This window comes from Dromaius novaehollandiae, chromosome 9 (assembly GCF_036370855.1).
Source record: "Dromaius novaehollandiae isolate bDroNov1 chromosome 9, bDroNov1.hap1, whole genome shotgun sequence".
Lineage (NCBI taxonomy): Eukaryota > Metazoa > Chordata > Aves > Casuariiformes > Dromaiidae > Dromaius > Dromaius novaehollandiae.
In genome coordinates, this window is record NC_088106.1 from 30,941,608 (window position 1) to 31,450,880 (window position 509,273).

At 49.4% G+C, this 509,273-nt stretch overlaps 15 protein-coding genes and 1 long non-coding RNA gene across 68 annotated transcripts; 8 read left to right on the forward strand and 8 right to left on the reverse strand.

The window, feature by feature from the left end:
* Positions 1–977: 977 nt before the first annotated feature.
* On the reverse strand, positions 978–13,623 carry ILKAP (ILK associated serine/threonine phosphatase). 4 transcript variants are annotated; one of them, XM_026109356.2, is made up of 12 exons: positions 13,449–13,622; positions 11,933–11,998; positions 11,481–11,537; positions 10,248–10,364; positions 9,202–9,328; positions 8,052–8,158; positions 7,461–7,554; positions 5,470–5,557; positions 4,894–5,015; positions 2,855–2,974; positions 1,698–1,779; positions 978–1,397 (listed from the first exon to the last, which is right to left on the reverse strand). In XM_026109356.2, exons 1-12 carry the CDS (start codon positions 13,492–13,494, stop codon positions 1,257–1,259), a joined length of 1,167 nt encoding a protein of 388 aa, XP_025965141.1. In that variant the 5' UTR covers positions 13,495–13,622; the 3' UTR covers positions 978–1,256. The 4 variants fall into 4 exon arrangements, with proteins under 4 accessions (XP_025965141.1, XP_025965142.1, XP_025965143.1 ...); XM_026109357.2 differs by lacking the exon at positions 11,933–11,998; XM_026109358.2 differs by lacking the exons at positions 7,461–7,554; positions 8,052–8,158 and having other exon boundaries at positions 13,449–13,623.
* A 483-nt stretch (positions 13,624–14,106) lies between these two features.
* Positions 14,107–86,748, reverse strand: KIF1A (kinesin family member 1A). 22 transcript variants are annotated; one of them, XM_064517088.1, is made up of 50 exons: positions 86,580–86,748; positions 76,136–76,297; positions 66,678–66,754; positions 65,135–65,314; positions 64,640–64,705; positions 63,757–63,935; positions 62,943–63,054; positions 62,585–62,662; positions 62,188–62,253; positions 61,717–61,734; positions 61,178–61,253; positions 60,977–61,055; positions 60,365–60,507; positions 59,835–59,861; positions 56,694–56,827; positions 55,627–55,706; positions 54,701–54,776; positions 51,479–51,558; positions 50,988–51,094; positions 50,152–50,235; positions 49,771–49,951; positions 49,578–49,650; positions 49,179–49,272; positions 48,140–48,288; positions 47,028–47,206; positions 46,791–46,928; positions 45,470–45,724; positions 40,360–40,478; positions 40,179–40,264; positions 39,467–39,605; positions 39,090–39,258; positions 38,505–38,595; positions 37,339–37,457; positions 37,000–37,055; positions 35,318–35,426; positions 34,817–34,883; positions 34,627–34,711; positions 33,748–33,853; positions 30,849–30,875; positions 24,870–24,984; positions 23,583–23,716; positions 22,709–22,770; positions 22,440–22,585; positions 21,856–22,068; positions 21,539–21,616; positions 20,957–21,081; positions 20,666–20,812; positions 20,303–20,495; positions 20,089–20,207; positions 14,107–19,049 (listed from the first exon to the last, which is right to left on the reverse strand). In XM_064517088.1, exons 2-50 carry the CDS (start codon positions 76,239–76,241, stop codon positions 19,007–19,009), a joined length of 5,385 nt encoding a protein of 1,794 aa, XP_064373158.1. In that variant the 5' UTR covers positions 76,242–76,297; positions 86,580–86,748; the 3' UTR covers positions 14,107–19,006. The 22 variants fall into 22 exon arrangements, with proteins under 22 accessions (XP_064373158.1, XP_064373155.1, XP_064373154.1 ...); XM_064517085.1 differs by having other exon boundaries at positions 45,470–45,700; positions 56,694–56,905; XM_064517084.1 differs by lacking the exon at positions 30,849–30,875 and adding an exon at positions 26,752–26,775 and having other exon boundaries at positions 56,694–56,905.
* A 5,737-nt stretch (positions 86,749–92,485) lies between these two features.
* Positions 92,486–97,547, forward strand: AGXT (alanine--glyoxylate aminotransferase). 3 transcript variants are annotated; one of them, XR_010390554.1, is made up of 13 exons: positions 92,486–92,777; positions 92,953–93,145; positions 93,476–93,540; positions 93,628–93,728; positions 93,934–94,004; positions 94,393–94,477; positions 94,845–94,940; positions 95,347–95,416; positions 95,588–95,683; positions 95,927–96,055; positions 96,562–96,707; positions 97,257–97,313; positions 97,408–97,547. XR_010390554.1 is itself a non-coding variant. In XM_026109387.2 (12 exons), exons 1-11 carry the CDS (start codon positions 92,523–92,525, stop codon positions 96,667–96,669), a joined length of 1,269 nt encoding a protein of 422 aa, XP_025965172.2. In that variant the 5' UTR covers positions 92,486–92,522; the 3' UTR covers positions 96,670–96,707; positions 97,408–97,547. The 3 variants fall into 3 exon arrangements, 2 of the variants coding, with proteins under 2 accessions (XP_025965172.2, XP_025965171.2); XM_026109387.2 differs by lacking the exon at positions 97,257–97,313; XM_026109386.2 differs by lacking the exon at positions 97,257–97,313 and having other exon boundaries at positions 92,487–92,777; positions 97,405–97,547.
* MAB21L4 (mab-21 like 4) lies at positions 96,314–103,766 on the reverse strand. Its single transcript, XM_026109390.2, has 5 exons — positions 103,180–103,766; positions 102,136–102,358; positions 100,204–100,357; positions 98,255–98,611; positions 96,314–97,968 (listed from the first exon to the last, which is right to left on the reverse strand). Exons 1-5 carry the CDS (start codon positions 103,682–103,684, stop codon positions 97,876–97,878), a joined length of 1,332 nt encoding a protein of 443 aa, XP_025965175.2. The 5' UTR covers positions 103,685–103,766; the 3' UTR covers positions 96,314–97,875.
* Positions 103,767–104,313: 547 nt separating this feature from the next.
* Positions 104,314–125,286, forward strand: CROCC2 (ciliary rootlet coiled-coil, rootletin family member 2). The gene is made up of 32 exons (XM_064517183.1): positions 104,314–104,370; positions 104,544–104,877; positions 105,259–105,404; positions 106,860–107,033; positions 107,198–107,281; positions 107,890–107,987; positions 108,737–108,887; positions 109,129–109,235; positions 109,584–109,811; positions 110,283–110,379; positions 110,489–110,569; positions 110,772–110,921; positions 111,100–111,299; positions 111,392–111,574; positions 111,805–111,949; positions 112,378–112,524; positions 112,653–112,883; positions 112,960–113,153; positions 113,410–113,537; positions 113,627–113,796; positions 114,062–114,241; positions 114,507–114,641; positions 117,264–117,407; positions 119,227–119,465; positions 119,610–119,769; positions 120,162–120,329; positions 120,551–120,902; positions 121,008–121,144; positions 123,230–123,350; positions 123,634–123,797; positions 124,498–124,938; positions 125,010–125,286. The coding sequence occupies exons 1-32, from the start codon at positions 104,314–104,316 to the stop codon at positions 125,172–125,174; spliced, it is 5,511 nt and encodes a 1,836-aa protein (XP_064373253.1). The 3' UTR covers positions 125,175–125,286.
* Positions 125,287–136,084: 10,798 nt separating this feature from the next.
* On the forward strand, positions 136,085–176,021 carry SNED1 (sushi, nidogen and EGF like domains 1). Of its 5 annotated transcripts, none has more exons than XM_026109342.2 (33): positions 136,085–136,390; positions 151,220–151,507; positions 153,556–153,696; positions 155,344–155,506; positions 157,153–157,278; positions 157,541–157,654; positions 159,523–159,636; positions 160,459–160,572; positions 160,720–160,836; positions 161,172–161,297; positions 161,625–161,729; positions 162,242–162,355; positions 162,741–162,857; positions 163,553–163,669; positions 163,777–163,893; positions 164,114–164,227; positions 164,310–164,483; positions 164,695–164,808; positions 165,727–165,840; positions 166,466–166,579; positions 166,702–166,815; positions 167,709–168,005; positions 169,736–169,919; positions 170,040–170,152; positions 171,203–171,481; positions 171,990–172,134; positions 172,454–172,536; positions 173,092–173,178; positions 173,506–173,622; positions 174,083–174,173; positions 174,549–174,632; positions 174,770–174,807; positions 175,253–176,021. In XM_026109342.2, the coding sequence occupies exons 1-32, from the start codon at positions 136,184–136,186 to the stop codon at positions 174,804–174,806; spliced, it is 4,341 nt and encodes a 1,446-aa protein (XP_025965127.1). In that variant the 5' UTR covers positions 136,085–136,183; the 3' UTR covers position 174,807; positions 175,253–176,021. The 5 variants fall into 5 exon arrangements, with proteins under 5 accessions (XP_025965127.1, XP_025965128.1, XP_025965131.1 ...); XM_026109343.2 differs by having other exon boundaries at positions 136,086–136,390; positions 174,086–174,173; XM_026109346.2 differs by having other exon boundaries at positions 136,086–136,390; positions 167,943–168,005.
* A 1,152-nt stretch (positions 176,022–177,173) lies between these two features.
* On the reverse strand, positions 177,174–178,725 carry MTERF4 (mitochondrial transcription termination factor 4). The gene is made up of 3 exons (XM_064517107.1): positions 178,250–178,725; positions 177,974–178,158; positions 177,174–177,775 (listed from the first exon to the last, which is right to left on the reverse strand). The coding sequence occupies exons 1-3, from the start codon at positions 178,671–178,673 to the stop codon at positions 177,368–177,370; spliced, it is 1,017 nt and encodes a 338-aa protein (XP_064373177.1). The 5' UTR covers positions 178,674–178,725; the 3' UTR covers positions 177,174–177,367.
* Positions 178,726–179,800: 1,075 nt separating this feature from the next.
* PASK (PAS domain containing serine/threonine kinase) lies at positions 179,801–201,170 on the reverse strand. 3 transcript variants are annotated; one of them, XM_026109382.2, is made up of 18 exons: positions 201,077–201,170; positions 200,356–200,569; positions 199,024–199,259; positions 197,836–198,006; positions 196,295–196,435; positions 195,593–195,727; positions 194,611–194,904; positions 194,101–194,263; positions 192,990–193,164; positions 190,500–191,809; positions 189,655–189,836; positions 187,510–187,677; positions 186,573–186,698; positions 185,874–186,008; positions 184,165–184,364; positions 182,645–182,778; positions 181,485–181,631; positions 179,801–180,992 (listed from the first exon to the last, which is right to left on the reverse strand). In XM_026109382.2, exons 2-18 carry the CDS (start codon positions 200,525–200,527, stop codon positions 180,796–180,798), a joined length of 4,086 nt encoding a protein of 1,361 aa, XP_025965167.2. In that variant the 5' UTR covers positions 200,528–200,569; positions 201,077–201,170; the 3' UTR covers positions 179,801–180,795. The 3 variants fall into 3 exon arrangements, with proteins under 3 accessions (XP_025965167.2, XP_025965168.2, XP_064373178.1); XM_026109383.2 differs by lacking the exon at positions 201,077–201,170 and adding an exon at positions 200,978–201,030; XM_064517108.1 differs by lacking the exon at positions 201,077–201,170 and adding an exon at positions 200,660–200,966.
* A 64-nt stretch (positions 201,171–201,234) lies between these two features.
* PPP1R7 (protein phosphatase 1 regulatory subunit 7) lies at positions 201,235–220,077 on the forward strand. 4 transcript variants are annotated; one of them, XM_026109355.2, is made up of 11 exons: positions 201,912–202,007; positions 202,664–202,741; positions 202,904–203,026; positions 208,164–208,219; positions 209,178–209,243; positions 209,868–209,998; positions 210,922–211,084; positions 214,833–214,949; positions 215,968–216,072; positions 217,054–217,140; positions 219,695–220,077. In XM_026109355.2, the coding sequence occupies exons 4-11, from the start codon at positions 208,187–208,189 to the stop codon at positions 219,869–219,871; spliced, it is 879 nt and encodes a 292-aa protein (XP_025965140.1). In that variant the 5' UTR covers positions 201,912–202,007; positions 202,664–202,741; positions 202,904–203,026; positions 208,164–208,186; the 3' UTR covers positions 219,872–220,077. The 4 variants fall into 4 exon arrangements, with proteins under 4 accessions (XP_025965139.1, XP_025965137.1, XP_025965138.1 ...); XM_026109354.2 differs by lacking the exons at positions 201,912–202,007; positions 202,664–202,741 and adding an exon at positions 201,235–201,459 and having other exon boundaries at positions 218,512–219,719; XM_026109352.2 differs by lacking the exons at positions 201,912–202,007; positions 202,664–202,741 and adding an exon at positions 201,240–201,459.
* A 1,741-nt stretch (positions 220,078–221,818) lies between these two features.
* On the forward strand, positions 221,819–243,019 carry ANO7 (anoctamin 7). Its single transcript, XM_026109314.2, has 26 exons — positions 221,819–221,969; positions 223,822–223,958; positions 224,525–224,691; positions 228,879–229,025; positions 229,973–230,039; positions 230,557–230,714; positions 231,060–231,167; positions 231,597–231,733; positions 232,325–232,382; positions 232,759–232,869; positions 233,111–233,276; positions 234,485–234,575; positions 235,189–235,285; positions 236,028–236,171; positions 236,260–236,397; positions 236,778–236,876; positions 236,977–237,079; positions 238,215–238,326; positions 238,936–238,990; positions 239,294–239,391; positions 239,628–239,779; positions 240,575–240,780; positions 241,251–241,393; positions 242,066–242,156; positions 242,269–242,388; positions 242,641–243,019. Exons 4-26 carry the CDS (start codon positions 228,912–228,914, stop codon positions 242,731–242,733), a joined length of 2,661 nt encoding a protein of 886 aa, XP_025965099.2. The 5' UTR covers positions 221,819–221,969; positions 223,822–223,958; positions 224,525–224,691; positions 228,879–228,911; the 3' UTR covers positions 242,734–243,019.
* Positions 243,020–243,740: 721 nt separating this feature from the next.
* On the reverse strand, positions 243,741–284,332 carry HDLBP (high density lipoprotein binding protein). 2 transcript variants are annotated; one of them, XM_026109323.2, is made up of 28 exons: positions 284,180–284,332; positions 265,855–265,922; positions 265,190–265,302; positions 264,087–264,241; positions 263,327–263,542; positions 261,472–261,678; positions 260,790–261,005; positions 259,753–259,959; positions 259,427–259,534; positions 258,786–258,890; positions 258,279–258,357; positions 257,449–257,588; positions 257,035–257,139; positions 256,659–256,772; positions 256,233–256,319; positions 255,945–256,076; positions 254,853–255,071; positions 253,792–254,013; positions 253,339–253,557; positions 252,532–252,670; positions 251,617–251,771; positions 250,881–250,985; positions 250,129–250,263; positions 249,546–249,689; positions 249,176–249,361; positions 247,546–247,662; positions 246,963–247,091; positions 243,741–246,235 (listed from the first exon to the last, which is right to left on the reverse strand). In XM_026109323.2, exons 3-28 carry the CDS (start codon positions 265,263–265,265, stop codon positions 246,149–246,151), a joined length of 3,804 nt encoding a protein of 1,267 aa, XP_025965108.1. In that variant the 5' UTR covers positions 265,266–265,302; positions 265,855–265,922; positions 284,180–284,332; the 3' UTR covers positions 243,741–246,148. The 2 variants fall into 2 exon arrangements, with proteins under 2 accessions (XP_025965108.1, XP_025965109.1); XM_026109324.2 differs by lacking the exon at positions 284,180–284,332 and adding an exon at positions 270,077–270,210.
* A 13-nt stretch (positions 284,333–284,345) lies between these two features.
* Positions 284,346–307,254, forward strand: SEPTIN2 (septin 2). Of its 4 annotated transcripts, XM_064517110.1 has the most exons (14): positions 284,357–284,459; positions 286,003–286,111; positions 287,025–287,058; positions 288,420–288,540; positions 291,814–291,900; positions 292,746–292,869; positions 294,437–294,571; positions 294,893–295,010; positions 297,210–297,311; positions 297,628–297,773; positions 299,066–299,149; positions 301,784–301,841; positions 303,693–303,805; positions 304,220–307,254. In XM_064517110.1, the coding sequence occupies exons 3-13, from the start codon at positions 287,050–287,052 to the stop codon at positions 303,795–303,797; spliced, it is 1,089 nt and encodes a 362-aa protein (XP_064373180.1). In that variant the 5' UTR covers positions 284,357–284,459; positions 286,003–286,111; positions 287,025–287,049; the 3' UTR covers positions 303,798–303,805; positions 304,220–307,254. The 4 variants fall into 4 exon arrangements, with proteins under 4 accessions (XP_025965135.1, XP_064373180.1, XP_064373181.1 ...); XM_026109350.2 differs by lacking the exon at positions 286,003–286,111 and having other exon boundaries at positions 284,346–284,459; XM_064517111.1 differs by lacking the exons at positions 284,357–284,459; positions 286,003–286,111 and adding an exon at positions 285,525–285,698.
* Positions 307,255–320,044: 12,790 nt separating this feature from the next.
* Positions 320,045–416,093, forward strand: FARP2 (FERM, ARH/RhoGEF and pleckstrin domain protein 2). 7 transcript variants are annotated; one of them, XM_064517116.1, is made up of 27 exons: positions 320,045–320,147; positions 326,391–326,614; positions 347,880–347,984; positions 349,373–349,415; positions 356,276–356,354; positions 358,338–358,435; positions 360,927–361,041; positions 369,003–369,150; positions 370,542–370,637; positions 372,347–372,510; positions 372,717–372,785; positions 374,629–374,686; positions 375,441–375,690; positions 389,911–390,089; positions 398,563–398,652; positions 399,917–400,050; positions 401,174–401,255; positions 402,288–402,525; positions 403,571–403,701; positions 404,249–404,317; positions 404,655–404,744; positions 405,473–405,555; positions 408,756–408,874; positions 409,603–409,766; positions 412,125–412,232; positions 412,884–413,035; positions 414,931–416,093. In XM_064517116.1, exons 2-27 carry the CDS (start codon positions 326,411–326,413, stop codon positions 415,016–415,018), a joined length of 3,156 nt encoding a protein of 1,051 aa, XP_064373186.1. In that variant the 5' UTR covers positions 320,045–320,147; positions 326,391–326,410; the 3' UTR covers positions 415,019–416,093. The 7 variants fall into 7 exon arrangements, with proteins under 7 accessions (XP_064373186.1, XP_064373188.1, XP_064373183.1 ...); XM_064517113.1 differs by lacking the exon at positions 320,045–320,147 and adding an exon at positions 320,748–320,896; XM_064517117.1 differs by lacking the exon at positions 320,045–320,147 and adding an exon at positions 320,748–320,896 and having other exon boundaries at positions 370,542–370,631.
* Positions 406,654–420,026, reverse strand: LOC135329197 (uncharacterized). The gene is made up of 2 exons (XR_010390556.1): positions 419,536–420,026; positions 406,654–410,570 (listed from the first exon to the last, which is right to left on the reverse strand). It is a non-coding gene; the product is annotated as an uncharacterized LOC135329197 (long non-coding RNA).
* Positions 420,027–420,258: 232 nt separating this feature from the next.
* STK25 (serine/threonine kinase 25) lies at positions 420,259–441,917 on the reverse strand. Of its 2 annotated transcripts, none has more exons than XM_064517121.1 (12): positions 441,727–441,917; positions 439,826–439,951; positions 434,258–434,488; positions 432,500–432,556; positions 431,233–431,341; positions 429,840–429,997; positions 429,386–429,571; positions 429,025–429,170; positions 428,003–428,117; positions 427,638–427,709; positions 424,117–424,253; positions 420,259–422,555 (listed from the first exon to the last, which is right to left on the reverse strand). In XM_064517121.1, the coding sequence occupies exons 2-12, from the start codon at positions 439,874–439,876 to the stop codon at positions 422,516–422,518; spliced, it is 1,302 nt and encodes a 433-aa protein (XP_064373191.1). In that variant the 5' UTR covers positions 439,877–439,951; positions 441,727–441,917; the 3' UTR covers positions 420,259–422,515. The 2 variants fall into 2 exon arrangements, with proteins under 2 accessions (XP_064373191.1, XP_064373192.1); XM_064517122.1 differs by having other exon boundaries at positions 441,723–441,917.
* A 247-nt stretch (positions 441,918–442,164) lies between these two features.
* BOK (BCL2 family apoptosis regulator BOK) lies at positions 442,165–478,890 on the forward strand. Of its 7 annotated transcripts, none has more exons than XM_064517123.1 (7): positions 442,165–442,207; positions 442,469–445,199; positions 457,326–458,626; positions 459,511–459,885; positions 464,372–464,500; positions 472,457–472,620; positions 477,720–478,890. In XM_064517123.1, the coding sequence occupies exons 4-7, from the start codon at positions 459,663–459,665 to the stop codon at positions 477,843–477,845; spliced, it is 642 nt and encodes a 213-aa protein (XP_064373193.1). In that variant the 5' UTR covers positions 442,165–442,207; positions 442,469–445,199; positions 457,326–458,626; positions 459,511–459,662; the 3' UTR covers positions 477,846–478,890. The 7 variants fall into 7 exon arrangements, with proteins under 7 accessions (XP_064373193.1, XP_064373194.1, XP_064373197.1 ...); XM_064517124.1 differs by having other exon boundaries at positions 442,198–442,676; positions 444,248–445,199; XM_064517127.1 differs by having other exon boundaries at positions 442,198–442,676; positions 445,061–445,199.
* The last annotated feature ends 30,383 nt before the right edge of the window (positions 478,891–509,273 follow it).

Sequence of the window (509,273 nt, forward strand, 5' to 3'; positions counted from 1 at the left end):
ATCTTTCCAACCTCCAGGGATTGCAGAGAGCAGAAAAAAGCCCAGGGAAACTTCACAGTCCCACACCAGGATTACACACACACGGTAGGAACCACCACACCAGTCCAACCAATCTCTCTCTGAGACTATGCCATCTCTCCTGCGGAGCAAGGAGGTTGTGTAAGAAACCACTACGCTAACCCACCCAGCTTATCTCCCGCACTGCACCATCTTGCCCGCAGGTCAGGCAAGTCATGTAATTTGTAAAATGGTACATATCTGATTCAAGTGCTTTGGTATCCAAATACATTTAGCCTCCTTGCTGTCATGCAAATCTTAAACCACCACAAGGCATTAAGGAATGTGAGATATAGTTCTTTCTGAATGGCTGTCTGGAAAAAGCATCACGTGCTCTCTGCACCAACAGCTGGTAGAGGAATGAGTAAAGGTTAAGAAAAATATCAAACAGCAACTAGTACCTAAAACAAGATGCCTGTTCCTTGGACAGCACAAAGACCAGAACTAGAGACAAGTGCCAAGCCTGCCCTTATCTTAACTTTGTGGCAGGTCCATTTGGTGAATCTTTTTGAAAATGCTTTCTTGGTTACAAATGTATGAAGTATCAGGAATAAACTCCAGGCACTTTTGCTGTGTCAATAACTGGGATGAAAACAGTGTTTTCTACAAGCAGACAGAAGGCACGCTGCTGCTCTGCAAGCTGTGTTTTTATCACTTGGCTACATGCAACCTCAAGAACCAGTTCCAGAACTGAACAATTTATTTCCCAGCACTAAGAACATAGCTAACACTGGGTTCCAGACAGAGGGCCTAGGGTACTGCACAACCCACACGGTACAGCCAGACCTGGAGCTCCCACCAGGTGCTGAATGCTCAAAACACTCCCAGGGCCTCATACAAAGCATAAGGAAACAAACAACAAAACTGCCACCATTTTGAACGGGTGGTAGTTCAAACGCAAAGATGCCTGCTCTTGCCAGCACCTTTACCAAAAGGATTTATTTGGTTTGTCATGACATTCACAGCGGGGATGGACAAGACAAGAGATTTCCCCACAGGCTGACCCACTGTGGCAGCCTTTGCCATTTATAAAACACTGCTGGCCAAATGAACTAAAACTATTAGAAAAGACCTTTATTTACACTGAAGAGCATCCAAGAGGACCCTCCCTCCCCCAGCCACACACGCACGCACACTGACTTCTCCCTTCCTTACATCCGCCAGAAACAGCTTGGGATCCCGCAGCTGCACCTCATCGCTCAGTGCTCTATCCGGACCACCATGACTGTAACGTTGTCTGCCGACCCTCGCTGCACTGCCTTGTTGGCCAGTCTGTTACACGCAGCTTCGTATCTAGCGTCTGCTTCTAGTTTCCCTTCTCTCGTCTGGATGTTCTTATCCTGTTGGAACGAGGAAAGATGACACTGATTGCTCCCAGCAAAGTATGTAGGCACAAGCACTTGAGAATTTCCGAGCACGGAGAAGCAAAACAATTAAGGACAACCCCAGATATATGAAACAGCCCTGCAGAGCTTCACATAGCTCTCATCAGCCCCAGCAGAAGTGCATTTCTGTGCCACACGCTCATTGCTCAGCTTGTTTTTAGCCTGGAGGAAGCAAGTCACATCCTATTTCATGCCTCCTGCACTGATGAAAGAGTACACAAGTAAACCAACACCCTCAAGTTGCCTTCTCCTCACCTCCAGGCAGGACACAATGAAGTTCACAGCTTCTTCCGGTGTAAAGACCTTGAAGAGGCCATCACATGCTATCAGGATGAACCTGGAAATGAAACAGAGCCAGGTTGTAAGGCTGAATCTTTGACTCCCTAGCTGCAGCAAAATCCCTCCAGCCTATTTTATGAGCAGCCACACTCCAATCCAAAGGGAAGAGGCCATTAAGCTCATCTGAAAAATCCCTTGGGGCACCAGGAAGTCCCCTGATATTCCAGAACTTACTATTCATAGAGCTGAGGCAGTTCAAAATACATGAAGTTAGACAAGCAACGTCAGACCTATATCAGGATATCCTGAGGGACCTACTGACAGCGCACAGTCATCCAAGACCATATACAATGTCCCTGGGCCCTGCTGGAAAGCTCCGTTATTCCTTTAGAAACTGCTTCTTCCCTCTGAGTCCTTTTCAATTGCATATTTTACCTGCAAAGTAGCTAGCGCAAGGAAACAGAGGCATACAGCAGGCTTAACGCATTAAGTGCATCCCTTTAAAGAGAGTAGCAGGTGTCCCTGAGGATCCTTTCAGGGCCTGACATGCAGAGTATCTTTACAAATATTTTAGTGCATCTCTTGATATGGAAACACTAATGAAGTGCAAAAAGTGGCAGTAGTGGGTTACATTCTCACTTCAGCAGAGAACCTTCAGGGCCGCATTGACCTGAAAGCTCACAGCAATTTATCATTGCCAATCACTTATTAGGAAAGCATCTCAAATCTTCAAAATCAAAGCTGAATGCAGTGGTGTATGCACGCATCAAGGTTGCTAGAAATGGCACATGGACAAGATAGGGAACCAAGGATTCAAGCCTTACCAACTGTTTGAACACCAGCACGTGAAGTTATCCAGAGCAAGCAGGAAGTCTAAGGCTTATGTATGTCATCGTTACTGTGAGGCCCGTTTATTCAACACAAGCCTTCACAGTAACTTGGCAGAGTGAGGCAGCAGCACTATCCACACTACACTGATAAGGAATTAGAGCAAAGAGACCGAATCAAGAGCATCTTTTAATTCTGTGTAATTAGTCTGAAATGCCTCAGCCCTAACAGCAAGGCACATGGGGTCGCGCAGCTTGTGCTGCTTCTGAGCAAGAGCAACCCCCTTTTGTTTGGGCACGCTTTACCTGTCATTGTGTGTGAGTTGGCAGCGTTTGATATCTGGCACAGAGATAACACCACAGCGTTTGTACTGGCCATCTCCAATGGAGCGGGAAACCTCCAGCACTCCCAGGACTCTTCCATCCCTGGATAAGGAAAGAAAATATCGAGAGCCCCCCATGCGTGTGCAGAGCTCCTTGCTGCACCGCCTGATAGGGTGCTCTTCTCCAGGGTGTTTAGCTGCCTTGTACCAATCCTGCCACACTTCCCAGGCAAGTTCAAATCTTCCCTTCCAAGTCTCCACCACTTTCTGCATGTTTCCCAATGCTTCACACAAACAAATGGAGGAGGGGAGGAAGAAAAGAAGACAAGAGAATTCAAGGTTGTTTTCTTTCTCCCTGCCCTAACTCAAGTCCTGCCCAGCCTAGCAAGCCAGGGAAGTAAGATTTACATGCTGAGCTGGAAGCAGAGGCTTGAATCTACAGATTAGCTTTTAGTAAGATATTTAGTAAGTACATTTCAACAGAAGCTTTAAATGACAAAAAGTAACACCAGGACTGAGCTAGTAGCCCCTCCTGCGCTTGCCTGTCAGAACACCAACACCTGTAGATTGGTTCAACAGCCAAACATTGAGGAGTGAAAGCCATGGCACTTTCTCCTGATCACTTGATCTTTACTACACACTGATCACAACAACCGCTCCTGAGAAACCCAAGTACCAAAACATCCTGGGGAGCGATTTTGTTTGTTAAACTTTTTTAATTAAGCCAGTGCTGCCCCCTCCCCGCACAGACAGCTTCCCGCACTCCACCTTCCCAACAATCAAGCATCTTCTCCCCTCACAAGGCTACTGTGCGCAGTCTGGAAGGACGGAGTCTTGTCCATCTCCTAGTCCAACCACCCCTGTGAGCGTAGAAGCAAGGCACTTCCCAGAGAGCAGATCTGATGCTCACACACTGCCTTTCTTCACTCCTTATCTCTTGGGTCCAAAATATTGAACTACTACCAGTGGGAGAGGCTCCCAGGCAGCTGGGGAGATGTTCCCTCAGTTCTGAAAAGAGCTAATAGACTAGCCCATCTTTCTTGTGTGCAAAGATAGATCAGTGCTAAACATTAGAAGTGGCATGTGCTGTCTGGAGATAAAGGAACACGGCTCTCCAGGCATGGCAACACGACAGGACTCAGCCCACCCCTTCTCAGCCCAGGGGGCATTCTACCTCTGCAGCAGAGAGCAGGCTATAAAAACAGAAGACACTTCACCTGCACTGAGCCCCTCCTTGAGAAGATGCCACTAACCAGAGTATGTATCGAGTCCAGAAATGGCCTTCAAAGAAGGGAGAAAACCTAACCAGGGAAATCAGATACAGCTGCTGCATTTAGCACCTGCTGCCCAAACAGCCATACACACACACCTACGCACACAGCAACATTAAGATGACCCCACTCCAGCTCCAGAAACCTCCCTTCTACTTCTAACAGCCTCAGCACAGCAGCTAACCCCCAGAGGAACTGCACCAACTGCAGACTGCTCCCTGCTGAGGAAGGCGACAGAACAGGGAAAGCACTGCCATGGGGACAGACACGTGGGGCCACTCATGTTCTCTGAAATGCTCCCCCTCTTTCAGGACAAGGGGGGAAAACATGCTGCAAGTAGGAAATGAACTGTGTTCAATATCACAATGCACAGCAAACAATATTTTCTGAAAAATAAAATAAAAAACCCACCAAGACAAGTATTTAGCTCAAGTTTAAGCATGCCCGTGCTTGTATTACAATGTCAGGCTTTCATGCGGGTAGAGCACTAGGTTCAGCTTCCTGCCTTTGCAGTACAGCACCCTGTTGCCATTGTAAATTCCTGGGAAATGAGCCTCCCGCTGACCCACTCAGTCACTGAATCCTTAGACATATCAGGGATCACTGTGCCTCCAGCAGGCAGCAAGCGATTCCTTTTGGGCTCTCACTAGCAAGCGTGTGGGCTCACCTAACACTCCAGAAACTCAGTGTTCAGGCACCCAAAGCTGGGCCTGGGTTTAGATTTGCTCACTCATCACCTTTGAGCACTTACCTGACATTTCCTCCAGCTTTCTGTATCCTCATACGCTCCTCATACTGTGTGGGGTTGTGCTCCTTACTAAGGCTTAAGGCTGCGTATTTTTGACTCTCTTCATTGTAACGACACAGAATCGCCTGTGCTGACAAAAGACCTTTGTGAGTAAACAACAGCAAAAATGCAGCAAAAAAATGGCTTGAGAGAGCTTTAAGTTCCCAGGTCAGGCTCTCCGCACATATAAAATGAAAACTAGCTTAAACATGTAATGGTAACTTTGATCTCGCTGGTATGGAGTACATAGGGATTGCAACGGCTTCCCTGAATTAATTGCCTGTAAACATGACAGAAGGCAACAGTAGTGGATACTGTGAGATATTTAGCACCACCCACAGAGAGCTAACACACAGTTGTTTTGCACTAGAGGAGACAACACAGAGGAGTTTCCCCCTCCAAAGAAGCTGCTTTGTAGGAACCATCGGGGAGCTAACAGGAACTGGGAACATCTCATGAGACCACCACCTTGCCCTTCAGAGTTAATAAGGCTCTCGGAAGAATCAAGGTGCCAGCTGTGAACTTCTCTGTTCCACTTACCCGGCTGTCCCCAAGGTTGGCTATGTAGAGAGTATTGTCAACAGCCAGGACACAAGTAGCTGTGGAGCCATCTTTCCACGCTGGCTTCCTGAAGGCAGCAAAAATAAGATTACTAAGGGGGAAAACAGTTTTTAAGAAATTAGTTACAGAGTGCTCCTGAAGACTCAGAGAGGCACACACTGACGTTCAGCAGTCGGCTAGCACAAGCTCCCAGCCACAACCTGGAAGTTAATGCTGTGAGTGAGCAGCTAGGGAAACTGTTGGCCATAAATACCAAGCTGGATAAACATGGAGGAGCTACATAAAGCACCAGCTTCTAAATGTGCTGACGCTCTGTTCTGCTTCTCAAAGGGCCAGGGCCCAAATTGCTCCAACTATTGCCAGCCATGCTCCCCACATCACTCTTCCTCTCTCCACACTTCGCTCCAGGGAAAGCTCATTTGTAGATGGAAGAGGTTCAGCCCCCAAACAAGCAACCCAAATCCCTCCTCGGGAGGCTCCTTCTTTGCAGAAAAAGGAAGGAACAGTCAGGACTTGAGCAGAGTTTTATTCTTCATTCTCTTCCTTTGTCCCTCAGTACATCTGCTTACATGCTTCAGTCCTCAACACCCCACCTTACTAGCAATACCACTAGTTTAGTCACTCTCCTGATATTTCACTTACTGTAGTTAAGCTTGTACCTGTAGAGCTCTGGGTAAAATGAGAAGTGTTTCTCAGATTACAGCTGCCAAACTGGTCCTTCCCATAATTAAGCCCAGCTATGATGCCATTCTTTACTGAAACTAGCTTTGAGAGACTGAAGTCTAGAAATTTTTTGTCCTTTCTTTCCTATTTTGAAGGTGCAGCTGAATGAATACCATTCACTTCTTTTGATGCCATCAATACAGCTATCACTAGCAATCCTGTAATAGCAGTTTTGTCGTAAGTCATGTTTCTGACCAAATGGAGACTAGTTTGGGAATGATACTGCTTTAATAGATTCAAGGAACCCTTTTCCCTTTGCCTAGTCAATCTTGTTTAACTCATTAGGTTTAAGAGATTAAGACAGTTTTTAATTTACTTAAAGTTGAAAGTCTGCAGGGAATCTCAGAACTAGGTGTATCAATAGTCTCTCCAGCTGTGTTAGAGGTGACACTGTGAAATAGGGGGGAAAAAATGTAAAAGGCCAGTAATAAAGTGATAGTACTCTAACCCAATCTGCATCTTCCTTAGTCCTAAACCATAGTTAGTACATCAGTTCAGCAGAGACTGAGAAAAGGTAAGCGTGTTTGCACTCAAACCCCAGCTGGGAGATCAGCTGGCATTACTCCCACAGAAAGTAGTTCTTTCTTTTAAAACAAAGCAGAAAAGTTAATCAGAAACAACTTTAAGATGAGAGATACTTTTCACCAACACACCTATTTTCAAAAGTAGTGAAGAAAGAAAGATTAAGCTTAATTTGGGAGGCTATCTTTCAAAAGGTGGCATTGAAAACGCCACTTCAGGGATGTGCTCCAGCCTGGTGTGCACATAATTGCTCACACAAAAGCAACTCTGAGGAAGGCCACGCGCAATAGCCTGCAAAGTACTGCTCTACAAATACCCTCCGTCACACTTTGATGTCATCAACAGAGACAGACACCCTGTTTCATGCAGTATGGGAAGTGTCATTTCAGCAATGTGTTAAGTCTTTAAAAAGAAGGAATAAAAGATGTTTTGGTAAGATTCTTGGTCATGTTTTGGTCCCTTCTTTTACCATGCAACATGTATTAGGCATGCAATAGTCCTAAAGACCCTGTAGCACAGAATAAGATTAGAGCACATGGTAATCAAACTCTAGCAGACACCCAGCCAGCGGGCAGAGTTACAGGCTGGCACAGCTATGCTGTATGTGACCAACTGAGGTCTCACCAAAGCATAGATACCACTCCAAGTTCCCTTTGCCCCACTCGAAACAGGCCTGTGAGATGCAGGCTACGAAATACAAACGCATGTGAAGCATTTACACTTACTGGCTGGATGCCTGCTTTAGAAATTCTTCATCTGTATGTTTAAAGGTGTCCAAAAGGCATCTCTTCACAGTTTTCTCCACGCTGACTACCTCACCTGTCAGACAAGGAAAACAGCAACTATGGTCCTGCTAAAACATCTCTGACCTATGCTAATCCCATCCTTCCCTCATCCAATGTTAAATATGGTAGTATCTCTCTCAAACCCTGCGCAGAGCTGCCAGTGTACATCCTGGGCTCACACTACAGAAGACCTGCATGCTAACAAGCGCAGAGTTTATGACACCACATCCCTCTTCCCTAGGGGACTACTTTTATTCTTCCTCTCATGAAGTGGCACTCCTGAGACTGGTAGAGCACATCTCAACACTTGCATAGCGTTTCACACCTGGCTACTTATACCCTCGTGCCAAAAGGCTTCCAACCCTCTTCCACAGGACAAAGCATGGTCTCTAGGCACACAAGCCTCTTTGTGACAAGCAGTGGGAACTTTAGAACTGTGTTCAAACAAATTAATTTCCCCAAGTGACAGCCACAAAGTCAAGGCATAAAAGATGATGATTGTCCCACACTCCCCTATTCCACTCCTCTCACCTTTAGGAAATTTCTTAATCAGGTTTTGGTGCAGATTCTGTGCTGCAAATTTTGAGGCTCGGACTCCCCCGTGGCCATCAAAAACAGCGAAGTATGAGACACGTGTGCTGTGAAGGAGCAAATAGTAATAAAAAGTGGCTAAGAAAGCCTGTTAGCCGGAAGATAAGATTGAGAATGTTTGTTTCCCTAATACCCTGTCCTGCTTGAGCTAAAGGGAAAGAGACACTGCACTGCAAGTCATAAACAAAAGTTGTAGGTGCCTAGGCTCGCACATTTAAGCATTTACCTGATTTACATGTACAAGTACTAAAAACTTTCTCCTAACTTCCCCACCTGGAAGTGAAGGACAGAAGACAGAAGGACAGACCACAGCTTGGCATAGGAGCAGCTAAAGACTTCACATCGAGGGCACTGCAACTCCCCAGTACTATGCAGACATCAGTCTAATGGATCCTACAGCTTTGCATGTCTGAAACTTGTTGCAACGATGCTGCAGACAAGAAACTCAGATCCCTCAGCAAACAAAGCTCTCAGGAGCTTTAATTTAGAAGCTAAATACAGCATCAGGATGATGCTTCAGAGTGTTCCTTTAAAACATATATTATTTGCTAAGAGATTTAAACTCATTAAATGAGAAAGTTTTGACATTCATGTTTCTCTTCTTCAAGTATCCATGTTCTCCATTGCCACAATTAGCATTTTACCCACTATGAAACCCCAAAGGCAAGGACCCATTAGCTATAATTAAACTGAGGGTCTCTAAATGTCCATGCTTAAGTTCAGACAACAGAGGCTCAATATTCAGAGTTATCAGGCCATCACAATCCTTGTGAGGTCAGTGGTGCTCAGTAATTCAGTAACTCAAAGGGAGATACAGAATGAGATTATAAATGAGTAATTAGCTCAGGAACACAGAGACAGGCTAAGGATTCAATTCAGGTCTCCCAGACAAGAAGCCTGACATACACACACACCACAAAGCAGGTTAGAGTCAAGAGTATCAGCTGCAAAGAGTATCAAAGCAAAAAGGATCAGTATCGCAGCTTAGCTGTGACAGCTTAGCTCCAGCAAACTGGAACTCTTTCACCTCCTTGTGATGGCTGCAATCCACAGCTTGATTCTCCGGCTTTGAAAGTCTGGACCCACTTACATTTGGGCGGGCAGAGGCTGGCATTCCTCAGTGATATCATTTAAGATGACGTGTGCATCCTGCATGTCTTCTCGTTCACCTTTCCTCTCTGCCACATAGCCCTTCAGTCCAAGAAGGCCCACTGACCCTAATGGGGAACAAAGCAGACACATGCACACAAAATCAAACTCCTTCATCAGCTCAGGCTAAGAAGCAACAAATCAGCAATCACTTTTTAGCTTTCAGAATAACTCCCAGCATTGCAGCAAAGTGTACCCCTTGCCTTGTAACAGCACACCTGGCACCTTCTGCCAAACACGGTATACTTCGTAACATGAGTTTTTAAGTGCCTGCAAGGTCAGCAGCTATAAAAGCAGTTTGCCCCTATTGTGACAGGCAGCTGTGTCCACGCAATACTGCAAGGCATCAGACTGGGCTCTTGTCAAAAGGGAGATGCAGGGCACCAAAAAGGAATGCATGGCACTGAAACTGCAGATTAAACAAGCACAGCCTTAAAGAGAAGGCTTAGAATAAGAAAGCAAAGTTCACTGTTTCTAAAAAACTTAGTTTCATTTGCACCACTGAACACATCCTATTCCCAAAGCCGAGCATAACACACGGGCATGTGCACTGATGTCAAACGCGCTACATGCGAAAGCGAGTCTCTCTGGCTTTCTTAGCAGCCCCTCAATGGAGAGATTTGTGGATCTCGCAGAAGAAATTGGTCTGGATTGATCCTTCCAGTAGTTTCATAACCAATCCCTCTACGGGCTGCACAGGAACTTACACTCTGAACGCCAGCACGCCCGCTACTCAACTTCTGTGACTCTGGGCCACTTCGGCAGGACAAGTTAACTTTAGCAGGACGGGTAAGAACCCTCAGATAAGAGAGGCAGAGAGTGCCAGAGAACTCAAGGGGCTTTCACAGACCACCACAGCAGTTTGTTCCCTGAGAGGCTGAAACTGCAAGCATACTGAAGAACCAAAGCTTAGCTTTGATCTGGACTTACTCAGCCCAATGTCAAAAGTACAAATTGAGTACATTTGTTTTCAAACTGTCTGAAAACCTTTACAAACTTTCTTTTCCACAAGCTCTTCCCTGCCATTCTTCTCTTCCTCCAAGGACTTCCTCTTCTCCCCTTTTCCAGGGCTCTCTATTGAGACCTGCTCAGTAGCACAGGAAGCTGAAAGGGAACAGAAGTGCAGACAGCTGAAGACTTCTAGTTTTGTTTTATTTGCAGGAATTCAGCAGCTATTGCTTTGATATCAAAGCACTCTCCCAGGCATGCAGATTCACAAGCTTGCACAATATTAGATGACCGAGTTATTACTTTTCAACCGAAACATAGTAACTGACCACAAATGCACGAAAAACTTCCTGCAGGCACAAAACAAAATACACCAGGCTGGAGAGACTTAAGCTAAAGCATTTTCCTTGCCCCATACATTACTGTCTAATCTCCCAAGCACTGATCTGATCACTTAAAATTGTGCAACCACACATGAGCAACAGTAGGGACAAGTCTGACTGGCAGGTGGTCGATTTTCCCCACCAACCTGTCATTCATTTCTTAGCTACCAGCTCTTATTATGGTTAACTACTAAGGATGTTAACACTTCGTTCATATTGGAAAATTTCTAAGTTTTTATGATTATTATTTGCTCCAAAAAATCGTGGCCGCAATGCAAGGAACGATATTTTATTGCTCTGAAGTACATAATGTAGTTAGGGATTTCAGAAGACAGGTTATAAATTAAAGCTAGGAAGTAAAATATGATTCCCATGACATCAGAACCCAAGGTTTTTCCATCAGGAGACTTGCTCCCACATGATACACTGAATTATCTGGTCTCCTCCCAGTTGCTAACAAACATTTGTTCAAACATGGAAAGCCTTGCCAGACCAACAGTCGGGGTTTTTGAAGAAATTCACGGCTAGTAACTGGAGGCAATTTGCACCCATGGGAGAAAAGCAGTAAGAGTCAAGGCAGTGCTAACATTCAGCCAGCACTGTCTTCACTCTTAGCAAGCATACATTTACTTTCACTTCCACAGCAGGTAGCTCTCAGGCACAGATATCAGGGGATCACTTGGAAGACATCTGATGGATGTACTTCTGAGACCAGATCTAAATAATCAGGGCACATACAGATGACCACTACCAGCAGAGAAGAGGTGAAAAACTGCCAACCCTGCCCTGAATTAACTCACCACCTTCCCAATACAACAAGCTCTATCAGCGCATTTTATTGAGAAGGGCAGGTCAGCAGAGATTTGGGCAGGCTGACAAAGGTCCTTACCTGCGTCACCACTGCTGGCTGGTGGGAGATCATCAAAAAGTAAAGATCCTCCTTTTCCTGGGGCACAATAAAAAGGTGAGAAGAACTAAAAACCTCTGTTATGTTAAAAGAACAGTTCTCTGTATGCCCCTCGCCAGGTGCAGCAACTATACAATGCCAGTCTAGCAAATCTAGCCAAATTTCAACTTCTGTTACTAGGCAGTGAGGGCAGTCTCAGTCCTTACACCAACATTTGTTTCGGGGAATACTTATGTGGAATGCCTGTAAGGTTCTGGTTATCTGAAAAACACAAGATGAGGAAAGCAAACATTCTGCACACAAGCACTGATAACCTGAATGTCCTTATCCTATTTAACAAAGAAAAGAGTTTATACAAGTTTCAGCTAAGAGATGCTGATGCAAAACACAGGAAGCCAAACTAAATGCAGAAACCAGGAACAGAGCACCCATACCTGAGTCAGCACTGCTAGCTGGCGGGAGATCGTCAAAAAGCAGAGGCCCTTTCTGGGCTTCTTTCCCTGTAAAATATCAGGGCAGAGTCAAAAACCTGCTGCAGGTACTCAGGGGATAGGTTTCTGGAAGGACTATCCCAAGGGAGCACAGGTGAGAGAACAGAAAAAAGCTGTGTCTATCCTTCTTCCATCTCTAATCTAAGCAGTTCCCACACAAGCAAAACCACTTGCCTGGCAATGATTTGAACTTTAATCTCAAAAAACAGTGATTTTTTGCTAGGAATCCACTCAACTTCTGTTAACTACTATCAGAAGCCCAATCAACGCGTTATAGGACAGGAGGGGCCCAAACCATCAAACTATTTCAGATAACACTGTTACAAATCTCCACAGATCCACGATCCACAGCAGCACAGGGGCGGTGAGGGGCAATGGGCTCAGTGTAGCCTAAACTGCACTGATAACACTCCACATCTAAGCACATCTGAGAAGGAAAGAGTAATTGCAATTTCTCCAGTGGTTTTGGCACTTCTACAGATGCTCGTTCAACTACCCTTCTCAGCTCTTCCTGTCTATCTTCCAAAGTCTGCAAGACCTTAGCCCTCACCACTGCCAAGTGGATGCACTCCCTTCTGCAACAATTCAGTGTTATGCAGTTAAGAGCCGAGATTTACCATTATATTCAAAGTGTTACTGGAAACATCAACTTAAAGCTTTGCCATGGACATACATGAACTTCCTGGCCTGTCAGAATTCATTCCTGAAAATAAGCTGTTCAAAGTCAGGACCAGCTATCTAGTTAAAAAAAAAAGGGCTTCTCCTGCTCTTTACAGCTGCTGTGCTGCCTTTCAGCAAGTTAATTACTAATTACATAAAGTGCTGTCATAGCTCAGGCCACAAAGCAAGAAATCACCCTAATGCCTAGTTATTTCTGCAGCAACTAAAAAAAAAGCGCTTCAGCCTCAAGCTTTCAGTTTAGTAACATCCCTCAAAACGACTCGGTTTAAATCGGCATATCGGAACCTTTCAAAGAAGAGAGATCCATTACCTAAGACTACTTTTTAGCTACACAATAAAGTGGAGTAGTTTGAGACTCGCGTCAGCAATTAAGCCTCTCCGCCTGCAAGAAACACAGTTCTGCTGGTCCCCTGGCCCTGCCCGGTCCCGCCGCCTCCGGGGGCTGCCCGGCACGGGGCTCCAGGCCCACCCCCGCGGCCGAAGGGAGGGGGCCCCGGAGGCGCTGCCCCGCCGCTGCCGCCCCCGCCCTCCCACCACCGCGGCCGGACGCCCCCGGCTGAGGCCCCCGCCGGGCGCTGCCCCCCCCCCCCCTCCGGCACGTGACCAGGCAGCGCCGAGGGGCGCGCGGGGAGGACGGGCGGTTGGCGAGGCCCCGCCCCCAGCGGCGCGCGGGGAAAGGGGGGGAAGGGCAGGGCGCGCGCCGCGGCCGTTGGCCCGCCGGCGCGCGCGCTTCCCCCCTCCCCCCGCCGGCAGCGGCGGGCGCCGCGGCCCCGTTCACCTGCCGCCGAGGACCCCGGCTCCGGGAGGTCCCCGAACAGATCCATCCCGCCGGGCACGGGCAGTAACGGCAGCGACGACGACGCCGAGGCCGCTTCCTCCTGCAGAGGCGCCGCTCCGCCTCCCCGCCCCCCGCCTGCCAATCACTCCTTGGGGCGGGACGAACGCCGCCGTGTTGGCCAGTCAGCGGCCGCGGTGCGGCCGGAAGTGAGCGCCCCGCCCGGCTGCCGCGGGGCGGGAGCGGAACTCCACCCGCGGTCCCCGCCCCGCGAGAGCCCTGTCAATCACCGAGCGGGGCTTGTCACCCGTCAAGCGCCCCCGTGGGCGGGAGCGCAGCGCCCTCTCCCCCAATTAGGATGCGGGGCCGCCCTGCCAATCAGCCCGACTGCCGCACGCCTTTCCCCCCAGCTGGCCAATCCCGCGGCAGGGGCGTGCCCAAGGCCTCCCGGTGCCAGCCAATCGCTGGCAGGGGCGGGAGGAAGTCTCCGCTGTGCGCGCGGCGGGCTCTCGCTCCCGCTCCCACAGCGGCGTCGCCACGTTGCCCCCCGCGCAGTGCCGCCTCCCCGCGCGCAGCCCGGCGTCCTCCGGGCTGGTGCCCGGCCCGGCCCGTCGAGGCCCGCTCGCTTCCCAGGGGAAAGGAGAGGGCGGGGGAGCCGCGGTGCAGTATTTGCATAAATGCCACATTTATTTCTTAACTGAACAATGCCTCAAGTGTACACAGACAGTTTAAGACCCTAAGCTCCAACACTCATAGTTTTAAGACATCAAGAAAACTAGACTCGTTACTTCAGTGTTTCTGCGGCCGTACGGCGGCAGGGTGCGCGCACAGCAATCACGTATGTACAAGCAAGAGAAACGGTCTCCCGCACGCGGGGGTGGCAGCGCAGGAAGAACCGACTGGACGAACCCGGTCATGGAAGCACAGGCAAAGAAAAAGAAACGAAATTAAATTAACCGCAACCTCCTTCGTTCACAGTAGGATCTTATACAAGTCGCATCTCGTGAACAGCGAGGAATTCCTTCGTACGGCTCGTCGAGCACGAGACGGAGGCGCAAGAGCGTACCAGGCTGCGAGACCGACGGGCCGGTGCTGTTTGGGGGTGCTGACGTGCCTCTGCCTTACCAGGAGGGGCCAGGACCGCCATGCGGGTGTCTTCCACCGCAGCCAACCTCTTCTGTTCACTTCTGTGCAGCTGCCCAGACGAGCGGCCCATCTGCAGCAGCAGCCTGGGCAGCCCCCTGCGCCTTGCGTTTGTCCCAACAGTCGTCTCAGGCAGAGGCCCCACCTTGGGCCTTTGGGTGACAAAAACCAGTCAGAGAATTGGCTGCACTGGCCGAGGAGCAGCCAGTGACGCTTGTGCCATGAAGCTGCCTCTCACCCTCGCTTCCTACACATCACGGCTAACCCGAGTGACACCATTGCGTCTCACAGGCCTGAGTTTCCCCAGGCTGGCTCTGTCAAGCTCAGCAGTGATCATCCTTCCAAGTGGCCAGCTCAGCCCTCAGCTGTTAGCAGCTTTTCCAATCCCTCTCCCTGAGATCACCTACAACGGGATTGCTGGGTCAGTTCCCCTTGCTCTTCTCATGAAATTTCCATGCCTTTGTTCTGATGGGGGCTAAAAGTTGTGCCTAAATGTGGACTTCCTGTTTCATAAAGGAGATGAACGGTGTTAATTCTGCACTTCTCTGTGGGCAGGGGTGTGAATTGGACCTTGAGTTTCTGGGGGTGGAGAGTGGGCTCCACAGCAGGGCTGAGAAATTTAGGAAAGCATGTGGTGACAGCAAGAGAGAAGCCACATAACTGGTAATATGATAAAAATAGCCCTTGTGAGCTGCGCTTTGCAGGTGTTGGGGCATTTTACAGTGAAGCCAAAGGCATCCTGTGAGTAGGCATTTCTTCTTAACTCCTCAACAGCAGATCTTTTCAGCTAGGGCCCACTCCAGAGCCAAGTATGGTCAATGGAAAAAATTCCTCTTGACCTCAGCAGGTCTTGGATTGGGCCCTGGTTCCCTCATCTAGCTGAGTTGTGTGCTCTGCAGGTTTGCTGGCCTCAGGCACACTTCAGCTCTGACTGGGTGAAACCAGGCTTTTCTCCACACCCAGGTCATGTGCCTCAGGATCACAGACCTGAGGCACGATCCCACCCACGATCCCTCCCAAGGACTGCTGACAGCCCCTTTCTCCAGGCAGCTGCCCTAGAGAACGCAGCACTGGCACTGGTACTCCTGACATCTCCAGTGAATCCATGTCTGGTCCCTGGCAGACACAGATCCTGTCTCCATAGGAAGGCACAGTCTCCACTAGAAGCTGCCTTCACCCTAGAAGAGCCTTCTCCTCTCCGCTGGGGAACCTGGTGTCTCAATTAACCAGCCTGTGGCTGTAAGTGATGTTAAAATTTGGGCTTATACCAACTGGTCTTTGCCAAGGGCCTGATGCAAAGCCCCGTGAAGGCAGGAGGACTGTTGTGGGGGGAATTGGTAGGTGTTAAAGAAGCCCACAACAGAAACTACCATGTGCTGCTATGGTCACGGCTGCCTGGAGGCAGATCAGCTCTTTAAGAGCAGTTTTGGCTAGTGAGCAGGAGAGGACAGGACATGGAGAAGGAAAGCCTTGCTACCCTCCCCTGAGGATTTAAGGCCAATTATGTTTCTAAGGGGAGGGATGCTTTATCTGAAATCTGAATTTAGCAGCCGAGCCCTGTTCAGCAAAGACTGTGCCTATGCTTAGCTCGCAGTCTGAGCTCTGCTCCAGTCAGGGTGGCTTAAGCCCTTTCGTCACCCACAGGGCCACAGGCAGGCATTTCTCCTTCGTTAAAGGACACAAATCGACCTCCAGGTATCTAAAACTGACTATAAGGGAAAAGGCTAAATTGAGAGCTTTTCCTGGATGATGAAGCTGCTGCCTGCCTGGGAGAGCAGGAATGGCACAGAAAAGGGGAACACAGAGGGAGCGTGGGGTTGAGCCCCGTGGTGACTTCAGATCTGTGAGAGGGAATGAAATGTCTGAGGTGCCAGAGTGAGGCTGGGCACAACCAAAAAGGGCTCAGGAAGAAAACCAAAAAGCTTTGCATGACAAGAGCCAAGCTAAACGGTGCCTGGACACACATGGTCCCTTTGAGTGGAGAGGAGGCTGGGGCCAGGGCAGCTGCATGGGGTTGCCACAGAGCCCCAGCTCACACCACAGCACAGCAACAAGGAGGGCTTTGCAAGCCTCTGTATGCATGTGATGTCTTCAGTCCCCTGCCACCCCTGTCCTACATGTCCTTGCCTCCACAACACAAGCTTAAAAAGGAGAAAACAGCATGGAGAGACCACCTCCACTCAGAACCACACACAGCATTCAACACACAACAGACAGCGTGGAGACGTGCCACAGAGAACCAAGGCGCAGCCGTGCTGTGCAAATTAAGGTCAGCTGTGAATGCGTGACAGCAAAGCGGGGCCCTGCAAAGGACCCAGGAGACGTGCGGAGAAAGATGCCCGTGTTCCTGCCTGGAGTTGCACGGGACACAACCAGCTGCTCGGGGAGCCCTGAAGGAAAGCGTCCCCCAATTGGTGAAACAACTGACAAACAAGACAAAGAGAGCTGCTGCTGCAGGGACGTGAGAAATGTGACAGCCAGGTCATCGGGTGGGTGAGGTCTTTGCTAGGGAGGAGAAGACCTTATTAGTGAAGCCATCTCTGCTGTGGGAAGGTCTCCCACGCTAGCACAGCTATTCTACAGCAGCAGATTAAGTCATCTACAGAGACGGGGTGGGGAAGAAGGTGGGAGTTCACTTTTGGAACAGGGGAAGAGAATTAAGAAAATGTCGGCTACAAAAGTAAAAAGAAGCCACAATCTCTCTCTCCTCCCCACCGTCCTCACCCCAAAGCCCCACACCATTCTCTCTGCTGCCCATTCAATCTGCTTCAAGCCTATTCTTCCTGCAAGAAAGAGAAGGGACATAAAAACCCTTTCAGAAAAGGGCAGTGAGGAACCACCTGGGTTGAGATGGCTGTTCTGAAGCCCAGCTCCCAGGGAACTTTCCCATCTAGCTTTGAAAACAGCCACCCAAACCTATGTGCTCCCTGTCATTGTCTGCAGAGATGGGACTGTCCCAGCCTCTCCCTCAGCATCCCCAGCCAACTGGCAGGAGGCCATGGCCTGAGGACCCCAGGCAGCCCTGATGGACAGGTATGCGTCCTGCGGTAAAGGGGGGGAAGCGCTCCAGGGTTCCCAGGCCCAGCCCAGGACAAGATGGCAAGGATGGCTCACTCACTTTTGGTTCTTTGCCAGAAACAGTGAGAGCCCGCATGCAGCTGCCTCTCCTCAGGACCGGAACAACACCCCTTTGCGAGCTGACCAGCAGAGCTGTCCCCAGAGCCAGCATTTCAGAGCCCTCCTTTTCCCAAAGCAGGGAGAAGCGGGGTCAGGGCCCTGCCCTGTCTCCCAGCCATAGCTCTGCGAGAGCCAACCTGGGCCCTGGCCCTCCAGCACTCATCTGGCTGCAGTCACCAAGCACAGCGGGACTGGATTTCAGGCACTGGGCAGAAAAGAAGCCAAACCACACTCACCCTCAGCACACACACGCGCACGTACATGCCGCACACCCGCACCGACGTGCAACTCTCCCACAGGGCAGGGTGCCCCATGGGGGTTGACTTGTCTGTGCGAGTGTGGGTGCCCTGGCCATCCTAAATGGCATAGATCCCCCCTCCAGAGGTAGATGGGGCAGGTAGGAATTGCCTCGTTTGGGAAGACAGTGCAGTGTCCCGTCACGGCTCAAGGGAAAAGTAGTTTAAGTTCTGGAGGGCAAAGCAGAGGGTTGGGGGAAAGGATGGGGGGCAGGAGGCGATAGCTCTGCAGCCACTAGGCACATCTGCACCATGGGGGTACGAGCCTTCCAGTTTGCCACCTCTCCCAGGGAAGGTGTCTCTGAGAGAGGTCCCAGGATGGCCTTCACACCAGCCTACCGCCAAGGCTCTCCCCTGCCCAGGGGAGGCGTTGTTCAGGGGCAAGGACCCAATTTATGGGATTCTATGAAGTAAATAGAAATAAATACTTTATAAATATAATCTTAAACTACTGGCACCTGATTTCACCCTGCCATCTTTTGTAGAAACGTGAATAAGTTAGGAAATCCCCATAACTAAACTATCACTTTCCCTTCACGTGGAAGCAATTCCTCCTGATTTCCCACCTCTGAACCTTCCAACACTCCTACCTCTGTAGATCAAAGACCAGCTTTTAACCAAAACTATCCTCTTTGCTCCCTCCCCTCCAAAAGGAACGTTTCCGGAGCGTTATAGATTGTGTGACATGAAGGTCACCCATGAGGGGATGGGCAGAAGATCACATGCACCCAAGAAATCCTGCCCAGGCGGGACCAGGCTTTTGCAGCTACAAACAGAAATGAGTTTCCCCCGTGAAGGTGTAAATCGAGACGGATCCTTCCATGGAGCAGACAGCTGGGGCAGCAGATGGTGTGAGAGATCGGACGTTAACATGGGGACTCTTGGGACAGAATCAGCAATCTTGATCCTGTTGGCAGATGGATGAGGTGGAGGGTGTTTTTCAGGTTAGATTCTCATCTGGGCTGTTCTCCTTCTGGACAGCTTGGATCTGGTTTGGAAACCGAGAGACAAAGGGAGTCAGAGATGCAGAAAGGGAGCTCTGAGGTCCCCCAGAGATTAGTTTCCTGGATGCAGGCTTATGCTTGAATCCAGACAGAGCTAGAGGGATGGTGGATTAATGGGTTTCTTTACCCAAGGCCTAAAAGTTTCTATGCATTTATTCCTCTGCCCCTAGTCCTGCTGTTGCAGAGAAGATGATCCACAAAAAGAATCACAGATCAATGTCCCTGCTGGTATGCATGGACGTCTCTTTGAGCTCAGCACAGCACGTCTTCATATCAGCCATGATCTGGCTCTAGATTCAAGTGTTTAAGCAGGGAGGAATGATCCCCTGTAACTGTAAGGAGGTAGAACTAAAATCAAAATTAAAGTAGTCCAAATTTTGCGTGCTGAGAGCCTATCTAGGCACAGCTCGGCTTGGGGGTGCTTTCCCCCTGCCTGGCTGTGAAGGATAGCAGCTCACAAGGGGACTGCACCAGGGAACAAGGGCAGGGAGAACGCTAGGTCACCATTTTCCTGGGCTCCTTTTGAACGCTCCAGCAGCACAGATACTTCCTATAGACAACACATTCAACTCAAGGGGTGATTCCAACTCTCTCCAGCCCAGTGCTGCCAAACCCGGGCTCGACACCCCCCTGAGGGCTCGAGGATGGGCCTTCCTCTCTCCAGTGCTGCTCAAGGCTTGACCAAAGACACCAACACACAGGTGAGCGAACACAGCCTTGAGCCTCGAGGCTGGGAAAGGGACTGAGAACAGGACATCTTGTTACAATAAATGCTAAGTTGAGAGCCTTAACATCAGGAGACACTGTGGTATGGACAGCCAGGGCACATATATTTCCTGCCCTGTGTCCAGTCTCCGTTTTCACCCACTGAAGAGCCCAGTACGCGAGAAGGATCCCTCAAGGGGCAAGAGCTGGTCTGCAGAGCCCTGGCTACAGCAGCTGCAAACACCTCTGCCCCAAGGCCACCCTAGCTCTCATGTAAGTGACTGCCGTGCACCCCCTTCCTCCCCCCATCCTCGTTACCTTATGGATCCAGCCAGGAGAGGGTTGAACGCATAGAGCCAGTCGTGCATGTCCTTGTCGCTGCTTGCCTGCAGCAGGATGCCCCGGTGCTCCGTGCACACTGCAAACGTGTTCGGGGTCTGCAGGGGGAAAGCCTGGGATGAGCCCCTTGCCCAGGGAGGGGATGGGGCAAGGTTTGCTCCCTGCGCTCAGAGCAGGCACCCTATGCCTCTACCTTGAGCATGGCCTGCTGGTCCTCGCTGTATTCCACTTGTGCCTTGGACAGGTTGAGGATGGCCCTCTCAACAGAGTCCTTGTCCGAGTTGTAGATGTAGACGTAAGGGCGCCTCACCACCACGAAACGCTTCACCCACCCATTGGTGTGGGGCTCCAGGAAGTGCAAGTAGCCCTTCTTGGAGACGATGGGACTGCACAGGGGGAGAGAGGCCGAGGTCAGGGTGGGACACAGATGGTCCAGCTGGAGTGAGTACCGCAAGGATGTGGCAATGGTAGGGCACTGTCCCCCGTCCCCTGCCAGATGCTGCTGCCTTGCCCCTCCTCAGCCAGCACTCAAGCTGGCTGCTCCGGCAACTCCTACCTGACCCGGATCTCCTGAATGTCGGGCACCAACAGACGCTGGGGCTCCTTCTCTTCCTCAGGTCGGCGGGCTGGGGATTTCTTCTGCTCTCCTTCCACTGCAGGCTCTAGTTCAGGACTCGCTGCCCTGGAGGAGACCTGTGGAGTTCTGGGAAGAGAGGAGAGGCTGGGGGTTGTAGGAAGAGTGAAGGCCGGGGCGGACATCCATCAGCCAGGACCATGTCCAAGCCATACAGCTGCCCTGCTCAGTGGATTTTCGAGAGTCAACCCAACCTCCTGGCCACCTTCTTACCTGACCTCCATGGCATTGTAGCGTCCTTCCACCAGTGACGGGCAGGTAGAGGAGGGGGTGAGGGTGGTGACACCAAGGGCTGGCATGGAAGGGTCTCTCATCAGGGTCACAGACATTTCGGACAGCTGTGGAGGAGCAGACATGCAGACTGGAGCCTTTCTGCCCTAAGCCAGGCACTGCTCGGGCCAGGGCAGGAGAATGAACAAGCACCTGCTTATACTGGGAGGGATGAGACCTCCATCTAGCCTATGATCTGGAGAGCTGTGCAGTCCTCTCCTGGCACAGTCCTGAGAGCCACCAGCTCTGGGAATATCAGGGCAAGTGGAGGGTGGCAGCAGTGCCACCCACAGTGCCACCACACAGGAGCAGAGACAGCTCCCATCCCACATGCTGGCTGTGGAGTACGGCCCCACACTCTGCCCTCTGCCCACGCTTGTGCTGCAGTGCCCTCCCAGCCTACGCACAAGCCGTATCCCCCGGCGGGCCCATGCATCCCTCCCAGCCCCTGCAGATCCCCAAAGAACAGCACTCTCACAGCCCGTATTGCGCCCAGGGAGGGTGGCCATGGCAGGCCAGCTGTACCTTGCTTTCGCTGGCGCTGATGCAGACGTGGCTGTGGCTGTACTCTCTGTTGAAAGTGTGCGTGAGCAGACGCAAGCACTGCAGAGAGAAGAGGAGGTCAGAGGGTCAGGCACACACCTCCTCCTGTCCCTCAGCCTTCCCTGCCACGTCGCTGATCCGTTCAGGCAGTGCTCAGCCAGCCCACCCCCCACTTGCCCTGGGCTTTCTCCTTCCACAACCCCCTGCTGCTTCCCAGCCTCCTGGGAACCTCTGCTTGGCTTTGCCCTGCACACCCAAAGGCTGCCAGCCTCTTTGTGGGCTCTGCTGTGAGACATTACCTTCACGGCCAGTTCCTTCTGCCTCTCGCTGGGGGTCTCGGGGGGAGAGGTCCTGCTCTCCGGGGCCCCATCGGCTGAGAGCGGTGAGGAGACGCAGGAGGTGCTTCGGGACTCAGAGTCCTCGCTAGAGCATGGGGACAGGCTCTCCAGGCCCAACCGCTGGGTTGTCTCGAGCTTCTCTCGCAGGAGCAGGTAGTGCCTTGTCTTCTCCACCTGGATGCAGACAGCCTCGCTCAGTGACGGCCCCATCCTCCCACAGGCTCCCCCAGCCCAGTGTCAGGGCATCCTTTTGTGGAACATGCTTCTCCAGCTCCATTAACTTGGCTGCTCATTAACTTTGAGCCTGTTGGGGCCCAGCTAACACTACTGCGCAGGAGAGCAAGAGGGACAGAGCCAAATGGCTTCAGCATAGCCCTGCTCTTGCCTCCTGCTACAATCCTACAACAGGGAGGGCTGAGACACCCAGGTGGGGAATCTCATATTCTCATTGGCATCCACAGGGCAAGGGGTGAGCTGTGGATTACACTCTCAGCCTAAGGATTGCACTGCCCCAGAGCAGGGACATTTCTAGGCCAGACTCTTACTTCTTGCAGGAGGCTGAGTTTCTCCAGTTCCCACTGATGGTCAAGGATGAGGCTGTCACTGCGTGGCCGCCAGCCAGCCAGGTTCTCCTCTCCCCGCACGTAGGCCACAGAGGTGTCCAGCACACGCCGGCGCCGTCTCTGCATGCCTGACGGGACAGAAGCACAGCTGGAGAGAGAGCCTTCAGCTCAGGCACTGCTCCTCGGGGAGCACCTCCCACCTGAGCCTCCGGTCCCCACGGCAAACACGAGGGCAGAGACACAGCACCCACCTGGACTGCCTGCATCTGCCACACGGCAGAGGCTCAGCTCGTAGACTCCCGTCACACGGTTACTGCAAGCGAAAGGGGACAAGATGTTACATATGCAGGGGAATGGCTCTGCAGAGGCTTGGAGCTAGACTGGAGAAAGATGCCTTTCCTTTCCCAGACGTACAAGGAAGGAAGCCAGTCCTGTGCTGGGACCCAGCCTGGCTTCCCAGGAGGCAGGAACAGCATCCTTGAACCCCGCCCCGTAAGCAAGAGAAAACCCCCTTGAAATGGACCTCTGTTCCTCCTCCTTCTTTGGGTCTTGGAGGCAAACACTTGTTTTTGCCAAAAGAGAAGAGCATCTTTTTGTTGCAAATCTCCAGAGTTTTGCATACATTCCCATGCCTTTTTGAGTTTAAAAGGAAACATTTCACTTTCCTTTTTGAAGAAATTACAAAAAGAAATCATCAAAAGAGAGAAAAGATCCACACCCTTTTTACCAGAAGGCACCCTTTGGCCTCTTTTTTTGAAGGGAGGCTTTCCCAGCCAGCTCTGGCTGTTACACAGCAACTCTTGTGCTGGGGACCAGTCCAGCTCCCTTTTCTAAGTGACAAGGTCCAGACCCCCAGAGGGATGCTAGCACCTAAACTGAGCATGCAGGGAAATTCTGGACAGTGCAAACAGCTGAATACCTCAGCTGGCCTTCGGCCTTCAGGAGAAAGCATGTGTCCAGCTGGTCACAGCAGCAGGAGCAGCGAGACCAGCTTGGCCCCTTCCCCAAGCCCTGGTCTATTTTGCCCACACTGCTGAGAAGCCTTAGGACAGCTCTGGTCCCCCGGATGCTCACAGCATCTCTTTTTCCCTCTCCCTCCACAAAAAGGCAGGATGATCACAGTACCTCTCCGAGGCCCGTAGGCTCCCGCTGCCAAAGAGGTTGCGGATGGAGCGGGATGCAGGGAGCTTGGCATCTCGGGAGTAGAAAACCATGCAGAAATCTTTGGTGATCACCGCAGGCTGGGTGCAGTTCTCCATCTGCAGCAGGGTGGAGAGAAAGGAGAATGGCAGCGACAGTTCAAAGAAGGCTATGGCCACATCCTCCCCTACCCACATCCCCACGTGCTGTCCACTGCACCCAAACATCCGTGGGAAGAGCTGCACCTTGGTCCCAGAGCCCAGGTGCAGACTGTGGGCAGGTAACATGAGAAAGGACTGCAGAAGCCTTTCTTTCCTCCTTAACAAGTAGAATCAGCAAAAGGCAAGCCAGGCACTGTACAAGAGCGTTCACTTAATGTTTCCCTGGGCTGTGCCAAGCCGTCGTTCTGCCCATGGAACTGGCCCAGAGGAAGCCTCCCTCCTCACCATGTTAACGGCCGAGAGCAGAATTAGGACAAAAACAACCTGCAGTGACATTTTCTCAAATGCACACTGACTCTTTGAGATGATGCTCGCTGAATACTAAACAATGCCGCTGGCTCTCCTCTGCCATGGACTACAACTCTTTCTCCTCATTTTAGGCATGGGCTTGGAAACCCAGCCATTCTCCCCTCTTTCTTCTGGCTCCCCTTACCCACTTCCCAGCAGTTTCCACTCCCGAGGCTGCCTGGAGCAGAACTTTCCAGCAGTCCATAAGCCTCAACCAGATGTGATACAACATAAAACCTCAGTTCCTGTTTCTGTCTTGGTGCTGGGCTCAGTGCACAGCGCATCCCGCTAGCCTGGAAGGATCTGCTCCAAGCCAGACCAGACCCACTGCTAGGGGAGTAAGGGCAGCTTGGCCTTCCCTGGCGACTACTGCACCGCAGCGTATCATCTGGGTCCATTCAAAAGCCTTGCAGGGATCACTGCCATGCTGCAGAACAAGCTGGGGCCTCATGGAGAGGGGAGCTGCCAGAAAAACACCTTTTCGAGACAGCTGTTCAGAGCTCTGTGGCTCCAGGGCTGGAATCGGAAACGGCCTCTTGGGTTCGGATTACAAGACGTGCCTTCAGACCTGCACTGGAGTTCAGGCCCTGCATTTCCCCCCAAGGGCTGCTTGACACGCATCAGCCAGGAGCAGGCACTCCAAGCACCAGGGTTGGCAGGTCTAATCCTGCATCCCACTGACATCAGTGCCCGTCCTGGCTGCACCCCTGATGGTGGGGGTGATACCAGATCCTGTTTGACTTATAATCACAGAAGTCCTTGCCTCAATGTATGCGGAAAGAGTGATGTAGATTTTCTCTCGGTACGGGGTGACGCGATTGAGCAGCAAGGAGTTGTGCATGGAGCTGTCCCACGCCGTTTCAAACTGGTAAAAAGTCCTGCAAAGAAAAAGCAGAAAGCCAGTAAAACAACCCCCCAAACCCAAGCAAACGAACAAGGAGATGCCATCCCCCCCGCAGCACTGCGGCAGGCCTGCAGGGACACATGGACATGCACACGCATGGGGACAGATGGGGACAGCCACTCCCGAGGACTCAGGCTCAAGGCAAAGCCAACCCGGGACAGACGCAGCAGGGCAGGGACGCAGCGTCCTCGAGGATCGAAACCCGGCATCGAGACGGCCAACTGGGGATTCGGCTCGGGGGATTAAGGAGGAGGGACTGCACGAGGAGCAGAGGAGTCGGGAAGATTTGGCAGAAGGGTGCTCAGCTGGAGTGCAGGGCAAGACGGGGGAGAGCCAGGAGAGAGGGAGTGAGAGCCCGTGGGGCAGAGGAAGGAGCGTGTTCCCGGTGCTCGCGGCGGGGGTGTTGCTAGCTGCCACCCTCCCAGCACTTCCAGACCAGGTCTCTGCCCTCCAGCCCGCAACACAACGTGCCTTCTGGCCCCCAAGGAGTGGCTGTCGCCATTCGGATGACGATGGCCAGAACAGAAAGGAGGGAGGATGCTCAGCACGGGCGGTTGCTGTCAGCCCAGCCCTGGGAGAGCAGCACGGGGGACCCTTCCTCGCAGCCGGCTCGGGGCAGCTCAGCCGGGGGACAGCCCCCAGCGAGCGAGGCATCATTCCCCTTGGCTCACCCCCTTCGACACCTTCATGTAGGAGCCCCAGTAGGTGTGTGCAGGGCCTGGGGACCACCCCAAGCTGAATGATTTGGTGGCCAGGCCTAAGATGTCTTCCTAGGCACTAAGAGAAACCACCCGAGCCTACTTGCTCTGCCCTGACTGCCCTAGCTACCACGGTCCCAACCAAGGGTGCCTTGTTCTTCTGACTGCCCTTTCCATCTCTCCCAGGCCTGGCGAAGGAGGGCAGCACCTCTGCACCCACTTCCGGAGGGGCGATGGGGTGAGGAGACCTGGCCCCACTCGGCCAGCGAAAGGGAGGTGAGCTGGGCGTGAGCCAGCTCTGCGGGGTCCCATAAAGGACGGCACAGCCATGCAGAGGAGTGCGGCAACTGTGCTTTTGGGGGGCAAGAAATTTAGGCTGGAGGAGGCAGGAGGCAGCTCCAGTTCCAGCACATGGGAGACCTCCTTGAGCCCCAGCTTTGCTCCCCTTCCCACTGCCACGGTCTCTCCCAAACCAGTCTGGGGAAGTTTTCCTGTGGTCTCAGCTAGGGACTATGGAAAACCATGCTCAAAAAGCAACCAGAGCCACCCTCCTCAGGCCTCCCCCCACTCCCGTGTGAGCATCCTCAAAAAGCCATGGCTCAGCGACATCTCAACACAGACACGTCACCACAGCTCGCCGATACGCAGCATCAACAAGGTCAAACAGCTCTTTAGCGAGAGCCTGGACTGCTCCAGAGTTGGGTGATGCCAGGGAGCAGGGTGAGGCTCTTGGTAAAGGAGGTTCGACTGCACTTGTTGATGAGCTGCGATCGTCCCTACTCGAGACACCACGTTTGAAGAACAGAGAGTCACAGGTTCAGAACATGTTGCATACACAAAACCGCATGAGAAGGAGTAGAGAGAGAGGATCACTTGTAAGACACAGACCACTAGAGAAGAAAGAGCTCCAAAGGGAATATATAAGAGAAGGAAAAGAGGAGCATAAGGGGTAGGAGGGAAAAGAGCAAAAAGCAAAGGAACGAGGCACAGGAGAAAGAGAGAAAAGCAGGAGGGACCAGACCGAGCAAGTGCGCGAGAAATACCTAGTGTCATTTCCGAATGAAATGCTATAAGTGGAAGGCAACCCAGGACAAACACACACACGTACACACACAGAAAAATTAAACGTCAGAAAGCGTTGTCCATCCGGGGCCTTGCTGCAACGCTCCCTACAGCGCTATGAGGGCAGTGGGGCCATGGAGACGGTGCCGAGCTGCGAGGAAGAGGAGCCCGTCTCCCCTCAGTCCCCAGCTTCATCCTCCCCACGGCAGCAGGGCACCCGGCACCAGCCTGCAGCCTGCTCTGCCCTGCCCGGCTGCAGGCCCTGCCGAGGGAGGGCAGCCGCACGGGGTGTGCACGCCGTGGGGGCATGCACGCACCTCCAAATAGCAGGAGGTGAATGAATAGCACCTTGGAAGCCAAACGGCATAGAAAAAGCCATAAAACCCGAGGAGCTAGCCAGGCTAAAGGAGGCGGCAGCGAGGGTAGGGTTTGGCGGTCGGAGAGCTTTGCAGCGTGAATGAGGAGCTCCCGGCACAACGTGCAGGAGGTCAGAGCTGCCACCAGAGTAACTCCTGGGATCAGAAAGGCACATCCCCGGCAAACCGCACAGCCGCGGTGACCCTGTGATTCTCCACTGGGCTTACACTTTGGAAACAAAAGGAAATACCCCCATGCCCAGATATGCCAAGTGAATTATGGAGATCTGCATAATACTAGCACTGCTGTTTTTTCAGAGCAGCAAGAAAACCGAAGCCTGAATCTAAATCTGAGAAGGCAGAAATAATCTTCTTCACAACCCACATCTTCCCTTCCCCTTAGGGCCGAATTCATCAGGGATGCAAACCCAACCTCAGACACCAGCTTACTGCACCATCATAGCAGGGCTGCTTAAAGGGACCAAGAGAGGGGAGATGCTCAATGGACAACAGTGATTTCACAGCTCAATTCAACATACCGTGGGTGACTTCATGGAAGGAGATATTAATGAAGGAAATTCCTCAGCAGTGCCAGGCAGGTGGGTATTTCTCATGCCACCAAGGACTTTGCTATCAAGCTCTACAACACCACTTGTGTTCTCCTCCCCAGGCTGTTCCTGCCTAAATGGGCGCTTTGGACCCCCGAGCCAGAGACCAGAAAAATCGGCAAAGAAATACTAAGATATACCCATTTTCCACTTCACAGCTGTCTGAAAATCCTCTGCAACCCTCTGCCTCAGACCGTTCCTCACAGTACACCTGACAGCTAGGAGGGGAGCAAACTTAACGCTAATGCTAGAGAAGCTGAGAGAAAGCCTCATTTTATATCACATCCTTATGGCCTAAAACTGCTGCCCAAAGCAGCAGGGACTCAATTTCCTCCTGAACACAAACTGCACCTACGCTCCAACGTGGGAAAAGCGGAAAACACATTCAGGTGCTCCATAACCTTAACTCTGCCCTTTCTACAGGCCCCCCTCCAGCAGTGACAACTATCAGAGCAGACTTCTTCCTTTTCCAGGGCAATGAAATCCCCATGGCACAGCCCCCAAAAGGATGGCTGTCTTTAGGATAGGCTTGGTGAGAATCAGCTGGCCCAACTCAGCCCTCCACTGACGTAGCCCCCAAGCTACCTGTATAACCAGCCCTCCATGGGGCTGGTAGCTCTCCAACACAAGCCCCGTGGGCCAGTGCCACAGCTCGCAGTGAGGCCAGACCCCAGTGGCCAGTGGCTCTGCCAGCCTGGCTCGCTGGCCCCACTGTGGTGAGCAGCTTGGCACAGCCCTCACTTCGGGCACGTCGAAGCATTTTGCTGAACTCCGAATCTCGGCGGCGTTCCCTGGGGAGGTCAGGCAGCCCGGCCAGCCAGCGAAGGGAGGCTGGCTGGCAGTCGCAGCGTGGCTGGCTTTGTGTGCTGTCCCTCAGCTGGAGGGCCCACAGGCAATGCCAGGGCGAGCCCCCGTGCTCCTGCCTCCATCCGAGCCAAGTGCATCTGAGCTGCCACTGCAGTGGGGCTGCAGGGACCTGGTCTATGCCGAATCTGCCCTCCTGCACCCCAGCAGGACACAGTGCCCCGCTGGAGGCTCAGCCCTGCCCTCAGGCATCTCCTCCCATCGGAAAAGAGGCCTGAAGGTGGATAAAGGTGCCTGAGACATCCACATTGCCCAAGAACCCCTGGCGGCAGCCCTGCCTCACAAGGAGATGGCACATGCCACATTGCCCCGCTGGGGTGCTGAGCATCTTAAGCCCAGCTCAGGATGGGGACACTGCCATGAGCTTCCCCAGTCACTCCATTGGGAATTGCAAGGCCTCCTGGTGCAGCCAGGAGCATGAAAGTCCCCAGATGCTGCAGGGAGGATGGTCTCCCGCCTCAAAAAGCTATGGAGCCTGGTGGGACTTGTGAGACCCCCATCTCCACCACCAGTCCTTGCTGGATACACTGTGAAACCACATTCCTGGGAGCTGGGAACCGCAGTGCAGCTCCTTCCCATGCTGTTTCACCCAGCTCACCAGCAGTCCTCCTTGGCACCAACTGGCAGCAGCCTTACTTGTCCGCTTGGATTCCCACCACCATAACATGCCCACAGCCATCTTCCCCGCTTCAGTTTCTCTGCCCTTCTCCTGCATTTGGTTCCTAGCAGTGCAGCAACCGAGGGGAAAGATGTCCTGCCACCTCCTTCCCCCCACGGGATACATGAGAGGGGGGGATGGCTGTGGGAGCCCCCTCTTCCCTGGGGCCCCAGTGATGCTCCCATTTGGAGGCTGGGAGCAGCATTTGGGTCTGGTGGCTCTTGCCCACAAGCCCCACACCAGGCTCACCACTGTGGTCCCAGCTAAACCCACACATCCGCTTCCCCAGACATCTACCGCCCTATTCTGCCATGGTACCACTATGTACCCAAATACAGGTGTAGCCTTTACACATACTTGTGTACACACACACACACATCATGTATATATTGCACCTACAAACATAAAATCATTTATATGCAGCAATGTGCACACACAACCCCTATACCTGTTATGGGGTGTGCACACAACATAGGCACACACACACACACACACGCCTCAGAACAGTTTCTACACAGAGCAGTACACACACAGCCTCCCCTCCAGCCCTCTCCTGCAAGCTGCTGGCCACCATCTCTTCTAAGAGCCACCAGCTGACCATAACTGGGAGGAAACTGCCCCTACCAGAGCAGGGGATGGCACAGACGCCCAGCAAAGCCTTCAAGGAGCAAGGGGCACCCAGGCGAGGGTTGGACATGCCCTGCGGATGATGCACACACATCCACACGGCCAGTCCCGGCGGCGGTGGTGAACTTATTCAACTCTGAAAAGCCTCTGATTGAGGGTGACCTCCAGGAAGACCTCAGCAGCCTGGAGACCTTCAGGGCATGCTGTGGTCCAGCTCTGAGTTCGGAAGCCCCCCTGCAAATCATCCCAGCTGGGGAACGATGCATGAGTGAGAGCCAGCCCTCCTGCCTGCGCAGCAGTGCCCAGCAGTCCTCCGTGCCCCACGGGCAGAGCCCAGAGCCTGCAGCGAGCGGCACGGGTGCACTGGGGCACAGGAAAGCAATGGCAGCCAAGCCCCCAGCTGCAGCCTGGTGACCTGACATGGCACCAGCTCATTGCTTAAAGCAGGGGCAACAGGAGAGGAATGCAGGAAGGCCAGGACGTCCCCAGGTCCTTTCTGCAGCTCCCAGACCACAGCCATCCCTCCCCACGCACCCCGGCCCCTGCCAGCCACCCCCGTGGTCCACACCAGCCTGTAGCTACTCAAAGCGCTCCTGGGCCAGAGCTGGGGAAGGGGCAGGAGGCAATGGGGGCAGCATGTTCTTTGCCGGATGTCAGAAAGATAGAAGAGCAGCAAAGTCGAAATGAAAGAACAAAACCAAAACCAGGCAATGGGACACAGGCCGACGAGAGAGAGAGCAAGAAAGAGAGCGCGCGATCCAGTCAAACAGCAAAACCCAAGGAAAAGGGACAGAGTGAAAGAGAGGTGCCCGGGATGTGGGAGGGAGAAGGGAAGAGGTGAATGGAGAGTCAGAAGAGCCGGAAATCAAAGTGCTGTCTTTGGAGGGAGTGAAAGTGCTGAGGTGAGGGGAAGAGAGAGGGGAAAGAGGAGGGGTGGAAAAAAAATCAATGGAAACAAATAATACCTAGGCATATCCGAATCAAGAAACTGCCTGCAAAAACACAAAACAATCACATGGTTAGTGTGGGCTTGAATGGGCAGCAGCAGCGGCAGCAGCGGTTTCAGAGAGAAGCAAGGAAGCCAGGGCCTAGGGCACTTGCCCCTTGCACCCCTTCAGCTCCTCCCCAGATGCTCGGCCATGCCGCGACAGCAAAGCCTCGTGGATGCAGAGAGGTCCCGCATGGATGCACAGTGCGGCCAGTGTGCTGAGTTTCAGAGGAGAAGACGAGGGGGATTCTTGGACTTGGAAGTTTGTCTTCAGCTTGTTTCTTAGGGGCAAAATAAGGGAGCTGAGCCCACCTGGCAGCTTGCCTTTGGGGTTGAGACCTGCTCAACTGCCTCCAGTAAGCGTGCAGGGTGCTGATCCTGCCTGGGAGTAGGTCAGGAGGTGGTGCGGGAAAGCAGAGCCACAGCCTGGGCTGCATCACGCACCAGGCTTAACACACACAGCAATACTTCTCCTTCAGCAATGGTGGGGTCTTTCCCAGATCTCCAGGTCCTCCAGAGCTGCTCTGGAGGATCTAAGAGGCTTCGCAGACTCAGGAGAAGGGTAGAGCCGGGGCTGCTCTTGGCAATGGAGGCTGAATAATGTAGGGTAGCAAAGCAGGGAGCACAAGCAGCCCAGGAAGAGGGTGAGATGGGCCCTGCTCCGCTAGCTCCCTCCCTCTGTCCAGGATCTCACATCGTTAGAGGCTGCTGGGAACAAAGCGTGCAAGAGTCCAAGCAGGGTCGAAGCACAGGGCTTTTGGAATTGCCCTTCATGGCCCTGCTGGAAACCTCCCACCCTCCTCCCTGTCCTATGCCCCTGCCCAGCCTGCTGCAGTGTCTACAGTACCACAGGTGGGATGGAGGGAGATGGCATATACCGGCCCCTCAGCTTAGTTTTGGGGTTGCCCTGAGACACAGACCTCCTGAGCATACAGGTGATACAAGCCCTTGCAAAAACAGCACTCATCTTCCCACTTCTCTCTCTTCCCTTTCCCCTGAATATCCTCACCACCCCAAAGCTGTGCCTACCACCCTGACAGTCTTACATGGGGGGGGAAGAGCAAGAGGCACATTTCCCCATGCCAGGTTGCTCTAGAGATGATGAAGGTCAGGTCTGACTGCACCCAGGACCAAAAGGCCAAATCACCAGCTGATGTAAATCAATGCGGTCCCAGGAGCCAGCATGCCCACGTATCTCAACCATTTAACTCGCAGCACCCGCACTTCTCAGCAAAACGCACAGCAGCTCTGCTGGTCTGAGCTCTCCTCACCTCACCATCCCTGCTCCCAGGCCATCAGCCTCTCGTTCGGCCTCATTTTTTTGTCCCCATGGCTGTGACACAATCTCCTGGTCTGACATTCACATGCGTATACTATCCTGGCTACACTGCCCAGATACTCACAGCCCTGCTACTCCGCTGAGACAGTGGGCTGCACCTCGCCTAGTAGCTGCCCCGGGAGCATTGCAGGGTGCCCTTGCACAGTCAGAGCTTTGTAATCCTCCAGTGAAATACCCAGCCTTGGGACAGGTCACCTTAGTGTAGGAGCGGCCCAGTGGTCCCAAAGAAAATTAGGGGAAAGATGGTCCAACTCCCATCCCACTATGCTCCCACAGTGCTCACAGTGCCCAGAACCAGTCCTGGTGTTCCCAGTGCCGACAACAACTGGTCCCATTCTCATTCATGCACGTCACAGCAACCAGCACCCTCCCCAGCCTGCGGCTCCCCAGACACACGCACTCAGACCGTTCCCCCAACAGCTCAGTGTGGACCCACCACCAATCCTGGAAGGTTCACTCGGCCTGGGGGGTGCCCCCCACACCCTGGGCCAGCAGCTTTGTGCTAGAGGAGAGCTCTGCTCTCTGGGCCTACCACTCTCCCATCAGTGGTTGGACCCAGCCACAGGTCTTCAGAGCTTGCTGCTGCCTGGGGCCTCAGCCAAAGGGACTTCAAACCACACTAGAGAAGGGCCTCGAGACTGCCAGAGACCTGACTTGCAGCTGCCGTCGAGGTCTTGCAGGGCTCTGACGTGGGTACCAGGAACTCAAGGCAGGGCACTTCCCTGGCGTTCTCCTTTCAATCTAGTGCACTGGGGCTTCAGGGCCAAGGCCAAGGGGACACTAAGCCAGAGCCATCCCCTGGCAATCAAGGAGATCTTGATGATGTAAAGCCTCCAACCCTGCTGCTTCAAAACCCAAGACAAAGCCACCACAGGAGGAGAGCCCCCTTGGCACATGCCCTTGGACAGGCTGGGTCCAAGCACAAAGAGTCGGACGCAGGAGTCCCCAGAGTAATCTGTCAGTGCCTGCAGTGATCAGGGATGGTTATCCTGGATCACTCAGGACACACAAGGATCACCCATGGGCATAAAATGACACTTCTGATGAGTTAGCCAGGACACCAGATGAATATGAGTTCATGCCAGCTTTGCCCTGGCTGCAGGAGCCAGCTGGTCAGTACGAACCCCTCCGTCGCTGCTTAGGGAACAGCTCTGGAGGAACAGAGTACATTTAACCCAAACAGTTCTTTGTGTCAGGTGGCCATGTTTGCCACCAGTAGCAGGAGCTCTGTCCCAGATTCACTGTATTGTTAAACCCCAGCCTGGAGATGCTTTGAACACCAGCAGTGGGGAGGAAGCAGGAATGAGCTGGCATCCCCGGGGCTTTGGGGCTCTCACAGTGACTCCTGTCCTGTATCCTGAGACTCTCTGTGGTGCCGCTCCAAAAGAACACCCGCCTGAAGCAGGAAAAGTCTGCAGGACCCTGCTAAGGAGCAAAGAGCATCCAAGGGAGAGAGGCTCCCCACATCTCCCCTGTCTCTGGCCAGCCCCAATGGCACTGTGCTTGAAAAAGGAACACAACAAGAAGCCACACGCACCGGTCATCCTGCGAGGGGTGGATGTATCCAGATGAGAGGATGTTCAGGGACAGGATGTTAGGGTCAATAAGAGACTCATCCGCTTCTGGGGTGTTCCGGATCCGACCTGCAAACACAACACAGGGATGCTCTGCTCAGGCAAGAGGCAGCCCTGCAAGGTCCTTCATGACATGTAGGATGAGGGAAGAACACAAGCCCATATTTCTCAGCAGGGTTATTTCCCAATAGCAACGGAGGCTTAAAAGCAGCAAGAATAGCTTCCCAGTGTATCTGCTCTTGGCAGCATGGGCCTGTTCCTGGATCCTTCCTTCCTTTAGCAGAGAAGCATATAAAGCCCAGCACCTCCCCAGTCTCCTGCCTGCCCTGACGACATGGTGCCAGGCAAACTGTCCCTCCCTTTCTAGGCTCTCTGCGTCCCTCAGGGTACTAATGGACAGAGCAACTCCTGGGATTTCTTAGTAGAGCATGTCCTGGGCAGCTCAGCCCAGGGATGATCTTGCCGCTCCTCTGTGTGGACCAGCAGCCTCCCTGCACTGGGAGGCACAGGAGCCCAGTGCTGTATCAACAGGACTGTTCAGAGCCCAAGCCTTGGCAGGAATACACTGGCCCAGAAGTTGCTAAGCTACACTGCCATGCTGGCTCTGCCTGTTGTTTCTGACATGATGTCCAGGATCAAGTTGCCCCACCACGTGGCACCCTTCTCCATGGTCTCACCCACAGAGCAATCACCTCTATTCCGCTGCAGGTAGGATAGCAGGAGAAAAGTGGAAGACAACATAAAGCCCTAGGAATAGGGGAGAGCAACAGGGCCTGGGAGGAAGGGTTTAGGGGAGCTAGACAGGCTGGATTCAGGTCCCACCCAAGCCCAGCTCTGCTTACCCACAACTAGCTCTCGCACTTCCTTCCAGCGGATAAGGCTGCCTGTTTCATGCACCAAGGTGACAGTGATTCTCCTCTGAATACCCTGGGACCCACGAGGCCAGAGACAAAAAGGCAGTGGTTAATATGGCTCCTTGACAGAAGGACAGGAGACAGGTAGAGCATGGACTGGATTTCAGACAGGGAGTACCTGGTGGAGGAGGAAGGTCCCATGGCATGGCATGCCTCCACGGTGGTCCACAACAGCAGGGATGTAGCTAGAAGAGAGCACTGTGGTGTGAGACCTAGTTCTGACCATGCTGTGAAGCCCACCAGACTTCCCATAGGCACCAACCACTGGACAAGTCACCAAGCAAATTTACAGCTAAACTGCACTGCCTCCCTCTCCCTCTTTTCTCTCCTCTTTGCCAAACAGCTGAAAACAGGCTGTGACTTTTAGCAAGGGATAGTGCCAAGGGCCTCACTGCCACCTCATGTCCCCAAAGGTTCAGTGTGCCATTTCTTCTCCAACAGATCCCAAGGGGGAATTCTCATTGATCTTGGATCATGGTGGACCTCATTCTGCAAGGACCGTTCCACATGTGGATGCTACAGTGTGGCACAAGCAAGCACAGGTGAAATCCCAGCACCAACAGTCCCCTTCTACAGCTCCCCTCACCCCAACCAGGCCTTGCTAAGGAACAGGACTTACTCGCCGTTGGCCTCCAGCTCGCAGATCTCAAAGAAGACCATCAGATCATACTTGCACTGGCAAGGCCCAGCACTGGGACGGGTCAGAGTGCTCAGTTTCGTTGCAGGCACTGCAGTGGGTTGAAAAGACAACTTAAAAATGAGGCGGAAAAGGGCAAGGTTGCTGCTGAAGTATGGAGTAAGGCACATGACAGCACACAGGGTAAGGCAGAGCAGGCAGTGACCTCGGGGGTAGGGGAAGACATACAGAGCCACCAACCAGGGGTGGCAGCAAGACCGCAACAGGAGGGAGTATGTATGTGTAACAGATGGACACAGCCCCATCCTGGGGACCTTTCTTCCCACCGTGGGACCAAAGCAAAGGAGCAAGGATTTCAGGATGGGGCCTGACTCATCCTGGAGAAACACACACACACCAAACCCACAGCTCCAGTATGGACAGATCTCAAACCACTCATTGCAGTGGGGTGCTCCAGCACCAGCTGGGCAGCTGAGGAGCAGCTAGAGGGAGCTGCAGCTCTCTGGTGCTGGAGTGGGAGGTAGGTAGACACATCACAGCCCACCTGAGTGAGGAGCTAGGAAATACGGAGTTCACAGCAAACCAAGGCACTCAGCTGAATGGAAAACCAGAATGACTCGGGTCTCAAAGGGCTGAAATGCAGCATGGATTTGTACGGCCTGTACAAAGACTGTTTGTCTACAAAGACAGGTGGCAAAGCCACGCTGTGCTCTCTGCGTCCCCCAAGCATGTCCACTCAGGGAAGGCTGTGGCAGGAAACCCGAGGAGCAGCTGGTTCTCCCACAGCTCTGTGCAGGAACGAACCGGGCTTCTGAGCCTTCCTCACAGCACCGTTCATGACAGGCAGGGGAGGCAGGCGAGCAGCCTCCTCCCCGTCGCTCAGCAGGAACGAGGTGGCTGCGCTGGCTGCAGACAGTGCGTGCCCAGAGAGTGTGTCCAGGAGCGAGCCAGCCAGCACGGTGGGCACCAAGTGTCTAATGAGCTGGAGGGGTTTCGCTTGCTCTTCCGAGGAGGAAGGGAAACAAATAGAAAACCCAACACAAAGCAAAGTAGTTACACACAGATACTTAGCAATAGTGAGGGACAGCATAGCGAATGTGGGCTGCTTTGGGCACACAGTACAGAGGAAAAAGGCTGTTGCCAATGGGTAGTAAGGACTGAGAAGGGCTGGTCTGCATTAGCCAAGGGAAGGGATGCTGAAGGACCCTCGTGCCTTCGTGGTTGCTCTGGTGTACAACACATTTTGTGATGTCCATGAGATGCTGTTCTCTGCTGCGGTGTGGCAGTGAGAAAGAGACTTCAGCGGCCAGCACCTGCTGAACCCTTGCCACCATCTTGCCTGTCCTGCAAATGCATGGCAGAGGCCACTGCAAATGGGAAGGGCCTTGCAACCAGAAACCATGCCTGGTCGGATGACTTGGTGTGCAGCTCTGAGGAGAGGGCTTGTTTATCAGCACAGGAATTTCTGAGTGACCAGAATAAATACCCCTGACACAGTGCTTGGCCACACCAGTGATCTGTAGTACTTGCAACCTGCCCCCTGCACAGAAATGCACAGGCAGGTACTGCTGAGTACTGGGACCTCTTCTATCCCAGCCCCAGCAGTTTCCAAGCTTTAGCCCAAGCCCTGGACACTGTAGAAAGGGCAGGAAGCAAACCCCTACCTGGTTTGGACAGCGGCATGACACGGGGGAAATGGCGCCGGGATGGCCTCAGCGGGCTGCAGAGAGAACAGACTCGGATAAGATGATCCACACACAAAAAAGACAAAGGAGGCCCAAATTCAGCCAGCTGCACCTACATCTTGGGGCCACCCAGTCCCTCAAGCTGCACCCATTTTCTCAGCCCCAGGAACCCAGGTGCCCTCAGGTTGGTGTCTCACCCACGGCCCACAGAGCCCTCAGACTGTGACAGGTCCCAGCCCCAGGCCCCCACACAGGACTCCTGACGCGCTACCTAGAAAGAGGAAAAGGCGGCCCACGCACACCCCAGGACACACTCACCTCAGGACGTCCTTGCAGAGAGGTGGGAAGGGATGCTGCTGATAGTGCCCAAAGACTTCAAATACAATTGGTTGGCTCTTGATGTATTCAATGAAAGACTTGGTCACCTCTACGGCAATCTGAGAGAGAAAAAAAGTGTGCAACAGTGCTGTTTAGTCTGGAAAGAGATGCAGGTAGAAGCAGCAGCCATGCATTAATACGAAGGCAGGAGGATCAAAGCCTGCTCTGTTCCTTGCACTGTCCACTGATCTCCTTCCCCCATGGCCCCTGGGTTGTGAAGCTCTCTCCACCAAGACCACTGCCATGAAACCCTAGCTGCAGGGTCCTGTTGTAAGGCTGTGTGTCCACGAAGCCTCACAACTACGGCCCATGGGAGGGCTTTTTTCCCCTCAAGGCTCTGAGGCTTTTTTGGTTGGAGGATGAAGTATTTGCATGCTTGGGTACAAGGCCAGGAGGTCTCCGGAGCAGAATAGTCTGGGCTAGCAGCTCCTTCCTGAGGAGTACCTACCGAAGTAGGTACCTACCGAAGCAAGGAACCATTTTGTGAGGCATCCCTAGAAGAAAGCCTGAGGGAGCCAGACACTAAGAAAGCAAAGCCTAGAGCCTTCACCTTGAAAAAGGGGATTTTCCACACAGAAATCAACAGGAACACTTCAGGAATTGGAGTCAACTGCTCTTCATCTTGGGGACAAAGCAGTGACTTCTGATCTTTCGCATTGCAGCTGCCTTGTTTAAGGTTGGGATTTCTGAGCTGACTGGGACAAAATGGTTGCTGCATGCAGAAAGCAGGCATCGAGGAGACAAGCTGGAAGGAAATTTTTCCTCTGGGGAAAAGATCCCAGGAGACTCTGTCTGTGCAAGGCAGATTGGGCTGTGACAGGCAGGAAGAACAGCCTGTCCTGCCACCCCTGCTAAAATCACCAGACTAGTTGTTGTTGGTAATTTGTTCAAGTGTGACAGAAGTGATGACCCATCAAACCACATGCTGGATATCACCTGGCACATTCCCCAACACATCTTTCTTGATAGCACGGCAGGGACAACATCTCCCGTACAGCTGAGAAGGGGACCTTCCAAGCTAGCAGCTCCAGAGCTGGATTCAACGCTCTGAGAAGACCCCAACTATCATGGAGTAGAGGAAATGCCAAGCAGGGAGCGATACTAACATTCTGCACGTGGTAGAAACCCAGAGGCGGCCCCCGCCCTGTGTTTTTCAAAGGTTCTGTTGAAAAGGCCTCGTCATGGCGATGGATGAAGCTGCAAAGGAAAGGAAAGTTGTTAAGTGGTAGTAGAACAGAGGTTGGATGTAATGAAACAAGGAGTGGAGAGAGAAGACAGGAACCAGGAGAATGGGCCATTCCCTCTTGGGGGCTGGATTTTGTAACCTGGGCTAGATTGCTACGGAAAACCACCACACACTGATCTGTAGCCCACCAAAGTCTGTGAAAGACATTCACTGGCTTTCACCAGTGACTGAACGAGGTCCCACACAGACAAAAAGGCCTGTCTCACACCTCTCAGTTTTGTGTCCCCTCCTTGAAAGCCTTGGACCAGAATTAAGGGTGGGAGCACAGACAATGGGATGTGTGCTTTCAACCCTGTCCTGGCTCAGCCTGCCCAGGGATTCACAAATAGGGCCAGGAACAGAGTGGCTGGGACTCCCTGACATCTGTCTGTGCCTCTTCCTGGTGCAACCAGATGACCTGAGCATGGAGGAAGAGCAAGGGCCGGGGCAGGTACTGCAGTCTCACTTGAACTGGCAGAAGATATCTGCGTATTCTGCTGAGATGCTGGAGGCTTGGAGGACAGTGACTCTGAAAGTGAAAATGCTGCCCAGCTTCAGGTGATCCAGAGCTGCTTCCAGAGGCCCATCCACTGTAGACTTCTCTGGGCTATCCAAGAGAAGGTCCTCTGGAGTCACTGTAGGGAGAAGAGAGTCATCAGTGGAAGAGATTGTCCTCCTGGTGTATCCATAGCTGCTGGATATGGGCTGGTGAAGACCCCAGGCTTTTAGCACTTAGATGACAAAGATCTGGTGAGCACCACAGGCTTGCTGCTGGGTCCAGCGCTGCTCGCTGTGTGCTCAGCACCACCCCATCTTCCCTCCTGGCTGGTGATGCCTGCTCACCTGCACACGTGTTGTTGTTGACTTCGTCTGCAGACGGGCCCATGTCACTGATCTGCCCCTGTCCTTCGACAATTCGCAGCTCCTCCTGGGAGGTTCCCGAGCGAGACATTCCTACTGGGGGGCAGGACTCGGACTGAAACTGCAAGATGTCCAGAGAAAAATGAGATTTAGAGACACCAGGGGTCCCAACGGTGGCCCTGCTGGGTCTGTGGTCACTGGGGGCTCCCTGCCACAAGTACTCGAGCAGAGACACAGCCTGCAGTAACAGCTCCGCTCTTCTCTCCTGACACAGAGCAACCCCCAAGAGAAAAGGCGCCTTGGTCAATGCTGTGTCACAACCAGGCCTGTACTTGATGGAAGTCACCAGAAAGCAGGGTGAACTGAGCAGCAGCCTACATCCTTCTCCAAAGGGAGGAACGCCCCTACACGAGCAGGGAACAGGGCCATGAACTTCAGCATGGATGATGGGTGCTGGAGACAGAGTGGGAGCTGCGTGGGACGGATAGTAGCAGGAAAAGGTGGATCGGGAGCACAATCCCTTCAAACCACAGCTGATGCAGTGTGATACATACACCTCTCCAGGTGGATCACATCCACTGGTTGAGAGCATCATGATCAGCTGGGGAACTGCAGGGGCCTGCAATCAAAGTCCCCCATCCTTTCTGGACATGCACAGAAAGCCATATTCCCTGGACAGGCATCTCAACTGTACCTTCTCAAAGTGCTGGTCATCAAAGGATATTTTCGCTGTCCCTGACTGCCGCACTCCTGAACCATAATCTGGGGCTTCTTCATCCGCTGGAGGAAGACAGACAACGAGGCATTACCAGGAAGGCTGGAACACCCCTCTCACTGGGGCCGTGAGCCAAGGCAGTGCGCACGCCTGCTCCTACCTGAAATGGCCTGGACTGCCACGCGCAGGAAGCCTTTCACTTCGCCCTTCTCGCTGACGATGGCAACGCGGTGGACCAGGGGCACAGGGTAGAGCAGGTTGCTGAGGTACACGAAGGCCCTGCCGGATGGAAGCAACACAAGAGAGCGGTCACTGCTCCCCACTCTGGGGTTCCCAGACACACGTGGCAGGCCACCGGCAGCCGGGATCACAGGTCACCGCTCACATCACAACATGGTGCTGCAAAGCAAAACTAAAGAGAGGCAGCCAGGGCCAGCCGGAGAGGGGCAGGGAGCGGGGAGACTCAGCGTGCCGAGAGCGGGCTGATGGGAAAGCAGCACTACAACAAAGTCAGGCTTCTGTGCTTTTCACGATGAAGCAAACGTGGCAGCGCGGCATGAGGGCTAGCATACCTCTTAGTCTGTCATCTCTCCCGTGGGTGGGACAGCGTCGTGGGGAGGGGAGGGGGACGGGGACTGTGCTGGTGCCACATGGAAGCTAGGAAGAGGACCTTCTTTGCAGTGAAGAGCTGGAGGACTAGTACAGAAGGTGCTGTGAAACAACTTGGGGTCTGCTGCGGAGTCAAAGTGTGGGGGGAGAAAGGGGATGGGCAACGCAAGACCAAGGTGGGTGGAGGCAGGGAAGGAGGGCGATGGAAGAAGGGAGAGGCCAGCGGGAGCGAAGGAGAGAAGGAGAGAACAGAAGGGAGAGGAAAGGGAAGGTCCTGGCTGGAGCCTGGAAGGGCCCGACTTCCCAGCTGTCCGCTGCGGCATGCAGGGACCTGCCTCTGGGGAGAAACCCTGCTGGGGCTCCCACACTCCGAGCTCCAGGTCTGCCTGCAGCCAGGCTCCGGGCACCAGCCAACTACAACCCTAACAAGCCTCCAAGAGGAGGAACCAGGTTTGGGCTGACCACATGCCACTCTGCCCCCTCATGTCTGGGGCCCCACTGGGCTGCACAGAGGCCATGGCACAGCCTGATGTCGCTCAGCAAGGGCTGCGCCACCAGCAGGTTTATGGAGCTCAGGCCTGGCCCTCTCCAGTCTCCAGCAGCACCACAGCTCCCTGCAAGGTCCTCATGTCTGCCCCAGTTCTCACAAGGGGCATTCCCTAGGCTTGAGTGGTCCCTGGGGCAAATAAAATTTCCCCATCACTGTTAGTGGCACAGGACCTGCCCAAGACACGGCTCCTGAGAGACGACAGGGGTGGAGGAGCAGGCTGCTGTCCTGCCGGCTCTGCAGAGCACTGCCGTGCCATACAACTGTTGTGGAGCAGCACTGACTAGAGGTAACTCTAACCCTGCACAGAGGAGATGCTGGATCATGTGGCTAGTGGAATTGGAAGCGTGCCTATGTCCCCCTTGTTCCTCCATGCGTGTCACTTCGGGGCTTCACGTTGCCTGATGGGGCATCATCAGACCAGCATGCTGGTTCCTCTGCTTGGGCAGTGCAGACTCCGCACTCAGCGACTGCCGCTGGCAGCTCAGGGCCTCCCCGCAGCCTGCCAGCAGCTCCAGCCTTCACTATAGCACAAGGGGGCTGTGTCCAGATCACTCTCAGGAGCATGGGATGGTCGCCGCAAAGGGGAATCGAACTGCAAACCGTGCATCTACTGGACAGGGCCAGTGGGTCTGGAGTGGGCTGCAGCTCTCTGGGATCTTGCCAAGGAGTCCAGATTGCAGTCAGATATGCAGCCATGGGATGCTGAAACCACAGCTACTGCCCACAAAGCTAACTAAAGCTGGATGGTGACAAGTGCGGCCACAGCTGCTGTTCTGCCTGTACTGGCACATTCAGAAAGGTGCAGATGGGCTCACAAGGTCACAGCGTGCATTTCTCAGGCATGTTGCCTCCTCTTGCTGCCTTCCTCAAACTCGCAACAAGCCTGGGTCAGCAGGTCTCCCTCCCACTGCCAGGCTCACTCTGGAAGTTGGGGAACGTTTTTGTCCTCTCTGGCTGAGAAGCAGCATTCAAAGGTCCTTTCCGTGCTGTGGCGATCGCAATGTGCCATGGCCTCAGCAGTGACCGGTCACCACCCAATGTCTTCAGCAGCGAACTCCATGCAGAGATGTGGAAAGCACCCTTGTCTGCAGCTCTGTACTGCCCAGCAAGCCAGCTGGGGAGCCGTTCTCTCCCAGTTCTTCTGCCCAAACAAGAGGATGCAGGGCGCCCGGTGTGCAGGACAGCAGCACACATCTGCAGGTGTCCAGAACTGTCTTGACACACAGTGCCCTTGTACTTTATGAGTTGGGATCATGCTGGGAACTGCTGGGATGTGCCTGCTTTGGGAGGCTTCCAAGAGGGCAATGAGCATCTCTAAGTGGCTGGCTTCATTGCTTCCAACTTCCTAACCTTGCAGACATCCTTGGAGATATCCAAATGGCAGAGCTTGGCAGCACTGCAATGAAAGAGCATGCAAAAGCCCAGGAGGCTCTTGCAGGAAGGACATAACCCTGCACGCTCCGAAGCAGATTCAAGTGTGACCACTGACCTCAGCCTTGAAATCCAAAGGCTCTCCCTACTCTTATAACTTAGATTGATCTCAAACAGCAGTTTGGGGCTTTTTCCACCCAAAGCAATTTCAGAGGAATCAAGTCATTGAAGCAAATGCAACCCCCCAATAATCATCTCATGCAGGACAGTCCTGCCAGGATTGTTCTGGGAGGCCGAGGGCAGCCTCCCCTTCGGGCAGGGAACGCACTCCCACGGCGGCCCCAAGGCAGCCCAACATTTGCCAGTGCTGGTGGTCAAATGAATGCTTCCCATTTCCCCATGGGCAAAAAGCAAGGCACGGGCCTCAGGTCTGGCCCTGCTCAGGAGGAGGCAGCTGGAGCTTTCAGGCATCCTACATTGCCTCGTCTCTGCTCAAAGGCCACCAGTGACAAATGGCTGGACCATCCCATGGGGCGCCTGGCTGAGAAGGGCGGTGTGCATGTACATAGGCCTGCAAGAACCCAGTAGGGGATTTCTCACAAGTGAGAGGATTTGGGAACACCTGCCTGTGAAAAGTTTCCTTTGTCGCTGCGTGAAATCACGGTGCAGCTCATCCTGAAGCAAACTGAAACCAGGCAGGTCAAGGAGGGAGGAAAAGGGGATAAGGAGAGAGGGAGGAGGGAAGGGAGGAGAGGGACAAGTGTGTCACTGAAGGAAGGAGGGCAGGGACACTAACCACAAGATTGGTGAGGTGCAAAGATGGCATGCTCAGACCAAAGAAAAGCCTTTCCAAAGGAAGACAAAAGTGAAATAACCCCAATTTTCGCTAAAGCTTTGGAGAGAGAGAGCCAGCAGCTAAAAAAACTAAAAAAATAAAAAAGAAAGAAAGAAATAAAGAAAAAAAATCAAAGACAAGGATCCAATCATAAACCAATCAAAGCACACTTCACGAGAAATGTGATCGGCACAGCTGCTGCGTGGGGAGCCAAATCCAGGTCAGACTCAAAAGAATTCGGAAGACTCCAAAGGGAAGACCTCCTGGGAACATCTCCCCAGCATGGAGGGGGGTCCACTGCGTCAGAGGCTTGTTTGGCAGTTTGGTTTGTTTGTTTTTAAGATGCCCCCAAGAGGAAAAAAAAAGAAAAAAGAAAAAGAAAAAAAGGTGGAAGAACCCAGCTCTTTCGGTCTGAGGCTGCAAGACTCTTATCCCATCTCCCTCTCTCCCTACGTTGTTCCCTTCCGCTCCCCATCTCGCTCCCACTACCCAGCTCCTAGTTGTCAGAGGAGGAGGGAAGAGCCTGGGATTAACACACTGAAGAAGAGCCTCAGCTTCACCATGTCGGGGGACACAGTGCTTTTCACCTTGGTGCGGAGGGGCTGCTTGGCAGCAGCCCTTACGTGAACCTCTTTGGCTTCTGGGGCAGAGGCTCTCGGACCTGCCCTGGACACAGGTCCCATCTTCTGTCAGGAAAACATCTGAAGCAAAGCTAAGGGAGCCAGCATCACCCCTGGCCATTTCAGGAGGGCCTTTTTGGGGAGGGCAGATTGTGACTGACATTTTCAAGGTGCAGCTGGTGTTGTGCTGTCTGGAGGGTTTCTCCAAGCCAAGACAGAACAAGTCTGGCAGTTTCCTAACAAAATGAAAGAGAAATAAAATCTCTTTTCCTTCTCTGGTGGTGAGGAGAAGCTGGAGTCCTGCAGCTTGGGTCTCCCCGTATGAATTCCCTGAATGGCTCTTGTGCTGGCAGCTGCAAGACCATAGGGAAATGGTTCCTGTCCGAAAGCTGGACACCAGCAGCAAGAGAAAATACACCTTTATAAGGAGTCCTCCTCTCCCTCCAGAACCCTAGATTTTCATTTGCATCCCATGGCTTTTCCCTGAGCCACCTGGAGAAAACCTCACCCTTCTCATCCCGGGATGCTCACGCTGGCTGACTGATGGAGCCCAGTTTCAGAACCTCCCCTTGCCCAGAACAGGGATCTCCCTTCCTTGCACACCACTGCTTTCCGCACTGCCTAACCCTGCTCCTCACTGCACTCAGATAACCTCCCCGTGCCAACCACCGTGTCAGCGGGATGCGCTCTCTCCAAGTGCCCCACAGCAGGAAGTCCCTCACCTGGAAGCGTGTGCGTCCCCCCATCTCGTGACACTACCACCGCGACGAATGTGTGAATGCCTGTACTCCCAGCCCATACAAGGGCTGTCAGGAGGCCGCTCTTACTCAGACGGATATTTCTTCAGACGTCTCCCGAACCGAGATCCTAACGCAGGCCCTGAAGCCAGGGCACTTCTCCAGCTCTTTGGGTGCCAAGGCCATGGGAGGCCTCTTGTCTTTGAAGGGCCACCTGCCCGCTACGGGCCGCTCTCCCGATGCCCTGGAGGCTGTGGGATCTGCCTAAAGGGCCTTCTGCAGACCCTGCTGGGTTTGCATGGCCTCCCTTCCTTCGTGGTCCCCCTACGGCCACTTCCCTCGCCACCAAGCTTGTCACAGCCCTACCTCGCTGGCCATCTCCTCGCAGCCCCTCATGTCGCCCTGGTCTCCGAGGCTCTCCCGGCTGGCCGGCCACCCCCTGCGCCTACGGGACGCACGCCCTCGACGTGGGAGTCGTGTCAGAAAGCAGTTCCCTCATGCGAAAGAGCTAGTTCCTTCCCAGCATGCTCTCCTAAAACCTCACCAACCTTCCTACTAAACTGAACAGGGGGGAGCGGTCGTAAAATGGATCCCGGCCATCACACAGCGGGCACTCCGGAAAGATGTCTTCCTCCAGGTCCTCCGCCTCCTCCTCCTCCTCCTGCCCCTCGTGCTGCTCGTCAGCAGGCTCGGTGATGTCGGAGTCGGGGTTCGAGAAGGTGGGGGAGGGGGTGAGATCAGCCATGCGCTCGCTCATGCATGTGTTGAAAAGAGGAGAGCTGTTGCAGCCAGAGATATCTGAACTAAGGTTAGTACAACAAGATAGAAGACAGGTTAACACCAGCTGTTCCAAACAGAGAGAGCAAGAATAGGAATTTCGCTTTGCTTTTTTTCTCTTTCTTTTTTTTTCCTTTTTCTTTTTCTCCGCTTAAACCAAGGGACGTCGGGAAATAAAGACCTGCCCGTCCAGTGAGTCTTAAAAGGAAGCCACCAACGGCTGTCGGCTATAAAGCGTGGAAAAAAGAACAACCAAACAAACTGGTGCGAACGGTGGGGATTCCCAACGCTGGCTTTGCAGGGAACACAGCAAAGCGGGGACGGAGCGTTAGACACAAGGCTCGGTGACGCCCCCGGCATCGAAGGGAATCTCTCCACTGGTGCTGCGTGGCACGGGGTGACACCTCCACGACACACACGTTTGGTCGGGTTCTGCGGGTCAGTGCCCTGCTCCCCCTGCCCGCCTGGGTAGACCCCTCTTTGGGCTTGCCTTCCCTAGCCGCTGGCACCGCACCCTTCCAACCGGTGTGTGGGAAGCACATGGAGACGCATGGCATGTACCGTACAGTGTACAAACAGATGCTCAGACAAGAACGCCTACGTGTGCGCACACACAAACACACGTCCGCGGATGTGGAGGTCACGACAGCAAGGGTTCTCAACCTGCCCCCCACCGGCAGCCCCTCCGCAGCCACCCTGGGGCCATGCCCCCAGCAGCAGTCCTTCCCCTCTGCTGTGTCGCAGATAGGGGAAGGGTAGGACAGCCAGGGCCCCCCACCTCCCGCCAGCGGCAGGTTGAGAGCCCGTGCCTTGTGGCACAGTTTTACAGAAGGCAACAGGAAGATTACCAGTGGCTCGTGGTCCCATCAGGGTCCCAGCAGTGGATGCAGAGGAGAGTCATTGCTGGCAAGAGGGGCTCTGCACCATGGACTCACTGGTGCAGGGGGTTAATGCTTTCTCCCTTAGCAGCTGCTGCCTCACAGTGCCGCCCCGGGGAGAAAAACATCCTCTGCACCGTGAAGCCAGTTGCGTTTCCTCCTGCACAGGTGTGTTTGGATCCAAGATGCATTTAGAAGGAGCCAAAGCGCTCACCTGCCAACCAGCCTGAACCACGGGAAGCGGTCGTAGAAAGGGTCTCCGCCAGTCACCACATTGTCACAGTCCTCGATGACGCTAGAAGGCACTTCTGCTGCACGGTCATACATTTCACGCATCAGGTCCAGGCGCTGCCTGCAGGCAAGAGAGGAACATGGCAGGCAGTGGTAAGAAAACAGCCAGCCTCAGACCTCCTGGAGCAAGCTGGCCCAGTATAGGCATCTCTCACCCTACCTGAGCTTTTCCAGGGTCCAGTAATGTGTTGCTCCATTCTTCTGGTCCTGCACCTCTACGGCCACAATGGTACGGGGGAATGGCCGCTTCTCCCGGTCCTTGGCAGCATCAGGAGGCAGGAGGTCAGGAGGGAGAGGTGAATACAGTGTGTCTGTGAGGAGCACAAACTGGAACTGGACCTAGAAAGGGGCACAGAGGGACAGCAATCCACTCATGAGAGACCTGAGGACAACGGGCTCCACGCAGTACCTTCAGTGGGGATATGAGTCTTGTGCACTCTGAATCTCCTGGACTGTGAACACAGGGAGCAATCCCCTCCTCAGCAAGAAGGGGCACTCATTTCCCCAAGCAACACCTGACCACACACACTCGGTCTGTCTTGTGTCCTTTGCTGCAGGTGATATATGTCATACAGAAGCTCTAATAACTGTCTTACAGCTAATAGGGAAAGATTATGCACTATTTCTTGTAATAGCAGAACTAAAAATGACCCTTACATGATTGTAAACAAGCACAAGGAGATGTTTTGCAGTCCACTGAGGAGGTAATCTTGCCCAGCTATATAACATATACAAAAACCTTGCACACTTTCAAAAGGTAGGTGCATAAATTCATGCAAAAACAGTTCACCAAAGGTTAAACACAAAAACAGTGCGCCTGGATGAGGAATTCCCTGAGCCTCAAGTTACTGGAGGCTGGGGAAGTTTACCACAGAAGCATCAAAGTCTGCCTGTGCTATTCTCATCTCTCCCCCAGGCAACTCTCTGGGCCTCTGTCTGGTTCAACTACTGGGTCAAACAGACTTGTATTCTCATCCAGGCTGGTCATTCTTGTCCTGTGTTTTCCAGTCTTTGAGAATGATCCAGCACTCTTGATTTCCCTCAAAGATTCGCTGGTGTGGGGATACACACACACTCATGATGGGGACACGCTATGACCTGCTACAGATTCTGTCCCATTAGCTCTCTGCAAATGCATGCTTAGGCCTGCTTGCTCAGTCCACATAGGAAATTGGAGGTGCTAGATTTCCTCCAAAAAAGGGGAACGAACACACAGTGCAACACCTTGGTGGTGAAATCCAGGATCTCTGGCCTGTGACACCAGGTACTTACTTTTTTCTTTAGCTCCACACTGATGGCATTGGCTTCTTTTAAGAAAATGGCATTGCCCCAGAGCAGGTCACGGAGCGAGGTGAACTGGTACCACTTCCATTTCCTGAAGGCCCAGAGGGCCAGCTCAAACTCCCGCTCAGTCCACTGCACTGTAGAGACACAGGAGACAGGCACTTGCTGCATGGCACCAGATGCACACCCAGCCCCACCTGCTATGGCAAGAAGGGGTGACAGTGCAGAAGCACCTAAGGGATTACAGTTTGCTCTTCTCGCCTCTTTAGTTCCTACAAAAGTGTCAAGACCTACTACAGTGAAAGGTGCCACGGGAATACCACAAAAGCACCTTTTCCCATATACCACTGCAATCCACAACTCTGTCAGAAGACAAAGGATGCAGGAAACAGGATGGGTTATTCTGTGTGAAACAACACTGCCAGTTCTTAGATGTCTTCTGAACAGAGTGTGGTAACTGAACACAATACTACTACAGATATTTTAAATTTCTGGGGCCATCCTGTCACTTTGTTCAATATGTAAGTGGAATTTTTGTCAGCTTCATGGTCCCTCAGCAATTCCAGTGAGGTTTAACAGGGCTTCCGAATGAAACAGAATCAAACTGTGGGCTACTATAAAAAATATTGCCGTGTTCATCCTCAAGGGTGAATTTCTAATCTGCTGCCCTTTGAGAAACAGAACAAAGAGTTCACAGAGTTGCAAAAATGGTTCACAAAAAATCCTCCCAGCTATTTTCTGTCAACCCTCAGAGGGTTTCTGCTGTCATACCTTGCACTGTTGATTTTTTTTGTCTTTATTCTAAAATCCTTCCTCTTATCCATTCTTAAGCTGTTTTTTATTAATACTTCCTCAGAAGGGTTGAGAGGATTGAGGTAAAGTTAAGACTGGTGAAACCACAACAGCTCTCCTCTCCCTCCAAATACATCTACATGTAATAGCATTTCTCAAAACACAACACACCTGGACTTGCCCTCTCCCACCTATCCCACCATATTTGAGCTCTCCTCTCTCACTCAGCACTCACCTTCATCTTCAGGTTCTTCTTCTTCCTCATTGGCCTCAGGATAATACCTAGAGTCCATTTGCTTTTGTAAAGCTTCCAGTTTACTCTCATAGTCCTGGGGGAAGCAGGAAGAAGAATGATGCCACCCACAAAGCATGGTTTTCCTTGATGCTGACCACCCTTCTTTCCACATCACATCTTGCTTCCTTCCCTCCCTAAAGAAATCCAGCCTTCTCCCTCCCCCAGATTCGTGATTATGGACAGCTCCAAGAATTACAGATTTGCACATCAGGTTTCCAGACCACTTTTGCTTTCTGGGAAACACAGAGCCACCCCACACAAACATTTCTGGTGACCCCAGTCCAGCCAGGACCTGGCAGTGCTCGGGCACCTGAGAAAGAGCCAGGTCTGGCCACCTACCAGCCTCTGCTGCTCAAGAAGGTAATTCGCCTCTTCTCTCTCCCTCCGGTATTGGTCCTCCAGTTCCTGAAGCCTGGGAGGAATGGGGAAGAATAGCATGATAAAGCTGGATATAGATATCTCACTCCTGCTGGCTGTCTCCTCTCTTGTCCTCCTCCTACCGCTGTCCCCCATCTCCTCCACAGCTCCTCACCTCTGCTCCATCTCCTGCTTCATGTCGATGCCCTGTTTCTCCAGCAGTTCTCTTTGCGCAAAGGCCCAGTCCACGGGCTCTGCGGGGGTCTCTGCACATGGGGTCCGCTCCCGCTCTTGTCGGGCCTGTTCAGGGTGATTGAACCGGAACACATGGCTCTTCCCCATGATGATGCGGTTTCCTGAGGGGGTGCACAGGGAGGGGAAAAAAGGGCTTAGAGTTAACCAAGGAGGAGTCCAGAATGCATGGGAAGACCCACGGAACTGCGGGGGCCTAACAGAGGGATGTAGGTTACAGCAGCTGCTCTCTCATGCCAGCCCCTTGTTAGTCAGGCCCCAGGTACCCATGCCCAAGTCAACCATCTTCAGGTGCGGGTCCTACCTGATCGCAGGATGCTGGGCTCCGTCACTTTTTTGCCATTCACATAGGTGTCAGCGCCTTCACAAGGCTCTAAGGTCACTATTACTGCAGGGACAGCAAGAAGGGGAGAGAAAGGGAGTGTAAATGAGGCACAAGCAGAAGGGCATCCTGGGTCTCCTGGAGCACAGGGAAGGCCAATGTTTCTGTGGCCTAGGAAAGGAAGGGTTGCCCCGGACAGTACCCCAGGAATGGAGTGTGGGGACACTGGAGTACCCACAGGGAGCACCCAAACCCGGGCAATGAACAGGGATCGCAACGGAGCTCAGCCAGTCTCATTTTAGTCAGAACAGCCCAAGGACTAAGAGCAGGTGGAGATTAGACATGAAAGTGGATCAGAGTCCACATCCTGCATCTCCAGCCTTCCCAGATTTGTCTCACAAGGGATTTTCTCCCCCAGGTTCCTGCCAGCACCCAGCTTTGGGGGCAGGGGGTTGGGGTTCTGCACAGTGTTTTGGGCAGGGCAACTGTGTACAATCTACTCTTTCTTCCTGCCCTGACCTCCCTCCAGTCATCTTCCCTCCTCCCTCACCAAGCAGCACATGCCACTTTTCTTGTGCCTTGCACAAGTTTCCCTCCCAGCTAGGCAACGGTCATAGTTTGCCCAGGAGGGAAGCAGGCCTGGAGAGACCATGGCCCATGCAGGAAAGCTACGCTAGTCTGAGGATGGCAAGACCCCCGCCAGCCCAGGCTGGGACCAGCATGGCCCACGGCAGGTACTAGCACACACTGGGGACACTCAGAGGGACTAGGGTGTGGAAGAAACCCAGGGAAGTGGAGCCTCTTTGAACAGGGGGTACCTTCACCGCTGGTCCTTGTATCGCTGCGGAAAAGGCAGTGCTCTTCTTTAATGAAGTGTCCGCTGAGAACAATGTCCTGTCTCTTCTCTGCATCTTCCCGGCCAACCCTGCAAGAGGAAATACAGCTCAAGCCAGCTCTCTCCTTCCTTAAATCAGCCCTTTTTGGGGGCTCCACTCAAAAATACTCTTTGGACTGACCTGAACAGTCCTCCGTGCACAGCGAGACCAATGTCTTTAATGAGATTGCCATGGAAATGCACATTTTTTCCCATGCAGCTCTGCCATTTTGGTGATGCCTAGACAACTCTGTGCCCAGCCCAGAGGCAAGAGGGCAGGCTGTCTGCCTGACACCCATGCACATATCCTTGCAGCCTATCTAGAGCACAGGGATGGTGACAGAACAGCCTAGTAATCCCCGCATACAGAATGGGAATGCACTGCTGCTCCTGGAAGGCGAGCCAGGGCCTGAGATTTGGTCTATTGGTCCTCACCTTGTTATCCCATCCTTGATATAGTAGAGAAGGCACTCAGACATGAGCGGGTCCTCATTCAGGTTGACCAAGTGGGGCGTCTGGGAGAAACAAAGAAAGAGTCACCCCGTCTGCTCCGACTACCCTAGGCACTGAGGGACGCTCCTGAGGGACGTGTAACTCAGCTGCACCTCAGGCTGCCTCCCTGCGAGGGAAAAGGCTCTCCCAGTCCTCTGTAGCTCAACAACAAAATGCCCCAGGCAGGTACTTTTCTAGGTGATTGAAGAGAATCAGGCACCGGCCCCAACAGGGCTGAGCTTTCCACAGGGAGCTGCCTGAGCGAGTGTGGAGCTGCATCCTGTGGCGAGGGAGGACCGCCAGGACCGCCAGCCGCGGGCAGCCAGCAGCGCCCTGCTGGGAGAGCCTGGCTGCCGAATGCCCTGCCCCAGAGCTCCTGCACCTGGCCTAGATGATCAGCAGGCAGGGAGAGGCTCCACATGCTCTTCCATGCAGAGATTAAGGGTTACCCCCCCACCCCAAAAGAGCCAAGGCTTGGACAGTACAAACCAGAGATCCCCAGCCTCCCGGCAGTTCAGAGTGACACAATCCTCAGTTGGGTTTGTAACTCCTTGGTCCCTGCCTCTAAGCACAAGGGCTCTACAAGCACGAGAAGACCAACCCCAAAGCCTCTCTGATGAGCACCACAGGACAGGCTCTGCAGCGATTCTCTGCCGCTTCACCCCTCCACAGAGCAGGACTCCCTCTGCTCACTGCCACTGATAAACTAACCCTGCGGCCGCTGCTTCTGGCCTAGCCCAACAAGAGCAAGTGGAGTGCTGTTGCTTTGGACACCAGGTCTCTGGACAAGTGCTCTTAAAGCTCCTAAAAGGGCTTTAGTTAAAGCTCCACATCTTCACATGCCTCCTTGTTTTTCTCCTCAAAGAGCTATGCTCTGGGCAACTTTCCCCAGGCGCTGCTGCCTACCACCAGCTGCTTTGGAAAACTAGCATGCATGCATATTCAGGTTGTAAAAAGGCCCAATACAGAGCTAAACACTTCAAAAGAGGAGTCCTTGAACAGATACAGCTTAGTGTCTCTTGGGCCTCCTGTCAAGGATCAGGTGGGACCCTGTTAGCCCATGGTGTGTGTCTGCAGCCCCTTACATTATCATACCTCCCCAGCCCTATTTCAGAGGATGCAGCTGAGACGGACACACTTCCCATGCAGGAAGAATTTTTAGGATGAAAGGAACTGTGACCTAAAAGTGCCTGTTTTTCCTCCACTGATGATACAAGGACAGATGAAACACCCAGAAGGACAGGTCCCAGTCTGGATGTTCATCCAAAGCCTATGGCAGAGTGGAGATCTGAACTTGTTTCCCAAGGCTGTGTTTCTTCCTGGCCTCTTTCTTATCAGTTGCCTCCCAATGATTTCTTATCCATAAACCGCAAACCACTCTGTTCTTGATGACAGGAGCATTTGTCCCCTGACCACAGACCTCTGCAGCTGGAGCTAGCTTATCTAAGCCCATTGCAAAATGTTGTGATTGCAGCTTCAGTCAGTAGACAAAGTCAAGGGGGCACTAGTAGGTGAAGCTCTGAGTTTCCCAGAAATAAGAAGTGATACTGTAAGAAATGTCTTATCAGCCTGTTGACACAAAGCATGCAGAGATTTCCCCTTCAGAAAAGTGCGTTGAGCCCTGACTGATCCAAGAGATTCACTTCAAACAGTAGAGGAGAGCTGGAGATCGGGGGAAGCACAGGCTCTTCTCCACAGTAGCTGGAAGGAAGAAGCTGGCCGTAATATTCAAGATCAAGCCTCTCGGAGCAAACGTAGCCCCTGGGCCTGAGAGAGAAGCTCTGAAACTCTTCTAGCTTGCAATTTTTCTCTAGATTTGCAAGGTTTGCTAGTAGAAGGCAAATGTTTTAACTTCCACTGAGCTCCTTCGGGAAATAATTATACCAGCAATGACACATAGCAGGGCAACAATGTCCCTGTGTTTTGCTCTCAATCAACATGGGTTTTGCAAGCTTTCAACACAGAGCTTCTTTGCCAGCATCTGGAGAATTTAGAGCAGTTTCCACCCAGCAGATAGTTGAAGAGTAAGTAGGCACCAAGATCACCACAGCAACAGCATCTTCCAAGACCAACCTGCTTAGGGGAATAAACCCCCACGCTTTCTACATAAACATCTGGGGACCTAAGGGGCAGTGGCTGAGACAGAAATGAAAAATAAAGAAGACAGGGTGTAAAAATTTTTGTAATACCCATGCCGAGACATGCATGGGGAAGACCCCAAAAGGTTCACCACCGGCTGTCCATGGGGAGGCTGGGAGCAGACCCTGCTCTCCTTGACTCCGCATGCTCTCAGCAAGGCTGCAAAGGCATGTGTCTATGAAGATGTCTGGCCAGGCCAAGCACCAGCCAGGCCAACCAGCATCAGGAGGCAGAGGCCTATGGGGCAGCTCTCCACCTTGCCTTCAGTGTGCAGGGTGCTCCATCACAACAAGGTGGGAGAGCCATGCAAGCGTACCCTGGCCCTGCCAACACATGCCAACACTTCTGCAGGCTGCGCAGCACACGAGGTGAACCTACAGGGTTCATAGGATTGGAGCTGTAAACTGGAAGTCGTTACTGCAGTGATTGCACAGCTGAATGACCAACAATAATGGGCTGTAACTAGCACTTGGCAGAGTTCACTGGCACAGAAGCTATCTGGGGCATGGCCAGTGTTTGCTTAGAAAATACGCTCTGGGACACTACAAGCCATAACAGCATTTATTATTCCTGCACCTACATTTATTAGCAAGGATCCCTGGTTTCTGGGGCAGCCTGGGTGACGGACAGAAATTTCAAATACACAAAAGTACAGGGTTTTAATAGCTGACGTTGAAATACCAACACAACAACCATAAGTGGAGCCCACTAGGGTCATCTGAATTGAGACAGTGTCTACTGTGGTAGGTGATGTTGGATCGGGACAGAAAATTTAGCCATCTGTTCCTATCAAAATGACCAGTGATGAAAATACCAAACTGGTTCAATATTGAAAGTGTCTCTTATACATTTCAGAGCGAACAGCCCATTGCAACAAAAGGTCAGTTCACGCTTCTGAGAGCTAATCCAAAATCATCGGGGCTGGCCAGCAGGGACAGGGCAGGTTTGAAGGGTTACACACTGAGCCATGGGGATGGAAAGCAGTCCCTGATTTGCTGTGAAGAAGAGATTAAGAGGTTATCCTACCTTTTTAGGAGAGAAAACACCCAAGGTGCCTCCGTCCTCCCTCATGGCCACCCCCATTTCGGCCAGCAATGCTTCCCTGAAGGAGCAATGGAAAGAAGAGCCTGTCAAAGCCACATGAGCCCCAAAAACCAGCCACGTGACCATAATCCAGAGGAGACTGAACCTTTGTCTCAGAGAACAGCCCAGCTGGAGCACATGTAACACACCAATGGGCACAGAGGAGGGTATCCCAGGCTAAAGGCAATGGAAGCACATGACCCTGCAACGGTTTGAACGCACTGAGTACGACAGGCCTCTGCAGCACAGAGCAGTGAGCTCTCAGTGCAGGGGAACGGCCAAGACAAGGCTTGAACCCACAGGTACTAATTCCAGACACAGTGTCCCCCACACAATCCTGGATCCAGGCTGCACTCTTCCCTGTCCGATTCATTTCCAACTGCCCCCAACCCACAGCTTCCCATTGCTATGGAAGCTGGCCTCGGATTAGACTATGTCTCTACTGGTAGAGGTCCATTTTCTAGTTCTGACTCAACTTGCAGCCATTTGGCTGTGCTCTCTTACACCCCAAAGCAGGGTGTCCTCATTCAAACCACCTGGCCTAGGCTAAGTCCTGAACCATACCTGGGGCAGTGCTAGTTAACCTGGGACAGCACTGTGCCAGAGTGAGTGCTGGATGAGCATGAGACAGGATGCAGGCCCATGCTTTGGCCTGGGTTATTTTGCTCACGGGGACATAGTCTTAAGGCCTGTTTCAGCTCTGTATGTGCCTCAAGAGGATTTCTCAGAGCAGACTGTGTCCCTAAAGGCTAATATGGCTGGTGTTGGGGTGCCTGGGAGGCACCCAGCCCCATCTTGCTAACTGAACTGCTCCAAGCAAGCCGCAGAAGAGGGGAGACCCCAGGGAAACCCAGTCCTGTCTCACCCACCTCTCCATCCGGATGGCTTCTGTCCTCCGCAGCTTCTCCTCCCAAGTCTCATTCAGCTCAGCAATGATCTTCTCCGTTTCCTGGTGAGCACAGGACATGGGTTAGCATTTTGCAGAGGCCATGGACAGTCAGCCTGCACCCACTCTGCTAGGCTTTGCCCAGCAAACCCTCGTGGGAACTGTGGCCTCCTGCACCCACAACAGACTGCAGCTCCTAGCTGAAGACTGAGGGTCCCAGTTTCAGACTGGATTAAACAGACTGCAGCAGTATTTCAGCCAGTTCTGGCATTCATCCCCGTTTTCAAAGAGCAAGGCACAAATGCCAGCCTCTCCAAACCTTCTTGCCAGCCTGCTCCTGTGCTTTGCTGAGCTGGGAGCGTTCATCCTGCAGAGGATCAGCAGTCACCCTGCAGGGAGGCCCACAGACTGGGCAGGACTCTAACATGCCGAACCCTCTCCCTGTCCATGAGTCCGGAGCGGCAGCGATGTCCGCAGCTCCATGCGGCTGCTGTTTGTCCACTCTAGAGCACCAGAGAGCGCCAAAGGTCCGAGCATCACTTCCCATGAGTACCCTTTAGAACAGGATCTTTTTAGCTTCACAGTACTGAAGTGGTGAATAGAATAAGCAAAGACGGGATTTTCCAAGGGCTTTGTCTCTGGACAGCTCCAATTTTAAGCTGCAGTGGCTTAAAGGGGATAGATTTTCTGAAAAAAGCCCCCAACCCTGAAGCCCCCAAGCCCCCAACCTCTGAAAATCTCAGTGCATGAGAGTCAGAGGACTCAGTGCTGAGCCTGGGAAAGCATCCTGCAAAACTTTGGCCTAGGATTATAATTGCTGCTGAGCTTTGTAACAGCAAGAAGAAGTCCAGAGGAAGATGTCTGGAGGCTCAGGATTTAAAGAGGTCCCTTTCCAGAGAGAGGTTTCCCCTTCAAACTGGGAAGGGAACTCACTGCCACCCTGATGTGCAATGTGCTGTGGAAGAGTGTATGCAACCCATCTCTGAAGTTTTGCTCTCCCTCTCCCCAACCCTCTGCCCTGCAGGGCACCATGTCTCCCCAGGCTCTTACCTTGAGCCTTTCGATAGCCTCTTCGCTGCCTGGAGCAAACATGATGCGCTCGTGGAGGCTGGCGACAGAGGCAGCTCGGCTGGACAGGGCTGACAGGGAGGAAGAGGGGCTGATCCCGGCAATGGCATTGGTCACTGTGGAGAGATTGTCATGGCGTTGACTCAGTTCAGCCACTCTAGGGTTACCGTTATTGTTCTCAAAGTCGGACACATCTACGGGCAGGGAAGGAGAGGAATGGAGTGGGGGAAAGACACATGGATAGGAAGAGAGAGAGAAAGAAAAAGATAGAGAAAAGAGAAGCTGTTGGGAAAAAAAGTGCCCAGGTTTGGCAAGAAGAAAGCCAGGAATTTAAAGAAAAATGCATACACATTGGCACAGCAGCACAGGCCAGCAGCAGGGTGAGGGGCACTCACACCTTCCCCACCCCAGCCAGGCTGCCTACACTGAATCCCGGGCAACCGGCCCAAGCATTCAGCCCGGCGGGCAGCACCTGCAGCGTCCGGAGGGTCACACGTTCACACCCACCATGCTCGCGGCTGGCTGCTCAGGGCAGAGAGCAGGGCAGCAGCCTGAGGAACACGTGGGCTGTTTTCAGAAGCAGCCACGGGAACAGCCTTGGAGCGGCTTCGGAGCTCTTGGGGATCTTTTTCAAAAGTGGATCTCGCAGCAGTTGGATCTGTTCAGAGCCACGTGAGGGAAGCACGGCAGCCTGCCTGCTGCAGGCAGCAACGCTTGTCCGCCAGCGCTTCCAGCCTGGGCTGGGGCCCTGAGCAGGGACAGGGGCAGCTGCAACCGAAACACGTGGCAAAGGGACACAGCTGGGTCGCCAGTGTGTCCTGGCCCAGGCGAACACCAAGGGCTCGTTCCAGCTGTGTAAAGAGCTCCAGACCGGAGACCAGAGCCTGTGAGATTTGCCTTCTGGTGCTGCCACAGCCTAGCGTGGCAGGGGAGCAGGCACCAAAATAGAGGGAGAGTCATGGAGACGGGCTCTCCCAGCTGCAGCATGGGCTGGCCCTGTCGTTCGCCCCGGTATCAGAGATGCTCTTCTGGCCCAGGGAAGTTGCAGCACCAAAAAGAAGCCCGTCCCCAACTCCGCGTGTCATGCTGGAGGCAGGCAGGGTTCGGGTTAGTCGGCATAGGAGTGGGCAGAGTTAGTCAAAGCTCCCATTTCCAGAGGACCTGAGCCCAGTGGTGCTCTGTGCCTCCAAAAAGTGGGTCATGGCAGGCTGCAGGGTGGGCTGAGGGGGTTCTCACAGGGCTCTGGCACGTGGAGGGACCGTGGCTCCTACCAATGCCCAGCACAAAGGCCTGGAGGCTCTTCCCTGGAGCCCCTGGCACAGAACCACTCGCTCTCACACCCCGCTTACATTCCCGATGTCACAGGGAGACCCCAGCACACTCATGATGGGGTTTGCTCCTTTTTTCCCAGTTCCTGCTTTACTCAGGCTGCCTGAATGACCAAGGGATTGAGCAGAATGAGGCCCTCAACCTCACCTCTGTGCCTGCCCTGGCTCCCCACACACCAAGTCCTGCTGTCCTGACCCCAGCACGGCACACGGGGCAGGGGGAGCTTTTGCACAGCCACAGCTCAGCCCGTGGCAGTGGGGAACCAACTCCTCTGCCTTCACACTGCTCCCTGCAGGCGGTTTGCCTAGCAGTAAATCCAACAGGCCCAGAGATGAGCCTGAACATCTCTCTGCTGGTAGCCCCAAAGCCTGCAGATTCCTGGCTTTGCCTTCTCCTCCCACAACGCTGTCTGCTTTCTGCATTGCAAAGCAACTCCTTCTTGCTTACCCTCAGTCCCATTTTCAGTCCTGTCTTTCCCTCCTGTTCCCACCTTGATTTCCCGGACAGCCTGTCGACATGCTGGTTATCTGCCCTCGTCCCTCCAGAGCTGTGCCCTCTCCTGCACTGCCCCTGGAGCAGCACAGGGCGCTCTAGCCTGGATCGGATGGGCCAGGTCCCCTGTGTCCCTACCGGGATCATCACAGCCTGGCTTCACACTGCCTGACTCCTGTGGGGGCATCTCAGAATTCCTTATCGACGGGCCATGGCCAAACCTTACCACTTCTGGTGGGTCATCACACACCTCTGCATCAGCCAGCTTTTAGTGGAGAGCACCATCCCAGCCTACAGGGCACGAGGCTGCAGTATTAGTCTCTGCAGACCACCTGCAGCCCACTCCATGGCCCTGCCTGTGGGAGCTGCTATGGATCCCCACACAGTTGCACCATTCCCTCTCTGCTTCACAAACAAGCATGGAAACCTGAACCCAATCACTTTGTCAAGTCTCCCCACAAACAGGTTTGCCCTGTTCCTCTGCTGATCGCAGGGTAACCCCTGGCAGGATTGGTGCTGGGTCACTGAGATGTCTAATGCCACCTGCACTGTCTTGCATGCCTGGCTGTTTTCACCCAGAAGCAAGGCCAGTGCCTTCACAAGCAGAACCAGCAGCAGAGACCAGTCCCAGTGCCAGCAGAAGCAGCAAGAGCAGCAGAAGCAAGAGGAAACATAGTTACAGCATGGAGGAAAGAATCCTTTTGTGGATCAGGTCTGGTCCCCAGCAAGTTGGAGGGCGGTGAGTACACCGTTAACTGCTTACCTGCATCGGCTGCAAACCCCGGCTAAGGCCTGAGCACAGGACCCTTTTCCCTGGGCTTCCCCAGCATGGGACTGCCAGCCAGGGCTGCGTTCCCTCTGGGGCAGAGCCGGCAGGAAAGGGAGAGGCATGCGTGCCCCCCACATGCAACTCAGACCCTGAGAGATGCTGGACAGCCCTCTCACACCCCAGCACACTGACTTGCAGATTTAAGGCACCGATGCAGGGCCTTGCCCTTGAGAAAGGGTGCCGCTGGGCAGTGGGGGGACACTGGCCAATGTAGAAACATTCCTGTGCTGGCCTGTCCCTCCGAATGTCCCTCTGAGCCCAGGCGCAAGGCACTAATGGAGGCTCTGCTGATGACCCTTTCCCTGCTCTCCGAGGGAGGCCAGCCTCATGTCTCCCTGAGGGCAAGCACATTTCCAATAGCCAGGGCTGGCTATTGGAGCCCTTTCCCATGCTGCACTTATGTTCCTTGGCTATGCCTATGTCTCTCAAAAGCAATGAAGCAACACAGAATACCAGTGATGGGGAATACACACATTTGGATCCTCCTGCAGCAGGGTTGGCTAAGAGAGAGAGGGGGCAGGGAGCAAGGAGAAAGACAAAGAAAACAGAACAAGAGTAGGTTCATCTCAGTAGGATTTAAGACAATCTGAAAAGCACATGGAGGAGAGGCCATGGGGTGAACTCCACCCCAGGGATGAATTCCTGGCACCTTTGTGGGGCACATTCAAGGGGAAACTGAAGGTGGGACATGAGGGTGGAGGTGGAGGGGAGGAAGCCTGCTGGGTGTAAAGCAGGTCTCCTGGCTTATGGGAGTGGCAGAGGAGTTGCAAACACGTGTGTGGGGTTAGCTGGGGGGGTCCCAGCTGGTGCAGTGACAGTGGAGAGAAATGGCTACACCTCAGTGATGTGACATTACTTCATGGCAGGGTGGGCAGTGAGATGGTTGAACCGCAGAGCAGGATGTGGGACAGCTCCAGGCATGGCCCCTTGGGGCTGGTGGGCAGGGAGACAACAGCCCACCTTTGCCAAGAGCTGCTCCCAGAGAGCACGGAGCGGTACGTACTGTCAATGATGTCCCCGAGACCCTGGGCATACAGCAGGTCACGCAGGCGTGCCACCTCATCCTTCAGCTCCCGGATGAGCTTGTTGTTCGGGTCCTCATTGATGACAGCATTGCATCGGATCTGCTTGGCACGGTCAGCGTACCTAGAGACAGGGCAAACCAGGGGTAACTGAGGGGAGGCTTCCCGTGAGCCACGCGTGGCTGTGTGCAGGAGTGAGGCAGCAGGGCTGGCCAGTGGGGCATGCAAACCCTCGGCTGCTGGGCGTGCAGGGGTAATTCAGAGCCCACTTCAGTGAGGGGATCCTTCAGAGGCACAGCCGACCAGTCAGGAGACTCCTACATGTAGCCAGGACCAGCAGGGTTCAAAGCCGTGGCTACTGTATGGACAAGCATTGCTAACAAACTACCTGGACAGTTCTTTGGCCCTCTTATATAAGGTTCCAATTGCACTGCACAAGGCGGTGTGACCTCCTCACTCCCTCCCCACTGAGGGGAAGGGATGCTGGGGGGATAAAGCAGTGAAGAGAGTGAATGGGAGCACCTGGGTTTCAAACACATCCCCTGCTCTCACCCATTCAGGGCATGAGAGCAGATCTGCATCCCAGAGCCTACCTTAAAGTGCTGAGGGTCTCATCATAGTTGATATCGGCAGGACTGAGAGCAGCGACCATCGCAGTCCTGGAGTTGCCCCCTGCCCAGAGAGATACAATTGCTTCAGAGAAACGCTGGTCCCTGAGTCAGCCATCACTCTCCCTTTCCCAGCCAGGCTCTCCGCCAAGCCCCGGAGCCCCAGACCACCCATCCCTTCCTCACCCAGGTTCTCCCGGAGCAGCCAGGTCAGCACAGAGTCCCGGTACGGGATGAAATCTGTCTTCTTCTTCTTTTTGTTCTGGAGAGAACAGAGTGAAGGGAGGAGTTGTAAGGCTCCCTGCTCTCTTCAATGGGAAGATCACAACCAGTGCGAGCCAAGCCCAGAGGCAGGGTTGCCTCCAGCCACACCAGGCTGACAGCAAATGGCTCTGTTTGTCAGGAGAGATTACCCTCAAAGGAGGACTGCCCTGCTCTGCCACAGCGACCTTGGGCAACTCATTTTGGCTCTGTAATGCACTGCTGGGGCTGGGAGGTTTTTGATGCCGGGGTAATGGGGTAGGGTGGACAGACATGCAGAGTGGGCCAGGACAGCCACAAAGCGGTGAGGGCATGAACTGGATCTGTCCAACCCTGAGAAGAAAGTGTGACTTGGATCCAGCTGGAGTTTCATCTGTAAAGGGGTCTTTGCAAACCTCCTTGCTCTCCACCCCCACCCATCTCTGCTAAAAGCCAAACCCACTGAGCCCTGTCTCAGCACGTACCTTATTTGGCCCCGAATCCTGCAAAGAAAGCAGAGAGACTGTTTACACAGTGTTGGAAGCACAGGGCACCAGGGGGAGGTAGGTGACAGTGAGCTGCTCCCCTCCCTGTCATTCAGCACAGCTCCCCTTTCCTAAAGCAGAGTGGAGGACCCTAGGGACAGCAGTCTGATCAGAGGGGCTCACTCCAGCCCATGACACTGGCAGTGTGGGACAGGATGGGACATATCTGCCCATCCTTCAGAGCCAGGTGCTGAGTACAGGGCACCCATGCGAACACAAGGTAAACAGACACACATGCAAGTAGGAGGAAGGGTATAACAACACATACTTCTCCACCTGCGCTTTATCGAGCAGTGTGTGTGTGTGGAGGCCTAGCTGAGAGCAGAGCCAAGGGGTTGTGCTCACTACCTGAGCAGACTCATGCAAGGCAATTCTCACCCTGCGCCAACCACCCTTGCTCAGAGAACGTACCATTTCAGCCAGAGCAGAGATGACTTTCCCCAGCGTGGTCAAGGACTTGTTGATGTTTGCTCCTTCCTGATGAAAAGAAGAAACACCCAGATCCTCAGGCTCTTTTTCAGAGCAGCACAAAAGCCCAGTAGACCAGGAGGATGGGGAAGCCCTGGTACAAGGTGGGGGAATGGTGACTGGACATCCAGCACTTCCTAACTGGGGCTTATGGACCCTGGTGGAACCAGCACTAGCCAGCTCTCAAACAAAACCCCAGTGAGGATTTTTACAGTCAGCACTGAGGTATGCAGGGAATTAGGTAAGAAAAGGACATGATCTCTCTGGGAGCAGGGGGACAGGATGCACTGTCCCCACCCCCAGAAAGGGGCCTTGCACCAGCTCTGAGCTGCTTTCTCACCTTTAGTCTTGTGCCCTTTGCACCAGTGGAGTCAGCTCGCTCACTCCCCGCCAGATCCACCAGGCTGATTTTGCTGACCTGTAACCAGGGACGAGGCTGTCAGCCATGGTGGGCAAAGCAAGCACCCCGCCAGCTCTGAGCCCTTGGCAAACCCATCCCCAACAAAGTGCACCTCCAGCGCACAGTGCAGCAGGCGTTTCACTGCCTGCAGTGTCACGGACGCAAAGGAGGGAACAAACACATCACGCAGCATAAAGCTACTCAGAAAGCAAAGGTGGACTTTGCAAGGTTATTGCTGCCACAATTTGGCCACAATTGGGGCTAATGTTCTGGCAAGCAGGAATGGCTCTGCTCTCACCTTCTCGGTGGTGATGTCCGTTTCAGCGTCATGCCGTTTCTGAGTGAAGATTATGTTGAACACGGCATGGGAGCGGCTGCTGGTTTCATTCATGTTGGTGGCAGCCACTGTGCTGTGGGGAGATGATGGCAAGAAGGCATGACACTCTGCAGTGTGCCGGGAGGCAGAACAGCTGATAGTGGGGCCTGGACTAATTTCAGGACAGGCTGCTTCACAGAAGGCAAATCTAGTGGTCACTGCAGGCATAAGAGTACTCTGGTATCCAGGAGTGATCAGTCAAGGTAGCTCACATCCTGCCTCTCATGTGGGGCAGAGGGGAACTGACCCTCTCCTGGTCCCAACTTCCTATAGAGACCACGTATCAAGCTCCCCAACACCAGGGAAAGCTCTCCACTGACTTCAGCAGGCTTTGGCCCATGCGCATATGCCCAGACTTTCACCATCTGGTTCCAGGGTGCTTTGATAGCACTAAGGAGACAATATGAAAATAAGCCAGAGTCCCCATCTCTTGTACATGTTAGACACAAGTGAATTGCCATCTCTAGAGCAGCCAGACTGGGAGGTAAGGCAAGAGGCAATGGTATGGCCTGGGCGTGGGGGAACCAAGTCCTTCTAGACCTTTCCAGCTTGAAGGCCAGCCCATGGAAATGGGGAATGTTTTGCTGCCTGATGTGAGATAGAAGAGAGACAGAAAGTATGTTTCTCAGAGAGCCAGGACAGGCAACCTGAGAAAGGAGGTTAAGCAGGGCTCTCTGGAGATGTCTGTTTGAAATCCGGTTCTCCTGAAGAACTGCTATACTGCTTCCCCACTCACCGGGCCTTATTGCCAGAGTCCATGAGGTCCTGGATGTCATTGTAGGAGGTCACAGCCAGCTTGGAGAGGTCTTCAACATATGGGCCCATAAGGGGGTGCTCCCTCACCCGCAGGTTGCCTTTGTTCTTGGGGTTCAGGAGGTCCCTCACACGCTCACAGTATATCTCCATGTAGCTCACCTAGGAGACAGACACGGCTTGCAGCAAGTGGGACTCGAGCACTACCTGGGATGTGGTCAGCCTTAGCCAACCTCACTGTCAGTGCTCGCTTTGCTTCCAGCACAACACACGAGCGCAGGCAGCAGAATGAGGCCTCAGAGCAGGTCACCTCCCTGCTCACGCTGCCCAGCACCCCCAGCCAGGGAAGGGGATACCCAGAGACGGCCACACATCAGCGAGGGGGCCGGTCTGCACACCAACACGGCTCCCGTCAGCTCAGCGGGTGTCCACAGCAACCCATCCTCGAGTTACATGGAGCTGACAGAGGGCACTATCTAAGCAGGTCATTCGCCCAGCTGGTGGCAGTGATGTAGCCAAATAAACGGGGTCCATTTTGTCCATGCATATGCACGGGAGAGGGAGGGGAAGGAAGAAAGAGAAAGGAGGGAAAGACTTCTCCTGTGCACATGTGATACAGTGATGGGATGTGCTGTGGACAAGCTTACACGAAAGCTTGCTGGGACAGGGCAGGAAACCAAGCAGGGTTTCAGTGAGAATTAACAAGGTTTGCTCTTCTCTTAGACACAAGAGAGTAATTCCAGACTCCCTTGGTGCACATATCTCTTGTGGAGCTGAATGGGAGCAGCCGGAAGGTCAGGTTTGGTCTCTAGCAGCCATGCTCCTGGGAGGTTTGTGCTAGCCTACGCAGGGGATGCGGTGCATACCTCCACGGAATAGGACATGTTGTCATTCGTCGTGTCATTGATTCGGGAGAAGAGGTCCTCGCAGAGCTGCAGAGAGAAAGAGGCCGGGCTGCTCAGTTCCCGGTCAGAGGGCTGTTCCTGTCTGGGGGGGCCCAGACCACAGGGATTTCTGATGTTGCCTACCTTTGTGCCCCAAAAACCAGAACAGCAGAGCGAGAGAGACAGCTCTTGCAGAAGCTGGCAGAAACGCCCCTGCTAATGTCAGGGGGCCCCTGCACTCAGACACAAAGCCTCTTCTATGTGGTACAATCTATGCATACAGCAGCTCTCAGCAAGCAGAACCATGGAGGCCCTGAGTATAAATCGTTTCTTCTTCCACAGCCATCCTGACACCTCCGCAGCTCACTTCCCTCAGCTCAGTTCCTGTTTTCCACTCCCTCCTCACTGTGCTTTCTCTGGGCACTGCACATGGCTTAGGCAAACTAGCAGCTTTTCACCAGCCCAGCCAAGCAGTACCTGTGGAATAATGCCTTGCTGGTCCTTCTCTTGCTTCCCCATCATGGTGTAGGATTTTCCAGCACCTGTCTGCCCATAGGCAAAGATGCAGACATTATAGCCTTCAAAGGCATGTTGCAACATCTCCTCGCCAATGTCGCGGTACACCTGCTTCTGAGATGCATAATTGATGTCTGCGGGCTGCGGAGAGGAGAGGGAGGTTGGAAGGAGTGAGAGAAGAAAAGAGAAATGAAATCTAAGATCAGAGAGGGAAAACAACAGGGACCCGATTCCTCTCCCACACTCAGTGGGGGATTCCTGTCACCTCACTGAAGTTACACAGATTGGAAGAGAGTCACAGCCCAAATCATTGCCATATGAAGCCACCTGTATCTCAGGAAAACACACACACAGGGTGTCCTGATGCTGCTGCAGGCCTGGGAAGGAGACCTTAGATTTGGGTGCTACCAGGCTGTGTCCCATCGCCCAGCTCTGGTTCCTGTTACAAGTCTCCAGGATAGGGAAGGCAACAGGCCAGAGGTGCTCCAAGACACCTGGAGAACAGCAGAAGCTAGGCTCTGCCCCACTAAACCTGTGAGGGCCCTGAGCTGAGAGATCTATGGAGGGGAGCTGCTGACTTGCGAATTCAGTCCCTTCCTGGGGCTTTGCTGGTGGGTACCTGAGCACACATCACATCAGAGGCGACACAAGCACAGGTTCAAATGCAGGACTGATTTTGGCAACCACTGAAGACATTCCTGCTCCACAGGCTGGTCTCCCTCACATGGAGGAAGGCTGCCAGATTGCTCATGGCAGATGTACCTGGTCAGGGACCACCAGCAGGTACCTTGGTGGCCCTTACAGACTGTTACTGTCTGTGCATTGCTGCTGAAAAAAACTGCTATAGATCTTGGTTGCCAGCTGACATGACTTGATACAGGCTTTTTCACTCCAACGCCCTCCCTGCTCACCTACCAGCCCTGCCCGGGCTCCCGACGCTGAGTGGGGAAGCTCAGCAAAGTCACAGGAGTTTAAAACTGCTCTCGCCCATGAGTGGGTCGCAGGCGGCTGAGCACTGGCTGCGGTGACTCCCGTGGGCCACTGCTCCGCACACAGCTCGCCTCCCGCAAGCTCACCCTCAGGCTTCCACAATCAGCCCAAATTCAGGCTGTTTGGGGAATATCCCTGCCTGGAGACCCCTTTGCTAAAATCTCTGTACAGAATAAGGGCCAGAAGGGCACAGATACGATGGGAGCACCATTATGCCCAGTGGGGCATTTCTCACCCAGTGCTCCTGCCAGTGACAGCAGGAACCACCTGTGAAAGCCACAGGGATTTCCCATAGCTCTGCTATGCAAATCTCCCTCTTCGGCACCCAGCGGTCCTGCACAGAGGCAAGCTGCCATGGTCCAGCCGGGACCAAGCCAGTTCACTTGTCAGGGCCGTCCCCTCGGAAGAGCTCTGTCACACCTGGGCCGTTATCTCCCCTGGCTTAGGGGCCCTCCCACCTCACCTAACCCCCAGCTGAGAGCTCCAGGGAGGGCTCAGGCATCGTTCCACTTACCGTGGTATGGGACCAGTAGGAATAGTCAAAGCTGAAGCTTTTTGGTGTCTCTTTGGGCTGCTTTGGATTCAGGATAGCTGGGGGCAAACAGATAGGCACATGATGAAAACAGTAAGGCCTTGGCCTTTCCTTAGCAACCAAACCCTCACCAAGACAGCAACAAACGGCAGAGCAGGCACTTGCTGCTCGCAGGCTGCTGCTTTAACCTGGACACATTTTCTACAGCCATTGCAGCTTGCATGCGATGCTCGACCAGCTCCCCCTTCACAAAAGACAACCCACCACGACCTCCCTGGCCAGACATCTCAGCAAAGACGCCGGTCCCTTCCCTACACATGCTTTCCCCCCTAGGCAGAACCGCTTTCACAAGGAGGTTTGCTGAAGAGCCACCCATAGAGGACCATAGCTAAGAGCAGAACCGCAGCTCCCAGCAGCTATGTGATATTTCCTTGAAGACAGGGCTGATGCCAGGCAAGGATTGTGCTGCCATTGGACACTAGTTGGTACCCGGCCACTGCGGCTGGCTGGTCACAGCCGCTAGGGAGGACTCCAGCCTCTCCCGTCCTAGCTGTGCCTCCCCCAGCTTGGAAACGGGCACCATCATTGCTTACGGGGGGGGCCTGCGGGCTGAAGGACAGGAGCTGGCCACAACCAAATCCCAAGGGAGAGGATTTTCCCTGTGCTGTCCCGGCCCTGCAGTCGACCATCAGGCGGCCCTGGTGATCTCTGGGCACTCTGGGCTGCCCACACCACCCTTGCCACAGTGGCTGCTGTGCCCGTGGCCAGCCACCCCAGCTCTCTGCTGGGAGGGATGAGGACAGGGACACGTATGATATACCCTTCTTCAGCCCCAAAGGGCAAAGCTGTCCCTCCTGAATGGAGGAAGAAACAGACTGGGATATGTCAAAGCCCATGGCTCCAGCAGGCTGGGCACAGCTGTGCTGAGAAGTGGGCACAGGAGGGGCCAAGGAGGCCTTTGGCAGGTAGGAACCAAGCTGCTGGCTGAGACAGTAAAGTACGGCATGAATAACCCCAGCATGGGCTCTCAGCACAAAGCCTTACGGCGCTTGCCACCTCCCGGACTCTGCCAGGGCCAGGCAGGCCCTCTGCTAAACCGGGCACATCCCTTCAACTCAGTCCAAAAGATCTTCTGGGGAGCTCCCAAACGTGTGTTAGAGCTGCTGGATGGTGAGCAGAGCCTGCAGCCTCCTCAGACCTCCTCAGGCTCCCTCCAGCTCGTGCCTCTCCTTTCCCTGCTTGCATCCGGCTCTGCGCTTTATTTTCGGTACCTGCTTTTCTCCCAGCACCAGCAGGGTGATTAATGCGTTATGTTAAACTGCCAATGAAAACAAGAGTCTGCTTTTTCCCATCCCCTGGTGAAAAGGATGTTGCCATGGAAATGGGAGACTGCATCACTTCTCTTCCTCGCTCGCTCTCTTCTTTTTTTCCTCCCAAAGAGTGTTTATGATGTTTTTTCTAAAATAACAGGCGCTCAGAGAGATGCGTCAGAAGAAACCCAAAACTGCAGGATAATCACAAGACCCAGCAATCACCCATTTTAGGCGACATTCACACGACCTTCCAGGACGAGTGGCCAACCTAGAACAGGGACGGGAAAAGCTCACGTGCCGAGAGACTTGGACGGGGGCTACGAATCAACTCCCAGTGCCAAAGGAAAACAGTGAAACAGAGGGCTGAGGGACACGGGACTGTGCGGGAGAGGGCAGCCAGTCCTCCAGGGAAGAGCCAGACAGCATTACAGCGGCGAGGCTGAAACAACAGCGTCGGCCAGGGCTGCTCCCCGCCACGGCTGCTGCCACGTGCGGGAAACCGCCCGTCTGCACCAGGCGTTGGTGGGTCTGGAGAGAGGGGGAATGGGGAAGACCTCGCATGAAGGAGGTTTACGGGCCCCTCTCCCTCGCAGACGCAAGCCAGCCGTGCCACGGGGCTGGCTCTCGTCGAGCGCTCACACATGGAGGATTCAAGGCGGGGACTTTTCAACCCTGTGACAATACGCTCCTGCTCTGCAAGACGGGGGTGGAAAAAAACCACAAACCAAAACAGGAGGCCGTAAAGACTCTTTCGCATGCAGTTTGTACAACCTGGGTCCTAAATTAATGATGAAGATTGCCCACAAGCACCGGGGTTGCTAGGGAACAGGCTTGGGAATATCAAATTGGCAAATGTGTCCTTGAAAGCAAAGGTGACAAAGAGCGAGGCGGTAAGGAGATGGGCAGAGGGAGAGCCAAGGGTTTGGAGACGAGGGATGAGCTGCCACATGCCTCCAGATGAGCGTCCTGGCTGCTCTCATCTTCCCGACTCCATAAGGATGAATGGCTGGGGAAGGATTAGGAAACAGTATCTCCATGCTAAGGATCCCTAAACATGTTTCTCCAGGGGCTGTGGCCACCAAAGCCTTCCCCCTCATGCAGCAGCAGAACAAAGGCAGCTCTGCAGAGAAACAGGAGCCTCTCACATTAAGTACCCACCCTGGATCCCACACTCCTCTAAGGAATACTTTTTCCCAACTACTTTTTATTCCTCCTTTCCTCAATGCTCAGCCCTCGTCTCCAGGCTCTGCCCTGTTGGGAGGTGTCTCCCTCTGCCTCCCACAGGCAATGAGTCTAGTGCGGCCTCAGCCTGCAAACCCAAGCGGGGAGACCAGGGGAAAAGCACCGGGCCTCAGCAGTCCCCATGCCCTGTGAACCCACGGTCCAGCACAGATCTGATGTGTCGTGCCAGGCCTTCACCACGCCGGCTTTCGGTGCCTCAGCCCTACTGCACAACTTGCCTCTGCGTAGGCTGCAGCATCGGCCCCACGTGTCTGTACAACGGGACACGGCCAGTGCAACGGGACAAGGACATCAGCCAGGGGCTCTGTCCTTTAGTGAGCCCCAGCGCCAGGCGGCAGTGCATGTCCTCCCTTTGCTCTCTCGCAAACCAGCTTCATTGTCCACTTGCTTTGAAAGATGATTTCACCACTGTCTTGACAGAGGAACGAAGCCATTGAGATGGGGCAGGGCACGTCCCCAGCTCACACTCCTGGAAATCCATCTCGTGCGTGTGTGGGCACTGATGGTCGCTGCCAGCAGCTCAATGAGGAAGAGCGCTGGCTCTGACAGATCAAATTAGGCCATCTCCAGCGTCCATCACTCTCTGCTCGCTGAGTCAGAGAGCCCCAGCAGCCAGCTGGGCAGGCTGAAGCGTCCTTCACTCTGTCAGTGATTTCAGGGGATGCAGGGCCTTTTCGGCAGGCTTTGCTGCATTCCCCAAGTGCTTTCCAACTCCTGGGCTTGCCAGGAGACACAGAAAGGCAAAGAAGAGCCCTCAAGGTGACGTCTGGTTGTACTGATGTAGCCAGCAACCATTTAGTGAGGAAAGGCCAAACTGATGGGGAGGAGGGTCAGGAGACAGGAGCGTTGCATAGGCCCTAACCGCAAAACCGCAGGCGCAGACCGTCTCTTGGACTGTCTCCCCCAACCCGCTGACTCTCACGCTGCTTTCTGGAGCGCTGCTTGAGCGGGAGGGTCTGAACCCCCCTGTGCCCGGCCTTGGCAGCCATCCCACTACAACTGCACCAGCCACCCTCTGCAAAACTAAGGAATCAGAAAGATAGGTGGGATGGAGAGAGGGCTATGGACAGAGGGAGACGAGCTCAGACGAACCCTCTCCAGAAACGCCCTGCCTTCTCTGGGAGCTCAGCCCCAGCAAGAGCTCGGCGGGAAGCGGAGGGGAGGCTGTGCGTGCTCCTGCCCAGGGCCACGCATGCAGGGTGGCAGGGAGCAGTTGCTGGGCGTACAGGGAGCCTTAGCTCCCCTCCCGGAGCCGAGGAAAGGCAGTGCCGTGCTGTTCACATCCGCCTCCCCGCAGGGGCCACGGTGGCAAAGAGGGGCAGGGGCCAGGCACTGGCTCCCCCGCTCCTGCCAAGGGCACCCTCCTGCCCGCTGGAGGCAGCCTGACTCATGCTCCGGATACCTCCTGCATCCCAGGAAGATCGGAGCTAATTACCGAAGGCAGAGCTGCTCTCCCAGGAGAAAGGGGTCAGAAATAACATCTCCATAGCAACTACCCATCTTCCAGCCACCCATGAGCCGAGCTGGCCTCACAAACAATGAACACGTAAATCCCCGGTGAGATCCACGCTGACAAGTCATCGCGCATGCCTGGGCCTTTGCTCCGCGCCAAGACCCGGGGGGCTGCCCAGCCGTGCTGGTGCATAGTTGAAGCAGACAGTGCGTGTTCAAGCCCTGGTTGCTTCAGCAGGTCCCTCCTCATGCTGGACCGCCATTGCAAACAAAAGCGTCTGCGACGGCCATGCAATGGGTGGTCAGGCAGAGCAGCTCCGACGGCTCCTGACCAGGAGATGCAAAGACTTAGGGGAACGGCACATCTCCAGCACATCTTCAGCCCGGGTCTGCCCCGAAGCAGGCGCTGCCCATGCGTGGTTGGGACATTGGCCAGGCAGCACAGCATCTCGTGTCCCTGCTTCCTCCTGACCCGTCCAACCGACCTTCCAGGTCAGTCCTCTGCCACCAGCCCCACGGCCACCATTCACATCGTCCTTGTGCTCCCAGCTGCCCTTTCTAACACTGCTGCAATTCAAGTGTTTTATCTGTCATGTGTTTGGTAGGTTATCTCCCGGGGGTAAAAAGAGAAAGGGAACATTATCTGTTCTCCCGACTCCCCCCAGGATGCCTGCTGTTTCTAGCAGTTTCCAAAGCCACCTGCCTGGGTAACTCCTTATCCTGTTTATCCACGCTGAAAATGCCTCATAACTACCTCTCCTGCTGATTTCAGACAGTGCCCTGACAAAGCAGATGCTGAAGAAATCTAGACAGCCTGCAAACGCCTTGACGGTGACCCTCCCCGAAGTCAGAAGATGCGGAAGGCAAACCATCCTCGCTGAGGGACGCAGGAGAGGCAGGGCTGACGGTAAGGGCTGGCCAGTTCAGGGTGGCAGGGCTCATCCCGCAGAGTACTGACATGCAACATAACCCCATGAAGTCAAACCAGGTGTCCTAGCGGTCCCGTCCCAGGATGCCTGGGTTCAGGACTAGGGCAGCATTTCTGCACACCCCAGCACAGCCTGCGGTTTGGGTCCCTGTGCCGGCTAGGTGCAAGCAGTGCAGCAGGGGTGGATCTGGGTGCAGTCTTCAGCCCTCGGAGCCTCCCTGCCTGGCTTGAGCAACCCCACAGCCACAGAGATGAAGCTGGGAAAACTGGGGCTCCACCAGAGCCCCTGCAAAAACAAGACAAAGGAGGCAAAATGGGCATGTGCCAAAGGAGGACAGGAAGGCGCCTGCATAACAAGGCTATTCTGCACGCTGGTGCAATCCTGTGCTGGCACGGGGCGGATGAGGAGCCGGGGACGGCACCGAGCGGCGCTGGGCACCCAGTGGCTCCAGCTGCAGCCACCCAGCTGGCCTGGCCTGCCTAGGGAGGAGCTGGCCCCGGGGCCACTGAGCCGGCACACAAGACAGCAGGGAAGACGGAGGGGTCCCGCTGTTTTGGCTTGCACACTGCCAGCCTCAATGGTGGGCTCGTAAATGGGGAAGAAAACCTGCACCGAAACCTGGAAGATCTCCCCTCAATGCTGCCCTTGGGTTTTCCTCGCTCCCTTTTCCATTACTGCTTTCTCGTTCTCCTCTCTTCCCCTCTTTTTGCTTTTAGCCACAGCAGAAACTCTCACCCAGCCTGAGAAGCTATCAAGGGGCAGCTGTGAAGTCCGTCTGTCTTTAGTTGCCCCAAAGCTTTTCCAAAATTGTGAAAAGTTTGTGCTCTGGCCAAAGGCAAGAAAAATAGGAGAGGGGAGAAGAGAGAAAAATGGACAAAAGAGCGAGGAGGAAAATATCTAGAGACGTCAGTTTTCATTACCATAAAGAGCCATCAACACTGCAAGAATGTGGAGAACAAGCAACTATTAAGCAAAATAAAAACAAAAACCAACATGTCCTGGGTTTTACCATGAGATACAATTTTCTGAAGAATATCACAAGGCTTCAGGATGGAAAAAAACACTGGAGGTGCTCTGCCAGGCTGGCGGGAAGAGAGTAAACTTTGGGGGAAGCTTGGAAACACATCTCGGCTTGCTTTGCTGGTGGCCTGGTGGAGCTTTCTCAGCACGGCTGGGGCAATAGCGGCCGGAGGCAGCCAGCTCCCAGGAGGAAGACGCAAAAGTGCGAGCCAGCGGGTTCCCAAGGCTCTGCCATTCAGCACTGCGCTTGCCCTCAGAGACACGGCTTTGGCCGGAGAATATTAATGGCCTGGCGGGAAGAAAGCCGGGATCTTTTCCTCCCTGTTCCTGCAGGGGAGGGTGAAGGGTGAGAGCTCGGCTGCCACTGCCGCGCTCGCCCAAGCGGGCCGGGCACAGCGTGAAGCTGCCAAGAAAGCGGATGGGGGCTGTTGCTGCAAGGGCACATCGCAGCGACAATGGAAAGGCCGGCGTCAGCGGGAGCCCGCGGGGGGAACGGTCCCGCGAACAAAGCGGCAGTGTTGGCAGGCTGGCCGGCCGCGGCGAGGCGAGCCAAGGGGGCGGCGACACAGGCTGGAAATCTGGGGACAAAATGACTGCAGAGAAGAGCCGGTTCCTTCCCTCCCTGCCCCGCTTCCCCTGCCAGCCCCTCCACGCAGTGGTGTTTAATCAATTATGCACAGAAAAGACTCTCCCTAGGGCATGTGGTGATCTCTGTAAATAAACCTGGAAAGGGGGAACTTTCACCCCAAGAAATGATTTTTTTTTTTTTTTTTTTTTTGCCCATCCTTCAGCCTTCCCCCATCTGGCAGGAGAAAGGGACACCAGAGTTTTGCTGCTATTAAAAAAGAAGGAAACTTTGTGGGTGGCAGGGCTCAAGGTGGAGAGAAGGCACCCAAGAGAAAGACTTCATGTTTGCAAGCTCTCTCCACTGGCACAGAGAGGTTTGGATTTGCCGGGTAACCCGGGTGGGATGGAGAGCGGAAGAGGAGCAAAGCTCTGCTCACAGGATACTGCAGACGGGCGTTGGGGAGGAATGATACCCCAGCATGCACCAAGCCATCCCAGCCTCTCACACCTGAACTCACTGAAACCAAAGACAAGACCACCAACTTGATGCCCTTTACATGGGCAAGGAGAAAACGCAAGCCCAATGCCTCTTCAGCAAATCATACAGGGAGACGAGTCCTTGCAGACCCCCAGCTGTGCCTCAGGTGATGCCACCCATGGAGGGGGCTGCTCCAGCACAGGCAGAGGTGGGATGCGCAGCCCACAGTGCCCGCAGGACTTGTCCTGGCCCCATGCAGGCCCCAGGCACGCGCACTGCAAAAAACTCCCAGCACCATCCCCTCACTGCCAGCATGCACACAGCCCAGCAAGGCTTCTTCTCCAGGGAGACCCTGGAGGCCTCTCACCCCCATGTTTCTTTCTCATCCAGCTCCCAAAACCCCTTTCCCTTCCTCTCCTCCTGAGCAGGGTAACTTTGCATGCCGCTTCTATTCTGCTCCCAGCTCTTCCTCCCTTTTCCGGGCCAGACAAACCCCTTGGCTGGCTGCTCCTGCCACAAGTGCTGAGCTGGTGTAGCCCATGGAGCTGCAAACAAACCCCTTTCATTCCCAGCAGAAGGGATTAGCCGATGATTTGTTGATTCACGTTTCAGTGGCTGCTGTGTTGTGCAGGCGAGAAAACTTTGCTGTCAGCAAAGGGCTTGCTGGGAACTGCAGCTGCCCACAGAGAAAACTGTCCCTGCCAGCCCCGCTGCCCAGAGCTGTGGCCTGCCATTCCTGAGCCTCAGCTCAGCCTGGGCAGGAGGGAGAGGGAACCAGCTCACGGTGCCCACGCAAGGGCTGGATGCACCTGTCTGAATGCCTGCCCCACTCCAAACATGCCCTGCCACCATGCCTGGTGGCTGTCCCCTCTTGCACCAGGCAAAAGGACCTCATGGACCTCTCTAGCTCCGAGCAAACTTGACCACGCTGGAGCTGGGGGAAAGCCTGATGCACCTAACCAGGCCTGGGTGGGGGGAGCCAGGCCCCCTCCCAGCAGTGCCAAAAGCGGTGTCCAGTCCAAATCCTGTCCTGCCTCCTGAGCAGCGGAGCTGGCCCAGAAAAGCTTCCTCAAGGAGAGGGAGAGCAGCTCTGGGATGGAGCAGGTGGAGCATCTCCACAAAGAGGCCAGGCAGAGACTCGTCAGGGATGATGCAGTCCTGCAGACCCTGCTCCAAGGCTCTGTGCAGCCTCGGAGACCTTCCAACTGTTTGTCCCCTGCTCCCCAGCCCGTACCTGCTCCCTGGCAGGTGGGGGCTGCAGAGCCGCCTTGACACCCTTGGGTGGACTCCTCTCCCCAAGCCAGCAGCCTGCCTCCAGGGTTGTCATGGCAGCCCGGCAGCATGCGCCGTGGAGGTGGCTCTTGCCAGCGTTTCACCCACAGCCGGTGACGTAGGAAGCTCCAGCCAGGAAGGAAGGAGGGAGCTATTTTAAACGCTGCCCCATCTGGAGGTTTTCAAAGTCAAAGGGGAGGGATTCAGCTGCCTTTTCCACCCAGAGGAGAAGGCTCTTCGCCAGGGTGGCAAGGCTGAGCAGAGGAAGCAGGCTGCACAGCAGAGCTAGCTCCACTGGGTCCCGAGCTCTTCCATACTGGTCCTGCTCTCCCCACTGCAGCTGCTGGGCCCAAGGAAACATGGGCTTGAGCGACTTGTCCCCCTGGGGCAGCCACGCCATGTCCAAGGCTCACGAGGCAGCTCCAACAGCGAGTGAGGTAGCACACCACGCAGCACTGTCTCAGATCAGCACTGCGCTCTGGAAAATACCACGCTTCCCTTCTCCGGCCCCTTCATCGCATTGCTACCGCGACTCTAAGTCTTGCAGAAGTGGTGAAGTGCATCGCAATACTCCCCCGCGGTTCGCAGCGCCCAGCCAGACATCGCGGTGGTGGCACACACCCACGGCCTCGCCCATCGGGGCCGCTCTTTCCAACCGCGCTCAGGCACGCGGCCTTGGCACGGTCACACTCAGTGCCCACGACCAGAGCTGCACACGAGCGTTTTCAGGCGTTTCTAAATATTCCTCTCGCCCACGTTTGCCATGGGACGCTGTCTAGGGCTGCCCCGTTTGGTACCGCCACAAACCGATGGCTCAACGCTGCCTCACGAATACTGGCACTTAACCAGCGAGACTGTATTTGCCCGTGGAAAAGCCGATACCCCACCACCTCCATCCCCATCCTCTCCTCCGGACAACACCGTGCATGATGAATGTCTGTGCTGAAGGTCCCAGTCGCCCGCTGCTTGCTGTCGCAGCTGCAGCACGCAGCCATTTCACGAGCAAATGAACCACACATGCTCCTTTGCTCTTCCACAGCGTTGTTCGCTGCCAAGACCCAGAGCGTTTCAGATCCCCTCAGCCTGCCAGCCCTGCTTTACAGTCAGCATAACCGAGTCCCCTCCCCTTCCGCCGGGCTGCGGTGGTCCCCAAAGGCCGGTACTCACTTGTGGTGCTTCCTGACATCTGGATAATGCATTTGGATTCCCGGCTCATTTCCCGGGAGTTGAACGGCCGCACTCTCACCGCCACCTTCACGGACGCTCCCGCCATCTTGCCGGCCGGAGGTGGGTGCTGCTAACGGGGAGTGGAGCCACAGGAGGAGTGTCCTGGAAAGGATGAGAAAGGAGGTTAGGAAGGCTGTCCCCTAGTCCTGCCCCCACCACACAGAGAGGTGAGCGAAGAACCAAACCACCGTCTTGTAGCTGTGCCAGAAAAACGAATGAAAAAATGAGCCTGCGTCAAGCCTAGACAATAATTTCCTAGGGTTTTCAGTGAAACAAAATGTGGAAATGTCCGTTCATCTCTGCACAAAATGTTTCCTCTGACCTGAAACAAAACATGTCACTCCATCCCTCCATTTGCCTTTATTTTGCCTCCTCTGCCCCCCCTTTTATCCTAGGTCAGACATCCCAATGGAAAATGCTGCATCCCATAATAAAGACCAAAAATTTTCATTCTGAAAACATAAAACAGTGCTACGTGTTTAGCAGTTCAGAAACGAATTGGTTCTTTCAAAAAACAGAGGTGCGTCACACTCCCACCTTCTGAAAACTGCTTCCCCTTGCTTTTGCCAGTTGAAAATATTTGACCCCCAGCCCCCGGATCGGTTCAGGCCCCCGGCACACCGCTCCGCGGCACCTTCCCCGCCCACGGAGACCATTTTGTCTCGCTCTGGGCAAACACCCTCTCCGGCGGCAGGGAGCCAGCCGCAGAGCCGACCAGCTCCAAGTGATTCGCCAGGAGCCGCCCAGTTTGATGAATCCCCTGGGGTCACAGGACACGGCCGCGGGGCGCCGTGGGGTGTGCAGGGCAGCCGCCCAACCCGTGCCAGGAGCACCCAAAAAAATGTGCCGTCAAAAGCCAGGCTGTCACGTATCTCAGGAAAAGGGTAGGAGAGACTAAGAGTCATCGCCTGGCTCTTTGCATTCGCAGGGGTGTAGGAAGGCAGAAAGCCCAGTCTGACCCATAGAGAAAATTCCCTCTGGCCCCAAATCTGATCAATGCACATGAACCTCACCAGCTCCCCGGAGAGTCTCACCCCGCCAGCCACATCAGCATGGCGTGCCCGCACCTTTTCTGGGGCCATGGACATCTCCAGGGCTTTGGAAAGAGGTAAAAACCACCACCCAAAACCTAGGTATGAACAAGGGTAGAGGGAAGGGTAATCATTCCCAGCTCCCATCCCTGTGTCCCACACACCATCTCAAAGACAATTAAAGTTTCACCCTCGAAGGTTTAACAACTCCCATCTCCTGTGGGCAAACCCACCAGGGCACACAACACTGTGCCCATCACCCGGGCCTCCCGCCTCCATCTGCACCCCAGCGCAGCAGAGATGGAAGCATGGGACCATGCGGATGGGGGGGAGGCGGCGAAAGGAGAAGGCCTCCTGCATAAAAACTGCCATTTGCCTCTCATTCATCTCCTAGGAAAAATAAAAGCGCCGCACCAGCACGAGCAGTTCAGCTGGCAGCCCAGGTGCTGCAGGTGTGCAGCTCTGAGACAAACCGCCCTGGTGAGCACCAAGATTTTGCGGCTCACCCCGCACCTTCCTCCCTTTTCTCCTGCTGACCACGCAGTTGCCATCCCCAGCATGAAGCGCGTGCTGTGAAAGCGGGGCTCCCCTGCCGCGCTGGGTTGGGTGCCGCTAACACCGGGCCGGGGCTCTCGGTGGGCCTTGGCAGGGCTCCTCAAGGCTTCCTCTGAAAACCTAACTCAATGAGGAGATGGGACAGGGGCCCAGCTGCGTGGCTCCAGTAGGACCAAAGCTGTGGGAGATGGGGCTCCTCTTCATTCAGCCACCATCGACCTTCCCACTGGGGTCCCGTTCCCAAGCCAGCACTCGTAGGATCTCCACCGTGTCCCCCATCGCTCATCTAAACCGACAGCCCCAGGCCCTTCTGCCCTTCGCGGGAGAGCATGGAGGGCTGTCAGTCAATAACTATTTTCCACTTAATCTAGCTAATCCAACAATCAATTTTCTCTCAAAGCGAGGGGGCATCGCCACAAGACGAGCCGAAAAAGCGTCCTGGGAGGGGAGTGGGCAGGAGAAATTGTGAGGGTAGCTAAGGAAGAGAGACTCCATCTCCCATCCATGCCAGCCTCCCTCCATGTTCAGGGCTGTCCCCAGGACAGTCCCAACCGCCACCCCGCAGTTTCCCGAGAGGAACAAAGCCAGGAAGCCCGTGGTGGGGACTGGGTTGGGATGCAAGCAGGAGGAAAAGGGCACGGTACACCAGCAAGCAGGCCACAGCAGAGCGTGGGAGCGGCCGGGCAGGCCCTCAGCAAGGAGGTGCTGCAGGTGGTCATCATGCAGTCAGCTAGAGCTCCAAGCTCATGACCATTTTCTCACTGCTTTTTCTGTTCAATTATTAACTGCAGAAATCACAAGCCAAAATGAAAAGCCCTAGAACATCTTTTAGAGCACCCACTCTTCCCATTGCTGTCTTCCAGGCTCTTGGCAATTGGTCCCCACCTTTCCCCAATCCAAAATTAAGACTTGCTAGTGTTAACCAGAGAAGGATGCCCAAAGTCCTTTCATCTTGTCCCAGGTTCTCTAGCCCCTTTTCCATTCCCTGCATGCTTCCTTCCTTCTCCATGAAGAGCTGATGATTTTGCAAAGAATAGATACTTTCTATCTTTCCTTAGCGCTTCCATTTTACCACATTTCCTTAAAATTCAGCCCACTCTTTGACACCTTCCTCTCTCCACAGCCACCAGTTTCTGGTGCTTACTCAAACGGGCTTACTAAAATACATTCTTCTCATCTCATCTTGCAGTTCACCCTCCATCATGGTCTAGGAACTGTGAAAGTAAGAACGCACACTTGCTCATACAAGGTAGAAAAAATTAAACCAAGACACCAAAAGAGCAGCCTGAGACAGGCCAGACACGGAGCAAATAGTCTGGCCTCTAGACCAAAAAGGGGCGAGTGATGACACAGCTCTAATTACTCTAGCTGTGCTTACAAGTAACCAGGATGGATCACCCTCAACACAAGACATTTCTCCGGTGGAAATAAGAATACAACTGAATTTGTGGTAGATGAGGAATAAACAAATAAATAAATAAATAAAGAGCAAAGTGTCCCAAGAGAAGGGAGTAATTTGAAATAAACTGAGTTTTGATAGCTGAGTTTTCAGTTCCAAAGGAAAAAGATATATTTTGCCCAAAGGCAGGCATAGTCATGGCACAATGGAAAATTTGCCGCCACAAAACATTATAAGCTTGGTGCTTTCTTTCAAAAACGCTTTGCTCATTTTGAAAGCATGCCTGCCTTCCCACTGCATAATGCCTGCACTAGGAAGAAGACAAATATTCATGCTAGGTAGGAGTCACCAGACCCTACTCCCACTACCCAGCTTTGGCCAAGGCTCATGATGGCTCCTGAGCTCACACTGCTCTCAGTCAGCAATCGCACCTCTAAATCCCATTGACTTCAAAGTTCAAGCATGTGCGCTCAGGATTTCTTGAACGCAGACTATTTTAGAGATGTGTTTAATAACCTTGCTGAGCCCAGACCTGGTAAACACAATGCAGTATATAAACATGCTTCTGCCTTCTCCGTTCTGCTGCTTTCTTGGATAGCAAAAAAAAAAATAAAAATAAATTTGACTCTGTGCCAAAGGGGAAAGAAAAAGTTGTTTTTCTGTAAAATGACAAAATATATTCCTGGGTGGAATGGGTGCATTCACAGGAGGCCATCTGCTCTAGCTGCTGTGTCCTGAAACAGAGACCGGCAGCACAGCCCCGTCTCACACAACCGGTGCTCAGGGACAATTGAATTGCTCCTCAGCTAAACTCCAAATGGCATTTGACAACTGCCCATGTCAAATGCTTTTCTCCCCTCCTCGTGTAACTCGCAGATCCCTTTTCTCCCAACAGCAGATGCCTTTTCTCGGTCTCAGGAAATCCCTGAATTCGGGAGGTGGAAGGGTCCAGGCAAGGGAAGGAGCTCTCAGTATATGCCCCACTCATGCTCTGTCCGCAGGCATGCAGAGCCAGGCTCCGGACAGGGCGAGGGGCTCGCTGAGCCTTGGTGCCACCACAGCAGCCACGTTCTGGATCAGGGCTTTGCCAGCACTGCCTCCCCAGGCCCCAGAGGGAGGGCTGGCTGCTGACGGGATGGGGAGGAACTGGGCCAGGTCCCCTGGGCTCCAGCCCGGCGTCACAGACCACCCCGCCATCCCCCTCGGCCACGTTGCAAGAGTCACTGTCACCTGAATAGCACACGTGGTACCAACGCTGGCCCAGGGCCCATGCAGAGCAGCTAGGAAGGGCCACAGAAGAGACTCCCGGGGAACGAGGCCCCGGGGGGACGCGTGAGCACAGACCTGCTTCATCGACCAAGCACAGACCCACCTTCCCAGGGCAGCAGGGTGCCAGGGACTCCCCTGCCACCTCACGCTGGGGGACCTGGTCAGGATCTGTGCCCACCCCATCCAGCGGCCCTGCCTGCCCAGGGACTGATCGCTCCCCAGCATGGGTGACTTCAGACCCCGCTCTTGTCCCCTCCTGCTCCCACACAGTTTCCTATCAGAGCCCACCAGGACCTCGGCAATTCCTCCAGCCCTACCACTGTCGGCACGCGCAAGCTCTGGTTTCTCCTCCTCCCCTGTCCCACTTTCCTGGCACCGCTCCTTGCTGCGTGGCCTCAATCCGTGGCTGTCCGTAGTCCTCCGCAGGGCCTGTCTGCATCACGTGGGGCTGGCGGGGACTGCTCACTCCCCCCTAAACCAGCGACCCCTCCTTTTAACTCCTGCTGCCTCCAGCTCAGGGTTAGCCTTGCCGCTCCTCCTGGGAAGCTGCTCCATACCTCATTGCTCTGAGAGCTAGAAACCACCTGCATTTCCACCAGGAATTTTCTCCTGGCTGGTACATCCCCGAACAGCCTGATACTAGTGTTGTCCTCAAGCTAAAATGGCTCTTTCTGCTCTCCCTGGTGTCTACACTGGCATATTTCTAGACAGCTATCTGTTTTATTAGGCTCGCTGAGCTCGGCAGCGCAGACTTCTCTCCCTGCCGTTATTCCCAGCCCCATGTCTGCTGCAGAGCCGCAAGAAGTAACCCAGGCTCCATTTTCTGTGTTGGAGCAGCTCCATCCGTTTCCTCAGGATTCATCAGCCAGCAAAACACACCTTCCTCCTTGCTCCTCTGCAGCTTTCCAGCCCCATCTCGTTTGCCATTTTCCTACCCAGGTCCATGTTCTCGCCCCGGGTACCAGCACTAAAACAAAGGCTGTACATGCCCCCAGCCAGGGTGGAGCAGCTGAGGACCTGCTTGGGAAACGGATGCCACCGGGCTTCAGCAGGCTCCAGATCAGCGCCTGCTTGAATCGCTGCAGTTCCTCCTGCGCCGAAGCTGGCGACGGCACACGGCTCAGCTCACACGCTGCTTGGCGGCTCCCCACCACGGTGGGGTCTCGTTCCACCAATCTCGTTCCATGTCCTCTTTCTGTTTGCTGGGGACAGTAGGGATTCCCACCTCAGCTCCAGCCCCCCTCCATCCAGCCCTTCAACCTTAGGGTGGCAGCATCCTCTTGGGAAGCCCTCTGCACCAAAAATCTTATTTCCCCCACGGGGGACACAACAGTGCAGGCAGGCTGCACACACAGAGAATTCGCACACCAGTCTGACCCAGTGGGGTGAATTACTCAGGCTGTCTGGTTCAAAGGACCAAACCTGGCCCCCCTGGGACTGCCTGCAAGAGCCAGGGACTGCATGTCCCATGCTGGGAAAAGGCAGGCGAGGCACAGAGCAGAGGGAAACCGCTGGGGGAAGAAGCCTCATCCAGGGCAGGAGGGGAGGAAGGCCCGGCTGGCCCAGGGAGGGCTGAGCCGAGCCGACAGGCTGCCTTTTCTCAGGGACAGGCAGACACTGCCTGCTTAATCTGCCGTCGAGAGAAATTCAATAACCTGGTATCAGTCTTTCACTGGGAACAGTCCAGCAACACGCCTGGCTCCTGCACAGGGACCTCTGTGAACCAGGCAAACGAGGCTGATCTCACACATCCACCGGAAAAACGGAGATGAAACGAAGGACGTACTCGCATTTCAAGTCACAGGTGGCTGAAACGATTTAACGTGACTGCACCAGGTCCCAAATCCCTACTCATTTCCCACCTAAACTCCCAGCAAACCTCCATCTCCTGCCAGGGACGTTACACTCAGGAGGGACTACAGACATGCAGAGAGGGGACAGCAGAGTCCCTGGGCGTTGGGGCCATGGCTGAACCTGCCCCCCTTGCTCCCTCCATGCACAAGAGCCCTGCTTAGCTCTTCTGATCCAACCGGCACACCCATGAGCACTTGATGGCCCGGAGACAAGCCTAAGGCCTAAAGGGTTATGATTAACTGGATCAGCTAAGATTAATTGGGCAGGGATAAGCTGAAGAGATCTCCCTTAAGCCAGAGGACTACCCACCCACAGCCCTACCCCTCTCTTCTGTCCCACCAGGGCCAAGAAGCGACCAGCAGGACAGGGTCTCCCTCCAGCATCACAGAGCCTCCTCCACAGCCTACGCTTCACGTAGGTGAAAGTGTCACTGGAAATCTGGAAGCCTGTCCCCTCACGCCAACCTGGGGGCTTAAAAAGCACGCCGTGGTTCACGTGACATCAGGCTCCCGCTAATTTGCTGCTGGTGGGTCTGCCACACTCTCCAGTTCCTGAGCCCGGCACGGGGCAATGGCTGCGTGCTCAACGGCGTGCCCAGCAAACTGCCTTCCAGAGGCAGAAGGCAGCTCTGGGAGATCAAAAGCTATCCGTGGCAAGGGAAACCCAGACAAAATTTCTCCTTTTGTCTAAGTCCCCTCTGCACCGAGAGCCAACATCGTGCCTGGTTGTGCCCCGCAGGGGAAGCAGGCGCAAGGTGCCCTCAGCCAGGAAAGGGCTTCATTTGAATAACTAACCGTTTCCCTGTATCCCTCACCAGGAGCCAGACGCCAGGGGAAGGACCACCGACACAGCTATAGCCCCCGGCCTTTCCTCCGAGCACCCAGGTTGCCCACAGCAGTGCTCGGCAGAGGGCTGGGGGCTCACTGGCCCCCTCGGGACGGAGCCTGACCCAGTCGCTGCCGCCCGAATGACACGACGGCATTGGCGTCCTGCAGCCGAGCGCCACCGCTCCTCTCCGCTGGCTTTCTGCGGCTGCCCGGGCCCCTCCCCTCCGCAGCCTGGTGCGATATTAAACCCTGCTAGATCCCTATCACCGATCCATCTCAGGCACCCGGAAATTGCTATTTTGCAGGCATCAGCCTCCAGCCCAGAGGGCTGAAGAAAGCACGGAGAAGCATTTCCCCTCCCTCCGCCTACTCTGGAGCTGTCCAGAAATCAGCAGTTGTTGCTCTCGCACTCTCTGGAGCCCGGGATTTCCGCGGGCCGGCCAGGGAAGGGCCCCAGCCCCAGAAATCCCACGCAGCCCTCTTGGCAGCAAGGGCCTCTGCGCTGGGAGTGTCTCTGCCCTGCTCTGCTCCCCCAGACCGAGGCACTCGGCTTCCCGCAAGGGAAAATGCCCGAGAGTGCAGCCAGGGAGCTCCCCGCAGCCCCGCGCAGCAAACGGCGCTGTGACACTGCAGTTTTTGAAAGAGCAGCACACGCAGGCAGGGAAGGAGCTTGGAGGGCGGCACAGGGCAGATCAACAGCAAAGGCCGGGCTCGCCGGGCTCCCCGGCGGTCGGGGGAACGTGCCCATCGGCCCCAGCCGAAATCCACCCCCGCTTCTTCGGCCCCATGCTGATCCCCCCCAGCCTGACCGGCACAGCACCCCGGGGGGAGCCCGAACGCCCGCGCGCAGGACTCGTCCTGTCGGCCCCCAGGGACCCGGCGCAAATAACAACGGGCTGATGTCATGATCCGCCGGCGCTCGTGCCCGCTCCGGCCGGCATCTGTCATGGACGACCTGCCCCGCGCCACCACTCCTCACCCCCCGCTCGCCAGCACAAAGCCCCGAGCTGATGCGGGAGCACATGTCAGGGCTGCTTTCAGCTCTTTGCAGCTCCCCAAGAATTGCAGTGCGGTTTTGGATGGCAAATTTCAGCCTGCCAGCAAAAAGCTTTTCTCTTCCTAGCCCTCGGCCAGGCCCCTTGGAAGGCAGCGGGTTTGTCATCACTGCTGGATGGGTGAATCACCTTTTCTCCATCGCCTGGTCCCTCGATTGCCTGTTTAGCACACAAAAACCCACGTCACTGAAAAAACGCGCAATAAAACGCAGTATGTGCTGCGTGGAAGCCACCTCCTGAGTGCTACAGGCAACGGCTAGGGTGGGCGAGGAGGGCTCGGCAGCCCGGCAGGCACGCCGGCTGCTTGCACAGGTCCTACCACCCTGTGACGGCGGGCTGCGGGCAACAGCGCTGGAAGCAAGCGCCAAGCAGACGGAGGAACCGCACGGCTCGGGGGCTACAGCTCTGGCCACGCACGGCGGGGGGAATCGCATCCGGCTCCGCGCGAGCCGCCCGCCGCCTCCCTCGGCCCTGCGCAGCCAGCTGCCACCTCCGAAACAAAATGGAGGTCAGCAGCATCATGCCGGGCCAGGGCTCAGCCCAATCCTGTGCAGCCTGGGCTGGGGCCGAGACCTGCCTCGGGGAAGAAGAAACAAAAACAGCAGGGAAATATATATTAAAAATTGCTGCTGCTTTCTCATCCCTCAGAGCCTGGCCACCCAGGCAAAATGAAGGGGGGAGGTCTTGCAGAGACGACGGTCTTTCCTCGCCCTGCAGAAATCCACCCAGAGGCAGGTGGGTGCAGGGGCTTGCCCCCACCCCAGCCCAGCCTCCTGCCCCACTGCCCCCTTACCGGGGCGTTGTGCCGCTCCCCCAGCAGAAACACCACAGAGAGCAGGAGGTGGGGGGGAAACGGGCTACACGGGATCCCCTTAAGGGGTAAATCCCAAAACAACTGCTCGTTTGCAACGCAGCCCTCAGTCCCGGCCACTCAGCGGGCCAGGCGTGCGCAGGAGAGCCTCCGTGGGCACGCTCAGCGGGGGGCACGCCAGCATCAATGGGGCCCAGCCCACGCGGGGCAGCGGCCGCCCCACCAAGGGCCTGCTCCAGCGGCTTCGCGAGTCAAAGACGGCCTTGCCGTGAGGTCGCGCAAAGGCATCGGAGAGGCTCAGCTCTATTCTGGGCAGGCACCGCGCTCGGGGTCCTCCTCCGGCATCGTGGGGCCCTGCAGCCGAGGCGCGGGGATGCCGCAAGGTGAACCCCAGCCCTCTAACACCCCTGGGGGTGGAGGGGCTCGTAGGAGACGCCCCCGCTCCCCTCTGCCCACCCGAGCAGGACTCCAGCGGGAGCAGGTCAGGGCACCGGCCCTTTCTGTTCCTGCAGCCACGGGGGACAGAGCCGTGCCGAAGGAGGCCTCTGACGCACAGCGACTCTGCGTGCCGGAGGGTCATTTTTGACGTGAACAGGCAGTTTCCAGCTCACCTCTGCAAGAGATCCCAGAGCTCAAGGGCAGCACAGACACACCTGACTTTCCATGGCAGAAACTAGAGGCCTGGGCTCTCCACATGGTCTGGGTGAAGCTGCCACGGAGGGAAGAAGAGGGAAGACAAAGGCGGCAGGCGCAGGGCTGCCCTCCCGGAGCCGGGGGAACCAGCAGTGATGGGTGTGAGACTCTACCAGCATCTCCAGCCAGGGACCACCCTCTTCTCAAGCCAAAAATGACCAACGCTGACCCGCAATGACATGGCAGCCATTACCGGGCTGCCCCTGAGCCCAAGGTCAATAAAGGCAGCCTGTCCTTGTGCAGCCCCCCGACAAGCAACAGCCCCAGCATCCCGCTGCTCCCTCCGCCGCTGCCATTCACTCTGAAGCACACTGATGACATCTCAAGACAACTCAGCTTCACAGCGAGAGCCAGCTGCGCCCAGGGGAGCTGGCGCGGGTCGGGATGCAGCATCTGCAGGGCAGCGGCAGCTGCCCCGGGGCGAGAGGGGGAGCACAAACCCCCTCCCGCCGCGGAGCCGGGCCGCAGGGATGGCGGCCCCGGCCTCGGCTGCCGCAGGGCCCGCAGAGGCGTCACCGCGGGCTGCCCGCGGGCGAGGCCGCCCCAGGCGGGATCCTTCTGGAAGCCGGGCCGCCGCCTCGGCACCGCCCGCGCTGGCGGTGCGGCGCCCCGGGGCAGCCTCGGCCCGGCCCGCCTCGGGGTCCCGCAAAATGGCCGCCGCCCCCCGGGACCTGCCGCTGCCCCCCGCGACGCTCGCTCAGCGCCGGGACCCCCGGGGGCGGCCCGACACGGGGCGGCAGCCGCGCCGCTCGCCGAGGGCCGCGGCGGCAGCGCCCCCGCCGCGCCCGCCCAGCCCCGCCCCGCCCGCCGCATCCCGGGCGGCTCCGCAGCGGCGCGGCCGCCGCCCCCCCGGGCGCTGCGCGGAGCTGTCCGCCGCGGCGCGCCCTTACCTGTGCCCGGCTCAGCGGGTGGCCGCGCTCAGCCGCGGGCGGGGGACGCCGGCATGGGGCCGCGCCGCGCCGAGCCGAGCCGCGCCGAGCCGAACCGCGGTACCCGGCGGCTGCGGGCTGGCGGCGGCTGCGTCCCTGCGGGTCCCCGCCCCCCGCGCGCTGGTTGGCTGCTGCCGCCGGCGGCGGGGGGGGGAGATGGAGGGGGGCGGGGGGGGGCGCGAGCCGGTGATGGAGCGGTGACGTCAGCGCCCCCCGCCCGGCCCGCGCTGCGGAACCGCCGCAAGGGCGAGGGAGCGGAGCGGGGCGGGGCGGGGCCCCCTGCGGCGCGCGCTCCCCCCCCTCCCCCGCCCCGCGGCGTCACCTGGCAACCGCCCCCCGGCCGGCAGCCGCCCCCCCGGGCTGGGCCCACCCGGGGCCGCCGGGGCCTCAGCGGGGCGGCGGGGCCGCACCCTCGGCCCCTCCCGCAGCCGTGGCACAGCCCGGCTCCGCCGGCTGCTTTGGGGGTCCTGCCGGGGGCGGGGGGGCAGCTTCACCTCCCCCCCCCCCGCCCGGGGCCGCACCCGGCCCGCCGGTCCGCGCGGGGTGCAAGAGCATCACGGCCGTGCCCCAGCGGCCAGCGCCGCCACCGCTGCCCGCCGCCCTCCCGCGTGCAGGAGCGCCCCAGCGGCTAAAAATAGCCGAAAGCTCCGGCTTTTGCACCGCTTTCCCGGGGATGAGCTGTGCCACAGCCGCTCCGCACCAGCCTCCTCCGGCCGAAGCAAAGGCCGCCGCGGGGCCAGCGCTGTGACGCCCCGCAGCCGCGGGCGGGGGGCCGCCCGTGTGTGCTCCGCTGGGGCCTGGCCGCAGACCCGCTCCCGGCGACAGCGCGGCCGGCCGAGGGGTTGCCCGGCTCCTTTAGGGCGCACAGGGCCAGGGCCGCCCGGCATGGGGAGAGCGGGGCAGGGCTTTGCACCTGCCTCCCCCCGCGGAGGGGACGCCCCATCACCCGCCGTGGGGATGGAGACTTGGCACCCCCGTCCGCATCGCCGCGGTCATCCTGCTCCCTCAGCTGTTCACCTGGAGCTGCCCCCCACCCTCGCCAGCGCCAGTGTCCTCCCAACCTGGCAGCTCGCCAGCGCTTGCTGCTTTTAGCATCTGTTAAAGATTTCCTTCCACTGAAATAACTGATTAAACCTGATAAAACCACCCTGTCCGCCCTCTCCCGTGGAGCTGTCCCCGATTTGCACGGGCAGCTGTGAGCCGGGTGCGTGCACTGTCCCCCCAGCCGAAGGGCCGCCCGCTTGCGTTTGGAAGTGAAAATGCCAGCGCCCCGGCCATCTGGATGGAGGTATTTAGCCCAAACAAGGAAAGAAGATTATATCTTCACTGCCAGCTGTTTTCAGTAGCACATCACAGCTTCTCTGTTTGCAAGAACAGTGCCGCTGCTCCTGCTCAACCCGTAATGGTGGTCAGGGAAGAAAGTGCCCCACTTTCCTGCCTCTTCACAGTGCATAGTGGTGGGAAGGGGCTTTGCAGCACAAGCCACGCATCTCCTCCCCTGTCTTTTCTGGAAGACTCTCTGGAGGACAGGCGGGAGGAAGGTCCTTCGGCTGCCAGCCTATGTATCAGTCTCTCCCCTGAGCAGAGGGAGCCAGTCCTGGCTGGAAGGGGCAAATAGCCTGGGCACGGCACTGGAGCCACATCCTGCACCGGGCAACCCTCCAGCCAGCGAGGCTTTTTGCTGGGCGGATGGAAAGGAATGATAGGAGACAAACAGCGTTATTGGACTAGAGTCTTTGAGATCCCAGCACGCTCCCAAGAAATCATCCATCAGACAGCTGTTGCGGGATTGTCCGTATCAGAGCGGTCTGACCCACTGGTCCCCAGTGGAGGCCGGAGAGGGGACTGATTATTACTCACTTGGCAAAGAGCAGCCCCTCAGCAATAGGAGAAAGGGAGGGAGGAAGAAAGAGGCTTGAATGGACCACTCTGAAATCACACCAGCTTGGCTCTTGCCTCACCTTGACTGCCTGCTTCGTATGTGAGCTGCTGCTGAGCCTCCCCTGCCCGAGGCGGAGAGGCATTTACAGGAGGTGATGATTTAACAAACCTGGAAAGCACCCTCTTGCCTGCACCCCCTGCCTAGAAATCAATGGCAGAAGTTGCCCCTCTCCTGACGTTTCTCATTAAGCATTTATCGAGATGGTATTGCTTCTCTTTTTCAGGTTTTCCATTCTCCAAGTCGAGTCCCCATGGGATCCTCACAGCTCCTGGGTCTGGCTTTATTCCTGAAACCTTGGCTCCTTCCCCTTTTTTTTTGCACTATGGGGTGACCCAGGACAGGGGGAGTTAGTGAGCACTCCTGAACCAGGCTGGGGATGGATCTGCTCTGCTTTGACACCACAGCTTCTGCTGCACCCCCACAGCATGGATCCAGAAGCCACAACACGCGTGTGGACCTGCGTGTGCACACGTGCCAGTGATAACCCATCTGATGGCAGTCCTGACATGGCCAGCCCACAGTCCTGGCACAGGACATGGGGCTGGTACCTCACCTGGGGATTTGTTGTAATAAAGGACTTCAAACTAATCCTCTTTTCCTGGAGTACAAGGTGAGGTTCACATTTGCACAGATGCTCCTGATACAGGCACAGCAAGCAAGAGCTTGACAGTCAGCAAACAGATTCAGGGCCCCCAGCGCACAAGCCCTTCCCAGCAACATTTCCTTCCAGAAACCACCAGCTCATTTGTTTTTTAAATCACGATATTGTCCCAGAGTATGAAGGCCAGGAAAGCCGGTGGCGAGGAGAAGCCTCCCTCCCCTGGTGAGTGAGGCCCTGTCCACCCCGAACTCCCTCCTTGCTGCAGCCCAAGGCTGAGGGCACAGCAGGGAGGTGAGTGTTACTCAGGTGCCAGCTGTGTTTTTTTCTCCACTGATGATTGCTTTAGCCACACGGCCCTGTCACACCCCATTGCCAGCCATGTACTTGGCCAAGCTGGGTCCCGTTGCCCCACAACAAGTTCACATAGCAGAGGGCACCAGAGCACCACTCTGTCTTTCATCACTGGCCAAGGGACAGATCTTCTCTCTCTGCCCTGCCTTCCCACCTCCATGCTTGCTTCCTGCCTTGCAGGAGCTGCAGCAAGGTGGGGGACACTGGGACTTCTCCTGGCAGCCAGAGCTGTGGAGAAGGCAGAGCAATATGAAGAAGGGGGTGGGACAGTGTTCCCTACATGACTCCCGCCATCCATTTTTGACAAGCGTGGCGGAGCCTCAGGCTAGGTCTCTCCAGCCTGGGTGCCGGGGGACATTGCGCATGCTCTGTACTCTTCTGTTGGCCTTTGGGATGGGACAAGGTGGTGTTCCTCAACAACCCTTCTCATCCTCACTTCTGTAAATGAGGAGCCAGCAACTGCCAGGCTAAGAGCTGTTTCCACCATCTGTGCAGCAACACAAGCTCTCTGCTGCGACCTGCTCCAAGCTCCTCTTGGAGAAGAGCAGCCAGCCGGTCACAGCACGCCTCAGGCAGCAGCACTCCCGCCGTTCAAAGAGGTGCAGTCACCTGGCCCATTAGAGGCCCCACAGTGCAGCTGCCTGATGGGGTTTGGGCTGAAGTCTGTGCCCCCAAGCCCCAGTGCAGGAGCACCTAAGCACATACCAAAGTCTTGCACCTAAACAGGTCTGAAACGTATGCCAGCATGCTCTGCTGAGCAGGTAAAGCCATGCAAAGTGACAGATGCTGTGCAGACCTCATCTCTTAACCAAGGGGAAATCTAGCTGGTGAATCTGGAAGCAGAACTGAGCAGAGCTTGTTCTCCACAGCTTACAGTGCCCACCCCAATGCAAGGGGCAGAGGCAGTCTTCAAGGCCAACAGAGCTAGTCAGCTATAGGCAGATCGTTTCTAGACACACTTTGGTTTGAGCTGAAGCAGAGTTTAGTACCTCCCGCTAAGGCAAAGCTTGCACTTTTTTGTTCATCTTCATTAATCTCAGCAGAGCAGGGCAATAGTCTGCAGGGAAAGGCCTGGCCGACACTGCATTTGCAGAGGATAATAAACAGGCTCGTGTGTTTGCATGGGGAGGGCAATGTGCCAGCAGCAATCCCAGCGTCGCAGCTGATCCCACCCTGGACACGTCCTTTGGCACCAGCAGCCCCAGCCATCACCCCCTGCACTGCAGGCCCAGAGAAGGGGCCAGCTGGGCTGCCCTTGCTGGGACACACGGACACATGAGGGGAAGGGACTCCCTGCTCCCACTGCAGATCAAAATGCCAGCCCCAGGCCCGTGCCAGTGAGCCATGCTGCCACAGGGAGCCCTGACCAAGCAGTGTGACTGCTTATGGCTGCACTCACAATCCAGGGCGACGAGCTCCTCACGTGTCATCGTAGACAGCCACCCATGGCAGGGAGGTGGCCAGCCCCAGCAGCAGCCAGGGCCATGGCAGCCTGGTGACACTGGGTGACAAGTCATCTCTCCTGCACCAAACCAGCAAGCTTTTGGGGACTTTCCACCTGGTAAGCATCATCTCCAGCCCTGAGTCATTGGCTGACACCTCTCCAGGGAAGCACCTGCAGAGGCTGGGGCAGAGGGGAGGGATGGGCAGAGGTTCATGGAGAGATGCAGTCAGTTGCTGCAAAAAGCAGGTCTCTTGGCATCTTTTTACAAGACGACAACCAGGTCCGCACTGCTCTGGGTCATTCCCGCCCACTGCCAACTGAGCAGGGACAGTACTGGTCCCAGAAGAGATCAGATCAGGAAGCTGGAAGGTGGCCAGGGAGTGAGCACCTGGCTCTGAGCCACAGTCCATTCATCCGCCGGAACCGCGGGAGCCTTGCCAGCTCCTCGCAGCCGGGGAGCCGCTCCCAGACCTGCTGAGAGCCTGCAATGGGCAGCTCTCAGGGTCACAGCATTTGCATTTCAGAGTTGATACCTGACCTGTGGTTCTCATTTCGGGGAGGAACACTGCAGGCTTTAGCAGAGTAGTAGCCCTTCACCCAGCTTTGGACTCATGTCCACATCAATGAGCAGAGGTTCTCGGCCTGCGAGGGCTACACCCCTGCAATGCTGAAGGTGTCCAGCCAGTGGCGGCTGTGCCAGGGCCAGTCCCAGGGTGCACTTCTCCTGGCATGGGGGCAGCAGGGACCCTGTGAGCAGGGGAGCCCCTCTCTGCCTCTCCTCGCAGCAGGGCTCCCACCAAGAAGGAGCCCATCAACCATCTTCTGCTGCCCCCTGAATCTGCTTCCCCATCGCAGTGAGACATCCCCTCTATGGACACTTGGTGCCCAGATCCCACTGGAGGACCCCAATACCTTCCCTCCCTCTTCCTCTTGCAGGCGAAGAAAAATGGGTTTGCCCATCCAAGTAAGGTGCGAGAGCAGCTCAGCTCCCCCCGGCTCGAGGAGCACATGAGCAGCTCGCACCATGCCTTGCTGGGACACATCACAGGGAGGCACAACCGGCCCTTGGCCCTGGGGTGGACAACATGCCCAGTGCACACGCTGTGTCTGGCAGCATGGAGACAACGAGGTGGACTGCAGCCCAGGGCATTCATCAACCTGGGGCCAGAGAGAGCCACCTCGACCTGTGATGAGCGGTGGTTTACGCCACGGCTGTTGCAAGGGGCAGGCGGGGGACTGGCTGTGTTGCCATGCTGGCTGGAAGAGGTGGGGGATGTTTGTCTGCGGCAGCCAGCCCTGCGGGCAAGTGTTTCGTGGAGTGTCTGCCAACAGTGCCACTACGTGCAGGGAGGATACACGGAGTCAACGAGGGGCAGATGTGTCCCCAGAGAGACCGTGGCAGGGGGGATCCCCTGCAATGAGAGGGCTGGGGCGGCGCGGCTGGTGTTAGTGGCACATTAACTGGGCGAGGAGGCGGCCGGGGGCAGAGTCCGGGCTGGTGGCAGGGGGAGCGTCCTGCCCCGGGGTCGGGGTCCGCCGGGGCATCGGACTCTCCTGGCTGCGGTGATGCACAGCGCAGCGGTGCGGGGTGCCGCCTGGGCCGCCTCTGCCGCTCCTCTCCTCCCGGCTCGGCTCCCGGGGCCACCGCGGCACGCCATGGCTGCCGGCCTGCTGCGCGTCGCCCCCCCGGAGAGGCTGCTCCAGCCTCTGGCTGTGTCGCAGAGGCTGCTGCTGGGGCCGGGGCCCAGCAATGTGCCCCCTCGCATCCGGGCCGCGGGGGGCCAGCAGCTCCTGGGCCCCATGCACCCTGAGATGCTGCAGGTGAGTCACCTCCTGGCCCTGCCTGCCTCCCCTCCCCTCCTCATCCTCAGCGTAACCCCACCACACAGCCCCTCACCCGTGCTAGAGAGCCGGATCTGCGGTGGCAACTTGCCCGCAGGGCTCAGCTGGGACGAGGGCTGCGGTAACGGCAGTGGTCTCTTGCTGCCCACTGCAGATCATGGACGAGATCAAGGCAGGCATCCAGTACGCCTTCCAGACACACAACCCGCTGACCCTGGCCATCAGCGGCACCGGCCACTGCGCCATGGAGGCTACTCTCCTCAACCTGGTTGAGCAGGGTGACACCGTGCTGGTGGCCGTCAACGGCATCTGGGGCGAGCGCGCGGCCGACATCGCCGGGAGATTGGGTATGCCGGGGGGGCAGCCGGGCTCCAAACCGCACCCGCGCTGCTCAGGGTTTAACCGGCTGCTCACGGGGTGGGACACCTTCGCCCAGGAGATCCTGCCCACTGTCCCCGTCCTGGGCTGCCACGGCTGGAGACACGGCTTGGGGGTCAGGAAAAAGCCCCAAATGATACCCCTCTGCTTATGGTAGTTTATGGGTTTTCCGCTGGGCAAATCCCCAGGGAGCCAGACCCTGGCCAGTGGCTCCACTCCTGGTTAATACATGACTTATTCCCCTGTGGAGCAGGAGGAAGGGCTGAGCCTCACTCTCGCTCTGCCCAAATCCCTTCCAGGGGCCAACGTCCATAAGCTGCTGAAGCCCCTGGGCGAGTACTTCACCCTGCGGGACATTGAGGAGGTGAGTGCCGGTTGCAGGCAGTGGACTCCATCCCGGCCCACAAGCCCCGGAGCTGAGCGGTTCCTCTCCATCTCTCTTCCCGCGCAGGGCCTGGTGAGGCACAAGCCCTTAATGCTCTTCATCACCCACGGCGAGTCCTCCACGGGTGTGCTGCAGCCGCTGGAGGGGCTGGGCGAGCTGTGCCACCGGTCAGTGGGCGGCGGGTGCCTGCGGGACCCCAAGGTGGCAGCCCATGCCCAGCTGGGCATCTGGGACTGGGGCGCAGGGACTGATTCCTGACTCATGGCCTTGTGGGGCTGGGACACCCGCAGCTGGAGGAAGAGGGGAGGGAGGAAGGGTGCGAAAGCAGGAGGAGGTGGCGGGAGGCCAGGGCTGAGCTCTGTCTTCCCTCAGGCATGGCTGCCTGCTGCTCGTGGACTCGGTGGCATCGCTCGGGGGAGCGCCCATCCTCATGGACCAGCAGGGTAAGAACTGTGGATGCTGTTGGGGACACCCAGGTGGACAAGAGGGTCCCGCACACTGGGAGTTCAAGCTGGGGTGCAGGGGGGGAGATCGAAGCAGGATCAGCTCCGCTGCCTGTCACTGCATGCCAGTGACACTAGAAGCTGCTCCAGCTGTGGCCAGACACCTTGTGGCCACCTCCATCTCCTGGTGGGGATGGTCAGAGGTGCCAAGGCACTCCTCAAAGTGGGCCAAACACAACCAGGACCCCACAGCATCTGTGACCCACCCCATGCTCCCCGCACACCATTCACGGCAGGGCAAAATGCAAGTGAGACCTGGGGGGCTCAACACACCTCTCCCGCCAGGGAGTCCCTGGGTCTCTGAGGAGCTTTCTCTCCTTTTGTGCAGAGATTGACGTCTTGTACTCAGGGTCTCAGAAAGTCCTCAGTGCCCCCCCTGGCAGTGCCCCCATCTCGTTCAGCGAGCGAGCCAGGTAGGTACAGCCCTGTCCCCTCCGTGGGCACTGGCTGCGCGGGGCAGGAATGGGGCAGGCCATAATCCCCTCTCCCTTGCCACCCATCTGGTCCAGCCCTGCTAAGGAAAGCACTCCCAGCACTGGGTCTGCTGGGCTCAGAGCCAGGCCCTGTGCCGGCTACATCTCCTCGCAGCAATGCCGGCCCTGGGGCTGGCACCGAGAGCTCCGCAAGAGCCGCTCCCTGCTCCATGCTGGCCCCAGTACTCACTTTGAGGAGGCCCTGGCACAGGGCAGACCTCCAGCCTGGAGCTGGCACGGGGAGATGGGGTGGTCCTTGCTGGGGGTCCCCAGGGGCCAGCTCAGGCCCTGTGCTCTGCTTCTCCAGGGAGAAGATGCTGAGGAGGAAGACGAAGCCTCGCTCCTTCTACCTAGACATGGGCTGGCTGGCAAACTACTGGGGCTGCGACGGCAAGCCACGAATGTGAGGGGAGGCTGTCCCGGGACAGACGGCCACAGACATCCCAAAGCATGTTGCTTCCCTTTGCCCAAAGCTCCCCTCAGCTCGCACCCACCCCTGCCGAAAGAGCCCTTTCCACCCCACCCTGGTGCCCAGCATTGGTCCCCTCCCCAGCCCAGCCTTCGCCCAGCTGGCAGGTCACCTGCCCTGCAGAGATGGATCACACCAGCTCCTCCATGCAGGGCTCTGCCCCCTCTCCCCGTCACCCCTCCCTCCTCGCGGGCTGCCCTGGGCACTTCGCTCCCCTCCGTGCCGGCTGCAGTGCAGGTGGCAGAGCCTGGCGGCACCTCGGCCCCCCGCCACGAGCTGGAAGTGCGGCTCTGCGGCGTGCGGGGGATGAGCCCGCCGGGGTGCCGTTTGGGTTTTGCAGGTACCACCATACGGCGCCCATCAACAGCTTCTTCAGCCTGCGGGAGGGCTTGGCGATGCTGGCTGAGCTGGTGAGCAGCACCAGGGCTTGGCGTAGGGAGAGGGAGAGGGCAGAGCCCCAGGGGACAGCAGAGCCCGGCGCTGCTTTCATTACTGGTAGAGTTTAGGTGAAAGAAAGGGCACCAGGAGGTCTTCGGCAGCGGTGGTGACCTTGTCTCTCTTTTATGGCCGCCACGGCACAGGGTCTGGAAAGCTTGTGGGAGCGCCACCGGGCCAACTGCACCTACCTGTGCGAGGGGCTGCAGGACCTGGGGCTTGAGCTCTTTGTGAAGGAGGAGGTAGGCCTGGGGCGAGCCCGTCCCACCGGGTCTGGGTGGCGTGAGGACACAGCGGCGTTCCTCTACCAGAGACTTGGCCTGGGCGGGTTTTGATGCAAACTCCCCCAGTGGTTTCACAGATGGAGAAGAATATCCCGAATTTCCCCTGCTCTGAGATTCTTTCTCCTCCCAGGCTGCAGGGCTCCTGGGGGACTGGCAAGTGGCCAGAGGCTGCAGATTTGACCCTGTTTCTCTCTTCTCCAGAAGGCAAGACTTCCCACCGTCACCACCGTCAAAGTGCCCACGGGCTACGACTGGAAGGAGATCACGGCCTTTGTCATGAACAAACACGCCATCGAGATCGCTGGGGGCCTGGGCCCCTCGGCAGGCAAGGTGAGAAGGGTGCTCCTCTCCCTGCTGCACTGCTCCAAATTCACCCTGTGGTCCCCCGGCAGGCACTGAACCCAGACGCTGCACTGCCAGAAACAGGCTGCATCCATCGGCAGGGCCTCCGAGATGAGCTGAGGCTCCTGGGATGCCAGGCACAGACATCTAATATACGGTCACATCCAACTGCCTGCAGCAATGCATATCAGTTCTTAACCATACAGAACTGCTGCAACACGATTGAATAACTGCACACATAATTAGTGGGGTGACATGTCTTTATCATCACTGAGAGGAAATGCATATTAAATACGAATGAACAGGAGGTGCACACACATGCACACACGCACGCATGCACAGCTGCTCCCTTGCATACCCCTCGCTCCGCACCATGGCTGGAGGGAGCCTTTGCTCTGCTGCCAGCAATTCTGCTCTGCAGAGGGGAGACGGGGGGCCAGGGCACAGTCCTGAAGGTCTATGCTGCAGTGAGAAACCTGTCTGTCTCCTCCCAGGTTCTTCGAATTGGCCTCATGGGCTACAACTCAACCAGAGCCAATGCGGACAAGGTGCTCTGCGCCCTGAGAGACGCCCTCCAGCACTGTCACCAGAGCAAGCTGTGAGCGCCCTGTGCCGTGGCTGCAGACGGGGTCCAGCCAAGGTGTTGCTCCCTCTGCTCCTGTCCTAGGCCGGTGGGTGGGCAGAGGGGGTCCTCTGGCTCCCCGGGGACCTGGCAGCAAATGCTGCAGCACCCAGCAGCCAAAGCAGAATGGCACAGACCAAAGGGGAAGGAGAAGTTGGTAGCAACGGCAGGATCTGCCGGAGGGGGCGAGGGCTGTGGCTTGACAGCCGGACAGCCAGGGCTGTGTGGGACCTGTAGGGCTGGGAGGGAAGAAGGGTGATATGGCCAGTCCCGGGCCCCAGTGCCGTTGGCTGCACTGGCTGGCAATGTCTCCTGGCCTTGCAGCGCAGGACACTGGGCCTGCATGCATGGGCGGAGGGGTGGGCAGCAAAGGGGTCCCCGAGCCTGCACCCGCACTGCCCCTGGAGCCATCCTGTGGGGTGAGGCCCAGGAGAGCAGCATGTCGGTAGGACACTGCGCAGGCATGTGGGATGTGGTTACATATCCCTCTCCCTGTCCCTCTCATAGGGTTGCTTCTCACACGCAATGCCCTGGCCCCCTCACCTCCTCCATTCCCTCTTGCCACAGGGCATGACAGCCCTTCTGCAAGCTGACGATCAGGCCGGAGGCAGGACCCACCTCCAGGTCCCTTCCCCTCCTGTCCTTTCCATCACCATCACCCTCAGCTGGTCCTTTCCTAAAGCCCAGCAGTGCAGAACAGCCATGTCCTCAACAGCAGGTATCCAGAGATGTGAAACACCCATTCCAGGGCCCAGCTCTACCTGGGGGAACTGACAGGCCGTGCACCCACATCCAGCTGCGATGAACACGCGCTCATTCCCTGGTACCACCTTTCCTGAATAAAGTGACATAGCACCATGCGGCTCCCTGGCCCCTGTAGCTTGCTTGGGCTCTCCGAGCTTTGAGACAAATGGTACAGTCAAAAGAAGCACCACAAAGGCACATCCTTGCCCAGCACGGTGGAGAGTGCAGCTTGAGGCAGGCAGAGCGCTGGGTCGGTCTTTCCGGTTGTTAGAGGAGAAGAAGGTTTCTTGCCTCTTCCCTCTTCTGGTGACAATGTATTAAGGTCAGCCACAGCTGGATTTCCCTTCTCCCTGCAGGGAGCTCAGGCTGCTGGCAGAGAAGGGCCTATGTGGTGAGGAAGGCAATGGGGAGACACTTGGATGGGCTGGCAGTGGGGCCCCACTCAGCTCTGCACCAGCGCTTCTCTCCGGGCCTTGGACAGGAGCTGGGACATAGCCAAGCGGCGCGTGTGGTCCTGAATCCGGTATACCTGGAACTGAGCAGACACACGCAGGGAGTGAGGGGAGGGGGTTTCCTGCTCTGCTCGAGCCCAGCGCACTCTGGGTGAGCCCTTCTTCAGCCTCCCTCAGCCGCCAAACGCCACAGCGGGCTGGGCAGCACATGCCAGTGACGGCCAAGGGCAGGGGAGCTCTTCGAAGCAAATTCCAGCACACCCCAAACTGCCCAACCAAGCAGGTTTCTGGCACTGCCACGCACTGCCTCATGTTGGCAAGACCAGCCAAGCAAAGCCCCTGGGGTCTCTGGTATCCCCTCCCAGTTACCTGGCTGAGCAGGATGTCGAAATAGGCTGTGTCCCAGTAGGCCTTGTCCTTGGCCGGGAGCTGCAGGAGGGCTCTGATGCCGGGATCTGCCTGCAGGCCATCAATGTGCACAGGGAAGCCAAAGTGGAAGCGGAGGAAGCGATGGGGGTCCCGGGCGAAGCCCTCCACCTTGCAGTACAGTGAGTTGAAGTCCAGCGGCTCTCCTTGGAACAGGTTCTCCTCTGGGTGCAGGAAGTGGGGTAAGCGCTGGGTGGCCAAGCAGCAGAGGAGGATCACCAAAAGCATGTAGACCGAGCCCTCCAGGTCCTGCCAGTCCTCTGGTGAGGGAAACAGCTCTGTGCTCCACAGCAGCACCATCTGTGGGGAGCGAGAGTGGCAAGGGGAAGCTGTGGGGTGCCGGCAGGGTTGGGCTGCAGTGCCAAGGGGACTTAGACACTCCCTACAAAGAGTGCACCTTCCAGTCCCTTGAGTCACCATGCAACCATCTCCACATGCATGGAGCTGAGCTCTCAGCACCAATCTCACATCTGGCTGTGCTCAGCATCCCAGTGACATGACAGGACTGTACAGTCTCTCTGAGCTGTTGCTTCAGCTGCCTGCAGACGCAGGCTGATGTCCCTGCATCCCCCTACTCTCTGTTCACCTTCTGAAGCTTTTCTTCATCCCCCAGAGAGCCTCTGTTTTGGCTCTGAGACAGACAAGACTCTACATCTCAGCCATGCAGCAGCTCTGAAATGATATGCACAAGCTTTCCACAGACAAGAGACAACATTAAAGCACAGGGACTGTTCACAGTTTCCATGTCACGTCAGCCATCCACAGTGTATGTGAACACCCTGCGATTACCACATCAGCTACCTTGGCACTGTGCTGAGAAGTGGCCCAGTGATTGCTACTTTCTGGTGCCAGACTGTAATGGGAAGCACATATGGGGACAGAGGCCAGCATGGTCTGGACCAGGTGCATCCCTGCTAGCCCAGGGAGGTCTGTTTGTCCAGTCAGGTTTGTCAGGAGTTGCATCCTCCATGTTATTGTCCCAGGGCTGTACCATATCCACATGACAACAGGGATGTCTTAGTGCTGCTGCCTTTACTTCCCGGCTCAGTTCAAGTGAACTTTCAAGGCTCTGGCCAAGTAGAAAAACTACGGTGAAACCCCGCACACGGTGGTGGGTCAGTCTGTATTTGATCAGAAATCTAAAGAAGATGCTTTTTGAAGGAAAAAGGCATATTGTATCTTTTCTTAATTGCAAAAAAACGACAATCTAAAAATAAAACCCAAGGGATTTGGGTTACTTTCAGCTGAAGCCATTCTCCTGGCAGAAGACATCTTTGCCTGCTTCTCCACCTCCACCCCGCCGAGATGCCACACGACAGAGCACACCTCGATTGTGACACCAGGTGCTGTCCCCGGCACAGCCCTTCATGACCTGGCACTGGCCCAGAGCGCTGTGAACAGGTTCAGCGGGGAGAGAGGGTTTGGTCAGAGAAAGAAATGCCACCCTCAGCCACTCATAGGCACCTCCTGGCATGCCGGGACACAGGACAGCATGTGGCATGGCAGACACAGCAATGCCATCCCCAGCACTGTCCCTGAAGACTTAGCTGCTCCAAGGGAGCTCTTAACAGTCAGGGTCTTTTGTACCGGAGGTTGCTGGTTCAGTCCCCCAAGTGCTTGCCATCTCCAGAGAGGGTAGCATGTGCTGGAGAAGGATCAACGCACTCTGTGACAGCAATGTGCATCCTTTCTGGACATAGCCACGGGCTGATATGTTCCAATATACTTAAATTGCTCTGGCTTTTTGCTTGGGCTCCTTTTCCAGCGGTAATTCAGTGAGCCTCAGTGAGGTCCAAGCCTCACCTCTGGCTAGGGAGCAGCTCTGGCTCTGCCCATGCCTTGCGTTCAGCCGGGAGAGCTGCACTCCCACAAGCTCTGGAGGAAGAACCTACCTTCAGGTGGTTGAACGTGAGGCCGCCTTTCTTGCCGTCCTCCCTCCAGTCCTCACAGTTGACCTGGTCGAGCAGGCGCAGGCTGTCTAGACGGGGACCCTTCAGAGTGCCCACTGCACGGAGCAGCTTCAGGACTGGAAGGTGAGTGGAGGATCTGTGGAGAGCGAGTGGCCTGGTGAGGGCTGTGCAGGGCGACCCAGACTAGAGACCTGGATCTTCGCAGCCAGTGGACAGGGAAAGGATATCTACAGTGACCTGGAACGCTTGGAGATGGACAGCTGGAGGAGCTAGGGAAAGGCCCAGGAGTAAGCAGGAAGGCAGAAGGCTGCTTTTTGGCACCAGCGAATGCAGCACCCCATCTGGGTGCCCTGGGAGTCAAGATATCCCAGAGCAAAGACCAAGTGTTGAGATATTGGCCTGGATGCAACCAAACAGCCAGCAGCTCTGGGGACGGAGGTTTGAGGCGGGAGCTTCCTGGGGGCTGGCTCCCCCCCACATCACAGGAGCCGAGGGCAGTTTGCCCCCAGCAGCCATCCAGCCCTGCAAGTCACATGTGGCTTTGTGGCAGCCCGGGCTCTGTCCCAAATCTCCCAGGAGAACGGACCGTGGCCTTGAGCCATATGAGGTGCAGGGACAGGCTCACCACAGGCACTGAAGGACCCAAGACCCCAGCCAGCCCCAGCAGCTCAGCACCACCAAGCCTTGCAGACTCACCCAGCCACCCAGTGTGGTCCCAACTGCATAGGGTCCCCAGTCTACCTCCTGCAGCCACCTCTGGTGAGAAAGGAGGGTGGAAGGGAGGACCCAGGAGATCTGCAGCGTAACAAGGTGCTGCTGAGCAGCTCCTGCGCTCCCAGGAGGGACCGAGCGTAAGCTGAAGCAGGGCTGTGTTTCCTTATATACCAGCCTTGTGTGTTTTGGGGAGTGCTGCAGGCTGTCCCAGAGGCGAGGCTGACCGTGCAGGGTTGGGCTGGACACCCAGCTTGTGCCCAAAAGAATTTGGGCTGGTACAGGCAGATGCTCAGCCCCTCCTCGGGGCTGGGTAACTGTGCTCGCAGGCGAGGTGTGTGTCACCCCAGCCCTTTTCCCTCCCACAGCCCACACTGGGACGCACCTCCACCCGCTGCTATGAGATGCCTGGACTTGCTCACAAAGCCCTAGCTAGAGAGCTACCACCCTCTGCACTGCTCCTTCTGAGGCTCAGCTTCTGGGAGCAATTTGGGGGCCTCGCCAGATGTCTAAACACCCTGTGTGGCATGTCCTGACTGGGAGGGTTCGGCGTGTGAGCCCAGCCTCTTGGGAATGCATCACACACCCCATGTCCCCCAAGGCCAGCACAGCCTCCAGCGAGGGCTTGGGGGGAGCTCTGCACACCAAGAGCTCATCTTCCTTCCCAGGCCACCAAGCAGGAAAATTACCCTGCACTAGGCTGAGACCATCAAACCTACCCTGGAAAGAGGGGTGTGCTACAGAGGCACTCCACAAGGAAGGGTTCCCCCATGCACTCCCCCACCTCGGGGGATTTACCAGGACCCTGGAATAGCTCCCAAACTCACAGAGGGCCTGGTCTTACCCTGAGCTGCACCTGAGCTTGGGTGCTTGAGCTCAGCCAAAGATCTCGGCATGTTCCTGGTACCGAGCCCTCCAGTGGGGATTGCATTATTGCCCTCTTTCCTGGTCTTGCCTGAAATTTGGCTAATGTTTTTCCACTGTCTCCCCCAAAACAGGACAGTGGTTTTGATCATAATTTTAATGATGAGGGGGTGAATTCACCCCAGCTGGCCACAGCAAACTTCTCCCTGTACTATCCCACCCACTTCTGCATGCTCCCAGCAGTGCTGCCAGCCAGGGGCCCCCAGGATAGGTGGGACACAGGCGTGATCACCGTGTGCTGTGTGTGTGGCCCCGTACAACCTGCTGTGTGCACCTCACCTCCAGCAGTAGGGAGAGGCAGGGACGAAGTGGGCCTCTTGCGTGGCCTTCCGGAGGCTGCCTTCAGGGAAGCCCCTGTCACTCCGCTGCCCGCTGAGCTCAAGAGGCTCCTGCTGCCTCCTCACCACAGGGACGATGTTGAAGCGTATGGTTTTCCACCCGCCCCGGACCAGCAGGGACAGCTCCATGGCATCTTCCTTTAAATTTTCAGCATTGAGGTCACCTAGACATGGAGAGTTCAGCCACATCAGAGGAGAAGGCCAGGAGGCTACCACAGCCAGTCCTTCAGGCTGAACCGGGTACATGCCACAGCACCCACAGGCTCGTCCCACCCCACTCGAGTCACTCCTTTCCAGCGCTGTGGTTTGGCTGCAGTTCCCAGGAGAAGGCCGTTCCTCAAACCCCCATGTGGCCCTTGCTCGGGAAGGATGAGCCTTGCTGCAGCGAGGCTCAGGGTCAGGCACGGCAGGAGCCCAGGCAAGCCCCGGTCAGCAGAACAGTTTGGTGGCAGAACAGTGCGGAGAAAGATGGTACGATCCAAGGAAAACTGATCAGGAAAAGGTCTCAGGCTGTGGGGGTGGAGGAAAATCATGAAGGGCTCTGACTTGGCCCAGGAGACAGGAGGGGATGGTGGACTGGTTGGTGGGGTTGGGTTAGGAGTTTCTGAGACCCCCTGGTCCTCTAACATCACCTCCCCTTCATCAAAGCCAAGACTTGAAAAAGAGCATTCAGAGATGGAAAATGTGTAAAGATGCCAATACGATCCCCACGGGCATTCCCGGTGGGGCCTTTCCCCACCACATCCTTCCCAGAGACAGTGCTCCCAGCTGGGGCCCACTCGTGTGCAGGATCGGACCCGCGCCCCAGCCCTGGTCCAGCTCTGACACCCTTCCGGCTCGCCCCCCGAGCAGCCTCCTCCAGGGACTGGAGCGATGTCCTGCCGAGGAGCTTGGGGTAACGCACAGGGACCACTGCGGAGCCCGGACCCCTCCGTCCCAGCCGGAGGCGGCTCCCGGCTGGGGAGGCCCCCGCTAGCTTACCCACCTGGCTGGAGGAGGAAGCGGCGCTGGCAGTGCACGATGGCCGAAACAAGGAGCTCTTTCAGGCGCCAGAGGACTTTGCCCGGTACCAGGCACGCTGTGCCACCCGCCTGCTCCAGCACACCCGAAGCATCTGCACTGGTCCAGTCCTTCAAACCGGTCTCCTCGGAGGGCACTTCGAGGTAACAGGCGCCCGACGCTGGAGGGTGCCCGGGAACCACGCTCTCGGCCGGGCTGTCCCCTGGCCAGCATGCCCGCGCCCGCAGGGCGTCACCGTCAATCCGCAGGGGCACCTCCAGGATGACGGCACCCTCGGAGGCACGGAGGGCGAACTCGAAGGCTTCCAGGTTCCGGCAGTAATCCACAAGGAAGCGGGGCTCCTGCTCGTGCACGTGCTCCAGCAGGGTCAGCAGCACGTCCTCAGCCTGCTGGAAACCTTCCACCCGCTGCCCCTCGCGCGACAGGATGCCGCCGAGGTAGCTGCGCCAGCGGGGCACCCGCGCCGCCATGGCCGGGCGCCGGCAGGGCTCCGCAACGCTCCTGCTCCGAGCAGGAGCGGAAATATGTGGGCAGGGCGGGGAGCAGGCGCCGGGCGGGCGGAGGGAAGCTCCGGCGGGCGTTCGCCCGCGCCAGGGCGAGCCCAGGGGCGCGCGGCCTCCCCGGTGGCAGACCCGGGACGGCAGAGGGGTCACAGCGTGGCCTCCCCCCCACCCCCCCAGCAGCCGGGGGTCGGCGGGTCGTGCCAGGGGGACGTGGTGGTGTGTTGGCCACGCTCAGCAGAGCATCCAGGGAGGCCCGCAGCCCCCAGTGCCCCGCGCTCGCCCCGACCCCCAAGCACCGGCAGCCCCCAGCACGTGCGGCCCCATTCTCCCCCCCACCATGGGGGCCTCGGCCCTCCCCTGCCGCCCCCCTCTCTGCCGCGGGGAAGGGGCGAGGGGCCGGCGCCACGCGTGGGCTCGGCCGCGGGCGGGCGGGGGGCGCTGGCGGCCCCGCGTGTAGGCCCCGCCGTCCCCATGGCAACGCGGCGGCCCCGCCGTCGCCACGGCAACGCCGCGCGCCCGCCGTCCCCATGGCAACGCGGCGGCCCCGCGGTCGCCCCGGCAACGCGGCGGCGCCGGCAGCAGCGGCGCGGCGGGCGATGGGCGAGCGGGACGGCGGCGGGGCCGCGGCGCTGCGGCTGGAGGCGGCGGTGCAGGTCGGTGGGGCGGCCCGCGGCGAGCCCCGCGGGGCCGCGCCGGGCCGCCAGGGAGCGCTGGGCCCCTCCGAGCGGCCGGGCGGGCGGCGGCAACCGGGGAGGCCGCGGCCCGGTCTGTGCGAGGGGCCATCGCGCACGCTGGGAAACGTGTCCTGAGCGGGGGGGGGGGGAAGCTTTGCTCTGTCCCCCCGGTTCCCTCCTCGTGCCCGGGACAGCAGCCGCAGCAGAGATTCGGCTGCGACATACCGGCACGTCCAGACCCCCAGCGCGTGGCTGGAAAACTCGGGGTGGCGGTGCAGGCACCCCGCGGCGGCGCGAGGGCCGGGGCTCCCGCCAGCCGGGCTCTGCTCTTCCAGAAGCTGGAGGACACGGTGCTGAGTCCCGCGGCCAGCAAGGACGACAGGGTGCTGCTGGTGCGGGGAGAGGGAGGCCGCGCTGCCCCCACGCCCGTCCCTGCGAGGATTCGCCAGATCCTCACGGAGAGCCTGGCCGAGGAGGCTGCGCCGGGTACGGGCCCGGGGGAGGCTTGGGCAGGAGTTTTGGGCAGGTGTCCAGCCGGGGGACACCCTGCAGGCGGCTGGTCCTGGGGTCTCTTCTCCCCCCCGCCGTGCCCATCCTCCCTCCCTGTGCGCTGCTGAGAGCATCACCTGCACTGTTGACACCTGGCAGATCAGCTCCGAGGCTCGCCGGCTGTACAGGAGACTGGGCTCCAGGGTCTCCTGGGCCACTCCCTTGACAGTGGCATGTGCGCAGAGGCTGGGAAAGGCCCTTAACCCCGGGGAAAAGCTGTGCTGCCTCTCCAGGACATCAGCTGTGCAGCTGATGCTCTGTGCGCCCCGTGGGAGCTGGAGCATCCTTCCTTTCACATCCCTTTCCCTCCCTCCTCAGTGATGGGGGAAACCCCTTCTGCAGCCACCATGCAAGAGGAGAACCAGCTGCTGCAGAAGGAGCTGTCGCGCCTGGAGGACCTGCTGGCGCACACCCGTGCGGAGAGGGACGAGATGGCCGGCAAGCACCAGGCCATCAGCGAGCGGGTGAGTGGGGGGGGCTCAGCAGTTCCTGGGGCAAGGACTGGCACTTGGGCCATCCCAGAGACATGCAGGGCTGTGGATCAGCACCGTCCCCCTGGAGCAGGTGGAGAGGGAGCACTAGGTGTGGAAATACACGTTTGGCTTTCCAGCACTAGCAAGGACAGTCCCAGCTCCACATTCTTGCCGGCAGCGTCTGAAAGAGAGGAGAGGGCGGTAGGGACAGCAGGTAGCTGTGCCTGGAGGACGTGTGGGCATTACCAGCTCCTGTCTGGAGCTGGGCTTTTCATCCTCATTGGGAAACTGGGGAAGAGCTGCGTGTCCAGTGAAACCAAATGACCCCGAGGGGTGTCACCCCTCACCTGGCAACCACCTACCCCACATAGCGCCGGCTGGGGCCTCTCCGCATTTATTCCTATGCCACAGCAGCTACGCCAAACACAAGTGACATGGCCCCCGAGCCCTGTCCTTGCTAGGTGGCAACCCAGACATGCTCTGGCCTCTGCGCTGCACCTGGCTCACACAGAGCACATCCCCTCCCATGCCGCAGGCCCTTCCGTGTCAGCTCCAAACACCCTAGCTGGGCATCACACTCACGTGGTCTTATAGGGGACATCTCCGGTTTTCGTAAAGGCTGTGGGAAAGGCCCTGGCAAGGTCACGTATGGCCATACACCTCTCAGCAGTAGCTCAGCACACAGGCATCACCTCCATGGCCGAGGAACTGGGCACAGCCAGTTGCCAGTAAGGTCTATGGCAGGGTCCCGTAGAGCAGAGCTTGTCCCCGCTAATGGATCTGACTGGGCTAGGACCTGTTCTCTGTGCCTGCTCCTTGCTGGAGCACACATCCATAAGTCATCCGGGAACACAAACAGACCGAGGGCCCTGCTCCACCACCCTCCTCTGACCGCAGCAGCCACGAGTATTTATGCTGTGGGCTGCTTTTAGCCCTGGCGCTGCCCATCCAGGCTGTGTTTTGTGGCTGTGCTCTGACCATAAAGGGTCTTGTTCACCTTTCCAGGCCTGAGAGCTTCCTCAGACTGGCGTGAACCTCAGGGCTGCTCTGCCTTTTTGGGTTTGCACAGCACCTGTCACAGCTAGGGCTCCTCAGCAGGGCAGAGACTCCCTTTAGTTTCCAGACCGCCTTCCCAGCTTGCTGGCTGCATCTTTTTACGTGCCCTCAGTCCCCCGACCTCTCCCAGGATTACCCCAGCATGCCAGGAAAGGGAGGGACATTCTGTGCCGTTCCCACCAGCCGGGAGCAGCGCCGTGTCCCGGGCACCTCGCTCATCTCGCCAGCCACGCTGCTCCCCGGCTCCGCAGCGCGTCCCTCCTCCTGTCACCACTGAGCACGGCAAGAGGCTGGTCGTGCCCCGAGGGCAGCGGTAGCGGCCCCGCCGTGCCCGCTTGCCGGGTGCCTGCCCGTGCACACCCTGAGCTCTGGCCGTCTCCCTGGGGGCAGCTGGAGAAGGCGTTGCGAGCAGAGGCGGCCCAGCGCGAGGGACAAGGCGGCCTGGCCCTGCAGGAGCTGAGGCAACGCTTCGAGGGCGACAAGAAGGCCTACAAACGCAAGCTCCAGGCTTACCAGGATGGCCAGCAGCGCCAGGCGCAGCTCGTCCAGCGGCTCCAGAGCAAGGTACGGACTCGACCCCTGTACCACAGCCAATGCGGCACCACGAATACAGCCTCAGCTGTTGGCCAGGGGAGGAGCGGAGCCAATGCCTACTCTCTTCCCTACCTCTTCCTCCTCTCCACCTCCTTTTTTCCCCTCTCCTTTCCTGCCTGTCCCTTTTGGCCAAGGTTTTGCAGTACAAGAGGAGATGTGGGGAGCTGGAGCAGCAGCTTCTAGAGAAAGCCTCAGAGTCGGAGCCTCAGCAAGAGCTGGTCAGTACAGATGGGCCGCCCCGGCAGGGGGGCAGAGCAAGGTGGGAGGCATGCGAAGCCCTGACCCCAGCTCTGCCACCGCCCCGCGTAGCAGCATCCTCACATATGCTGGGTGCCTCAGTTCAGCTAGCGAAAACGGCCTCGCCATTAATACTTGCAGCCTATGGGCTGAAGGCAAGCTCTCCAAGCAGGCCAGGATGGTTGGATGATGCCCAGGCCCCCCTGCAACCTGCTCCTGCCCCTGGTCAGAGCGGGAGAGGGAACGGGGGAGGCTCCACAGTAGTAGGAAGTCCTCTTCCAGGAGTCAGTGTGGGAAGGAAATCACAGCAGAGCACGGGCACAGGCTGTCTGGGATGCTGGGAACACTTGTGGGAGGGGAGGGAGAGGCGTGGGGCTCAGGGCTGGCTCCTCAGGGTTTGCCCAGGCTTTATATGGCTCAGGCTGTTTGTGGCCCTTTTATAGAGCCCAGACAAGATTTTTGGATTTCCTGGAGTGGTTTCCAGTTCCTCTCCATGCCTCCCTCAGTCCAGCCTGGCTTAGGGGACACCCTTGGGGCAGGGATCTGTCCCTCACTGCCTCCCTTTCCTTCTCGTGCCTTCTACTACCAGCTGGAGTCCAGGGAGCCCGGGGTGCTTCCGGAGCGGGACCAAGGCCACAGCTCCAGCCTGGAGAACACCCTCATGCATCTGGAGGATGAGAAACAGAGGTGAGCGAGGCCCAGACCGTGGGTGCAGGGCTGCTCGCAGCCTGGTAGATGGCAACGCCAGGGGCCGGTGAGCCCCTGGTTGGTGCGCCATGGGCTCTGCACCTCCCTGCCCAATTCCTGCATCCGCAGCCAGGTGTGTCTCTTTCCAGTTTCCAGTCCCACCCAGGCAGACTGTCTGGTTCCTCCATGCTGTCCTCAGCCCCCTTCGGGGCTGCATGCTCAGCTTGTTCTCACCCTCATGTGGGGAAGACAAGCTGGCTGGTGTCCCTGAGAGCTGAGCGTGACACCCACGTGCACGTGTTGCCCTGCAGCAGGGCCCACTGCAGCCAGCCAACAAGAGTCAGAAATAGGACTCTTCTGTCACGCACCTGGGGTCTAAACCTCCCTGCCTGGACTCAGCACAAGCCTGTAGGGGTCCAGGCAAGACAGAAAAAGCTCCTCAAGCCACTGGGGCCCATGGCTCTGCCCCACACCACTGAGCAGCTGCAAAACCCACATGGGGTCTTCCCTGCCTCTGCCGTTAGGATGTTTGAGGAGTGAGGCAGGTCCCAGAGCAAAGATGCCCTTTCTGGAGAGTGCGGACCCCAAGCCAGGCAACAGAGATGATTGCCCCAGGTGCATCAGGGTGAGGGAAACAGAGCAAATTCTGAAGACCACCAGGGTTTCCCTCCCAGGGTAGCAGGCCATGGCCGAGCACAGAGCTCAGACCCTTGCCATTCATGTGCTGGTGGGGCTGGTCTGTGCCCTAGGAGCGCTGGTTTGTCACAGATGAACTCTATCCTGCGGGAGCAGCTGGAACAAATAAAATCCTCCAACCAGCGCCTGGCAGGGGAGCTGGAGAAGGCCACAGTGGACATCCACCGCTTGAGAGGCGAGCTGGAGCAGTACCACAGCAGAGAGGTGAGGCCCTGCCCGGGATCATTCTCTAACCCAGGCTGAAACAGCCCCTTCCTGAATCACAGGGACCTCACGGTCTGTGAAGTGATACGAAGATGGTTATCGGACAGGGAGAGACTGGACGGTGCCCGGTGGGCAGATTGGCAGCTGGCACAGAGGGCAGCTGGGGAGCCATGCCCTCTCTTGGCGTGGTGCTAACTCACCCTGCAGCCTGGCCCTCACACCCTGCTCCCACCCCTGTCAGAGCTCTGGCACCTCTCGGAGGAGCGAGCGTGGTGAGACCCTCCTGCTCTGGCACCAGGCAGCCGCGCTGCGTGGGCGCTTCATGGACCTCCGGGCCGTCGCGGAGAGGTGGGTCCCACCAAATACCCCTCCTGGGAGGACAGCTGCGCAGGCGCCCTGCCGAGGATGGCCTTGCCGCATGGAGCCTGGGGAGGGTGGGAGGCAGGGCCTGTGGGTGCCAGGCAGGGCAGACAGACCCCAAATCCAGCCTCAGAGCACGTGTCCTGCCTGGACCCAAAGAGGGACCTCTCTGTCCCACATCTCAGGGTGAGGAAAACAGCCAGGACAGAGGCAGTCACAGCCTGCTGCAGGGGAGCTAGAACAGAGCGGGGGCGCAGAGCCCTGTGCAACTGGGCAAGCTGAGGATGTTGCACAAGCCCTGCAGAAACCCAAGAGGATGTTCTCTCCCATCACCAGAGGCCTGGCTGAGGCAAGGATGGACATGGCCAGGACGGCACGGCGCCTCCACACAGCCTGCCTTAACCTGGACTCCAACCTCCGCTTGTCCCAGAGCCACACCGCCTGCTCCCTGGAGAAGCAGACCCTGCACGGGGCACGCTTGGAGCAGCAGCTCCGGGACAAGGTCCGGGAGATGATACAGCTCCAGAGCCACTGGGATGGAGAGAAAGTGGAGCTGAACTCCAGGTAGAAGAGCACTGGCTGTGGTCTCTCTCCATGTGGGTTGTTTGGAGGATCTGAGCAGCAGGTATTAAGGCAGAGCAACAGGCCTGGGTCTTTGGCAGTGAAAGCCCTGACTCACTGCCATCCAACGTGTGGGGAATTAGGTGTGCGTTATGGGCAGCACGTTTCTCTATGGGCCAGTGTCTCTGAAACAGGCCCCTTAGAGCTGCTGACACCTCCTTACATATTCTTCCTGGAAATGGCAAAACAGTGACCCTGCAAATGGCCTTGCACTGCTCAGGGGCTGGCTGTTTACAGGAGCTGCCAGCAGCGGGTGATTCATTTTCCTGCGGTGCGATGTCCTCATACGCCATGCCTGGCCCGTCGTCCAGTTCCATCCCTTTTGCAGAGGTCTTTGCCTCTATGCCAGGGGCTTGCACGCTCCCATCTGCCAGGCCCCTGCACGTGGCATTCACGGGGCCCCCTCTCTTTCAGGATAACAGAGCTGAGCCTGCTAGCGGAGCGCCTGAAAGAGCAAAACATGGAGAAGGATGAGTCCATCGCCGGCCTCAAACTGGACATGCAGAAGCTGGTGCGCCCGCCTGTGCCCTCTCTGTCCTGCTGGCCCCTTCCACGTGCACCCCCTCCCTCTGCCCAACCCTGGCACTGGCCACTGAGGGCCTCTTTATCTTTCAACACAGAAAGCTGCTACCATAAGGGAGGCAAAGGGAGGCGAGAGCGAACCACTGCTGTGGGCACCAAGTGGCTCTGCTCAGGCGCAGGTCTGGCTCCCACTCTCCGCTGTGCTGGGAGGCCTGGGGCGTTTTGGGTTCAGGTCCCCCACCCCTGCTTGAGTGACCTGGGCTGGTTCCTTGGCCTGTCTCCATGCCTCAGGGTGTCACAGCTCCTCCCCAGGGACACTTCCCAACCAGGCCAGGCTGGGACTCATGGCCTCGCCTTCTCTTTGCATGGTCCCTCTCACAGGACGGCAGGGACAGGGCGGCCGAGGAGGGCCCCAGCAGACCGCTGTCCCCTCTGCGCTCCGGCTCCCCGCAGCAGTGGCAGGGCTCACCAGCACGGGAGCACAAGGCAGCCCTGCAGGCAGCACTCCAGCAGCAGCAGCAGCTCGAGCAGGTGAGGGGGCACGCAGGGAGAGGGGAGCTCCGGGCTGGGCTGGTGGAGCCAGTGTGGTGGCACTGGGGACAAGATTTGTTGGGGACGGAGCCCCGAGGTGGAAGCTTTGCTCCACTGGCCATGGCAGCCCTGTCACGGGAGACACGTCCAGCTGGATGCTCTCTCTCTCGGTGGGCAGGAGCTGCGCTCGCAGCTGGAGTCAGCCCAGGACGCGCTGCGGGCAGCGAGGAAGCAGGCATGCGAGTGCCGGCAGGAAGTGCAGGAGGCAGAGCAGCGGGCGCAGGAGCAGCGGCGAGGCCGGGAGGAGCTGGCGGAGGCCCTAGAGGGGTGCAAGCGGGACCTGCAGCGCTGCAAGGCCTCTGCAGAGATGCTCAGCCAGTGAGTGCTGGGGAGCAGAGCTGTTGGCTGCCCCGGGGGAGCCCATGGAGGGACTGCAGAGCTCAGTCCCGCTCCTGGCCTTGTCTCCCCAGGGAGAAGCAGGCCATGGAGGCGAGGGTGGGCAGCCTGAATGAGGAGGTGGACTCCTGCCGCCGGGACGTGGCCAGGCTGACGGCTGCCAACATGGAACTGCACAGACACGGAGCCCTCCTGGAGGAGCAGAAGGAGGAGCTGGCCAGCGAGTGGGAGAGGAGCCGGAAAGAGCTGGAGCGAGGGTGAGTTCAGCCTGGCCGCTTGGCCGCAGCCACCAGCAAGTCAGCACCCACCCATGGGCACAGGGCCACAGCAGGCAGCCCACCCTGAGGGCCCTGTTCCCAGTCATGGGGAGGCCAGCTCACGCATGGGTGCCAGCTGACAGCTCACCCTTCCCCAAGCCAGCGGCGCTGCTAGGGACAGTCAGGGCGAGGGTTGTGCTCTGCCATTCGTGTTTTGCCTCCCCCTCCAGGCAGCAGTCCCTGGACCAGCTGGAGGAGAAGGCCTCAGCCCTGAAGAAGGAGCTGCTGGGGGTGAAGGAGTCGCTGAGCCAGGCCACGCTGGCCAGGGAGGTGCTGGAGGGCGAGAAGGACAGCCTGAGTGGCGCGCTGAGGAAGGTGAAGTGGAGAAGTACATCCCAGGGGCCTTGGGTGGGCAGCTGAGGAAGAGGCCTCGCCATCCAGCTGTCCCTAGCATGGCCATTGCCCCTGCGTTCTGTCCCCCCACATCCTCCTTCCCCAGAAAATGTCTGTTCATGCATCACTCCTCTCACATGCTTTAGACGCGAGGTGTTAGCTGTTGTGGAGCATTTTGTAGGAAACACACTGTGTCCAAAAGCAGTACATCGCCAGCGTGAGGCAAGGCGTTAAAGCTGTGCCAGCTAGTCCAGGCCTGTGAGGCACAGGGCAACCAACCCCTCGTGCTTGGCTTTGCCTCCAGCAGGCACCAGCCTCTCTACCTTGGCCACTGTGCCATGTGCCGTGGCTGCAAGGGAGGGTGCCCAGCTCTCCTAGGTGACAAAGCTGGGCTCTTCCTCTTCCTGCAGGCTGAGGCCACCTGTGCCAAGCTGGAGCTGGCCCTGAACAAGATGCAGCTGGAGGAAGCGGAGCTGAGAGACTCGCTGGCCAAAATGGCTGCCCTGAATGAGGGCCTTGCACAAGACAAGGTCAGCCTGAATGGCACCGTCCTGCAGGTAATGCACACCCGCACGGCCTCAACACCCGCACACCTCCTCCAGCAGAGGACATGGGAGGTCTCTCCTGTAGATCTGCCCGTGTCCTTCATCTCCCCGGGGTCCTTTTCCCACCACCTTGCTCCTAGCTGGAGGAGGAGAAGAGCTTGCTGATGGAGCAGCAGCGGGAGCTGGAGCAGGAGCGTGCCAGCCTGTGGGAGCAGCTGGCACAGCTGGAGCGGGAGCAGGCCCGGGCGAGCACGGCCCACCGGGGCCTCGAGCAGAGCTGGCAGGCAGCGGAGGAGCGCTGGGGGCGGCTGGAAGGAGAGCTGCTGGCCACGCACCAGCACAACGCCCAGCTGCAAGAGCAGCTGCTGCAGGTACAAGGGGGCCCTCGCCACCACCCTGACCCCAGAGACAGTGGCTCCCACTCTGCCTCTCCTCTCCCACCCACAGGCGAGCAGCCAGGAGCAAGCGCTGGTGCAGCAGCTAGCGCAGAGCCACCAGGAGACGGAAATGCAGGCTACAGCTCTGCTCCAGGCCCTGCAGGAGAAGGAGGACCTGGCCAAGGAGATGTCCAGGCTGGCAGTACAGCTCACGGCGCTGGAGAGGCAGGAGAAGGGCCTGCGGGAGGAGACGGAGGCGCTACGGTACTGCCTGCCGCCTGGCTCGTGGTGGGAGGGCTGCTCGGGGCCGGCTCTGCCTCTTGGGGTGTGAGGCCATGGCAGGAGCCCCCAGCACCCCTGCTGTCCCCCTAGGTGCCCATGCCTTCCCCAGGATGCGCCAGGGTCCCCGGGGGTGCGTCACGTTGGCATGGCGGAGGAGAGCCAGCCTTGGCCCCTCTCCGGGGCGTGGAAGCGGGGGTCCCTGGCAGGGCAGCCCGCGGAGCAGGCCGCTGTGTTGCAGGGCTGAGAGGGACTCCCTGGAAAGCAGCCTGTTCAAGGCGCAGGAGCTGGCGGCCTGGCTGGAGGTCCAGAAGGAGCAGCTGGAAGCAGAGAAGCAGAGCAGCGAGCGCTGCAGGCAGACCCTGCGAGGTAGGGCCTGGCCTTCCCAGGCCTCGTGCGCCCTCCCCTCGGCGCGGCAGAGCAGCGTCGCTGAGCGAGGACACCCACGTGCCCCGCAGCCGAGGTGGAGGAGGCCCGGGGCGAGCTGGTGCGGCAGGAGTGCTCGCTGAGGGCAGAAGCCGAGGTGCTGAAGCAGAAGGCCCTGCAGGCTGAGCAGGAGGGGCAGGCAGCCCTCAGGGACCAGGCGCTGGCCCACGAGGCAGAGCTGGAACGCCTGCGGCAGGAGAAGGTAAGGGCCATTACCCCGTCCCTGCAGCGCAGGACCAGCACATGGCTCCTGCCAGCCCCGCGCAGCAAACAGGCAGCCCTGGGTGGAGAGCTCTGTGGCCAGGCCTGGATCCTGCCTGCGCTTTGCCTGCCAGACCTTGTCCCCGCGGGGAGTTGTGGTTTGCCCAGTGCGGTGGCTGGGCGAATACGTCTATGTGGGGAATGTAGGGCACCAGGCCACCCCGTGCCCTGTGCACCCGCTAGTGGCTTGCTCCGCTGTGCCCCAGGGGAGCCTGAGCCAGGCCCTGACGGAAGCCAAGGCAGAGGCCGTTCGCCGCTTGCAGCAGGAGAAAGAAGAGCTGGTGTCCGAGTACAAGGCGGAGAAGGAGGAGCTGAGGGAGGCGATGTTGAGCCTGCAGCAGGAGCGGGACGAGAGCCTCCTTCTGCTGGAGAAGGACAAGCAGCAGGTGAGTGGGGCAGCGCTGCCAGCCCCCCTCTCAGGCAGCCGGGTCCCGCGGGAGCCCCGTCGCCTGCGCCTGCTCGGGTCCCAGAGGCCGTGTGTCAGGGAGAGCAGTGCAACACACCCGCAGCCACCTCCGCTCTCAGGGGAGGTCACCATGGAGAGGAGCCATCAGTGGGCTGACCGTGGGGCAGGGAGTGAGGCCTGCTCCTACCTGACACCCCCTCAGTGTGTGGCATCTAGCCAACGGCTCCTCTTGTCATGGCTTTCAGGCTCTGTCCCAGAAGGAAGCAGAGAAGAGCTTCGTGTTGGAGAAGCTGGGCGAAGCCCAGAGGGAGCTTGCGAATGCCAGGACGGAGCTGGATCAGGTGAAGCGGGAGGCTCTCACCCGCCAGGAGCAGGATAAGGTGAGCCCAAATCCTCCTCCACATTCCCAGAGTGGCTCAGGACCCTTCAGGAGAGGCTTAAGGACCTGCCTTTCTTAGACAGAAGCTTACAGTGGAGAGGACTGGCAAGGTCAAAACTAATAGCCCTCAGTGAATCCACATGGCACCATCTCCTACGAAAAGATGGCTGGAACTGGGGTTGTGAGTAGGGGCTGCGATAGAGACACAGAAAAGAAGGAGGCGTGCTTGCGCTGCAGCATGTGCCGTAATCTGCTTGTAAACCCACTGGGAGCTCTCGCAAGCGCTGGGCGGTTTGGCTTGTTTTCCCAATCTGAAATGCGTGCCTGGGAGCAGCAGGGATGCAGGGGGGTCAGCACTCAAGAGAGTGGTTCAAAGGGAGATGTGCACAGGAAGAATACCCCCCCAACACAAAACAAACAGTCCGTGGAGGGTAAGGAAATCCAGCCAGAACAAGTTTGCAGAGCATTGACATCAAAGGTTGTTTGGGAACCAAATGCAACTGCATTAAAAAAAAAAAGGCCTTCCCAAAATTCCTGTAACAGCCCTCCCCACCTCCAACCTTTTGCAAACCTCAGTGCAGGCTGCAAATAGTACGGCAGCAAGCAGGGAGGTTTCAGACCCTGGCTTTCCTCTGTGCAGCCCTGCTTTTCTGTCCATCCCTGGCAAAAAACCCTTCCATGAGAGATGATGCTGCAGGCATGAGCAGTCCACAAAGCATCTGCCTTGCTGTTTGCCATTGCTGCCACACACTCCCACACTGTAGGGCATGACATATGTCCATCTGCCAGCAGCCAGCCTCGCAGGGATGAGGTCCCGGGCCAGGGAGTGGGAGAATAAAGGCCCACGCACCCACCTCCTCCCTTGGAGGCAATGCCAGGCTGGCAGGAGGAGCCTTCTCTCTGCTTGCGCTTCACCATGGCTCCTCAGCTGGAGATGAGGCAGCAGGTGACAAGGGCTGGGAGACTCCACCAAGCTCCGTACTGAGGAATCTCTCGCACATCCCAGCCAGGACACGTCTTTCTGATAATCCATCCAGACCTCATCCTGCCCTCGCCAGGAGCAAGGATGGCTGAAAGCAGAGGAGGCGTTATTCTGTGTGACCTGTAGATCTAACTCTCTAGCACATGTCCAGGGCTTGAAAGGCTGGCTTGGCCTCAGCATGAATGCTCCTCAGCCCTGTGCTGAGGCCGAGCATCTGGAGGGCTGAGACATGGATTTCCCGTCACGGCTCTGTGGGCAGCTCTTTGTGGATGCGAGCGGCTCTGCTCAGGAGAGAGTGGACTACAACGTGCACAAAGCACACCAGCATCTTTGGAGACAGCGGACTTTGTCACGGCAGTCTGGAAGCCACCCGCCAGTGCTCTCCTGCTGCGTGCATAGGCTTGGGCAGAACGTGCATGGAGAAGCTTGTGTCACCTGGGAATGTCTTTCTTTTCCATCTGGTTCAGGAAGCAGCGAGCCCAGGGCAGCCAGAGGGGAGCTGTGCAGAGCCCTTCCTTCCCTCGGCCTCATGGCAGGGAGGATAGCCATGTGGACAGAAGCAAGCTGAGCAAGAACATCTCTTTCCCTAGCTGCCAATGGACAGGGCAGCCCAGCAGCAGACCCAACGAGATCTTAATCAGTCTGCTCTGAGCTCACTGCTCCGAGCTAAAGTAACTGACTTTACCAGCCTTGGTGTGCCTGTTCCCCATCCGCTCAGCCTAGGTCAGGGTTGTGGGGCTGTGCCTCAGGAAGGCCGTAGGAAGCTGGATCCAGTGTAGAGAAAGCAGCAAAACATTGGAGGAATGAACCTGGCCGGGGGGCAGGCTCACGGGATGGAAACCTTGGCCGGAGCCATGCCAGGTCTGCAGGGTGAGAGCGCGCAGCCGAGCACAGTGAAGGGAAGGGTGTTTAGGGAAGAGGAGGGAAGGGTAACCAAGCAATAGGCTCAAACTTAGCATAGAAACTTTTTAGGCTAGACATCAGGAAAAATTTCCTAACAATAAGGTCAATTAGACCATGGAATAATCTTCTCAGGGAAGTGCTGGAATCCCCATTGCTGGAGACGTTCGTACTTGGTCTAGACAACTCACCCGGGACGTTCTGTAGGGAACGGCTCGGCGCTGGCAGAGGGGCTGGGCTGGATGAGGTAATAGGTCGTTTTCCATCTCTGCATTTTATGGTTCTACGAATTTTAGCTCCGTTAGAAACAGGAGAGAGCAAAAAAAAAAAAAAAAAAAGAGCAAGGGCAAGCAAGAGAGAGGAAAAAACGCAGTGACAACTCAGGCACAAGAGAACGGCTCAAGCAGCATTCGACATGGCAGAAAGAAGACCCAGCGTTTCCCTTCTGCCTGCACGACCGTCCGCAGGCTGCACTGAGCCTGAACAGCCCCCGCGATGGGATTCAGCCCTGCTTCTCCTCCGCTTCCCATCCGGCAGCCCCGGTTGCCCAGGACCTGGTGGAGGTGGACACCTGGGTGGCAGCACAGGGGCAAGAGAGGAGCTGGGCCATGTTGCCCAGGGGGGCAGCGACGCAAGGGGACAGGGTGGCCATGCGTGCGACCTGTTTGGGGCAGCACGAGGTGGGCGAGGGGACCGCAGCCAGCTCCCGATATCTCTCACCCCGGCTCACCCCTCCCTTAGGACATGGTGGCCAGCATCACCCGGGAGCTGAGGACCCTGCAAGCTCAGTTTGAAGACGCCGTGGCCGCCCACCAGCGAGAGGCCAAGGGCCTGAATGAGCGCGTGAAGGAGCTGGCGAAGGAGAAGGCGGCCGGGGCACAAGAGGTACGCATTGCCCGCCCACAGCAGGCCGAGCACCGTGGTTCTGCCTTGCTCCTGGCTCTAACACGAGTCCAGGGGGGCCATGAAGCCTCATGGAGCCCTGCCACAAGCACCCCTGCACTTCAAGGGCCCCAGGAGCGGGGATGGGGGCCAACGGGAGGCGAAACGTGATGCCCCTTCCCGGTGGGGCCTGGCTCCTTCGCACGCAGCTCTGGGAAGTCAGGAGTCAGCATCTGAGCAGAACGGCCCCCGAGCAGAAAGGGCAGGATGGGGTGGGGGGAGAGAGGAATCAGGGGACTTAAAGAGGAAGAGAGAGTAATTTAACATGACAGGCTGTTTATTTTGGCAAAAATGGTCTCCTTTCAACAGATTTCCAAGCCCAACCCCGGGGTTGGAGGGGGGACCACACAGACAAGCGAGCGAGCGGGGTTTCGGAGAGGGGGTTAGAGGGGCACCCAGAGCCCGGAGCTGGGCCGGGGTCTCTGGGAACCAGGCCCCGTGAGCGAGGCCCATGGAGGCAAGGTGTGGGCCGGGGGGCAGGCGGAGGGTGGCGGGTGGCGTGGCGCTTTTGCACATGCACCCACACGGTCGCCCACGCGGGCTCCCGCTGGGCCTGCACCCCTGCTCGTGCACGTGCGGGCCCGCCAAGGGGCTCGCCCGCCGCTGCGGAGGCACCCACCCACGCGCCCGCGCGTGCTCGCCGGCATGCACGCACGCACGTTCGCACGCTCCCCTACCCCCTGCTCCTTCCTCTGGGCCAGGGCTCAGCTGGAGTCTTGGCTCCCCCAGCAAAATTTCAAAAGAGGCTGTTTATTAAAAAAAAAAAAAAATTCTAGTAAAGAAATAATTATTATAATCACATTAAGAGCTTTGGCTGTAAAAGCCCTGTGAGCGCGTAGGGCTGCCTTAGCAGGGAAGGAGCCGAGGTTGTTAATGGCAGGGAATGTGGGGGGTGTTTTCCTGCGTTTTACTCTTTTTTTCAGTCCCAGTCCACACACACACCCCTTCCTCCCCTTTATCCTGGGAAATGAAAACAATTTATTTAATGATGGATCGTCCCTTTCTCTGGTCACTGACCTTCTGGGCGAATTTCTGCTGAGCTCAGCGGAAAGCGCCAGGCTCGTTTGTGGATCCCATCTGGGGCTGGGGGAGGGGAGAGGGGAGCTCACCCTCATCATTCCCGAAAACACAGCAGCAGTCCTGGGGAGTGGGCTGGAGCCGCCGGGCCGGCGGGGAGAGTCTGCACAACATCAGGGCTTTTGCGCGGACGTCGGCTGGGCGTCCCTGCAGCAACGCTCCAGCCCGCGTCGCTTGCCTGGCCCCCGTCCCGCGGTGCTCCGGGGGCAGGCGCAGGGGGCTGCAGTGGCCCCAGGAGCCCCCTCATGCCATCCCCTTCTCTCTCCTTAAGGCCTGGGGGGCTCTGGGAGGCCCATGGGGGTTCAGGACTGAGTCGGGAGATGCAGGTCTCTCCCCAGGCCAGTCTGCTCCCTGGGAGAGAGACCGCGTTGACTGTGGGCGGGGGTAACGCCCAGCCTGGCGCGGCTCCTGGCTCCGCAGTCCTGCCCAGATGGGATGCACACGCATAGTCAGAGGGGACGGGAGCAGACCCTGTGCCCCCCGCCTTGGCACGCTCCTCGGCTTTCCCCCAGGCGTACATGCACATCCTGGGCTCGGCACGTCCCTGTCCCAAAAGAGCTCCTCCAAAGCCATCCGCTCTCCTCTCCACTGAGCAGAGGAGCCCGGCTCCAGGCTGGCAGCAGGAGTCTGGCCAAGGACCGGAGGTTGGGCACCTGGGGCTTGGCACGGTCTCTCCCTCCCCAAGGTTGAGCAGCTGAAGGCGCAGCTGCGCCTGGCCGAGGACGCCCACACCGGGGCCCGCAAGGAGCTGGCCAACATGCACCGCCGGCTGCGGGAAGGGGAAGAGGCCCGGGAGCGCCAGCGCAAGGAGATGTCGGATGTCCGCCGGGCTGCCGAGGATGAGAGCCGGCAGAAGGAAGCACTGCAGAAATCCAACACGGAGCTGCGAGCCGCCGTCGTGAGAGCTGAGAGCGAACGGATCAGGTGGGCTCCTCGCACTCGTTGGGCGCCGCTGCCTTGTGCCAGGCTCCTCCAGCGCTGCCAGGCACTGGTGTGCAAGAGGCACGATGGGGCACTGGGCCCCAGCAGGCCCCTTTGCTGGTGTGAAAATGCTCCTCTTGCCCACAGCCTCCAGAGAGCCAAGGAGGAGAAGGAGCAGAAGGTGGCTGTGCTGGAGGAGGCCCGGGCTGCTACTCAGCGAGAGGCAGGCGAGCTTCGGGCCAGCCTGCGGGAGGTGGAGAAGTCACGGCTGGAAGCGCGCCGGGAGCTGCAGGACCTGTGCAGGCAGGCAAGTGCCACCTGGAGACCTGCTGGGGCCCTGCCGTCTCTAGCACCTGCATGGTGGCCAGCCCGGCTTAGGAGCATCCCAGTAGGGCCTCCAGCACATACTGACAGGCAGCACACTGCAGGCCCACAGTCCCTCCGCCCTCCCTTGCTCTATCCTCACTGAGCCCAGAGAGGGGCAGGCTGGGCCAGACCTTCTCCCTGGGGCCCATGGCTCCACGCAGTGCTGTTTTCCTGGCTCTGGCTCCTGGCAAGAGGAAGAGCTGGACTGCAGAGGATCACCAAAGAGCCCTTGCCAAGGGGCTCTGACTCCATTCCTTCTCCTTGTCACTCCCAAGAGCCTGGCACAGCATCTGACCCAGCTGGGCAGCGAGTCTTGAGCCTCCTTGTTCGCAGGTGAAGGCTCTGGAGAGCGAGAACAGCAAGAAGGGCAAAGAGGCCGCTGAGCTGCAGGCCCGGATCCTGCAGGAAGAGCAGCACCGGCAGCAGAGCTGCCGGGAGGGCCAGGAGCTGAAGCAGAGGGTGGCAGAGCTGGAGAGCAGCCAGGACGGCGCACGCAAAGAGGTGGGCATGCCCTGAGGAGGCCACCAGGCTCCCTAGGGAAGGGCCATGCCGTTGTCCAGCCTGGGGAGGAGAGGAAAAACTCATGCCATCTGGCGAAGCTACATGCTCTGGGCTCTGTCCACGTGTGCTGCAGTGTGCCTGGCTCCGGGGAAGCCCCCGGCGTGTGCAAGGCAGTGTTCACACACGCATTGGTCCAGGTGCTCCGGGTGTTTCCCTGCCAGGTGCTGGGCCTGCAGAGGCGGCTAGCAGAGGCGGAGAGAGGCGCCAAGGCCCGAGAAAAAGATCTGCAGGGCAGCCTCAGCGAAAGCCGCAGCCGCGAGAAGATGCTCCAGGATGAGCTCCACAGCCTGGAGCTGAAGCTGCAGCAGGCCAACGGGACCAGCGACGGCCTCCAGCTGCAGCTCAGCATGGCCGAGGGACGCCTGCGCGGCTTGGAAGCGGAGCTGGAGAGGGCCGAGGCCTCCAGGAGGGCAGCCGAGTCGAAGCTGGGAGCGCTGCGCTTGGCCCTGCGCCGGACCCTGGGGCTGGGCCGGAGGAGCCCTTCTCCACACCGGGCTGGCTCCCCCACGAAAGGTCAGCGAGAGCCCTGGTGCGGAGTGAAGCCTGTCGCAGCCACGCTTGGGCACATGGGCTCAGCCTCCCAGGAGGCTGACTCCATCACTCTCTCCATGGGTACAGGCCCGGAGAGCTCTGCACCCACCCCGGGGCCATCTCCTCCCTTTGGCTCGCCAACGGCAGGTGACATCGACCCCGATCATGTCCAGGCAGCCTTGAGGAACTTCCTGCAGGAGCTGCGGGACACCCAGCGGGAGAGGGTAAGAGCGGGTCGAGCGCAGGGCTCCCCTTGCTTCAGCCCATTGCTACCCACAGTGTCAGCTCTGCACTCACAGCTGTGGACCCGTGGGGAGCTGGAGGATCATGCTTCCCCCACACGCTTTCTGAAGTAGGCTTTTGCTCTGGGGTAGGTTGCAGAATATGCAACACATTGGCGGACACTGCAGTTTCGTTCCTCATGTCCCCTGCTCCCTTCTCCTGCCCCTCTGTCCTCACCTCTTGCTCCATGGGCTCTTACACTAGAGAGCCTGGCAGGTTCCCAGCACCCACCCTCTCCTGCCTAGCCCCGGTCATGGGAGGGAAGGAGAGGGCTGAGCACTGGGATAGGAAGCAGGGGGCCAGAGCAGCATTTCCCCCAGCCTGCCAGGGAGCTGCGTGTCCTGGCTGCTGCGCACAAAACAGAGGAACGGTCCCGGCAAGGGAGCTGGGGATGCAACACAGTAGGGAAGCAAGGGGAAAGTTGGATCACCCACTTTCTCAGCTTGGGGTGGCCATGGGAGGTAGTTCTGTGACCTGGCCAGGAAAGCGGGCCAGACACAGGATGCCAGGCCAAATGGGGACACATGAGGGCCTGGATTAGTCCTTCCAGGAACAGCCGTCTCCGCACATATCTGAGCCAGGCAGTTTGGCACCCGGCCACTCGTGTGGTTTGCCAAGTTTTACCCCCTGGGGAGAGGCAAGCCAGGGGAGCAGCCGGGAAGGGGCAGGATCACACCAACAAGCTACATTTCTTTTCATTAAAGAGTCAGCCACTTCCTCTCTGCCACCCTTAAAGTGCCTTGGCCTGCCCCACTCCTAATTTTCACTGCAGGGGAGCAGTGTTAGTGCCAGCGGTGGGTAGCACCGGTGATTTACACTTGCTGTCAGCACCCAGCCCACACTGAAATGCATCGCCTGTGCCGCCCTGGGGCTCCGCTGAGGCCCCCCAGCTCCGGGTGCAGCACCCTGTCCCCATCTCAACCCCGAGCTGACCTTTGAGGCATGGATGGAGCAATCCATCGTCCGGCCCACTCCCCTTTGGCCTCTGTCATGTCCTGTTGCTCAAAATATGGTTCTTGTAAAAATGCATAAATATTTACACAAGAATAATTTAAAAAACATGCTCTGTCAAATAATCAAAGCACCAGAACATCCGAAGAACTTTCAGCCAGATTGGGAAATCAATTATTGCTTTACGACTCCATGCTGTGAAGTTAGAGGTGTTCTCAATCGTCCCCAGCCCTTCAGGCTGAGGGACTTGCTGGTGCTGGGGAGAACGTCTGTATTCAATTGCATTTCTCCATTAACGCTTGGAGGAGTGACGCCACTTGGGTTTGTGGGAGGTTTGATGTCTTAATTAATGTCCCGGTTGCTGTTTTTGAGGTCACAGCTGAGGGAGGCTTTCACTTGTGCCAGCTGAAGCCTCCCGCTGTCTTGGGCTCAAGCCTGGCAGAGGGTTGCCCTCTCCCAGCTGGCTTCTCTGCTCCCCGGAGTCAGAGACTTCAGCAGGCACCAGTTTAGGTCTCGCATCCCAGTTTCTGCCCTGTATCCTGCACCAGGACCTGCACGAGCCCAGAAACTCTGACAGTGCCTTGGCCCAAGCGTTGCCTGACAGTGCTGTGACACTGAGACCCCATTTTCTCCCAGTGCAAGTCTTGATGCACGTCTATGGTCAGAGGTGTGCACAAGCATGTTGAGTTGTGTGATGGGGCCAGGCCAGGTGTGTTGAAGGGCAAGGTGGAGGCGTGTGCTAGCACATGAGCTCTGGATGCTGCGGGATGGTGTGGGGAGCTCCCTGGCAGGATTAGGCAGTGCTCGGTATATCCATAACACCTTGGTGACCTCTCCTCTGCGGCAGCGGGACATGCCTGCGCTCAGACCCGAGGTCGAGCGGGCACCATGAAGCCACTGTGTAAGGTCCATGCTCATGAGCCAAGCCCGAGGTGTGCTCCAGTGTGGAGACACCACAGACCTCACTCTGCTGGAGGTCTCTGAGCTGCTCTGAGAGCTCCCACTCTCCTTCCACCACTGCTTTGGGGGCCACCCCTTTCTCTGCTTGGAGCCTGAAGCTATTTCCTTCCCACCAGGATGATCTGAGGATTCAGGTGATGAACCTGAGCCGGCAGCTGAGCGAGAGAGAGCAGGCCCAGGAGCAGAACCATGTGCGCATCTTGCAGCTGCAGAAGTCGCTGGCTGACTCCGAGGAAGGCCAGTCTTTCTCTTCTCCCTCCTCTTCCCCACGACTGCTGGGCACAGGTAGTCCCTGCCTGGCACGTTGCCACCGGCAGTGGGAGCAGGCGATGAGGCACAAAGATGGGGCAGAAGCCCTTGGTGCTGGCATCAGGGAGGAGCTCCATGCTCGCAAGCCACTTTCCATGGAGGGTGGATAAGTCTGGACTGTGGTGACCCCGTGGGGACACTGTGCCGGGACAGCTGCTGTCCCTCTTGGAAGCATTTCTGCCGACCCTGGCCTCTCCCTGGCTCCCCACAGGCAAGCGTGGTGCGGCCGGGCGCCTGAGCAGCGTGCAGCTGGCCCTGCGCCTGCAGGACGAGGCCATCCGGAGAGGCGAGAGGGAAAGCCAGAGCTTTGTGGAGCGTGTGGCTGCGCTGGAGCACAGCTTGCAGGCCTGCCGGGACAAGAACCACGAGCTGGAGGTGGGCAATGGCCGTGGCGAGATAGGTACCCAGGGAGCAGCGTGGTGGGGGACGCAGTGCTGCCTAATGGGCAGAGGACAAGCTGAAGCCCATTTTATAGGGTGGCTGTGAGCAGCAGAGGTCTAAGCAGCCCACATGTGCCCCCCATCCTGTTTGCTCAGGGGCAGCAGGTGACTGCACATGGCAACCCTTGTGCTAAAGCTGCCAGGCCAGAGGCTGAGAGCAGGAACTTTTTGCCCTGTTCCTCCCTCTGGCTCCTGGGCTCTGCCCAGCTGGACCGGGATCGGTTCGTCCCAGGGCAAACGCTGCCGAGCTCAGTGTAAAGGCCCCTGGGCGGCCAGCCGTCCCCATCCTGCATCCCACGCATGCCACGTGCGTGCCACACGTGCTCAGAGCGGTCCCCTTTCTCTCCCGCATGCTGCCAGAGGATGCCGCAAGCGCCAAGGTAAGGGGCAGCTCCTGTGGGGCAGAGCAGGGCACACAGCTCCTATGGAGCGGGGCCGCCGGCGGGCAGCGTGCCACAGCGTGGGCACGGGCTGGACTGCCATGGCGAGGATGACTGCGGCACAGCTGGGAGGGAGGCAGCGCTGGCACGCAGGGGCTGGCGGAGGGGGAGGCCATCGTCCAAGCTGGCGACGGTGGAGGCGCCTGGTGGGTGCGCGGGTGTGAGCTGGCACGTGGCACTGTTGGGGACTCCCAGGACGAGGTGAGCAAGCTGCAGGCCAAGGAGGCCGCGCTGGAGAGTGACAAGCAGAGGCTGGAGGAAGTCCTGGAGGCCGCGGAGAGCCGGGCTGGCAGGCTGGAGCTGAGCCAGCGCTCGGCCGCCGGAGAGCTGCAGCGTGCCCGGCTGGGCCTGGCCGACCGCGACGCCGAGGTCCAGGCGCTGCAGGAGCAGGCGGCACTCCTCCGCCGGCAGCTGGCCCACAGCGAGGCCCGAGCAGGCGCCCTGCAGCAGGAGCTGGGCCGCCTGGGCTTCTCGCTGGCCCACACCAAGGGCGTCGAGAGCCACCTCAAGGAGAAGGTGCAGAGCCTGGTGCAGGCACCGAGCGAGGCTGCTGCAGGGTCTTCCGCCATGCAAGACAGCATCTCGCAGCTGCAGAAGGCACTGACGGCTGCCGAGCGGGACCGCCGGGCGCTGCAGGTGAGGAGAGCCTGGCCGTGGCCTGGGGTGGTTTCGGCTGCCTGGCCTGAGCAGGGCAGTTGTCTCGCCAGGAGCGGCTGGACTCCACGCGGCAGGCGCTGGCGGACTGCAAGAGGCAGAACCACGGCCTGACGGGCACCGTGCACGCGCTGCAGGGCCGGCTGGCCGAGCTGGAGCCACGCTGCAGGCACCTGGCAGCCCAGCTGGAGCGTCTGCAGGAGGTGAGGAGGGACTGATGGGGCACCCCGCGTAAGCTCCCTCCCTCCAGGGGAAATATCCAGAGGCTGGTGGGAATCGGCTGCCAAAGGAGTTGCCTTGTTTTCACTGCTGCAAAGCGGAGACAATAAATTTGGCACCTTTTCTTGACCTGCCTGTCTCAGCGTGGGGAGTTCATACCACTCCAAGCACTCTGGGTCTTCTGTCTTGATCTTTAGCTACTGCAGCAGCATGACTTGAAGGCCAGAGTCTGGTTGGGGGAGAAGCAACTCCAGATGGGCTGTAGCATAGAAAGGGATTGGGTTCATGTCAAGGAAGGGGACAGAGTCCAAAACAGGGAACAAGAAGGGTGAATTGGGGTAGAAGGCAGTGGGCAAAGCCCTCCATGGGAGAGCGCTGTAAGCTCCTGGGTGCAGGAGTGGTGTCTGGGGAATCAGATTTGCCTCTATCAAAATGCTCCCACGTCCACTTTTCCTCCTGCTTAGCCAAGCCACAGGCTGCTAGAGCAGTGGCTGTGTTTCACCCCGGATGTGTCTGCATTTTAGAAATGGGGGGTTAGGTTGCACATGTTTATTGGGAGACAGAAGGCTGCCAGAAGGAAGAGGAGGCATGAGGGGTCAGTTTTTGAGAGGAAGGGCCCAGTTTGCCCTGGTGTAATCAGTCACCGATAACCAGCACAACCGTAGCTCCTGGTCCTAGATCTTGGTGGTGCCACGTCCACCTGCCCCACCAGCAAAGCAATGGGTCCAGAGGTTTTCCTGTCACTCCTCACAGAAGCGTGGGAAAAGACCCTGAGAGTCTCAGCACCTGGAAAACCCTGACCCCATTTCTTTCTGATCACTATCTTCCTTTAGGCTTCAACTAGCTTGGCCGGGGCAAGGTGAGGAACACATCCCCATGGAGGGCAGTTGTCACTGGGTGATGTTTTTGAGACCCTGTTGCCGTAGCTTGGCTGACTCTCGGTGACCAGAGCAGTTAGGGCAGGCCTGGTCCCTGGCGTTCGCCCTGGCACCCGCGGTGGGGCTGGGCTGAGCGCTGTGCTGCCCCTCGCCCCTGTGCGCTGCAGGTCGTCCGCCATCAGCAGCAGAGCGAGCAGGAGGCCGTGGCGGCTGCGCGGAGCGCGCGGGGCGAGAGCGGCGCGCTCCGGGAGAGGCTGAGCGCCCTGCAGCACACCCTCAGCCTCCTGGAGGAGGAGAGCAAGCGCTCGGCCTTCCGCCCGGAGAAGGACGGCTCTTCCCTGAAAAAGACCCCCGCCAAGGTACTGTGCAGGCAGGAAACCCTGCACCCAGAGCCTGGCGTGTGATGAGACCCCTGCGCACCCGCACTGCGGCTGGGCTCTCGGCGTGCGGGGAAGTAAGGAGGCGGATCACGGAGCTTCCACCGCCGGAGATTTCTAAAGCCAGGGCTCCTTTGGGCAGAGCTCATGGCCCCGAGCTGATGCAGAGCGTCCTGCTTGGCAGTGCAGGCTTGAGAGTGTTTCCCACTCTCCCCAAACCCTGCAGTACCGCACTGCCCAGCGCTGGCCTTGCCTCTGCGCCGCGGTCTGCTCTCATCATATCCGTACAGCACTCAGCACCCTGCAGAGGGTCTTTGTGCCGGAAAGCTGTCCCTGCCCGCTGGCCCCAAGCTTGGGGCTGAGGCCGGGCATGGGGTTGGGACCCCTCTCCCCGGCACGTGAGAGCTACCTCAGCACGGCTCCGGCGGCGGCAGGGAAAGGCGAGGGGTGCGAGAGAGGGGAAGCAGGCGCTGCGTGTTCCCACAGTCACATAAAACCGAACGGACAGAACCACGCAAACCCGAGAGCTCAGGCAGCGCTCGGGGAGTGGGAGAGGGAGCGCGCGATGTGTGTTACAGTAACCTCTGTATTCTTGGCCACCCTCCAGTCACTTCCCACCACACGCATTTATGTGCATGATTAGTGTTCTTGCATTCTTTGAATGCAGGCCAGATAATGAGTTCAAAACTCTTCATTAAAATATAATCTCTTCCTCAACTCCCAAACACACACACACACACACACACACACACACACACACACACACGCACATGCACACACACACGTCCCTCGGCTACCTGATTTCCCTTCCTGCCTAGAGACAGAGCTAATAATCCACTCCCAGGAGCCGATTCCCGTTGGAAGGAATCGTTCGTGTCACACATATGTTAGGGATCAGCAGGGACACTCTCTGGACTTGGCCTAATTAGCTGTAGCGAAGGGGGAGAGTAAAATCCAAACCATGTGCTTGGGCCCTCTTCTGAATTTAATACAAGCAGTTTTGCGCTGACCTGCTGGACCCTCCACCCAAAAACACTGGTGTATAAAAGTTTCTGGATATTTAATAGGTCCCTGGTCCTTTCTTGCGCCCCCCCCCCCCCCCAAATGCATGGAGCCTTGTCAGGGGGATGTGGGCAGGCTGGGCTTTGTTTTCTTTCCCGATGATTTTACAGGGTTGGCTTGCTTTTCTCCCCTGCGCTTGGGGGCCGTTGCTTTGCTGTGTATCCCCATGGGCTGTGAGCAGTGGCAGCCTCATGGGAACTGGCACAAAGGGAGAAATCTGGGACTCAGCAAAGCGGGAGATTAACTGCCGGCAGGCCCCAGAGTCAGCAAAGGGCTCAGAGCTCTGTTTGCCCCCACAGTCAAGGTCTCAGCTGAGCTTTGATCAGGGGCTACGGCTGCTTGGACCCTACTTCCAGCTCCTCTGCTTGTTTTCCACATTGGACCCTGGACAAGCAGCATCACTTCCCTCAATGTGGCTGTTCTTACACGGCAGAAGCAGGTTCAAACAGGCCCTTTGCATCCCACCGCTTCTCCTCAGATGGCAGGGTGACCGCATGGCCCTTGGCTAAAAATCCTCTTTGCATGCTTTGCTCTGGGCTGGCTGGCCTCTCTCTTCCCCCAAACACAGCTCCAGGCCACAGATGCTTGCATCTACCAGCTCCGGGTTCCTTAGCTGGTCTCCTCCACTAAGGCCAGGCTCACTGTGCTGATGCTTGCTGGGAGATCCCAGAGCCGTTGAAGACCGTGGCTAGCCCTTGGTACCCATCGCAGACCACGCCAGCGTACCCAGCTCATTCCTTGGCTAGTTTTCGGCTGAGCATTTGGGCCAACCCAGTCCCCTAAAGTCTGCTTTGCCTCAGTGCCACAAAGACATACTGCGATACTGATGAGAGACGGGCTCAAGCTCAGCTGAAGGACATCTGCATCCATCCCTCGCTCCTGGAGGAAGTAATGGCCTTCCTCCAGAGCAGCTTTACAATGTGCGAGGGGGTCCCGTCGCAGAGGCCTCCTCGAGCCAGTGCCTCAGCAAGTGCAGCACCCACTGGCCTTGTAAAAACCTGCCTGCGCTCACATGCTGCAGGTCATACTGCATGTGCCGCGACCAGGGACTGCAGGAGCAAAGGATGTGCCCTCCTCCCCAGCTGGGTCAGCACGTGAAAATCTCAGGAGGAAAAATCAGGCCTGAACACTGCTGGGACTCGTTTAGAGAGAGGTGTTCCTCTCTGCTCTGCTGATTTCTGGTCATGGGTGCCAGAACAGGGCATGACAAGCCCTCGTGTGAATTGGGCTGCTCATCTGGAGCAGGGGGTTTGTAGGAGCCAGAGCCACTTCCCAGCTGCAGGTTCACAGCCCTGCTCTTGTCCTCCCTGAGGATTTACCTCCACATGGATGTCGAGCTCTGTTCTGTCCCAAGCAGAAGAGATGTCCAGGGCCATCTCTTAGTGCTTGGGAAGCCAAGTGACGCCTGGCTTTCAGGACTTCCACCTGGGGCTACCAGGGTGGAAGGTGAGTGATTCCCACCCCAGCATGATGGCCCAAACCCCAGCACATCTCCTCCTCCCTCACCCTTTGCTGCCTGTCAGACCTGGCCCCACACACCCTCCCACCCTGGGATGGCCACGGAGGGTCCCAGCCCCGTTTTGGAGGCCAAGCAGAGGACACATCTCCTGAACACAGCTCTGTGGCAGCCCTGGGCTGACAGAAGGGGCATTTGCTCCCAGAAAGGGAACAGGAGGCCATGGCTAGAGCTTGTCCAGATGCTGTGGGAAAGGACTCCCTTTCCCCCACACTCCTCCCCAGCCTTCCCAACAGTCCAGCTTTGCATCGGGTCCAGCTTTTGACCCAGAGGAAATCACTTCTGGCTGTGGCCAACAGCTGTTTTCCTAACTCAGTTACTGCTTTCAATTTAGCGTCCTGAGGAGTTTAATTCAGAAAACGTAGTAAGACCGTTGTCATGTTTTTCCATGTGAGATGGAAAGGCTGCTTGGCGGGCCTCGGTGTGTGCCTGCAATTTGGGAACATGGCTCTGCAGAGGCTCTCCCCACACGGTCGCCTTCCCCTTCCCCAAACCTGCTCTCGCTCTGGCGGAGGGCAGCGGTGTTTGCCACATGGTGCCGGCCCTGCCAGCGGCTGTAGGGAAAACCCAGTTCCCGTGCAGCCTGCAGGCATGCGGCCTCGAGGGAAATGCCCTGTGGCTTTCACCACGGTGCTCTCACAGGCGGACATGGAGCAGGCTTGTGCCCTGAAGGGACCCCTAGGTGAAGGGGACAATGTGGCCACCGTGCCACCTGGCTGGAGGAAGCGTTTGTGTCCCGTTGGGCATTCCTGTCCCTTGCGTTTGAGCTCACAGTAGGGCCCATTTGAAGATGTGGGATTTGGTACGTGCCCTGCAGGACTGCTATGGCTCAGGGATAGATGGCAACAGGACCACGAGATGGGTCTTTCAGGAGCTGGGTTCAGCCCCAGCCAACAGTGTCAGCAGGAGAGGGCTCACCCTCTCCACTCGGGGCTCAGCTGGGACAACACGTCCTGAGGAAGGTAGAAGATAGAGCAAACAAGGGGACAAACCAGCAAGTCCTTGGATGAGATGGGCCCCGTTGCCTGCAACACCCTGCACCTTGGAGCTCCAGGCTCCTCAGGTCTCTGCTGACATGGGAGGAGGCTCTGCTGGAAAAGCTCTGGCCTGCTACAGCCACACGGGGATCAGCAGGGCTCTGGAAACCAGGTTTTACATTCCTGCTCCAGCTAGCCAGCAAACAACCAAAGCTTCCCTCCAAGCTGGGGCCCTGGTGGAAGAGGTGGTCAGCCAGCAAGGTAGAGAGGTGGGCTGGTGGCCTGGCACTGCTTGGCGCCTGGCCGTCATGCCTTCGAATGGATTTTCTAAGGGCAGAGCCGAGGGTGATGGGAAATATGAGATGTTCCTGTTGTGGAAAAGCAACATTGCTGGCTGGAGCTGTGCATCGCAGCGAGCATGAAATAGCTTTGTGTACGGTGCCCCTCCATCGCCTCCTGCGCAGCCCGTCCCCCGGGCCGGGGGAAGGGGAGAAGAGACTAATGTGTTCCAGAAGATCAGCTGTAAATGGCCGGGGAGGGTAATTCATATCAAACTCATAAACCCTTTATTAGTGTCTCAGGGGGGAAATCCGGATGTGGCCGTTTATTTATTTTGGATTTCGCTTTTTTCTCTTTTCCTTTCAACATTTTCTTCCAGGAGATTTTTAAAGGGACAGGGCTGCCTTTCCTTTTTCAGAGCTTTTATCTTTCACCACAGGCTGGCTGGGGACAAAATAGCCGGGCCAGGCCCAGCGCAGGTCTTGTGGGCTCAGTGCCCACTTGGAGCTGGCCTTCGAGGAGGCTGCTTTGCAATGGGACGTTTGCCCAGCGTCACTGCTGGTCTGGGGCATCCTTCCCCCCAGGTCCCTTGCCATGGTGTCTTCATGAGTGGACATCTCAGCTCCAGCCTCGGGGCCGCTGGCACCCTGTGAGGCTTTGAGCCAGTAAATGCAGGAGGGGGCAGGTCCTGGCTTCCCCCCAGAGCTGAGATATTGCTTCCCAGAATTGCAAGTTGGTGTCCCCACATGGGGACCAGGTCAACCCCTTGCTAGTCCTTGCCCCATGGGGTGGTGACATGCCAGACCCTACCCTTCACCTCCCCTTGCCCTGCAGCATCCGGCATCAATCCCTCTCTGCGGCAACAATGACCCATCTCCTCTTGGCAGGCCCGGATCACAGAGCTGGAGCAGAGCCACCCACAGCAGCTTGCAGAGCCGTCTTCTCGCTATGGCCCAGGCCTGGAGTCGGAGGGCCAGAAGTCAAAGTCACGCAGCGCCCAACTCCAGGCTGAGGACATGCTGCAGAGAGCCCATGGGCAGCACGTTGAGGGCTTGGAGGAGCAGGTAGGGGCCTAGGGCCCCTAGGGAGGAGGGGTGCCGTGTGGGCGTCCTGCGCCAGGCCAAGGCACAGGGGTGCAGGCCCTCCAGACAGTGCTGCTCTGCCTTCGAGGTGTTTCTGAGCCCCATGGCTTTGCCCTGGGCTGCTCTCTCCCAAAGGTTACAGAGCAGCACTGCAGAGCAATGCCAGCCCCACGGCATCCCTGCACCACATGTGGCAGGAACAAGTCCTGCCCCTCTGGCCAAGAACCTAGGTGGCTTGAGTCCCGCTACCTGTGGAGGACTCCTGGGTGAACCCACAGCGTACCTCAGTTTCCCCTGCTACAAACGGAGGCAATGGCCCCATGCACCCAACTCCTGCTGCAGCGTGTGGGTGCACTTGTTGGAAACAGCTGAGCAGAAGATGGGTGCATTTGTAGATGCATCTGTCAAGGTATTTCCTAAAGCTGTTGAGGTCTCCGAAGGCCTCTGTAGGGCCTTCAGAGCACGGCTCTGGTCACCCACAAAGAGGAGTTCAAGCCAGGACAGGCTCTGAGCAGCTGCCAGGAGGAGCTGGGCTTGCTGGCTCAGCTCTGCAAGGCTCAGCCGCGGCTCCCAGGAGGAACACTGCAGCACGAGGGGAGCCCCGCCACCACGCAGCCAGCCCGACCAGCTCAGCGGAGGCAGGAGCACCGGGCCGTCTGTGCCCCTGCCTCTCAGAGACCGCCGGTAATCCCCAGGTCAGCCTTCTTAAAGAGCAGCTGGACCAAGACAAGCGGAAGAGACAGACATCCACCTCTCAGCAGCTCCAGGCAGGGAAATGACCTTGAAATAGCTGTTGTGCCCCTGTGTGCTACCTGCTAAGGCCAAGCACTCAGAGCCACCCTTGGGCAGCAGCTCTGACGGTCCCCCAGGCTGGACTTCTCTACCCTCTCCTTTGCTAGGATGCCCCAGCACCTAGCCAGGAATGGGGTGAGCAGGGCGCTGCTCATGAGGGTGCTAACTTCAGCCTGTGGGAGGATGGAGCTCAGCTTCCCAATCTGTCCAGTTCCCTGTCCTCACTCCAGCCCATCTGGGGTTTGACATCTCCAGTCCCTCACGCTTTCCCCAAATACCACCACCACCACCTCTGCTCCAGCAGTTTTTCCCCTGGCTTAGGCTCAGGACGACCAGCCCGCAGGCAGCCCTGGTGGGCAGGCTAGCGACGGGGGGAGTATTTCCAGCAAGAGGACCCAAAAGCGCCCTGCGCACCCCAGCACCTGACGGGAGCATGACGCAGGCCTGCGTGGAGCCCTGCAGGAACTGCTGGTCTTTTCATGTGGCAGCAGGTGCCTGGGATTAATCCAAGCCAAGTCATCTTGTGATGCGCTGGCCCAAAACACGCAGGAGTGTAAAATCGGGCATCCTACCCACTCGTCGCCTAGAAAATCCCTGTAGAAATCAAAGCGGGGGGGGTTCCCCAGCAACCGCAACAGCCATCTTGGGACCACTGTACCCTTCACCTGTTAGCATTAATACACATTTTTTCCCCATTAATGTTTGCTGGAAGTGGGGGTGGTAGCTTTTTCCTTACTTTTTTTCTCAAAGCCTGGTTCGTTTAGCCTTAAATGAGGGGAGCAGACTTTCCTGACTGTGCACGACAGCAGGCCTGGCCCGCTGGGGCCGGGAGCAGCGGCCCCCGTCACTGCGCTCCCCGGGCATCGGTGGCAGCAAGCAGCCAGGCTCCCGGGCCAGCACCGCCGCGTTTCGGGCCTGGGCCCCTGGGCCGCGAGCGGCGTGTGGGCGAGGATTTGGGAAGCCCGCAGAATACCCTCGCGTTGATGGCAAAGCCGGGTCCCTGTGAGGCAAACTTTCCACGGTGGTATCCACATAATCCCTGGGCTGTTGATCCTAACTGAGTCCTGCTGTTGTTTTCTCCTCTGTTTCAATCCTTACATAATATGTTCCTTGGCCCGTTTTCAGTATTAAAATGTACCTTGCAATAATTACAGTGGAGAATATTTATATTACATTTGTATGGAATAAAACATAAACTCTTTGGAACCGGGGTTCTGATTTCTGTGTCTTCCAAGTGTTGGGAGCTGCCGACGTCCCTCCCCAGCTTTACAAATCGTCAGGCCCTTAGAAGTGCTCGGCGAGGCTGCGGCTCGTGGCTGCCTGCGTGCCAGGCACCCGCAGGGCACCTGCCCCAGGTTGGAGATCGGGCCCGCTCTAGAGCTTTTTCCCTTCTCTTTCCTCCCTTTCAGCAAGGCCAACGTTTCCCCCCTGTATCCCCCTGCTTCGCCTGAGTGCCCGGGATGGTTATTTCATGCAATGACACTTCCGCCGGGATAAATCACAGCAGCTCCATCAGACCAGGAGGGAATTTGGCCCTCTGCCTCTGATGGCACCGGGTTGATCTGTGCCACCGGGGACGTGACCCTGTGCATTTAGCCGGGATGAGCAAATAGGTTATGGGCTGCAGCTGGAGGGGGCTGAAACACAGCGGGGGCCACGGAAGATTTTGCACAAAGCCACGGGAGTGCCTGAAAAGGGGGTGCGGGAGGGGATGAAGGGCACAGAGCTTGATGCTGGACATAGAGCGGAGATTTGCCCAAACCCTCGAGGACGGGGGATAAAACTAATCCTCTCCCCACAGCCTGTCTGGCGGGGAGCGACGTGGAAAGACCACAGTGCCAGCCCATCCGGCAGCTCCGGCAGCGCGCGGCGCCAGCAGCACAGCCCAAATCCTGGCAGCGCTTCTGGTCCTGAGCGCTCGCCCGGGTCCCGGCCAGGCAGGACCCCTTGGCTGGGGAAACGGCTTTTCCAGGAGACCAGGCAGGAGCCTTCAGCTGAACCGAGTGAGGACGTGCCGACGCTACGGCGCCCGGCACGGCCCCAGTGCTGAGGGGAATCCGGGGAAAGGGGAACCTAAGGGGAATTAGGACTCCTTGCTGGTCTGTTGTTTCCAAGATCGTGGGTTTACAACAGTATTTCTTTTTCTTTTTTTCAAGCTCCAGCTCTTGGAGGCAGGTGCCAGAGGAAGGCTCCCAGCTCACATTTAAACTGTAAGAGGCTGTTTCCCAGCTGCCTGGCTGCAGAAAAAGATGCTTCTCCAAGCCAGAGGAAAGTGGGAGCAAAGCAAAAAAAGGGCTTGTTTGTTTGTTTGTTTTCCGCAAAGTGGTGATTTTTAGGGCAGCCAAGGTCCGAGGAGCGGTAAGTGGCTGCACGTGCGGAGCCGGTACCACCCTCGCAGTGCAGGCCTGGGTTTCAAGCAGCACAGGCTCGAAGCTGCTGTGATTCTCCCAGGAGCTGCTGGGAGGGAGAAAAGGTGACATGTCTTTCTCTTCATTTTAGATTAAGCCAGAGCCTGACTGGGGCGGCTGCTATCCTGAAACAGCCGTTGATTGCTAAACCCCCTTTTTAAGCACCTGCCTGGCAGCAGCCGACAGCGGAGCAAGGATGTGCAGGAGCGCAAAAGCAACCCCCCCGCTTTACCGCCGGGGAAACCGAGGCACGCCACCAGGGCACGAGCACCCCGTGGCGTCCGAGCAGCCCGGGGCAGAGCCGCGCGTGGTGCCTGGCTCGTATCGGCCCCGCCGCGTCCACCGGCCCGGGGCTGGCCCCAAGGGGGGGACGGGGGGGCCGCCTCGGAGCTGTGGTCATTAACTGCCTCCAGAAGCAGCATCCATTATTAATAATCAATTAGCGATGCGCAGAGCGTACAAGGGCCGTGCTTTTTATACCAAATTAAATGCATGTTTCGGCCTCCTCACGGCCGGCCTCGTGCAGGTTTTCTAGCTCTCTACCCCACTTTGCCAGGAGAACTTGAGCTTTCTTGATAAAACGATTTGCTGGTGATAAATGTGGCTTTTTTTTTTTCTCAGCGCAGACAAAGGGGCCCTTGAGCCTAACGCATAACTTAAAACATCGCATTCCTGAAAAGAATTTCCTGATAATATTTTTAGCACCTGAAAAAAAAAAAAAAAAGGAAAAAAAGCAAATAACAGCAGTCCCGTCCCGTCCCGTCCCGTCCCCCTCCCTTTTGGCCGTGGCCTGCAGGCTGTTTTATAAGCGCCGCGGAGGAAACTCGCTGCCCCGGGCAGGCTCTGGGATGACCCCGTGAGCCGGGGCCCGTGCGAGGAAGCGGGGCCGAGGCCGAAGGCCCCAGCTCGGCGGCCGTGCCGGCCCGGCGAGGGACGCGGCACGCAGTCAGAGTTTCTTGGGTGGCTGCGTTTTTTTCCACGCCAGAAAGGCGAAATCCTGACGAGCCTTTTCCGACTGCGCGGGCAGCGGGCGACGAGGGAAGGGGCAGGCGGGCCCGGCGGCTTCCCGCCCGGCCTCCTTCAGCCCGCGCTGGGTCTCCCTCCGCACTCGCGAGCTCCCCCGGGGCTCCCGGCCCGCGGTGCCGCCTCTGCCCCCCGCCCCGGCCCGCCGGGCCCCCCGCCGCCCCCCGGCGCCCCGCGCGCCGCCATGACAGGACGAGCCCTGCCCGCCCGCGCGGGGGCGCTCTGCCGCCCCGGCACGGCCCCCCCCCGCCCCGCCCCTTCATTTGCATATCCCCGCCCCGTGGCGGGCCCCGCCGGGCTAGCCGAGCGCCGGTTGGCTGGCGCGGCGCGGCGATGCAAATTTGGCGAGGGGGCGGGGCGGGCGCCGCGAATGAGCCCCCCGCGCCCGCGGCGCGCGGCCCGGCGCGGGCACAGCGGTGCGAGCCGGCGGCGCGGCGCGGGCGCGGCGCAGCCCCGGCCCCGCGGCTCCGTGGCGTGGGGCTCCGCGCGCCGTCGCTCCTCGCCGCCCTTCTCCGCGGCCGCGCCGCCATGTCGCGGGGGCCCGCGCCGGCGTGAGAGGCGCGGGCGGGCCGAGGCGCCGGGCGGGAGGCAGCGCGGCTCCCGGCGCCGTGGCCATGCGGGGCCTGGCGGGCTGCTGGGCTGTGCTGGTGGCCCTGGGCGACTGGCTGTGGGTGGGCGGCGTCGTGCCGCTGGCGGACTTCTACCCCTTCGGGCCCGAGCAGGGCGACGCCGCCACGCTGAAGCAGGACGACGGCGGCTCCGAGCTGCAGCCCATCTCCGTGCGCTTCCCCTTCTTCGGCGCGGGCCACACCGGGCTCTACGTGAGTACCGGCCGCGGTGGCCACGGAGCCGCGGCCGCCGAGGTGGCGCCGGGGGGGCTCGGGCGCCGCGCGCGGGGTCACGCCGAGGGTTGCTCTGCCCCGCGGCGACCACCCCCGGGTCTCGCTGCTCGTAAGAGCAGCGAGACCCGGGGGTGGTCGCCGCGGGGCAGAGCAACCCCTGGCACACGCTGGCTGTTACGCGGCCGAGGACGGGTTTTACGCGCTTTTATCACCGGTGCGTCCGCTGTGTGCCAGGCTGCGGCCGCAGAGCAGCCTCGCGGAGTCACGCTTCTGCTGAACGTAGCCTCGACGTGGCCTGAAACCTCTTGCAACGGAAGCTCGGTGCTGCTGGGGCGGCTTGGAGCCTCGCAGACCTCGGGAGTGCGGAGAGCCCTTCCCATCCGTCTGCTGGGGTGGTTTGAGCTAGACCGGGCAGAAGCAGGTGGGGTGAAACACATGGGTGAAGGTGGGGATCGGCTGGGAAGCTGTCAGGCTGCCATAAGCAAGGGCAAGCCTGGAGATCACAAGGTGAGGAGCACCAAAGGTGTCTCTGACCGTGGGACAGGAGGAGGAGAGGAGGATTGGGGGCAGCTGCCAGGGTTTCTTGGCTGTGGAGCACTAAGTCACCTGAGAGCCCAACCTTTGGTGCCGCTAAACCTGCAGATTTGCAGAGGAGAGACTAGAGAAGTGCAGAGGGATGATAGAGCCCCATGGGTTTCCTGTATAGGGTAGGAGGGAAGGAGAAGAGATCGGAGCAGTTCCTGCAAGCTGCATGGGGACTGTTCAGTGGGGAAGGCAGAGGTAGCTGATGGCCACTGAAGGCAAGTGCTGCCACTGCAATGAGGGGTAGACATCAGCAAGGAATCATACTGAGATGAGCCAACTGAGAGGTAGAGGTGGCCAAGGGAAGAAAACCTTCCCTCATTGAGGCAGGTGGTTTGGGTGCTAACAAAATGGGTGGCAACACCTCTCCTCCTATGCCAGGCTTCCCTCTGCCTCCTCTGCTTGCACCAGTGGGGAAGGCAGAGTGCTCTGCTCTGCTCTGGGCTTGCTTCGAGTGGCAACCTGTCCAAGAAGCCTTTGTGGTGGAGCTAGGAGCTGAAGCGCCAACTCCCTGGGCAGCCTGTGTCTCCGCCTCCCCCTTCATTTTTCCCAAATCTTTCTCTTTTCCTTTTCTTAATATCCAGCCTGAATTGTTCCAAATGCATCTGGATTTAATTGGCAGCCAGTTGGATGGCCACAATTTAATTTGGAGCATCAAAGTACTAACAGGATGCTGAGATGGAGAGTGTGTTTGGGGTGGAGGGAAATCCCAGGTAGGAGACCTGCAGGGTCCTCTTAGGTCAGGGAACCAGGCTCGGGAAGAACCTACCCCTTCATCACCTGAATTGCCTGAGACCTCTGGCTTGGCAGAGGTTGGGTCAGGTAGATCTGAGAAGGATCCTGGCTCCACTGTGCTTTGGATACTGGACAAAATGCTGACACGTGCCAAGGAGATCTCTGCGCTGAGCAGCGGGGTTAGTCAGATCTGGGAGCTGGCATCAGAGCCAAAAATACCTGAGCCTCCCAAGACCAGTCGCCGGGTGAAGCAGACCTCAGGGCTCCATTCCTGGAGTGGCGCGCCGTGGAGTTAACCTCAGGAATTGCCTGTCCTCCCCGCCAGCAGAGCTTGAGTGTTGGCTTGGCCTCTGGGTAGTGGAGAGAGCCCAGCATGACCGGAGGAGTGTGCATTGCTGGGCCGGTGGATGATTCATGCATGTGAGCTCAGAGCACACATGCTGCAGATCCTGGCTGGAGCGTTTCACGGAGGGGTGGACACGGTAGGGCTTTGGGTGAGATGCAGAATAAACAGAACTGCCCTTTGGGTTTTATTGTAATGCAATGCCTGGGAATACTCAGAGCTTGGCTGGTGACTCAGATGCCTTCTGTTCCCTTCCATGCAAGCACAGCTCATTTGTCTTCCTTTCTTCTCCTTCCCCTCCCGTGGGCTGCCCCACACCTGGAGGGACTGCCGGGCTGCTGCCTCCCCCTCCCTGTGCCGTGTAGGGGAGCAGGCTGCCAGAGAGGGAGAGGCTTCTCCCATTTCTTCCCAGACTCCAAGCAGAGGGGAAAGCAAAAGTGCAAATAGAAAACTAGGATCTGAAGCTCTGGACAGGCCTGGTTCCTCGCATCCCCTGCACTCATTTGCATCTGGCTGCTTGGCCCGAGCAGAAGCACTGTACTCTTCCCCTTGTGTGAGGGGAGCTGCTGTCCTGCCTCGCGGCGGTGCATGGCTCTCTGCTTCGTGAAACCAGCCAGCCGGAGAGCAGCCCCCATCGTCATCCGGGGAGTGTTTCCTCAGGAGGGTGACTGACCACGGGAACTCTGCTGTCCCTAAGGTAGACTCTCCATCACCTGCAGACTTTGAGACTGGATGCTAATCTGCCGTGGCAGAAAGGTTAGCAAATCAGGGCTCCCTGGTGGGAGCCTGGAGCTGTGTGTGCTTGGGATTAGATAAAACATTTCCTCCTTGGCCTTCTAACCTCTGAGGCTCACAGGAGGGAGGTTTCTCTACAGACTCGATGTGAAGGCCAAGAGCTCACCTTGCATGCTGAGGTTCCTCTTTCAGAGAGGCAGGTCTTTAACTCAGAAGTGTGTCTGTGAGTTCAGTTCTTGTCTGGAGTCCTGGGGTGCTCTCACAAGCTTCCCAACGATCGCCTCGACTCGGAGTGAGCAGCTAGGAGCCCCAGATGGCCTTTGTGGAAGGAGAGCCCTCCCTGGAAATGTGCTGGGTTGCTGCAGCCAGTGAGAGCCCCTGCCTGAGCTCAGTGCTGTTTGAAAGCTTAGGCACTCTCTGAGGCTGGAAATACCAGTGCTGGAGCAGATGTTGTGAGGCTGCTGGCCTGAGAACTGAGCGACAGATGTGGAACGTGCTTGCTAATCTACATGTGAGAGTCATTAATTGAGCTGGGAGGATACATTGGCATCTCCCGCGTTCCTAAAACTTGTGTTTCCTTTGAGGATATTAAAATAGAGCCTTCTGCTTTCCATGCTGTTTCCACCACCGAGCGTGCATCGCCGCGTGGTTGCCAGCATCTCCCCCAGTGCTCTGCCTGCGTGCCGCCAGCTCCACGGGAGCGTGGCTGCGTGCAGCCAGCACCGGTGCTGTTCCCCGGGTGCAGGCAGGCTGCCTCCGAGCAGGCATGCCCGCGCATCCCCGAATGGCGCGGCACAAGGTGGGCTCTGTGCTGCGTCTGGACGAGCTCTCAGGAGCTGCCCGGGTCCCTGACTCAGTGGCTGCAGCTGCCTTCGGAGGAACTTAAGCATGTGCTCAAATATTGCCGAAGGAAAGGTATTCTCTCTTGTGTGCCTTGGGCTGGGAGTCTAGGAAGTGGTTGTAAGGAGGAAGGGTGTGACTCGAAATTAAAAGATAAAGTTTCATGCTCAGCCTGCGGCAGTCTTGCCACAGGACTCCGGAGTCCTCTAGCCTGCTTCTCTACCAGGACAGGCTTCGTTCAGGTTAGATCTTTCAGCAGCTTCCAGCAGAAGGAACCCTGCAAATGCAGAGTCTGACTGTGGAGGCATGTCCTCGTCCCTCCCACCTTGCTGGCCACTGTCCAAGGAACCTTGTTTTCTGCTGACACCAAAAACGCCGTGTTTAAACCAGTTCTCCAGGGCGATACGAGCCAGGATATTTCAGTGGCTGTGATACCTCTGAGCCAGGCTCTGACAGCTCCCACTCAAACCAAGCCACAAAGCCCTGGCCCTGCCGAAGCCAGCAGGACCTACCAAATGAGCAGCTGCTGCGTGTACCTTCACCTGCCCTGGGCATTTGCCATGGGCTAAACAGGGAGTGTGCTGGGGACCTGCCTTTGGCCTCTGGTGCTCCAAAAGCCAGTGATGGTGGTCAGGAGGGTCCCTGAGTCGGTGAGGGGAGCCAGAATTTGGGGAACTCCCTAGTTCTGAGAGCAGAATGGTGTTCCTGAAGGATGAGGTAGCTCAGGCTGCAGCGGGGGTGCCTGGTTGTAGAGCCTGCTTTCTTCAACAGGAAAACTTGCCTTTTTTTCTGGCAGGAGCTCTTGGCTGTGGTCCAGCCCCACACTTCCATGAGCCTAGATGTGGCTCGTGCCCCCCTTTGGGGTCTATCCTGAAGATGTCCCTTCTTCCACAGGTCCCCAGTGGGAGGATCATGGAGGAGCTGGTGGTTTTTTCCCCCGAGACTGCAGCTGGCAGGAGGAAATACTTCATTTGCCTGGGAGGTCGGGTTGGACAACTCACGGTCTCTGCTTTGGAGCCGTACCTCGGGGAGAGAGTTAAGCTGACCGTGCAGTTCTGGGCTCTGCTGCGTCGAAGTGCGAGGGAGATTGTGCAGGCTGCCGGGCTTGGGGGGACGAAGCGCCTGAGGAGCTGGGGGCGGCCGGCGGGGCTGCGAGGCTCGCTCGCGTCCTGAGCAGAGCGGACAGGCTACATCTGTTTTCAGAGGCCCTCTCCCAATTCCCTACCGTGAACCGGCGTGGGTGGGGGAGGCGGGAGGCTTCCTCCTCTCGCGCTGGAGCGCCTGGCTTATCGGCGCTCGGGAATTCCTCCAGGCTGCCCGCGTCCCCGGCGCTCCTGGGAAGCGGAGCCGGGGGAAAAGCTCCTCCTGGAGACCCGGTCCCCTGCTGCAGGCAGGGAGGAGCTGCCTGGGGACGCGCCGGCACTGGGCACGGCCCCCCTCTCCGGAGATGGGTCGTGCGTGTCGGAGGGCTCGCTGGGGATGCGGTGGGCTGGCCTGGAAGGGGGGCGCCTCTACCTGCCAGGAGGCACCAGCGCGGTGCCGGGCTGCCGTTCGTGCCGGCGTGCCTTGAGCGTCCTCCAGCACAGCCCGCTGGGAACGCTGGCTCCTCCGGCGCTCCTCGTCTAGGCTCGTGCAGTCAGCGCCGGCCCCGGTTGTCAAAGCTGGCATGTCTTGACGCTTGGCTGTCAGGGCCACACGCGGGGGAGGCGCTGGGCCCGGCTTCCCGTGCGGAAGGCTGGCCTGCCTTCCCACCCGGCTTGTGGCGCCGCGCTGCGCTGTCTCCCGGGAGCCGACGCGGCCAGCTTTGCTGGGGCTGGCTTCCTCAGCCAGGACAGCTTCGCGCTCGAGGCCCGTGCCATCATCCCTGTCCTACGAGAGCAGGAGCTCTCCTTAGCCAGATGTTGCACCCCATCGCTGTCCCAAGGCACATCCCTGTGCTGGCATCCTTCTCCTCAAGGACTTCCCAGAGGTGCTAGGCATCTTTTCTTCTTCCTCTGCTTGTCCTAACTCTTTTCTTTTAAATCTCAGCTTGCCTTTCCCTAGGACAAGCTTTCCCTACACTGCTCGGTGACTTGGCCTCATGTCCTTCACAGCACAAACCCTTTTAGCCTAGAGTTGCCCAGGGAGCAGGATTTCTTCTTCCTTAGGGTTTTCCCCATTTCTTTGTCGGATCTGCTCTCTTTGAATGGCCTCTTGCTGGAAATGCCACGCAGTGTAGGGAAAGCCAGGATCAGTCCTAAGCCTGATTTTTGCCTGTGGAGTATTTTCAAGGCTCTTTCATTGCAGCCCAAAGCACACGGGGATGCAGCCGTGCCTAGAAGCAGCTGCCTTTCGGGAGCAAAGGCAGAAAACTCAAGCCAAATACAGTGAGAGTTTGAAAGACACTGCCCATTTGGAAAAGCCCCTTCCAATAGAATCTGTGTCTGTCGTTGCTGCTAACATCTCGGGCCCCAATGCTGCTAGCACATACCTCACGTCGAGGTGAGCTGGTCCTGGCAGCTCCAGGCAATGCAGCTAAGCATGTTTTTATGTTCTTTGTAGGACTGGAGCCTGCAAAGTCAGTAAGAAAGCAAAATGAAGCAGATTTGATCTGCCACTGGAGGGCCGTGACTTACAGTGCTGATAGCATGTGGGACCGGATTCCCCTGGCATTTGGCTCCTGCCCCTCATCGCACCCAGCAAGCTCAGCGCCTCGAGGCTTGTGCGTGTAGCGAGTGTCTCCATATGGCTGCTGGCAAAAGACCCTGGTGGACGTCCACACGGAGCACGGAAGTGCTTCCACGGCACTGAAAGGAGTCTCGGCAGTCATGGATGTGCTAACGGTCCCTGTCCCAGCATAGGCTGGGGAAAGCAGGAGAGGGCCTGAGCCTCTGGCTGCTGGGAGCAGTGCTGCTCAGAAGGGGCCCAGCCTGCACCCTCCTGCTGTGTGCCCTTGCTTATCATAATATTTTTCTTTTCGCTTTTGGGCGAGGGAGACAGATAAATCCCTCAGGGCAGACTGGAGGGTGAGGGGTGGAGGAGGAGCCCTGGAAAATGCCGTGGTCCTCTTAGTGTTTTAGGCTGTGTTGACTTTGCGCCCTGGATGACATGCAAAGCCGCATTGTCTGAGCGGCCAGGATTGTTCGCGGGGCTCTGAGAAAGGTTGCAAATTCCTGCCCTATTTGACTCCAGCCCTGGGGGACTCTGAGTGCCTGTTGGTATTGCTCTGCCTGGGGGATAATTGGATTAATCCGCAGGATTAGGGCCTCTGAAGTGGTATGCCAGGAGTCAGCAGGTGGAAGCCTGGAGGGCTCTGATTTGCAAGGCTCGCGGGGCGCTCCCTGGGGCCAAGCTCAGCCTGGAGCTCGCCTCTAGGAGCGCCGAGCCGTTCCTTGACACCTCCGGACGCATTAAGGCAGGAGAGCGAGGGAGGAAGGGAGGGGTGCTGGGGAGGGAGGAGGTTTCTCTCCCCTTTGCAAGCCTGTCGGTTTAATGAGAGCTCAGACCAGCAGACACAATGGGGGCTGTGTGCTCGGAGAGATTAGGAGCCTCTGGCAGCAGCTCAACCCCTGCAGTTGTGTCAGGGCACAAAAATGCTTCGTGGGCCTTTGCGTGTAGCAACACCCCAGCGGGGCTCTGGCCAAAAAGGTGAGGTTCGCAGTGCTCGGCGAGGCAGGCAAGAGGTGTGGATGGGACCCCAAGGGTCGCTCGCAGTTGGGTCGCACGCTCCAGGTGGCCAGGATGGTCTTTGGGCTCATGGCCACTTCTAGAGCTGAGCCCTCAGCCCTTGGCCCCTCTCAGGAATTGCAAATAGCCCCAACTTTACTCAGGTGTCCAGGAAGCAAGGTTTCCAGCCTGTTTCATGCAAGGAAGTGAGGGAATTGGGTGCTTTCAGAGGCTAGAAGGTGGATGAGGTGATCTCCGCTGGGAGAGACAAAGGGTCTCCAGGGCTCTATATCTGCCTGGAAAGTGTCCAGCCCTTCCCTTCGTTCTGGTTAGCGCCCTGTTTTGGTCCCTGCCGGGGATTTCTGGTTCTAGTTTTTAATACAGCTCAGAAAGTAGGAAGCTGACTACAGTGCCCCTGTGAAGAGGAAGGACCTTGTCTATGCCAGCTCAGTACTTGCCTAGATATGGAGCTGCCAGCTGCCCGGGGTGGAAAGTGCTGTGCCTGTGGGGACAGCGTGATGGGGAGCTGAGCCTCTCCTTTCCCAGCCCTCATCATCTCCCTCTGCAAAACCGGGAGAGGAGCACGGCTTTCCCACATCACACACCTTCGGGGCACTCTGCCCCCTTATCGGATGCCCGTGTTCAGGCAGCCAAGCATCTAGCTGCTGTTGTCCCTCAGCGAGAGGTATCTCGGGCCCTGCCTCTCTCTTCCCCCCTGCAGCCCTGCTTGCGTCTGCATCAATCAGGCGGCAAGAGTGGCTGGCAGCTGCCGTGGAGCCGGCTTTGCCGGCAGTTCAGGCTCCAATCCCAGCCAGGGTTGTGTCGTGCTGCTCTGGAAGCATCATGGGGTTAAGCCTGCTCCCGTTGGGATTAGCAGAGCAATCGCCACGGGGCACAGAGCCGACTGCGGCTCGGCTGAGGAAGGAATTTTTGCCCACGCACAATGTTGCACAACGGGCCAGGTGTGCTGGGAGAAGGGGCCCGGAGAGGGAGGGGGCACGGTGCACAGGGAGCTTGTTGCATCCTGTCTGCCTCCCTCCCTCCCTCTCGCTTCTCAGGTGGCTCTCCACGCGACCCGCCAGGCCCTCAGCCGTTCCCTGGCCTGGCGGAGATGAGTCTGAACTCGGCAGGCACAGGAGCTGGCACAGCACCCAGCCACTGCTGTAGAGGGAGCTGGGTGCTGCGCTCGCGGAGCACGAGGAGGAGGCAGGGGCATGGGCAGCCAGGAGAGTGTGGAGGGGTACCAGTGTGGCTGCTGCAGCAGGAGCAGCCCCCTGAGGTTTGCAAGGGTCTCCCTTGCTCTTTCCCTTCGTCCCAGGCTTCACGCAGCGGGGTTCATGGGGTGACGTGCTTGAGGGCAACCTGGCAGTGATCTCGGTCTGCAGCTGCAGCCCAGGCTCAGCCTTCTGCAGCCTGTAGCCCCTGGGTGACCTGGGACCGTATTGGTGGCCATCTCTTCACCAGGTGCCAAGCCTGCATAGGAGCGGCAGGGTCTGGCTCCCTGTGCAGGATGGGCAGTGAATCCAGGGCTTGAGGGCAACAAAGAACTGGAGGAAGACATCCAGTTTGGGAGCCTGAAGGTTTCCCTCCAGCTCCTGCTTTGGGACAAGGTGAAGTCTTGCCCTCTTGAAAATATGGTGGAAAAACGTCACGAGGGTCTTCACTTTCTTTTGTATGTTACCCATTTTCATGGGCTAAAACACACTCTACCCAGAGGAGACCTGCTATCTCTGGCATCTGCCAGCCCTGCCCAGCCGCGGTTGTGCTGGACATTGAGGGGTGCCATGCTCCATGGGCCTGGGTCCTTCTCTGCCCAGGGGGCCCAATACAGGCTCCCACCTGGCGTGTTTGTGTCCCTGGGCATGTGTCCTTTGGGGATAGAGGAGATGAAGGTCCCATTTGGACCAACTGAACTCAATAGCAAACGAGTTGTTCTGTGGGCAGCAGAACCATAGAAACCTGATTTTCTTCTGTTGAGATGGGGGAGAGGGGAAAGTGTGCAGATGTGGACTCTTTTTGGTCTCTAGTAAGGGTTGCACTTACTCTCTGTGTGCCCAGTGTTCAAGGGCTATTCAAGGGCAGTTCAATGTGTGTTTCAGTGTCTTGGCAATCTCTTCCCCTCTCCCAGATTTGGTCAGAGTTGACCAGCAATTCAAAACTGACTTATGGGACGGACCAGCAACACAGAGTTTGGTCTCCCAAGGTCTACTTAGGAAGCCAGGCTAAAACCCCCTTTGCTGAGGCCTCTACACCTATGTATGGCTCTGTAACCCCACCTTGGGTCTTCGTGCATTTGCTGTGAGTGCCCATGATAAGCAGGAGTTTACGGGGGTACTAGAAGCTGCTTGTTCTGTCCCCAGCTGGACATGTGGAAATGCCTATTCCCCTCAAAAACAGCTATCTGTGCCTTATTCACTCTGTCAGGAGGCCTCTGGTCTAAGAAATGTTGAAATATCGCATTGGGCTGCTCTTCTATCAGTGCTTCTGCACCGGTTTCCAAGGGCTGCTTCACCTGCTGGGGCTGGGCCCAATGCATTCGGTTACACACAGCGTCTTCGCATGGCCCACAGGCAGTGCTGAGCCGGCCAGCAAACACCTTTGCGTGTGGCACTGGCAGCGAGGGTCTCTGCCCCACACAACCCATCTGCTTAGAAGCATAGGGCTGAGCATGATCTCAGTGGCATCTCGTTGAGATGAGCCTCACAAACGGTCTCGCTACCAGACAAGCCAAGACACTCCAACACATCATCTGGGCTAAGCTCAGGAGTTTGTCTGAACCTCACTTGTCTGTAGCCTGGTGATTTTTCCTAGGTAAAAATACCGGTTCTGCAGTCAGGTGGAAGAGGCCTGCTTGTTTGCAGTGCTCACGCTGTGATGCCACGCCGACTGCGTGGGGAGGCTGGGCCGCAGAAGACACAGGGAGACCAGGACACAAGGGCCCAGCTAATTTGCAGGGCTTTTATTTGATCTTGGACTTCTTGGGTTTGTCTGAGTCTTGTTTCTCTGGATTTTGACTTTTAGAGAAAGATTAGATGGCTGTGCTGCAAGGTGCTGTACGAGGCTGCAGCAAGAGGAAGGCCAAGTCGAGAGAGAAGAGGTTGGGGGAGGAAAGAGAGGCTTGGAGAAGCCGAGTGATGTGCCAGGTGTCTCCTAACAAGTCCATAGCAGAACCAAGGCTATACCTAGGTCTTGGAGCTCTTCCTCCAGTGCCCTCACCCTGCAGCCAAGCTGTGGGGACCCCCGAGAACGAGGGAGTGGGTGACAGGCAGAGGGACTCTTACCTGCGCAGGCAGCACTCCATGTTTTGCTGCAGGGCTCTCAGCACCCTGGCACGGGGCAAGTGCAGAGCCAGCCTGCTGTTTCCCAGAGGTCAGGCACTGACCCTGGCCTCAAAACGTGCCCTTAGCCATGTGCTTGTCACAGGGAGAGGTGACGGTGTTGGGGAAGCACCCCAACTACAGGACGGGGACCTCAAGCATGTGTAAAATAGCCCTGCTTGCCATGAGCCTCCAGGACCGGAGCTGGCAGAGGGACCTTGCAGTCGCTCCACGAGGTGGCTGCACCTTTGCGCCCATGGGACCCCCAGCAGGGCATGCGGACGGATGCCCGGCTTTGCAGAGTCAGCTTGCCTCCCACCCCCGGCACAGGCAGCGGCACGGCAGGCCTGCTCCTCCACGAGGAGCCAGCAAACGTGGCCAGCGAAGCAGCGCCCTGGGAAGCCAGCGCCCCGGGAGGGTGGCTTTGCACGCTGATATCTCGGAGGAGCCCAGGGGAGCTGGGTGCCTTCCCTCGGCGTGACCAGTGCATGAATCTCGAGTGCAGAGGGCTCACCTGCAAACCTTGACCCTCGAGGCTTGCCTCTAAGCCCCTACCCCTCCTTCTCTAAAAAAAGAAACCTTGGCTTCAGCTCTCTCCCATCTTGCTTTAATAATGGGAAGAACGTTCCTCTGCGGACACACAAAGGTTACCTAGGGTTTGTGAAGTGGGAACCGTATTCCCCTTAGTCATGGCAACAACTGCCCCGTGCTTGCACGGAGGACCTGCCTCGTGCACCCGCTGACTGGCGGCTCCGCGGCACGCTCCGCTGGCGGCAGCCCTCTCGCTGGGGACCTTCATTAGCAGCCTGGAGAGCTCAGCCAGCGCAAATTAACCGTGTCAAAGTTTCCTGGGGCTGGAAACCCTTCTCGGGGACTGCGCACATGGATCCTCTCCAAGCCGCTCTGGGTGGGACTAAGGGGATCAGGAGTGCAGTTGCAGTGAGTTTAGCATGGTTCCTGGCGTAACGCGTGTTCCCGGCTCCTTTTGTAGCACCCAAACGTGATGCTGCCTCCTTCCTCCGTGTGTGCCTGAGTCTGCATTAGCTGTGTGGGCCCTGAGCTTTCCCGAGCAGGGACTCCAGTCTTTGCTCGAGATCCTCCTCTCCATCCTTCCGCGGGCCACGCGAGGGCCTGTTCCTCCCACCAGGCACCCGTTTCCTATCCCACCAGCCCGGTGCATGGCTGCAGCAGTTGTAAACGCAGCAGGGTCTGTGACCCACTCGGATTTCCAGGCTGGAGGCTGCATGGCTGCGTTGTGTCCCTGCGGAGAGGCCACCTGCCCCAGCAGCCCTCCACGCAACCAAAGCCAGGAAGCCTGGCAGGACCCGCTAGCAAAGAGGCAGCCTCTCAAAGGATGGTTAGGGTCACTCTCGCGCATCCCCTGGGAGCTTGGCTGTTCTCTGGGCCAGGAGGAGACTCCCTCGTAACTCGGGTTAAACGTAGTGCGGTGGCACGTATTGATCAAAGCTGGGGTGCTCTGCGCTCCTGCACACCTCGCTGCTGGTTGCAGAGCCCTGCGGGCAGGGGGAACAGCACAGATGTGCCCCTATGCAGCAACGACTGGGCAGCGCAAGGAGGGTGGAAGCCCTGCAGCGGTTGATGTGTGGCAGAGAGCTTGTGCATGTCCTCCCAAGCCAACTGGGGGCCAGAGCATCTCCCTTTGAGTCCTTTCCCCTTGCTGCCTCTGCTTTTTCAGGAGAATTTCCCCATGTCAAGAGAGGTTTTTCCCTCCTTTCCTCTCTTGCTGCGTCCCAAACGCTGAAAATAGCACTCGGACCACATGCACTGAAGGCAGAGGCTACTTCCTCCAGCTGCATCTTGTCTCCAGGCAAATGTGTTAAAAGCCCAGGGTGATCTCAGCTCCCTTTGGGAACCTCTCCATCCGCTTTCCCCCACCCCCAGGGTGTTGCCTGCATAGGATGTCCCGTGTCTGGATGTTTTCATGCCATTGCAGAGCAGGCGAAACTCTGTTAAGTGTCATTTTATTTATTTACTTATTTTAATGAACTCTCTGAAGCCTTGAAGATCTCCTTTTGGCCTAAAGGCCCGGATTTGGTACTTTCTCCCCAGCTGCGGCATGTGTCCCCTGTGACCTGCAGCCATAAATCAGGAGCGCTGTTGCTTTTGCAGTGGATGCCACGAGTTGGAAGAGGCTGCTGCCAGACACGAGAGCTCCTTCCGTTCTCACCCAGAGCTGACGTCCATGCTAACCTCCACTGGGCTAAAAAAGGGTCAGGGCTGAGGTCCTGCATTGGAAGGACCTTTGGGTCTTGAGCTGAAGCAACTCATCTTAATCAATGCCCCTGTGTTGATTTATGCCCATGGAGGAGCTGTCCCCAGCCCGCTCCTCGCCGGAGCCCGGTGCTTCCCGCACAATGTTCCTGTGATTCATGGGCTGGGCCCAAATTCCTGGGCCATGACCAGCCTCTCGCACACAGAAAATTGCTTGAATCCAAAGTTTGCTCAAAAAGGCAAAACAAAACCCCAAAAATGTAACACCTGCATTTCAGCTCGAATTCCATCTACAAACAGCGTTCAGGCCTATTTCCCCTGGAATATTTTCACTGTGGGTTTTGATTTGGGCCAGAGTTCAGAGCGTTCGTGGTTTCTCCTCATTCCTGAGATGTGAGATGATCTTTGTAAAGCACATGGCAGGGAGGGAATTAGCTAAGTAAGAGGGGGCTTCGTTCGCAGGGCTGGTGGCAGCTTTTACCCTAGCTGGTGCTGGCTCTCCCGTGCTGCCTTTTCTGCAGCAGCTGCCTGGTAGTACATTTGAGCTTGAACCCAGGATCTCGCTGGTTGTCTCCAGCCCGCTCTGCCACTCGCTGCTTCTGAAGGCTGAGACACCTAGGCAGTCTGCAGCACAGGGCAGCTTCCCCAAAGGGCTACACATCCTGTGACTCTAGTTGGCACAGCTAATTAGCACTGGAGAACAGCTTTGCACCAGCTCAGAGCTTGGTTTGGGCCTGAGGACCTTGTCTGCCTGCCTGCGAGGGTGGTTGCTCCTGCCTATGTGTCTGGCGTCCCCAACTTTGACAAGAGCAGTCTACAGAGATGCTGCCTGCAGAGGCCAAGCCAGCACCTCGGAGGCTTTTGATGGGATGGCGGTAGCTGGTCGCCTGAGGAAAATGAGCTGATTAGCTTAGCCGCTCGTTAGCTAGCTTGGAGCACTAGGAGATGAACTGCTGCCCCATCCCTGCCCCTCAGTCCCAGGGCAGCTGGCTTCACTGGCTGGGTTTATGGCAGGTTCTTCTGCCTGTGGTTTCCTAGGAAGGGTCGCTCAGACACTTGCGTCTCTCTCACCAGTGCTCAGGGCTTTGAGGCCTGGCAAGGAGCCCTGAGGTCGTCCCTGAGAGCTTGGGGTTACATTTGTCCCTTCACTCAGGGAAGGAGGGGGGAACTGTGTCCTTAGAGGGTCCCTTCAGGCCCTCTCCTAGCCAAGGCGATGGTGACTTTGAGGGGATGGACTGGGTGGCAGGGTTTTCTCAGCCCCCTTCCCGGAGGGCGTTCGCACGGGGGGTTGACCTGCTGGGTGCTGGGCTCTGCTGCCGCCAGGCAGCCTTCGGGCCGTGCAAAGCCAAGCTCTGTGGGAGCAACTTTCACCTAACGCTTCGGGCAGCAGCTCGGTGGAAGCAGCGCCCAGCCCTGGCCGTGCTCCTCTGCGTGAGGAGCAGAGCAGCGAGAAGGAGGAGTCCGCCATCTCCCCCAGCTCCCCTGGCTGTTTTAAGCGAGGAGGCGAAGATGAGCTCCTCAGCGCCCGCCGTCTCAGTGCCGGCAGGGCGACCCAACCGGCCTGGGCGCTGTTTGCTTAAACCGCCGCGGCTGCCGCAGTTTTCTCAGCTGTTCCTGCTTCCTCTGGCCCGTCTCCGGCGGGAGAACAGGGCCCGGCTTGTTCAGGCTGCCTCCCCAGACCCCCGGGCTCGCCAGCCCGCGCCTCCTGCCCGGCGAGCAAGCAGTGAAGGCAGGAGGCGGGGGGAGGCCGGTTTTCCCATACGGGCCGTCAGCGCTGGAGCGAGGGGCACGTCTGCACTTCAAAGGGCAGGAAGGGGAAGCGCTCAAATATTTGTGGAAGGACGGTGTGGGGGAGAGGTAAAAAGTGCCTCTAAAATAAGAATTCAGCCCCACTGACAGTCCCTCGGCCTCTGACTGCAGAGGTAGGGCAGTGTCGGCGTGTCAAAGCCTGAAAACATCCCCAAAGAAGCGTTTGTGCTGCTCAGGACTGGCTTGCGTTGTCCTAGTTGTCTGCTCCGGGGATTTAGGCAGCCTCGCGGTGCCCTCCGAACGTGAGGCACGCACCCTCGGCCCAGCTAGTGACGGCTCCACCGTCGCTTTTGGGTGCCCCTTTCCCAAGGGATTTGGGCTGGGAGCCGCCCCGGGCGAGCCCAATCCCGACAAGCCGGATCCCCCCGGGGCCCGGAGGTGACGCCACACGCAGGAATGGCGACGGCTCAAGCCCAGGCCCGCTCCGCTCCTCGGAGGTCACGCGGAAAGCGTGCGGCGGAGCAGAGCTCCCGGCGAGGGTCCCTGTCACGCGGTGGCTCTCACCACCAGGCCGCCCTTCCTGGCTCCTCGCTGCCGTCATGCTTGCCTCTTCTTTTTCCTCCCTCACAGGTGAACAACAACGGGATCATCTCTTTCCTGAAAGAGGTTTCCCAGTTCACGCCGGTCGCGTTCCCGATTTCCAAGGACCGGCGCGTGGTGGCGGCCTTCTGGGCGGATGTGGATAATCGGCGGGCAGGCGATGTGTATTACCGGGAGAGCAAAGACCAGGCCATCCTGGCGCGAGCGACCAAAGACATTGCACAGTATTTCCCCGAGTTCCCCGACTTCTCTGCGCAGTGGGTTTTCATTGCTACCTGGTACCGAGTGACCTTCTTCGGGGGAAGTTCGTTCTCTCCAGTGAGTGCTTGGGGCATTAGCATGGGCACCGGCGGGTGTGGGAAGCAGGCACACCACAAAATCCTGGACGGTCCTGAAGTGCCAGAGGCTGATGCTCTGTCACTGGCCCTGGGTGAGCGCCCTTGGAGAGAGGAGGTTGGAGGCATCCTCCTCCCCATGTGCAAACTCCTACAAATTAGGGACAGCTATTAGTTTAGGGGTGGATTTTTTTAAAGGAGTTTCTGGTGGAACCAGGGTTTTGGCACCTTTCTTCTACAACAGCTTTGCTCATATAACATCAGTTTGCTCCTGTGCCATACCTTCATAGTCATGAGTGGGACCAGATTGAACCCAAAGACTCCACTTGGGTTAAGCAACCTGAAGGCTTGGCCCATTGCAGAGAAAGCCTTGTGGCACTTCTCCACTCTGCCCAGCTGGGTGGTTGCATGTAGCTGCCACCAAACTGCTCAGTGTATTTGACTGACTGGTGTTCACCCGCCGCTGCTCACTGCAAAGATATGGGGTGGGTGCCAGGTCTCCCTGGCACAAGTGCCTTTGCTCACTGTTTCTCAGGGTGAGTTTGCATGTGGCCAGACCCAGACTGGGGTCCAGAGGAACTGCAAAACACCCTTCATGGCCTCTGGCTCTTCCCATGCTGGACACTCCTTTATATCAACCATATGCCATGTGGACATCTACAGCTCAGTTAGGTCCTAGCTGAGCAAAAGGGAATGCTCTCCTTTTTGTCTGATCTCCTAGATGTTTGGTTGACAGGAACCAAATTGTAGAACTGCCTATATTTTCCCAGTGACTAGTTCAGGTGTTAGGGGCAATGAACCCAGCGTCTACTCTTGGCCATCCTGGTGATGCCATGTTCGTCACCTCAGAATAGTCCCCCGTTTGGTTCCTTGCTGCAACAGAACAGCACCTGCAGAGCCAGCTTTGCAAAAGTAACCCCCTTCCCTGTGCCCTTTTGAGGCTGTGAATCACTGGTGTCCCCCTTCTTGGGCAACTGGATAGCATTTGCCCACCTTTGGCCGTGTTGAGGTCATGTGCATGGGGTCCAAATGTTGGACAGCTTAAAAGTTGGTCTGAAAATTTCTCCCTGAATCCTTGTTCCTTCTGTTCCCCGTCACTGTAACGTGTCTCGCCTGGATGTGGCTTCCCTGTAGGGCTGCGTGCTTGCCGTAATCCTTCCTGGTAGTCAGCTAAAGAGGCTCAACCAACATTATCTGGGGTTTATTTCTAAGCTCTAGGGATTCAAAGACAAATGTAGGTATTTAAATAAAAGGCTTTGTAATCAGAGGTGCAGTACCCTGTACCCTGGAGAACCTGATGAGACCTCTGCCTTTCTTCTAGAGCTCTGAGAAAGGTGTTGCAGCCAGACACCACTTTTCACAGTCCCCTTTCAGACCAAAGTCGCCCCGTGCTGGCTGATCTGCCTTTATATGTGGTTGCTGCCACTCGAGCTGTTCCTTGCCTTTCTCTATAGTGCCCCTAGAAACTGGAATTTCCCTCCAAAAGGAATTGCTGCTGCCTGGACATTGGGGTTTCTTAGTCCTGAATCCAGATGAAAAGTCCCCAGCTCACTGCTTTCTGCAGACTGAGGAAGCTGGCAGAAAAACGTGGAAATGCTGCTTTTTGACACCGCAACAGAAGCGAGCTGTTTTGCTGCTCCTGCCCAGGCAGCCGGCGGGAGAGCCGGGAGACAGGAACGCAGGCAGAAAGGGCCTAGCGTTGTTGCTCCTAACATGCCTGTGGACACGACCGTCAAGCCAGCCTGAAATCGCTCATGTTGGATTCCCAATGGAAAATTCTGCTGAAATCTTTCTCTCCTCCTTCCCCAATCCCCGAGGAAAAAGTAATTAAACCAAACGGCCTTTTCTAGTAGAGGAGGATCAGGGCTAAAAGAAACACCCCTCTGCCAAATGTTAACCATCTTCCCAGTCAAGCTTTCCGTGCTCGACAATTTTATTTTCTGTCCTCTCCTTTTTTGGACCGTTCATTCCTTGACCATGTTCCTTTCTCTCCTTCCATCCCCTCACTGCTTTCTCCTCTTCTTCCTGCAGGTGAACACTTTCCAGATAGTCCTCATCACAGATGGCAAGCTCTCCTTCACCATCTTCAATTATGAGTCCATCACCTGGACCACGGGTATGCACGCCAGCAGTGGGGGGGACTTTGCTGGGCTTGGCGGCATCGCGGCTCAGGTAAGCAGTGAACACAGTCCGTTGCTCCCAGGTAGCACATGAGCCCTAAGAGCCCATTGCTGCTATTTGTTTTTACTAGACTTTTTATTTGTTACTGGCAGCACAAAGCAGCCAAGGGATTTTTGGTGGTGACTCTGTTTCTCCCTCCCCTTGCTTTTTTTTTTTAAAAGTTCTTAAATATCCATGTGTTCTCTCATTCCCAAAGCTGAGACCATATAGGGGACTTTGTTATAATGAAACCACAGTTCTTTTCCTTGGCTGCTGCCTCGTAGTTCCTTTTCCTTCCTAACCTCAGACTTTAAGAGCAGTTCGGCAGCTGCTGCAGCCAGCACAGCTTTCACTTGTATTTTTATTTCATCGTTGCGTGTGTTGTTGTGTTTAAGAAGAAAAAAAGAAAAGCAGTACCCTTTCGGATGTGTGAATTTACCACCAGTTGATCTGTCCTTGGCTCCCTGCCTGCAAGTCTGCAGCAAGCAGGAAATTGCAGGTGTAAAGGAAACGGACACGTTTTGAATCCCAGAATTCAGTAGTGCGGATTTTATGGATGTAAACAGAACAGTAACCGCACGCCTTGGAAAGTGGACAGCACTCCAGGAACACCCCACCCTCACACCAGCCAAAGAGAAGTGGAAGTCTCAAGGAAAAAAAAAAAAGAAGAAGAAAAAAACCTCCCTCGCCCAGTGTCAGTCTGTGAGTGAGTCTGCAGGAGCGTGCTGCAAGCTGGGCCCAGAGCGGCCAAGCAGCCCGTTGGCCCGGGCTAGCTGAGCTGCGCTCCCCGACTCGCTTCCACCCAGCGTGTCTGGGCCTTGCCCGGGCTCCCCTTGTGTGTGCAGGGTGCCAGCTGCAGAGGAGGGCGAAGAGAGAAGGAACGGCGTGTAATCTTTCCAGGGAATAGTTCATCCTCGTGCGGCAAACGCAGGCAGCCGCCGGGTTCCCTTTGCAGGGCTACCGCACGCGGGGAGGGACGGAGTGAGCCGGCTGGCCGCTGCGCCTTTGCTTTTACGCCCAGTTGTCGTCCCTGCGTGTGGATGAGGCTGATCACGCAGTCACCGTGTAGCTGAGGTTGGAAACGATCTCTGGAGATCATTTAGTGCAACCCGCCTGCTCCCATTAGGGTCAGCTGGAGCAGGCTGATGTGGTGCTCCCTCTGCTCGTGGGCGCACCAGGTCCCCTCGCGGCAGGAAGGATTACGTCCCCGTGCTGTGGTTTGTACCGCTCTCACCGGGAAAGTGCTGGTGAGGTCCAGGTGGGAAATTGCCAGGCCAGACAAACTGGTCAGGCTGATCTGTGATCCACCTTGCGTGAAGGAGCCCTCCCAGTGTCTCATGGCCACAAGTGTCCCCATCATGCACTAGACAGCCCTGCCATGGCAGAAGGGGCCTCCCTGCCGGGACAGAAGAAGATCAAAGAAGTCTGGGTGGTAACAGTCTCGCGTGGTCCCTGCAGATACCCCATCTGAACAAGCGTTGTGCTGGGGATCCCGTGGCCCTGGTGCCAAACGAACAGGTTGGCGATCCCCTCAAGCAGGGCCGTGATGCTGCCAGCGGAGAAGCTGAGCTCCCGCGGTGAAGAGCCCTCTCGCCTCCACCCACCTGTGTCCATTTTCTTATACTGATGTCTTTTTCCTCTCTGCCCTTGTCCTCCCAGGCAGGTTTTAACGCTGGTGATGGAAAGCGCTACTTCAACATCCCCGGATCCCGCACTGACGACATCGCTGACGTGGAGATGACGACAAATGTGGGTATCCCCGGGCGCTGGGTGTTCAGAATCGATGATGCCCAGGTGCAAGTGGGGGGCTGCAGCAATACAAGTAAGAGGACAGCAGTTAGGTTTATTTAACACCCAACCCAACCCCAAACTGTTCTCCAGCCCTGTCTTTCCCTGCCTCGACCCCCACCCCCATCTCCCTCCCCAAGGGGAGAGAGCAGCAACCTGTGGGATGGAGGAGACAGCTCAAAGGGCTTGGGGTGGGAGGGGAGGCAGTGGTGGGGAGACCATCCTTGGAGCCGCCAGCCCCGTGCGTGGCTGCAGGAAGCCCACAGGGCATCAGTGGTGTGCCACAACCAGTGGGAGCTGTTTCCCCACTGCTTTATGTCCTGGGGTTGCCAAGCTTGTTTGGGGCCCGGCCATTTGTGCTGCGGTCAGTCACGTTGGGAGGCTGTGGCTGAGCGTGGCTCTCTGGGGGTGGCAGGGATTGGTGACAAGGAGCCCTGGAGAGTGACAGTACAGAGCTGTGCCCAGAGGAGAAACACTGATCTAACTGAGGAAGAGGCAGGGCCATGGTCAACCCCAGCCAAGGCACAGAAGTGGGGAGAACTTCTCCCTTCTTGCTACCAGGCTGAATCAGGCCTGTCTTCATGGTGGGCCTGAAGTGACCAAATGGCCAGCCCTCTTCCCAGGGTCTGAGGAAGAGCTGGGGCTGGGAGGAGGCTGGCCCCGCACGTGCCGTGGCGAGAGGCTGCACCCAAAGGCTACCTCTGTACTGGTACCCCAGGATTAGAAAGGGGCTGAAAAAGCAAATGGGGAGGGAAAGGAAATCTTCAAGATAAAATCAGGGGCAGCAATGCATGAGGAGCAAGGAGGGATGCTGGGGAGGAGGTTGAGGCACACGTATGGGATTTTATGGGCCCCACAGCCAGGGCAAAGCACGCAGGGCCAGCACCCTCAGGAAGGTTGGACCGCCCCAGCCTTAGACAACCCGTCCCGCAGGCACAGAGACCTCAGAGTGACTCCTGCCCGGGGACCCTGGCAGTGAGCAGTGCGGAGGGCAGAGCCTTCAGCCGTGCCCCACAGCAGCCCCTGGGGCTCCAGCGGGGCTGCCTGGCCTTGGCGGGGGATCCGGGAGCGTGGCCAAAGGAGGGTGGGTGGGCGTCGCGGGAGGGCCGGGCCGCGCTCCGTGGCTGCCTGCCTGCCTCGGGGCTCTCCCAACACATCCCTGTGGAGCCACTGACCTCCCGTTCCTTGTCCCTGTTCCACCCTGGCTGTGTTTTCTTACCTGCTAATCTACGTGTGTTTTGTGTTACCTGTGGGTTTGCTTTATACAGGTTCCCCTGTCCCTCCCTCCCTTCAGCCCGGGTGATAAGCAAGGGCTGGCCGTGTCCCCTCCATCCTGCGGGGCGGCTCCCCACGGAGCTCACCCTGCAAACCCCCGTGCCTCTCCCCCGGTGCGGCAGCAATAAGAGCATTTACCTCCCTCACAGGGAGCCTGCGAGGAGCAAATCCTGCCCCGCCACGAGGCCCTCAGCCCCTGAGGGCTTCCTAAGCACCCTAGAGAGCCAGGTTATGAGAGCGAACCTCACGCACAGACAGCGCGGCACTGCCGGGGGCCTGCGAATGGTGCTGGAGAAGGGGCTGGACGGACACGGGGACAGACCCCCGGTGCTCGCCTTGCCGCAGGGCAGCGCGTGAGCCCTCCCGAGGGCATGCCGTTAATGAAGGGCCCGCTTGTCTCCCCAGCCTCCGTGTGCCTGACACTGCGGCCCTGCGTGAACGGGGGGAAGTGTATTGAGGACTGCATCACAGGGAATCCCTCCTACACCTGCTCTTGCCTAGCAGGCTTTACGGGAAAGAGGTGTCATATAGGTGAGTGCCGCCTCCGCCTTTGAGCCCTCATCTCTGTCCTTCTGCTTCGAGGGCCTCGCAGCAATCTCCCCTACCTGCGCTGCCCCGGCAGTCTGGAGGCAGCAGGGTCCATCCCTGTCTGCCTGGTTCATGCCTTCCAGCCAGCATCACCACTTGCAGCAGGGTCATTGCTGCCAGTCTGTATTTTCCTGTGGCTGCTGCTTTCTCTGCCAGGAGGAAGCTCTCGCTGAGCTCCTGTCCTCCCCTCACTGCTCTTTTTCAGATGTGGACGAGTGCCTCTCCCACCCATGTCAAAATGGAGCCACCTGCATCAACAATGTCAACAGCTTCAGCTGCTCCTGCCCTCCGGGCTTCAAAGGTGCCAGCTGCGAGATCGGTGAGTGAAGGGCGCTTGGGCAGCCCTGCACACAGACATGGCAGCGGAGCGGAGCGGGTCAGGGCGGGCTCTTCCCTGCGCTTGGAGAGATCAGCGTCCATCGTCCCAGCGGGCGGGAGGGGTGGGACTGCTGGGCATCCTCGCTCTGGCTGTAGGTGCTGTGTTGCCTCCTGCCTGCAGAGTCCGGGCCTGAAGGCATCTGGGGCCTGGGAAGGTGTATCCAGCTGCACGAGAAGGAGACGCCTGTGCCTTGGTGCCTTCTCTTTGTAACCGGATGCTGTGCAAATGGATACACGGGAAAAGCTCGGGGCTGTGATGCCAGGCTCAGCTCCAGAGGCAGCACAGAGGCAACCAAATGGCCTGTTCTCAGGTGCCTGCTATTCAAGGGGGCTGTGCCCCCTTAATATCACCTCTCTGCCGGGCCCGCTGTTGGTGCCTGTAGGTGGGGAGGGCAGAGCAGGGTTTGTCTGGGTGGGCTGGGGAAGGGTAACTCTTGGGCACTTTCTAAGAGTCCAGACTAAGGGATGACAGCCAGATCTTCTCCTGCAGCCTTTCTGTCCTGGTAGTGGCCAGCTGCTGGTAGACCCGTGAGTGTCTGTAGAAAAGGGTCTGCTTGCTATGGAAAGCCCCGGACTGGGGGGTACTGCTGCTCTGGGGAGGCTCTTAGATCCCAGGGTTCATGCGGCCGGCGGGAGCTGTGCTGAGCGCTGCGACAGGCTCAGAGCGCCGCAATCTTGGATTTCAGCTTGCTGAAAGCAAAGGAAACTTTGCTCTGGCTGTGAGTGCTTCCTGCCGCTGGCAGCCTGCTCCGAGGAGAGCTCATCTCGGCATTGCTGCGGGAAACTCTCCCCGCCACCTCTCCCTTATTGAAACAAGCTGGCTGTTAGTACTTAAACAGAAGTCTCAGAGGCCCCGCTCTCTGCGAGGCTTTCACAGGTGACAGTTTGGTCCTGAGCCCTTTGAAGTCGCTGGCAACTAGCCCAGTCTCCTTACAGCCTTGCGCCCAGCTCACCTCCCGATGAGTCAGTGTTAATCCAGACAGCAACATCACCAGGGAAAAAAAGTCGTCTACCCGGCCCTCACAGCACCTCTCCGCTCCTGCGGGCGTGGGGACAGCAGCGAGGGCCGGTTTCCAAAGTGCTCGGTGAGCACTCGGCGGAGCGGGAGCCAGATTTCCACAAGAGCAGATGGAAGTCTAGGTACCGCAAGCGGGAGAGGAGAGGCGAGGGCAGCGTCTGTGAGCTCTGCTGCCGGGATTCCCGGGAGCTGCCGCAGAGCCCGCAGCCCAGGCCCGCGATGGCCTGCTTCCCCCGCCGTCGGCCTCCGCTCGCCGCCGGGAAGTGCTGCCAAGCGTTTGGCTCCCAGCGAGCCTCTCTTCTGGTGGAGAAGGAGTGCAGCGAGTTTACTTTTGGGGAAGGGAGAGAGAAACACCCGGTGTCTTGCACCAGCATCCAAGAAGAGAAGCTGGATGAAAGGGCTGCGCTGTCCAAGGGAGGGTTCTTGTCCAGTGTGTGGTGCCAACTGTGTGCTGTGCCTGGCTCTTCCCACCTTGCACATCCCGAGCCAGGCTTCGCGGGAGCAAGGGCGACGGGGAGAACGTGCTGGGAAGGCACAGAGTTTGCTGGAAAGAGCTCCAGCTCAGGACACAAGTGGCGTCCCCCGTTGCAGTATGTTTTGGGCAGCTCGGATTTGCTCCTGCTGCAGCAAGCAGAGTGGGAGGCACAGCACCTCTCCCCGCTCTCGGGGCCTCTGCTTGCGGTGGGCTGGGTGTTGCAGCCTGGGTCCGTGGCCTCACTAGCAGAGGATGTTTTGCGCTGGTCCTGCGCCTGGATTTATTCCCCCCTCTTTTCTTTGGTGTCCCACTGCAGAAGAGTCGCCGTGTGAAACCAAGGTGTGCCAGAATGGCGGGAAGTGCCAGGTGGCAAACGGGACCGCAGTGTGCTTGTGTCAGCCGGGATACGCGGGAGAAGACTGCCAGACAGGTGGGGACCGGCGGGCAGGATCAGGCACAGGAGGGCACGTGACATCTCATGCTTCAGCATGCTGCCTTCCCTCCCCAGCTTCACTGTCTGGCCTTGTTCCTCTACCCCTAGCTGTAGTTTTGGAAGTGTAGAGGTCTTCATTGCTGTTTACATGGCATTGATTTTGCAGTGCACTGGCTTCCCCCCTTCCAGCCTAAAGCGCTATCCTTGTCTGCCACCACTGACAAGCAGAGAGTCCTAGGGGAGAGAAGCGGTAGAGCTTGCAGCCCACGGATGAGAGTCAGGAGCAAAAGAGATGATGGCTGCCTGAGAGGGACGTGATAGGGAGGACAGGATGGTCCCCAGGAGTGAGAAGGACAGCATCTGGGAAAGGCAGGGCAACGTCCGGGTGCCTCTGCAAGAGCGTTCAGGGTTGTTCCCTTCGAGGCAGTACTGAAAGAGAAACAGCCTGGCAATCTGGTGCCTGGCAGATGGTTTAAATTCCAGCAAGACTGAGGGGAAGTGTGTTAACACCCTGCCCCAGCGTGCTGACCAAGCAAGCAACAAAACAGTCCAGAGCTCCGTACGTCTGCGGGCAGCCGGTGTTCCTAGACGGCTGGCTGGGCGGCGTGCGGGGCGGCGGGGAGGTTCAGTGCTCCCCACGGGCCCTGCAGCACGCGCAGGGCGGGAGAGGGAGGCATTCCCCAGGGCAGCTCCCTGGGAAAGCACTCTTGTCCGGCTATGTCCAGCGGTAAGAGCCAGGACAGGAGCAGCTAGCGAGAGCTGGCAGCAGGCCGATGTTTGAGCGCGTGTCTGATCGGTCCTTCCTGCCTTCCCTTGCAGACGTGAACGAGTGCGAATCCAGCCCGTGCCTGAACGGAGGGCACTGTGTCGACCTGGTTGATAACTACACGTGCGTGTGCCTGGAGCCCTTCGTGGGACAGCGCTGCGAAATAGGTGCTTGATCCCTCCTGCTCCCGGGGCAGCCCGTGGTAGGGGCTGAGGCTTCGTCCCCAGGGCCTCGCCGGCCCTCTTGGCCCGTGCAGCCGCTCTCTGGGGACCCGGCCTGCAGCGCGGCTCTGCTCACTGCTTTCTCCCTTTTAGATCCTTCCTCCTGCGAGGACCGGAGCTGCAGGAACCGGCAGACATGCAACTACATCCGTCCTGGACGCTACATCTGCACGTGTTCCCCGGGTTATTACGGCAACAACTGCCAATATGGTGAGCAGAGAAGCACCTCATCGGCTAGTGTGGGCCAAAGCAGCTTGGCCGCAGGGGTCTAGAAAGACTGGAAAGAGGCTTCTTCAGCCATAGGTCCTGCCGAAAGCCTTGCTTGTTGGAGCGCTGGTAGGCAGCAAGCACAGCGGGGTTGTGGTGGGGCCTGGGGTGAACTTCCTTCCTTCACGGCTGCCCGGTCGTAGTGACTTGCAGACCATTTGGAAAGAGGCATCCCTGACATTAAGCTGTCAGACCAGATTTGCTCCATGTACCCTGGGAACAGGGTGTTGTAGCCCCAGGCTGAGACTTCTCCAGCTCAAGCTCTTTTCTGCCCACAGGTGGGCCCCGGGTGCCCAGCGCCTGCCTCTCCAACCCGTGCCAGAACGAGGGCAGCTGCCTGGAAATGGAGCAGGGCTACGTCTGTGAATGCCGGGAGGGCTACACTGGGCAGGACTGTCGTGACAGTGAGTACCTCGGGTCTTTCCAGTGGGTTGTCACATCTCTAGGGAAGCCCTTCCAGGCGGGTTTGCCTGTTGCCTAGCAAGAAGCAGCCCCAGCAGAGCCCATACGTGGCTCCTGGGCTGAACAGTGGTCCGTATCTCTGAGGAGAGAGGCTGCTAGCACAGCACCTCTTAGCAAGGTAGCACCTGGACATCTGATGAGGCTTGTTGCTGCAGTTCACCTAAACTCCCCTCCCAGGTGACATCCCGCAGTGTCACTCAGCTGCCCAGCCCCATGAATACAAGCCCAGCAGACGGGATCCTGGAGAGCTCCCTTCTCATCTCTTACAGAGCTGTCCGAGGGCTGCGAGTGCCGCAACGGGGGCAGCTGTCTGGAGGGGAATGTCACCATCTGCCAGTGCCCACCAGGGTATTTCGGTCTCCTTTGTGAATTCGGTAGGTGAGGACTTCTTGCTCCGTGCTCAGACTTTGTGTTTGCTCCCTCTCCTGGATGTTAAAGCCAGCCAGACTCCAGGCAAGCACTGGATGTCTCAGTCTGTGCCCAAAGCTAGCACAGTGCCTCCGTGCCATGGAGTTGCTCTGAATCTGAGCCACATATGCAAGATGAGGCTGGGGAATACTGTCATAGAAACACCTCATGGTGAGGAAACGACGCCTCTGTCGCTCCACCTTGAGCTGTGCCTTTTCCCAACCACTGGACACAGCCTAGCTTCTCCCCACGGAGAAGGAAACTGTAGCCTTCAGACATGCTAGCTCCAGAGCTCTCTGGGCATCCAGAATAGCCCTCGCCATTTGCGTGGGCTGCAAGGTGGGGACACCTCTCCCAACTCTGCAGTTAAGAAACTCCTGTTGCTGGCCTGTTTCTGGCCAGGAAGCACTGGCTGCTGCGTTGTCGTTCTGCCAAGATTTAGCTAACAGAGGCATGGTCTTGCTGTGTCTTCTTGCAGAAGTGACTGCCACACCGTGCAACGTGAACACGCAGTGTCCGGACGGCGGGTACTGCATGGAATATGGCGGGAGCTACCTGTGCGTGTGCCACACGGACTACGGCACCAACCACAGTGAGTCTGCTCAGCAGGGACACCGCAGCGGGGCGTGTGTGTGCGAAATCCGGGGGTAAGCACAGGGCTTATCCTGCGTGGGGCGAAAGTGGCCGCAGGAGCTGTACCAGGGGAGAGGGCGGAGTTGAGGTCAGGGAAATCAGGGCTGGTGTTTGCTGGGGGACACGAGTACTACTTGATTAGCACTGACCACAGCCCACCTCCATGCCTGCACCCCCAGCAGCGTGGGCTGGCTGGAGTGAGCTGTGGCCAGGTCGGTTGAGGAGCAGATGAAATGCACCCGTGGGCGGGATCCTGTTCAAAGCTAATCTGCACATTACCCAGGGGAGCAGCTCTCGCACGCTGCTCATACGTCCTCTGTGACACCCTGTGTCTGGCTTTGCAGCGATGCCATCCCCCTGCGACTCGGAGCCCTGCCTGAACGGGGGGTCCTGCGAGGTTAATGACGACTCCTACACCTGCGAGTGTCCTCGAGGCTTCCTCGGCAAGCACTGTGAGAAAGGTACCCAACACAAAGCCCCCCTGTTCGTGTGGGGAACTGCAGGCGGGTGGGAGAAGAGCTTGGCCCCATGTTGGCATCCACGGAAAACAAGTGAGCGCACACCAAACTGAGGCTGGAACAGAGGGCAAATTGGGTCGTCCCATCTCACAGAGTGGAGCGAGGATTGCCTGGCTCCTCTCCGGGGCCCCTGATGGTTGCAGCAGCCAGTCCGGTTGCCTGCATTTCCCATACCATGGGTGGCTCTCAAGCCATTGGTGTTCAAGCCTTTTACTTGCCTGAGCTACAGGCCTCAGGAGCAGCAAGGAGTCCCCTAGCACCTGCAATGGCTCCGTGGTCCCCGAGGCCCCAGCACACATCTCTACATAGCAGTCACTTTAGTTGCTGCTGGGGTAGGAGCCAGATGTTGTTTCAGAGCAACACTAAGCCCAGGCTAGGAGGGAGCAGGACTGGCCATGCTTTCAAACCCAAAGGGTGAACCCAGGCTTGCTTGGACCCTTTGCCAACGTGGTCTAGTGTTCCTCGGTGCTGTGAGATTTGGGTGTGCTCAGCTTTTTCTGTTAGACCGAGCAAGTGGCCAGGCGGGTTTCAGCAGGGTGTCTGGGTCACTGGCTGGAAGAAGTGGCCCTTGAGGTGTAGGAACTGCCCACTGGCACTTCAGGAAGGGCCAACTCCTGCTCTCCATGCTCTCTCCGCAGCCAAGCCGCGGCTCTGCAGCACTGCGCCTTGTCGCAACGGGGGCACCTGCAAGGAGGCCGATGGCGAATACCACTGCGCCTGCCCCTACCGCTTCACCGGCAAGCACTGTGAGATAGGTACTGCCTGCAAGTACCTGGTACTCCGGCTACCTCCCTCACCGGGGAGGAGGGAGATGGCATCGTCCTGCTCGCTGCTTAACTTCCCTCGTGCCCTGTGCCCGCAGGTAAACCAGACCCCTGCGCCTCAGGGCCCTGTCAGAACGGGGGCACCTGCTTCCACTACATCGGCAAGTACAAGTGCGACTGTCCCCCCGGGTACTCCGGACGGCACTGTGAGATCGGTACGTGGGGAGATGAACTGGGTGCCCCAAGTGACGGGGGCTTGGGAGGGAGAAGGGGCCCTATAACTTAAACCAGGCTGGGGCTGCAGAGAATAGCCCTGCAGACCCTGCTCCTGCTGCGGAACAGGGCGACACTGGTTTGAGGGGGGAAGGTGATAATTCTCATTTCTGGGCTCTGCCAGCTCTACACCCATAGCAATTTTTTCTGCTCTTCCTCCAGTGCCTTCTCCATGCTTCCTGAGCCCCTGTGAAAACGGCGCTACCTGCAAGGACCTTGGCGGGGACTACGCTTGCACGTGTCCCGTGGGCTACGTGGGGAAGCACTGCCAGTCTGGTAAGGGCCCTGCTCCTGCCACCGCCAGCCAGGAGCTCTGGGCGCTTCTGCCACGTTCGCTCACACCCCTGTGTCTCCGCAGAGATCGACTGCGGTGTCCCCAACGAGGTGAAGCACGCCCAGGCCTCCTTCAACTCCACCAAGGTGGGCTCGCTGGCCGAATACCAGTGCGAGCTGGGCTACACCCTCAGCCAGCACAACAACCCCCGCGTCTGCCGTTTGCAGGGTGTTTGGAGCGACCCACCGGAGTGTGACGGTAAGGAGCACTGGGAAGTAGCCGAGCACTTGGGGCGCCTGTCCCAGCAGGCTGCTGCCCAATCCCATGTCCATGCTTGTTACCCTGGTCCCCGGGCCAGTACTCTGGTCCTCCCCTCCCCACGTCTGTGGGCACAGCTTTTGGAGCACCCCACAGCCTCCCAGGTACTTTCCTGCCTCTAACTGGCTCTCTTCTGCCCCAAATCCTGCAGAGATTGATGAGTGCAGGTCCCAGCCCTGTCTGAACGGTGGCCTGTGCAAGGACCGCATTGCCGAGTTCCTGTGTGTGTGTGAGCCAGGATACACAGGCCACCACTGTGAGTTGGGTAAGAGAACGTGAAGAATACGCTCTGGGGCCACGATGAGTGGGGGAGGAAGAGTCCCGGCTTCCGTGGGTGACCGTAACAAATCCTTCCTCATCCACCGTCCCGTAGGGAACAGTGGCAGGGTGTGAGTTACATGTTCAGGAGCTGGACTGCCTAGGTTGTGTGCACCAGCTTGAATCTCCTGCCTGCGTCTGATTAGCCTGTGGTGAGACCTCGTCTCCTGGAACCAAAGTGTTCCCCTGTGTGAAGGGATCCTGCAGCCAGCTCCAAGATGTGTTAGCAGGGAGACACTGCTCCAGATCAAGTAGAGGAGTAGCCGAGGCTGTGAAGGGCACGCGTGCTACTTGAGTGTTGCCCACCCACGCTAGTGGATGCTGCATGGGCATCTCCATTGCTGACAGGGCTGAGCTGCTCAAAGCCTGCAGTCCCAGGGGAACTGGGCCCAGATCCCTTGGACAGCTTTAAAGTGCCTCCCTCACCCCCAGATTCCTGCTCCTCACAGCAGAGTTTCCTGGAGAACATTTCCGATGTGATACTCTTCATTAAATGTGTTGAGAGTGCCTGAAGAAGCCCCAGATTTCACGGTCTGGGTGAGAAGTGTCCCACATGGCTACAAAGTTATTGGCCAAGGAGGGAGATGCTGATAAAACAGCTTGAAATGGTGTCTCTCTGTGGGGCAGAACAAGAGAGCATTCCCACCACGGCAGTTCCTGACACTCGCACACGTGTGTGTGTGTGCGTTTGTGGGCACAGGAATAGGGCTGTTCCTGGCTGTCAGGGTCAAGTAACAAGTCATTCGGGGAGGGTCTGTGCCCTGCAGCAGAAACACTGTCTCTCCAAACGTTCCTCCCCTGCTGCTGGCCGGCACTGGCCCCGTTTCTGCTCTGAACCAGCGCGTTCCCTGCCACCTCTCAACAGAAATCAATGAATGCCAGTCAGACCCCTGCAAGAACGGCGGGACTTGCAGGGACCTCCTGGGGTCCTTCACTTGCCACTGTCCCGAGGGCTTCGTGGGCACCCAGTGTGAAACAGGTAGGGACTTCACAGAGCAGGGCCCTTCCTGGGAGTGCTAGAGGCTGTAATGGGGGCAAACCCCAGTGAGGGGACACAGCCAGGGCCTGCAGCAAGGCAGATCACTGGTAGCTGGTCCTGGGAACCCCGCGGCTGATGTTCGATCTCAGCCAGCCCTAATGGATGATGCCGGGGGCACCTTGGCCTGAAGGGGCTCCTGTCTCCCCACGTGCTGGCTGCTTGTGGCTGCTTACCCATGGCTTCTCTCCACTCGGAGCATGGCCAAAACCAGTTCAGCCTGCCCTGGAGGGTTCTCCAGTGGGGAGGGAACGGCCCAAGAGGAGGTCTCTGTCCGTCAGCTATGATCTACTTCCAAAGACTTTACTCCCACTCACAGCATCTGGGGGGGACAAGGCCACCGTGGCACTGAGCCAGGGACTGTGGGTGCTGCAGGCCTTGCTGTGGGCGGGTGTGAGGGGCCAACAGGCCGCCTTTGCGAGCTGTATCTACCCTCGGGTTGCCCAGCTGTCCCTCTGCCGTCTCGGGAGGTCACTGCTCTGGCTCACGCTTTGGCGGTGGCTCCTGTGTGCCAGGGCTGGGGGGGCCTTCTGCAGGCGCTTCACTGCGTGCCTCCTCTTGCCTCTAGAAGTGGACGCCTGCGAGTCAGGCCCTTGCCAAAACGGAGGGGACTGTGAAAGCTTTGGAGGCTCCTACCTGTGTGTTTGCCCGGAGGGTTTCTTCGGCTATCACTGCGAGACAGGTGAGGCAGGCTGGAGGTGGGCAGAGGTACTCGGCAGCTCCCTGGGCCCCGCGCGGGCTGGCCGGCAGCTGCTCAGGCCTCCGATGACGTTCGCGCCGCCGGGTCTCGCTCTCCTCCCGCAGCCAGCGACCCTTGCTTCTCCAGCCCGTGTGGGAGCAGAGGCTACTGTCTGGCCAGCAATGGGAGCCATAGCTGCACCTGCAAAGTGAGCTACACAGGCAAGAGCTGCGAAAAAGGTAAAGGCCCTGAGCAGCGGCACCAGGACACGGTGAGGGGCTTGACGCCAGCGTGCCTGCCCTGCCCAGCGGTGGCCGTGGCTCCCACTGCCAAGGGGCTCACGCTGGGGCTGGGCCACCCGTTCTCAGAGACCCGAAAGCTCGGCCATCGGGGACCGGCAGCTCTCCTCAACGTGGGCAGAGCTTGGAGCTCGCTCAGGCCCCATCGATTCTGAGGGCAGATGTCAGCAGGGCCCGATCGTGCTAGGTGCTGGGCAAGTCCTGGAGGTGCTGGGGTGAGCACGAGGGCTTTAGGCACAGGAACGCCTGGGACAAGTCCCTCTGGGCTCCTGGCAGTGCCGGAGCAGCGTGGGTCAGCCTGCGCGAGGAAGCGGCTGTGCACCCACCTGCAGCGGAAGGTGCTCCCTCAGGAGCGGAGGCAAAGAAGTCTGATTAAAGCCTCCAGCTGGGAATAAAAGCATCCCTGGGGGGTCTCTAATTTGCTTTCACTGATCCCTGCGGGGAGTTAATGCAGAGGAACGTTGTCTGACGTGTCCCCGTGTAGACCAGGCTGGGAAGATAACAGACAGTGCGTGTGTGGCGAATGCTCACCTCTCAGCTCTGCCGCACGCTGGCTGTCCCAGCTCACCTCGGCTTTCCCTGGAGCCTGGGGTGTCCCCAAGCCCGCTTGGGTGGCAGGCTGTCCTGGAGCAGCCCCGGCACTTTCTGCACGTGCCCAGCACCCAGCACGACAGCCCGATTGCAGCTGGCACCCAAAGGGCCTTCTGCAAGGTGCAACGAGAGAGAAGGGGCCCTGGCCTTCGTCCCTGCTGCTCTGCATTTCGTTGCCGGGGTCTGTTCTCTAAAGATTTATGGCATTACCTCTCCCCTTTGCTTTTGCCCACACCCTGAAGAATTGCTGCCACCAACCTCATTAAAGGTGGAAAGGGTGGAGGACACTGGTGTGTTGATTTCTTGGCACCCGCCTGAGGACGCAGTCGCCAGGCAACTGATTGACGGCTACGCCGTGACGTACGTATCCTTCGACGGCTCTTACCGCAGGACAGATTTTGTGGACCGAAGTCGTTCTGCCCACCAATTGCGGGCACTAGCCTCCGGCAGAGCCTACAATATTTCTGTCTTTTCAGTCAAACGCAACGTGAACAACAAGAATGATATCAGCAGGCCTGTCATGCTCACCACGCGCACTAGTGAGTAGCGTCTTCAGGGGAATTCGGTTGTGAGTATGCACGCCCCGCACAGACACGTAGGCTCACGCGGGGACGCCGGGGCCCACCGCGGAGCTGCCGGCTCGCGCAGGCTGCTGGGCTTCCTTGCCGCCTCCAGGCCCGCCGGCTCCTGGCGCAGCCACGGGCCTTCCCTGGGCCTGGGCCAGACCCATCTGGATGGGGCACGTCTGGGGGTGCCGCCCGGAGACCCCGCTTTGCGCTTGGAGATTTTCTGCCGCCTCCAGCCTCCTGCGCCCGGGAGGTCTGCTCCAGCCTAAAGCCGGGCTCTCTCACGGGACGCAGCGTCCGTCCGGTGGCGCAGCCCCCAAGCCCAGGCAGAGGCCTTTAGAAGGCCCAGAGGCTTTTCCTTTTGCTTCGGTCAGGAAAAGCAGCATCTCGGAGAGTGATTAAACTCCTCGGGCCTCTCTGAGTGCCTCCCTGGAGGCTGCTAAGGCCGAGGGCACCGAGTGCTGTTTGGCAGGGAGCACCGGGTCAGGCGGCACCGCGGTGTCGCTTGCTGTGTATTACTGGGCCCAGGGAAGCGGCAGGATTTTGCAGCTCTGCCGCGCTGCTCAGTCGGGCTGGAGAGGTCCCTGCACGCGCTGGGCGCCGGGGCAGGAAAGCCTCTGCTGGCAAAAGTCACGTGGGTGAATCACCCTGATGCCCAGACGGGCTCGGCGTGGCAAAACGCCCGAAAAAGGGCTGAGGACTTGCACAAACCAGCAGAGTCCTCTGCTCCTCGGGGCATGGTGACATTGGGGCATGGCCAAACCAGCAGCGTGGTCATGATGCTGCCCCAAAGTGGGACGAGGACCCGGCTCTCCTCCCAGTCCCGTCCGGCCCCCTTTCTAGGCCAGACCGATACTGCTGTGCCCAGGTCTGTCTGCGAAGGGCTAGAGCAGGAATCGAGAGCAGGCGGAGGATGGAGGGGGTTAGACCTGCAAAAAAAGCCCTCGACCAAGAGGGTGAGCGCAGGGGGAAGCACGCAGGCCATGTGGCCTCCCCAGGGGGCTGAGAACGGGTAAAGCCACCTGCCTGCCCGGAGCGGCGAAACAGAGAGCCGGGCAAGGCGCCGGGCTGCCGCGGAGGTGCGGCTCCCGGCCACCGGATCTCTCGCGGTCTGCGATGGGGTTTGTGGCAGGCCAGGCCAGGCCAGTGCGCTGCGCCGGGTTCGACCCTGGCCTGCACGCGGCTGGCACGGAGGCCCGAGGTGGAGGCAGAGGGCACTGCAGGGAGCCCCCGCTGCCTGTTTGGGCAGCTCCGGCGGGCAGGGCACGCTCCCAGCTCCCAGGCCGGGGCGCTGAGGGTGGCAGGAGGCAGACAGGCAGACGAAAGCTCTTGCAGCCTGCCTTCGTCTCCCTTCCACCCACGCAGGCTGCCTGAGCGAGAGGGCACCGGCAGCCGCGGCGGAGGGACAAGGGCCCAGGCTGGCAGCGCTCCTGGTTCCCCTCTCGCGTGCACGGGCAGCCATGGGGAAAGGCCCAGCAGATGGTAGCAAGGCCAGCAGCTCAGAGCTGTTCCCCTCCAGCAAGTGCCTGGAGCGTCACCAGGCTGGCAGCTCTGCACTAGGAAAGCAGAGCTGGAAAGGCAGGCTAGGACCCCGGTGGCTGGCGCGGGAGAGGCAGGGGACGGGGAAAGGGACGTGGCAGCCCACACTTACCGGCTGCTGACCACAATGCTCTCGGCTTCTGCTCCCTGCTCACTCCGGCCAGGACCGCGTCCGGTGGAAGGCTTTGAGATCACGAACGTGACAGCCAGCACCATCACGGTGCAATGGGCTCTCCACCGGCTCAAGCACTCCACTGTTAGTAGGGTGCGTGTCTCCATCCGCCAGCCTGGTGACCTGGAAGACCGCACCGTGGAGCTGAACAGCAGCGTGGCCAAGTACACCTTCCTGTGAGTGCCGCGGGCAGCCCCGAGGGCAGGGGCGAGCTTGTGCTTGCCGGCACACGCTGGGGGAACGGGTGGTGACAGGCTAAGAAACTCATCTTGTCCCATCTCCCTCCTCCTCTCCAGGGACCTGCAGCCAGGAGAGAGGTACATTGTCCATGTCACGACACTGAGCGGCCTGGGGACTGAAGACCACCCCTCGGAGAGCCTGGCCTCAGCCCCCTTCCACGTGTGGACGAGTGAGTGGGGCCACGTGTGCCCTTAGCCTTGGGGTGGGCACTGGGTGCTCCCTCACCCCTGCGGAGGGGCTCGTCCCTACGTCCTCCCGGCAGAGCCTGGCTCTGGGCATGGAGCAGGGATCAGGATGGGTGCCAGGCGGCAGCCAGTAATGGGCAGCGGGAAAGGGCCACTTCCAGCTGCCGGGAGGAAAACGTGAGCAAGCTGCCAGCCCGCTGGGCGAGCACGGCGGGACCGGCGCTGGCAGCCCACGCAGCATCGGCTGCCTTTCTGGCCCTGTGCAGCCTCTTCCTGGCTGTGCCACGATGGCAGGATGCATCTTGGCACCAGCGCGGGCTGGAAACCACAGGGCACAACAGCAACCTGTGCTGGTGACATCCATCCCAGGCCCCTGGCTAAGCTTGGCCAGGACACCCAGACCAGAGGGGAGACACGGTCATCCTCTGGCACCCATGGAGGTGGCTCCACACCACTGTCAGCCCCAAGATAGATCCCAGAGCAGGCCAAGGTCTATCAGCACCATCCTGAGCACCCTGGTCTCCACACGGATTGCTGCTTCTCCCTGCCTGGACCCCAGCCCCCTTGGGTGCCCCCCACAGCACTGCTTCCAGGGGGGGCTGTGGGTAGGAGGGATGTGGGCAGCTGCCATGGCTTTGTGTCCCCTGGGAAGGGGAGGCGATGTGCCTGCACAGCCTCCCCCACCAGTTGTTGTTTGCAGCCCAAGACCAGCACGAGCTCAGCCCTTTGCGGAGCCCATATAGGCCTGATTCATCCTGTGATTTATGGCAGCCTGAGGGCGAGCGCCAAAGCCAGCTGCTAGTGTGGAGCAAGGCTTCTACACTGCTCCCCCTCGTTGCTCAGAGCTGGTGCTGCGTGGCCTCCTGGCCCCTGTTCCCGGCTGAAGCAGGATTGAGGCCTGGTGAGGGGCTTTGCAGGTGCAGCCAGGCCAAGTAGGGCCCTGTCAAGCTTGCACAGGGATGGTGGTGGTGTATAAGTAAACAGGGTGGTCGCTATTCAAGGACCCCTTTCCCTTCGCTTGCCTCCTGCTCCAGGACCTCTCCCCCCAAGAAACCTCACCGCCTCCCGCGTCGGCGCCACCTCCGTGTACATGACGTGGGAGCAGCCGCCTGCGGGCGCCGTGGAAGGGTACATCATCAACGTCACCACCGCCCAGAGCGTCAAGAGCCGCTACGTGCCCAACGGGAAGCTCGTGTCCTACACCGTGCGGGAGCTGCTCCCCGCGCAGCGGTACCGCCTGTCCGTGACGGCCGTGCAGAACACGGAGCAAGGCCAGGTGCACAGTGAGCCCATCCACCTCTACGTCACGACCCGTGAGTGCCCGGCGCGCTTTCCAGCCCTCCTGGGGAGCCCTGCACCGGGGCTGGGGTGGAGCAGGGCGGTAGCAGCTTTGCTGTGGCGAGAGGGAGGCAATGGGCTAATGGGGAAAGGCAAAGCTGATCAACCGAGAGCAGGAGAAATGGGGCCCGAGGAGTGCTGCTCCAGAAACAGGCGCCTGTGGCAGGCTGTTGGTGCGGGACGTAGGTCCCCTGCAACGGGAGGCAGCGGGTGTTTGATGCTGCCTCTGTCACCAACTCACAGAAGCAGAGTTACGGCTTGGTGGTGCTCCATGGGGGGAAGGACCAGCACGCAACCCAGGTGGTGGTGCGGGCGTGCAGAGGGTGTGCACACATTTCAGATGGCCATGATGCCTCCTGAGCACACCCGTCCCCAGAGAGCCCCAAAGGGCACACTGGGGACACGAGGGCCAGCCTGACGCTCCGTGTACTGTGCCGACTCGCTGCCCCACTCCAGCTAAGCCTAACCCTTTGTGGTCTGCAGTGCAGAGGGATGGGACTGCGGAAAGACGATGGAGCCAAGGTGGACATCCCCGGGTCCTGCGCAACAGGCTGCCCCCAGCCTTCCTGCCTGAACTCCGCTTACTCGCAGATCACGACACGGCTGAGGAGCCCTCGCCAGCCCCCAGGTAGGTGCTGGCCTGGCAGCAGCACCCACAGCCCTTCCATGAACACTTGGAGCAAGCGTAGCGAGGAGCAGGGCTGCACCATGAGCACAACACGCAGTGAGAAACCTGGTGCCAGCAGGGGACACATGCCCTCTCCAGCTCCCAAAGTACCACCAGAAATGATCTGTCCTTCCTCCTCCTTAATGGTGACAAAGCAGAGCCCCCGGCGCACTGATGCCAGTGTCATGCCATGCCCGCATCTGCCTGCGAGTGCTTTATCCAGCTGCTTCCCATGCTGGGCCCCGCAGTGCCTCATGCCCTCGCCACTGTCCTTTCCCAGGTTCACCGAGCTGGTGGACGGCAGAGGGAGGATCAGCGCCAGGTTCGGCACTTCGCTGAGCAAATCCATCACTGTGAAGACACGTAAGTGCTCTGCGCTCTTTCTAGCCCCGTCTGTCACCCAGGGCCAGGTCCTCCCTCCCTCCCTGCCAGGATAACAGGCGGCTGCGGGGTTAGGGGGTGGTGGAGGAGGGCAGGGCCCCAGCGCCTCTTCCTGGGCAGACCCAGCGTCTGTCCTGCTCACCAGAGCCCTCCCCAGTGAGAGGGATGACCCATGGGAGGAGACATGACTGAAGCCAGCAAGGAGGGGAGCTGGGCAGGGAAGCCCAGGACCAGCCCTTGGTTTGCCATGCCAGCAACCACGGGGATACGGACACCAGCCCAGGAGGTCCAGCCAGGTCCAGGAGCCCCACGCCGGGGGGTGGCCAAGGAGCCCAGCACACCCGAGGGCAGCCCAGGGCTCCCTGCACATCTCAGCTCTGCCCCAAGCAAGGGCCCCCTGGGAGGACGTGAGCAAGGGAGGACACAAAAGGGTAGCACCTTTGAAGGCAGCCAGGGTGAAGCAGCCATCCCAGTGGACTTGAGAGGCTTTAGCTCTGGCCCAGGTTAGAAGTAATGTTTAACCCTTTCTTTGCCTAGAGCCCGAGGCTCCAGTGAAGCTGGAGAACATCGAGGAGTCCAACCAGGGCAGCCAAGCGCTGCAGCTGCTCGAGGCAAAGAGCAAGAGTAAGTGTGGGGTGGGCACGGGCAGCAGGGACCCAGCTCAGGCCTAATCCCCAGCCCCGCCCCCGCCCCCCGCTACCGTCTCTGCAGAGCTGGCTCCGCAGACAGCCCTCCTGGGGTGGGAGGACAGCCACGGCCCTCACTACCAGCCTGCCCTCCTTGTGGCTGCTCTCCCTAGAGGCACATGGGCCCCAAGGGGCTCTCGTGGCACCCCTCTGCCAGCTCCCTGACCCCTGCTCGCTGCTCTCCCCAGGAGCACCGCAGCTCGCCAAGGTGCCGCTGGGGCTGAGCCCTTGGCCAGAGGCCGACAGCAGCACATGTGTTTTGCAGGCGACAGGCAGAACTGCTCCACAAACCCCTGCAAGAACGGAGGGACTTGCGTGAGAGGCGCCGAGTCCTACCACTGTGACTGCGGCCCCGGCTTCAAGGGCAGGCACTGCGAGCTCGGTGAGTGCCGCCCCGCTGCCAGAGGGCTGGGGCTCCCTTCTGCAGCCTGGGGACGTGGGCCAAGCCTGGCAGCTGTCCCAGCAGTAGGGTCCCCCACGCCACTGCTCACCACGCGCGCCCACTACCAGAACTGATGCTCACGGTGCCCACGGTCTGCTAGAGAAGGCCGTGCGGTGGCACAGGCGTAGAAGTGCAGGTCTGCTCGCCGGCTCTAGCTGAGCCTTCCCCCCGCTGCACCGGGCAGCCCGGGCTGGCAAAGGCAAGTCGTGCTCCTGCCCTGCCCCGCAGAGTTAGACCAGCACCCTGAGGCCGGGGCTCCGCTCCTCCTGGCGGGCCGGCTCCGAGCGAGGCCGAGCCCTGCCCTCCAGGACAGCGGTGGGGGAGCCGGGGGCCTCGCCAGGCACAGGCAGGCAGGACCAGAGGCGGGCTTGCTGATAGCTCCCCTCTCCTGTTCTCCAAGCAGCCTGCAAGAAGGTGCCACACTCGTGCACGCGGCTGTACTCGGAAACCAAGTCATTCCCCGTGTGGGAAGGAGGCATCTGCCACTACCTGTGAGTACTGCCTGCGGGTTGTGCTCCCTCTTCCCCTTGCGCTCGGAGGCCAGGGCTGAGGGTAGCTCCCTGCAGCCCTGCTCCGGGGAAGGGAGAGCGAGCGCGAGGCTGCCCCAGCGCCCGGCTGGCAGCTCCCGCGAGCCGCTGTGCCGGGAGGGCTGCAGCCGCCCCCCCCCCACCTCAGCGCCGGCTGAGCAGCCTCGCACGGGCCCTCGAGCGCCCCGGGCTCCCCCGCCAGCCGCATTTCAGGGCAGTAGCAAGGGAAACGGCAGTGCTGCAACGGTGCTGCCCGCCTGCGTGGCAGCAAGCTTGGCAGGAACCAGGCGGAGGTTGCCCTGTCATTCCCTACAGCGCGCTCCTCTGCTGTGTGTGCAGGTACAAGCGAGTCTACAAGGTACACCAGGATATCTGCTACAAGGAGAGCTGTGAGAGCACCGGTTCCAAGAAGACAACCAGCAGGTACAGCCAGCAACAGTGCTCCGAGCGCACCGGTCTCCCTCTAAGCCAGCGTCAGGCTTGCCGGAGCGCTTGCCTTGCCCGGAGCCGTCCTGCCCGCTCTGGGGTGCTCTGACGGTTCCTCCTTCCTTCTCTTCCAGAAAACAAAGCAACAGTCACACACTGAAGAAGCCATAGAGTAAGTATCCACTCCAGGCCCTTTGCAGACGCAGGTTGGGGCAGCTCCTGCCCAGGGTGGCCAAGCCCCGGGCTGCCTGGGCCCCTCGGATGGAGCTGGGCAAGCAGGGCGGAGGCCGCAGCGGAGGCCAGGCCCATGCCGCCGGCTGTCCGGCCGCTGCGCTGCTCAGGCTCGTGCACGCGGGTGAGGGATCCCCGTTCTGGCGAGGAGAGCAGGGGATGGGGCTCTATTTGCCTGCAGCCCCGTGGCCAAGATATTCCTGTACGGAAAAGGCCTGGGCTCTGGCTCTCCCACACAAGACAAAGGCTAAAGCCTCGGAGACAGCAGGACTCCTCGTCCCAGCCCGAGACAGGCACGCGGGGAGGAAAGGGGCAGCTCCAGGGCTTTCGGGGGAACCGCTGCGCACGGGCTGCTGCCAGCTCCTTCTCCTCCCGCTCCTCCGCAGGGCTCAAGGCAGTAGGAGCTTCGTCTTTCCACATCTAAAGGCTTTCGAAACACCAGGAAGATCAGCTCTGCTCACCGGGTCGACCACCGCGGGGGAACCTTCCTACCCGGCGCCAGACCTCCCTCTCCCCCAGCCCGGCAGGGAGGCGCAGGCAGACCGGCGTGCCGAGCAGCCGCTTCCTTCCCTCCGCCTGGACCAGCAGTGCCTTCGCTCCGGCTTGCCTCGGCCCGGCCGCCTCTCTGCCCCGCGCGGAGCTGAGCGCCGGCGCAGCACGGCAGCCAGCTGGCTGCCCCGCGAGGCGGCTGGGTCCCACTGGGCCCCGGCGGCCGCCCCGGGCGCCTCACCGGCTCCCGGCTCCGCTCAGGCACTTAGGGGGCTGGACCCAGCTCCCCGCCACCAGCATCTGCACCAACCTGTTTCGTAATCCAAGGTTATAAGTTACCTATAACCCCCAAATAAAACAGTTTAATGCAGACCAAAAAGCCTTAGCCACGACCTGAAACTTGGCCATGCCCCCCCCCCCCCCCGCAAGCTGCCTTCCCGGTGTCCCCACGGGGGCCGAGAAGCCACCGCGGCGCTGCCGGCAGAGCACACGCAGGGCCACGGCAGCCGCCCCGCTGGCCCCCGCGGAGCAGGCAAGGAAAAAGTTTAGCTTAGAAACGTTCCTAGTTTTCGCGAGTTTGTATGACCACACTAGTTAAACCATAGATGTGTGTATTAACATACACGGTGTATATGCTAAATTAATACATACCAGAGATATATCGTAGTCATGGTATAGAGTGTTATTTCCTGAGCAGGGCGGAGGGGCGCGTCCGGCGCGAAGCTGCCCACGGCGCGAGGCCGGCCTCCCTTCCCGCCCCCAGCTAGCGTCGCAGGGCCCTCTGACAAATACAGTCCTGTAGCCAAGAGGATAATATCGGAGTGGAACGGACCCAGGCGTTTTCCCACTCCTGGCAGGCGTCCTTCCCCGGCCGGGAGCCGCGCGGGCCGGCACGGGAGGAGGAATCCCGGCAGCAGCCCCGCTGTGGAGAAGGAGGAGGAGGAGGATGCGCTGGGGAGGCTCGGCCAGCTGGAAAGGGTGAGGCTGCCTCCCCTCGCTGGCTCCGGCCGCGCTCCCCGCCGGGGCCGGCCCCGCCATCCCAGAGGAGGCATGCGGATTCGGAGCCATGGCATGCCCGAGCCGCCTTCCCGTCTCACCGGGGGGCAGCAAGGTGAGCGCAGGAGGACTGGCCTCCCGCTACCCTTCCCGCGGCCACGGGCAAGGGGTAGCGCTTGCCTGAAAGAGCAGTGCAAGGGGGAAGATAAAAAACAAAAAAAGCCTGTATCAGCCGGGAGGGAGGGAGGGGCGTTTGGGCCGGATCCTCCTTATTTTGCCGGTCGGAAAGCGTTTGCCCCTGGCTCGTCCCGCCAGGCTGGCTGCAGGGGAGCCCAAGCCAGCAGAGCTGCCACCGGCTTCTCCGGGCGGCCGAGGGGAAGAGCAGCTCACCGGCACCGTCCTGGTTGGCAGCACCGCCGGCTCAGCACCGCTGCCGGCCGGGGTACGGCGGCCTGTGTTTCTCCCACGCCCGATCCAGCGCAGCATGTACCGCAGCCGACAGGCTTTCACTGCGTCTTTGAAATAAATTAGTTGTTCTGTTTTAAATAAAAAACACTTTATAGAAACTGGGTATTTTCTTAAAGCAGCTGGTGGGTGAGGAGGAAAGTGGGTCAGTCAAGCAGCAACAGCACTGGGTTCACCGCCCCGCTCCAGCCCCTCGAGGGCTGAACCCTGCTGCCAGCCAGGCGCTTTCCTCTGCCGGCTCCGGCCCCAGCTCCTACAAGTCCCCGTGTCCCTGCAGCCCCCCCGCTTGTGCCCCCATCGTCACCACCACCGCCGTCAGCATCCCACCCCTCCCCTGGCAACGGGAGGCACCAGCCGTACAGGGCCTGAGATTTATTGCTGGGCGCTGGGCGCAGACCCCCGTGGGCAGCAGGATGGGACCGGGCCCCCCCAGCCCTGTGCAGCCCCCGGGGCTCTGGCTCGCGTTCGGTGGAGGCCCAGCGCGCCCGCGAGTGCCAGCGTGACTGGGGAGCACCGCGGTGCAGCAGACCTCTGGGAGGCCACCTGGAGCATCAACTCCTCGTGCCTCTGCTGTCCGAGTTGTTGTCTCCCTCTGCATACAGTGCATCCCTGTCTTCCTCCTCATCCTCTTCCTCCTCTTCATCATCATCATCCTCTTCCTCCTCTTCATCATCATCATCCTCTTCTTCCTCCTCCTCCTCTCGAGCCAGCAGTTTCTTGAAGACCTCGTACTCCTCCGGCGTGGAGCGGGCCAGGCTGGCCAGGAAGTCTTCTTCTGGGAGGTGAAGGATCGCCTTCAGCTTGGGGTTGCTGATCTGGGTCTGGCCTTTGTGCGGGGTCTGGTAGAGCCCCAGGCGCTCCAAGAAGACGTGCCGGCTCCTGAGCTCAGCGAAGGGCGTTCCGAAGAGGCGGGCCTTCACCATGGCCTTCTGCTGGACTCCCATCCTGAAGTACGCGTACTGCGGGCAGAACACGGCGCTCTCGCAGGGCGAAGCGGATCTGTCCGTCCCCCCTCCCCGGCCCAGAGATGCCCACGCGCGGCCACGGACCCGGCGGCTCCGAGTCCCGGCAGCCGGGCTCAGGGGCGGCCCGTAGGCATCCGCCAGGCCGGCCAGGCGCAGGGCCCGCGGCGTGGGCGCCCGGCGGGGCCCGCTCACCTGGAAGTGGAGCTGGAGGTGGTGCGGCTCCCGCAGCAGCACGCCGGGGCAGGTGTGCAGCACCTCCGTCAGCTGCTCCGCCGTGAAGAGGCACCGCTCCCGCAGCAGCCGCACCACCGCCTCCATCTGCTTCCTGCGCAGGCTGAAGAGCTGCGGGCAGCGGCCCAGCACCCGCGGCAGCTGACCTGCGGGGAGGGGGCAGCACGCCAGGGCATGGGCGCCGCGGCCCGCGGGCCGCAGCCGGGCGCCCCCGGGGCCGGGCCGCGCCGCCCGTACCTTGGCCGAGCCCCAGGCGCCGCAGGTAGCCGGCGCGGGCCTCCAGCTGCCCCGCCGTGAGCCGCAGCAGGTCCGGGCAGCCCTCCAGCGCCCGCAGCGCCGCCTCGGCGCTGAGGCCCAGCAGCAGCAGCTGCGCCGCCGCCCGCAGCCGCCGCTGGGGGTCGCGGCCCGGCGGCGCGGCCCGGAGCCGCAGCGCCTGCGCCTCGCTGAAGCCCAGGGCCAGCAGCGGGGCCAGCTCGGCGCCGCCCGCCGCCCCGCTGCCGCTGCCGGAGCCGGAGCCGGAGCCGGAGCCGGAGCCGGAGCCGGAGCCGGAGCCGGAGCCGCGGCAGGGCCAGAGCCCGAGGCCGGCGGCGGCGGCGAGCGGAGGCGCCCAGCTCGGCCCGGCCCGCGCCCAGCGGCAGCCGCGCAGCAGCCGCGCCGCCATGGCCCGCGCGGGGAGGAGCCTCGCGGCGCCGCCGGGCCCCGCCGCCCGCCCGCCCCGCCCCGGCAGCGCCGCGCTGGCTGGTCGGGCCGCGGCCCTGCCCCGGCTGGGAGCGGCGCGGCCGGGGCCCGCAGGCAGGCGGGGGGCGCAGGGAGGGAGGAGCGCTGACTGCCCCCCCGCGCTGTCCCCCCATGCAAAGCGCTGCCGTCGAGGCCTGCGCTCTCCCACACGCGCCTCTTCCCCCAAATTGTGGTCCAGGCCCTGCTGCAGGACTCAATGAAGAGCTCAGTTCCCATCCTCTTTCGCGCTACCCCCCCGCAGCTTTCCTGCACCCTTCGCCAGCCCCCTCGCTGCCTCCCCTCGCCCTGGTCACCAGGAACTTGCAGCCCTGCTGCAGCTGTTAAATCAGGGGGGGATTTCAAGCTGCTTATTTGATCTGTGAAGAAACAGACCAAAGAGCAAGCCCTCAAAAGCCCTTGCGCTGGGTTCAGCAGGCCCCTTTGGGTGAGGAAGGCTTTCCCCAATTAAATGAGATATTTAAAATAAAATGCACAGAGCCAGTTGCCATGTCCACTGCTATTAAACCACATTTAAGAAACACATAACCTTTCCAACTCTTCAGAAGAGCATATGGCATCAGGGACCTGGAAGCAGCACTCAGTCCTACCTCAGTGCCAAGATTAAGCTCCAGAATACGTTTTTTTCCTGAATGCAAGCAGTTAAGTGTTCACGTGTAGCTAATGGGAAGACAAAAGCTGGATTCAGAGTTGCTCTTTTAATATTTTAGGTGGCATTAAGAGATGTGATTATTTTTAGCCAACAAAGTCCTTTTGTTCCTCCTCCTAGATTCTGTATCTCACTACAAAAGTAGATAGGAGAAGTGATTTTATTACCTATATGTCAATATTTTGAATGGGTCAAACACAGTGCTCTTTGTTGAATCTAAGTTTTCTTTCCAATATCTTTGTCCTGTCAAAATCAAAGAATATTTTCCTGCAGTTCCTTTGAGGACCAAGAGAGGACTTGGACAAAAAAGAGAGAGGGGGAAAAAAACACATCATGACATGCTGTATCTGTTTTTGTGGTAACAGCAAAAATGTTGTGCACACAAAGTCCAAACACTACCCAAATGGCAGGCAACAAACAAGACTAAGATGTTTATTCATTCACTTGGAGGAAAGAGGGAAACAGTATGTATAAAAGTAAAAACTGCCATTAAAAATATAATCTGAATTCTGAACGATTGGAAACAAGGCATTAAAATCCTTCGCTTAGAGCTTTAAAACACATCCTATATAAATATATATTAGCCAGAAGCTTTTCTTAAGGAATCATGTAAAAGCATAGCAGTTCAAGACTGCCCTGCCTAACACTAGGTGCAGAACATCAGAGACGTCAGTGGAGATTTCCTGCTCCCTCCTTGCTTGCATGCAAATACCAGCGTGTACCTTGACCTCTCCAAATTTACAGCACTAGCAGCATTAGTAATTTGCCCAGGACAAGAAACACTGTTCTCCAACAACCCCATCGCTGCTTGGGGCTCGACAACCAACTTCCCGCTGACTGAACAAGTGCACTGAAATGATCCCTTCAGGATGTCTCTGTTCCCTCGGAGCGCTGAGGGGCTCCTCAGGGAAGCAAAAGGAACCAGGCCAGATCCTGGACTGTGATGGACATCAGAAGACTAGTTTAATAAAAGATAAAGATGGTCAGAACTTGCTACTGAATCCTCAGTTCCCTGGGTCTTTTGCTACAGTCAAAATAACGCATGCAATTAGCATTCAAGACTGCATTTGCCAATTTCTTTATGAGGATTAACAGCAAGTATGCTTTGTGCACATCTAATTATCTTTTCTGGGGAAGAACAGAAACGATTGGGCTAAGATCAACTGCTTCTGCATACCACAGTCTAGAAAAAAAATCAGCTTGATTTCAAAGGTTGTCCCACGAGACTGTAGAAAATGGTTCAAATCACAAGCCTCTCTTACAGTGTTCCTGCACTCAGTACTTCTCAAAATCTCCCATTCTCTACAAAAGAGAAGTGCTTAAAATTATTTTCTGTTTGTTCTTGAGCGACAGTATGTGTGCTATGGTAAGCGAGCTGTCGTTCCACAGGAAGGGGCTTCTACTGCAGAGAAAGACTGCAGCGATGCCCAAGACCTGAGCCCCAGCACTCCGAAGCAGCGGCTGCTCCTCGCAGGCGGGGATCTGTATGCTCACGGTCGGAGTTGTTCACGCGTGGCTCACCCTCCACACGAGCCGGGAGGGGGTGGCTGTCTCTGCGAGTGCACTCACCAGAACCATTTCTGAATCCACTGCTTTCTAGGGAGGAAGAGAAGCAGTACAGTAGCATTTAGGGATGAACTACAAGTCCCACTGGTCGATGGGCGTAACTTCAAACTAAGCACATTTAGATATCAGAAGATGACTTTTACTTTGCATTCAGTCAGGAAACTGCTATAATTTCACATCTCCGTAAGTGCTACGAGCTCAGTTTAAAGCTGATCTGGTTGGAATATTAGCCAAATGATCGAAAATTGCAGTTCTAGGAGGTTTCCCTTAGCCTAGGCTGTCAATTCCAAACAGCTGCAATTTCACTCACATGCTAACAGGACACACAATCTGCCCAACTCATAGCTGAATCATCAGAGAGATTGCTGCAGGACGTAGGATGGCTCTCCTCCCACCTCCTGAAAGCAACGTGCTAATGAGAAGTTATCTTGCTAATCACAGTCAAGCCTTTTCATAGAAATCCTTCTTCTGTGCCTGGTAGGGCCTGGGTGGAGGGAGAAAGCCTCTGGAACAGTGTCTCACCTGCCTCAGCAGAGATGTATACTTCTTCCCAAGTATAATTACCCAGGTTCACAGGCTGCTTCAGCCAAGGATCCTCCACTAACTTGTGGAGAGTTGTGCGTTGCTCTGGAACGGGATGCAAAAGCCCAGCAATCAGGCTCATGAGACCTGAGGAGAGGCAGCAGTAAGAGGGAAGGGTTCAATCTATATATTAGGTATGCTGGGAATGCAAGACACCATTTTAGATTCAAACAATTCAGATTTTAGTTACAAATTCTCCCCATTAATCCCTTGTGCAGCATTGTTCTATTGCACTGTTTTATTCAAATATATCTACATGTGCTTAGCTCTGGGAATGATCTGAGATTTCCAGGTTGTAAAAAGAGCAAACTGAGAGCAAAGTTAGGACACGAGGGGAGACAGACATAGAAAGAAATGCCAGGGAGGCAACCTAACTCACTGTTTCCAAGCCTGGTTTTGCCTTACAGTCATCCCATGTTTGATCTGTGATTAAAGGTGCACTTAACATTCATGGCAAGCTTCAAGAATTTACCAGTTAGTTGGAGCACCACAGAAACCTTATAAACCCAAGGCTCTTAGGACCACAGAGAGAGAATTTACTGATGAAGACTTCATTAGCCTGACATGTGATTAGTCTTCTATACCTCCAACGGAAAGCAAGACCAACCATGTTTTTCCTGGGAGATCAAGCCATACAGTTCATTCAGAAGTTATAAACATTAACAAATTATCATCACACACAAAAGTAACATACTATTTGTGGGCAATTAGTTCAAGTAAGATGAAACTGGATTAGAATTATGCAAGTGCTATTACAGATCTTAAAGTTATCTACTAGACTGAACCTTCCCATCAGACATTATTTGCTCTGCTTTACTCAGATGTAAACCTCACTGAACTTCAACAAGTTGATAGCTCAATTCATCATAACAAATGGAAGATCTGGAATTTGAAACATTAAAACATATACCAGATAGCTATATTAATTGTATGCATAAAGAACTGCAAAGCTTGTCTCAAAAGGATATCTTTGCCTCAGGGAACAGCTTTTTAAATCATTGCAGAGCACATTTGAAACAGTTTATCCAGTTTTCCCCTCTTTCTGCTCGTACTTTCCTGAGAGATCTGCCCCTTTAGAAAAGCAAATGCGAAGAATTCACCTTCTGACACAACCCGAGGCGGATTCAGGACAGCTGCCATGGCCTCCTCCAGTTCACAGAAGGGATTCTCTCCAAATATTAGGGTATAAAGGGTGACACCAAGTGACCACATCTCCAGCTCGGGTCCTTGGTACCTATGTAGAGATGCACAAGCTCACATAAATTCAGGCTGCAAATATACAATTGTGTGCTAAAGAACGTAAAAAGAAAAATACCAAAAACCCTTGTTGCTAACCCTTGCTTGTTTCCAGTTTTTAACATAGGAAGTTTATGAGAATTCTAATAAGGCTCTTGCATGTTTCTGAGAAGAAGTCTGTATTATGTTTCTCCATGAAAGAAAAATAACCAAAGAATGGTCAACCAATTTCAGCTGATGAGTATGTACAATATACATCTAGACTTCTTTAGTCAAATGGAGAACCATTTATCTATATGCATAGCTGGTGAAAAGAGGACTTAAGTCTCCTTCTTTTTGATCATAAGCTGAAACTCTCTTTTAAATATTTGAATGGAAGATTAGACATTTCAGGGGACTTCTGTTTGCCCTCCCTCTCCAAACAAAAGTTATTTTGAAATAAATATTAACTATTGAGATTCCATCTAGTTCCCAGCAGTGGTTTCCTCTCCTCCTTAACTTTTCTCACTGTTAAGAAGAGCTGCCTGGAGGACCCATGAAAACAGCTGTGAAAGGAGGGAAAGATAACATACTTGCACATGCAATTAATATTTACCATCCTGGGATGGTAAAGCTTCCCTCCAAGAGTGGGTATGAGGCTGCCAGCCTCCAGGTAGAGAAGAGAACATTCAAGGAGGACAGAATAGGGAAAAGACAGCTGAGACTTGGGCAGCACATCCAAGATAGCAGCAAAACAAGCTGCAACGAAAGAATCCTGGATTTTAGAGGAGCACAAAAATCAAAGAGGAGATGAACAATGATCAAACTGCAAAATTTCGCACAGGGAAGCAAGCAGAAAGACGGGAGCAGAACAGATGACAGTGGGAGAAGAGAAATAGGATAGACCATCTTTTTCCAGAAATACGAAACACATACAGCAATACTTGCTTATACCACCTCTCTAAAACAGCATCTACTAGTAGAGACAAATCAGTGTGTTCATACACAGGTATGAAGGGAAGGTTATCAAGCTGATGTGCTTATAGTGAAAGATTAAGGAGGAAAGGACACATTCAAGTCACAATACAGCTTGTCTAGGCTACTCTACCAGGCTGAAAATGAAAATCATAAGCTTGCTCTTGCACTCATCCATGTAGTAGGACAGACATTAGTACAAGGCTTTGCACAGTATGGAAGCCTGTCAACAGACTCAGTCAGAAACAACTGTTTGTATTCAAGGCTTTACAGGTAATTTCTGTCACTGCAGTGCCCTAAATCTCACTGCAGTTTTCTGTGGTGTGGTTAGATACTCTAACAGACGACCAACATCAAAGCATTCCAGCCCTGCACACACACATTTTTGATGACAAGGGACACAAGGATGACTTTTCAGAGGGTGACATACGGTTTGCCAGATAGCACTTCCGGTGAGCAGTATTCAATTGTCCCACAGAAGGTATAAAACAATTTGCCAGGTTCCAGGTAGGCAGCTGAACCAAAGTCCACCAACTTAATTGTGAAGTCTTCAGCAATGACAATGTTTTCATCCTTGATATCTCTGTGAAGGATGTTTCTACAGTGGAGATACCCCACAGCTGATACAAGCTGAAAGAGGAGGAAAGAATTAGGTTTTAGCACGCAGAGCTATCCTTCTGGACAATCTATGCGCTAACAGAATTCCAATAGCCACATTTTGGGTTAACACTGTATAAACAAGATATAGATCCTAATTTTGGTAACTGCATACAAACTCTGGAATGGCTGTCAGCATTGCTGCAATACGTATTAATTACAATGCCCTTGAGCTTGGAAAAGCCTTCATCTCACAAATGTGTAGGATGATGGCGTGCTGTAGTCACAATGTACTTATTGTTTTGGTAAGAAGCATCCGTGCTTACTGTTACAATCCTGCAGGTTACTTTATTTTTATCCCAGCTTTTTTTGGAGGTTCCTTTGATTTTTCCAGAAGGCTATTACTGTATTCCTCCAATACTGCAGGATGACAAAGCATTTAAGAGTGAGGTTTCATAAAAACATTATACTCCTCCTGAATCCCATTCTTCTTTCTGCACGATTCATGCTATAATGCCATAATTAAGAATACCATCACAATTATGTCACCTTGGAAACAATCTTGATCCCTACCACAATACATCTCAGCAAGAAAAGCAGATAGTTAAGGGAGAAAAGTTTCTATTTATAATACAAAGCTCCCTCTGCAGAGACATACTGTAGAGGTATGAAGTAACAAAGAACCCCTATAAACTCAAGGCTGGTTTAAGAAAAGGGCACAGTAACCCATCAGAAGTATTATAGAGGGACCATAGACTGCTGTCTGTGAACGCACACTGCACAAGAACATGCAGACACAGAGAAGATGCAGCACTTAAGCTGTCAGCAGTGTCACAAGTGAGGGAGTACAGGTAATTCTTGCATACTTTTCCTTAGAATGATGCATTTACCCCAAAACACATTGGGGGGAACTACATGGGGACTGCTGTTGCAAACTGCTATGCAATGAACGAATCACAGTTGGGTTCTCAGGCAGGCTCCTGACTCATAGCAAATTGCTTGAGTTATTTTGCATTATCCCACTTTCAGATCCCACATAACTCCTTGATTTTAAATTCCTTCAGAAGAGGAGAGGCCTTTACTCCTGCAATGAATCTAAAACAAGCATCGATCTAAGTGAAAATGTGACTTTTAGTGAAGCTTGGGGCAACTTCTGTGAGCCTTCCTTCTCTTCCCCAACAGTGAAGTAGATGCAGCTGCCACGCAAATGGGCACCTCAGTGACTGGGGCTGCATGCTGCCACAGGCACTGCCAAGAAGTGATGGCTTTGTAGGAAATCCCCACCTGAAGTAAGACCCTGTAAAGGTTTCTGTGTTACAGGTTTCTAAGTAAACCTTAGAAAGGTTTTGTAGGCAGCATTTCAGTTTACAGAATCAGCCCCACAGACCATTGAAGAAAAGTTTTGCAGTTATTGAGCACAACCCTGGGAATACATCAGTGCCTAGTGATCAGCCAGTAATTCTTTTGAGTGAAATAGGGTCCCAGTTCTTATATTAATGAAATTTTCCCTGCATGTAGCAAATGTACCTTGCCAGCTCTCACCTGTCTGAACAGATAGCTTGCTAATGGTTCATCCAAGTCAGGCTGATTATCAATGAATGTAAAGAGATCCAGACCAGATCCATGCTTCTCCATCACCAGCTGGAAGAACTGTTCATTTTCAAATACATCCAGTACCTATAAATAACAGACTCTTTTTACCACGTGCTTCAACCTCGAACTGCTTTTACAAACATTGCTTCCCTCTTGGGAGACTTAGTCAAAGTATATCATAATCTTTGAAGTCTCATTTCACTGAGCACAAATATTTCTTGAAGACAGCACAGAATTAAAATTGAAAGCAGAATTAAAACCAAGAGGAATTATTTTTCTGCAAAAAAGCAGAGAACAGAAATCAAGACATATATCCAAATTATTTACTGAACTACTAAATGTTCAGACATGACAGCATACTTTCACTGCCAAGGTATGCATCCTATCATCTTGAAATAATGCATGGGCTTTTTTTCTGCTAGATCCACACTGTCAGATCTGTGTTTACATCAAATGCTTTAGGCAAAAGTCCTTGGAAGCAAGTGATAATGCACTGCAACATCCCCTCCAAAACAAGTTTCTTCAGTTCCTCGAAAGGTAGATGTAATGCAAGACACTTCTTCACTCCTGAAGAGGAGCACGAGACACTAAGCATTCAAAGGAACCATCTGATATGGTTCAAACTGCATTTGCTCTGACTTACTGTACCTTAATGATGCTGGGGTGCTGCACCTTCGACAGGATTGCAATCTCTTGAGTAACTCTCCCTAGATCAGGATCATCTACCCAGCAGTCCTCAAACACTCTCTCCTTCCAGATGAACTTCACCACAACCTACACAGAAAACAACATTTAAAGCCATGTTTTTGCAGGCAATATTAAGTATTTGGTAAGTTAATTTCCCACAAAAATGTTAGTGACTGTTATTACTAGAAAGCTAGAAGTAAGTCAATATGCACTGTTTATACTATTTTTAAATGTATGTGAACTAATTGAGTCCTAGAAGCCAAATGCTACACATAAATGGAAGACATCCATCATTCATTTTATTTTTAATTGATGCTCTGGATTCCAAGGACTTTGACAAGCAAGCTCTCTTTTGTCAACTCAGTTACAGCAGTAGTAACCTCTGGAAGAGGTTTACAGTAAAGAGAAATGAGCAGTTAAACATCCATACAGAGAAACACCAGAGCTTGCCTCTCAACACCCAAAATACTTCTGCTGATAAAGAGTAGAGTCCCATAACCTCAACATGACTATTCCACTGTAAAGTAACCACATCCTTAAGTCTCGGCACAAAAAAGACTTTGGAGTTTGTCGTTCTCTTTAGTGCACAAAGATTAAAACGTGTAATTCTGTTAAGTTCAAAGTATACTTCTTTCAGCAGGTTAAATTAGCTACATGGCCAGCCTCATCCTGTACCTGTTGCCTTAAATAACAGCTCATACGTTACACCAGTGTGAGCATTTCACTATCCTGTTTTCATAAGGTTAAAGATTTCAGATTTGTATTCTAAACAGAAGAAAACCCCAAACTACCAAATGGCAGGTTTTAATAGCTTAGTTTTTACATTACATGAATGCTCTAACTTTTCCATTTCAATCCTAAATAATCATTACAATGACATCTAGAAGAAATATTTAACCTCCTGTTGATCTTTCTTGCACCTGGCAGTCCAGACAAAGCCAAAAGATCCTTTGCCGATAAGACTGAGTGTGTCATATTTTCTTGCATATTCTCCCTCACAAGCCTTTAGTCTTTCAAGCTCTTCAGCTCTTCGGGAGTTCTCTAAAAGTGAAGTTGATCTGATGGCCTAGGTACAGATAAAAAATTAGCAAGAGAAGGAAAATGAGCAAACCACAGAATAATGTTTATAAAATGAAGTAAACACTGAAAATAAAATACACATCCACAAGAATAACTACAGAGAGTGATCTTTGCTTTTGATAGCAAGAACTGTATATTGATGTAACCATCACCATACAAGATTACTTAATTCAACAGTGTGATTTCAACAGCTACCAATACTGCTAAATTCAAGAAAAAGGAAAAGAAAACGGAAGAATGTGCACTTTAGATGCTTGCACAAAATTCTCTATGCAAGTAGGAAAATAAAATCATGGATTTTCAGCAAATGAATATATTATTTGATGAATAAAAATGTAGGCTACTTTTGATGCTGTCATTTTTCCAGGTAAGTGTATTCTAAATGGACAGAACTAAAAAGGTGCTTTAAGCCCAGGCAATAAATGTGGCAATTTCTATTTGCTGCACTAACCTAAAATGATCTAGCGTATAAAAGATATTTAACTTCCAATGTGTACAGAACTCTCCGGTAAGAGAGCATTTTAGTTCTTTAGAGCTCTCTTAGAGGACAGAGAGAGGAAACAAGTTTAAGGAACACCCCAGTAAAATCCATTATAAAGAAACACTACAAGCCTTCCTACCAAGACCTGCAATTCTGCATGAGAAATTAAACACAACATAATTTTTTCTTGCTTTGAGTATAGGGTTTTGGGTTGTTTGGCTGACTGATTAGCAAGTTCCTACACAAAACGATGGCATCTGAAGTGCCTGAGAACAGAGTATCTTTATGACAATCACATTATTCCATACTGAGAAGAAACATAACAAATGTCCTGGGAGAATTTGTTTTCAGTAATGAAATGTGGATCTACATTGCTCCATGAAATAGTGAAAACTTCTAATATTTAATCATACAGGTTCATATATACATATGGAAAACAATTTTCCAAAGGAAATCCAACACCACCTTGTTACTCAGCTCTCCGAGGTCTTACAAAAAATATTCCAAACAGCAAGACTTGCCAATTGACTTCAGCTTTTCACTCAGATATCTACTTTAGCTTCCAGATCACTGATTAAAGTGGGGAAAAAAAACCCAAACACAATACATTTCAGTAAAAGGCAGCTTCTCAGAGTATGATATAGTTTGGAACTATCCCTGCTGTACATATCACACATATGATGTCTAAATATGCATGTGTGTGTGTGTGCACACACACGTGTGTATGTACATCTCTGCTAAAGTCATATAACATCCAGCTACATAAAGATTTAGGGCATGCATATTCAAGGAGTCTAGAAGATCACCTTTACCCATTTCAATTAATCAAAGATACTATTTTCCCTCTACAGCTCTGGTAAAAGTACTGTCAGCTTTACATCCCGTTACTAATTAAAAAGCAGGCCTGAGGAGCTCCATGTTCAGGCTTCATGGCATTAGCACATGCACCACTGTTCACCCACACAGCAGCAGTTTTCTGTACACCATGTTGAATGCAGCATCCCAGTAGGCAGCTAAAAAATGCTGTTTCCTATTGTTGACATAAGTCGCTGTGAAAGTTTTTTCAGCCTAGTATTTCCTTTTTTAATACTGTCACATTGTCTGTGTCAGTGTGATTACAATGATTTAAAAATTAATCTCACTACACTGGTGCAAATCTCTGTGGTAGAAGTACTTAAACCACTCTAAGAACAAATTGAAAATTAGGTGCTTTTATTGTTCACATTGGGAAGCTAACTACACTGAACCAAACACACACTCCCAGAAGTGCTACAGAATAGTAATCTGTTGTTTTCATGGCACCACCCACCCCCCCCCCCACTTACACACATTTCTTTGACATACAAACAGGAAAATAAGGAAACAGCAATATTCCCCACCAGCCCATGACATTATTACAATGTGAAAAACTTCACAACCTTAGGTTCAGCTTGACAGCCAAGCAAGAGAAGTGCTCAATTTTATAAAATAGTGCTTTCTTACTTCTCCCAGACTGTGTGCGGAAAGATCTGCTATAGATTGGGCAGAGCTTGCTAGACTGGAGAACAAAAGCTGAGTCTTTGCTGCTGCTTCTTTCTGGCTCTGTAGAAAGTCTTTCACCACCCAGACACAGAAGAGTACAGCAGGGTCCTGCAGTTCTACACGTTTCACTTCAAAGAGTATACCTGTAGAAACAGGCGAGCGAGTTAAAGTGGTGAAACAAAACTTTATTGCTGAATGAGACCACAGACCTTCCATTTTATTTGGGATAAAATCTTGAGCTCTTAACAAAGTGAGTTTCTTCATTTTCTCCATTATTTCCTGGGGGGGGCACCTACTCACTGAGAAAACAGAGGAAGCCTGCAAACGTGCAGTTATTCTAGAGATACTTAGAGGTTACCCCCATCATTTCCCCTTTAATGGGGGGGAAGTGGGGAACTTCAGTTATTCCAGGTGACATAAATTGGGATTTTATACAACCAGCCACTGAATCTCACTGAAGGAATTAAACAAACACATTCCATTACACAATGAAATACAAGTTTTACAGTGTGGTTTAGTTTTTTTGTACAAAAATAGTTATGGGGTTCAAAGCTTTCAATCATGTTTTAAGAATATTTTTCATTATTCTATTTGGATTAATTTTTAAAGTAACTTTGTTTTTTATAACACTTGTTCTTTTATTGCTCTCTGAGTAGACGCCAATGCTGTTTCTCCTCCCAGACGCTAAAGCTTTCTTCCTCCCCACTGTCAGCTTCTAAACCAGAAATGTCTGCCTTCTGCAAAAGAGCGGGTGAAGAAGTGTCCTGTTAAAAGGTTTTGGAAGAGGACAAATAGGTTTAACTTACTTAATTGAGAACCATCTCTGTGATAGCAGTTCCCAAGATAGCTGCCTTCCAGTATCTCCGAGCTCAAAGGATTCAGCCTTCCTTCTTGTTTCACAGGGGTAGATGTTACTTGTACCTGCACATTTTGCTTCATATGCAACTGACAGTCTTCTTCAGGGTTACCTTGACTGTTTGGTGGATTTTTGTTCAGGTTGTCCACTGCAGTCGCTGCAAGAGTTTCAGGCTTCTCAAGAAATGCTTTGGAGGATTCTTCAGAGTTTCCCAAATGCCTTCTGGAGGCCAGCCACCCAGAACCATCTTCTATAGCAGCACTGTTCAATAGCTGCTTTTCCTGCCCAGCTGAAAAAGCACTGTCTTGAACTAGCGTATCGCCTACAGCAGAGTCCACTGCATTAGAGGAGGACACTCCTACAAGAGCTGTAGCAGCGCCTGAACAATTGGCTGAGTTTTCCTTTACACCAATATTCAGATGCAGTTCCTCAAGGCCATAGCAAATGCAGTTCAGCTCAGTGCCTGATTCTTTAACATCTTCAAAGGTTGCGGCAACTCCCAGTGCAGAAGCACTGCAAGCTGTTGTATTTCCTGAACGAACAACATGGATACTATTTCTTTCATTTGTGAGGAAAGATGAAACATCATTTAGCACACAGCTTTCAACTACAATGTGCTCAGGACTGGAATGCTTTGCATCACACGTAAACTTTGTTTTTGACAGCTGCTCTGTAACCACGTGGCTCTGAAAGTCTTGAATGCAGTCAGGTGCTGCCCCAGACCATGGTTCATCTATTGTTGGTGTTCCAAATGAGATACAGGTAACACCTGAAGAAGGTTTGACCAAACTATTGGATGGAGTATCTAACACATCTTCTAGCCTAGAACAAGCAGGAGACCAGGCAACGTTTGCTGAAGAACCTTTTCCTGAAGTATCAGTGAAGTGCTGATGTTTCAGCAGTTGAGAAGGTAACCTAGAGATCTCCTGACAATCTGCTTCGTTGAGGACTTGATGATCAACTTGTAGTTGGTTAGGTGAGCTACTAGTCTCACTGGCATTCCCTTGAAGGGTCACAAATGCACCAGATAGTGGACTATCACTGCTTCTTATTGGCACCTCTCTGTTCTGACCTAAATCCAACTGTCCTGAATCAGATGACATAGGAAAGACCCTTGGAGAAAGCATCTTTAGAGAATTATCTGATCCTGCAGTTTCCACCGTTCTGCATTGTTCCGCTGCTCTGACTGTGTCAGGCCAGCTTTCAGGGGACATCTCACTATGGTGGGCTGACAAACCACCAGCAACAACGCTGTTCTCGCTGCAGGGATTCAAAGTTATCAGTTATAGTATGACAACAAAAGAATGAGAAAAGTCATCTGTATGCCACCCACTCTTCAGGTACTATGTTGACTATTTAAGATCTGCACTGATCCTTTTCTTTACAAACTTAAAAGAAAAAATGCAGAAAGCACTTGGTACAGGCATCCAAAATCATAACAAATTCCAGCTTTACCAAGCAGCTACTCTTGAATGGCACTCTTCCCCTATGGATTACTTCCTTCTCTAACCCAGTTTCTAAATATACTTCACAGTTAATTTACAACAACAAAAAGCCACTACATGTGGCAGGACACTTCTAGTCCTGAGAAGAGAAGATCCCTGTTGTGTTCTCAGCCGTTAGCTCAACCATGTTTCATTGGAGCCCACTGCACAGGGCATTCTACCAACATTTTTATTCATAAAAATAAAGAATAGGAAAACAGTCCAGGCAGCAGAACACTCACTGGGATATGAGAGACATATGCAGAAGAGCACAAGGAAACAATGAGTAAGTATCAGTCTGCTTAAAAAGCAGCAAGAACAGTGCTGTAATAGCTCATATATTTAAAAAGTAGTAAATTTTTCTGAGAGTTAGAACTGTTAAAGCTGGAAAGCTTAAAATTTCATTTAAACTAAACTGCGTGCATCATATAGGTACTTCTGCAGAATTTCTAATCTTGTAACAGGAAAAAGACCTAGAAGGGTGCAATAAAAATGGCTGCACTATAGTAGCATGAGTACTCTGTTTTAATGGGTGACATGACAGTTACACTGACCGTCAAGAGGAATAGTGTTCAGAATTCATTCCAGGTAGCATGACTTGAGGGCAATAGTGGCTGGTGGATACCATGGAAGGAGAGAAACACCCATTGTTTCTGACCTAGTGATGACAGGGCTTAATTACCTTCCCCAGCCTAGGTGAAGCAGTTGTTACCCATTAGGGATTGGACTCCTGTAATTTTACAGTTGTAGACTGTACAGATCTAAACAAAGTCCAAGGCAGGCAAAACTGAACCAGTCTTGCAAATGGCCCTTGGATTCCAAAAAAAATCAAGTGCAGAAGGTTCTCATTAAACCTTCCTACAAATATCACAGAGCTTTACAAAAAAAATTTTGTTGTTATTGCCATTAGTGGGCTTGAGTTTTGGAGGCGAGCACATAGTCCATGAAATGCCTACCTACTAGTAGCTGTGGATGAGACTTCAGGAGAGGAAGGAGTAGGTAAGAAATTGTTCCCACTCTTTTGCTTGGTCTCAGTACTTATTATCTTGTCTTCTCTGTGTCTTCTTTCTAATTTCTGCTCTTCATCTCTTGACAGAAGGCTTGTTGAAGATGAGGCCAAATGGCTGTTTCCTGTACCAAACAAGAAACAAAACCATACCAATTTAGCCTATGTTTATGCATCAGTATATACAGCAGTTGAAAAAAAAATCTGGGAACTGCATTGCTTGTGTCATCCCTAAGACATGGGGTATGAAAGACTTGATTACGGCAACAATATGGCCCAAACATGAGCACTCCACCATAGGAGGAATATCATTAGGTCTGAGAAGTCACGTCAGGTAGTAAACTAAATGTTTCAGGGCTGCTAAGATTTTCTTTCCTACCAAAGCTATTGGATAGGTATTAGCCTCCTGGTTAGCTACTTTGATTGAAGTTCAGAGACCTAAGAAAGGCTGATGGCTATATAGAGACTGGAAATAAAGTTATTATACAAATAGCAGCAGCAGCAAAGGCCAAAACACACATACACTCCCTGTTCCAAATGCTAAGAAATAAAGAGTTTTAAACTGTGTTCACATAACTCACTGAAATTGCAGGACAAAAAAAGCAAACAGTACATAGTCCAAACATTTTAAAAAAAAAAGACTCAGAAGAAGAAAAGGACTTCCTCCTTTCCTCAGTGACAGAAGATCAAAAAGGAAAAACATGAGGCTGCAAGATGTAGTAAAGCAAGAATTGTTATACCTGCAGAAAAAGAGAGTAAGTGAACAAATATAGATTAGAATCTAGAACAATCCTTCCATTTGTAAAGTCTGAGTGCCAACATTTCCTCACTGAAGAAATGAATTACCTCTGGATTACAAAGGTATCACTTCACCAAAGAGTTATTTAAGAATTTGTACACTGTCTACTAACTCTTCCTTGTCCTAGTAGGAAGTGTGCATTGTTTCCAATGCAGCTGTGCATATCTAGGCAAAGAAAGAAGAGAACTGCATAGACGTAAATTGCTTTTACAAAGCACACTCTCATATTCAGAGGCAAATTTCTCTTCTTTGTTCATTTTACCTTTGTTACAGCAGCCAGAGTCAGTCGTACAGCAGGCAGTAACACCCCCAAAGACACCTGCGCTTTCTGTTCCCATGGAGTCGTCAAGGGGAGGTAGTGGCAAGGAGCGGTCATTGCTTCTGTCCATGTTGTTATAGAAACCAGGGATCAGGAATGTAATGTTCTAAAACAGAATGAAACCTTATGAAGCTAAGCTGACTCTCACATGCTGGGGGCAAACGCTAACAATCCGTGTTGGTGGACCTGATGCTTATGGGGAGCCAGGCAAAAACAGTCCACCTCACTGGTGGAGGACATAAAAGCATGCAGCTTGATTTAGGCTGTTTGAAGTTCATTCCAACTCCTTGGCACTGCAAGACTTCGCAATTGCAACAAGACAATTTGTGTATTATCCTACAATTCACTCGCTGAAGAAGTGGAGCATGGACTTTTGTGATGGACAGAATTGAGTATTAAAGGAGACTCTACAACATAATGGTCATTTTAAGGAGACTAAAATTCCTGCCTTACCTTTCCCAACAGTTCTTTCTTCTCATAGCCAAACAGTGTTAAAGCAAAGCTGTCCTTGATGCCATGGATGGTTCCATCTGGCTGGAGAGTAATAATGCCACTGATGGTAGAAAAAACCCTGACTGTAGCAGAGTAATGATAGTCTGTGAAAGAGCCTTCTTTTTCTGTCTGTGGAATGCCATCTTTCTGCACTGCAGCTTTGTCCTCTTCCGGAAGACTAGCTTGCAGCTTTAAACTGAGAGGAAACGTGTTACCTTCTCTGGATCGACCTACAGATCTCTGGATCCTGAGGTTCTAAATGCAAGCAGATAAACAAAAAAACCCTAAACGACCATTTTATTTTTATTTTAGTATTCATAGAAAGTTACATGGGAAAGTTCTCAGGAAAAAAGGATAGAAAGAAGGAGCAGGAAAAGAAAGATGAATGAATCCTGTGAATATCAAAATCAAAGTCTGTTTTTTTAAGGATCTGTAGCCCAGTGTTGAACTCCTGTAAAAGCATCCTGACTCTGAAGACAGGGCAAGTCCATGCTGCAGCCTTTCGGCAAATGAGGCATTAATAAGGCCTCTTTCATATACCTGGCTGTCTTCCCCTCCCTGCCCATGCCATTTGCAAGATCTGCATATTTTTTAAACTTTCACCTTCAGACAAACATAACTGAAATTGGCCAAAGAATTCAAAGAAGCATTAGGGGGCTGACAGAGACAGCATGGTTTCCTAAAGAAGCCAGGCTTCTCATGGAGTGGGAAAAAGTGTCTTTCACAAGGACAGATCCCAAAGAGAGAGGTCAGGGCTTGCTCTCATCCTTAGTTAGAAAGCATCCAGACAGCAGCCATCTAAATAAGCAGCATACTCTTTTTCAGGGGACTTGTGCCTCTCTCTGAAGAGGCTTCCTTTTCTTATATAAGGAGGGAAAACAATGTGCACCTATGGCCCAGGTGGGAAGAGTATGGAAGAGCCTGGCTGGAGCTTATACCATACCTTTGGGATTTTTTTGTCTAGAGGAGGGATCTGCACAGAAGGAATCAGGTCCTTTATGTTGAGCCCAATTACTTCTTCCAACGATGGGTAACCATGGAGATGGGCAAAAAGAAGGTCACATGATGTAATCTCTCCCTTGGGAAGAGAAGTTACAGGACTATTTTAATTTTAGAATTTTAGACGTAATCTAGTCAATCCTCTAAAAACAGTTTCTGCAGGTATCTAATCAAATGGCAGGAGACATCCATGAAGAGAGAGCAGAATTACAAAACTGACTCTGTGAAAGCAGACATAGTATAATGCAATGCTTCTCTGACATTACCATGCAGAGAACCCACCCCTTGTCATAGGGGAGAGGCAGCGGAGTCTAAGATTCCTCACAGAGTTTTTCCTCAGCAAACTGATTCCCTTCACAACAAGAGCATCCCTGCCATAAATAACCCCCTGCCAAACTTCCACTGTTTCCAGTCTAAGACATCCCTGGAGGAAGGACAGTGCATTTTAATGTGACTAGCTGAATATCAAGCTGAGCAGCATGGGAGAAATTTGCACAGGTCCTGTGCATATGATCCCAATTTGGGGCAATACTGTGTACACACTTAATGTTCCTAAGTAATAATGTGTCAATGGAAATTATTAGATGCATCTAATTTGCACAAACTCTGTCACAAACTGTCATTTGATCACTAGAAAAACACTCACGTCAGCCCTGAAGGAAACAAAAGCTGAGAGTCTTTCCACTGGTTCCAGCACAACCACACAACACTGGTTGTCCTTGCTTCTCATGCGCCTCAGCCACACCGAGACAGGGATCTTCTCTTTGAGACGGCCTATAACATCCACCTTTCCATAGGAAATACAGATGCAATCTTAATTTAACACTGTGGTTATGTATCAAGAGTTTCAAACAAGAATAAGATATTGAGCCAAGATCTCTCTCCCTCACTATTAGAAAAACATTGTGTCTTGGCTACTTGCTATTTTTTTTTAATTGGAAGAAACATAGCTTTAATATAGAGATGAAAAGGCTGGCAAATAATTCACCGATCATACACAGCATGTGTATGCTTTTGTTTCCTCCCTCTCAAACCCAGGAAGACTCAAGGCATTTCCTTCAGCATAGTAAATGTTAATCCAATACCTTACATTGAATGAGAAGCACCATTCAGAAACACCTTATTTAAAGGAATCCCAGTAACTTGTGGGGTTCAAAACAGCAGCTAGATCCTTGACCTGAGTATATCTCATGATGCTAATGAATACTCCACATTAGTAAGGTAGTTCTTATTTTCAGCTGCAGAAACAGCAGTTTAATTTATTGTGGGAGAAGATTCTTCTCAGATCAGGTGTTTACTCATCTTATAATCTGCAGTGTTCATATCAAGCCTTTTATCATTTTTGTGTGATCTTGACAGAATGGGTTTATGAATTACACAGCGACTCCATGACAGCCTATAAAATATTTGGAATTGCTGTAGTTTAGAGTCTGTGTCTTCATCAGCTGTTTAATTTTAATTCTGGATTTCACTTATTCAAGCTTGGATTTTTCTTCCCAAACCCAACTGAAGGCTCAGGAAGATCAAGGTTTGAGATGCTGACAATTTGACTACAAAAATAACACTCCAGGAAGAATAGGAGCTCATTTTCCCAATATTTTCTAGTGACAGCTCACAATACCAGCAAAAGAAAGTAATTTTTAGACGCTTCTCACACAGTTCTTTTATAAATAACCCCCATATAGGCAAAATATCAATTCTGCTCTTCTGCATCTAAGAAGTTTTGTCACAGCCATTTGACAGTATTTGATTGATGGGTAACTTTATAACACGTACAATGCAATTTAAGATAACTTTAAGGATATTCTAAAAGATCCAGACAAATGAGAACTTTTCAGTAATAAGTTTTTCCATGTTAAGCAAACTATATAGTTTTTTGTTTGTTTGTTTTATTTTTGTTTTTTAAATCTAGTGTCCTTTAAGCATTCAATTGATCATATCATCACAACTATACATGTTTGACAGCTGGAAGGATCTCACGGGTGCCTCCCAAACCACCTTTTATCCTTTGAGTTCCCATATCTGCACACACAAACAGTCCTACAAATTACTTAATTGCCAAATGCCCATAAAGTCAACTATATCAGGAAATAACATTGAAAATGTCAAAAAAAAGAAAAAAAACAACTACCTCAAACCAAAAAACGTGTGTATGGTGGGGAATATTTGCTGGGACATTTCACATACCACAGTTCCTGAAACCACTGATGTACATCCATCAGCTTCTATGTACTCCTCACCCACAGCTTCCACCACATCTTGACCAGATTTTGATATCAGGTGGGACAGCTTTTGACCAATGAGTTCCTGACTACTGCATCCAAGCAGTTTGCAGGCTTTGTCATTGGCCACTAGAATCTACAAAAGTAGAAAGGAAAAAGAAAAGAAAGAACAAACAAGGAAAAAAAACAGAAAAGCTGCAAGTTTCTTTAATAGATCATCATGCTGTTGCTTTAATGTCTTATAATATCACTTCCTTTCTTGGTGGAAATGGAGAGGTCCTTTTTAATTCTGAAATCTTACCACTCAACTCACTAAAACTTCTTGTTCTAGGACAAACCTTGCCCAAGCCTTTTCTTTGTTAAGGGGGTCTGAGACATTGCTTTCCTTTTAAGCTTCCTGCTTTCTAACTACCTACCCCCTCCAGCCTCTTGTATTGTTTAAATAATTTTATCCACAGAGGCAAAACTACAGAGCTGCACTTTCAAGGAAAACCTGGACTGGTCACAGAATATTACCCAGCCTGAAGATGTGCAAAAATCACACAAATCGACATCCTCGAGCCTATTTACAGACCAAGTCAGGATTATGTGTCTAGCCCCTATCTCTTTACGATGGGAAAGTCTGAACTGTTAGTTCACACCAAAAATGAAAGAATGCTTTAAAGTTCTCAGTATTCAATTTCATACTAATGTTTACTCTCAGGACAAAAACAGAGAAATTCTCTCTTTCCCAGTGCAAAACGCATATTTACTGGGACAGACAGAGATCTCATGTCACTATAATCCCAGTGAAGGTGCTTCCTTGTCCTAAGGCTCAAAATGTTTTCTGCTTTTCTTTTCTTCCCCCATGCCGCATCACAGCGGCATTCTTCTTTGTTCCCTTTCTCTGTTCAAAAAAAGACTCAAGACACAAGTGCTTCTATATTGTCTTGCGTACTTTACTAACTACAACCTACAATGGAAATATGTGCGTTGTCAGTCTTTACAGAATTATTGAGCTTGAGCAGACTATAAAATACCTTCACAACTTGGAAACTGCCTACAAATACAAGCAAGAATAACAAGCTTTTGAGCCTACATGATGTCACATAACCTATACTAGTCATGCATTGCTCTGTTAAGCAGTTAGCACTGCAACAGATACAGCAAGTACCTCTGTCGTGTTGACATCCACTGTGAAGATGGCTTTGTTCGGATTGCGTGCAGTAGTTAAAAGGTGTTGGCTGGATTCCTCCACGATGAGGGCATGCAAAAAGGAACAAGAAGCAGGACTACCAATGGAACTGGAGAGACAGGCAGAATCCCACTGAGCCCAAGAGTTACCAATTTTGCTGGTACAAATGTTATGAGCCGCCAGTGAAGACAAACAGTAAGAGCTCCATTTCTCTCCTGTGAGAAGATAAAGATCAACTACGTAGCTCTAGCAGTCTACTACAGGAGTATTTACAGGCATGAATAAAAAAAAATTGTCAGATGAAACAGCCATCAAGTAATTTCATCTCAAAATATATGCTTCTAGAAAGTACCAAAACCCCAAATCAATTAGACTAAAGATAATAGAAACAATTCTAATAAACATGTCTTTTTAAGTCACAGCCACTGGAACAATTAAACTCAGTTTGTGGGCTAGAAAACATTGCCAACAGGCATAAAATTCAACCAGACTAGTCAATTTTCCTTTCACTTAAGATAACAGAGTTTAAAGGATAGGTTTTGAATTCTCTTAAGTTAAAATTGTAACTGTTATTAAATATAATTACTGTAAGTGTTCAAGCTCTTTTTAAATACTGAGTTAGTCAGAAGCCAGTTAATTAACTATTCACAAGAGCTGACACTGAAATACCTATGCCCACACCAATGTTTTATGTTACACAGTGCCAAGGGACTGTACGAAAATTTTCAGAAGTTCTGCCTGTAGAAAATGTTTCTTCAGGTAGTGGCATCAGCAACCAAATGTCATCACTCCATGCCCAAAAGAGCAAGCAGCCTTCAAGGGTAAGCCGTGCTGGAAGAGGCACTATGAACAAGTCATCACAAGGACACCTCTGCATTTATGCACTGCGTACCGTATGGATATGTTGACCACGATAAAACAGACATCCATTTCTGGACATGTTTGAAACTGAGAAGTTTTTCCCATCCTTAACAGATTCTACAGTACTATGATCGTCGTCACTATTTGGCAGTTTTTCATGTTTGAGAACATACTATTTAGAACACCCAGTGCCCAGCAAGCCCAGGACTGCCTGGTCCAGCAGCAGCCAATAAAGGTTGCCCAGGCATGAGTACCAGTGCAGAGCAAGTGTACAACAGTGTGTCCCCCAAAAACTCTCCTAGCCTGAACAAGACCTTTTTAACAGCTGCTTATTGCCATCACCTCTAGCTTTGGGGGAGGAAAAGGAGGGAGAAAGAAGATCTGAAACTATCTGAAAGGATAAATCATCATCTTCACTGACAACACGTGAACTCATTCAACCCTGCTCACCGGACAGAGATGCTCTACGCCGGCAGAGTTCAGAAAGCTGACTTTTCCTGCTCCTGTTGGCCCAGGGGTAGGACCTACTTAGCTTATCGGAATCAGTCAAGCGATGAAGGGCTGAGCCTGGTGATGGAGGCAAAAAGCCCTCTCCAGAGGGGCTACATGCCTCGGCTGCCATAGTCAAACCCGGGTTGCCATACCGCGCCTAGAAAGCCACCACCTGCAACAGAAACATGCCAAATTCAGTCAGGACTTCAGTCAGGCCCACAGTCATTAACGCTCACAGCATTGGCAGAACATGCCGCCTCACCCCAAACACAGCCCTGTGAGCTAGGGCAAGGCCGCCACTAATTTTTGCAGGGCCGGGTGGGACTTTTGGTCCGTGCTGTTAACATTAACGCGACTGTAATGAACATTAGCACCCGGGATCTATAGCATAAGCTATGGCAGAGAGGACGTCCCCGCCGTACTTCTGGGAGAGCTCCCAAAGCCGCGTTCTCTCCCGCTTTCTGCTTGTGTTTAAAGCAGCAGCGGGTTATTTGGGCAGTATTTCTCGGCATTGATTCAGCAAGCCGCGCACGGCCGCCCTCCCCAGCCCACCCGCGGCGAGGAGCCCGGCCCGGCCCACCCGAGTCCTCCCCGGCCCCTGCACGGGGCAGCCCCGGCCGGACCGGACCGGACCGGACCGGGCCGGGCCGGGCCGCCGCAGCCCCCTCGGAGTAGTTACCACAGAACCGCGGGCGCGAGGAAGCAGGAGGCGGGACTCTCCGGCCGCGCTGTCCAATAAGCAAAGGCGGTGGGCGAGCGGCACGCGGGAGAACCAATCAGACGCCGAGGCGCGGGGCGGCGGGCCGCTCGAACGGGCGAAGCCGCCCGGCGCGGCCGCGCGCCAGCCCGCGCGCTGCCGTTGCTACGGACGCCCGGGCTGAAGCCGACGCTGGGCGGCGGGAGGCGCATCGAGAGAGCCCAGGGGAATGGGCGGCTCCCTGCGGACTCTCTGTCTCTCGCCGCAGCCCTCTTCGCGCCCCCGGGATGCCCTGTGGCGAGCGACCTCCTGCGGGCAGCCCCGGGGCGGGCGGCGCCGGGCTGCCCGCTCTCGCGGCCTGAGAGGTGTGTGGGAGCCCCCGAGGGCGACACAGCCTGACCCCCTGTGCGAGGGCCAGGGTTTCGGTCGCGGCCTGGCGGAGTCGCTGGGTGGGGAAGGCCTGCAGAGCTGGGGCGGGGAACTCCTCCTTGTCGGAGGAGCTGGCCCCTCCACGGGCTGAGGGTGATCCTCGGAGGAGTTTGCAGGCGGCACGAAAAGGCCAGAAGCAGCTCGCTGAGGCCCGAGGCGCTGGTGGTGGGCTGGGAACTGGCATCCTGCCCCTGCGACAAGGCCAGGCACAAAGGCAGCATCCGCCTCCGCCCACGGGGAACTACAGCTCCCAGAAGACAGCGGGGCGCAGGCTCGCACGCATGCGCGGGGGCTGGCAGGCTGCCGCTGCCCCGCCCCTCCCCCCGTGGCGCACGACCCGCAGTGGTGACTGGCTGCGGCCCTTCGCCAGCGGCGGGCGCTGATTGGCCGCGGCGGCCGTTGCGACGGTTTCCGGAAGGGGGCGGGGGGAGGAGAAGCAACATGGCGGCGGAGAGCGGAGAGGGGCCGCAGGAGATGATGGAGGGTGAGAGCCCGCCGGGGGCCGGCACGGCCGCGGCCGCTGAGGGGCCGGGGGCGGCGGGCGGGCCGCGGCTCGGCCGTTATCGCTCGGCGGGGCGGCTGCCGGGCCCTCCGCGGTGGGGTGGGCGCCGGGGTTTGTCCCCGGGGGCGGCTGCCCGCGGGGGCCGGGGGCCTCGGGCCGGGGAGGGCCGCCCGCCCGGGGCGGGGGTGCTGTGTGGGGCACGGCGCGATGCCCCCCTTGGGGCTCCGCGCGCGGGAGGTGGCAGAAGGGGGCTGGTAGAGATGACCTAAAAAACGGCGATAATAACAAGCGGCACCCTGGCATGGCGCTGCTTCTCCTCGGTCGCCCTGCGAGGGGAGTGTAAAGGCTGAGGGGTGCCTGTGCGCTGCGCAGAGCCAGGAGCCTCAGCTCCCCAGGGCCAGGGTGGTCGCCGGAGCTGTGACCAGGGAAATGATGGAGAGATCACGCCGGGGAGACGCTTGCTTTATCTGCAGGGATTTTTTCTTTTTTTAAGCCTTTACTACTTCATGTCATTAGTACTGTTGTACAAGATACTGATTTTTTTTCTAAAAGCTCTTTACATGTAATAAATATAATTCCATCTCCGTAATCTTTGGATTTGCACTCCTTTGATCTAAGAAATTTCCTTTTTCCTCCAGTCTTCTTCCCAGATTGTTGGTTTTAGGAAGATCTGAAGGGAGGAAAAAGTGCATCCAAAATCAAACTAGAAACAAGGGGTAAGAGGCCTTTTATTTAAGACTAAACCTTTAATTTAGTTAACTTAGGATTTCTACTAACTGCATAGTGGTGTATGTGAGTCCTGGTTATTATATCTGCTTGCTACTTCTCTGCTCCGCTCACAAAAGTAGCCTAAATCTGCTGTTATGTATCTTACGCAGTTGATAAGCGGATTGAATCGGAGGAGTCGGGAGATGAAGAAGGGAAGAAGCAAGCAGCTTGCTTAGTAACAGACCTCAGTCAGCAGAGCCTGAGAGATGAGCAGAATGGCGAGAACTCCACAGGTACCCAGCCAATCCAGTTGATCACCCTAGGAAGGGTGGTCTGTCTTACAGCAGTATCTGTGCATCAGTCCTTTGTATTTTTTATGGCTATATGTGATTTTGGTGTTATTAACCATGTGAATCTTCCCTAGAGCTCTTTTAAGAAAACTAATGATAAGATAGTCATTGGTAGAACAAAACTGCTTTCCTTTTATGGAACTGTTGGCATTAGACCTTTGGTTTTGTTTTTTATTTCTATTATTTTTTTTTAATTTACCCTATGTGGAACCACACTTCTCTTCGAAATCTTAAAGATGTTTCACATTATGGTCTTACTTAATGCTTCTTTTGCAGAAAGGTAGTAGCAGCTTTCTATAGAAGGATGCTGCAAATCTGCATTAGAAGCAAACAGAAACAGCTCTTTATATCTCTGCTTTAGTGTATGTAGTTATTTACTTTTAAATAGCCAGATTTGTTTGGAAGGCAAAGGAGACTATTTCTAGATAGAGTGAAGGAAGCTTTCAATTTTTTTGTTTATTTTTTAAGACATTTAAGATGTATCAAAGTATTTGCATCTATATGTTTGAATTCTCTTGATTTGGAACTCTTACTGCTATTTTTACTGTTTATATTGCTATAGCATGGTAGAAATTTTGACAGGCTTTTTTTAAGCTTGTGCATGTATGATAGAAAGGTTTGTTGCAACTTGCTTAGGCTCTATCAAAGCAAATCCATCTCTGAAGACCCCATTTGGCCATGTTATCTAAACTTCTGGTGATGGTTGGTGGATGTTGGACTAAAAAGAGTTAGATCTCTAATAGATCTAGAGCTAGGCCTTGCTAATAATTTGAGATGTAATAGCATCCTTCTGGTGCACATGTTCAAGTAACTATTGGTCTGGAAATGAAAGTGGAAATAATACAGCAACTCTTTCTGCTGCATTTTAATCCTTTTTGACTGTTCCTCTTTTACAGATTCCTCTTAACCATGTCCCGTAGGATTTGCAAAAATATTTTCCAGACTAGTAAATTATTGTGAGAACTTGAACTCTCATTTCCTAATTAAATGATTTCTATCTAGGTATAATTCACTGTTAACATATAATTTTCTGTGATTAATGGGAAAATAGCCTGATGATGTCTGTGAAAGTGCACGAGCACATCTTGCAAACTGTAGAGCCCAAGTACTATATGGCCAGCAAAACCAAGCAGATTAGTCATTTCTTGTTTTCTTTTGCACACACAGAGCATTTTGAGTGTTCATTCAGCTAACGTAGTTTAGCTGTGTGTTTAAAGTTACATTTTGTATGTTGTTTCTTCTGGGAATTATAATATTAAAGGGAAGATTTCAAATGGCATCTTTTCATTACAAATTGAAGCAGGAAGAGAATTCAGATTGGGTGGGTGGATTATATTGGGAACTACTTAATTTAATGACTGTATTGTCGTTTATTCTTCTTCCAAACTGGTAGAATTCAGCAAATTTCAACTAGAACAGAGACCAAGCAGGGGGAATAATTTTGGAGCATTTGAGTTAGTTTTGGTAGCCAGCTTTTGAGTTGTCCAGTTGAAGGAAAACGAACAGTTTTCCACACCTTCCATGGAAGAACATAAATAGAACTCAAGCAGCTGCAATTTCAAATTTTTCATTCAGCTAATTCTCTGAGGAATAGCGGCTCTGTTTAGGAAGCTTATAACTTAGCTGTATATAATATTTTTCATGCATATGCAGTTAAAAAGTACAGTTAGGCTTTTGGTTGCGTTAATGCTTGTGGTACTGTGAAATTACATAACTCCGTAACTGCTGTTCCGTATTGCGGAACTCAGGTTTCCCAGATGTAGCCTTTTCCCTGCATCTGCAAAGCTGTGTAGCTTACAGGCATCAGTTGCATAAAAACTCAGTTAAGTAGCTTTGCTGCTGGAGCAATGTTTTTTCCCCTTTGAGAAACCCCGTTACATTAAAAATTGTGGACATTAAAAATTGTTTGCCTTCTTGAATGCACACAAGTGAAACTGCACTTTTGTTTGTAGAAATGACTGTAGAAGAGTCAGTTTAGGGTTCTTTGTGTTTTGTATTCACTTGGTTCATAAACAAAACAATTCTTGGCTGACAGTTCATGGTCAGTAAATCTACTAGAACCATTTTTTGCTTATCTGTTCTTTAGAGTAAAAATGTACATTGTTTTCGTACCAGTATTGATTTATCCATGTTGCAGGTGTACAAATCTCACTGGTCAGACTGTTAGGTGGAGAGGATTTTATATACTCTACCTAAAGCTTATGAAAATCAGCTTCGTTGTGGAAACGTTATTGCCTTTCTGCCTTTCTGTTTGGGTTTAAATTGCTTTTATTGTTGTGAATTCAATGTATATATGTTTGCCATGTGACTCTGACCGTTAGGAAGCACTGGGGCTTTGGTTTTGTGCCTCTGGATTTGCGTGCTTCTTGCCCGCACTGACTCTATCAGGACTATTGCTAAGATACCAGTCTTGTTAGAAGACTGCTGTTCTTAAGTCACATATGTTTTATTTGTCTTGCCTTTGCTATGGCAGCTTTTTAGATCTTTGGGGATTTGTTGGGAAATTTCTGGAGGCAACGAAGGTCTTCTGTCCCATAATAGTACTTCAGAGACTGTTAGTTCCTTAATAGTGAGAACTGGAGTGGGGGCTTGTATGGAGGAGGAGGAGGTGTAGCTGCTTGGTTTTGTGGTGTGTTTTTTTGGTGTTTTTTTTTTTTTACTTGATTTTAAAACAATTACACTAGTAATCTTTTAATTGGATTGTTTTATATACTGCCAACTTTTGATCTTTTATAAAAACCGAGTTGCTTTTAGTAGTATGCTTAAGGTAGGTAGGACAGTTCAGCTTTGCTAGCTGAGAGCTCTTTTCTTGCATTGTATCTGCACTGTTTACCCATTCAAAGATTGTATGTGAAATATGGCATAAGCAGCTCAAGTGTTCTTGTGATGCAGTTTTATTGCTCCTTGAGATGCCTTGGGTAACTTGACATGAGTTATAAAGCCATATGGGCATTTTGTGCCAGTAAATTCTTTACCGAAATGCAAAGTGACAGCACTGCCTATACCCAAAAGTGTTTGAAGCAAGCAATGGCTGTAAATCATTGTTATGAAAAATCTCTCTAGAAACTGGTAATGGGCTTTTTCTTTCTAGTCAGGTCTAGACTACATCACTTTTTGACCAGACTGTGGGTCCAGTCACTCAATATCAAGAGGTGAAAAAACGAGGAGGAGGTAGTATTTTATTTGTGTTTCTGAAGTTCTCTTGCTCTGAGCTATTCATCGACAGATCCTAGCATAATGTATTTAACGTACTGCCAAAACCAAATGTGTATGAGTAGTCTGTAGTGGACTGAGAAATATGTAATTTTTATAGATAAGCTTGTCAGCCAAAAAAGTTTGAAGAATAAGGTTTGTGACCAAATTATCTACTAAGTGCTTTACTGGCTTTACTGTTGAAAAACTTACAAGTCTCAAAGGGAGAAGTTCATTTACCGTGAACACTGTAACTTAATGCTAGTGTAACTTAATACAAGGGGAATTATTATTTTTTTTTTATGTGATATCTCAACTCTTGTTCTAAACTTGGACTGTATTCCTCTTGGCCATAAATTCAGCTAGGCTGCTTGTTTGTCTTGGAGCATTGTGTTTGCAGCATCTTGCACCCTAGCAATAGGTCAAATAGGTACAGCTTTGGTAGCAGCATGGCAGTATATCTCACTCCTCTGCTGAAGTGCATCACTCCTGATCTGGAAGAATAATAGGGAAAAAAGAAGTGTTGCCCACTGCTACAATGCTGATAGGCATACGTATTGATGTCAGTTTTGGTGGTGTTCTGATAAATGCACCGAACCTACCAGCATGTTTCATATCCTCAAAATATGAGTTACGCTTCCTGTCAGTTTATGCTATATACGGCATTAAAAGACAGAGGACAGAGGATTTTGTTTCACGCTTATTCCATGAGTCAGTTCAGTTAGGGCTCTTCCCTGTTTGAATGCCCAGGCAAGAGCAATAGCCTAAATATAGCAAGGCAAATGACTGTGTGGAGCGACTGAAACTGGTTAAGCCCTACTATACTATGGACAATGCCAAGCATCTGTAGGAGAAGTACTCGTTAAGTGCAGGGAATACTTGGCAGTTACATGGCTGTTGTAGCCATGCAGGGCTATAAAAATAGTCATTATTTCTGGAATGAGCTTGCATGTAGTAATGCAGGAGTTAATTCAGAGTCTTTGTACTTAAGACTGTGATTAAAGATTCTCGTGGTGTTCTTTCAGCAGTATGTGCAGAGGCTCCGCATCTGAAGTGGAAACAGGCTGCATGTTGCATGTCTGTCTTGCAAAGTCTAATTAGACTTTGCTTCTGAAACTGACACAACCAGCACACCATCTTCAACAAACGGGAATGGGGCATGAATTATTCAACGTGAATCTATCCACCAAACTCCACTCCCTCCTGTGCTGTGCTAGAAGCACAGCAAATGTTGGGCTGCCTTCCAGAGCTGTAAAAGCATTTCCCAGGAAAACGTATGCGGTGTGATAAACAGTGTTTTCTAGCATATTAGCGAGTTCTTTTAATAAACAGAAAAGGGAGATTCAGGCAAAAGTGCGCACAACAGCGATGTAAACTGGTAATATTTATGAATGAAAAGCTCAAGGGTGGGATTGTTGCAGTGCTTGGTCATACTTGGTGCTGCTCTAGACAGTATAGGTGCACTAGGTTCTTTCTTGGCAGCACTGCGTCAGATTGATAAGAAGAAGCACTTTGGATGGTAAATCTTCAGAGGGATGATGGTGGGATGGTAAGGGAGGCAGGAAAGAGAATCTTGCCAAAAATCAGTCTTAAGCCAGCATTATTTACCAGCCCTACATGTAGGGTGGGTGAGGTGCTGTTCTTTCTGTGCTTTGCATCTAGACATGAAAGCCTGTTGAGGAAGCTTTTGCTCATGACTAGATGTCACAATGAGAGCCAGATAGTCTGCTGCATTAAAAATACACTTCACCTATCTCAGCTGTGCATCTCGTGTGTTATTTCTTCTGAAGAGCATTTGTTTCCTTTTTCTGCCCAATTACTAGCTGTTGTAACCTCACCACTAATTATCATGGAGCACAAGTTTATGATGTATTTGCTTCTGCTGCAGGAGAAGCAGAGACACCAGTGGACATGGAGACAATTAGCCTGGACCCGGAAGCTGAGGTGAGACAGATATTTGCTCATAAGGGCTTAACACAACATGAAACAAAGGTAGGCAAAGGAAAGCATGAAACCCTGTTAAAAGATACAATTCTTCTGAAGGTACTGGCTATCCTTATTCTCACCAGAATTGGTTCAGAGCTTTTAGACAAGAAATAAAGGTGTTTTATTCTTAACCAGGACCTGAAACCTTTCGTTAGTCATTTTGAACTTTAGAATAAGCATGGAGGCACTGAAAATGGGGGCGTGCTGCAAGCATCAGTGATGTGATACAAGCTTTTGTGAGAATATCTTTAATGAGCTGGTTGCTGCTGAAAGACCCGTGATTCATAACGGGCACAGCCAGTCACAGGCCTTGTACCCTGGCATAGGCAGCTGCCTGAACCTGTCAGCTGGTGGGTTGCTGAGCTTGGGTGGTGAGGTGCATTATTTCTCTTTTTTTGACTGGCTTGCAACACCAGAATATCTGGGGCTGGACAGTACAGATGTGCATCAGTTGATGCAGAGTTATGCTCACAAAACTGTCAGTGCTCCCTGTTCATCTGAGGCCTGGAGCTGGAAATAGCAGTTTGTCCCAGTTAAGCCCTGGCAAAGCAGGTTTGAGAATTTTACGCAGTACCTTATTCCTTCCGGACAGCAGAATTTGTCTTTCTAAGTAAATTCAGAATTTATCCCAAAAGATTTCTTTTGTTGAAACAAAACTCATACTCATGATAGAACCTCATGCTGTGGCCCTTTCACAGATAGGGTGTTTGCAGTTGAGAAGCTAAGGCCATGAGCTTCACCTGTGATGATAAAATCATCTGCCAAACCAAATCTTTACGAGCCCTTTGAAGGGCGGCTTTAATGAACTACGTGGTTTGTAAGACTATAATTTTCCTTAGAACAAGGTACCAGGCTGGTCTTTGAAGACTGTTCTGGAACAGCTGCTGAATGCCTCTGACCTCCATTTCTTTTTCAGGATGTTGACTTGAATCATTTCCGAATTGGGAAGATAGAAGGATTTGAGGTGCTCAAGAAAGTGAAGGTAAGTTCTAAGGAATAAAGAATGTCTCTTGGAGCTGGAGAGTTTGCTAAACTGACCTACAAGAAAATCAGTACAGGGACTCCTTTTGACTGAGATCCTAATGAGGTCACTTTGCATTTGACTGAAGAAGGTAGCGTTTACCCGTTTGTCAAGTAGTAGTCAAAATCCTGGGATTTTGGAAGGTGGCGTTGGAAGAAGAGATGAGGCGAGGCATCAGGGCTCATCTGAAGAGATGCATTCTGTATTTGCACAACCGGCTTAACATAGAATAATTTGGATTGGAAAGGACCTCTGGAGGTCTTTAGTCAACCCCTGTTCAAAGCAGATCTGATTAGACCATGTCGCTGAGGGCCTCATCCAGTCAAGCTTTATTTCCGAAAAGGGAGACTCCACAATTTCTCTGGGCTCCTGTTACAGTGTTCGACCAACTTCATGTAAGAATTTTTCCTTTGATAGAGTAGGAATAAAACAAGAAAGGATTCTGTAAAAACAAACAAACAGAAAACCCCGACAACAACTTCATGGATAAACCAGAAAGCTTATTGTCTGTATTCCAGAGGGCAGTGCGTGCTGTCATTCATATCCATTTTCCTGTTTGTTTTTAAACTTTTCCCAAACTATTAGACTCTGTGTCTACGTCAGAATTTGGTTAAGCGCATTGAGAACCTGGAGCAATTGCAGACCTTGCGGGAGCTGGATCTCTATGATAATCAGATTCGGAAGATCGAGAACTTGGAGGCTCTAGCAGAACTTGAGTGAGTCGAGGGTAATCATTCGACTTGGGCTGAGGGTTGTTTGTCACTGACTGAGTACTCATGTTGTACTTACTCCTGTCTTTATCACCCAGGCCTTTTTTCTGAGATTCATTTAAGTGCTCTGTGAAGGATAATGTCTGTTGTCTATGGGGATTTGACTCATATGATAAACTAGTTGCATTATCCTGGAGCTCATCAGGGACAGCCAGCCAGCCAAAAATGAAATGTGTGCTGTGTAGGGCAGCTGGAATGATAGGGGGCTGCAGGGACTTTCTACCCTGGTGTGGATGAGCAGCCATCCCTTGTTACACAGAGCTCTTGCTGTGAATAGTAGGTTTTTATTCCTGCAGGAAATGACAAGGGATTTCAGATACAATTAGTTTTTGTTTGTTTGGAAGTACTGTTCTGACTCAGCGAAGAAAAATGTCTACGGAGTAGTGCTTTTCCCAGTTACAAGCACTTGTCTGAGGTCACTCTGGAGAAACAAAATTGTTTTCACTGAGAATGAGGGAGGACTGACCTGCTTCCCGCAGTTGTAACTGCTTCGTGGTTGTGGGAGGCCTTGACCCTGTCCTGTTACAGGCAGATCTTCTGAATACACATTTTTCCCAAGAATATGGAATAATGAAGGTTGGCTTCCTCCCACAGTGGCAGCTCCATAGCTGGGCACAGTGATGGTTTTCTTTTGCATGTAACAGTGGGTTTTTTGTTTGTTTGTTCTCCCCTGACATGCTGTAGAAATATTTTGAAGGCTATATTTGTTGTCATTTGTGGTAAAAGAAATACCACTTTGACTAGCTTCAAGGGCTAGAAAAGTGCTCGATCTCTGCAGATAGTGAGGTTCCCCACCAATTTACAAGCACCTTTCCCAAAATCATCTGTTCCTCCTGGACTGAAAAGACCTTTATTTTGTTCCTTGTCAGGATTCTGGACATCTCATTTAATGTTCTGCGACAAATTGAAGGACTAGATCGGCTTACTCAGCTTAAAAAACTCTTCCTTGTCAACAACAAAATCAGCAAAATTGAGAATTTAAGTAACTTACAGCAGTTACAGATGTTGGAGTTGGGATCCAATCGAATCCGGGTAGGTTCATTGTACAAGACGTTAGCTGAAGAGTTTTGTGGTCTTTGGCTTGGGATTAGCCCTTTCTGAAAGTGCACTGCATTGACTTTTATTTGCAGTTTGGCTCTTCTGATTGTTATAGTCATTTAATGTGTAATTACTTATTGCTGTGCATGCTGAATCCTCCAGTTACGTATGTGTCTAGTGCCTGGCTACTGAATTACTATTTATGAATTTCTCTTTAATGACCTCATGCAACTCCTGTGTGTTGCCTTTTGCAGATGAGTTTCTTCCTGATAGAGAGCCAAACCTTGTTTTTTCTTACTTTCCTACAGGCTGGCACTCTGCCTGCTTCTATTTTATAAAGCCTGTTAAATTCAAATTTAATTCTAGTTTGAGATTTGTATGTATAATTGATAACTTGCTAGTTCACTCAGTCTCAATCAAGAAAATTTTTTTCCTGAGGCTTCACTCTGAAATGTCTCACAAACCTGATGTTGCACTGCTGACTACCTGGTCAGTTTTTTTACAATATAATTTGTGACCTTTCCAATATTATTGATTTGAAATCTAGCCCACTCAAAGAAAGCAGTTCTGAGTACTCTCTCTCCTGTCAATAAGGTATGCTTTTCTGCCTTTTCCCTAATTCATAAGGGAATTGATGAAAACAGACAATGCAAAAGGCTTACAGCATGCAAAGTAAACTATTATTTTTAAGAAACCCTTTCAATTATATTCACTTTGAAAATTTTCAGATTGGAATACACTCATTTGTTAGAAGTATTTTTTTGAGGTTGGCATTCTTCAGTTGCAGTCTCATTCTTTGGAAAATTGCTTGGTATGCCGAAAGAGCAAACTAGGAAAATATCTGTTTGTCTTCTGTATTGTAAGGCCCATGGAAGCACACTTCACTTCCTAGAAAAGAAGGAAACTTCGGCTACTATAGCAGCTTTTCTTCAGCAGCTGTAACAGTCATTTTCTGTATTAAGGCAGAAATGTTTGCTGCTTTTATAGAGTGGCTGGAGTTTATCTTGCTCCTAAAGCTGAGTTGGATCCGTTTCTCTTCCAGCTGAAGGAATTATTACTTTGGAAATGAAATGACTTAAGGGAATAAATCTAGAGTGTGAGAACGTCAGCCAGATGAGTGATTAGGAACCTTGTAGTTTGCATAGGCTGGGGGAACATGACCTAGGGAGATCAAGAGAGAGATATGCAGTTTCCTTAGGCAGAAACCCAACAGGCTACTGCTTCTTATGTTTTTGAAAGCTGAGTTAGACAAAACTTGTACTTTATTCCATGTCTAAGAATCACTACCTTGTGGGGGGGAAAAAAATCCACCTACATTTCTGTGCTGATATTTAGGCAGTTCGTTGCCACCACTGTCAAACAGAAGAATATCTTTGGAGCAGCTTGATTATTTTTACATGTATTTTCTCAGTATTGAGCCTGTGTGTGTTTAAAAAAAAAAAAAAAAAAAAAAAAAAACCTACACACAAACCCCCCCCCCCCCCCAAAAAAATGCAACTCCTGTTGTTTGGGGGCAGCTAGAACTCTCTGTTTTCCTGTTGGAAGGGTAACCCAGCTACACACTTTTTGCAACTGGGCCTGTCCTTAACTCTGCAGGGTAATAACGTATGGACTATCTGCTCAGGCAGTGTTCTCGGCACTGGAGCGCCTGGTAGACTAATCCCCTGTGCATTAGAGTTACTGCAGTAATGTTGTGTTAGTCGCTTTGCTGTAAAACGCTAATCCTTCAGCATGCTTTTTAGCCTGGAGTCAATCATGACTTACTCAACACTCATAGTTCTGTCTTTATTATGCTAATGCTGGGGAAGTGGAAATTTATTCCTGAGCTGATGCATTTTCATGCCTATTGTTTTTGCAAAACTGGACTGAGGCAAGCATTTCTTTATTTGCTGTCCTAATTCTTTTCCTTGCGTCTATCTGTTTCACGCTCTTATTTAAGTGTGGCTTTTTTGTAGCTTTAAGTAGCGTGCTCCCCTCCGCCCCCGGTTAATTCTTCTCAACATCCTCAGAACCACAAGCATTTCTTCCCCGCTGCCAGGACTGGAGGAGCTTCCACTGAGAAATAAATCTGTTTTCTTGCAAGGCCAAAACAGGGGTAGTTCCACAGGCTAGAAGGAGTGTGAATCCCAGTATGTGCTGATAAACAGCTTAAGCTGAATCTGTTGGCAATTCTGGGATAGATGTTGAAAAGCTGCTTTCTTCTCCAAAGTGCATCTATAATATGTAGTGTGTGTGTGTTTGTGTCCATCTTCTCTTCTATCCCCTACAAGTGTGTGTACACATGCACACGCCTGTGCAAAGACATTATCTGGACTCCATGGCCTGTCTCATTAACACTGCTACTCTCTGAAACTCTTCGCCAGGCAAGAAGAGTATGGAAAAACTGAACAGTCAAAAGGTACTTGAGCACAGTTGCACAGTCGTGTGTGTATCTATTGCTGCTTTTCTGTGAGCTGAAGTCCCTATTTAAAATTCTCTTCTCTTCCAGCACTAGTTCTTTGCGTTTGAGTTAAAGGAGGTTGTCCCCTGCAAAAATCTATGGTGTTTTCTTTCCTTCTGTTTGCAGGAGTCTTTTCTAAGCCCTCCTTCCTCTTTTTCTCTCTATATCTTCCTCTCTTCTATTCACATTTTTTGTCCCTTCTGTTGTAAGTGAAGAGTGTGGCTCCTTTGACACCTCAGAGATCCTTATCTCCCGCTGAAGGCTGAGCTCAGGACTTAGATTGGTCTAGTGTGTATGTTATGCTAGTAGCATGTATATTTAACACGTGTATCATGCTTACCTTCAGATACACCCGTGAGACAGTTAACTTTGCCACGGCACAGAAACAGATGTGTGGAGAAGCTAAACAGCTTGCCTCTGAGTTATGATCATCAATGGTCAGGACTAAATTTGGGAATTTTATTTTCTCCTCCCAGATGCTCCTTCCATTCACTAGTAACAGATTTTCTTGTTTCACAAATGAATATCCCCTGCTCTGGATACACCTGATGTCCCCGAGAATGTCATGTCCGGCACACTCTGAGCCTCTTCGTTCTCTGCTGTTGCTGCCTGGATAGTGGAGACAACAGCCAGGACAAGGTGACATGACCCCTGATGAAAGTCAATGAGCAATAGTGCCACAAGCCAGCTGTCACTGCACAAAGCCCTGCACTTGCTCTGCTCGTGAGCCATGAGGGAGGCCATACCTTGTGCATGCTTTGTGTTGTGGAATTGGCAGGCTTGTATTTTTCAGGAGTGCAATTGCACGGGTCAGGGCCTTAGTGTGCTCTTCGTTGTCATCCTCCGTTTGGAAATGCTTTCTTTTTCTTCTCGTTGCAGTCCAGATAGTTTGGGTTTCCTCTTCTGATATTCTGACACTTAGAGAGCACGTGTTCTAGATGTATTGAGATCACTGAGTGAAATGAGATGAAGGTCCTCTCTCTGCTCCTGATGTGCTTCTTCAGTAATTGCTAGTAATGTGGATTTCTGTGCAAGTATCTATTTTTCAATACGCTCTGAGGATGTGAGGTGCACTTAACATCTAAGGCTGCCTGTACAATCCAAGCTGGAGAACATCTTGATTAGATAGTGTAAGTTTTAGAACTATGCAGATCAGGATAGCAGACTGTCTGCAAGAACCAAGCCATCTTAAGAAGGCTGTCTATGCTTCTACCATCTTAAAACACCTCTCTTAGACTTGGTCATCTGTAGGTTGGATTTCATGTCGCAGCAATAACACTGTCTCCTTTGGTCATTTCACAGGCAATTGAAAACATTGACACCTTGACTAATCTTGACAGTCTGTTCCTTGGAAAGAATAAAATCACCAAGCTCCAGAACTTGGATGCACTAGCAAACTTGTCTGTGCTCAGTATACAGGTATTGGTTCTACTTTGAACTCTTATATTTTGAAGGGATGTAGGAACCACCTTGTAATTTAAGATGAAGCTCTTCTGAATCACTAGGTCTTCAGTGTTTGAGTCAAACTCCTTTACCTGAAGAGAGAGTGTGACATTCTCTGTGCTGTCTTTTCACGTCTTTTGACACTAAATGACATTGATAGGCACTGATAAAATCAGCAAAACAAATGTTTGATTTTATGTGAGAAGGGACAGGAAATGAATGTCCGTTCCATTTCCTTCCTGAAATACTGTTTTCCAATATATTACAGTAGCATTAAATGAGTTATGGCAAGGAAGTCCTTATAATGGCAGTGGGCTTAGTGTTGCTGCCTCCTTCTTGAAGAAGGAAGATGTTTAAACAAGCTGGTGTTAAGTGAGATCTGTCCTTAATGAGCTTAGGGAAAGTTTATCCCCTTTTAAAGGATGGATAAAAGATTCTCAGATAACTTCTCTCCTTGTGCATCCCTCTCCTCTGTATGACAGCCCGAGTGCATTCTATTATCTCTTACAACTGTTGGTAAGAAAGTTATGCTTTCCACATGTTGCAGCATCAGTAAACATTTTATTCTGCATAACACACAGTATTATACATTGCAGAAAGTATTGGGCTCATGCTTATAAGTGATGCAGGTTCCCTTCTGACCATTCCATTAAAAAGAACTACCAAACAAATGTTATTAATCTGTAGGCCTGTTGTTTCTAAATAGGCCAAATGGAAAACTTCCAGGCTGCAGCTTTTGATTGAAAGGTCAGAGTCACATTCTTCCAAACTTGAAGATTTTGGTTTTCCTGGAACTTCCTTGTGAGTTGGTAGTATAGAGATCAAACGAACTGAGCATGCTAGGTCAGTTTGGACTGTGCTACCTCCCCTCTCCCAATACCTGCAGCAGGCCATTTCCCCTTCCCAGTTACACTTCAGAGAAATGCTTTTTCTCAGTAATTCACTTGGGTTTTGATCTGTTTATGGTGGACTTAAACTGCTGTTACAATTTCAGAGCAACCGTCTGACCAAGATTGAGGGTCTGCAGAGCTTGGTGAATTTGCGTGAGTTGTACCTCAGCCACAATGGCATCGAAGTCATCGAGGGACTGGAGAACAATGTGAGCTTCCCACAGGCTCTCGCTAAGAGCATGTCTGGATTGTTGCCCTAAAGTGCTCCCTGTGGGAGCTGGGCTTTTCTGGAAGTTTTTGTTCCTCAGCTTCCCTAGTTGCATGTTGGGGGTAGTGAGCCTCTTGAAAAGACCACAGAGATCCAAGTATTTGCTGTGTTAAAATATCTTGCATATGTAAAGTCCTTCCAGATCTTCTGGAATAGAATAGTTTTCATGGTTATCTGGGGTGGGCTGGAGGGATGTACAGAGCATGTGGTTAATAAGACAGCCTGGCTGATCTTCAGCAGGGGAAGAGACTGGCAGCAACTGCTGGCTCTCTGTGCTTCAGTGTTTCAGACAGGAGTCCTGTAGATAACTAGGAGTCTTCCTCAAGAGGATAAGTGGAGCTGTGGGTGAGAGAGGCAAGCCGTGGCATCTGGCATGCCTTCTTATCAGTGTACTTTTCTAAGATTTCTGACGAGGATTGCTCAAACAGAAGCCTGTAGTGTTTTCATTCTCATTTAACAGTAGATGGCATTGTAGGAGAGCAGAGAAATCTGTAACTCAGCGGATTGTGGCAAAAAAAGAACATTTTTAACTGTTGAGCTTCCTACTGCAAAGAATTTGTGGGTTGTTTTTAACTCTGCCACTCAAAATGTCACTTCTGATCTGGATTTTTTTTTTTTTAATGGATTCCTAATGATAACATATTGTTGGGAAAGTTCAAGGTGTAGGACCATTTGGCTAGCAATTGCCAGCCAGCCAGTAATTAATTTAATTTGTGTTGCATGGCATCTGGGAGGTCAGTAACCCAGCTTAATTAAAAACAGTTTCCCTGCTATATTTAGTCAGTGAGAACTCTCCTTGTGCTACATATGAACAGCTGGCAATAATGTGTCATTGCTTCTAATAACTTTCAATTCTGGGCCTGAAAAAAGTGGGACAGAGAAGATGAAAGCTGGTCTAAAGTTCTTGTGTTTGCTTGTCTAGAACAAACTTACAATGCTGGACATTGCATCCAATAGAATCAAAAAGATTGAAAATATCAGCCACCTAACAGAACTGCAGGAATTCTGGGTAAGTGCAGGCTGGAGCTGGTACCTGAAATGTCTGTACTGTGGCGAAAGACACCCCTCTGGTGGGGAACAGTGGGAGGGTGGTTTATTTCTTGGAGTAGAGCGGTCCTTAGGGCTATTGTAAGCTCTTTGTGTTCTGACAACTGACTTTAAGATCTTACCAGTCCGCATGAAAAGAGTATGATTGTTTCCCCTGAGAAAAGTTAAGCCTAACAAGATTTTTTGCAGGGCTTTGATTGGTGGTAACAGGCCTATCTACACCTAGAATATAGATCCTACTGCCAACCCGTACCTGATAAAGCCTTGCTTGTAATGGTTATAAAACAGCCCTAGTGTGTCCTATTTTTGCAGATCTCCTCTTTCTTTAAGTCAGCATGACTATGAAATGGGAGAAGCTGATACTGGCTCAGCACTGCACCAGAGCATACTACCTGTTCAAAGCACACTTAGGGCAGAATTGATGTGTTCATGTAAATACAAAGAAAACAAAGCTATCTTTGGTTTACTTCAGTTCCTAAGTCTGTTTAAGGTTGGTTCTGTTCCCTTGTGGCGTCCTAAACTTCTAAGCCCTTTGCCATTCACAGTTCTAGTCAGGAAATGTATAGAGACTCCCTTCCTGAAATATCATTACCCTGCTGTATTTGGGAGCTGCTAATGTTTGGGGGGAAGATAACAGACCCTCATGAGTTGGCAGATGCTTTAGCTCTTGTAGAGTTCTTATGGCTCAGGGCTGAGAATAAGGGTTGTGCTGCTTAATGCTTGTCATCTGGACTTTCATTATTCACACTTCTGGGCAAAGGCAGTGATAGAAGAGCTAGAAAGCAGTTGCAAATGAAATCTAGCTAGATCCTGGGATGCTGCTTAGCAGACTGCTAGTGGTGGTACCTGACCTACTAATTCCAGAAGGAACTCTTTACATAACAGGAGCTGAGCAGCCTGTTTAACATGACATCTTCCAGGCAGTAGACTTGAGACAGTACAATGTGGCTGCTGTGGGACTGGTTGTAAATCTTTGCAACTTCCTATAATCTTCCTCTTTGAACTCTGCTGCTGTTCCACTTGCACAAGAAGGTGTTGTGCAGCTGTTTCCATTTGCTTTGCAGAAGGTAAAGGGAGGATCCTATCTTCATTGGGCTAGTGCTTTGAAAGAGTCCTTTGCCAAAGCAGAGCATTGGCCAAGATCTGGTAGCTGTGTCCAGCTCCTTTCCCCAGCTGAACTTAGAAAATGCTCTCCTGTTCTTTTTGTTTGTTTTTTTTCCACTTTAACACTGTTAAAAAGCTTATATTCTTCTTGATTAAAAAGCTAGGCAGAACTTTTTTTGGTATATGCAAGTGTTGCTTCTACTTATTTATGTTTTCACTGACTGAACAGGTGAAACCACATAACAAGTTCTTTAACAACTCAAGGAAACAGAATTCCAAATCCTAGATACTGCAGAAATCTTCTAAATTTTTCCCAGTGTCATCTCAGTGGAGGAATTCAGACATCGGTCAAGTGATTTGCCTGAAGCAACATTGGAATGAGCCATAGCAGAGTGAAGAGCTAGTGGATTTTCTTCAGAGTATTAGTCCAGGGTCCTAACTGAAAAAATGACTTCTGCTGGAACACTGGCAGTCTCAGTGATGGAGCAGTTTTCTTTCACTAGATAGACTAGAACTAGATAGAAAGAGGCAGCTTGAGAAAATAGAGCTACTTATCTGCTGCACAACGAACAGGGTGCACAAAGCTTTCCATTTATCATGGGTGCCTGATGTGAGGAAGAACAGTTGTTGAGGGAGGCCAGAGCCAATGTATTGATTTTTAAGTTGGTATTGTTGTAGTAACTGCCCCTGCATCCAAGAGCAGAGGATGGCTGAAGTCTCTAGGCTGGACAGCACATGGCTACCTTTCACATTTTGCTTCCTTGCTGGGCAGTCGAACTATTCAGCCCTTTTCATGGCAATTTCTTTGTAGAGCAAGCAAGGTGGCAACTCCCATGCTGATGTGAGCAGAACCCGAATCAGGAAGCTTGGTGCCTTCTCTGGACTGCAGAAACAGTTTTTGTGGGGAAATGATGTAAAGCAGAGGGAGAACAATCACTTTCAGATCAGTTTTGGACCTTTTCTGACATTCCCAAGGACAAGTCATGGAAGTAAAGATAGATGTCACAATGGAAGAAAATCTTGGCACAAGAGTTTCCAACCCTTAAACGAACAATTTATAGCTTGGGACACTCTATATAGAGACTGTCCCAGCATCTTGCTGGGTCTTTCCAAGTGTACCTGTCAGACCAGGTACGTTGTCTGTAGAGTGGAATGTTTGACCTGCAGCCCAAGACTGTGCAGAAGCTGGTAAAAGTTAGCAAGGCTTGGAGTGTGCAACAGAAAAGATTATCTCAGGTTCCAGAGGGAAAAGGATCATGTAATCAGGGACTTCCTACCTGCATTTGAAGATTGTACGGGTTACTGCCACTGGGTAATACCCTCATGAAAAGCGTTAGTCTGGCTAGGTTCTTGCTGACCAGACTTTGCTGGAAGTATTTGTTTGTGTGAGTGTATGTGTATGTGCTCTGCAGATGAATGATAATCTCATCGAGAGCTGGAGTGACCTGGATGAGCTGAAAGGAGCCAAGAACTTGGAAACTGTATATCTGGAGCGAAACCCCTTGCAGAAGGATCCCCAGTACCGACGCAAAATCATGTTGGCCCTCCCATCTGTCCGGCAGATTGATGCCACGTTTGTTCGATTCTGAACCTCCTGCTGCCCTCCTCTTCTCCTGCCCTCCTTGGAGAAATGTCCCAGCTGGGTTTTTTATCCACTTACCACTCCCTAGGTCTTCAGTACACTGACGTTCGCAAAACAAATGGTCAATAAAAAGCACTGAATACGAGATCTTGTGTACAATGCACTCGTTGTTTTTGAAATGTTGTTGTTATTATTAAATCTTAACACAAGAGACTTCCTTGTGCTTCCGTCTGTTATTTATGTGGGAAGTTTTGGCAGCAAGTGTTTGCAACAGACTGAAGCATTTCTAGCTGGAGCCACTTGCTGACTTGCATTCATTCTGTGATACCTCTCCAGGTCAGTAACATCCTTGCAGACAGTGCTTTCCCTGATCCAACGTTCAGATCCAGGTTCAGAGGTGATCTGTAAAAATACGAAAAGACAGTGACAGTGTTGACATGGGGAAGAATCTTATAAAAGTGCTCACCCGGCTTAGTAAATCTGAGTCAACGCTAAGCATTTGCTTGCAAAACTCTGGCAGGGGGGAGTTAGACTTTCTATGGCAGTTCTTATCTGTGGGGAAACAGAGCTACAAGCTCATTATAGAGAGGGCTGAAAAAAATAGTTTGAGGTATGAAAGCTGTGTGGATATATACATGCCTGGATGCACTGCCAGCCTTGAGAAAGCCACCAGCGATATGAATTCCATAGTTAAATGCAGAGCTGTAGCTTGAGGTAAGAATTGGAGAAGGAATTAAAAAAGCAAAATTAAAAAGGGATTCAGGTTGAGGAGGTGAGAAATCTAGTCCATTCTTGCATGTTTCTTAGTGGTGGTTATGACTCCATTTGCCTCTTGATTTCCCAGCAATTGTCAGAGCAAAGTACAGCAGATAGCAAGGCAGGTATCTCCTGTTTGCTGGGCTGCAGTCAGGGCCATTTCCAGATCTGTTCCAGAACATAAGGCTGCTGGATGGGGCCTGCAATCGGCAGTTTCAAAGCAGCTCTTCGATGGTCATGTTGAATGACACCACTGCCTGAAGTGAAGCTGAAAGGTTCAGTAGACGTTGTTGTGTTCTGATTTGTTGAAAATGAGTGGACCTCCTATAGAGGGAGACAGTGATTTTAGTATCTCTTCAAATGTGGCCTTCATCTTATGAATGCTGCCAACATCCCTTCATGGAAAGCCTTTGTAAAGGCTGCCTGTGTGGAGTGCCATGCAGTTAGATTGCAATTTTGAAAGCCTTAGAGTCTGGAGAGGAATAAGGTGTAGTGCTCTGTGAAGGACTGCTAATTTTAACTGGCAGAGCTCAAAAGGGCTTGCTGCTAATGTACTGATGTGGGAGGAGGCCAGAAGATCACCATGGTGGAGTAAAGGCTGCTGCTTATTACACTGTCATACAATCTGTCTTTAGTTGCTTGATCTCTGAAATGACAGTCATCATCTTCAGCAAGACGTTCAGTGCCAGCTAGAGCAGGCCTTATTTCTGATGGGAGTCCCTAAGCACTTCCGTAAATACAATCTGTTGCCTAGCGATTAGTCACCCCTCTCGCAGCAGTTGCTTGCTAGGCAGGTATCAAGATGGACTGTTTGGGGGCTGGGAGGTGTATTTGGCATCGTCTTAGCATCAATACTTGCTTATTATTAATGCTTTTCAGGAGCTCTTGAGGAGGGAGAAGTAGTATATCCTCACTTACCCCCTCAATTGATTAGTATTGTGCCATTGTGCTCTCTTCCTCTACAGTCTGACTGCAGGAGCTGGGTTTCCTGATGAGAGATGTAAAGTAGGGCCAGAGAAGTAAACACTTGGTAAGGATAGATGATGAACTGTTGCTGGATGAGTGGGCCAGATTGGCTTGCAGCCTACTGGCCAACAAGGTAAGGGTTTGATGACAATTTGCTGCTGTCAATGTTTGTGCTCAGAAAACAAAATGAATCGTGTCTTGCCGCTATTAAATGCGGAGATACCGTTTTGTCATTCCTCTACACCCATGTTTGATCTAGGCAATTGACCTTTGTATCGCCAGCATCTGAAAAACCTGCCTGGAAGTGGTTACCATCTGCTGACGTGTGTCTGTCTGGCAGTTATCTCTCATCAGTCCTGTGGAACAGCTACTGCCTGGGCCAGGTTGGTGTGGATGTTTTAATGTGTGCTAGCTGAATCGAGGCAAAGGCTGGGAGAAAAACTAAGTAAGTGGCAATAACTTGCTCTGCAGCAGGCTTGGGATAGATTTCTGCACAAGTGTATTTTTAACAGTGTTTCTAACCAGTGAACCTGTGAGGTATCTGGGAAATATTTCACGTGTGGTCCATAGCACTTGAAAAGGAACATAGCAAGGAAACATATATTCTATGTGTGAAAGCTGCTATGGTTGAAAGGACATACGGGCTTATTTGTTTTGCAAGTTCTCCAGCAAAAGTGCATATTTTAGCTCTTTTTAAGGGAATGGTTCCCTTCTCTTAGGAACTGGACCAAAACCAGCAGTGATGGGTTATTAGTTGGTTAGTGTGAGGTGGGCTGGTTACTGCACATCAGTCTCAAAGGTCTCGTTGGGCAGTGGCTCACCAGAGCTGTAAGCCTTGTCCTCCTGCCTTGTCTAAAGGTGGAGTGTGAGAAAGAATACGTGAGAAGGAATGAAAGGTGTACTTGAAAACTTGCTTTTGGTGGTGATTTGATTTATTCTAACCTGAACTGGATTTGAATCTTTGAAAGAGATGGGTGAGTCCCTTCCTCTTCCCTATGAGACCAATAGTATTAAACAGAAGTTTGTAGCCGTCTACACAAAGGGACCACCAAGGCGTGATGGAGAATGTCCATCATACTGTCACGTAGTTTGTTCAGGCATGCAACTATGCTTAAAAGTGCCTCTTTTTGTTGTAACTATGTGGAAGATGGGGGTGACTTCACATCTTTACAGACTGCATTTGCTTCTGGAAACGTGTCTTGCGGAGTCTGCCAATTAATCTTTTTCTGATAAACTTAAAACACCACGAAGGGACACTGAGATTCAGCAGACCTACTGTCCCATGCTTTTGCTCTGAGAACTTCAGCTCTGTTGTCTTGGCTCTTTTTCTAGTCCTAGATCAAGACTGCAAGGTAATCAAGGACAAGGGAGCATGTACCCAGGCCACTTAAGAGTTATGATGAAAGTTAAGGCTCTGTTAAACCACTCTAGCTTGCTTGCCTGTCAGTCAGCCTTTTTCTAAACTTCAAGAAACTGCTGAAGCATCGCCATTTCAGTGCAAGAATTTGGTGCAAGTTCTGCAGAGGCAACTCCTTGTGTCTTCTGGCCGGGTAGAGACATGAAGGAGGCACCTGTGAAAGCTTTTGGAGTCCTCTCTTCTGGAGACCAGTTTTGGAAACTCCTGCTGGAGTTTCTGTTCACGTGCTGCTTGGTTGGTTTTGGTGTCTCTTAATTCGCTCGACCTCACGGTGTGGCTCCGTCTGCAATTGTGATGCCACGGAAGCCCCCGTCAGAATTCACCACTTGTGCGGCCAGAGGGGTAGGGTGACGCTGGGCCTGCCGGGGTGGGAGGCTGTGCTCGGCCGTGACGCTGCCCTGGGATTCGGGAGCGCCGCGTCTGCGGTCTGGCTGTGGGTGAATCGCTAAGGATGCAGGTTCACGTTATCCACCTTTGTGGATGCTCAGCCTGGGCTCCCTTTGTGCTTGGTGGTGGGCTGGGGTAATTCATCTTGTCCTGAAGTAGATGCGTCTGGTTGGTTGGATGAATTGCTTTCCACACCCCACCGCTATAGGGACTAATCGCTGTTGATTGCAAAAGTAGACTAAGCTCGTGTGTAGACCCCTGTGTTTTGGTGCCTACAGGACAGAGTCCCGAGTTGTAAAATAGCAAAGGCAGCTCCTTCCAACCATCACCTCCTCAGCCAGACCCTAGGGCTATCGTCCTGCTGATTGTCAGGCGTGCACTTGTTTCACTAACAGGAGCTGGGGTGATGTTTCTACCTCTTGCTTATGCAGGGCCTTCATCGGGGAGCTGACCTGGGAAAAAGCCACTGCTGCCTGATGAGAGGGGGAGCCGAGTGCTGTGCTGCTTTACTGGGTTGCCGGGTGTGCATCTGACGTGCGGGTCCTTTGGCAAAGCCACATCTCAGCTGGTTAGTAGCTGCTACCACCGCACACCTGAGATGCTCTGTGGGCTGCTGGCTTGCAGCATATAGCTTAGCAGACAACACTTTCCAACAAATAGCTGTGAGGCAAAACTGTGCTGAGCTTTTCCTCTCCTCTCCCTAAAGTTGAAACAATAGCATTAACTCTTCTCTTGCACGTGGTAGATAAACACAGTGCTTAAAGTTTCACTAACACTTCAAAATCATTGTGCCTTGGCAAGGTGAAAGAATTGAACCCGCTGGAGCACAAGAAATGTGCCATTTCTCGTTTCTTTTCTGCAAAAGGTTGGCTCTTTGTGTGTGTGTCCCTGTGAGGTCTACTGAAATGCAGCAGCCCTGTTTGCTCAGGGACATGCAAGTTCCCACCTCCATCTCAAACAAAGGCAGGGCCTGCTAAAGGCTGCTCATAGGAAGGTGCTGGAAACCTGCTTCCCTTCTTCCCCCCACCCCACGAGCTTTATCCCTCTTACACATACAGCCTGGCATTTCCCAAGACGGGAAACAGCCGTAAACCACGAGCTTAAAGCAATAACATAATGCTTTCCTGTCTCTAGAAACTCAAGGGGAAGCAGGAGGCAAAGAGCCAGACCCAGGGCAGTGGCGCGGAAGGACCCCTTTGCGTTTTGCCTTGCCGGCATTTTGTTCCCGCGTCTGGGAAGAACCTCTGGAGTCCAACCACAGGGCAGCCGTGCGGCGCGGGTGCAGTGATCCCTGATATCAGGTATGGTAGAAAAACTGTGGTTTCTGATCCTGCTGCCTGCCTCTTGGCAGAGTGCTGGGGCAGGGATCTAGCTCTGGTTGAGCAAGGGTTATCAGATGTAATGGAGGTCGTCACAGGAGCGTGTGTTGCACCAGGTGCTGTAAGCTCCTGAGTGTTAAGCCAGCTTTTCGGTGGTTCGCCTTGCAGCTACTTCCCCACCACTCTCTTTCTCACCAGCTCCAAAGCAGGGCCAATAAGTGCCTGTGTAATGGACTGTCATGGGGATCGGCTGAAGTTTTTATCACTGTCTCCTTGCAACAAGGAGCTGTTACTGCTTGGGAAGGGGCTCTGATGCAAGACACTCCAGAAAGTTATTTCTGGAGTCACTGGCTTTGCAAAGATGTGTGCCCATGTGCTCCAGATGTCAAATCGGCTTCTGGGCGTGGTGGAGGCTTCTCAGAGGGTGTATCAGCCCTGAACTTTTCAGGACATTCAGATGCCCAAGAATTTGGCTCAAGGTGTGGAAATTTAGTCTGGATTATCCAAAGGTGGTTAGGGGATTTGGATGCTTGAAAGCGAAGTGAAAGTTGGCACCTGCACCCTCTGCCTGGCTTTGCAAGACTCTGCCCTGATTTCTGAGCGCATTTGCATTTTTCCAGTTCGTGTGTGTGTTTGGAGCTTGTTGAGGCTCCAAGAGCTTCACTAGGTTTTTTTCCACTGCCCTTTTGAAATGTTTTTCACAACAAGGAAGCTCTCTGGTTGGAGGACAGAGTTTATGTGGGGAAAAGGCTGGGGCTGGCAGTGAGGCTTTGGATGGTGACTGCCCCACTGCTTGTCTCGTGTGCCGCTGCCAACCTAGAGCACAACAGGAATAAGGAGAGAAATCATTCCCCAGACTCTCCCGCTGTTTCCCTGGAGTGTGTGTTTTGTTATGGGCTGCACTGGCAGGCGACTTTTACTGTCTGTCTTGCTTCTCCTTAAGGGCACAGCCCGTAAATCTCCCTGAGTGCTGGCAGCAGCAGCAGATGTGACATAGCTGAAGTCAGCTTTGATGTCAGGTAATACACCTTGGTTTTAAGATGTAGGATATTTTGCAAACCGCAGACCTGCTATTCTCCGGGATTTCCAGAGCCCCCTGTTTTTCTTAATATGGGTGCCCCAGCCAAAGCTTAGCTCTTCTCATCCTGAGAAATATTGTGGGCCTGCTGCAGGGGAACGCAGGAAAATGTTACAGCTCCTGGCGTTACTGCAGTTTATCCTTGACACTCTCTCACCTGGGATGATAAGGGCCTTAAAGCAAGAGAGAGCTTCACGCCTTCGCCGGAGACCATAGCACCTGGAACAAACGGTCCCTCACATTTGAAACAGTTGTGCTGTTTCTATTCTGATGCTTTACACAGTGGCCGTCACCGTTTTGTGCCTCGGTGCGCAAAACTGTGTGTGCTCTTGCCATGATTAACGTTGTGTTAGCTGTGCTCCAGAAGCATGTTCTTCTTGTAGTAAGGGCCTCTTGTTGGCCGTATCCTGCAATTCATCGGTTGCACGATGGATTTTCACAGCATGGTCACAGGGCCAAGTTCTGAGAAGTGACTTGGGATTTTTGATGGGCCCAGCTGGAGACATTTGGCACGGGCCTGATAGGTGCTGAGTGCTGATGTTCAGAAACTCAGGCTCTTCATGGCAACTTTATGGCTCTTTATGGTCTAGGGCAGGAAAGGAGCACATTTTATCTCCATACTAACCAGTCCTCAGTGTAGGAGTAAGACGCACATCCTGTTTCCGTGACTACTTTGCTTTTGAGGAACTGTGTGGTGTTTGTTTTAATGTTTTTAGATGAATTTAGCAGGTTTCTTCCTCGTGCTGTTTGACACCCAGAAAAAGAAGCTCTTGTGTCGGAAAAGCTATGTTGCTACTGGTTGCCAATGGCTTTCGCAAAGGTGTGTTTTGACTATGTTGCTCTTGGACCAGGATTCTTGGTGCATTGAGATGCCAAGTGCTCATACAACTGTGCTGCTTAGTAGGGCACTTCTGGTACAAACTATGTGCAACTCTACTACATGAAGGGGCTTAGTTATAATCTGAAACGAACCAAATTCAAACCAGTAACGTTGCCATGATTAGATACATATTGGGGGGAAAAAAGTCAAGTATTATATATACATAAAATATATTATAAAATATATTATATAATATATATAAAATATGTATAATGTGTATGTGTTTGTATTATATATAATGCTTGTATATTATGCTTATAGTGCTTATATATTTATATATAATATATTTTATATATTATATATATCTATAAAATATATATAATATTAATAATATATATTATATATATTTTTTGAACACCACTGTGGTTCAAAGTGAACTATCAGTGACTCTAGAATAAGCAAGAGGCACAGGACTGTAGCAGGTGCCCCTGAGACAGACCTTGGAGGAGCAGGAACAACCTGGCACCCAGAGGCTCCGGAAAACAAATACACCAATGGCCAATTACTGATACAGAACTGTGCAAGAAGCTAGCCATAAATTAGCCATATTAACTGTAACTAATAGTGTAGGTTGTTCTTGATGCAGCCATGCAAACTCTTGTGCTGGAAAAAAAAAGCAGCAGCTGAAGGTAAAGGGAGGGTGTAACTGCAGCTTTCAGATGCACATCAGCTTCTGCTGACTTAGAGCTTGCATGAAGTCATTTTATTTGGGAAAGTAAAGCTGTCCAGTGCATCTTCTTTTATATCACCTGTTTTAAAAGTACCAGTAAAGGGCCATCCATGTCTTTTCTGATAAGCAATCTGACCTCGTTACAAAGGCAAACTCAATTTCCTAACTCTTTAGCAATGAACTCCAAGCCAAAGTATAAAACACCGTGGTGGGCATGTCATATGATAGTGGTAAAGAACTGAGCATTTTGTTCAAACACAGAATCTGAAATTTAGTTGAAGTAAGGGAAATGGGTTTCCCAGGGTAAGTCTCTTTTTCTCCGTAACTGAATCTTTTCCAGCCTGCTTGCCTGTTTTCTGATAAAGCCATAAAGAAATGGGGACATGTTCAATCCACTGTATTACTGATAGAGCTGATTTCTCTGGCTGACATCCAGTTCTGGCTGCTGGCAGTACTGTTTGCAGAGTCTCCCCAGCGTCTTTGGAGGGTAACTACCAAGTTAACTGAAACACAAATATCTTAATAGAAGAGAACAAAACTGACCCAGCAGATCTCGCCAGTGATCAACAACTGTCCTCACAATAGTAAAATACATTAATAAAGAACATATGGAGGTCTCCAGGCTCCATTTTTAGGTAGAGTATACACTAGGAGAGAATAATTCTTTCCATTTAGCGCGTGTACCATGTTCTCTCTGCCTGGTTTTCGTTAATGCTAGTTCAGTCAACAGCCCCTGTGATTTACTGTTGCTGCCAGCTGGAGTGAGTTAACAAGGCTGATCTTCCCCTTCCCTGTGTGTACTGTGACTACTGTGGCATCGTTCTGGTCTGTCCGTCTCTGCAGAAGGCATCTTTTTTGCTTGTTATTTAAATCCCATGTGTCTGGGATGGTGAAAGGCATTGCGCGAGGTTATTGTATTCTTGTGTCTGCCACATGTTAAGGATTTGAAGTGCTTGGGCAATGACTGGACCATGCTTTGGGCCTCTGTCCAGGGAACAGGCTGTGGTAGAGAGGGGATCCCCAGCTTTTGCATCGCTGGGTCGTGCTTGCTGATGGACATGCCTTTGAGCTGGGTAGTTGTGTGGGGAGAGTTATGAAAACTCCTTCCGTTTAGTTGCAATGTTGAGTGAGGAAAAAACGCAAGAGGAATGGCGTTTTCCTCACCAGGGCTTTGTTGGCTAAGCCCTACTTTGCCTCGCCTGTGGTGGAGACACAGGCACTTGGACGTGGTCTGGGTAGCGATGTGAAGAAAGGACATTGTGTTTGGCCTAGATGAGACTGCAAATCATTGATTTCTTTTTGTTTTCCACCTGGAAACTTTCTTAATGATAAGCAAAGTAGGATCCTGCGTTTCCAGGGTCTCACGGCACAGGGGCAGAAGTTTCTGGCTGTGGGGCCGGTGGAGAAAGGAGCAAGACTTACTGCATCTCCAGCATCAGGCCTCTGATATTGTAAGGCTGTTTGGTACTTCTTACAGCGGGGTAGCTGTGGCTCATCTGTGCCATGCTGACATGCTTTTACTGTGTTGCTTTGCCTCTCAGCAACAGGAGGGACTGCTGGCGTGAAGGATTGCCATGCAGCGGAGGAAGATCATGGATGATCTCCACAGCAGCCTGGTAGAACAGGATCAAAGTAACAGAGGAGTCTACTACGGCAGTCTGAATAAGGAGTCTGTTGAAATCTCCAAGGTAGGTGGCTGCGTCTCCTGTGGCAGCCCAGCCAGAGCCCCTTCACTGCAGCTGCCACTGGGAGCATGGTCACGGGGCTGCTCCAGTGAAGGCCCTGGGAGGGTGCGGGACCCCGGGAGATCTGGTATCTAAGGGCTGGAGCTGCCCCGCCATGTTGAGGGTCCCCACCATACACAGCCGTTCCTACTGTGTGGCTGCAGCACGCCTTTCAAGAGAGGTCCTGGGAACCCTGAGCCATTTCTGTGGTAGGAGAGACACCAGGGCAGCTGTCGAAAGAGTCGGTTTGCCCTCTTATGCTGGGACAATCCCCTGCCCTTGCTATTTGTTGTGTACCTCTGGGTTGCTTGGCTGCTGGGCCTGGAGAGATACCAGCAGAGCACGGGGGCTCAAATAATGCAGAAAACTCAGCTACTGCCTCCAAGTACAAGAACCTGTGTGACTGGGACATGGGAGGTACCATTCCACGTGGCCCAAATGCTGGAGGCACTGAGGAATCCCACTTCCCGAGGAGTTTCTGGCTTGAAAGTCAGGCCTTGTGTTTATGTAACTCAGTTTTGACCCCAAGTTACTTTTCCACCTACCTGCCCCAAATCAAATTATGCCCTTTACTGATAACAATTTTCAGTATTAAAAGCATTGAACCTCAAAGTAGTATCAAAGTAGGATTTTCTGCATGGGGAGCTCACCCCTTGCCCTGTCCCAAATCCAGCACAACTTAAAGCCTTTGCTGTCCAGGAACCTTCTGCATCCATGGGTTTGTAGGAGGAGGTCTCCAGCCTTGCCAGCAGCCAGTGCTTCTGCAGGATGAACTGCTGGCTTGCCGAGCTGTGGCCTGTAGTGAGAGGGGTTGAAGGAAAGGCCCAGGCGTAGGGCAGGAGAAGCACTCTAGCCAGACTAGCTCTTTCGGGAGATCTGTACTCTTATTGCCCTGTATGCCTTATTTTTAGCTCAGCAACTCATCCCTGGACAAGCAGAGTAATGACAATGTCTTCAGCGATGGTCACACCAGGATAGGTGAGAGAGAAAAGCTGATCTTTGAGGGACTATTTCTTTTCGTCTTGACAGGGAGGATGTGGCTGCATGGGACCTGCTGGGTTGAGAGGGATGGGAAAGGGCCTCCAATGCCCATGGTTGGAGCTGGCATTAACAAGTGCTGTTGACTGCAGTTGGTCCGTTAAGTGCATAAGACCTCCTGCAAGCCTCCAGCAGGCATTGTCCTTCTGAGGAGCTCAAGCCTTTCCCTCTGCAAGACAGTCATGGTCCTAAATGCTTAGCAGTAGGGTCTTATACCTTCCTGCTTCCCACGCTAGAAACACCCAAGAAAGGTGGCTGGCAGCTCTTTCCAGACCAAGTGCTTTCTACTCTCTGCTTCTTGTTTTACCCACAAAACAAATGCCTGGCCCTGTGATTGCACTGATTCCTGTGCTAGTGGTGCAGGAGATGGACAAGAAGGATGGGGATGGATCTGGGAATCCTACTTGCCACCCCGCCCGCCCGCGGTGGGGGCATGAACTCCATTTTCTTGATGCAGACTATGTCCTTGTGTGGGAAACAGTTCCCCGGGAACTCATTAAGCAGAAGGACAGCAGTGAGAACAAGGGTTTACGGGAGAGATCTGCCATTATCCACAGGACCTGGCGGAAGAAGTTCTTGGACAAGCTTCTTGATGCTGGGATCCATATGGAAAAGGTACCGGGGGATTTGACCTCAGTTTCTCTCTCGTGTGTTAACCACAGCCTTGCTTCTGGAAGTTAGGAGAAGGGGTACCAGCACTGTGTCCGTGTTCCCAGGAGGCCCCTGCTGGGAGCCCAGGCCTAGCTGGGAGCAGAGCAGGAGAGCAAGGGTGCTGAAGGCTGTGCGGGATGTGGCACAGGCTCGTGCTGTTCTCCGCGGGGGCTGGGAGGGTCAGTTCTGCCAGGACAGGCACAGGGCCGCTGGGCTGATCCAGACCGGCAGAGTTGCCTCAAGTGAATCCCATGGGGACCTGCGCCAGTGCCACCGCAGCCTCCTCTCTGCCGTGGTTGCCCCTCACAGCACACGAGCCGTGTGGAGAAGAAGGTGGTGCACTACCTGCTGCTGAGTGCACCCTGGAGCGTGCTCTGCTACTACGCCGAGGAGCTCCAACTCCGCTTACCGCTGCAGGTGAGGTGCTGAGCCCCCATGGGGTTGGGGTGTCTGAGGCCCAGTGCTCTCTGGAGGTGCACAGTGCCTCCAGCACTCCTGGCTACCCCGGTCCTCTGGGCTACAGGCAGAGCAGCTCGTTGCTGTGTCTCTGTGAGGGGTTTACATCCTCCTCGCTTTCTAGTGGGCCCAGCGCTCCCCAGTCCCTTTCACAAGACTTGTCCTGTGCAATTCTATTGGATCCCACCTCAGATCCCTTCTGAACTTCTTTTCCAGTACCCTGTCACCTGCCTTATTTCTGTTTCTTGTCCCCAAAGTATGGGCTTCGATGTTCATCACAGCCTCACAATGTGTTATTCATCCTTTCTGTCCCATGCTTGGAGTCAGGTTTGCTGCTATCTTGTTACTGCTCCCTCCTCCTCCTGAGATTTCTTTGTCCCTCGTTTTCAGGCCCTGCCAAACCAGGCCTCCAACTGGTCAGACAGAGTCCTGGGGAGGCTGGGGATCTGCAACGTGATGGCTGAAGAGGTTCCCAACCTGCCACTGGACTACTGCACCTGCCGGTTCAAGGTGAACAAGCTGCAATGGTAAGAGCCCCAGGACTGCTGGCTGTTTCTGCCACTGCTCGCTCTCTTTCAGGTTGGAATTGGATTCCTTCCTCCCGAGCATGAACAATGAGGCCTGCAGCGATAGCTCCTCATCCCCAGCAGTCTCTTCCCAGGAGCTTGCTCACTCTTGAAAAAGCTTATAACCCTTAGATCTGCTTTACCGCCCCTCCCTGCGTGCCCACGCCGTCACAACAGATGGCATGTCCATTTGGCTGTGTGGCAGCAGCTCCGTGGCAGCAGCTGCCTGCTGGCGCTGGCTGCAGATGTGATAGGGCCCTGCCAAGTAGAAGATCCCTGGTCAGAGGGGAGCACGCAATCACTGACGGGGTGAGGGGTGTGAAGCTGGTACACGTGTCTGAACAGCACTGCTGAGCAGCAGCACTAGCTAGCAGAGGAGTCATGCCTGCAGGGACCATACCTTGCCTCTCGCCCTGCCCTGCCCTGCCTGGGTGGTGGTGTGGTCATGGGAGCTGAAGGAATGAAGGAGCAGAGCAGCTCCTTGCGTCTGTGCTGTGCCTGTGGGCCTCGCTCAGTGAGTCCAACCCGAGCTTCTCCTCTGTGTGGTTTCAGGTTCCTAGAGAGTGACAAACAGGATACCTTCTTCTCCACCACCCAGCGGCAACGAATTGTGAGTATATCGTGTACCAGAGCTGTGATGGCCTCTCTCCCCTGGTCTCAGATGGTCTGAGGGGTCTGAGGGAGAAGTGCTGTGAACATATACATTGTCACCAGTAAAGGCTAGGTGTCAAAGGCAAATGCCTGTTGGCATGACATGGGTTGCTGTATGTGAAGAAGGAGGGGAAAAGGCATGAGTAGAAGCTCTCTCTGCTGTTCAGTGTTCAGGGGGAAGAACATGACAATGTTTCTGAGAGTCAGGCTTGGAGGCAGTAGCCAAAGAGCAGCTCTCCCGCAGCGCGTGGTGCAGAGCCCTCTCCCCACCACAGGGCTGGCTGTGTGAATTTGGCTGCAGCCCTGCTCATCTTCTCTCGCTTTGCCCCCACCAGCTCTATGAGATTCTGGCAACGACACAGTACGGCTGCTCCAAGGAGAGAGAGGTTGGGGTGGACTGGTTGCTGAGTGAGAAAGTCTTCACCGCTGCGTTCCCCCTGCATGATGTAAGCCACGAGCCAGCTCCCCGGTTCTGCTGCAGCGCTGGTGAGATCAGCCTGGGGGAAGGCAGGACAGGGCTGTGGGGGGCATCTGGGCACACTTGTCGTGGCCTTGTTCAGGGCCAGTTAAAGAGAGGGGGAAAGCAGAAGCCTCTTCTCAGGTTAGCCACCCTCTGTGATGGGATTCAACACCCTGAACCAGTCCCGCCTCTGCTTCGCCTTGCTCATGTCGTAAGTCTCCCTGCAGGGTCCTTTCAAGGTCCCACCAGAGGAACCAGCTCCCAGCAGCCTCAACCAGCGCCAAATCCTCTTCCAGTACTGGGCCAACTGGAGGAAATGGTACAAGTACCAGCCGCTGGATCACATCCGCAAGTACTTTGGGGAGAAGGTTGCGTTCTACTTCGCCTGGCTGGGTGAGTCCTGTATGCTCCAGAGCAGCCCCCAGAGCTCAGGTGGGCCAGGGCCTTCCACTGCCAAGAACAGGCTCCCCGCATGGCCTGCTGAGGTCTCCTGTGTGATGCAGTCCTCCCTGTTTATGGCCTTAGCCAAAGAATCAGCCTTTATAACTGTCCTAGCTGCTCTTAGCTATGCTGGCTCTCACCGACTGTACTGATGTCTCTCTCACTGGCCTGCAGGTCCTGGTGACCATGTAACTCTTCCCTGGCATCTCTAGGCTCATCTTGGGAGCCTCCGAGTGGGTCTGTGCAAGAAGCAGGGTGGGCACCTTTTGATGGTACCTGTCTGGAGTTTGCTCGTCAGTGCTAGCGGGCTGACAGCTACCTCTGACATCCCCGCGCTGGCCTTGAGCTGCCTCACTTTGGTGTTGTGAGAGGCCTGGCATGTGGGATGTGTTTGAAATGAGAGCGCTTGAGGGAACAGCAGCTTGCACAAGAAGGGTTCACTCGGCCTCATGGAGAGGAGCCACCAGAGGTGCTGGCAGTGGACTCATACAGTGAGAGGCAGCTCCCACCTCCCCTCAGCTGTGGTTGCAACTCTCTCTCTGGATGCCCTCCAGCTTTAGTGACTTCAACTAATAGGACCAGTGTGCTGGCCGTGCCAGCCCAGGCTTCACACAGCAGCTCACATCACAGAGACTAGCCAGAGCCTGACAGATACTTTGGCAGCTCCAGGGTCACGTTCAGGTCCTCCAGGCCCTGTGAGGTTTTAGGCTGGTGGTTTGCTGGGTGCATGGGTAGCAGTCGTCCTCAGGCATTGCACAGTTGCACGGCTTCAGCACAAGACTTAATTTTCTGAGGTCCTCAGCTGTACCAGCGCTCCCCAGTGATAGGCCCCAGTGCCTGAATGCATCCAGGTTGAGATGCAGGCATGACCTTTCCTTGGGCCATGGGAAGGGCTGTTGGTGAGCAGGCTGCGCTTTGCACTCTGAAGGGCGGCGAGGGGCTGTCAGAGCTGCTCCTCTGGAGCTGTACTGGGCAATAGTGTCCTGAGAGCAGGCCGCGGAGGCAAGCTTGCAGGTGGCTTCCTTCCCCTGTAGCAGTAGCCCGACAAGGAGAAGTGCTCCATCTTTAATTGTAGCTACTCTTAGCTCAGAGCCAAAGGACACTGGCCTCTGTGGAGGCCCACGGGACTTGTGCACTCTGTCTTTCTCTTCTCCCTCCAGGTTTCTACACGGGATGGCTCCTGCCTGCAGCGGTTATGGGGACCATGGTGTTCATAGCAGGCGTTTTCCTGATGTTTGATGACGTACCTTCGTAAGTGCCTCTTGATCTGCCCACTCACCCCTTCCCCTGGCCTTCTCCAGCCAGACCAACCATGGCAGGCACGTTCTTAGCTCCTGGAGTGGGAGAAAAGTGGGCCATTTGGGCCAGAGAAGCGTATACACCCAGATGCAGTCATGCTTGCTGGCTTCCAGAGCAGCTCTGCAGCTCTTGGTGCAAAAGTCCTGGCGAATGATTGGGGAGGGGGAGAGGTGGGCAAAGTGGCGCAGCCCAACGGTGCATGCTTTAGCCTGCTCAGAATTCGCTGGAGAGACAGTTTGGGTAGGTTTCATCAGCCCAACGTGCCCGGCTGGGGTCCAGTTGCCTGCTGGGTCCAGGCTTGGCGCCCCAAGTCCTGACCCATCAGAGCTAGACTTTAACGAAAGAAAGGAAACTCCCCATGTTGGGGAGAAATGTTGGCTGGCTTTGCTGCTCAGTTTGGGGCTAAGCTCCAGAGCACTAGTGCCCTGGGCTGCTTGGGGCCTGGGTTGCAGTCCCACACCCATCCCCAACTGCCTCCTTGGAGGAGCAAGGTCCCCAGAGCTGGGAGGCTGTGGGAAAGGCTGAGCCATGGCAGGCTGCTTGCTGCTCTTTCCTTTGCTCATAGACAGGAGATCTGTGAGAGCAAAGAGCAGTACAGGATGTGTCCCCTCTGCAAGTCCTGTCCCTACTGGCAGCTCTCCAGCATCTGCAAAACGTTTAAGGTGAGATCCTGGTCCCATGGAGGCATGTAGGGCAGCCTGGGACCAGAGGTGGAGTTCTCTATTCCCCTTTTAGCCTGTACCTGGCTGCAAGGGGTGCTCTGTCTCCATCAGGGCCAAGGCTGGGAGGGTGCTGGGTGCCTGCAAGGCAGTTCTGCTCTTGGAAGCACTGAGATTTGCCCTCCTCGCCCCAACTGACGTTAGAGCATGTCCCAACACATTCACCTGCCACCATCCCATTTTGCCGTTCCCCACCTTCTCCTTCTTGGCCCCTGCTGTCCGGATGCTTCCTCTACTGCCTGTCTTCCCGCCTTTCTTCCCTGGTGGATTCTCCCACCTGGCCCTACTCACATTCCCATCCCACCTTTCCCCTTCGCTGGGGCACACCAAACACGCTGGTGCTCAGGCTGCCTGATGCAAGGAGAGACCATGCTCTCACACTGCACCTCTGTTTTGTGCCCATGCACAGAGATGAGGTACAGTCCTATGCTAGGTGCATGGGCAAAACGAAGTGGAGCGTGTACCTGTGTGTGTCAACCTCCCTCATGCTCAGGGCCACTTGGAGCCGCCTGTGTCACAGGGATCCCAAGTCCTCCTGGCTCCTCAGGTGCTGCCCACAAAGCAACACCAGTCAGCTTCTGCAGGAGCTGCCTTGTAGTGTGCTTTGGCCAAATTAGACCTGTAGGACAGCAGCTACTGCCACCCTAGCCCTTCCCTTCCCTCACACCCCTGCTCTGCCCCACAGGCAGGCCGCCTCTTTGACCATGGTGGGACCATCTTCTTCAGCATTTTCATGTCCTTGTGGGCGGTGATGTTCCTGGAGTACTGGAAGCGGATGAACGCTTCCCTGGCATACCACTGGGACTGCTCCGACTTCGAGGACATTGAGGTAGGGGTCTGGCTCTCTGCAGTGCATTCCAAAACTGTGTTGACCAAAACCACTGGATGCCTTTAACACCTTTTCCCCTCCTTCCTAGGAGCGGCCACGGCCCCAGTTCACTGCCATGGCTCCCCTGACAATAATCAACCCTATTACTGGGGCAGAGGAGCCGTATTTCCCCAAGCGCAGCCGCCATCATCGGGTTTTGGCTGGGTCGATGGTCATTATAATGATGGTAAGATCACAGGAGATTGGAACAGCAGCTCGAATGGCTAGCAGGGCTGAACAGATGTTTGTCCTAGGGCAGTGGGACGTGGTCGAATGGGATCAGTTTGGGGAAAAAAGGGTGTGGGTTAAGTTGGGGATGCAAGTGGTCTGTACAGGAGTATCCCTGTGCCCCAGTCCAGCCTGGCCTTTTGTGGAGCACCCCGGCTCTGTTATGTGTGCGTCTCCCTGCTAGCTCGGGGGCCACCTTCCTGCTGCCCTGGCTTGGCTGTGTGCCCTGGACCTCCCTTGTAGCTGTTAGTGCTGTAGGGATAACGGTGAGGTTTTCCTTCCCAACGCAAGCTGTGGTCCTGCTGTAGCTCCCTCACACCCAGTGTGCTGTGTTTGCAGATTGCCATAGTGGTGATGTTCGTGGTCTCTGTTATCCTGTACCGGGTGGTTGTTGCCATCCTGCTCTCCAGCTCAGGGTACTTCCGGTTTGTGGCTTCGGTAAGACGTGGCCAGAGCTGCTCCTGGATTGAGCGGATCGGCTTTTTTTGCTGTTTGTTGGCCTCACTCTTTTGTGCTCTCCATGTTGCTTTTCCTGTAGGCATCTCGTATTGCCAGCATCACAGGCTCTGTGGTGAATCTGTTCTTCATCCTCATCCTCTCCAAGATCTATATTTCACTGGCTCATTTCCTCACCAAGTGGGGTAAGCTGGCATATCCCTCACAAAGGAACGTGAATCCTTAAAACCCAATTCCCTTTTTGCCCTTTGCACGATAGCAAGACCTCAGAGAGTGTGAGCCGCTGCTGCTCCCATCAGGAGAGACCCGCATCACTTTGCGAGAGGTGCAGGAAGGCTGGGCCTCTGTGACCAGCCTGGCCTGGGCTCCTGAGGTGGGAGCTGCTTGGGGGACATCCTGCATCAGGGGTGACCATAGCAAGACCAAGGGGCAGTCACTTGGATGGGGAGGGAGATGGAAGAGCTCAGGAAAGATGGATATAAGGCAGGTTGAGCAGGGAGAGACCCCACCACACCCAGACTTTGTGAGACAGCACGTGCTGGGGGCTGGCGAGGGTCCTTAATGCAGTCTTTAATGGCAAAACAACAGAAATAGCAACTGTAGTGCAGAGAAGTGGTCCCAGAGTGAAGGCTGGCTGATGGTGGGAAAGAAGACAGGAAGGGAGGAGATCTGGGAAAGTAAGACCTCTAAAGTGCTTTGACAGCTGAAAAAAATGGGTTCAGGCTTTAACTTCTGCTCAGATTTTCTGGTTTTCAGGGTGAAAATCAGCAAACTGACTTTTGGGGCTTGCGGGAAAAAATGCACGGAATATTTTGGCTGTATGTAATATGATACAAGGCCTGTTTGTGTTGAGAGGAGGGAGCGATAATTATATTTTTTTGTGCAAAGTACATGAATGGAGCAAAAGCACCTCAGTATCGTTTGAACTTTCTCATAGAAAACAGTGATTTTTTTTCCCAGCATAATAAAATTCAGGAAGTAGATCCGCACAGGCCTTTTCTAAAGAGAGAGAATGGTAGAGAGGGAAACACTACCAGGAAGGATTTCCTTTGCCTGGACATTGTCTCTGCAGTGGAGCGGATCAGCGTGGGTCACGGCCCCCGGGTGTTTCTGAGGATGTGCGGAGCAGGTTTTGGTGTTACTGCAGCGAGATGTTGGGACTCTGTGGGTCCCGCTGGGCTCTGGGAGGTTTGTCGGAGTTTAGCTAGTTGGAGACTTGAGCAGTGATGTGGAAGAGCTGCCGGGTCAGCACATGGCGCCCTGGAGGGCCGGGTGGGCCAGCCACATCTGCAAGCTGCGCTGTGCTCTTCCCACCTATAGAGATGCACCGCACCCAGACCAAGTACGAGGACGCCTTCATCTTCAAAGTGTTCGTCTTCCAGTTCGTCAGCTTCTACTCCTCTCCTATTTACATCGCCTTCTTCAAGGGCAAGTAAGGCCTTTGGGGGAAGAGGGGGGCTTCCCCACCTCCCCCACATGTCAGGGCACAGCCTGCTCCCACCTGTGTCCTCTCCTCCCAGGCGCTCCGGGCTCTGGGGTTTTGCAGGGGACACGTCCTTGTGGGCTGAAGGCAAGCTGGAGCGCTGCTGCCATCTTGGGGCAAGGAGCACCACAGCGGGACAGCCAGTCCTCCCCGGCCTGCGGGGTGCCCGCGAGAGAGTGGGAGCCCTTGGAGGGATTTTCGGGGGAGCAGGGCGACCAGGAGCCCTTCTCCTTCAGGGAAACGCACTGCCAGGCCCTTCGCCCTCCCTTAGAGAGGGAGAAGAGGGATCTGGGCACACCGGGAAAAGCCGTATGTCCGTCCTTCCTTCTGCGTCCCCTTCGTTGTGTGCAGGGTTGTTTGGATGAGTGGGGCTGCAGCACAGCAGAAAGGTTGGGGGTAGGACTGAGCATTTCTCCTGAGCCCAGCTAACTCCCAGGACTGCTCTGCATGCGTCCGTGGACTCCAGAGTCCTATGGAGAATGGGAAGCATCAGTAGATAGGAGCAAGATGGGGAGAAGGGGGGTTCCTGGACTTATGTCTCTGTCCCGGCTTGCACAGGTTTGTTGGCTACCCTGGGAACTACGTGAACTTTCTGGGGGTCCGCAGTGAGGAGGTGAGCATTGCACAGGGAAGGGGGGAGCTGGCGGTGCCCCCACAGAACGGGGATCCTTGCTGGGATGCAGGCACCTCTCCTCGTGAGCTCCCCACCCGTGGGGTGTCCCTGAGCCACAGCCTGCCCGAAGGAGCAGCTTGCGGGACTGCAGCCCCAACCTGGAGCTGGTGCTCCCTGCTGGGGGCCTTCCCATGCTCAGGGTCCTCTCCTGGGTCCGACTGGGAATGGAGGGGACTCCCAAGGCTGGGCTCTTCTGCCTGCTGGATCTGGCTCGCTGAGGGGGCCCTTGCTCTCCCTGTGCAGTGCAGTCCGGGCGGGTGCCTCATCGAGCTCGCGCAGGAGCTGCTGATCATCATGGTGGGGAAGCAGATCATCAACAACACGCAGGAGGTGGTGATCCCGTAAGGACGCAGCCCCGCAGGAAGCGGGGCAGGCGGCGCAGGCTCGGAGCCAGCGCTGCCATCCCCGGGGCCATACCGAGGGCACGATGGCGGGGGAGCAGGGTGCCTCTCGCACCCCGTCTCGGTGCAGGGCAAGCCCCAAGCATGAGCAGCACGTGGCTGCTGGGCACGGGCGCGCTCTCCCTGGCAGTTCAGCCCCCGGCGTGCGGGCAACAGACCCTCTCGTGTCTCTGCAGGAAACTGAAGTGTTGGTGGCACAAGCACAGGCTCGACTCCAGCAAGAAGCCGGGCAAGGAGGGGGAATCAGTCCAGGCAGAGGAGATGCCCTGGGAGAAGAACTACCAACTGCTGGTGTTTGAGGGGCTGTTTGATGAGTACCTGGAGATGGGTAGGAACCCAAAGCCTGGTCTCAGGGTGGGGAAGGGCGCTGGGGCCAGCCTGGGACTGGGATGTTGGCACACGGTGAGGGGATAGGAGCAAGCTGTAGTGGGAGAGAAGGAGCGGCAGGGGAGGGCACGTGTCTCCTCATGCCGGCCCGGAAGGCTGCGGAGAAACTCCCTGGAGGACCAGCAGCCTGGTGTGCCAGGGCGAGGGCAGCCTTGATGTGAGGGACCTGCCGTGGGAGCTTTCCCCCCTCTCCCTGAGGAGCGCGGGGCATCACAAGATGGCAGGGGGCAGCAGGACAGGCTGCTCCCCGCAGCAGGGGTGGAAAGGAGAGGGGCCGTTGCCTGCCTTTGCTGGAGACCGGTGCTGGCGAGGGCTGCGTCTGCCTTCTCCCTGCTGGGCCTGGGTTAAGAAGCAAAATATTCCACAGGAAGCCTCCGATTTGGGCTAGGCTTTACCCTGGAGCCCAGCCCAGGCTGTTCCATTTCATGGCTTCCTCTGCCCGGAGGAGGCTCCCCTTCCTTGCCTCCCTTCTTGCAGGGTCTCCTGCTGTGGCTCCGAGTCAGCACCAGTGGGTTTAACCCTTCCCTGGCGGGGCCCCAGCTTTGTGCCTGCACAGGGGTGGTGGGGGGCCCCGGAGGGTCTTGCAAAGAGAGGGGGGACCTGCGGGCAGCTCTGGGTGCTGGTGAGGAGGGAGCGGTGGGAAAGGGGTGGGAGTTGAAGCTGCAGTCACTGCTGCCACCTCTCAGCACCATCTGCCTGTCCCTCCCCTCTCCTCCTCCTCTTCCTCATGGCCCAGTCATGCAGTTTGGCTTCATCACCATCTTCGTGGCGGCCTGTCCGCTGGCGCCCCTCTTCGCCCTGCTCAACAACTGGGTGGAGATCCGCCTGGATGCCCAGAAGTTTGTCTGCGACTACCGGCGGCCCGTGGCCGAGCGGGCGCAGGGCATCGGCATCTGGTTCTACATCCTGGAGGTCATCACTCACCTGGCCGTCATCAGCAACGTACGCCGCGCTGGGCTTGGTGGGCGCCGCTGCCCGGGCCGGGTGGCTGCAGCGCTGAGGGCTTGCAAATGGCTGCGAGTAGGAGAATTAGGGAAGACTCGTTTGGCCACTGCTGGAAGCTCAGTGACGGGGGGAGCTGCCGAGTGTCCAAGGGTGGGTCTGCCTCTGCAGAAGGTGCCGTTCCGGCCACAAACGATGGGAAGCCGTCACCCTTCAGGGCGTGCAGCCTTGCTTGGATTTAATTGAGGGGCAAGCGCAGGACAAGGCACTATTAGCAGCAAGCTGCCATCGAAGATGAAGCAGTGTGTGTGTCTGGTTTATCCCGCTGAGGACTAGGAGAGGCAGGCCTGGGGCAGCCTGCCCCGTGCAAGCAAGCTCAGAAACGCGTGGGCATGGAGGTGGTTTTGCCAGTGGGGTTGGCTTCTCTCAGGCAGCAGGAACCTGCCTGAAGCATTTCTCCCTGCTCCCAGGCGTTCCTCATCGCCTTCACTTCTGACTTCCTGCCCCGGACATACTACAAGTACCTCTACGACAGCAGCCTGCGTGGCTATGTGAACTTTACCTTGGCGTACGCGCCGTGGGACTTTGTGCTGCACAACAACACCACGTGCAGGTAGGAGTCCTTCCCACTTGTCTGGCACCTTGTTTGTTTAGGCTTGTATTTGCGTATCTCTGCCTGTGCCGCCTCCTCAGCAAGCAGTTAGTTGAGCACAGCAGCCTTTAGCCAGGTCCGGGTTGCCTGCCTGCTCTCCTAAGGTCCTTGGGGCCCTTGGTCATCCCAGGGTTACCTCGGCATGTGCCAAAGGCACCTGCGTGCTGGGCTATGTGGGCAGACCGCTTGCATGGCCTGACCTGTGGCTGGGTGGGAACCTTCCCCAGATGGGCAGGGCTGTGGCATAAAGTCCATCTCTCCCGTCCCAGCTGGATGATCCCCCCCGTCACCTCCTCCTACCCTTGGTGTAACGCACCTGAGTGTTTGGTAGTGATGACTGCAAAAGCTCCCCAGTCGTGGGGAGAGGCACTTTGTTTAATTAGGGGAGAAAATTTCACAACCTGTCTGGGGAGGCAACAGAGAGTCCCCCGGGGCTGAGCTGCCTGCTCCCCTTCACACAGGACTGTGCCGGTCCTGTGCCAAGGCTGGGAAAGGGCTGGTTTTGCTCTGCTCTGACACACAGGGCTGGGAAGGAGTGCGGGCTGTGATCAGATGGCGCTTGCAGTAACGTATGATGACGAAGCTAGACGGGACCCAAACAGAAGCAGTAATGACCGTGTATTGTTCCCACAGATACAGGGCATTTAGAGACCAGGACGGCAACTTGTCTTTGGCTTACTGGCACCTGCTAGCCATACGCTTGGGCTTCATCATTGTGTTTGAGGTATTGCGTGCGTGCTGGTGGCTGCCAGCTTCTGCAGGGCGGCTCAGGGCTGGTGCTGGCAGGGCGAAGACGTGCCTGCTCTGCTAACCTGTGCCCCTCCTCTCAATTCCAGCACGTGGTTTTCTTTATCGCACGTGTAATTGAGTTGCTGGTACCTGACATCCCCGAGTCAGTGGAGGTCAAGGTGAAGCGTGAACGGTATCTGGCCAAGGAAGCCCTGGCTGAGAACAAGGTGTGCTGCCCCAGCTCGTCGGCAGCGAGCCCGGCCTGAGCAGGCCTCTGGGAACGCGTGCGCTTCCCCTGGCTCAGAGCCCTGCCTCTGTGCGCGCTGCTCGCACAGCTGCGGCTGGCTACTCCTCCTCCTGTCCTGCCTTCTTGCTTTGAACTTGCTTAGAGACACAGGCTAAGTAACAAGACAGCCTTGTGAGGAGCTAGAGCAGAAACTCCACTAGTGCAAACACCGCCTTCCTCTGTCTTTGACCAGGTCCTTTTAGAAAGACGAGGCACAAGAAGCAAGGCTGCCTCGGATTCAGCAGCAACCAGGGACTGGGAAACTGAGCAGGACCAGAGCAAGTAAGAGATGCAGCAAGTCCCGAGGCCCTTGGCCCCGTGCTGAGACTGAACTACTTTCCACCCTGCTCCTCCTTGGGACAACCTTGAGCCACGGGCTGCACGTGAGCCTTCCCTGCTTGGTTGGAAGAGGCCTGTTCTGCCACGTGGGCCTTTTAGGAAGGCTGCTGTTAAAAGTGGTGAGGGGAGGGGAGCTGACTCTGGGTATTTATCCAAGTTCGCAGTGTTATGGTAAGTTAAATCCACTGCTGTATAAACGAACTAAGTGAATTAAAGGTGGCTGGACACACAGAGTTCCTGCGCTAGTGGTGCTCACTGATGGTGCTCAGTGAGCAGTGAGAGCTTTTGCCTGCAGTTGCTGCTAGGTTCATCAGTGCAACTGGGAGTTCAGCTTGCCTCCTCCGGGGTGAGCAAGCTTAGGGCTGTGCTTTTCTGGAGAGGCTCTTGCTTCTCCTGCATGTTTACCTGTAACTAGGACTGGAGCGGGAGGGGGTCGCTTCCGCCAACTCTAGTAGCTACATCAGGAAAGGCTGAGCTGCTGCGGGGAGACGGAGGGCTATGGAGACACTGGGTGAAGCTTAGAGGTGAGCTGTGACCCTCCCCTATGGCAGCTGAGAGGGAAAAGCCCCGGAGCACAGCACTGCCGGTGGCTGGTGGGTGTTGGGCAGTAGTGGTAGTTGCAGGAGGCAGGTGAGAAGGTCTGGTTAGGGCAGCAGGCTACGCAGCAGATCAGCAAGCAAGAGGGATGCCTGCTAGCGTCTCCCTCTCCTCCCCTGCCCTGACAGCAGCACCTCATCCGGGTGCTTGCAGATGGACACCTCACTGCGAGGATGGTGCAGTTTCCACCACCCTTGAGCCAGCTGTTTCGGGGGTTAGTCCCTCCTCAGCAGGGGTACGGCCATAGCACAAGCACATGTGTGCAAGCTGGAATGCCTCCAGCTGGGCTAAACCCAGCCCAAGAGTGCTGCTTTGGATCTCAACCCCCAAGTAGAAAAAATATCCATGACACTCCAAGCTGTTTCAGGTTTTATTTTAGAATTTATAAAATTCCAGTGTCATCCATACTCATGAGCCTTTTTACATGTTTGCATATAGTCTCCAAATTCCAAAGTTAAGGCCAAGGGATCATTGCTATGGAAACGTACAATATGGAAGACGTCAGAGAGGAAATGGACACATGCCACAGTCTGCTGCGGAAGGAGGGTGGTGGGGGAACAGTACTAGGTACAATCACTTCATGACCTTCTTTAGAGTGGAGGGTCGGGCTATGGGGCACAAGCCCAGACGGTGGTGCCCCAAATGTAACTCAAGCCTAGCTGTGCAACTGGTGAGTGGACTGGGGGGGTGTAAAAGGCGGTGGGGGGTGGTTGTGATAGGCTTGGTGACATAGGGCAGACCTAAGCTACAGGGGTAATAACCATTTTCTGACAGACTCGGCTGGGAGGGTGTCATCCTAGTTCTGTCTAACCCACCCCATTAGCCATCTCCCATGCTGGAGGCAGGCCACCGAGTCCTTCAAGGGGCAGCTAGGGGCCCTGCAATGGGACCTAGGGAGTTGAAGTCATTTCTTAAACTTACTGATAGCACTACGAGGTTTTGGTTCAACTTCTGCATAGCAGCCTCTTCCAAGAAAAGCTAGAGCGGGAAGGAGAAGTGTTAGCATTTCAGGCCTGTCTGACACGGGGCCGGGGGGGGGGGGGGGGGGGGGGGGGCAGTGCTGGGAAAGGCAAAAATACCAGGCCCAGCCTTCCAGAATTTGGGCCTTTGCCCTGTAAGCAGCACTAGAGAAGAGAGGCTAGGGCCTCCTGCTTGTCCAAGAGCTGAAGCGGCTGGGACAGAGGAATGGCTCAGACTACAACCTCTGCAGGAGCGAGGCAGAGAAGGTAAGAGGTAACGCAGGACCCTTCCCCGCCATGCTCCCTGCCTCTCTCCACAAAGACGTGGTTTTCTTCTTGCTGGCTGGAGGCGCTGGGACACAGCCTCCTTGGAGCAAGGTGTGGCAGTGCCTAGGCACAAGCAGCCCACAGTACAGAGCATGGCTCACCCTCTACCACCTATACAGCGGAGGCCTCAACACGCCACACGGTCCGTCTTCCACGGTTTCAGTTCTCCTCTTACGCCAGAGCAGATGTCTGGCTCACAACCGCTGCAGCTGGAGGCTGTGGCAAGGTTGCTCCTAACACCTCAGGGCTAACTAAGCCCAGGCCACTTCACTGCCTGCATTACCGTAACTGCTCTCGGCTTCCTTGCAAAAGAGCTCCTGCAGCCCCTTCGGGGACACAAGACTCCTCTCGCTGCTCCCCTGGCGTTCTGCTCTGGAGGGCAGGGTGAGAGCTGGTGCAGCTGCTTACCCACCTCCATCAAGAGGCCACCTTCGTACTGACTTTTGAGGTAGAAAGAAGGCAATAGTAATAGGTGTCCCTACCGCTCGTGCCTAGATGCCATAGCACTAGCAGCAGACTACAGCTTCTCATGGTTGTGCTTCCCACCAGCTTCTCCTGAGCCATGTCACCACAGCAAACCTCAATCAACCCAGATCTGTCCCATCTGGTAATTCTGTCACGTGTTGGCTCACCTACCTACCCACGCGGCTGCTGGGAAGAGCGAACGAGGAGCGGCGGCCATAATCACGCGTTGGAAGACTCATCAAGCGTGCAGGCTGGGGCTGTGCTCGGTGTGGCGCAGGGGCACACTTGCTACGTGCTGCACTCAGAGGTGTTTACCTGCCCAGGGTAACCTTGCGTTGTTCTGGTCCCTTCCTTCTCTGCTGCCTCTACAGCCTACTGAAGGTTTTATTCCTTTAAAAAGCAACTTTCTGATCTTTTAGATTATTTTTTAAGCTCTTCCCACAGTCAGCTATCAGCATTAAATGAATTTTTGGCAGTTCAAAGGAAAAGTTGATTGCACTCTACAAAGGTAAGGTAAGGCCTGGGATAAACACAAAGGAAAGAGGGCAAACGTTTTGGCTTTAGAAAGTCAAGGAAATTTATTTCCTGAGGTCATGAGACAGGAAGTAGATTCCTAGCCACAGTAAAGGAGGTCTCCTAATGAAGGCGAGAATGCCTAGTAAGACATGCTCAAGAGTGCAGATTGCTCTGCTAGCGCTTGGGAAGCTGCAAATCTTAGCCACTTGGAGTCAATTATGGAGTTTCTAACGAAAACACGCACATTTAGTGTTCGAATTGAGTGGAAGGCTTGTTCCAAAGGAGGAAAGAATATCCATCAAGAGATGAGGGTGGGTCCTAGCCACGGTGATAGCTGAGGGGAGCAGGATGGGGTCTAGCACTCCAGACACCATTAGGAGACCTCTTGGGGCAATTGACTTGTGCTCCAGCCGCTGGGTCAGATTTCAGACAGGAAGTATTTGTGGCAGGTTAGTGTCAGGTCAGCGGGCTGGAGGAGATGTTTCTGCTTCCAGGTCATTATCGTTTGGGTCCCCAGGGAAGAGTCTTGGGGGCCACTTGAGCCCCAAAGCTGGGGAAGTCTTCAGAACTGCTCATATCTGGGGCCTAAAGCAAACGAAAAGGGAACAAGTTAAGCTCCTGCCCTGCTGCAAACCTGCATCGTGCCCCCAAGCTAAGCAGAATTTCTGACGTCCCATGAGCAGAGAGATAAGGGGCAAGGGCAGAACAGGATCGTTACATCCTTCAGGCTGCCCAGGGTTGACGGTCAAGCCTTCAGAGATGGTATTGAGCAGGGTGTGGATAGAAGCAAAGAGTAGGTGGACCAGGGGCTCCGAAAGCCCAAGCTCCGTAACTTGGTTGCTGGCGCAGGGTTGGCTGCTCCTGCAGGAGACATGGCAGCTCTGGGGCAGCTGAGGACAGAGCTGCCGCGCTTCCAGACTGCTCCCAGCCAGAACACGGCTGCAAACACTGAGCCCGTTCTGTGCTGCAGCAGAAGAGTCAGAGGTGCTGACCCCTGAAGAGAACACAACCTGGCTGGACGCTTTTGGATAAGGGTTCCCCACCCGCCACAGCTCCGCCGTGGGGCAGCCAATGTGGGCAAGATGTATGGAGGAAGGAGACAGCAGTGCTCTGGGAGCTGGAGAGGCAGAGCCCAGGCCTGCCCTCAGCTCACACGTGCCAAGAGCCATGGAGCGCAGGGGGGCCGCTCACTGCTTGCTCCCCCTGCTCCACTTCCCCAGCTGAGGCGGGAGGGCCAGATACCAGAGCAGGTCCTTGGCGGAGGGTGCCGCACTCCCCATGCCCCCAGGTCTTTAGCAGAAGCAGCACTCACCTTTTCGTTGTTGACAGTGGCCCAGGGGGCATCTCTCACCACGAAGCCCTTGGATGGGGCCTTGGACTCTTCATGGGAAGAGGGCTTCATGTACACCTGCATTGCCTCATTGTCCACCACATCTGCAAGCTGCAGCCACATAGCCCAGTTAGGGAGGGGATCTTGCTAGTTCTTTGTATGGGTAAAAAAGCACCCCTAAAGTACATCTCACCCTGCTATGACCTATCTAAGGTCACTAGTCTGTTCTACAATGGCTGAAGACAGTGTTTCTCTACTAGGCGGAGAGCCACCACCTCCTAGACTGCGACTGACACAAGCTGCAACCAGGCAGGCACTTGCACATGCCGCTAGTGTGCTCGTTCAGGCGCCCCTCCCAGTGCAATTGCTTCACAGAACACAGCCCAGGGCTCTGCACCCTGCGGTTTGAGCAACAGTTGCGCATGAGGGCTGACTGCCACCTGCGTAGGGTCTGAGTTCGCCAAAGCCGTAGTAGGAAATACCAGACGGGGCTACCTCAGACATCCAGCTCTGTGATAGAGGAACTCCTTGCTAAACCCCCTGTGGAGATTTGCTAAGCACTTACGTATTCTTCCTCCAAGTTCAGGATGTGATCAATAGCTTCTTCCACGTTCTCTGGGAGCCCTGTCACAGTCACACAGTTGGGGTCAGGAGCTCCACTCTGGGGGAAGCGAATATCCACCTGCAACACAAGGAACAGGAGAGGACTTACATCTGCACATCCGAAAAGCCAGACACTCCCCTAGATCCACACCAGTAGAGCTTCAGGAGAGAAAAAGCCCTGATTAATTCACTGCTGCAAGTCCATTTAGCAGCTCCGCAGTCCAGACAGGAGCAGATGCTCTAGAATATACCAGGCCCTGCAGCCAGTCTGGTTCCCCTGCAAAGGAAGACAGACAGGAGTCTTCAAGTCTGCAGTAACGACCCATCTCCCAGCAGCCCATGCTGTTCTCACTGCCCAGGGCCCCACTGCTCTCACACCCCTCTGCGCAGCACCACTTGCAGCAGAGGCAGAAGAGAGCTGCGCTTTCATACGGCATCCTCACACCACTCCTAGCATCTTCACCATCAGCATGACGCACCATAAGCTTTCTACCTCCTCCAGACAGAGAATGCTCCTGGCTGACAGTCATTTTATGGAGCTGGCAAAGCGTTCCCCACGCACAGCCTTCGAGCTCCCTGACAGCTTGCCTTCCAGATGGCTGCGGGGAAGCCATACAAGGGGACCAAAGGCTGCTCGCTTGGGAAACAAATGGCCACAGTCACCGGTTTGAACACTCCTTGGTTCAACAACAAAGCCCAGCCAAGATGCAAGTCCTCCAAAGCCTATTCACTCCCGATTCCCATTACTCAGTGCCCTCTAGTAAAACGTTCTGCTACTGCCATATTCAGGGGCCCAGGCTCCTGCTTTTTCCACACTGAGCTGACTTTGATGAAGCCTTCAGCTTCCTGGAGCCCTGAGAGTGTCATCAAGAGTCCCAAACTCAAGAGAATCAAGAGAGAAAAAGAAATCCAGAAGATGTCCTTGAATTCAGCTCAAGCTGAAGGAGTCTCGGTACTGTCCCCTCCCACAGCTCTCCAGCAACAGTCCCAACTGTTCAAATTCCAGTAAACGGAGCAGCTGACACAACCATCCCTCTCCCAGGGAGAGGTGATCCCATACCATCTGGGACACCATCTGCAAGAAACCCACTACAAGGGCTTGCACAGAGAGACACGGAGCTCAGTGCTGTTTGCAGGACTAAGCTAGAGCACAGAGGAAGCATTTCCAGGTTCCTCTCATGACTATCCTCCAGCAAGACAGGAACAGCTCAGCCTCTTCCCCGTCTGGCTTTTGGAGGAAGAGTGACTCACAGCAGAAGTTGCGCAGGGATGCTTGAGCTGGTGACTGGGTATGGTGTCCAGACAGCCCAGCTGCCTGGGGCTCACCAGGGTGCCCCAGCCCCAGGGATTCTGCTCATGTGTTTGTACTGACACAGCTCCAGGGGAACAGGACACCACTGGCTCTTCTGTGCCTGTTCCGGCTGGAGGTACTCAATGGGCACAAGACATGAGGACCACAAGGCACGACCCTCACACTCCTGAATGCAGCCTGTTAGCACCAAGCTGCTGCCAAGCCTGCAATGCGTGAGCAAGCGACAGCACCAGGCACCCAGGTCTGGCCCAGCCTGGTGGCCCACGGTCCCACCGCTCACCTTGAATTCATCCATGATTTTGCGGATGGCTTTGCCGCGCGCACCGATGATGCGTGCATGAACACGATGGTCCAGAGTCACATCTTCAGAGACCATCTGCTCCAGCTCGCCAACGATCTTCATGATGGCATCCCGGGCAGCCTCAGCATTCTTCTCATAGCCTGTGATGGTGATCTGGTCCTGGGCCTGGGGGCATGGGGAAATGTATGAGTGAGCAGGACCACGTGCAGCTGAGCAATCTCCTTTTTGCTTCCTTTTATTCTCCACCTCTTCCAAAGGCAGCTCAGGGAGGTCAGAGCCCTACAGAGGATGCTGTGCTTCCCGTGCTCAGAGACTACCAGCAGCCCTCCTTGTGCCCCTCTGCCCTCACCTGGCTTTCATCATCCTTGTCAGGGAACTGGATGTTGACCTCGTGTTCAGTGCGTATCTGGGTGATCACTGCTCCCTTTCTTCCAATGATTTTAGGGTGATACTTGGGATCCACAGCGACTGTCAGCTTAAAGCTTCGCAAGGCCTGGAATAGGAGAAGCAGAGTGAGGCACAACAGCAGGGAACATGCCACAGCTGGTACAGTGATGTCCCTCCAAGTCCCAACATTTCCTTCTGGCTCAGGTGCCCCCTGGATGTGCAGGGCAAATTCTGCAGGGTCCTGCCTGAGCGTACATGGCTACAGAAACGTATCCAGCACATCCATCAGCTGAGGATTTGTGCTTTTGCCAAATCCAACAGGAAATTTGAAGTCACAAACAACCACCAGCTCATCCCTCACCCTCAGAGCTGGGACAAGGATTCACCGAAAGAAGGTACAGAAGGACTTCTAGCAAGGTGAGGTTCCCATCCTGAAGTGTCTGGAAGGAACATGGGGTTGTGATAAAGCCCTGGGAAGTCCAAAGTTTCCCCTACAGTAGAGTCCAAAAGCTCTCCCCTGTCATTTCATATTAAAGAGGCCTTACCCGATCCTCTTGCTCAGCTTGCAGTTCCTTCACTCTTTCCAGCAGCCCAGCCTTGGCACGGTCCAAGTTGGCGGCCAGCCCAGTGATGGTGATGACATCCGACTGCAGCTCAGGAGCAGGGACCTGGATGTTCACCTGGGCAACAGGTACCAACTGTCATTTTGTACCACTACTCAATGCAGGTCGGCTCCTCACTGATCTCCCTTGCCATCAAGGTCAGCCCCCACCCAGAGAAGAGAGCCTGAACCCTGCTTCTTCAGCCACCGCCTACACCAAGCTGCTTTGCTGCAGGACTTCACCTCCCAGCAGTTTCTGTGTCAGCCTAGAGAGGCTAGGAAAGAAACACATGTTCGGCAGTGCTGTCTGCAGCCAACCTGCATCAGTTTCAAGAACAAGAGGACCATGGTAAGCACCACGGGCTTCTGGGGAACTCTCCCAAATAAGCAGGCACAGCAGAGCTGTCTCCCATGGCCAAGGAGGGAAAATGACCCTCACACTGGTAGGGAATCCCTGTAGACTCCAACAAAAATCACACAACATTCATGGCATCACGCAGCTTCAGCACAAAAAGTACCAAACCCCAGAACCAAGGACTAAATTACACAGCGATCGTTTTCTTATTACAGAGCCTGCACTGCCACAGTCAAGCCTTGACAGTGCTGAGTATGTCGCAACTGATTGCTGACACCACACACACAGTCACTCACAGACACTCCAGGACAGAGGAGACCAGAGGAAGGGCACCGACTTACTTCAAACTCATCCATCATTTTGCGGATTCCACTTCCTTTCTGGCCAATGATGTAACGGTGAAGATCAAAGGGAACTTCCACCTCAATGGTGACAGGAACCAGAGCCTGCAGGGGAGGGAGCACAGTTTAACAGATGAAAGACTTCTCTCATCTCGCAGCTTGCCATATACTTGCCCAAAAGAACAACTTGCTAAACTGAGGTACACTCCCTTGCAGTCAAGGCATAAACTCTAAAGGGAGAGAGAGCAGCTGCAAACATGAAAATGACCTGTTGGGTGTTAAAGCACCTTTTCCAAGCAAGCAATCCTATACCTTCTCTGGAGACATAGCCTGTTTTCATATCCCTGGCTTCCAACTAGCAAAGACTCAGACAACATCACTGCTATGACATGGTACCTTGTTAACGGCAAGGTCTGCTAAAGTTTGAATGATTCAGCCTCAGTCAGACTGTTTCTCTTTCCGACCCTGCTCCATAAAACAAGCATGTCATGCTTTCTTGGCAAGTAAACTGGGGCTGCTCACAGCTGTGGCAATTGCCAGGTCAGGCCCCACGATCCAAGCCACCAAGCTAAATTACAGAGCAATAGGAGGACTTCCCCTGGGTGCTCTGCAGTTAGCGTCAGTGACCAGCTCGGTAGCAAACATGGCTGGATAGTTTTATTACCACCACTAAAGCTCACAAGGAGCTTTTTGCACCATTACATTGCAGGCCTAAGGGGCTTGGAAAGCCACATACCTGCAGCGCCTCCTTTGCTGCCTCACACTTCTCCCTGCGGCCAGAGATGATGATGATATCACACTTCTTTGGAGAGCTGGGGTCCGCATCCTTCCCGTCCTTGCCGTCCCCTCCCTCCTCACCGTTCTCCTGCACAGCTGGCTCTGCGGCAGGGACTGGCAAAACAGAAAACCTCACGTTAAATGTGCAGAGTCCTCTCCTCGCTCAACATCTCCCCCTCCAGATCTGCAGGCTCAGCCTGCTCTTTGCCACAAGAGGTCAGATGGTACAGCCTCTACGGAAGAGGTCACTCCTGGCTCTGCCAGCCTGCTGTGGCTTAGCCTGGACCGAGCAGAACCAAGCAGAACAAGGACATCCACTGAGACAATCTCCTCCACAAAGCACAAGTAGAAGCTGCGCTCCTGTGTCAGCAGAGGCAACAGGTAAGGCTGGCAGCTGCTTCATCAGCAGGGAAGTTGAGGAGCACATCACTGGACACTACAGCATGGCAGCTGATGCTAGGCCAGACTATTCAACAAGAACAGGCAGAGCAGGCCCCAGCCAACAGGCCCCGGCTGTGCTGGATTCAATATACCCAGCAGTGAGAGCATGAGGGCTCAGAGAAGCTTCGGCAAGCCTCTACAGCAACGGAGCAGCAGCAGGTTCTGCTTTTTGCCACGTCCTCGTGCTCCCTGTGCTGTGTTGAGAACACATTCAAGATCTGCAGTTTCACCTCCCCAGACTGGTCCTTCTTCCCCAAGATGACCAGGTTGATGCTGAGCCCAGATTAAGGACACGGCAGGGAACACCTGGGGTTACTTCTCCACAGATTTTTAGCTAGAACATCTCCACTGATGTGCTAAAAGCCAAGATGCTATTCTACACTACACTCGTGATCTCCCCAATTACCATGTGAACATGCATCCATGGGTATACCTGGGTTCTCCTCCCTGTCAGGGAATTTGATCTGGACACCATAGTCCCGGGTGATCTGCTGGATCCGGGATCCTTTGGGGCCCATAATGGAGCGGTGGAACTTTTGTGGGATGGTGCACTCGATTGTCACTTGAGCTTCCTGCGAGAAAGCAGAGTTGCTCTATTGCGATGCAGCCACTTTCACACCAGAATACAGGATGCTTGCACATGGTGAAATCCATAATGGACATGCGAGGACATAAAAGCTGGTGGCAGGGGAAGAACCAAAAGTTTCCTAGAATCTTTTGTACTCTCATAGGAGTTAGCATAGGATTATTAACAAAGGCTGCCTCCAACCCATGATGTTAAGGGCTTTAGAGACCAAAGCTCAAAATTGCTATGACCCTGAAGGGGAGGAACAATTCAGAGAAAGGAAAAAGATATGAAAAAAAGAAAGAGAGTGCACAAGTTTGACTGCTGGCTGCTTCCAAAAGCCAGCGCTAACGGGATAGGAAAAGCCAGACAGCAGCCACTGCCAAAGACACAGCATGGAGAGGCTCAAGAAGGCTCCAACCTTTTAATGCCTAGAAGCACACCAAGGAAGAGCCTCCACTTCCACCCCCAAACACCCTGGGGATTGCAGAGGAGGCAATTTCTTTGTACAGCTTTGTCAGTTTGGAGCCAGCAGCTATTCCCCAGCCTGGGATCTAAAGTCTGCAGGCCCTATGTTGCCACAGGACTTGTTTATATAAAGCTTGGCTGTACACAGGTTCAAGAAGGGCACTGCTGAAGCAACAAAGTGATAAAAACAGCTTTCCTTGGACATACCAGGTCCTCGATGATCTCCTGGATGCGTTTCTTCGCTGCCTCCACACAGTCCTTGGCTCCCTTGAGGGTGACTTTGTCGCTCTGGGTGCCAGAGCGTGGGAAGCTGACCATCACACCACCGTACTCATCAGCGATCTCACGCAGAACTTGTCCTCTCCGGATGACAAAGTGGCGGTGGTGCTTTGGGTCAACCACCATGGAGTCTTCGACCACATTATCCTGCCGATAGATGACAGTCGGTCAACCCTGCCTGTTCTGGTGGTCATCACTAGCAGTTTGCTGTGCTCAACAGCAGTCAGAAAACCTTTACAACTTCAATCCAACACTGACAGCATGGAGATCTTTCTGAGCTCCCATGAAGGGCAGCACATGGTTTTAGGACAAGCAGGTCCTCCACACTGACTCATTGGCACCTGCTACAGGGATGGGTAGGAAAAGAGGAGTAGTTCTCACCAGGTTCTTGATAAGGGCCTCCAGCTCCTTCTGTGCCTCCTTGACAGCCTCCTCAGTTCCCATGATAGTGATCAGCTCCTGATCTTTGTCCTCAGAGGTTGGGAAGATGATGCGGGCCCCAGTGTTGTCACGCACCTTACGGATGTTGCCACCACCTTTACCAATAAGGAACTTGTGGTACTCTGGCTTTGCACGGAGGTCCACGGTGTAACTCTTCGTTTGCTGCAAGGAATCAGACAGCCAGGGAACATGTCAATATACAGAAGACATATGTCCACCTCAGTAGTGTGTGCAATGTACCTGCACACACACATACACACTGTTTCAGGAGCAAGGTAGATGCAGTCTGATGTCCAAAATCAAAAGTACGATGTCTTGAAGAGAAAATACTACATGAAGACATCCCCAGTGCTGAAGAGCTGTCTCTGTACTCAGCATGACTAGTGAGACTACAAGCAGAAAAGACTTCCCCTGAAGAAGGGTCTGACACTTGCATGAGGCAATGTAACCATTTCCTGACTGACTGCTGTGAGCCAGGCAGCAGAAGCAGCTGATCAGGAGAACTTGTATATATGTACAAGTTGGAAAGGGGGTTCTTTTGCTAATAAAATCACCAGCTAGTCACAACTCAGGGCAAGGTCCTGTAACCAGGAGCTCTCAAACCCATGTACATGCAGTGAAATGGAAGAACAGTGACAACAGCTGGAATTTGGGAGATTAAAAAAGGAAGAGAGGTGTGCAGGGAAAGCTGTTTCAGGGGAGTGTAGTTATCTAACAGCATTTAAACCCCAGGGCTGGAGAGCCTTAATCCTTTTAATACATTCCCAGCCTATGGAAAGAAACATTAGAGCCATTTCTTCTGCCTGTGGGGGTGGAACTCATTGTCATAGGGATGGAAGCATATTTTTCTTTTAATTGTCCCAATTGTCCTCAAATCCCTCAAAACATGATGGAGCTGTCTGATGCCAGAAGCTTCCCAGCAGGCAGAAGGGATCATTTCAACCCCACAAGAGAAAGGACTGGCCAAAGCAATCTGCTTCTTCCCCTAGGACAGCGCTAACCTTCTCCTCTGCCAGGTGCAGCAGCTGTTTCTTGGCCTTTTCCACATCCTGGGCTGGGCCCCTGATGGTCACGGTGTCACTGCCAGAGCCCTCTGTGGGGAAGTGAATGTGGACTCCACCACACTCCTCCATGATGGAGCGGATGAAGCGGCCTTTGGCGCCAATGAGGGAATTGTGCAGCTTGGAAGGAATAGAGACCTCCACCTCTGTGATGTTGGCCTAAAAGAGAACAGTGTCAGGCAGTTAGTCAGCTACAGAAACGTGTTTGTCCCCACTCAGCTTACCATGCAACCTCCACACTGCTAGTTTCTACATACAGCTGTAAAAAATGCCTGACTGCTGATGTTTGAGCAGCCAGAGGCAGGAGGGACAGCATCACCCCACAGCATAGTTAATTTTAGAAGAATTATATCCCTTCCCCAAGAAAAAACACCACAAATGCAAAAGTATTCTCTGATCAAAAGATCACTGCACCTGCATCAAGGAGTCCATCTGGAGGTGCAACAGCTGCTGTCAGCTAGTGCATTACATGGGAGATGTTGGTGGAGTTCAGCGAGCCCAGAGCACCTCTCAAAGGCAAGTACACAAGTCTGCTCTCTGGTAACCTGCAAGCACTCAGAGGAGCCACTAGGCTGGCTATTGTGGAGAGTCCGCCTTGGGAGATTAGTCTCCCATCAAAAGGCTTTCATCTTAACAACGTAGCTCAGTAGCTCAGTTCCTTGCTTCATTCAAGGTGATAAGAGTTGTCCTCGTTAATGTTGAGTGCAAGATATTTTTAGTCTCCTTGATCTCGGTTAAAGCATTGCCTTCCCTACTTCACAAATGACATTTGAGAGGGACAAGCCCTACTTGCATCCTGGCAGGTTGGATAAAGAGACTGACACAGATGACACAGGCTTAAATCACAGCTCTCTGGGCAAGGAACTGTAGACAACTTTTGCTAACAACTTGGGTTTAAGATCCAAGAATGCACTGAGGTGCACGTTTTGGTTCCTCTCTGTCCTCCCCCATTACAGCCACTTCTTCTGTATTTATGCGTTTTAGCAACATGTTCAGGTCCTTCATCCACAACAGGGCGGTCACTTCACTTACCAGCTCCTTCTGGATGGCAAGAATTCTGTGGCGAGCAGCTTCGCAGTTTGCTCTCTTGCCTGTGATAACAATTGTCTCCGAGTTGCTGTTCTCTGCTGGGAGATCAATTTTGGTGTTGCTTTCTTCACGGATCTGCCACAAGGAGAAAAATCAGTTTCAGAGGTATCCCATGTCAAAAGAAAGCCCTCAGAGGTTACATTTTACCAATGAGCAGGAGACCACAGAGAGTGGGGATTTAGCTGCAGGCAGAGACCATACTGAGCACTGGAGATAGGAAAGCTATCTCACCTTCTTGATGTTGGCACCTCCTTTCCCTATGATGTTCTTGTGGAATTGTTTGAAGATGGGGACAGAAATAGAAAAGCTGTTTTCAACCTAAGGGAGAAAGGAAAGGAGAATTGAAGATTACACTGTCATGCCAAGCCAGGCCCTGCCCCAGGAACTTGATAAATGCAAGCTTGTGACAACAGGCTTAGACCCAAGGCAGCTCTCTGTAGAAGAGACTTGCAACAATGAGCAAAAGTGTGTCCTTTCCCATGCTGCCTTCAAATAAGAGGTATTACCCTCTTGCCCCCATCCAGCCAGAACAGCGTGCACAGCTCCCTCATCTGGAGGTGTTTCAGCCCCAGCTAAGCTATGGTGACAGTACAGCTGTGTTTTATTCCAGGGCTACCTAGGTGTGTAGGACAGAAGAACACACAGAACTCCTCCTACCAGGTCTGCCACCATCTTTTGCATGTACTTGGTGCACTTCTCCACCTCGTTCTTGGGACCTCTAAGTTGGACGATGTCGCTCTTATGCGCTGGGTCTGGGAAGTTGATGATAACCTGCAAGAGGTGGTAATTTAAAGGCAAACTCAAGCAAATGCAAGAACTGCTGTGTGTCAGACACGTGCAAAAGCCTGGGATCCTACACATCCTCCGTCCCATTCAGAAAAGTGTAGCCGCATTAGCAGCTTCTGACCAACAAGACAGTCTTCTGATACATATTAGATACAGAGTCGCTAAATTTATGACTTCAGCTATAATGAGAGTGTAACCAGAGCAGGAAACACCCCCTCTGAGTTCCCCATCCCCTGGAATGCCTTACCTCTGGGAATTTCTCCCGGATTTCCCGGATCCGCTCGCCCTTCTGCCCAATGATGGTCCGGTGGAATTTCTGCTCAATGATTAGGTCCTTGGTGCGTTCATTTTCCTGATGAGGATACAGATTACAGTCAAGTTTTCAGCAGGAGAGCCACAGAGCTTTATGTACCAGTTTGCTGCCTGACAGTTTTACTTATCAGGAATGTCTGTCTGTTCTCCCCTAGTCAAAATTCATTTTAGGTTGGCAGAGAAGGGATATGCAAGGGAATAGAGGAACAGATCTGCGAACATGAACTTACCTTTGCCAACAGATCCAAGAGCTTAGGGGGTGAGGAGGCACACACTTGCACCAGAAGAGGTCACAAGGGAACACAAGAGCCCTAACTCTGCAGCCTCCCAAGCATCACACCCTACTCACCATACGGGAAGCGAGTTCCAGCAGCTCTTTTTTGGCCTGTTGGACCCCCTGTGGGTCTCCTTCAATTCTGATCAGGTTGCTCTTCTCATTGTCCGGGGGAATGCGCACAGACACCTTGTAGAGGTCCTTGATTCTGTTAACTTCAAGGGAAGGAATGTGGTGACACAGTCTGCTAGGCCAAGGCTGGCAACAAAGCATCCTGATATCAGCACTCAGAAGTTGTTTTAAGCAGTAAGCCAGCCTCTGAGAAAATGCCAGTGGGCTGGGCTTGAAATAGGGGCAGTGCCTCTTCACCTTGGAGTTCAGTGAGAGCAAATCTGTGTTACACAAGAACCTGCACAAGTAAGTACTGTGGCATCTACAGAGCCGAATGACTGTTTGCCAGAATGAAGCATCAACAGATCCTCCCCGAACAGCACCACATTTAGATCAGAAGATGGTCATTTCACTTCTGACTCCAAATTCTTTTTTTGGGAGAAAGTCACCGGCAGATTTCCACCACCCCTCCAATCTACTGTTAAAATGTAATTCACATTAGCCACAGAGCTCCTTGAAAGAAAGGCAAATTTAATTCTCCAAGATAAAATTTCCTCCAGGACAGGGCAAAATCATCTCATCACTGTTCAATCTCCCAAAATGCTATCATAAATTAAAGCTACCCCAAGGCCTTACTGCCTATTTATCTCCTTGAGCCAGCACTGCTCTAGAAGAATAAATGAAATGTGATGGAGACACCAGCTCTGATGAGCTACAGAACCCTTGCTGCTGTCTACTAAACATCAACAGTCCAAGGAAGGATTGCAGCGTTGTTAGAAAGGCACCCTACTTACTGTTAGCTCCATTCTTGCCAATAAGGTGTCGGTGGAATTTGTGGTCAACGTTGATTTCTGCATAATCCATCCGGTTGATCTACAAAGAATTGTATAGGGCTAGGTAGGGAAGGCCATCACTTCTCCTGTCTTGTGCCCTGGCCTATTGCCAGCATTGGCACTGCCACTCCAATAGCCAGCTGCAAACACTCCTCCTGCTACTGAGCAGAGTAGAAACACTCATTGAGCTGAGAGGACCCTGTCTGTGAAACATTTAAAGGGATTTTTTGCGTCCCTAGCTATGGCTGAAAGAATTTTCCCTTCTCTGCAGCAAAAGATTTAAGACCTAATGGTGCTGATTTTTAAGAAAGCTATGGACAAGTTTTGTAACCAGGTGTTTCACTCATCTGCCACACAACTTGCCTCCTCTGATCATGCAGATGCATTACATATGTCATCATCCCTGCTCTGTTGCCCCTTCTCCCGCCATGTTCCCCTTATGTACCAGAACTAGTAACACCAACTTACCAGATCCTTGACCATGACTTCAATCTGTTCCTGAGCCACATTCACATCTTCTGTAGGTCCTTCCAAGGTGATTTTATCCTCTCCTTCAGTGAATTCGATGTGAACCTTTAGACGAGGCAAGGAATCCAGTAAGACTTTTGCAAGCCAGGTCGGTGCTGTTAGCCAGACCTACGCTACTCGTCTCTGGCACTAGGAGATGGTTTCTTTCCCACACAGTACACAATCACGCCTGTGTTTTCAGAAACAGGTAATCTACAATTCTGGCCATACAATAGTGTCTAGAGCCCAAGGCTCTGCTTCCATCCTGGAGACTGCAAGAGCTTTGGAGAAGCTAGTCACCTGACCTTTCTCCAGATATCATGCCACTCGCCTAGCCAAATTCAACATTTGCAGGTACATTACTACATCGGTTCTCAAACTAGTATCATATAAAGCTTCTTTGGATGGGATCAACCCATCAGCAGAACTCAGGATGAGTAGTGTTTGTGGCAGGAAAGAGAGGATCTCTTAATATTAAGCTCTGTGTCACTTCCTCCCTGGTTTCACCCATGCTAGAACGCATTTATCCCTTCTACAAAGGGTGATACAGGCTAAACCACATCTTACAGCAGAGGGTGCTAAGTTAACCAGCTCATCCATACCTTTGGCATCTGCTGAGTTATTTTGGCCAGGTTTTGTCCTTTCTTTCCAATAATGAAACGATGAAGCCAAGAGGGGGCAGAGACCGAGGAGACGGTAAAACTGTTGGCCTGAGATAGAAGAACAGAGAAATTGTACGATGGATAGACTGGAAGTGGTCTTCACATAAGTCCAGTTTCAAGTTCTCTCTAAACTGGCAGCCTCAGTATTGGTTTCAGCTAAGCAGCATCTCTAACAGCCCAGCAGAGACCACCCCCCAAGCTTGCCCAGTGCTAAAGGATATACCTTTATGTGACTTCCTAAGACACCTACTGCATCTTTTCAGTACCTTTGCATAGACTTCGGTCAATGCTTGCCCAAGCTTTTCAGGCTCGCCACGCAGTATCACCGTCTCCGAGCTGCTGTCAGTGGGTGGGATCTCGACCGAGACTCCAGTTTTCTCCAAGATCTCCTGCAGGGAATTCCCCTTGGGGCCGATGACATACTTGTGCTGGGACTTCTTCACCTCCACTGCAATGGTGGTAGTCTTCTTTTTCTGTAGGGGCAGAGGCACTAGGGCATCAATCGAAAGGGGGCAGAAAAAGGCAAGAGTGAAAGGAAGGGGCAGCCACCAGATGCGGTGAAACTCTGCATCCAGCAAAGAGCAAAGCAAAGCTGAGCACTCTCGATCCAAAGAGCCCTAGCATGATTTGGGTCACTGCCCACACAAAGCCTTGTGCTCACGGGTTCACAGGCGTAGCCTGTACTCAGTGGCAAGCTCTCTGGGACACTGCATGGGGGAGACCACATACACACACATTCTTACACAACAGGGCTCAACACCCAGCTGTCCCCCAGGCAGTACTGCAATGCAACACCACGTAGGCTACCTGGCTGATTATCTCTGTTGGTATCCAGACCGGTACAAATACAGTCCTAACCATGGGGAAGAACAGCCCAGCAATCCACAACAAGGATATTCACAGCAATGTTGGCTGCGGAGAATCAATACGTGAAATTTACTCTTCAGCAATTTCTACTCATTGTAGCAAATTTGACAATATCACCAGGCCAACAGTGCAGACTTCACACTTCATTGCCTAGTAACATCTTTGTGAACAAAAGCCAAGGGACCTCTTTGTGGTCTGCTGATTCCCAGGACACAGAAAAGCAAAACATCTGTCATCTCCCTGGTAGCATCACCCCAAGTCCCACTCTTCTGGGAAAGGACACGGCAAAACCCAAGGCCGTGTGCTGCAAGTGCTGCAGAGCCTGAGCTGACAAGAGAAGGACACAATGGAGAGATGCACGAGTAGAACGAGAAGGGAAGAGGGAGTATGAGCACGTGGAGGGAAGATGTCAGGGGGTTTTATGGACTATCCATACCTTCTCCTCATAGATCTTCTTAACACGAGCCACGGCCTGGGCTAGCTGCTCCTTTTCTCCTGTGAAGACTATCTCCGTCTTGTTGACGCTGGGCGGGGGAATGTTGATGCGTGTCCCTGTGTCCTGCATAAGCTCGCTCACCAGCTTGTTGTAAGGGCCAGCAATGAAGGGGTGGTACACTTTCTCCACGTCCAGTCGCTCCACGGCACGCTTATCCTGGAAGAGCCCAGAACAGACCTCTGTGGGTACTGTCCTCCACGAAACAGTCTCTGCCAGACACAACTAAGTTCCCAGTGCTATCCTACTCAGCACTCTGGCCCAAGCACCCTTCACAGTCCGCAGCCTTGCAGATCTCCACCCATTTCAATCTACAAAGCCTGCTGTTGCTACTGTTATACGGCATTCACCTCTAACATCCTGCCTTATCTCACCTGGCACCAAACATGGTTGCTTTCAAACATGAAAAACACTTCTCTGGCTTCAGAGGTGGACAGAATGGAGATCCAGAAGCTACAGAACCTGGCAAAGGTGCTCATACAGGCAGTGGCACCATACGTATCTGTTCAGACTAACATGCTAGCCACTGAATGTGCCCAGGGTGGCTACAAACATCTAATGTACTGTGGAGAAGCAAAACGCCTCTCCAGCTAACGTCACGAGAGAGATCACAGTGCTCAAGTACCTGCTCAGCCGAGATCAGCAGGATCTCGTGTCGGGCCTTCTCAATCCCTTCTTTAGTGCCGGTGATCTTGATCTGATTGCTGGGGTCATCCGGGCGGGGAATCTGGATTTTGGTTGCAGTTTTGAGCTCCAGGTCCTGCAGCTTCTCGCCGTTCTTTCCAATGACAAAGCGGTGGTGCTCCTTGGGAATGGCAACTGTCGCTGAAGCCTGCAACACAGGAACCAAGCATTTCTGAGAACCCTTGTCTGCACTGGTAGATCCACAGGAATAGAGCCAGGGAAACCCAGTTAGATGCTGCGCAGCAGTACGCCTGAGGAGCAAGCACAATCCCTTCCAGCCACATTCAGTCTGGGGACTGCTACTGTACCAGAATAGTTGACCGTATACCAGGAGTCTAAAACCCACCTTTCCCCCAAAATCCTGTGGTTTCCTTGAGGCACAGGAATAGTGCTCTGAATTAGCAAAGGCTTTCAGGCACAGATGAAGAGGTGCCAGTCATCCAGCATACACCACAGAAGCAATACCAGACAGCAACTGAGAGGATGGCTCAAGGATGGAGTTTATCCGAACTCTGGCACCTGCTGCTAAGCCTACAGAGAACAAGACACATAGTCCGACGCCTAGGAAACAGAAATTCAACACCAGAAACCTATTCCAGCAGGCAGACAGCTAAGAGATGCTTATTGCTATTCACTGGAAGATGTCTTCAGTGTGACACATGCTGCTCCTGGGGGCAGTTCTAGAAGGCCCCTCTTAGAAAAGAGGGTCCTAAGAGCTTCTCTCAATCTACCATTAAAAGGCTGGTTTGTAACAGGGATTATGGACTTCTTCCCTCCTTGTTGTTTGAGTTTTTACTAGCTTGGTAGCTTATGATTGCTGCATGCTCTTTATGCCTGTGAATATGTAACTACAAAGAGTAATTAGACGCAAAATTCAAACTACACTGGAAGAATCCTGAAAAAGATCATTTGGTCTTCAACTATTTCTTTCTACTGAAGCCAGCCAAGCCTAGGAGAAGTTGAGAATACAGACACACCTTTCAGATCTGGGGCCAGGGCAGTAGGAGGTGTATTTGGGGACACTGGGTCATGAATCTATGGCAGTACAACCTGAAGTATTTTTCCAGATGTACATTACTTAGGGTTTGTCCCGTTCTCTTCCCTCTGGCAGGCTATGACATATGGGCTGAACCGCACTGAAGCAGACACTGTATTAACTATTGCATTAACTGCCTTTGATATTACACCTTAATGCACCCTACGAGAACTGGCTGTCATATATCCCAACAAGAAATACCACTTTGATTATGAACTCAAGAATCAGAAGGTGAGGAATCAAAACCTACACAGCTGAAAGGAGAAGCAACTGAAACAACGGGGCTCCGGCTCCCTACCAGCGTGGCTCAAGCAACACAATCCAGAACCCTGATATGAAGCTTTCAGCCCTACCTCCTCTTTGCTCCCTTTCCTTCTTTCTCCTACCCCTCCACATTCTTTGAAGGAGCTCAGAGGAGGCACTGTCCTATTCTCACAAACTGCTAGCTTTGTGTGAGGGGCCTGCACACCCTCCAGCAGCAGCACCTTAGCACAAAGTCACTGTTTGCAGTTCAAGTGTTCAGACTACAGACTCCACCCTTCATGCAACACCATGGCCTGTAATTAGCTTTGAACCCTATTTTAAGCCTCATCTCCATTCCAAATTGCCAAATGTGTGCTTTGAAAATATAAGGCAAAGCTGAATTAGTCATCTAATAACACCTCTTCAGCTTATAAGCACACACGCCCAAGGGTCTCAAAGCATCCGCAAATCTTAGGGAAGAGCAAAGACAAAGTGTGAAACAGTTAGATGCCCTCACCTGAGTCTGCAGCCGAGCGACAATCTCCTTCCGAGCCTTCATGACTGCTTCCAGCTTGCCAGAGACCATGATTGAAAGGCCCTGGTCCTTTGCGAGAGACAGCTCCAGGTGAGCTCCTGTCTTCTGCATGATGTCTAGGCAGATCTTGGCCTGCTCACCTTCTCCAAACTGATTCATGTCCTTATACTTCCTCTCCTCCAGTGGCACATGAAACACCTGCTCAGCCACAGCACAGATAAAAAAGACACAACAAGCAGTCAGTGTGATTCTGAATGCTATAGCATCTCCTTCTGTCCTTGCCATACCGGACTAGCAATTCCCAGGTTTGTGCAACCCATCAGCCTTTCCCGTGGAGACACCAGTGGTTCCCAGGGAAAGTGCGAGAGTGCTGCGGCAGGCAGACTGTCTCACTCTTTAGGTGTCTCCCTAAAGCGCAGCTTGCGCAGGCAGGCAAAAGTGCTAAGCTACGGGGGGAACACTAACGGATTAGCATTCACTGCTTGAATTCTGCAATCCTCCCTTCAGGCCTGCGCCAGCTCTTTGTGGAGTAGGGATGGAGAGTGTCTTCTGGACTGTTTCCCAACACATCCTTTCCCTTCACCCTGGCTCTCACCCATAGTCTTCCTTGTGCCCAGAGGGATATACTGCAGAGAGGCTGCCAACCTGACACACTAAGGATTTCAGATGGGGGAAAAGCTTCACTTCATCTACATTCTGCGGGGAGGAAAAGGGGGAAGATGAGACACTCGCTCCCACCAACCTGAGTGATGACAGAAGCCTTTATTGGTCGAATTTTGCACCAGGGCCCAGCAGGTTCCTGGGCAGCTTCCAAACATGGTGCTTTCTCAGGGAGCGGAGGGAAGGCTTCCTTGTAGGTTGGAGGATCATTCTCTTCTTCAGAGTTTAAAGCTGTAACTAGAATGAAGCAAACAGGGTAGTAGGATGCTCTCCAGGCAGAAATGCCCCTATTCATAGGCAGTGTAAGTGTATTTAGGCACTAGTAACAAGGGAGAGCAAATGACTTGTGCATTACTATTCTTCATATCACAGTTACGCTTGTGGAACGGCCAAGTCTGGAGCACAACTGACCCAAGTACAGCACAGGCTGCAGTAGACAACCCCTGCCCAACTAACTTTTTGCACGATGGATGCAGGAAGAGGGGGATGTGCAAGTGAACAGCAGCAGCAAACAACATATTACTGCCAAATTTGCAAAAAGGGGCTTAATCAGGGGAAAACAGGCTAAGCAGAAAGAAGTAAAAGGAATGGAACAAGACTGCAAATCAGAAGGTAAGACAAAACCATGCCCAGGAGGAAGGCAGGGAGAAGCACTATAATGAGGGCAGACTGTAGGGAAAGCCTGGATGGGGACATGTATGTTCAGTTCAGCTGTGCACTGGGCCATGCCAAGCGGGCCAGCTCACTGCTGGAAGATGGGTGCAGAAACCCATCAGTAAGTCAGTTAACAGTTATACCAGCTTTCACCAGCACCTGAGTGAGCAAAGGAAGGAAGTGGCTGAGCCCAGCACACTGATCCCATGAGGCTCCTTTGCAGCCCAGAGCCCCACTCTCGCATGTATCCTGCCCCACAGCCAACAGCATCGCTTGTCAGAGCTCCCTGGAGATGTTAGGCTTGCTTCCTCGTGGCTCTGCACTGTGCAGGGTAGGACAAAGCATCGCCCCTGTTCTGCTGCTGGTGGAAAGCCCGAGTTTGGTGGGCCACCAATCTGGGAATGGAGAATTCAATTTCTGCACACTTGAGGGGAATCAGACGCACGGAGTGAGCTTAGGCGGCAGCAGGGACCTTGTCTGGGTAGCCTGTGTTGAGAGGCGCGTGACAGGAACTCGACCGCGTTTTCTCACCTTTCACCTGCTGCTGAGCCAGGCCGCTGCGGTGTTCAGCGAAGCTCTCCTGGGTCAAAACTGCCACGGAGCTCATTGTCGACTTCCCACCCACACACAATCCGGGTATGCCACTGGAAGAGACGCAGGAGGCAGCGCTACTACCGACCCCATTCCAGAGACAGAAAAATTACTCCGGGAAGACAAACTGTTACTAAACGCCCTTCCAGTCAACCCCTGGAAAGGGGTCCACAGCCCCAGTCAGCTGCCCGGTTTTGTCACTGGACTGGATGGGAACCCAGCAGGGATACTTCCCCACAGCGCAGCGTGCACCAAAACCAGAGCTCCTCATTCAGAAGGGAGGGGATGTGCAACCTAAGAAGGTCACTGGCAAGGGGGAGACCAGAAGTTGTTAAAACATACTCCAATTAATCTACCAATTGATTGAAGGTATGTAATTTTTAAACAATTATCTGAAGGTCTGGACAGGCAGCCCAAGACCATTACATAACCCCTCCCAGCGCCCCCCCAAAAACATACGGACCCAGGATGTGGCCTCTTCATAAAGAAAACTCATTTAGGTGTCTGAACTCCCACTGATTTCGGGATACACTCAGAAAACCTCCTTGATAAGCAAGCAGCCCAGCAACAACGTGATCTTTGGCACCCCCCAAATAGGAACTTACCAGCTAAATGGTCAGTAGCCAGAGAGTCCGTCCTGTAAGCTGCCCGTCTGTCAGCCTGCCAGCTTTTGCTTTATGGAAAAAGAGGAGAAAAAAATATGTACTTATGTGATTGCTCCAAGACAACAGGAAAATATGACACCTCCCTTACTGTAACTTTGAAGAGAGAACTGCCTGTACTGTGCTTTAAACTTGCATCCTATCCAAAAAACTCTCATATTGAATCACATCTCACTCTACTTCACCTGTTAGGTTTTATTAAAGTTACAGGCAACACCACCATCTACTTAAACCTCACAACAGGAAGCCTGAGGTGGCTACTCCTGCCTCACCCTGGCTACGAGAGCAGCCATCCAGCATCAGACGAAAATACAGTCAATCAGTACCAGATGTGCGAGATGGATGTGAAATTTCAGGGTTGCAAGCAACACCATCAGCATCCAGTCAGAGGAGACTAACAACCTGAAAATCTGCCAACAGCACTGCCATCAGTCAGAAGTTAGGAATGTAGCTTAGTGGAGCTTGGGTGAATCAATGCAGACTTCCTCACAAACTAAGGCAAACACGCAGGGCTATCCACACACAGCTGCTGGCCAGTCTACCTCTCCATTTTTTATTACAATAAGATCATACACCAGGCACTGAACTCTGTCTCCGGGCCTAAGTTCACAAGTCAGAAGAAAAAAAAAACCACACTGGTTTACACGGACTGTTTCAAAGACATCCACGAGATGGGACCAGGAAAAAAACAGCCTGTTGTTAAGAGCTTTATATCCATTGAATCTGGGTCTGCAGCTCCACGGAAAGATTGTTTAGGAATATAAGTCAAGAATTTAAAAGCCGCTAGAGTACCCGCTTTGCCAGATGTAAAACAGCTCCTTCTCCCCCCAGACTGCTTATATATGCTGCCGTAGGGCTGGCAGTCTCCTAAAATACAATGCCTCTATCTGCTCATGGGACAAAAGGTCCGTCTCCTACACCAGCCCTACGGTGCTGCTCAGAGCGTCTTCTGAACAAGTCCTCTACAACCACAGTTGAGCTTGGATGCTTTTCAGTAAGCCGATAGTTACCATTTCTGGCCTTGCCAAAGCGTCCGAAAAGCCTCCCCAAACGCATGTGGTCGCTAATGCAGAGAGGTCACGCCACGTTTGCATCGTGACACAGCAAGGGAAGGTGACGTGCAGGAGGAGAGGAGAGAGAAGAACGCGGACAGCGGTAACCCAGCTGAGCTGCACGGGCCGGCTCTGCACCTCAGCGAAGGCCACGTGGACTGTTTCCATCTATTTCAACACGCCTTGTACCAGGCACAAGGAAACATCACCTGCGCTACCAAAGCAACGGAGCTAATGTTACAATTAACCCTCTGAAGATCTTCTACTCTGAGGGGACAGCTACCAGCACAGCAACTCCGTCTAAAGCAGAGCTTTTGCAGTACGCAGAGGTCCTGCGAGGCACGTGCCGGTATACACGAAAGGGTGGCTAATAATCTAACCTTGGAGAAATCTTGAGCTCTCCTTGCTGCCGAGAGGCCCGTGGTTACACCGCGGATTACACCACCACAGAGATCGAGCCGCCACAGAAGCGAAAGAAGCACGTTAGCTGCCCCCATCCCAGACTCAGCTATCAGCTCTGCCCCAGCCCCTCGTGTTATCACCGAGGATGCTGCCACCTCACAGCGAGCTGCAAACAGGAACGAGGGCAGGAGGGAGAAGCGTCCCAGACACCGGCGGCAGCTGCCAAGGTCTGGCCAGAGCCTTGTTAAGGGCATAGATGTGCTCCTAGCTCTCATTTTTCAGGAAAGCACCGCCTGGCTCAATCTGCACGCGCTCTCCTCCTCGGCGGCAAAGGACGAGAAGGCAGCGCGCGGCAGCCCAATATAGCGTCTGCCGGAGAGCCGTAACCCCAGAGAACAGCTGCTGGTTTCGCCGTGTCCACACCAGCTGCGGAGATCTGCCTCGCCGTCTACACCAGCGAGGAGCTAGACGTTCAGAGAAAACCGTAAGGGCCGGGTTTATCCGCGGGAACTTCTGCTTCATCGCCCATACGGCAAGCAAAAAACAAACGCTGTTAATCTCCAGTAACCCCAAACATATGGCATGCTGCAGGCCTCGGGGGTTCCCGTCTGGCCAAAACCTGAAGCGGCCATCAGAACGGTATTTCAGAAATAACACGGGAAGCAGCAGCTTTGGCGCCGCGTCCAGAGCCCACATCTCCTCTTCCCGCTCCTGCTTCTGAGACGAAGGTCACGGCCACGCGGCGTCAGCACGGGGCTCGCTGGGCCGGGAGGCTTTGAGCTGCGAGCAGCCCGCAGCGCTCCGCAAGGCGCTTCCGAAGTTTTACCGCGCACTTCTAAAAATAAAGGGCCCGAAACCGCCCCCGAGAGAACCTCCAGCAAGGGCCGGACCTAACCGCAAGGGAAACGGTCGCGTGAAAAGCAGCGAGCGCGACGCCGCCGGCTGCCGTCAGCTGCCCCCCTCCTCCTCCACGGCCCTGCCCCGGGCGGGCTCCCCACCGGAACCCCCCAGAAGGCAGGTTTTCCCCCCGAAACCAGTTTATTCAGGTTTATTGATCAGAGAAGATGGGAGCACCGGGGGGGGGGGGGTCCGTCAGGCCCCAGGGGCAGCCGCGCGGCGAGCGCCACCTCAGCACTGCCGGCGGCGGGGCGGGGCCGCGCGGGGGGCGGGGCCTCGCCGGGGGGCGGGGCCTCGCCTTAAAGGGCCCGGCCCCTCCGCGCCGCGCCGGCTGTCAGCCCGCGCCCCGCCGCCACGTCCCAGCCGGCCGCCGCGGCGGGGGACGCGGAAGGCGCCGCACCTGCCCCCCCCCTCCGCCCCCCCGGCCGTGGAGGCAGCGCGGCCGGGGAGCCGCGTTAAGAGCAGGGCGAGACGCGGAGGGCAGGGAGGCGACCGAGCGCAGCGGCACGTGTGGAAATTTAATCAGCTCGCCGTGGCCGCGCAGAGCCGGGAGCGCTCAGGGCGCCCGGGGCCGCCCGCGGGGATCAAATTAGACCCGGGTTTGCAACGCGATACAGCCCCGGGGGGGCCCCGCGCAGCGCAGCGCAGCTCTCCCCAGCAAGAGCGGCCGCCAGAAAGGTGCTTCGGCCTCGGCCTCCAGCTGCAGACGGAGATGGAGGCCGCGGAGGCCTGACCCGGCGGCCGTCAGCGGGGCCGCGAGCGCCCGGGAGCGGAAACGCACGTAGGGATCGGCAGCCGAGGCTCCTCTGCGAGCCCAGCACGGGCCCTCCGACAGTGTCACTGTCCGGAGAAGCGGGCCGGGAGTGCTGATGCCTGTTGTCGACGGCGGCCTCGCCACGCGCTCCTGAGAAAAGCCACCCATCCGAGGCCCCGCGCGCCTCTTCTCCCCAGACGAGCCAAAGAGGTTGATCTGACCAATCCCCGCCGCGTAATAAAAGGTTATTCACCTTGGGCGTTTTGCAAGGCCGATCTGGCGCTGGACGAGTGCCCGGGATAGACCGTTTTGGTTCAGGCCTCCGGCCGGCTCAGGACTACGTGGAGCCTCCCCATGATGCCCCGGCACCGCTCGGGTCCTCGCCGCTGCTCTGGGCCTCTCCCCAGAGGAGAGCGGCAGTCCTCTCCGCCACGCACCCATCCAGACCTCCCCCCTGCTCCCCAAAACCCCCCACGGGGCAGACCCGGAGGATCAGCCCCACCGTTAGCTCGGCAGCGTTTCCAGCCGGCGGCAGGTTTCCGAAGGACTGGAGCCGCCTGGATGGATGTGGCTGCGCGAGGGTCGCCGCGAGCCGGCGTGGTCACGTTGGCCCCGGCCTGTGTCGCACCTCGGGTGGCAGGTCCGGTCGTGCCCTCCGAGCCCACTTCGCACCCCTAACCTCGAAGGGCCCCGCGGCGGCGGCGCTGCTCCCCAGCCCCGGCGCGCCGCCAGCGCCTCCCGAGCCGCCTCCCCCGCGCGCCGGGGCCGCGGCGGCGACTCACCCGGCGGCGTCTCGGCGAGCGGCCCCGCGAGAGGAGGCCGCGGTGCCGCCGGACTCGGCGCGGCCCAGCCCGCGGGAAGTTGGCCCGCGGCTTCCCGGCGGCGCTGACACGTCGGTGCCCGGCGGGAGGAAGCGAGGCCGCGCCGGGCAGCTCCCCCCCCCCCGCCGCCGCCGCCGCCGCCGCCGCCAGCCTCCACGTCGGCGCCGCGGCGCGCTCCGCCCGCGCCCCCCCGGCAGCGCGGCCGCCCGCTCTCCCCCCCAGCCCGGCCCGTAACTCACTTCGGCCGGTGCCCTGCTCGCCCGCCCTGCTGGAGAAGCCCCGGAGCGCTCCTGGGAGAGCGGCGCGGCGCCCTCCCCGCGCCTATATAGGCCGGGCCGCTGCCAATCCCCGGGCCGCACGTCAGCGGGACATGCCCCTTCGCGGCCCGGCCGAGCCCCGGCGGCGGCAGGGCAGCGGCGGCGGCCCCCCGGCCTCCCATCCCCGCGGGGGGGGGATCGGTGGCCGGCGCAGGGGGCTTTCACCCCCCCGCGAGGCGCCCAAACCTCGGCTCTTCTCCAGCCGCTGCTACAGCGAGGCCAGAGCCCGGCCTGAAATTGAGGACGGGTCTAAGCCAGGCCCAGGGGGCCCTATCCGGACCTGCGAAGGCACCCGGGGGTGTCGGACGGCACAAGAAGCAAACGCCTCTAGCCCTGCTCTCGGCACAGCGACGAACCGCAGCGGCTTAACGCGCCCCAAGTGTTTCTGGGCCCCCCAGCTGCGACCCGGGAGAAACCGAAGCCCGGAGCAGCGGCGGCACCAAGCCCGCGACATCCCAATGACCTGCCCGAAATGGGGAGGCCCGGCTTTCCAGCGACCCTCGGCGCCGTGCCGGGCGCCGGCTCAACCCGCTGGCCAGGGCGGCAGATTACCGACACGGTTTTGCTCAGGCTCGTTTCAGGTTCAGTGAGCTGAACCGGCTCACAGGGGCTCCCACTAGTCTTAAAAGCACAGCTGACAGGTGGCGAGCGACGAAAAAACCTGCGGTTCCTGCCAACCCCGGGGGAAAACCGGGGCTTGAGCCCGAGGAGGCCGCTGCCGGCGGCAAGGAAGGAGCTACCTGATGCTGCGCTGGGGATGGGCGAAAGGGCAGGCTAAGGGGAGGATTAAAAAATCCCATGCAGAAAATACCCCTCTTTATCCTGACCTATAAACTAGGAAGGGGGAAGAGCAAAAGGAGGGAAAACACAAACCAGCAAGCACAACACCAGCACAACACCCTCTTTTCCTGGGGAGAGGCTGTTTATTAGTGTTTGTGCAACATAGATGTTTTTAATCATTAGGCCGGCACCCTCAGGGAACAGAGAGGAAAAAAAAAATCACATCAGTGCAAAAGAAAGTACACGGGATTTGAACCGATTCTTGCATTAATATAGTCTCTGCTCATTTTCCTACATAAAATTAATGTTCCTCATCATTCATAACTTGCATTTAGACACTGGCAAACTAAATGCAACAACCTGCTTTGTAGAGCTCTGACCACAGAAGTTTGAGGTCTTTGGAGTGACTGCTTTTGATTACACACAGTAATTTTTAGAGATATTCAGGTGATGTATTTATGGAAACACGGATGGTATTTAGCCTTAGGTAAAATTATGATTACTTATTATTATTGAACGAGAGTAGATTTCTCTGGTTTTCCTCTTTTAAGCCTGCGGCTGGGAGGACATCGTTAAAGTACTCGAACTCTTTGCCACAAAAACAGCTTATCGCTGTGGATAAAAAATGTACCTGTGGGTGAAATGGGGAAGTATTTTAAATGGAGGAGAGCAGCAGTCAAGAGCTGACACCCTGCCCAGGCACCAACACGATCCATCTTCTCTCTCCCTTCCAATCGCACAAGTTTGTTGGTCTCTACAACGATGCTGCAGTAACCATCATCCTAAAAGCAGGCAATCACTGCTGCTATGGCATATATACTCTTAAGGCCTGCCTGAGGCTCCTCTGATGGAAAAATTAAAGAAACATCTAGGCTGTGGATGCCAGTGGCACCTGATGAGATAGAGATGAGCACGCTGGTGCCTGTTGAGCCAGAGATCCTTCTTGGCAAGTGCAAAAGCCGAGCTGTGGGGTCCCCAGGCAAACTGCAGCACCCTTAGACTTTGGACCCCTCTGCATCCAGGCAGCAGCTGCAAGGGGGACAAGGGGGTTGTAATTTGGGACTTGGACCTTAGCGCTGTCTAAACCTCATCCTAGGTGCCTGCTGCTTTTCTGGTGCTTTCCCTCTCTCCTGTTTATTCCCGTGGCGCAAGGCAAGCGGCCTCCTTTCAAAGCTCTAACCTCGCTGCACCCAATTAACTCCTGCGCGGGGAGGAACCGCCACTCGCCGTGCCGGGCGCCTGGGGAGCCTCGGAAAGCCCAGCCCGGAGCATCGGCCTGAAACACCACCGTCTTTCTCCCCACACTCCACCTCATTACCCGGCTCAGCAGGGGCCCTCTGCGGTTGTGCCTCTGGGACAACCCGATGCCCCACTCCGGGGTGAAGCGTTGCTACAGCCACCGCGCGCGGGTGTTGCTAGGACATCACAGGCTATTTCTGGCTGTGTCCCACTCTATCCCTCCTCTCCAACGAGGCAATGGGGATGTGGGCAGAGAGGGGTCTGGAAAGGCTGCTTAGTACCTGGTCCAGCAACTCGCTCACGATGAGAGCAATCGCACATCCAAAATAATAGAACAGAACGGATGCTTGTCACAGAGATGTGTAAAACACATCCAGGCACAAGGGTGTTTGGTAGCTGAGGAAAAGGGAGGCAGAAGAGAGCACCCAACCCCTCAACAAACACTCACGTGGCCTTCTTCTAGCACCCCGTATTTTGGCTATGCCAGGGCAGACCCTGGTTGCACCACTTGGAAAAGGAAACCTCTTGGAAAGAGCACCAGCGCACCAAAATGTGATAGGAAAGGCGAAGGCTCGGACAACGCGCAGTTCCCGCAGCTTATTGAACCGGCAGCTCACGTTGCTGGGTTGAAGGAGGACACAGAAATGGGACCGGCAATAATATAAAACTCAAATGGAGATAAACCTAGCACTGAACAGATTTTGGGGTGTTTTTTTTTCTTTTTTTCTTTTTTTTTTTAGAACACACGATGGCCAGCCTGAAAGCACAGGTTGAGGGATCAAGAAGCTTTCCATAATCACACCACCCTAGGACTCCAGGAGAGGGAAGAGGAAACTTTCAGCTCCTTAAACCACTGCAGCAAAGCTCACGAAGTTTGGCCTATACTGGCACATTCACCCTCAGCTGAGCTGGGATTCTGCACAGGGTTTCTTCTAGCCTGTTCTTACTTTCTGTTGTTATAAGAGATCCCTATTTTTCCTGCCAGAAATGGCAAGCCTTATTTGGAAAGCAACCCAAGTATGCTTTAGTGTGCGCTGTGACTTTACTTCCTGTTATATATAACTCCAGATTTCTAAACCAGAATAAGCACCCTTTTTGTACTCTAGGTGCTTATTCCACAGCCTAAAGTCACGGAACACCACAAACTGCCCCTGGAAATATCTATCGCAGCACATCCCTCACCAACAGCATGAGAGAAAGAGGTGGGGGGGAAAGAGCTTTGGACCAGATACAAAAAAGTGGAAGAGGATTCAGGGTGAAGGGTACTGGCAAGCCAGAGAGTACCTGAGTTCTCGGCCAAGGAAAGCAAGATCTGCCTCTTGGCTCTGAAGCTATCACTAGGGCTTGCCATGGGATCTTCCAATAGAATATTTTTTATTTCTCCAGGAAAGCCTTTATTAAATTGGAGTTAAGGATCAGATTATATAGATCATTCTGTTAAGAGAAGGAAAAGAAATGATCATAAAAATGACCAAAAGTGGGTACACATCCCATATGTCTCAGTGACTTTCAGATCAGATTTGCTTCGTTTCCTAGGAGGAAGGAAACTTCCAGAGACGTGTAAGTCAGGGACCTCTTCCCCATTCATATATCATTACTAGTAAGAAAAGATTCTGTAGGCCCAGTTCTGCCCCCAGTTATGCGTACGCAACCCCACAATCTTCACGCATCCACTGTAAGTACCTGGAGAGTGGAGAACTGCTGGTACAAAGAGAAAAGTCTAGCAGAGCCCAGACACTAATGCCAACTCCAAATATTTAGTTACGTTGTGAACAAGGGGAGAGGTGCAGAAGGAAGATGTGCAACTGCACATGTTTGTCTCATGTAACCCAGGCGGTATAAGTAAGGGGTCCCAGGGGAGCGAGACACCATTCGCCTTGCTCTCCCGGTAGACCTCGGCTGTTGATGGAGGGCGAGCCTCCTGCACGAGCAGGGGAGCTGACTGGAGGCTGAAGAAAGGTAACTAACCTCAGCAGGCCTCTCAGGTTGAAGCGGTTGTTTAAGACTGATGTATTTCCTGGGCACTCTGACAATACAATTATGCAACTATCAGCTAGCAAACAGTGCATACACTGCCCTTCACAGACTATCAAAGTGCTGTATAAAGTGGGGTGATCAAAACAGATGGGAAGAACAGGAGCAACTTATTGGTTTGGACAGAGTTCTAACGTGAACAAGTAGCATCAAGCCTCATGACGGCAGAGGGGAAAAGCAGCTAGTTAAGGGGTAAACATGCATGTTTTACACCAGGATACTGTGAAGAAATGAGGTTTAGTGGTTAATGCAGACAAACAAGTCAAGAGACGTAAGCTCCTCTCTTAGTTTTGCTGGTGATTTGCTGTCCTGACCACGGAACTTCTCCTGATTTCTCTGTTTCCCTAGCTGTACACACGCAATGGTCTTGATCGACTTTGCGAACTTCTTTTTTCATTTCAGGTTGTTCAGAATGCCGTGATCCTTGGAGGCCAGGTGCTATGGCAAAACAAATACCATTTCAGAGATGACGAAGAAAGTCAACGGACAGTTAAATAAAATCAATCTAAAAGCAAAACAAAGCAAAAGCAGTCCTGCCACTTACATTGAGAGAGAAACTTGATTATGATTTTACCTGAACTTGGCTTTTAGGAGGAGCTAGCATTTCAAACAACCAAGAAAAAAAGTGATGAGATGTAAATAGAAATATTACATTCAGACTGAGAATGACTGAGGTGCATTTTCTGCCTATATTTCAAAGGTGGTTACCTATATTTCAAAGGCAAGTTAGAAAACTGAAAAGCTTGTCAGACTACAGAAAAGTTCAGGTCTTCTGCCTTTTGGAGCCAAAAAACACTTTAAGAGGAATACTTTTTAAACATGAAGGGCAAAGTGAAATAAAGTATCTTCCTGTGGTATGTTACATGTTTACAGTGAAGCAAAACACTGGCTTGAGTCAAGAATGGGAGAAGAGATTCAGAAAATGAGCTCCCCAATATATCATTTGGGAAACTGTAATAGCATAGAGTGACGGGGGGTGTGTGTGAAATCACAGAAATTCAGAATATCTGGCATTTACGCTTTTATAGAATCACAAGATAATTCAGGCTGGAAGGGATCTCTGGGCTCCTAATCCAATCTCCTGCTCCAAGCAGGATCAGCAATGAGCTCAGACCAGGGTGTGCAGGGCTTACTCAAAAACCTCCAAAGAGGCACAAGCTCTTTGGGCAACCTGTTCCAATGCCTGACTACTCTAACGGTGACAAAGGGTTTTTTCCAGTTGGAACTGCTTGTTTTGGCTGTTTTATGCTGATCTGACCATGCTTTTTCATTTAATTACCACGCTGTGTGCTCATCTTACACAGGTACCGTCAGAGTGGTGCTGCAGCACTGTTCTTCTCTGTTCAACCAGCACTGCAGGAAAGAAAAGAATTCTCCCACCAACAATTAGCCGAAAGCTGTATTTCAAAGGCTGTTTGGATACTTGCAGTTAAATATCACAGTTACCCAAGAAGTGAGGATTAGGAGATCTCAACGAACAAAGCATGCACTATTTCCTTTCTAGCCTTCAAAAGGAAACTTTCACTTCACCCTCCTTTGGCTACTTGGGTTGGATTCTTTTGTTTACCTTTTCAGTGTCTCTTGTTCCCTCTCCCTTGGCAATTGCAATTTAAAATGAACATGTGGCATTAAAAAAAAAAAAATGTTGCCAGAAGCTCTCATGCACCACATATCACATAGCTTGGAAATAGAAGGGACAAGCAAGCCCTGAACTTGCCCTTTTTTGCATTACCCATCATGTATTTAGGAAATTAAAAGCTTACCCTGTCCCTTAGCTTAAATCTGCCACTGTGCTCCCTGATACACTCCTACAGGTACTCTCAGGCTGATGCTTTGCAGGGCAGAATTTGAGTACCTGCTTACCACAATTTATAGAGATGACAATCACTCCTTTTCACAGAGGCTTAGTTTAGGTAAACAGATGTAGCAAATGAAAAAAAATTAAGAAAACTGGCAAAAAAATAAATGAGACAGCCCAACTAACATTATTTACAGGGGAAGGGAGTGTGACGCGGAAGGGATTTGCAATTTAAGCATGGAAACTGCAAGCAGACACAGAGTTTTTATTTTTAATCCTGTTTAGCTACTTTTATTCCAAGTCTTGCACAGAAAAGCCTAAGCAAGGTTGCTCCTGGCTCCTTGAAAGATTTTCAAGGTTACTCAGCTACTAATATTTATTGGATAACGAAGACTTAAGGGAACGCTGGAACTCCATTTTTATAAACTTTATACGTTCTCTGGTATGCTTTTCTTGGAGTTCCAGTGCCCCAAGCCACGTGACTCCACAAGACTCTCCCATTTTGCGGATTTTTTTTTTTTTTTTTAATTTCTATCTTTTGGTTACAATGAACAATTTGAAAATACGAGCCATAAAAGTTGCATCATTAGGATGAATAAAAGCCCCCAAAGAAGGAACAACATAATTAGACTTGCAGGGAGGCTAATGATTTGCTCGTAGAGGGAATAATTTAAAATCGCAGAAATCTTCAGTTTGGCAACAATTCCTCTGAAAAAGCAATAAAGTCGGTATCTGATCACAACTGCCATTTTTAAAAAAAGTGATGATAGGACCCTAGCTATTTAAGCACTGCCTTCCCTTTGTCCTATTCATAGCACATGCAACAGGGGCTCAACATATCCACAGACAAGCACTAATTCCTAATCTCTACTAGGCCAAGCAAATGGCTCTTCGTGTGTTAGGCAGAATTACATCACGGTGATCTAAACTGACAGTGAAAAAACCAGACAGTCTTCTCGTCCAAATCTGCAAGGCCATTCTAAGCCTGCAATGAAAGGAGAGCGAGAGAGGTAGGGAGAACAGAGTAAAGCCATTTCCACCGGTTGCTACAAATAATATTATTTTATGCTTAAAACCTCTTTCGATAACGGAATCATTTCCAGTTCCACCCTGCTCATCTTCAGGTTTGCTTTGGAATTAGAAGGGTGTAGGTGCCATTTTAGGTAGCAATTTTTTGCTTTGATACTTCAGGCCTTACAGTCCTCCGCCCACGCGCTGTTGTCGTCTCTCCTCGAATAACAGAGGCGCCCAGAGCAGCAAGAGCTTTCAAATATAACTGAGGGGTTAAAATTTCTTACATTTCCAAGAACTCAGGAACTTCTCTAAACACTTGCCATTTGCTCTCTTCCAGCCACAGCTCTGCCTCAATCAACAGAGCCAGCAACTCCACATTTTAATTTCATGAAACTATTTATAAGAGCAGGCATAGGACTTAGGTTTTTTTTTTAATTATTTTAACTTCCCCCCTGTTATTTAACCAGTTCTACTTTTGAGCAGTAGTCGCATATTTACATCATGCTATCCTCCAGGGATTGAAAGGGTCTCTATAAACCCACGCAACTAATTTTAAGGAGACTGTAGCAACTGCTAAGATATTCATGGTGAAGATACAAGCATATGCAACAACAGGCCAACTGTAACACTTTTTTTTCTCCCTCCTCACCCCACCTGCTCTGAGTTGTTCTCCTTGGCTTTCCTTTCTCCTGCTCCACCACAGGGTTACGTTCTGCTTTATCACTTAAACAGAGATAACAGCAAGCTTACTTTCAGCCATGCAGGGGAAACAATCAGAGCCTGGTTTCCAAAGAGCAGAGCACCGCTCGCCTCTCCACGAAGGGCAGGGGAGGTCGGAAAACCCACAGAGCCTCCAGCGCCCGCTGGGGAGAGACAAACACCCCCGGCTCCTCCGCTCCTGGCCAAGGTTGCGGCAGGGACAAGCAGGAACGAAACCAGTTCAACAGCTCCTGGCCTCTCATCCCAGTGGGACTTTCTGTGGCTTCACCTCTGTCCCTTCCAGTGTCAACTCCAATCCTTAATCTCCTCTCTCATGGCCGTATCTGTCCCATGCCCTATGTCCCTGTTCCTACCATACAGCCTGCCCTACGCTTTGCTTGTCACTCACCTTTGGCAAATATCCAGTTTATTTTGCGAAATAGCCAGTTTAATTTACGGCACCCGGAAACATGGGGATAATACCACGGGAAGAGAACCAAGTGGTCCTACAGGTGGAACCATCTGCATTGAGCAACGGACATCAAAGCATCCACTGTTCCTCTAAGAGAGGCGTCCAGGGATTTTTCAGACAGTGCACTGCAAAGTCATTGCAAAAACAGGCAACCAAAACCAGCAGGGAGGGGAAAGCTTTTTGAAAGCTAGCCCCACCTGCCTCAAATGATATTTATTAGGAGAAATGAGGCCAGTGACCTTCCTTTAAGACACAAGTCCCGATGTGGACCTTATCACCTGGTCTGTGCAGGGGTCAGAAAGCACTTCCATGGGCTTCGACAGAGACACCACCAAGAACTTATCAGCTTAACACTGCAAGGAAAAGGCACCAAGCTGAGCAGCAACAGCCAAAACACTACAGGATTCAAAGTTCTTCCCTCCCCTAAGTCAACAATTAGTTGCTTGGATTTAGGACCACAAAATATGTAGCTAAAACACAGCAGTACTGTATAGATCAAGAAAATGGCACTCATTTCCAGAAGCTTTCATTCATGGATGTTCCCTGTGCAGATACAAACATACTAGTACTAGTTATGTGTATGGATGCTCTTTGTGCTTACTGGAAGCATCCAGAGTTGTGACATATGGTTACATGCAAGCCACTTGTGGAGATGTTAGCTTGTTTTCTTTTCTTTAATGCTAAATAAATCTACCAGCTCCATCCAAATGCAGTTCCAAAATGGTTCTTTCCCAACAGCACAAAATCCTTAGAAAAGGAGACAGAATTGCTGCTGGAAAGCATCCCCAGACGTTGCACTGCTGAACGTACAAGAATCTGGTAATACTTTCATTTTGCATCACCAAATAAATCCATCTCATTTTACAATTAAATTAAGCACCACTGTTTAAGAGAGGTTGCATGAATATTACCAAGCTATTCAACAGTTTCAAAGTTTTCCTGTGAATCTTCAGTTCTTTGTTTCTTGCAAGTACTGAACCAATCCCTTCGCTTCTTCTAGCGCTGTTTTTCTACAGAAGTTAAACTTGGTGTGATTTCCTCTGAGCACCTCTTTTGCTTTTGTCTTTTCACCCAGGTCTCTCTCCATTTTTCTGCTAGCTGCTTTGCAAGCATCTCTTTTGTGGCTCCAGTTGGACATAGCTCCTTCGCTCAGCCTCGGCGGCTCACAAAAGAGTGACATGCTTCCGCCGCTGCCTCAGCAACCCAGCCAGCCCTTGCGGTACGTGGAGCTGCGACCAAGGCCAGCCCTCCGCCCCAGCGCGCCCTGCTCGACCCGCCTGCCGCTCACCTCGGCGCAGGGCTCCCCCGCGGCACCGGCTTCACGCTTTGCTCCTGCCGAGGTTTCTTCTCCAGTCCAACGGCTGCCAAAAGCGCAATTAAAGAGACTCGAGCCAATTTCGCTTTGGCAAGAGCATTGCTAGGAACATGATAAGCCCGATGACAAGTTTTGGGGGTTTTTTTCCCCCTTTTCCCTCCCCCTCTCCCCATCCAAATACCACTACACTACCAGTTTGCTTAAAGTAGCAAGAAGAAATCCAACTGGCTTTCTTACACAGATGCAAGCACATAAGTAAACTGCCCCACACACACCTATTTTGGAGGAGCTACCTGTCCACCCCATCACCTTTGCAGAAGCAGCATATTTAACCTTCCTAAAACACAAGACAAAATAAAATTACAGTATGCTTAGATAAAGCCAACACATTTTTTGACTCAGCTGAACTCAAGAAGTTACCATTATAAGGCATGAATGTATCTAAGCTATTTACACTTCTAATATATCTACTAACAGTTTTCAAAATATTATTAGACAACCTCAAAACTTCACAGATCTACCAGATGCAAGATTCAGCAAAATTGTACCAGTAGTGAAAGACAAGGAGGTCCACCAGCAAGTTCAAAGGAAAGTATCCTGATTACATTACAGCTGCTAGAAAGGATGCTGGTATTTCTGTGAGACTGCTGGGAAAACACCAGAGCCTACGTAGTTGGAAACACTATTAAAAAAAAAAAATCACCTAAATGAAGGAAAACAGAACCACTTCAACTTGAACAGAGACAGGTTTCTTATGAAATAAAAGAAATCCAGCACACTCAGCACAGCCTGACTACTTTTCCTTGTTAGAATTAAATCCTTAAACCCAGAAATCTTCCAGCAACCCAAGGTCTTTTATACACATAAAACATTCTAAATAAAGAAGCCTTTTTTTTTTTTGGCTAGAACTTTTCCTCCTTATTTATTGATACATCTTTCTTCAGCCCTCCATAACGTGAGACTCTTTCACTGAAGTCACATCATGGGAGCTATGGGATGTTAGCTCATAGAAGGAAGATGGGGAAAAAGGTCACTAGAATTGTGAAGCACACAGGAGTTTTCCATTTAAAATGGTAATGTAACTCATGAGACTCAAACAGCAGATTTTTAGGACATAAACAGTCCTTCTTTTAAAGCTAAAGGACAGCTAAATAAAGCCACAAGCTGAATTCTCTCAGGTATAAGCCCACAACCAGGATAAGCCTGTAACCCAAAATTCTTCTTCTAAAACTAGGAATTTCTGAAGTGAAAAAGGCACTTGAAACAAGCCCTAGAACAGAAAACAGGATGCTAGCCTCTTGCATGGGCTACCAGCCTAGTATGAGCCCCCCAGGTGATGAGACCAGCTCTGAAGGTCTCTTCAGCTCCTCTGTAATTCCCTCTCAACGGGTCCCATCCAACCAGGACCCTCCCTTCCACTCCAGATGGAGTCTCACAGCCCATAATAAATAGCACAGCCTCCCAGTAACATGGAATAGCTTCTAGATCCGCAGCTGGGTTTTACTCTCCTATCTCTTCTTTATCGATTTTGGTATTTTAGTATGAATAACACCTACTTAATTCTTGCACAGACCATGTTGCAAAAGTTTTATAGGCTCTGGGACTCTTCGTAATGCACTCCTTGACAAGTTAGACTTGTTATATCCTGGGCAAACATGCCTTCCTCAGCCCACTTTAAAAACCCCTGTCGCAACCACTTCGGTGGCGCATGCCCTTGTCAGGATTATAACAGCATTTCCACAAGGGTAATGCTCCAGAGAGTACGCCATTATTGTGTTTTATCCACAGGCTGCTAAAAGGCTTGCATTTCTTGTTATGGTGTCTTACCAGACCGCACCTGGGTGCCTAGTCCTGCTAAGAACGAGACTGATGCTCTGTAGTTTCTCTCTTTCTGGCTGCTAGGAAAGTGCGAAGGCAGTTTTCTAGACCTTGTCCTTACTGCTTGCCAGTTTCTAAACCCGCAAGGACACTTGCCAGAGTCTTGCTATTTCCCTTCAAGGTTCACTTTATAAGCTTTTCACAGCATACTCTTGAATACTAAACAAGGCTGAACCACTGTTGAACCACATTTTTAACAGAAAGAAACAATGTTTTCATATAAACCTGATATTCTACAGAAATTGTTGGTTCGAATAGTCAGATACCCTCCCAGCCACGATGACCGAACTTTTTTGGCCACACACTCACATTCAGTTTGAACACGAAGAAACTGTGGCCTGGTCTCAGTGCCACCATTTGCTATTCTAACCATTTTGACTGGTAGTACCTGGGTGAATTCCCAAAATACTCACAGTAGTACAACCCTCAGTGCATTCGTACCAGCTTAGCATGCTTCTGTACGCAAAGCAAAATGCCCATATTGGGAATGGCGGTATCAATTCAAACATTTTAACTGATAAAAAAACATTACAATCTACATTGAAAGGACGTGAACCAAACCTGCTGGCGCATCTGAGACAGCTCTCCACATTGATACCTGAGATGGCTACAAAATTCAAAGTTACAGATCTCTCTTCTACTGGACCATACTGTCTTCATTAGCAGCTTAATGTGAATTGAAAGAAAGACTAGCTAATTGACTAAGAGCAACTGCTGTTATTCAATTAAAAATAAGTTACTATGGTTATCATGTTGCTGGTATAAACTCATTCCAATCCAGGATCACAAGGAACTCTCTTCCCTTTCCTCTCACCTCCTCCTTGATCATCCTAGTCTAGAAAAAGGAAGACCAATGAAAAAGTGGGAACATAAAAACCTTAATAAAAGGTAGAGTCATAAAGTCTTCACCATTTCCAGTATGACCGAGGGAGGGGAGGGAAAGAGGACAAGAAATCAGCTTAACTTGCAACAAAGAACTAGACAGGAGCGTGCATGTTGCACTAGCCAGAGTGAAACTCTGGAACAATTTATACAGGATAAATACAAAGCACTCTTCCTCAACTGCTTCTTAGAAACCATTTAGAAAAGCTCCTTCAGAGAACAATCTAGGCCTACTAAATTCTGCCGCAATGGCAAAGCGCACACTAGAAAATCACAATGCCCCTTCCAGCCCTAGCTTGTAGGCCTCCGGATACCATTACCTCCATGTCTAGAGCTTTTCCTGTGTCTCTCATTCTGATCTGTGAAAAACTATACAATAGTGGGCTTTAGGGAAGGAAAAGGATTGAGAATGTGAGTAACCCTGCCTACGATTTGGGCCGTCTTGCATTAAATTCTTTGTACAAACAGGAAGATTGTTGTTTCTAACAGCTTAAATCTAAACAAAGGTCTGCAGATATGGAGCTTTGACAGACATACAGCTACAGATTATGTTACTGCTTCCTTTCCTGCCCTGCCTCTGATGTATATTCCTGTACCAGAGGCAGGGATATCCAATTCACCTGTGAATCTATACCTGGACCATCAGTGTTCAGTCCAGGTTGGAAAAAACCAAACCAAACCAAAAAAAAAACCCACACACAAACAAAAAAAAGCCCCCCAAAACAAGAAGAGGAAGGTGTTACACTGTTAAAATGTCTTCTGGCTGACAAAAAACAGTCAGCATAACTCAGAGCAAAGGTATGGGAAATGGAGACTAATGCATCGGGCAGCAGCTTCCCATACCTTACTAAACAGAAAATATGCAATAAAGCAATATAGCGCATACCAATGTACAAATTTTTCTCTCTCTTTACACAGCATTATAGAAAAAGAAGTGATTCTCAAACTCCTTCGGACAGTGAATGTTTTTAATCTTCACTTCCCAGGCAGAGAGCTGTGGATCTGCATTCAACTCCTAGATTTTGAACTAGAGGTATGAATTCAAGGTCCTCGCTCGTCTTATCAGCTAAGAGCAAACCACTGCTGCTATTACTCAGGCTGCCAGAACAACCTGTCCTCTTGCTCCTTGCCTTTCGGCTCTTGCCAGCCGGGGATCCCTCCTGCTGCCATTTGGGAAGGCCAGCACGGGGAGAGCTGTTTGTCACGGGCCAAATTACTTCATCTGCAGCCAAGCCTGGCCCAGGCATCACCAACTCCTTGCGCTTAACCCTGCTCAGCGCAGCTCGATTGCTGGATCACCCTGCTCTATAAATAACCCGCAATAAAATTATATTGTGGGGCTCGGCCAAGGAGCGATCCAGCAAAGAGGCAGCATTTCCCCGCTGCCACACGGCAACGCTCGGCTCTGCCCGGAGGGCCAAGGGCGGAAACCCTGCTCCAGCGCAGCCCCTCGCCGGGAACACCCTCCGCTTGCCCGGCGGGGAGGGCGGCGGGCGGCGAGGGGAAGCGGGCCATGACTCATGCCTTTTCCCTTGCCCCGGCTACCACCGGGGCGCTGCCCGCCGCCGCCGCCGCCACCGCAGGGCGGGGAGCCTCTCCCGGCGGCGGGGGAGCCCCTCCGCGCCCCTCCGCCCCGCCGTCTCGATGGTAAGGGCAGCAGGGGGCCGCCTCGGCGGCACGTGGCCCACCCCGCGCCAATCGCAAGGGCCGCGACCATAGAGCGAAACGGGGCGCCCGCTAGACATTCCGCCCTCGGAGCCCGTCTCTCTGCTGCCGCCATCTTGTCGGAGGAAGCGGAGCCCACCCGGCCGCAGAGCCGGGCCCCGCTGCCCCGTCCCTCTTACCTGAGGCGCCCCCCACCCCCCGCCGCCCCCCCGCGCGGCTTCCGCCGCCGGGCGCCGGGCACGGTTTTACCTCTAGTAGGCCCGCAGCGAAGCCTATGCTGGGTACGAGGCCGAGGGGCCGGCCGCCATCTTGGTAAAGAAGAGGGATTTGCGTGACCTACCAACATAAGGGTGGTCCCTCCCCCACGTACCCTTGGCCGGGCAGGTTGCTATGGGAATGGGGCGGGCGCATGCGCGCGGGCGGTGGCGCCGCGCCTCCCGGCCCCGCCCGGAGGGGCCGGGCGGCGCGCGCGCGCGGGAGCGGCGGTTGGGCGGTTGGCTGGTTGGCTGCGTGCGGCGCGGAGCGGCAGGTAGCCGAGGGGCGCGGCGCGGCCACGGGCCGTGATTCCCCTCCAGAGGGGCGGGAAGGGGCTCGCCGGGGGGCTCCTGGCCTCTCCGCGGGCAGCTGCCGTGGGCGCCCCGCGGGGATGTGCCGGGCGGGGAAGGGCCGGGGCGGGGGTGGCCGGGAGGCGCCACGGGGCGAGGCTGGCGAGGAGGAAGCGGGGCTGGGGGCCCCAGGGCGGCGGGCGCTCCCAGGGTGCGGCACGGAGAGGTAGTGGGAGCCGGTCGCTGTGAGGCGCCGAGCTGCTTTGGTTTCGCTGTCGAGAGGCCGAGTGACATCCTGTCTTTCTACACGGAGCCCAGAGCCTTTCTTTGCGCGCACAGGTCGCGTATGAGCACAAACTGCCCCAAACCTCCCGCGAGGGCTTTCAGAGATGCAGTTTCCTGTTTCTAGAGGGGGTGTTAAGTAAGCGGGAGTTAAGGCAGCAGCTCCAAGCGTCGTCTACGCGCAGCGCTCTGGAGGATGCTTTCTCACCAAGCGCCAGCTGGGTCGTTTAAACCAGAGGCTAAGGAACGTGACTGACCTACTCCAGAGGAAAATCTGGACTGCTCGGAGACCGCACTGCTGCGTGCGTGGGAGAGTTCAGCCACTGGCCTTAGGGGAATTCAGTGTGAAAGATCCTCTGTGAGAGATTTCTGCGCTAGGTGCACACATCCAACCGTGATGTCACCCATCCGGCTGCTTAAATGCCTCTCCTTCATTGCCCAGTAGCTGTGAGAAAGTTTCCTCCGCTCTTAGGAGCGGTTGGCTGGAAGGCCTGTGAATTAGAGGAATGTTCTTGTGTGTCCGAGCAGGCTCTAGCTTTGTTTAGCGTTGGAAAGCTCTCTTGGAGGGTGGTTAAGCAGAGCTCCATGACGTCACTCGGCAGGAAGCGCGCTCGGAAGGAAGAGTTGTTATCAGAGCAATAGTGCATGAAGATAAAAGTCTCACGAGTAACATCGCCAGCAGCTGAGTGCTTCGTCGCTCATAGACTGATTTGTTGGTGGAAATATAGGCGTTGCAGATACCGGGTTTTACTTTTAGAAAGAAATTTCAGCTAAAAAATGTGTTGCCTGGTTTTTTTATTCTGTCTATGAATGTAAAAAGGAAGATAGATTTTTGCCAGCACGTTCAGCTTGACGTGGAATTACACCAAATTGCTTCAATGCAATGCTCTGTTCCTCCCAAACTAAATGCTCTTTGCAAAAGCCATCTTGAAGGCCAGCTGGTAAGTGTCAGATGGACAGGAGGCCAACTTTTATATGCCAGGCGGAAGGCAAAGTTGGTTTGAAACTGGTGATAATTTTTGGCAGTTATGACATTTGCTTCTGGAAACTGCTGTATATGTAGCAGGAAGCACTATCACCGGAGATTTATTAAGACACACCATTTTAACTCACCGTGATTAGTTCTCCAACTTAGCAGCTACTAAATTTTTCGTGAATGAGGAAGAAGTTAGATTTGAGGACGCATTTGAGGGGATTAAGATGACGACTTTGTGAACGTAACCTGTAAAATTTTTCCCTCTTCAGGAGGGGAGAGAGTTGCAAGAGCCAAGAGTGCTTGGAAGATGGAAAGGGTCAGATGATGATAATTTTAAATCTGGAGAATGAAAGTGGGAGTCAGCTAGATAGATAAAAGGCAGGTATAGTATGTGGGCTTTGTAAGTGGGAACAAATACCTGTTTGGTAAAAGAGGTCAGGCGGGGGAGGGAGGCTGGAAAGGGGACTTGGGACATCCATCTGCCAAAAATACAGCATTTGCTGACATGTTTATATTGTAACAGCAAATTATACCATTTCTTGAACTCATCTAAATTAGGCAATAGAAGTCCTCTTGTGTTGGCAGATCTCTGCTCTTTAAGAGCTTTTCTTCACGGAGATGTCAGACAAGAGTTGTTTGGTTTTTTTCTGCTTTGTATTTCAAAGTGATACTGCTGTGTCTGAAAAACTTCTCTGGGAAACAAAAGTTTAAATGGATAACAGGATTTGCAAGCATCCAGATCAAAGAGGAGGAGAAGATGTTTCATTTTGAAGCTATCAGCTCTTTACAGCACGCTCCAGGGTGAAAGGAAATGTGGAGGGGGAGGAGCTTTAAGAAGAAAAAATCTGCATGCTTTGTTTTTTATAAGCTTTTATAAAAAGTGTTTTCCTGTAAATAGTAAGATGTCTTTGCACTGGTTTGATTAGTTTGCATTTGGTTTGATTAGTTTCTAAGAGGAGCGAAAACTTATTTTTTCAGGCTTCAAAATTGCTTGTCATATAATTAGTGTCTTTAGCACTTTCCATTCATATTGCTTTAATTTGCTGTCCTTTGATGTTGATAGGAATAAAATTCTTGGTGGTTGCTGAAAATCCTGCTCCTCCTTAATACTGAAGATTCAGCTACTGGTGTTCTGTGAGAAATTATTTGCACCGTTTCAAAATCTGGATGTCCAAAATAAATTCAAGGGTCCTCCTCCTTTAATTTTCTGCACAGTAGTGGAGATTATACTTACATTTGTTGCTTCCTCCCCCATATGATCTGTAATACACTGAAAAACATTTTGTTTCAGATTTGTTCCTGACCTTCCATTAAAAATGTCCAAGGTAAGAATGACATTTCCCTATTCAAATGTAACAATGTAAAACTGATACATTGTTTTTAAGTATCTGTCTTCAAGCAGAGAATGTGTAATTGTTACATGGTGTTTGATGGCGATGTGTATTCTAAAGTTTGGGGTGCCTAAATAAGAGAATTCACTTTCAGAAACCACAGTATTGAATGACTCAATAGCGTAAAACATATGTGCAAGTACTTTCCTATATGTAGTATAAACATCTTTGGTGAACTAATAATACTCCTGACATTTGCTATTTTGGTAAGGGAGTGGCACAGAAGCTCCCTGGCTGTTACATTTTTGCATTGAAACTTCCATTCTGCTACTGTTTTGAATAGGAATAATTTAAGGAAAAAAATGTTCTTAGATTTAATTTCTTGTCTGCATCCTTATTCCTTTACTAAATAGAGTCAACTGATCTGTTGAGCAAAATCCTTTTAAAAAGTGTGGCAGCTTAATTACTTAATACCATTACTGACATGGTATATGGTATTCCAGCAATTCTTGGTTCCATGCATTTGGTATAATAGGTAAAACTTCCATGTTAGCTTATTGGCAGTGGAATGAACGACAGAAGGTTCTTGAGTAATGTGTTTGAATAGGCAAGCTAATAGGTCTAAAGATTTCTCTGCAGTATTTATAGGATTGGGTATCTGAAACCCTGTATTATATTTTTTTTTTCCTTTTTAAGAGAGATCTCTAATCATGACTCCCAGCAGATGTCTACCAGTTCATGAGCAGATTTAGTGTTTTTATTTGGATGTGCTAAAAAGAGATTAGAAATAGCTCCTTTTTTACTTGTATACCTCAGCCCTATCCACAAGCTTTTTTTAATTTTAATTGTGTACGAAAAGACTATTTTAAAAGTGTGTGATTAACAACTGCACTTCATACTTTAACTAAATAAATGCGTGTTTTGTTTTGTTTTTGCTTAAAGTGTTCTTGGCTGGATAGTTGAATAAACAAAACTTTTTTTTAAACTAGGTGCATGCAGCTGATCTATTCTTTATTGTGAAACTGCTTAATAATGTGAATAGCCTTGTAGTGTTCTCTCTGTGTGTCACAGAGTTTCAAACCATATGATTTAAAGTGGTAAATGATGGAGAAGTAATCCCATATCCCATCATTTCCTGATAAATGGAAACAGCTTTATTTGCTGTTTCTTTAAAAGTTCTAGTGAGAACAGTAAAGAGCCAAAGGGGGACTTCAGGGTGCGAAAAGATCCACAAAATTTCTGATTTTTCCCACACCTTTCTTTGATTGTAGTTTATAATATTTCAAATAACTGAGGAAAGCAGTAATGCAAACAAGTATGTCTTGTGTCTTTATTTTATTTTATTTTATTTTTAGCAACAGCCTGCTCAGTTTACCAATCCAGAAACCCCTGGCTATGTTGGATTTGCAAACCTTCCCAATCAGGTTCATCGGAAGTCTGTGAAAAAGGGGTTCGAATTCACTCTTATGGTAGTCGGTAAGGAAACGTTTTACAGTTTTCCTCAAAATTAGTATTTGCTTACAGATAATTTGGAATTAAAGTGAATATTACTTATACAGTTCCAAGGCTTCAGATAGTATCCAAAATCTCTTCTGTACTGCAGCATTTAACTTTCTTTTACAGTGTATTAAGTCCCCACATTACAAACCATGCTTGAATACATTAATAAGTGAAGGAAGTGAAGCAAAGAAATTTTATTTTGCACTCCAGTGATCATTGCTTCCTCCTTTTCTGCCTTATAGTGTTCATGTACTCCATTTAAAATTTAGCTTAAAACTTTTCTGAGTTTTAATACAACCTTTTTTGCTTGCTTGTTTTGGTTAAGAGAATAGTGTTAAGAAGACTATTCTGTTTAAACTGTTCATTATATTTATGTAGTTCAAAAGAATCTGATTTCTGGTTTCTCTACCCCTTCTTTCCTCCTCTAAATATTCTTGTGAATAGGAAGAATGGGAACTGGATTAGTTGGTTTTGATATGAGCTTTTACTTTTTAAATTAATATTGGTTATCTGTTAGCAATTATAATTTAAATTGGAATTCTATTAGGCATTTCATTGAGAATCTGTGTGGATATGAGGAATGGAAAGAGCAATCAAGTATGTTTGCAGAAATACTTGATTTTCTTAGAGTTCCGCATTATTTTTGCGAATCAAATAGACTCCCAAATCAGTAGTAACTGTAACTTGGGCATGTTCTATGTCTTGCCTGGTAATGCTGCTGGGAGCCGTAACTTATGAATTTTGATGAATGAACTCTGTAATTCTCACCTTTATAATAGGCTTTTATACCCTAATAGAATGATTTGAATACAGTAAGATTCTTTCTTACTGTCATCATAAGTAAACTCCTTTTGTCAGTTATATTTGCCCAAGAGATATGACTGGAAATGGGCAGGAGAGGTGGGAAGATGCATGATAGTAGATGTTTAAGTTCTTAATTTTTCTGGATTACAATAATTATGGAAAGAGTCTGTCCTCAAACCTGTCATTAATTTTGCTAAACAGCAGCCACAGCATTGCTCGTATCCTGTTTCTTACAGTTCAGCGCTAGATAGAGCTGGCCCCTATTTTGGTCTTACCAGAATTTTATGATAGCTGTTTACTGTTACCTTGGGTGAGGGGGAGGAAGGAAGAGGGAATGGGGACATGGAAATTAAATTCAGTTATACTGCTTGCTAAATGTGTCTTTTCATTGCTCAGAATCATTTTATTTTAGCTTCGTTGGATTTGCTTAGCATAACATCTTAGTGGATACCTTATAAAATCTAAGGGTAAAGTAACACTTTAAGTACATGTTTCAAATTATAGTATCTACTTTAACTCTTTGGAGTTTACTGCTTTGTGATCCTACAAATCTGGACAGTTCTGAAAAACAAAGATGTGTTTTATCAGTTGTAGCTAAACTTAATTTCCAGAGGTCTTTGAGATTGATTGCAAATAATGCCATGTAAAACAGCTCTGGCCACAAGCTGTGTAAAATTAGACCAAACAGTTGTCTCTTCTTTCTTGTAAACTAGAAGATGAAGAAAAATAATGTGGTATCAGAGTGAGGGAAAGACTGTCAAATTTAACTCTGAGACATGGTGGGGTTAACTTTATGGTAGTTTTCTGCCAGTATTCTAAGGGATAAATGAAAACTACAGTGGAAGAACTTGGGAAAAAGTTCCCAAAACTGTACTGAAAATTTGGAGCCATATTTTAAGATACACTAAGAGAGGGAGGCAGTAGATTAAGATAAAATAAACTATGCTTTAAAACATTGATTATTTCAACAGTTTGGAATGTGAATTCTTTCTGTTGACATACGCGTAGGGGCTTAAGTCTTTTCTCTTGTGGGCGATATTGTAATATCTGCATTGAACTGTACTTCTTTATTATGGTGACACATTTCTTAATTTCCCTGCAGGGAAATATTTCTTTAAAAACTATCTATACTGACAGAGTCTCAACCAGTGAGTCTTCCTTTTCTCATTGTTTTTCTTTTGCTATGAGTTGTCATGGTTTGTGAAAATATGAACTAGGGTTTGTAATACTCTAGCTGCTTGGCTGTGTTGTTCCAGAGAAATCCCAGCCACTTGTATTTATCAACAATTTCATATTTGTTCTCGTTATTGAGCTATGATTCCATCTAAACAGTTAGTTATTTTACCTGAGATTCAATAAACTGTGGCCAATTGTTAGAATAACTGCTCTTTTCATTAATCCTTGACGGAGACAGCGAAAACTGATTTGTTTTAGATGTAATATTTAGCCAGACTGAAAGTATGGAATGTGCCACTGGTTAGAATCAAACTTTTTCTGGTTTTGCTGAAATGGTGCCACGTGACTGTTGAGTTAGTCTGACCGCACGTCTCTTCCATTGGTGAAGGCCGTACTGCTAAAAACTGATCTTAAAAACAGCAGATACTAGTCAAATCTTTATTTAAAAATAATTCCATATCTTTTTTTTCTTTTGGTCAGATATTTTTGTCAGATTGGGCTGTTGCAGAACACACTTTGTTGCTTAGAGGGACTTGCTGGTCTTTTTTACACTGTGGACATTTATTCTGATTGATATCTTGGTCTTTAGCTAATTAGTTGCTTTTTGGGCTTTTCTGGTGGCTCAATAGCCCTAGAACAGAAACATATTTATGATACACTTTGGTAATGCTCAATTTCATCAGTGAAAAAATTGCTCTGTGTGTATACTTGGTGGTAGTGTCGTATTCCTCTTCCCTCAGGTACTAGTATCCCATATTAGCACAAAAAAGCAGGCAAAAATCACACTTTATGATGGCTGGCTGTGCAAAAGTTCAGCAATGCCTTTTTCACTGATCAAACTGATTATATAACCTAGACATGAGCTAGCTTCTCATTGTATGTGATCTTTATTTTCTAGAGTGATAGCAGGAAAGCATGTTTTAAAAAAATCAGGAGACATGGGATAGGAAGCTTTAAATCTAACTCTAAATTGATCACAAGTCCACTTGACTAGCAGATTTAATTACAAATCCTCAGTGAAAGCTGTGATGCTATAAACCTGAGATGTGTGAGTTGTTATCCAACCTTTTTGTGCGAACTTTTGCTTCTAATACAAAATTGCTTCTGATACATTGCTTCTAAATACAAAATTACAAGCTTTAGACCAAAATTGAAAGATTTATTTACATTTAATGTGAGGGGGAAAAAATATGGTCAGATGATACAGTTTGGATACAGTTGAGATTTATTATGTAAATATATTGAGTTTGTTTTCATATTGAATCACAGGTGAATCTGGATTGGGAAAATCTACATTAATAAACAGCCTGTTCTTGACAGATCTCTACCCAGAAAGGATAATCCCAGGAGCAGCTGGTAAATACACTTTTTTTCTAGTTTCTCAGTTCTTACTGAAAATTTTTGGAGTTCAGTGTTTTTACCTTTGGATTTTAGTAACAGCCAGTTGTCATTTCTAGCAATAAGAATTTCTATTGCATTTTCTGATACTTGAACTGTCAGATAATGTTGTTTCTCTGAGTACCAGGGATGAATATCAGGTAGTTGTCACTCAGTCCTTTGTGGTCAAGAATCATATCGGTACCTAAAAGTCTATCCATTCTTTTGCTTTAAAAATGTCATATATATAAACATTGTTTATGCTTGTTTGGACTTGCAGCTTGATTGGTTATTTTGTGAATGTTTGTCTTCATCTCTTTTTCTTCCCCTGCCCCTTCTCCCTGTTTATTCTGTTAACTGAAGTATACAATAATCTGACAAAAGAAAACATTGGAAGAAAATAGAGGATGATGCTACTTTTTTTTTTTTCCTCTTTGCTACTTGTTGAAAGACTTATTTTAATAATTTATTGTATTAGCTGACAATTACTTATTCCATTCAACATTATGGAAAAAAATCCCTTACATACAATTTAGTACTGTTCCCCAGATTACTGATTACCTACAGTTTTTCTTAGTCTTTTTGCCTCAGTTTCTGTATTAGATTTTTAAAAAAAGTATGAAATTGCAAATAATTATCAAACCAGATCTTTCAAAAGAACTTGGTTGCTGTGTCTTGCTGTGATGTTATCAAGCCTTAGCAGATTATCTGTGGAATAATGCTCGTTACACAATTGCAGTTGCCAGTTAATGTTTTTAATTTTATCTCAAAGTGATCTACTCTTATACATTCTAATCTGAAAGATCATGTTTGTTGTCTTTTAGAAAAGATTGAACGTACTGTGCAGATTGAAGCCTCAACGGTTGAAATAGAAGAGAGGGGGGTAAAACTACGTTTGACAGTTGTAGATACGCCAGGATATGGTGATGCTATCAATTGTCGAGATTGGTATGTACACAGAGCATATATCGATCTATGTATGAAGACAGTCATTCATTTTGTATCTGTCTTGAGGGGAAAAATAAGTAATTGAAATTATAGTAATAATGATATGCAACTCAAAGTAGGTAGCCCAGGTGGCAACAGTAGCTCTTTTGGTTCTCCTTTTCAGAGGAAGAGTGAATGCTGCAGTGATTATACCGTTAAGTCATTATCTTTGTGTGTGTGTGTGTGTGTGTGTGTGTGTGTGTGTTAGGTTATGTGATGAATCTGAGATGTTTTTTCAGAGAGATGGGCATGTTATATTATTTTGAGGAAGCTTGATTTTTAGGTATGTTTACTGCTTCCAATTTAAAAATGTTTTAAATTGTTGTGGGTTTATTCAGATATGTTAGTCATCAGTAACTTCCAAACAATTGGAATAAATGTTGTGATTTGATATTTTGCTTTTTTTTTTTTTTTTTCCTTAGTTAACCTTCTGAATTTTGGAAGGGTTTTAAGTGAACTGTGTCACTGACATTTCTTTTATAGTCAGAAAACAGTGGAACCATTGAGGACACAACAACTTCAACAAAACTCTGAGAAAGTAGTTCATCTAGTCTTTGGTGCGCATAAAAATCCACCTTTAGATCTTGTCCACATTCATTTGAGAGTTCTTATCTTCGGGTTTGGGGTTTTGACAAGTTTCTATTATAATAATTATGATATATAATCCTGAGATCAGTGGTGTTCAGCCGTAGTCTTGGCTGCCCTTCAGCCTGCCTTCTCTCAAAATTGTTGCTGCTCCATCTCACCATTCTCACTGCAGTCTCCTGCTGCACCCCACCATATCTTCCCCCTGCCATTCTGCCATCAGGAAAGCTTTGTTTCGGATCTGTCCTTCATTTCTAATGTTGGTGCACCTCCCTTAATTGGGAATCAGAAGGCATGTCTCATTTATTTATGCCAACATCTGGGTATCTACTTTTTTTCTTTTCTAATTCTTCCATCCAGTAATAAACTGGTATTCTAGTTTATGTAGCATGTGGTATTTATCCTTGGCAAATATACAGTAGAAGGCATGTAGCTTTCTCCCAAACTGAACAGACTTTGTGTCTAAGGTAGAGCGGTTCAGACAGATGCAACTCAGAGCAATAATGATGCAAGATTCTGGCGTTTCTGCAGTTCTGTTGCAGCTGTTGGCGGGGTTTGCTGTTGCATCATCCACAGTAATTTGGTATTTTAAATCAATTTGGAACAAGAAGTTTAGATTAGCTTGAGCATGTATAATTAATTCTGAAATTCTAATCAAAAGAAAAATACTAGGCCAAGAGAAATTTGCTTTAGAAGTTAAAAATATATTTTTTTTTATTGTGCACAGTATATTTATAGTGACAGTTGTTTGTTTGTGTTTAATTAACATGCTAAGATATGTGCTCTTTAATTTACTGATGTAAAACTATTAATCTTCTCCATCAACAGGTTGGTTCATCAACAGGATGTTTGATGTTTTAATATTACCTTTGAAAGATGACTAAAATTGTCGAGCATTTGGGAATGAACGTGACTTCCTGAATCCATATGCTTTTTTTTACAGTTTTAAGACCATAATCTCCTATATTGATGAGCAGTTTGAGCGATATCTGCATGATGAGAGTGGTTTGAACAGAAGGCATATCATAGATAACCGAGTTCACTGCTGCTTCTATTTCATTTCACCATTTGGTCACGGGTAGGTATTTCTCTGTGATTTTATTTTTGAAGTGATTTTACTTCGGGGGCTTGGTTTTGTGCCCATTGACTTAAATTTTCAGAATCAGGTTGCTGTTAGTTAAGTATTAGCACTGCTGGAGTTACTGTGTTCTTTCTCTCTGCATGAGGAGAGTATGCGAGGCTCTGCATGTCATCTAATATAGATACAAATAGCTGGAATTAATACTTTGTAATCCAGGGAGTGTTTTCCTTTTGAGATATTGTTCATGTTGATGTGAAAATAAATTGGTCATTTAGATTTAAAATAAATTAAACTTTTTTTTTCATAATTTAATTTTAGTCTTAAACCTTTGGATGTTGAGTTTATGAAGGCCATACACAACAAAGTTAATATTGTACCAGTGATTGCAAAAGCTGATACACTTTCTCTGAAAGAGCGAGAGAGGCTAAAGAAAAGGGTAAGTTTTTCTAGCTTGCAGAAGAATGTTGGACTTTGGTTATAGTAGTGTGGTCACTGAAGAGACAGGCATTTTCATTCAATTTCACTCCATCCTAGCCAAGAAAAATGTAATCTTATGTGCACAGGGTAATGTTATTTAAAATCATGGAGAAAACATATACAGTTTGATATCTTGCAATTTCTTTTATTATGTGTTTAACTGAGAAATTGTCCTTTAAGTGTTACCTGTAAAATGGCAGGTTGACTATGTCTAAGATTACATTGTAAATGGATTTTTAAACTTTTAGAATATTTAAATGCATTTGCTGATGGTAATTGCTCCCTTACCAGTTTGATCTGTCCCAAAGCAGCAACAGTATCATTTGCATGTATTTTTTGCCCAGTCAGAATTCTGAGGTTTGAAAAATAGGATTTTCAGAGATTTTTTTTTTTTTTGATCTTTTTGTATGTTCCTCTCTTTGCTGACACATTCCAATCCTTTCTTCCATAGCCCAGCCCCCTTAACAGTTTGTCTTGCAGGACTTGATGTTGTATTTGGAGGTGAGAGGCAAAATTTAGAAAAACGCCTTAGAATTAATTTACCAGAGGACTCAGCTGACCCAGTCTTATCTATTACATTTAAAACTTTATTTATTATTTTTTCAGTTATTTGGAAAATCCCTATAGTTTTCTTTTTTTTTTTCTTTTTTTTTTTTTTTTTTTTTTGCAAGTTGGGTAAGTTAGGTATACTTCACTTTGAAATAGTTGTTTTGCTAGAATTCTGCAGAAATAGGAAATTTTTTTAAGAGCTAAACTTAGATTTCTGGCAACTGGATTTCTGCTGCAGATACCACTCCTAAACTAGCAGTCAAGAATACAGGGAAAAAGCATTAGTGGTATTTGCAGCTCTGTTTTTTAAAATCCTCCCCCTTCCCCCCCCCCCCCAATAATAATTTGGGAGCAAGAGCAGGAGTTTTATACTTTTCAAAGCACTTACGACTTCCGTGTCAATGCTTTCTCATTTTAAAAAATTGCAAAGGATTAAAAAAGCAGTAGAGCTTAGTTTCTTTGTGTGTAATCCACACAGGATAGTGTTTTTTGAATTCTTGATTGATTGCAGGGAAGGCCCTTTCCTTGGAACGCTACTGTGACAGGCACACTTAAGCAGTTTTAAAATGGTTAAACTTTTTTTTTGGGGGGGGGGGGGGTCTCTCTATTGGTTGCCTGCTGTATGCTGGTTTCAAAACTGTTCCCATTTAAAGTCGGTTCATGCATGATTCTTTCTTGCCTATCCTGCCGCTACATTACATTAAAAAGTAAAAATAATTACCCAGCAATATTAGGAACAGCTTAAATTGGAGGAAAGAGGATGCTCATCAGCTAAATTAAACAGTTTTTCTCTCTTAATTTGCAACTTGAATGAGGATTAAACTGTGTGTTCTCAATTTGAACTAAGATGTGAATGAGCTGAGGTAAACAGAAAGCAAAATATATTTGCATATTTTAAAAAATGAAATAAAATAAAACCGCTTGAAGTTGGGGACTTCTACACTAGAAATAAATTTGCAGTCCGCATGGTAAACAGTCTTGGTACCACAAAGTTAAAACTTCTGCGACTGTTTTTTGACTTTTTAAAAATCTCTATTCATGCTCGGAAGAGGAACTTGGTTTTCTTCTCAAGTAAAATTGAAGTATAATAGTATTCCCTGAGCAAGGGAGACAGTGCTTCAGTTTAGACAGTTGCAGCTAGTGTGAAACAGGAACAACTGGGAAGGAAGAAGTGTTGTATTGTTTTATAGCTTTGTTTAAAATTAAACTTCACAGCTAGTGGTAGATGTAATTTTGGGTATAATAAAATATTAGAGACTGAACAATGTAATGGTCTATTGCAGATCTTGTTTCTACACAATAATCAGTGTTATTGAGTAGATATTCTCTTGAGGGACATAATGTTAACGTACAGCAATATGCAGTGTCGTCTGCCTGAAAGTCTGTGGAAAGCGATTGTTGAATATCATGATGGAATGTGGTGTTTAAAAACAGATTCTTTGCTAGTAATTTGGATCAATAAGATGAGTCCAAATTTCTCAAGAGATGGTTTGTGTATAACTGATTAACTAATTTTACCTTAAAACTTAAAAGTTCTGACTTTACACATATCACAGAATCACACAATTACAGATATATTATCTCCATTTCTTATACTTATAAATCTCAGATTCTGGATGAAATTGAAGAGCATGGCATCAAGATTTATCACCTGCCTGATGCTGAATCAGATGAGGATGAAGATTTTAAAGAGCAGACCAGACTCCTGAAGGTAAGACTGGCTTCATAGGCTGCATACATAGATGAGGCAAAAATAGTATACTCTTATCTTTTCATACTGCTCACATGGCTTTAAAACAAGTTACGTGCTGTGAGACCTTCAGACCACTGTAGCTCTATGGCTGGGCTTCGCTATCTAGAAGATGGTGATAACAATGATTATTTTTTTTCTGTAAAGTATTTTGACAGCTTCAAATTAGCATTACAAACTTATTACCATAATAAGCAATGCTGAGCAAAACAAGAGCTGTTGACGGAGTTCTTTTTGTTCTAGTTTATTCCTAGTAATTTTTGAATTTTGCTTTCAGACCAGTATTCCATTTTGTGTGGTGGGGTCCAATCAACTGATTGAAGCCAAAGGTAAAAAAGTTAGAGGTCGACTCTACCCATGGGGTGTAGTTGAAGTGGAGAATCCAGAACATAATGACTTCCTGAAGCTGAGGACCATGCTAATGTAAGTTAGAAAATTTCAATTAGATATTAGGAAAAAAAAATTTCACTGTGAAGGTGAAATTGGTCCCCAGGGCCTGGAGAGGTTGTGGAATCTCCATGTGTGGAGATGTTCAGAATTCATCTGGAGAAGGCCCTGGGCAACCCGATCTAGTTGGCCCTGGCCTGAGCAGGGATTGGACCAGATATGTTCTAGAGGTCCTTTCCAATCTGAATTATTCAGTGATTCTGTGAAAATAATCATCTCTCTCATCAATTTTTTGAACACAGTGTAGTACAACTATTTAGAGGCTCAAGAACATAACACAGATTGAGTTATACCTGCTGCTTAAAATGTCTGTATCTATATATCTGCAAAGGACTCTTACACACCCTCACCCACCCACCCACCTCACTTTCTTGCTTAGCTTCCCCTGACAACCCCCAGCCCATTCCACACACATTATGCTTTTCTACTTAGCTTCCCTGTCCAGGGCTGCTTCATCAAAAGTTTCACCCAGAGGGATAGCTTATATCTCAGGGTCTGAGGTGGTGTCTCTGTGTGCCTTTTATTGCACCAATTTAACTTAAGTTAGCTTTTAAATTAGCACATTAAACAGGTGCAGACACTGAGCACGCTTATTTTTTGTTTCATCATGTTTTTTGTCAAACTGCAAATCTTTTTCCTGTTCAATTTAACTATATAATGAATATTTACACATAAATTAAAGTCGTCTGGGTTACGTCAGTGCAGTTTCATCAGCTAGATATAATAGGATGTCTGTGTTTAAAAATATTACTGTACATGTGGCTCAAGTTCTCGGAATGGACTTATCAAAATGTTATTCAGCTCTGCCATGCATATGTATGCTCTTCTTTCATAGCAGAGCATGTAAAATTATTGGAAATCTTTAAAAGTTTTGGAAGCGGGGTTCTTGATAAGTACGGTATATAAGCTGATGTGTTAGATATGTGCCATGAAGCCATTTAGTTTTGATGCCATTTGGACAGACTATTTTGATCAGGAGTTGCTTGAGAGTGGGAAGGTGCCTTTCAGATATTCCCTGCAGTGTTCTTTGTGTACTAGTGCACCCACTGCTGGTCCCTAGAGCTTGAACAGTAATAGGATTCAATGCTGCTGGCTGTGACTTGCTAAACGAAGGAGAAATAAACATTTTTAGAAATCATGTAGACGATAGTTTTATAAAATTGTATTTTGGATCAGTTGACCCAATACAGTGTGGAATGTGAGAGCTTCTTGAACAATCTGAGGCAACACATGTGCGTGCTATATTTAAATTATTTTTCTTCCTCCAGCACCCATATGCAAGATCTTCAGGAGGTGACCCAAGATCTGCACTATGAGAACTTCCGCTCTGAGAGGCTCAAACGGGGCGGCAGGTTGTCATCTCGTGGTTATGTGCTATTTCTTCCTCCTTTGAACTTAGGTTTTTGGTTTTTCTCTGTCTCCCTCTATTTCTCTCTGACCTTTTCATTGCTAGGAATTGATAAATCATAGATAACTCTGTAGTTCCAGCCAACACCAAGGTCAGCTGATCAGCTTGCACTTAGGAGTTGAGTATAAGAAAAACTAGTATGCAAATCTGAAGAAACAGTTGTGAAATTAGAAGAGTATAGCTAGCTCTCTGCTTTGCTTAGGGCTTTGACACAGTTGGATTGGAATGTTTAAAGTAAATAAGCAGAGCAGATGTGTATGTTAAATGGCTTCTAAAAATATCTGCAAGTTAAAAATCAGTCCCAGTACGTTAAAAAATTTCTTTCCAGACCTGTCTGGACTGTGTCTTTAAAAAGAGAAACTTATGTCCTACTGCAGTGCTTTATTCAACGTGGTGTAAATAACTAATTTTCTTTGGAGAGTAGTCATAGTATAATGCCTTTCAACACTATTTTGAGCTGTGGTGGGTAGGGCAATCTATCCCGGTAAGAGAGGCAGGCTGAGCCCCCCCCCCCCCCCCCCCCCCCCATTTTTAACTAAAATAACAGGGTTTGTAAAGTTGAGTTTAGTTCTTGCTGAAAACCGGGTGTTCCGTGGTTTAGTTTTTTAAGTTGCTTCTCTTATTTCAACCACTAGAGGGTTTCATAATTGCACACTTCAATGGGTTTGATATACTTTGTAAAGCTTTTTTCAGCCTGACACTTCCCTTGTTGACAGAAGTTTTATCTCGTGCCTAGTCCGTTTTCAGGAGAAAGTTTGTCTCTGCCTGTATCATTGGCCTACAAGTTCAGTTTTCCCTTCAGGCAAGAGAACATACTTTTCTTCCCTGTTTTTTCAATCTTCTCTTCTTAAGTTCAAGTTACAAAAAAGATCTTTGCCAAGTTACACTGTCTGTTATTCAACAGGTGTGTATGAAGGCCTTAGATATAATGTCACCTAATGCTCTCCAGAGTTAAAATAATGCTTACCAGTTTTAGAGAACTTAAAACAGCCTCACTCAAGGACCTGGGACAGTAAACTGCTAAGTTGGGGTATCTTTGTGAAACTGAAACATGTTTTTGAATCTGGTTTAGTTAAATAGGATGTGTGTCTTTGTCTTCACATTTCTGAGGTGGAGTTAGGATGCAGTTATGTTTATTGTAAGTGAGGATAGTGTGTGCAGAAATTGTTTCAAATTTGCACCTATCCCACTGGTAGTCCTTAGTGCTTGTTGATTGTATTCACTAGTGTTCCTAGAGGCTTTCAGGCACAGAGGGGTTTTTTTTGACAATCTGTCTCTCTGTTAACCTTTTAGCAAACATCCATTCATTTGGTTTGCACTTTTGATAGCACTTTTATGGTTAGATTTATTAGTAGATTTCTTTTTCACTGCAACATGGGATAGGAGAAATGTAGCAGCAGAGTGGTAGAGAATATAGTACCTCTAAATGCTTCGAAGTTCAGTTTCTCAATTTGAAACTTGGATGTCCCACTTGAGCAATAGTTTGCTTAGATATTGGTTGACAGCATTTGCTTAATTTTAACAGGCATAATCAATGTTTGTACTATAATTGTGTCTGTTACACAAAACAAATCTTTTGGAATTACTAAAATATACTAGAAAAATGATCAACCTTCAACCTCTAAGTGGAGAAGAAGCAGGTAAAAGGCTCCTCCAGTTAGAAGATATGTACAGTGATTATGTTGCTTTTGCAGGCTTCCTTATAAGTGACTTGTACATGTGTGTGCATGCATAGTAGCAAGTTTTCTCAAAAGATAAATGTACTCATTTATTTAAGGATTTGCATTTTATTTGAGTACAATACTGTACTGAACAAAGCATTAGAGACTTCCTATCTTTTTGTCTTTAGCTGTTTATATAACTTGTCTTACTCTTAAAGGTTTTCATAAGTAATGTGTGTTTTTTAGATCCTTCATAGCAAACATGATTTATAAAGTCAGAGGTGAGATAGAACTGCATCAAAGGAAGGTTCTGCCTGGGGGTAGCTGTACTTCCAGATTCACAGTTTCTTAAAGCACTAAGTATTTGATGTGTTGCTTCCATATTTTTGCTAGTATCTTGTCCAGCATTATCCTGAACTTGCATTTTGATTTAGTTCTACTGATTTATTGCACCAATGAAAACCAAAAATTGAGTTAAGTGTTTATAGTATTTCTGAATTTGATACACCTGTGTGGTACTCCAGTTACAATCAGTTAAGGTAATGTTATGCTCAAGTAAACTGCTATACTTGAATACTGTTCAGAAATAATTTTCATTCATACCTATATAGGAAGATCTGGCATGTTCTGAACTCATAGAAGCCTTTTTGAATCTTATACTTGTTCTGGGCTTAAATTGCTGGAGGAGTAAGGGGTAAATTGATGTTTCACTTGGAAAGAAAAAAAAATTTAATATAAAAAATCTATTAAATCTATGTGGGGAAAGTGCTTCAATAAGTTCTCTGTGTATTGTCAAATGTTCACAAATAAGGTGAACATCTATTCTGAGAGCCTTTTTTTTTTTTGTCAAAGCATTCAATAGAAATGAAAGATCCAGAGTGTATGCGTGTTGCTAAACAATATTTGTCTTATCTTAGGAAAATAGAAGATGAAGAAGTAAACAAAGACCAGATTCTACTTGAAAAAGAAGCTGAAGTAAGATGGCAAAACTCTGTACTCATGTGGTTAGGGGAATTTTATTCTTTTACTGTTTTGGGCCAAGTGATTTACATAATCTTGTTAATTTTTAAAGGGAAAGACAGCAGAATTTTCTGATATAAAGTTATTCAAGCTGGGATAACAAAACAGAATGCAAAGAAGTGTAGAAGAGTCTCAAAATATTCATTTACTGGAACAAATGGAATCTGATTCCATATAGTGGAATCCAGCATGTCATCAATGAATTTAATGCATGTTGCAGGGGGAGGGAGAGCTACCCTCGTACCGGAGAAAAGGCTCTGGAGTTAGTAATTGCAGATCAGGAAAAGTCAGTTTAGCTGTATAGCAAAGAAGGAAACAATGTTAAGAGTTGAGAATAATGAAGAAAGTGGAAATTCTCATTCTGCTACTGTGATAACTCCATAATGTGTAGCTCAAACACCATTTTCATGGCCACCTAGCTCAAAAAAGGTATAGCTGAGACCTAGGAAAAGTACAATGAAAAGTGAAGAGTGGGCAGAAAGGCTGAACTGGAGATCTGAAGCTACTTCTGTATGAGATTAGGCTAATATTCTTTTTGGGAAGTAGACAACAGAAGGCAAGGTTATAATAAGGAGCTTATATAATCATGCATGGCAAGATGAATAGGAAACTACAAAATAAGAAGGTCACATCTAACAAGGTTAATAGGTGGCAGATTTCAAGCAGAAAAGGTATTTTCAACACAGTCTGTAAGTTGTAGAGTTCATTGGCATGGATTTTTTTGCATACCGAAAGTACAGATGAGCTCAAAAAGGCTGAGACATGTTCTCAGAGAAAGTAAAACTCGCCTTTTTTCGCTAAACACAAAAATAAAATTTTTTTGATTTAGAAAGTTCCAAAGACTTAGATTTCTAGAAATTGAGAGAGTATGCACACAATTGTGTGTGCATCTGGATCTTGTGCTTTTCCATACGTCTGCTAGGAGCCAGTGTTGGAAAGAAGGCTGAGTTAGATGGACCTTTTGGTCTGTCCTAGCACAAGAAGACCCTCAAGCCTCCAGCTGCGGTCTTACTGGCTATCAAAGTCCAAAAAATAACCAGAAAAAAAATGAAAAGGGTCATAATTCCAAGGAACATGTAGAAAGACATTGTAAACATCTCACAGCTTTAACTTTTTGTTGCTGCGAAGGCAACTAAAACCATTTCAGTAGTGAAGTTGACTTCCCATCTGTCAGGCAGTTTGGTACTGTAAAAGAATTTCTAAGTGTTGTACATGTAACATGGCTGAATTAATCTCAGTAGCTGAGTTACATGATTGCCCTTTATGTAAAGATTTCAGTACTCTAAAATTTAGCTTGTAGGAATTCAAACATTTTTAATAATGCATGTGTCTCCTTGGATGGTTTGCCTGTAATACTTGCTTCCACATAGTCATCACTAATAAGGGAGTTGAGAAATAATCCTGACAGTTTTTTTCCGACAGATACAGGTATAGTTGGAAGGACATAAATGCAGTCCACAACCTGCTTTTCTTCTGACTAGCCTTAGTAACGATGTTTGTTCAGCACTTCAACACCGTAAGTCTTACGTATTTAACTTCAGGGAAAGCAAAGTCTTCCATTTAGGGATGCTTAAAAAACATGGTCCTAAATTACAGTAATAAAGCCTGTTTGTTTCAGTCAGTAAATTTCTAACCTCTTAATGGATGAAGCAATAGGAAAAACCACCATAACCTGAGATTACTGCCCGTCAGATAAACCTAATGCAAATGTGTGTGCCTTCTTTAATATAAATAATTAATAGTGTGGTGGCAGTGAAGAATCATACTCTGAGGCAAGATAAGGATTCTCCTATGCTACCTTTCCAGCTTCGTCGCATGCAGGAGATGATTGCGAGAATGCAGGCACAGATGCAAATGCAGATGCAGAGTGGAGAAGGAGACAGCAGTACAGTTCCTGGACACCATGTATAAAGTCTTTGGTAAGATGTTCAAACAGCTGCCTAAAGGGTTTTTCTTTTAGTAATTCATTATTGTTATCGGTTTTCTGAAATTTTGGAAAAACTTTTACAAGACCAGTCTGCATATATTTCAGCCCTCTTGTTAATTTTTAATGTGTAACTAGTGTTTGTGAAGTGAAATGGATTGAAGTGTATCTAAATATTTGTGTGGGTTGAAATATATATACATTCAATTTTTCCATAAAGTCTATCCAATGTGTGTTGGTAAGAATTATAGAAGGAGTTTTTAAAATTGTGTAAACAGGTGATTCTTAGACTCATGATGAAGTCATTGTTTCACTGTGACTCTTTATATATACAAGTTTTCAGTTTTCTAAATGTATGAGTAAGAAGATAGTTGATTTTTAAATAGTATTTTTCTGTCTCCTTTTGCAGATTACTTTATACCCTGTTAAACTAAACATTCTGGAGTTGAATTATGATGGTGTTATACCAGAAAGGATGCCTTTTGCTCAACATGTGACTTGGAGTTTACTTTAGAGTTTAACGTGGAAATGCATTGTGGTAACTTTTGTGATATGTATTTTATAACATGTAGTCAGTCAGTATTTTATGTATTATACACATATGACTTTGGTTCTGTTTAGTAATTCTTATATTGAGCTTATTTTCAATTTCCCATTGTATTAGGGGTACAGAGTAGACACTGAAACTTTTCTAGCCTGACTTTGCATTAGTTGATTTTTACTTTTTTTTTTATATGGCTTATTAGCCCCCTGCTTTTAACTTCTTATTACATTAGAAATAAACAGCTGTCAGTGATGGCTTGTTCAATGTTTTAATAGTTACCTGATTAGGGATCCTGCAATGCTAATCTTAATTTTGTGTTTTTTGTAGTGTTTACAAATTTGTGTCTGTGAGATACTCAGCCCTTTTTCGTTCATGTTCAGTGCAGCAGGTGATTTCCTTGCCCTCTGCAATTATCTGATTAAAATTCAGGCATGCCTTGTGTCTTACTGAGAAGAGGAAATGCCTCTTTAAGGGGCACACTGTATTCTATATGACAGGCATTATTTCCTTCAGATTTAACCTTGAGGGAGGTATCATTCTTATTGCTTGCCTATGATCTTTTACTCTATTGCAAATAATTTTTAAGAGTTTCTTGTAGGTTAGCATAAATCAATACTGTTATTTTCTGGCATCACTGTAGCAAAAAAAAAAAGAAAAAATTAGAATAGTGCTGATATTGGTAAATGAAGTAAACCCCAAAGAGCAGTTTTCTATTGCATAGGTGTTTCCCATATTCAAAAGCACAAGAAGTTATATAATTCTTACTGAATTTTCATACTATTTTTAGGGCATTGCTAACAGTTAATTATACTATAAAATACCTACTAGCACACTTCTTTTAAAGTGATCTGTGCCTGATAGGATCAATGCAAACTGTATTTTAAGGTCCTGCTCCAAGATGGAGTTAGCAGTATTACTTTTGAAGCGACTCTGATATGTTACATGCTTTTTTAGGCCAAGGTCACTTTCCTTAATGCTAATGCTAAGGGAGACTTTTTTTGACCTTGGCTAGACTTTTTCCACATAGAATGGCTTGTATTGTAGCTGCGGCACATAATAACAGCTATAGTATACAGGTACATATGCAGTAGCTGCTAAGGTAATACATAAGGTAATACTAAAGTAATGCACCGTGCTTGGCTTTTCTACTGCTTCTGATAAAGCCAGCAATCAGATTTCCTAACGTGATCTGTTATAAAACGTTGTTATCTGAACAGCTTATAAATAAATAGAATTACAATCTTTTTCTCTTTGAGCTCAGGTACAGTAGTGACTTTTATAAAAAATAAATAAATAATTTTTTAACATGCCTTTGAAAAAAGGATTAGGACTTCTACAGTTAATGTGTATTTTCAGTGGTACTTAAATGGCTAGATTAAATATCAACTTGCTTAGTAACTGAAATTTTTATCTTCCCAAAACTACTGTTTATGAATTATTTTATATTTGAATCTTTTTAAAAATATGAAGTAAAATCCTCTATCATAGGCTTTGCTAGGAAGCTCCGGTGCTCTTCTCAAAAGCAGTTATTCTCCAAGTTTTGCACATTACTCATTCAGTCTTCCCTCACCATGACAGAAGTGAAAACAAGAACCTTTTTATATTTTTAGATACATAGAAGTATTAAGTCCTGTTTTGCCAAATAAGTACATATTAAATGTATTTAGAAATGCATGTTTTTTTCCATATTTTTGTTTTGCCTTTCCTAAACAACCTGTAGAAGAAAAAAAAAAAGCATTGCAATATTATCATAAAATAACATTCCACAGCACCTTACTTCTTTCTAAATCTTTTGACGTATTTTGTGAATCATTTGTCATAAATTTACCAAAAGAACTTACTATAAACTTAAATCATTAAGTATTTTGGAAAGCCCCATACTGTTCTTCAGTTGCAACAACTCTGTTTTTGTTTTGGCACCGAATCATTTGTGTACTTTTAAGCTATTTGTCTGATATCTGTTAAGTATTTTGGATATAGCATGCTCCTGGTGCTGTCCACTTCGCCAAGGAGAAAAACTCCATGACATTTCTGGCTTTATATACGAGGTTAGTACAGTATTGTAAGCTGCCATAGTACTATGAACCAGTACTTGAAGAAGAACTGTGAAATCTAAAATGTATGCAAAGGGGGACTAGCTGCACATGTAACCCTCTGTGTATGTTCGTTTGAGAGTCTCCTCCTGTTTTTTCTACTTATGCTAACATGGGAACAAAAGCAGATTGTCCATGCGTTTAGTGCTGTATTATAGTTTGGTCACTACCTGTGGAATTGTTTTAAGCAATGTCTTATACTTTGAAATAGTATGTATCTATTAAAATATTTCCTGATGATGAAGTATTATGGCTGATTCTTATGCAAATAATTTTTGATTTACAAATTCTAGTAGGAGAAATATTTTCATATGTTTTTCCTTGGAAAAAACAAGTTTATGGCACTTGCCGTTTTAACCGAAATACTCAGGATGGCCAATTGCTTCTCCTTTCCAAGTCTTTGAGGCAGTCATTCATAGCGTGCCTGACATCTCTGAAGATCTCTTTTTTCCCCCTTCACTTTTCTTTTGATGCTCTTGCAATGCTAATTGTTTCATTCAGTGGTTTCATGGCCAGATACCAAAAATGAGACCACCTTTCTCAGATCCTGTTTCAGATAAAACTCAGTTACTGGTAGGAGAAAGACTTGGAGCCAAAAGGTGGATGTTGTATGGTGGCTTGCTGAACTGGCACTTCTTCTGTTACAGCATTGTTACAGTTTCTATTTTAGGAGTCAGAATGCTTTTAAATTGGTAGAGCTTTATATTTGGTAGCTAAAATGACTTGTTCTAGATACAAAAAATTATACTGTTATTATTTCTTATGTACTGCCATGAGCCAAGACTATAATAAAAGTGCTAACGTACACTTTTTTTTTCCTGTATGATTCCTTGTCGTAATCCACTTTAGCAATATTGGTTAGTTTGTGATGATACATTCTGAATGTAAAGGAGGAATTTAGATTTGAGTGAAAGGGAAATGCATTGGTGAAACTGCATAAAATACAGCTATTAAATATTGCATGCTTCAAGGTTATTGGTACAGTGTATTTCACTGTGGGTATTCCCAGAGCTCCTAAAGTTCTACCTATGGGATACTGCTCTCTCACCAAACTTTTGTGTCTTAAGTTACAACGTTAGCACAGAATGCAGCTACTTGTTGTGGGTGGTGCTTTAAGTATAAGAGGACATCATGTTCTCCAGTGAACGCTGCTTAATTTCTGGAAACACACGAAGGGTGTTTGATCTTTGTACTAGACGTTCCAAAATAAACTCGACTTTCTGTGAAACTACTTCAGCCAGTCCTATGGCTGTTACAGATTAAGAGCATGAGGCTGTGTCCTTGTTCTTGGATTCCTGAGGTAGACATGAATACCAGAGGATTTTACGGCAGTCCTTTGAATTTGAAATGTGTCACTTTCTCACATGCCCTGGTCTGGACAGCTCACTTTGGATTGCTGTGTCATTGCTGGGATGTGCACATTATGCAGTCATATCATTCTACAGGGGGGTAAGACTTCTGCATGTTGTGAATCTTCATATATGCCTTTAAAGTATATTTATTTTATTTGCTTCAAGTGTTTAGTGTAGGACTGATGCATTTAAGGAAGATTCATCTTTAGTCTGTAGTGAAGGGAGAGATGAGAAAGCATCCTTGAATATGTCAGCCCTACTTTTCTGAGAGAAGACTGTTTTTCTGTGTACTGATTGTGTGTAGGTTTTTCAGAATGGTGTCCATTCTGCCAAGCATAGAAGACTATTTCGTGGACTTCAAATCCAGTTCTGGAAAGCACTGATGAAAAAGAGTTACACTAAAAGTTGCACAATGAAATCACTCCTGGAAAACTTATTACAAAAAATCTTCCAGGTTTTCTTACCAGGTAGGCTGAATGCTAAATCACAACAGACAAGTCTTGCTTTTTTCCAGTTGGCCATAAGAAAGTGTAAGGATAAGTATACTTCCATCTGCTATAAGGAAGTATATTGCAGTGAGATTGGGGTGAGCTGAAAGCTTAATCCAAAACCAGTCATAAATGTTTCTGTATGGGACATCTAGAACCAAAGAATAGAGAGAACAGCATCTTAAACCGGCACTGGACTGACCGTCCTACAGCTCAAGTTTCATTTCCAAATGTGTTGCTACTCATGTATATTTTGAGCAGACCATTGGGCCCCTGCTTCTTTTCACCATTCCCTCATTTTTAGACTGCAAGTTCTGTAGGCCAAGGAACTATTTCTCATTATATCTAGTGCAATGGAGACCATGCTCTTGGTAGTATCTGTTATCTGTATCTGTATCAATTACTGCCCCGGCTGTAATTGAAATTTGCTTGGAGATACATTTGGCTGCTAAAATTTGTTAGTTTTATGCAGATAAAGAAAAACGATGGTAACTGTGGCTGTGGACTGAAATAGCATGGCAAACCTGACATGTAAAACACCTCACAAAAGTGGGTGAACTTACTGTAAGCTTTCGATTGAGAAGTGTGTGGATTAGTGCCAATGGTTCCCTTGATTCTTTTTATTATATACCTTTTGAGTAAGAAGAAAAAAAAAGATTGGGACTGCTAAAAATATTGAATTACAATATTTTAGTATAAATATTATTAAAATCATGACCAGTGAGGTAAATCCAGCTACTCATGTTAAAGTGTTCCTTGGTACGTTGGGTTACCATTGACAGTGCTAGGAGGAATTTTATGCTAATGCATTTTTGTAGGCAGCATGTCAACATACATGCTTGCATGTTGGAACAGATCTTACTTTAACTTAAATTTGCATAAAGCAGAGCTATCACATGGTTTTGGAGGAATTGTAGGGCATTTTTAGTATATGGCTATGCCGATACAGTCAAAATTTTTATATGCAATAGTGTAATACAGCTGAATACATTTGGATGCGAATTTTCTGTGTAACTGCTTTCTCTTGTGCATGTGCATCTTTCCATTTTTTTAGTTTTTTGTCTGAATGCATTTCTCATCCAATTGTCCTTCTTCTTCTATAAACATTTCTTCTCCAGTCTCTTCTTGCCCCTTCCAACCGTTCTTCAACATACTTAAGATTATTGTCTTCTGGTCTTTTTTGTACCCTTCAATAGATTTTTCTCTTCTGTCTTTAGACTCCTGCCCTTTCCTTGGTTCCTCCATTTGGTATCCTGCAAGTTTCCATCATTCTTCCCTATATCCATACCATTGGGGTGATGTTTTTTCTAGCTTCCACTGTCCTGGTTAGGATGACAGTCGGTTGCTACAGCAGGGATCCCGTTTTCTGAACATCTGAACAGTGGTTGTAGTTTGTTCCCTGGCCATCTTGCTTTTCAGCAAGGAATGAGGAAGGAGATAATTTAGAGCCTCTTGTGTACCTGTTTCAGGTCATTCTGAATATTAGGATGGCTTGGCTGGAGATCAGATTTACACCACTTGCTCCTAAGCTTTCCATTTAGTTGACACCTGTGGATAAATTAGTCATACCTCTCTCTCCATAAACACTCTAATGACCTCAGAGAGAAGTAAATAAGCGACTGAAAAGAAAGCTGTCTTGTGATGTTAGGAGAAAAGAATGTTTGGCATTTCATTAACAAACGCTACCAAAGAGGACTATATTTAGCCTCTCTCATTACAATGCACATGCACCATTTACTGGCCCGGGCAGCAATATCAAAAGGTCTAGTGCAAAAAGGGCTGGAGTGTTCTATTGCTTTATCGTCCACCACAGCTGGAAAATAGTAGGATATCTTCACAAGACTCTGAAGGAAATGGAGTTCAGGCTCATGTATTGTAACTTTGATGTCACTTGAATCACTCTGTTGTTAACAGCAGAGTTGATGGCATGAGTGCAGATGAGTATACTGTCTTCAGCTGACTGTCTTGCACCACGTGGGGTTTACACTGTGATTGACCAGCCAAATATTGCACGGATTTTGCTTTCTGAGTGCCTAGCATGGAAGTGGCTGGGAGAGGGTCAATTTATGTCCCTGTTTCATTGGCACTTCTGGCTTGGTGGCATTCTGGCTGGTGTATCTTGCTTCTCTGTCCTGAAGGAGGAATCCCATCAAAATTTTGCTAACATTTTTCACAAATTTAGTGGTTCAAAAAAAAAAAAAAAAAAAAAGTGAACCAAATATCTGCAGAGTCCTGTTTCTTGACCTGTGTTCTAAAAAAAAAAAAAAAGACACAGACACACACACACAGCCCAAACCAACTTTTTTTTCCCTGCGTTTCTCTGGACATTTTGTAGTAGATCCTGAGATGTTGCATGTTTTATGGAAGTGTCTGAAATAGAGAGTAAACAAGGCTGTTAATTACTGACGGTCTGTGGAATATCCCAAAAAGTCGAGCAAAGGAAGCAGGAGACCTGCATGGATGAACAAGGAGCTCCTGGCAAAACTCAAACAGAAGAAGGAAGTGACAGGTAACCTCCGAGGAATATAGGGACGTTGTCCAAGTACACAGGGATGTGACTAGGAAGGCTAAGGCCAATCTGGAGTTGAATCTGTCGAGGGATGTCAAGGACAACAAGAAGGACTTCTACAAATACACCAGTAACAAAAGGAAGACTAGGGAAAATGTGGGCCCACTGCTGAATGGAGCAGGGGCCCTGGTGAGCAAGGACACAGAAAAGGCAGAGATCCTGAATGCCGGCTTTACCTCAGTCTTTATGGATAAGACTTGACCCTCAGGAATCCGAGGCTCTGGAGCCCAGAGAGAAAGTCTGGAGCAAGGAAGACTTTGCTTTGGTGCAGGAGGATTGGGTTAGGGATCACTTTAGCAAACTGGACATCTACAAGTCCAGGGGCCCTGATGGCATGCACCCACAAGCACTGAGGGACCTGGCCAATGTCACTGCAAAGCCACTCTCAGTCATCTTGGAAAGGTCCTGGCCATCAGGAGAGGACTGAGAGAAAGCAAATGTCATTCCAGCCTTCAGAAAGGGCAAGAAGGAGCACCCAGGGAACCACAGGTCAGTCAGCCTCACCTCAATCCCTGGGAAGGTGATGGAGCAGCTAGTCCTGGAGACCATTGCCAAGCACAGGAAGGACAAGAAGGTGATGAGGAATAGCCAGCATGGATTCACAAAGGGCAAATCATGTTTAACCAAACCGATAGCCTTCCAGGATGGAATGATGGGATGGGTAGATGAGAGGAGAGCAGTGGCTGTTGTCTCCCTTGACTTTAGGAAGGCTTTGGACACTGTCTCCCATAGCATCCTCATAGGCAAGTTGATAAAGTACAGGCTAGATGAGCAGACAGGGAGAGGGACTGAAAAGTGGCTGAATGGCAGAGCTCCAAGGGTTGTGATGAGTGGTTCAAAGTCTTCTTGGAGGGCTGTAACTCACAGCATACCCCAGGGGACAAGACTGGGTCTAACACTGAGTTCCTGCTGGCAGAAGCTCTAAAAGGATTCCTGCAGTGGAAAGAGGTTTCATCTGAGTCATTAAAACACTCTGTAATTGACCTTGCTGTAGAACTTTGCCTACAGGCAGCAATTCCAGCGTCCATGCTCTTTTAAGCTGTAGTGAATTTCTTCAGAGGCCTAAAATGAACATTTCTGCTAACTTACTACTGTCATAGAGCCTTTTTCCCCACTACATTTGTCACCTTTTTCTGGAGATGGTTAATAGTGGTTCTGGGCTGCAGTACCTCATCCTGTTGGGAGTCACATTGCCTAGAAAGCAAAAGGGTGGGAATGCAATTCAGTTTACCAATGAGGCAGGTATTTTCCCAATGTTAGAGCAACTGTTGGTGTCATAGCTTTGTCCTCCTGGAATAGCTTCTCTTGTGTGATGATCTGCTGCTAGAGCACATAGGCAGACTGTTACAGAGCACAGTATTCTTAAGGATCTCTTCATCATCCCAAAATGAGTGTGCTCTGTTTCCAGCTTGTTAATGCTGTTGATGTCAAGGTTGGAATGATGCTGAAGTCAGCCTGTTGTCACAGTAATCTGGTGAAAGCGTGCACAGTGAAATCAAATTTGGAGTAAATCTGGGTCAAGTCCAGAACCTGGGAACAGAGGGAGTGTGAGGAGAAAGAAAAGGTTTGTCTGAGGAGCGCTTTGATGGCTGACTGTTGACAGTGCAGTCCAGAGGTGATAGGGTTGTCTGGGCCTGGCTTATAGCAATTTAAGGGTGTGTCGAAGTTTCAGGTGTGTTGGGGAGTTTCTACAGTGTTTAGCAAGGCGAGATCTTCTGATGTAGCTGTAACTTTGCAAGTTGAGTTTCGGTGCTTGAAATACAGTAGACAAATGAAGCTCATTTCCGCCCACGGGAATGGGATCCTGTAAATCTAGCAAGACAGAGAAGGTGTCCAGCTATCTGAGACAGAGAACAACATGCTTTTCAGAAACTACCTCTGGCTAGAGCAGAGGCAGTCCTGCAGACAGCCTGTTCAGCTGTGAGAGACAGGTCCCGCAAGGCAAGGGGTGCAGTGCTTTGATTGCTGTGGGAAAGACAGAGCTCCTTGAGAGGGACAGAATGAGGAGAGCTGCTAACTCTGCTAAGCCTATGGCTAACTTCTGCTCATTTTGTCTGAAACCCAGTATAAACGGCTTTGTAGAACATGCACCTAATTATTCATGCTCTAGTCTCAGCCCTCCTTGGATCCTTAACATTGCACATGGCCTCTGTGGTGATGTAACTAGTGACGGACGGGTCAGATTTAATGTATGGTTCAATCCCACCAAAGGTCCAAGTTGCCAGATACAAATTTCTGCTTAACCACATAAGTTACGTGAAGGAAAGTCATGGCAAAAGGTCAGAGATATTTGAGTTATATGACAGCCACTAGCAGCTTCCCTGTATTGAGCTGTCTTGCTGAAAGTGTCTCACTCTGGCAGTTCTCCTCCGTAGCTTATTGAGAAACAAATTGGGGCTGGTGGGGCAAGGAGAAGGAATCACCTCACCTTTATAAGCTGGTGCCAGAAATTCCTGGGAAAATTCCCATGTAGGGAACAAACAGCTCCAAAGTTTTGTGATGATAACTCCCTGTATACTATAGAATGAGTAAATAAACACACCCTGAGAGCTGATGCAAAACATTCATTAAAACAGATACTGAGCTGCTTTAACAGAGTATTTATTAAAAAAGGGAAAAGCACTGACAGTAAAATGCTTTGTTTAGAACGTGCCTGCTCCTGCACCTTGTAATTTGCAATTCCTCTGTCGTTTTAATGTTGTTGGTTTTTATTTTTTCTCATTCATTTTTACTTTTAAGAAGCTTTTCCATAATGGAGACCCTAAAACCCAGGCCAGATCCTTCCTGTAGTGGTACTTGCCCAAAGTTCAGAGCTTTATTTTCTGAAGAAAATACGTGGTTTGGATCTGCAGTGGTCTTTTAGCGAAGCACTTAGCTTGCTGACTAGCACACTATTGTACTCAAAGCAAGAAAACTGGTTTTACTCCTCCTTTCATGCCCATCAAAATAGATTCATGCTAGCTACTTTCTCTGCTTTGAAATAGAGAAAAAGCATTGCAAGAATGGGAGCGCATCTGTAGTGCAGCTGTGCACAGCAACTGGCCACAGTCCGCTTCTCTGCCTTTAGCATCAGTAGTAAGTTATGTTCTCTAGTCTCTGGCCTAAATAACTGGAAAAATGTGTGTGTTTGTATTTGGGGGCAGAGCGGGAAATCTAACAGTTTACTGTTTTGCTGGAAGTCCACCATTTGGTTACATCATTTTAAAAAGTAGTTTAAGGGAGCACAGTTAATCAGCATTACTGAAAACCTCAAGTCAGGTTCATTTGGCAGTAAAATAATCAGGCTGCTTACCAGGAAGGAGTACCTGTAGTTGCTTGATTTTACTTTTTATTCTGAAGCATTCTGTCTACCAAACAGGACTAGGCCTTTTCCTGTTTCTTTTATATTTAAGCTTTTTTTTTTTTTTTTTTTTTTTTTTTTTTGGTAAAACATGCATCCTTATGCTTGTGTTTTTTGTGCAGTTCTGTAAAATGAAATACACAATGTTAATACGTGACTCATGCAATGTTTCACCAAGGCTCAGGAAGAACAGAGGTGGTCTTTTCTTGTCAGCATTGCAGAGGATGGGGAGAGGGAGGGTTGCTTTTTTTTGCTGGTGTTTTTTCTCCCCAAATGCTTACAGAAGTATTTGATATAGATCTTGGAGCACTGTACAAGTCTTGACTGGATCGAATCTTGTGCAGCTCCTCAGAAGTGACAAATCCTGGCCTGAATTTAGGCATAGGAACATTAAGCAAACTTCAACGAGATTTAAAAAAAAAAATGGGGTGACTCCCCATTTTGTCTATTTATGTGTTTTTTTCAGGCCATACTGCTTCAAGCACACTTGGATAATCTCATCATGTAAGTTTTTATTAGCAGAAAAAGAAAAGTAAACTGCATAGTTGTAGAAAATGCTGTTTTATTGGTCCATTTGCTTAATTCTTAGGCTGCTACGGCCACAGGACCACTAATATCTGTTGAAAATCTTCTAGGATTCATTTTAAAACAAATTTAGGGCAATTCTGGGGTGATTTGCATTCTTCTGCAATAGGACAGTTTTACCACTAGGAGGCAATGTACAATTGACTTTAACATCTATTATTTTCTCTGTAGCTGTAAGTGAAGAAAATACGTGGCACAGTTTGCAGGTTTTGCCTGGACTTTTGTTCAAGTTAGTATGTGGCTCAACAGTCACCTTTGCCTTTACAAAGGTGATTTTTGTACTGTTGATTCAGAACTGCTGCTGGCTGTAGACCGAACCTTCTCGGTAGGAAGAACCTGTTTAGGCAGGTAAACTTATCGGTCGGAAAGATGTTGCAAAGCAAGTGCCTGCATGTGTGTGCGCGCACAGGTATGAACACATGTTGTGCTTAATTTGTTTCTTGTAATTCATTCACCATGAGAGCTAACTTAAAATAGGGATATGGCTATGAAAGTCAAAGTAGGTGATTAAAATAATAATAATAAAAAAAGATTGCGTCCAGTAATTTTTCTGTAAGCAGACTAGCAGAAATTTTTCCTATATGTAGGTGTCTTTGTTTATTTTAAAGAATTGGATAATATCAAAGGTGTAATTCTAAATCCATGGTCTAAGGCTAGTGGAAGGGGGGAAAAAAGGTATTTAAGATTGGAGGTAGGGAAAAAATAGAGTCTACAAATTTCTGTATCATGGAAATCAGTTTCTCTAGTTTGTTTAGCAAGATACTGCTAATAATGAGCATCTTTAACACCAGATCTCTGCCAGCAGAATGAGGGGCCATTCTGCCAGTTTTCAAAGTAGCTTCATTCAATACTGTTAAAGAACATTATTTCTCCTGTATCTCCAGGTAAGTATTAACATTAAGTGAACCTGGAGTAAAAAGGTCCGATTCTGAAAAGAAATGTGTCTGTCTTTGACGTTTATTCTTTGTGCCAATCATGTGGATCAAATCTCTGGTTATCCAGCAGTTTCCATTTGTCTTGATCTTTTTTTTTTTTTTGCCCTGCATATTTCAGTCTATAGATGAAATTATATGATTTCAGTCTCTTCTCTCTCACATTTTTCTACCATTTGGAGTACAAGTGGGTTATGACTAAGAAAAATACCTGACTATGGTAGTTCCAGTTGAAACTGGCTTGGTTTTCCTGCTCGAGATGTGGTCTGATGCAACTCTCAGCAGGTTAGGTAGAGAATTTGTCACCGATGACACAGGTTGAGGAATGATTCAACAAGCCCCGTAGGCCATTCCCTACTGAGATAGCTGTGTCCATGGGAAAGCCAGGCTGGAGAATGGACCTGTGAGACAAAGGACCTAGTCTCGTGCCTCTGGCTCCGCAGTTACCAAACCACGCAGTACCCGCGTGAGCTCTTCTAGAAACTCTTCTTTCGGAGCAGGAGTATGACTGGGGAAATCACTAATTTTCATGACGCACGACCCAGGTTGCAAAATTCATTTTTGCTCATCGTGGGGCTTCGATTGGCCTACCTCCAAGGAAAGCCGTACCAATTTGTCTTCACGTCTTTACCTTGGACGTGCCTACTCATCGTCATTCCACCGTTGCTGTGTAACATGCTGGAGACGTGAATTGGTGATGTGTAGCCTAGTTAAAATGTAGAAACATGGCATATGTGGTATAAAGTGCTGGCCTGAATTACTGTAATTGTTTTCATTCTGAGCTGTATCTACTTCATGCTATAGAGGAAAGGGGAGACATAATGGAAGTTTTTGGAATTACTTGCCTCTTATGTGATATGAGACTTCTGTTGAAATATATAAATGGAAAATACATGCTGGCATTTATAATTCAGCTTCTGCTGCTCATATGTACTTTTTTTTAGCAATTTGGTACCTAGTAGTTGTGGTTGGAGAGTTTTAGGAAAAATAACTTTTGTCATATTGAGAAAAGTATGATCATGCTAATCAGACTTTTCCCTTCACCGCAAGCACAGGGCCCTGTTATTAAATCACGGATTCGTATTTAGTTATATTGGCAATATAATGAAATCAGATCCTGTACAGAACTTGGCATCATTAATGCTGGCCAGCAAGGTTTCTCTGGAAATGAACTCAACTGCTAACAGAAGATAACCAGACTGACTTTAGGAAGAAGAGAGCAAGAAGTGACTCATCTTGTGGTATTGCTTCCTTAACTGGAACTTAGGAATGTCTAAAGCAAGCTTTAGGAGAAAGCACTGCTTGTTTTTATTTTACTCTAACTAGGGAAAAGGCCCCTTTGTTTTCCAGATCACCTTAAGATCCTGGCAGAGCTAGACTTCTCAATAGTGCGTTTGAAAATAACTGTACATCCCTCACATTATAACAGCATTTTTCTAGTCCCATTGACTCAGTGAAGCTACTCATCAATTCCCAAGAGCGGGTAGTTATGGACTGAAATGAATAGCAGCTAAAGAAATTAGCAACAGGATCGTTTTCAATCTTCAGAGTTTCTTTTTGGCATGAGGAAGAACTTGAAAAGGAAGAGGCTTCCAGATGCCGTTTTTCTGGGCTGGGTAAGAAGTCCACTTTGCAGAACTTCTGATCTTCGTCAAGAGCGTGATCAAAGAAAGAGTTTTAAATCATAGTATAATAAAAGGATAATTTTAATTGTCCCAGTCAGGCCAACAAAAGAATATTATTTGGATTATCTTTAATATCATGGGTGAATGAGTTACTCATTGTCACTTCTTGTATCACAAGGATAAAATGGTACTTTGTCCTGACGCTGCATCCTTCCAATAGCAGCAGATCACTTTCATATGCAACGAAATTATTCCTCTTCTAGCTGTGTTCCCTAAACTTCCTCCTCCTGTAAGGAATTCAAACCTACTGTCTGGATGCTCAAAACACTTGTCTTCATGGGACTGTGGAAACTGGTCTTTGCATTTCTATTTCCAATGCAGATGGGTGTGACGAACATGTTGATTTGGTCTGTAGTGTGTTAGATAATACATGAAGGATTAATATTAGCATCCATTTGGCCTCCCTTTAGGTTTCAAACTCATTCATCAAGAGCTGTGTCTCTAGCATGTTTTGTGTGTAAGTCTATAGCTTAGAGGTTCAGCTTGATAAGGCACTTGCTATTCGTAGCCTGTTTGGCTGGGATTAGGATTCGCACCATCCCCTCGTGGGCTGCTGCATGCTAAATGACTGAAGGGGTGCAAAGGCCAGAGGATGTGTCTGTTTGTCTTTTTTTCTTCTACCCTGTAAGTGGAGCTCTTTGAAATGGTCTCCTCATTCTTTTCTTCTCTCTGCTCCCGATAGGAGGAACTGAAATGGCAGATAGTGCCATGGCCATTAACAGCCTGGTCTTAAGCACGCAAGCAGAGGTGTGGAAGGGGATTGTGGCTTCTCTAACAGGAACCGGTGTAGAAAGGTTTTAGCATCTAGGCAGCAATAGGTGCCGCGTACCATCAGTATGGATATGGTGTTTGGGCCCTGAAGAACTGGGAGTGAAAGTACGAAAAGAAGAGTTCTTAGGGTTCAGGCTGATGGCAAGTAAATTGTTCTCAAAGAAATGCTTGTGCATCCAGCTAAACTCCTCATGCTATGGTGAAAAGTCTACATTTTTTGACTCTGGTGAGCAGAATGAGCTGCTTTTAGAAACAGATGTACTGGGTATGTGGACACTTAAACACACAGAACCTTTAGTGCCTTTTCATTACTGGATTGTTTCAGCTCAGTAAATTACATGTGTTTTGTGTGAGCAATAAAAGTAAGCAATATATAGTGAAGCATAAACAGCAGGGTGTCGACACTTCCAAGGACTCTACCGTATCTATAATTACTGCTTCCTCTCTTTAACTGTTGTGCTACGTTCCTTTTAAAGCAATCATGTCAGGTTTGTTCTCCAATTTAGCAAGAGCTCCTTTTTTGCACAAGAAAATTTCTGTGCTCTTTTTAAATGTTAGGATAGATGATTGAAATAAAGATGACTCTGAAATGTCTGCAGTTTAAAGGATGTGGAAGTGTATTAGCACTTAAGCTGAGAATAAAATTGACTGCTCCGTTTCCATTGCCGTGTGGAAGTGCAATGCAAATGGTAGGCAAAACAGGATGCTGAAAAATCCATTTCCATTACGAAAGCACCTGAGTTTATTGGAATCACAAGTGTTATTATGAATACAGTTATTGAAAATGCTATGTGTATTTTTACGACTTCTGTAACTTTTGCTTTTTGCATGAATGAGATTCTTCAGTTCCATTTCAGTTTTTAAAGAGAATGAATAATGAGACACATTTTTAAAAACTTTGGTTTTTTTGTTGTTATTATTTTTATTTTAAGAGATGAGAATGTTGCTAGTCAGGAATTACTCATTACATCTGTGATTGAGTTTTGTTTTCTTAACCAGATGGATGAGAGTGCTGAAGCTGCTCCAGGTCAAAAGGGCTGTTCTGCACGGTTTAGGTGCTTTGTTAAAACAAAAGCCATGCGCCATGCTATTGTTTTGTTTTTCAAAGTGTTGTGAAAAGGCGAAATTCTCAGATACAAGGTGATTCTTAGCATTTCTTGTGCCAGTGGCCTTCTATCCTTCCCTTTCCCAGAAAAGCCTAAGTGTGTATCTCATTTCTATTGCTCCTCTTCCTGAACAGTAGAATCTGCTGAGATGTGGTCTGCCAGCTGGAAGAGGTTTGTAAAAGGCAGTCTGTTTTCGGTGGAGATGTTTTCCCGACTGCCCTGTTACCAGCCAGCCCCAGAATCTGCTTTTGGAGCACTGAGCATCCAGAGGGTGCGAAAATCTGTTCAGCTGGGACACGTCTGGCTTCAAATATTCATCCTGCACTGAATTTCCTACAGTATTTGGTTCTCATCTGCATTATTCGGGGACATGCTCACTGGTTCAGCAGGAGGAGGAGGAGTTTCCAAAGGTCTTCAGCCCCCTCAGCCAGATACGCTGGTCTCAGTGCGTGGGTGCAGCAGCCTTGCCCTCTCTCCTTTCCTTTCTCTAGTGCTGTGGCTGTTCCTATCCCTATTTATTTAATGTTTGCATGCATGTGAAGAAGACAGCTGCCTACATGAAGACCTGGCCTGTTCGTTATTCAGAGCAAATGGTGCCCTCCTCATGCTGGAAAAAATACCCCTTGTTTTAGCACGATCCTAAAAGCTTAGGGACATTGATTAAACAGCGGTACGGGGAAGCGAAGGGTATTGCAGCCCCGCATGGTGGAACAGGAGTACAAAAAAGCTCGAAAGCAGGAATCGCTTGATTTTTAAATGCCTCCATCTCTTTGGATCGTTTTGTAGGGTCTCGAATTCCCCCGGGAACGCCGAACCCGCAGCCCAGATCCTGCTTCAGTCGCGACATTCGCCGGGACGCTCGGGGAGGAGGAGTAAGTCACCGGCGTACTGTATTTTTGGTCTGACATTTATTAATGGCAGGGTGCAGGACGGCCGCCCCGAGAGCTCGGCGGCGCCTTTTCCCCGTGGGGGTCACGAGCCGCCGCGGAGGGGCCGGTGCCCGCGGCGAGAGGCATTCCAGAGGCTCGAGTGGGCACGGGGCGGCCAGGCACGCCGCCCGGCTTCCCTCAAGGGCTCAATTCAGCAGCGGCCCTTCTGTCTGGGTTCGGCGCCTATAGAAACAGAGGCTTTTTGTTTGTTTGCTTGTTTGTTTCCCGATGAGCGCAAAGGCTGGAACTAAGCAAGACCGAGCTCTCGAGCTGTTGCTTTTATCTCAGCGCCTGGCCAGGTACGCCGGGCCCTGCTTTTTAGGGCTGCTGGCCGTGCAAACACCCACCGTGGCAGTGCCCCGCCTGTTGATGAAGGGGGACGGGGCTGTCCCGTCGTTCCCGCGTCTCAGCTGCCCTCAAAGCCGGGACTGAGGCTTGCCGGGGCCGGGCCTAGAACCCGCGACCCCGCGGCCCGCCCGGGCTGGGGGTGGGGCGCCCCTCGGGCGTAGCCCCGCCTCCCGACGCCGGCCGCCCAATGGAGGCGCGCGGCTGGCGGGGCGGGCGGTGCTGGCGCGCGCGGCGGGGCCGGCGCTGGGCCAGTGCGCGCGGGCTGCGCGGGGACGGGGCGCGCCATGGCCGCCTGAGGCGCGCGGGGGACGGCGACCGGCTCGCGCCCGGCCCGGCCGTTGGAGGTGAGGTGAGGCGCGGCGCGGCGCTCCCCTTCCCTCAGCGCTGTCGCGGCGCGCTGCGAGCCGCGGTGACGGGACGCGCGGCGCCTGCAGGCCGCTCTGGATACGCTGGGCCGGGCTGCGGGGGAGCGGGGCGGCGGCGGGGCCGGGCTCGGCGGCCGAGCGATCCCCCTCCGCCTGCCGCCGCGGGGCCGGAAAACCCAACTTTCTCCTTCGGGTAGGGCGGGTTTCGTGCTGGCGTTGCTGGCAGCCTGCCGCAGTCGCTTTGTAACTCCGGTTTCAGGTTAGAGCTATCTGAGTGCCGGCTGCCCCCGCCTACCTCACCCGTTGTTTACGGTATCGCTGCGATTTGGCCTTTTCGGGGTATTTCGGTACGCGCCGTCCCGCTTTCTGTGGGCTTGTTGTCGCGTGTCTGTGCTGCAGCCTCTCTGAAAGGTGTCGCCCGCTTTACTTGATGTTTTGTGCCTTTAACTTCGTTTGTCGTGGCTTTTACTTATACTCAAAACTGTCAATAAGGACACTCGTCGTCGTTTTTGGGCCGATTCCTCTTCTTGCTTCGAACGCTTAGTTGTAGCGGGATTCAGATTAGAGAGCGAGGGCGGCTTTGGGGGAAGATGGGAGGAAGGTGGATTTTTATCGTGTATGGTAGTGGAAAGCCTTCATGTTTTACTGCACGTGTGCTTGTATGTGTTGTTTCCCGCCTCCCTCGAAATGCTGCTGCAGGTGAGACGTGAAAGGATTACTGGAATCTCTCTTTTGAGTTGATACCTTTTTCTTCTGTCTCGTTAAGTATTTTCAGTGCAAATAGAAGCAGAGAAGATACTCGAGAGAAGAATCCATCCAGGAGAGTTGTTGAGCCAGTAGGTAGTAAGTAGTCTGCTGGCAGGGCTTACGAGCCGGTGGTAGGACTCGGATGTGAGGGAGTAGTGCTGTATTGCTCTAATAACTTCCTCTAATCAGTTAAACGAGCATTGTAAACAGAAGCTGGAGTGAGAGCCACTAGAATAGGCCTTGGACAGGACAGTGCTCAGGGATGGAGAGGAAGAAATTAGTAAGTTCACTTGATTCTTTATGCCTCATACCTAATGATTTAAAACCTTATTTTTGAAATTTAGCATTCTCCTGGCTGAGCAGGTTCTTGAAATGGTCTGGTTTTGAAGTCTCTTGTTTAGGGAATGCTCTAAGGGTCTTTGGCTGCTCTGATGGAGAGGAGTGTACATCTTTGCTCATCAGTATTTTGATTCTGTTTAAGAGGTTTGAGCATTTGTTCCTTTGATTTCTCAGGGACCAGCGGTGGTCCTTCCCTGTGTACATCCCTCCATGCCTTTTCGGGGAAGCTTTAGAGCTTGAGGTCTCCCAGCGTGTTATGGTTCCAACCACAGAAGTACACAATCGCAAGACAGAGCGACGAGACCCTTTTCATTGTATAATAAGAGATAGTATTTGTAGTGGATGTGAAGAGTTTGGGTTTATAAGGATAGCCACGTGCACCCACAAGAGCATCTTTTGTCCTGATGTGACTGAGGTCTCGTATTCTTCCTCTCCTTTTTCTGTACTTGTTGGATGCCTGAAGCGTCAGTTGGTGTTGACTTGGCAATTCTGCTTGGAAATAACGTATAGTAATCTTTATGTGTGGTTATTGCCAGCAAAAATAGTAAAAGATTAAAGCTTGCTGCTGGTGAACTGAAGGCAGTGGTTTTTAGGGACCTGTTTTGAGAGCTATCCAAGAAAGCTTGTCCCTGCTGTGAGTACCTCCTCACTGGTCTTCAAGGTAGCTCTCAATCAGTAGGTCTTCTGGAATTCCTTAGATGTGAGAGGTGTGAATTACCCTTTTTGTACTTGGCATTTGGGAAATTTGGTTTACTTCAGACTAGCGGTCTTTTTATAGCCTAAAGATGAAGCATCTTAGTGGCCATCTCTTAGTCACTGACCAAAAGATACTGTACTCCGATGGGTTCTCTTGAAAACCTTGGTATCTTGCATAGGCATATCCTCAGGTATAAGCTGTCTTTTCAGATTTAATGCTAGCTGAAGGTGCTGTCTAGCTTCTGAAAAGTGAGTTTATTCCATCAAAGGGGAAAAGATAAAATTCATTGCATCTTTGAAGCTATTTCAGACAGACAAAAAGTACATAGCTACCTAAAGCTTTAAAGCTTTGCTACTAGCTGCTCCTTCAGAATTACTTGCAGCTGAGGGTGATGGTCCTGCTTAAAGGAAATTACCAGGATAGGCACCCATGCAAATAAGCTTAAGGTGGGTGAATGTAAGGAAGATCTTTTGCTTCTGACTGTTAATATTGTGGTAACATTGCACTCTGTATTGGTGAAAACGTAAATGAGACCTTGTTCTGGCTTGCCTGGAGTGGGAGGCTCTCTTTTGCTTGCTGTTGGACGCTTTCTCCGCTCCGCAAGTAGAGCGTCTCTTTCTTCCCGACGCTTGCAGTTTGGTTAGTACTGCCCCACGCTCTTAGTTTTAGGGGCTGCTGTATAGGCCAGGCTGTTTGGGGATTTTTAATAATTGTAAAAGTGCCAGTACAACGTACTAGGAAGGAACTACATTTGAGATAGAGAGATACTCACAAATGTTTTGCCAGAAATAAGGAAATTCTTTTCTGGACAAGTGTGTCTGGCTTCTGCGTTTTGTATTTTCTGCCTAGATGCTTTTTAGACCTTCAAAATCTCCTGAATATATACTGGCTGGGGACTAGTGTGTGTGGGGGGGTGTAAATATTTTCAGGTGTGTGTCATTAGCAAGATGTGAGGCCGTGCCCTGTTGAATTTACTTTCCCTGTTAACACCTGTGAGGAAGGAAGGACTTTGCCATCTGCAGTTTCCATTTGACATGACTTTCATTTCTTCTGGCTTGTCACTGCAGTGAGTAAAAATACCCAGGAACTTCTAGTTTAGTTTGGAGCTGAACTGTCTGTCTTGTATGCCTTCCAGAACCAACTAGCGTCAGCTGCAGTGGAAGCTGCAGAAGTCACTGTTAACTCACCTTCTCCTGTCTGCTTGAAGGCCCCCCGCCAATTCCATAGCTGTCACCGTTCAGGTTGAATATTTGAAGTGTCTGGTCCTTCTAATAGCTTTTATTCAGACCAAGATGAATGTGTTTATGGAGTGCTAATTGTAGGTGCGGTTCTGTTGCAACTTTAGTTGCTTGAAGTTCCTGAATAGCAGTAGCAAAGACTTAGTATACTTTTAAGTGACACGGTCTCAAAGCAATGTTAGGAAACTGAGCTCTGGCTTCTTTATGGATTAGTAGTTAGAGATGTTACCAGTGCAAGTGTGTCTGCTGATCTCTTTTGTGGTGGTTTTAAAATTTATGTTCTAGAAGTTTCTTTTCTGCTGTAAGTGGCCACATGAACAGGGAAGTACACTGAAATGATATGAACCAAACAAAGTGTGAGGGAAAACTTTCTGCTAATTTGTCATTAATAAAACTAGTAGATCGGCTAGTAGGCAGTGTATGTTCTCAACCTACTTCTTAGATTGAGAACATCCTTCTGATGCTTTCTTGTCATGTGTGTGACCGGTAGAAAGTTTGATGTTATCTTACTATGGTGATTTTTGGACTGTGCTACTCAGGCAGGCCTGGAAGGAGAGAGACCACTGATTAAAGCAAGCCTTTTGGTAGGTGTAATTATACTACAAAGGCATCTGTCTACACTCCTGGTGAGAAGTTCATCCCTGTAGGGGTCTGCAGGTCCAAAAAAAGGAAAGGGGAGTGGGGGAAGGCTGAAATCCACTGGCCTGCAGGTCAGGAAGACAATGTTTGACCAGTCTTGTTTCATGTTCTCTTTACATGCGGAAGGATTAAAACCTAAAAAACCCCACTAATTTTAAATGACATTTAAGGTTATCTCTGTTTAACTCCACAGAGCAAGCTTTCTACCTACTCAGAGTATAAGGAGAAAAGAATGTTTTCATGATTTGCTTTTCTCCTTTTTAGACAAAGCACTTTATTACAAAACAAATATCTAACACTTCATTGATTTTCTTGTAACGTGGCAGTCATGTCCAACAGTCCAAACATGAGTTTACACATACCTTTGATTGTTCAGGCATAGTGTGGAATTTGGGAAACGCAACCAAAAGCCTGGAGGAACCCATCGGTTTCGGTGTGCGCGTTGTACTGGGAGCCTTGCAGGTTGCTGCCAATTACTTAATACAAAGGGTGAGTGCAGGGGAGCGGCTGTGTTGGATGCGTTGCAGCCTGAGCACGTGTGCCTCCTGTTCACAAGGGCTCTGCTGCAGTCTGGAAAGATTGCGACTGCTCCCATGGGGTGAGGGAGCTAGGGAGAAGCACACTGAGAAGCAAGAGCACATGGGGTTTCAGAGCACATAGCGTTTTGAAACACCTGCGACTCATTTGCTGTTTGTCGAGCCGTCATTTGGTCAGCCCTCACTCTATGGTGTTCTTTCTGTTGTACCCAGCCATTGCGATTTCTGGTATAGCAGGAGTGGTTATGAATAACTGGAGTGCTGGCATGCTAAAAGAGTCCCTAATTGCTAGAGCTGCTCTTTGAAGCTGCTGTTTATGGTGTGATTTAGAGCAGGTGAGGGGTGGTGTATTATTCCCTCGGACAGGCTAGCAGCCCGAGGACTGGAAAGCGCTGAGAGGCTTTTTCCCACTTTCTCTGGCCCTTTCCTCGCATGGCATCAAATGCTTGGCCCTGTAGAACTGGACTAGAGTACAAACAGCAACTTTGATCTCTCCCTCCTGTGTCAAATTAAACATTTGCTCTACTTGCAACAACTGCTACCAACCCGTGAAAGCAAGGAACGCTGTGTAGCGGTTGGCCTGCTTGAGCTACAGTACTTGTCTGTGACTGAGATTTTTGCAGAGTGACTTAATCTGGGTACAGTGCAGGTTTGCTAATAAGATTACAACTGTTATCTGCTCCAGAAATCTCCACTGTGAGGGCTCTGAACTGCCAGCTTGGCTGGAACAGTTACAACTTTGCGTGAGTCATCATTTTAAGGGATGAAGAAAGTTGGTTGTTCCTGTTATCGCGGGGTGTGGTCTGACTTCATTGCAAAGTCGTTGAATGGTTAGGTACCATTGAAAGGAAGAGTCCTGCTCTACCCTTGAGTGTCTGTTGCAGATGTTTTTTCCTGTGCTGTCACCAGTGCTCCTGTAGCTTGTTTAGGGAGTTAAATTGGAAGAAAAATTCGTCAATCAAGAAGTGAAAAAGTGTCAATGTGTAAAGAGGGAGGGAGCATGCAGGTGGCTAATTTGAATATCCTGTTTCCTAACTTTATTTCGGAGTAGTTTTTTTTTCCTTGCCACTTATTTTTCTTTCCAGCAGCTGGATTTTTGACCAGAGCTTGATCAAATTTTACTGGCTTTGATAGTGGGATGAAGAGCACTAAATAAGGACTTTGCATGTATGCTTCCTTGGATAGCGTTTTCTTATGGGTTGTTGGTGGGAAAACTATCTTTCAGACTGTAATTCTCTGTTTTCTTTTAGGTTTTTTTTTTTTTTTTTTTTTTTTAGACTTTGCTCACTGTTGAAAAATGGGAGAGATAGAAGGAACATACAGAGTTCTGCAGACTCCTGGCTCTCGTTTGGGGGTCCAGAAGAACACCGGAGTGAGTACCTTGGAGCCAGGACAGAATCTCTCTACTGCAATGGCATTATCACCTGCCAAAACGCATGAGAGGGATCTACAGATCAAAATAAAGATGTTGGACAACACGGTGGAAGTACTTGACATTGAGGTAAGAGAGGTTTAAACTTGATTTCAAGTACACTTAACTTCAGATAATGTAAAGCTTACAGAATGTGCTACTATACACATCTGGGAAATTTTGAGGCAATAGCCAAATAAAGATTCTTGTAGGGAACTGACCTACTTATGAGTAGGTAAATGAGTAGTGCTTCTTGTGTTTTAAAAAAAAAATCTTTTATAGGCAACAGATGTTAGTGTTAGTTAACAGACGTTTATCTGAATACAAGCGCATATACTAACAATTTTTAACTGTTAGTTGCATTGGGGTACACCAGGTATCTTCTGCCAAACTGTCCTTGCTTCCTGAGCCATATGCAGCTCTGTTGGTGTGGAGACTGGGAAACAAAAGGACTTAAAAAATTTTATTATAAATGATTTTAATGGTTTGTATCCTCTTCAAGTAAACTTGTTTACATTACAAAGCTTTTGCCTGTTGCTGCATTTCGGGAAGGAGGAACTGGAGAGGGTGCAGTGTTTCTGAAAATTGGTATTTAAAAGTATGCCTGCTTAGCAATCAGAGAAATCTGCCTTAAGAAATACAAACAAACCACATTCGAATGAGGTGGCTCTGTATTTACAAAAAGAGTACTTTTTTGTTGTTGTTCAAATTCTTCTTTCGTTCTCAGCGTGAACCTCAGACTCTAATTTTAGCTTGCCTAAAGACCTTTTGTTAGAAAACAGTTCTGCCCCAGTCAGGATACCTGAGCTATCGGGTATTCTATGTTAGTGTAAAATTGCCTTTATAATTAGTATATGTAGCCTTAACTTGTTGCATACACTTAAATGGGATTTACCAAATGGAGTAAGAAGAAAGTCTGCGGAGCTCTAAGGAAATGGTGGCTTTATGGTGAGGTGTAATCTACAGACTGACGTCCAGCTGTTCAAATCTCAAACATGAAATCTGATTTTTTTTTTCAGTCATGTATGAGACCATGCTTGTATCCTCCTATCTGAGGACACAGAGGATACAGCAAACCCAGCCATCCCTCAGTTACTGGAATTTGCTGGAAACTTTTTTTTTAATGAGGTTAGAATATTTTTTTAAAAAACAGCTGCTGACTTTGGCTCTCTTAGGTGTGATTTTTGAAGTCGGTGTAGATGTTGGTGAATTTTTTTTTTATTACTTATAACCTTGGCAACCGGTGCAAGTCTACCATAAATGACTAACTAAAATCAAGAATGAATTTGTAACTCCTAATTTCCACTTTATCATGGTGCCAGTGACTACAAATCATCTGTGCATTAGCATTTCCTTCTCTTCCTGTCAAATTTCTACCAACTTTTTGTCTATTCTTCTCATGTGAATCTTCCACATGCCGCAGTAACCTTAACCTCTTCTTTTTCCTAATTTATAATTCTTCTTTCTGTTCTTTCGGACTTAGTCAAAGACAGCTTTATTGTTTTTGATCTACAACCAAAATAAAACTTTTTGACTATACTTGCTTCTAGGACACCCTCTTAATCCTTTTTCATCTTCAAACTCGGTGATGCTTGCACAGTCTGCAGTTGCATTCTAGAGTTCTGCACTAGTTTCTCTTCTGTTCTTTAACTTCTGAGCATCCCTTCCGTGATTCTCTTGAGTTGTCATCTGCCCTTGGTAAAGTTTACTACTTTTCACAGTACCTTGTTTTTTTGAAACTGTCTTGACTCAGTTCTCTCTCATCTACTGTAATAGTCTTGATTGTATGTCATCCCAGTTATCTTCCTTACTTCGCTCCAGCTTCCATTACAGGTTAAGGGCAGCTCCGTGCTTAATCCCTTGCCTTCTCCTACAGCACTTCACTGGTAGACTTCTCACTAAACACAAATTCAGCTGCAGCTTGGTTCTTAAGGATGTCTCAACTCTTGACTGTCTCAATCCTAAATAAAATCAGCCTTTTCCTAATGCAATTTCATTTTCATATTTATCCATGAAAAAAGATTCCTAAATCATGCTTTGGTTTTTTTAATTGCTGTAGGCGATACCATGGTCTTACCTATCTAACAGATAATTTAGGCATTCATTCACCTCTGATTCCTCCATTCATTTTAGCTAGTTGTCTCCTGCGGGTGCTCTGATTGTTACTGTTTATCCACACAGCTAAAACCCGTCTCATTCAGGACCACCTCATTCCACGTCTTGATTATTGCAATAACTTTCTCTTTGGGCTTAGCCAGCACAGTCTTGTCGCATATATGCCCATTCAGCATGTTGCAGCACAAGTCAACTGCTCAGTTGTTTTTCCTAGTAACTGTTACTGCCTGCCTTTTTCTTGCATCCTTCCATTGGTTCCTTCTCTTTGTAGCTTGAAGTAGAGAAGTAGTGTATCTCTGCTTTCAAGGCCCTCCATGGCCCTACCTGTAGTTTCTTGCAAGAAGATACTTGACTCTGTCCCCTAATTAGGCCACAATGCAGTACCTGTCTTTTTTTGTTTGTTTTTGCCATGACTACAAGAGGTTTCCAGTAGTTTTAAACTATCTTTGATTTTTCCTTTTACCTAAAAAGCTCTCTCTGGTTGTGACATTCACAGAAGCATCTCAATTTGGAAACTAGCATGCTGAGACAATTATTATCATGCTGTTCTTCTTCAGGTTGTTCAGCTCTGATTGCCCTCTTAGAGTCTCTTGCCTTACGTTGTAAGGACTAAGAAGAAGGGGCAATCCTTTAGAGCATCAAGCACAAAAAGGTCTGTAATCAGCAACTGTAGCGTTAAAGAGTCCTAGTAATACCTTACCTACATGATTTGTTTTTGTCCAAATAACATAGAAATCTGGGATGAGATATCAAATTATAAAGCCCTGCCTCCTAATTTGTTCGGCAGACTGGTGGTAGAGGAGGGGCAGCTGACCACTGTTTGTGAAGGAAAACTGAAATTTTTCATTCAGGGATGGAGGGCAACAGTTAGGAGAGGTCAGCTGTATTTGCTAGGTAGGTGGTGTGGTCTTGAGTAGCTGGTTTTCTGAAAAAGCAATGGGAGAAATTCCTGATTAAGCAGACGTCCTAGGCACGCTGAGGTTCTGTAGTGAGACCTGTCCACTCCTTTTTGCTTTTGGAAATTTTTTTCACCGAGTCTGGGAATGGAAGGCTGTGTTGTCTTCGTTATCTATTTTGTATTTAAAAAAGAAAAATTCCATGTGGTTTGTGTTTATTGATTCAGGTCACAAGACAAGAGCTCTGTTGTGGAGGGTTTGAACATGAAAAGATGCAAATGTGTAAAGACCAGATGTCCCTTAACAGCTTGCGTCTAAGCCTCCTAGTAGAATAAAACAATGCATTTTAAGTGAGAAGACTCACAAAAGTGGGAAGTTGATCTGAAGATAGGTTTTTCCCAAGCAAGTAGCACCGTCTTACTGGTGAACATGGACCATGCTTTCATATAAAAGTTTATTAGAAGAACCAGAAACTGACTTTTTGGTCTGGCTGTGGTCTTAAAATCTCTGAAGACAGCGTAGGAAAGGGAATCTGTAAAGGGAAGCAGAATTGAGGACCAGAGTAAACCATAAAGGCCTTTCTCATATATGCTCTTGGTACTGCCTGCTAATGAAGATGTAGCTTCTGGCAAAAAGCACTTTTTTGTCCATTTAAATCAAGTTATTGTTGTATCTAGAACAGTTTGTTAAAAGTTCAGTATAGCTAAAATCCACTGCTTTTTGTCCACCTATTGCTCTGTCCATATTTACTATCTGTATTGTAAGGTTTTACTTACAATTATTAATTTCTTTATAAGAGGGAGCCATTCTTTAAAGTATGCTGGAGCAGCATACTAGAGAATCTTTTTTGAATTTTAGGAGAAGGAGATATTCTTAAGTGTATTCTAGAATATAAATACTCAAAATTGCAGGTTTATGCTTTCTCCTTTTCCTTCCCAAATGGTAAACACATGAAACATATGCATCCAAAACTGAATTGGAATAGTAATTCTTTTAATGAGACTTCCCCCCCCCCCCTTTTTACAGCCAGCTTGTTTAGTCAGTTTAAATCTTGCATGTGCCATATCGAGCAGCACCTATCCTCTTCTCTCCAAGTTAAGCCTGTTGAAACAGGTGGTTTTGCAGACTGCTGGGGCATGGTTGGCAAATTTAAGTTAGTTCACACTTTGGGCACATCTCAAAGAAAAAGAGATTTCTGCAGTAGAAGTTCTGCCAGCATTGTCAATTTCCTGAAGAGACTGAACTTGGAGGCCTTTGGTCAGCGTAAGAATATAGCAGAGTTAAGCAGAAGTGTCTGGGCTGTGTTTAATTTGCCAAAATGACCACTTTAATTTTATCCAGAAATATTATAACAGTCTGGGGCGGATTATGAAAGACAGTAAAATCTCCTGCCACAAAGGACAGTTTAGGATATGGAAAGTTGTTTTATACTTGCTGAAAGCCTTTGCGTTGATTTACAGTAAAGTTACAAGTGGAGTGTGTTATGGTGATAGATATATGGGCTGTCAGAGGTGTAGAGTATGGCATGTATGTCTGTGTTAGTGGAAACAATTGGTCTTTTTATATGGCATAGCTGGAAAAAGAGTGGTATTGATAGTAGATAAGACTGATAATATCTTAAAATACGGGTAGTGACATAGCAGGTAGATACCTTTAGTCAAAGACACACACACTTTATATATATAATCACTTGCCACATCTTCCAGTTGTTTCCTCTGATGTAATCCATTTATTTTGGGTCTTCTACTGTCTGCCCCTCTCTGGCCCAGTTTTCTCCTTGCACTAGCTTATAAGGCATTGAACAGAACTGATGCCATAATGTGATGTTTAATCTTTAGTCTGTTCCTCTTGTAGGAAATATATATGCTTTATTTCTTACTGATAGCATAGGGCATAATTCGCATAAGTGTTCTGAAAAATGTGGTTTAGGTTATTATGCTTGAAGCTTACCAAACCCCTTCTGGGTAGCACTTAACACTTTTTCTGCTGCTTGTATCTCTTTCTGTCCTTCTACCTGAAAATAAAATAAAATTCATGAGTGAGAAGTACTTCTGCATTATATTACACTTGCATTTTTCCATATTTTCACCTAATCTATAGAATTCTAACAGCTATAATAATTTTATAGCACAATTCTTAATGTTCGCCAAAACCAAGTGGGTCTGCCTTATCTGTTCAGTGAGAAAAATTAAGCTACAACTCTTGCTCCGTTTTATTCTTTGTCATGCTGCTTTGAGCAAATTGTCTGTTTTGGTGGGGTTGTTTGTTTAGCTGCTTTCTTTTTTTTCACTATACCAAAATAACTTGCCTCTCAGTAAAACATAAGTATTTGTTAGTGTTAGGCACATGTTAATTTACTCTTAGCTTTATTTTGGTTTGATTTTTGCCTTAGACTTCAACTAGCTTTTGTTTCCTGTGCTGGAATTTCAGTTTCGTCCTGTATTCTTGCCATGCTCTGAAGTTGCATATTGTTTAAGGCTTCCACTGTGAGTTAGGCTAGTGCAGGTGTTTTTGTGCTATAGAACATGAAACTATGCCTTAGGAAATTTTTTTTTTCTGATTTTTTTTTTCCCCTACTTTTTGGCATTGCTGCTGTGCCTGCTGTTTCCATATCCATTCCTCTAGTTTCCTGAACGTGACTGCACCTTTTCTTATTTTCTTATTTATAAGTATGTGAAACACCGCGCGTTCTGCGTAACTGCTGTCCTCTGTGATTTGGCTGTCTCCGTTTGATGTTACTGGGGTGTGTGGGGGGAACATGCTCCCCTTTACTGCAGTTCATGAGAACAGCTTAGTCAAGTAAGATTTCACTTTTATTCCTGCATTTTCTTGTTAGGTATTGACTGCTCACGATTTGTGGCTATTCTTGAGTTGACTGATGTACCTAAAGTATCAATCCTATTATTAAATTAATAAAAAAAATTAAAGCACCTTGTGCTATGCAAAGTTGAAAACAGTTACTAGATGTTTACTGTCCAATAGTGATACTGTCTTTGCTAGTCACCTATATGATGCCCTCTTGGTTTATTTAAACGTACAAAGTGCATTATTAGAAATGCAAAATTACTTTTTCTGTGGAGGGGCCTACATCTAGATAGTGTTTTATTTGCACTTTGCAGGTACCCTTGGCCTGAAAGATGTCGTGAAACTTGCATCTTTTCTGACGTTCGTTGTTTCAGAGTAGTGGTCAGCTGTAGGAGCCATTGACTGTGACTCACTGCGTTCTGAGGCCCTAAAATCGGGAACTGCATTAGGGCTTTAGATGTTTTTATGGAGCTGTGGAGGAAGCAATCTGAGAGCTCGAACGTACCCTGTGACTTCCTGTGGTTTGAAAAGAACACTTGCAGCCTGTACCCAATGAAAAATGTTAATTATCGGTAACATCCTGCAGTAACATTAATCCTGTTAAAAAGAACTTCATCAGGGCTAAAGCAGAAATTTTGTAATTGTAAAGGAAAAGGTGCAACTGCAAAAATACAGTTATTGTGGAGTTGTAAATAAGACATTTGCATCCATTAAAAATGGAAAAACTGTAATAGGAACTGAACAAATCCTTTGGAAATAATTTTCAGAGAGGTAGTCCTTACTGCATCTTGCGGTGTGTGTAGACCGGAGCAATTTTCAGCCCATCTTCGGCATTTCTACGCAGGAGGCTTCTCCTGTGGGACGCGGCAGCCTAACTCCTGGCTTTTCTGGCAAAGGCAGCGCTCCGACATGAATCTGCTTTTGTGCCTTCCCCCTTGCTCTCTGCTCATGTGTTCAGACCCTCATTTCATAAAGGCTTTTTTCCCCCTTCTGTGCTGTAGCAGTATTAACAGCTTAAATATGTGGGAAGTGGGAGGACAGGCTGCTTCTGAATCCTATTAAGCGCTATGCTAAAAGAATCTAAATGCTGTATTAGTAAGCTCAGTGTTTTTCTTCTCTGACCAGGAAGAAATAGTCAAAATTCCAGAAAGAATCATAGCCAGATGTTTGTCATTGCTCCGTTTTGACTATCCTAAATATGGCAAATAAGCTGCCTTAGAGCTTATTTTTGTCTGACCTCAGAAGAGAAAGTTAGTAATTCACTATTTGAAATGTGACGTTATTATAGGGTTTAGAAAGAAAGTAATTGGAGCTTTGCAATTTACATACTGTTTCTTTCTACTGTATTTTTTTTTAAACCTGTTATTTTGTGTTCGGGGGCTTGAATTTTTTTGATGCTATGTAGCAATGTGGTATTGGGTGGGGAAAGGTGAACCTGCAGCCATTTTATTGGTAGACATTTGGGCTTTTTTAAGGGAAGGTGTGAGCTTAATTTGTGTTATAAAAACAAGATACTGCTTTACACTTCTCCAGATAGTAATTGTCACATTAGGTAGAAAGAAAATTGAGTTATACACCAGTGAAGAAGAGAAATTAAGATCTGAATGTCCCTGTAAGAAAAGTCTATTAAAACCATATCTCTTCTATGCACATAATAAAACACAGAAACCATTTAGTAAAATAAAATCAACTGTCATCCCTGTCCTTGATATATGAATGTAGTAGATCAAGTTCTTAACTGTTTGTATGGTTATGCATAATGAATAAAATTATGTGCATAGCTTAAAAAAATTCCCTTGTATGAATTCAAAAGAATTGAAAGGCACTGCGAGAGTCGCATTTATATATTTTAACGTAGAGTTGGTATAAAGCTAAACTCATTTTAAGCTCTCTTTTATTTATCATAAGCCTACTGAGAACTTTGGGCTTGCAATTATTCTGTCTGAGAGAGATCTGATAAAGTAAGCCAATGCATAACTTCACAGTCCTGACATATGTGCCGTATATAATTCTTGCACTTAATTCCTTTCAGATGTCTTCCTAAGCAACTAATACACTAATTCAATGTATTTTAATTAAAAATGGAAAACTTGTAAGGAAGCAACAGGTAACAGTTTGTTCTTTACTAACTCCAGCATACTCAGTAATAAAGAAAGGGAGATAATGGTGGTTTTTGATACTGTCTTCTGCAGAATGCAGATGTTCATTTCTTTCTCATAATCTCATGATGGAAGATGGTGAAAATCAGCCGAAATTAGTGTTAGGCCATTCCACCAAAATAACTGGAAGAAATGCCTTCTTCCAAAAAGAATGCAGATGTCTGGGAGCCTTTTTTGAGTGTGGGTAATGTTCAAATTTAAGCGGGTTCTGGGGTTTCCAGCATAGAGTGTACTTGAGAGAGGGGTAATGCTGTAGGATAAGATGTGTGGCCCCAACTGCCTGGCTGAAATCTGTAAGATACAAAGCACTCGGTTGGGGGTGGTGGTGGAGAATCAGACTCTTAAAATGTGGATTATGTTATTCTTTAATAATCTCTTTTCAGTTGCGGCAGAATTTATGTTGCTTTTTTGGCATGGTGATAATACTGTGCTGGGCTTTTGTGCGCCTACTTCTGGTTTTTTGAATGCCATCTTTATTGTAAAAGCTAGTGTTAAACCATCGCTTAATGTTAGAAGTTGTTTCTTCCTGATGTCGAGATGGATGCAAGCTGAAGTATTTTGAGTGTGGCCAGCTATTAATGCCTCCTGACTACTCAAGCAAGCCAGGAGAGGCAAAGCTTCCGCGAATGACTTGGAAAGGTACCTGCTGAATTGGGAGAAGCTCATTTTCAGGTACACTTTCCCGGCTTTGCGATTTGGGCTTATATGTTTGACATCCCTGTTACTTAAGCTGCTTTTCTTTTCCTCCTATCTCCACTGGCAGCATAGGCAGAGTACTAGATGGAGTCTTAACACAAAATGACAGTGGTAAAATATTTGAATTAGTTTAAAAGAAAGGGGGGGAGGGAGAAGAAAGTACAACTTGATGTGCAGAGACTCCCTGTTAGAGCTGTCCTACATGTAGCTTAACTGAAATCATTGAGGCTTAAGGTCACTGTCCCTCTTAGTCTGCTTCCCTGGCAGCTCGAGGCAGCTACCTCAAAGCCAGAGGTGTAGGAAATCTCCTGCTCAAAATGGGAAAGTTAGCAGAGCTTCAGTCTTATCTAATCTGCCCTATAGGTATTTATTAACCTATTGCCATGGTATCAAAGCTCTGCTCAAAGTGCAGTGGGCAGCGATGTTAGGGCAGTTGGTACAATTTTGTTTTTCTACAAAAGAAGCTTATAGGGAAAAGATAGTTTTGGCCTTTCCTGCAGAATGAAATATTTAATAGATGCAGAGCGTTGATGATGGCCATCTTATTTGCTTAACGTTTTAAAACGCTTCCTTTGGGTAGGCTTTCCCTATGCACCAGCCTTTTTCAGCACTTTTTGTGTTGGGTGGAGGATTATGAGTAAAGGCTGTGTAAATCATTTTACTTCTGTGGAGATGGTCCCCTTAGATTATGTTGAAGGTGTGTTAGAGAAGTATTGTGGAAAAGTCGCTTTACCTGTGCATGTATTTTGTGTATACTGTAGAAAGTTGCGGTATTCATGAAAATAAAGCTTGAGTGGTCAGCTGTACCTGGTTATTCCTCTGACTCCTGAGGACTGTGCGTATTAACAGGGTCAAACTTAAACCTCAGTTATTGATATTTGAGCATGTTGCATGCATTCACATATTGGGTTTGGGTAAAGGCACAAGAAATGAAAAATAATCTGGAGTCTCATAATCCCGCATAGCCCAGCTCAAATCTTGTTGATGGGGGTATAGGTGATAGTTTTGAGGCAAAAAGTAATGGAAAAAAGGCTTGCAGTTTTAGTAATCTTTTTGTTATGAGCAAAGAGTAGCAAAGCATTATCTGTATTTAAAATTACTTTATTATATATGTGTGTGTGAATATATGTGAAGATATTGTGTAAGTTCCTGGAGTACATATTGTTTAAATGCGTGAAAGGGACAGCGATGTTAATGGAAACATGTAGAAAAATGTAGTGGGTTGTCCAGATGTGAACAGTCTTATTAATAGCAAAGTTGGGGGAGAAAAATCAAGATCATCAGCCTCTTTTAGTATCTTAGCTTGGGTTGTACTGTTTTACAACCTGCAAAATAGGTGTTTGGACATTGTGGTATGAAGCTTCATTTCTGGAAGTGGAAAAATGCTGGTACACATGCTTATTTTGAGAGTGGCTAATAATGACGTGCTGTCCGTTTTGACAGCAGCCCATTTTTCCAACCAGGCTCGTGTTTATGTTGTAGATTATTTTAGCCACTGAACTGTTTGAAATAGTGCACATATTTAATGTTAACACACTGACGAGGCTGAGTCCTTTAAGTGTGCAGTTAATGTTTGAAGAAGGCTGTCAGTGTGGCATTGCTCTCGCCTTCTGCAGCCTTTTGGCAAATTATTTGAAACAGCATGTTTTCTGAGACCATTTCAGTACTGCCATTAGCAGTGCTACTTTCTGGCATTTCCACTGCTGTGATTTTTCACCACTGTGTGCATTCTGCCACACTAAAGCTTTTGGGTTTTTTTATGACAACTGTAGCTGCTGTTGTATGATTGTTTAATTATTAGCGGGCATGAATTTTGGTGCCAAACTGTCCCCTGTTGAAGGAACTTAACTGGGAGGTGTCTGGGACGTTCTAGCATTTCGTATGGATTCTTGCATTTCAAAACTGAGGGAAGGGAGGGAGAGTAAAAAGGAATAATTATGATCATCTCATCCTTCCAATTGCAGGTTGCTGTCCTTGTGGATCTAAACATTGATTTTTGCAGAGGTTTGACTTCAGATATCTAGGAATGGTTTTGGTCAGTGCATCTACAGGCTCTGTTATGGAAGCAGTATGTAAAGCAATAGTGTCCTAAAATTCTTTCCAGTTATGTGTTATAGGATTTTAATTTCAGTGACTTATCTCAAACTATTTACTTGGGTAATGTAGCGCCGTGCATGAAGCAAATGTGTCTGGCTTCTCTTTTTTCATTTCAAGTAATGAAAGTGATTATGAATTTTTGCTTGACTTTCAGTAATCTTTATGTGGATCTCTTTATGTGTTGCTTGTGTTCAGCACTTTGCAACTGTGTATTGATTGCAAGCTTAATCATTAAGACATTTTGATTTTTCTGAGTGCAGAATGTGTCTTATTGCTAGTGCTTTTCAAACTTATCACATAGGCAAACAGAACCATTTTTTGTCCCTATATATACATTTCCCAATTTCTTTCACATAATTCCCTCCCTCTTGGGGATCTTTTCCCATGTCAACAACTTATTGCTTTCCTACTTTCAGGCATCCAGCAAGCCTAGCCACTCTGGAAAAGCACGTTTGTTGGGAAGAGCTGGTTCATTTGGCAGTGAAGTGCTTTAACACTGCGTGAACATTTAAATGATCACACGTTTTAAAGCTAACCTTCATTATATGAGCCAAAGGCTTACACTTCTAGAATAACTTGTCTGGCTGTATGTTCTGGGAAAAAGAAAAAAAAATCTTTAAAAATTAATTTTTTAACCAAAAATTGTTCCTAATATGCAGCATATTTTAAGTTACATAAATGAACTGGCGAGTTTTTCCTTGATCTTACTGTCTCCATATTTGAGTGAGTTTTCAGTGTTGTGTTAAAAATACCATGACACAAATTACTTTTAAAAACAAGTTGGATTTAAGGTAAAAACTTATACTATATGAATTTGTAAAGAGATCTTCAAGTCTTTCCGGAATGGCGGTGTATTTCCAAAGCACCGCTGTTTTTACAACAGCACGAGCCTGTAAGTGAATGTAAAATTAGACTTTCTGAACTAACACAGCTTTGAACGGCAGTGCAGATATTTCTGTCACACTGAGGGCGATGCTTTCCTATTTTCTCAGGCTACCTTAAAAGTATAAGGAAATATGTAGAGGGTGTTGGTAGTGATTTAGTTATGGATGGAAGATGGGAAGGCGTAATAAAAATTCAGAGGGCATCAGCTTTCCCAGAGCTCTGCGCGATGGGAAATACTAGGTCCCTTCCTCTCTTTTTTCTTTTTTTAATCCTCTGTACTGAGATGTCTTTCAGTGAGGCCTGAGGAGCTGCTTTCTCCCCAAGTCGCATAGGAAGTCTGATGCTGAGAATAGGAAAACTCGCAGCCCGTTAGCAGCTACAGCGCGTTGCCTTTCTGTTCAGCCGCTGTCCCATGTGGTTAAGGGAGTGTCCTTGGATCCAGCTGTGAATGTGCTGTGTTTTTACATGTGTATAATTTTGTGCTCCATATAAGACATGCTAAGTTAAGTTTGCCGTAGCGGCAGTTCAATTGTAAATGCTGCTTAAAACGATCTGGGGGACACTGAAGAAGCAAGATAGAAGGGAAATTCTGTGTTTAAGCCCCATTAGGTTGTCAGATATTTCAGTTGACATGGGTTGGAGCTGCTGTTTTAGCTGTCGAGTGGAAGTATCATAGCAGTGGTCGTGCTCCTTCATGTTCACCCCCCTTTTCTGACATTGCTTAGAGACAGCTCGAAAATAGAACGGCCAAAAGCATTAGCTGAAATCCTTCAAAGTATTTACTGCTTAGTTGTGAGAACTTGAACTTTTGGAAATGGACTGGTAAGATGAATCTTCTTTAGAAGGGGTCTGCTAGTGATTATTTTGGTTACCTTGCACAAGCTCACACTGGTGACTAGGCTAGAAAATTGGGAGAAGCGTCACAAATATGACGTGTGCACTCCGATTTTGGCACTTCTTGACCTAATTCTGAAATGACTCAGTTACCTTCAACGAGTGCCAGGTAGCACCAGGCAGCCAAATCCATATTTTGACATATTTTGTCAGCTATAATTGGAGCCTATTATTATGTAATGGTGAATAAAGCAAACGTATTTGAAATACGACTTCTGTCACAAAGAGTCAAAAAAAAAAATTGAAATAACCTGTTGAAGCTGTTGAGTTACTGTATTAGTTTCTTCAACTTTGAGTGGAAAAGGTATTGAAAGAGAGAACGGTTATTTTTGTTTCCAGTCTGTGGACTAAAAACTAGATACAGGAGTCTAAGATCTTGTTTTAGCCTTAAAAATCTTGAAGCTAATGAATGGCATTCCTTGCTATCTTGTGTTATTTCCTTTTTTTCTAACAGATGTGGTTTAAATGTACACCATGTATTCATAAATGTAGTTTTGTTTATACGTGGCATTAAGGATAGTTATTAATTAGGAGTTTTAAAGGTCTTATTGAATGACGTTTGGACGGAGATCTAACAGATTTTAGAAGGGCTGTAGATAAACAGAGCCATAAAATCACTGAAATGTTTGTATGTTTCTGGATAAGAAAGGAAATAACAACTTTAGTGTAACTACTATTTTTAGTCATCTTTTTTTTTTTTAATTTGCCAAAAATGAGAAATCACTTTTTCCTTAGGAAGGCTGCTAAAGTGCAGCAAAAAGAGAAAAAAGGTCTTTAAACCATGAGATTTTATTTAAATTGATCCAGGTTGCTTTTCATGTCCGAGAGTCTCTTGCCGCGAGCAGTGCGCTCTGGGCTGGCCAACTGCAGCGATGATGTAAAACACAAACTTCTCCCTTTCGCGCATACGCTGTTTACCGGATGGTTTGGTCTCCAAACAGCCGCAAGTTTTCGTAACGCAAAATCCAAGGTCAGCTGGTGTTTGCCGAAGCTTAGAAGCCAGTGGTTTCTGCAGTTCTGGCTGCATAAGAGTTTCCATTCTATACCTCTGTTTTATAACTCGCAGTTTTTCCAAACTCTGGGCTTTTGGACTGACTTATTTTTATTTTTTTTCCCCCAGCCTAGCTGCTGCCAAAAGGGGATTTAGTTTTTGGAAAGTCTGAGCAAGGGCAGCTTGTCCATTTTGGATTACGAGGAGAATACTCATTATAAAAAATGCTAGTGATTTTCTTTAAAGTTTAAAATGCATGGAAGTAGAGAGCTTAAGATGTTCTGGAAGATGTATTTAGGGGTTACTGAGGAAGAATTGGTTTTGTTAATACTGAATTATGGTGTACTGAAAATCACATATTATGTGTTCCCAGTTTGTTTTTTTGTCTTGCTAAGCTAAAATGGTACAGCAAAGGGAGGATCTGCTGTATAAATAGTAATATATGCTACTAAGAAAATAGTAAATAGCAGTCAGGATTATAAAACAAAAATACCATGCTTCCAACTTTGATCTTATTTACATTTTACTCCTCTGTCCTTAAAATTGCTAATGTTGGATATGTTTACTTTCCTGACTGTGAGTTAAAAAAAAAATCTTTTTCTGCAAAGAAACTTCAGTTTAAAATGTTTGTTTCTATTGAAAAATAAATCCAAAGAGTCAAAGCATGATTTCTGAGATTCTGGAAGACGTATTTATCAAGAAGAGTGCAGCACCTGGCTCCGTGCTGTGGTTGAGGAAGTTCATGTGCACGGGACCAGTGGTGTTCTGCTCTTGACCTAGGTTGTGAAGTTGGGTTTTAGAGAAGCACTTGATTTTTTTTCTTTTTTTTTTTTGTCTGAAATTTAAAAAAAAATATCTGACTGAATAAAGACAACAATAGCTACTACCTTTTCATTTCTGATACGGAAGTGATCTTATGTAGAAGTTATGTAACTTTTATGCTGCTATGAAAAAAGAAAAATCTGTGTTTATAAAATCCCGATGTAATGAACATTTGTTTAAATGGTGGTCTGCAGGATGACTCCACGTGAGGAATAACCAATGTGCGCAGAGGTCTACACTTCAGTTTACAGTAATTTGTTTATGTCCTGTGATACTCCCCAAGGGAGAAGCAGCTGAATTTTATCATGGCAGAGGTAGAGAGAAGATTGCCATATGAAAGGTCGCTTCATGTTTTTGATTTAAAAGTTCATCCTTGCTAGGTATGTCAACAAAGCTTAATTCATCCAATACAGACTCTGAACGACACAATATAGGCTACGCCGTAAGGAGTTTGTGTTGCCTGTATTGGAGGTGTTTCGTTACATATCCAGATGCTGCATTAGCCTGAAAGTGAGATCTGTTTACAGTTGACATGAACAGTCGAAATGATGTTCCACCCATATTGTCATGTGAGACATGGGAGGGTCTGAGTATGTACAATTATGAATTTTTTTTATATGCATAAAAGCTTTGAGGCTGCATGTCTGCTAGGCACCAATTTTGAATTTTTCGGTTCTCTTTCCTTAACTCTCCTGTGTCTAAAGTGAATTTGGAATTGTCTCTGTGTTTCTAGAATACTGGAAAATGCGCAAAGGTGCAAGGTTGTCCATGGCATCTGTTATTTCATACACGTAAGGAAGCTAACATCTGGTCTGCTCTTAGTGGAGCTATTCCTTATGACTTTTTCCTCCCCCCTCTGGTTGGCTCATCTTCTAAATATTTCAGTTTTTGCAAGAAAGCTGATATGTTCCTTAGGCACATAGTGATAATTTTGATTTAAACTTCTATAATCTAAGTCTTCAAAGAAAAAAAAAAATCTGGTAACCTCACTGGAATCCCTTTATGAAAACTGCAGAGTTTCAGCTGAAGTACATGTATATCTAAATGTATTATTCATTCTTAATACAGGCATTGTGTTGCCACACAGATGTCTTGTTAATGCAGAGTTAGCCTCTGTAATATCAGTGTGTCATCATATCATACCTTCACAGTTTTAGGAGATTTCTTAAGCTTGATCTAAATATTCAACTTCAAAAAAAAAAAAAAAAAATCTGTTGTACTGAACTGTCTTTTAATGATGACTTTTTAAAATAGTCTATAGTTACACCTGGGGCTGAGTCACTAGGCATAGTTTTCTCTAGCTGCCTTTTTGTTTAAATCTTTACACTGATTTTTGTGGAATACTTCAGCATTAATTCAGTAATATCAGTAGCAGTCTTGGCAGCACGGAAGGAATAACTGAGAACTTCAGGATGGGAAGTATGCCATGTTATGAGTTTGTATTGAAAATGGGACCTTTCTTATATGCGTGAATGGATGCGTTTCTTGCCTGTCATCCAAATAACAGCCACAGTATCAGAACATACTTAAAAGATTTTTATATCTTGGAATATGTGCTAGAAATAGATAAATGTAACAAAATTTGAGGAACTAAATAGTGCCAGGAAAGGTTTTCTCACAGTATTTGAGACACAGAATAATGAAGGAACTGTGTAGGTCTCTAGCTTTTGTAACCCAATGAAAACCCATTTTCATTGAAACACTATTTAATATTATTCTTTTAAAATGTGGCATTATTAATGTTGCTGTATATTTTGATGGAAATACTACGAAATTCAGTTCAGGATGAGATTTTTTTTTAACCTGTTAGCATTGTAAATGACAGCCAAAATTACAGTTGGAAAGCCCAGTGAAAATTATCTCGTGCTTTTAATATTTGGATAGTTCCTTTACAATTTGATGCAATGCTGCAGTTTCCCATACTTCTGTGGTGTTCTGCGTGATTCTGAATAGTAGAAATCTGGAAATAAAAGGATAAAGTACTGTTTTTTGTACAATGTCCCATATAGCCAGGTGACATTCACAATGGGAGGTAATCAAAAGAGGTAATTTTTTTGTCGAAACGGCAAAAATACTTGCGCTAATATTTCGTTGATTTGAAATTTTGGAGTAAGATCTCAATTACAGTGGGAGAAGCAGAACAAGAGTGTGTTTTTACTTCTTTTTCTCTTTGGTTTATGTTTGCCCCAGTCCTTCAAGGCCAATGATTTGGCTATTTACGTGTACTGAGGCTGACCCTGTTGTGGCCTCTGAGGCCAGGGTCTGTAAACAGTAACGTGGTCCTATCTTTAGACTCAACCACAACACTAAAAAGGCAGAACTAGGTCTCGTAAAGGAAGGAAGCTGTTTGGATAAACTAGAGTCAGACTGAAATGTTTTCACACGCAGCTTCTGTAAGCAATCGCAGTTACTTTTCCAAACAGTCTCAGAGAGAATCAGAGAAATGGTGGTTGGTGTGGATCTCTAGAGATCTTGTCCTGTCTCCCTGTTGAAGCTGGACTATTGCCACCACTAGATCAGGGCAGCCATGGCTTTGTCTAGGCAAGTCTTGAAAACATCAACGGTGGCAATCCTGTGGCCTCTTTGAGTAACCTACTTAGTGCTGCATTACCCCTTTGGGGAAGGGATGTTGCCTGACATCCGACTTGAACCTCCATGTGGCAACTTGTGGCTGTTGCCCCTTCCTATATCATTTGACTCTTCCAAGAAGAGTTTGGCTCAATCGTCTGTATAACTACCCTACAAGTAGTTGTAGACAGTTATTAGATCTAGAAGATTAGAAGCTGAGCTTCCTTAGTTTCTCCTACTAGAGCATGTGCTTCAGGCCCTGAGTATCTTAGTTGTCCCCTACTGGACCTGCTCCAGTTTCTCCACATCCCTCTTGAATGGGGGCCCAAAACTGGACACCGTACTCCAAGTGCAACCTCAGCAGTCACCTAAAAGAGAGGTGCCAGTGTGGTGTGGATATGGCCAGACAGAATGACATGAACACCCTTTCTAGGAGCTGGAGTATGAAGGCAACTGGACCGTCATCGGGAATGAAACTGGTGGAGTCACAGAGGTGAAGCGCTGTTTGAACACGGTGCAAGGAGTGATTGGCAGAAACCTGTGTGATGTTTCCACTATACATTTCATTTGATTAGGATAATTGTGACAGCCATGGGGCTCACAACTACCTTAATCAGAACAGCATGCAGTTTGTAAAACTGGTATAACTATCACTGGACATCTCTCACAAGTTAATCCAAGTTTATTAACTTCTACAGAAGATGGTTGAAACTAGAGTTACTTGTTTCACAAATGAGAAATCAGAGACTTGGTGTTACAGGATGCTTTTTGGTCGAAGAGGTCTAGGGCTTGACAAATCTATGTGCAAAAGACAGGCTGACCTGTCCCATCTTTTTAGACAGAAATATGAGGCTAGTCATGGTACTGCTGCCTCCCCAGCAGACGTTGCTGGCTATAAACGATTCCTTCTCAAATGTGTGGTGCTTGTGAGCAATAGGTGTACAATAAAATAAATACATGCGTATCTATACTTTTTTTTTTAAGTCCTACCATATTTAAAGATATTTGTTGTCTTCTGTTGCTTTGCACTTGTAAATAAGTCTTAAAATAGTAAGAAACGTATTTCACTTGAAAGTTAAAGTTTCATTTTCAAAGCACGTTTCTCCAGCAGCCTGCGAGTCCTGTGGCAAGCAGTCTGTAAAAGGCATGAGAACATGCCTGTAGACAGAAGAGCACGAGTGCTATTTTTTGAAGGGAATGTGCTTTACCCTTACCTGTATCGTTGTTTTGAAAAAACCAAAATACCTTCAAACCACAGACTCTTCTGCAAGCAAAGATTTTGGCTAACGTTCATTTGCGTGTCCTTACAAAGTAAACACCACTGTAAACATCACAAGACTTGCCCAGAAAAAGAGGAAAAAGCACTTCTTGGCACTCTGTTTTACTGTATGTGCTATCTCTGGCCCTCTGTCTCTATATCGATTAAAGTGACCAAGAAATGGATCGTTTGGGGGTTTCCAGTATCAGTTGCCTGATTCAATGGGATATAAAGAAGCTTTTTGAAGGAATGGTATTTGTGCCACATGAATTCACTTCACTTGCATGTCAAACCCTTGGTTGCTCTCATTGGTAACCATGACTCTTACAAGCGCGAGAGACGTGCTGGCTTTGTATCTCTTCTTTCTGTGCTCTCCTCCTTTGTCACAGCACTGAGCTCAGGCAGCTCTGTTTGCATCAGAACAGCTACCTGAGCTCTTTCAGGTTTTCAGTGCTGCAGAATTGTCAAGCTACTACTTATTAAAATGTGTAGAAGAGGTACAGAGCTATTTGGCTGAATTGCACAGTTCTGAAAACACCAGCAGTTAATTGTTTTACTTTTGTCTGGTTAGAAGCAATTGCTATTGAATTTTTAAGAATGTCAGTAATGCAAAATAAATGCACTATATTTCTTTATATTTTTTAAAACCTCTTTATTTTAAACTGAGATGACCCACTCTGTGTTAGGTCTTTTTATCTGCACATCAAATTAAATACTTGCCATCCTCTATAGTGCCAATGCCTTCATCCTTTTTAAATTCAGATCAGTGCATCTTTTAAGAATCTGCAACAGAACTGCCTGTGCTTTCTGTTTGAATGGGAAAAGATAACAGTATAGAGTTTTCTGGAGTTGTGACTTTTCCAAATAAACAAGGTATCCCTTAGTGGCATGAATGTGTTTTGCTGGGAAACCTGGCGAACCGAAGTTGTACCGGACTCTGTCACCGTCGTTGCAGAATGGCTTCCTGAAATGCATATTGAAATCTGCTCCTGAAATCTGACTGCCGTCATCGCGTTTTGAGCAGAAGTATTAATGAAAACAAGCCAGAGGGAGGAAAATGAGAACTCTTTGGCCAGCAAATGTGCGAAGAGAGAGGGCAGCGAGTTTCCATCTGCTGTTGGTGAGGGAATCGTCTGAGAAGCGGCAGCCCGGCGCTGTGCTGCCAAAATGAGACAGGGAGCCCTCTCATGTGTTCCCCCCCTCGTTCGTGGGTAAAGAGTTCCCTTTCTTCAAGAATGAATTGCACAGTTAGTCTGCCTCATCTCATCAGGAGCAGATTTTAGATCAGTTCACACTGTATTTTCCTTTTATCAGCCTGAAAGGCTGTTATGCTGGTCCACTGGCTTGGCTCAGCGGGCAGAGTTAGCTGGCGGTCTTCTGCTAGCGTTTGCGGAGCGGCTGCAGAGGAAAGGACGAGTGATGCGGGCTCTGCACATGGGATGCATAGTCAGTTGGACAGGCAAACCTATCTTTGGGTAAGCAGAAGGTCTCTCTCAGGTGCTGGAGGAGAGTCGCCCCGGTCAAAGGCAGAATATGGATTTCAGTGGCCGTGAAACTTTCTCCTCCTACAGCTACAACACAAACTAGGCTTTCCTCCGGCTTCTGTGTGTTGCTGAAACAGGTAACGAGGGATATGAAAACTCCTCGAGCCGCCTTCTGCGTGGTCTAGGTGTGTTGATGTCGAAGGGCATAAATGGTATTTTTCTTGTGGCAGCTGCTACAATCTTGCAACAGTAGATGCTGAGAGCAGACTTGTCTGTTTTAATAAGCAGACCTAAGTGGTGGTGTTTTGGTGTGTTGTGAAAGTTTCTCATTTTGTCCGGTGTTACCGTAGCTGCTTTCTGTGGATGCTTGTTTCACGGCTTTGCACCCAACTCGACTAAAGATTACGGAAAGGTTTAGCGAGGGCAGGGTTTTTTGAGGGGCAGGGGGGTTCATTGCAAATGATTTTCTACAGAAAGCATGGTATGAGAAGAGGGATGTTCAGGTCCCCACTGGTTTCTTTGGCAGAGAACTAGAGCCCTCTTGTGTATTCCTTAATTAATGACAAAAAAAAAAATCTGTTAATTATACTGGGTTTTCTTGAATATTGTTGCAAGAGAGAAATTTAGAGAGTTAGTGTTTTCAAAGCCTTTCTTCCTCGAATCCAAATTCTAGCTTTATCAACTAAGGCCTCACATGTGCTCCAGTAACAACCTTAGGTCCGTCTGTGTGCTCACCGGGAGCTGTAAATTTGGCCCCCCAAAGTCCTGTGTGCAAAGTCCTCCTGCTTTCCTGGGGCGCTGGTTGAGGGTTCTTCGGTCAAGGGTAGGTTCTGGCTGAGCATCAAGAACTCCACTAGCCACCTTTGTCTTTCTCAACTAATTTAGTGTCTGTATATGTTTACAACTCTTTGCAGGATACAGAAAAGACCAGAGGCCTAAATGAGATATTAGATCAGCCCTGCAGCTAATCTGGCAGTGGCTGGGAAGTGTTTCTTGACTACTGTACCCTCCACTGCACAGAGGAGCGCTCAGGTGCATCTGAAAGTGTAGTTTCTTGGAGGCTTCACCTGAACTAAATTGCCTTTCGGTTGAATCCAGCCCTGCTTCCAGCCACGGTGTTCCCAGCCCCTCCCTGCGCTTGTGTGATTGTACAGTGAGCTGGTTGAGGGAGGTAATCTGGGTAAAAAATAGTTTATGGTGGGGCGGGGGGGAAAGTGCTAGTTTTTGGTTGGATTAGTTTGTCCACCCCATGCTTGTACGGTCACCAGCGTTGCTGCAGGGAAGGCAACGCTGAGGGCAGCGAGAGCAGACTTCTGGCAGCCCCTGCTTCCATCAGCTTAAGCTGTGGGAGAGCCGCACCTTCCAGCTACACAAACAAATTACTCGAGTTTTTTGAAGGAACAGCAAATAGTTTGTAGCTGATCCAGTCTGATCTCATAGTTGACCCCGCTTTGAGCAGGAGGGTGGACTCAGATGACCTCCAGAGGTCCCTTGGGACTCGAGTCACTCTGTGGTTCTGTGGAACTTGTTTGTTTAGAGCCATGTCCGTATACTGGATATTTAGGTGTTACAGTAACAAAGGTGGTCAATAATAATGTGAAAAATTGTGCTGTATCTTTACTTTACCATAAATTCTAATTCATCCTAATGACTTAATCTCACTATATTTGTTTTTACTTTCTTAGTCGAAATGTTATGGACAAGCGTTACTGACAGAAGTTTACAAGCATCTGAATTTGATTGAATCAGACTATTTTGGAATTGAGTTCCAGAACATCCAGTCATATTGGGTAGGTAAAACTTCCTGATGAATTCTCTATAGTAAAAAGGTTTGGGAGAATGCAGTTGCTTGATTGTCAGAAGCTTTTTAAATCTGCTTGAGCCTTTTGTAGGATTATCTATTTGATTACTGTAAATCTGCTTCACTCATCAGAACAATGACAACTAACAAGAGGAAGAGAATCAGATTCTGTTTCTTGTTAGATCTCTAAAATGCATTAAAAATTATGTAGTTTCTGGTGTTTCCACTTTCAGGGACATGGATAAAATCCTCCTTCCCCATGAAAATTAGCAACTCACAATGTAGTCTGCAGAGCACTTATAAAATCATATTACGTGTGTGCAGTATTTTGTTAGTATTGATGCTTGCTTCTGCCTTCAGTTAATTTCTCCAAAGAATCATTATGAGCATCTCGCAAATAAATACTTGCTCCAGTAAATGTTTGGAAATGCATTCTTCTTCAATCATTGATCTGGATAAATACTAATGTTTTGTAAGTCTCCGTATCATACCCTATACCTTGCAAAGAGGACAGTGTTGCTTCCAAATGAAAATACTCCCAGTGTCTTCGTTATTTTTCCTCTATTTTTCTAGTGTTAGATCTCATATGCAGAAAGTACTAAGAGTGACTCAGAACCGAGAGAACGCTAATGCATACTGCTTTGGGGCTAAGGAACTGCAGTGAAGCTTGTTCAGTTTCTGTTTCTTTTGCAAAGCTTCCAAAGTGTGTCTGTATCTAATGAGGTGCTTAAAATCCTCTGCTGTCTCTCAGACATGGAAGTAACTATTAAGGACCGAGCTTAAGCCATGGCTTTGTTACAATCTTTTATTGGCGGGAAAAAAAAAAAAAAAAACATCCAAAGTACTTTGTATTAGCATTTTGGATATTTCCTTTGCTAGAATGACAATAATCTTTCTTTGAAAGTCTGTCCATGAAAAGAGAATAAATTTGTGGGAAATGAATATGGAGTAAAACTCATTATATATCATTCCTGTAGGTAAGAGAGAGAGGCAGACTGTGGAAGGGAAAAAAAATTGGATTTTGTCATGTCCTCCAGACCTTCTGTAACTCTTGTACTCTGCCTTCTGTGTACATTATTGTGTTTTTGCATAGTTTCTATCTTTCCAGCATTGGTGATGTGCTTTCGCTGAAATGACTCTTCTTCCTCTGTCCAACTGAACTTTAAGCATTGATCAGTGGGGGGTTCCATACTGATGTGTGATATGTGTCAATTCAAGTAGATAAATGTATTTTTTTTTAAGGAAAGAGCTGCTGCATTACTACAGTGAGAAAAAAATACACAGTCATAAAGAACTGTTCTATTTGAATTTACTTTTGATGTCTTCATATTGTATTCAAATATGAATGTCGGTTGTAATTTTTTTCTTTAATTTCAGATTTGGCTGGAACCTATGAAACCTGTTATTAAACAAGTACGGAGTAAGTAATTTAGTTTTGAGAAAGGAAGTTTTTCTTAATTTGCATCTGCTTTATGTGGGTTACTTTCATAACTACTACTTGATTTACTGGTTTTGCTTCCTTGAAAATTGTCCTTGGTAGGGGGTGATAGTGGTTCCTTGTTTGGGCATGCAAACTTGATGTTTTTAATATGTAGTATATGGTGGGTGAAATGCAAAATTACTGAGCATATGACTCTTGTCTGTGATAAATACCTAGATTGTTTAAGTGAAACATGACATTTGCAGCGTGTGAGCTTTCCTAAGTTGTCTTGTGATGGAAAGCAAAGGGAATTTTCTGGCTTATTGAACCCATTGTGGGGGAGAAGGCGGTACCTTCAGTCATGACCCTGTTTGAGAGGTGACAGGCCTTTCAGGAGGACTGTAAAAGCTAAACTTGCCTCTCCGTTGTTCTGTCTTGCCAGACCAAATTCAGAAATTATTGACACTCAGTGAATTTCAAGGGAATGGATATTCCCATGTTATTCAGTGGCCATCAGCAGCCACCTACGTTCTTAAAAAATGCTCTGAGTTCTCCTTAGGAACACCGTAACTAAGAGAGTAGAGCTCAGGATCTCTCATCACATGAGCGGCTGCAGTTTCAGAATCACCTTAACTGCAGTTGTGAAATTTGTTTCAACTCTTTGGCCAATAGGATATTGCAATGGTGGTGCTATCTTTGCCTTACCCTACTGTAAAGAATAGTATAACATGCACTTAAAAACTAAAAATATTTTGAAGTATGTTGATTCCTCTGAAGTCTGAGGTTGAAAGATTAGATCCTTTTTTTCCCCTTAGAACAGAGTTAAACTGCTCATTTCTGCTTCTGATTGTAATGGCTTTGTGGAAAAGCAAGTTCAGGAAGATGTGGGGGATTTCTACTCCTTTCAAAATCTTAACCAAAAAATGTTGAAAGATAGTACTTGGAGGTATTTCTTAGTTACTCTTATGTCTGAAATTGATTTCCAAAAAATAAGAAATCACCAATTCTAGGTGGATGATGGTCCAAGGTTTTTTAACTTTTATGGTCATTGTTTTAACTTTTATGGTCACCGTTTTCTTAGGGGAAGAGCTAAGACAGCTGCAAAAGCGGGCTTACCTAGGAGAGTAAAAGTATTATATAACCTCTGTTAGTCCACAGAAAACCCCATCCTTGTTGGGATGTCATCTTTTTATATACTCCATGCAGTTTTGAGGGTTTTTTGTTTATTTTCTTTTCCAATTTTCCAATGCTGCTTGTTGGAAGGAATTACCTCCTAGAGAAAAGATTTGGTGGAACAGAGAGGTCTGTGATGCAGGAGTGCAGCTTGATTACTCTTTCTGTATCCCGTTTTATGCTATATAAATTGAGGAAACTCAGTTTTAGACCCCGTGCTGATGGCCACATGTTAGCCTGAGACCATGGGGATGTGCTAAAATTTGTGGCTGCTCTGCCGCTTGGTAGTCTGCCGCACATGTTATGTTGCTGTTGATGTTCAATGAATTCTTCTGAAGCTGTAGAAGACATCAGTTTGTTGTCTGTCACATGTTAAACTTTAAAGTTCCTGAAATCATTTTCGAATTTGTGAGGTTTTTGGTAGCTCAGGAGAGAGTGCTGCTTTAATGCTGGTGGAATCCCCTCCTGGCAGTCTGCTATTTTTAAAATTGAAATGAGCTGTGACTGTAGAAAGCCTCGAAAGCGTCTGTGCTTACAAGTAAAATGTTAATTGCGTAAGTAGTAATTTAAGCTGTTTTTTAACTGAATCCAATAACTGATGTATGTTTGTATACGAGCCTCTTCATAAGAAGAATTCTGACAGTAGTGAGCCTTAAGCGGAGAATTAATTTAACTACTTGGCAATACGTGTGTTTCAGAAGCAATGGACTGAGTAAGCTGCAATAATGGAAAGATTTTTACACCTGAAAATCCAGCATATACATATATATAAAAATATATATAAATATATATAAATATATATATATATATATATATATATATATATATAAAAAATTATATATATATATATATCCAGCAAATCCCTGGCCAAATCTCCCTTGGCTTCAATCTGGCCATTCCCTGGCCATGTTAGGGCTACCCTTCCTCCGTGCCCGTCTCCCTGGTCTACGCTCCTTTTGCTTCTCCCATCGCCGCCTTGCCCGCTTTTCTGCTTCGGGTGCTATTGCTCCGCTTAAGCCTGCCTCCCGGCAAGGTGGTGCTGAGCTGGAATGGGAGCAGCTGGGACGGCAAAGGGCTGGGGCACGGCGCTGCGCTGACGCCCGTGGTGGAGCCTCCGGATCCAAGCTGCCTTGCTTGGCAAGGGCACAAGCGCTGCGAGCACGAGGTGGTTTGCTCTGCCCTGGGTAAGTGCTCTATGCGTGCGGCTCTCGAAGGAAAGTAGAAGTCCTGCGAAACTTGCAGCATGGAGGTGGTTGCACACACTCGTTTTGAACCGGCTGGCCTTTTTCTCCGTGGAATTGCTCCAAATGCAGCTTTTGTCCCCCCAGAGTTTTGAAAAAGTATAAGCGGTGCAATTAAATGCTTTGCATTTTATATGAAATGCCTTAAATTTAAATGTGCTTCATCCTCAAGTATGTGTGAAATGCTATGACCTGGGCGCTAGCGTGTTTCACGTGGACAGGTTTCTTTTTTTTTGATGTGTTAAAACTGAAAAAGGAAATGCGATTTGATGGGTTCGCTCATGCTATTAAGAAAAGCCTGAAGTCAGCATCTATGAAAGGTCTTTTCCTGTAGTCCTCTTTAATCAGTTTTGCTGAGGTCTTTGGGGTTTTTGGGGAGATGGAGGGTGGGGGGGAAGACGGACCCAGCAGTTGGGGAATACTAGATGTTACCCTGGGTTTTAAGTTAATACAATTGAAACACATTAGTGTGTAGAGTTGATGGGGATTGCTGTATAATTGTATGTGTGCGGTTCTGAGTCTTTGACATAATTATTATAAAGTCTAGCTCATTAAAATTTACATTCCAATCAGTCAGCTAATGGCCTGTTTTGAGACATATAAAACTTTGTTTTGTTTGAGGATTTTATTATCAAATAACTTCATAAGGAATGCAATCAGTCCTATTATAGAACTACTCCCGCACATCGAGTAAAGCATTACGGTTTATTGTTCTAACAGGAGTTAAAAGGTATGCTTACATGGTTTTACTTATTATGTGAGCATCTCTGTGGACCCCATTTTAATATAATATTTATTAGAGCAGAAGTCTGATCTGCTGTCTCTGAATAAGACAAGGAACCGCTTCGACTTAGAAAAGGATTTCCATGTTTTGATCCAAATTTGAATCATTATGTGTGTGTATTTCTGCTGAGATGGAGAATTTACAGGGAAGGATTTCATGCTTATGGCATTTGGTTGCAACAAGGATTTAATTTACACATCCGTGCCAAGAGTAGAAGAATGACTTTGTATGTGGTCTTTCAGGGATATGGTATGCAGCTTTCAAGTGTGTTCAACATCAGCTTCATGTTGCTCCCAAAGAAATAAACGGACAGTTTTCCACAGCTACAGCCCCTAAATATTATATCTTAGAGGAGTTTGTTCCAAATGCCTTGGGATTTTAAGGTGATTTTTAAGACAATGAATCTTTCATCTCAGCAAATACTGTGAGCTCAAAACTTGGCAGTTTGCTTTCATGGCAGTGGTAACGTAGCAGGCAGCCAGAATGCTTCAGGAGTTAGACTGATCCCTTTAACCTGTGTTTAGATGTCTAGGCTTGTGTTAAAGACTTTTTCCAAATTCTGGGAAAGCGGCAGAATTCCTCCTTAATAAGTCTGTGCCACCCCCTTCCTTTTCTTCCTCCATGTGGAAACAAATACATGTGAAAAATGTCTGAACTGCAGTGTAGAACAGATGAAAATATCTGTCTTGACTTTCGTTTTGGACTGCATTTAGATCCAAATGCATCTCTCAGTTCAGCTTCCTAATAGGCACACGATATTGAGATGGTGTCCGAGTATGTTCTCGGAGGAGTTGCCAGTTTTATGTAATGCTGTGCTCACCATACCTACACAGGTGGTTTTCCTGGTAGATAGATAGATAGATATATGTTTTTCCCCCCAGATTTGGCCTCCTACAATAAATTCTGCATCTAGGTGCAGTCTTTCTTTATGCTACCCTAAAACCTCTTTCCTAATCAGAACAGGACATGGCCATGTACTAACTGGAGGAAGTGCGTGATTAAAATCAGAAAGGAGTTGTGATACAAAAGTGTCGTAAAAGCACATACGCAGTATTACATTTTTAATTTTTAGTATTACATTATTGTCATTTAATGTAAGTGACATTCAGAACTTGGTCCAAATAGCTGTCATAAGAATACTTCCCGGCTGATTGGTGTCACTAACATGCACGTCTAGTCTTGCTTTTGTGGAGGTGTTCCAAAGGCTTGGAGTATTTTCAGAAAATTGAGAAACTTATGTGTGTGTGTGTGTGTGTGTGTGTATGTATATATATTTTTAACCTGGATCACTAAAAATACTGCTTTTCCTTGTGCGACGCATCTCAAAAGCTATAAATGCTCGAGCTTGCTATTAGCCTATGCCAGATGTGAGCTTTGTGTAACATAGGGTTTTCTTTCCAGCTTTCTTTCTTATTGAGATATCCCATTCCAATTAGGATTAGAGTTTTAGTGCTGTGAGTCACCAAACCTTTGGTAATTCTGCGATCTGAGGCTGGAAGCTACTCTTTTGACAGCTGTGATAGTCTTAAACTTAGTTCTCCCAGCTATTTGGCAGAAAGCAAAATTCATCATTCCTCTGTTAGCAAATGAGAGGGTGAGTGCGTGAAGGAATACATGGCTGTTGGAAGTGGGGACGTGGAAATCAGATATTACAGACAGAAAAAAAATCAGTTTACTTTGACGTTCATGAGGTTAAATTGGACTTCCATCAAGCTTTAAGAGACCTCCGTGCTGTACGTAAATGAAAGCAGTTTGCCTTGTGCTTACCGACGTGCTCCAAAAAAGTTGATTTTCTAATATGGCCAAGTTTGCTTTGAAATGGCGGGTGGCATGTACAGTCCTAGCGTAAATGAGCTCGGGAGGTACCTCTGGAGGTCATAAACCTGCATAAAGCAGGAGCAGCTTTGAAGTTAGATCAGGTTGCTGAAGTTGCCCTTAAGGAGGTAGATGCTCTGTCAACAGCGTAAGGAGAAGAGGCCTGCTGGAAGGAGGGGTTGTCGTTTCGGCTTTCCTGCGTCTTTCTCCCTCTTTTAGCCTGGGTCTGTCTGAGCTAGAAGGTGAGTGAGCAATAGCAGGGAAGTTGGAGCCCCAATTCCTCTCTCTGAAGTCAACACAGTTGCATAAGACAGTGGTCCTTCTGCTCTTTGTCTTGTGCTTTGCTGGCTCTGAGTGTTCAAGGTTGACTGTCTTCACGTCCTTTGAGATTACTGAGGGAAGGTCTGTGTCTAGGACAGGTCTCAGTTCATCACCGTTTTCTGTCCTCATAAGCCCTTCCGAGCTTGAGCATAGCTCTGTGATGGAAGAAGTCTTCTGGTCTTGGTGATAACTGAAAATGTGAAAGCAATATGAAATGGATCTATTTAAAATAATGAGGGGACAGCAAGATGCAAGGTCTAGACAGTGACTTTGGGTCTTTGTATTTTCTGAGATTCGGGCCGTTACAATCTCACCAATAACCTTGTAGTAATGAATTTTTTGGTATTGATTAGGGTTTAGAAGACAAATGGACTGCACTGTTATCTAGAAAGGGAGGTCTAGGATTGAAGCCCAGCATCAGAGACTGAGTAATTTGTCATGATAACATCTGGGGAATCGTTGCTTGGAAATTCCTCATGAGTTAGTACAGATAATCTATTCATAAACTTACAATATACTTGTAAAATGAAGGTCGGCTTGTGTTCCAATTGGCTGAAAAATATTAAGCGTTTTCTGTTTCCAATGAAAAAAAGAAAAAAAAAAAAGAAAAAATCAGAATGCTGGTATTCAGTAATGGCACAGTAAGTGGCTGTGATACTCTGTACTATTCCATCAAAAACATTGGTTCAATAGAGGGTTGGGAACATTGAGCCAGACAGTTCAATAGGCTGAATTGTGAAGTTGAAAGTTAACAAAATGCTCTTTAATACCAGCTGTTTTCTTTGTCTTGGTCACATAAAATTCTGGTCTTACTGAATTCTGGTCTTACTGATTCTTTCCACATTGTTTCTTTAATGTTTCAGTGCAGGATTCGGATTATTACACTTTGTCCTCTGAATAAAGAAGAACTGTTGCAACTTAGAAAGATAATTCCAGTTAGTTATTTACATTTCTGTTTAGATTTAATAACCAACGTAAATTAGTCTTCTCTCTTGTCTGGATTGATGGTGAGAAAACGGGATGATATGGGCACCGAGAGGTGCTCTGAGATCACGCTGCAGACACGCGGCATTTGGGAGGGGAACCAGCTTGGGTCCAGCTAGACTCACAAATTCCAGCTCCTTGACAACATGGTTGGTGACAGCTGGCGTTGGGAGAGCCTGTGAGATGTGTCTGCACTGTGCTCCCGTTGGGGGAACGTCATGCTAGGTTATCTAGGATGCTTTTGTGTGCAATCAAGTAGTTGCATTGGGCTATTACTGTTCTCATGTTGCATGAAACTTTTTACTACTTTCAAACATCAGACTTGCCCTGGAAGAAGTAGAGGGAGTTTTAAAAGGAGCAATTTGCCCTATCTGTGTTGATATGGATAATCCGTACCTTATAGGCCCGCTGTAGTTAGCTGGTAAGCTGAAAGCTGACTAAAATTTGTGTGTATTGTATTTCTGTGCGTGTTGGAAAACATCATGTGCAAGTGCTTATCAAGAACAAGAGTTTTTTAATGAAATTACTCTTTTTTCTTGTAGGACCAAAGACTACAATGCTTCGTCTAGCAGTAAAGTTTTTCCCTCCAGACCCTGGCCAGTTGCAAGAAGAATATACTAGGTAAGGTATTTCTCGAAGCATTTTGTTTGCATTACCTGTTGAAATAAAAAGAAGGTAAGACTAGGAGGACGTTTTTATCTGTTTCCAAATAAGGGTTATGCTGAAGATAAATGAAAGAGCATTTTTGGTTGGTGTCACATTTCTAGCAGACACATGTTGGCAGAGAATTGTTATCAGCAGCTGTATTTTTCAAAACAGAAAACAGTGCAGGTTAGGTTAGGGCTTGCTGAACATCATGGTATCAAAAGAGACGGGATGTAGAGGGAACACTCATTCATAAACAGTACCTACATAAAATAATCAGTACATGTTTGAATGAAGGATTTATCAAACTGCAGAAGTCCACATTTTTAAGTATCCTACAACTAGCAAAGGTTATTCACGGATTACATTTCTTACCAATTCTTCTCATGCGTTACTTTTGCCAGGAGCATGCTATATTTGCCAGATGCTTTACTGATTTTATTTTTGTAAATTAAGTGGCTCATTAGCACTAGGGAATGTACTCTGGAGGCCGTGCCTGTAACAGGGACATTATTCAGTTTTTTAAATGTTCAAAGAGCTGCTTTAGTGCTTTTCCCAGGTTTGTTATTTCTGATCGGTGTTCCTTAAAGATGTCCTTAGAGGTTCCTTATTGCCGTCCTTGAGACCTCATTTAAAGCACAGTTGCTTCTTGTTTCAGGCAACAAGCAAACCAGCATGATAACTCCTGCAATGGCTTTGTCTCTGCAATGATCAGTATTATCTAATTATTGCCTTTGCTCCCCATTTTCTTCTGTTAATTCCTACAAGAAACACCACTTATGTAAGGAATATAACTTTTTGGAGCAGAGGTTGTATTTTTGTTTGTTTAGTGCTTATCGTTGTGGAATGCTGGTCTGTGCCTAGGACCTCTAGGTATTTCATAATGCTATTAACTATATGTACATTTTATTGTAAGTGTATTGAAGAAAACAAGATAACACAGACATGAAGAAAACTGAGCATACTTTATGAAGCATTCTTTATTACATTCTTACAATGCTTTAAAAAAAACTCAACATGTATATCTTTTATAAACTTTGTCTCAAGAATCTAATACACGATACTTTAATATTAGTTGCTATTTAAAAAAAATGACTGTTTTGTTTCAGGGTGTTTCTAACACATGTATTTTTAAGTAGTAGAATACGTCAGAAATCTCTAAAGAGAATTGTCCAGTGCCACTGGTTGAAGGTTTTTTAATAATGAGATGATACTGGGGTCTTTAAAGTACCTTATTTTAGGTGACAACAAAAGCACGGAAGACTTGCCAATGTTACATTCATAGAAAATGCGTTAAAACTGGTTTAGGTTACAAAGTCAGTCCTTATCACATAGCATACTTTTGAGACTGGTATGTTTTTCTTTTTTCCTTTATATTTTGCAGGCAGCTTATGACTGTTATAAAACTGTTAAAAATAATTTTTTCCCCTTTAACAACAGATTTGGAAAACATTTTATTTATGTTAGTGTGGTGATATAACAGAAGAAAATACAATTGGTTATTGTCTTTAGAGACCACTAACATAGTGCTGAAAAATGTAACCACTAAGTAAATTAACCTAGTGCTAGCAGAAATATATATATATATATATATATTTTTGCTCAATTAGTTCTGTTCTCCCATCTCCATTCTAATAGATAAAATCACTTGAAGTGTTCCTTAAGGTTCTTTCCAGCTCAAAATTAAAACCACTATTACCTGACAAACTTGATAAAGAGTGGGTTTTCCTTCTGCTTCTTTATTCCCATGTGTCCATTTACACTGTTAAATTGCACTGTATAGCTGCATTAGTCATGGGTAGTTTAGTTTTATTTGACTGTCCTTGATGGCAAGGCTTCTGTTTTATGCTGATTTTGGAGAGAGGGAAAATTAGGAGACACTTGCTACATAAAAGAACTGTTCAGTTGTTTTAAATTCTTTCACATGTCAAGGCTATGCTTTTAACTCTCCCTTTTTAGGTATCTGTTTGCATTACAAATCAAGAGAGACTTGGCAGAGGAACGACTAACCTGCAGTGACAATACGGCAGCTCTTCTGGTCTCTCATCTTCTGCAATGTTAGTATCTCAGCTGTGGTGACGTCAGGTGATGTTGCCATTGCTAAACTGACTTCAGCAGAGTATAGAAGCTATTGCATGCATTTGGGTAACTAAAAGTATTTTCCATCTTGCAAGGTTTCTTTCTATACATGCAGTAATCCTTATTTTGAACACTGGGATCGTAATCAGGGCTAGCTAGTGGTGCAAAGAACAGTTGGTGCTTATGTACAAGATAACTTTGGCTTCTTGGAGATTGTACAAAATGAAAAAACTCTTGTGTGTTTGTTTTCTCTGGCTCTGCAGACTGGGTCACTAGCACTCTTCACCTTTCAGACAGCTGTTCTTATCCACTTCCGCGCTTCCTTGTGTTACTTTCTAAATTTTTCTTTGGCTGGAAGGTGATACGCATGTAGAGAATATGGGCTGGAGTTTAGGAAATAAAGCTAAAATGTGAGAGTGCAAGTCCAGCACTAGGATTGTCAGCAGCTGTAATGCTTTTGGAGAGTTAAAATGGAAGTTGGAAGCAATTGATTTCAGACTTGAGTTCAAGCTCTCAGGGTTTCTGCTTTCGCAGTCTGTAAGCACCTGAAGTCTTGAAAATGTGGCTTTAAGTCAAGCATCTTGAATGACTAAATGGGATCAGAAACCAAGTAAGTTCAGCTTAGCTTGCCTTCTCAAGCAGGAGCCAATGACATGTTGTTTACAAACCTGTAATGTGATCTGCAAAAATGGGGTTTTCTGCCTCCTTGCTTACTTGAAAGAAAAACCTTTAAATTATACCCCTTCAAATGTGCAAAAGTTATCTCATCTTACTGGAAGTCTTGTGTGTGCTGAGAGCACAATTAAAATTTGCTAATCATTTTTCCGGTATCGGTTTTGGGGAGAGTTTCAGGACAACGTGGAGGAGGCTGCTGAGGAAATAATCAGTGGCTGTGGCCTTGCTTATTGTGTTTCCGCTGTACTGGAAAAGTACAAGTGAGAAAAAATGTGATTATTTTTAACACAAATTATTTTACGTAAGTGCCTTCCAGTTTTTTTTTCTTTTTTTTTCTTTTTTCTTTTTTCTTTTTTCTTTTTTCTTTTTTCTTTTTTCTTTTTTCTTTTTTCTTTTTTCTTTTTTCTTTTTTCTTTTTTCTTTTTTCTTTTTTCTTTTTTCTTTTTTCTTTTTTCTTTTTTCTTTTTTCTTTTTTCTTTTTTCTTTTTTCTTTTTTCTTTTTTCTTTTTTCTTTTTTCTTTTTTCTTTTTTCTTTTTTCTTTTTTCTTTTTTCTTTTTTCTTTTTTCTTTTTTCTTTTTTCTTTTTTCTTTTTTCTTTTTTCTTTTTTCTTTTTTCTTTTTTCTTTTTTCTTTTTTCTTTTTTCTTTTTTCTTTTTTCTTTTTTCTTTTTTCTTTTTTAAGCTGATTTGATTTTAAATACAATATTGCTGTTATTCTTTTTAAGAATAGCTGTCTTGGATGAGATTATTAGTTTATTTAGTCCACTCCTTTCTCTGACAGTAGTTGATAGCAGATGTTTAGGGGAAGATGTAAGAAACAGAACAGGCATATGGTGATACTTTCTCTGCTGCATCCATTCAGTAATCTTTGCACGTTGGCTTTGTAAGTCAAAGATTGACTCATCTTTTTGTTTATTTGCCCTTGATGAACTTCGCTTTGATGTACGTCTGACTCGTTTTTGAATTTGCTTTTATTTTTGGCTTCCTTCCACTGAAATGAGCTTCAGAGCTTAATTTTTTGGGACGTGTAGGAACATGTACATCCTTTAGTTTTTTTTTTTAGTTTTGTTTGATAACTTCATATTTTTATTGGAAATAGCGAACAACTATTTCTTATTTTTTCATTCAACTTGTAATTTGTATATACCTCTGCAATATGCCAAGCCTCATACTTATGTTTTCCAAGCTGAAAACATCTGGTCTCTTGTATATCTCATCAGATGCGTGCTGTTCCGTACTTTTGATTAATACTTCTTGCTTCTGTAAATCTTTTCCCAATTTTACAGCATCATTTCTGAGAGGTGTTGCCAGATGGAGGAACGGTGTGCATTTACTGAGTGGCATAACACTGTTCTCTCTTTTGCTGTGTGTGTATTTTTGAACAATACCTAAAATTGAATTTGCCTTCTTCACAGGTAGGCATATCCATAACTATTTTCCAAATATGTAGAAAAAAATAAATTGGAATACGCTGATTTTGCATGAGGTGTCTGTAAGCTGAAAATGTTTAGACATCCTCAAAGATCTTCTACAAGTCAAAAATCTTTCGACTAAAGAAGGCTAGATTTTTTTCAAACGGTGTTCAAATATTGCTGTAACTCACAGGAAGTGTGCTTGGGGTAAATGTCAGTGTTTTTTAAAATTAAACTGGGTACAAACCATAATGTGCAAGTTTGAAACACTTAAAGGAGAATACAGTCTTGCTCTTAAGGTTTCTGTAATTCCTTATCTTCAAGGTCTGTCATTATTTTCACTGTTTCTTTTTATTCTAACATTGTTTTATTTTCTGTAACAGCTGAAATAGGGGATTTTGATGAATCAGAGGATCGAGAACACCTTAAAACAAATCAGTATTTGCCAAACCAGGAAAGAATTCAAGGAAAAATTCTGGAGTTCCACAGGAAGCATGTGTAAGTGAAGATTAACGGTATACTTCTGAAACTGGTGAAACCAAGGCATGGAAGTTAAGAAGCAGATAAACTTGCTTGATGGAGGTCAAGTACAGTGGGTGATATTAAGAATGTACATGTTAAACACCATTTCCATCTACACAAAAAAGGTTGGGTGTAACAGTAATTACTGTAGATACTTTTCTTAAAAGAAGTTTTAACACAGTTTCATCTACTTTTTGTCTATGAATGGAGATTATAATGCAGCTATTTAAACCCAGAGAATTAAGATAGTCTGTCTGAGAGCAGTCTGCAAGTTTGTGTGTATCGACTTTCCAGTATATATGGCTTAAATTAAATGCTTGTGGGAAGAGGAAGGAAAGCCACAATGACAGCACTGTTTAAATTTCTACACTTTCCAAATTTGGTGGACGATAGCAGTCTTATTCATGGGCATTTGTAAGAAGATAGATGACAACAAAAATGAGTATTGTTTTCGTTATACAAATCAAATGTGCATTAATTCTAATACAGTTGTTGTCTTTGAGAGAGCAGGAGAGACAGGAAGAGAGGACAGAATTGCTGGGCAACAATTTTTCTCAAGTGATTTTACAGTATACTTCTAATAACGTAACAAAGAAAGTTAACATGAAAATATAAAATTTGTTTTAAACAAAATTATTCTTAAGAATTTGCAGTTTGCAAAGTTTAAGTTCAGCTGGCCATCAAATACATCGGGCTTGCTTTTGCCTAAATAAGTAGAAATAAATGACGTTACACTCACTTTGTGCTCATGCTTTATGCTTTAATGCTTAAAGAAAATAGAGAAGGATGGGAAGCGGTGGGGGGGAAATAACTATTATCAGAATTTGTGCAACACCTAGTCCTACAGTTAAACAGTATTTTTGAAATGAGCAAAATTTATTAGTGGGAAAGAAACTATTGACTGCAAATATAAAATTATTATGAACCTGGAGCTAGGGACTGCAGAAGTGCATGCTTTACTGGAAATGCCCACTTCTGCTGCCTAGCCCATTCAGTATACAGTAAGGTCATATGTTTTAATGTCTAATTAAGATGGTCTTAAAATGGGATCGGTGGAGCTCTACTCAGTGGTTTGCAGTGTAAAATATGTTGAGAAGTAAGAGGAAGATTTGGAGCAGAAGGGAGACATGGTGCTTGCGAAAGATGGGTTGACCTGTTACGAGCCGAGTAGTACTCCTAAGATCAGTGTTTGCATCGCATGATCTCTGCGCACCGCAACTTTGTTCTTTTTAATCTTCTAATCATAAAATATTAATATTGATGAGACATTTCAAACTATCGCTTGTCATAAATGTGTCTCTCTCTCGTGCAGTTCTCAGAGTTGACAGCTTAAATCATGAGAAGGTTTTTAATAAAATGGTGATGGAAGAAATTAGTTTTACCTTATAGATCTTCCTTTTCTCTCATTTTGGAGTCCTTGTGTTTTAGGATTTAGCAGTTTGAAGTGCTTTTATTAATTGTGAATATCCACACGCACAATTCAATGCTCACAATTATGGACCTAAATACAATATTAGACGTTTTCCTTTTACTCTGCATGGGTAAACTCAGAGATTGCTGACTTCTTTTTAAGACAGAACTAGGAGATTTTTAAGGGTAACATCTGTATTTAAAGATGAGATACATCCTATAATATTAGAAAAGCAGGTTCTTGGCTATTTCAGTAATTAATTGTTTGCTTTTTGCCATCACTCATTTTCGGTTGTACTGTTGCAGAGTATCTGTACTGACAGCATTTCAACTTTGCTCCTGCTAGATGAAATCAGATGTTTGCTTCTCATTTTTTGCTTTTGAAACTTTGAGGTGCAGGTGGGAATGATGAAGGAACAAACTAAATATTGTTTTGAAGTAATTTACAGTGAAGTATGCTAGGACTCTTCATCTTGGAAAGATAAGTGATGAAGAAAAATCATTAATTTTGTAAAAATACTTCATTATTTCTCCCAAGTCAAGAGAAAGAAATGCGAAAACAATTAGGCAATGCAATGTTGTAAGGTGTTGTGGAGTCTAAAGCTACAAACAGCTTCAAAAAAGGATTTGATAACATCATGGAGTGTAGCTCAGTGGCTTTCAAATTCGAGATGAAATGTATGGTTTTGTGGTTTTGGGCATAAATGTCACCAGAACAAGCCCAGAACCGTTCTTTGTTAATCAAGGGTCTGCATCTGATTGAATTGCTCCCGCTTGCTTTTAATTTTCTTGCGTTACTTCTCTTGGCTGAAAGGCAGTGTTTGTCTTCGGAGCCAGCAACTGGTAATTTTAGCAATAAAGTCTGAGCTCTTTTCAGACAAACTACTTTTAATCATCCTGTACTGTAAGGAAACTTATATTCCAGCCTATGAGGAGAAAGGCATAGGAAAGTTGATGCAAAAAGATTCCTCACCTTGTGAGTGGGCTTTTCGTTAGTTTAATGACAATTGCAATGTAACATAACTGTGTTGTAAAAATTATTGCAAGTCTTATTTTTAAGAAGTGTTATAAAAGCGTACATTCAAAGCAGGTTAAGATTAAAAACTGAGGCATTTGGGTTAGCAAATGTTGCAATCAAGCGTTAGGGATACCTGAGTATCTTGGATACATGTTTCTTCTTTGGAAAATTTTTGTTAAACAGATGTAATTTTGGAAGCATTGCAATTCTAAAAATAGCTGTGACTTCCTTACACGTCTCTGCTCTCTTCCCTTACCCTATTAGCGTTGGCTACCCTTTTCCATTTTTAGTAAGATTTGTGAAGGTCCCGCAGTTTCTCAACGTTTGCCCACGTTTTTGCACTTTTCTGTTACAAGGAGCAAATGGGAGCATGCAGTCTGGGCTTTTGTCTCCTTCCTGGCAATGCAGGGTGCTATTAAATGAGCAAAATATTCCGGTTCTCTCTCTTATTGTCCTTGCTCTTCACATTTTATTTTTGGTTTTTATTTTTGTTTTTTGTTTCCTTCATTTCACCATATTATTCCCCCACTCAGCTTTAGCGGACTGATATATTTTCCAGCTAGCGTTTGCTTATGAAAGAGCCTTGTCCTATAAGTGTCGCCTCCAGGAAAAGAAAACGGGCCATTTCTGACCAAGTGGCTCGTCTCCAGATTGCTACTGCGTTAGCTTCTTTTTTGTCTTTGCAGCCCTCGCTTTGCTTTGAGCACCCGTGCTTATATACCAGCGTGCTCTGCTCGTCTGTACCGTACCGAGTCGGGAACGTGGATTTGGCTTTCTCACGCTGGAGGCAGGGCAGCGATTCCTTTCGGCACGGTGTGAGAGTTGTGGAAGCGAGACAGTGCGTTTGCCTTCTCAGATGGCGCTTAATCTCTTTGGACTGACACTGGGAGTGTATCTTCACCTTAAAAAATCGTTTTGATTTTATATAGCTTCCCCTTAGCTGTTAAAAGTGGCAGAAGAATGTAAAGCTGAATAAAACAGACCGTGTAGCCGATGCATTCTGTGTCAAAAGAAGAACGAATACATCGAGATGGTTGTGTTGAGAAAGATGGGATTGTAAACTTATTTTCTATTGAATATCCTTTTTCTGTGTGAGATTTTTTTTTTTATTTTCACAAGTATAGAAACATGGCTTTTTCATTTAACTTTGCAGATGTATTAACTGCAAACAAGGCAAGTTATATGTTTAGTACAGCGTGGTGTTGTTGTTATTATTTGCTTCAGCAGGAATCTGAAGTTTTTGTTTTGAAAACAGTATATTAGTGGTGGCACCATTAAATCCTGGCATGCCAAATACTCAAAATATAAACCTCACTGCCTTCTTGCAAATAAAGAAGTAGAATATTTGCTGCAGGGTGATTGTAGTCCAGGGTTAAACATTAGAGGATGGATACATGAAAATAAGTGTTGCTTCTGTTTTGCTTGATGGACTTTTTTCTTTTTACATAATTTGCTTGCATCCACCTGACTGTGTTGCTTTGTGTGTATGTATGCAAATCAGGAAAGAAAGCAAAGATTTGTTAGAATTATACTTCTGTTTACTGTTATCCCCCATCTTTCACAGATTGTTAGTCTACTTGTCATAATTTAAGTTCTTTTTGGTAATACGGTATTCATGAATTGCTTGTAAATTTTGCGGGAATCTAAAATTTTACTTTTTCTACTCTAGACAGTTGTTAAACATGCAGAGTTTTGAGTATTTCATCTTTAAAATTCTATATTAATCACTAGTTTTAAAAGCTCTGTAAGTCACAGAACGTTTCTCAGCATCTGTTTCGAACTGATTGCCCGCAATTGCCACGTGAATATTGTAACACTGTGCAAATAGGTGTCCATATAGATGTAAGTAAGGAACCTTTGCATTAAAACCTGTTGCAGTGACAGCAGTTTTTGCTGGAAAACATTTTTACTAGAGAGTCTGCTGTCCATTGACCTGGGGAAGACTAAGCAGATTTATCTGCTTAATGGCTGAACAAAATTAGACCAGATTGTTTTCAGGATGGTCTGGGCAGATTAGTCTACAGCAAACATCTGAGGATAATTGCTCTGAAACTGCTTCTCATTTGCAAACATTTGTTGTGTGGTGTGAGCTGCTTGGCACCGTTCCTAGCTTTCCCCACGCCATGCTCTTCCTCCTTTGGTAGGTACAGGCAGGTTTTGTATAGGAGAATATTCTTTAAGGTGTTTTTTTTTATTCTTTCTGGGATGTGCTCTGCTTTTGGCTGTACCTGATAGATCAGAACACACAATAACCCACAGTAATCCTACATCAGTTCCATACTGGAGAGTTTATCAACAATTTTTAATAGGATATTTTCCAACTTTCTAGTTGCTGTTTTATCCTAACATTTGTCCCCCACCCTGGCCAAGCTCCTGGAAACCTTGACATCCTCTTGCAAAGACAAAGGACTGTATTCATTCCTAGCGCAGCTCTATGCAGAGGAATTACACCAGGAATTAGTGGGGGTGGCCGTTAAGCACAGTGTTCTTAGCATGTCGCTTGAGAAGCTGTGGCCAAACGCAATATTTCGGATCTAACTATATTTTGTCTTGTACACGTATAACTAATAAACAGAAACACGGAGCAGAAACCACAGAATAGATGTTAGCGATGCTTAAAGCTGGTATAGAAGCGCTTATACCAGTATGAATCGTTTCGATAAGGGGAAGAGAAATCTGCTTTACCAGTATAAGCTCTTAGACAAAACTAGCATAGGAGGTGGGAACGCTGGTAGGACTAAGACTACAAGGCTTTCTATGTAGTTTGATTGACATTTATTTTTCCATTTGAAATTGGATATTTGTTCCTCTGTGTACACACAGAATATTGTTCTTTACAATCACTTTGTAAACGTACGTGGCCACACGATACCGAAGTTGGAATAGGGTCAGTGTAGGGGCCGAATCTGTAGAGCTAGGCACTTCACTGAATCCCAACTTTCTTCAGTTGGCAAAAAAATTTTGAGATTTCCTGTTGTGTTTTATCTTTTTTTTTCTTCCGAAGGTGATAGAAAGGTGATAGAAAACTTGAAATTCTGTCATCAAATATATGAGCATTCAGACTTTGCTGCTCAGTGCCTTTTATGCATGTCCATGTTTCAGTCCAGGAAACACTTTCCTAAGCATTGGAGAAGCATTAGTTGTTCTAACCAGTTCCGTTTTTCACACACCATCATACTAAATAAGTTGTATGATTGAACTTTGTGTATTTTAAAGATGGTTCCTACATGCAGTTGATATATTGTAGTCATCCATTTGCTTATAGATATGGCTCTGCTCTTGCTATAATTAGAGGTTTAAAGCCATCCTTGTGAATGAAATTAAAGCACTATTAATCTGAATCAAATTTCAATGTTTAACCCTTTATATGTGCTCTCTCTACATACATATGCACATCCAGACACCGGCACGCTGCTCTTCAAACCGACCCTCTGAGATCTCTGTTGGCAGTTTGATGGAAAGATGCAGAGGCAGTGCAGTTGGGACTGCTGCTCAATGTCTATTTTAAAAAGTCTGTGTAGAACAAAAAAGTTCTTTAAAACATAACCGCAGACAGGTGGAAGGAGGTATTTTTATGATGAATGCCTGGAAAGAGAAGATGGAGTAGCAGGAGAATTTATTTAGTGCTGATGTGGTCGGCTCTACAGAGTACCCAAAAATAGATCATGCTGCAAATAGTTTCTCATCTATTTTAATGAAAAGGAATATATATTTATGGAAGGAGGGCCATTTCTTGGAAAACAGCATTTTTAAAAGTTGTATTTGGCTGCATGTGGAGAAGTCTAACCTGGTTTCAGCCCGTGTTGGCCATAAGTAAAAAGCAGTGGCTGTTCTCCCACCTGTCTCCCCCTTGTACCGTTCCGTTTCTCCTAGGAAACCTGCGTGTTGCAGGAACCGCTAAGCCAACGTGCCGTCTTGAGTTAAATGCACCAGCGCAGATTGCACGTGTAGCACTTGCTTGGAAATAATGTAATATTTGTTATTTCCAATTTTTTCCAGTAGGGAGATAGAGGGGTGACTGTGTGCTGCTTGTATTTCTAGGTAGTCAGCTCAGTGGAAGGGGCTCCTGTAGCTCTCCAGAGCTACTTCTAGTCCATGTTTATGCCTAAAAATGGCTGTAGTATTGTCTTGCAGTATGTTTTAAATTTAGAAATGACCTTAGTCAGTCAAGGCCACCAGGCTTCTGTTTTTTATAAGGATTTTCCCCCCCTCTTAATTTTGCAGCATAGTTGAAGTGCTCCTTAATTTCCACAGCAGTATTTCTTCTTTGAATGTCTTAAACCCCCTATCTGGACCTACCCAATGTGCTGCAAACAGTTTTGACTCAAAAGTAAAAATACTCATCAACATAAGTGCTGGTAATTTACCAGATCATTTTAAATCTTGTGAATTGTATTTATTTTGGGCAGTCCACATTGGTGGCTCCTGGCCCTCACGGTGATTTCTCGGTGGCATGAGAGCTCTGTGCTGCTTCTGGATAGCGTCCAGGATAAAAGGTGCTTTAGCCCCTTACTTATTTTGCTCCGTGATCTTTATCTGTTTTGTGTATTTGCTGTCCTGACAAGCCCGGCTGGCTCAGCTATAGCGTCCCTCCCACTCCCGGCTGCGAGTTTTCTGTTTGCCTCTTGCTTCATGAAACACTAGAAGGGGGGGGTGGGGGGGGGGGGAGGGGGGGAGAAAAATGTGCTGTATCCAGTAAACTTCCCCTCGCAGGGAAAAATGGAGAAAGAGCTCAGGAGGCCTGGTTTTGACAAAATGCCAGTGGTTTGACTTCAGCAAGCTGGCGGAGAAAGAAATGAATGCTGAATTCTGCGACTGCTGCATGGCAGGATCTGCAAGGTTCCCTGTTTTATTAGCTTGGACTTTGTTGCACACTCGAAAGAAGCTGCTGCTTTTGAACTTGCTCATGTTTTCAGCGTTGTTTCAACACCAGTGGTTACTTTAAAAGCAATTAAAAAAAATCCTCCTCTGGATTCTTTGGCAAGAAGGAAAGTACACAGCCAAAGACCGGGGAGATGCACTGCACCCAGATTTGATAGTGTTAGCCTAATAATTCCAACATAAACCTGTAATTCTTTTCAATTTTGTTATTCTCTTGCCATATCTGCTTTGTTTCTGTCATACTGGTATGTAGCATTTTCATCTGGCTCTGTTTGCTCTGGTTCTATTAATATAACTGTGTATGCAAGCCAGCAAAATGAAGAGCGTTGTGGATTGAATTATGATTTAATGAACTTCATTTCTCCTAAGCCTAAAAAAGCTCTTAACTAGTTAGCATTTGTTTCAATGTCTGTCTGTGGGATGTGTTTTAGTTTGGCTGTTTGCTGTTGCATATTGCTCCTATCATAAAGGTATCTGATACTTAACTTGGAGCAAAATTGCCTGACTAGATTAGATAGAAGATTCTGATATAGTGCCAGAGTTATGACTTAAGTACTTTAGCCATGTTGGCAATATTGTACTGTCACATTGTTCTTAAAATTTTATATTTTTTTGTTCCTTGCTACAGGGGTCAAACTCCTGCTGAATCAGACTTTCAAGTGCTTGAAATTGCCCGGAAACTGGAGATGTATGGTATTAGATTTCACCTTGCATCTGACCGTGAGGGCACAAAAATTAATCTAGCTGTTTCACACATGGGTGTACTAGTATTCCAGGTAATGTGGGGAGAGCATACTGCTTACACGTGTCTGCCTTTGGGTTAGAGTGTCTTGGGAGTCAATCTCATTTTAATTTCAGATTTGTCTGTTGATTTGAAAACACAGAATATTTTAATGGTCAACTGAATGTCGTTTAGGCCCCTAAATTATTGTTTTCATAATGTTTAATGTTGTTTTAATGTTACAGTGTATTATTGTTGGAACAGTGGCACTGTTAGAAGTTTCACTGAAGTGATTGGACCAACTTAAGTTACTACTGTCTTAGTATTAAACAAGTGACTAGATGGTTAGAGCTGTGTTTATGGATGCTAGCATATCCTATCGTATTCTATCTATTGTCATATTCTTTTCCTCCCCAAAAACATACAGACAGCAGATCTGCTAGAACATTTTCAGTTGCACACTCTTATTTTCTGTTCATTTTGTATCTTACCTGTTACCTTGTAGCAGCATCTCTTCACAGATGCATCAGCTGCTGTAGTCTTTAAATTCCTTTCAGTCTTCCTCATAGCCTCTCAGCCACTGAGGTTTCCATCTTCCCTGGTGTCTAGTATTTCACCTCATCTGGGTCTTTCTCTCAAAGTACCATTTCCTCTTCTCCATTTTCCTCCTCGCTCTCAGAGGGCAACACTGGAACTGCTGCTGTGCCAAATGCTGAGCGAGGTCCCCTTCCCTTAGGCTTTGGGACTGAGTGAGACAGTGAAGGAAGGACTGATGTTGGGCAGCAGGCTTCATTTTGTCAGAGTGAAGTTAAAGCCTGTTTTTTGCCGCTGATGATTAAGACGACTTGTGAGCAAGAAAGCTTGGAAGGATTCCTTATATACATGGCAACTGCTCCTCAATATATTGTACTGCTGAGTTAGAAATGGGGGAGGTATCCTTTGGGCTTGCTGCTGCAGTATCAGTACTTTAAAAGCTATGATATCACTTGTATTCCAGTCATGTTCTAAGCTTTCTGTCCCAAATGCAAATCTCAAAACCCGAGACTTTGCAAATATTGGGTTGTGTTAGGAAAAATCGGACTGGATGAGTATGTAGAATTATGTAAACAGTGCAAGGGAAAAGGAAAACATGTTAAATAAAATGCAACTCTAATCTTGCTTCTACCATATAGTATCCTGAATATTGATGAGGTTAAAATTTTCGTTTCCCTTCCTCTTAGATTTTCAAGGTTTTTTAAATTCGATTCGGGTGTCCACTCAGAGACATCATACCGCTTGTAGTTATCCCTCTATTGAAATACAGAGCTGCTTAAAGGAATGTTGTTAGCAGAAATAAGGAATGAGCAGACTGGGTTGGCACAGGGTGGGGTGTGCACAGGTGTGCGTGTATATGCATGCAGCCAAATGTTGTCTGTTGCTTCTGAAACTTTTACTGTTTTAATTCAGGGTAATACGAAAATCAACACCTTCAACTGGTCTAAGGTCCGTAAACTAAGCTTCAAGAGGAAAAGATTCCTTATTAAACTCCACCCAGAGGTCCGTGTAAGTTTTACCATAATAATAGGCCTGACAGCATATAAAAATATATATATTCTTAAGTATTATCAGAAACAGTAGAGCCTGTAATTTTACAAAACATCTTCACATCTTCACTGAAGGTTTGGCTTCATCATTAAAGTAAAAACTTTCCTTTCTCACTGTGTGTTTTCATTTTGCATTTCTTAGATTTTTATGTTCTACCTTGATTTATTTTGGACTTACACATACACATGTAAATCTAAGATTAAAAAAAAAAATTAAAGTATTCAGTGTGTCCTGTCTGTGTACTTTTTCTCTGAAAAAAGTTGCGTTTTTAATATTTGTATTGTATATAAATGTGTTTACTGCTTAAAAAATTCTCAGGGCTACAGTCTCCTCTTTTCATTGTGAAGAGGGAAACAGAAGTTCAACCAAAAGGTTGGATGAACTCAGAAAAGTGGAGGAAAGTCAGAAGCTCTTTGAAGTTATATAGCTAATATCTGGCCAGCTGTGCTGAGTGGGATAGCATGCAGTATCCTGCGTGCAGGACTGAGGTGTGACAGGTCAGAACTAGAGTGGGCATTTTATGTGCGAAGGACCTGAAGAGCTGAAGCAAACTTTGGCAAATTAATACATGGAGGTTAATCTCATATGAGTCTCTGATCCATTATAATCAAAATGAGCTAAGATAACTTAAGCAGTTGAAATAGTAAATCTTAGTTGTTTTAATAGAAGTGTGTTAAGGAGTCCTTTTGGCTTTAGCTCCTTAAGAGAACAATTTAGTGCACTGCTGTTAGAAGACAATTGTTTTATATAACTGTTTACTCTAGGGATGTGGTGAATATGTTGTGCTTGCCTGAAAAGGTTGCTATAGGGTCCCTTGATTTAAATGGAAAGAAAGTAACCTGATACACCTCAGGAAACAAACGATGGCTGAGATTATATTGTTGGAACTTAAGAAATATATGACTACTTTTACTATAGCTTTATCTTTTTTATGTGTCCATGTAGCAGAGGGGTTTTATTTTTCATGCTTGGCTATAGTAGTACAGCAGGTCTTTGTATCACAGATGTCACTGTAGTGATGATTGCTTCTCTTGTTGCTTCCACACTGGATGACTAGATTATACAACATAGGGTGTCTAATAATCACTTTGTATCTAATACAACATAGGGTTGTATTAGGGTGAAGAAAAATATATACGTAATATAGTTATGTGCATCTCAGAAACTTGAATCAACACACACTATCTGCAGGTATAGCAGAGTATCTCCCAAAGAGACCCTTAGAAAGTTCATGTGATAACTGTGTTCTCAACTATGCAGTATCTTTCAGTCTCTTCTAAATCTCAGGAAGTGAGAAAAGCATCGGTACTTTTATAAAGAAGCATTTTTAAATAACTGCTGTTGCACTTAAATGTTTTAATTCCTTTCAAATTGTTAACTTCCATATTTCTTAGTGTGAAATATATCCAGCATGTTTCTAAACTCTTAGTCAGGTGTATTTTAAGCCTTTTTACATTTTCAAAGTAAACAAATATTTTTGAAAACTCTTAAATGATTTTAAACTGCATTCAAAATCATAACCACTGCTTCAGGGAGTATGAGACGTGACTTATGAAAACCCTGCCTCTCATTCCAGTTTAATATTTTTTGTTGCATGTATTTGCTTTTTCCTATTCACCTTTGTTGCCATTTTATGTGCTACTTGAGTTTTTCTATTTTGTTCCTAGGGCCCATATCAAGATACCCTGGAGTTTCTTTTGGGGAGTAGGGATGAGTGTAAAAACTTCTGGAAAATCTGTGTTGAATATCATACATTCTTTAGGCTGTTTGATCAGCCAAAGCCGAAGGCTAAAGCGGTATTCTTCACAAGAGGGTCTTCATTCAGATACAGGTAAGGAGAAGCATAACAAACTTATTAAAAGCAAACTTTTTATGACCTGGAAAATGAGAATAAGAGGAAAAAGTATTCTAGAGTAATTCCATTTAATTTAAAGACTTCAAAATCTTTTATGGATTTATAAAAACTCTTTGCTCCAAACCTGACCATAATTTTTATCTACTGTATTTCATAACATTTGTACTTTTTTGGGTTCACAGTGGACGTACACAGAAGCAGCTAGTGGATTATATTAAGGACAGTGGGATGAAGAAGACTCCATACGAAAGGTAAATGCAAAGGTTTTTGCAAAGTAAAATGTTAGTTGAGACTTTCAGAGTGCCCTTATAACTTCTTGAATTTCAGTGTTTTTAATTGATGCTTGGTGGCATCGTCTTTTGCTGACTTTTTAGTTACTAAGGTCTAGCTCAAATTTAAGGTAGCTGAACTAATTTTTTTACCCATTTATAATTTTGTGATGATGCAAAGCAGCTTATGGAAGTTTCAGTATTACGTTTTAGTATTTGTGGACAATGTGCGACTTAGCCACCTAGAAGCTCTGTGAGGATGGACTGAGATTAGTGAGGACTTGTATGTATGTGTCTGTATTCACACAGTTTGACCAAAAGGCAGTGGTACTCGAGACTTCAGCTTCCTCCATTCTTTCTGAAGCTGATTTAGCCTAATGTGTTTCAAGAGTATACTTTCACAAATTAACAGCGTGCACCTTAACATTAACAGCACATTGCATACGTGTCTTCCTTATCCTAGTATTTATGTAATCACAATGTAAGTCAGTTCAACTTGTGAACAGGGCAGTGAAGCAGTGGCAGGGTTGGGCTTGGCTTCCTTTTTTGGCAGTACTGAGCTGCAAATTTGAGTCGAGCCGTGCTGCATCGTCATCACTTTGCAGTGAAACAGTCTGGGAGCCCTCTTATGGGCTACAGTGTTTCAGCAAAAGGATGCAAGTGAACAGCCACAAAGCAGTAACATCAGATTCCAACTTAAATCCGAATGGGTTTGATCACAGTTTTCTGTTCTTGAACATCATTTCCTGTTAGTGTTACATGCATAACATCATGCCACTTGCATCCATTGGCAATATTGGGTCATTTCTCTTGTGTAGAGATCATGTCTTGAGAACAAACTAAATACTCTTGTTGAAGACCAGTGACATTTATAGATATAATGTGATACAGGATATGATGCAAAGCAATTTTAAATGATACTCATTAGTAATGCACTTTTTTGACCTTGAGTGTCGTAGTATACAGACAGAAAATTGAAGCATAGAGACTATTACCTCTAAAATTTTACTAATAACCAGTGGTAGAGCATGTAACTGAACTTGGTTTCTGGAAGTCTGGAAATACAGCCTTAAACTTCCCTCCTTTTCTAAAAATAGGAAGGTTTGAAAATGAAAAAAAGTTTTGAAATGAAGTAATTTTACAGCAAAAATGCATTTACTTACTTGTCTATGAAACCATTCTGTCTGCATGTAGGAAGCTCTTCATAGTCTCTTAAGTGAAAGATTATATGAATTCAAATAGGGTTTTCAAAAAGTTTGCATTAATCTCTGCTATTAATGAATATTTTTAGTGTCTTGGACTCTGACTGAGCTCCTTTTCTGTATGAAAGATTTTTTTCTAGTAAATAATTGTCACAGAATGAATCTAACCATCAATGTTATGTAAGTGCTTTTTGGGATGTAATGTATAGGCAGTTATATGTCATAAATTATGGGTTGACTGAAAGATAAATTATTTGTATAATTGTTATAGACGAACTTGTTCTGTTTTGAAGGTATTCATTTGTGAATGTGTATCCTGATGACAAAGGAAGAAACTATACTAAATGCTACTTAGTCTGTTCTTTTGTCTCGTTTTGCTCTCCTCCTTCAGTGGTATGACTGATCTGAATCTTGCTTCATTCCATTTTCTGTGCATTTCTTGCTCCTGCGTTGTTTAATTTAGAACTGTTGCAACTCTTTAAATGTTGGTGTAGTCACTAACGAAACAAGAGAAAATACATCTTGGAACTTTTTTATGGGGTATTAGAATGGAAATAGCTGAATAGGGAAGGGAGAAGGCTGGCTGATATCTCGAATACTCACAGATGCTCTCTTTTCTGCAGGCGGCACAGCAGAGCTAGAGTGTCTGCTCACACTTCAAACACAGACGTGCCAAAACAGGTTAGTTCTGCAGCACTATAGATATTGCAGTTGATAAAGCTGACAGCCAGCTTTCCAAGATGACTGCAAAGGAAAGTTGTGTTTTGATTGAATTTTTTTTTCTGGAATCGCTTTCGCTGTTTAATCTTTGTGCCTGACACTTTTTTTTTTTTTTTTTTTTTTTTTTTTTTTTTTTTTTTTTTTTGCCAAGTGGTATCAGTTTTAATAGTTGTAGCTAATGGAGTCTAATGTGAATAGTATTTTCCTTCTCATAGCTGATCTTAACTGAAAGGAAGATGTCATACTTTGTAGTTATTACTATTTCAGAGGATTAGTTTGTTTTCAGCAGCTGTATAACAGCTTTTTCTGTAGTCTGACTTCATCATGTAGATGCCTTCTACAATTCAGCAGGAAACGAGCATAAATGCAGCAGTTCACTATTTCACTGAAAAGTGCTTGCGATAGATGGAAGAGGTTAAGAAAGCATTGCAGGATTTGATTCTCCTTGTTATGTGTTTTCCTTGTGGATCTTTTCTCAGCAGAGGGTATAAAATACGTGGATTTAATTTTCCATTCAGTTAGGAAAATTCATGAAAAAAGATCTTTCATCTTTTGAGGGATGCTGGCTCTATTTTTGTATACAAAGTTTTATTTGCTAAAAAAGGGAGCTCTTTTGAAGCATGCATTCCTTCTGTATCAGGAACCAGATGTCGCATTTGTTTTTATGTATTAAAAAATAATTTTTTTTACCTGTTCTGTTTTTATTTCCCCTCAGAGTGTCCCATTCACTGAGAGCTTGAGAGCCCCAGGGTCTCCTGCCTCAGCAACAGCCCCCTTCCATTCAGTTCATTCATCGACCACTCCTACTACTGCCCTGCCCATCTTTGCAGAAACCAGCCCTTCCTCTGTGGACTCCCGAGCACCGTACCCAAGGATTCCAGAAAAAAATATTGCAACGCCAGCAGAAGAAACCGGGAGAAAACTGATGCAGCAGCCTGGATCTTCCATGCTCCAGTCATTCCAAGGTGTTGGGTTTGGTAGTGTTGCAGGAAACTGTAACTCTGCTTGTCCTGTTGTTGAGAGCGGTTGTGGTATAGATCTAGATGTAGAGAAGAGTAGTAAAGAGAGTAGGGCTGCTGTTTGTAAAAATGACAATGATGAGGATGACTTTACCATGGGTGTTTTCACTGCTGAAAAAGAGCATCAGCACTGCAGTAGGGGTGCCCCATTTTTGACATTGACAAATTCACCGCTACAGGTTTCAGAGGAATTTATTGATGATGACCCAGCAGAAATTTCCTTTTTTGCTGGGGGATCTGAGGCATTTTCATACGTGTACAGTGGTCTAGAGTTAAAGGGCTCCGATTTTTCTAAGCATGCATCAGAGTCGCCTGGCTTAACTAAAGATGTCCTTCAACAAAATATGGTCTCTTCTCAGTCCAGCCCTGACAGGTACTCAACAGAAGCAGTTGATATGAATATGGAAGATGAGTTTGAATTTGAAGAAGGGAGTGATTTCAATGGTAATGAGAGACCATCAGATACCTCAGAATTGTTTGAGGTTAAGGCACAAGCGAGCAGAATGCAAAGCCTTCTGAGCCCTTCTGAAACAAGTTCTCTCATAAACAACCGTTCTGAAAGCAGTTCCCTCAATAATTTGCCGCTGAATGGTACCTCATCCCTGCACACGTATAGCTCTGCTAATCATTCTGAGGCTAGTTCTATGGTGAATTTCCCAGCCTATTCAGTTCGCTCTGAGTCCAGTTCAGCCTTTCAGTTCACTGACATTATTGATCAGCTGGAACAGCTGAGCTACCCACCTACTGCTACAGAAGACTCTAGCAGTACAGATACAGACTCCTGGGACTCTGAAACTGCTGCTCCACTGGATGTAAATCTTTTCTTTAGTAATCCTTTTGCTCAAGCAACTGGTGAGAACTTTACTTTTGACTTTCAGAATAATTTAAAAAATCTCACTCAAGACGACTGGACAGAAAAAGCACATGTCAATCACTGATTGGTACGTTGATTTTTGTGATGGATTCCTCTATGCTGTTCAGACTTGGAAGTCAAAAGAAGGGTACAGTGTCAGTCACTTTAAGCTGGAAAATTCTAATCTAGTGGCTGGATTTGATCTCATACAATACACTTGATTTTCTTTTGTCTTCAGTTTCCCTGAAAGCATCCTAACTTTGGCACTGCATTATATGCATGACACTGCATCCAGAACGTGTTATAATAGACTGTGATGTTTCCAAAATACTAAGTTTAGGAAAACCCAGTAATTTCAGTGAGCATCAGCTAGCTCATGCAGACTTATCAGAAATTACAGTATATCAAATGGTGTTTTTTTGGCCATAAATGTGTGTCTCTAAGAGTCCACTATAAGTCTGCTGTTCCTGCAGCAGCTGAATGCAACAGTCCTTTTTGCAGATGCTTGTTAACAAGCCGCCACATCCAGTAAATGAGCAGTTGTCCTGCACTGCAGTGGGAATCTTTTTTTTTTTTTTCCACAATCAAAAAAAAAAAAGGCAATCTTCAAATCAACGATGAAGGATAGTTTTAAAATATCAAAACTATGCAAAATGTCTGCTGTATACCTCAAAGAATAAATAGCATACATAGTAGTTTAGAAGAGGGGAATGTATGCAAGATCAACTGAAAATAGGAGTCATCAAAACTTCTTGTGAAGACAATCGTTATATTTTCTGATTGCAAAGTGCCTTCAACAGTTCAGCAACAAGGAAGTTTGCGGCTGTTTTGCAGTAGTTTGGAGATATATGCACAGACTATAAAAGCACTTAATCCCCATTGCATTTTGTCTAATCTTATTTTTCTTTGTTCAATCACACTGCATAAAAAGTGCTTACAAATTAGTTAATTCAAGGTGCAAAGTCTACTTTATCTGTGGAAGACAGGTGGCAGTAAATCTGGTGATAGCTTTAACTTTTTCTTTAAAGTATGTGCTGTATGCAGGAAAAGACTGCTAAGGTAAAATTGCTCCTTTCTGAGAAATTATTTGAGATGTTAGAAAAGAGTGAGTGCTGTAGGCAACAGTTACAGCTTCACTGCTTGTATATGTATTTTTAGTCAATTGACTTTGAAAGGAGATGATATGTAGTTTTGGAAGTGAAATTGAGAAGATAGTTATTTAATTGATTACATCTAATTTAGCAACATTTATTTAAGTGAGACAGTAAAAATTACAAAACGTACTTCCCCTCTGTCAACCTGATGGATGTTCTTGTTGGGATGAAATTCTGAGGTTAACATTTTTAGAGTACTTGGCCCTTGTACGAGGAAGAATGTGGAATACATAATACCTTACAGAAATCTTGTTTTGAAAGCATCATCTCCTGCAATCATTTGGTTTGGGTTGCCCGTTGTCCAGTTTTTAATCCTTTGTGGATTCCAGAAGGGGATCATGCAGTACTAGTATAATCAGCTCCTTCTGAAACAAGCAGGTTACAACGATGAGTGAAGTTTTATGCTCATAGATTTATTATTCATATCAATTTTATTATATGTGGACTCATTAAAACACTTTCATTCTTTAATCAAACATTTTAAAAAGATACTGCTACTTGACAGAGTTCTCATAACTGAAGATTTAAAGGAGTCTCTCACAATGTATGGTAGAGCCTAATGAAGCAAAATGTCCTCAGTCACCCATTTCTTTAGTTTAGTATTTCTGATTATTCCTCACAGCACTTACTATAATGTTGTGGTTCTTGTGTACTCATTGGCTTGAATGGAATCACTGTTATTCCTTTAGAAACTTGCCTTTGCCAGCGGCACAGAAAATCAGACCTATATAGAACAAAGAATTAGTTTGGACTTTCAGTCATGTTTAATCTTTTTTTTTTTCCTCATTTATAAGTCCTATACATGAATTGTTTTTATTTTTTGTTCTGTTGAATGTGTATTCTAACTCTTTGTTTGACTTTATTCATACCTGTGGATACGATGTCATGGATGTTTAATGTGACATTGGTAAATAGGCACTTGGAGGAGGTCTTCAGTTGTATCGAAAGCTGGTACCTTTATGTTTTTAGGCTGGTTATCTTCTTTCCTTCCCACACCTGCATTATGTAACTTAAGAAAGGAGAAAGAGAAAGAGTTCTGTTAGAACTTTTTTTACAGGTAGTAGAGGTGGGGACAAATCTGTAGATAAAGATAAAGAGGAAAGCTTTTAATTTTGATCTCTTTAAAAAAAAAAATCAAGGTTCTGGTATGTAAAAACAACCTTGTCTGCCTATATTTTATGTTTTGTTCCTCTATCACAAGCATTCTCTCTTAATCTATTAGAATTGCTTCAGATGGGAATAAATCCAACTAAATTCTCTAGATTTTCAAAAGATCTTAGAAGAATGCTGTTTATGTCTTTTTCGATAAATATGCTTGATAATCCTGAGAGAAAGCTTGCTAATGCATTTTCCTGCAAAGCAATTAATCCGAAAACATAGCTGTAATTTTTTTTCTTCTTGTATTGTGCAGCTACACCGATCTTTTATTGGCAATTTTAAACCTCAGGGATTTTTCAAAAAACAGCATTTGAGAGTCTTAGTGCATTGCCCCTTTTATTTTCTAAAGGAACTGGAGTGACTGAGATCTTGCCCTCAGATCTTTAGCTCTGAGCAAGATGCAGGGAACTGTAGGTCAGGACTTGGCCTGGTCTGGGGAGGTGTGGGGAGGATAAGAGTAGCAAGAGAAAACTTTGGCCCAGGTATAGAGCTGTTCAGATTAAGATTTTAGTGATGCACGTCCTCAGGAGCACTGCTCTTTCCCGTCTTCTGACTCTACTTTGGATCTGAAGTCGGGATGCTGAGATAAGGGCAGTGCTGGTCTCCACCCAAAAGACGGGGTCCTCTGCCAGGAGCGTGCGCTGTGGCGTACCGCAAGCGCTGCTGCTTTCTCCTTCTCGAGTTGGGGGATGCTGAAAAGCAGAGCAGTGCCGCATCCTTCTCTGACTCCCCCGAAGCCTATAAAGAAACTCAAAAGATAAAAACGAGTTGAAAGACTGCTGGAAATGCTGTTTTTCTAAGAGTTCAATACTGCTACCCATTCCTGGCACCTGCTAGTTACATCTTTGCTATTGTTAATCATCAAGATACTACTCTCGTGCTTTTCTGGATTTTTCTGGTTTTTAAAGCTATACGGCTTCTGAGGATGTAGCTGGATGTTTGGCTGTTTTGTTTTATTCTTGTTTTTCCAGATAGGCACAAAAGTGGAGGAGAGAATTTAGTTTGTAAGTAGTGTTTTTATTGCATCAGGGAAGCTGTGAGAAAAAGTTCTTCAGCGTTTCCTCCAGAGGGATAAATTTGGCTTTCATTTTCCCTTCTTGGGAGACGTGGAGAAAAGCAGCCTTCCTTGAAGGGAATGGGACAATTTGGTGCTTCTCGGTGAACTTCAGCCCCAGCTGCAAGTTCTTTCAGTGCATTAGAGTCACACCAGGCCACCTCTTCTCCCCCGGCTGTCTCTGAAGTGGCTGGACGAGGTGAGAGGAGGAAGGGCTTTCCAGTCTCCATTTCTGCTGTTTTTCCTTGCGTAGTCTAAGGGAATTGGTGAACTTCAGCGTAGTGTGTGCTTATATCCTGAATTCAGGCTATGCCAATAGGCCTTCAGCGTTCCTCCTGTCCATTTGTTTTGTTTCATTTATACAGTGGTGATACTACTAAAACGTAGTTCCTGGTACTGGTTTTATTCTTTTCCTGAGCACAAAAGCTTTCTTTTCAAGATGATGAGCAGTATGCTACCAGCTGTTGAAGTGGTGCTGGCCACCTAAACTGGAGAGCTGGGACACTTGCAGAACCCAAGTAGTGAAAGCTGCTGTGGGAATCACCTGACATTCGAAGGGGGGGAGATTATATAGGAAAAATCAGACGATCTTTATGGAGTATCCTCTGCATGCTCACCCTGAGAAGGAGGAATTTGAGCAACTGTGGTAGGAGCAGATAAGAGCCCGAGTGCGAAACCTCACTTGTCAGTGAGAAGTGAGAGGTCGTCTTCTCCTTCCCCCCGGCATTCCCGTTGCTGAGGTACGTTGTTTCATGTTTACTTTCCCCCCATCTGTGGAAGGCTGGGAGGGACGCAGCGGTACTCGAGGTACTGACATCTTTAATCAAGGTACAGGTTTTATTGCCACGCGTTTGCAGTAACGAGGACCACTGTGGTACGGAAAATACTTTCTCGTGCTTGCGGTGCTTCTGCGCCTGGCTGTTTATGCGCCAGCGGGTGCAGGTTTGTCTAAGTGAGGGGAGAGCAGAGCACAGAAGCGTTGCTCTTGTTCCTCAGTGAGACAGTGGTATTTCCCATCCTTTTGCTTCTGTTCTCTGTTGTGTGGGTCCTAATTTGGCAAGTATTTGCAGTCGTGGGAAGTACATCGATATTAGTGGCTTTCTTAAATTAGTTACGCTGATAGATCTAGCTCTGTTGTGAAGTACTCAACGTGCATCAGTGTGACCAAAAGACACTAAGAAACCTGCATTTTAAAAACATAATGTGATCTGCACCTGTACTCCCATATGTGTGTATTTACAATCATACTACACTTAAACACATTTATTAAATGTAAAGCACTACATGAGAACATCTTGATCTTTATGTATGTAGTTAGTAGAGCTCTCTTAATTTGCACAATAGCAGTCGGAGAATATTCTCTGACCTATCAGCCATCCGGTTAAACACTGATGAAGTTTACTAGCCTTGTATTATCTGTTGTTTGTATACTTTGTAATTTTAAAATACTCGTTCATTATTGAAGTAATACATGCTGTATATTTCCCAGGAATTATCATATTTTATCTTAGCATGGAATAGGGCAATACATTGATCTTTCAACTTTCACTTTAAATTCCAGTGAATTCCAAAGTTACTGGATAAAAAGAAGCATTGATCTCCTCTATCCTGTGTACTTTTGTGTTGTGGTTGTAGGTGATTTTGTTTAAGGGTTTGTTTTGTTTGCTTTGGGGTGGCGGTAGGTTTTCTTTGGTTGCCAATCTTGATAAGGTTAAGATTGTGTGGAGACGCTAATAAAAATCATATTATTTTATGCTTTTTGGTGCAAACCTGTCGGTAAGTCATTCCCATTATTGTCATTTTGCAAAAAATGCTAAGCCGTACTGACCAGGTAGTCAATGAATGAATGAGTATATACAATACAATTTTCATTGCAGTCTTTAGCTGTCTTTACCTGTAGTTTTTAGCAGATCTTACATTGAACTTGTCACAAATGCTATGTGTATATGTATGGGCATACATATACACTGTATGTATGAATACTGTGAGACTTTACAGTTCCAAATCTGTATCATAAAATCCACTGAATTTATTACCTGCTGGTGGGCTCTTAGATCAGCCCACTGAATGAGCTGCAACTTTGCTGGTTTTAGATTTGGAGTATGGCTGATTAAAGCTGCTTTGCGGGGAGACGTGGCTGTAAATTTGATAAACTCACAGTATTCTGCTGTCACTTCGGTGCGCGAGGCTCACGTGACAGCCGATAATACCGTTTGTGACAGAGTTCTAAAATTGGTAAAAATGCCTAATTATCGATATGTACAGGAGTACACATGCCTTGGTTAGAGTGAATCCCCAGTTAAATAGGTGCTGCTGTTTTCAGGAAAGGATTACATTAAGAAAACAAAGGGGGTTGGAATTTCTTACTCGATCTCTTGAACTTTTATCTTTTTATACAGTAAATGTTTTATTGAATTACATGTTGGGATTTCTAATATCTTTGTTTCTGTTCAGATTGCCAATTATGAACCTACAGATTTGTACTAATTCATAATTTTAATTGTTTATGCAATAAAATAAGGAAAACTTTGATATAAATGACAACATGGGCTTTTTAGCTTTATTTTTCTTTACCCTTGTGTTTGAAATAGAATAAATATTTGTTCTCCTAGCCAAGGCATCTTAGGCTTTTATTACCAGGTTTCTCAAGGCAGTTTTTCTCATGTACACCTTTGAAAGTAGAGCATAGCTAGGGCAAATACTGATGTGTGTTTGCCAAATTACTGTTTTGTGCAAACCTTCTGCTTGGGATACAAATAGGACTAAAAGTTAAGATGTCTTTACGGGCATTATATTTCTTGTGGAGACTTTTTTTTTTTTTTTCCAAATTGAGTATGTCCCTTGGACTATCTGCTGTATAATTTGTTTTTATAGGTAACCTATCTTTTATGTTAAGCATAGTATATGTAGGCAAACAAGTAGCTTCATATTTCCTAGGTTCAAAGTTCTTCAGGAATCTGTGCCCAATATCTGGGCAAATCTTCTTTTCCTTAATAATGTAAACATTTGCTTTAAAAAAAAAAGTCAGTAATACTTGCGTAAGTAAACTGAGCAGATTTGTGGGCTAATTTGAATTTACTAATTTTAGGGAGCTATTTTCTATTCTATGTTTGCTGAGTTATAAAACAGTGAAAAGCAAAAAAATACCACACCAAAAAACTGCTTGCATTGATTTTCAGCAAGCGGGGATTGTAGTATAACACTGCCTCTCACTTCCTTTTGAACATCAAGAGATTTTTAGAGCAAACCACATCATATTACTTTAGTACAGTGGTTAAATTTGATTAACTGTTTTCATTGCAAATTTGAACCAGTTTTACACAGAAGCAAGGAAAAAATCTACCTGACAGGAATAAACCATCCAGGCTGAAATCCTGCCCATTCGTTTTAACTGTGCTGCAAACAGAGAAGTTTGTGCAAAGCAGTGATTTGAGCCAGTATAGGTCAATATTTGCCTGAGCTTTGCTGCCCCTCCCAGTCCTGTGCGTAGAGGCTCCAGTGTCATGCATGGGCCTTTAAAAATCAGCCTAAACTAATCGATGGCCCTCAAAAGTATGTATATCAATGCGGCATAAATAGATTTCTAACACTATATAACAATATCAAGGTTTTAAAAGTATGGTATATAACAACAGGTATGTATTGTTTCTTGTCTACAAATAGTGTAGGCCTAAAAAAGAGCCGGGGGAGGCAAAAAAAAAAAAAAAAACCTATTTCATATTCTGGACATCAAATGTAAAGTTGATAACAAAGGACTCTTCTACAGTATTTACATGTATGCATAAGTTAAGTAAACAGTTTTATTAAGGCACGTGTCTGCTTTAAAGTGTTCTGGTAGCAATTTGAGTAGAATAAGCAAGAAATCTGTGAATTTAAAGTTCCTTAGATAATTTCTTTTCAAGATTCTCTACCTCCAAACCATCTCCATTTATGTGAAAGAGAAAATTTGTGGGGAAAAAAGTACTTGTTGTGGTATTTTGAAATAAGGAAGATTTAGGATATTTTCAGATTCTGGCTTGCGGTACATTAGCTTGCAGAATACTTTTATGTAGAAATCATAATTTGGTGTGCAAGTATCATGAGTTCAGCAGGTCATTGGGCAGGAGCAGGAGTCTGGGCTCCAGATAACTGCGTATGCAGTTTTTTAGCATTAAAAAAATCATGCCTGTTTGAAAAAATATATGTATATGTCCATAAAGGGAATCTACCAGTTAGATGCAGTGGGAAACTCCCTTCTGATAAGGAATTTAACTGCTAATGCTTGAACTTCACATAGCTTTTAATATGTCCAATGACGACTGTAGTCACTAAGGTACCGTTCTTCATGGCTTTCTCTGAACTGTTTTAAGCATTCAAGCGTAAAGCTTATGGAACCAGTACTTGCACTTTATTTTTTCAGTCTTTGCATTCAAATCTGGCTTTATGTGTAATGTTTTAATTTAGATTGAAGAATGGAAATACCCTCTGAAAAATAACTGAACAGTGATACCAAAGGCTTCACTTATGTTGTCTCAGTCTAAATCAAATGAGGTCTGCTTGTACTTTGAAAGAGTTTTAGTAGAAGCTAGTCTGTGATAACATAATTGGCAAAACCTGTATTCTGATGTACTGGCCTAGCCCCCTAGTGGGGGCTATATAGCATATATATATAAAAAACATAAATAGTGGGGACTTTGGCCATTTTAAATTATGTTAATATAGGAGGAAAGCCCGCACAGCTGTGAGCTGTGTGCTTTTTTTCCATTTTCTTGAAAAACAGATAGCTAGTAGTCTTTGTAATGCAAGGTGTGCCAGATCCTCCATTTGGATTTTCAGATCCGAAGATCAAATTCTGGTCCTTTCGGTCTGTGTAACCACAGTTGCAATTACTTTTTAGTCCAGATTCTGCCTCTGACCTAGACTGCCTCATTCTTTTGTGCTTCACGTTTCTCAGTCTGACAAGGAGATGGGGAGGAAGAAATGGAAACTTAATATTATATCAGCTCACGTGCTTCTGAAGGCACACAGAAAGGAGAGTGGTTGGAAATCTGGGATCCTGAAGCCAGAGGCACTTCTAAAGTCAGAACCACAATTTAAATTCAAATACACAATTTTTGATTTTTTTCCCCATGTTTTTGGTTGTTTTAAGATAAAATATTTTCTCTCTTAACTGTTGTATAAATATGCTTCACTTTAGTTTGTTTCGTAGTTGCAAAAATGTCTTAGTATGTATATTGGCATCTTTTAGTAGTTCATTAGAGTAAACATCACATGAGTGGTTTCAGGCAACAGAAATTGTAGGGGTCTGATGGTTCAAATTTAAAAATTGATGGTTTTTTTAACCGTAACAGTCTAGCTGATTTTTCTCATCTTACTTCATTTTCTCTAGTTACAGAAAATACTTGTAACTTCTCATCTGTATTGGTTTCTTTTCACTGTTCAAGCTCGATCAGTAAGCTCGTTGCATCTCCTTAGCACATCCTCCTGCTGCTATACCTAATGCAGTACCCAAAGCTGCTTTGCGTTAATGTAATAATTTACAATTCAGACTCAAAACCGGGCTACTATGTGCTTTCTTCCTCACTTTCTCTGGCGTTGCTGGCTAAATGAGCACTTAGTTCCTGGTCTCAAGTAGCAGTTTTCCAAAACTTTTCCTCCACTACCCACCTCTCCGAAGATTGCACTGGGCAAAGAAGTGTATTCCCCGTAAAATACGTAAGAGTTTAGTGAAGATATCGGCAGTATTTCTGATAGCCTGGCAAATAAGAAGGGCGTAGCGTCTTCTCCAGCTAGGACAGTTCTAGCTGATTATGAATGAATTTTGGATATGCGAATTGAATTTAAATAGATTTCACTCAGTCAAAACAAAAAACTGTGTGTTACTTTAATATCAGTGAAAGGGATGGGAGTCGAATACTCTTGAAGAAAACGCAAGGTAAGGTAATGATTACAGCAGCTGGCTTAAAGGCATTAAAAAAAAAGGAAAAAACTGAAGTAATTCAATAGTGAACTGCTTGTGACTGGTTTTGTATACTGTATAAAACACTAAACATGCTTCTCTTTCAAACTTGAGCGTAACCCCTCGCGTCTGAATACACTGAAGATCAGTGGCTACTGAAAAATAAATTCCTGTTGCAGACAGAGAAAGCATTTAAGATGCATCAGTAACTGACACTTCCACCAAACATTTCAGTTTTTCTCTCAGGAAGAAGCAGCGTGGGCATATGTATTAAGTCATAGTTTCATAGATTAGGTAGATACCATCACATTTTTATAGCTGGATGAAAGAGGAACGCAGCATAAACAGTTAAAAAAACAATTTATTGATATTATACAGTGACCGTGAAAGATAAGGCTAGTTATCCTCAAAGTCTGTAGCTGTGTTTATCCAAACTACAGTGCTGTTGGAATATTTTACCCTTAGCCTTCATGAATGTATTTTATTTTTATTTGTGCTGGTCTTTTTCAAAGTCATGTGTTTTTCTTTGCTTAAAACCTATCTGGTTGTAACTGAATAACATAATTAAGAAGCATTAGTATTCTTAAAGATCTTTATTTAGAGAATGTAGAATATTAGAGTTGTCACATTTTTGATGTTGTATTAAGTGCACTTGTATGTGATGTGAAAGCAGAGTTTTTGTCACGTACAGAACGAAATCGTGCATTTGCGAGGATCTGGTTTATGTAGCTGAACATCCGTGTCATTGCACAGAAACCCTTACTCCAGCTTACAGGGTGAGGTTCCCCAGTTTCAGATTCTTGCGTTATGACCTAAGGTGGAGAATTATAGATGAGTCATCGGTTTGTTGAAACACCAAAATGCCCCCCTTGGAGCATGTTCCCTTTTAATATCCCTAGAGGATGCTGCTGTCTGGGGAGGAGGGAAAGCCTTGGTGCACCATGCTCCCAGCAGAAATCATTCACGCATTTTGGTCTTCCTGTCAGTATTTCTGCCTGGTTAGGAGTTTTCTACATTGAAAAGCTGTTGAGAGGGTCAACCACTGCTCAGATGGTTGCACAGTTTCTTCCTCTACCCCCTCCCCAGGAGAATACAGTTACCTTATAGCTTGTCTGCTTGCCCCAGAGCTCCCCCCTTGCTGCTCCAGTAGAGAAATATGTGAAAGGATGCTGAGAATGAAAACTTCCCTACAGGCTTGTAACATCATCTGCCAAGATACGTCATTGCATGTGTTTATATCAAGCATTTCAACAGCATGCTCCAGATAATAAAAATAAACTAACACAGGCTGCTGCATGACATTTTTATAGTCTCTCCTAGAAAAGACAAAACTGAGGGTGCTAAATTAACCTAGGAGCATCCCTTCACAGGATTTACCTGTATCCTGCTTATTACAAATTGCAGTTGTGGCAGCTCTTTCCTGAGTTCTTCATTATTTTTTATCCTAGGGAAATAAACGATAGGCTACATGGTGTCTCCCTTTGACTGCCGGTATGCAGGGGAAGAGCAGGGCCGTCCCGGAGACTTGCCACCAGAGAAGGGATAGACCTTTCCATCTGGAGGTGGGCAGAGAGGAAGCCGTGGGCTTTTGCGTCTCAGATTCTGTTTTATCATTTCAGGCTTCTCGATTAGTCGAATGTGGCTTTCATTTTCATAATTTACACTGGCTTCAGGGAACGGGGGATCTTGATGTCAGATACAAATGAGCAAGTGTTTAAAATTAATTTCGTGGCCATCTTCTTCTGTTAGAGATAAACACTAGAACAGCTAGGCGGGCCGTGGTGTTTGTCTGTGGTACCTGCCATCCCTCCTGCTCCCCATGTATTTGGACATTGCAGACCTTGAGAAGTGACTAAAGATTACAACTTTGGCCCATGTGTAGCTACATGAGAAAGTCAAGAACCTCCTTACTTGTATACAACTTGTAGCTTTTTGATTTTTTTTTTAAGCTGTCTTCTGTCTTGTTCCAGCACCTCCAATGCATCAAAACAGACTTCCAGTAAACTGCTGTCTCCATCACGCTCTTGTACATGAAACAAATGTTAGGCTTTGTTACTTTCTTGTGTTAACCTTAAAAGCAGTTGGAACGACGGAAATGCTCAGGCAGAAACAACACGCGCTCCGGAATGACTTTGCTTGGCCAGTGTATTAATAGTTAACTTTGCAGCCTCGATAATCTGAATCTCTTCCAGGTGACTGAGTGCAGCAGTGTTTAGCTTCCTGCATTTGTCAATGTGAAAATACGCACTTCTGCTTCCTCCTCATTGTCACGCTGCAACTACGCGTTTCAGTGGTTTTGCTTCCCGAGCCAGAGCACAGCAACCGGCTCCTGCCAATAGCGAATCAAAAAGCCCATAACTGCTGCTCCTCCAGCACGTGTGCCGTGTGCGTGCGTGAAGGGATACGAGATACTCAAGGAGGGTCCTTTTTATTTATTTATTTTTTTTAGAGCCTCTTAAAATGATTTTTAGGTAGTCTGACAACAGGAAGAGGATTACTGTGGAAAGCCAATTTTTGGGGTTAGCACAACGGTTGCATGTGCCAAAGTTATAAAAAGTTGAATACGGAGTGGGAGTGATGATAGGGAAGGAAAGAGTGATGTCAACCTGCTCTCCGTTTTTCTGTGGGCAGATGGTAATTCCATGGAAAATAGGGATTTGCAGTTACTGGGCCAAGAATATCAGTCATGTAAATCAAAGTTCATTTCAGAAGTGGATACGGAAAAAGGAACTAGAACTCTACGGTGCGTTTTAGTAGGTGTAAAGCAGTGTGGTCTAATGAACTGAGCTCAAGACTTTGATTTGGGAATGAACGAGTTCGCGTTTTTGGCTTTGCCAAAATGGTGGGTTTTTTGTTGTTTTTTTTGTTTGTTTGCTTTTGGGTTGGGTTTTTTTGCCTTTGGTCGGGTAACTTAGCCTGTGTTGCTTTCTGCCCATAATGCAAAATGAGTAATACTGCAGAGTGTTGCAAGCATGATTTAATATTTGAACAGTGTGGTAAAAGCAATGGATATTGAAGTGCTGATACCCGTTTGGTTGTTTGATCCAGTGAAGCTTGCCTATATGTGACAGGGAAGATCAGAAAAAAATCAGATGAGTTTAGTCAACAATTTCGTGGTCATGGTGTGAATAGTTGGAGTGTCTGCTGTCTTTGTTTGGTCCTGGAAAACAGGAGGTGTCTGCATGCTGTTTCTAAGGGGTCTGCAGAAGGGATGAGAACAATGCTGTTAGTAGGCTTAAATTCACTGTATAGTTGTCTTAATTTAAAGGGTCCACAAATCAAAAAGAAAAAAAAATCACTTATCTAGAGCAAAGCATTGCATATTACTCATGTTGCATGGCAAGACATGTCTGAAACAAGGTAGTATCCATCCAGTTAAAATTCTTGTCTTACACAGTGTCTCAAAACCATTTTTCTTTGCCAAGATCAGGATAATATTCCATTCATACACTCAGCAGAAGAGCTGGGATTGAAATCTAGTGCATGGTCCCTTTTTGTATGGCAATATGTTTTCCTCCCATAGGTACAATTTTGGAGATTCCCTGAACTCTGAATGCATTTTTAGCTAACTTTTCAATTTCTTTTCTGGAGTGGAGAATAGCACAGTGATTTGTCCTAGCTTGTCTTTGGGGTGAAAATGAAATTTTTATTTTAAAAAAGGAAAAGTGTTCTTGTTACTTCAGTGTAATCCTATGTTGTGAACCCTATTACTCAACAAAATCCAGTGGGATTTGAGCAATTTTCCCTGGATGCTAAACAATTTATCCCTAAATGCAGTTTTAAAGTATCTCTCTGTAAACTGTCACTCGATAGCTGGTTGCTCAAGAAGCTCCAATTACATTTAAGAGATGCACACTTAGAAGTAGAGGCATGTCCTCCCCCCCACCCCCCATAATGTGAGATCGTAATTGTGGTTTAATAGTGGATGATTGTATGTTTTAAATAAACTATTTTTGAAACAATTTTTTTCTCTCCTTTTCTACTCCATCTTCTCCTCCTCCCATTCTAGGCCTCTCCGTGGACCATTCTCAGCTCTCTCCCTTCACACTGAAGAGTCCCCTGAGCTTGAACCCAGCATTTCAGGTGAATTTGAACTCAGCTGGCCAGGGTTCATCTCCTCTTCTGAGTCCTGTCCTGAGTGATGCTGGTGGTGCCAGGATAGATGATGATGATGAAATGAAACGTAAGGTAAGATAACGGCACCACAGAGAACTTAAGTAATGAGGAAAGCTTTAATTTCAGGTGAGGAACTGTGCTTTTTGGTCACTGGATATTGATTGCATGATACCTTGCGGGAACACAGATGTGTTTGGATGTTAGTGTTGAAAAATCCTGTGCTGAGGATTTAATCGAGTCCATTTATCCTGCTGTTACTGCAAGAGACTCCCATTGCCCCCCTGTGTTGTGGGGACATTCTCGGTGTCTATTGCTGGAGTCAGCTTTCGGTGTTTTAGCAGGAGCTCGCTGCAGAGGGCTCCAGAGCAACAGGAAGGTGGTTTCACAATTTCTCTCTTACATTTCAGTATTTAAAAGTCTATATTTCAAGTCTATATTTGATGTGTATTTGATACAAAACAGTAACAGTGCATTTGGTGCCTTTTGGACTCTGTGTTATATTAGAGTGTAAAGAGCACTTGCTGTTGTGTCGAAAGTGTTGAAAAGACAGTTGAAAGCAAGTGAACTGCTCAAGGTAATTTTCACTAGGGTAGTACACTGAAGAGCAAGTAAGAAAGACAGCTGTTGACTCTGGAAATCCGTTGTCTTTGGCTTATTCACTAATGAAAGATTGTGTCACATTGTGACGTTAGTCCTGGCCTTATCTTTGCTGTGTATTGTCATATTTAACGTGGATCAATTGATTGGACTGTGCTCTCCATGCAAAGTGCTGTGTCACGTTAATAAAAATGTGTTCTAAAATGATTTAATTTACTATCATAGAGAACAGCACAATGCTAACACTTGTTAAGGTCTAAGGTATGTTGTTCTTAGGCTCTTGACTTTTGTGCACGTTCTCGACACGTGTTCTACATCAGTCCTTCAGGTCGTTCTTTCTAGGCATAGCAGGACCCTTAAAGTGGTGCTGAGGTCTCTGCTTTTGAGCTGCAATGGACCCAAGCTCAGCTTCAGCTTTCCCAACAGCAGGCATTGTGGTGACACCTTTTACACTCAGCTAGGCATCTGTGGTAATCTGGCTTATTCAGAAGAGCTGACTATATCGTTGGAGCTGCCTTCTCCGTTGCTAATTCTCTCTGCTGAGTGGTGGATAATGCTCTGGGCCTCTGGTGCTTTGGGCCTCACGTGAGCTTGAGGCTTCTGTTCTGAGAACAGAGAAGCAAAAATGGCAGTGACTTCTGTGGGTGCAACAAATCTCAAAGCAGGAACAACTTTGTGTCCTCAAGATGTGGTTATGTTCCTCAGCCTGGACTGCTTTCATTCTACCAATAAGCACTGTTTGCCTTGACCATGAACTCCCCAGCTTCAGCACTGGAAGCTGCAAAGGTGAAGAAGGTGCAGGTTTCATGATGTGGAGCTTTCCTTATCTCCGTGGAGAGTTGAGGATTCAGCCCCGCTTTCCCAGGGAATCCCAGTTCTAAAACGCTTTTGTTGTGGAGGCCACCCCACCTTAAGTGTTTGAAACACAGAACTTCAGCTCCTTTCTGTGTGCTTTGGCACCACTGAGCAAGGCTTCTCTGCCTCATGATTGATCTATATTCATATCCTCTGCTCAGTGGAAGACTGCAGAGCCTTTCTGAAAGGTTTAAGTAAGTAGTGGTAATCCACAGATTCTGACTGCAGTCTCCCATGAACTTCTCCAGAGTCTTATGTACTTTATGTAGCAGTCTGCTCTGGTCTGTATGGCAGTGCTGATGTACTACTTCACAGTGCCATCTGTTCATGTGCTTTGATAAGTATTGGCTTCATGTACCTCCACAGCTTGTCGAAATGATAGACGTGACCAGATGCCAGTGTGTGACTGAGATTATCATCTTTATTCACACCGCACCATGTTATCAGGCTTTTATAGCGGTTGCTAGCAATAATAAGAAACCAGAATCAGTTCGTCTTTCTTAAACAATGACTCCAAGAATTTAGACACACTCAGAAGAAATACATGCATGTGCGTGTGTATATACATATGCACAAACACACACACGCGCGCTTTTGCATGCACATGTTCTTTGACCACTTTTCAGATAGGGATAACAAATTATGAGACTCTGCCCATGTAAGCATAGTATTTGAAAAAACTGCAATCCTTATAGCACTGCGTTTTCTCCTGGTAAGACAGAGAAGTCCACCAGCAGCAAACATTCTTGACCATTTTTCTGGAAGCAGCGTTGCTGGCCTTGCTTGCTTACAGGAAGAGCAGCAAGGTTTGTTGTCTCTTCTGTACTTGAGAAGAATCTAAGACTTCTCGTTTCAGCACGAGGAAGGCTCTGCTGTCCAAACTGCATTCCTTAGGGAGTCAATGGCCACAATGAAATCTATAGATTTCTGTGTAACCTCTAAGAAGAAGCTGCCCTCTTTACTGCTGCCTTTCTCGTGCCATTTGTTGTCATGTCTTCACCGTGTCTTTGACTGGGTACTTTTTGGAGCTGTGCCAGCAAGTGCAAACTTGCTCACTCTTGTTTCATCTCTGCTTGTTTCTTCTTGCAAACAGACTGGCTAGGCTGATGATACACACCGTCTCCAATAATTACAGCCTGTAGTTTCTCTCCTTGATCCCAAGCCCCATTTCCTTATTATTGTGCAATTGGTGATGTGCACTTAATATAGTTTTAAGACTTCAACATCTTTATTCACAAACTCCAGCAGAGGATACTGATAGCAAAGCTGTGATAATACTGTTAGTTCAGCAAGAAGTTTGCAATCTCACCTTCCCTAAGGTGTGCACTTCCATGTTGGCATTCAACCATCCCACTAGGAGTATTTTCAGTTAGTTACGGGGCAGTGCACTGTCAGCACATACTCTTTCCTTTTGGTTCATTTATAGCCTAGGTGGTCTTTGCCAAAATGCTGATAGTGGTGGAGGCCTTTCTGACAGAACGTAGTCTGTGCTCTGTCCCCAAGTGGACTGGTGCTCTCGTGAACAGGTGTAGATACGTCCATACATCTCGACTCTTAGCTGCTCCAGGCTCATAGCAAATGTACAGAAATCTCACTGATTTCCGAGAGCAAAGATGCCACTTTAGACTTAGTGCTCCCAAAGCTCATGTCTACCATGACTGTTTTCTACCTAAGGGAGCCTCCTGAGATCTGCAGTGAGCTACATGGAGCTCTGCTCCTCCTCTCGCCAAGCACTGCAGGGTAATAGAAGCACGTAGCTTCGGGCAGACGCTCGTCTCCTGGGCCTCCAAAGAACTGCTTCTCATTGTGGATAGTGTTAAGAATCACGCACAGTGTGGATGTGTTATAAATAAATGCTCACAGGAGAGAGGAAGGTTTCATGAATAACTGGGAGTGGAGATAAAATTTTGCAGGTCGTTCATCTGCACACCCTGTTTCAGCCTTGCTGTCTAGTTCAGACTTACTGAGGTAGAACTGCTGAGGGCAATAAAAACGGGGCCTTTCGTGCCACATTTGTTGAGCCAAATACAGGGCATGGGCAAGACCAAGGCCAGCAGGTACTATGAAGATTTTTAAAGCTTCAGTAATTTATGTATGTGGACATAACACTATATTCATGCAAATAATGTACAGTTTTACACAGAATCTCCAGATGCTAGCAAGTTATTTTTTAATAGATAAGGCTCAGCCTGAAGGCTCAGTTTTTTGTGAGCTGGCTTATAGGTTTATAGCTTTTTACTTTTTAATAGGTTTATAAAATACTTACTGTTCATTATCTCCAGGTTATAACTATTATAAAGATAAATAATAGTAGCTGTACTGTCTCTTCTAGATGCTGAAGTCCAATCCTTTCTACCTCATTTTTCAAAGTCTGATATTTCAGCAGATTGAGTTCTCTCTCAGACCGAAACTAATTTATGAAAGTTACAAGCCTTGAAGGGAATTTTTTTATTGTAATTGGTTTTCAGCTTGACCGACTTCTGAGGCTTCAATCTCCATTCAGAAACAGTATTTTAAGTGAAAACAGCCCAGGCTGAAACCAATATGACAAGTTAAATTTCACAGCTGTTTTACAATTGTGTTGTACACAAAAAAATATAATTTTACAGTGGTGCTATTAATAGAGCTTTAGTTTTAAGTGTTATGCTGCTGCTGCTGTAATTCTGCTTAGTTAATCAGGGCATGCGTAGGTATTAGCTAATTAGATTTTATGTTCAAGACCTTGCCTGATATTTTCAATTAGATACCTTTATCCGTGCTATGGTATTATTTTATAAAATGTAAGACTTGCATTGCCTTTTGCACTGTTGCAAAAAATTGAACTTAAGTTACTGATGTTCAACGGCCCCCAGTTTGCTGGCTTGCTTGTTTTGTGACCCCATGTGCTTGCTTCATCTGCAGCGTGAACCCTTCTGGAGGCAGCTACTCATAGCTCTTTCCTCATCTTCGCCAAGTGCTACGCTATCATCACTGCTAAGTGGTGGAGCTTGTGGCAGGCTAGTCCTCTGCTCAAGCCTCCCTTGCTTCGCTCGGAGGAGACAGACTGGGAGGATCTGAGACATCGTTCTGCTTGGTACCTAATGATTAAAAGGTGACTTTGTGTCTGAGAAGGTTTGTGACCACAGCGCTGTAGTACAAAGGGTGCTGATCTGGTTACATTAGCGTAGGTATTTTTAACTATAGGTGTCTTACCTGGTGGTAATGTTTTAAAAAGTTATTTTTTAGCGAGTTGGGATACTGGCTTTTTTCATAGAAAGGCAGGCAACGAAGGCAAGCAAATAATTGAAATGCCTCATTGATGTCAGCTGCCCCTTTTGATTGAGCATTTTATAGCAAATTCTTGAACTCTTACATTGTGTGCTTTCTGCTCCCAAACATTGCTGTGAGGCCGCTGTTGCTATACTGAAACCTTTAGAAAGCTGGATTTTCCTTGTTACTATGCTTTCTCCAAGTAACTGTGGTTTTCTGTTCTCATAATGGTAGATTTCTCCTCATCCTTTTCTAATGGAAGCTGATTGCAGCAACCCACTTTAATAGTACACGGAAGCTGATCCTGTCTCCCCCTCCCCCTGCGAGTTATTTTTGACATTGCTGAAGCCCAGTCGTTGAAGTGAAAAGTTAAGCATTTTTATGTATGCAGAATGATTTTTTTTTTTACAAGACTCGATAGTTTTGTGACATCTTAATCTAGATGGAAAGCAGACAGAAAACTAAAATAGTCTCTTAATTCTTGCACTGCGCAGCACCTGATGTCCCCAGGGTGTCTCGCAGTCTTTTATTTTTGGCCAGCCTGTTTCTGCCACTAAGTGCAGAGAAGAGCTCTTCATTCGACATCGCTTGCTGTTACTGCATCTAGTGAGCGTTTGAAGGTTTCCGGGTGTGATAGTGCACGCAGAAGCCACTGAAATGCTGGTTTTTTGGAGTAGGTCTCTGTTATTTGCCTTGATGCCTGCTCTGGCTGTAGGGATGTTGCCTTTGGACTGGGGAAGCAGACTGTCCTCTGAGGCAGTCTTTGCGTTACTTTTTTTCGGGCACAAAGCGATTTCCTTTCAGTGCCTGAACAGTAATGAAGGTGTTTGGCAGGTCCCCTTTTGCGCTTTGACAGCTGTATCACTTGTCAGTGCTTCTGCTACAGTGGAGCTTTCTGTCAGAAGAAATGTATGACTGTTTTTTGCCCTACTGCTGTGAACTAGAAACACGAATGCACGATGTGAGACTTCCTTTTTTTTTTTCCCTTTTGCTAGTATCAAACTATTTATTATTTTAAATCATTAGGTACTCAAAGCAGCCTACCAGTGCCTTAGAAAAACTCCTGTCTTTACATAATTGAAAGGAAAATCTCCAGGGAAAAGGCCCACCAGTGCTGTCTGGAAAGTAGCAAGAACCTCAGGGAGTAAACAAAAAGTGGTGATGGAAAGAAGAGAGAGGAAGGGAAAACGCTAGGGAAATGAAAAGCATTTCGTGGTACATCTCTGTGCCTCAAGTTAGCGTGCAGTCAACTGGTGAATAAAGTGGGAACCTGCAGAACTGTTCAAAGTTAATGAAGAAGGATGCTTTAAAGTAGTTAATACAGGCTCTGGACATGTATGTTTTTGCATGGTTTTGTGTTCTCTGAGTGTTTAGGGAACAATCTGCAATGATATTTTTGAGAGTGAGGAAAAAATATTCAAGTGAGGATCATAACACAGGATGTGCAACTTGAGGACAGGGTCTCTCCCAGACTGCTTAAGAACATATTTAATGATTTGCATCATTTGGGAGTAACTCCTTAAACAACAGTTTGCCTAAGAAAGCTGGCGTGGAAGAGGAAGATGATGGCAGTTAGAGCTGAGGTGAGGGGCAGCTGGGGAGTCCCCAGGATGGAGGAGCAGTGCTGAGACAAGAGCTGAACCCAGGGCATGGACATGAGTGTGCAGCGATTGCCGTGCAGCAGCTCACAGCAGCACCTCTGCAGTGGCTACACATGTTCCCCACGATCTCCTCTTGTTGCAGTCTACAGATCATTCCATGACCTAGCCTTCCTTTGCCTTTGGAAACTAGTTTTTCTAAGTCAGTCCTTTAAGCCTTTGGCTCTAGTTGTGTGCCACAGTAAACTGTGCTGAGCGCAGGAGGAGGAGCACACAAAACTGTGTTGCACAAGAGAACATCTCGTCTCTGTTCGCAATTCTTCTCACATTATATAAGATAGTGACGAAGTTACAGTTAAGCTAGTATGTGTCATCCAATCAGTTTATAAATAGGTATGTTGCAGAAATGGTAAGAAGTGCTGCAGGAAGGAGTTGGTAAGAAAGATAGGAGAAGTATGGCATCTCAGGCCTTCAGAAAGGTTAGGAAGATGATGTGATGCCCTTTGAGGCTGTTGGAGGAAGATGCCTCCTTGAGATACCACAGCGTTGTGAAGGTTTGTGAGTCAGGTAAATAAGCCAAGACAAAAAAAAATAAAATAAAAAAGCAAAGTTTACAAAAGGCTTTCCCTAACATCACGTGCGTATACGTACATTAAAATATACGTGATGGCTATGGAGTGAAGAGAGGCGAAGATGTCAAAGTATGTTCCCTGGTACCGCTAGGGAGGGAGCTGGTGCCAGGGAATAGAACAGCTAGCATAAAATAACTTTAGAAGAGGCAAGATGGTTACCTGAAATAAATTGCATTTTGGGATACACACTTCCATAGGTTCTGTGTAGCTAAGAGGGACTTTATAGATACTTTATAGATTTATAGAGACTTTATAGATTACTAAGCAGCCAGGAAAATGCTTGTCCGTGCACAATATTAACATGCAAGAAGCTAGAGTGCTTCAGAAACACTGTGACTCTCTCTGCCGATCGTGCTGGAGGGCATTTCAAAGCGTTTATACTGCAGGACTGCCCAAACCGAGCAGGAATGCTAGCTCTTCTCTCCTGTTTCTGGACTGTTACTGATAAAGGAGTTGCAATCGCGTGATTCTCACGGTGCCTGGACCACAGCACAAGAGGAGCGAGCGCTGGCAGTGTGCAGTGCCGTGTCTGTGCTAACCGCGGTTCCCTGGAGGGGGGTTGGCCTCTCATGCTTTCTTTTCCCGGCAGTGCTAATTAAACGGCATTTACTTGATACAACAACTCCCTATAGAAGAGATTTTTTTTTTTTTTTTTTAACTTGGTACGTATATGAAAAGGGGGAAATAATTTCCCAAACTGTATTACCCTCAAGAGAAATGAAGATGGAGAGCGCCACGTTTTCACATGACTTAAATTGGTGTAGTGACGTTTATTTTCACCAGGTGAGGATTTGGTACAAAACCGAGGCACAGCATGGCGAGTTAAGGTGACAAAGCAGCATTTTAGTTTGTGGTGTGATCGGTTCTTTAATATTGCTTGTGTTTTAATAAAGTGCGTTTTCAAGCTAGCTCTGATTTTGGTTTTTTTGTTGCAACTACAGAAGATCTGTTTTCACTATTTCCTCCCTTTGTGCTTCAATGTCCATTTTGTCCTTTCCTTCTTCTTAAATTGCAACCTGGTGTTTGGAAGAAGAAGACTCCAAAAACAGTGGGATACAGTGAATGTTTCATGGTTTTTTTGACACTGGAAATTGAAATTTGCAAAACAGAACTTCTTCCAAGTGTAAATGTTCTTCCCCTTTCAAATTATACTGTTCTTAGAGTGACTTTTTTTTCCTCTCTTCCCCTTATAAACACTTACAGCTCTGTCAGATCTATCTTTGTCAGGATATCTGCTCTACCAAGAGCTATGGTGCATCTGTGTTCTTAGGAGAAACAGTATTCCGGGGGAAGGCAGGTCTGTAGAAAAAGGCTCGAGATCCATCCTCTGGTCCTTAACCTCAGCCTTCGTGTTGACAGAGCAGTGGGTCACTATCATGACCCTGGAGCAAGCATGCAGCCAACAGCTGATGTGATTATTTCTTAATAATCTTGGAATATGAACAATATTTTATAGCAAATTCAGTGTTTGAGAATACGGTATTGAGCTGTTAGTAATCAAGTGTTCCGTTTGCTTGCACCAAGGAAAAACACATGTAAGATTTGAGCTTGTGCGAAGTAATAAATCGAGCACTTAATATATTAATACTGATTGTTTACTTGGTTTTCTTTCAGCGCTATCCAACCGACAAGGCATACTTCATAGCAAAGGAGATTCTTGCTACAGAACGGACATATTTGAAGGACCTGGAAGTTATTACAGTGGTAAGGATTTAAAAATGTCTTTAATATTTTTATTTTTCTTACCAGATTTTTATTCATTAATTTGGAAAAACTTGGAGTTCCTTCCAGGTAACAGAAGAAGAAAGCTCTATGATAAATGATAACTGTTGAGCGATGTAGATATTACCTTGTTTGTCACGTAGGTCCTTGTGGGAGAGCAGATATCCTCTCCGGGCTTTTATAATTAGTTCCTCTAGCTACATCTTACATGGTTTTGGAGTTTTAGGCAAACTTCATCTCTGAAAGCTGTGAACACAGGATTCTTACAGATAGCCTGAAAATGTTGTTGTTCATTCAGCCTCAATAGCAGCTGTTGCTGTCAGCTCTGTTTATAATCTAGTGATCATCACTTTGGTATTCTTTCTGAGACTTTTGTCTTTATTCTCATGATCTGAAGGTATAAGAGATGACAATTTCAAAGAGTATTGAGGATCCATGCAGAGATTTTTGTCTTTTTTATTATTATTTTTTTTTAAGGTGGGGAAGAAGCCCCAACTAGACTAGTTAGTCCTTATTTGGATGCTGGCTTGAGTTTCCAAATCTTTTTTCTTTAAGAGCTATTTGTTTACTTTACTGCAGGTTTCAACATTATGGCCATTGTGTTTTTATAAATTACTGTATTTATTTCATGAAAGAGAAAAATTATGATTTCCTTATGCCATGCATCTATAATTGAGATATTTTGCAAGAGTTCAATGAGTGTCATCTCACTGAAATTCTTCCAAGAGACTTCCCAGAACTTTTCTTAAATGACTGTGAAACATTTGGGACCCCAGATATTTTTTGGTATGTTCACATCCATATGAGAAAGCCAGGAACTGAAAGTAATTAAAAAAAAATGCAGTATGTAAAACACACAAAATGTCTCCAGCTACTAAACTTGTACAACGTTGCAAGTTTTATGGAAGAGCAGTTGTGTATGTTTTGAAATAAAAGCAGTTGTATTGCGTCAGTTGTGGGGCTGTTCTAGTCATTCAGTAATTCACTGTAATTTAGAGCAGTTACGAAACATCTCATCACTGGATTAGGAAACCTGCTTATGCCTGGAGCCAACAATAAGCCTTGTATCTGCAGTGTTTGGCAAGGAAAGCAATGACATCTTCCTTAAATAGTTCCCCTTTCTTCTTGCTGTTTCCCTGTGCACATGCACTTTCTCCTCCTCCATGTCTGCAGGAGCGGAAATTACATGCTAGCTATACATTTCTCACATATAAAAATTGATCATAATTTATGATGTTCCTTGCAGTGGTTTCGCAGTGCGGTCATCAAGGAGAACGCTATGCCAGAGGGTTTGATGACATTACTTTTCTCTAACATAGACCCAATTTACGAGTTTCATCGAGGTTTTCTGAAAGAGATTGAGCAAAGGCTATCGCTGTGGTAAGCATTAATAGTGAAGTGCGTGGGCAGTAATCAGGGAGGGTTTTTTCCTGTGTCCTCACATCAAGACCATGTGTAATCTATATTTGAATTGGTATTTCTGCTTAAATAGAAACAAGGAAAAATATTTTAATAAATGGTGATTTTTAAAAAGTGACCAAATAATTTTTGTAAAGCTCCTTCTTCAAGCACTGCCTTTTCTATAATATCCTGTATTCATGTGAATCGTATGCCAAGCCAAGGTTTTTCCTAATATTATCTGGTGTTGTTCCTCTAGCCTTAGAAAGAAGGGACACAAGGTCAAAAAGATAACGTGCAGTCTATGGGATACCTTGCCAGTTAATGAATCTCCAGGTGAAAATCTAGAGAGCACTTTTTTCTGTAAATAAAATGAGAGTTGTTCGGTTATTGCGGCACAACTTATTTCTCATTTCAGAAAATGGTTTTGGTCTTTTAACTGTTGTGTTACTTTCTTCTGACCTGAGACATAATATATGTTAATACCATTCAAAAGGAGATCATTTACTCCTCTTAAAGTGATGTTAATATATTGGTTTATTTTTGTTCTCTTCCTTTTTACATTGGTGAACCAGATCATTTACTGTATACCTGACTGTTTGGCCTCACTTCGCAAAGCTTTCCATTCTAGAGAGGACAAGCTAGATGGTTATATAAGATTAAAGCAACCTGGATCTGGAGTAAGGGAAATGGACAGATATAGTAAATGAAAAATGAACCAAAGTAAATTCATAAATTCAGGTGTGACATGTATTCGGAAGTCTAAAAGGTTAAATTCCAAAACAGCCTTGCCTACCAATTAATTTCTCTTCCTGTCTCAGTTTTCTAAGTATGTCTTTTATTTTTGTTATTTTATGCAGCTTCCATATTTACTGTACCAAGTGTTCAGCCCAAACAGTGAAATGGGAATCTCAGACAGAGAAAGATGGATAGGGGAGGGATTAGTCATATCACTGCTTCACTTAATTTTACCGAAGTAGTCCTCAGATATGCAGATGCCTGGGAAGCCTTTCTTAAAGATAATGTCTGAAGTACTACGGGATTAAGAGGGAGGAAATGGAGATGTGCTGCACCTTCTGATTTCATCTTTATATATAAATTTCAGGGAAGGAAGAACCAATGCTCACATGAAAGGAGATTATCAACGAATTGGAGATGTCATGCTCAGGAATATGAGTACTCTAAAGGTAGTTGAAAGATTGGAATAACAGAATTTCAGGGTTACTGATTCATTTTCTTTTCCTATTGTTAAGGATGGTAGTTTGTGCGTCAGTATTTTCACTTGACTTGAAGTGACTTAAAAACAATTATTGTTCATAAACCAATTTAGGAATAAAACAGAATATTTGCAACAAGGCTGTATACCACTGTTGCTCATTTTACCTCCTACATTTACATTGAGAAAAGGCTGCATGTTTGGTTACTGAGCAGCTGACAAAGAAAAATTAGTTTATTAATAAGTCTGAATGTCTTCCTATAATTGCACAACTCTCCTCTATGACGATATTGATCCATAAATTTGTTGAATTCCAAAATATAAATATTTTTTAACTGCAGAGTAGTTTGTTCTGAAATGAAGTCACTTTTATTTGGAGTAGAATAGCTTTGTGGGACAGTTACACTTGTGTTGCAGTGACGAGAATAATTGTTCCACTATAGTCAATGGTTTGAAAAGAAATATAAAAGCACAGATAGGGAAATTTAGAAAATTTGCTGTAACTTCTATTCAGACCATTAACTTTCTGTGCTTTTGGCATTCCACTGATGCATAGTGCGACATGCTGATCTGTTTTGACCCCAGTTGGTAGCTGTCTGCCAGCTTCTTTAATGGATAAACCTAGGCGACACAACTTTCAGTTCACTTTTGCCTGTTCTAGCTTTAAAAGAGTCAGTAATCAACAAAAATGGTTTTACAATGCAAAAGTATTAATAAGTTGTACTATTAGCTGTTTTTATAAAAGGCAAACATAGGCACAGCTACAATATATAGTGAACAGAGAACTGGGCAAATACCAGGGTTTTTTTTTAATGAAGCAGTTAAAACATGTGATGATGTTAGCATTTTTTTGCCGGCATTTGTGACGTATGTGCGGTCTTGGATTATATAATCATGGTTAGAGCCAAGTAGAGAGGGGAGTAGATGTTTTTCCACATTTGCTATGAAATCTATTAAAGACTATTTTGCTTTGATACTAGTAATTTTTTATATGTTTCAACAGGAGTTTACCAGTTACTTGCAGAAGCATGATGAGGTCCTGACAGAACTGGAGAAAGCAACAAAACGCCTAAAGAAACTGGAAATGGTTTATAAGGAGTTCGAACTGCAGAAAGTTTGCTATCTGCCACTCAACACGTTTCTGCTCAAACCCATTCAGAGACTGATGCACTACAAGTTGATCCTGGGGAGACTTTGCAAGCACTACACAGCAGAGCACCGGGACTATGCAGATTGCCGGAGTGAGTGAGCACTCAGCTGTATATATGCTAGGCAGAAACCCATTCCTGTGTATATACAAAAGTCTGCACGTTCTCATCCTGTGGGAGACAGCAAGTGTTGCATCTACAAATTCAATGTAAACTCTCTCTTTCTGCATTCAGAGTTTTGTTTCTGTGTACAATTCACCTGACCCTTGCATGCACTGTATGAAATACACAGGAGCTTTGATTTAGGTTGCTGACAATTCAGCTGCTAAATGAATGCTCTAATTTTGACATCCTGAGGTGGGGGGGATACCAAATAGAAAAGCAGAAAACTCGCAGGAGTAAATGCAGCTTAATTTCAAAGTGGCAGCTTAATTCAAAAAATGTTTAGGTTATGTTTTAAAGTTAACTTTGTTTTTCTTGAAGATTTTCAGTACCAGGTTTCGCCAGTCTCTTGCCATGCTCTGATGCAGGGCTCCCAAGCTTTCTGTGGTGGATAGAAAATTACCTTAACTGCTGGTTTGGAAAATGCAAAAGATAGCTTTCTTGTATAGTGTTCTGGTTGCACAGACTAATTATTTTTTCTGGCAGGCCAAAAAGAGTTTTTCTCCCCTTTAAGGCTGGTACATCTTGTTCTTTCAGCTCAAGCTCAAAAGCTATTTCTTTTTTTGCCCCCTTTTGTAGGGGGGAAAATGTAATACTTTTGGGGGAACTCTTGGTCATTTATGTGTATAAACGTGACAAAAAAGGATTGTAGTGTCATAAGCATGCATAAGAAGTTCCATTCATTTATAAAGTAATCTTTGACAGAAATTGTTGTTTCTAACTTCTGAATTGACTTTTGGCTAAGTGGTAATAACTTTTTTAGATGTGCAAAATGTAAGTTACCACATAATCTCCAGAAATACAGAAAACACTATTTAGTCTCCATGTTGCCCCTATACTGCTATAAAATGCATTTTAAGAAAAAACACTGTCATAAATCTGATTATTATTTCAGATTCTATCTTCCAGTGATAAAATTTGTGGCCTGGGTTCTGTATGCTCTATTCTGATCTTGTCGATGCTGTTTTGCTTTCAGATGCTCTGAAGGAGGTCACAGAAATGACGTCTCAGCTACAGCACAGCCTGATCCGCTTGGAGAATTTCCAGAAGCTGACAGAGCTGCAGCATGACTTAATTGGTATAGATAATCTCACAGCACCTGGTAGGGTGAGTAACTTTGCTTAGTTTGTAGAGCCTTTATTTATTTATTTATTTTATTACCAAGGAAGTGCATTTCAACAGTGTATTTACCGCCACAGCCTTTCTCTATATATTTTATGGAATGATGTAAAGGGTTTGTATGATAATTGTCTTTGTAGTTAGTCACATTTACCTTTTGGTGATGTCCTTATAGGGAACTAGATCAAAAATACTACCGCTTAGACTCTGGGTACAGTTTCATGTTTCCAGTACAACAGATACTGAATATACTGGGATGCTTTGCTCTACATTTGGGTGGGAAGCAGTACATTATGTATTCAATAGGAAGTCTACTACCAGGTCTGCTTATGTCTTTCTGTTGTGATCTCTTCTTGTGGACTGAGATTGCATGGAGAACTGAAGGAAAGGTGTGGTTTTTTTGTTTAACAAAACTGTTAGTGATCATTGCTGGGCATTGATCAACATCTGTGTACTCTGGGTTGAAATGAAGCATCAAAATTCTGTGCTTTTGGGAAAGATCAGGCTTTGTTTAACTTTTTCTTTTTCTCTGCAGGAATTTATCCGGGAAGGTTGCTTGTACAAGCTTACTAAAAAGGGTTTACAGCAACGGATGTTCTTTCTGGTGGGTGCTGCTTCTGGTTTTCACAAACCTAAGGTGTTCAAGATAAAGCTGTCATGAAACTGTTTTCATGTTGAGATTTTCTTATAAGGGGGACTGTGATAAAGCAGTCCGTTCAGGTTGTTTCTCTAATGGCACATTCTATTAACAGAATTTTTGAAGCCTCTAATATAGATAAACATGATTATTTTTAAGGGAAGTAGCCAAAGTGATGGAGGACTGGTGCTTCTCCTGCTTTTATAGTGTTTTTCAAACCACAGATTTTAAAAAGGTGTCAAAAAATATTTGGCACTAACTGCTGTCTGGAGAATATTGATTATATTCTTCCTCCATTTTTCAGTTCTCAGATATGTTGCTGTACACAAGCAAAGGTGTTACAGGGACAAATCAATTCAAAATTCATGGACATCTTCCTCTGCATGGCATGTTGGTAAGTGGTTTCAATTTGTATCACAGTGTTGAAGAAATGACTTTGCTCTAAGTCAGGTCAAGGCTTTCCATCTGGGCTGCAATGACCAAAGTAGCAAGCTGCATCAGAGCCGGTCAAAGCAGCCTGGCTGTCGTCGTGGCCTGTGGTGCTGCTGATCATGGACTGGACCATCAGTATGCCTTAGCCTATGTGCTAAACATAGAGTTGTCTGCAGGTGGTAAACTTATTCCTTCCCTCTTGTTAGCAAAACAGCTGGAATGCATCTGTTTGACGACTCATTTTTAAATTGCTGTGAAAGGCTGATCTGGGAATATGGATTTGTCCTGCCATTTTTTCCCCTGCACCTAGGCAGGAAATCGATCCCCCTGCATCCCCACCTGCATGTTCTAATGGAACTGTTCTTTCTGTGTTTGATTTGCAGCTAATAGTGCTCGACCCACCGGTAAGTAATAAGCTCAATCCTGCTCAGAATCCTTCTGTTTTGGTCCTGTTGGATGTGGTGCTGTGCAGCTGCAGATGTGGCATTAGAAGAACACAATATAGATTTTCATATACAGCCAAAATAGATTTGAATTAGGCGCTATTTGTAAAAGAGTAGCTGTTTTGTACTTACTGCAACTGTGTTGTCGTCATCTTGTGACCAAAGTTCCTAGCCAGCCAGAGAGGAGAGTTTTGAGTATTTATCAGTCACTGAGCAGTGATGAGAAAAACCTTTTCTTTTTCTGCAGGTGGAGGAGAGTGAGAACGAATGGGCTGTCCCACACTGCTTCACAATCTATTCAGCACAGAAAACCATAGTAGTGGCAGCGAGGTAACATTTATTTTTCCTCAGTTGCATGTAGGTTAACAGGTGTCTCCTCCAAAGAGTTAAAGTTTGATTATTTAGTGCAGAGCCAGAGGGATGTTTCATGTGTCCTCTGGAAAGGACAACTTTAAACCAAATACATGACACTTCATAATTTCTTTTTCAGTATTGTTTTTCAGGAAGGAGTAGTTTCAACAATCAAATGGTAAATTATTAAATGGGTATCAGCAGCAATAGCGTTGCCTTTATATTGTTTCCTAGTTGGCTGAGCTGCTGGTGATGTCCTCAAAGCAATTGCTATAAAGCAGGAGACGAACTGAAATCTAAACGTACACATATTTTAGAGAACCAAAAAGAATTAAAATCCAGAACATACAAATTGATTTAAGGAGGGGAGAGTTCCTGGATAGATCTCATGAAGGAAGCTGTGAGGTGATAGAAAAATTAAAGGTTAGCTTGGAGAGCAAACCAGTTTCTTTCTGGCATTGAGTTTAGGGTGAGGAGTTATCCCTTCCTGGCTGGACCATCCAGGCAATAGCAGCTAGAGCAGCTCATGAAGAAGCAGAGGGGAAGGACGAGAGCAACATCACGCCTGAGGGGAGGCAGAGGACAATTTGGAGCATCCCAGCTGGGACCTTAGGGCACTGCAGCCTGGGACCTGGATGTGCTGGGGCTGCCTCTCGGAGGAGCTTGCTCTGCCTCCTCTGCATGCCACAGGACAGCAGCACAGGGAGCACCCATTTCCCCCCCTCACCCCCCCTGACAAACATAATGAAGGTGTCTGGTGGTCAGAGGCTGCATGGGGAGCTCCAGGGCTGGCAGGCAGATGCATCAAAGCCAAACAGGCAGGAACAGCTTTCCCCAGCCTGCAAGATGCAGCTGGTCTGGGATAGATCCAGCTTACATGAGAAGATCCAGACAAGCCAGCTAAAAGCTCCCAGGCCCCCACTGGGATTTCTGCCTCCCTGGCCTGTGAAAAGAGAAGACACCAGTCCTGCAAGGGGAAGCCTGGGGCTTTGGCTCTTTCTCCCTGCCCTGCTAGCAAAGCAGGTAGCTTCTAAGCTGAGAAAAGAGTTCAGTAGCAAGGATTGTGGGGTTACTCACCTCTGTGTCCAGGTGCCAGGACCCAGCAGTCCCTGTGGGGCACAGTTCCTGCACCGGCTGGTGCCAATTCCCAAGCACTGAAACGCTCAGGAATGAAAGGGCTGGTCTGTCGCAGCCGGATACTCACTGCCTGGGGAAGCGAAAATGCCAAACTGCTCTGGCACCAAAATGCTCTCGCAGCAGTAACTTACACCTTTGTGGTTTTCGAATAGACGGTAAAAAAATGTGAGCAAATAGGATTAATATCACATTTGGAGATGTGATTTACAAAACCAAGCTTTGCTTATGTGCAGCAGTTATCCTGCTGTAATTTGCTTTTTGTGTAAATGGTTACAGTGGAATGCATAAGCTAACACACAATTTTTGCAAGTGCTAATTCAGCTGTTGATCAGACAAGTTGCTTTGGTTAGCCTGCTACAAATCCATCTGAGGATGGTATAATTCATTTTGGTACATTGATGTATCAATCTTGATGATCTTTCCACTTACCTGGCAAATCCATGCTGTAAAAGAACTGGATGTGCAAAGTTACTGGCTAAGTTCGTGCTGCTTTTTAGTTGAGTGTTTAACTTCATGCACTTGGTGTCTAAGTGCTATAAGCATTTGTGTTTCAGTGTTATTCTTCAGTGCTGTCCTTTTTGCCTCTATATCCAAAACGTAATAAGGAGGTCTACACCTGGTCTCTCAGGATTAGCTTTAGGAGTTTTTGAACATCTGCAGTTCCTCTAAAAAGCAGCTGGAGTTGTGTATGTTGGGAATGCAGAACTGGAGCAGTAAATCTTAACTTTTAATTTTGTAGGGTTTTCTACTAGTTAATAGCTCCCATTCTTGAAAAATAACCATTATTGAATATTTATCCAATCAGGTAGGCAGTGGCATAGCAGCCAGTACCTTTTGTGTGCTCATATATTTAGCAAGCAAAGCTTTCTTTTTTTCTCAATTTTTTTATTACAGTCTGACACCTGAAAATGTCACATATTTTTAAGGTCAACCATTTCTAGGCAACTGTGAGCCAAAAAGTGTCTGAAATGGTCTTAAATTTGGAAAAGTAAATATATTTCTTTTTACCTTGTCGTAACTTGGAAATAGTTCAAAGGATTTTTTTCCTTTGATGACTTTCCCTCCCTCCTATCAGAAAAAAATCATTGCTGGGCTTCGACCATGCTTGGAATTTGCAGTCTAAATGGAAAACTTGCAGAAATTTATGAGCTACAGAAAAAAGGTGGTTACAAAAAAAAAAGGTTCCCCGTGGAACCGCTCAACCAAATACTGTGTGTAAGCATATATAACACTTTAAACAAAAACTGTGCAGGCGGGGAATATAGCAGGAGGAGAAAAAGAAATGCCAAGGCTATGTTTGATTCTTGAAGGAAAAGTTTTGTGCTGTTGCCTTCCAGTGAATATAGATACCAATACTTGAGGAGTCAAGTTCTTTCCCTGTAAACGTGGCATCAGCCGTGCAACCTGTAATGGGAACTGTCGGCTGAAAGCCTCATCTTCCTGCACTCTGTGTTTTACTTGCTTGAGATGAAAGATAAATAATATATCCCCTTTAAAAGCCATGCTGTCTTTCAGCTTGCCTTTCATCCTGGAATCATCCTTTCCAGTGTGGTCATAACCACGCATCTCCAAGTGCTCTTACTAATTTTTTTTTTTTTAGGGTGGAAGCGTGATTTCATATTTGAAATAGCTATGAAGCCCTCTAACTGAAGAACAGCTCTCTATAGGAAGAACAGTTATGATCTAGACTGGGTAGTTACTCTTCTGCTCTTCTGAGTATGATAGGGAGATTTTACTCTTTTTTTTTTTTTTTTTTTTTTTTTTTTTGACGGTCTAGTTATTCTTCTTCTTCTTCAGCCCAAGTTTTAAAATGGTTATTTTTAACTTGCCTCAAGTGGCTTGAAAATAGCAGCGAAGGCTATGTGAACTCAGTTTCCTACCAGGAAAGCTGCTTGTAATCATGTTTTGGAGGAAATTGTTTTTTTAAGTGGAAAAGGACGGCTTTTCGTATTGGGCAGGGAGTTTTGCCTTCCTTTAGAAATGCAGCACTCTGCCACAGCTGTAGGGCTGAGCAGTAACTGTTCATGCTGTTTGTCTTGCAGTACCCGCCTGGAGATGGGGAAATGGATGGAAGACCTAAACATGGCAATCGAAATGGCCAAGAAATCTACTGAGAAATCTGACATGCTTCTGGAAAACTCAGTGTGCAATCGTTCCAACAGTAAGTAATGTTTTCTACCTTCTTGAACAGTGTGAGCTGATATGTCCCTTTCTTTTTTTCTCTTGGAAATCTGATGACATAAATGGTATATTTTATCATTCTTTCAGTAATGGAGAGCTCTTGTCCTGCGTTATTTGGAATAAATATGCTTGTCTTCCCAGACTGGTGCTCCTGGTAGCTTTAAACACAGCAGAGATACTCCAGCTGCAGAACTGTTAATTTTATTGGGTCCTTATTTATCTCTTATCTACATCTTTTCTCCATTTAACAACGTAATATGTTTTCTTGTCCAGAAAAGTTGTCCTTGCAGGTCAGCAAGTTTTTTCTGTAGCTCAGCGTTCTTGTGCCTGTCTTTGGTGTTGTTATGGATGTGATGAAACACATTATTCTTTCTTAGAGCACTTTTTCCTGTTCCTCACTAAGAAGGGACTCTCCTTTCAGACCCTTCCTCAGAGTGGGTGCTGTAAAATGCTCTCCTCCTTTTAAGATTGCATTTTTTTTTAATTTTATGCAGTACTGAGTCAGCTGCCCCAAGCAGAGTTGAGTAGCGAAAGCCAAAATGATCGTCTCGGAATGGCTTTTAGACACTGTATAACAAATTCGAATTGACTTATTTTAAAACTGGATCGTAGCAGAAGAAAACCAGTTATTCTGAGGAATTCCTGCTTTTCTTGCTGCCTTTGTATTGCACAGTTTTCTTAAACAGCTGCTGAATTCTCCTCCCCCAGGATCCTCTGATGAGGTCTCTCTAGAACAGGAGTCCGAAGATGACATACACTCTTCTCGTAGCTCCTTGGACAGGCAGAGCCACCACCGTGCCAACACAACCATGCACGTGTGCTGGTACCGCAACACAAGCGTCTCCATGACCGACCACAGTGTGGCCGTTGAGGTACCCCGCAGGGCGCAGCTCTCACGTCTCGCTGTCTGTCTTGGCTCACTCAGCCGCTGGTCGCCCTCCGCTACGTGTTTCACGTTGCCTTCAAAGCATTTCTGTGGCCATGAGAGAGCGCGAGCAATGGAAAGGCCACTGCATGTTTGCCCATCTTTGTGCATGTCTGTGCGTCTGCATACACCAGCACACTGCTGTCTCTGCAGCAGGGCTCTGTTTCAGCAAATACTCCGAAAGAGGGAAATTTAAAAGGAACTCCAGGATACCCCTAGGACTGAGTTGTTCATTTGGGTTTTGTGAACCTTGCTGGGAGATGTTTGTGTTACCTATCAATGGTATTTTACTTTAGGGACTGACTCTGATATACTGTGGTCTTGTATATGTGTCAGTTAGCTACTGTGCCACTTCTAGAAAAAACCAGTGCTTTAAACTCAATGGGGAGATAACATTTCTGCCCTTCTCTTGCTGGCATGGGTGAGGAGCAAAAATTAGGCAGTGGCATTTTACACAGTGTGGTGTTAGGCTAAATAGAGATTTATTATGTGCTATTTGTGCTGCTGCTACCTCGGGTCTTACCGCTCTGCGAGGGTTGATGCAGCATGTGCGTTGATGGCACGTTTCCCTACCGAATCCCACAGATTTTCAAGACAGATGTCTGTCCAGAGCTCCCTACGGAGAGTCCTGCTCGCATTGGCGCCTGGATTTCCTTTCAGTGGCTGTTCTGCAGGGTCGGATAGTTAGGACGCCCTCCTGGAGGCTGTCGTCCTTGCAAGGCTTTTGCAAGTGGGGATGTACCAGAAATACCTTGAAGAGAAAAAGAAGGTTGCTGGCTAGAGAAACAGCAGTAGTTCAGGATGCTGCATCTGTGTATTTTTACCTTCCTAACTTCCTTGCCCTGCTTTTTGTTTTAGTGGTAGGAGTTAAAAGTTGGGCACTGAAGCTTGTGTGTTTTTGTGCCACATATAGCACACTAAGCTTTGTAGGTATGTTACATTGGCTTAGGGTCCATAAGTTGTACGTTTTAGCCAGCAAAGAAAGTGGTTCCTGGGCAACAGCCTTCCTTCCCATGACAATAGACTTGTGAAAGGCTCCATTTTACTGTTTTACATCCAGATAACGAGACCTGCCTGCTGCGGGCTCTGGGATTAAATGTGTGAGTTCTTGCAGCATCCTCTTGCTTTGATCTGTTTCATGTTCTAATACCATCATTTTTTTCCACAATCCATTTTCCTTTAACAGATGCTTTTCTTGCATCACTTTTCTTATCCTAATGGTCTGTTTTTCTCTTTCTCTCCCCCTTTTCTCTGCTCAGTTTTCTGCTCTCTTGCTGTTTCTCCAGAGCTTCCTCCTCGCTATTTGCTGGGCCAGGCCCAACGGCCCAACACAATCACCCATGTTTGCTGGTACCGGAACCAGAGCCTATCCCTGTCTGATTACCTGTGCATGATTCAGGTAAAAATGCCTCTCAAATTCTGCACTGGTGGGAGGAGCCATGGGTTTCCAGACAAAATATATTACGTCTTGCTCCGTAATTGCAGAGTGAACCTTGTATGTTAAACTAGCATGAGGATGCCTGATCCATCCAGCAGCAGAGTTGTAATGTTTCCTTGATACAGGATTTTATCCTATTTCTGCTTCCCCAAATGATTCTTCATGTTATTCTGCTGTTCATTCTGTCTTTTTCTTTAATTCCAAAATCCACTTGCCATCATTTCATGCGGTAGGTTTCCTTATCCCACTGCACCAGTGTTCGGTGACTCCGACTCCTGCACGCGTAGCGCTTTCCTGCGGCCTCCTTTGCTTTACGTAGCTGCCGCGTTCTTGTCCGTCGCTCTGGCCTCCATTACCAGTCTTTGTTTCCCCTTCTGCTTTATTTTCCTTCTCATGCAGTGTGTTTTTGTATTTTCCGCATGTAAAAAAGGTAAATGAAGGGATGAATGCCTTTGTGGCCATTACTTTTCCAAGCATGTTTTCTTGACTGTAGACTGCAAAGGCCAGTGGTGGCTGGACTGATGAATCAGTGCAGCACTCCTTTGCATTGCCTGGCATGACTCTGAGATACAGTGAACAGTTAAACATAGAGTAACTTTATACTCGCAGAGAGAAAATGCTAGGTGGTGTGCAAAGGGAAGATAGTTGCTTTGCAGAATTAGTGAACTGAAGATACAAAGTCACTCTGTCGCCATATGAAATATCCAAGAGGCCTTTCAGAACAGGGGAACAAGAGCTGTTATAGGGGAACAGTGGTATCAGGGAGCCTCAGGCTTTTTATCCGCTTTTTATCAGCTGTCTTTGTCTTTTTCTCAAGGACAAGCGATCCGTGATTTCACGTCCCATTTTCTTTTCGTTCCCTCCTAGAATCAGCTTTCAGGATACTTGCTGAGGAAGTTCAAAAATAGTAACGGCTGGCAGAAACTGTGGGTTGTCTTCACCAACTTCTGTTTGTTCTTCTACAAAACGCACCAGGTAAGTACATGTAACTGCGAAACTGAAAGAGCTGAGGTTAAGATATTGGATGGAAGCTGGAATCGTTTGCTTTCAGCCGTAGGTACCGCTCACTGATATTCGAAGGAGGGTAACAAGCAGAGGAGTAGGTAGTAAGTAATGAAGCTAGTCTCCGTAAGGTGAAGGGCCTTTCTTACAGAATTTAATCAGAATATTCAGTTCTGTTAATGGTACTGACCTCAGTGTGAGGAAAAGATGTCTCATAACGTAGTGACTAATGGAGGTCAAGGATCCTTTCCTCAGTTGCTGTTCTTTTCTCTACCTATCTGCTGTAGGGACACTTTTGCTTTTATGCTGGATCTGTGCTTGAAATTTCAGAGAGACAGTGAGGAAGGGGAAGGGGAGAATCCAGGAGGCAGTGAAAGGCAGGGGATAGAGGCAAGTAATTTTATTAAAACAGTGAAAGCAGTTGAGGAAGACTTCACTATAATCTATCACAGGCCTCACAAGAGATGAAAAGGCAGCTCCTCCTCCCGTTCTCTCCTAAACAAAGTACTAAAACCTTCTTAAGTCTCCAGTCCAAAAGAGCAGACGCACGTTTGGGCTTGCTGTCTCTGAGCTGAATGGCAGCGGATGTCTTGCGCTAAGACCTGTGCTATTGGGCTGTTCCAGGACGACTATCCTTTGGCCAGTCTCCCGCTCCTTGGCTATGCGGTCAGCTCCCCCATGGAGGCAGACGGCATTCAGAAGGATTATGTCTTCAAGCTGCAGTTCAAGTCCCATGTGTACTTCTTCAGGGCTGAGAGCAAATATACCTTTGAGAGGTAATTTTACGTTTTCTTTGTCTGTTTCGGAATAACAGCATTCTGTTAGTTCATTAGCTGAAAATCTAGAGTTATGATATTCAGAGCTCCTGACCGTAATCCAAGTGACCTTCCAGAACACCTAGCACGTTCCCAGTAAGAAAGTTCCCTTCTTCATACCCATAAAGTTTGCAGATCCCTCCTCTACCAGACCTTTCCTTCTTGCAGGGAAAGAGACGGTGGTTACAGCTAGAGCTGTAGGCTCTGTGTCTTCTCAGAAGTCCGGGGGTCCCTTGGAGCTGGGGAGTAGCATAGAGGGAAGGACTGTGAGGTGGTCAGTCCTACCAGATCTAGGAAGTCAGATTTCTAGTTTTTTGAGAGTTTTGTTAAGAATGCCCCTTTTTTCCTCTCAGCCTCCAAAGAAACAGGAGTTATAGCTCAGGCCTGAGAGCAAGGAGTGCAGCGCTGCTTTTCAGTTTGATGCTTTCTCTAACCATTTTTAGCAGGTGCTTCCAAACGTGGTCCAAAGTGAATCATGTTTAAAATATACCATGTACAAAACTTTATTCTTACAAAACCTGTGTAAAACCTAAAACCATTTTCTTTTTCTCAGAAAGCAAGAAGATCTCTTATGTCAGTGTAATTTGGCAGTATTCCTATGTAATGGATATTATCTTCTACATTGCTTTCTGCCTTGCAGCATGGTATTGGGGGGTTTTTTGTTTGTTTGTTTTTGGAGTATTTTGTTACTGAGAAGTCACCACTTCTCATACTTCTCCCTTCCTTGGGAAAACATCACACATTTGTGAGCAATGTGCATGTCAGCTACCTGAAATAGCAGAGTTATGCTCTTTAATCCACTGGCTTCATGTAGTGATTTCACGGAAAAAATCTCTAATTCTTTGGGTTTTGTCTTGCTTTTTTCACTGTTGCGATGTTTTCTTCCATATTAACAAGAACTGAGAATCTGTTACATAATTTATTGTAAGAAAAGCAGTCCGTATGATTTAAGAGGACAGGCTGGCAAAATTTTCCTAAGGTAAAAACTGAACCAGAGAGTTTCTGTACTGTTGTAAGAGACTACAGTGTGCTCTAATAAAAGCTGTCTGGAGCTCAAAGCACTGTAGATCATTCCTTGGACGGGCATCCTTGTTCTTGAGTGTATTTATCACATCTTAAGCTAGGTTTAGCACAGTCAAAAATTAGTCTGTAAGAGCAGGAAGTACTAGTTCATACAGTTTTTAGATTGTCCCTTAAAAAAGGAAAAATAAAAAAGATTTGCCAGTATACCTCCCATTCCAGTGCTGGCTCTTTTCTTGAGAGACATAACTAGGGTCTTCCCTGACCTTTAGTTTAACAAATGATCCTGTTTCATTTATTATGTCTTGGCCTTTCCAGCTCTTAGGAACACACTTGAAGAACCTGAAAACATCAGATATCCAGAACATAATGGAGTTGGTGAAACACTTCAGCTGGATGTAGGGAACGTCTGATGTCTGAAATGTTTTGTGTTGGCCGTCTTCTGCACTGGCTGTAGTCAGTTGAAGTGGGAGAACCAACTCTCAACTTGTCCACAAGTTGCCCTAACTAGTGGGGAAATACAGATAGAAATGTCGATAAAAGAGGGCATCTGTTAGAGCCCTGAGACTTTTCCTGATGCAATATGAGGTGTATGCTCCAATTGCCTCAGCCTTCTCTCGCTGTTTTATTTATTTATTCATTTGAAAAATTAACTTATTTACTAAAATGGAGTGATTAGTTTCCTGAAGGAATTTTAGAAGAGAGGTAGAAAATGTGTTTTGTGAGGTCTGGTCAAAGTAATGCAATTCGTATCCAAAGCACAGGATTACCATGTGCAGCTTGAGGCATCAGTGAGTGAGGGGCTGAGCATCCTAATGTTAATTCTTCCTTACCAGGTGGATGGAGGTGATCAAGAGAGCCACCAACTCTCCAGCAAGATCGAACCTGCTGCTTCCAAAGGATGAGGATAGTCACACAGACTGAAGGGGGGCAGAGCTGGATCTCTGCTATAAACATAAGTAAAAGAGGTGGGTGGAAACAGGAGTCCCTGGAGTGGATAAAGCAAAGAACCAGGATGCTCATTTCCACCTCGTATGGAAAGTGAGAGTGAGGGAGTTATGGACTGGAATCACATCCGCTCTGCATGGTATGGAAGAGGGTCAAGTCTGCTCCAGTTGAACCTACTTAGAGAGAACCTAACAACTGCCGAACTCCAGTGTGCACACATTGTGGAAGATATTTTGTTCCAGTTGTACCAGCTCTGTACCGTAATACCCTTGCCTGCCCTGAAGGCAAATGACACCTCTTTTTACATTGTGACTGAGTGGTCAGCATACATGAGAGAAAAATAGCAGTTGTCAGTGGTGTGTTTGGCTCACAGCTGCTGGTGTCAGGCTCGCTGGCTCCCAGAAGTTCCCTTCCCCCGGATGCTCAGCATGGCTGGCTGTACAACTGCTGTCTTACTCGCTGCTGTTAACACCAACCTGCTGGCACAATCTTCCTAGACTAACAGGGTCCACAGATATATTAGCTTAAACACAGTTAACTTTGAACAGAAACTGCAGCTCTCATAGAACAATTCTGCTCTTTGGAAACTGTCACGGCAACAATTTTCCAGGGGAAGTGGGAAGGCTGAACCTCTAAGCTGTTGAGGTGTCAGTATCGTGGGCTGGTCCAGCTAAGGTGCGTGGTTTTTCCTTTAGAACTCTGCTCTGTTGCATGCTGAGAAGGTCAACTGCTGTTCTCATATTACAGCTCCACTATCTCTCCATCCTGTAACAACAGGTATTACTTAAGGCACGGGATGGCAAACACTCTGTCCACCCTTATGTGGGTGATGTTTTCAAGGCATTTAAGCAATATAGGAGAACAAGCTCCTCTGCAAGTTACTATTGCTTGTGCTTCTGTGTCACTTGAAGACTTCTGAAAAATCCCTATTCTTACTTTTAAATATGGGGTGGATCCGTCTTTCATTTCACATGAAGGTGTAAAAGTCACTGGATTCTAGATGGAGCATTAGCGTCTGTGGACTCTATTAAATCTCTGTATCAAATCTGAAGTGCTTGCTGTTTGTTCTGTTTTTGTAAAGCTGTCATATCTGGTCACCCCCCCAGAAGGCATGAAATAAGCTAAACGCCACAAAATGCTGTTAGACATGGTTTCGATGGGCTCCAGGGACTCCGTTTATATTTTAGATAGGAAATTATTTGTGTACTAGAAGAACAATGAACTTGTGTAGTGAAAGAAAAATGCAAGTGTTGCATGTTGTGAGGATGGAAGAATGCAGAGATCCTTGTGGAAAATGGAAAGTAGAGAGGCCAAGATGTGCAGTCTCCTAGGCTGTTTTAGGTTATGGTCTAAAATACATGCTGACTGAGAAAGGATGAGTGTTGCAGGTAGAGGATTCCAGAGAGATTTCCAGACCATTCACCTGGCATTTGCTTCATAGAGAAGAAGAGTGACTGCAGATTCAGTCTTCACTACCACTGTCAATGACCATTGTCCAGTGTAAGTTAAATGTACTTAATTTATTAGTGTTTTCCTTTTTTTAAATTAACTGTTGTAGGTGTGCGAATGTGAATTGACTGGGTATGTTATAACCTAGCTGAATATGACTGTTAAAAGTAAATAGCTTCTTGGTATAAAACAATCTCAGCCTCTTATTCCTGGGCGCATCATTCCCATCAATTGGGGTGTTCATGGGAAGACAGATGGTATCTTCACAGGAGCATTGCGTTTCCTCAGAACTGAGGGAAGAGGTTTCACACTCCTAATTAATGGGTTTTTCAGTTCAGCTGTTTTCCTAGATGATACCCACTGCTCCTTTGTCATGGCAACATCCCTGAGTCTTCACAGGAGTGTTTTCCTCTTTAATGAGAACTCTCCCATGCAATTACAGCCCTTTGCTGCTTTCCTGCAAGGAAGCTCTGTAGTAGCAAGTTCCAGAGTGGAAGAGCAGGGTTGCTGTCAGCAATTGGTTTCTGACCAAATCTCTGCCATCTCCTTAACCCCAACCGTTGGCTGCCTTGACTTAAATCCCGGCTCTAGAAAGCCCTGTTACAATTAGACCGTTATTTTTTACCATTATTTTTATAGTGCTCAAGTTATTCAATAAAGTAGTTTTCCAAGGTTATCATTCTAATCTCACCTAGCATCAGCTGCGATCCACCTGCAGCAGACAGACAACACCAAGCCAGGGTGATGGGGAGGAGGAGACAGACTGCACATTTACTGAATTGTGAGTGACACAAAACGGGGGGGAGCAGTTCAGGGCAGGGCTGCCAGGCTAGAGGACCGAGTGACAGAACGTCCTGAAATTCAGCAAGGCTAAAGGCCAAGTCTTGCATCTGGGACTAAATAACTCCTCGCAAGAGTGTACGCTGGGACCTAAGCGTTTGGGTAGCAGGCCCGTAGAAAGAGGCAGAGTCCTGAAAAGCAAGCTGTGCATGTCAAAAGGTGATACCTTAGACTGGCACGTATGCTATGAAAACTAGAACTGGCTAACTGCTAGCAGAGACAAGGATAGAAATGTTGGAGAAGTGTGTACTTCTGAGAGCACAGCACACTGGGGAGTGCAGTGTTTTCTGCCTAGAGTGAAATAACCTGTAGTTGTACCCAATATTTCTTTTTAGCTAGCTGATGGGAATTTACTCTCTCAAGATCAGCCAGACTTCATCTGAATTACATCCGTAAATCAGCTGTCAGTTGCAGTAGCACCAAAGGGTGGGCCGTGCTGTAAAGTTCAAGCTGTGACATGTACCCAGTGCTACTGGAGACTGAAGGAACTATAAGGAGCCAGCCTCACCCAAAGCAAGCAGGGTGGAGGCACTTCTTTTGTGCAGTCCTTTGCAGGGCTACAGTAGTGAGTCTTCTCCCCTGCTTGTTTTTTGATCTGGTGTAATAGGAACAGCAGCATTAGCATATAATGCAAGGAAACAAGAGAAACAGCTAGAAAAAATGATCAACATAGTGGAAGGAAACACCCTGAATGTGGTAGTACATGACTGCTCCGTATTTATGTGGCTAATCCGCAGACTATTTGAACACCTACACTGTATTTATCCTCCCATCACCTCTGCTTAGCAGTGTAATACTGTTACAACTCCCATTACAGAGGCAGCAAGCAGAGTCCTCCCTTATTTTTAGGTAGCTGAGCAGTGGATGATCCTTTAGTTTGAGCAGCTTAAGCACTTAACCTTCATCTTGATATTTCCTATCTTGAAGATGTGTGCGCTGTCTACACTGGCTTGAGGTGTGGTGCCCGAAACAGGAACCTCTGGTGCCAGTGGACCAAAACCCAAGAACAACAGAAGGCAGCAAACTTTCTTTCTCAGGTGGAGAAAGTAAAGCTCAGAGGTACATGCGTTTAAGATGCAGGAGCATGGATTATAAGCCAGAGGCTTCACTACTGCTGGCAAAACTGCTCACCTCTCACCCTGGCAAGCTTTCAATGGTATATCAGTTCCTCGACAAAATCCCACATTATAGTTTTGAAGGTCAAGATTTTTCCTTTGTCAGAACTTTGCAGGATTATGGTTCCGTCTTTGCTACCATCACTAGTGATTACCTTAAAAGCACTAGAAGGGAACAGAATACAAGCGGTCCATAATCATCAGTTTCTTGCTACCAGAACACAAACCAAGGCAGAGAGGAACCCATGCTCTTGAGACCACCTTGCTTAATATACTCATTTCATTTTTAAAAGCTGTATTTCCTGTTTTCCCTGCTTCCCCCAAGATTAGCCAGCTATCTTCCACTCAGCACAACAGAGGACTTCACTGCACTGAAGTAGGTTTTTGCATCAGTTTCTACTGAGCAGGTAACACTGGAGCTGTTGTGAATGCTGCGTTAGGAATAGTTCCCTTTCTCTCCCCCAGTTAGAATAGTGTTCATGACTTTGATTACACTGGATAATTCACATCTCTTTCATAGTGGCCCCATCTGATCAGCTTCACCTCTGCTCAAGTGTCAACAGTGTGCACTCCCTGTTGTACTCCTGCCTCCCAGGCGAGAGGGTAACACTGCAGCTCCACTGCAAAGGTTTAGGCAGCCTGACAGTTGAGGGAGTGTTAAATTAATTGAGCATTGGAGCTTTCGTTTTATAAAGCAGACTCTCAGCCACCTCCACAAGACACAACACCCGTGTGCTCTGCATGCCCACCTTCTGGACTGGGCTTCTGGCTTGTCCTCAAAGCACTGCATTAATCTGATCCTTCTCCATTTTAGCTCCAGATGAGTAAGAGAGGTGCTATGGCCACTATTCTGGCAACAGTATGTTGGGCAAAGGTGAGTGCAAGCACATGTCATTTAAAAAAACAGATTCCAAAAAAGTACATTCAGAAGTACATTGGTCGATCTCTGCCCCCACCGTTTGTTTGCTTCCAAGGAAAAGCAGCTGACAAACTACTGCACAGCTCGATCAAAGAACTAACCGTCAGCTTCATTTTTTTTAGTCTGTGGCTAGGCAGAAATGCAGCATACGCAAGATTTTAAACACATACCTGAGACGGAAGCTCCTAGATGCCTCCGCAGTACTGGAGATGAAGGCAGAGGTAGCCAGTTGTCAGCGGTCAAGATGGAACTTAAATCTAAATACTGCAGATCTTTAGAAAGGACTCCAGCAAAAACCACGCTGTGAAACAAAGCTGCACTTTGGGAAACAGCACAAGCCTAGCTTAACCCCAGTGCATTTTGGCATAAAGGATTCACGTAGCACACCTTTCACTGTATCGCCTCCTCGCATGAAGAGACCACTGCAGCGCAGAGGCTTGTGCTCCCCAGCCTCTCCCTACCTCCTGGCAGGGAGAGTTCCTTCAAGCAATCAAAAAACTGCTGCCTCGCCTCATTCCTTCCACTTTGGGGTAGCCTCAGCAGCATCCCCGATAGCAGAGAGCTATTTTTCCCACGAGACAACACCTAGCTGCCTGCAGTTTTAGCGGACCAAGAGAACTGCCAGACCTTGTACAAGAGAACGCTATCACGCAGCCGCTCCAGCGACCCAGCACCAGAGTCAGGGAGGTACCTTCAACCCCCACAGCCACGTTAGACTAATATTTAAACAGTTCTCTCGCTGGTCACTCTTCAGGGAGGTGTAGTTTTAACCCCCTCCATGGGCACTAGCTGGCACAGATGGCAGGAAGACACAGCAAAAGGCCAAGCCAAATGCAAAGACACTGCAGCTCGAGCAAACATTATTTCCCTAGTAATAATGAGTTACGCAAACCTCATTTGATTTGTTAACTTTATTGAAAGTGGCAGTTCCCTTTCAATGTTTTTAAAAACTAAAACCATCGTTGCTTTGAATACTGAAGGAAGGTTCGTGGGGATTGTTTCCTTTAAAAACTTTACTTGTTACACTGCAGTGCACGTGAATAATAATAATACAAGGTACCTTATTGACACAATTTGCTACCGTCATGAACAACAACTTTAAAAAGCAGCAGGAACCTTTCAGCTGCCTTTCTGCTAGACTGCAGCCTCTGCCTCCCACCTCTGTAAGTGTCCCATCTATATGCTGACTCCTTCTCCTGAGCAGGGCGGGGGGGGGGGAGGGAAGAAAAGAGAGGTTGTTCTGTTTTTCCATAAATACAGGCGCTGATAGCTCTCACGCTACCCAGAGAAACACCACAACTGCTCTCTAGCTAGGCGAAACCTGTTCTCTACCAGACAAGTCCAGCGTGTTTGCTGAGCCTATATTTATACATCGCAGAGGAAGGGTAAAGGGGAGGCATAAGCTAAAGTGACCGTAGTAGACTGGGATGGTGGAACGAATGCTCCCTTTGAGCCCAGCACTTACAAGCTGCAGGTCTGAATCAAAGTACCAAAAAAAAAAAAAACCCACCAAAAAACAAAAAAACAAAAAAAAAAAAACAAAAAAACCCCCCAAACCTTGGTCACGAACAAAGTGGCCTATCTTTTAAAAAATGCTGAACAGCTCTCACTTTTGTTCTCAGTGGCTTTTGGGTGAGCCACATCATTCACAAACACCCAGACAGAAGGCGCTGGGTGTCTAAAATCTTGCTGACTTAATGGTAATATCTTTACAGTTAGAGAGTTCTCTGAGCAACTCACTGTCAGAAGTTATGATCCTACGTCTGTTTTTCTAGACCTTTAAAGTATAGATTTAAGATCTGCACATTAACCTGAATTAAAGATTTGCTTGAGAAACTAGTACTATACAGAAAGCAAAGCTAGTTGGGATGGCTCCACTGGAATACCTTAAGCAGGCAACACATCAGTAGATGCTTTAATCTCTCTGCTAGCAAGCAACAACACACCTTGGCAACTGGAGCAACGCCCTGGCTTCAGGGAGTTCAGCTCCCAAACCAAGAGAAGAGCCAGTATGGGAAAGCTGAGAGGAAGGGGATGGGCACCTAGTGTGGTTTCGCTACCCAAACCGTGACACATGGACACCACTGCTGTTTGCCATCTAATTTTTAATCTTCCTGTAGAAGACAGGGGTTTTTTTGCCTCAAAAAACTTCTATGAAATGTAGAACTGCCTTTTGAAGAACTGAAGCCCTGTCAGTGCCTTTGGTTGTGTTATTCCCCCTTCCCCTCCCCTTTTTTAAACCCTTCAGCGACATCTGACCAAACAGTGGGATGGCTGCTCAGCTTAGAGACCAGGGCTGCCAGAAGCCACAGATCTGGCCACTTCGGATGCAGAAAGCAACAAGGAAAGGAACCCTATCCGCTCCTCAGCCCTTCCAAACCAGAACACGACCACTTTGCCTTGCCCGGCCGTCCTGACTCAAGGCAAATGTTGCTGTAGCCTGAATTAGATGAACCAAGGCCTAATAGAAAATGATGTCCCAAAGCCAAAAAGGAAGCACAGTCAGCAAACCCATCCTCCTGTGAAATGACAAGCTAGGAGAGACCAGCAGCAAGCTACACGTTTTAGCTTCACTGCTGCTGTAGTTGAAAGCTTTTCTTTACTAGTGTGTGAAGGCGTTGAAACAATCCTCTCGAACAATTAGAGTGCTGCTCTAACTTTCCCAGAGGCTGTAGTGCGTGGAGAGCTTGCAGACATACCTCACTTGCACATTACTGCTCACAAACACTTCTTTGGAAAGGGCAGACGGCTAAACCCATCAGACTTGCCTTTGAAACATATCTGAATAGAAGAGACTCTTCCTCTTTTCCAGCAGCCAGGCATTTACCTATAATAAGCTGTGAATCAAACCAAGCCAAAATGGATACATCCATAGGGAAACAATTAAAAACTGCATTGAGTACATTGTAAAAACAATTAGACCGCCCATCTTGGGCTCTGCAAAAGGTCTAAATTGTACTTGCATTGCAAACCCCACCCTGGGTTATCATGGAAACACGTGTATATGAAGGCTCTGAAATGTCCTGGAGTCCGTAACACAATGTTACATCCAACAGCAGATGGTGGTCTGGGTTCTTATGTAGTTCTTATGAAGCCAGAAAAAAAAAAAATCCTTCTCCCCCCTCAAAACAGCAGCAGGGAATGTATGTGTCAGCGGGCAGAAGTCAGGTGGTTCCGACTGTGTGAAAACCTGCAAGAAAGCAGAACGAGTGGAAGTGGTTGCTGCTATCCATCTGCGTCCTCACCCTGAAAGACCGCCTACGTGCACCGTACCAACCAGCACGCCTGCTGATGAAGAGGCAAGTCTGGATGTGTTTTCCCCTACTCCCACTCTCAGTTTTCTAGATACAGTTGTAAGTCTCTGAAAGGAAAACCAGCCGAGAAGGCATTGCTTTCTCCGTGCCTTTACGATGCAAGTTTAGGACAGGCTAACAAGAAGTTTTGAGCATTAGCGTTCTATAGCAAGAAACAAACCTCCAAAGAACGGTGTCAGTCCCTTGAGCTTATGCATTGTCTGGTAGTGTTATTTCTAGGCTGCTAGAAACAAATGATACTCGTTTAAACAGCTGTGCTGCAGTCATCCAGGGAGTCACCCAAAGCACATCCGTGCGAGTATCTCTCACTCAGCGAGAGGATAAAAACCTTTGCAGGAGACACCAGCACAAGTTCTGCGATCTCTGTCAGGCAGCCAGGAACGTTCTCTTTCCTGCTTTGAGTGATTATTAGATCAGGGATCTAAAGAGACCCCTAGCATATTTGCTTGAAAGCTTTGAGGCCTTCTGCTACTAAGTCATTAAGGATGGCCAGCATTTTTTGTCCTTAATATCTAAGGTTTCCTTTTGCTTGATAGCATCAGATTGCCACTTTAGCTACAAGACACAAACTAAGCCAGCTTTCAGCCATCAAAAATAGATGCTTAGAAAGCCCTGGTTCAAGGGTGTAAAGACGGAGTTGTATTTACGTTGGCAACTGGAGAACAGAATGGCTCCTTTGGTCACAAACAGCAGAACACTTAACATCTGGCCCCTCACGGGTCAGGAGGCTGGAAGTAAAGTTTCTTGACTGGTGAGGAAAGGGGAAGATTCAGAATGGCCTGCTAAGAGCTGTGATGGGGATGAAGCTGAATTAGCGTTAAATAAAGCCCGATAAACTTGTGAGCAGGATCTGACATTGTCATCTGCACTACACAGATTTCACTGAACTTGGTGCCAGCAGCGGAGCTAAGTTTGATGTAGTACCTGTTAAGCAGCAGAGAACTTCATTATACTGGACTATACTCCTTCACTGATTTATTATTAAGTACCTGCTACCTGATCCTGGGTAAGCAAAGCAACTGGTTGCAAGTCGTGCTTTAAAGCACATTCCTTGCAATGAAACAGATACTGTCTAGTCCAGAGGTGATCCCAGTGACATTTTGCATACTGCCCACTACCCAGGTAATGGGACAACCAAGATGTCATATGTAAGGTTGAAGGTAGGTAGCAGCATCTTTCTGTGCTCTGTAACATTCCCCTACGCTATAGAAACCTGTTTAGCGTAAGAAAGGGTTTCTGAGGGCAGGAAGAACCGCTTCTGCTAGATGAAAAGCAGTTAAAAAAAAAGACTTAAGGACTATTAGATCAGCCATCATCAGTATTCATATTCTGGGTGTCTTGACCGCTCAGTACCAACCTTTAAGATAGCTGCGCAGTATGGCAATGGTTCAGTTCACTGCCAGCTCCACCCCAGCTCGCAACGTAGGGAACACTCACCTTTGTACCCGCTCCACCATGTGTGCTATCAGTTTGTCAGAGATGCCTGGGCAGGACTCCTCAGCCAAGCTGAAGGCATTTTCCAGCTCCTCCATAGCTCCCACATTGCCTCCAGTCTGCTTGTGCTTGTCTTTAAGCTGCAACCCAGAAACACGGCATTAGCTCCTCATCTCACTGCAGAAAGCGCCAGTCATGCAGTGCAGCACAGAGATCAAGTCCCTTTCCTTTTTAGCAGGATACCACAAGTATGCAGGAGAGCAACAACACTCCTCCTAAAAATATAAAAATCAGGGCTCTTTTTGTAGGTTGGGAAGATGGAAGTCCAGTGTCTGGATTTCAGGCTTTCTCTGGGTACTAGTTAACATTTATAGTCCTTAATATACTCTCAAACAACCTAAATGATAGTAATGGATCAACAGCCCTGAAAATCCAAAAGTAGCAGCAGAACAAAGAGATCTCCTGCAGCTGTAGCTGAACCAGCACAGTCATCTCTGTTGCTAAGAATAGCTTAGCACCCTCACACACACATAGCAGGCTTCCAGACCGGTAGGGCAGAAAATATCATAACACTGGGATTTGCTCACCACCACTTTTAACAGCCACCAGAAAAAAAAAAAAAAAAAAGAAAAAAAAAGTTTGAGCTGCTTGAAGGCAGAGGGAGACTGCTGCCATACTACAGGCCCTCTGCCACCAGGCCTCCACCACAGCGTCATCCCCAAGAGGGAGCTTTCCCCAGGCGGAAAAGGGGAACGAAGCCCACACACCAAGACCTCTGAACATAGCATCAGACCTAGATGAAAAGCCTCTTTGCATCTCTTGTTGTCAGCATGCTCCGACTGGGCCTCTGCCACTGCGGGTCTGCTTACATTTCCCCACCTCCTTCGCTCAAGTGGCTCAGTGCTGCAGCTTCTTCCTTAGCAGGCACCATTAAGCACTGAGCTGCACAAAAAGCAAAGCCTTCTGTTGAACAAGCAGTGTCTGCCAGCTAACCGCTGTCCAGTTCAATTAAGCTCCCATTAGGCTAGACTGATTAAGGGGCTTTACCCAAGCCTCGCAGGTCTTTGTCTGCGATTCTAGACTCAGGCTTCGTGTTGTTTGAATTCACCTTCTCTGCCGCAGCAGGACGCGGGACAATGCGAATGCTGATCCCCAGCTGGAACCGTCCCCGCGCTGCTGCCTCTTCAGCGGGGTTATTGCTCGCTAGCACAAAGCCTCAGCTGCGTAAGCAGCTCGCATGCTTCTCTGTTCGTTCAGAAGTGGCAGGGGGGATGAAGGGCAACTCAACTGCGCACCAAGGACGCAGATTGCTCAGGCCAAAAATAGTCGTGACACCAACACCAAGGATTTGCTTTGACCTCTACCTGATCACAGACTGCCTGCTTCACGGAAGCAAAATGAGGCATGGAGTCCGTCCTACAAGTCAGTCACTAGTTTATCACCATCCTTTGATGGCGAGCCACCAACCTTTAGTTAGTCCAATAGCCCATGATGTGAGCAGTTTGTGTCATCCTGCTGCTTTCCACTGTGGAGGAGCTTTCTGGAGTTTAGCAAGATTCACTGGATACTGTACAAAGCTTTAAGGGTTGACTTTTATTCACTACTTAGTCCTACAGGTCCAAATACCTTACCCAGAGCCTCTCCTTTCTTCCCCAGCAAGAGAAGAGACAGGTTTCCGGAGCTGCGTAATTGCCCACACCTGTACTCCTGCATGGGTCACTTGCAATATTAACATCCAATAATGCACATGCGGAGAAGGCACATAAAAGACTGGAAACAGCATCTCACTAAGACCTCGATTCATAAAGCCCAGCTCCAGCCCTCTTATGGAAAGCGGTGATCAAATCTGAGCACATTCAAGAGCCCCTAATACAACAGTGAGAAGGAGAAAGCCTGCTGCTGACAGGAAACTCTGGAACTGGAAAGAACATGTGCAACAGGCAGCGAGGTAGCTTTCCTGCAGGATGCGGAGAAAAATGTTCTCCAAACCCACTGCTCTGCTCAGAAGCACAGGTTATTTCTGTAACTGCTCAGAACCTCCTCTGCACCTGATCATGTAAGTGGGGTCAGCAGAGCCAGCAGGGAACTCTAATTGAAGGAAAGAAGGGTCAGCATATCTGGGGCAGGTGAGTCAAGCTAGCAGAAATGAAAGCTCCCCCCTGCCCCAAACATTGCTTCATGCCTAGAACTGGCACAGCAAGTTGCTAAGGAGAGGCCCAAAGACACGCTCATTGACTTAACGGGCCCACAGCTCTGAGCATCCTCTCCCCAGAAGGCTCCTAACCAGAAAGGACCAAAGCCCAGAAGCCAAGGCTCATGCAGCATGAACAGACCGTCTGCATCAGGAACTAGCAATACCCTTATCCATCTTTATCTCATAGGTATAGGCCTATGAGACCTGCCTGCATGCACCGATCTCTGGACCTCAAGTCCAGAGAAGCACAGAAGGGGCCAGGTAGCCAAATTCTCAATTTACAAAGCAATCCTGTCTAAAGAGCATTAAATGTGTGGTTTTCAGAATAACTTCTGCTGTTGGCACTGCAGCAGTAAATCCTCCCTCCACGTAGCACTAGACCTGAGAGAAGAGTTTAAGTCCAGAGACCATCTTGAAGAAGCACAGGCCTGTGGTTGGTCTCCCCCAGAGCAGCATCAGAGAAAGGGTCTCTGTGACCCAGCACCCTAAGGAAAAGTGCAGAGGATCCTGACACACAGTGTCTGCATAAGCTGCTTCTTCCCAAGCAGAACCTCCTTTCCTGCTCTCCTGCTGGAAACAACCACCAAAGCCCATAGCCTCTTATGATTGTCGTCATCTCCTCCCTTAAAATGTCATCAGGCTGGAAAGACAATTCAGTTCTCTGCTAATACCAACACTATCTCACCAATAACAGTAGTTTTGAAAACTAACTCCTCATCCCCACCTAGAATACAAGGCAGGGAAACAGGCTGGATTTTCCAAGCTTGTTTTCTGTCTACTTTCTACAGGTCATATGTAGCCAATTCTTTAGCCTCGTCATGCTAGCAATAACAGACATCTATAAATGAAAAAGATGGCCAGGTAATTGCCAAAGCCAACTGCGGATCTAACCCATCTACGGCAAGAAAGATCTCTCCTCAGCGACTCTGCTGCATACAGCAGGGAGGAGCTGCAGACGGCACCAGAGCAGGGAGCATGCGCAGCGACAGGCAAGCTCAGGGACGGAGGAAGTCCAGTGTTGCCCAGGCATTAGCAAGCCTAAGACACAGATGATAAGCGGGTATTCCTGTATCTCGTTCTCGCCTGAAGACAACACAGCAACACTACGCTTCCAGGAACACAAGTGTTTTGGAGAGGGAGCTCCGGGAACATATTCACTTTCTGATCATACTGCATAGACTTCTGAACGGAGACACAAGCACTTTACAGTCCCTTAAGCCTACCAGGTGCCTCGCCCCAAGTCCCTTCTCAGAATCCTTCCCATTCGCAAATCCATGCCAAGTCCCTCTTCATCTCCAACCACTGCAGACAGCAAGAAGGTCCTACTCACCTCCCCAAAGACTGGGTGAACAAGTGTGGAGAGACACTGCGACCGTGGTTGCCTCTTGATGGGCTCAGTAGGCTAGAAAGTAACACGCAAAGGAGTTACAAGCACAGGCAAAGGCTCCCAGGGCACACGAGGTACTAAACTTTTGATAATTTCACAGCACCTCGATCGCAGCGCCCTCAGCCAGGTCTCAGGAAAGCCACAGCTAGCAGTACCCCATGAATGTGGAAGAGGCAGCTCTGGGGCACTAGCTCTCGATACCAGACTAAAGTCACTTTTAGATAGAACATGAGTGTCTGGCAGCTATCCCAAGACCCTCAAGCTTGTGTTAGTTCAGTCTCTTTTGAAGGAACAGATGGCAAACTGACCTTTTGGGAACCATGAAGAGCCATTCCTTTGTGCAGTTTGCCCAAGGAGTTGGGGCGAATAGTTGGTGGGAATGTCCAGATTGGACCCTGGTCTCCATCTTCTGTGTCTCCATCACTGGAAACACAAAGGGGGAGGTCAAGGCAAAGCATCAGCTCCACACACTGGATGTTTTAGCTATGCATTCTCATATTCACAAGCTCTCCCTCACATGATCATCATATCACCACAGGGCTCCAGGCCCTTCCCTACCCCAGAAGAAAGTCCTAAAGAGAAACCATTCTAGTCTAGAGCCCATATGAAACACCACACAGATCTGAGCCGAGAACTAGACTACATTCCCATTCACTACAACTACCAAGGACAATACTTTCTGCTCTACCCAGCTTGAGTGCCGTTTCAACTGCTAGTTAAAATTATGAGAATTTCAAGATCCCAAGCTCACGGTTTCAAGAGTCAGGCTTTTTTAAGGTGTTCCCAGAATCATTTGTCACTTGAGTCTCCACCACTATAGATAAAGCAAAGCTCTGTGATACTAGCCTGGCAACAAACAGTAATAGAAGTGCCTTCTCCTCACCTGAGTCTCATAGTCTCATTATCTTCCACATCAGTAGTGAAGCTCTCTACACATGAATGTGTATGAACCCACATTCACAACTGTTACTAGAGCCTGTAGCTCTATGGAAGGCAACGCATTACACTGTGCATAAAATACAGGCAATAAGGGCCTTCTTTTATTTGTGATGCACAGACCAGATGTTTCTTATGAGTATTTTTGATTCCTTATGCTCAAAGAGGCTCCACAGGGGAGACTAGAATAGAGTTCCAGGTCCCAGTGAACAAGAGGTAACAAGCTATTTCTTCAGGCAGCAGTCCTTTACTCTCACAAGCAGATGTCACAGGTCTCCCTGTCCTGACATAAGATCTCCCACCCAGCTGGGGAAAAGGACCTAAACTGCTTGCAGCAGGCTACGCAGGGTGCAGAGTGCAGCCGGGCACCCCTCCATGCAGCATGTGTACATACATGTCAGAATCACCAGAACTGGAATCCTCTCCATGGCCCTCTGACTTCCAGCGCTTGAATCGGTCAATCAGTTCCATTAGGAATGAGGTTTTCTTGGTGTAGCGTGTGATGAACTTGTGCTTTAGCAACTCTTTAGCTGTCGGCCTCTGGAGCAAATAAGGAAAGCATGCTACACATGGCACTGTCTATGTACTAAACACACAAGTGCACCGCCTTTAATTCTTGCCAGGCTCACCCTTCCATTCTGCAAACACAGTACTGCTTTCTCTCCAGCAGCCTTGCACCAAGAGGTCTTTCTGCTAAGGAATCTTTGGCCTCTGCAATATGCTACCCAAATTCAGAGGTGGACAGCAATACTCACAAATCTAGGATCCTTATTGAGGCAGGCTTCCACAAACTCCTTGAAGGGCTTGCTGTGGTGTCCCTCAAGTGTCGGAGGGTTATTTTTGGGGATCAGGAAGAGAACCCTCATAGGATGCAAGTCAGAATTTGGGGGCTCTCCCTTTGCTAGTTCAATGGCTGTAATTCCAAGGGACCAGATGTCTGCCTGAGAAAGGAGCAAGAACAGTGACTGCAGAGGACAGCAAGGAGCAATTCTGCAACACGAAAGCACAAAATGTGATATAGCAGAAGAGCCTATTAACATAAAATCAGATAAGGTGTTTACGTCTAATAGACAAACTTCCCCGCAGACCCTGAACCATAATAGGAAAATACCATTCTTGCAACAAGCATCTCCAACCTCCGTATTAATCCTAGCACTGTTTAGTTTATAGTAGCATCAAGTAACTACTTTTCTCCTGCTCCCAGCTCACCTTGAAGTCATAAGCAGACTGTTTGATGACCTCTGGTGCCATCCAGAATGGAGTCCCAACAAAAGTGTTTCTCTTGATCTGGGTGTCTGTCAACTGTCCGGCCACTCCGAAGTCAGCCAGTTTCACATCTCCTTGTTCCGAAAGCAGTACGTTGGCAGCTGTTCACACAAATGAGTGTAAGTACACTGGTTTCTAAACTACCTGCAACCCACATGGAACTGAACCCTGAGGAGGGACCTCTCCGTGACATCCCCTTTGCTTCATGAAAACCCTTAGCTTGGATTTCCAGCTTCAGACTCATTCCCATGCTCTGACCTCTGTCAGGTAACACAGACCAAGTTCATGCAGTTGGCTGGATCAGGAGAAGGGGAATACTTGTGGGGTAGTAGCAAGGACTAGCTGTGAAGTGAATTCCTGGTCACTTCACAAGAAGAGAGGATTTCAGCCCAAGATACCTCAAAAGGTCTCAATTTCTTTTGGAGCAGCATTCAGTACAGATTAAACAGCAGACCCTTCTAAAGAGCTCAGAACTCCTGGTCTTGAACTGGTTCCTGCTAACTCAGCTTAAGAGAGCAGCATTGCTCAGACTTATTTTTACAGGACTTTTCATCCTCAGAGAGACGCTACCTGGAAACATTCAGCATTTCCACAGAGTGCTGCCAGTCAACAGGCCTGCACAGCTAGCACTAGAAATTTTTCTTGCAGTCACACATCTTCAACAGACTCCTTTCTACATGTCTCCCTGCATGAAGTCTCTTTGCTCTCCTTGCTCACATCACCTCCCGCAGAGGGTTACAGCAGTCAGTATCCAACACTGGCCACACCTTCACAGCACTGTCCTCCTGCTTCCCCCTGTTCCATTTTGCTTGGAGCGAGACTGCTCTTTGGGAGGCAGAGGCCAGGTCTCTCTGCACTGCACAGAGCCAGTGGCTATAAAAATCAGTAGCAGGATAAGACGACACGAGCTGCCCTGATTTTCTAGGACTGTAAACCCTGCATGAGGACAGCTCGCAGTCACAATAAGTTGTAGGCAAGTTGTGTCTAACCAGCCTTGAGGTCCAGCACACTAAAGCAAATGTCCAGGCACAACCAAGGGGAGTCAGCAGATGTGTGAGGGTGCCATCTGCTAACTCCTTTGCTCTATCCCTCTATCTATTCAAACTACAAATGCCAAAGAAGAGCTATAGATCCTTACTGCTACCCCATAACCTAGACTAAAAACATCAAAAACATGAGTTGCAATAAAATGAACAGTTCTAGATTCAGAAGCAGGCAACCCAATGCATTACAGGAAAAGCAGTCTTCGAAACCCTTCAGACTATTCCTGTATAATACTTCAAGGCATGTTTGGAACATTCCTTACAAGAAAAAGGACTGAGGTCTCTACTCTTACCCTTGATGTCCCTGTGGATCTTCCTCTCAGAGTGTAGATAGTCCAAGCCCTTTAGAATTTCCCTCAGGATAGTAGCTATGTAAGTCTCTTCCAGGGGTCCAGGCTTTAGCTGAAAAAGGGCAGAAAGTTGACTTAAAGGGTGACTGACGCCTTAGATTTCCCAGCCTCTCCGTTTGTTACTGGGAAATTTTTGTCAAGCACATCAGACACTGCAGGAAGCACCTGCTACACCAGCGTGGTGCACGTTACTCTGCAAGCAGAACACTGGGCTTTACATTTTTAAATGGAAAAAACTTTGGGGGATTTTCTTTTCAGTTATTAAAGGCTTCCTGTACCCCCCTGCCACACACACATCAACCATGCCCCACCAACAGCAGCTCATCTCTTGCTTTGTCCTGGAAATATACTGGCAAACAGAACTTCTCCTGCTCAAGCCTCTTTGCAACCACAAGCTGAATTTCAGCCACCGCAACAGCGCAGAGAGGGCTTCCACCCTCTGGTTGTGGAGTAACAGGGTATTAGTATCAAGGCTTTTCTCCTTTTAATCAGTTCTACTCTAAACAAGTCCAGCCTTCTCAGTGCAATAATTAAGGCTCTGACACTGAGATGACTTCTGCTGATGACAGGCCCCTACTACACCCTTCCTCTAAGCCAGTGCAGGCTCAACAGTTTCCACTACGGGCCCTTAGTTACTGCTCTGGAAAAAAAACGCTTTATTGTCACAAGGAGGAAAGCACAATCCATGCTAAAAAAATGTAGCACAGCAGACTTTGGCAAATAAGCTTTGTTTATTTTGCATTTGTATTTCCTTAAAATGTGAGGTGGCTCGTTAGACATCATTTGTGTTACCAAGCACTTGGAAACCCTGGTCGCAGACCAGGGCCCTGCTGAACTCAACGCTATAGAGGCACCAAGCAACACTGCAAACTCTTTGTGGGGACAGATCTTTGGTTAGATCTTAGGCGAGATATGGATTTGCACTGCTCAAAAACAACTGGCTGCCGTCACATTTCAGTTCACTGGCTCTTTCTCTCGTAAGGCAGCCGAGCACAGTGGACAAGAGAGCTCTGAGAGCTGAGCTCAGTGCAAGCATTTCCTCTGTCCTGGGATACAAATAAGCAGCATGTCTGTCCTGCACTGCCTACCCTTCAGGCGTAGGGCTGTCAGAAAGATGGCATGTGGCAAATGAATGTCTAGCTTACGGGCATTTCACAAATCAAGGCTCCAGCCCACATTCTGGGGCGACCAGAGCTTACCAAGTACTTACCAAATCCAGGGCCGAGCCTCCTCCCAGGTACTCCATGATTATCCACAGTTTAGTGCCCTGCAAGCAAGAACACAAGTTAAGAGCAAAGACAAAAATAAAAGCAGGCAGAAAAGTTAAACCACACCCGAAAGGCAGCAAGATGCATGAGTGGCCTTGTACAAGACAGATCAGAGAGGTGCTGCATCCTACAGCTTAAGGAGGGAGCTCCCAGCTGTCTGTCTTCCTGCTGACACAGCACTGCAACAGGGGACTCGTCCCACTACATTTCTCTCAGTCTCCAGTTTTATCTGGGTAAGCTTGGTGCCACTACAGGCACCAGACTTCACAGCCCACAGAGATAAGCACATTCGCAGGTTAGAGCTGTGCAACATCACTCCAACCCATCTAGCATATCTCTAGCTTGTCAACACCAGGGATGACACGGGAGCTTTTCAGCCTTTGATCTCAGTAACAGGGCTGCCAACTTGAAAGAAGGATCAGCAAAACACTCTCTTACTCCCAAAGGGATTCCCAGACTGAGGTTCACAAAGTCCTGATAAGAGATACGCAGCCGGTCCATGAAACCACAGTTTTCTTGATGTTTTCATTAGACGGCTGAGAAAATACATTATGGCCTTTGAAAAATATGTGAAGAATCATCAGGATCCCAAAAGCCTAAGAATTGCTTTGCTCCTGACCCAGCATTACATACACCTCCAGCAGCAGGCATGCAAATGCTGCTTCTGATCATCACTAACGGCCTCCATTAAGGATTCCCAACCCTGTTCTCAGTGGAAGAGATGCCACCTCATTTGTCCCAGCACTCCTCTAAAGACTCTGACCCTCTTTTGATTGTTTCTTCAGCCCCTCAGTACACTCTTCCCTGGCTCCTGCACCCCTGCAAGGCAGTGACTAGTGCAAGAGGGCTCCAGTCCCTGGCAGGCATTTGCAGGTGCTGCCTTGCACCGTCCTTCAGCCTAGCCTGCAGTGGAAGTGAAACAGGCTGAGATGTTTCAAGCCATCCGCTGGAAATAACCAGCTGACGGGCAGCCTTTCCAAGGCAGAGACAACACGAACAGCACTGCATAGCCGGCAGCTCAGCTTTTGGGCAGCAGTATTTCATGCTGAGGAGCTCTGGGAAAGCTGGGCTCTGCTGGAGTGTGCTCAGAGCTCCCACTAGAAACCAGAGATAGGAGCCTTTCCCCTGAGAACAGGCTACTCCCCCTTCCTAGCAAGAAAGATCTCCATGTGCCAGGCTCCCAAAAGTTACTGGTGACAGGTTATATCCAGGAGGAAAAAAAGGCTGGGAAAGAACTAGCATCACACAATCACAAGATCAAAAATACAGCTTCAAGGTCCTCTTCTTTCCAGAGACAGTCTAGATCCTCCCAGAGACATAAAGCCATCAGTGATACCACCTTAAAAACTGCAGTATTTCCAAAAAGCATTCCACAAACTTTCTTTCAAGAACGGTCACACTGGGCAGGGGCCAGTCCCTTCAATGGAAGATTTTCTATCCAAACTGCCCTGTTCTTGGGGCTGCATTGAGCTGAACATCTCATCTCCATGTGCTTTGCAAGTGTGTTAAAGCTCAGTCTCATATTAAAACCACACTAATGTGGTGGGCAAAGCCATTACCGTTCTTGCTGCCACAGTGAACCTCATAGTGGGGAAAGGTACCCAATTTATCATCTGCGGCATCCGTACAGAGCCCTGCCCCACCCCCAAACTGCTGGCAAGGGAATTGCCATCGCTTTGCCCCTCAGCAGTGTCTCCTACCTTCAGGTAGGAGCCATAGTACCGGGTGATGTAGGGACTATCACACTGGCTGAGCACGGTAATCTCCTGCTGAATGTCCTCAATTTCATCCTCGGCTTCCTCCAGATCAATGATCTTGATGGCAACCACCTCCTTCGTGCGGTTGTCTATCCCTTTATACACTTCACCAAATGATCCTTTGCCGATCCGCTCCAGCTTAGTGAACAGCTCCTCAGGGTCCACCCTGGAGTGCTAAACCAGAAGGCAGAGAAGAAAATCCATAAGTCACAGAGCAGCTTGCAGAGCATCATGCATACCCAGACAACATCGTTTTCATCTCAACTCCCTCTCTATGTATCCACTCTGTTGTTTAATCTACCCGAACTTCATATATCCTAAATGGTCTCCACGTGCTGAAAACCTTAGCACAGAGCATACCCAAAATGAGAAGAACTGAAGAAATCTTTTACACTGGCTTTCTGCCCCTACAGACCTTGGTTGGGGAGGAAGGGGAGAGATACTGGGAAGGAGGATGTCAACAAGCATCCCTAAAGAAAGCATCGGTTCTTTTGGGACAGGACAGATTTGATCTGGAGCACAATTGAAGGCACCAAACTAATGTCAAAGCAGCTTGATTAGCAAGTACTTGTTCACACTTGAACAGAAAGGCAGGTAAAGTGTCCCCAAACCAGCTGTCTTTTAAACAGCAGAGTGAGCATGGAAGAGGCCACCACACCTTCTCAGGGTTGTTTCCCCAGTTTCCTCTCCTGCCTGCAAAGATTTTACAGTGTGGTACATTTACTCTCGTCCCTATTTTTTCAGAGGGTGAAATACTCCAGTAACATAAACACCAGTCCCTGCTTACTGTCTGCTCTTCTGCAGCCTGATTCCCAGGCTGCATCCAGCCCAGCGCTCTTCAGACGTTTGCACGTGGAGCCACCCACCTTTCAGAAGATCAGCAGCAAGAAGCCCAGATACCTGACCATCCCACAGGAGACAGAAGAGCTGATGGACGCTCCATCTACAGACTCGCTCTTCTGGAACAACTTCTCTGACTGGCACAGCCAGATGCAAAAGCAAGTAACGCTACCCTCATTAGATAAGCACACCAGCTGGGAAGCTACCAACATGGTGATCATCTGAGAATTACTGACTCTCTAACAGCAGTCAGGCTTCAAAATTAACGCTTTCTTAAGAGGAACATGGAAGAGAGAGGGAAGAAGCCAGAATCATTTTTTGATGCCAATTCATTCTGCTCAGCTGCAGACCCAGAGGTCCTGCTCTGCTTCATGCTTCGTGCTATTAAAAGGCTTTGCGTGATTAGATTTTCTGCCTTTCTTAAAAACTAGTTTAAAAAAATCTGGAAAATGTGGTCTGATCTACAGGAAGGGGCTGAGCTGTTACAGTGAGTTTTCCACACCCAGCACTTTGCAGTCTCACCTCAGACACGTCATCCAGAGGGACCACTCCCTCGCAAGGACCTTGAGCTGAGCAGAGATTTTATCTGAGAACAAGGCTGCTGCATTTTTCCATCTAACACCAGGCTTTAGCAGCAGGCCATCACTGAGCAGCATTAGGTGCTGCTTAATGATTAAGCCAAGCAGTCGTTACAGGCTGTTTGCCTTCTGCGCCCAACGCATCGCTATATGGGCTAAGCCAGGCTGAGGCAAGGACAAGCCTTACACTCGGCTCACTCAAGAGGATTTCCACGTGCATGCCATCCAAGATACAGAAGGATAACCAAATATCCCCGTGCATCCATGGCAACACCCAAACAGGCTCTACGCTGATCAAACACGCTGGAAACAGACCGAAGGGGAAATGCACAGATGGAAAGAACTGGAGACATAGCAGGGACTGGAAGGGGGGAAGGGAAGGAAGAGGATTTGAACTTGAGAAATGCCAGGAGACAACGTGAGAACAATGACTGCAGCAGAGAACAACCCTCTGGCCGATCCAGACTCACAAAAGGCCAAGAGCAGTTTCCATCTCTGGACCAACTTACAGCAAGGTGGCCCAAACATTTCTTTGCACAGTGACCCACTGCACTGCTACTCCACACGTCAGGGAGAAGGGGGAGAAAGAGGACCATCTCCCTGAAGCACCTGGCTCAGCAAGGAGAGGAAACCGCACATTGTGGGCACCGCAGAAGACACTACCAGCTGGCATTTTGGTGGGAGCAATCCTGACTTTCCATGACAAACTAGATTGATAAAATCATGCTAATCCACAGGATACTTGTTCAGAAGCTCTTGTCCATTAAAAACAGTTCCTGTTTGAGCTGCTACAGTGTAACTCACCATGGATGAACAAATGTTCACATCTGTGGGTTTACAAGCCTTAGCACTCAATCAGGCAGCAGAACAGATCCAATCATGCCAGGAATATGTCAGCTACACAAGTGCACAGCTCCATCAGAAGAGCAGAGGCACGCTGCCACGCTCAGGGGTATTAACACAGGAAAGGGCAGGGGAGGAAAATAACATGTTCTGTGTAGCCCAATTCTGCCCCACCCCAATAAATTTGTACCTGCAGAACGGTGCACTGAGGAGTTGAAAAAGCAGGATCTATCCCTTTTCTGAATACCAAGTGATCTCAGTGCCAGTCTTATTGTCAAAGAATTGCCCTGGCTCCAAATCCGCATTTTAGAGTTGCACAGGCACAAACAGATCAGACAAACTTCGTTAGCAGAAAGTCATCGACTCCAGATGAAATGCTTCACACCTGCATAAGTGAGCTTGCCAGCCTAAAGAAACTCATTAGCACCTGCCAACTCTGCAAGAGCTTACCAGCTTGGGATCTTTCCATTTCCTTCCATACTCACAGAGCCCCCCAGGTCTTCAAAGTGGAGCTCCGGACCACAGACAGAAGAGCTAGCTGACCTGCTGCTGCCCTCTGTCCTACTACAACTCAAAGCCTTTAAGGATGTTCACCTCATCATACCTTTTTGCTTGACTGGCAATTACGCAGCAGTTCTGGAGCAAAAGGCCACATGCTGTTTCTCCCCTTCGAGAGCAGCCTGGCGCTAGAGATGGCTCAGAGTCAGGCATGAACGAGCTTTGGTGGGAGAGCACAAAAAACCACTCTCTTGGTTGTAAGTGCACAATACAGGGAAGGAGAGCACAATTTGCTAGTAATGCTCCACTGCTCCCCTCCTGCATCTAACCTCACAGCAGCAGAACGGGGAGAAGGATGCTCTCCCACGACAGGTGTGCGGGTGTTTGCTACCATGACTGACGATGCCATGTTTCAAAACGGAGCCACTCACCGCAGACATCAGGAATTAAGAATCGCAGCGTGTTATGAGCCAAGCCTGGCAGCAACACCAGCTGCTTCATGGGGAGAGCGCGGGCTTGGCAGCACGACTACCTCCAGCTGCAGAGACAGGCAGTCAGCGACATGACACCCTCAAGCTTTGGGAAGAGACTAAGGAAGGGAAAGTACCCACCCTAATTTCGAAGCTACTACTTGGAAGACAAGCTATACGTTGGGAATAGAAACAAATGCCCTTTGAATCACATTTTCCTCTGCCACACGCAGCTGAAGGAGGAAGTTGGTTTTAATGGACCTCAGCTACTGACCTCCTTTCCTTCATTCCTTCTTCTCCTTCCCAGCTGCCCATCCAGCACTTCTCCATGTTGTATCCTACATACTAACCTTTGGCCCACTGAGATATCTGCAACAGCACTATGTTTTCTTTGGGGAAATCAGCTTTGTATGTGGAAACATTTGAAAGCCTCCCTGTCCATATGAAATTAGTACACAACTCTTTTTGACAGCTGAACCTGAGACAGTTTTGAACTTCCGGAGTATAGCTAAGGAGCTAAGTTCCTGTAGCGAGCAACGCTTTGAAATATAAATATAATCATTTGTTTGAGACTGCGAAATTGCTTCACAGATAGTATTCTTTTGCTTCAAGGCAGTGAAACATTACTGAGTCAGAGAACTTGAGAGACTTTCTCTAGGTCACATAAGGAGCAGCAAAACTGGAATCAGAGCTCAGTTTACAGCTTTAAATACTGTAAAGCAAATGCATCTTCCAGTGGATAGAGCTCCCGACAAAGACTGGAGGCCCACTGTGCTGTATGTACACAGCAAAGGGCAGTCAAAAAAAGAAGGCCTAAACAACCTAGGCAGAGAAATGGAAGCACAAAGGTAGAGCAACTTAGTGATCTGCCCAAGGTAATCCAGCATATCAGCAGAGCTGGGAGTCCAAGTCAAGCCAAGCCTCTGACATGCCAATCAAAGTCCTATAGTCTCTTGATTTTCACAACACCTCCCCACTATTCTCTAAACTTAGGTGAGCACAACTTCGGCACAGTTCCTACTACCCTCCAGCAAGCCTCAACTGCATAGATTACAAGGTCTCATCCAGGCTTCCTGAAGAGATCCAAGCAGTGGACAACACAGACTGCTTTCCTACCCTAGGACCAGATGGAGAGTCATGGCGTAACAGAATCTGAGAATGCATGATATTTATATCATAAGTTAAGAGGTTAAAGCCCTGGAACTCTGACAAGCTTATCAGTGAATGCTGAATATAAAAAGCTCATTTCAACTAAACTGACAGCTTGTTGGTATTTACATAAATCCATCCACAAACAATTTCACTAACTCCCTACTACTCTGTTCACAATTATCTTCCTTGGTTTTATCAGCTTCTTTCAGCTCTACTGTCCTACCTACTTATCTACAAGCTTGAGCGGAACCTTCTTTGTAGCTACTGAACTCAGCCACTTCAAATTTTTCCAGTCCTAACTAGACTGTCCTCTCCTATTCCTTTCATTTCTCTCCCTGTATTATGACTCATGCAGGCTCAACTGTTTGGGGAAACAGTTTATGTGAAAGGCAGCATGCAAACCAAGATGCATTGCAAATCAATTTTATACTGAAAAGGCTTGGAGAAAGCATCATCTCAAACCACTAAAGCTTTTAGTGCTTAATTCTACATCTAGGAACAGAACAGAAAAATGCCAAAATTCTCATAAAACATGGTTTAAAAAGATATATATTCAGTATTGACATCTGCCAATAATCAAATGTACTCGACAACCAATTTCAGAAGAAACGAGATTCAAGCCAACGCTAGTAATGTGGTCCAGTTCTGAGTCCCAAGTTATGACATCATCCTTCTATGTCCTCTTAGGAAAATGTCCTCACAACAACAGGAGTTAACCACATCCACCGGGACTGACATCTCTCTCAGAAGAGATACATGTTCGGTGCCAAATTTTGCTACCCCTCATGCATTAAGGTTACAGGCACTATTTTTCCCAGGCTACTATTGTGAACATTTCTAATACAGTATGTCTGCCTCAGCCTAAACATAGCTTTTCTGATCCCATTTCTGGCCTAGCTCTCCTAAAAAAATACTCGGAGAGACAATGATTCCTCTCCCCCTAAGAACAGCAGTCACCCTCCGAGAGGAGCCCTACACTGGGACAGGAATCTCCATACAGGAAATCAATCAGCCAGCAGGAGCAATGAGACATGTGCAAGCGAGAGAGAAAGCGGCAAAGGTTAGTTGCTGGGAGTGTCATGTTTGCTCTCGATGCAAGAGTTTAAAACAAATCTTTAATCCTCCCTTACCTGGCTGGCAAATTCCCTTAAGTGAGCCATGCCTACAGGATGGTCAGACATCCGCTTCTGCAAAACCACGGAGGTTGGGTTACTGTAGCACAGCGGGAAGGTGATGCTTTCTCATCCACTGGTCAGCTGTGACAAGTAAGAACACAACAGCTCGAACTCGAGGTTCCCGGAGTCTGGCTCATTCCCCCAAAACTACCTTCATCTTTTTCTCCTCAGTCTGCAGTTTTCCTTGCACCCCATCAACCCGCTTAAGTGTGCCAGCCCCTCCTTGCAGGAGCCAAGCCCACCTCACTATTTTTCTCCAGACGTGCCCTCCAGACAGATCAAGGAACCTTGCATTAACGACGGATGCTGACACAGCTGGAAGCACCCTCTTCTCTACCATTACCTCCTCATCCCCCCGTCCCGGGCACTGCCTCCCAGTCCAGTGCTCCCCAGTATGGTCCCCTCAGCCCACTCCAGGACCCCCACCCCAGCGTCCCCAACATGGCACTCCTATCCCAGTGTCCCCCAGCATGGCACCCCCACCCAATACAGGCCCTCCAGGACCCCCACCCCAGTGTCCCCAGCATGGCACCCCCCACCCGACACAGGTCCTCCAAGACCCCCACCCCAGTGTCCCCCAGCATGACACCCCCCACCCGACACAGGTCCTCCAGGACCCCCACCCCAGTGCCCCCAGCACAGCATGCCCAGCCCAACACAGTCCCCCCCAGGACCCCCATCTCAGAGCACCCAGCATGGCACCCCCTATGCAACACACATCCTCCGGGACCCCCACCCCAGCGTCCTCAGCATGGCACCCCCAAGCCCACACAGGCCCTCCGGGACCCCCACCCCACGGCCCCCAGCATGGCACCCCCCACCCAACACAGCCCCCTCCGGGACCCCCACCCCAGTGCCCCCAGCACGGCACCCCCCACCCAACACAGCCCCCTCCAGGGCCCCCACCCCAGTGCCCCCAGCACGGCACCCCCCACCCAACACAGCCCCCTCCGGGACCCCCACCCCAGTGCCCCCAGCACGGCACCCCCCACCCAACACAGCCCCCTCCGGGACCCCCACCCCACGGCCCCCAGCACGGCACCCCCCACCCAACACAGCCCCCTCCAGGGCCCCCACCCCAGTGCCCCCAGCACGGCACCCCCCACCCAACACAGCCCCCTCAAGGACCCCCAGCCCAGTGCCCCCAGCATGGCATCCCCCAGCATGGCACCCCCCACCCAACACAGCCCCCTCAAGGACCCCCACCCCAGTGCCCCCAGCACGGCACCCCCCACCCAACACAGCCCCCTCCGGGACCCCCACCCCAGTGCCCCCAGCACGGCACCCCCCACCCAACACAGCCCCCTCAAGGACCCCCAGCCCAGTGCCCCCAGCATGGCATCCCCCAGCATGGCACCCCCCACCCAACACAGCCCCCTCAAGGACCCCTACCCCAGTGCCCCCAGCATGGCATCCCCCAGCATGGCACCCCCCACCCAACACAGCCCCCTCAAGGACCCCCACCCCAGTGCCCCCAGCACGGCACCCCCCACCCAACACAGCCCCCTCCGGGACCCCCACCCCAGTGCCCCCAGCACGGCACCCCCCACCCAACACAGCCCCCTCAAGGACCCCCAGCCCAGTGCCCCCAGCATGGCATCCCCCAGCATGGCACCCCCCACCCAACACAGCCCCCTCAAGGACCCCTACCCCAGTGCCCCCAGCATGGCACCCCCCACCCAACACAGCCCCCTCCGGGACCCCCACCCCACGGCCCCCAGCATGGCACCCCCCACCCAACACAGCCCCCTCCGGGACCCCCACCCCACGGCCCCCAGCACGGCACCCCCCACCCAGACCAGCCCCCCCGGGGACCCCCACCCCAGCGTCCCCTCACAGGCCCCCGCCGCACCTACTCGGGCAGCCCACCGCCCCTACGGCCTACGGCCCCCGCGCGGCGCACGCCCCCGCCGCCGCGGCGCCATGCCGGGCCTCGCGCGCGCCGCCGCCGCGGGGCTGCCCTGGGACACCGAGCTCGGCAGCGGCTGCAGCGGGAGCACCGGGCGAAGGGAGGGGAGGGCAGGGGAGGGGAGGGCCGGGCGCAGGAGCACCGCGCAGCGGGGGAGGTGAGGGCGGGGAGGCGGCCGCGCCGCGCTGCCTCCTGGGAGGCGTAGTTCCCGCGCGGCGGCCCGCAGGCGGCGAGGCGCCCCCCGCGGACTACAAGGCCCGGCAGGCAACGGGCGGGGGCGCGGCGGGAGGAGGAGGGCGAGGGCGTGCGCGCGAGGGCTTCTGGGAGGGAGAGTCCTGCGGCGCGGCGGGCGCAGGCACGAGGGCGGGCGGGGACTACCGCTCCCAGCAGCCCCCGCGGCGAGGCGGGCGGGGTTTCCGGCGCCCCCGGTGGGTGGCGGGGGCTGCGGAGTCTCGCTGCTAGGGGCGGGCTGCGTGGGGAGGGGGCCGCGGCCTGCGTGGAGGCCTGAGGGGCTGCGGGGCGCCTGCTCCCCCCGGCTCCCTTGCTTTTGCTGCGGGGGGGCAGGCCCTGTCTGAGGGTGCTGGCAAAGAGCAAATTCGGGTGGTAGCTGCGTCCCGGCAGAAGGGGGGGGGGGGGCAAGAGAGCGCTTGGACCAGCAGCGCTTGCCTTACCGCTTTTTTCACGTTTAGTTTCAGTGGCCGATGAACCTGGCGAGTGAAGAAACCCACCTCTGTTAAAGGTTCAGCCTTGTCGTCCTCGGAGGTGCCGAGAGCTCGTCCTCAGCACCGCTTTCCCGACAGACCCGCGCAGAGCACGGTTTAAATTCACCCACTTTCCAAGAAACCCGAGGGAAGAAGGGATGTTTCCTAAGGAGGCAAAGCAGCACGTCAGGCCACGGTCAGCTTTCTGTTGCCAGGCACCTTTAAAACCGACCTTGAAGTTTTTTCCCGCTTGGCAAAACAGGGACAAATTTCTACCTGTGTCATGGCGGCCCGCGCCCAAAGCTTTTTTCAGAAGTTATTTGCGCTGTTTTGTGAGGCACCATGGCAAGGAATATGCAGGGGAATCAAAGCTTTCTTTGATCTGAAATACCTGAAGTGAGGAAGAAAATCAGTCAGGGAAAGGAAGGAAAATATGGCTCTGTTCCCGTTCTGCTGTGCCAAGGGCAAAGGGGTGAAACATTCCCTTTCTGCACGTGTTTTTGCACGTGCACACACCACCCACGTGGTAGGCTAAGGTACGAGTCCCCAGGTGTGTGACTCAGGTGGTGCTTCACCCCAGTGGCCTGGTTCTTCATCTTATGGGGACTCATGAATTAAACTATCCATGTAGTTTCACTCTAGGCAAGGTGGCAGATGCCTCACAAAGATGTTTATGGTGTTAAAGAAGTCCAGCAAGTCTGAACAGAGCCAAAAAGCTGTCTCACTAACATCAGCCGTAGACCTTAGGCTGGCCCAGCGTTGGGTAGTACAGGAGCATGATAACTGACGCTGAGCTGCTCGTGATTGCAGGGAGGAGCAGCAAGTAGCTTGATTTGTAGGCTTGATTTAGGGTAAGTCTTTAATAAGGGTGATGAGCACTTGAGTGCCTGTCTTAAAAGAAACTGCAAAAGCTGGCCAGCAGTTTTCGAGCAGGACCACAAGCATGTTCAAGTGCAGGCTGGTCTGGTCTGGTGTGACTGGACTTCCCCTTTGGGACCGGTGGGGTCTCTGCCTCTTAGCAACAGGGTACTTGGAGGAGCAGGAAAATTGGAGTAAGAACCATGTTCCAGCTGCCATCTGGAAAAAGCCATTTTACAGGTCAATAGCTAATCAATCTGGTTTTGGCAAGGTAGGTAGGGATAGACATCACTGCTTCATTGTGAGACGGTTATTTCTGGAACTTTCTTGTGTGAGGACAGGCCTGTTAATGTACTCAGAACCCTACAATAGCAAAGTGCTGTCTGGGGAAGCAGGCTTCCTTAACTTCTCTGCGGCCATCAATGGCATATTTGTGTCCATCTCCGCCTCCGTTTGGTTTTAAGCAATGTATCAGCTGGAGCAGAAGTACAATAAAAATTTCCTCTTCCATTAATTTCCTGCTTTTTGCTCAATGCTGTATTCCCGGGAACCTAGCTCATTTATTTTTTAACATTTGCAATGGTGATTACAGAACACTCATTCTATAAGTTATATATTCAGTTGTTGCTTTAGCACCCAAAAAGCTATTGCTGCTTATTATGCTAGGAACTGTACTTCCAGAGGGGAAAAAAAACAAAACAATCCCTGCCTCCAAGAGGTGTAAGTTAAGCCAGCCAGGAAAGCGTAGGAGAGCAAATATTTCTGCTGAAGGAAGGCAGGGGAGTTAGTTACATGTTGGAGGAACCAGGCCTACAAAATGTGTATTGCTTTCCATTCACCTGGCCCTAGGAAAGCAGGACTATCGGAAAGGGATTCTGGGATAAGACTGTGTTTTTTTTCTTCCCCTAGCCCTGTCAGTGCAAAAGTGAGCAGGCAGGTCCTTCTGGCTCCGTCACAGGTAGTATGGAAGATCGCCTTGCTCCTGAAGAAGTTAGTCACAAAAGTGACGTTTGCCATCTGTGTGTTATATGGCTGCACTTACTTGGTTGCTGTGGGAAAGAAGGCTAAAAGCTAAGGACTTTTGTATATGTTGCTGGGTTTTCTTCTCACTACAGAGAGGAGATAACTTCTAAAAAGTACTATTTTTTTAAAGGGAAAAGCTGATCTTGGTTTTTTTTGTTTTCTTTCTTTTCTGGCACTCTTAAAAGCAGCAGGGTACATATTGGGAATAAAGGGAAACTAGATGAAAAGCTGGAGAGTTGTTACAGTGAGTGTCTTCTCTTCCAGACACACTTCCTTATTTCAGAATGACACCTGAAGCTTTTCTGTCCAAAGCAGGGTTTCAAAGCACAATGTTTTGCCCAATTTAGAGCCGTGAGGTTGGCACCTGAACATATGGCTCTTGGTCATAATGCACCTTCATTTCTAATAAATATATGCTTCAGTTTTCCTCCATCTGAGGCTGTTGGTACTACTTAAGGGTAGGCAGAGGAAATTAACTGCCCTGTGTAAAGTGCTAATTAAATTGTTTAACATCCTCTCTATAAAAAGAAATGTAATTCTCTCGCTAACAGAGAAAGCTCAAATGACGCATTTCAAACTGTTACGCCTCATTATGTTTACTTGAAGTTCATAGGCAGCTGTAAATAGTAGTTATAAGAAGCTTTTTGACTGATAGGTGCTTAAATATTCCATTAAGGTAACACAGATTTTCCTTTCCAGTAGGAAGTATCAGGCTGGGTCACAAGGGGTCCTACAGCCTCCTCTCCTGATGTTCAGTGTCCTCCACCAGCTGCTTCTGAGAACAAGAAACTCTTCGGTGAGATGTCTCAAAGAGACAGGCACAGTACCCTGCTTAAAGGTAAAAATGCTGTAGTCGCATTAACACATCTCCGCCTGTTGCTATCTCTGCCTGTTGCATAGCTACTCAGGTTGGGTGGAGAGGGGGTTAAAAAAAAATAAGTGACAGGACATCTTAAAGAGCGTCAACCTGGAGCTGAATCAACCGACAAAAGCAAAGCATGCCACTGAGGAAACAGCCTCTAGGATCTCTGCAGCCTTGCCTTGAGTTGGAATTATATTGTGGCCAAAACAAACCACGCCAAAGGGACCTCAGGAACTGATGCTCTACATCTTAACTGCTTCGGCTTATGAAAGTCTTTCAAGAAAGTGTCTGTTGGTGATTGGTTCAAGCACCAATAGATTTTTTTTTTTAATGCGTTACTCAAAACCCCCAAAGATGACCACTGGGATTTAACTCGGCCAGTACTTCTTGAGAAAGCTGTTGAAATACAGCTGTGCGAGGTACAGCGCGGGTAGCCCTCAGATACCTGAGCAGAGTGGTACGGCATGGCTGCTTGTGAGATGTCCTCGGTCCCTGATGAAGTGTGGCTCCTAGTCTGAGATAGACAACAGCACTAACTCAGGGTTTCCCACCCCGTTTCCCCCCTGATGGAGTTAACACGGATGCGGTGGGACTGGAGAGTCATTCGAGTGCCCTTTGCCAGACAAACTGCAGTCCGGGAGGTTTTTAGGGCTCGGGGGGGGGGGGGGGGGGGGGAGCACATCTCGCCTGCGTCTCGTTGCTGCCACCAGGTGGCAGCAGGGTCCTGCAGCGCCATCCCGCTTGGGCGACAGCTCGTCCCCTCTGCCACATCCTGGCTCCTCCGTTGCTGCTCCATGAAGTATTTCCTTTTCTGTGCGGGGCGCTGGGTCTGCCGCCCTCAGCCCTGCATGCGAGGGTGTGCAGCAGCGGTCTAATCCGGCAGCTGAGCACCCTGCACTGCTCAGCTTCACAGTGCACCCAACTCTTCCTGCTTGCACCGGGGAACGGAGTGGCTGCGTGGGGGGCAGAGGAAGGCGGTGGTCAGGGCTTAGATCACTAGTCTGTGCCTCTGAGGTTTCTTGCTCTACCCAATTTGCTGTGTGGCCCAGGCCAAGTCTGGTTCCGTTTCCTGTGTCTATGCTGGGGACAATAATAGCATTTTAGAGACTCTGAGGGTAAAACAGAGAGTGAAGTGTGTTGTATCACAGCAGGTGACAGTGGCAGTGCACACAGATGGAAACAGCTGCTAAGTGACAGGATTGCACAGTTAGATTGGGCCGGTCATCTTGGTTCGTTCTGTACTGCTCCATTTTCTCTCTGTACATAAAGCTCTGCTGTTGGTGTCTGTGATATGTAAAAGGGCAACAGGCATGGCTGTTGCCTTCACCGCTTGTGACTTGGTGAGTTTGCTTGGACTGACCCCTGTCTTCCACCTTCAGCCTGCGCCAAGCTCTGTCTGCTGCTCCGTCAGCACTTAAGTGTCTTTAGTCTTCTCGGTGGTGGAGGTAGTTCCCTGATGGGACAAACACTGTCTCTTGGAACGTGCAAGTTACCCAGTGCTGTGGGGCCTTGAATTGCCACGTCAGCATAAGAAACTGCAGGGGAGCGTGTGATTTGAAGTGATCTGAAGTGACCCCGGTTTCACTGACCGTAAAGCAGGAGAGCACCTCAGTGCAAGCTGGGCTCAGGGCATAAGGAAGATTTTTTTTCGTGGCACTCCAGCTCTCTGTACTCTTGTTCAAAACGGTGGTTTTGTCGGGAAGCAAAAATGAGTGGACATAGCCAGTGCGAGCAACGTAAGCTGTGGCACGGCCTTATCCCCTCTGCCTCATGCTGGGCGTGTGCAGCATCACTTGCAGCAGCAGCAGCTTAGGCGCCCTGAGCCTGGAGAGCCCGCAGTGGCAGTATGTATCGTGTATAAACACGATGTGGAGCACAGCGGTTAGCCTGGAAGGGAGTGCTAGCTGTTAGTAGACTTCCTGAAGGTAGTTACTTAGCAGGATAGCATGGGTTAAAACTTTACTATAAAAGGTACAACAGAATAACTCTCTGAATGCTGCAATATTCATGCAGAGGAGCTATTTCTAGCTCCATTAGCATGCTCAGAGGCTGAAGCTGTTTTTTGCATTGTACTTCTGGAGATCAGTGATGCAGAAAAGTACTCTTATTGCATTACTCAGTTAAGCGGTAAAACCGCAGAAGAAAATGAAAGTTTCTTGCCAGGAAGATAAAACTTTTTTTGGACTTGTCACCCTCCCAGTGCATAGTCTTGCTTCCAGACCAAAGTGAAGCTTTCAGGCCTTAGGAAAGAATGCCCTTGCACAGAGGGAAGCAAGAGTTGGACTTCACCAGCAGTTTTCTTCCTCACTATGGTTTATGGTTTGTATCTGGACTTGGCCACTGAGTTTCTGTATAGTAGATGCTGGTCAAGCTCGTGGTGAAAACAATCTGCCTAAACATGCAAACTGAGTAGACAATTTAAAATAAGGATGTTCTTCCCTCATCATCTTTTTCTTTGGTGAAGGTTTTGAACTGCAACAGTAAGTGTCCTACCTGAATTCAGCAAAAGAATGTAGTAGTAGACAGAGAAATTCAGTGCTTTCAAATCTGAAGCTTCCTTTTTGCTCCTTTCTTTGGTGTGAGGTATCAGGCTAATTATGCCTGTTGATGGCTGGGATGCACTCACCTAGATCAGGACTAAAGTGGCTGCTTCGTTTTGGCAGTAATGGGCTGTTCCAGGCCTTAAGCGTTGCTCCTTGTCGAAGATGAAAGGAGGAATTCAAAGAGCAACCTGCGCCCTTAGAAAATAGATGAAACTGAGCTACTACTGAAGAAACACACGTGCTCCTAGGATAGCCCTTCTTGAGATCTCTGCTCACAGGGAGATTGCAGCAGGCTGTTAAAGCTGAAATGCTCTCATTCCTACTTGCAGACTGTATCACTGCAAATCTTGCAGTATTGACTGCCTGGGGCTTTCTTTCCCTGCTGGTGTCATGACTCTTAAGGCTTTCTTAAGTGTGCAGCGAAGAAAAGGCCCTTTAGCACAAATGTACTGGCAAAGTGGATAAGTGGTGTAACACCTGCAGCTGTGGAGCTAAGGATCTTTTGCTGGGCTTGTGCTATCAGTGCCTGAGTCCTGAGTTCTTACACTAACTAATCCTTTAATTAAACTAGGGTCCTTCCAAGCCAAGAGCATGGAGTAGTTGCTGTTCCAAACCATGCTTCTGTTCCTGTGTAGAGGTAGAAGCCAGTCTAAGCTTGTGAAGCAGAATCCCAGGCTCTTGCAGACCTCTGTGCTCTGCAGAGGCAGGCCTGGATATGGCTAATGTCATTCTTGGAGACTTTGTCTTTCCAGCTAGTCTCCTTTGACTACTCTGGAAGTTATACAGAGCTGGGTGGGTTATCGCAGGATGGATGCCTGCTTAAATGGGCCTCTGAGTGAATGATGGGAGCGAGTGATAAAAGATAGGAGCTGGCTGGCATACAGCTTATCTAGAGGATGGATTGGCACTCACTGAACCCTTCAAGAAATACTTCTGCTCTCTGGAACCAAGAAGAAGTATCAATGGCAGTTGGTATAACAGCTCTTTGAAACAGAGAACAAAATGCGCTCCTGGACTGATTTGCAGGAGGTTATGCTTGTTACCTACCCACCTTTAAACTGGAGCCATTAGATGTAGTTGAATCAAGTTGGAATCCTGTTTCCATCCAGGAAAGTGAGGAGGAAAGAGATGGTCTTAACCAGAACTGGTGGAGGAAAGCAGCTTATTTTACTTGCCTGCCTGTTAGGCAAGCTAAATAGACCGGTTTGCATTTGGCATGATAAGGCTTGATTGGAATGAAATACTGAGAAATCTATGGCCTAAAGAAAGAGCACAAAAGACTGTAGAAGAAAGTACCCTTCTGCTTGCTCTTTTTAAAGCTACAAGAGAAAACAACTTCAAGCTGATTGCCTCTGGGAGTATAAGGGGTGTACCCAGACTTAGGATTCATCTTGCTCTGTTCCAGCTAGGCAGGAGCTATCTAGGCAAAGCTGATCAATGAAAAGAGTCACATCCTGATAGTGATGCTGCCCTCTTAAGGTGCTGGGATTCAATCCAAATACTCAAGAAATAAACCAGGTTTTCAGTATATGTGTTAACACTACATGGGAATATCCTGTCTCAGGGTGGACACGGTGATACTACAATGTCCTAGGCATCTTTCCTGTTACTGGCAAAGGCTAATGATCTGTTTCTACACAGGCCTGATCAGGAGACAGCTGGAGCCAGTGGGTATCTTCTGTTAAATACAGTGGGGTGAGTCAGGACCTCCACTTGCATTTGTTCAAACATTTATAGATGAAAGCAGCCTTGAATGTGTTTGGCCCATCTGCACAGGCCAGTCAGCTGCCTTTCTCACCCATGTCCAAGCCAGGAACAGAGTGCTCAGCGCTAATTCTTATAATTGTATCTGCTTAACTTGTTTTCACAAAGATGTCCACGATCAAGCCGACAGCCTAACTTGTTCTTCTGAGATGCTTCTCACTGCTTCTGAGTTCAAGCTTTTCTCTGTGAAACTTCCACTAAGTCTTTCTGAAACTTCTACGCTCAAAGCTGACTTGCTTTGAGAACAGCTCCAGTGCGCAGGAGCCATTTGGAGACTCCTTGGAGAGGAAACTCCTCCTCATCTGTGTGTTGAGAGCCATAGTTTCTCCAGTGGAATAACCCATCCTAGTGCTGATCCCAGTGTCCAAGTTCCATATGCAAGGTCTTATTGGGAGAATTACCTCTTCTTCCCCTCCTTAAGGGACTTGATAGCTGCTCCTCCTCTTGCCAACAGTGATTTTCTTTTTCCTTGGCATGTTTTTCATGCCGCTGAACTAAAATCTAACACTGAATAAAACCTATTTCTAGGATATATGTACTCCTGAGAAGAGAACTCCTATGCTGTATCTCCAAGACCCCTTGTGAAGGGGAAAACTAACAACACATGTTTTATTAAGCAAGGTCTCCTGTCTACTCTGTACATCTTCTTGTTTAAAAATATGCCTGGACAAATATGAGTGAACAGATTGAGAACACAGTTGCTTGAATTAGGATTTTGAAAAGATTTTGCTGTCCTCTTGGAAAACAAGAAGGTGCAAAGTTACCTGCTCATTTATATTTCTTCCTTATGAGGGGCTTAATGCGAGCATCAAACTTCTGTTTTTCAATAAATACTTCCTTGGCCTCTGCTGGCTGGACCAAAGCTATCATTAACTGCTTTATCACATGAATTTCTGCAAGGTTGAGGGATAACTTGTGTAAATTATGTGAGACTTAATCAGTCTCACAAACTGCAGTGGCCTATTCTGCTGGCTTCCTCCAGAGCTGGAGTTCTCCTTAAATCACAAAGACTATATTTCTCCTGGCAAAATGTTGTATGTATGTTAGTGCCAGCAGCAAATTTTGTACTGTATCAGTTTCTCTCAAGAGAATGTGGGCTATGGTTGCCAGGAAATGAGAAATCAGACCTCAAATGTAAATGTTTTGGAAGTAGCAGGAGAAACAGGGCATAGGCCTGGTGCAGGTCTGTGTGAGGCTGATGTTGCCCTGCTACCTCAGTATCAGCATCATCTCATTTTCCTCTTAAATCAACAAGCCATGTCTGCTAAATGACTCATGCCGTACACTCACTGTACTCTGCAACTTCTGTTGAAGGGACACCTCTGTTCCTTAAACCACAAATGCTCAGCAGGAAGCCTACAACACTACATGCTTGCTGTCTGTCTGTCTGTCTGTCTCGCTCATGGAGGCCCACCAGAGGAAACGTGCTTAACTGCTCCAGGTGTCTTGGTTGTAGTGGTAAGTCACGGCAGCTGGTAGCACTCACTGCCTGGGAAGGTTTCTCATGTTGCTTGCTCCTCTCTGATGCAGCTGCTATTAAATGTGTGATCTGATTGGGTGTGTGTGTGCGTTTTGGTTTTTTTTTCCCCCTAAATATCTTTACCATATGGAATACTGTTAAGCAACACTGACTCCCTCTGTTAGAACAACAAACCATTCACCTAAAATCGTTGAAGCATCTTGTGTGTGAAACTTTCTCTGTGCGCTTCAGCTGAGACTAGTCACTTGAATGAGGTACCTCTCTTCCTCAGAACTGTAGTTTTATGTATTTCTACTTCATTCGCTGAAAACGCTTCCCCTAATTCTAGTTTCACTTACCAGCCTCCTACTTGCTGTGGAGCGACTTCAGATTTAAGCTGACTCGAGCGTTGCTGGTGCCTTCCCCATGGGAGCTGTGGGACTCTGCGCTCTCTTTGCCAGGTCACTGGCACCTTCCCTAGCTGAAATTTCTGGAATTCAGACAGGAAACTTTTAGTGCAAGTTTTCATATTCAAAAGAACTTCAGTTAGACTGTGTTAACATAGCTAAATAAATCTTTAAGTCCTTTCTCTGCTGTAAAACAGAAGTATTAAAGCTGTGAACATCTGTCGAAATTCTAAAGTGATGTAAAGCACAGCGCAATGATATGTGAGTGTTAGGGCAGGTGTCCTGGCAAAATACAAGGAACCAGCATTGCTTGGGTTGAGGTTGTCCTTCAGGTTTTTTGTGAAAGGTGACTATCCTTACCCAATATATAGTAGATTTTTTTTTCTCCTTTCCCTACTTGTTTTTCACCTCCTCTCTGGCTCCTCATAATCAAATTATAAACTGAACTAGCTCAATAAGAAAGACTTTTCTGAAGTTTTAACTTCATCCCCAGAAAAGGCTTTTGCTCTCAAAAAGCTGCTTATTCATTTCAACAGCTGACACACTTCAATAGCTAGAGAGAATACTTATGCTGAATAAAACTCGTTCTAGGTTTTTGGTTTTTTTTTTGGTCACAGGTGTTTTTCTCTATTCTAAAAAAAACTTCTTCAACTTCATTTCTGGGAATTTTTTTAACACATAAAGACATTGTTTCTATTTTTCTTTAATTGCATCTGGATCAATGCTTGCAGGTGGTACGCTAGCAACGTGGGAGTACAAATAACCTACTCAGCAGAAAATGACATTTTTAACACCCTGGACACATACTCGGATTTCTAATTTGTGTAAAGTGTAGAATTGCTTATTAAATTGCACATCACTATTATTCCTTTATAGCCAGGATAGAAAATGTAGCATTGAGCTGTGCTCAGCTGCAAATAAACATGTCTTAAATCCTGCCCGTCACTGAGACTCGCCCTCTCTTTGAAACAAATAGAAAACCAGATTAAAATCAGTGACCTCAAACAAAGTTTCCTGCTTGCTGATTTTCAAATACGATTAAAATTGACTTGAACCACTTTGACTTAAATGGCTGCACCCTGATCATCGTTGGCAGTGGCTTTTAACATCTGGCTAGATGGTTGTTGTCATGCCAACGGCACCATGCCAGAATCAGATATGCTGGAGGAGGCCAGCAAGCTGGGGAAGGAGCAGAGCACTAAGAGCTTCCTGGCTCTTGATGAACGGATGGTGCAAAACCTACGGTGGGTCTTCTCTGAGAGCCTGGAAAAGGGATTTTGGTGGGCTGCAGGGCCCAGAAGGGGTTGAAGAAGATGGTGGGGTGTCTTTGGAAATACGTTAAAGCTTCCCTTCTTCCTCGAGTGGAAATGGCACACATAAAACTTCATCCCAAACACTGAAAGCAGCCACTGCACTCAGCTGCTTTGCAATGTCAGGTAAACACTTTGGCCCAAAGGGCTGCAGCTCTCAGGAGTAAGGAAGATGACTGAATTCAAAGTCAACGAGTCAACAAACATAACTTAAGCTTGCTTTGCACACTTATTTGATCAAGCTCATGTTTCTGTCCAGAAGGAAGGAATTGCTTTTGTCCTGGCTATTGTATGTGCCTGGTTCAGGTATCTCAGTGTCAGGTAACCAAAAGTTGCTTTTTTTTGTTGTAATTACAATGTCCTTCATCATAACTCTTGAAAGCTGTCATCTTAAAGGTGCTGGGAAGCCCAGGCATGCTGAGCAATTGCTGCTCTTGTGGAAGGATTTGTTGACGACCTTCTGTCAGCATTTTTCTGCCTTGTGCAGTGGGCTAAGACGATCCAAATCACCACAGTTACATTTCTGTATGCAGAAATAAAACTTGGGCTATGCTTTCATGAACTGTTATCTTGATAGTAGCAAAGCTGAAATGATTCCCTTCTGCATGCAGCTACTGTGGTTATACTAACACAACTACTTCTGCAACTGTGCTGTGGATGGAAGGTTTATCTCATCCAGATGAAAAATAACGAGCTAGTTCCCTGAAGCAGTTCTCCCTGCCAACATACACAAAATTGTAGCAGTGCAACTAGGAGGACCATCTGGAGGTGGGAATGAGCAGCTGGAGGTGAAGGTTGCTTTAATTGACCCACTACTTAAAAAAGCCCTGGTTTTGCTGTCCCTCTGAGTAAGAGGGTTAAACCTGGCTAGCCAAAAGCAGTCTTGAAGACAATGTTTGGCTACATGGAGTCCCACAAATTCTCAGTATATCTAATGTGTAGAAATGCTTTTCCGGCATTCAGGGTGGAACTGTGAGTCTTAGTGGCTGAAATGCTGCACGGCATCATCAGCCACATACGATGTAATCATGTGTTTGGAATCTGATCTGTGCAGAGCAGAGACAGCACCAAGCCTCCTTGTATGAAAGCTTGAAAAGGCAGCTTTTTTAAAAGCATGGGTACTGCCCTGCCCAGCACTAGATGCTAAGACTGAAGAGCCTAAGCCCTTCTGAAAGTCAGTAAGGGCTTAATTAAAAGTAGGGCTACATCCTGGATATGTAAACTTTGAGTCTAAGTTCTTTGGGGCATGATTTAGGTTTAGGACATGAAGAGGTGTGCAGGGCAAGACTCCTGCCTCGTGGTTATCAGATCCACCAATCCATTTGTCTGTATGGGACATGTCTATTTTCCAGCCTGTGGCTTGAAGCAGTAGCTAAATGTGTCAGAGCTCATAAATGCTACTGAGCCAGTGTCAAAGTGGCTGTACCTGCTTGAGGCTCTTGAGGTTTCAGGATCATTGCAAGTAGAGGCACCTGTCTGTCTCCGCCTGTCTGGTAGGTATACACTTAAATCAGAGTGTGAACTGATTCCCAAACCTTGTAGGTGACCAAATGCTAGAACGAGACAAAGGCACATCATCTGTTGCTGTGGCTTAGAGCTGAAAAGGAAGAATGCTCTTTGCTGTCTTGGGGGTAGCAACTGCATTAGTTTTTCTGCCTTTTCTATTTTAGTGCTGCAGTATGTAAATATTTTCTTTATGTTTTGAAAAGAAGCTATGGCTGCTGAACAGCTTAAAACTTATTTTTTCTGTGTGACTGCCTTATTTCTGGCTTGTGAGATGATCTGTTCAGTAAAATGTGTCGTTTTAAAGAAAGCTAGAGGATAGGATAATAACCAAAACAGTTATATCTCTTTGGTTACATTCCTAAGCTGATAAGGCAGGCTCATCAAAGTTCTGGATTTAGCTATGAGCTACCGTTTTACAAAGGACGCTTGCTGCCTGGGTGCCTGAGTAACAACGGTTAGTCACCCTCTTCTCGGGAATTGCTTCCAGAGTAAGATTCAGGAATACAGCTGGAGATGTTCTACGATCGTGCTTGTAATGCTGCTCACTAATATTAAATTCCTGCCACGGTTTCCCCTTCAGTGTGTTTCTATGTCAGCTCTGGAGTTCATAGCGTCTGCCTTTGTCAAAGCACATGTAGTGATGAGGAGGTTGTGTCTACAAACACTGGCAGCAAGCATGGCAGACAGTTAAGAGAGGAAACTGCTGGGTGTTAGTGATAACCTATGTCAGAAGTGTGTATTCATAAACTTGTCCTAGGGAACAGTTTCGCTACTGAACTTGATGCATTTAAATCGTTAGACCTGTATCCTTGTCAAGGAGAGATGTCTAAAGGTAAGTTCACTGCTGGCTCATGCTCTTTGATCTAGCACATGACACCTGGCACCAGAAAATCGTCTTCCAGGACAGGTGCTCCAAGGCGATCCCATCACGCAAGTAATATAAATAACTATTTTGATTTCAGAAGGCTTTGAATCAAGCCCTTCAGGAATGAGAGGAGGGTTCAAAAAATCTCAGTGTTTTGCCTAGGTCCCGTTAAGCTGCTACTTCCATGTATTGTTTTCCTGTTGCAATGGGCAAAATCTTTCTGTTTAAAAATAAGTGTTTCTTCTAACCTCCCTGTTCCTCCCTGTATGGCTCTGCAGCCTAAAGCCTGACATGCTTTTTCAGTGATAAATGGCAGCTTCAGACCTGCAGAATTGAACTATTGCTGCAAAAATCAAGCAGGAAGAGGCAGTGTGGGTAGATGGGGTGTTAAACCTGGCTTGGTAATCAGCCAGTGTTGGGAAGATGCAGAAGAAAGTTCAGGGATGGTTTAATAGATGGCTCTGGTCTGATTACAGTGCCAGTGTTTTGCTTATCTTATCTCTAGATGGAAACCTCTTGTAGCAGGCAGGGGGTAGCTGAGTTGTCCCAGATTGTCCAGCTGTTAACTGTGCATCTCTTCTGGGTCTCTCTGCTTCTCTGAGCCCTTATTCTGCATGGACGTATGTGTTGTTTCTGCTGAAATTGTTGTAGGTCTGTGTGAAATGGCTGGGATCAGCACTGGGAGGTGAAACAAAACAATATGGGGTTGTATCAGATAGAAATCAGGCTTTACGAACACAGGACTGGAAATGACCTGCTGGGTCACTCAAGGTTATTTTTGTGCTATTGCAGGAAACCATATCGTGCAGTCCCCTTCATAAACTTAGTATGCTTAAAATTAGCTGGCTATTTCACCTCTGCTATAACTTTTTAAAGGCCCTTCCAGAGCTTTTCTTCTCTGATAGTTAAGCTATTTAATATCAAGTCTAAATGTATTTTTGGACAGCTTATGCCGTTGCCTTCTCACTGATGCAGTTTCTCCAAGGCTTGCTTCCTGTTGATGTATTTATAAAATGTAGCTGTATCTCTGTGCTGCCTTGGCTTTACTAAATAAATGTGCCAAGTTCTTCTCATCGTCTCATGTGAGATAGGCAGGAACTGTGGTGTAGATCCTGTTGTTCTAGCCGGAACATTGTCATGAGAATAGTAGCTACACTGGCAGCGCTGTTCTGGGGTGATATAAGCTTTTTCTGCAGTTTCCTGATACTGCTTTGCCACAAGGATTTTTCCAGTCTGGATCAAGCCTCTAAATGCTGTAGCCTCTAAATGCTGTAGCCTAAACAACCCACGGAAAAAGGAACTCATTATACTGCCAGCTACTTGGACTGTAACACCCTGTGCTTCTGTGGTCAGCTAAATGCTATGTACTGTGGTTTCATCTACTGTACTTTTAGTGGTATCTTTTAGTGCAAAGATAAATAATAGAAGTAGAATACCATGCCATGTTTTTTTGATACAAAATCTGGCTTATTATGCATAGCCTTCAAGTTTTTAGTTTTTGGGTATTTGACTCATGCTGCATGGTAGAATTGAGGGGGGTGCCGGATGCCGTGACAGGCGGGTATGGAACATGTGGGATGTGTTTGGCACCCGGCAAGAACTGGAAGGCACTGTGGCACTAACTCATTTGCCTGACTTCTGGCAAAAACTATCATTAGTTAAGCAATGCTGATATTTAAGCACTCCTCTTTGTTCCAGAGCTCTGTAGAGACAGTTTAAACAGGACTACTGTTTCAAGCCATCAGCTGCTGCAGGAAGCTAAGCCATATTTTTAACGATTTTGCAGCTGTCAGAATTAACAAGGCAAAACCATGACTTTTCAAGAGACCATAGGCCACATTTCTGCAAAAAAAGGGTAGATTAGGGATGGCTCAATAGCACAGAAACTCTGGAGTCTTGATTTCAGCCTCCGAGGGATGGGTCCCTGTCTTAGTGACTGTATTTAAGTTTGAGGAAGGCTAGTGGATAACAACAAATTTCTGAGAGAATCGTTGAGCAAATACTTCTGGTGCTGAAGATGCACCATCAGCTCCACTGCCAACTTAACATGGTCATGTCAAGCTAAGCCAAGGGTTGTGACCTGACTTCTGCTGGATGTGTCTAACCCTTCTCCTTTCCAAGAAGGCAGCTCAGAATGAGGATGTGCATCTGAAGGGACAACACACTTTACTGCAGTGCCCTCCCCAAAAGAGCAAAGCGCTCAGAAGTAATCTAGTGAATGGCAAACCGTTCTTTTTTTATTCCTCAGTTTTGAGACCAGCAGTGGTTGCACTTGCTGTTTTTGGTAATCAACATCTTGGAGAAGTGCACTTGCCTCAGTCTTTTCTCAAAGACAACAAGCGAAAGATGGTGATGGATACCAGTTGCTTTTGACCTGCTTTTGGAAAGGCCGTATTCTGAACAAGCCATGTGCCCAGTTAGTCGTCTGCAAGTTTTTATTTGTTGGGAACAACTCATGGTTGGGGGTGGTAGAATATTTTTTCTTCAGGAAGCTTCTGTTTCTAAAACTTCTTTTGTTTCAAATTGGAACCAAAAAAGCCAACATTTCTACTTGACCTGTGGAGTCGAAATGGTACAAACAGAAACAAAGCTGAGAGTTGTGGCATCGATATGATAATGCTGCAACAAGAAGCTGATGTTGAAATTCATCTCTAAATACATTGGAACTAATTGAATTTTTTTATTTGAACTTTATTTGAAATCTTTTTTAACACATTGAAATGAAATGGGCATGTTCCTGCAAAACACTTTGGTTTGGACAAACTGTTTTCTATCATGAAACTTGCTTCAATTTTTTAACTGGGCTACTCATAGCTTTGGGGAATCTAAGAGCTGCGTCAGCAGCGCATCTTGCTTTAGCCCTGCATTTGGGCTCTTTTTGTTAATCACCTCTGTCATTTAGGACTGCGCTTTTAGCACTGGCCTCCTGTCGAAGTGTGATATCCACCCACTCAGGTGCAGCAGTTCCCCGACGTGGTTACTGTGTGAAAATGACTGGCCAACATGGACTCTGCGAGAGCTGTCCTGAGCATCCATCTCAATCAGAAGTTAACGCCTTCTCTTCCTATCTCAGTGGTGCATGTTGAGTAACCTCATCTGGAAATCATGCTCCTACCCTCACCCCAAAGGGAACACCTTGCACGAAGTCGTTGCAAAGACCCAACACAACTGCGGAGAGCCTCCTTAAGAGAGAAGAAAGGGGAGGAGAAAGCGTTGCTCTCTGGCTGGAGCAACTCCACCTCCTAGTTATTTCATCTTCCTTACAAGGCTAAAGCTAGAAGCTGTCCTCTGCCTGCGTGGGTCCCTTAAAAGCAGCAGAGCAAGCTCCAGGATCCCGGTTGAGCGGGACCGGGATGCAGAGGCTGGCAGAGATGGAGAAGGAGGCGCTGGCGTGAACTGCGGAGCAGTGAAGGCTGGTGCTCTCCGGAGGAGAAGTGAGACGGGATCTCTGAATCCTAAGCCAGGTGCTCACTGATGCAGATCTTCCGAAGAAATATGAGAGCAACCCCAAGAAGAAGTCACTGAAAGGGGAAAAGTGCAACAGGAGAGGTAAATGTATTTTTCACTAGGAAAAGGCTGTGCTTTAGTTTAAGATTGATGTTTGGAAGTGAATGGCTAAAACCGAGGACTGAAAAATAAATTTACTACCGTCTCAATAAAGGCTTTGGTCTGACTCTGACTTCAAAAGCAGTACTGGCTTAAAAAGTCAGATCAGCACATTTATTCAGGTGACTGAAGAATTTCGAATTGTCACTTCAGGCATTCACACCTGAAAACTTTTTTTAGAACCTGCTTTTCTGTTTTTCTCTGCTGTTGCTAAAGGATTTGGAGAAGTAGTATGTACGTTGTTTTTTTAAAAAGAAGGAAAAAAACAAGCTGCAGAACCAGAACCTAAACTGAGATTGTAATAAAGAGCAGTCTTTCTGTCTGCAGCTCAGTGCTAGGGAGGCATTTGAAATGCTCCTGTATTCCTGTTCTGGCAGTATTTTAGTGCCATTTCTTCAGAAGGATCCATGACCCACTGGGCTGGAATGTCTGTCTACATCTGGTTGGGGTTATTGTAGCTGGAATTTGGGATTTGCTTTTTTTCCCGTAGTTTAATTGAGACAAGCTGAGGCTGTCTACACGTCCTGTGAATTGTTTTCACCTTCTAACCCTCTAGTTGCTCTGAAGTGTAATTCCAGGTTTGGAACCTGAAATAGAAAAGAACTTGGTAGTTCAGAACTGCAGGTCTTCTGTGGGCCAAGCTGCTACTGAAAGTACGAGCAGCTGGAAGACAGTAAGGCTTGGCCCCTTGTCTGTAAGATGCCCTGAGACAGATGTTGAGCAAATATGATACCGTTGACTTTAGTGTCAGTGTAAGGGGTAATACCTGGGCTTCTGGGTTACATCTTTGCAACCCCAGTGGACTTACAGATGCTCTTATTCACCAGGTAAAATGGAAGACTGGCCTTTTGAGAACAGCTGTGGGAAGCCGTGACAGATCAAGAGACCGATGGATTACTAAACAGCACCTGCAGAGTCTCATCTACGGCCCTGGGGCAGCCTTCTGGCAAGCGCACGCTGAGGTGCTCAGCAGCCAAGGATGGAAGTGCTGCGCCGTTCCTCGGTCTTTGCTGCGGAGGTGATGGAGGTTTTTGACCGGTCTCCTACTGATAAGGAGCTTGTGTCCCAGGCCAAGGCTCTCTGCAGGGACTACATAAATTCCAGGCTGATTCGAGCAGGTGTCAGCTGGAGCAAACCTGAGTACAACACACCAGTGCCTGGTGGTAAGCTGGCAGAGGTGTCCACCATACTGCTGCGACTAGGTAAGTCCCTGTGGGTCTGAACAGGAACTGTGATCCAATCTGGAGCAGTTTAGACCAGACTAGGAAGGGGCCCATGCAAGTGTTGGGTGCCAAGAGGTTTTTCATGTGATGAAATCGAGACTTTTGTTTGCTGCTGTATGCATTTGAATTTGTTCTTGGCAATCTTCCCTGAACAGCTCCTTTACCTGTGTCTCCTTAGGCCCTTGGAGCATTGCTCAGCCCAGTGATTCTGCAGAGCTTCTTTCTCCAAGGACTTGCAGTAACGTAAAGGCATGATACTGCCCAATAAAAAAACAACAGCAAGCTAAGGCTTTTTTGGAGTTGCCTGAAACTCCAGCTGTGTAAAGTTTTAGTTCATTCAAGTAGTTTTTCTCAGCTGGGCATTTTAATGGATGTTGCTGTGTTTTCTCCAGGCACAGGTCACTCAGCTGCTGTGCCACAATCCAACCTGGTGTTTAGTAGAGTACTCCTCGCTCTAGGTTTGGGCTTCATCAGCTGCTCACATAGGTAGTTGCTTGCCTGACTGGAGGGATGTCTAATTTGGAGGTAGCTGCTTAGACCATGTGTACCAGAGGTTTTGTAGAAGCTGCTTTTCAGTAAGTGTGTTCCATTTAATCTGTTTTCGCCTGCCTGAGTCATTCAGTGAGAAGTGAGTTTTGCTTTTTGTCACTGGGGCAACTGTTAAATCTTCTGTGCTTCGAGTAGCTGTACAAATGTGGCAGATCTTTAGTACAGGGACCTTTGCATAAAACTGACATCACCTAGGCATTTTTGTGCAGGAAGGAAAGGATGCCCATCTAGGCACAGACAGAAGAGGCCTGGCAGTGACTTGTTCAGCCATGATACCTAACCAATGCCTGGAAGCCTGCCTTAGCAGGACCCGGGGGGTTGTGCAATTGGCATACTTTGGATGTCGAAGCGCGGAGGAGTTGGCTGATGTTGGCTGGCCCATGCTGATATTGGCTAGCCCGTGCTGCCGTTCGGTGCCCAGACTAGCTAGCCCCTCTCACTGCCAAGATGCTGCCGCAGATAGAGCCGTTTGAGGGGTGCTGAAGGGTGTGCTGGGCCCAGCTGGTGCGTGACGACATTGACTGGAGTTGTGCTTGTACCCTGAGCACCCTCTAGGTGCTGACAGTTGCCTGGATTTCTGCTTGTTTTTTTAGGTCTTAGTCTCCCCTGTGCTCAAGTCAAGCCATTTGTCTTTAGGGATCCCAGCACTCTCACTCTTGGAGGTTGCTTCCAACATCCCTCTTTGCCTGCAGGCTGGAATATTAGTTCATGTCTGGCTTGAAAACTACAATTAATATTTGCATCTGATTTAATTACACCAAAGTTCAAATAAGTCTGGTGAAGCAATGTTCATCTGGGCCTAACCAGCTCAGGACCAGACTGGTCTTCCCACTTTCTCCCCTTTCTTTCTACTTCTGTGTCATGTTGCCTCAAATTTCCTTTCTTAAAGCATAGCTTTTTTTCTTTTGACTGACTTCTCATTCTTTTCCCTTTTTCTCCCATGTGCTGACATTTTTCTTTTTTTTCCCATTTTGGTTTCCTGTGGTTTTTTGGTCTTTGTTTTTTGTTCTTCTGTCAATCTCAATGCTGTTCACACTGTCTCTTTGGCCCTCCCTTTCTTTCGTACCTGACTTGGGGGCTGAGATTTGGTTGCCTTCAACCAGATCTTCTGTGGGTGGCCATGAGCATGTTAAAGGGCAAGCAGGTGGCAGCCTGGATCTGAAGGCGTCTTCTGGATGACTCTCCTGTTACTTATTCATGTCCAGATGGAAAGATTTGGCTGATAGTCCTAGTCACTTGGCTCCTTCTCTGAGCAAATCTGTTTGGAGACAACCATGGTACCCATGCAACAAGAAGGGGGAACAGTCCTTCCTATGAGAACAAAGAGTTATTTCCGTCCCATTTGTTCATAACCACCCCCTGCCACATGGCTTGTCCCTTCCTTTTCCCTGTTGTGGCCATAACCGATACAAGGCAATGTGGTATCTGGCCACATGCCAGGAGCTGTAGTCCTTAGCTGCTTATGAAGTGGTGCAACAAGCCAAACCCGTTCTTGCCCCATGATGGTTTTTCTGAGAACCCTATGGAGGGGAGAAGTTGGGGTATTTCCTAGTCCTCTTGTGTATGCCAGGGTGGTAGTGAACTGGCTGGTGGGCTTAGAGGCATACTGGGCTCAAGAAATGCAATTGTGAGGTCTGAGGGAGTGAGAGCCCTCCAGCCCAGTGAGGATTTACCATCAGAGATGGTAAAACCTAATAGTGTGGCCAGATGAGACACCTCACACCAGTCTGTCATGTGTGCCATAGGTCTGTTCCATCTGAACTTGTCTCTCCTATGGCCAAGGCCCAGACAAGTGCCCTTTCACCCATGGACTGAATTCCTGCACATGGAAACTATCAGTGCTGCCCTATTTGTTTTTCCATGAGTATTGGTGGAAGAAGGAGGAGAAGCACGCACATCGCTCTAAATGTTGCAAGGTGTGCAATGAGACACCTGGACACGGAGACAGGAGGATACCGCCAATATCATGTGCTGCGGGAGAGGTCCTGTGGCCTCCGCAGTAGGGAGGGAATCTGAGTACTCCTGCAGCTGCTTTGCCTTGTTTTTTGTTCCCCCTCTGTTCTTCTCTGCGTTTATTGCTGCAGGGCAGGGCCTGCTTTGCTGGCATGTGTGCCTCCAACCAAAACTGGGCCCTGATCTCATCTGAGGCCTTCAGGCGCTGCTTGTTACAAGCTGTAACGGTGGCAGACTACCAGGTGTTGATCAGAGCTCCCGCTTGCTTCCCATGTGTCCTTCTAGGCTAAGTGAGGGCCTTTTTTTTGTGGGGAAGCCTGTGTGTTTCCTGTGGGCTGAGAAGAGCTGTTGAGGAGTATAAGTAATGCTCCCTCTTATCAGGGCTATTCACGCATCTGCAGGGTTTCCTCTTGCAGTCAGATTGTGTGGAACAATCCTGCATGCACCAATGGCCAGAACGCTTCACGTGTGGTATTCTGTAAGACTGAGGTTTGCCCATTTTCTCGCTGAGTGCCGGTGACCAATGGCTAAAGGTTCAGTAGCAGTGACTCTGTAGCAAACTGCTGATTTGGGTGGCATCTTTTTGGTTCCCATCTAAATCAAAACATGCCATTTTCAGGAGGATCCGTTGCCTCTAACTAGGGCAAGTCATCTGGGTCTTGCAGTGGGACCTAAAGATGTTCTGCCAGCTCTCCTCTTCCCCTGGGTACCCCAGAGCACTCGTGCAGTAGAAGGACAAGGAGCTCCCATCTGAATGACCAAATGGGGACCTCCATGCACAAAGGGCCATTCCCATGTGGTGGGAATTGTGCAGTGCTCCTACAGCACTGATCACCGATATTTTAGGCTCGTGTTTTAAGTATATAGAGTATGTATGTGCAGGTGTATTTTCTGTATGGTAACTTTGAATCTATTTTAGCCAAACTGACAGAAGTGAGGATCCTTCACTGAAAATAAATATTTGATAAAAGAGAAAGACCTCATTCATGTTCCCAACAGAGGAAAATCTCCTGTCTGCCTGCAGCCCTCAAGAAATACCTGTAAACCATTGTAAGGAGTCTCACTAGAGAAACAAATCCATTGAAAAGCAGGCTTTAATATTTTTATTGCTCAAAAATGATTCGTTTTGCTACAACAGGAAAGCTTTGCTACTCATGCCCAAGCTCCAGAGCACAAACCTGGAGGGAGAGGCTATTTTCTGCTTGTACTTGGCATTTCCATCTTGGTCTTCAAGCTAACCTAACACCTCCAACCGTTTCCCAGCTGGGGACAAAACAGCCTGGAGGTGAAAGCACATGTTGGAGTGTGTCAGGAACCTTGTTGCTGAGGAGTCAGCCAGGCAAATGAACATGCATTTAACCATTTGGAGGAGAGAAAGAACTCCAGGTCTTCACTCTGTGCCTGTTTTAGTGTAAAATAGCTGAACGATAGTCTTTGTTCCATCAATATTGTGCAGCTCTGGGTGGATTCTTGGCTTTCATCAGGCTGCAGAATGCTTGAGTCTCACATCTTAAGGCATTTTTAGTAGAAATCTTGGTGCTGAGAACAGTTGAATGTCTCAAAAGCATGCATAGATGCACATGCCTGCTTTCCACTTCTGATAAAAATTGAGGTGGCTTTCCATATCACAGGCCAGTCTCTTGTGGTGGAGGAGAGGAAAGCACTGGCCGGACACTGACTTCTGCAACTGGCTTGGGAACATAATCTGTATCAGGGATTACTGCAGCCACGCCGCTGGTGCGGGTCCCCTGCCTGTGCCCCCACACTTCAGAAGTCGTGGGCACAAGGGCTATTAGGAAACGAGAGCAGGTGACCATATGCACTCGATTGCCTTTTAAAAACAAAGCGAAGCTGGGAATAAGTCTCTGTGGCTGGAGGGGTGTGTGGAGTGGCCCCAGATGCAATTCCTGCATGGGTAGAGCAGGGCCTGATGTTCTCTGAGTTGACTCCTGTTTGTTTCTAGGGGATGAGCTGGAGTACATCCGCCCCAACGTCTACCGGAATATCGCCCGCCAGCTGAACATCTCGCTGCACTCGGAGACGGTGGTGACGGACGCCTTTCTGGCAGTAGCTGCACAGATTTTCACTGCAGGTACTGTGCCCTGGTAGATACGCAGACAGGACTGGGGGGAAAACAGCAAGATGAGGCTGACACTCTCAGCGACTGCATGTTTCTGGGATTGCCTGCAAGGTGGGGCCTGGTTTCTGAAAGAGCTATGGGCAGTCTGGCAGCATGCCCTGCTTTAATGATTTAATGAGAGCTCCTGTATGCTCTGTTGTTCTGGCAGGGAAATGCCCTATTTTATATATCCTCCTGGCAGGTTCTCGCTCGTTCTAGAAGGCATCTCCCGCCCTTCCTCATTAGGAGGTGGTGTTACCTCATTGCACAGGGAGGTCACTCATTCCAAGCTCCTTTACTCACCATTGGCAACTGGAGGAGATTCATTACATGGGAGTCTCCCTTATTACAGCTCACGTTGCTAATGCTAGGAGCCAGAACTAACTCATCATGAGGGAGTTCCCCTCTCCTGGCTTCCTTTCCCCCAGCAACAGCCAGAACTGCAATGGAGCCTGCTTCTTGCAGCCGTCTCTTCCTTTCCCATAGGCAGAAAGGCAGGAGCCTTGGCCTTCCAGGCTAGTTGTTCCCAAACAAGCAGGTGCTTTGAACTTTCTCGCCATTTAGATATGAACATTCTGCTGCTGCTGTTTGGCTGGTCCCAGCGTTTATTGACAAAAGCAAAGACATCCCTGTGCTATGTTCCTGCAAGGGAACCTTGACCTCCCTTGAAAACAATCTCTACCTGTGCTTCAGCCGCTCTGCCTGTGATTGGGAGTGCAGTCTGGGGGAATGGAGGGAGGAGAAAGGAGATTTCATTTTGAGGTGATTCATAGATTTGTGTTAGGCAAGCCCTGACACAACTGTGGGTTTTCTACTGTGTTGTTGTGTTGTCTGTGGAAAGGACAATAGATGTTAGAGAGTAGAAATATCGGCATGGTTTGAAAGGAGAGGACCTAAAATACCTGCTTGCTAGCAGCAGAGTAGTGTGAAAACACTGGAACCAGTGGCACTGACATGGGAAGGGTCACAGGAGGCAGTGGTCTTTGTTACTCTGGAGGTAGTTGGCACAGGATAGAAACCCAGGTTTCTCATGTACTTTTGAATAGGCTTCCTCATTCAAAGGCTCTTTATCTTATATTCAGCTACACATCCTTAGGGGCAAAAACTCTGTGGGGACCACTGGGGAAACCCTAGGCTGAGACCTTGGACTTAGGATCTGAAGTAAGTTGTGATACAGAGCACAGATCCTCTCCAGAATAGCAACAGATGACCAAAGAGATCTCCCTGAGACAGACTGCTAGGAATTGTATCAAGAATAAAGCAGGGCTCCCAGGAAGGTCTAGCAAGGCAGATTTATTCCCTGGATCAGGGAAATCAAAGCTGTGTCATAAAAAAGGGTGGAATTGGGCTCCATAGCCAGTACTGCAGCCCTCAGCGTCCTTTCAAGCTATGCCTGGAATGCAGAGATTGCCTGTGCACTGGGCTGGCTGGGGAAGCAGTATGGGCTCAGAAAGCAAAAGCTGGACAAATATGACAAGAATGTCTGAGCATGGCAGTATTCAGCCACAGGTGCCCTGTCTTGTCACTTCGGTGAGAAGCTTTGCTTGCTCCAAGGCTTGCAGAAAGCAAAGGTGAAGTTTGCAGGCTCAGGTGTTTGCAGTACAAGTGAGTAGGTTTTATTCTTAGATGAGCATAGCTGACTACGTCAGACCCAGCCCACCTGCAGTGCAAAGTGACACAGGGACTTAAGCCAGAAAGGAGGCTGACTAGAGGTGAAGCAGACTGTGTGCACGCTGCTGCACTGTGTAAACGCGACACTGGAGAGAATGCCCTGCTGGCTTTCGGGAGTCCTGCTCTCGCCAATGTGTATTGACTGGGTCATTGTGAGAGCTGCATTTTTTGGTGTTCTTCAAGTTCCCAGCTCCGGAGTTAAGAGGGAAGTTGGTTTAAAATGTTTTTGTCGGACGTAAAGCTAGAAATTATAACTCTGGGCTCTAAACGCAGGGTTTTCAGGGGATCTTGTAAGAATGGGAGCCTGAGTCTCAGACTTTTGAGGCTGGCAGTGCTGCAGCCTTTAGGGACAGTGTCGAAGCCCAGACTCTGGCTCTGTTGCCAGTGCTATCTCTTTTTTGTGGACGCTGTGCTACATAAATTGCTGGCAGATGGCTGGCAGCACCGGGGACGGATTCCAGATCTTCTCTGTGCTCCGTAAGCTCTGTTTTCTCCCCTCTTTCCTATGTCTGCCTTGAGAGTGACTAACAGGACAGCCCATGTGAGTGCGAAGCTGCGGTTATGGATTCAGTCACTTGCTTGTACCAGTTCATTACCCTGATTTCTCTTGCTAGAACACCGCTGAGTGACAGAGGGGGAAAAGTTTGCTGATTTTTAACATTCCAGGATCCCAGTTGCAGTCTCGAGACTCAGCATTTAATGCTAAATCCAGCAAATCAAGAGCTGGCTGTGGCAGCCAGACATTCATTCCTTATTTTTTTTCCTAGTTCAGAGGAAGGAGGCTCTTATTCAGCAAAGGAAACCAGAGAGCTCAAATGCAGTCTGAGTTTTCAAGCCAATTACTGACAGCTCAAGCAGTTGAGCCTGTTTTTAACAGCCCGGTTTATTAAGAAAACAACTGCGGTCTGACATTCCAGTGCCCGGACAGTCTGGGGAGCCCCCTTTAGTCCCTCACAAGGCCTATCCACCAAGGGAGTGGGATGTTTTGATGTTATCTTGCTGGAGACTTTTTCTCCTTAAGCTTTTCTCCTCCCTTCTTCTAACAGTCCTCTTCTTGTTCCCCAATTTGCCGCAAGGAAAAAAGGTGGTGGTATATCCAGCGGAGGTCAGTAAGTACCGTGGCACTCACTGGCTGGGAGCTTGCACTCACGCTGCACATGGCCTCCCTCCATGCTCTGGTCTGCTTTTGGATCATCGTACTGTAGCTCTGGCTGAGCTCACATGTTATCCATGTTGTCCGTAAGTCTGGACTAAGCACGAGCCGTGGGTGGACTTCTCAAGAGGGCATGTCTGAGGAGGTTTGACAGCTTGGTCAGGGCCCGCTGCGTGGATGAACAGGACCATAGCTGCATTTACAGTGCTGTCAGTCCTTAGGTATCTCAAGTTTGGCTTTTCCCTGGTGTAGCGTGGGCAGCTCGAATCCAGATTACATCGATTCACAGCAGAGAACACAGGCAGAGACGGAGCAGGTCACAGGACATGGTAGGGCTGAAGCTGTATTTCATGTCCCCATCTCCGCACAACCTGTTGGTTGCGCAGGGCAAGGGCAGTCTGTGTCTGTGCGGAGCCCAGCACCGAGGGCTGTGACCTGGGCTGGATGTTCAAGGATTGCAGCACTGCCAGCTTGGGGGTTAACCCGCTCTCTCTGAGCGCACGCTCAGCGCCTCGCTCCTGCTCTGTGACAGTACCACCACCGGATCTGTGCCTTGGTGTGTGATCCAGAGCTGTTCTGGAGCCGGCAGAAGACTTTCCACTGACTTTAACAGGCTTTGGATTGGAGCCTGGCTGAGCTGGCATTTACCTTAGCTGTTTAAATAAATTCCAGAGGGAAGGGGTCACTGAATGGAAGAACAAAAGAAGAAAAGGCAGACGCATTTTTCTCCAAAAGGGATTTGCATCATTCTTATACTATCGTGGGTGCTAGCAGGTTTTTAATCAAGAATGCTTGGGCTGCAGTGAACCCTGTACAACAAGGAATAGCGATGCATGGTTAATGGGTTGTCAGGAGTAAATACTTTCCCCTGCAGCAGCAAATGCTGTTAGAAAAGCATCTCACTGCTGCCTCATCATTTTGGCCCTATGAGATGACCTTACTGCCTTGCGTGCATCCCTCTTGGCCCCCTTCTCTCTGCCGGAGGGAAGTATATTGTGTCTGGCTGCGTTCTCCCAGCTGTTGAAATGTGGCACTTGATCATGTTTCTCTTAGGTCTGATTTGCAAGTTATACTTTGCTGCTGAGTGGGGCAGAGGGAAGTTTATTTGAATAACCTTGGAGAGTGTGTGCTGTGTGTGTGTTCGGAGACTCCGCACTTTCGTGTCACATGGCTTCCCAACTTCTCCGCTGGGGCCGGCAAGCTGATATGCAGTGGAAACACTTTCAAGAGCAGTCTTTTCTTGTTAATTCATTTTCCCCTGGGCTCGCCAGTGTTTACATACCTCAAGCTCCACGGCTGGCCTTGAGTCTGTGACTTTTATTTCTTATTTTCTAAAACTCCTTCCAAGCAGCTTTTCACATTTTCTGCGTCCTTTTGAGCTGATGCTTTTGTTCCATCTCTGCGGGCAGAAGTTTTCAGGACTTTCTCTGTTTTAATCGCTTCTTTCTGGACTGGTTTTGTGTTCCCTTCTGTCTTTAGCTCCCATGCATGCTGGTCTGCACAGTGGGAATCGTGGATAGACTGTCTCTCTCCACTGCACTTAGTGATGAGTGCCCTTGTTTCACCCAGTGCGGATGGCAGCCAGACTTTTTGAGGAATTTGGAGGGAGGCAAGGAGTTTTCTTTGCTTGTATGTAGTGGCCAGAAGCAATTCCAGCTCATGCTGAGGGATGCATCAAGCTAATGTCACCCTGACCCTGGCCCGGATATTACAGAGGAGCAGAGGCAGATGTTGCCTTGACAGCAAATTGTGCATCTCTACCCCTGCCAAAGGGATCCCACGAAGAGAGAAAAGTATATGGCACGTGTTCTAGAAGAGGGCAGCTTAAGAGCTGCTGTGGTCTGTCCTCCACTGTGCCTGCTTGGGGCCGAGGGGGCTGCTGGAGCCCTCCTGGAGCAGACAGACAGGCCACAGGCATGGCTCAGTGCTTGGACTAGAGCAGCTGTTGGAGATGACTGCTTTTGCCTTGCTTGAGGGTTCTCCTGCAACATCTTGACTAAATAAGAACATAAGATATGTCCTGCTGGGTCTGATCAGGAGCCCTGTGGTTCAAACCAGATAACTCTTTCTGTCTCTAGCGGTGGCAATAGGAGGTTCCGCGTAAAGAAATCATGGGGGGGGGGGGGGGTTTCCTTCCCTCCCACCCCAGTGGCTCAGCTTTTCCAATAACGGCAAAAGCAGACGTAAAGATTGGTTTGTCCTGCAAAAGCATACTTTGCAATGAGAAGGAAAATGGGAAGTGACTGCCGAACCTCACATCCATCACCAACAACTTGGGCTCTCTCTGCGGTCTGTGTGAAATGGAGAGGGGCTGTGTGTGCTGGGGAAGTGTTCACCTCGTGCAGGCCCTGCAGCAAGCACCACCAAGTAGCAACCTTGTCAGAGAAGCCAAAAACTCAAGGAGCTTTGCCTCAGTTTCCCGAGGGAGGCTGTATTTAGGCTGACTCGTTTGCAGAGCAAACCACTTTGTTCTGCATTAGGGAAATCACAGAATCACAGAATGGTTGAGGTTAGAAGGGGTCTCTGCAGATCATCTAGTCCAGCCCCCCTGCTCAAGCAGGAAATCATGGGTCTCTTGAGCCTTTACCTTTTGTAGGTTGCAAATAGACTTTTCTTCCCTTGGAAAGAGAAACCTGGGTTTAAAACAAAGTTAATCAAGAGACCAGTCATCTTTCTCTGCCAGGGTGACCTCAGCTCTAGCCTTAGCCACTGCCATGTAAATATCTCAAAGCTAGTGGACTTGCTTCAGATATGTAAGTCAGTCAGTAAAAGCTTGGGAATAGGCCGATTAATTCTTCCCTGAAATTCTGGGTGACTTTGGGCCATGTATGCAACTCAAAAGAAACAAAATGCAAGGAGACAAATTTTAGCAGGGAGAGAGAATGGAAATAATTGATTTACACTGAGGCTGGGCATCAGCGAGCTGAGGCTCTGGTACAGAAGAACGTGGCCAGCAAGAGGTAACCTTTCCAAGCCTCTCTCATTAGGTGGAGAGGTACCGACCTGAGACAGGATAGCCTCTTTCTGCTGGGATAATTTACCAGGAGAAACCCTCTGTCTAGGGTTTTCTGATGTGAGTTTTGTAGCCTCTTCTGGCTTGCTTTGCTGGCTGCCATGGTGATATGCAATGTGAGAAAGATAGATAGATAGTGTGAATACCAAACAGGCAGTGAACTTCCTCAGTGACAACTATGGGGAAAAGACCCACCAGGCCTACTCAGAAAATTAAACCAGAATGAAAAAAAAACCAACCAATTTAGCTTTATTAATAATTTCCTTCTGGTCTTGGAGATAGCGAGTTGGTGAGGGACAGAGGATCACAGAGGACTCTGACCCACTGCAGGGTTACTGTTGTTACCGTGCCTCACCAGAGTATCTTCTGTAGATTTGGCTCTCGTATCAGTCATCAGTGGACAAATGGCTTTGTTTGGAACAGTGAACGGATTTTCTTCAGTCTGACAAATGCCATTCCTGTGGCTGGCACTTAAAGTTTCTTTTAAAGTTTTGCATTTAAAAAAATTCCTAGAAGTGTTAGTGTGAGCATCGCTTTTGAGGGATCAAGTGGAAGGATCATTCTGCTGAAACTTCTACGTATTGTAAAGGCGCAGGGGGAACTGCTGCAGTGTCAACAAGCAGGAGGACTTTCAAGCCCCGCTCTGTAGAGAGAGGTTCTGGGTGCCTGGGGATTTGGGAATGATATGAAGGAAAGAGGCAGAGACTTTGCTTCATTTAGCTTGTATTTAAGGATTTGCTTTCCTGGCTGATAGATTGCTGAGCATATCCAGTTTCTTGATCGTGTTTTTAACCCCTTCTGCTCTGTAGATATACTGACTGGAATAATTTCTTTTCTTCCTCTCACCTGTTTTCTTTCTCGTTGCAACCCAGTGAGAGCAATTTTATGTGCTTTTAAACTTCTGAAAGTTCACCTGGCTTCTGCCTATGTCTGGGAGAGACCTTGGACAGACTCCATAGAAATTTGACGCCGCAAAATACTTCACAGCATGCTTGTCAAATACTACTATTCCAGATAATAAAGTAAGGGAGCAATTAAACTTCCTAGCAGAATCAAAGGAAATCCGCGTGCCATTGTGCTCCAGTAGTGCTTCTGCATGGGAGCAGAAGGGTTGCGTTTCCAGGTCACTGGTCCTGATAAAAGCCTGATGAGGGACCGCTGGCTGCAATGTTTCAGCATGGAAGATTTATGTCCAGTGGCACTGGCAAAGTGCGGGGGAGACCCAGGGAGGTTGGCTGGTACCCAGAGCTGAGCTCATGGCTGTGGGGCACTTATCACTAGTGCTAACAGGAAGATGACTGCTGCTGGGACAGCTTCCTTGGAGCATTCACTTCTGGCAAGTCCGCCTTGCAGGAAGTTCTGCTTTACGGGAGATTAGATAACTGACTGACGTTCCTTTCCCCGCACTGCTCTCAGTGGGATACGTAATGTTAAATATTACAGGCAGAGTCACCAAACTCTTGAAGGTGCCTGCCTTTCAGCAGGAGACTGAGGTCCCCAACCTGCCTGGTCCTCTAGCTTTGCCTCCCTCTTTTGTTCTCGTGTCATGGTAGAACTGACTGTGAAGATGCTCGTCTCTCATGTGCTTTGTGTGTTGCTTTGGAACAGTCTCCTTTGATCTAGAGAAAAAGTAGTAAAGCTTTGCCTTCAAGGTGTAAAGGGCTGGTGACAAAAACTCCAGATTGCACAAACCCTTTGAATCCAGTCTCCTCCCAGGCAACATGTGTGTGGCTGAGAGTTAACAGCAATATAAGCAATGGTGGTGCTCATCTTCCCTGCTTTGGCGATGCCTTTGGGCTGCTTTCAGCAAAGCTGGGCACCCAGGGCTGAGGGGGGATCAGAGCATGTCCAGATCAGATTACTTCTTTCTGCTTCTCCAGATGGAGAGTTTTCCCTAATCCAACTCCCCAGGTATTTCTGGTCTTCAATGGGAAAGCATGCAGGACTGTGGCTGCACCTGAACTCAGAGCTGTAGGCACGCAGAGCAGGGACATTTAATGAGGGAGAGCTGTTTGGTATTGTGCCCTTTGATTGTCCGAGGCTGAGCCATGCGTGCATGTTTGAATCTGAATGTCCTCTGTTCTTCTCATAGGCATAACGTGGGGCAAGGTGGTGTCCCTCTATGCTGTGGCAGCGGGGCTGGCCGTGGACTGCGTGCGGCACGCGCAGCCAGCTATGGTTCACACCATTGTGGACTGCCTGGGAGAGTTTGTCCGCAAGACCCTGGTGACGTGGCTGAAAAGGAGAGGAGGCTGGGTAAGAGATACTGTCTGATCAAGCTTGCTTCTTTCCACGCATGGACATGGGAAAATATCTGAGTTAATGCAAGTGAGAGGGCCTACACTGCAGCGTGGAGACAGGCTTTATGCGGAAAAACACTGAGTGAGGTTCTCATTCAGTCCCGTGGCCACCATCCTCCTACTTCTATTAGCCTCCGTGTAGCTCTGTTACTGCTTCTTGGTTCTGCCCGCGACAACATCAGCTATTATAGTCCTCAGCTTCCTGCACAGCTGTGCCAGGCTAATTCAATCCTGACCTGCTGGGGCTTCTTCTGTTCCTCTGCTTAACCTCTCTGGAGCTGCCAGCCAGGCATAGCAGGAGGCTGCAAACAGGAGTCATTCAGCTTGGGCGGCTGTTTTCTAGAAACTGCATAAATGAAGCCTGCTAGCTTATCTCACCTTTCACCTGCCCCACAGCTCCCTAAGTCAAGGGTTAGCATATGAATGTAACTTCCACCAGAGGGAATGTTACGGGGTCATTTAACCCTGGTAGCTTGTGCCATGCCAGACCTTGCCCTGGCAATGCTCTTTGAGTAACTTCTGATGTAGCTCAACTGTAGTTCAAGTCATAGCACACTTGCACTTGGAAGGGCACTAATAGCACCCATCGATGGGACCTGGCAGTGGAAGGGCTCTTGACTCTGTCACTGGTCTGTGCTGAAGCTGTGTGTGAGGCACCATGCTGCTGCAGACTGGAGTGTGGTGTAAGCACAAGCTGGCTTTAAGCATCGGACTTTTTAGGGTCTCTCAGCAGCCCATGGGAAATGCAACGGTCCTGCAGAGGACAGGTCAGAGTAAGAGCTTTATTTAGGTGCTGTGGAACAGCCAGACACCTTTCTAGTGACCTCCCCAGGAGCCTGAGATGGCTGGTTAGCTGTGTTAGGTGTCAGAAGCTGGGTGGTGTTCCTGTGTCTCTTGGTCTCTGGGCCTGTCTGGCAGGAATAGAGACATTCCTTGGAGAGGTACAGTCTGAAGCACTCTGGAAGAAATACTGCCTGGCAGATGCTGCCTGGAGTTAAATGTTCCCATGTGACACCACAGAGCTTCTGGGACATCTTGTTCCTTTTCCAAACTGAGCCACAGCAGCAAAGTTCCTCCTTCCCAAGAAGCGGTAGTTATTCCTGAGCCGTAAGGAAACGGGAAGGCGCCCCTCCTCTTTCAGCCCCGGAGGGTGGTTGCTTCCAGACTGAGTCTTGGTGCCCTGTGCTGAGCCGTTCCAGGCTGTAGTGGCTTTAGTGACCTGAGTTCCCTGGGGTGAAATCACCTGTGTGAGGGAAAGTAGTAATGTTCCGATTTTGCATCCCATGTGTGTACTGCCTGTCATTGCTGCCTTAAGTACTCCATGCCCTCTCTAAAACTTTGTGTGACCTTGAGGCAAACTGGGTCAGGGAACCGTTTGGTCGGGCTGAAAAGTAGCCTTTGATTTGAAAGCCCTGATCTGATTCAATTTGCGGCTGCACAAACAGTTGTGCCAAGATAGAGAAGAGGATATCCTGCGAAGGAGGCTGATTAAGTGGCACTGCTCCTGGAGGTGAAATCCCTGCCTCAGTATCGTTGTGAGGCTGACTTTGAACTGGGTAACCGTAGAGCTGGTTGAAATGTTTTCTCTGGAACAATTTTCCCTTTGGAAAAAAAAAATCATTAAAATTGAAATGTTTCATAGGAATGTGTCTCCTCCTAGTCTCCAACTAAATTTCTCTTTGTTTTGATAATGTGCAGGCTTTGATAAGTTAACATCTTGTTTTGATTTTTTTTGTTATATTCTCGGACTTCAAAGCTGAGTGCTTTGATAGTTCCAAATGGATGTTTTTTTGGAATGGCTGTGGCATAGCACATTTCCAACATTTTAATGAAAGCCACCTTCTGACCAGAACTGGTTCTTTGCAACTAGGGAGAAAAGCCCTGCCACACTCCTCGTTCCATATGCCGTCCATTCCTCTTTAGCTGGCTAGTGCATATCGCCACTGGACTGTGGTGGTCACAGCCTGTTTTGAGTGTCCTTACCAGCACCTTTGGGCTGCAGAAAAGAGACACCTTCCCTCTAGAAACTCCATGGTTTCTTCTGTCTGGGGGATGGCTGCGAATCCTTTTGCATCTTGTCCTATGTTTCCCTGAAAGTTGATCTAGGCACTGCAGCATGAGGTTTCCTGGCCTTGTTCACAAGGGAGCCAGAACGCAACAGCTTTGTAGGGGAGACCCTTTCATCTACGGCCTGACGTAGCTGTTGGTTTGTCTTGGCACGGAGTCCGTGTTTCTGCAGTGCACATGGTCCCAGTCTCTTACACATCAGCGCAGGTCGAGGCTGCCAAGGGGAACCACCATGCCCTGGGCTGTTTCAGGAAGGCCAGGGTGGAGGTCTCGGAAGGGCATTTGAAAGTCTCCAGTCAGCAGTCAGTTCCCCTATGCCTCCTTTGTATGCCAGAGAAAGCCCCCCACCCCACGCCAAGAAAACCAAAACCTCTTAGGGGAAACAAGAAATATTTAACCCTTTGAGGTATCGTCTGTCTCTGGGAAGAGTTTGCAGCCTCAGTGGTGGCTTTACAGTAGAATGGGAAGGTTTTTAGCAGCTGTGCCATGCGTTCGCTACAAAGAAGAGCACAAGGCTTGAACTTGTTTGATGAATAATTAACAGGCAAGGATCAAACTGCCATCGCAACAGCTTATCACTGCCTCATGGGGCTGAAAGACTTATTTAATGAAGCAGCTTTGAGATTTTCAATTCCAGTGCTGTATCAGATGTGTTTTATCTGGATAACAATAGTTAAGGCAATTGCTAAGTAGCTGAGCAATTTTATTTATTTAAGCATGTGCCATACGAGTTTGTAACATTTGGATTTGCAGGACTTTCCAACTGAAAAGGAGAGTCTGTCTACAAATCCACATTTGCAATTGGTCGTTTAATGGTTTGAGCAAGGAAATGATATGCTGTGTTCAGGGGCAGTCCTGGCAGAACTGACCCCTGCGCTGATACGTACTGAAGGTGACACATTGAGGCCATTGACAACCTAATCACACTGGTTGCTGTGGTGTATGTGCTTCTGATGGCAGCTCCTCCTGATATGCCATGGTGAGGTGGTTGCCTTTGGTAGGGCTTAGCTTTAAGGACTTCACACTTTCTCATCTGGAAGTTGCCTCTCTGCAGCTGTAATCAACCCTGTGTGCATATTTGGACCTGGCACTCATTCACTTGAGACACTAAAGCTAGGAGCTAGTTCATCTTAGGTTTCCTAGAGAGTGATCAGCTCCTCTAATGTCTGAATATCCCTGTATGGATGGCTGTCCATCATAGCCTCTCTTGACTAAAGAGGCAGCTTGATACAATTACATTTTTATTGACACCCTTGCTGGAACCTAAAATTGGACAGGCTGAACCAGTTCAGGCTTTTTTCAGTGCAGAGTAGGGTGGCTTTGCTAATCCATCACTGAAAGCATTTAGGCAGACCTGTTTTACCTCACAGTGGAGACAGAACACCTATAAGCACTGGTACTACTTTGCAGCAACTTCTGCTATGTTCTGACTTGGCTGCCTGCTACATTTGTGTGTGCTTTCCATACCGTGGGAGCACCCCATGTGCTCGTTCGTCTTCCTCCTGTCATCTCATTTCCCCCCTCTTCCTTCTGCACCTGTATTCATTCCTCCTGCAATCTCCACTGTTGAGTTGTTCATGGGCTCAGGGTCTCCTAGTGCTCATCAGAGAACAGCGGTGCAGAATGATGTGGTCTCCCGGCCTTTCGGACTTCCTTGGGAGGGAGGAACTGCTCGGAAGGTGGTTAAGGCTATCAACCAACCGTTGACCTGTTGATGATAGTGAAATTGGTTAATGTTGCCATATTTACTAACCAGACACTAGGGATTGCGTTTGTCCCTTCAGTCCTCCTTTTTGTTTTCTTGCAGTTGTTACCCAGGTAAGTCAGGTTCAGCTCACTGGTGTCCTGAACATGTGCGGAAATACTCGAAAGGATTATTGGAACATTCAGCAGTTCTTATGTCACATTTTACTGTCAGAGTTAAGGGTATGACTTCTTTCTGCTTAGTCACTAAAAGACTCGTGTCAGAAAGCAAACTTGGAGCACTGCTGAGCTAAACGTGTAGAAAAAAGGCTTTTGGGGTTGATGAATATTTGCCCTGCTTGGGACATGAAACCCAATTCTCCTTGACATATGCTGCCCAGTGATATTGCTGAAAACCATCTCAAGTTGACTTGCTGCCGACGCGCCCTGTTACAGAACTACAGTCCGTATCTCTTTGTCTTAGGCTGAAGTTTAACCACAAACTCAGATATTTTTCTCCGACAATTTTCATTTGTTTCCCCCACCAAAAAATGCAGTTTTCTGTCATCTCTGTCCTATTCATTTTAGCCCTCCAGATGTTTTCCACCTTCTCCTCTTATTGCCAGTTGAGATCCTGTCTTCATGAATTTGCTGGATTGTTGTTGTTTTCTATTCATTGCAGGCCAGCTTGAAACCAGCTGCCCAAACGATCTTTAAATCTGACCCACGCGTCTGGGAGGCATCTCTGCCAGCATACGCATTTCCACAAACAAAGCCTGCTTTACTCTGGAGTTAAATTGGGGTTGGCTTGCCTGAATGAGTTCCAAATAAAACATTAAGGCAAGAGGAAAAAGTGCAAGCAACTTGAGCTGATATTAAACAGGACAACCTCTGGGAAGCATCTTGTCTGTACAGAAAAGGATGAGAGTGCTGAAACAGCCAAGGCTTCTTTGCTCTTTTGAAAAGAGGAGAAAAGAAGTTTCTGTCCTGTTGCTGTTCAAAATGCTGAATGCTTACAGTCTTTCTGTAGCATTTCTTTTCCCCTGTGTGGTTTCTCCTTGTTGATGCAGGATGAAGAAAGTGTATTTCACAGAGCTCCTGAGCCTGATTTAATACCTTATAGTGCATGGCAAGGCCAGAGCAAGTGTTTGGAGCTGTTTGTGCGATGGCAACGTGGTGCCGCAGAAGCGGTGGGGTGGTCCCGTGGGTTGTGGGGTGCATGAGGGTCTGCAGCGGTGCTGGTGGGGTTCTGTGGGTGTTGTTCTGGGCATCCGTCACTGATGATCTCCATTTCCTCCCCTTTAGGCAGACATCACAAAATGCGTGGTGAATACCGACCCCAGCCTTCGCTCTCACTGGCTTGTGGCTGCCATTTGCAGCTTTGGGCACTTCCTCAAGGCTATCTTCTTCGTCCTGCTGCCTGAGAGATGAATCCGAGCTTCCAGCTGCAGCCCCGTACCCCGTCTCCTCCCCCACTCCAGAAGCAGTGGCGACGGCAAACTCTGAAGAGGAGGAAGAGAAGAAAAAACTGGGACAAACAAAAGGCTAGTTCTCCTCTCCCGTCAGCTGGGAGCGCCCGATCAGCCACGGTCTCCTTTCTGCAGCCACAGGAGCCTTCTCTCCTGCTCACCATTATCCCTTCAAGAGTCTTGTTTGCCTGGGTGACTTGCGTGCAGTTTGGACCATGCCAGTGCCCCGGTGGACTGGTTGCGGCTGTGGGCAGCATGGACTGCCGGACATCCATTTGTGTGTTGCACACTTGCGCTAAAGGCAGGCAGAGGGGAGGAGGAAGGGGGTGATGTTTGAAATGGAGTAGCGAATGCAGAGGGGGAGAGTCCCTCCTTTGCTCGGTGGATTTTCCCTTTCAGCCCTCGGACTTGCCTTCCGTGCATCCTTGTTGTTACATTTGTGCTTAAGCTCTATCTCCTCCTTTATACCTAACTCTGACTTGTTGGGCTCCCTCCACAGCGCAAAGTGGTTGAGGGAATAATGCAGTTGTGGCTTTTTAATATGATGAAAAACATCCCGTGGTCGGACACTTCCCCCTCTGAAGCATCTTGGAAACCACTGAGTGGCTACAGAAGGGGTAGGACGAAAGGGCAGATGCATGCGAGGTGGTTGGTAAGCCATTTCAAACAGGAGAGCGAGGGCAATGCCTTCAGACAACAGCTCGGGTCTGAACATTGTAAAGAAGAGAGAGTTTTTCTCCACTGCGATTCGAGCAGAGCTAAACCTGTAAGTAGGACTGGCGGGGGGGGGCACGTGCAGGATTAAGGGAAACCGGGAGCGGGCTGTCTGATGTTTCGAAGGGGGAAAGCTGCCTCAGAAGCGACTGATCTGTGTTTCTCCTTTCATGTCTTCAGAAGTGCGACTTGCAGTCTTCTGTTGTGGCAAACAATAAAAGAAAATAGGTGGTGTTTAACAATAAAAGAAAATAGGTGGTGTTTAACAATAAAAGAAAATAGGTGGTGTTTCACTGTTGCAAAGGGCATTGTATTTGCTTCCAGTTAAAAATTCCAAAAAAGGCCAGACCAGTGCACAGAGACAAACCCTCAGTCCATGCTAAAAATACTTCGGCTTTTCCCCTGGTAGAACGTGTTAACATGTTAAAACTACAATTTGCCTGGTTCGTGCTAGGATTTTAACCCATGTTGTTACCATGTCAGAAGCAGGCTCTTTTCTCCGATAGAAACCCAGCCTCGCTGCCATGTGAAGGGAAATGCCGTGGAGCCTCTCCTCGGCAAGAGCCTTGCTGGAGACGCCCTACTAGACGCTTTGCACCCAAGAGCATGGTGTCCCCGAAAAACACTGTTCTGTGTTAGGCTACATGTGGCATTACAGGGATTTTTTGGCTTTTTGCTGGTCTGCTGAACACAAGTGCAGGGCTCAGCTTTGCCGGCAGTGCTCTATGCACAGAAGAATGGTTTACCAGCTCAGTTTACTGGAGCTCTTTAATAGTAAATTAATCTTTGTGGAGGGAAACCTGTAGAAAACAAAACAAAACACTCGAAGAATCCTACCAAAAACTCACCCAAAACAAGAAAACCCCACATTTTATTATTATTTTTTTAACTGAAGCTGTGTGCTGCCTTCGACCTTGTCTAGACAGACTTTGGCTATGCTGCAAAAAGTTTGTAGGGGGATTTATACTGGCAACGTTCCTAGTGTGGATGCAGCTTAAGTTGCCCTGAGGGTTGTGCGTTTTTGTTTGTTTGTTTAAAGCTTGCAACAGTTCCCCAAATAAAACCAAGTTGCCAAAGGACTTTTTTTCCTTCCTCCCCCCTCCCCCCCCCCTCCCCACACACTTCCCCAGCCCCAGCATAGCCAGAGCAGTATTAGGGATTTTGCAGGCACCTCTCCTGTTTGGGATTTTCTCCCTTAGCTTCCTGACCGAGCTCGGTGTGCAAACTCAGTTTGTGTACAGTTTAGCTGGTGAGCTCATGGCAATTTAAGCAGCGGGAAGAGGGTCCCTTCTGCTCCGACATAAACGCAGTACAAGCAGTACAGTTCATTGTAGGGGAATGCAGCTTTGTTTTTTTTAAGGGCCTTATCAAAAACCAGAGTTATTTTTGATTGCTCAATCGGTCCCCTAGAGTGTTGGCAAGTCTGGAGAGAGGAGTCCCTGATGGCTGGAAATACCCACGCTGTGTGCTGGCTTTGACAATTTAGCAGCTGGCAAAACCCTGCTCGCCTTGTCATGGCTAGTGTTTTATGAAGCGTGTGTGAGCTGGTGAAGCTGAGACAGTCCAACGCTGCAACCGTCAAGACCCTTCTCCATTTAGATGCTGGTTTGGAATGTAATACTTGAGGCTGTGGCCGCTTTTTGAGTAAACAAGTGATACCAGATGGACCGCTAAGGAACCTAAGGGGTTAAATAGACCAATTAAGTCGGTTTAACAAAAAGATAAGGCTGATAAGCCAAATAAAGCAACAGTGCCTGAAAGGAATGTGTGTGGGTGGGAAGGGGGTTACATGCACAGGCAGCCAGAGTTTCTAACAGGAAACCGCTGACAGCAAAGAGCTGGCGAAGATGCCCGTGAGTGGGTTTGTCCTTTGCATGCACCCAAAATCGGGCGGCATTTGTGTAGTCTGGGTTCTGTGGAGAGCTTGGGATTCCCAGGGATTTCTCTTGCGTCCTTTTTCAGAGTCAAATGCAAGAGAACCAGCTGGGGAAGTGGTTTAGGGAGAATCTGGACCAGCAGTTTCCACCAGCTCGAGTCCTTCAAGCTGGACTTCTCTGGCTTTCTGCTTTCTTCTTGCATTTGCTAGTCCCCACGAGGTACATAACGGAGCTCCTCGAAAGGTGCGCTGCTCGTCTTTCCCTTACGCTTTTCAACCAGCGTGATGCTACTTTTATCCTGCTTGCCGAGGGGGGGGTTCTCATGTGGAAGGACTGTGCCGTGGGCTGCTGTGGGGAGAGCCGTAAGGAGCAGGTCCCAAAGTGGCAACTCTTCCACCACCGCTGGCTCCCTTTCCTATTTTGGCCCGGAGCTTTTGGAGCTGCACGAGTGTGTCGGCATCTGCTCCCATACGGCTTCTCGCTCCTTGTGCAACAACCATGCTTGTCTTGCTACCAAAATAAACAGCAAAGAGAATTACACCCGATGTTGTGCGTTTGGGAAGCAACAGTCGCGAGCCTGGTTCAGCCAAGTATTTATGTTGTGTTCAGTTTTAGTTGTAATATTTTGGCATCTCAGAGTACTTCCAGAGGTCCTTCACAACCTCAGATTTTCTGTTGGTCTGTGATTTTTTCTTTTCCTTCCTGAGCTCTGGCCAATCTGACCTGAGGGGAAAAAGCAGGGTTGGCTATGTGGCACCCTAATAAACATTTTCCTTTCATATTACTGGTAAAGGTCCTATGGGTGTGTCTAAACCAAGAGTGGAAGTACCAAGATTGCTACTGCTCTGCTTTTTTCCTATCAAAAGCCTGATTGATTGTTGTTCATCTTCCAGCTTCAAAAAATGAAATTCCCCCCGCCCCAAACAAGCCATCTCACATTTCTTACCAGCGTTTCCAATCATCTGCCTGAGAACATTGATAAAAGTGAAAGTTGCCTTTTTTTTGCTCCCATTTAATGCTTTAAGTGAGACTTACCTAAGCAAAAGCTGTCTTGGGGGGGTCGTCCCCTCTCCTCAGTAACCTTCAAGTCCACTGACTAATTTCGGCCCCTGCGCTCTCCCTGGCTCAACCTGGCAGAGGAGGGACCCTCTGGTAGCACAGGGGAGCTTGGCTGCTCTCCAGCCTGGAAGGCAGCCGTCACTCAGCACACCTGGAGCTGAAATCCAGCCAAGCGTTTGCTGCCTCTTCCTTTGCTGTCACACCAAAAAAATGCTGGGGGCGCAGGGGGAAGCTGAGGCTATTGCAGCAGGGGAGGTGGTGGAAGCATGGGAGATAGCTGGGGAGTCGTGGGAGGAGAGAGAAGGCATCGGAGAAGACAAGGTGGCATCTTAAATATTTCAGTGGATGAGGAAGTGTTAAGGAGACTTGAACGTCTTGTGTGCTGTTACAGCGGGGACTGTCAAGGACACAGACACAAGCCTGTAGGAACCGGAGCTTCAACACTCCCTTCGGCCACAGAAAGACTTGTTTGAGCTGTGCTGTCTTTATTTTCAGTTTCTTGGCAATCAGTCTCCATTCAGGCAATGGAAATATTGTTTTTAAGAAAAAGGCAGTGGAAAAGCCATCTTGGCTTGAGTAGTTCAGTGACAGTCATTTGAACAATGCTTGTCATGTCCCAGATGCAGCATTGCCTCCACCGCAGCCTTGCTTGTGCCTCCCTGTTGCCGAATGCTGGCAGCGGGGTCACCTTCTTCAACACAAGTGGAGAAGTGGTCTCAGGTGCTCAGCAGATGTCCCTTGTGTTAGCGCACTGCTTGCAGATGGGCTCTTGTAAATGGAAAGAAAAAAAAAATCAATGAAGCACTTAACTTATCAGATTTGCATCTGCATTATGTACAGAAGTACCAAACAATAGAGTCGGGGAACGACGCTGAGGTTTCCTGGAGAACTGTGATACCAAACTTCCTCATTTTCAATCTTTTTTTCTTTAGACCCGGAGAAAAAACTCAGTCTGTTTTATCGGTATTCTCCTTTTTGAGTGCAAAGTCTGTGAGTGGCTTTTGTGCACAGTTAAACAGAGCATGAAGCAGATTTAAAGTCCCTGGGATGACCTTTGGAAAAAATTAGGCCCCTAAGACTTTCTGGTGCCTTTGCCAAGAGCCTTCTTGATGTGGTTCACATCAAGATGTGGCTTGTTGAATTTCTTTACTTTTTTTTTTTAAACCTAGAATTTATAAACTTTGATAGGCATAAATTTGCCATAGATTAATTATTTTTATTAGGGCAATGTGAAAACAATCTATGCTAGTTAATTAAAGACAAGAAGACAGCAATTTAATCTGCTGCTGGCTGAGTCTATAAACTTCTTCCACCCAAGTGGTTTGACAGATGGAGTTTAAACACTCGCTCTGAAAAGCCTGTAACCTCTTTAAATCTAAACATTTTGACCCGTTGGGATTACAAACTCCTAGCATGGCTAAATAGAGTGAGCCTCTACTGAACTTTATACAGTCATCCAGGAACTGGAAGTGCATTACATGTTCAAACAAAATCTGTGGGAAATAAAATGCTTCTGGGTCAACCACACAGCATATAGGAGATGTCCAGGAAAGGTCATCTAAAAAAAGCTTCACCCTTCATAGCAAAGGAAAAATAAAAGTGTTGGAAAGGGAATTTCCACTTTCTTACAAACGTATTTCAGACCTTTAGCTCGGAAGAAGGCTTTGTCTCATCCCTCTGTCCTGAGACCAGAAGGCAGTGTTAGAGCTGGTGTTCCCCGTCACTCCAGGAAGACTTCAGGACATGTTTCACTTATGCCAAATGCTGAACTGTGAAGCTAAGCTTAGAGAAAAGCACTGCAGAAATCAATCCCCCGTTGTTTAATATGTTCACTGCTGGCTCTGTCTCATGACCTTCACTCACACTTTTATTAAGTTCGGCATTTAAGCTAGATAAGGTGTGTTTTCTACCTCCAGAATGCCCCTGTCCCATGCCGGAATGTGACTCACACTAGGCTTGACTCTAAGTCCCTTGAAGTCAACTGAAGGGCAACTGTTTTAGACTTTGGAGGACTGTATGAAGCACTGAGGACTTTTATCATCACTAATGCGATGGGAGCTGAGAGGACTAGTCACCTGGCAGGATCAGGTCCTACAGTGGCTCTGCCTCCCGCAGCCAGAGGTACTCGCTCCCGGTCCTTAGTCTGGCTTTCATTAGGCAGGAGCTAGAGTACGCCCAGGCAACCTGTGGAATACAGATCCAGTCCTGATCCTGCTGTCTCCTGGCATTATTCAGATTGCACAAAAGGGATCAGAAGGCTGAATTTGCAATGCTTTCCCCCTCCCAATCTTACAAGGACCAGGCTTGAGAAAGCCTCTCTAATCACCGCCAAAGCAGAGGAATTTACAGACCACTCAGCAATCACATCCAAAGACACAACTATAAGAAGGAAAGCTCTTTCCTTTTTTTAATATAGCGTTACAGAAACATCCGAGTGACCTTCTCAGGAGCGTGGGCAACTCCCCTGAGCTGCGTCCGTTTGCCCCGCGTGGCGGGCAGGCTCCTCGCTCTCAGCAGGGAAACCTGGCCCTCTCGGGTGTCACCCCGTTGGACCGCAAGTGAAGGTGTTGAGTCACGGGCTGCTTAGCGGTTGTCGGGGAGACAGTTTGTTCTCGTTTCCCATCGGAATTGAGCCTGAATTTTCTGGTCATTTAAGAAGGGGATATAAAAACCCAACAAACAGCCATTTATTCTGATCTCCTTGGCACTTCAGACAAAAAATGAAATCATCAGTAAGCTGCTAGAATATACTTTGTTCCTCTGCCAGGAGATAGCCAGGCCTCCCTTCTTAAGCCTAGCAAGCTGCTACAGGCTAAATTCCTTGCCTACGCTTTCAGGCTTTACTTCTCAGTGCTTGTAGCATAGGTTTGTTGTCAGAGCCTCTGGGGAAAAGCTGTCTGGCCCCTGGGGCCACGCCGCCGAGAAGGCAGCCCTTCCCGAAACGTCGGGTGCTTCCTGCACAGTTGGGTCCTGTGCTCACGAGCACGGTACCCAGAGCAACAGCCCGCTTGCACGGTGAGTTTTCCTTTTACTAGGGCTGACAGCAGGCATTTAGGCAGGGTGAAAAATGAGAAAACGCAGCTGTTGTTTGCCAGGAAGCAAAGAACACCAAAGGTTTTGGGTTGTTTCAAAGTCTGTCTTGCCTGCTGCAGAGGTGCTGCTCTCAGGGGTTTGGTATAATCCAGCTGGTATTGACCACACTGACGCATGCCGTGAACTGCTGATTTGTGCCTCATGAGAGATTATTTGAAGCTGGAAAAGATGCTTCAGATGTCTATGCCCTTGGTTTTTATGGCATAGCTAGAGAGGGATACCAGCACTACTAGAAATACTCTCAGGTTCAACATAACATTTTATCTCTGAGGGAGAGTGAGGGATTCACAGAAAGTGAAGCCAAGGCTGTATATTAATGCAAGCAATAAACCTACTGGAATTTGTAACTAGCTAGATCTGAACTATGAAGCATCCTTCCCGAATGCCACTGCTTAATGGTGGGAAGACTGGAAAAATCACACAGCGGCTTTGCTTAAATTTAAACAGTTTCATGCGGAAAAAATAATTCGATTAGTAGAAGTCCCTGTGTTATTTTGACATTGCATTCGCAGACCTGAGGTTTTCTCACGCTTGTTTGGGGTGCGGAAGCTGCATGGGACAGCCAAGAGGGAGGTCTCTGCGTGAAGGACATTCATTTCTGCTGCAGTGGGGTGCTGTGATATAGCTACCTGCCTGGTGCTGTCAAGGCTGTGTAAGGACAGGTAAAAGTCACTGTTATATTACTGCCACAGTCACTTCAGCATAGATGGCCAACATCTGAGCTGAGCGAGACTATCAGGGGACTGTCTGGAGGCTCGGGGAGAGGCCCTGTACTGCAGGACTTTTTCAAAGTGGCCTTCAGAACTGCCAATGCCCTCTCCAAGTCACCAAGCTATGCCAGAACAAGGCTTGGACTATATGGTGAGACTGGGCTCGAGCCTGCTGCGCTTCTGCTGTTGTGCCTGTAGCCTGGTGGGGGTTCAGCAAAGAGCACTGCCATCCATCTGGGTTGGAGGGGTCTACCAGCAACATCTTCCCTGTCCCTCCGCCGGGGCAGGCCACAGATGTGTTTATACTGCGCAGAGACTCAGCATGGGGTGAACTTGCCCTGTTGGGTTGGAAAATGTTGAACTTGCATGAGCTCAAGTCCAGTTTTTAACAACTTCAAAAGTGGAGGAAAGACCGGTTAGGATTCATGGCATGTGTTATAAATCTGCCCTTAAACTGCCCTGAAAGGTAGCAGAAAGGTTGGCCCATTACTTTTGAATCTCAGCTCTTGTTTCAGAATACCCTTCTAATGGGCGTCCGCTCCAGCTGCGAGCCCTGCAGGAGAATGACCATACACCATACATGTGATTTATAAACTCACAGTGCAGTAAAAATCCACAGGCTCAGCAGTGTGGCTCTTTGAATTATCTGAGTGCAGATTTGCTGCACGTCATCCAAAAGAGCTGTTTATATCGCTTGGTCCCTTTTGCTGCTTCCCAGGGCAAAAGCAGTCCCAGGGCTGAATAGAAACAAAATCTTGGGGATTGCAGAAGCCTGAACTCATAGCCTGCCAAGCAAGATTAATTTGCAGTTGCTTAAATCCCATTTACAAGTTCATAAACTGTAAAGCACTAAAGGAAAGGAAGAACTAAAAACTCAAAGGAGGACAATGTAGTCAAGGAGCATCCTACGGATTCACAATGTACTTTCCAAAAACTAGTTATCTTAAGAAGATAGCTTCTTACTAAGAAGCATTTGTTGACTGTATATATTTATGTCTACAGACAAAAATTTCAATCAGCTCCTCTTTTTTTTTTTTAAAGAGAGAGAAGCAGCTGAGAAAACATTTGTCCTTTTCCAAAGAGCTTTATTTACATGATCATCAGAGTGGTTCAGCGTGGAGGCACCAAGCAGTGCTGGAGGGGACTCTGAACTGCCCTGGAAGACGGGGTTGAGGGTTGTATCGAAAGTGGAATTTAAATCTGCTGTTTTTCACTTTCGTGACTGAGCAAAGTGCCTCCATTTTGCTTCAGTAACTTCCCCAGTGACACTGATGTCCTCTCAAGTTTTGCAGGAGTGAAATACTGAGGACCTTTTCTAGAGGAAACCATTTTTTAAAAGATAGTTGTGGCTAGCAGGAGAGCAGCAGGAGTCTTTCCCTGCTCTGAATCTTTTCCCCAGACACCTCGCACACACTTTCCTCTACAGTATCTCACGCACAGTCTTCTTCCAAAATTTACTCTCCATATCCACAATTATTTCCTGAACTCGGTGTAATGGTGCTTATCTCTGCCAAGAGATACGGGTGACTTGTGCTCTCTCAGACCGGGGTGGTGGCTACCTCCCCTGCAGAGTCATTCCTGCCGCGTCTCAAGCTGGGGCTGTAACTCCTTCTGTCTTGTCCGTGTCCCTGAGAGAAGCAGGGAGCGAGGCAGGAAGCAGATGTTAGGAGCGGTGTGTGTTGGTGCGCAAGACACCCGCGTCGGCAGAGGCTCGGGGCTCCCTCCGGGGTGGTTCCAGCGTGAGATGGGGCTCCAGGAAGATGCGGTGCATGGGAAGCTGTTGGGCTGGCGGTGAGGCTTGGGAAGCGGCAGGACCAGTGTGGGCATGGGGAGGCAAATAACAGGCAAGGAGGGATTTCCAGCATAGGCTGGCGGAAACCTGCAGGGCTTCAGAAATTTCAGAGAAAACAGAGAAGAGAGCCTTTTGCAAGTGCCATAACTTCTAGTGAAGGTCACTCAAGGCTAAGACCACGAGTTATTGCCAGTCAGCGTGCTCCGACTCAGTGTCCTGTCCATCACTACAGCCGTTCCTCCATGCCACACTATTCTTGCACAGCACCATCACCCGCCGTAGCTCCTTTCCTTTCACCGGCCACGCTGTCCACAGCCAGCTCCTGCCAAACGCCCAGCCCAAACACCAGCCGTGGCCCAGTTCCTTTAGGGCTATCTCGCCGTTATCCACATGTCCACAGTTACCTGATCTGAATCTGGCTGGGGCTGGACTGTGTTTGGGTGAGACTGGGAGGAGCTGGTGAGCGTGTTGTCAGGAGCTACGTGACCATCTGCGAGTTAATCTGTGACAGTCACTGAGGACGTGTGGGTGTCCTGAGGTCTGTGGGGACAGCGGCAGGAACAGGACTGTATGCAAATGATGTTTCCAGCAGTATTTCCTGACTTTTTTCTTTTTTTTAGTTTTTTTTGATAAACTAGCTAGGCAAAGGCAGATAGAAAGAAAACAAAAATGTGCTTATCTTAAAGTCATGGACTGACATTATTTCACGATGTGTGACCTTCGCTCAAGGTTTCTGAGTAGCCCGTGGGCAGACGCGGCTTGCCTTGACCCACTGCTGCAGCTGACTGCTACACGAGATGCAGGTGAGAAGTGCGGGCTGGTTGCTTTCTGTCTCCCCAGCCTTATCTGACTTGAAAGTTTAATTTAAGGGAAAACAAAGAGCTTTAAACACTCGGGAAAGTTATGTATAGTCCGCACTGGACGTTCAGTGCCAGACTGCAGGGGTCTGTCTGGCTTCATGCTGCCCCTGGGCAACCAGGAGCCCGAGATCAGAGCATAGACCAGGCAAGTACGCGTGGAGCTACTCAAAGCAGCATGGAAAGATGTCATCACTCGCTGATGACACCAGGAGAAAACCAGTCCAAAGCTGGCATAAGAAGCATTCCAGTAAGTTTTACAGCAACAAGGGGGGCAAATTCTAGCTGAGCTCGAGAGGTTTTTTTGAGGGCCCTGGTAGAACAGCAGCCTGCTAGGACGTGTCTGAGGGGAGGGAAGAAAGGGCCACACAGGAGCATATGGCATTGAGAAAGAAGAGCCATCCTTGCTTAGGTGGTTCTCAGAACAACACAATCCAAGGCGCCTGTTGTTACCACCTTCCACAGCTTGTTACTGCCTCTTCTGAATGTACCGTGTGGGTTGGATGGGCCTTCTGCCTCTGGTCCTTAGGGGGAGCTAAGCTGGCCAGATGGGTCCCTCTTGGGCAAAGCGGTAGCCTGTGTGCATGGTCCCACGAGCAGCCTTCCCCGGGTACCAGAGGAGCTTTCCCACCCTCCAGTTTAAGGCTTCCTTCCTTACTATAGCCATGGGTACCTTGTGTCGTGGAGACCAGAGGAAACTGCTGCTGGGACGTAGCTGGTTTCAACCTCTCGATCAGGCCCTGTGATTTGGCCAGAAAGCTGACACGTGTGTCTACGCCTTCACCAGCGGGATGTGCTTGGCTTGCCAAGTGCCGCTAAGCAAAACGACAGCTCTCCGGAGGCGATTGCCGTAGGTACAGTCACCTACGCTATGAAACCAACCAAATCGCAATGAATGCTGGCTCTCCGCTGTATTCTGCCGGCTGTGATCTGTTGCAAAAAGATGCTAGAAGAATTGGGGCAATGCAGAGGGGATAAGGGAGAGGTTTGTTTTTTAAAAAAATCCTTTTTTCTTTAAGCTAAATGGATGCCTCAGACCGTGATGCAATCTGAGCAATATGTCTGAACGCAGGGTGCAAATTGGAAATTTAATAAGAAATGAGGGGGTTGAAAGGGCAGCGCTGACTGGTCCTTCACGTCTCCGTATAAGGCTTTTTTCCTGCTTTCTCCCTTTGAGTTGCACCTGGTCGCTCGGGTTTGTCGCTCACTCAGTCTTTCTGAAAGTGCGCACAGAAGCCACATAAAACTCGATGTTTTATCACCATTCGTATGTATATGAGTAAAAATGAGCAGTTTCATTTGGGCGTGTTTAAAGCGCTTCTAAAAACAGCTTGAGGCTTTGACCCAAGAAAATGCATGAATGATTTCCAGAAAAAACTTCAGCAAACATTTACTATAACAGGCAGTCAGAAACCTGCCTGGGCCCTGCAGTGCCGCCTGTGCTGCCGTTTTATTGTTTTCTGAATGGGATGAGAAGCAGCAGACGCTCCCGCGAAGGGCGGCGGCGTTAATCGTGCTCTGCCTGGCTGACAGCTCCCGCGCCTGGCTCTGCCGGAGCGTGCGAGGAGGAGATGGAGCCGATCGTGGGCCTGCGGTGGCTCCTCTCTGGCGGGGCAAATGGAGCAACGTGAACTGCCCGCCCCTGCCTAAAAGCGCTGCCCGTGCCGGTTCTGCAGTACCGCTGGTAGGACGTTTGCTGTGCTCTCAGCTAAAGCACCGGGCTTGCTGCTCTGCAGCCTGCTCCAAACATGATTTACTGCAGCCACAGCAACCCGTGATGGACTGCGGGGCAGCCTGTGCAAGTGCCTTCGTGGGGCTGGTGTGGGTGCCCAAGCCCAGGCTGGTCAGACACCAAAATCTGAGTGCTGGAAGAATAAATGGGATAAATAATATTATTGTTACCAGCTGGGGGAAAAAAAAAGGGGGGGGGTATCTATTAAAAGTGAGCTTGATTCAAAGGGTGGCTGCAAGAAGCCTCTACCGCGTCTTCCCATGACCTCGTGCCTAGGAGCAGGAGAAGACCCAGGGGCAGCATTCCCTGTGGACCGGTGCTCCCTGAGCCCCCTTTCATGGACACGGGTGTTTTGTTACCTCTGCGGTGAGCGATTGGTTCCTGACAGAGGTGTGTATACGGAGCACAAACACACGGGATTTACAGCCACCGGCTTCCTGGCATTGCTTCCCAGGAGCAGAAGCAGCAAGGGCGCCCAGCAGACTGAGAAAACAACTCAGAAAAGCAAAAAGTTTTGAAAATGTGCCTGTTCTCAAGACACTCCTGGGAGAACATAAACAGTGGTTTTGGAAGTAAACCTGCCACCTTCCTCCTCGATCAGTAACAGTTCAACCTGCTGAAAATGTGTTATTCAACTTGCAAAGCATCGCAGCACCTCAGTATTGTTTACCTCCTCCTTGGTGAGACTCAAATATAAGATGTTTGTGGCTGGCCTGTGAGATTATCGACCTGCTGAGGCTTTATGGAAAGTCTACTGGGATTTTTGCTCCTGCTGTGCTTCCAGAAAGTGTTTTCCTGCTGTAGCAATGGCTTCTGAGTTAGCTGCTGACAAGAGGTTTGTGCCTTGGGTGAAGAAGGCAGAGCGCAGCCAATAATTAGGTTACTTTGGCCCCTTACTGCTACAGTGATTCTGCAAAAAAAGAATTGTATTAAAAAGCTGTAAAAGTAAGAAACATTTCAAGCAGCATGGTGCAGACCAGAAGGTTTTCAGGGATTAGCCCCATCTGAGTTTGCAGCTGTGGGATGACTGCTGTGCCGATGATTTTTGACACTCTGGCCTTCTCTACAAGGCAGTGGCTAAATCCTGGGTCCTGGACACTTCAGTGATGAGCAGAAAGGATGTGTCCTACCAGAAAAGTTGTAGAGTTATCACAGAATCGTAGAGTCCTGTAGGTGGGAAGCGATTAGTCCAAAAGTCTCTAGTCCAACCTTTGCTCTTCTATGAAGAACCAAATGTGCTGGGTAACGCGATGTCCCCTTTCGTTTCACACCCTCGTTCATCAGCGAGGGCCTCCTAGCTGCTTATCACCACCAGCACTTGGGCCCAAAGTGCCCTCAGTCACCAAGTGGGCATGGGTCCTTTTGCAAAGATCTCTGCCTGCAGTCAAAGCCAGTGATAAAGCCTTCAAGGCAGGAAGGAAGATGATTATTTCAGTTCGCCTTCTGCCAGCTTTCCCCTCTCCTCCTGCCAATCCATCTACTAACATTCGGTGGCTCTGAGGAGATCCACCCACAGCGAGATGGTTCATTTTCTTTTAAAATGTTTGTAATTAAGAGCTCTGGTTCCATGGTGATGAGTGCTCTGCAAGTCATTAGAAATAAAGCCATTAAATGAAGGAGGCACCATAGCTGCTCTTGAAAAACAAAACAAAACAAAACACGCCAGCGAAAAGGCATGCCTCGGAAGGAAGCAGAGTTAGCGCTGCCTTTCCAGACTCGGGATGCTGTTTTTTGCAGATACAAACCTTTCCGGGCGTGAATTTGTGGGTGCAAATTAAGCCGCGGAGCAGAATTATCATCCTGTGCTTGCACAAACTTGAACGCTCACTTAGCTATGGCTTTTGTGCCCTTCAGATGATAGCTACCCTGTGTTCATAGTCAGTGCAACAGACTGGAGCCGACTTTTTCTGACAGATCCCTTAGCTTCCCTTCTTGCTTTTCTCAGCCGCTGCCGTGGCTGGCACCGCTTTACAGCTTCCGCACCTGGCGGCACCCGCCGATGCTCTGCCTGGTGGGAGCCTGCTGGCATCAGCGCCGGGTTCGGGGGGGCCGAGCCGTCAGGGTTCGGTTGGCATCTGCTCGTGGCGCCCCACTGCCGCGCAGGGGTGTTTTCCGCTGTAATTAAAGCGGGTGATCCACACCCACACGAGCCTGCCCCAGGTCTGAGCAATGCTGCTGCAAGGTCCTGAATGAGCGCCGGGTTCCTCGGGGGGGCCGTGCTGCCGCGCTGCTCACCGGGGTTTTAGAGGACATATCCTCATGGCTTTTGGAGCAGCAGCGTGTGCTTCTTTCCTGGGAAACTGGGGGAGAAGCTGCATTTCCTCCTGGTCTAGGGACCTTTGGGAAAGCACTGGAGAACTAGCAATCCTTCAGGGATTTAACCTAAATCCTGAAAAAGTTAGATGGTTCCGATGAAGGAAGCTAGCTAGCCAAGCTGGCTCTCGGACTGAGGCCACCATTATAGCTGGGGAAAATGACTGCACGTGGGGATAGGGAAAAAAAATAGTGAGAATTAATATCCAGATAAGCGATGCCTGAAGAAGGTGCGACTCCAAACTGCATAGCTGGACACTGTTCTGCAGAGATGTGTCCAAAAGTATCTGTACTCCTTAGTCTCCCTTAAATTTGCCTGGAAAATCACAGCGGTGCGGCAGCGTAGCCAGGCTGCCCGCAGAACGGAGTAAAGCCCTGTGGGATGCTCCCTCTGCGGAGCGATTGCGCTGAGGTTTGAGACGACTCACACAGGTTGTTTGAAGAGCTAGAGGGATCCTGAGGGCAAACTTTGCTCCTGCTCCGCAGCGACGTGAAGGCCGTGAGGAAGGCTGCTTGTTCCTCGTTTCCGACAGCCCGCAGAAGAACAGAGGCAGGATTGTTCCGCAGCTCCATTTCGAGAGAAGAGCAGCCCGCTGTGAACAGTGATGGTTGGACTTGTGTGCAGCCTTCCCGGAGGAAAACCTGCCCCCAGTCTTGTTTCAAGGTAACACAGGTCTAAGCTGCAAAGATGTTGAGGTAGCTCCTGAAAAGAAAGTAGTCCTGGGAGCCAGGTAACGAACAGCTCTGCTTGGCAGTGCAAGCAGGTCCGGTTGCATTTAAGGGACTTTAGTAAAGCTCGGTAGCAAGTTTCATTTAAAAGCAGCACTGCAACCTCAGAGAAACTTCCCCCCCAGCAGTTTCGTGCACAAGCAGGATACAACTGCTACAAAGCACCTTTTATATCCACTTCATTTGTAAAGAAACAATAAATAGTAATTAAAAGACATAACTTATTTTATTGTCTTTGGCCCTGACCTGGTTAAAAAAAAACATTTCTCAACCCAGCATCAATGATGCAAAGAGAATTCAGGCCCATAAATTCACAGTTATCAGAACTTTAAGCCTCAGGGAATGAGCTGATCTGGTTCGCTCACCCTTTCTTTGCCAGATATTTCTTCAGACACCTAGATGGTTCAAGGCAAGGAAGTATCTGCACGCCCAAAATATCAGCTTTCCCATGTCACCCTGAGCTACTATTGCATAAAAAGAAGCAACAAGAGCCGGTCAGCTAAGATCAGAGCTGGCAGCAAGATCGGGACTGCCAGCCTGGACCAGCCACCACGGGTGGGATGGGAGCCAGGAGCAACATGTGAATGCCCTGGAAAGTCAACGCGCAGCCAAGGCTTGCAAAGGCTCAGGGTTGCTTGTGTGACAGGGATTGAGCAGGAGAGAAGCACAAGACGATCTTTCTACTAACCCATGGGGGACTGAAAGATAAGTTTGTGAATCTCTGACTGAAGGCTTTCTTTAAGCCTGTAAGAGTTTTCTTTCACTTATTGATGTGGTTGCCTTTGAAGGCCAGACCCAAAATCTGGCAAAAAGCTAAATGAAATAAAAAAATCTGTATCAAATGCAACAATAAAAAATAAAATACATTCCCATAAAAATATAACTGCCTTTTTACAGATATGAGATCACACCAGTACTTTAAAGTACAAGAATTGGAGCTTGTTCTTGGACTTATGCAGCTCCCATATGTCCTACAGGAACGTAATTTGCTGGAGTTTTTTGCTGTTCTAATTTGTCCAGAGACACATTTTGTTCAAAAATGCAAAAATACCACCAAACAATTGTTTATTAAGTGAAAGGAAAAGGACTTGTTTGGAGAGCAGAAGTGGGAGGGCTTAGAGGCAGCTGGAGCTCAAAGAAAAGAGAGCACGACCTGAAACAGGAAAGTCTGGGTCTCAAGTCCACAAAGCACTTGAACCTCCCTCTATATTGCTAGGCAGGTGTTAGGAGATGTCCCAAGGAGAGCTGGTGCTAGACACCCCACCTTCCATGTGAGTGCCCTCATACCTGAGTCATGCCAGAAGATCAGCACTAGCAAACTAACTCCACTGCCATGCAAGAGTTTTTAGACGAGACTTTCTTATTCTTTTCCTTGAGGACCTGCTGCTGGTCACAGCTGGAGATGGGATTTGGGGCTGGATGGATCTATGGTCTGATACAGTATAGTGGTTCTTGTCTTAGTGATCCCATCTAGTCCTGTAATCTTTGAAATATCTTCTGTAGACTGCTACAGAGAAGATGAGCGAGGATGCCACGCAACATTTCCAAGAGCTCCTGAAGGCAAGGTGTAATTAAGACATGTCATTCAACCCATTTGCTTCTCTAGTCACCCTCTGGGGCTTAGCAGTGCTGTCTGAATCACTGACCAAGTGTGGATTCACCTGCTCCACATGGGCCTTCCTGGCAAAGGAGAGCATGGCTATGGAGTGAGAAGCGGTAGACAACCCCTGCACCTCCACAAGACCTGAGAAGAAACTGTGTCACAGATATTAGACTACATAATTCTAGCACAGGCCTGTATAACTGAACACCACCCTCCATGGGCTGTTTGGCCTGACACATGTCAACACCTGGAAATCCATGAACCCTCCAAAACCTACCCATCCTGGGGCAGCCTGACCAGCCGGACTTGCTCGCACGGAGTGGGATGAGTACCGCAGTGTGACTGCGCAACATCTGCAGCCAAGGAAGACCACCAGGCTGAGGTCACTCTTCAGTCGTGTTAAGGGTGCAGCTGGAGAAGCCGCCACTTACACTGCTGCAGAGGCTCTTGGTAGTGCCACAACCTGGGCAGACTCTCTGCTAGCCTAAGGGGGACACGAGCTGGGTTATAATGGGTCACACCAAACACTCCTGGATGGAGAGACTGGAAAGACAGTTTAAAACAACCATGCTCCCACCTTGCCAGGGCCACAAGCTCTGTGCTGCACCAGGGAATCAGATACATGGAGAGTTAACATCTGACCATGCTTAGAAGGAGCAGCTGGCCAAATATGACAAGGGTAATAAAAAATACACGCTAACCAGAGGAGACTGTGAACTGGGGCATTCCTGTTTTCCCCACGAGGTTTGCAGTGACCTGATCACGGGAGCAGTGGGAACACACAGCACTACATGTGCGCGTGTCCCTCCCAAAAAAAGCAGAACAGGGTGCTATGTAATGTGGATGTCATCAGCCATTTGCCGCCTGCTGCCATGAAGACTCCAGCCTCTGTTTGACTGCAGTTCTTGTGACACACTGAAGCTTTTTTTTTCTTTTACAAAGCCATGTCCAGAAATGCCAACATATAATTCTAGGAGAGGGTACCTCCTCACATCTCCTGTGGAGGAGGTATTCTGATTTATAGTCCTTTCCCGTGGCCAGAAAGCCAGTGAGCCAAATCGTGGGGGTGAAGGTGTGCAGCCAGCCCCGGCAACCTGGGGCTTGGGACATGAGGTTGCTAATACCAGAAAGGGGATGTTGCTCTTTTTTGCTGAACCTGCGGCTAAGGTAAAGAGATGAAACCTTGAGGGCAGCCCAGTAATTTTCCGTATCGTGGTGAAACGACACTGGGGAATAATGAGTGCTTTGCCTTATTAATGTCGGGTTTGAGGCAGATGGGGTCTACATTTTTGGTGCCTTGGTTTCCTGCTGTCTGCCTGGAATCGGGTTACAAAGGCTGCTGTGTTGCTGCAAAGAGGCCGCGGCGTTGAGCCTGGTCTCGTCTCAGAGGAAAGGCTGTTCTTTTTAAACGAATGATCCCCCATCGTACTCGTGTAATGAATGAAGGATTAAAAGAACAAGCTCTGTGCCTGGATGCTTTAGGCAGCAGGAAACTAATATTTCAAGGGTGAAGATGTAAACGTGTAAAACGGCAGTTCCCTTTTATGCACAGCTAGCGCTTGTAGCCAGACTTTGTTATTTATGTTCAGGCTTGAGATTATTTCCTAGCTCGTGGGGCTCTCTAAGAGCTAGTGGAAAGCTCTCTTGGGCAGGCTGACCTTTCGCTGATGCTGGGGGCACCCTCTGTCCCAAATACTCCCTTTTCTCATGTAAGGATCTGGTATTACAGTGTAAGGATCTGGTATTACAGTGTCATCTTTCTTTTTTTTTTTTTCCCCAGCTGCAAAGCTGACCCGTCACCTTCCTCCTGTATCATTTGCTGGAGGCAGTAGCAGAATGGATTTATTTCTCCCCCCTCAAAAACAAAGGATTTCAGCTCAGACACTTGGTCATTCCCTGCCTTACAGCTGTGTGTTTGGTCACCCATGCTATGGGTGATGGACGTTACATATGCTCAGGTATTACATTAGCGCTACAGGGGTCTGATAATCAAAGCTTGGCTTGGATGCACTAATGGGGGGGCTGGATACCTACATCCCCTAGTGGACTGGGGTTACTCTGTTAGTGTATCACCATGATTTGCTTATTCTTGAGTACTCGCTCTTCTCATCTCCTTTCTCATAGCATTTCCAACTCCATGTCCTTCTGCAGGAAAGAAGATGAGGGGCAACCCCAGAGCCGCCGCTGCTGCCAGTCCTGTGCCGGGGACTCCCCAGTGTGACAGCAGCTTCTGCATGTGCCTCCTCCGTAACTGGGACATGCTGACCAGCAACGGCTGGTGCCACTGCCCCTCTGACACTCTCCAAGCAATGCAGGTCCTTCGGGAGACGAGGCAGCAGGAGCAAAACGAAGGTACACCATTAAGGAGGAATTTGGGTGCTTTCAGCTGCTTCCAGCTCTCCGGTCTCCTCTGAGGGCAAATGCACAAATTGCTCCTCCTGTTTGGCTTTGTCCATATGCAGAGGATGTCTCAATTTCACCACGTGCCACACGGTTGTGCAGAGGAGCAGGAATGACCCGTGTCAGCGGCGTGGGGCTGGGACCGTGCTAAGGGCCGCCCCAGCATCGCAGCCTGCAAGCTCTGCAGCTGGGCGAGCCAGAGACGCTACAGTGCTGTGCATCACGGCTGGGTTAAGCAGAGTCAAAGAAGGCATGAACTTATAGCTTCGGTGCTTGGAGGATTTAGAGGTACCTTGCAAGGTGACCAGGCAACAGCCTCTCCAGCAGTTTGAGAGGAACGGGGTCTTTCTTCTCTACCCTGCTGCCTGTTTTCCTGAAGCTTATGGGAATTTGAGCTGCGTTCCCCTGGTGAAAAATGTCTTGGAAAGCAGAAACTGTTCAGAAGTTGCAAGGGGAGCAGGGGAGACTGGCAGTCAGAGCACAATCGCTTGAGCGTTGTTTCCTTTGGAAACCAGGCTAAAAATACCGCATGCCTAGCTGACAGCTCTGCCACAACAAACAGCGAGCACCAGGGACGCGGGGCATCTTTTGCGCAGTGTTAAGGCCCCTATAACTATCCTTTTCTGCAATTTTCGGAGCAGTATACTTTCCAGCTCACCTCCCCCCACACACACCTCCAAATTGAATACCAGGCTAGCACTGAAAGGTTAGGCAATGTGTTGCTTCTCTTCCTCCAGATTTCCTTTTTTATTTCTCCCGGAACAATTTCTCAAACGTATGCATCCAAAACAGCTTAGCTAACTGGCTCCTGTCCTATTTAGTAGGTTAAACATTTTATTTAATTACTATCATTTTTTTCATGACATATGGTGCGGACTGACAGCCCTGGTTTAAAGTGGCCCAACTTGGCAGCCAAGCCGTAGCTGCTTCGACTGGTTGCTTAAATCTATAAGCACAGGCTTGGCAAAGCGGTGTGAGGATTTTTGCTGGCCGTAAGAACCACGTGTCTTTTGGCTAATATCTGCCCCAGATTTGAGCTGAAGAATCTGTCACCTTTCAAAGACAGTTACCGTATTTGCTAGTACCACAGCCAAGGCCATGCTCTGACATTTGGCTCCTGATTTTTGCTCTCGGAAAGTCCTTGGTTTGATTCCAGCACCCTATGGTGGCTTGGGAGCTGCTGTCAGATATGTGATGGCCCCCACATAGACCCACTTTCTCAGACCCCCCCCCCCCCCCTTACAATGCCTCTATTGCTTGCCCCATACTGGTTTTCACCGTGTAAGCCCCACAGTGCTGGTTCGCATGCTTGAACTTACGGTCACATGCCTGATCCTGTCCACCTACGACTCCGCTGTGGCTCCTTTTCGAAATGCTTAAATATGTGACCATACTTTTAGGCTGGTGAGTCGTCCCTGCCTGCAGGCGTGCGGCCCAGGACACGTTGCAACAGTGCTGCAACTAATCAGCGATTTTAAAGAAAATACGATTATTGGGCCATCCAGACAGATCTTGTCAAATCCTCTCCCTGGTGGATGAAAACTGTTTAGTTTATCACTTAAAATAAAAAAAGAAAAAGTGAAGCCAGCAAGTCTCCCTGGAGCCATGCCCGCTCCAATCCCAAAGCTGCTGCCAGCACAGACAAAGCTCTAGACTTGCAAAAAGTTTGGCAGGGGCTGCCACACATGAGAGGTGTGGGCTCCTTCCAGGTGGGGAAAGGGCTTTGTTGCAGGGAAGGTGCCATCTCCCGAGGGTTTGAGAGCCACGTGTCCATCTTCCAGGAGACGGGCTCCATCACAGCGTTGAGCTGGGGCCTCTCTGGAGAAAGGGGGAAGAGTGAGGAAAGAAGAGTTGCGGGTCTGTGCTCTCCAGCTTGCTGTGAGCTGCTCGTAGCTGGGTGGCGGATGAACAAGCAGCAGCTCGGCAATGCCTTTTTCGAGAGTATAGTCAGCTCCAAAGCACGAAGGGAGACAAGGGAATTAGGAACCGTGATGGAAAGTGAGGCTGTCTGCAGCCTTGCTCTTGGTCTTACATTGGACACATGGCACACACTTCCAGTTGACCCCTATCTGACTCCTGTCTTTTGTAATGATTTAAGAAGAAAACCCAAACCCTGCCTGCTGGGAAGGGAAGTCCAAAACGTCAGGGTGAGGAACTAAACACCGAAATGCAGTAACATATCTGATGCTGTGGCCCAAGCTTTCTCAAGCACCACAACTGCACAGCTCCTATAGACTTTGCAGACTGAGGAAGTGAGACTTCATTTTGGGGGAAAAAGAAAGTCGGACTGCGTACAGTGTATATTTTTGCAGCCCACACAGGTTCAAAAGTTTGTCTGTGGTTTTTGTAATGTGTGTCATAAAGCAGGATACGATGCTACAACCAGCCTCCCCAGAGCTGATGTGAATGCAGCGTCCGGTGATAAGAAGGTATTGATGCTCCTTCCTTCCATGGCCTCTGGTGTCACCGGGGAAGGAGTGATGTACAGAAGAGGTGACGCTGAAGGTGTCTAGGTACGATAGTAACTGTATCCCTTGTCAAACCAACTGGTAGGCTGGCATAAAGCAGAGTGTAACAAAAATGTCACAGGACCAGCAAGCATTAAAAACCATTGCGTCCATCAGCCCCATGTCTTCAAGTTCAGCAGCTCACGGCGGCATTCCCAGCACACCCAGCGGGCCTCGGCGCCAGGTCGCTCACCCAGGCTCTCCTTAGCAGAGCACCTGACAAACACACGCGGTGCTCCAAGCCAAACAGAGGAACACAATAACTCACGGTTGCACGAATGAAAAAGGTGTAATCAGGGCCAGCTTGCAGCCATGCGGGGCCTTGCTCCAAAAATGGGGCTGAAAGGGCCGTGGTTTGTTCCTCTGGTGGAGCTCGCGGTGGTCTCTCATCCTGCTGCTAGGAAAGATGGGGGTGGTTCAGAAGCTGCCCTTTTTAGGCCCTGGACTGAGGCGAGGTAACGCCGGTGGCAAGGCTGCGGTGTGTGGAGGTTAAAGCACAGCTAGAACAGCAAGCTGGTCTCTTTTGCTGTCACGGTTAGAGGAGCAACCGAGATGTGTCTGCCTGGTAGAGTCACACGGCTCCTTCTTTAATGAGTCATTGTAGAAGCCCAGCTTTGGTATGCAACAATTTTGCTCTTTGCTGTGATTTCAGAGGGTGTGAACCGAAAGCAAGAAATCAAAGAAATCAATTGAGACGGGCTGGCAAAGCGAGGCCACGTGCCGAGCAGCTTCATCTCTCCCATTCAAGCCGGGAAAGGGCCACGCCGCCCGCGCGACTTCGGGGAGGACCGACACAAATACCAGTGGAAGTGCCTGCTGCAAAAGCTAGGCTGGCTCCATCGCGCAGTGTTGCAGAGAGGATTGGGACTTCAGCATCGCCGTGAGGATGTCCTCCTCCCACTCGCCTGACTCACGCTGTGAGGCCCGGGCTGGGTGTGGGGGGAAGACTGAGATTTTTCTCGCACCTGGTGATATCATCTAGTAAAAGCAGGAATGTGCTACCAGTCTGGCTGGTCTAAAAGGCAGGGCTGCGGCTGCACGGAGAAATGATGACCGAAAAAGGTGATGCTGTGAGTGAAAATCTGCTTCATTGGTACATATTTCGGGGCAGTTCGGTGGCAAGCATCAGGTTAAAAAGCCTTGGAGAGCAGAGAGCCCCTATTTGGAGTACCAAGGTAGGGAAATAGAAACCTTGTCAGAGCATTTCCACCCTTTTCTGTTACAGACAGCAAGTTCAAAGCCAGAAAGCCAGCCATGCCAGTGAAATACTGTTAATTACTTTTCATTACCCCGAAGTGTACTTCGAGTGGAGCAGCAAGCGCCCCAGAGCACGGGCTCTCACGGGGAAGGTGGTGGAAACCCTGCAATGTTAGAGTGGCCCTCTGTAAAGCCTGTCCTGTGCTTAACACTTAACCAAAGTGTTAAAAAGAGGCTTTCAGCATTGCTGCAACAGTGTTAAGTGTATGCACTGTATTTTGTTGTTGTCTGTGCTTTCCTTCCACCTCTATTGGGAGCATCCCCACCGTCATCGTTTCCGGTGCTGTGAAGACCATCATACCCTGATTGCTGATATCGAAAGTCCAAAAGATTGCTATAGAAAGCCCTGTATTTCCTGAGAAAGGTCATTTTCTTTTTCCTTCCATCTTGAAAGCAAACACTTCTGAGACTCAAGAGTATACCACCAGCCTGCCCGGGGGGCCGGGGGTGGGGTGGGGGGGAGGGTTGCCTTCCACTTGCCACCTGCACACCTTGCTTTTCCTCCCCAGCTGCCTCTGAGCACTTTAGGAGCTGGGGAAACGCTTTGGCAGGGATAGCTGAGGCTGCAGCATGGGCTGCTGCTGCCCTCTCCTGGGTCTGGAGATGGTGGCAAAGCCGAGAGCTGGCTTTTTTTCTGAACCGAGGTTTCTGCCACCCTGGATGCCCATCACCCTGGGGAGCTGTGTAACAGGATGCCCCGTTTCCCCCTGCCCGTGACCACCGCAGCGTCGCAGGAGGTGTCTTGGTGACAGGCAGGACACCAGCTTTTGGCAGGGTTCAGCCGTAGCGGGGGCCAGGGCCTGGCGGTGCTGCCCAGCTGGTACCAGCGGTGGCCTTCATCACGGGGAGAAGAGTGCTGCCCGGTCCTGAGCCCTGTCCCAGGAATAGGTGCTGCTGCCTGTGGCCGTGGCCCTGCAGCAGCCCCCGCTGCTCAGTGCTGCGGGCACCCCTTGCTCCCTGCCCAGGCTGCCTTGTCCTGCCCATTCCGCAAGCACTTTTAAAACTCCTCCTGAACTTGCTCATGTAGGGAAAAGAAATAAGAGTCCAGCTTTTCAAAATCTTCCTGCTGGGTCGGGGACTCACTGGGCTCTTTGCAGAACCGTTTAATGCCAGGCAGAAAGCAAGGCTCCGGGCTGCTCTGCCCATGCTTGCAGCCCGGTTGTCTTCTGGCTCATTCAGAGTCTGCAGGGCTGGTTTGTGCTGTTTGGAGACCTCCTTTCACTGGTCCCCTCGTGACTCCACCGGCTCCTCTGTGCTCCCGTCTCGGGGTGCGATGGCCCTTCCGTGTCTGGCTGTCTGCTTAGCGCCCGCCTGAGCAGGCAATGAAACACTCCTGCCAAAGTGACCGTGCAGGCACATTCGGACGGTCCCTCCCAGGCAATGCAGATGCCTGTGCAAAGGTCAAAACCCCCAGCTCTATGTGCAAGCTGGAAGGCAGGAAGCCAGTCACTAATTCGCAGTGACAAGCTTCCCTGGAAGTCCCTGTTTCCCGACACTGCCCTGCCTGGGCGATGGGTAAGGGCAGCAGCAGTGCTGCTGAGAGACTCGCCCCCCAGCCACTGAGAAGGTCTTTGCTGGTGCCTGTCTGAAGAGGAGATGTTCAGGGACTGCAGGCTGATGTGGCCTCCCCGGTGGCAAGCATATCATTTAATGCAGCAATTGGCTCACGGTTTCAAAAGCCACTTAGTGGCTTATTGTGTTATTATTGCCTTGTGAGTGGAGGGGAACTCTCAGGGCTGGAGGGTTCAGATGCACAGATATTTGCACGACCTCTACTTTCTTCTCAACATGAGCAAAGGAGAAGGTGATTTCAGTGGTTTCCCTATACCTGTTGGCCTAGCCAGGAATGGGAGACTTGGACTGAGTGATCTGCCTGGCCTGAGAAGGTTTGGACCTACATCACCTGTGAAAGTCATCCCTTCTGTAGCCTAAAGCAGAATAAAACACCTAGATCTGAAGGCTGGGATGCAGATCCTCCCTCCCAACTGAGTGGCTGCAGGCTGCAGACTTCAGGGACCTGGTCCAGTGCTCAGCACTTCGCCTGCTTTTCCCAACACTGGCACAGTCCAGCTGCATTTGCAAACTAGGTTTGCTCCAAATCCCATAAACCTGGACCATCCTTGAAGCTGAGTGCCTGAAATCTAGGCATAAATGCAACCACATTGTAGGTACCAAAGATGTTTCCAGAGGCCTTGTCGTGCTGTGCTAAATGCCCGCCAAACACCGTGGTGGTCAGGCCCTGAAAATGAGCCGCCACGAGAGGGTGCCAGGCTGATGCAGACGGAGCCGGGTCTCTTGCACACCCTTAGGTGAGAACACAGGCCCGGCACAGCTCTTGGGCGTGCGGTCCTCAGGTTTATTTACCCACGAGTCCAAATTCTTGCTAGTTTTTTGGCTGGAACTCACCCTCACTGAAGTTGGCCTCACAAGTACAGCCACTCAGGTTGCTCCAAGGTACTTAAAAGCCAAATTAACTGACTTATTTAAAAAACAAATATTTAAAGAGATAGGGAAGAGATAAGTTGTTAACTAGGGTGAGGTGTCAGCTGCCCTGCTGGCCAGGGAAGCCAGGAGACAAGCTGCAAGAGCAGGCTGCAAAGCCCAGGCATGAGGCCGCCAAGATGGGCGAAGGGCCTGGTACTGGCCCTAGTCCAGGGAGGAGCTGTGTCTCGTTGCTTGTACAGGGCTGATGCTGACCACACTGCACCTCTCACGCTGAGGGTTGAGACGGCAGAAGAAAGCAGGGCTGAGGGAGGAGGCTGCTCACCCCGCAGATGTGGTCAGTGATTGCTTCCATATAGGTCAGGAATAACGAGGACCGTGAGGTCAGGCTTGCCCTTCCTCCCTCATGCTGTAAGAACAAGTCACGTGCGCAGAGATACTTCCTGCAAATACTCTTCCAGTCGTGGATGAAAAACTCCATCATGGGCCATTAAATATGAAGTCTCTAAACCACAAAGCCTGTTCCAGACTGAAGAGCGCTGATATATTTATATATTCCTGTATAGAAGCTCTTGCAGACCTTTGGCTCTCTCTGTTGCTTTGTGAACATCTTCCAGTCCATCTATATCCTTCTGAGATGGGGTGACCAGAAATACACTGAGTTAATTATGGATGTATACAGTGCATAGTGACGTTCTCCCCTTCATGCTCTCTTCTTTTAATATGTGCCTCGCTCCTGAACAGCCTTTGAACTAGCTGGTAAAATCCCGAGCTCTTATTCCAGGGAGGGAATAGCTTGGAGAACACTGTAAGGTTGTAAAGAGAGGAAAATGGGAAAGAAACATGTTTATCCGCATTGAATACCATCTGCCCTTTCATTATCCAATCACTCAGCATCATGAGCTGTTGTTCACCTTGAATCGCTGATGGTCTTGATGCCACATGGCCTGATTGATGCTGCTCGAGGCCGTGGCGGTGCTCCCCATCCCGTGGCACGTCTGAGCATAGCCAAGGTCAGGCAGTGGGAAGGCTCATCCCCATGGCGGGCCGGGAGGAGTGCAGAGCCCGGAGAAGCCTTGCCACCACTTTTCCCTCTGGCTCGTCCCAATCCTGCCAAGCATCTGCCCAGCCTTGGGATTGCCCAGAGCTGCTGCGTTGGCAGCGAGGGCAAAGCACTTGCACCCGGAGGCGGGCCAGCGGCTTGAGCAAGGACACCGGGTAGCTGCGGTCCGTTGGGGACGGAGCAGGGCCGCGTGTCCCCCCTGGTCGCTGCCGCTTCTGTCCCGCCGCACGCCGGCGAGGCGGCTGCCGGGAGCCGCTGAGGAGGTCGTGGGCGGCTCTTCCTGTGTACCTGGCTGCCGGCACGTGACGTGCGGGGCTCAGAAATCATTTTTAGCTGATGAGTAAGGCAGGGATGTTGCTGGCAGGAGGGAGGGAGGGAGGCTACAGCCAGCAGCTGCCGCAGCCCCGCAGCGAAAGGTGTGTGCGTGCCGAGTGGGGGCTCTCGTTCCCGAGCCATCGCCCCGCGCTCGCAGGCCCTTTGCAGTGGGATCCCTGCCAGGCGGGGTGGGGGGTGAGCAGAGGAGAAGGGCCCGGGCCATGGGGTGCATCTGGACCGCTGCGGAGCTGGCCGTTGGTGGGGGGAGCACCGCCTTTGCTGTGTACCCCCGGGCATCAGCGCCAGCTCCAGCCTTCTGTGCGGACCAAAGTGCCTCCATGCAAGGAGGAGGAATGTGCTGTGGGGGCAAATACGCAGCAAATTCTCGGTGCTCCGAGTACTTAGAAAACAGCGTGGGGCCAAAGGGAAGCCAGTCCCGCACTGACAGGCTGGAACAGCAAGATGACTTTTTGTCTATACTTGTCATTCAGCAAGAACAGTTCATGGGATGCTCTTAGCAGCCACTGAGCCCTGCACCGGGCAGGATTTGCAGAGCTAGTTATGTGTGCAGCCTCTGGCTGTCTGGCTGTGGTGTGACAGGCTGCTATACGAAGGGGTTGCAAGGCTTTGCCTTAGCTCTGTGTTGTTTCAGTCTATAACTGTATCATATGTGACGTTCCCCAGCCCATTTCAGTGTGGACAGACCGCAAGTGCTCCATGGGGAGCCGGCCAAATGTCACACAGAGATTCATCTCCCACGAACACTCATGCACAGACAGACCTGGGGAGAAGTTTTCAGCTGCATCTGGGCATGGAAGAAACTGTTGCTGACGGTACTGCTCCACTAGCCTCACGCAGAGCTTTCAACTGAAGGTAGTGCTAAGCCTTTTCTCTAGATGGTGCTCCACACTGGAGAAGGTGCCTCCTGTGACCAAGGCAGTGCACGAATGAGACCCCTTGGGTTTTTTGGGTTGTGTGGAGACAGCAAAAGAAATATTTCTCAACTACACCATTATTGAGTGGTTCAAGGTGGCCATCCTTAGAGCCTGGCCAAAAGCGGCCTTCAGCAGGGAGCATGGCCTCTGCTGCATTTGAGGAGCTGGAAACTGTCGATCCTATTCATCCAGGTGGCTGCTATTTCTGTTCTTTTTGATAGCGCGTCCTAACAAATATGAAGCTCTTTGTGGGGCTGTAGCTGTCTGGGGCCCTGGGAACTGGGACCATCTCTGTTTGGAGCCCAGAACTTCTTTTGGAGAGAGTTGGGAGCGTCAGTGCTGCTGCCGCAGCCTTGCTGAGCTATGCCTGGCATTGCAAAGGTGTCGCTGCTGACAGGGACACATGCCTGCATCCTACTCGATTTCTAGCTAGGACTAGTAGGGGCTGGGGAGAGAAGCTGAGTCACTCCTCTGCCAAGCAGAGCTGGTGAGGAGTGAGCAGCGGCAGGAGACTAGATAAGAAGGAGGCCTCCTTGTCTTGGCAGATAGAGCACCGAGGTGCTAGGCCTGTAAATGGTGTTGACAAGGTGCCTAGAACATCGTTATGGGCTGTCAGATTGTGCGAACTGCAAGGCAGAAGATGAACTGATCAGGCAGCAGCTCGAAAAAGAGGAAAGGAAGTGCTTTTCACCAGACATATATCTACATTGGGGACTTCATAGCCACTGGATGCAGTAGGAGCAAAAAGGTCCAGAGAAAGCTTCGGACAGATTCACAAAGGGTGAATCCATCAGAGGCTGTTAAATGCAGTGCTGTTGGCTCAGCTCATGCCACATTTCAGCAGCTGCTTCCTGGGCGGTGAAGAGCCACCCTGCCTGTGCCAAGCTCTCATCTCCACCCAAGCTCCTGCCCGCTGCTGGAAGCCGTGTGAATCTTTTTTTGTGTGGCCCTGGCAAGGCCTGTGGGCCAATTCCCCCACCAGCATGGCCAGCAGAAGGCAGTGAGCCCCCTCCAGCCGTGCTCAAATGGTTGGACACTTCACCCCACCATTCTCGGCAGAGGGGAAGGTGGAGAGCAAGGCAGCAGTGAGGAACTGGGGATCTCTTGGGGTACAGGAGCTAGTGTAGGGGGGGGAGTCCTCAGTGGGGGTGGCCATGTGACTTCCACACTTGTCAGCTATGGGGGGGACGGGGAAGGATCCCACCCTGCGGATGACCAGCTTGCTCGCTCCAGAGCGAGCTGAGCTCCTGATCCATGTCTGGGAGGACAACAGCTGGCAGCAAACTTTGGCCCTTGGCTATTAGCAGCAACCTAGCTGCTTTCCCACCTAATCCGATTACTCAACTAAAAATGCTTATCGCTTAACAGAGACCTCTGCCCAGGAGAGTTTGTTGCTAAAGATGTTTGGAAGCTTATCATTTAGCAGAGCTTAGGCCAGAGGCAAATGCAAGCAAGCAAAAAAAAGAAATTGCAGTGTCCTACATGTTCATCTTTTTCAGCTCCTCCCAGCAGCAGCATCCCAGTTAAGGTGTTGTCAAGACCTGGTGAAAAACATGCCAAAACTGAAATCCATGGGCCTTTCTACTAGAAAGGGAACACAAGGCACCTCTTGGACGTCTTTTCAGCCCGACAGTTGCCCTTCTCGTGTTCAGGGCTTGTGGAGTGAGGCTCATCCACCTCCCGCAGCTCTTTGGGTCCATTACTGGTAAAGAAGCAGGAGGTCCTTGTACTCTTTATTGGAGGGCTGGTAATCATTCTGCAAGTGTCTGAGAGGCCCATGCTGGTTTCTCACACACCCTCCATGCTGCCTGGTTTAAGTCCCACCGTCCTGGGGCCATCTGCTTGCTGGTTGCCCAGCCATCTGACCCGCCAGCAGCTCTGCTGGTGGCCTTGTTTTCCCTTGCTCATGTCCGGAGCACCGGGACCCTGTCTGCTGCCCTCCTCATTGAAATGGGATTAATTTGGCTTTGTCGTCTGGAGCTGAGATTTTCAGCGAAAGGCAGTTTCTTCGCAGCTTGGCAGGGAGGGGTGCATGTCTGTATGTGTGCATATATCCTTGGATAAAGGACTTACACCTGGAAAAACCCCTCTGTCCAGAGGGCTGTTTGCTTTCTGGCACATTTCTTCCGCCTGGAGGACAGCTTCGCCACCCTGGAGGTGCATGTTTAACGTGTTTGGGTTTATACAGCTCTCGGAAACGCCGTGTGTTGACACAGGTAACACCACCGGGCTTGGTTCGACAGGCGTTTCGCCTGCTTTGCAAACCCTGGAAGGAGGCCAAGAGCCTGCAGCGATGGGAGACTGTTTCTCACCCAAATGCTGGCATGCTGGTGGAGCTAAGCGCGTTGAACCCCGGTCTTGGTCTTGGTCATAACAACGCGCAGGATGCTATAGAAGAGCCTGAGCAGCCTCCTCCATGCCAGGGAGGATACCACAGGCTTGGAGGGAGGGGGGGGGGGAGTGGGGGCTGACAGCATGCATCCATGAGCCATCCCCGCCCAGGAACCTCCATCTCGGTTGCCTCCAAGCTGTTGCCTCAGAGACAACATTAATAGTTGTAGTTGCGGGTCCTACCACAAATCATTTGCTATCTCTAAAGAACAGGAAATAGGGGAAGACTCAAACCGCCTGCCCACTGCTTCTGCCTCTATTGCTTCCCCACAGCTCTTCTTCAGCCCTTGCACGTGCCCTCCTCACCGCAGCCTTTCCTGAGCCTCCAGGAGCTCTGCCCCGTCTCACCTTGTGCAGAGGCCTCTGGACAAGGTGACACAAGATGCTCATGGGGATGCTGCTCTATCAGAGTGGGGCAGGGGCAATGCCCCTGTCTCCACCAGTTGCCAGAGGAGATGGGCACGCTGGGGTCAGCTCGTTCTTAGAAAGCTTAGTTCTCCTGAGCCCATAATTTAAGGCACTGGAGAGTCCTCAAAAAAATAGCAAGAGCCACCTAAGAGGCTAGAACATGAGCATGGTGGAGGAATAACACCCCAGAGGAGCTACCATCCTCCAGAAAACCACCTTCTGCACTGCTTAAGGACCACAAGAACTGCTTTGGAAGGGGAACTTCTAGGGCTTTGCTGTGCACTGAGAGCAGACGAGGGGCCTTTCCTTACAGCAAGAGAAGAAAGGTGTGCTTGCTATTCCCCCGCCCCACACCCTGCCTTGGGGATTCACCCACTGGCAGCACTGGCCCCATTAAGTACAGGAGGAGTAGGGCTTGCGGGGAGATTTACCCCTTGCTTGATATTACTGATTTTTGCAGTTTTTAGCAGAGGAACAAGTTTTACAGAAAACAAAACTGGGAGAGGACTGGAGTACCAGCCCGGCTATGGGTGTGCATGCAGGGACACGTGTGGTTTGCTGTACTGGGAGCCCCCTGATGTAGCTAGGCGTTATGGGAAGTGCTGCTTACTGTGAGTGTCCAGGGATCCTATTGCAGCCCCAAATCTTGTTGCATAGAGGAGGACTCAGCCTGCAGCTCTTGCTAAATAAGCAGCTCTCACTGTGCTCTTCACACTTCTCCAGTTTCTGCTAAAGCAGAACATTCGCATACATTTTCCCTTTTTTCAAAAAGAAAGGAAAAGCATGACATACCTCGGCACAAGACAAACCAGAACAACTCCCCACTCAGCAAGCTGACTATTACAGTGGCATCACAGGATTTCCTGAAACCCAGTAATGTCCAGCGAGGCACATGCAGAATTTGAAGAGAACTTCAGCAGAAATGAATGGGAAGTTCTTGGACCCACATATTTGAACCTTGATTGGAAAAAGCCCTGAGCAACCCGACCTCTTGAAGTTAGCGCTGCTTGAAGCAGATTAGCCTAAAGACCTGATCTTCCTTCCAACCTGAATTTGTCCTTGCTGCTAGATGCCTACAGGTTGCCCCATGCAAGAATCATCATTTAGAAGCTTCCACAACGTGTTTGTTTGCCAGAGTGGAAGAAAAAAACAACCCTGGTCGAGGTCTCTGGTGCCATGGCACTCTCCAGGGA

Bases quoted from the DNA above. Each gene is read 5' to 3' on its own strand.
- ILKAP (XM_026109356.2), bottom strand. From the start codon at position 13,494: ATGGATCTGTTCGGGGACCTCCCGGAGCCGGGGTCCTCGGCGGCAG. The intron at 7,555-8,051 runs GTGAGAGGAGTG...CTTGTCTGACAG, and splicing joins GATTAAGAAATTTCCTAAAG to GTGAGGTAGTCAGCGTGGAG. The intron at 1,780-2,854 runs GTAAAGCGTGCC...TTTCATTTCCAG, and splicing joins CAACTCACACACAATGACAG to GTTCATCCTGATAGCATGTG.
- KIF1A (XM_064517083.1), bottom strand. From the start codon at position 76,241: ATGGCGGGAGCGTCCGTGAAGGTGGCGGTGAGAGTGCGGCCGTTCAAC. The intron at 45,725-46,790 runs GTGAGCGCTTTG...TACTAACCTTAG, and splicing joins TGGTTCAGGCTGGTTGGCAG to TTCAGATATCTCTGGCTGCA. The intron at 34,712-34,816 runs GTACTCCCTGTC...CGTGGGTCCCAG, and splicing joins GGACCTTCCTCCTCCACCAG to GGTATTCAGAGGAGAATCAC.
- FARP2 (XM_064517116.1), top strand. From the start codon at position 326,411: ATGGGAGAGATAGAAGGAACATACAGAGTTCTGCAGACTCCTGGCTCT. The intron at 398,653-399,916 runs GTAAGGATTTAA...TGTTCCTTGCAG, and splicing joins ACCTGGAAGTTATTACAGTG to TGGTTTCGCAGTGCGGTCAT. The intron at 405,556-408,755 runs GTAACATTTATT...TTTGTCTTGCAG, and splicing joins ACCATAGTAGTGGCAGCGAG to TACCCGCCTGGAGATGGGGA.
- CROCC2 (XM_064517183.1), top strand. From the start codon at position 104,314: ATGGGCGAGCGGGACGGCGGCGGGGCCGCGGCGCTGCGGCTGGAGGCG. The intron at 107,034-107,197 runs GTACGGACTCGA...CTTTTGGCCAAG, and splicing joins TCCAGCGGCTCCAGAGCAAG to GTTTTGCAGTACAAGAGGAG. The intron at 111,950-112,377 runs GTGAAGTGGAGA...CTCTTCCTGCAG, and splicing joins TGAGTGGCGCGCTGAGGAAG to GCTGAGGCCACCTGTGCCAA.
- PASK (XM_026109382.2), bottom strand. From the start codon at position 200,527: ATGGCAGCCGAGGCATGTAGCCCCTCTGGAGAGGGCTTTTTGCCTCCA. The intron at 181,632-182,644 runs GTGAATTCTTCG...GCCTCTCCTCAG, and splicing joins GCCTCGGGTTGTGTCAGAAG to GTCTCATGAGCCTGATTGCT. The intron at 180,993-181,484 runs GTGAGACACTGT...CTTCCTCCCTAG, and splicing joins ATACATCTCTGCTGAGGCAG to AAAGCAGTGGATTCAGAAAT.
- SNED1 (XM_026109342.2), top strand. From the start codon at position 136,184: ATGCGGGGCCTGGCGGGCTGCTGGGCTGTGCTGGTGGCCCTGGGCGAC. The intron at 136,391-151,219 runs GTGAGTACCGGC...CCTCCCTCACAG, and splicing joins CGGGCCACACCGGGCTCTAC to GTGAACAACAACGGGATCAT. The intron at 165,841-166,465 runs GTAGGGACTTCA...TCTTGCCTCTAG, and splicing joins GGGCACCCAGTGTGAAACAG to AAGTGGACGCCTGCGAGTCA.
- ANO7 (XM_026109314.2), top strand. From the start codon at position 228,912: ATGCAGCGGAGGAAGATCATGGATGATCTCCACAGCAGCCTGGTAGAA. The intron at 230,040-230,556 runs GTGAGAGAGAAA...TTCTTGATGCAG, and splicing joins CGATGGTCACACCAGGATAG to ACTATGTCCTTGTGTGGGAA. The intron at 232,383-232,758 runs GTGAGTATATCG...TGCCCCCACCAG, and splicing joins CCACCCAGCGGCAACGAATT to CTCTATGAGATTCTGGCAAC.
- STK25 (XM_064517121.1), bottom strand. From the start codon at position 439,876: ATGTCTGACCATCCTGTAGGCATGGCTCACTTAAGGGAATTTGCCAGC. The intron at 429,171-429,385 runs GTGAGTATTGCT...TATTTGCTCCAG, and splicing joins TCAATAAGGATCCTAGATTT to AGGCCGACAGCTAAAGAGTT. The intron at 424,254-427,637 runs GTGAGTAGGACC...TCTGGGTTGCAG, and splicing joins TTCACCCAGTCTTTGGGGAG to CTTAAAGACAAGCACAAGCA.
- MAB21L4 (XM_026109390.2), bottom strand. From the start codon at position 103,684: ATGGCGGCGCGGGTGCCCCGCTGGCGCAGCTACCTCGGCGGCATCCTG. The intron at 100,358-102,135 runs GTGAGGTGCACA...CGCTCTCCACAG, and splicing joins GCCTCTCCCTACTGCTGGAG to ATCCTCCACTCACCTTCCAG. The intron at 98,612-100,203 runs GTAGGTTCTTCC...CGCTCCCCACAG, and splicing joins TCACGTTCAACCACCTGAAG to ATGGTGCTGCTGTGGAGCAC.
- HDLBP (XM_026109323.2), bottom strand. From the start codon at position 265,265: ATGAGCTCCGTGGCAGTTTTGACCCAGGAGAGCTTCGCTGAACACCGC. The intron at 252,671-253,338 runs GTATGTCCAAGG...GCTTTCTCGCAG, and splicing joins AGGAGATCATCGAGGACCTG to GAAGCTCAAGTGACAATCGA. The intron at 249,362-249,545 runs GTGAGGGCAGAG...CCATGCCCCCAG, and splicing joins ACAAGGATGATGAAAGCCAG to GCCCAGGACCAGATCACCAT.
- PPP1R7 (XM_026109352.2), top strand. From the start codon at position 201,324: ATGGGCGGCTCCCTGCGGACTCTCTGTCTCTCGCCGCAGCCCTCTTCG. The intron at 208,220-209,177 runs GTGAGACAGATA...TTTCTTTTTCAG, and splicing joins GCCTGGACCCGGAAGCTGAG to GATGTTGACTTGAATCATTT. The intron at 209,999-210,921 runs GTGAGTCGAGGG...GTTCCTTGTCAG, and splicing joins GAGGCTCTAGCAGAACTTGA to GATTCTGGACATCTCATTTA.
- SEPTIN2 (XM_026109350.2), top strand. The intron at 294,572-294,892 runs GTAGGTATTTCT...ATTTAATTTTAG, and splicing joins ATTTCACCATTTGGTCACGG to TCTTAAACCTTTGGATGTTG. The intron at 295,011-297,209 runs GTAAGTTTTTCT...TATAAATCTCAG, and splicing joins GAGAGAGGCTAAAGAAAAGG to ATTCTGGATGAAATTGAAGA.
- AGXT (XM_026109387.2), top strand. From the start codon at position 92,523: ATGCACAGCGCAGCGGTGCGGGGTGCCGCCTGGGCCGCCTCTGCCGCT. The intron at 92,778-92,952 runs GTGAGTCACCTC...TGCCCACTGCAG, and splicing joins TGCACCCTGAGATGCTGCAG to ATCATGGACGAGATCAAGGC. The intron at 93,541-93,627 runs GTGAGTGCCGGT...CTTCCCGCGCAG, and splicing joins CCCTGCGGGACATTGAGGAG to GGCCTGGTGAGGCACAAGCC.
- BOK (XM_064517123.1), top strand. From the start codon at position 459,663: ATGGAAGTGCTGCGCCGTTCCTCGGTCTTTGCTGCGGAGGTGATGGAG. The intron at 459,886-464,371 runs GTAAGTCCCTGT...GTTTGTTTCTAG, and splicing joins CACCATACTGCTGCGACTAG to GGGATGAGCTGGAGTACATC. The intron at 472,621-477,719 runs GTAAGAGATACT...CCTCCCCTTTAG, and splicing joins TGAAAAGGAGAGGAGGCTGG to GCAGACATCACAAAATGCGT.
- MTERF4 (XM_064517107.1), bottom strand. From the start codon at position 178,673: ATGGCGGCGCGGCTGCTGCGCGGCTGCCGCTGGGCGCGGGCCGGGCCG. The intron at 178,159-178,249 runs GTACGGGCGGCG...CCCTCCCCGCAG, and splicing joins GCGCCTGGGGCTCGGCCAAG to GTCAGCTGCCGCGGGTGCTG. The intron at 177,776-177,973 runs GTGAGCGGGCCC...TTCTGCCCGCAG, and splicing joins ACCTCCAGCTCCACTTCCAG to TACGCGTACTTCAGGATGGG.